This window comes from Myotis yumanensis, unplaced genomic scaffold (genome assembly GCF_028538775.1).
Source record: "Myotis yumanensis isolate MYYU_CA2020_CCGP unplaced genomic scaffold, mMyoYum1.0.hap1 SCAF_10, whole genome shotgun sequence".
In the NCBI taxonomy this organism is placed as follows: Eukaryota; Metazoa; Chordata; class Mammalia; order Chiroptera; family Vespertilionidae; genus Myotis; species Myotis yumanensis.
Window position 1 is genome coordinate 33,343,502 of NW_027223761.1, and position 576,716 is coordinate 33,920,217.

The 576,716-nt window shown below is 42.4% G+C and overlaps 2 protein-coding genes, 1 non-coding gene and 5 pseudogenes across 7 annotated transcripts; 3 read left to right on the forward strand and 5 right to left on the reverse strand.

The window, feature by feature from the left end:
- Window positions 1-7,833: 7,833 nt before the first annotated feature.
- Window positions 7,834-255,642, reverse strand: SPON1 (spondin 1). Of its 3 annotated transcripts, XM_070428271.1 has the most exons (17): window positions 255,244-255,642; window positions 234,812-234,918; window positions 188,965-189,098; window positions 155,075-155,148; window positions 149,097-149,219; window positions 108,791-108,939; window positions 31,863-31,927; window positions 20,113-20,314; window positions 18,960-19,100; window positions 18,672-18,716; window positions 18,508-18,583; window positions 17,353-17,535; window positions 14,144-14,314; window positions 13,889-14,056; window positions 12,857-13,021; window positions 11,231-11,491; window positions 7,834-9,545 (listed from the first exon to the last, which is right to left on the reverse strand). In XM_070428271.1, exons 1-17 carry the CDS (start codon window positions 255,482-255,484, stop codon window positions 9,382-9,384), a joined length of 2,469 nt encoding a protein of 822 aa, XP_070284372.1. In that variant the 5' UTR covers window positions 255,485-255,642; the 3' UTR covers window positions 7,834-9,381. The 3 variants fall into 3 exon arrangements, with proteins under 3 accessions (XP_070284372.1, XP_070284371.1, XP_070284373.1); XM_070428270.1 differs by lacking the exon at window positions 18,672-18,716 and having other exon boundaries at window positions 255,244-255,556; XM_070428272.1 differs by lacking the exons at window positions 234,812-234,918; window positions 255,244-255,642 and adding an exon at window positions 195,191-196,100.
- Window positions 255,643-437,298: 181,656 nt separating this feature from the next.
- Window positions 437,299-503,878, reverse strand: FAR1 (fatty acyl-CoA reductase 1). 3 transcript variants are annotated; one of them, XM_070428273.1, is made up of 13 exons: window positions 503,625-503,877; window positions 503,156-503,257; window positions 479,236-479,431; window positions 473,750-473,925; window positions 465,946-466,125; window positions 461,915-462,092; window positions 460,359-460,403; window positions 460,119-460,237; window positions 458,842-458,909; window positions 457,200-457,371; window positions 449,546-449,675; window positions 445,843-445,970; window positions 437,299-440,977 (listed from the first exon to the last, which is right to left on the reverse strand). In XM_070428273.1, exons 2-13 carry the CDS (start codon window positions 503,227-503,229, stop codon window positions 440,815-440,817), a joined length of 1,629 nt encoding a protein of 542 aa, XP_070284374.1. In that variant the 5' UTR covers window positions 503,230-503,257; window positions 503,625-503,877; the 3' UTR covers window positions 437,299-440,814. The 3 variants fall into 3 exon arrangements, with proteins under 3 accessions (XP_070284374.1, XP_070284376.1, XP_070284375.1); XM_070428275.1 differs by having other exon boundaries at window positions 460,110-460,237; window positions 503,625-503,874; XM_070428274.1 differs by lacking the exon at window positions 503,156-503,257 and having other exon boundaries at window positions 460,110-460,237; window positions 503,625-503,878.
- LOC139019066 (small ribosomal subunit protein uS8-like) lies at window positions 453,283-456,718 on the reverse strand (annotated as a pseudogene).
- Window positions 503,879-512,369: 8,491 nt separating the features above from the next.
- On the forward strand, window positions 512,370-512,478 carry LOC139019169 (U2 spliceosomal RNA; annotated as a pseudogene).
- A 6,259-nt stretch (window positions 512,479-518,737) lies between these two features.
- On the reverse strand, window positions 518,738-519,234 carry LOC139018365 (ferritin light chain pseudogene; annotated as a pseudogene).
- Window positions 519,235-545,302: 26,068 nt separating this feature from the next.
- Window positions 545,303-546,824, reverse strand: LOC139018367 (cyclin-dependent kinase 1-like; annotated as a pseudogene).
- Window positions 546,825-548,023: 1,199 nt separating this feature from the next.
- LOC139019122 (U1 spliceosomal RNA) lies at window positions 548,024-548,188 on the forward strand. Its single transcript, XR_011473020.1, has one exon. It is a non-coding gene; the product is annotated as a U1 spliceosomal RNA (small nuclear RNA).
- A 20,683-nt stretch (window positions 548,189-568,871) lies between these two features.
- LOC139018029 (mediator of RNA polymerase II transcription subunit 17 pseudogene) lies at window positions 568,872-570,827 on the forward strand (annotated as a pseudogene).
- Window positions 570,828-576,716: the final 5,889 nt, after the last annotated feature.

A 576,716-nucleotide genomic window follows, 5' to 3' on the forward strand; every position in this document is an offset into this window, starting at 1 on the left:
TCTTCTGTTTCTCTCCTCATTATGTTTATGTATTTCTCTTACCCAGCCTCTCTCAATTTGGTTCCCAGAATTGTGTCTAATGCCTTAACTGTTGCATGTAATACATTCACTTCTGTGCATCTAGAATGGTACTAGCTGTGTATCCTTGAGAGATTTGAGAAAACAGTCACTAAAATAACTTTCTCTTGCTGCTTTGAATATTTGAACATAGTTATAAGTAGCTGATCCTATCTACCATCTCTACAGTTTTTGCATCTGTTCTATTGACTGATTTTTCTCTAGTTATGGGTCACATTTCCTTGCTTTTTTGCATGTCTACTAAATTTTGATTGAATGCTGGACATTGTACATTTTATGTTGTTGGATGCCTAGATTTTGTTGGGCCTTTGTTCTGGCAGTCGGTTGTTGACTTGTAGTTCTGTTTGATCCTTTTAAGGCTTGTTTTTAAGCTTCATGCCATCTCAAGTAGCTTTTTCCCAGGGTAGTTTAGTTCTACTAATAGGTATGGCCCATTTGGGGTCTCTACTGAATGCACTGAGTAATTAGTGTGGACTCTCCATAATAAGAGTTGAAGGCCAGTGGGAACTGAATTCCCAGCCCCATGTGAACTCTGGGGACCATTCTATTCACAGTTCCTGGGCCATTCTTTGTCCAGCTGACTGGAGTTTCACTCTATACATGTATATCTTAATATTTAGCAAAGACTCATTGACTCTATGCATTTCTGTGTAGCTCTCTCCCTTCCAGAACTTAGTCCTGCAACTTTCAGCTTCCTCAGACTCCCCCATCTCCAGTGCCCGTCCTTTCAGCTCAGGGACACATTTGTGCCCTGCTTAGAATTCCCATCCCTCCGTAGTCTGGAGTGTGCCTCTAGCAGAGTCAGGGCAATTATAAGGCTTATCTGTTTGTTGCTCTTCCATTAGGGATTGTAGTCCTATGCTCCTTGGTGTATAATGTCTGAAAACAATTGTTTCACATATTTTACACCAGCTTTCTGATTGTCTAAGGTAGGAGGGTAAATCCTGTTCCTGGTTATTCCGTGATTGGAAGCTGAAGTCTCTGCTATTTGATTTCCCTCATATAGTCAGAGGTGCCTTACAGCTCTCTTCCTCTGTGACTTGAAATCTTCTCTCTATAGCTGAGGGGTTGGTGAACTGTTTCTGTAAAGGGCCAGATAGTAAATATCATTTTGGTCATTGTGGGCCATATAGTTTCTACCATTGTATCCCTGAAGCAGCCATAAACAATAAATGAGTGAATGTGGCTATGTTCCAATAAAACTTTATTTGTGGACAGTGAAATTGGTATTTCATATCATTTCCATATGTCATGAAGTATTAATCTTTTGAATTTTTAAAGTTGATTTAAGCTTGTGAAAACCATCTGTACAAAAAGCAGATGGCAGACTGGATTTGGTCTAAGTGTGCCAAACCTGCTCCCTTGAGCACACTTAGCATTTGAGGTTACATTTCTAACTTTAGAATCTTTTATGTTTCTTTATATATTTAGAAATTCTTTCAAACAGGATTTTCTGAATTGATAATCATGAATTTCTGTCTTAGGAATTTGCTCCCTATATTGTTTAAGGATTTATAATATTTTAGAGGTGGACATTATACCTTATTGACATACACCTTCAATGGATGATTCTTTAAATTTGGGGCTTTCGAGTTTTATAATATAAATTGGTTCCTTTATCATTTGACTTTTAAGATTTGATGTGACAAGGTTGTGTATACTTAAGGTCTAGCTTGTTCCTCTTCTAACTTTGATTACCACATTACTTCTTTTTCCATTCCTATCCATGATGTTCCCATTGAACAGGTGACTGGCAGGTAAATAGGAGTTGAAGGTAAAGTAGTCGCTCTCAACATCACTTCACCACTTATGAATATTTAACCAGTGACTGTTTATAAAGTTTCAAAGTACTTTTTAGAAAAAGGGTATTTCAATGTAAACAGATTTCTTTATATAAGACTACTAGGTGTTTTTAGGGAAATGGATACGTTGGAGCTTTTTCTTCCTACAAATTATTCAATATCTAGTGGAGGAAGATTAAGAGGGACAAAAATAGAAAAGGAAAAAAAAGAAAAATATGTAGAAATAAGACAGATTATAAGAAGAATGCAGAAAGTTGTCAAGTTCAGAAGTGATGCTTCCTGGAAAATCTGGGGGAGCTTAATTAGAAGTGGTGTTTTAGCCGGAACTTTGTGGATTGGTAGGATTTGAGGTGGGGAGAGGAGGTGGAAAGACTGGGGGCAAGCCTGGGCCAAGGCACGGAGTTGGCCGGATAGCAAGGTGTATTCTGGGATTGGAACCTTAACCTAAAAGGATTTTAAGTGTAGTGAGAAAAACATACTGATAAGGAGACTCAGCATGGGTTGTGGAGGACTTCAAATAGGATGGTCCTTCTGTCTATAATGGAAAATTGCCAAGGGTTCTGAACAAGGGGTGCCTAGATCTCCTCTGGTGGAGGTATGAACAACAGAGAAGTGTGGACTGAAGGAAGGGTTGCCAGGTAAGGCTATTGGAATCATGGGATCTGTCCTCTTTCCATTTGTTCTGCCACTTTCGTCTAAGCCTCTTATCTTGCAGCCGGGTTACTACAGTGGACTCGGAAGTAATTTATTTCCATTTTGCCCCCACAAAGCTGTTATTTCAGTGTGGCCAAAGGGATATTTGTTAGACCATAAATTAAATGTCACACTGCTGCTTAAAGCCTGTCATCATCTCAGTGCTCTTGGCCTAATATCTAAATTTCTTACCATAGTCTACAAGGAACTGTCATCTTCCTGCTTCTCACTTATATTCAGGTTGATTTACTTTGTTGCCCTCTGGAACACTCCGTGTATTTTCCAAATCAGTTGCTTCACTCAGCCACTCCAGTGAGCTGTTTTTATCCTTTGCTCTTGGCTTAGATGCCACATCCTCAAAGAGCCCTCTTGACCACCTATTCTAGTATCATACTGCCTTGTGTTTGCTTAATGACACTTACCATCTGTGATTTTTTTATGTGTCTTGCCTGACCTGCACCATAGGGTCACAAGCTCTGTGAGGGCAGAACCATGTCTGCTGTGTTTACTGCTATGTTCAGGTTTCCTGGCATGTGCAGAAAACTACCTGATGAATGAATAAGGAGCACAGGCAACCCCTAGTGATAGAAATATGTGGTGATTGTGCCAGTACACACAAGGTTAGTCCAGGCGGCATTTGAGAATGGGGAGTGGAACTCGAAAGAAAAGGCTAGGACAGTGATGGCGAACCTTTTGAGCTCGGCATGTCAGCATTTTGAAAAACCCTAAATTAACTCTGGTGCCATGTCACATATAGAAATTTTTTGATATTTGCAACCATAGTAAAACAAAGATTTATATTTTTGATATTTATTTTATATAGTTAAATGCCATTTAACAAAGAAAAATCAACAAAAAAAAAATGAGTTCGAGTGTCACCTCTGACATGCGTGTCATAGGTTCGCCATCACTGGGCTAGGACTAGAAGTACAGATTTGGAATTTATCTAGTTTGAGCTAATGATTGAAGAGGTGGGAGTGGAAGTAGACAGTTTGTCTGAGGGAAGGTCCAAGGGTAGAAATTCTGTGGGGGAAAATGAACATTGGGGGTAGAAGATAAGAGGCAACCAAAAGCCATGAGAAACCATCAGACCTGGAGAAATAGTCAAGAGACATATTTTTGAGGACGATGACGGGGTGGTGAAAGGCATGCAAGAGGCAGCAGTGAGTGTCAGGGGTTGCTGATGACTTTGAGAGATTTGTTTCAGTTACTGGTTATGGGAACCAGGTTATAGGACAGGGGTGGGCAAACTTTTTGACTCGAGGGCCACAATGGGTTCTTAAACTGGACTGGAGGGCTGGAACAAAAGCATGGATGGAGTGTTTGTGTGAACTAATATAAATTCAAAGTAAACATCATTACATGAAAGGGTACGGACTTTTTTTTTTTTTTTAGTTTTATTCATTTCAAATGGGCTGGATCCGGCCCGTGGGCCGTAGTTTGCCCACGGCTGTTATAGGAGGATGAGGTGTGACTGGAGGACGAAGAAGTGGAGGAAGTAAGCGTGAGTTACTCCTCTCAGAAATTCTGTGGGCAGTGGGCAATTATCTTGCTCCATAGGGTAGGATGTTAGAGGATTAAGAAAAAGAGCCAGTGCAGGGTACTTAACTGTAGATTATGTAGGCATACAAGCCTGCAGGTAGATATCACTATGTAGATGCTTAAGCATTTGAAAGATTGAAAAGCCTAGCATTCGCATGCTTGTGTCCTCTTCTGACTGGCGAGTGAGGATGGCATTTTGCAGCCCTTCCCGGACTGTCTGCGGTGAAGAGCCAGTTTTTTAAATTTTTCATTTTTATTCCTGTGGACATACTTTTGCTAAATGTAATAAAAAATGAATTACTATAAAAACAATCATCTCTTGGAAATCGTGCAATGACAAATTGTTATAAAATGTTCCAAGTGCTTGCTTCCAGTTTCTGCATCTAATAGGATGGTAATGAACAGCTGAGGGAGTCCTCAGGCCACAGATCTTGCTGTGAGCAGCACTAATGTGGTAAGTAAGGGTGCTGGAGAGTCAGGTGTTTTTCACAAGTGGCCCTCTGATTCCCAGACAGGCCAGTAAATTCCAGGTTAGGATCGTGCAGTGGGCGTTGCATGCCAATACTAGAAAAAAATAAGACACTACTATTTTAATGGAGTCAGTAGTCTTGAATATGTTTGCCCTTTTTCCCCTCTGCTAATACTTAAAGTTATCTATACATATATATATAAAACCCTAATATGCAAATAGACCGAATGGCAGAACAACCGGTCACTATGACATGCGCTGACCACCAGGGGGCGTGCACGGAACATGGTGGGCATTGGCAGCAGGCAGCAGAGCGTGGAACATGGCGGGCATCAGCCATGGTGGGATGGTGGAGCAGATGAGCAAGGGTGCCAGACCAAGGTGGGGCGCTGGTTGCTGTCTGGTTGTTACTGAAAATTCTTTGCTCGGCACTGTCAGAGGGTGCGAGCGGGACTGGTTCTGGCAGCAGGTGTGAGCGGGTCCGTCGCCAGCAGCAGGTATGAGAGGCGGCTGCCAGCCCCAATTGCCCCTGAGGGCTTCTCCACCTCCCCCTGCTCCTGAGGGCTGATTGGGGCACCCGCTGACAGCGCCAGCCCCAATTGCTCCACACCATCAGCGAGTGCGAGTGGGGCCAGCGCCGTCAGCATGTGGGGGCGGTGGCGGGAGCGGGGCTGCCAGCAGAGGGGACCAGGGGCTGTGTGGGAGGGGCCGGTGAGGGGTGTGGAGGATGAGCCGAGACCTGTCCCTGTGCCCACCGCAGCCTCACAGCCCACAGTTCCTTTCAAGGTGCACGAATTCGTGCACTGGGCCCCTAGTTTGAAATAAAAGAGAACTCTTTAAACATACAACTGCTTAAAATATGAAAACTCTTACCAATCAATTCTAAAGCCAGGAAGCAGTTAAGAACATAATCTGAGTATTTAGAGCATGTTGAGTAAATGTTAATGAATGCTAGCTTACATTATGACATTATGCATGTTAAGTGGAAAGTCTGAAATTGCATTTCTCTCTGATGATAACCTGGGTCAAAGTATTGCATTTATAATTTATTTGTGAGGACATTTTCTGTTATAAGTGACAGGCATGGAACTCAAGCCAGCTTCAACACAAAATGGGCATTCACTGGTTTATGAAGAAGTGAGGACTGGTGGGTAAAACTGGCTTTCCATGGCTCCTATGTCAGGATACCATGAGGACTTGCTCTCAAGATGAGAATTGGCTACATCGTGGAGGTGGGATAGAATCCTTTAATGTAAGAAAGCTTGTATGAAAGCCTGAGACCAGAAAAGCTCAAATAACTGCCCTCACCTCTCGCGGCTTCTCAGGGGCACAGGGGTGTTTGAACCCAGGTTTCTCTTGCTCAGCCATCAGCGACATCTGCCTCTCTGCCCTGCAGAGTATATAAAACCTGAACCGACAGGGTGTCTGAAGCAGGATGTCATTATTTAAATCTGACATTTTAGTACAGATCTTGTGCTCATAGATTTCAAAAGATCTAAAATGAAGAATTAGCTTCATGCTCATTTGCATTCAGCTGCTATTTACAGTTTGTTAGAGCATCTCATTTTCCAAAGGACTATTTTATTTTCATTCATTCTCGACTTTGGGCAATGTAAAGGACAAAACGAATCATTCTGTTATTAAAGTGAGTGGTACCAAATAACTAATAGTGGAATGTCTGTGTCTTCCCTGATTCTGTGTTGTAATTAGGGATTAAATATGTATAGTTTGTCTTGTTGGGACAATGGTACCCATTCCTTTAAGATGTAACCATTTAACTCTGGGACAAAAGGAACTGACTGTATGTCCTAGTACACTTTATATTGAACTCCTTTAAACTTGCCCGAACAGTGTGGGCTGTTAGGTCACAGGAACACCTTGACATGGAGAATTTTTGTGTGTTGACATTTTGGCCAAGGACTTGACCTGAAATAAGTTTCCCGTGAGAATGTGTAATGTGCCCTTCCTGGAAGAAGTACACAGACTTGAATATGCCTGAAACATGTTTAATACACAAAGTTCACATTAAAAACAGCACAAAGTCTTTAATTTTTTTCAATGTTGGGTCCGGAGAAGCTCAGGCTTTTCTCTCATTTGCTACAATAGTTTTCCTTCAAATAATGCATTGGCAAGGTAACAGGTGGGTGACCCAGTGTCTGACTAGGGACTATCTCTCTGAATGTATTGTAATCTGAAAATGTGGATGTAAGTTCAATTACAGCTGGTTTGGCATTGATAAAACTATGTATACAACAATTACAGCTTCTCTTTATATGGCAAGGTTTGCTGGGTGTCTTATGACCTGTTTACTATCTCAAGTGCAAGTTCAAACAAATTTCATTTTTGTAGTAAAAAGTCTTTATTTCCAAAATGACTGGTTAGCCAGAAAAACTATAAATCACCTAACACAAGACTTTGGTAAAAAAAAAAGAGGTTTGGCGCTTCTTATAAATTTCCCCTTGTAAGCAAAAGAAGTAACACTTATGTAACAAGGAAGATGTTACCCATTCTCAGCCATTAACCAGTTACCTGGTTTTAATGCTCCAAAATTAGGATTAAAAATGTACCCGATAGGGACCAAATAACATGAGACACTGGGGTGGCTTGTCCTTTGAGTTACTTAGGAATCACCACCTTAAGGAACTTTGACTTTCATGGGTTGAGAGGAAGCATGCCTCTAGATAGTGAAGAGTAATAGTGCCAAAGTGAGCAGATGCTGTATCTACTTTTTTTTTTTGTCCAAATGAAAATTAAACCTCATTTCTTTCTTCTTTCTTTTTTTGTTTGTTTGTTAATCCTGAGGATATTTTTTCATTTTTAGAGTGGAAGGGAGGGGGTGAGACGACAGAGAAACATCGATGTGAGAGAGACGCATCGATTGATTGCCTCCCGCAGGTGCCCCGACCAGGGCCAGGGATCAAGCCTGCAACTGAGGTATATGTCCTTGGGTAGAATTAAACCCAGACCCTTCAGTCCGTGGGCTGATGCTCTATCTACTGAGCCAAACCAGCTAGGGCTAAGCCTCTTATTTATATTACCTTCCTTTGTAGAGAGAGAAAACGGTTTATTAAAGGGCTACAACAATAATGTTGGAAACAAAGCTCCAGGAACTCAAAGATGTGACAATAATGGCGCCTTCAGAATGAGGAAGCAAAATCCACATCCTTAGCTGAATAGGATTGAGGTGGATAACAACTGTAAACAGACCCAACCTTTTGACACTTCGTTCGTGTAAAAACACAAAAGACAGACCCAAATGAGTTTTTTATTGAACAGTCCCTCTTGGGTTAAAGAAAATAATACAGACTCAGGGCTATAGCATATACTACATGTTGTGTTTGAAAATATCCTGATGTGTTTAATGTAAATTCTTAAAATAGTGTATTCAAAGCATTGTATGCATCTCATCCATGATACATATTTGGATAAAGCATAATGAAAAAGACCTGCAACGGAAACAAAATGAATTTTAATAATAAATGAATAAGAACTGCCAATGGGTTCAACAAAATGTCCTTTTACACTAATCCTTGGTAGTCAGGTCTCCCTGTTTGGTGCTGATGAGTGCTGGGGAGGGGATGGAGACCCACGGCCTTCCCTATGGGTGTGCCTAGGACCAGAACCCCAGGGTGGAGTGCTGTCCTAGGCTTAACTTCCCAGCAGATTTTCTTGCCCAGCTTGATTCTGTCATATTCTCTTCTCCCTAGATTCCTATCTTCTAAATGTCTTAGCCACACCTTTTCTGTCTACAGAAGAAAGAAAAAACTTTACATATAATATTTTATGATTTAAAAAAAACTCTTTAAAATACAGAGATACATTTTTATTGAAGAATGGCGTGGTGGGTTGTGGGGAGACTCAGCAAAAGGTTTGTTTTGCATAAGTAAAATATGTTAGAATTGGTTTGAAAACGTAAAGGTCTAGATGCATGTTGGGAGATTTTTAAAAACTCAGGTTTGGGATTGCTAGTGTGGCCCCTTTTGCTGCCTGGGCCTTGGTTCTGGTGAGGACCTACTACTGGAAACATCATAAGACTGGCTTCCTAGGAGAATCATGGCAAAAAACAACTCAAAACAAGGCAAAAATCCTTTCTAGACTTAGTGTCCCTGTGCATCAGGTATAAGAACTGGCACCCTTATATTCAGATAAATCAGCCATCATTTCCTTTGGGCTATCAGGAACCGGTATCAGGAAAGAGAAATGTATTCAGAGTTTCTCAGTGAAAGAAGAAAGCCATCCAACTTCAATGCTCCTCTTCCTGTCTACCGTCTCCGTCTTCCCCAAGAACTATTGATAACCGAGGAGACTCAACAAGGGACCTCACGCTCCACTAAGGGAAAAGAGATGAGCAAACCATAGCTTCTTGCAAGAGAGGGCGGGCCAGAGAGAATGAGGGGATCTGCTCTCTTTATCTGAGGGGTGTGTTTCCTGCTGCACCCCGGGACTGAGGCACAGAGTCATTTCCAGACACAGTTGCCTCTTCCTGGAGGCCAGGTCTCTGCCCTGCGCCCGGGTGGATGCTCTCGGGGGACACATTTCCTTGTGGTACAGGGTGGCTGACACGTTCGTGCTGGAGAAGGACCGGCTGAGGGTGAGGGAGCCCTGCTCAGCCTGTGCCCACCAAGAAGTATACAGAAAGGATGTCCCTGGCACCCACAAGACCACTGGGCGAATGACACGGCGGAAATGACAACTAGCGTACACGATTTAAATTGCCTTAAACAAACAAGCAAACAAACGATCCAGCCACCGGTGACTCTGGCATCTCGAGCGGGGCCCTGGATACTTGGACCCTTGTTAACAAGGGTGAACGTTGCAGGCTCTGATCTCCTTCTTGTCTTTGCAGCTGGTAAACTGGGAGCTCTTGAACCTCTTCTTGACAGTCATGTAGCGTTCCTGGATCCCCCCTCCGCACAGTTTGGTGCATTCCGACCAGGCTGTCCAGGGGCGCATCCTGCAGCCTGAAAGCACGAGAAGCCGGGTTAGGCCAGCAGACATTGGGGCAGCACAGGGGTGCTGAATTCTAGCAAACAGCTGTCACATCTGGTTGTCTGGGCTTCTCCTCTGCTCTTGTACGACATGAGTTGTTGAGTTAAATAATGGCTAGAGTCCCTGTTAGGAACGGATAGTTCCTAGGTGGTAGACTGCAAATACTTTGCAGCTCCTCCCATCACCGGGCTGTCTGCTTCTCCACCTCTTGAATCGGGGCTTGATTATATGACTTGCCAATGGCTGGAAAAATAGCTGCTGGGGACCTTCCACATAAGAAAGCCTGGTGAGACTGATGCAGCAGGCCTGTGGAGGGGCCCCAGCCACCCTCTCTGAGGCCCCAGAAATGCAGGCGAGGCCTGTGTAGACCTTCCAGCCCCAGGTGAGCCAGCTGCTGACAGTAACCACACGAAGGACTGAAGCTGGACCACAGAAGGTGCATCCAGCCGAGCCAGCCCAAGTCACTGAGCACAGAATCATGTTAATACATGACTTCTAAGTAGCTACTGTTTGGGGTGGCTTCTGAAGGCAGCAACGATGCAAGTTGCAATTAATCACGTCTTTCTCTTATGCTTTGCTCCCCGAGTATTTAGCCTCCTTCCCAAATACTAAATAAACGCAAGTGTAATTTATTATTCTTCCTACATAAATGTGCCCTTCCCAAAGAAAATTTCCCTGAACCCCGGATATAAGGTTAGATCTTTTTTTTTTTTTTTTAAAAAAATTTCCTTGGCTTTCTTCATATGACTGCCTTGTAGAACCAGTCACGTTTATGATCCTTCAATACTATGCCGAGTTTCATGGAGGAGAAGAACCTGGCATAGCGTCTGCCTGGCACCTGGTGGGGCTCAAATGAGTGTTGCCTAGCCGACCGACTACCATGTGCAACAGACAGCATTTTCGTGTGCAAGCAGCTTGCTATCAGAAAGTTCATGAACTGTCAGATAGCTCCTTGTATGTGCGTTTCTCATCGCCCTAGATGGAATGCCTTAAGGAAGAGAGAAGAAAAGGGTAATGTGAGCTGTGCTTTTACAAACAGTGTAGGGACATATCCTTAACCTTCACGTTTATGCAGGCACCTTCCTCACCCACTCTAGGGAATCCAAAGACCATCCATGGGCCTGCACCCAAGACTGAACCGTGGATCTTCCCATCTCATTGTTTCATGGATTCACTGATGGTTTTGCAGTCTTGGCCGGGATCAGCTTACTCAGCAGTGTCGCCTCAGGTGGGGAGATTCAAGTCCTAAAACCCCCTCAAGTTATGCTGGAGGAGGGGGCACATAATCTCTCTCCCAGGCTACAAACAAAACTTAATAAGTGGCTTTGTGCCTCCTTCAAACCACTCAACGTGTCTGTGAAAGTCGCTCTAGCTTAAAACCTTCACCTACAGAACCAAGTCTCCAATCCTCAGCAGGCCACTAGACCTTCCTGGCCTGGTCCCCACCGCTCCAGCGGGGTTTCCTGCCGCTCCCCTTGTACTCTGCTCCATCTGCGTCCCATCTTTTGCTTGAACATATCACACTCTTTGGTATCTCTGTGCCTTTGCAATTACTATTCCTGCTCTAACTGGCAAACTCCTACAAGCTCTTTAAGACCCCCTTGCATTTCCCCTGCTTCATCTCCCTGAACTCCAGCCTCACATGTGGGAGCAGTACCTGGGAACTGCTCCCCATCTGACTCTTCCCTCATCTGCTCACTCCTCCGGCTCTCTCGGGCCTCTCTCCAGCGCAGCTTCTGGATGGATGGATTTCGGCATTTCCGGAGGCGGCACTTTTTTCGCTGCACAGTCTCTGGGCAGGGTGCACCTCCAAACTGAGGCTCCATTTGGATCATCCGGGTTCGAATCATGTGGCCTTTCCCACATGACTTGTTACATTCCGACCACTGGGACCACTCGGTGAGCTCACAGTCAGTGGCTGGCAAGACACAGAAGGGCATGAGTGCATCTCATGTCTGAAACAAGATACCGCCACTTACAGTCTCCTTTGAACATCTCAAACCAAGCCTGTGAGAGCAGGTGCTCTTATCCCATTCCACAGAAGAAGAAACTGAGGCTCCAAGAGGCAGACTAACTTCATCCAGCCCACACGGTTGGTAAGCAGGAGGGGCAGGATTGGTGCCCAGGTCATAACCTACATTTTATGGCCTCTCTGTGACTCAGGAAGGCTTGCGGGGGGAGGGTGGGGAGAGGGGAGAGGACTTTGTGCATGTGTACAGAGCCTCTTGCCTTGCTCTGTGAGCTTCTGGCATAGATCTGAATCTGGGCAAGCAGCCTGAGTCATAAGGGAGAGGGAGCATGAAAGACGACTGCAAGTGCATTTCAGAGGAAGCCAAAAAGCAGATCACAGCCAAGTGTGTCTGACTTTCCAACACCTAAAAGAGAAGCTCTCCTGGAAAAGTAGCCAGAAAAGCAGGCTCTCTCCCCTCAGGATTAGTCCCCGTGTAATGCATACAGCTGATCGCAGATTTGGGAGGAGATGGGGTGGGCACTGAGCTTTTGAGAGCTTGGCTTGTTTTTCTTAACAAGGCTGCAAGGGTACAGGAGTCACTGACTCAGTGTCCACCCTTTGGTCATGGACAAATAAAATGGTCAGAGGGAAGAGGAATAAAGTAAAAAAGCTTGGAATATCCATTGGTTAGACAGCTGCTAATTGGGGATGAAGGTGAGGAGGGAAAGAACTAAGAAGTAAGGCTTACCGAGCCTTGTGCAAAGCGTTTTTCATCTAAATCTCCTGTTTAGACTGCACAACAACTTGTGGTTTGTGTGCTTTGTAGATGGATGTGGGATCCTCATTACTAATGAGGAGACTGACTGAGAGTTTACCCAGTTAACTGCCACGTGTCCAAAACGGAAACCATCCTTGAGTCTATAGACGCTTATTTAAATTACTTTGCTAACACAGAGCCCTGTCTGGTTCGGCTCAGTGGATAGAGTGTCGGCCCGCGAACTGAAGGGCCCAGGGTTCAATTCCGGTCAAGGGCACATACTTGGGCTGCAGGCTCGATCCCCGGCCTAGTTGGGGCATGTGCAGGAGGCAACTAATTGATGTGTTTCTCTCACATCAATATTTCTCTCTTTCTCCCTCTCCTTTCCCCTCTCTAAAAATCAATGGAAAAATATACTCAGGTTTAGGATTAACAACAAAAACCACTTTGCTCACACAGAGATGGAAATCCAAGCTCTTTCTCCCTCCCCAGCAAACAGTTGGACATTTCGACCCAGCAGTATGATCCGGCACAGGGCTGGTTAACGGCGGGCGTGCGGGAGTGCCAGGACTTACGGCATTCGGGCAGCATGCACTTCTCCACCTGCTCCAGCTCCTCATTACAGTCCCCGAGCTCAGCCAGAGACTTGAGCATCCGCTGGCGGGTCCGCATGCCCTTCCCACAGGTCACGCTGCAGTCGCTCCACTCGGACCATGGGGACAGCAAGCATGGGATGGTGTCTAGGCGGAGAGCCAGGTTTGCCACTGAGAAGAAGCCCCGTCTGCTTTCTTTGATCCCTGTGCCCCCCACTCCCTGTCCCCACTCTTGTCCATGGAATAAGGTGAAACTGACTGATAGATTCAGACACTCAAGTGAACCCCAGGGGCAAGAAGTGGCTCAGCAGATTCCTGCTGTTCTTGTCACTCTCCTGCAACTCCTCTGGCCCTGCTGGAGACTGATGTGACATCACATGATACTGAACACACAAGTAACATGAATATACAAGTCCCCACTTGAAACACCACTGAGGGTCTGAGTAGGGTCTTATTAGAGACAGAAACCTCCCACACACCCCAGGAACCATACACTAAAAGTTAGGCGCAATGTTGCATCTTTGGACATGTGCTGGAACTCCTAGAATGTGTATGTACTCTGTGCATGTGTACATATGTGTACTGATGTGTAAGCCTATGTGCATCTGTGCACAGAGCAGGGGTGTAGTGTTTTATGGGGCCAGGCAAAGCCAATGTACAGGCGTGGGGAGGCCTCGGATGACCTGGGGAATGCACATGCCACCTGAATGTATCGTTACCCTCACAAAGATACTCCGGGCCCCTATAAACATGCTGCAGGTGAATTCTAACCAAAAGTCACCAATTTGCCACCCAGCATTGCTCAGAGTGTCCCTTAAAGGAGGCTACTCTCTCTGGGTCTGGTTGATGTCCACACAGCTATGGCCTTCATCTTGATCCTAGCAGTGCCCTGCAAGGACGGTGGAACGGAACCTACCCCACCTCCGACCTTGATAGAGGTGGTAGTAGGGGGTGCTGTGGTCCCCCATCCTGTCCCTGTCTCCCTCCCCTACCCCACCTCCCATGCCCACTCACGGCACTCCGGCATCATGCACTTCTCTGTCTGAGAGATCTCGGCCTTGCACATGGAACCGTCCGCTGGGCTCATCTTGACCATGCGGTGCCGCTTCTTCATGCCCATCCCGCAGGTGGCACTGCACTCGTCCCACTCGCCCCACTCGGTCATCAGGCAGCTGCTGGAAGCTGGGGTGTCCAGTGGCCTCGGAGTCATTGGTTGCCTCAGAGCCGGGCCCCGGCCCCGCCCCGCCCACCCAGGGTCCCCACACTCACAGCACTCCTCGTTGACCATGCACTTCTCGGTCTCCTCCGTGGGCAGCGTGCACACAGAACCATCCTCCGGGAACTGCTTCACGTACCTCTCCCGGGACCGCATGCCCATGCCGCAGGAGATGCTGCAGGGCGACCAGGTGATCCACTCGGACATGGTGCAGGTGGACCCATCTGCAACACACGGAGCAGACGCTGCAGCCCCAGCGCCGGGCGCCAGGGGGCACGCCAGACACGACCCGTGGGACCCAACTCCATAAGGGCAGGAGTCAAAAGGAACCAGCTGGCTTTCAAAGGGGAGTTAGCCAGTTGAGGATGTTGTAAGGGAACATAAAAAGTCTACATTTTAAAACCAGAAATGTCTCTAAGAGTAAATGAAATACTCTTTTCCAGGTACATGGGGCACTCAGTGAGGATTACTCCTTACTCCACGATAATGCATATGAAAGACACTTGGATGATAGAAGGATGACTATATTAATAAAAGGGTAATATGCTAATTAGACCAGACATCTTCCGGATGGCCTTCTGGACAAAGCCACAGTGGCAGGGGCGAAGCAGAGGTGGTTAGGGGCGATCAGGCTGGCAGGGGAGGGCAGTTAGGGGGCATCAGGATGGCAGGCAGAGGTGGTTAGGAGCCAGCGGTCCCAGGTTGTGAGAGGGATGTCTGACTGCTGATTTTGGCCCGATCCCATATCGGGCCTAAACTGGCAGTCGGACATCCCCCGAGGGGTCCCAGATTGGAGAGGGTGCAGGCCGGGCTGAGGGACAACCCCCCTCCCCCTCGGGCACGAATTTCATGCACTGGGCCTCTAGTATATACATATTCTGAGGTACTGTGTAAGCTGTCAGTTCCCAGTCTAGAAATACAGATGAGAGAATTTTGTTCCCAAAGGAGAGAGCATGACTGGCCTTGAGACATAGGACCTGAGGACTGATTTGTACCCAAAGAGCAGATTATATTAAGTGGCTGCAGGCACCTCAATGCCTCAGTTGAGGTTGATGACAAAGACGAGAAGACCTCAGCTACTAATAGGGAGCAAATGGTTGGGTGGGGAATTGAGAGGGAATGTCTGTGTGTGTCAGGAGAGGGGGGCCTAGAGGAAGAATGAGGAAGGCAATGTTGATATCCTGGACTACCTATGGCTTTGCTCCCAAGAGTGGGTGTTAGCAAAGACCATGATCCTGTAGGAAACACTCAGGATGTTGGTGAAGAAGATAGCCAACCTCCCAGCTTGGCTTGTGGTCCTGTTTCCAAGGTGGTGGTGGTGGCGTGCTGCTCCAGTTGGAAACACAGGTGTGTGTGTGTGTGCGCGCGTGCTTGTTTAAAAAAAGAGGAAAATGAAGTCATCCTTCTACCATCTATCCATTTATTCATGTCACTGAAGACACTGAATGCTTAGGCGAATACTCTGAGGTTAAAAAGAGGTGTAAGATATGGATCTTGTTCTACTCCAGGGACAAAGCTAACTAAAAGTGCATGTACATCCAAATAAGATAACGATGTTCTGGTGTGATATGGGTGGAGGTTCAGGGTTTGGCAAGCCCCAATTCAGGCTGCCCATAACCTGGCAAGATGTTACCCTGAGCAGGAAGAATACCCTCACCACCAACCCCAGTGTCTTGTGAGAGGAAGAGGTTGGAGTCGAGAGGCATCCTCCAGACATCCTCAGGTGTTTTCAGTACAATGTTCACCGCGTGGGGTGAGTGTCCGAGTGCTCATTTGCACCAGGCCTCCACCTTGGTTCTCCGCAGAACTATTTTGCCAGTAAATTAAGTGGAGGAGTTTGCACATTGGGCAGCGAGGAGCCACAGAGTTTTCAGCGAAGGAGTGACACGACCAGATCTTCATTGGCAAAGGACCCTTCTAGTGGTGCCTGGATGTGGGCAGAGACGATAAGGCCTTGGATAAAGAGCTGGCTCAGATAATCAGGAAGAAACCCTAACCACGGCTATTTTATTGTGGTTGCACAATACAACGTACACTCGTGAGGTCATATAATGACTTCCAAATGTCCAAAGGGGTCCTTGCTTCTTTCCTATTCTAAATGCTCCCCAAATAACCAGAGCAGAGGGGAGCCTGCTGTGGGCACAAGAGAACCTTATTTGACTTTGGGTCGAGTAGCCTCTGGGGAACATGGACCCCAGGTACAAAGAGCAGGCTTATTTGCAGAAATAGAAAAGCTTATCCTAAAATTCTCTCCCCTCTGAGGAGTCTTATCATGGGCACAGTTAACAAGAAACCACCGTGGAAGTGCAGCCAGGAGAGGTGCTTAGGCTGTTCCCCAGGAAGAGCCAGCTAGTGGATGACGTGCCGTGGGGGAAGCTCTCTTCAACCATCCTCAGCTTGGAAGCAGTTTTCTTCCGGCCATAAACCAGCTCAGTCTTATCCCTTCCCATTGCCTCACTGCCTCTCTGAGATGGTTAAGATCACAGAGCACCGAGTAGAGAGCTGCCCAGACAGAGAGAGGAATCGTTTTCTGGAAAGGAGGCAGCTGACCTTTGCACAGCAATCAGCTTAGCGCCATCTGGAAGCCTGAGCCATCCTGACATAGGGGCGCAAGCTCGTAGTTCTAGCCTGACCTTTGAGCAGTTGCAGACACACACACACACACACACACACACACACACACACACACAGAGAGAGAGAGAGAGAGAGAGGTTGAGAGAGAGAGAGAGAGAGAGAGAGAGAGACTGAGGATTCCTGCAATCATCCCCCAGGCCCTGACACAAAGAAGCCAGTGTTCTGCCTCAGGCTCAGGCAGGACAGAGAGCCAGAGGGTCCTGACCCAGAATCAGGGCCAGGGACCTAGGTGCAATCTTGCCCAACCTGTTCATCTGCTTCTTTAAAATAGGCTGGAGTTAAGGCCCAGAGCAGGCTGTTTGTTATCTGTAATTTGTCATGAGATGTTTGCTAGCTCTTCAGTAACGTGTGTATATTTTCTTCTGGTGGCTGGGGAAGGAGGCAGGTGGTCAGTCAATCTCAATAATCCATTTGATGTCATAAAATGTGTTCTGTGTTCAGAGGCCTGGAGACACCGTTAGAGATGGGGCACTGACCTAGGTGGACCCCACTGACAACTGCAGCCAGGGTCCTGGTGCCCCACTATGGACCCAGCCTGAGTAGGTACGAGGGGCCGGCATCACCAGCCAGAACCCTTCCCTCCTGAGCTTCTCTGCCCGCCACCTGCTGGCCTGGGTTGCCTCCTCACCTTCGTCACTGCAGCCCGGGCCCATGCAGGGCTGGAAGTCCTGGGTGTCGGGGCAGGGGACACTGAGGTCCAGCTGTGCCTTCAGCATGCGCTGCCGCATCCTCTTGCCTTTGTCGCAGGTGGAGGAGCTGCAGGCGGACCATGGGGACCAGTTGGAGTAGATGCAGGTTTCTGGGGTGTCATCTGGGAAGAGTAGGTGACAGGTTTTCCCTGGGAGCCTGTGGCTGCTGAGACTGGCCCTCTCCCCAGACAAGCTCATTGGGAGACAAGAAAATCCCTGCTGCCTGGCCGGCCTCCGTGAACCTGGTACTCCTGGGATGGGAGCAAGCCGGTCCCTTCCCTTTAAAACCTTTATTTTAGCATTCCGCGGGTAGCTACATAACCTAATAACAAGTAAAGATTCTCCTGCTATCCCTTGCCCTCAACAAATGAACGTCTTTTCATTTCCCTCACCATGGCAGACATTGTGGGCATATCACAGGCAATGTGGGCAAGCACAGGTTTTTTGTGTGTTGCTGCTTCATCTTCCCATGATCACAGTACACACATGGGTGTCATGATAAGAATAAGAGCAGCCGATGTTCACTGAGCACTTATTATGAGCCAACGTCATTCTAAGAACCAAACATGTTTGATCCCATTGGAGACATAACAACTCTCTCTGAGGCAGGTTCTCTTATGATCCCCATTTTCCAGGTGAGGAAACCGTGGCAGAAAGGTGAGGGAGGTCCCATGAGAAAACCTGAGCCGCCGCCACGACCCTGCCACTCCCTCCTGACTGTGGGATCTGGGCCTCACTCTTCTTGCTGGGGGAGGGGACTCACCCACGTCTGCCTCACAGGCCAGTACGAGAACCAAAGCAGGGAGCGACCTGAGTACTGTGAGGCCTGTGCAAATGCCATTGACACGATCATTTTAAAGGCCCGATGCTGGTGAGTCCATATTCCAGGATCACACCTGCACCGGTTCCCTGAATCTTTGTGCCTAGCCTTGGCCTGGCTTTGGCTCATAGCTCTCAAGCAGAAATTCTCAAAGATGAGATGATCAAGTCAAAGGACACAAGTATTTGTGGCTTTTAAAACATGTTAGCAAATTGCTTTCCCAGAAGATGGGGCCAATTTAGGTTGCCACTGGCAACAAAGGGAAACAACGTACCTTCATCTTTCTCTTCCGGAGCCAGGTCTGCTACTATATCATCCACGTTGTCCGGTACGATGTTGCATTGTTCCCCCTGCAAGAGAGCTTTACTCAGAGGGCTCACATTGAAGAATGGAACGGGTAGGGGGAAGATGAGGGAGGATGTAAAATATAATGCCCACCCTGTGTATACAAGGCGGAGTTCTGGGTCGACATTTACAGCCTGACTGAAAAAAAAAATGGCAATAAAGTCACAGCTTCCAATTCCTGACCCGGGGCAGATATTAGTAATTGATTGTGGGACTCATCGTGAAACCTGAATAATTTGCATACTAGATACTCTGGGAGGGCCAGGAATCCTACATCCTGGAATATGCCAGGGACCCCATGATTCTAAAGCAGAAAGGGGGACTGTCTCCTCGAACCCTTGGTGGGAAAGGTCTATGCCAGGGTGAGCTCTAACCCAGTACCTTCCGGGCGATTCTCTCGATGACAACTCTGGCTACTTGAGTGATGGACCCGCCCTCTGGATCGTAAAAAGGACTCTGAGGATGGTCCAGACTGGTCAGGGGCCGGATTTTCTCCTGGGGAATTGTGGGCCTGTTGGGTGACTGCAATGGGGAAAACAACAACAACAAGAAAAAAACCAGATACAGAGAGAGGGAAATAGAATTGGTTAAGAACCACGAAAGCAATTTTGTGTGCGTGTTTGCTCGCAAAGCAATTTGACTGTAATATGATCAGAACAAAAACCTTGATAGGAATTTAACAAGTTTAACTACTATTTATGTTATGGAATTCTATTCACGCCATGTGTCGTGCGGGGAAATTTGTAGGTCTGTACTTTCAGATTCTCCCACGTACACGGTGGGATTAGGCACAGATGAAGAGGTCCCCACAGCTCGGAAATGGCTGAGCCGGGCTGGCCTGAATCCAGAGCTCTTCCTACCAGCCCAGGCGTTGGCAAACCTTTGTCTGCAGAGGGTCAGATGGTAGATATTTTAGGCTTTCTGGGCCAAACCGTGTCTGTCGCAAGGACTGAACTCAGCTGTTACAGTGAGAAAACCGCCCCAGACAACATGTAACCGAATATGTGAGGCCGGGTTCAAAAATTTTATTTCCAAATGAGGTGGTAGGCCGGATTTATCCCGTAAACCATAGTCACCATCACCTGTTCTCGATTGTTCTACCACTGGTTTTCTGATGGCTCCATTTTGATGTTGGTGTATTGACCATATCTGAGAAATATTGGCATTCAGGAGAGATTCCAAACTCCTTAGCCTGGCTGTCCAGAAACCTTCGGCATATGGTCCAGTCCCCCCTTTCTTCCCTCTCTCTCGCCTCCCTGCTTCCTCCATGCAGTGCCCTTCGCCTGGTGTTCCCTTGCTCACCCATGAGCGGCTCTTTAGCAGATGCCCTCTCTGTGCCCTCCTGACTGGCTGCACAGACACTGTCCAGAGCCCAAATCAGACTGTGTGTGAGGACGTGGTGATGAGACCACGCTGGCCTTCCCGGCCACACTGTGAGTTCGTCTAGGACACGGGCCAGATTCACGTCTGGGTCCAGGACGCCGGGACGGAGGCGGGCAAGGTTTGTCACTCACCACCCCAGGCACACGCCTACCTCGTAGGTCACCCCGCTGTCAGTGCCCGCGTCCCAAGGAATCAGGTCCTGCACCAGCTTCTGCACCCAGCCGCACTCCTTGGTGCACAGGTCCTCGGCAGACAGGCCCACGTTCCAGTCGGGGCTGGGGCCCATCATGGTCAGGAAGGACATTAAGTGGCGAGTCCTGTCCACGGAAAATTCAGCCGAGGGTGCTGCTCTCCTGGAAACCAAACACAGAGACCATTATACGAGGGGGTCCAGGGGTGCACACTCTGAGGGACATCTGGCCAGACCATGTAAAGCAAGCATGTCAAACTCGCAGCCCACAACGAATAATTTTGCGGCCCAGCCAGTATAACGGTATGTAAGAAATGTTTTAATAAAAATTTCGTAACTTGCTGTAACTGGTTTTGCTCAGTGGGTAGAGCGTCGGCCTGCGGACTGAAAGGTCCCAGGTTCGATTCCGGTCAAGGGCATGTACCTTGGTTGCAGGCACATCCCCAGTAGGGGGTGTGCAGGAGGCAGTTGATCGATGTTTCTCTCTCATCGATGTTTCTAACTCTCTATCTCTCTCCCTTCCTCTCTGTAAAAAATCAATAAAAAATATAAATAAATATATATATATAAAATTTCGTAACTTAATTTTTACAATATCCTGTTATGCATAATTATTAATAATGAACCTCAATGTTCGCTAATGACTGATTACTATAATCATGTTGCATTCATTTCCCTTACACACCTTATGCACAGGTGCACCATTTCTCTCCACTAATACTAGCAGCGAATATTTTAGCAGCCGATTGCCACATCATTAGTCTTGGACTGACTTGTTTGGTGTGCGCAACAGGAAATATTTTGCTCTTGGAGAACAAGAAAAATAGGTTTATTTGCGTTAAGCTTATTAATTTGTGCAGTTATTCAGTGTCTGGTAAGTTAATGTTCAAGAGAAAATATTAATTTTTATTAAAATGTTTTATTATTTTATGTTAATGATGACTCATTTATTTTAGCCCTTTGTATTCAGCATGTCTCTATCGAAATAAAACTACATTTATTTCTATGAAAATGGAAGCTTTTGTTTTTTTGCGGCCCACATAAACTTAAACCTTGTTTATCTGGCCCGTGTTAGCCTTTGATTTTGACATACCTGGTGTAAAGGATGAAGGCATGGGAAGGCAGATTCTCGGTCTCCCCGTGCCTTTGGCCATGAGTGGTTTACACCATTCTCTCTCCTGAGTTTATCCTTTGGCCACACGTAGAGAGAACCAAATGCTTCCATTTTATCTACTATTTTTTTTTTTTAATCCTCATTCAAGGATATTTTTCCATTGATTTTTAGAGAGAGGGAAAGACAGAGAGAAATATCAATGTGAGAGAAACACATCGATTGGTTGCTTCCTGCATGAGCCCTGGCCAGGGCCCCTGCCCTTGACCAGAATCGAGCCTGGGACCCTTCAGTCCGAAGGCCGATGCTCTATCCACTGAGCCAAACTGGCTAGGTCTCATCCACTTTTAATGTGTACACAGCACTTACTATTCCTTTATTTATTTGTTTAGCTGTTTATTGACTAGGAAAGGAGGGCTTTTGTCTGCCTTCTTCATGGCTTTAATTCCAGTTCCTGTAACAGTGCCTCGCACGAAGTAGATGCTCTGTAAATGTTTCTGAATAAATGAATGAATAAATACTTTGTGCTACATGTGAGCCCAGCTATGTTGGATGTGAGATGAACTTTACAAATAAAAACTGGCTAACAATGCCCTAAGCCCTTTCTATACATTCTCATCGGATCCTCAGAACGGGAAACCCGACTCCAATTTATGGATGTGGAAACCTAGGCTCAGATGGGTTATGGAATTTGTCCAAAGTCACCAAGTGAAGTGGTAGAATGGAGACCGCAACCCAAGTCCATGCAAGGTCGGTATCTTTTCATCATCCATTTCTGAATCCTCCACCCTGCCCCTTCCTCACTGTACTGAGATCTACACCAGATCCTGCTGCCTCCATGGCCCCGCCCCGGCCCGACTCACAGCCGTGTTCTCCAGTCGGCCAGCCGGACCGGCTGCAGAGCCAGGAACCTCCGGCTGACAACCCCTGACTACAGGAGGCAGCTCTTCAGCCTGTCCCCGTGCTGCTAAGGAGTCTTTGGAGTGGCCAGGTGTGGGGCACGGCTACAGTGTTTTGGCCAGGTTCAAGCCTCGGACTAATGAAAGGACAGGGTCCTCTCATTGCCATGTGCAAGTCCCAGCTGGAGGGCAGGGTCCTCCCAGCACAATCATAGCCAACGGCTGTGGTAGTAAGCTTGAAACTATGGTCCAAACACGTAGCCCCACGTGCCTTGTGATAGAGTTCGGGTGCATGTAGTTGAGTAGGGTTGAAACTCACGAGAATGCTGTAAACAACGTGATCACGCCCCTACTTTGCCTTGTGGCATCTGCTATAAAATAAAGACACGGCTTGTGGGCGCTGTCGTTGTCTCCTCATCAGGGAGGCAGCGTCCCACCGAGACCCAGCTATTATTCTCTTGTCTGTCTTTCCTTAATCCTTTCACCCCCCCACTCGGGATCACCCTTGGTCATGCTGGCGTGGCACAGCCAGGGCTGTAGAGATCAGGCAGGCGGCCCACCGAGGGACCTGGCGGAGGGTTAGAGTCAGTCGGCACACCCTGCGTGGCAGACCTGCGGTATTTTATTTCCCCACCCCCAGGACAATCCTGCGGGGTTAGAATGATTACATCGCTTTGTAGAGAAGAAAGCAAAGCGTCTATAGAGGTTCATGAACTTAGCGACAACAACGGGCCGAGGTTGGAAGGCAGCTCTGCCTGACGCCACCCCCCCAGGCTGCTAACCGCGGGGAATCCTCGGCTGGGGACCAGCTCGCCTGCTCAGTCCAGCTGGCAGCTGGGCCACCTCAGCTGTTTGGGAGTCCCTGTGTCCCTCTGTTGGGACCAGCTGCTTCTGGCTGCCCTCACCTGTCCCCGGGAAGCATGGACTCCAGCCTGGTTAGGAGCCATGGAACTGGACCCCTTGGGCCCTGGCAGGCCAGATGGGATCAAACAGTGGGCATCGAAGAGAGGGAAGCCCGGGTGCATCCTGGCACTGCCTCTCATAGCTGCGCAGCCTTGGACAAATTTCCAAACCTCTCTGTGCCTCAGTGTCCAAACCTATAACATGGGGATCCCCACGTGGGTTACTGTGAGTGTTCAGGGAGATCACGCGCTCACAGCACTCAGCCCGGGGCCTGGCACCGGAGCTGTTATCACCATGCCCGTTTCCTTCCCCATGCCCGCGTGTTCTGGCAGGCAGGTCAGTGGTTTTAGCAGCTTCCTTAAAGACCTGGTTCCTGGAAGACCTGTGTCCGGGGAGCTGCAGCCTTGCTCACCTAGGGACTAAGAGGACACAGTCTGGGGCCTGCCTTCCATGAGTGCCCGACAGAGAACACTGGCATCTGGGTAGGGCTGCTGTACGTCCCAGCCCTCCTTGGCCCTTGGCCTCTGGAGCCCAGCAGTGCCTCGGAGAGCAACCTTCCTCTTCCATTGCCATCGAGACCATCCTCTCCACCTATTACCTTTCCAGCTCCCTGGGCATGTGGCTTTGGGTCAGGTTAGTGGTTCATGTCCCGTACCCCACTGGTCACACTATTCGCCATGATAACCCAAGGGGACAAAAGCAGCTCTACTGAGGAATCCAGAGCTGGAGAAACCAAACCAACCTCCACCCAACCCCCGCTGGCTACACTGCCCAGTGATGGATGCTACCAGCTGAGAACCTTGGGTTTTATAAGGACTTATGCAAACTGTTCTCTGCAAATGCGTTTTGGCCAAATCTGCAACCTGAGTGAGGGATCCTATAATCCTTGGTATGTATTTCAGGAGGCAGGAAACGGGCAGCAACCAATCCCTGTGCACACACCTGACCTAAGGCTGGGTAATATGGTACATGTGAATCTATAAGGGCCTAGGAGCGGTTTTCTAATCTTCGGCTAGGCCAGGGGTGGGCAAACTTTTTGACTCAAGGGACACAATGGGTTCTTAAACTGGACCGGAGGGCCGGAACAAAAGCATGGATGGAGTGTTTGTGTGAACTAATATAAATTCAAAGTAAACATCATTACATAAAAGGGTACAGTCTTTTTTTTTTTTAGTTTTATTCATTTCAAATGGGCTGGATCCGGCCCGCGGGCCGTAGTTTGCCCACGGCTGGGCTAGGCCCTGCTCTTTTCTTGCCCCCTTGACTGGAAAATTCACCCCCTGACCGACCGACTGCTAGCTTACATAATGTGTCCTGCGGGAAGTGCTTCCTGACTTCACCGCAATTGTTGAGGACCCCGGCGCACCTTTTCAGAGCATGTTTCCATGGAGTGTCATGTTTGATTTCCACCTTCCCTACTGGGCTCCTAGAGAGTGGGGGCCATTTTTGTCTTGGGCACAGCTAGATCCCAGTGCCTGGCTTAGGACTCGGCGTGCAGTGGATTCTCCTCAAAGAGTTGTTGAAATAAATGAATTAATCTAAGAAATGAATGTGAAGCTCTTGTACTTGCTTTGACCTTCAAATTTAATTTAAAAATCACCTCAACGTATTTATTACTTCGATAATAAAAATGCTATTCAAAATAATGAAATGGATAAGAATATACGTAAATTTTCCTTAGGAAATGCTAGATATGATCGGAGTTCTTTAATTTGTCCAAACCATAATTAAAATTCTTACTCCATGCTTTCTTATATGCCACATTTCCCCATATTGGTTTCAGTTTTCTATGTGGGATTTAAATTTTAATCAGCTTTCTAGCAAAGATGTGGTCATATCATATACTGAATATGTTCTAAAGCATGATAATTAAAATGATGCAATATTCAGGATAAGAAATAAATATAAATTAGTGGCACAGACTGGAGTTCCCACGAACTTTAGAGAAGATTTATTCCAAATTAGGGGGAAAGAAAAGATTGTGCAACAAGTGGGGTTCGGCTAACTTAATTGCAATTTAAAAATATCATATTCACATTTAATATCACACACACACACACACACACACACACACATCCAGTGTTAAATAGAAAACAACCAGAACAAAGAAAAAAATGTCAAGTTTTCTGATCTGTTAGAGAAAGTTAGTTTTTCAGCTTTGCAATAGTAAAAGCAATCACAGAGGTAACATTGAATTAGACACCAACTAAAAACATCTGTGTCATGAAAACAGCAGTATTGAGTTAGAGATAAATAATAACATGTTGGCCAAAAGGTCTCCCTCTAGTCACACTAAGTTAGTGTGACTGACAAATGTTAATATCTATTGCATCTCCAGAGCTAATCCAAATCCATAAGAAAATAGCACAATCTCAAAAGATAAGAGGAAACATTTCTAAACAGAACTCCCAAAAACACCAAAAAAGAGGCAATAAAGGGTTTTATGAGACTCAGGTCACTGGTGACTCAGGTCACTCGTATGATGAGTTCTGTCTCCTCATCATGTATTTCAAATAATCCCCAATAAAGAGCTTTTGGTGTTGCAGAAACTCAATTATACCACTAGAGGGCGCTCTATCCATGCACTAGGCTGAAATCCTGGGTGCGTGGAGGAAGGGTTCCTGGCTTGGAAAACTGTATATAACCTGGAGGCATCTAGGGTTCCCGGTCCATCTGGCTGATTAGATCCTCTGGTCCAGTCTTCCTTTACAATCCTGAGGACATCAGTGGGTCTGAGCAAGTGCTACAGGGAGCAGAGAGGGTGCTGTGCCTTCAGCCGTGGAGAGAGATGCCTCTGACCTTATGGCTTGGGTGATTATGGGGCACAGACCTCCAGAGGCGGGATTTCTGGTGAGGGTGGCCGTGTCTCCAATACACTCGCCTCACCATCTGTCTCTAAAACAGGGACCGTTGTCTAATCAAATGTTAATTAAAACAGAGTGGCCGGAATAATTAAGGGAACTCATTATGTGAAAAGGAATGTAAATTCTTTAAAATACAATCTCTACTATTTTATTTTTTAAAGAACTAGAATTTCTTTTTAAGAGTTTCAGTAATTCCTCGCATCCAGACTAGACCAGAGGACCTGGGTGGTGGACACTCTGAATTGATTTGCAGGAACCCTGGGCATTTTCTATTCCGGTGCCAGAGGAACTAGTGACGGACGCGGGTTTCGTTGAGAATTTGTCTTTCCTGTCTCTACCTGCGCTCTGGGCTGTGGGAGCCACAGCTTGATTTATTGAGCTAAACAAGTCAGCAGCTAATTTGTTCATTGGTGGCTGTCCTTGGAGAAGTGGTCCTGTGGATAAAGATGAAGATCATTGAAAAACAAGTCAGCTTCCACGGGCAGGACCTGGCAAAGTAGGTCACCCTGGCTTTCCGCTGGCCCGAGGGAGGCTGGAATCCCATTAACCTCAATGGAGAGCGGGCTCAGTGAGGGGGGGCAGGGCTGCGTCTGCAAAACAAAACTTGGCTGCGTGGAGGCTTCTAATTTGACTTCCTAATGAGATTTGGAAGGGGGAAGGGGAACATGGGGTATGTGCTGGGGAATATCAAAGGAAAACAGCTTTCCCTTCACCAGCTGATAGCCCTGAATGGAGAGGGTTTGAGTGTTTGGGAGGTCTGAGTGTTTGCCATCAATTAATTCTGTTTCGCTGGGGGTCTTATCTTAGGACGTCTGAGGGATGGGTGAAGGGTGCCCAAACATTTTTTTCCCAATTTTTCAGAAAGTCTCTCCAATCTTAAAAAAAGAAAGAAAGGAAGAAAGAAAAGCAAAGAGGAAAAAAGGTCCATTGATTCTTTCAACCCCTTGGAGCTCCTGCCCAGTCTTCTTTCACAGCAAACGTCACTGGCTGTCTGTACTCACTGACTCCATAACCTCGTTTCCTGTGCACATTTCACCCTGTTCCAGGCTGTTTACTTCCCCCCATTCACTCTACAGAAAGGCGTCCCAGTGAGGTCACCACTGGATCTTCATGTTGATAAATCCAACGGGCATTTTGCAGCTCTAATCTCACTTGATTTCTCAACTACACTGGACACAGGCTGACCACTCTCTCCTCAGGTGCTTTCTTCACGTGGCTTCCCTGACACCAAGCCTCCTTCCCCAGTTTCTTGCCTATTCCTTTCCTGTTTCCTTTGCAGGCGAGTCCTCCTCAGCATTAAATGTTGGAGCTCCTTGGGTCTCACTCTGAAGTCCTTGACTTAGTCTCAAGCTCTCTCTCATCCAAACCATGTTGCCGTCTCCCATTCCTTATTGACTCTGTATAATTCCCCCCAGGACCTTCAGAGCTTCACAGTTAACTGTGTACGGATTGCCTCCAACTGGATATCTTGAAGCCATTTCTGACACATCCCATCCAGAACCGAATTCACGATCTTCCCATTGAACGTCATCTGATGTTCCATATCTTATGAGAGGCCCCACCAACTCATTAATTATGCATCTTGCCCTGTCTGCCTCTCTAATCCTCCTTACCTAACCGATCACCACAGCCTGTCGATGATCTCTCAGGTCTCTGCGCCTCCCCATCTCCACCACCACCACCCTAGTCAAAGTCACTTAATTCTCCCTGAACCTCTGCAACCGCCTCCTCACTGGGCTCACCTCATTTCTTACCCTTTTCATATTGGAGCCAGAGTGCTGTTATTTTCACCTAAATCTGATCATGTTGTCATTCCGCTCAAAACCCTTCAATGATTTCCCATTACTCATAATGTAAAAATCAAAATCCCTGATGTTGCATGGGTTGGCCCCACACCAAGCTCAGCTTTGATTTCTGGATATAGTTACACCATATACCCTGTTAGTACTTTATGCTCTGCTCCCTCCTCAGGGCTTTTACACATAATGGTTTCTCTAGACTTTGTAGAATGTTCTCCCCTTGCGTTGCTTCTTTACCTAGTTAACTCCTATTGATTCCTTAACTCTTAGCTCAATTCTCATTTCCTCAAGGAAGATTCCTCTGATCGCTCCCCCCCCCCCCCCCCAAAGCTGGGTTGAGGTTCCAATCACACACTCTGATGGCAGCTTATGTCTTTATTTCACAGACATGTCACATCTGTCATCATTGGTGAATGTCTCTGCCCCATTAAACTGTAAAATCCATGAGAAGCTCTGCTTTGCTCACCACTGGATCCCTAAGAACCTTTCACAGTACTTTCCTTTGGAGACCGCCCAATAAAATGTTTGTTGAAGCAACTAAATGTTTCAGTCATCCTTTTCTTTTTAAGTTTAAAAAAATTGATTTCAAACGGAGGGAGAGAGAGAGAGAAAGAGAGGGAGGGAGGGAGAGAGGGAGAGAGAGAGAGAGAGAGAGAGAGAGAGACACACACACATTGATGAGAGAGAAACATGGATCGGCTGCCTCCTGCATGCTTCCTACTGGGGATGGAGCCTGCAACCCGGCATGTGCCCTGACCGGGAATGGAACTGAGACCTCCTGGCGCATGGGATGATGCTCAACTAACTGAGCTACACCTGCCGGGCTCAGGCATCCCTGATAGGACACAGGGTAAGTGAAAGTTAAGACTCTGTTTTTTGTTTGTTTGTTTGTTTGTTTTTGGTGGGAGTAAGACAATTTGGTGGTCACACTGCTATTTCATGCTGCTCAAAAGTCCAATTGACCGATATGTTTTGATTGATTAAGAAATGGCTAATGAATGGTTACTTAATTGTAGTGAGAGCGTAGGCACTGGAGTCAGCTGGATACTGTTTGAATTCCAGCTCCTCCACTGATGGAGCTGGATGCTGAGGGCGGACCTGTCATACCACCTCCGAGCCTCAGTCCCATCATCAGTAAAGTGAGGGTCATAATCCTTGCGGGGCTTATTATGGGGTTAGTGCAAGGATTACGTGGGATAAGGAAGGTAAGTGCCTCGTAGGGTATCTGGCAAATAGTAGGTGCTCAGGGTAAAGGATTTCTCTCCGCTTCCTTTCTTCTCTCCCTTCCTCCCTCTTTCCTTCCTGAACCATCTTGCTTTACAGTTTACATCTTTCTAAACCCAGGCTCCTTAAGGGAAAATGGTGTAAGGTTTCTAACTGGTGTAATTTGTTATCCACAAACTCTGTGGCCCAGATGCCCCCAACCCCTTCCTGGCTTTGAGCCCCTGCCTGTTCAGAGAACCAGAGGTGAGGAACTCTTCGCATCTAGGTCTGGGAGCCTGGGAGCTGGGGGAAGCTGAGGAGAGAGCCTGAGCAAACAGGATTCAGAGTGGCCATGTTTTCTGATTGATGTGAATTATGCAAAGAGGGCTGAGGGTTTTGTGAATGCACATCAGTGTTGTTTGGTGGGATAGCGTGAGACAGGCAAATGCCCGCCCACTAGTTGAGAGCACAGGGCAGCAGGCACTGCCGCTATTGCTTCTTGACGGAAAGGCACTTCCAAGCCTGGGCAGGTTTTCAACTATAGTCAACCCTTGAACAACAAGTGCCCGGGTCCACTTAACAGGGTGGGGCAAAGTAGGCTTACCGTTGTTTCTATGGGAAATAACACAAAAGTCAATAATAATACAGGAATAAACTTAGTTTTTCACGTACTCATAACCGTAAGCCTACTTTTACCCTATATATGGGGAATTTTTTTCAATAAATACACACAGTCCTGTAGGACATGTATTTTCTCTTCCTGATGATTTTCTTAATAACAGTTTTCTTTTTTCTAGCTTACTTTATTGTAAGAATACGGTGTACAATAAATAAAGCATGTAACTATGTGGCAATCGACTGTTATGTTAATGGTAAGGCTTCTGGTCAACAGAAGGCTATTAGTAGGTAAGTTTTGGGGGAGTCTAAAGTTATATGTGGACTATCAGCTGTGCGAGGGTTGGCGCTCCTAACCCCTGTTGTAAGGGCTAGCTTACTCTGGTCTCAACTTCCTCGGAGGTGATCCAGAGCAAGGCTTGGAGGTCACAGCAAGCTAGAAGAAGCCTCCATGCAGCCAGCTGGGCTGCCTGTGGTCAGCTGTCTTCAGGCTTCCACTCAGGGCCTCAGTCCCACCAGACCAGGGCCACTCCAGGGCAAGGAGCAGCCTTCCAGACTCAGCCCCTTGGCGCCTCCGGCACAAAGACTTCATGACCTCTCTCTGACCTGGGCTGGTGTGGGCTCCTTCTCTGAGTTCCCACCATGACACTTATCCCCTGGAGCGCACAAGGCTACCACAGTGCCATTATAGTATTCATATTCTGTGCATATGGTGCCACTTCGACTTGCGCAGAGCAGACCTGGAGTGGCAGAACTCTGTGTATTGTCTGTCTCCCTCTTGGCTGGCCATTCCAAAGGGCGGGGACTGTGTATGGGGCTGGCGCATAGTAGGGGATGAGCCATTAGTTTCCTGAATGGTTAAACAGGTGGGCACCAGGCGCCTGGCAACAGTTTCCCTGCCACCAGCTGGTCATGTGTGAGTGCTCCTCCTCCCTCCGCTCCTGCTGGAGTCTTCCTTGTACTTCCTTTCCTACCATTTTGTGTTTGCCTTTTCTCCCACTGAGTATCTCACACATCCCCCATGTTGTTGCCATCTTCATCAATGTCATCGTTAGTGGAAGCAGACTGCTCCACAGAGGGGCTAGCCAAGCCACTCTCATAAACCATTTTCTGGTGCTAAACTGGGAACTTTTTCTGCTCCAGACCTTGTACCCATAAAGGATGAGTGATACCAAGCCTTGTTCGAAGAATTTCATGGGATTCGGGGTGGCCGCAGTGAGGTGCAGAGTAGGGAGCAGTAAGACATGAGCCTCCCCCAAAAGGAGGCAGGGGCTGAAGCGTGTGATGCTCCCTGTGTCCTCTCAGGTGAACTGAGGAGTGCAGACTTGATCCTGGAGGCCACAGAGGGATTCTGAGTCAGGAAATCAGACTTGAATTCTTAAAGATCACTCTGGTAACGGTGTGGATGAGGGATCAGATGGGGGAGCCGTAGAAGAGGGGAGAATTGGAGTAGACCAGGTGAGAAACTAATGGTGGGAGAATGGCCAGGTGAGGACTGATTTGTGAGATACTCAGAAGGAAGCACCAATAGGAATCAGTGATGGGTTCTATTTTGTTTTTTGTAAAAAATATTTTTATTGATTTCAGAGAGGAAGGGAGAGGGAGAGAGAGATAGAAACATCACTGATGAGAGAGAATCCTTGATCAGCTGCCTCCTGCATGCCCCCAACTAGGGATTGAGCCCGCAATGCAGGCATGTGCCCTGACCAGGAATCAAACCATGACCTCTTGATTCATAGGTCAATGCTCGACCACTGAGCCACACCAGCCAGGCTCAATTTTGGATATGATGAATTCAAGGTCCATGTGGGCCATCCACAGAGAGGTGTCCAAGAAATTGATGGATGGATTTAGCTTCCTACCTACGTACCTACCTGGGGGAGTGGTAGTTTGGGGAGCCATCAGCATACCGGTAGTCACCAAATGCATGGGAGAATGAAATCTCCAAGAGATAGAATAGACAGAAAAAATGGAGACTGAGAGTGGAACCTGGGGTAAACCTGGCTTCCCATGAGGCAGATTTGCTTAGAGTGAGGACACGTATTTGTGGCTGAGAACATAAGTGAATACATACTGGTTAACCTTTATTCTGAGTTGATTCTTCTGCAGTGTTAGAGCCATTGGAGGAAACAGAGACCAAGCCTGCATCCCTGAGAAGATAGGGGCACCTGTGATACTGCACCTCACCTGTTTGTTCATCTAAGAGGTATTGCTGACTTTAATGGCCCAATTGGCATGGGGTGGTCATTAGGTGGGTGGCTCTGAGGACAAGGCCAGGACAGGGGCAGGGCAGAGCCAGGGTCTGTCTGTTACTTACACGTTGAGAGGCTGCCAGGCTGGCCACTGAGCTTTGGCTTTGATGACGGTGAGGACCTCATCGCTCTGCAAAAAACAAACCACAGACACTTAGTGAGGAGAGCTGGGCTCATGGGAACAAAAGGGCTTTGACATGGTCACACTGTCTACCGCCCCTCACTTACCTGCTATTGAGGCTCTACCTGCCCAGGTGTGGGAGCCATCCAGCCCCAGGGTGGGCAAGCCCTGGAGCCCCGGTAATCCCAGGAGGTGGGGCTGAGTGTCCAGTGTGCCTAGTGCGTCGTGGGCACCAATGGGTCCACTGAGCCACACCTTTGGTTTGCAGCTCAGCCCATCTCTCCCTGCTGGAGCCAGGCTCTGACCTGGACTCCTCCTTGGATGGCCAGACTCCCATATTGTGTCTAGCCTGGAGGGAAGACTGTGTGCTCTGCCCAGATACTGACTGGGGCCTGGACTGTAGCAGGAGCTGCAATGCAGCCAACAACTGGCCCCAACAATTGCCACACTCAAGGCCTTTCCTGCTGTTGAGACTCAGGCACCGGATTAAACTCCTTGGGTTGAGGAGGCCAGAATAAAGCTGGGGGCCCACACCCCTGTGTCACTCATGTTATTATGCTCCATTTTGCTTTGGACAGTGTGTAGAGCATCCTTCAAGTCTAAGGACCTAAAATATTCTTTGAGGAAGAACCTAACGGTTAACATTTTGAAGGCAAGCATTAAGTCATCATGGGGTGGGGGGGGTGGGGGGAAGGATCAGAACTTTGCTGATCTTGCTAAACTCTGAGATTTGTTTGGGTTTTTATTTTCAATTACACACTGGGAGTGAGGGGGTATCACACTCTTTTCAAGGCTTAATACTGCCATAGTCCAAATTTGGCTCTGGCTGGGGATGTTCCCCAGAGCGGATTCAGCTGGTTCTGGATCTACCACCCCTTCCTCTGGCCTGGTCTTAGCAGTGTTCAGACACCACTGCCCATTGCACACCGAAAAGCCCAGGATGTCACCAGCTGGGGAAGCAAGAGTTTTGTTGTTGACTGAACAGGTCCCTGAGCTCCAGGAGGGCAGACACTTGCTTGGTTGGCTCACAGCTCTGCCCCAGTTGTTGTTTTTTTAAAAATATATTTTTATTGATTTCAGAGAGGAAAGAAGAGGGAGAAATAGCAATGATGAGAGGGAATCATTGATTGGCTGCCTCCTGCACACCCTGTACTGGGGATTGAGCCTACAACCTGGGCATGTGCCCTGACTGGGAGTCGAACCATGACCTCCTGGTTAATAGGTTGGCACTCAACTGCTCAGCCACACCAGCTGGGCTGCCCCAGTTCTTAAAGCCATGCCTGGCTGTGGGTGCCTAGAACACATTTGGAATGAGTTGGTGGATTTCTTCTTAGTTCGGTACCTTGCCCAGAAAATCCCACTGCCCTGAGAAAACTGGGAGGAAGTCAGAGGTGTCTCCAGGATCAGGCCCAAAGATTAGAAAAAGCCTTTGATCTGGACGCCTTGCCTGCAGCCCAGGAAGGAGTGGGTGGGTGGTGGGTTCTTGAGAAGAAGGAGATCAGCCAGATCCAGGTTGGCCTGGGCGCTACAGGGACAAGCCACAGAGGCACCCCATCCACTGCCACCCCGGGGAACCTTGCAGCCTTCTCCTGAGCCCAGGCCTCCCTGGGGTTCCCTCTCTTAATCAGAGGAAAGATTCACTGGGTGCACAAACACCCCACATTCACACATCTTCAGGGAGAGCATGTCTAAGTCCTGAGAGGTTTACACTTCTCATGAGAGACATTCTTATTTGTTGAGAATGTCTCCCTGATTCATTCCTAATAAATATCTGTTGAATAACTGAAAGAAGCTGCTTATCATGAAGTCACTTGTGAGACCTAACCTATCTCCCGAATGCCAGCGCTGGGTCTCCCATGACCTGGTTTTCCTATGGTCATCTCATATATTCCACGTCCCACACTGAACTCTTCATCTGACCCCGGAGCCCTGCTCCTCCTCCAGCCAGTGCCATCTGGGCTAAAGGCACATCCACCCGCTGCCTGAACCAGACACCAGGCGTCGCCATCATTCCTCCGTCTCCCACCCCTTCACAGCGGTCAGGCCCCAAGACCCACTGTGTTCACCGCCTGTGAACCCCTCCACAGTCTCCTCACTGGTTACTTAGTCTCCTGTACCTTCTTGCTTTCCCCCAACCCACCCTCCCCCAACCTACCCATTTCTTGCCTAAACCCTTCAGCAGCTCCCCACAACGTCCATGATAATTTTTAAATACCTGGTATACTTTTTTGATTTTTTTTTTCAAATATATATTTTTTGAGTTCAGAGAGGAAGGGAGAGGGAGAGAGAGATAGAAACATCAATGATGAGAGAGAATCATTGATTGGTTGCCTCCTGCATGTCCCCTACTGGGGATCAAGCCCGCAAACCAGGCATGTGCCCCTGGCCGGAATCGAACCCGGGACCTTTCAGTTTGCAGGCCAATGCTCTATCCACGGAGCCAAACCGGCTAGGGCCTTTTTAGATTTTTAATTCCAGAGTAATCCATGCTTATTGTAGACAAAATTAGCACCACAGAAGCACACAATGTAAATGTTGAGCTCTTTCCACTTTAGCATCTACCCTGCCTTCTGCCTCCTTCTCCAGAATGTTACAGTTTGGGGTGTATCATTCCAGGCCTTCTACTATGCAGATGCCACTGTGTGTGTGTGTGTGTGTGTGTGTGTGTGCGTGTATATATTAGATACAGCTTTCATACTGAATATCTTATTCTGCGCCATGATTTTTATATTTTCCCTTAATATTACATCATGGGAATCTTTCCATGTCAGTAGCTACAGATTCATAGCTCTCCTTTTGTTGATTTTTAAGACATTGAAGATCTTCAAATTATGGTAAGCTTGGTCAAGACTAATAAAAAAGAAATCCAGGAGACGAGATACTGTCTGATGATGATCATTTTGCCCTTGAAAAAAAATGCTTTACTAAAAAGAAAAAAATAAATCAGTGTGCGTGGAGTTACGGTGGCTTCGCATTGCAATTCAATCTTGGTTTTCGAGTCCTAACTAATGACATATTGATTTTGTTTTTTGCAGAATAACTCAACAAAAATTGTTTGGACCCATCATTAGTGTTTATTTATGGTGATGAAATTCTGTCTAGTTTTCAGAGCTATGGAGGCCCGGAGGATGGTGGGTCCGCGCGTGTGGGCATTAGAACAGCTTGCTGCTGGAATTTGTTTCATCTGGAGGTTCCACACCATCTGCAGGATCAACTGCTATTGTTCCTTGTTTGCGATCATTCGTGTCATCCAATGAAACAGGAACGCACGAGCCTTCTGCAATATTCATTTTAAAAGTGAAATATTTTTGTTGCTGCATCAAAATTCTCCGGCAGAACCGAAGTCCTACGGGATTGGAGAGTGCCTGGCGTGTTCATGGCCATATCTAAATGCGATGGATGGGTAATGAGTAAATTTCTGAAGAAGCAAAGCCATATCATTTACTCTATAGACGTGTAGAATTCCATAGCATGGATGTTCTTGCATGTTTTTTAACCGACACTATTGACAGATATTTAATTGTTGCCATAAATGATACTATGATGAACATTTGGGCATGTATTTCTGTCTTTGCAAACCCGAGGGTTCCTATGTCATAGATTCCCAGGAATGATTAAAAGATGAAGCACGTTGAAAATTTTGGCAGAGTCTACCAATTTGTCCTCAAATGCCTGTACTATTTTATACTCCAGCAAGAATGTGTATGTGCCCATGTCATCACACCCTTGGACATACCGGATACTATCATTCTCATTAGTATTTACTCATCCAGAAGGCAGGCATGTAGTATGGCTGGGAGCCCAAGCTCAGGAGTCGTACCTGAGTTCAAATCCTGGTTTCACCATTTACTAGTTCCATGTCCTTTGGCAAGTCTCTTGACCTCTCAGTTTTCTCACCTGTGAAATGGGGTTAACAAGAGTATCTACGGCACTGGATTGTTAGGGGGGATTAAATAACACCATTCAGAAAGTGTGCTAATACAGTGCCTCTATCAGCACAAATATTAGCTGCTGTTCTCATTCTTACTTACATTCTGGCCAAGCTGGTATTAGAATCGATTTGCACTGCCTGAGTACAGAAAGTGGGGTGCGCAGTCGCATCTACAAACCGACAGAGCCCCAGGAGAACCCAGAAACTCAGGGAGCAAATGACGGGACGTTTCCATGACTCGGTGCGCCCTGGATGGGGCCACGGGGGCACGAGGCGTTTTACATTTTAAAGAATGGAGGATTTAACATTCAGAGCAAGCCATCCAAACTTCAGATGTAAATGAAAAGCCATTTTCACAAGTCTCTAAGGCACAGAAAGGATCTTTCAGCCATCCTAAGAGCCCTCACACATGTCTCCTAGGACCCCTTTCAAACAAAGTGTTTCAAGGCATTCACAGTTCATGCCTCATTTGCATGACGTTAGCAGTTTTCCAGAGATACGCCCATTAAAATTAAAAACCCCCCCAAAACTACAGGTCACTCGTGTCCATCTTCACAGGGCCGAGTGCTTTCATTTTGCTTTTGATAAACATATTGGGAAGATGTGACAGCCGTACTCAGACTGCTTAGTTACTGGGACCACGTGGGAATTGCACGGCCCCCACAAAGGCCAGGGGCTGAGGTCAGATCCAGAGGAGGGAGGGTTCATGTGGAATGAAGGCAGGCTTGGGCCTGGTTGGAGGCAGAAATCACACTGGTATCAGGACATGCCAAAACTGAGCAGAGCAGATAGCAAGAACGTGAATCTGAGGGGGTCAGGGCTGGGGCTGGTGTTTGAAACAACCTTACCCTACACGGACCCTCCCATGCCCTCCCTGCCTTGCTCCTCACCTCCTCTTCTGCAGGCATTTTCCTGGGTCCTGCCCTTCTGCCTTCATCTTCTAGTCCTGAACCACACCTGTTCCTCACCTAAGGCCCTGAGGGCGAGCTCTCCCACCATCGCAGGTCCTGCCCCACACCTGCAGTCTGAGCCACCCACCCACCCCGCCTCCTCCCCCGCAGGAAGAGAAATGGATACAATCCATAATGAGACAGAGAAAGCAACTGAAACAGGGAGAAACAACAATAACAGTGATCTATTGTTTTTCTGTGCTAGGCCCCTTGCTAATTACCTTCACATAGTATCTTATTTAATCTTTACTATACATTTCAAGGTAGGCATAGACTTTTTAATGTTCAGAAACGCATTTATTTGGCCAAATTAGTTACACAGTCAATGGCAGAGTTTAAACCTCAGCTTGGGTTCCCAACACCCATGGCCCTGGGAACCCCAGCAGAGGGCAGCTAGGAGTGGGGAAGCTGCGGTGCAGGGGTCCAGGTGAAAGGTCAGGCCCAGCGCTGGCCCCTGCCTCTGCGCCTGTGGGAGCATATCTGAGAGCTGAACATTGCAGCCACACTCGGAGGATTGTCAGTGTTCACAAGACCGTCAACGTTAGTGCTTCCCTGGTTTTGAAGAAGTTGGCAGGGGGGTGGGGGTGGGGGGCACAGGGGCCTTGAGTTGGGGGAAACTGTTGGCTACCAAATACCAAAGACGGGGAAACCCAATGACACTAAATGCACAGTGATACCCGTGCATGCGCACAGACAGCCCTGCCCCATCCTGCGTCTTTGTGCAGTCATCAGCTTGTTTCGTATGAAAACCTTTGGGGAATAGCTATGATCCCATTTTGCAGATGAGGAAACTGAGATTCAGAGAAGTCACATGACTTGTTCAAAATCACCAGGAATCATGATTCCAATACAGAAGTGTCTGACTCCAAAACTCATGCTCTTCCCGCCTCTCCTGACTATTCTTCCTCTCTATCTCCCCCATTCCTCCCCCATTTTGCTTGTTTTGTGTGTGTGTGTGTGTGTGTGTTTGGTTTTTTTTTTTCCCCCAGCAAGAGTGTGGCTGCCCCTGGCTGACAGTTTTTCTCCCAGGAGGCGCAGGGTCACCAGGTAGGGCAGCGTTCATCATTCTGTGTTAAGACCCGAATGAGCAGTGCTTGGCCCCATTTATTTATTTTTTTTGCTTCTACCCTTTCCCAGAATCCCCACTTACCACCCATAACATTTATTCTGATGGCTTCCACCTCTGAAGGGAAGTGGAAAGTCATCCCTCTGTGAGTGTCCTGGGGATGAGCAGCAGGAAATGAGCCATTTTATGAGGTGATAATGGAGCTATAAGCATCTTTAAGTCAATTGTGCCCAACGGTCCCTCCCATCATTTCAACAGCCTCTGGGTTTATGGGGTCATAAATAAAAACAGACACCTCATATTTCTTGGTGCTTTATATTTTGCCCCTGGTCTCATTGGTTTCCACTGTCACCCTCTGAGGTAAGCAGGCGAATGGTCCCATTTCTCAGGTGAAGTAACTGAGACTCACCTCCTCTGAAACTGCTCTGGTCAAGGGCACCCATGAGCTCTCCATGGCCAATGGGCAACGCCCAGCTCTTAGCTTCTATGACGCCTCCTGCACTTGACCCAGCTGGCCACTCCCTCTGCCTGAAGCTCGGTCTGCCTGGCTCTGGCACTTCCTGCCTCCTCATTCGCCTCACTGGCCTCCCCTTCCCAGCCTCCTTTGCTGGCCCTTCTTCGCCTTCCTCCAAACACTGAAGCGCCCCGGGTTCAAGCCTTCGGTCCTCTTCTCTTTTCTGCCCACACTGCCTTGGTGATGTCATCTTGTCCCACGCCCTGAAATTCTAGCTAAATGTGCACTGCTGCCCACTGAAGTAAGTCTTCTACCTCAGCCTGGCTCTGAACTCCGGGCTTGCTATCAACGGTCAAACGTTTTCATCTGCTGTCCAATTGGCATCTCAAACTCAACGTGTCTGAAATCCTACTCCTGATCGTCCCCTCCCCAAACCTGGCCTCCCCGCTTCCCCTCCATGAAACAGCAAAGCCATCCTTCCAGTTTCTCATCCTGGATGCTTCTTTCTCTCCTATTATACATCTGATCCGTCAGCACATCCTGTCAACTCCACTTCTAAAACGTCTTTATGAGCCAATGACTTTTCGGCACCTGCTCTGCCACCATCCTGGTCCAACCCACCATCATCACTCATTGCAGTTGCTGCCGGGCTGATCCCTCTGACTTTTTCCTCACCTTCCTCCACGCTCTACAGTGGCCATGTCATTCCTCTGGTCAGAGTCTCCCAGTGGCTTCACATCTCACAGCAAGTGGGGACCGTGCCATGGCCCCCAGGGCCCTTCATGATCTCCTCGTCCCTGTCCCCTCACTAACCCCATCTCTTATGACTCTTCCCTTTTACTCACCCTGTTTCCGGCCGCCCTGGACATGTTGCTTTTCCTCAACGTGCCAGGCAGCTCCCCATGTCAGGAATGTGTCCTCCAGCTGCCAAAACACTCATTCCTCTGCCTCCTCCAGTTTGCTCACATGTCACTTCTCAGTGAAGCCTCTGCTGACCACACTATTCACAATAGCAATTCCCAGTCCCTCCCGCCCCCCAGCACACCCCCATCACCTTCCATGACTACCTTCTCTCTAGAACACTTGTCACTGTTTTAGGTACTATGTATTTTGCTTATTTACTTTTTAAAAATATATATTCTTATTGATTTCAGAGAGGAAAGGAGAGGGAGAGATAGAAACATCAGTGATGAGAGAGAATCATTGATCTGCTGCCTCCTGCACACCCCACACTGGAGATCAAGCCCACTACCCGGGCATGTGCTCTGACCAGGAATGGAACCGTGACCTCCTGGTTTATAGGTTGATGCTCAACCGCTGAGCCATGCTGGATGGGCCACTTACTAGTATTTACTTTTTGTCATCTGTCTCCCCATGAAGATAGCGTCTGTTTTACTCACTGCTGTACTATCAGCGTTCAGAACCATGCTCCGAGCATGCTCAATGAATGCGTGCTGAATGGACGAGAGGCTCTGAGTCCCAATCCACCAACACCCCCTCAGTCTAGGGTGGAGCCGGAGCTGTGTGAGGTGACACAGGAAACCTGGGTGTGGAGGTGGTGGGCACTGGATGAGCAGGAGGAGAGCGCCAGCCAGAACACTGTGCTGGGACTGCAGGTGGGAGAGGGAAGGATGAGGGACAGGACCCAGAGGTCACTTTAGGAACCATGGTCAGAGCTCCCAGGTTCTGAATCGGCCCCCAGAAACGCCCGGAAACCGGGGTTGGCTGTTTGGAAGTGCCCATAGCTCGCCTGGTCCCCTGGGAAGTGGCTGTCTCATCAGCTATTTGGAAGCCAGAGAAGGTATCTGAAGCCCATTCACAGATCCACAAGAAGGTGATGTGGTTGCACAGGAGCATTTCAAATCCAATTTCTTTCCAAACACAGCCTGTAATTCCGACGGGAAATTGCATAATGCTTGTAGATAACAATCTTCCCGAGAGGCAGTTTTGTGAAAGCAGCTTGGCATTTCCGAAGCGCGAGGGACAGGGCCCATCAGAGCGCCCACTGCCCTCCGCCCGGCTGCCGGTCTGTGGCAGGCGGAGAGCTCTGAGCTCGGGCATCACTCCCTGACCTGAGCGAGAGGCCGTCCTTCCGTGCCCCTCTATTAGCCACAGGCATCGATTTAGCTCAGCCTTCGGTGACCAAACTGCCAATCCCGGGCTTAACCTCATTTTCTGGGTTTTCAATGTGTCCTTCCTAATGCTTGCGAAAGCCCACCTCTCATCTGAGTTACGCAGGGAGCTGAACAGGTCAGTGGGGCATGTCCATCTCTCCTGTCCCGCCAGCTCTCATGACTGATTTCCCAGGCCCTTCTCCCCACCTCCTCCTCTGTGTCCAGCAATTAGGAAAACATTAGTGCCAGGGCCAGGCAGGGAAGTAGGAAAGGGGCCAGGGCAGGCGAGACTCTGCCATCACCCAGGAGAGAGGGGGCAAAGCAGGGGCTGCTTTCAAACAGGCCTGGCTGCTAGGAACCCTGGGAGCCTGGAAAGGCTCTGGCTGAAGGTGCCTGAGGCAACCTGTAAGGGCAGCGTCCCAACCCTGCCCAGTCTCCGGTGGTCTTAAAGGCACAGCCTTCCACACCCCTCGCTCCTCTTCCCTGTCTCCCATCCCCACCTTCCTCTGAGGACAGCTCCTGTCCAGTCTGGAAGCCTGTGTTAGAGCGGGGCTTGGGCTGTGTCCTCCCTGTGTCCCCAGCGCCCGGCCTGGCTTGGGGGAGGTATGCAGGGAATGATTAAGGGATGAATAATGGATTAGTTAATTAAACAATTAATTAATGACAAGCTAGAGGAAGCCTCCGGCCTTGGCTGCCCTCCCAGGGGGCCTTAGGGGCACTTTTTGCAAGTTCTCTGGGATGGGGATGCTGCGGGAAGGTTGGTGAGCAGGAGTGCTGTGGCCTGACTCATGCGTTCAGCGATTCGGCTAACTGTGGGGGAGGGGAGGAGGACACTGTCACAGGGCCAGGGGCGGAGGCAGGGGCTGCACCTGGAGAGAGCAACAGAGAGGGTGAGGTGATGTCGATACAAGACATTATTATTATTTGTTATCCTCACCTGAAGATATGTTTATTAATTTCAGAGAGAGGGAGGGAGGGGAGGAGGAGGGAGGGAGATGAGAGAGAGAGAGAGAGAGAGAGAGAGAGATCAGTTGGCTGCCTCCTTCATGCGCCCCAACTGGGGTTTGAACCCACAACCTGGGCATGTGCCCTGACTGGGAATGGAACCTGAGATCTTTCAATATATTACCGGACGCCACTCTGACCGACTGAGCCACACCGGCCAGGGTCAAGACATTATTTTAAAGGGAGAAGCAACAAGATCTGTTGATGGATTGGATGTGGGGTGTCAAACAAAAAAGGGTCCAGGCTGACTCCAAGGGGAGGTATCATGTAGGCAGTTGGAGATCTGAGGCTGGAGTTTGAGAGCAAGTCAGGCTAGAGGTGTGCATTTGAAAGTCATCAGCATATACAGTAGGTGGTAGTTAAAGCCACAGGACATAGTACCTAGGAGTGAGGGGAGACAGAGAAGAGAGTAGGGAAGGCTTTATTATCTTTAAAATAAAAGCAATTTCAAAAGGAAATGAGAACTCATTTGTACACTAAGATCTCCCTCTCCTCTCTTAAGAAGCTTCTGGCCCAGGTATCATACTGTCAGCCTGTTTTGCTGGGTCCTTAAATATAATATTTCACTTCATCATCTCCCTTCATCCACTGATTTTCAGAAAAAGCTTACAAATTATTAAGTAATGAAGCTCTAAATGACCTGGATGGGGGAGAAATAAGCAGACCCTACGGTGTGCTGCACAGCAGCTTCAAATAAGGCTGCTTTCTTAAATGGTGCTATTTAAATGCAAAGGAACAACTTGATAAGCTTTAAAAGCTTAACCCTTCTCATTCCTGAGACCCCATATACTCAGATTATCATCGAGGTAATGGGAGAAACTGTGTTGCTGGCTGTCACTAAAGAAATGTCCCTACCAGGGATTTAAGATCACACATACATGGCCAGCCTCTGCTGGGCTTCCCCTGGTAACAGTAGGTTCCTCGACGTGAAAGCCCCCTTCTAGTTATTATTGTGGCACCACGGAGCAGGAGTTAAAGAGCAGCGTGGTGGAGTAAGGCAGACTGAAGTTCAAATCTCGGCTCAGCCACTGATGTGCTATGTAAATTTGGGGAAGTCACTCATCCTCGCTGAAAGGATTCCTCATGTGTAAAACATACTTATTGAGCTTCGTTTTTGGAGGGGTACAGTCAGAGGCTGTACTGGGCACGGGGCATAGGGCAGTGGACAAGGTGACAGTCCCTGCTCTTGTGGGGTATGTCCTCTAGTGCAGTGGTTCTCAACCTTCCTAATGCCGGGACCCTTTAATACAGTTCCTCATGTTGTGGTGACCCCCAACCATAAAATTATTTTTGTTGCTACTTCATAACTATAACTTTGCTACTGTTATGAATCATAATGTAAATATCTGATATGCAGGATGTATTTTCATTGTTACAAATTGAACATAGTTAAAGCATAGTGATTAATCACAAAAACAATATGTAATTATATATGTGTTTTCCGATGGTCTTAGGCGACCCCTGTGAAAGGGTCGTTCGACCCCCAAAGGGGTCGTGACCCACAGGTTGAGTACCACTGCTCTAGTAGGTTAATAATAACATGTGAAGATTGAAGGAGATACTGTAATGTAAGGTGAATGGTAATGAAAAGGTAACTCTGATCACTTGGATGTATTTATATCACTCCACACTGCCTTCTCTCACTGTGATCTCCCACTTCTGCCGACCTACCTTTCAGCGTAAATCTCCTACATTACCTGTCATGTGCAGGTTGGCTCAAGGCTGTGAGTTCCTTTGCCTGGAATGTCCTTATCTCTTTCTTCTTAAGCAACTCCTCCTCTAAATGCTAGCTTCTTCTTTTTAAATAAAAATTTACATACAGTTGTCCATTATCCTCTGGGGATATGTTCCAAGACCCCCAGCGGATGCCTGAAACCATGGATACTTTTGAACCCTATGTACACTATGTTTTTTTCTATACATATATACCTATGATAATGCTTAATTTATAAACGAGGCACAGTAAGAGGTTAGCCAATAACTAACAGTAAAAAGAACAATTATAATAATATACTATAATAAAAGTTATGTGAATGTGCTCTGTCTCAAAATATCTTATTGTATGTACTCAACTTTTCACTTAAAGGAAGCACTTGACAGCTTCTCTTTGGCATATCAGAACTGCCAGCATCACTACTCTAGTAGTTTGGGGGCCATTATTAGGTAAAATAAGGGTTATTTGAACACAGTACTGAGATACCATGACAGTAGATCTGATAATCTATATGATTACTAAGCGACTAGCTGGTGGGGAGTGTATAGAGTGGATATACTTGGCAATGGGATAATTCACGTCTCAGGTGGGATGGAGTGGATGGCACTAGATTTCATCACATTACTCAGAACTGCATGCAATAGAAAACATGAATTATTTATTTCTGGAATTTTCTATTTAACATTTTTGGACCATGGTTGACCATGGGTAATTGAAACTGTGGAAAGTGAAACAAAGATAAGGGGGGGGGGGGGGGACTACTATATTTAAGATGTACAACATGGTTTTTTTAAATATATATATAGTTCTTTATTGATTTCAGAGAGGAAGAGAAGAGAGAGATAGAAACATCAATGATGAGAGAGAATCATTGATCGTCTGCCTCCTGCAGGCCTCCTATTGGGGATCGAGCCTGCAACCCAGGCATGTGCCCTTGGCCAGGATCAAACCTGGGACCCTTCAGTCCACAGGCTGAAGCTCTATTCACTGAGCCAAGCCGGCTAGGGCACAACATGGTTTTTTGATATACATATACATAGTAAAATGATATCATAGCCAAGCTAATTAACATATTGAGATCCCCACATAGTTGACTTTTTTTATGTGTGTGGTGAAATCTACTCTCTTAGCAAATTTCCCATACACAATCAATATTATTAACTATACTCACCATGCTGTACATCAGATCTCCAGACTTACTCATCCTGCATAACTGAAACTTTGTACCCTCTGTCCAATATCTTCCCATTTTCCCCACCGCCTGCATCTGGTAACACCTTCTTGATGCCCCCCTACTCTCAAACCATCCTTTCCTATGACCTCAATCATGTTGCATTATTATTTGTTCACTTAACATTTCTTTCCTACCAGACCATTTCATAGTAGGTGCTTGACCAAATATATTGAATGAATGTTCAATAAATGGAAGTTCCTATCCCCAAATGTTACATGTGAATTAAGAGAGGATTTGGAAATTATTATTCCTGTCACCCAAAAAAGCATTTGTAAAACTTTGTGATTTTCACACCAGGGAGACATCACAGGATTTTATAGTAATCCACAGCAGAGCTAACCAGATGCCTCCTAATGTTCTTCTTTCTCAGAGTAAGGTCTGAGGAACTCCAGGGTCCTGTGAATTCATGGTTAGTGTCTCTTAGTTCTTTATGGAATTTAAACATTTTATACTTTACTAGTGTCCTGGTGCATGGATTCGTGCACATTGAAAGGAAATTACTAGTAATTAGAAGGTGGTGGGTAGGGCAGGACTGGGTGAGATGGGCCGGACACACCCTGGAGCCAATCTTCCACGGTCCCTCCCCATCTGGCAGCACCTGGAGCAGTGCTGTGGCTCGAAGGGCATCTGTGGAGTTAGTGGGGTCCCCTTGGCAGGTGGGGTCCCTCGGCCTGGCCTACAGAGATCAGGCTGAAACTGGCTCTCCGACATCCCCCGAGGGGTCCTGGATTGTGAGAGGGCAGTTCTCGGGTGATGTACCCTGGAATCAGGCTCCCTCCGCTCTGGTTCTGGGGTGCATCACCCAAGACCACCGCTGCCAAGTCACCGCAGCTCGGCAGGTCCTGCATTGAGCATTTGCCCCCTGGTGGTCAGTGTGTGTCATACCTACCAGCCGGTTGGACAGTTGCTTAGCCTTTTATATATAAACTAGAGGCCTGATGCACAAACATTCGTGCAAGAGTAGGCCTTCCTTCCCCCAGCTGCTGCACTGGCTTCCCTCCGGCACCCAGGACCCAGGCTGCTTCCCTCCTCTGGCTGCCCGCAGGCACCCGGGACCCGGGCTGGCTTTCTTCTGCCCTGGCTTTGTCAGGAAGGACATCCGGAATGACGTCTAGAAGATGTCCAGTCTAATTAGCATATTACCCTTTTGTTATTATAGATGATAATTTAAAAAATCAATTAAAAGTATAATATGGATGATCTCAAAGATCATATAAGCAAGCATGCCAGGCAGTCTCAGCGGCCAGGATACATTTGTGTTTACATCCTGTTGCGGCTCTGCACAGCTTTATTGTGGGCGAGTCGGGTGGGCCCATTGGATAGGCAGAGACTTTCTTTGGGCCTTCAACCCCGCTCAACTTCTCCCCCGTCTGTTTCTGCTTCCACCTCTGCCTTTTCACAGGTGTGGTTCCCAAGAGCATTCACTCCCTGATAGCTTCCTGCAGTTAATATTGACTCAATCTGCTGCCCAGAGAATCCAGCTGCTACAGTGAGTGGAAAAAAAGAGAGGCAGCATTAACAAATCAATGGCATTCTTACCAGGTAAAGCCTGAATGACATGTGTGGTGTCCACGGCTGGGAGAGGAGTGGGAGAAGTGACTTGGGGACCCTGGCATACAGGTTTGCCAAGCTCCGAAGGATCTGGGTCCGGGCAGTCAGTGTTGCATGTAGGTTGTGAGCAGTCACTTATTTCAGTGACCTGGCATCACCCACCACATTAAAACAATGCTACTAATGAGCATTTTAAAGGCTTTTAGTTTTGTTTGTGTTGTTATTGTTGCTATTTTGCTTTTATAGTCATACTAGAGGCCCAGTGCACAAAATTTGTGCACTTGCAGGGCAGGGGGAGGAGGGTGGAGAGGTCCCTCAGCCCAGCCTGCGCCCTCTCGCAGTCCGGGAGCCCTCAGGGGATGTCCGATTGCCAGCTTAGGTCTGCTCCCCGCATTAGTGCTGCTGTGGAGGCAGGAGAGGCTCCCACCACCGCCACTGCACTTGCCAGCCATGAGCCCGGCTTCTGGCTGAGCAGTGCTCCCCCTGTGGGAGCGCACAGACCACCAGGGGGCAGCTCCTGTGTTGGGCGTCTGACCCCTGATGGTCAGTGCGCGTCATAGCGACCTGTCGTTCTGCTGTTTGGTTGATTTGCATATTAGCCTTTTATTAGATAGGATGAGAGCTATAAGCATAAAGAGTTAACATCTAGTTATCTTTGCACATATTTAAACAATAATATGGTAAAAATACAACTCAACCCTGGGGGTTTGTGAGCTTATACATGCCCTTGAAAAGAAGTTCATACCTAACTCAGGTTGGGGAATTATCCAGGGCAACGGCATAGTATTAAGAGCTTGGGTTTGAGAGGCTCTGTGGCTTAATTGTGTAACCTTGGACATGTTACTTAACTCTGAGCCTTGATGTTCTCATCAGTGAAATGGGGATAATGATATCTACAGTACAGGCTTATGGCAAAATGTAAATGAGCAATGAATGAATGTAGAATGCTTGAACAGTTGCTGACACATAGTAAGTGATCAATAAATCGCCACAGGCAGGAGAGGCCTAACAGTAAAACATGCACTTCTCTGCATGCTCTTTCCCAACCTGGAAAAAGTCTGCGGTCTGCCTCCATCTCTGAAGATAGTAGAAGGATCAAGTTTTAGGTAAGTTACTTCCAAGAGGAGTTGTGAGTCAAATTTGCTTAAAAGCTAGCAGCAAGCAAGCACTAAAGCCTCAAGGCCCTCAAAAGTGAAAGGTTAAAAATAGAAAACTCAGAAGATCTGTGGCCTAAATTTAAATTCAGAGAATTTTACATTTAAGGACTACTCAATACATGAAATAAATATTCCTGTGGCAGGCTGAATAGTAGCCCACAAGTTATCCATATTCTAATTCCTGGAACCTGTGAATGGAACCTTTTAGGTCCAAAAGGACTTTGCAGATGTGATAAATTAAGGATCTTGAGATGGGAGATTATCCCGGATTATCTGAGTGGGCCATAAATGTAGGTGTCTTTATTATAGGGACGCACAGGGAGGATTGACTACAGAAGATGAGAAGGCAACTGAGGATGGAAGCAGAGGTTGGAGTGATGTGGGCACAAGCCAAAGAATGCCAGCAGCCGAGTTCCGGAAGAGGCAGAAAGCATCCTGGAACTTCCTGAGGGAATCAGCCTGGCCAACATTGTGATTTTACCCTGCAAAACTCCTTTGGAAACTGTGATCTCCAGAACTGTAAGAAAATTAATTTGTGTTTCCTTAAGCCACTCACTTGGTGATAACAGTAATAGGAACTAATACAATTCCTATGGGCCCTATTCGCCCTTTCAATTAGTGAGTTTAATGAACAAACGGAGTGGGGCAAAGTAGGGTTTCAGTTGTGAGTACGCAAAATGCAGTTTGTTCTTGTATTATAATTTATTAATTATTGTATTATTTCCAATACGAACAACTGTAAACCTACTTTCGCCCCATCCTGTAAAATAACAGAGAACAACTGTGAGAAGGGAGAGTGAAAGGTCTTGGTTGTTAGAGTCTGAAGAGCTGGTCTGAATCCTGGTCTCTCCACTCTCCAGCTCTGTGACCTCAGGCCTGTCAGTCAGCTTTTCTGAGTCTCACTTTCTTCCTCTCTAAAAGGGAACCCAGTGATCCCACTCCTAGGACTATATCCCAAGAAACCAGAAACACCAGTCAGAAAGGATATATGCACTCCCATGTTCATAGAGGCACAATTGACCATAGCTAAGATTTGGAAACAGCCTAAGTGCCCATCAGCAGATGAGTGGATTAAAAACTGGTGGTACATCTACACAATGGAATACTATGCTGCGGTAAAAAAGAAGGAATTCTTACCATTTGCAACAGCATGGATGGAACTGGAGAGCATTATGCTAAGTGAAATAAGCCAGTCAGAGAAAGATAAATATCACATGATCTCACTCATTTATGGAATATAATGAACAACATAAACTGATGAACAAAAACAGAGGCAGAGACAGAGAAGCATCGATCAGACTGTCAAACCTCAGAGGGAAGGTAGGGGAGAGTGGGGGTAAGGGGAGAGATCAACCAAAGGACTTGTATGCATGCATATAAGCCTAACCAATGGACACAGACAATAGGGGGGTGAGGGCATGATTGCAGGTTGGGGGGGCCAATAGGGGAGTGATAAAGACACATATGTAATACCTTAATAAAATAAAAATAAAATGGGACTAAAGTTAACTCATGGGGTTGTTGTGAGGATTAAATGTTGGAACATCTTAAGAACCATAAAATTATCTGAACTATTCTCATTATTATTATTATTACTGTTTTTTTAAAAAATTAAAAATTTTAATCAAGATCCCATCTCATAGGAAGATGGCCTAATGAAGCATAAATGTGTATGTAATGAGAATTCAGAACGCTGGATTTGGGCATGCTGACTCAATGTTTTGGGGCATGGTGCCAAAAAATCTCGGTTCTTAGACTCCTGTCTAGTTCTTGTTGAACTTCACTAAACTGACCCCAGGGCTCTCCTGCAATTTCTTACTTTTACAACCCAGGCCGAGTGTGAAGATGTTGTTGTCACTTGGGCTTCTCTCTGATGAGATATTTTATTTTCCTTATGAAGAGAATATCAGCAATCCAATCATCTCTAACTATTGGGCAATTTTCCTGCACTTGAAGATTCCTGAAGTATAAATCATGGAAACAATCCATGCTTGAAGCTATAACAATAAAGACGACTATGATTTTTCAAACGCAAGGCAGTTCACATGTCTCCAGTCTGTCTTCGTTGGCACAGAACCATCTCCCAAAGCAAAAGGGAGAAATAAATAGCTTAGAAATTTGAAGCTGGGGCCTATCGACAATTTTTTTTTTCCAATTTTGTAATTCAATTGAGCATTTCCTTACTCTGGTAGTAAGAAAAGAATTGCTGTTTTGATTCAAACTATGTGTAGTTTTGTTTTTTTTACAAAACTTTTTTTGCAGTAGATTTTTCCTTATTACAAAAATGTGTGCACTGTAGAGCATTCAGATAATAGAGATAGGCCAAAAAGAATAATATATCAACAACCTGTATACCACCCGCAGATAATCACTGTAGCTTTTTACATTTTAAGCTGAAAAACAGACACTTCAGTGTGCCCGAGTGTGACATTTATGGAGTCACCAATGCAGCTTAATTCCAATGTTACAAGAGCCCGGATTCTCTCCATTCCTTTGTGTAGTTGGGCCCGGCTGTGAGTGAGTGGCCTGGCCTAAAGAAAGTCATGACTGAAGTTGGAGAAATCCTAGGAACGGCTTCCGGCTTCCGACTTCCATCAGCTACACTCTGGAGAGGCCGCCCCACCTGCCTTATATTAGTGCAAGAGCCCACCTAACTCTGTTCCTGCCTCCAATATTACCTTCCCACTCCCCAATCCAACCCTTCACCGGGATCTTTCTACAGCATACATTTGTCAAGTCCACTCCACTTCTTAAAATTCTTCCTTTGGCTTTAGGGATAAACTCCAAAGTTTTTAGCATGGAACATGAAGGAATCACCCTTTGGCCTCCATATCTGCCTCCACGTAGATGTACTCTTTATCCTAGTCACCAGCATCCTGAACTTCCTCCTCTTCACCAAACCAGCTACCAAGTGCCTGGTATGGTCTATGTGCCAGGTACCTACAGTCCTATATGGAGGAATTTGTAGATGAGGAAACGGAAGCTCAGAGAAACCCAACTGTCCATTCCCCTCTCTCGGCTAAAAGCACAGGTGTCAGAATCTGAGCCCAGGGTCCTTGGTGTCCAAGCACAACCATTAGGGCGCCTGCCTTCCTGCTGCACTGCTTGCAGTGCTTGAGCCAGATATGCTTTCTTTAAGCTTCTGTACCTTTGCATAAACCACCATCTCCCCGAGGTGCCTTTTAACAGTTTCTCACCCAGATAATGCCTCCTGGCCCTTCAGAATGCAGCTCGAGCCTTCAGTTTAGTGCATCCCCTCCCCTGGGCCTCCAAGGTCCCCTATGTTGACCTGAGTCATGAACAGCGGTTACCCTTTCACATATCAAGTATTCCCTCCCTCCCCTTCCCCACTGTGCGTGCCTCAAGGTGGGCAACTATGTCATATTCATCTCTATATCCCTCCTCCCCACTGTTCAGCACAGGATTTGGCACAAGAAAGATAATGAATAAATGTTTGCTTAATAAATGAATGAATGAGCAGCATTTCCTAGAGCCCTCAAATAGGCTTCAACTAATCAAAACTTGATTTGCTTATAATGTTCTTGCCAGAAGTGGCTCAGAGGAATAAGGAAAATGAAACTCAGAATTCTTTTCCACCAGATTCTTTTCCTTGCCAGGCTGGACCCAGATGAAAGAGCCCATCATTTGTAACTAACTGTTGAGCCTCAGTGGTGGACTCTCTGATTTTTTAAAATTCATCTGAGGATATGCTTTTATTGATTTCTAGAGAGAGGAAAGGAGAGAAAGAGAGAGAGAGAGAGAGAGAGAGAAGCAATGATTGGTTGCCTCCTGTATGTGCCCCGACCGGGGGTTGAACCCACAACCTAGGCATGTGCCCTGACTGGGAATCAAACCCAAAATCTTTCGGTGGATGGATGATGCTCCAACCAACTGAGCCACCCAGCCAGGGACCTGATCTTTTTTTTTTTTTTTTAACTTTAACTCTTGTTATTGGCTATTTTGTGATTCATAAAAGGTCCAGTGCAGGTGAAGGGTAACAGAGATGCCACCCCAAAATATGCAAGAGAAGACTGGGAGTAACCAGAAGGTTGGTAGGTGGCAGAGACCAGGACAGAGACTGGTTTGGCTGGTGTGAGGAATCTCAAAGGAGCATGGTTCTTTCCATAAGAAGACGTGTGAGGATGTAATGGAAATAAAGGGGAGCCTCATCCCATCTCTTGCATTGACTTATGTGGAATGCGGGGGGGGGGGGGGGGAATGCCCTTCACTTGAGAGATTGGGGGCATACAGACCAGGTTTTTGATAAGGAGGAGCTGAAGACAACCGTGTGATGGGGTTCGGTGTGTAGAGAAGATTTGGAGGATGGTTGAGGACCACTCAAACATTTCCAAATGCCCATGAGTCCACCCAGAGTGGGGATGTAGCTTCCCCAGTGTGGTTGTCCTGCTCCATATTACTGTATATCCTTTATCACACTGCATTATACTTTTAAAAATGTGTTTATGTCCTGAGTCCAAATTCTAGATGTAGTGCAAAAGCTTAGACCTTGAAATGACCTAAATTTCAATTCTTATTCTTCTTATTTTTTTAAACTAGCTAAGAGGCTGGAGGCAAGTCATTTTACCTGTCTGACCTTTAGTTTCTTCATGTTTCAAATGGGTATAGTAACTCTACCTACCATATGGGTTGCAGTAAAGAATAAACCAGATATTGACTGGAAGCTCCCACAATATTGTCTCAGATATAGTAGGTTCTCAATAAGCCTTGCCTTTCCCTCCTTGACTAAATTACCTCTGCTTCTCCATGGTCTGACACCATTTATGGTTTCACGAGGTGTACAAAATATATTGGTTGAATGAATGAATGAGTTGATGAAGGAATGAATGGGTAAGTGAATGAATGAATGAATGAATGAAAGGATGCATGCTAATTTTCAGAAGGATATGTTGTTGGGAAACTCAAGGCACTCTGCCATGACTGAAAGCACTTCCTTTGAAATTCTTTTAAGCATTTAGCCCAGGCCAGGTCCTCTGTCCTATTCAAGGTCGGGGCCATTCTTCTGTCCTGACCTTGGCATAATGAGCCATGAAAAGCTTCCATCTTTTTTATGTTTTAATCCTTCCATCCATTTAATGGGCTATATTTTCTCTGGAAACAGGGGGTGAAATCACCAAGATAATAGGTAATAACATTAACTACTGGCATTATCCAGATATTATTCAATTAAGATAATAACTCCTAATGCAGGATGAATTGCTTTTATCTTAGAACCCAATTCAGCCATCAGCTCACCATCATATTCAAATGACAGAAATTACCTTTAAGTCATAGATCTTTAATGTGATGTTGGAATGGATTTCTAATTATATTTTATGATGCTATGTTATAGACATTTTTAAGGTTGGCGTGGATAGCTTGTATGTTTTCATTTTCTATCACAAGGCAATTTGAAATCCCTTTCAAATATATAATGAACAAAAATTAGAAAAACTTAGAATAAAATCACTTCAAAGGAATGCTTCAAAAACCCTAACAATTTACCTTAGGTAAGAATTAAAAAGAAAAAGACACTAAGATTGTAATGTAACACTGGCCCTCTGAAGAGGGAGATAGGGAAGATAAATCATCCTCCTGAAGTTGAATTCAAAAGCTTTGTCATCTAGGATGTTGGCTGGACCAGTACAGTCCTCTCCTTTCCTGACCCAGCACCTGGTGGTGTGTACAGAGGGCGTCAATCAGAGGAACTGAGATGTGCTCACCAGTGAGAAAGAGGAAAGTCAAGTGGATTTTACATAAACCCAGGAGTGCTGGGCAGCACAGCCTACACGTGTAGGAACGTCTTTTTTACTTTTATTTATTTTATTATTATTTTTAATTTTATATATTTTATGGAATGTCTTTTCTAAAAAAATATTTTTATTTATTTCAGAGAGGAAGGGAAAGGGAGAGAGAGATAGAACCATCAATGATGAGAGAGAATCATTGATCAGCTGCCTCCTGCACGCCCCACACTGGCGATTGAGCCCACAACCTGGGCATGTGCCCTGACTGGGAATTGAACCGTGACCTCCTGGTTCATAGGTCGACGCTCAACCACTGAGCCATGCTGGCCGGGCAAGAAAATCTTTTTGAGAAGTCATAATATTGCATGGGAAGCACAGAGTTGAAGCAAAGGGGTATAGCTGAATAGTTTAAATGAACATATTCTTGGAGCTATCTTAGTCAAATGAATTTGCCTCTATTATGGGGTAAATTAAAACATCATGTCTGCTGGCCATGGTATCCTCTCTCTGGGACTGCACAGAAAACCTTCACAAACTCTTTCTCCCTGACCAGCCTCCCTCTTTCTAGAGGCCATGCTGACCACTCCATTCCATCTGCATGTCCTTCCTTCATCTGAAACAAATAGGTGGCAGTTTTACAACAAATAGACTTCAGAGGGGACACCCTAGTTGGGCGATTGGAACTTAGCTATCATCACTTGTAACTAGAACTTGGGGTCACTTCTGTGCAGTTTAACTCAGACCTGCACTGATTCTCCCTCCTTCGCCGTCTAGGGGGTGCCTTCCTCTCCTCACTATGGGGGCCCCTCACCATCTCCCACTATATACTGACGACATTTGCATTTAGAGAGAGAGGCTAGTAGAACTAGAATAGATGTTCCCTCAGAGTCTAAATTTAACTGACAAAGTTTTCTAGCGAAGGATGATTTCCCTGCTGCTTTTCAATGAAGTTGAATGTGACCGCAGCAGGTAGGAGCATTGCAATGAGAAAGGTTTAGGAAGGTTCCATAAACTAATGTGTGGAAGAAGAAATCTATATTTATTCTGGTTCTTTTAAGTGAGCTAGACGAATGGCTTCCAGCATCGGTGGCAGTGGGTGGGGGCCAGGTTGGGGAGCAGGATGGCCTTCAGCTCCCATCCAGCATGAACAGAGCTGACAGGCAGAAACCATTCAGGGGAAGCCCAAAGTAAGGCCAAATTCTTCCTCCGCTAAGACAGCGCCCAGTTCCCACCTGTCCCACCGAGCGCTTTGCTCATTATCCATGGCCCAGAGCAAAATTCACTCCTCCACTGCTCAGAATTCATGAAACAGAAAAGTTATTCTACCCAAATTGTCAACAGGCAAAGCTCATTTCAACTTCACCTGTGACTGGGAAAACAATTTATGACAGAGAGAAGAAATGGATATTTTCAGTTTGCTTTTCTAGGCTGTTCCTAATGTGGTTCTGATCTGCCCTGAGACCCTCATAGAGCTTTGCTTGTGGTACCGAACCCTTCGAAGGATGGAGGAGGTGTGGCTCAGGTAACATTTCACAGGTCCCTAGGCAATCCTGTTGCCTGCTTGTCACCAGGGCCAGATATATTGGCTGTGAGGGCACGCCTACCACCTGAATGTTCCTGGCACAAATGCTCCTCTGATTTGGGGTTGACACTTCATTCATTCACCACCCATTTATTAGGTGTCTACTACGGGGACCAGGCGCTGGGAACACAGAGATGATTAAGACATGGTTCCTGCCCTCGAGGAGCTCGTATTTTATCTGGGGGGACAGATGGAACACGTAATGACAAGTTGGGGAGATAGTGGCGCCAGGTGCTGAGGCTGCACTAAGGAGGAACTATTCTCACTTTTTGGCTGAGTTCTCAGCAGGCATTTCACAAAGTGTTTGACATAGACAGAGTGCAGACCCTGTGCAGGGGGGAGGAGAGGACCTGGGAGGGCGGAGGAGGTGAGATATTTGGTTTTCCCAGGTCTCCTACCTTCCATCTGCTTGTAAGAAACAGTTCTGGGAACCACAAATATCACAGGTGTGACTAAGTCAGTAAGACTCTGCGGTTATCATCAAAGAAGACAGAAGAGGGCCTGTCTGCATTTTTTTCCAGCACAGATTATTAGCTGTAGTGTAATGTGCATGTGAAAATCATATTTTCTATTTCTTAAACACCTAGGCTGATGGGTTTGCAAACTTTAGTGTGTATCGGAGTCACCAGGAGGGCTTGTTAAAACTGATTGCTTCACCCCCCACCCCCAGAGTTTCTGATTCAGTGAGTCTGGGATGGGGCCTGAGGAGATTTTTTATTTTTAATAAGTTCCCAAGGGACAACCACTGGCCTAGACCGAATCTGTCACATAGTAAGGGATCAATAAATGATAGTTATTAATAGTATTAGGCACTAAGCTTAGTGCTTTACATAAACTAGCTAACTTAACCCTCACCATAGCACTATATTGTAGGAATTATCACTGTCATCCTTATTTTATACACGAGAAAGTGGAGACTCGAAGATCTCAATATTTTCCCCAGGGTTGCAGAGCTAATAACTAGCAGAGATAGGATATTGAAACCTAAGTCTTTTGAGTAGAAAAATCCATGTTTTTTTTTCCCTGTCATCCTTTTCAGTAAAAAAGTGTATTTTCTTTCCTCTTCTTTTTAAACACAGAAGCTAAAGAGATTTAACTATAAATAAATGAAGTCTAGAGTCACAATACCCTTATTCCATTTCAAATATGTCTCCGAATATATTACTAAAGTTATCCCCCAAGAGCCAGTGAAAGACCATTTACTTCTTGAAAATAGTTGTGAAAATATATGAGAGCAAGAGTTGGCTGTGCCCTGAGCCCAAGGAGCCTCCTAAGCCAATAGACATCAATCCTTTTTTGTTTTTTTAGTAATGAAGCATATTTTGTTAAGCAAAAGTATAGCCAGACCCCGATATATAAAGCAGACACGACTAGGGTGACTTCTAGAGGTGAGAAACAAGTGTTGGTGCCTTTACCGGACTGAACTGGGAGGGCTCGTGGGCAGAAACTGGGAGCTCTCCCCATGGGAACATTAGCTCTGCTACAAGCAAGAGAACCTTCTGCTCTGCTTTGGAGACGGATGCAAAAGTGGACCAGTGAGTTCCTCAGAACCAGGAAGAAGGCAGAAGAAATCCCAGCGAGCACCCATGACACATGCTACCTTCTCCCAGGAAGGGCTTCACCAACACCCTCGTGAAGTGGGATTGGTTGGTTAGCTCAGGCTAATGCTGTTGTTAGGCCTTCCTCATATGAATGGTTTTTAACACAAATTAGATCTGCGTTACACTTACAGTGGATAAACCATTTAGTAAACTGTTTAGCGTATTTTTTATCAGCTAATTCATAGTGGTCTTTGTGAAGGTCAGAGTAAGGTACCACATCAGATGCTTCTAAGGAGAAGGACTGCCCCAAGTGAACCCAACTGCTAATTATCATTCCTATTGAATGAGAGATTCAAGAACACAACCACTCCTAATAAGGGGTAACTGCACACTCTTTGCTTCTGTTTGGGTGAGTAGATCAATTCTTACAAGTGTGTTCAGAATGCCAGTGACTCACTACCCAGCCCTAGGTGTGAAGACCCTATCTCTGTACTTACAGGCTGATTCAGTTGAAGCTCACCCACCACCACCTATTTCTTTCTGGGCTGTCAAGAGAGACCAAGAAGTGGTTATCTCCCAATACCCATTCTCCCTGTCTTCCACTGGTAATAGCCTGCAGACGGGTGATCAATATTTAGCCAATGTGATGCAAACAGAAAGGATGTGTATAACTTTTTGATCACTTTGTATCAGGAAGCTATTTGCCCTCCATTTCCAATTCCCCCTCCCCACTGTTTGGGAAGGAGTAACAGCTAGAACACCTGTCTTGGACGCAAATATGGAAGCCATGTGCGGAGTCTGGCAGAAACAGACCACCAGCCTTGTGATGCTCCCCTTTGCAGTGTTATACACAAGGGAAATAAATTCTGTCTGATTTAAATCACCATATTTTTGGTTTCTTGATTGCATCACCTTTGTTAATAACTTAGGTGCGGGCCAAAGATGACCATACATTCTGATATTCCTCCCATTAAGAGGTGGGGGTCTACGGCCCTTTCTCTTGAATGTGAGAAGGTTTGTGACTGCTCTAGCCAATTTCTGAGCCCAGGCCTTAGGAAAATGGCAGCTTATACTCTCTGTCTTTGGGAATACTGCATTTGAGACCTCAGCTATCATGGAAGAAGTCTGACTCCCTGAGACCGCCATGCTGAGAGGCTGTGTGTGGACACTCTATTGATAGTCCCAGCTTTCCAGATACCCCTTCAAGGTTCCAGATGTATGAATAATGCCATCTCAGACCCATTAGACCATCCCATTTGTCAGCTGGATATCACGAGTAACCTAGTCAACAGTACTCTGAGCAGAAAAAAAATCAACCAGGTTGTTATATGGGGAGGCAAAGTATGGAATTGCTGTACTGATCTTGTGTCTGTAAAGGGAGCCATTGATGACACATTGAAAATGGTACAGTGGGAATGCAGACTGGTGCAGTCATTGTGGAAGACAGTATGGAGTTTCCTAAAAAAAAATTAAAAATGGAACTTCCTTTTGACCCAGCAGTCCCACTTCTAGGAATATATCCTAAGAATCCTGAAACACCAAACAGAAAGACTATATGCACTATATGCACCCTTATGTTCATAGCAGCATTATTTTCAATAGCCAAGATCTGAAAACAGCCCAAGTGCTCATTAGTAGATGAATGTATAAAAAATCTGTGGTACATTTATACAATGTAATACTATGGGGCTGCAAAAAAGAAGGACCTCTTACCCTTTGCAATAGCATGGATAGGCCTGGAGATTATTATGCTAAGCAAAATAAGCCAGTCAGAGAAAGACAAATACCATATGATCTCACTAATATGTGGAATCTAATGAACAAAATAAACTGATGAACAAAATAGAACCAAAAGCATGGGTACATGGAACAAATGTCAGAGGCATGGGAAACTGGATAAAAGAAGGTGAAGAGATTAGCCAACTAATATATACTAGTATACACAGCCCATGGACACAGACAATAGTGTGGTGAAGGCCAGAGGAGGTGGGGGTGAGGGCTGGGTAGAGTTGGGCAAAGGAGGGGAATTGGAGGCCATCTGTAATAGTGTCAACAATAAAAAATAATAAATAACAAACAAAAAATATGGCGGAGTGGAAAGATGGAAGTGTCTTAGCCCCTGATTGCATCAATGAGCCATAGTCCTAACCTTGGAATCAGCTATCTCCAGACTTCTCATTTAGTGAGATAGAAAAGTCCATATTACTAGTATTTAAGCCACTCTTTTTTTTCCTTTATTGATTAAGGTATTACATATGTGTCCTCATCCCCCCATGGCCACCCCCCTGCCCCCACCTTAAGGCACTCTTGATTAACTTTTCTGTTACTTGTGGCTGACTGTTACGGGGACCAGAGGATTTGGCTGGGCTTAAAATCAGACTCTGACTTCTTTAATAAGTTTACCAGTTGGGAAAGGCTGATTTATCCTGAGGCAGCCCTCTGAGGTTCTCCTGGAAGTTGATGCATAACCTCCAGTTATTCTGCCTGGTGGTGGACAACACAGGTGGAATTCCATTGCACATCTTCTCATCTGCCTTCCCTTCACCTTACCTAGGGCCAGGGGCTAGAGGAGAGAGAACCTGATTACCTCCATGTCTCCTGGGTGGATAATGAAGGGAACTCTTCCAGCAGCTTCCTCAATACAGCCTTTCTGGCTGGGGTTGAGGGCTCTATGGGCAGAGGAATGGATTTGAGAGTTTCTTCCCCAAGACAACATGGGGAAAGGCTTATAGTTAAGGAAGGTAGAAGAACCAAAAACCATGCAGAAAAGACTAGATCTAAGAAGCCAAACTTTGGAGGTCACCAAACTGAGGAGGGCCAAGGTCATCTGGGAGTGAGGATTTGGGGCTGGACAAGTGTGGTGAAGGATAGGACAACAAACACATGTGATTTGGGAATGTCTTTGTGTGCTTGTGTGCACACATGGGGCTGGTGGAATAGCTCAAAATAGCTGCTGGTGTTTGTGGACATCTGGGGCATAGTGCACAGATGCTTTGGCTGGCTTGCCTAAAAGAATCTGAGAGAACACACGCTCAGGAGGCCTATTTATGTTCCAAGATGCAACCTAAATGCAAGTTGCTCATGAAGTCCTTACTGATCTATTCAATTGATCTGTGGATCAATCAATTGACTTGTAGATCCAAGTGGTCTATAGAGCGTGGCCTATGACCTAATTGCAGCATTTAATTCAATTTCTCCTGTGTTACAGCCAGCAATTGTTTAGCCATTTTTTTCCAACTGGATTAAATGACTTTTGAGGGTAGGAACTATTTAACTCTTCCCTTATAGCATATACCCCAGAGTTTTGTAGATAGAAAGTGCTCAATAAATACCTTTTGATTAATTACTATTGTTAACCTTTTGGCTTATTTTTCTGTTGACATTTAGAAACAGATTAGGAATGTTTTTAATAGTGCATTTTTTCCTTAAATGACAGAATAAACACAGAAATCCATCATCAAGTAGGCAAAATAAGTCTTACGCAGAATAGTTAAACATATTTAAGAAAAAAAAGCGGAATAGGGACACAAGAGAAGGATTTGAAGGCTGAAAATTTCTCTGTCTTAGACCTGCCCCAGGCAAATGAATGCTCTCTGAAAACTTCATCAGCTCTTTTCTACACAAAGTGCTTTCTGACCATTGCTCTACAGTGTCTCCCCTATTTGGACACAGAGTTTCATTTATTAATCAAACATAATTGGGCCCCATTTTAAAAGGATGAACAAAGCCCATTTTGTTGTCCCATTCAAAAGCTGGGCTTAGTCTGGGTCATGCTGTTTGTCAGCATCTGTTTCCAGGCTCTGAAAGGTTGGATATTAGAAAAGGACAATTGGGGGCCAGTTGGGCAATTTCCCACTCCTGGGGTCCTTGAAAGGGCCTCTCCCAAGGCCATGAGGCTGTGTTCTTTGACTATGAATGTGGAGCCTACTCCTCCACATCTTACTCAGCAAGAACAGTCTAGCTGGCCCCTTGTCAACTGGGTCATTTCTCAGAGCATAAACCCATCTTCTGATGATCTGTCCACAAAGCCAGCTCACACTTGATTCCCAGAGCTGCTGTTCTTTCTTTAAAAAACTTTCAGTGGCTCCTCATTCTTATAGGTTGCTTCTGAAAAGACTGAAAAGACTATGAAATATCTACAGCCCACACAAATACTGTACAATTAAGAACCAATGAGGAGGAGACAAACAGTATTAGAAAAAGGGAATGCTGTAATATCTTCTATTTATTGAGGATAGGCACTGTGCTAAGAACTTCACATACATTCTCTATGATCCTCACAGTAACCCTGGGATGTAAGTAACATGACCTCTATTTACAGAGAAAGTAGTGTCAGAAGTCAAGTTACTTGGTCCATGTCACACAAATAATTAGTGGTGGAAGCTGGATGAGAATTCAGGACTAATTCCTTATGTTATATATATATAAAGGGAACCAACTACTTATGTAGGAGAACTATACCTAATTACATGCTACTTGACTAACAGCCTCAATGAATATTTTTAAATAAAAATATAAAACATCCCAAAATGAAACAATGAAACCCTATTAAACTAGTAATGGAGAAAGAAATTTAACAATTTTTTCAGAATACACCAAAAAACAAGGCTCACAGACTTAATGAATTCCTCCAGACGCCCAAGCAATAGCTAATTTCCAAGCTGTGCTAACTGTATCAACACACAGACAAGGCAGGACTTCATCTAATTTATTTTATGTGACAAATTTGATCTTAATGAAGGCTACTCCAGGAATGCAGAAAAGAAATCAATACAGGAAAATATGTGAACCTTGAATGATGCAATGCATTTCAATATATATCAAAAGAGGAACTTTTTTGAGCAAAAGTATTACCTTAACTTGATAAACATACCTATTTTAAATCATAAACCAATAATGGAACAACACTAAAAGCTTTTCTTTAAAAAATTAGGCCCCAAACAAGAATGTCACTACCATTATAACTTAATATTGCTTTAGGCAAATCACAAAAGGTATAAAGAACAATAACTGTTGGAGAGAGGAAAATATTTACAAAGACTTTACACTTGAAACTAAATCAACAAGTTTAGAAAGAAGGCAAATTTGCTATTCAAATTCAAAGACCTATAGCATGCCTGTACACAATATATTGCTATGTATTATATACACCGTATTAGAAGCAGTAAACAGCTAGAACTCATATATGTACAATAATATAAAAACATGAGATGCATGCAATGAGTTGAGAAATTCAGTATAAAGACTTGATTAATTTTAAATCAAAATCATTTTTCTTAGAATTTGACAAAATGATTCTAACATTTATTAGACAAACAACATATTAACAGCATATAAGGATATTTTGAAAAAGAAGATCTCTAGTTGAATAAGACTAGAATTGTAAATTCTATACATATTAAAAAGCAAGATAATTAAAGCAGTATAGTACTGGGTGCAAAACCAGACATATTGAACAGTAGAAGAGAATTAGAAGCACTGAGACAAACCTATTTATATATGATAATCTGATATATGATGAAGTGTGATAAATAATGGGCAAAGGAGAAGTTATTAAACAAACAATGTTATCAATTTAAATATCATTTATATCTAAACATGTGCCAAATATATTCAAATGAATTAAACAGTTAAATATAGTTTTTTAAATCAAAGAATAACCAAAAGAATAGAGAACCCAGATTGCATCAGATCTTGGGGCCTATAAACAATGAATTTGAAGAACTTGTAAAGGCTTGGAGTGATAGAAAAAATTAATAATAGCAGACATAAAATGATTCAACTAGTTAATACTTAACATAGTTTAATCATCTATATATATAAAAGCCTAAGCGACCGTTAGACTGTTCGGTAGCTATGATGTGCACTGACCACAAGGGGGAAGACGCTCAATGCACAGGCATGGAAACATGGAACAGACTGATGAATCTCAGAGGGAAGAGGGAGGGAGGAGAGAGGGAAGAGATTAACCAAAGATCTTATATGCATACTAGAGGCCCAGTGCGCAGATCTGTGCACCAGTGGGGTCCCTCGGCTTGGCCTGCAGGGATTGGGCTGAAACGGGGTCTCTGACATCCCTAGAGGGGTCTCAAATTGTGAGAGGGTGCAGGCCAGGCTGAGGGACCCCATTGGTGCATGAATCCGTAGTAAAAATATAAAAATGAAAAAAGAAAGTATTGAGAAATATTTTCTTCAAAATAGTACAATCCATTACTTCTACAGAACTTGTTTTTTTTTTATCCTCACCAAAAGATATGTTTATTGATTTTTTTTAGAGAAGAAGGGGTGGAGGGGGGAAAGAGAGAGAGAGAGAGAGAGAGAGAGAGAGAGAGAGAGAGAGAGAGAACATTGATGTGAGAAACATCAATCAGTTGCCTCCTGTACACACTCCGCCAGGGATTGAGCCACAACTTAGGCATGTGCCATGACTGGGAATCAAACCCACAACCTTTTGATGCTCAGGACAACACTCTAACCAATTGAGCCACCTGGCCAGGGCTATAGAAAGTGTGAAAATCAATAAGAACATTTTTGCTTCTAGAAATTCACCTGTATGAGGGTATTCACCATAGCATTATTTCTAAGAGCATAAAATAAAAATATTCTTCCTCTCTTTAGTTGAGTTTATTGGGGTGACATTGGTTAATAAAATTATATAGGTTTCAGGTGTACAATTTTTATACACCTGGATAAGGGGGCATAAATGGTGATGGAAGGAGACTTGACTTGGGGTGGTGAGCACACAATACAATATACAGACGACTCATTAGATTCCACATATAACTGAAATTATATGGTACTTGTCTTTCTCTGACTGGCTTATTTTACTAAGCATTAAGAGGAACAAAGTTGGAGGAATCATGCTACTTGTTATGAAACTGTATCACAAAGGTACAGTAATCAAAACAGCATGGTCCTGGCATAAAAACAGACACATAGATCAGTGGAACAGAATAGAAAGCCCAGAAATAAACCCATGCATTTATGGTCAATTGCTGGGGTCCAGCCCCAGCAGGCCAAGGGTTCCCAAAGGTGTGAACGGAGTCAGCGAAGAATGATTTACAGGGAGACAGATTCTCCGTGGATCTTCCCTGTGCTTGGCTGAGGCCACAAAGAGAGATGCAGAGGCAAGCTGAGCCTTTATTTTATAGTCAGAGGTAAACAAGGTAGTGGTTACCATAATTACACTGTTCTTGTGAGTTTCACTTGTTTTTGTTCTTGTTCTTGCTGCACTTCCCTCAGCCCATTAGCTTCCCAGATAAGATCTAGGGAGGTGTTATAAGGTCAAGCCTAATTATGCTAAGAGGACTGTGCCCTCTAAGCTGGGACTTGTTTGTGACTTTGCCAACAGGTCAGTCCGAGGCTTAACCTATAGCGGCTCCCCACAGTTAATTAATATTTGACAAAGGAGGCATGAACATACAATGGGGTAAAGATAGTCTATTCAATAAATGGTTTTGGGGAAACTGGATAGATATGTGCAAAAAACCAAAACTATACCACCTTCTTACACCATAAGAACAAACTCAAAACGGATTAAAGACTTAAATGTTAGACTCAAAACCATAAAAATCCTAGAAGGAAATATAGGCCGTAAAATCTCAGACATTTCTCCTAACAATATTTTTTCTGATATATCTCCTTGGGCAAGGGAAACAAAAGAAAAAATAAACAAATGGGACTACATCAAACTAAAAAGTTGTGCACAGCAAAGAAAACCATCAAAAAAATGAGAAGACAACTCATTGAGTGGGAGAACATATTCATCAATGATATATCTGATAAGGTGTTAATACTCAAACTTGATAAAGAACTTAATAAAACTGAACACCAAAATAACAAACAATCCAATTAAAAAATGGGCAGAGGGTTCTGGCTGGGTAGCTCAGTTGGTTAGAGCGTCATCCCAATATGCCAAGTTTGAGGTTCGATCTCTGGTCAGGGCACATATAAGAATCAACCAATGAATGCATAAATCAATGTCTCTCTCTCTCTCACTCACTCATCAATTAAAAAAAAAGGTGGGCAAAGGACCTGAATAGACACTTCTCCAAAGAACATACAGATGGTCAATAGACAAATGAAAAGATGCTCAATGCCACTATTCATCAGAGAAATGCAGATTAAAACCACAACAAGATATCACCTCACATCTGTCAGAATAGCTATCATCAATAAATCAACAAACAACAAGTGTTGGTAAGAATGTGGAGAAAAGGGAACCCTTGTGCATTGTTGGTGGAAATACAGATTAGTGCAGCCATGTGGAATGTAGTATGGAGTTACCTCAAATAATTTAAAATGAAACTGCCTTATGACCCAACGATTCCACTTCTGGGAATATATCTGAAGAAACCCGAAACACTAATCCAGAAGAATATATGCACCCCTATGTTCACTGCAGCATTATTTACAATAGCCAAGATTTGGAAGCAGCCCAAGTGACCTGGTAAGTAAAAAGCTGTTTTAACGGTAATGGAAGACCTAATAAATTAGAGCCAACCAACGTAAAAATTCATCATTTAAAAAGTAACCATGAAAGATGTGCCTCACGTAATGGAAAGATGTTTATGATACAGTGTTAAGTGAAGAAAGAAAACATAAAATGGTACGTGCAACATGACTACAACTTTATAAAAACCAGAATGTGTGTGCTCTGGACCTGGACGGCAGTTCATAAAAATGAAAACAGCTGTTAGAGAGCTGGGTTTGGAGTGAGTTTTGAGCTGTAAACTCATATGAAATCAGGGATCAGGCAGGTGAGGATGGATAGAAAAAGAAGTGGTGAGGCCTAAGGTGAACTGGAGAGTCAGGCTCAGACAAAGTCATTCAAGTAAAAAGTAATAATAAAATTAAATGCAAAACACTTAGATTTTGTGGAACTCTCTTTGGTTGGAGCAAAGGGCATGAGGCCAGAGCCATGTCCCATGGAGACCTGACTCTGAGGGGTGTCCGCGGAGCACCTGAAGTTCCTAGAAGAGTTGGAAAGCCGTGGGCCACAGGGAGCTGCACATGGATTCTCAATGGAGAAGCGATTCAATGAGATCAGCAGGGCCAAACTATGCCAGTTCAAGAGACTATGATTGTCCATGGCTTTCAGAGTGTGACCTCTGTACAATATTTCTTTTACTGCTGTTGTAATCATTATTTTTATAAAAATAAAATTCAGATCCAAACAGAACTAGTTAAAAGAATTTGTGCTCTTTGCTAACCCAGAACTGCTTGAGTTGATTATGGGACTGTGGCCCTGTGCCTTTGAATTCCTTCTAAATCAGGCTGTTTGGGAAAATGCCAACTTGCTATCTGATGGTAAGTTAAGTAGCCAAACACATCCATCCATCAAATATTTATTGAGTGCCCACCGCATGCCAGGCCTGGAGGACGATGGCAGAGAAAAGGAAAAAGACAGGGACTCTGTCTTCTATGTGTGTGCCGACTGGTCCAAGATTCAGACACAACTAACAATTCCATGTGTGTGAACACAGGCACAGACGCTATGGGAATATGGCTAATCACTGCTAGGACAGGGACAGTAGCCCTCAAAAGGTAAACTTTGAGCCACATCTCAAAAAAAGGGTACAGATCTACCTGATCGAGAAGAAGGGAGAACATTCCAGGCCAAGGGAACAGTAGGAAGATTGGACCCATAAGAGAAACGAAAGCCACTACGCGGTATGCTGGGGGCTGTCTGAGAGGCAGAGAGGATAAGGAACAGGCAGGACTTGTCTAGATTTCATCCTTGTAAGCAGGTCGTTTTCAAACTTTGTTTCTAAGTCACAAAACTCTTTGTTGGTAATCCCACTTGGAAGCCCAACTTTTAGAATAGACGAAAGGAGGCCGTCTCTGAATGGAGCAGGGGTTTGGGGCTGAGAGCCACACCCCTTCCCTTCAGATCCCACAGAAGTCTTACCCTGAGGCCCACAGAACACATTTTTTTGGTATTCGTTGTTATTATAGACTTTATTCAAACCAAAATATGGTAATACAAAGCAAAGACAGAGGTGGCAGCTGCCCAGAGTCTTAGTGGGTTACAGATGCAAACTGGCTGGAGACCAGTCCTTGGACCCACACTTCAGTAAAAGACAAGTCCATTACATACATACAGAGGACATCAGACACAAGACATTTCACATCTTTTGCACTGCATTTCCATTTTAATTTTTTTTATTGGTTTCAGAGAGGAAGGGAGAGGGAGAGAGAGAGATAGAAATATCAATGATGAGAGAAAATCATTGATCAACTGCCTTCTGCATGCTCCACGCTGGCAACCCGGGCATGTACCCTGACTGGGAATCGAACCCTGACCTCTAGGTTCATAGGTCGATGCTCAATCACTGAGCCACACTGGCTGGGCTGCATTTCCTATTTTAAACATACATATGCTACAACTTCACATTTTAAATTACTACTCCACCTATTTTGTGAGACCTCAAGATACTATACATTTAAAGAAACCTCAATGTCTCATTTTTCTACTTCCCCTTTCTTCTTGCTCATATCACATAAAGAGCTTTGCATTAATCTGATTTTTTTTAGGATCTTTTGGATGTTATGTGTTAAGGGTTTGTTTGGTATCTCACTGAAATGTTCCATGTTGCAGACCAAAGTCTGCTTATGTCAGGAAGATGGGATCATTGCATCCTTAGCCCTTGTCACAAAATATGTGGAGTAATAATTTAAAGTGTAAAGTTGTAACTACCCCCAGAACAATTTGAAAGCTACAGTTGAGGGCAGTGGGAGACACACAAGGATTTTCGACAGAGAATGACTCAATCAGATTTGCAGGAGTCAAACCATGCGAAATATAGAAGATTGCTGTTATACGGAAGATAGGCCCTTGGCAGTAACAGCAAAACACCCTGGATTTCTGATTTTATTTTCTTTGTACCTGAGCTGCTAAGCATTATGGATTTACTCCCTGCTCCCACTGCTGGAATGATTGTTTCAATTTTTGAAACGTGGAGAGGAAAAGTTTTCCACATTAATGTCTCCCCAATGCCAGGGAACCAACACTAATGTGTCGATCAACAGTGCTCACTCAATCCTTTATTTTAACTCAAGTGCAGAAAACTCACTGGCCCGAGGTCGTGTGCTCTGCGAATATCTATTCATCGCCCTCTGGCCAAGAAGGGACCTGAACGTTATCTTCTTCCCCAGCCATCTCTGAGGTGTGAAACTCTTCCTCGAGCCAGTGGGCGCTACTCAAAGTACCTGGGTATGTGTTGGCCAGAAGCAGGCAGGCACTTTAGAGCTTACAAATTTGTTTTCTCTAAAAGCTCCAATTCTCCATCTGCCACCTCCATTCTGGGTGACTCCGTGATTGGGCATCTGGTACAATGCTTGTTGGAAGGGACATCTTGATGTATGATAATCATCTCTTAAGGACATTTACATGGCACGTTTCTCTTGCAGAGGATAAAGTGGGAAGCTGTCTTTCAATAAAGCAGGTGCTGCTTCCTCTTGCCAAGTCCTGCCTTGGGTATTTAAGGCAGCCCACCTAATGACGAGACCAGTCAGTGGCAGCCGCAAGGTCTGCATGTGGGGCTGATGGAGCCAAAGCAAATAACATGTTGGGGAGGTGATTAGGTGATATTAAATGTCAAGATCTCAATGAATTACTCTCAGAGGTTTCATAAAAGAGAAACATGGTCTTGTTTCTGTTGCTGCTGCGTCAAACAAAAACATTTTTTGTCTGCTCCTTTGCCGAGGAGTGTAACTATTGGCTTTTGAATTTGCAATACATTCTAAGGATGAATTAGTGAAGAGACCAACCTCCTAAATCAGGAGTTCTTGGGCCCTGGCAGGGTGGATGAGATTTTCTGGGCCTCGAGGGCGGCCTTTAGTTTGTTTCTTGTCGTCTGGCATTTATCTTTTTGGCGTGGTGAAGGGTAGATGGAGGTTGCTTATAGACAGGCACTATTAGCACAGACAGCGTGGAGAGGGACGGCACCAGCATTTCCAGAGGAATCTGTAAAGAGCAGTGCCAACACCTCTGCTGGACTCTGCCCGGTGTAATCAGCGCTATACAGGAGCCCACAGTGAGACGGCCTTAAAACTTGGATTAAAGAAAAGATTACCCTCTGAGAGTTGAATGAGCCAAATAATCGATGACATTAGCCACCTGCAGAAATCGTGGGAAGGGATAGGATGTTTCCCTAAGTGTTGAGCAGGAAGAACGGGATCTGGCATGATCGAAAGTGAAAGAAACGGAAAGCTAAGCTGTGAGTTTGGCTCAAAGGAAGTGTAGGTTAACTGAGGGCATGGGGCAGGGGGGCTGAGTACGCGTGGGAAACAGTCTGGGAGAGAGACTTTGGTCCAGTGTGACCCGGTCTGGGCAAGCAAGCACAGGCCTTGGGGATGTGAGGATCCTTACCATTGGAGGGTGTCCCCCTCCCCCTGCCCACCTTCCTTTCTTATGTGCATTCAACACATATTCATTGAGCATCAGTCTAGGCCAGTGGTCGGCAAACTCTTAGTCAACAGAGCCAAATATCAACAGTACAACGATTGAAATTTCTTTTGAGAGCCAAATTCTTTAGATTTAAACTATATAGGTAGGTACATTGTTATTAACTTAATTAGGGTACTCCTAAGGCTTAGGAAGAGCCACACTCAAGGGGCCAAAGAGCCGCATGTGGCTTGCAAGCCGAGTTTGCCGACCACGGGTAGGCCATATACTGTCCTAGGCATGGGGGTGGGATGCAGTGGATAAGACAGAAATGAAGGGTTCTTGTGTTCATGGAAACTTCAGGATGCTAAAAAATAGAGGTCCAAGATCACTTCAGAAAGCAATAAGCACTGTGAAGAAAATATTAGAGGATGGCTGGGAAGGGAGGGAAGGGCTTTCTGCAAAAGGGATGTGAAGCACATACCTTTCCGAGTCTCCCTGTAGTCTGGATGACAGAGCCTTGGGGAGTTCCTCCTTCCCTGTGCTGGGATCCATGCTGATCACAGGCTGCTGGGCAGGTCCCTAGATCCGGAGTAAGGATGCTCCCGAGAGCAAAGTGCTCTGCTCACTAGCCAGAGGTTTCCCTCACTGTAAATGGATATTCAGCACCTGGTGTAGGCACCAGCCTTTGCTCAGGTTGGGTAGCCTGACTTCGGCTGCCTGATGCGCTGCAAGCATCCGTCAGTATCACTTCTTGTTGTTGATGTGAGATCCCTCCAACACACGGATGAATGTTTCCTCAGTGACTGACATTTGTAAAAGGGATGATGTCTTGGCTACATGCTTGTTCCCTGCAGTGTTCATTTAGAACTTTCAATTTAGGATATTCATCCATATTGGAATGTAATCTTGCTAGAAAATCATATTAAAGGGAAATTCATTCTATTTAAACTAGAATATCTTTTCAAACAAGTCAATGTAATGAGGAATTTATTTGTAGGTGAAGGAAGAATCTTGTAGCTTAATTATAAGAAAATGAGCTAGCCATATTAGAAAAAGATGGTTTCTCCATCATCTCATTATCTAAGTTCTAAGTGAATTTTTTGTTTCTCCTTTATTAGAATCCACTAGTTAATAGTTACCTGCTAATGAAGCCATGACTTAGGAGTGGATATATTAGATTTTGTCCTTATAATAATAACTGTTTATTGGCAGATGTATATCTACTCAATTGTATGTATTTTCCTATTTAAATTTCAAATTAATGCTATGGAGTTGGTCGTTTTATTATCCCCATTTTATAGCTAAGGAAATTGAGGCTCAGAGACTGGAGGTAACTTGCCAAAGCCACACAGATGGTAAGTGGCCACGCTTACCATCTTCAAACACGGGTCTGTTTCACTTCAGAGCCCAAGGTCTCAGCCATCATCCTGTAGAGACCCTCTTGGAATCTGGGAGCATTGCAGGTTCCTATGAATCCTTCATATAACTTTGAAACAATTACCAAAAGTGGGAATAAGGAAATCATGGGGGGAGGGGGTAAGAGATCAACCGAAGGACTTGTATGCATGCATACGAGCATAACCAATGGACAATGGACACAAGACACTGGGGGGCATGGGAGGCTAGGGGAGGGTCAAGGGGAGAAAAAAAAAAGGAGACATATGTAATACTCTTTGTAATACTTTAAGCAGTAAAACAATTAAAAAAAAGAAAAAAGTATTCTTTTACAGTGAAATAAATAGGATTGAATTAAAAAAATCATAAAGATCTTTTACATAAAGACTGAAAATGCATGAAGTCAGCAATAAAACTTTATAGAAGCTAATTAAATGGATGTTTAAAATGTTTTCTTTTCCATGGCTTTGATGGAAAAAGAATGATTATAGCTCCACTTTCCGACCTTTTCTTTTTCTTCCCTTCCTTCTACAAATATCAAATATTCTCAGATTCCTAGGATGCGAAGTACTATGCAGGGCATTGAAGTCTTACAAATTAATAACTCAACGTCCCTGGTCTCAAGGAGCTTATACTCCAGTGCACAAGACAAGCCACAAACTTGAGTGCTCTCTTAATTAGAGATTCCCAAGGAGCCGTGCATGAGCTTGGGGGAGGAACATGTAATGAAGAAACCAGGGGTGTGGAAGGAACACGGAAGGCTTCCCCAGCCAGGGAAGAAGCAGAGGAGAAAGAAGAAGTCATGGATTCAAGGAATATTTTACGATTTAGAGCTACTGTCCCTTGGTGGTCAGCTGTTGTGGGGGTGAAGGACAGGAGTGATTTGGGGGACTACCTTGTATCTGGATTGAACAACTGGGTGGAAGGATATTTCTGTTTAGAGCAGTGTAACTATGAAGACACTGGAGGAATGGACTTATTCTTTGCTCCTGGAAGGTATATTGAAAGCTAGCACTTGAATATCTCCTTGAAGTATCTAGGGGACCAAATATTTCCAGACAATTGTGACCTTCAGGTCAAGGGTGTGCACTGTTCATTTCTGGACCCCGCATGCCCAGCACTGGACTGCTACTTAGGTTCTCAGTAAATTCGTACCAAAGGGATTCTCTGTTTTTTCCCCCAAAGTAGATAGTGATATGAGATTGCATACTGGGCAAGTTATTACTGATATCAATGAGATATTGCATTACATATGAAGGCAGGAACAAGGTTCACTCAAGTCTTGAGACCAATTTTAGCTAGGTTCCTGGTTGCCTTTTGGAAACCTCTTCATTGCCTCACTTGAGTCAGTTTTAAAAATACAAACAAAACAGAAGCCCCTTTTCTCCTCTAAGTTCCAGCTTTTGAAATAAAAATGCAAATGTAGTAAAAAAAATGGCTAAATAAATAATTTCATTCCCAAACAGCTGTTGTATATACAAAGTTAGACAAAGCAGCTGTAATGAAGAAATGTTTTTAAATGGAGACTTGGGACCACTCCATGGGGTCCAAGAAATGCCACACCCAGCCCGAGATGCTGGGCCTGGGGCCCAGGGGCCTGAGAGTGACGTCTTAGAGTGGGAGCCACAGCAGAAACACCAGCTCAGAAGACCCAATCAAATGAGAGTGAGATTTAAATCCAGCAGACATTTATGGAGCACCGGTTATGCCAGGTCCTGGTTCATTAGCTTTCATATGTCTCACTTTTTAAAATTCCATAACAACAAACAAATCTGTTAACATGTATTCAGCTTATAAAGGCTTGGCATTAAAATAGGAGGGAGTAAACACCCCAGGGGAGCACCCACTTCCTGTTCTAGCTAGAGAACAGGATGTGGTCATAAGGAAAAGAGGTCTGTTAAGTCTTGCCACCGCCAGTTGCACTTCCCTACCTTCGACCTGGCTTAGTGGTTTTCAGACTTGAGTGCGCACAAGAACTCAAGGTCGTGCACATAAGAACCCTATGTTCTATTGAACAGGCAACTTCAGGGACTTTAAGGACAATGATACGTAATTTTCACATTATGGACGGATTTTAGAGACCCACCCTCACCCAAGATGGGAAGCTCCTGTCACCATTCTAGTTACCTGCACATTGGCGCTGGGAGTTAATTCAATAATTGCTTGAACCCTATGCTTAAGAAGAATTAGAAGGCTAGGAGGCTCATAATGCTCAACTGCTTGTAACAATGGACATTTAAACACCAAAAGAAAATAAAATGCCCCTAGAACAGTGGTTCTCAACCTTCCTCATGTTGTGGTGACCCCCAACTATAAAATTATTTTCCTTGCTACTTCATAACTGTAATTTTGCTACTGTTATGAATCATAATGTAAATATCTGATATGCAGTGGATGGAACTGGAGAGCATTATGCTAAGTGAAATAAGCCAGTCAATGAAGGAAAAATACCACATGATCTCACTCATTTATGGATAATAGAGACCATTATAAACTTTTGAACAATAATAGATACAGAGGCAGAGCTGCCTCAAACAGATTGTCAAACTGTAGCGGGAAGGCCGGGGAGGGTTGTGGGGGCAGGAGGGAGGGGGGTAAGAGATCAACCGAAGGACTTGTATGCATGCATATAAGCATAACCAATGGACATAAGACACTGGGGGGTAGGGGAGGCCAGGGGATTGTCAAGGGCGGGGGAAAAAAAAAGGACACATATGTAATACCCTTTGTAATACTTTAAGCAATAAAAAAATTTAAAAAAATAAAAATAAAATAAATATCTGATATGCAGGATGTATTTTCATTGTTACAAATTGAACATAATTAAAGCATAGTGATTAATCACAAAAACAATATGTAATTATATATGTATTTTCCGATGGTCTTAGGCGACCCCTGTGAAAGGGTCGTTCGACCCCCAAAGGGGTCACGACCCACAGGTTGAGAACCGCTGCCCTAGAAGGACAAGAAAAATGAATATGGCCAGAGGCTAAGGAAGCTCTACCCTCAAAGCCCGCCGGGCACAAGTTTCCCCGGTCCTATACTTAATTTGCATCCACAACTTTGTAGTCTTTTTTTTCTTAAAAAACAACCTTCTCCCAAAGAGAGTAAGCTTTAAGCCCATGGATTCTGGCTTCGTCCCTAAATGCAGCAGTCACTACTCTTGAGTCTAAATTGAGTCCTGTGCTGTCCAGCACTGAGGGCAAAATGGGACCCATGGCTACTCAGTATGTGCAGCAAGGCATCAGGAGGGAAATCAGAATGTCCAAAATACCGAACTGAATAGCTGTCAACCCAATTTATAGAGCCTGAGCTGACAGCTGCAGAAAACGAGGCACCAATGTTAGAAAATAGTACTATGTCACTGCCGTGTTAGTTAATATTTAATTTACTCACAGTTCACCAGTAATTCAGTAAACAGACATTTATCAAGTTCCTATTTTGTAACCAGCCCTGAGCTAGAGTCTCAGGGGAATATGAGAGGATGAAGACCGGGTTCTTTTTTATTTTTTACTCATACGTCCTGAGAAGAGGCAGATGGGTGTGTACTGAAAACAGGGAAACGCCTACCCAGAGGAAACCCTGAACCCTGGGGTGAATTACAGACCTGCTCCACTTCTGTGAATGGAGAAAGGGGACCGAACACTGGTTGGAAATCAAGGAACAGGGATGTTTGATTTCCTTTCCTCCCTTTCTTCTTCTTTCCACAGATGTTTACTAAGCACCTGTTCTTATTTTATTTTTAAAAATATATATTTTATTGATTTTTTTACAGAGAGGAAGGGAGAGAGATAGAGAGTTAGAAACATTGATGAGAGAGAGAGAGACATCAATCAGCTGCCTCCTGCACACTCCCTCCTGGGGATGTGCCCGCAACCAAGGTACATGCCCTTGACTGGAATCAAACCTGGGACCCTTGAGTCCGAAGGCTGAAGCTCTATCCACTGAGCCAAACCGGTTAGGGCACCTGTTCTTATTTTAAATAGCAGCTTTATGGAGATATATTTCATACACTACAGAACCCACCTACTCAAAGTACGCGATTCAATGGTTTTCAGGGTATTACAGTGTTGGGCAACCATGACTACATCAATTTAGAATATTTTCATTGCCCCCTCATGCAACCCCCATACCCATGAGCAGTCACTCTCCCTAGGCAACCACTAATCTACTTTCTGTTCCTATAGATTTGTCTGTGTTGGACATTTTTAAGGACTTGTTATAGATCTGGTCTCAGGCTGGGAAGGGGGGCTATAGACACCAGTGTCTCCCCGACCCCACCAGCTCTGCTATTAGCTTGGAGGACCCTTCACCTAACCGCTCCCAGAGTTTAGTTTTTTTCCTCCTACAAGTGAAAAGGATGTATTTCAGGTTCCCTTCTACTTTAAAACGTGTTCCTGGTGAAAAGCATGGATCCAACGTGATTGGGTGGGAAATGGGAACTTTCAGGTGCTCCTGTTAGGAGCAGAGACTGCATAACCTTCCTAGAGACCCATTTGATAAGATGCATTAGGATGACTAGAAAGGTCTACACCCCTAAACCCAGAAATCCCACTCTTAGGGTGATCCTTAGGCATTCATTAGGACAGTTGCAAAGATACATGGTCAAAGGTGATCATGACAGTGTTGGACTTTACTAGCCATGAAAACCTGCAAGACATATTTATGCCCAAGACAGTTCTCTGCTCTTGTAATTGTGCTGTTGTCCTGGGCCCACATGTGGGGCCTGACATTCACCCTCCCCCATAAAGCATTATGAGCATAGGCCCTGATTTGACCTGCACTATAAAGACATCCATGATATCACAAGGGTTTTGATTGTGGGATTTTGCTTTTTATTATCTTTAATGATTCCAGCTTTTGTCCTTTGACTCCACTCGTTTTTGTCTTCACCATTAATATCCCACACTCATTCAACTCATAAATAACTTTCATCTTGTTAGAGAGCTTGGAAGCCTGACACTTTCATCACACGGTATCTTCAGACTTATTTGTGATCAAATAGAAATGACTTCATGAAGGACTCCGCAAAATCAATTGATCAGAGACAGCCATATTTTTGAACTTTGGCATCTAGTAGAAGTGTAATTTAGAACTTGGAAATAACTTTCCATATTTTCACAATTTTAAGAGGGCAGAGTACTCACTTTTGAAAACGGCATTATTTCTAGCTACTTAGTAATGACATGTGGTGAGGCAGCTACCAGGTAAATCAGGTGATAATACGTTCAGCGAGTACCATTAATTTCCACACCACTTACTCACCACTGAAGACATTTCAATATCGTCGCGATCTCGGCTGACAAGGACCATCGTTTAAATATTTCACATAGGCTGTCCCCTCTCTTGTTTGCAAGAATTCAAACATGCTGTCTTGTATTTGTCATTCACTAAAGGTAGAATAAGTATTTAGGTGTGCCTTTAAATGTAGGAGTTCCTTTTAAAATAATAAATACATTAGTAAAAGAAACTATTTCTCCATCTGGAATTATCATTCAAGCCAGCGTTTTACTCTAAATAATTTTTAGAAGAACGCCTTTGCTTTTAGTTTAATAACAACTAATTTATTCTTAGCTAATTTAATTACTTTGTAATTAGTTTACGAGAGCAGGAAAGAAGACAAATATCTTTGTGATTGGTGCTTTGTAATGAACTAGATGAGTGAGTAAACACACACATTTACTGTGTCAGCCAGGGCAGACCCTACTTTTGGGGGAGAGGGTCTGGATTCTCAGTTCTTTCCTATTGCTCTCTAGCATTCTTTCACTTGAGGTTTTGCTGTGGGTATTTCACTGCTAAAATCTACCCGTAAGCATTAAACTGACCCAGTGGCTGACATCTGTCATTCTAGTCAGAGTCACTAATGAAGTTTCTTTTGCATTTATTGCTTAAGAAGCTGAAGGCTACTTGGGACGGTCATTACTCAATTACATGCCCAGAGGCATATAAGTCACTAGAGCTTTTGCCAGATACCCTGGAGATTAAATCTCAGCCACCCATGGGAAGGTTTCATAGGAATATTCTGCCTCACCAGTGAGAAGTGGGTAAAAAGGGAGGTGAAGTTCATCTTTAACCAAAAGGGCTGGAACCACTGAGCTATGCTGGGCACTGGAAGAAGGGCCTCTGGGGTAGCTCCCAGTTCAAGTTTGTTTTCTAGAAGCAATCTCAACGGGCCTGAGGAAGTTTCTAAAGAAAGATGTTCCTTGGGCAAGCTGTGCAGCAACTCCGCTTCAATAAAGGCTCAACAGGGCCCTGTTCTAAACTGCTGCCTTTAGCAGCACTGCTGAGTCTTACAGCCACCGAAGAGCTACACTGGTGAGCAGGAAACCCTAAAAGCTGCTAATGGCCATTGCTGTCAAAAGACTTTGTGGCAATTCTCTTCAAGGGCCCCCTGGGGGCCTCCCTGGTTAGCAGAGGGGAGAGTACCAACTGATGGCATATTTTAGTATCTCCTCACCAGGAAGAGAGAATAACAATTTTCCACCAGGACACGACTGTGGTTGGAAGCCCAGGTGGGGCTCAAGTTCAAGACAGAATTATAACTCAGCTTGTCGATTTCCACTTGAGGGCATTGCCTGAGAAGCAATGGTGAGATTCTGGACATGCGTTCCCTCCTATTTACCTCCTTCCCATAGAGACACTGATGAATATTCTGCCTCTAGTACTTAACCTTTTCTAGGATTTGAAATAACACATGACTTATTCTTAGGGGAAAAAAATTTGTACACTGTGACCTGATTAATGGTCTTAGCTGATCGGATCCCCTAGCCACCATTCCCTTGGGACTCCCAGGCAATACCTGTGCTGTGGGGACAGTATCCCGGCTTTGTTTGTCTGAGGAAGACCAACTGGGGGAATGCAGAGCTAAGGCAGGCTTAGCAATGAAAAACCCTCCTCTCCAAGCAACACTATAGCAACTTTTTTAAGATAAGACACATTGAATGTGAATTCACTTAAAGTAAACCTTAAGGTCATATCAAGTGAAATGAATAACCACCCTGTTTATCTTTGGGATAAGCAGGGTTAGCATCCTCAAAAACCCTTCAACAAAATGGTAAATGTGTAGTATGTATATAAGTATGTCTGCATACTTGTATGTATTTTTACCACAATGCGTCCTGGGCCTTCAACATCTTCACAAGCCATCACAGATGAAGTTCAGAGTGCGCTGTCTTTAAGATTGGGGTGGTGTGGCAATGGGGGTGAGGTTAGGGGCTAGGGCCTTAGAAGGAGGCTTCATCTTTGCAGAACCATCTGACCATCTCCTAGGTCTTCCTGCCAAGCCTTCTGTTTCCCATCTTGGAATCTCAGGCTCACCCTGCTCTTACCTGGCTCTCGACCTCACCTATTGCTGATACTGTTTTTCTTCTATGCTTGTGGCATTGGCACTGCTGAAATACTTCTCCAGTGTCTGACCTCAGCTGTGTCCAATTTTGGGCTTCACTATTTTATTCCTTGGTTTGGATTATTGGCTTTGATCTTGATTTGGGGTCTCCTTCTGGGCACAGCTTCCAGCCCTACATGCCCTTCAAACACCGCATCCTCTAATGAGAGACACCTCACTCCAAAGCTCTGTCTGTCCTTGAGGCACATGAACTGGCAGGGTCTGTATTTTGCCTGCCTTCGGTCAGGTGTGTGTGTGTGAATTGGAAGAAGGGGTGCAGTGCTATAGAAGAGCATTTAGACAACAGTCTTACAAAAAGTCCTTCATTGTCACTCTTTCTACTCATATTTGCTCCCTGCCCCTGTGAGACACTGATCCATCCTAAGGCACAGTAACAGACCGGCCGTAGGAATCCTTTCTTCCCTGCTTTTCCTATATTTAAGGGCAGGAAAACATACCTTAACTTTTGTGCACAATGAAGTCCTTAACAATGTTGCAACTGACCTATTTATGGACTCTCTATTATGTGCCAGGAAGATACTGGGACATAATAGTGAATAAGAGAGACCCTGCCCTAGGGTAAGAGAAGGTTCTATTTTCAGTAAATTTAAAAAAAAAAAAATTTTTTTTTTTTTTTTACTCCCTTATGACACTTTGTCTTTTACCCACAATTTGCTACCAACATTTTCCACACATGTTCTTTAATTTCGTTGTTTTCCTTCGGAACTGAACACATGGCTGACTGGCGTAAGTCCAATGACTCTCTGAGGCTAATGCTATCCTGTTTGCAGCGCGCCTCACAATTTCTTCTATTTTCCTCAGATACGTTGTGAGCTTGCTTACAAGACCTACGCTTCTTATCACTTTTATTCTTTTGGTTTACCACCCTTTTTACTAAGCCAATGAGGGCAGAACACAGTAAAATCCTCAAGCAGTTATACAAACACTGCTGGCATTTGGTGCTCACAGCAGCTGAGAGAGGTAGGTTCTTAATGTATGAAAGTGAAGGTTATTCAGAAGTTGAATATATGAAAAAAAAATACAGGACTGCTTGGATCTCGAACGCCTCTTCTCTTACGGCTTTCGTAATCGGCACAATTTTGGCAAAAAGTAGATTTCCAGCTGTTTCAAGTCACAGATGTATTCTTTTCTGAGTTGTTCTAAAAATATGTACAGGCTGTTTTCTTAGGTTTTAAATCAGAATTCTCTTGATAGATTTTTGCTTTGATTTGGAATCTTTTGGCTCAGGGCTGTTTGCTAGAGTGAACTGGATGCTAACTTGCCCTGGAAGAAAATTGCTGGAGCCAGAAAGTCACGCAGCCCTGGCTGTTTCTTCCCTTCCCTTTATTATTTCACAATGTGTGCCCAGTCCTGCAAGATCACGGAGAACAAAATGTGCCCTACTTGTTTTAAGTGTGTGGGGAGGGAAGAAAGAAGTGACTCAACATTAAAGGAGTTCTCCATCGGGGGAGGTTGGAGTGGGAAAGTCTGTGGGAGAATCAGAAAGCTCAGGCACAACGTTATAAATTAAGGAGGAAATTTAAATCGTCAATGCACAGTTTATAACCTTAATCTACGCGCTCTTCCCAGACAGAGACTGTCCTTATTCGCCTAAGTTCTGTTGAGTCAGGGACCAGTTGGTGCAGGGTTTGGGTTCCCATCCCAAGGCTACTATGGGCCATCAAGGCAGATGAGAGATGAACAAAATAATCTATAGAAGAGAGCGAAGACTCAGAAGTCTGGGAGAGCGTGCAGGAGGACAGATTTGTAAGAGGTGGAACGAACAAAAGCTTTGGAGCCAGCGGACCTTCGTTCAAATGCCAGCTATGCCTTTTGGACAAATAAGTTGCTTATCTGCCCTGAGCCTCAGGTGTCTCTCACTTGTGAAATGGAGATGATAATAGCATCTGTTTCATTCCGGGGTTATAGAGTTAAACACAACAATGCACATCAAGTGTCTAGTGAAGTTGGCTTCCTAGCTGGCTTTCAATACATCAGAGTTCATAGTGACAACAGTATTAAAGCACATGAAGTTGTGATTAAAAATTAAATGTTAATGGCCAATAAACATACAAAATTGGGAGATATACAACCTTTTGACAAGTCAGGGGAATATGAATTGAAACAGTAATAGCTTTGCCTACAAGATTTGCAAAAACTAGAATAGGGGCCTCTCCAGTGCTTGTGAGTGGCAGGAAAATGGGCACTGTCACACGTGGCTGGTTGGAGTGTGAATGGGTGGAAAGTATTTGGAAAACAAGTTGGTAATAACTATTTTAATTGAAAAAGACAAAGTTGTTTGCGTCACTAATACCACTTCTGGGAATCTATTGTAAATAAATAACCCAAATTTGTATACATGATGTTCACTACACAATTGTTCATAATAGCAATAGCACAAAAATTAAAAACAACCTAAATATCCACCAATAAGGGAATGCTTAAATAAATTATAGACCTTCCATATAATGAGATACTAATTCACCATTAAAATAATTAGGTAAAATCCATACTGTGTTGAGTACAGTAACCAAGTTGTGGGGACTACTAAGGATAATGTCATCCTGTTTCTCCAAGAATGTCTGGGTAAGCAGATACCTACGTAGATAGAGCTTCATTTATATAAATTTAAGAAGTTGGGAAGGACATACACCAATCTGTTTAGGATAGTTACCGCCTCTGGGGTCTAGAAGGTGGGATGGGAAAGGAGAGACATTCTTTTCCCCCCCACTTTATGTTCAAATAATGGGACTGTAAGTAATTTTTTTCCTTTTTGCTTTTAAGTATTATTTAAACAACTAGGAGCCCAGTGCGCGATTTGAAATCGTGTGGCACTGCCCACCCTCGAGTCGCTGGTCTGGCCCTACCTCGCTCCCCAGGCCCCGCAGCAGCTGCGGCCACTGCTGGTCCGGCCCTGCCTCCCTCTCCAGCCCTTGAAACTGATCAGGTCCTCCCCCAGCACAGGCGCAGAGGCCCCAACCCCCCCCCCCCCCCCCCCCCACGCATGCGCAACCTCCTCCTGTCTGGTCGACCTGTTACAGTGTCCTGGTTAATTAGCACATTTCTCTATTATATATATGTAGATACCTACGAAAAGAAAAAAGGAAGGAAAGAAGGAAGAAAGAAAGGAAGGAAGAAGGGAAGGAAGAAAGGAGAAGTAGAGGGAAGGAAGGGCCACAGTGGACCAGCATGAGCTATCTTCACATCTCTATGCTCAGCACAGGACTCCTGAAATGCAGTAGGTGCTGAGTGAATATGAAATTGAAATACTGGCTATTGTTCAACCAGCAAGCAACATTAAAAAAAGATTATTTACTTTTAAAAAATGCCCATAACTTACACAGCAATTGTGGGCAGCCTGCACTGAGGGTCCTGGGAGTGAGGGAAGGACAGGGCCCTGTACAGCTTGTTCTGCTGAGGAGGATCACAGAGGTTTCACCACAAGGTGAGCCTGGGTCACTCAGGGTCCAGATGTTCGAATTCTCCAGAAAAGCCCAGTTGTGAAATTGTCCTTAAAGCTGAAAGCACTGAGGCCAAATGCTACCCAGTGTCTGCCAAAGCTGCGAAATTACAAAATGCACATAATTATACAAACTCAAGAGGAAGCAAATGCTCTTCCTCCTGGGTGTTATCAATAGAAATTCCAATAGGTCCAAGCTGTGCGGCTTGGATTTTTTTTTTAAGCCGAAATGTCTGTGGTTTTAAGTTCATGGATTCCAGCTTTGAAGTGAGGTGGCTGAATAAGATTTCAGTCTTCTCCTGGAGGATTTTGCACAGCATTCAAGGTTCCAAGACTCGGAGTCTAAGTCTAAGTGTAAAAGTGTAAATAACACTTAATGCTCAAGTCAATCCTTTTTCTCCTTTACATTTAATTGGACGAACACATTTTGGGCACTTGAGAAAATACTTTCTATTGCTTAGAAGGACCCAACAAACAGTGTTGAAATCAATGGAAAAGAAGTTGGAAGTGGGAAGACTGCAGGGGTGTGAGGTGGGGGCAGGCTGAGGAAGATGCACTGGCAAGGCAGCCTTGGAGACGTAAAGAGAGCTGAGCCCAAGGGCACCCGCCTTGGAGAGAATTTTTTTCTCAGTGTCTGCAGAAGGGGGTTGGGGGTGGGTGGGGGAGGGGAGAGATGATGTTTGCTGTGGAGGGATGAGAAGCCTAAGGCTGTGCAGTGGGCTCTGGCATGAACCCAACATCTGTGCCCAGATGGCAGACAATGGGGAAGAGGGGACTGAATTGCTGGTCTGTGGGTCCTTCAGGGAATCCCTTCGGAGGACAGGGGTTGGTTAATGAATTGAAGAAAAGAATATGCTTGGTCCAGGATTGACTTTACCCATTTTAAAACATTGTTCTGAACTCTGTATTTAACACTGACTTAAGGCACTTTTAGGGCACCAACAGACTACACAAGGACTCCTCAATCTTCTGCTCCTGGACGTTCAGTTTGCTTCTAATTTTTCACTCTTAGCCATCTGTGCGGTGAACCTCCTTGTACATTATGCTCTTCCTGCATCGAGGACAATTTCCTAAGAATAGATTCCGAGAAGTGGAACAACTGGGTCAAAGGATATGAAACGAACATTTTTATGTGTCTTAATACACAGTAGAAAGCATTTTGAAAGCCAAATTGCTTCCCAAAGGGTTGGTTGAACCCAATCACTTTTATTTCAAACAAGATTTTATGGGTGATTATGCAGGGATTTTAATGAGATGTTTGGCTAAGAAATGATAGTACAAAATGTGACATTCATATTGTGCTAATCATAGCCTTTCCATCCACTGTCTTATTTCATCCTCACAACAACCATGTTAGACAGACATTTTATCCCCATTTGACAGATTAAATACTTTCCCATGGTCACATGGTTAGTTGAGTGGGCAAACCACTGCTTGAACCACACCTGTCAGACTTCTGCATATGAATCCCTTGTACACCCCTTCCCCACAAATCATGTTGCCTCCAGCATTTTCAAGAACACAATCCAAGGGACGATACACCTGAGATGCAGCTGAACCCCAGGAGCTATGAAGCTAGAAGCTGATTCTTTACAGATAACACTGTGATGTTGGTGAGAAAGTTGATTTCATAAAAAATACATTTTATTTCACAGTGAAATGAGTGATTCTTTATTAGCATATTCTGTCTATTTCCACCACCAGTACCTTAATTCAGATACTACTAACTTGCCTCGAACCACAAAATAGGCTAGACATTGTTGCCTCTTTCTGCAACCTCTCCACAATCCAGGGTGGAGCAGTGCCAAACTGGGTCCTCTGGTTCATTTTCTGAAAACATGGGTTTTGAGAATATTATTCTTCATGATTATAATCATCATGAAACCTTAATATAAATGTGGGTGTTGAAAGTTTTCTAAGACCCTAGACTAACTGCCCCACCAACGATTCCTATCTGTATCATGTCCTGGGTACCCAGGAGTTCGCAATAGGATGGCAGCATGGGACAGCGTCTAAGTTTCCAAGGGTTGACTGGAGTAAGCCATCCTATCAAAGGGTGACCAGAGAGGAAAGGACCAATAGGGTGGGTTTAGGCAATTAGAGGCTGTATTGTCTGTCTAGTGGTTGGGAATCATTCCATGGGGTCAGACAGCTATGGTTCAAATCCTGACTCTAACATTTGTGGGTGATGTGACCTTGGTCCTTAACATCTCAAGCATCAGCAAAAGAGGGTGGGGGGTAAAAACAGTACCATCTCAGGATTATTTTGAGAATTAAAGAAGCTAGGTAAGTGTTAGCTTCAATTCTATAGGTTTGAGCCAGAATTGAGCAGTAAATGTCTGAGGTTAAACATTAAAATCAAATTCTCAGGGCCTGAGCAGGGGTATAAATAGAAACGTAGGCAAGTTATGAGTTTAGCTGAGCTGGATTGGCAAAGGATGGGCAGGGAGCAAGAAGGAGGGTGTGCTCGGCAAAAGACATGGCCAGGCTTGGAGCTTATTTTTCATTTGGTTAGAGCATATGGCATAGGTGTGTTTAAGTTGTTGAAAGGTATAGAGTCAGAGCAAACATCATTCACAATTTATCACTACATCCATGCCCTACTCTGTACACTGTCCCCCACCCCTAACTTTCCCCTGCACACCCCATTGCCTATCTGTCCACCCATCTCTATATAACTTACCTTCCTGGAATGCCTTCCCCTCACCAACCAAAATTCCCATCGGTTCTACAAGACCCAGGACAAATCTATTAGTCTATATAGCCTCTCTGGAGCCTCATTCTATCCCTCCCCCACCAGCTCCAGTGAGCCCTCCCTTATTCATATTCCTCTGGCAATTATTCTTTTCACAATTCACTTGGCAATTAATCACATACTGTCTTATGATGCATTTACTGTTGTTGGCTTAAACAGATAAAAATACCTTCTATGCCTGTTTAACTTGTCACATGTGTCTGGCTTGCCTTTCTGAAGGCGAGTTCAACAGGGCAAGCCAGGAATCATTAATAGGGAATAGCTCCTTTCAAAAAGAGATAATAACAACCAGGCCTGTGTGCTCTTCAGACTCATTTTGCATGTCTTATTTCATTTGTTCCTCATACAACCCAGGGAGGTGCCTATTATTAGGATTTACTCCTTAGCTTAACACTCTTTATTGACTATAAGCGCTAATGCAAAATCTGGCATTGAAAGGCCCCCTAGTCATATCAGATCAGTTGGACCGACATAAAAAAAATAAGAAGTCTTCGCAGTGTGAGCATCAGCTCTGATGCGTGGACGTGGCCGGTTTGATGAGAAAGTGTGCCGATCAGCCTGAATAGAGATGCAGGTCAGCAGAACCACCACGAGACAGAGGTGGATTGGGGCGGTGCAGGGCAGATCTACTCAGCGGGCCTCGGCCCAGGGCTTGCCCAATGCCATTTTGGAGAAACTGGTATTTAATCCAACTTCGCTGTGTAGTGATGTTTATATGCTACTTATGGGGGTTCTGTATATATTTTAATCTCTTTATTAAACTGTGTAGAATTCATTCTGCCATGTAGGTTCAGGTTTCACTGACAGTCTTGCTGGTGTTACCCTCTCTATTGTGAAGAGTCTCTCCAGTGGTCGATAAAGAGTTTCAGCTCCCTCACTGATGTCTGTGATGCGCAGGCCACAAAATACATCTCCTAACAGATGCATCTGTGCAGAGCATGACTCCTATTGATAGGGCCCACCAGTGAGCATACACAGACTTCACAGACAGTGTCCTAGGAAGGCAGCTCCCACTAGCCTGACACCATCTCAGTGAGACTTCCACTCAAGGAAGAATAAATGGAATTCATGAAAACCAAAGTCTAAGTGCTATGGAGAGCTAAATTAAAAGCAGTGAAATGCTAGATTCAAACCCAGAGCTGAATTCGGGAACAAAGCCCCTGGCCTGTTCCCATCATTTTTTTTTTTTTAGGAAACATAAGATTCCATGGATGAGTTATGAGATCAACCAAGTCTGACTGAGAAAGGCTCTTCAGGAGAAAAGGGTGGGAGGCACAGGATTTGGACAACAGTCAGGGCTCATAGTAAAGGAAGAGAAAACAGTTCACACAGGTCCTGGATGGTAAAGGGCGGGGTATATGCCATGGGCAAAACTGCCAACCTAACTGCAGCCAAAAGCCAGGGCCAATGACTATAATACTGAAGAGAAAATAATTGGCTTTGCAGATGGTAGACCCTGTGATAAGGAGAATGTGTGATACTATATTTGCTTGATCAGAATAACTCAGGAAAAGCCACCTGCTTTGCATTGGCATTCCTCTGGTGTCTAAGCAGAAACGCCTCAGGGCTAAGAGAATTGCAGGAGAGATTTGTGTGACTCCAAGGATTACTTCCCCACATAGGAGAGCTGGGTGTGAATGGGGGTAGAGTGGAGTGGGCTCGCTCTGGTGTCCTGCTGACTTGAGTATCTGGAGTTTTTGTCTTCCAGGGATTCTGGGTGCTGGAGGATGACTCTCTCTCAAAGATGGGGTAACGAGATTGCAGCAACATGCTGCATTGACCAGAGCTTGTAGGGACCCTGGAGGCTGGTAGGACCAACACTCCATTGTTATTTTATCTTGCCAGACTGACTCTCAGGAATTCCTGAGTGGAGAATGGTCTTGGGGTGAGGAACATACCAGCAGCCCAGGGCTGGGTGTGTAATGTTGAGAGAATCATGGTAGTTTTGGGAAAGCCAGGGGACACAAAGGACTGGGTTGGTGCAGCTGTGGTTTGTGCCATGACAGCCTTCACACACTTGGACTCTCAAGGTGACGTTCACATTCTCTTCCTTGCTGGTGACATCTCTCTTCTTTTCCATGAGAAGAAGAAGCATTCTTTTAGCCCAGCTCTCAACCTCCTCAACCATTTGATGCTTCAAAGGTAACAACAATTAATGATGATTGTAACAGTTATGAGTCATTAATCCATCAATTAATAAATTAATCTCTTTCCTCATTCCACAAAGAATCTGAGGCAGGAGTTTATTAGTAACATTTATCATGAGAGAAAACGATGATGGCATTGCAAGAAGTATGGAGAAATGGTAATTGCGATCATGATTGTAATAGCTGTAAGTTAGTAGATCGATGCCAAGTACAATGACTCTTTGGAGAAAGCATTTATGTTAATTGATCAACGAGGAAAGAGCCAATCTGTAAGTGAGCAGGGATGACAAGGTGGAAGTTTGCCAGGGACAAAGACTGGCTGAAATGATTGTGAAATGAGATTATTATTTTGTTGAGTGCTTCAGTTCTGGGCAATGTGCTGTTTGCTATATTTAACACCAGCTCATCTAATCCACAGCTCAACCCCTGTTTACAGGTGGGGAAACAGAGGCACCCCAAGAGTTGCAAATCCATCAAATCACCTTTGGGACTGTGAGCAAATCCTTCTCATGGTGCTATCTTCTTTTTCCTTTGGATCTGATTTACCAAAGTCCCAACTATGTGGTTGACTGGTTCTCTCTCCAACTTTCTTGTGGCATTAAATGTGGGGTTTCAACCCCACAGAAAGAAGGCAGACTCCACCCAAGACCTCATGTGGCAACATCAAGGGATATACTTATCATATCTATATCTGTATGACACTTCATCTTCTGCAAGAACCATTTACATTTATGACTGTATTTGATCCACACAATGAACTGTGAAGGGGTGAGTACTATTATCATCCCCGTTTTATAGATCATAAATGGACATTTATTAGGCACCTACCACCTCCTAAGTCCCAGATAAGAGGCTTATTGTCTATGACAGCCCTGTGAACTATGGCTTATCTCCATTTACAGACGGAGAAACTTTGGCTCAGAGAGGGTAAGTAAAGTACCAAAGTCACCCCGCTGGCAAGTTGTGGTATTGGGATTTAAACTGTTAGCCTTTTTTTTAATTTAGAATTTAGGAGATGGTAAGTGCCCAATAAATGTTCATTCCTTTCTCCTGCTTTCTTTCCACTCTAATGCTAGAGGGCTGAGCCGGAACAAACACTAACTATGATACTAAGACTAACAGGAGAGAAAACTTACCGGTTCTAATTAGATCTTAAAAACATTTTAACAGTGGTGTCATATTAACTAGACGCTGTGTCTGCTAGCAATACTTACCGGGTTCAAGTGAGATTTTGTGTAGCAAAGGGTCTATACCTCTAATTGCTCAGAAAATTGTGTTCTACCAACATTACTAAGCAGAAGAGGGGGAAAAAGAGCTCTTCTTTGTCTTTTTCTTCAAGGAACACTGAGATGGTCTAATTAGCATGCCTGGTGTCTCCAAAATTGAATTCAACCTAAGAGTATGCTATTAAAGGCTCCCACATTAGACAGGAAAGTAATTTGCAATGACTTAGCTATCTGCACAAACACCTTAATGTTACTCTAATGGGCTCAGAGAAAGGATGACATCAAATACAGTTAAAAGGAATTTAAGTTTAATTGCTGCCTAATAAAATTATTAGTACATTTTCCTAACCATAAAGACATTTCACAGTCACGGATAAGATTTGACAATTTTGATAAATGATCAAGCAGAGCTCGCTGCCACAGGTCCTTGTTTATGTTGTTACAGTCTTTCCTTGAGAAAACGTTCACTGGGATGCCCACTAATTGCTGGTCTTTCCACATCTGGACTTATCTGAGGACTTGGTCTTTACCAAGAGAAGCCAAAGGATGAAGCTTTGCCGCTTACTTGGTAGGTGAAATGACACCTTCGTGATGGAGATGGAAGTCACTTCCACTTTTCGGGAAGCAGAATCTCTCCTAAGAGCCCTGGAGTGAGCTGACCTGATAAGGTCACTGCTAGTCCATATGATGTCTTTGGGAAAACTAGAAAAAATAGCCCTTGTGGATGGTCAAATTAGAAAAAGGCATCCCTTTAGGGCAGCGGTTCTCAACCTGTGGGCCGCGACCCCTTTGGGGGTCGAATGACCCTTTCACAGGGGTCGCCTAAGACCATCGAAAAACACATATATAATTACATATTGTTTTTGTGATTAATCACTATGATTTAATTACGTTCAATTTGTAACAATGAAATTGGGGGTCACCACAACATGAGGAACTGGATTAAAGGGTCGCGGCATTAGGAAGGTTGAGAAGCACTCACTGCTTTAGGGACACGCAGCTTGACAGTTGGAAAGGAAACTGGGTTTCAGCTTCCATTTGCCTCCTCAGCTGAGTGCTTTCGTGCACGACCGTGTATGGCCGTTGAGAGAAATGAGGACCCTGTCACTGAAGGCACTCAAGCAGAGGCAGGGTGACTGCTGGGAATGTGATGGAGTGGTTTCTAGCTCTGGGTGAGAACTTGGACTAAGTGACATGTGTCTGGAGATTTTACCTAATGGCTGATAGACAGAAGATTGGTCTTGTGCAAAGATGAAGTAGCCAGAATTAGAATTTAGCGTCGGACTCTAAAATCCTTGCTCATTGAGCCTTGGTGGGCTGTCTTCTACAGATCCCTATGAGATGATCTTAGCTTGAAAGTGAGTAAGTTCCCTTCATACATGCCTATTGAAATGTAATTAGAAAAGATTAGAGAACTTGGAAGGTGAGTGAATAACTGTCAGAAACAATCTTGTATGAAAATAAGGACAGACACCAAGGGTATATAAGAGAGTTTAAGGCTGTGAGAGATGTAGGAGCAGAAGTATGAGAGTTAAAGAAGAGCATAGGTGTTTCTAGACCTTTCCAGAGACTCACAGTAACTTACAACCACCATTTTTTAGCTTTCGTGGTTGGCACATTGTTGTGGAGCACACGAGACTTGGTTGGAAAGGTTGTAAGGAGGACATTCTGAGAAAAGGGAAGTGTGTGGAAGGCCACCTGCCCTGTTTATGGAATTCAGACTTAGGGGAGTGCCGAAGGCGGTGCCCCTAATTCTTCCTTGACCTTTCCAAACAAGTCTGTGCATGAGCAGACCCCTGGGTGTTTACTGGAATCCTTATGCTTAATCTTTTGGGTGTCCTTGCTTAAAAGACACTACAAACGCATGTGTCCTCTCAATATTACTTACCTTGCTGATTGTATCTAAAAGATAAACTTTATCTCAAACAGCTGTTACAATAAAAGGCTAATGAGGCAGGCAATCGAGGCTGTCCGGTTCCTTTAGCCAGGCAGCCCCTTAGCACTCTCTTTCACAACAAACAGTTGTGTCTGAGTAATCCATTCATCCATCACTCAGGGGCTGCTTGTCAGCCCCAATAGCACATGGCTAGAACTATTGCATTTCCCAGACCCGCCCCCACATCCCTTGACTGTTCTATTTTTTTTCAGTCCGACATATTATTGTCCTTGTATTCAAAAGTAAGTGATTTAAAAAACAACAACCCATACATCTAAATTTGATTTTATTGAAAACAATCTCTATGAGAATTATCATTATAAAGAAACTTATAAATGAGGGGGGAAATATCCTTTGTCAGACCAAAAGTATAATTTTAGCAAATACAATAAGAGTCAAGAGTAGGGAGAGAGCTAACATGTACTGAACATGCCCTGTGCTGAGTGGGTTTTGTTATTCTTCTCATTGTAGAAATTAGAAAACAGAGGTCACCCAGCATGTGCACAGAAGGGCGAGGTCTTGATCCCAGGTTCATGTGACCTCAAGGCCCTTGGTCCTCTCTGCTCTTCGCATTTACTTCCAAGAACAATCACTCATGTTCCAATCTGCTCTCATTTTCTTCAGGCTGCCAAACCCCTTGAGGTCTTATTCCCTGCTAAGCTCTCTACTCAACTTGCCATTAAACTTTCAGAGAGGAAAACATTATCACTTACTGTCTGGGAAGGTGGTTGGAGGAAATGGATGGGACCTGACTACTGCCTGATTCCTGCCATCAGCAGTGGAATCTGCATTGTCAAAAGAGGCTCCCAGCTGTTTAATGCTGAGCTCCAAAAAGACTAAACCACTACAGAGATGGGAATGACACATATTTCATCTCTTTGTAGTGGGAAATCCATCTGGTGTAGCTTTCTTCCCCATGTGCTCGTGGCCTTTATACTCAATTGTGTAGGGAGTCGAGTTGAGAATTTTCTCAGATATGAAATCAGCCTTTGAACAGAAACCCCTTTTCTTCTGGAGTTGGTGTCTATAGAAGAGGTCATGACCCCAGTGATTTACTGCTGAGATCTACCGTGGGGCCAGCATGGGGCCAGCATGGGTACCATGTCTGACAACTGATACCTTGCCCAGGGCATATGGCTAGGGGGAGGGGACAGACTGAAGGGAAGTTTATTTCACTATGAAAGCTCATCGTCTGGCTCAGAACTAAAGAAATATTTTATTCATTCATTCATTCATTCATTCATAGATTGAGTCTACATATTATTTGAACCCTGTTGGGTACCAGGTGCTGGGGGAGACAAAAAAAATCAAATAATATCAAGACTGGTCCTTTCTGCCTTTGCAAAGTTCACACAGTCTGGGTGGGGAGGCAAATGTGAACAGCTCATTTGTGCGTTCAGCAGTGAGCACTTACAATGTGACAGTGCCTGGAGTTACAAAGAGAGGACACCGTCCCTATGCTCGGGACCTCTCAGTCTGTCAGGGCACACAGACCATAGATGTCAGGTCCAGGCAAAACCAGGGCACTATGGGAACACAGTGGAGGAGCATTTGTATAAGGCAGCTGCAATGGGGAGACCTCTTAGTCCAGATAATGTGTTAGGATCTGAAGGAGTTACCAGATGAAATGAGTAGGGGAATGGACAGTACAAGGAAGAAGAACTGCTGGGGCAAAGACAGAAAAGGGTTGGGAAAGAGTGTGAAACATCTGTGGAAGATGTTTCAGTATTGCTGAAGCAAAGGCTGTGTGTGTTTGTGTGTTGAAGGAGGGTGTGGTGAAGATGAAGGTAGAAGGGAAAGTGGGACCGAATTACACTGATTAATGTGATAAGTTATCTTGGAATCTTTGTGAAGGCACTGACAGATTTTAAGCAGGAGATTTTAAACAACTCATCCTGGTTTGCCTAGGACAGTCCTGATTTTAAAACTCAAAGTCCCACATCCAGGGAACCTCTTCAGTCCTGGGCAAACTGGGATGGTTAATTACCTTACAGGGGAGAGATAGAAAAGCTCACTGTGGAAGCCTCATGGAGATGCAATGGAGGGGGTCAGATGGAAGACAGGCAGATCTGTAAAGAGACTCTGGCATTAATTGAGGCGAGGGATGAAAAAACCATGTATTAATCAAGGCAGTAGTGAGGACCAAGAGGAGTGAATAGATCTAAAATAGGAGATAGCCCAACTGATATGGCTCGACCTATGAACCAGGGGATCACAGTTTGATTCCTGGTCAGGGCACATGCCCAGGTTTTGTGCTCGATCCCCAATAGGGGGTATGCAGGAGGCAGCCGATGGATGATTCTCTCTCATCATTGATGTTTCTATCTCTTATTCCCTCTTCCTCCATCTCTGAAATCAATAAAATCTATTTAAAAAATAAAACAGGAGGTAGAGACAACTAAACTTGATCATGCTTTTTACTTGGGTAGAGGGAGGAGAAAAGAAAAAAGAATAATTTGAATCCTTGTTTTCTGACTTGTTTATCAATTAGCATCATAAAGAAGATTTTAAAAATGCTACTGTTGGAAGTGCCAAAAGAGAAAGTAAATTATACCCACAATGGCCCTTCTATGAGCAGGCATCATCCTGAGTGCTTTATATAAAGTATCTCATTTACTATGCATAACAACTATGACCTAGGAGACCGCTAATTCTCCTCCCATGTACACATGAGGACACTGGGCCTCAGAGACCAAAGTAACTTGCCTAAGGCCAACACAGCACTGGCATCCCCAGATATGTCTCATCTAAGGTCTTCTGGTCTTTCAACCCCCACCCCCTACACCACCCCGGCTGCAGGGCAGGGCAGAGGAAGCAGCAATTGAGCTGGGCTTTGCAGAAAGATGCCATTTATCCAAAAGGAAAAGGAGAGGGAAGGGAACAGCGTGTGCCAGCATCCACGGGCACGAATGGATATGGAGTGTTCTGGAAAACCCCAAAAATGTCTTTGGCTCTGTCTCCGTGGGACAATAAATAAGTACATCTGCATGTCAGAATTAATTATTCTTGACCTTTTTATGCAAAACATCTGCAAATCTCATCTTAACCACTCAATGCATTTTAATTGCCCAAGTAAAATAAACAAAAATAAGCTGAATAATGCTTTCTTCATGGGTTCCAATCTGCTTGCAAATCCCAGTGGCTTTCCAGTATTTCCCAATATGGAGCTGACAGTTGTGGTGCAATAAACTGTGGAAAGGAGATCTGCACAAGTAGAGACCACCACACCCTGGATTCCATTTTCCTTTCAGGAGGTCTTTTCTTTCAGGACAATGAGCTGGAGTCAAAGCGTGGCCCTCTTGCAGATGTAATTAAAATGGAAGTGGCTCTCCTCTTCCGCAGTGAATCAAATCATTGAAATGAATCATCATTGGGCCAGACTAGCAGGCTGCCATGGTCTCTATAGGAAATGCACCTCAAGGTGTCTGCTGCAGCAGCTACAATTAAAATCTATTGAGTGGTGGGATAAGATGAACCAGACACTTGCCACAATAGTAGAGGCGCTGGATAAAAGAGGGCTGTGCAATTACTAGTAACTTAACTTAAAATGGGACTGGGGCACGTGGATCCATGTGGATCCATGTGGATTGACACGTTAGTGCTTTTTTTTTTTTACAGGAATTATATGAATGGTTACCAACTCTAGCCGTGATTTATTTAGGCATTTATTGTATTTGTTACTGAGTTCTTGTGTATGATGGAACAGTCTTGGAAATGTCTATTTTCATTTCCTTGAAGGGTATGTAACCATTGAATCCAAGGAATAATAAAAATAAAGCAGGCTGATTTCATTTCTTTTCCCACCACTGGGGTGGAGGTAGGGATTGGTTGTAAGAGGAGAGCGAGTTTGTGTAGGATTCTGTGTTGTTTCTGACTTCTAAAACCTCATTTAATTGAAGAAGTGTGTGTAGAAAGTAACCTGTGAGAATAAATGACTCTTCCGCAGTCACTTGAGACCAAAATATGTGTGTTTTAAGACAGTGTAGTAAAGAAAAAGTCCGAGAATCCTTGAGGTAAATATACTTCACATAACAATGACCTTGAAAGGGAACAAGAAACACGTCTTTCAGTTCCTGAAATACGGTTGAAATTCTTACCTATGTCAATTAGGAATAGGTATGTAACTTAGGATGTATGTTTCACTGCATGTAACTTAGGATGTTGGAACCCTGCACTTTGCCAGGTTTGGGTGGTCAGGGAAATTTGGAGGATGAGAGAGAGGAAAGGCATCAATTCCCAAAGAAAAGGAAAGTGGGCAGAGTTGATAGATGCTGACCATAGCCGGGGGGGGGGGGGGGGGGGGGGGGGAGGGGGGGAGGAAAAATGGCTATGTGGGGAGTTGACCCTAGTCTGAGAAACAGGAAGGACTCATCACCAACTTCCAAGTTCCACTGCAGAATTTAGCCAAGGCACTCACACTGAAGAAAGTCACACCTGGTGTAATGCTGTATTTTCCAATATAAATTAGAAAAGGAAACAAACAGCAAATATAAACACAACAAATATAACGTAAGGGGGGGCGGGGCTTTGAACAATTGCAGATAGAAAGACAGAATTCTCCACATGATTAGTATTGATTCCAGAAAATGGAGTTGGGTTTCAAGACAAAGGATCAGAATGATGTCGGAGACACAGCTGTGTGTCGGGAGACAGAACCCAAACGCTTCAAGAAGAGATCATAGTTTCACCTCCAACAATGATGACCTAGCTTGTGTCAGACCAACAACCTACCAGGAACTGCTGGAAAAGATGAACAAAACAAAACAACTTGGTTCAAAGCATTGGAGAGCTCTCAATGCAGCCAGAACTTGAAGGCCAAGATCCTAGAGACATGGAAATGCATAGAAGTGAGTCAGATACTCTGAGCTGCATTCCCCTTTAGGCACTGGATTTTTCATCAGCCATACATAAGAAACTAGAAGCTGAGCATAGCTTTTGGCAGTCTCACAGGACTCAGGCTAATATCCTGAAGAGAAAGGAAGGACAGAGAAGTGAGTCTGACACTCGGCATTGCTTTTCCTCCTGAGGCAATTGCTGATTTGTAAGAGTCACAGGATAGAGAGTTCGCAAATTTGAGTAGAAATTAGTAACTAAGAGGCCAAACAGAGCTTTCAGCAGCCTCAAAGTTTGAGAAGATTAATTGGAAGTCAGAAACCATGAGGATGGAGACACTGGTAAGCTCCGCGGGCTTTCAGTTGGGACCCAGAATAGCTGCACCTTTGGTGTAAGGGTGAACCATCAATAAAATAGCTCTCACAAAGCCTGACTGACATTCAGCTTCAAAACAGCGCAACCCAACATTTAATTAAAGTGATCTGCCCACCTCTAACTGCCTGAAAGAAGTAGCTGCTCTGTGAACGAAGATAGGGTCACCCAGAGCTTTCACCATTTTTCATATACAACGTCTGGCACTCAATACAAAATTATCAGACATACCAGGAAACTGGATCAAGGGAAAAATATACTAGAAACACATCCACAGATGGTCCAGATATAGGTCTCAAACCTGGACTTAAACAAAAACTGTGATTAATATGTTCAAAGAAATGGAATCAAAATGGAGAATTTTAGCAATAAACTAGAATTTGTGGAAAAAAATCAAATGGAAATTCTAGAACTGATAAATATAATAACTGGAATTAAGAACTAAGACCAGCAGAAGAGAGAATTAGGGAATATCCAGACTAAAGCCTGGAGGGAAGAATGATGGAGAATATAGAAAAGAAAGCATGACAAACATAAGAAATGATGGTAAAATTTAAAATATGTGCAATTGGAGTCCTGGAAGGAGAGAGAAAACCGAGGCAGAACCAATCTTTGAAGAAATAATGGCCCAAATTGTCCAAAATTGACAAAGGTATCAGGCTGTGGATTCAAGAAGTGCTATAAGCCCTACACTGAATAAAGAAATAAACACAAAACCACAGCTAAGCATGTAATGAAACTGCTGAAAACCAAGGACAAAGACTGAATCTTAAAAGCAGCTCTGGAAAAAGACATGTTATCTTCAAAAGAGCAAGTCAGGTTGACATGTGACTTCTCAAGGAAATGATGAAAGCCAGAGACAGAAGCACGATGAGGTCTGTAAAATACTGAGAGAAAATAATTGCCTGCTTATTTTTTAAAAATTCTTCAAGAGTGAAGACAAAAAAAGACATTTTCAGACAAATAAAGACTAAGCGAATTTTTGCCTGAAAATTCTCAACAGGAGCAATGCTAAAGGAGTTCTTCAGGTAGAAGGAAAGGTCCCTGAAGGAAAATAGAAATGCATAAGGAAGGAAGAGCAACAGAAAGGCTAAGTACGTATATGGGTAATGCTAAAGGAATATTGACTGCACAAAACGATACTAATAATGTCTTGTAGGCTAACATTTGTAAAAGTTAATGATTTGGCAACAATAAGACTTAAGGTGTTAGTGAGGTGAGGAGAATTAAAGTGTTCTAAGGTCCTTGCATTGTCCTGGATGTAGTAAAAGTACCTTAGATGTTAGTATATTAGACTCTAGTAAGTCAGGATGCATGTTGGAAAAGAATGCATGTAGTGGAGACTGTAAAACTAATAAGCCAATGGAGATTGGAATCCTCCTTCCTATATAATAAAAGCCTAATATGCAAATCGACCAAACAGCGGAATGACTGGTGGCTATGACATGCATTGACCACCAGGGGGTAGATGCTCAACACAGACACTGCCCCCAGCCTGCAGGCCCCAGGCCAGCCAAGGCAGGTGCCAGCGCCCCCCGCTACCCTCCCCCATTGCCCCACTCATTGCCCACAGAAGGAGGTGACCAGCAGCGGCGGCAGCGGAGCTGGTGAGTGGGCGGCACCAGGCTGGCCAAGGTGGTTGACAGCAGGAGCCCCACAGATGGGCCCTGATCACCGGCCAGGCCTAGGGACCTTACCTGTGCATGAATTTCATGCACCGGGCCTCTAGTAATAAAATAAAGCCCTACCCTAGGCCAGACACCTCCCCTGCAACAAACACTGCTGTTGTCTTATGCCCTGACCTGGAGGGCTTTGAAGTAACCTTTGACACCCTTCTTTGTGGTAGGTTTGGATAATATATATATATATATTTTTTTTCTCACATTTGGGGTCACTAATCTCAATGTAGATAATTCGGAAGAATGACTTTTAAATGATCACCAAATCCATTTCAGAAAGAAAACATTTTGGGCATCAGTGTAGAGCAAAACCTCATATTAAAAGACCCAACCAAGTTTGCAGTCATGATCCCAGATCAGCAGCTAGATGAGTACACCTTCTATATTTGCACTGATTCTTGAATACATTCTGCAAGGAGTTCATTAAATTTTAAAGAATAAATTAATTTTGCTCCAGATAACACATACATACCTGTCAGTGCTTCTTGGCTAAATGCATGCATAAATCCTAGGAAATACTTAATACTGACAAGCAAATAGTCTCCCCGCCAAAAAATTCCCAATAAGGATCTGACATGCTTCTATGCACTTGAAGGCTACTTTGAAAAAGATTCCAGTTCCCCCACTGATACCCTAGAGAACTGCTCTCAGGAACTGCAGCTATCAATGAACATGCTGCCCATAACACAGATGGATCAATGCCCTGGGAATACCATTGGCTTGCCAGTTAATAGGCTTTTGATTTTCTTTACCCATTGATTAATGAAGCAGTCATTTTGCTTTTGAATGGGAAGATAAATTAAGAAATACTGTAACTGGAGCCCACTGGGAAACAGACTGTAGTTTGGACAAACGATGGCAGGTATGGGCACAAAGGAGGTGGAACGGCTGACTTGGCTAAAGCAGTCCTCTGTCACGGAACCGAGGGCTAAAGTGTTCAACTGAACTCAGCAGACACTTATCCTTGTATGATAAGTCATAGGCAAAGCTCCACTGGGGCGTGGAGGGGGTGGGTTCCGGGCACAGCCGGCTCAGACTGACACGTTGTGTGCTTTATTCCAGAGGCAGATGCAGACACTCATCATACAGGGCAGGAAATGAGCCAATAGGGATACAAGATGCTCTGGAAGATCCAAGAAGGCAGAAACAGTATGCATTTGGAGGACCAGGAAAGGCATCATGACAGGGTGGGCTATGGGAGGCTGGGTAGAATTTGGATGGATATAGATGGGGGAAGGAAAGCTCTTCTAGGGACGGAGAGCCAGGGCGGAGGAAAAGTAAAGAGGCAACGAAAAGAACTCAAATTCCAGGGCCACTGAAATTATTAGCTGTGCGACTTGGGCTAGTTACCTAACTTTTCTGGACTTTGGTTTTCTTGCCGGGTAAATTAAATCAATAATAACCACCTTTCCAAGGTTGTTGTTAAGATTCTTTGAAATCTGTAAGTCTGCAAGGAATCTATCATAGTGCCTGGAACAGGGCAGGCAATAGTGGAAGCTATGAAAAGGATAGCAAGAACTATTGGCCTTCCTTTCCTGAAGCAAAGGCATTTTACTGCTTTTTGGTTTTTCTGCCTACCTGAACTCTGAGTAATTGAGCTCTTTCAAGGTAAGATCTGTCTTAATGCACCTTTATAGGCCTTCTGTCTTATCTCAGGGCAAGGCCCATAATAGGAAAGAATGAGGGAATGAGTATGCCCGCCCTACTCCATCTCCTAGCGCTCTCCCATCCCTTACAGTTTCATGAAGGTATTTCCCACCTCCATGCCCCCTGGAGTGCCTTTCCCTTTTGTCTACCTACAAACTCTCTTCATCCTTTAAAATTCAGCTCATGACTTGGTGAGGTCCTTCATTCAAGACAGAGTTATGGCGCTGATACTTTTTCGTTAGTACTCCTGTGTAACCTTATACAAAACTCTATCATGATGCACAGCTCAGCAGCTTGAAATTTCTTGCTGTTCCATTTTCCTTAGTCCTCAAAGCCAGGCCTTAGAAGCTTTATTGCCCACATGGTATCAAGGGGAGATGTTATAACGTGGGGGCAGAACTTGAAAAGGCAGCAGAATCTCTCTCCATGAGACGGGGTTCTTATTTCTGCGGTTTGTTTCTATATTTCTATCCTAAAGAAAAATTGCTATGTTTACACAGTTATAGAACCATTGGAAGTGTGACTTATGGCTTTATAATTTCTGTAGCTAATTTCATATACGATGAAGTTTCAGAGACAATTTAATTTCTTTCCTCCTCTGAGACAAGAATTTTAAGTTGTTGCAGGGGAGTAAAGAGTGCATTATAACTTGGGGGATGGTGTATTGTGTCTCCCACACTGGATCTTATTCAATACGTGTCAATTAATTATCTGCTGACTGAACCAATGCCCTGGTCTCTGGTCACTGCCCTGCTCAGGGCTGCCCTGTTCCTACTGGTCTACCTGTAATCTTTGCAGCCTGGTATTCAAGGTCATTGATGAGATGACCCAACCTCCCTTTACAGGTCCATCCCCTACCCCTTTATGCCGTGCATCTCTCACTGATGGCAAGCTGGACCACTGGGAGGGTGGTTCCTGGCTCCATGGGCTGGAAGAACTTGTTTGCATGGGGAATGTCAGGGTTACCTTTAGGAGAGTTTCAGGATGAGGCACCTAAGGAACTGCATAGATAGGAGGGACATTCCAGAGACACTCTGACACGAGGTACGAAATGAACAACCCATCCTCAAAACAGACCTGAAGACCAAATGAAATGGTGCCGAGGGATACAGCTCTTGAGACAGCTACCCCATGCAGCCAAAGCGCATGTACTGGCTGCCATCCTAACATGCTCAGTTTGGGGGTCCCCATCCTCACATGAGGAAGGTGACAAGAAAAACGGCTACCCTGGTCCTGATGGTCCAGCAAGAGCAAGACAAGAAAGGAGCTAATATTTTTTGAGCATCAAAATATTGAGTTTAATATGCAGCTCATGAAACCTCACTTCCCGAGGCAGGGGAAAGTTCAGTCTGTGCTCAGTCAGCCCTGTTGCACTTGACTCCCCTAGTCCAGGTTGCTCTGTGTTGTACTCACCTATTTCTATGACAAATTTCCCCAAGAAATCAACAGCCCCTTAAGGATAAGTGATTTCCCAAATATGGTGTTTGACACAGGAATGAATGAATGAATGAATGAATGAAATCTATACTAGGTGCATACACCTTTTTACCACTAGATGGCAAATATTCATTGGAAAGTCTGGCACTAACGGGTCTCAGAAACAGCCCTGTGAAAATGACATAAGTTTTTCAGTAAACGGGGTAGTCCATACAGGGTGAGATGTTTCAGGGCTGCCTATCCCTCTTCTCTTTCAGCAGAGAGGAAACCAAGCACTGGAAGTCAGGAGTTCAGGCTGCAGATCTGTGCTGCCACTAGCATCTGGGCAAGTCACATATATTTCCTGAGCCCTGTTTTCTCGTCTAAAACAAACAAACAAGCAAACAAACAGCATACTGTGGTGACTTTAGATAAACACGTATTAACATCTATGATACCTCAGACCCTGAGTCAGGTGCTGGGGATAAAGACATGACTCAGAAATGGTGCTTGCCTCCAAAACAGTGCTTCTCAACTCTGAGGTGAAAGACCAGTGTATGCTGTCATTTAAAAAATATCCAATCTTGCCGAAACCGGTTTGGCTCAGTGGATGGAGCGTCGCCTGCGGACTGAAGGGTCCCGAGTTCGATTCCGGTCAAGGGCATGTACCTGGGTTGCGGGCACATCCCCAGTAGGGGGTGTGCAGGAGGCAGCTGATCGATGTTTCTCTCTCATTGATGTTTCTAACTCTCTATCTCTCTCCCTTCCTCTCTATAAAAAATCAATAAAATATATTTAAAAAAAATATCCAATCTATTGCAGACTGTATTTTGGTAAAATATAATTAAAGTGTAATAGTAAAAACAATAAAAGAAAAAGTAAAATTCAAATCCTGAAATTTCTATTATTATTAGATCTGGGGACATTGTTAAGTTGCCATTTCTAAGTGCCTATTCTTAACTTCTGGACTTAGCGCTTCATGGACTAGTTGCAAATGGCCTGTGGGCAGGCACCAGCCCACAGACCACACTCTGTGTAACACTCATGAGGGCGGCTTGCACCAGAGTCCCGTGAATATGGGACAATCCACAGACAAGCTTCTCTCTCTGCGGGTATTAAACACTGAAAGCCTGTAGACACACTGCCTGGTCATTTAGAAGGTGGAGAGGGGGTGGTTGTGATCTCTCCTGGGGCCTTTCTGGAGAACGTTCTGGCCAGTCCTTTCTGATCCTTTAAGACATCAGACCTTCCAAGGCCAAGTGGCTGCCAACTACCAGAAGGGCCTTTGGGCACCTTTCAGCCATTCCCATGCTGTCTGGACTTCCAGGCTCTTCCTGTTTGTGGCCTCACCCCTCAGACCTAAGCCAGGTACCAACGTTGCCTTTGCTTTCTTCCTTGGCCATAATTCATACTCCTTCCCTGAGCAAACTGCTTTGGTCCACCTGAATTATAAATCCCCGCTTCTGACCAGCCTGGCCCCTGGGACCAGGTCCTAACTGGGGGTTTTCAGGGCACACTGGCACCATGTTGGCCTGACTCTGTGAGCAGAGTCTAGACAGCTCTGTTGGTCACTGGGATGAGAACATTCCACCAGGAACACATAACACGTTTCCTCATGTGGTGTCTTTTAAAGATTCCCAAGCTTGGGTGTTTGGCTTACTTCAACTCTGAAATAATCAGTTTTTGAATAGATAACTGCAAAAACATGGCACAACATTTGAAGGGCACCAGAGGCAATATAATGGAAACCTCTCCCCTCCCCCGACCCAATTCCTATCGCACAGTCTCTCAGTCCCCTTCCCAGAGGCAACCCCCATTCGTATTCTTATGCACCCTTCAAGAGATATATGCATACGTCTTCAAAAGATAACACAAATGGAACACACTATAAATACTCTGCTCACTTTCTCATTTTTAAAAATATGTTCTTATTGATTTCAGAGAGGAAGGGAGAAGAAGAGATAGAAATATCAAAGATGAGAGAATCATTGATTGGCTGCCCCCTGCACGCCCTCTACTCAGGATCTTTAGACGGAAACCTGGGCATGTGGCCTGAGCAGGAATCAACCATGATTCATGGGTCAATACTCAACCACTGAGTCAGAGAAATGTACCCTCCACAGAGTTGTATCCATCTGTGCTGCCACAATTGGCATATTGAAGTTTCTGTTTTCCTACATCTGTCAACTGTAGCTCTGTGAATGAATTTGCATTTCTGTAATTGTAAATAAAGTTGAGCATCTTTTAAACTATCTAAAAGCCACCTAATTTCTTTTTCTGAGAACTTTCTATGTATTTTGATGATTTTTTTCTTTTGGTTTATTGGTCTTTTAAAATTGACACATAAGTGCTCTTTATATACTAAAGAACTTAGCCCTTTGGTGACTGTAAGAGCTACAAATATTTTTCTCCCACTTTGTCCTTCATCTTTAAAAACTTTAAAGAATCTTTCCCACAATTAAAAACTGTTTTTAGCTTACTTTTATCAGTCTTTTCTTTTAGGGCCTCTGGATTGTGTAACATGCTTAGAAGGGACTTTGTTCTAGATTATAAAAATGATTCTCTCATGTTTTCTTCTAATGCTTTTACATCTTCATTTTCAAATATTTAAATCTTTTATATACTTGGAGTTTATTTTGGTTTAAGAATTGAGGTATGAAGCAAACTGGTTTTCTTGTGGCTTCCAGTTGTGTCATTATCATTTATTAAAGAATCAATTTTCCCCCAACCGATTGAAATTATACTTTTTTCATATACTTAATTTAAGATGAATTTGAGGCTATTACTCTGTCTATTCATGCTCTAGTTTCACACAGTTTTATTTAATGAAGTTTTAATATCTGGTTTAGCTAGTCTCTTCCCTACACCCCCCAAATCATTATTCTCTTTAAGCCATTTTCTAACTATTCTTGACTATGTAGCTCTTCCATAGAATTAGTCTGTATAATTAAAAACTTATTTGGCATTTTTGGGGGTAGCACTTGAAGTTTAAAAATTAAGTTTGGGGTATTGGTCTTTTTGTAGTATTCCATTTCTTATCAAAGTTTTCTTTGTTTATTTAAATAACATTCTTGTACATGTACAAATAGTACAAAAAGGCAGATGGTGAAATGTGGACACACATTTCAGTTCTAACCCCTGGTCTAGAGACAATTTCATAGAAACACTCTATGCATATAAAATTTTATATGTGCACATAATCATTTGATTCTCACCCACCTACCTTTTTTTCCCTACATGGCAGAAAGCTAGAGGCACTGTTTCGCTTTCCAGTATATACAGATCTGCCTTATCCCTTTTAATAGTTGCATGGCATTTAACTATATAACAGCAGCCAGTCCCCTATTGATAAAATTTCTTCTTTCCATCTCTTATTTGTATAAGCAATGTTATAATAAATCTCCTCCCTCATACACCTTTGTGTGAGAATATTTCCAGAAGACAAATTCCTAAATAGAGAATTATTATGTTGAGGTATAAATAAAATGTACAAACGGTAATGTAAATCTACTCAACACTGCATAAATGTACACTTACAAACAATTAAGATGATAAATATTGCATTACGTGTTTTGCTACAATAAAACAAGAAAATGTACCATTTTGATAGCTATTGCCAAACTGCCCTCTACATCTTAAGGCAATTTGTTAATTATTCCCCATTTACATTTGCCTTCGGTCTGCAATATTTTGGCTCAGTTGCTGTAAAAATAGATTCTTGTGTGAGTTAAGCAATCTATAAGTTTTGAATAAAATGGTCCCCCATTTCCCTGAGACAGAGATTCTCAGAAAAATTCCCCGGATTTGGTGATGCTCCGGTGCAGATCGAGGGAGGCCAGAAACGGCTGGGAAGAGGCAGACCAGGTTTATGAAAGAACAGGTGTCACTGAATCGCTTTGGCTGCTTGTCCTACTGTGATTTTGATTTGTTTGAAGACTCAACTGAAAGCAAACAAGAGGTTTCATGGGACTCAAATCACACCTTTCAAATGATGTTCTAATTTCTGTCTCATGTCTGTGACTGAGAATCTTTAACTCCTTTCCTACCCCATTCCTAGTATCATGTTGTTTCTATCAAACACAAGTGCCCACTTATACACACTCCATGGAGTTAAACTTTGAATGAGATGGGGAAGGACAAAGAAGGATGGACAATGACGTTAATGTAACACAGCTAAAACTAGGCACTCCTGGGGGCTGTATGCAGCAGGGTGACAAATCTAAAAAAATTGTATCCAATCTGACTCCAAGAAGCCTTGGAAAGTACTGTAGGTCTTTTTTATTATTAATTTTAAAAAAATTGATTCTAGAGAGGGAGGAAGGGGAGTGGGAAAAGATGGAGAGAGAGAGAGAGAGAGAGAGAGAGAGAGAGAGAGAGAGAGAGAGATCGTTGCCTCCGCATGTGCCCTGACCGGGGATTGAACCCACAACACAGGTATGTGCCCCAACTGGGAATCTAACCCACAACCGTCAGGTGCACAGGTGATGCTCAACTACTGAGCCACACTGGCCAGGCTGGAAATTTATTTTAACAAGAGCTGGTGTGTGTGTGTGTGTGTGTGTGTGTGTGTGTGACTTTCTCAACCAGACAGGGCAGCATGTTATAGTCCGTGGAAAACATCAGAAATAAGGCAGTGGTTTTCATTAGAGAAAAGTGATCAAAAGTTTAGGAACTCAATCAGGAAAAGTAAGTTTAGTAGACATATATATCTTCTCTAACTGTGTAAAGATGAGAAAAAAATCTCAAAGCCTTTCTACCAGTTCCCAAAGTCTTATAAACTGTTTCAACTTTAAAGAAAAAGAACACTTGCTTATTTATTGATTATTGGACCATAGGTGGTACAATCATCCTACTGGCTGGCTTAGGTGATCTGCCAAAGGCTTTCTGAAGATGAAACAAGCAATGCCTATATTAGGTTGCACCGTTATCTGACCTCTCACTGGCAGGGAAGCCTTGAATCCGAGAAACCTAAAAGCCGGTGTGTTTTATTCTCGTGCATTTTTTTTTCATGAGTGAGTGGCCATTCACAGTTAATGGTTTTATGCAAGAGACATTCATGGCTTGCTTGTGAATTAACCAATTCGGATGTTTGTTGAGCAACTACTAGGTATGAGAATGAATTAGGTGCTGGAGATATTTGGTGAGCATCTGGAAACATGAAAGACTGAGCTGATGCAGAAGGTTCTTCCTTTTGCTACAAACATAGAAATGCCAGACAGAATACAACAAGACAGATTTTAACAATACCTAACTGTGTTTAGAAAATGTCTAGATGCCAGGAATGGGGAGGAAAATCTACCCCAGGCCCATGAGCAGGAGCTGGTACATGGTGGCCTGTCTGGGCTGTGGACCAGGACATGGGCCCTGGGGCTAGAGGTGAAGGGAATAAAGCCATGCGAGGAGAGAGGGAAAGATCTTGATGGGAGATGAGTTGCAGGAAGACATTCCTGCATCAAGTTGGACATTGGAGAGCTACCCTGTTTATGAACAGGATACAAGAAAGCTCTCCATCAGTCACCGGGGAAGGTGGCAAGGAAGCTTGGCCTCTGTCCAGACCCCTGAGTAAAATTCACTTTCAAAAAACGGAAGTCCTAGTCTCTCCCATGTATGAGTGCAGAATCCATATTTATACTGGCCATGCAGTAGGGCCTTCCCCACTGATAAATGACATAAAAACTCAGGTGGACAAGACCAAGATACAATGTCACCCTAAGGAGACACAGAGGACTCCCACTGGAAAAAAAAGAAAAACACCACTAGAGATGATCAAACAACCCAAAACCAAATGAGGAAACTAGTGATGGGCAGAGAGAGAGCAAGTTCCATTCAAAGGAACATTAGTCCTGAAGACCCCGAGATATTAGAATAATCCAAAGGAGGCAATTTGACATGTTTAAAATTGAAGAGGTACAAGGAACCGTAATGAAACAGTAGGATGAGTATGAATAGAGGCAGTGAGGAAGGCCAACGGGTGCCTGCTTTCAGGGGACACCTAGCCTGCTTGGGAGAGGGAGCAAACAGCAGTGAAGCCTGGGGGATTCAGAAAATGGCACGTTCAAGAGCGGTCAGTCCAGTGTCTGCAGTTCCCCATCCGATGCGCAGATGCCCCTAAAGAAAGTATAATTTTTAAAAATATATTTTATTGATTTTTTACAGAGAGGAAAGGAGAGGGATAGAGAGTTAGAAACATTGATGAGAGAGAAACATTGATCAGCTGCCTCCTGCACACTCCCTACTGTGTATGTGCCTACAACCAAGGTACATGCCCTTGAACAGAATAAAACCTGGGACCCTTGAGTCCGCAGGCCGACGCTCTATCTACTGAGCCAAACTGGTTAGGGAAAAACTATAATTTTTAATAGTTACTTATGTATCTGCCGCTCCACCCATTCTGTGAATATTTCATGCTGCACCACACTCCCCGTCATTCCTCTTGCCACACCAGCCTTCTCTTAGTTCTTCAGGTACAATAAGCCCAGTCCTGCTGCAGGGCTTTGCACATGCTGTTGTCACCATCTAGAAGAATCTCTCCCTTCTGCTTTTCTTTGGGGTCTCAGCTTCATGGCTACTACTCAGGAAGACCTCCTCTGACCACCTATCTAAAATGGTCCCTCTCTACCACTGTCCTCTATGTCACCCCTGTTCTTTTGCACTTATAATTTACAATTACTTATTTTCCTTGGTATCCCCTGTTAGAATGTAGACGCTATGAAGGCAGGAAATGAACTGTCACATCATCTCTAAAGACTGGCATTTAGCAGATGTTCAATACATTTATTGAATAAGTAAATTAATACACTTAATTGGGGGTGTGGTAGGACCTGATTCATGTTTTATAAAGTGGCCTGGGGCCTGGAGATTTACCTACAACAATATCTACTGTGACTAATATCTACGATTACAATTTTCTACTACTAATAAGATTATTAGTTTGTTCATTTGTTTGAAAGCAATCAGCATAAGATTTACTTCCAACTATATCTACTATGAATAATAGGAAGAGGATTGGAGGCAGGGAGATCGGGAGGCTAGTGCAAGAATTTAGGCAAGAGATGAGGATGGCTTAGACGGGGCAGTGCTGATGAGGGAGTTGACTGAATGAATTTAAGAGAGAAGGCAGAAGTTGGGGTAGGGGGAGAATCTGATGCCTAGGTTCCTAGTAAGGATAACATGGTGAGTAGGGCACCAGATTTGGGCCAGCAGCCAGCAGAAAACCAAACAGTCAGTCAGTACACATGCCATAAATGTGCACTAGATAAAGTAGAAACGGTCTTAGTGTAACATCTTCGTTACCATGAGTACACATCAGCTCACTTTCTGTTCCCGGGTCTACCTACAGGTGTGATCTACCATTTTCTACTGCTACCACCTGCCTTGCGTTGCCCATTTGTGACCTGCCAGGCTAATGCACAGTGCCCACCAGAGCACATTTGCCTCCGTCTCCCTCTAAGAAGTGTGCCCTGCGCCCTTCCCCCACTCTCTCCAGCCACCAGTGTCATTATTGCCAATAATGCTGCTGTAATTTTTTATAATTTTCTTGGTGTTTTGTAGTTATATTAACATTAAAAATTATACTCAATGATATTATCACAATTTCCCACTACTAATGGGATTATTAGTTTGTTCATTTGTTTGAAAGCCATTAGCATCAGATTTACTTCCAACAATATCTGCTGTGATTTTTAATGCCCTTGAAACTTGTAGCGAGTCTATAATACGAGAAGGCTGGTAAGCATATAAATGTCTTCCTTGGGAAGAAAGGGCTTTTTATTTTCATCCTGGTTGGACTCGGGTTCTTTGATAGAGTGATTGGTAGGATATAAAGTATTAAAGGCTCAGAACACTGTGTTAGTTTGTAGATGTGTTCAAACAAGTTCCCGGTTATTCAGGGGACATGTTTATATTCTAGGAGGATTCCCACCTCTGCTCCTTTTTATGTTGCTTCTTACCTGACTTACATAAAAATATAATAAATTGGGTGTTTGCAGGAACGATAGAACCATGATGTGTTTGGAAGTGAAGGGGCCCCGAAATCACTCTATCCAACTGATTTTCTAAGGAGCTGGGAGTTCGATGCATTGTTAGTGTAGCTCTGGAAACAGGCTTATGTCAGAGGCTGGTGAGAGGAGTTTCTCTGTCGGGCAGTTGTGTGGGGCAGGGAAGGTGGATAGGCGGGGCCAGTGTCAGGTGTGAGACCCACAGATTCTCAGGCCCCGAACTGTGAAATTCACAGCATTGTCATCGTGAAAATCTTAACAAGTTTTGAACAAGGCAACTGACATTTTCACAAGGCCCTGCAGATTTAATATCTGGTACTATGTACAGGGTTTGGAGGCAGACAGACTTGAGTTCAGGTTCTGGTATTCTCTAGCTATTGCCTACCTCAGTTTCTTTATCTGTAAAACTGACAATATGTTGTCTTCTCAAACCAGAAGTGAGAGCTAAAGGTACATGTCCAGTACGCAGGGGACCTGAAAGGCAGTGATAGACCTTGAGACGTGCTCAGTGGGATTTTTATCAACATGTGCAGTATCGATAATTAAACTTCTGACTATGACTTAATGTCAGAAACACTAGCCAGCTGGGACAAGCAGACATCGCCTGTGTGGTACAGAAGCCAACCCCAGGTGTGCTGGCTAGTGTTTCTGAACACACTAAGCAAGGAATGTTTTCCTAAGGGGAGCATTCTAGGGCTGAAGGCCCTGTCCATCACTTATCAATCTTTTTGCTGCTATGACACATGACAGATATGTTCACCAGCACAACACGGTCTCAGTGTCTCACATTCATACATGCTTCCTTTTTTTCCAGAAAACTCTCAAGATAGCGAACAAGTGAGACTGGCATTATTATGAAGATGCCCTTGCCTTGGATATAAATTATTTGCAAACTTCAGTATTTCAACCATTATTTGTAACACATGGTTTTCCCCATACCACACGACAGAACTTGACAAGCCAGCGTATCAAAATTCCAATCCTGAGAACTAGAAATATGGATGGATCCTCAGGATCCCAAACAGGGAACTTCCCTCCCACCCCCATGACAAGTGGAACCAACTGGGACCAATAGGAGCCCGCCGTGACTTTGCCGATGTGTGTGGCTGTGCTACGGCCTGAATAAGTGATGCCAGTGACCAGGCAGGACAGCCAGAGTCAGAGGAACACTGAGCAGTTGGTCAGATAGACTTGTGATGAATACATGACAAGCAATCTTAAAACATCTGGTTAAACATTATTTTTTCCAAGAATGGAGAAAGGACTTTAAATTGAATTCATAAGAAACATAAGCTGATTTCCTGGGCATTTTGGGACTTTGGTCCAAAAGGATTTCTCAGGGGATTAAAGTAGGAGTCAGGGTGACCTTTGTTGCATTCAATTAGGGTGTGTGGGGGCCGGGAGTCCAGGTGTGTGACTTCCAGGGGAAGCACCTCAGCTGCACTCAGCTTCCTTCGCTGCTCAGGTCTGTGGGCACATGCACATCGGGAGACATGGGCCCAGTGTCTCTATGGCCTCCTGCATTGTCTCTCTCTGGCCCAGAGGGGTTTTGGGGGTAGTGATGGCCAAAGCTGGACCATCTCCTCTCCACAGGGCAGCCTATGAATGGCCAGAGGAAAACGCAGCTCCTCTTCCAAGATCCCTCATAACAAGTTATTTCTCCTTTGTCTCTCAGTGGTAGGAGTGGGTACCTAGATAATAGTACAGCTCTTGGACCCACAGAACATGGCACATGGTACCTGAAAGATGCTTCAGTTTCTAATGATTAGAACAAACACCTGCCTACTTTACCAAACACCTCAAATGTTTATCTTTGGAAATGGCAGTTCTGGCTTGGACAACCTGGATGTCGCTCCTTGACGCTCTCAAGGATCATGGTAAGCAAATCGTAAACCGCCACGTGGACTCTCAGGAAACCAGAGACGGTGCCCCAACAGTGTGGCCACAACAGCAGCTTTTAGCACAAACGGAAGAAACCACAAACACAGTCAGAGAAGGACAACATGATGGGCATTGGTGCCTCTGTCCTCAGCCTAACCCAGACCTTCCAGACTCAGCAAATAGATTCTGCTTCCTGGGTACCGGTTTTCCAGCACATTGTACTATCAATTTCGAGATCCTGGGAAAGAAATCTAAAGAATGTTTTGACTGCATTTCTGGTTTTGGGTTATTCAGTGATTGTTTTTCTTACCTGTTGCCGAATTTCTTCCTCCATTTTTACTGGCGAGCCCAATTCTGCAACTTGTTTGACGCCTTCGCTGGCATATCCTCCATACTCCCACAGCACGTAATTCTTGGAGTGGGATCCACCAATGATTGCAGACCAGTGATTGGCCCGACCTAGGAAAGCCAATCAGGATGCAGGTATCAGTGTGGCTGTGGCTCAAACTCAAGGCCCTTAAATGATGGGGAGGAAGTATAATTCGACAATAACTAAACCAGAGCTGGCTACCCACCTGCTCGGTGCTAGGCCCTGGGCTATTCAGGGATGAGCAAGACAGTCCCTGTGAACAAGTAAGTCTTGGGAATATGCAGACAGGGCAACGGTAGATGACTGAATAAGACACAGAGGCAGCCCAGAATGATGACTTCCATTTGGAAGGGTTTCAGAGAAGGGGACAGCTGAGAGAATTTTAAAGGCTGATCAAATTTGTAAGATAGAATAGAGAGGCGATACTATTTCTGGCAGGCTAAGAAACATTAAATAACACTGTGTGTTTGGGAAACCATAAGTAATTTAGCATTGCTGTGTCACAAACTGTCAAGGGAAGAGGTAAGAAATAATGCCAGGGAGGTAGGGAGAAGCCTACTCATGGATGGCTTTGTTCTAAATACTTCAGGAGGCTGGATGTCATTTGAAAGGGTTTGAAACCACAGAAGGGTTCTGAGTAGGGGAATGATGCGATCACATTTGAATTTCAGATAAATCATCCAGGCAGCAGTGTAGAGAATGCATTAGAGGGAGCAAAATTGGAGTGCAGAGCTGGGGTGGTCAGCACTGAGCAAAAGGTAAAGGGATCGAGTGTGAAATAGGCTTACAATTCTGGGGAATAAGCATTGTTGCCTTTAGCTGGCTTTTCTGTACCTCCCAGGATGGGGGTGGGGAAGGCAGGCTAGCCATGCTGAAGGATGCGAAGGCAGTTGGCATATGAGGACGTGACCAGTCCACTGTGTTTTGGTGGGGATCAAGCAGGAGGGTGACTATTGTGGGATGTAGGCGGGAATTCATGATTGACATAAGAGGAGAGCAGAATAAGGTCTGGGGGGAGGGGGGGGGGCCAAGACAGATCTTAACCTGGAGATTTTTTAAAGTCCCAGAGAGAGGAGGGAGAGGAGCAGAGTCAATACCAGTGTGACACTGGGTTTGCTTTGCACGTGATGAATGTAGACACATATATATGTCTTACTAAGTTCCATACAATTCATCATAGGGTTGGCTTAGTTCTCTGCCATTCTTTGGTTGGGTTTAAAAAGTCTCCAGTTTAAGAACATTTTCAGACATAGGGAAGAGGAAAACTTGCACTGGGCGGCCTCAACTGACATTTGCAGTTCACCACCCTGTGGCCCAGAGTGGGCAGAACTCTCCACTGCAACCCACCACTTAGGAAATGATTCCCAACACGGCCTGATCCTGTTTACGTTTGCCACCTGCTATCCCATGGTCCCTGCTCCCAAGGGCACATTAAGAGCATGGGCACAAAGCCAGCCTTCTGGCCTGCTGAGGGCAGCCTTGTCCCACCCCAGGCAGATGACAACGCCGCGTGGGTCTGCCCAACTGCTTGTTCATTATTTCCCACACATCAGGGAGATGCAAACTTGCGTTTATCTGTTGTGTCCCTAGAGAAGACAGATGGAGACGCTGCCCGCTATTTCTCTCACTCACTTCCTGAGTGGGGAGAATGTCCTAGCTGTCATCTCAGCCAAGAGCACTGCTTGTGTCAGAGCAAGAGCAGGAACTAGTGCTGGCCTTTGGTTCATGATATGAGCTCAGGGAAACCAGTCAAAGCACCTCTTGGTCCCCCTGTTCTGTGCCATCAAAATGCCCTCTTGTTCCAGACCCATCCTACCTGCAACTTAAAAAATATATATATTTTTATTGATTTCAGAGAGGAAGGGAGAGGAAGAGAGAGATAGAAACATCAATGATGAGAAAGAATCATTGATCTGCTGCCTCCTGCACAGCCCACACTGGGGATTGAGCCTGCAACCCAGGCATGTGCCCTGACTGGGAATCGAACCGTGACCTCCGGGTTCATAGTTTCATGGTCAACCACTGAGCCATGCTGGCCTGGTGTCCTACCTACAATTTTCGTACCTCAGTGGCTTAGCCCATGCTGGTCCCTCTGTGCTTCTTTACTCTTGACTTGGCCAACTCATCCTTCCTTCGTGATATCCAGAAGCCTCCCAAGACTGATTGAAACCCTTGTCTTAGGCCTCCTCACAGCACAGATAACGTTTAAAATCACTTGTTACTTGTCTGCTTTCCACTAGACTTAAGCTCCCTGATAGAACTTGTCTTCAGCACTGTATCCCCAGTACCTAGCACTGTGCCTGATGCAGTGTGAGTGCTCAGTACACATTTCCTAAAGCATTTCATCCAAATGATCCAATGGGAAGGTGGCAGTGTCTGTGCTCGGAGCATTTGGGAGCAGGCTTGAACAGATTGGATTCAATGTGATTACATTCAAATCTCAGTTCAGCATAGTTCCTGACACCTACTGGGCTAAAGCACTTAGCTATCCTGCATGCTATTAAGAAACAAACACCAACCAACAACAGAAAAGAAACCATTGGTCTTAAAGCCAACAGAGAAGGATCCAAATCCTGGCATTGTTACTTCCTAGCTGTGTAAACTTGGTCAAATTCCAATTACTGTATCTCCCTGAGTTTCGGCTCCCTTTTTTATAATTCAAGAATGATAATGCCTACCTTATCAACCTATTATATGAATTAAATTCAATTTTTGAAAAAGTGAGATAATATATATGCAATTACTACTGGCAACACAATAGACACTCAATAATTATAACTTCCTCCTTTCCTGGTTGTTAGGGAGACTGTAAAAATGAGTAAAACATGAAACCTGCCTCAATTCAGTATAGGAGATAAGAAATAGAAAATATGGAACAGGATAAGAGGATGGGAACAAGCACAATCATAGGGGGATTAGGAGATGGGCCCAGATGGGTCTTTCTGGTTTATTCACTCAACTTCCATTAAATCTGTGCCAAGTGCAGTGGCTGGCCATGGACACTGACAGGAATTAGATATGGTGCTTGCTCTGGAGGGACTCACAGTCTAGGGGCGGAGAAACAGATGGATAAGCAGATTACTTACAATTAAGCATGGTCAGGGTTATTACAGAAACAAGAACACAGAGCACAGGGGATGGAGCAGCTAACTCCAAATTCCCCTAACATCCAACGATTCAGTCTGAAGGCACATGTGCAGAGAAGCGAGTGCCTCAAGAGTGGGATGCCTTTGTGGTTTCTTACCCTTCAATAAATGTCATTATATCAGTTCCGACCCTCTAGTCAATACATTTGCAAGTTTTCTACTATGATCTTACAACATACCACATTAATTCACATTTCAACACATGAATAACATCAACCACATGACAGATACATTCAGGGCACTAAGCTAGGGTGAGGGACCAGACTATACCCTCCCTGGTGGAACAAGCCAGGCATCCATTGAAAAACAATTGGAAAGGGCATGATTTCAGTTGAGGGGCAGTCATTCAGGTGCAGAATGATACAGGGGAGAAATGCATGATGACCACGAGCCAGCCATTCAATCTCTCAGAGCCTCAGCTTGCCTTTAAAAAAATTTATTTTCAACTACAGTTTACACTCAATACAATTTCATACCAGTTTCAGGTGTACAACAGCAAAGTGGTCAGAAAACCATGCACTCTACAGAGCGGTCCCCCTGCTGCCCCAAGCACTCACCTGGCCCCATATCCAGCTATCTCAACATTACCAACTACACCCCCCATCTGGCAATCTGCATCTCTGTGGCTATTCTGCAACTATCAATTTGCACTGGGGAAAAAAAAGAGAGTAATTACTGGGCTTGACTTCTCTCTCAGAGTTGTGCAAAGTAATTGGGCTGGTTTCTGAAAGGACTATGAAAACTTTAAAGAACTGTACAAAACAAAGGTTTCTGAACAATTATAGACAGAAAGCACTATGGGTATCCACAAGAGGAATTCAGAAAAAAGTGGAGGGAGCTAGGAAACTTTCTCATTGAAAGGAGGCTCCCATGGGAAGATTGGGCAGTAGGAAAGGATTCTATTAAAAAATAGGTAAGAGGATTAAACATTTATTGAAGGGTATTAGGTGTTAGGTATAATGCTTTCCTAGATATAACCCTTGCTACAACCTCATTCTCATTGTCTAGATGAGGACATTGAGTCCCAGAGATGGTAAGAAACCTACCCAGTCTCACAGAGCTAGTGATGAGCAAAGCTTGGGTTTAAACCCAGGTCTGCCTGATCCCAGAAGACACACTCTTTTCTCTACACCCCACTGAGAGGCCAGGAACCAGAGAAGACCATTTGGTGGGCTGAAGAGTTAGAAGACAAAGAAATAGAATGAAAAAGAAAGTCAGGGCCAGGTTGTGGGAGGGTGCTGAGTGCCGGTCATGGTAAATGGCATTGATAAAAGGGGAAAACATGATGGGAGTTTCCTTCTGGAAAGAATGACAATAGCTACATATTGAGCTGATACTATGTGCCAGGCACTGTGCCAATGACTTGACCAACATTATCACATTAAACACTCAAAACAGAAAACCATTTTGATACAGACACAATTATAATTTTCATTTTCCACATGAGGAAACTTAGACTCAGAGATGTGGAGTTAATCCATGATCATAGAAACAGATGACTGAAGATGCTGGGACTGAGTTAGGTCTGTCTGGTGCCAGGGCCCAGCTCTTCTCCACCACACCACACCGCATCTCCAGCAGGATACACTCCAGAGGGCCCAAGGGTGAAGAGACCAACTAGGAGACCCACTGGCATTTCCTGCATGAGTTGTATAGGGTCTGATTTAGGGCATTGGAGAGAAAATGGAGACTCAGGGTCAGAGGTATGAGCAATAAGAGGAAAGATGGGACAATCTTTGGGAGGCAGTTTGGTGAAATAGTTAAAATTCTGATTTTTGGACTAGACTAACATGTACTCTAGTCTCAGTTCTGAAATTTCCTAGCTTGAATAAGTAAATTAATCACTTTCAAGCTCAGTTTCTTTTTCTGTAAAGTAGGAATATTGACTTGACCAACCTCCTAGTGTTTTGAGGCTGAAATAATGACTAGTGGCTGGCACATAAAATAGGCTCGATGCTAATAAATGTTAATCAGTAAAATTAAATTGGAACAAGGCAGGGCAAATCCAGTCAAGTTTCTGGAAGGCATGGGAACCAAAGAGACTCTGATTGGATGATTGGGCAGCAGTTTGACTTAGGACTGGTAGGTAGAGATAGAAAGGTCAGCTGCAAGAACCTAGATATGAAAAAATGGTAGAGAGTTGTCTAAATGTGACACAGTGGTCTGGGGCCTGCAGAGTAAGGTGGTTAAGCAGAATCCAGTAGACTGAGACACAGAGAAGTTTAGACTTGGGCCCCACCATCCTCCAGGAAATAAGAGAGGAGAGAGAGAAGCCCCATTATCAGAAGGTCTGGGACTAGGGGGCTAGGTAAATGCTTGTGGCCTTCTTAAAGAAATACTCCCACTGGGGTCCTTGGTGAAACACTGAGCTTCAGTCTTGGGTGCAGGGGCAGAGACACCAAGACCATCACCAACCCCTTTTGCTCCCAGGTATGGCCACAGCCATTTGGTTTAGCATGCCTCATTCTGGTTCTGGCAGTGTCCAATTGGCCTATACACATCTGGGTCTAGACATTTACTCCCAATAGCTTAGATGAAGGCATAGATGGAACACAGGCAGGTGGGAAGCGGCAGGAAGAAGTGATTATACATGTGAGTTTGAGATACCGATAGCCAACCAGGTACATTTGTCTAAAATGCCACTCCAGGGACATATATCCTGAATATATGTGCAGTAGCCTTATTTCTGACACCTTTTCTGTTGTCATTGCTGGTGCTAAATTACCATTGTTCATAACGATGCCTAAAAGGCCATCACTGATAAAAGAAGAGTATTTTCTGGCTTTTTGTCTGGTGTGGGAGACAGCACACTGCAGGGTAAATGGATTCCCTGAGATGTTCTGCATACGGCAGGTGTTCAGTGACAGCCCAGATTTCCTGGCCTGCTTTGACAGTGGCTGTATTCCCCTGCCAATCCCAAGCCTGAACAAAGCCGCCCATTCATTTCCTTGACATCCATTTATAACACTTCACTGGAGAATGTTCTACAACTTGGTGACTGGTTTACTACAGCATCCTGTTATCCAACCTCAGCCTCAGCAAATCTTTTTTTTTTGGGGGGGGGGGGGGGGGGAGGACCCTGTAATTTGCTAGAGTAGCAACACCAGAACTCCTCTGATCTCTAAGTCTTAGCCTTCTCCCACCTTTTATCTTTTAGTAAACGACCTTGTCATTTAACTCTTCTGAGAAGACCAAGGTCAACCCGCCCACAGACTCATCCATGCACCATGTGGCCAATAGAAAAATGCGGTGGACTTGCCAGCTCTATTCATAAAAGTCATCTTGGATCTCACTTTCCTCTTGCCCTTGTTATTCTCATCCTAGGCTCAGTTCCAGAATCTGCATGGTTTCTGATACCTTGGAATTGGCTACAGAACTTGGCTCCTCTGGGTTTGCCCCTGGGTGCTGACCAAGACACAGCGTGTACTAGGACTTGTTCTGTGGCTCTTCCTGCTCTTGGCTGCTTCAGAAACTCACTCTAACCAAGCCATTCTAGTTTTCAGGATCACATCCCAGTCTGGCCTCCTGGAAAAAGCTCTGCATGGGGAAATATGTCAATTAGGCCAGAAATTCCTCACCTTTCTGTTGCTCAGCTAGAACTTATTGCCATCAACTTTTTTCCTTTCTTAAGGTCTCAAGAAAAGTGTCACTTTTTCATTCTAGAACCAACTCTTGCACTTTTGAAATTGGTTATATTCTTTTATATTTCCTTGAGGCCTCCAATAATAATATCCTATTCTATTAAGTTAGTTTATTGAATGAACATTTATTGGACATATAGGATGTCCCCCAAAAATGTATATACACTTTTTTATGATAGCTCAATAGATGTTCATTTCTTTTTAGATTTAACCCATTGGAATTAGTAATTATTCAAACTGTGTGTACATTTTTGGGACACCCTCTATACTATGTGCTAATCCAGGGATCAGCAAGCTACAGCTCACTGCCTGTTCTTATTCCAATAAAGTGTTTTATTTTACATACTATTTTTTAGTGTTTATGGCTGCTTTCATGCTGCAATGGCAGAGTCAAATAGTTACAACAGACAGAGTATCTGGCTGCAAACCCCCTAAAATATTGACTATCTGGCCCCGTGTAGAAAAGTTTGCTAAAACCTGTGCCACTCCATGGAGACTGAGAAGAATCAGACTTGGCCTCTTTCCTTGAGATGTTCAATCTGCAGGGTAGGGTGGAGGGCATAGAGGACAGGTCATGATAGGCAATTGCCATCAACTATGTGCAATACAGCTTTGAAAAAGGCAAAAACAGAGTGATATAAGAGCACAAATACGGGAACATTAAATGCTAACTGAACCAGAAAGGGCATCCTGAAAGTCATGATAGTTGAGCTACATTCTGAAGGATAAGTAGGAGTTAGCAAGGCAATTAGGGGTAGGAGAAGAATATTTTTGCAGAAGGACCAGTATGTACAAAAGCAGAGCATAATAAAATGTACATGGAAAACCACAAGTAGGTCAAGCTGTGTGTGTGTGTATTTATGTGTGTGTATGTGTGTGTGTGTGTGTGTGTGTGTGTGTGTGTATTTGTAAGAAAGGGATGATCAGTGATGAAGCCAGTCAGCCAGGCATATCATGAAGGGATATGAATGTCTTAACAGTAAGTTTTTATTTTATCTTGAAGGTAAGGTAGAGCAGAGAAGAGAATGTGATAGTCCTGTCTGTAGACAACTCCCAAATCTACATATGCTCACACAACTTCTGCTTCTCATTCTTATGTAGTAAATGGCACTAGACTAGCCCTCTGCACATAATTGTAAAACTGGACAACATCTATGAAACACCAGTTTTCAGATGTTGGAAAACAGACAGCAAGGGACTAGGATCTTTGAAAGAAGGGAAACGTAAGAGGGGAGCTCTAGATTTGTCCTGGGCATTTTCTGGTTTACTAGCAGTGTGACCTTGAAAAAAGTACCTACGTTTTCTAAGACTTTGTTTTCTTATCTGTGAAAAAGAAATAACAATGGTGCCTACCTTTTAGGATTGTTATGGCTATTACAGAAGGAAATCCATATGAAAACAGTACAGTTTCTGTTATATAGCAAATGTTTAATAAACGTTACTCTTCATATTAATATTCCATTTCTCCAAGGAAGATAAGGATTGGGAACAAACTGGAGCATGCACAGGACCTATCCATTAGGATAAAGCAAAATCTTGGAAGACAGCTGAATTTTCCAGGTGGTGTGGTCAGCTTGATTGTGGTTCAGGTGACAGTCAGCTCTGGGGAGGGGGATAGTAGAAGCCCATCAGGTGGTGGAGCAAGGGGTGAGGAAATGGCAGCAGAATGAGTCATGTGTACGGACAGAAGCAGCCATTAGAGCCCCTGTCACCAGCTTGCAATGAGGGTTCAAGTTCTCCCTTCTGGAGTCAGGGTGGGAGACTGAAAAGAGGCTTAGAGGGAAGCAGGGGCCAAAGCAGCACCTCTATTCTTGAGTCTGGAGATAGTTTAGGAGCCCAGAGAGGAACCCCACAGGACTCAGGACTGGGGTCGGGGCTGCAGTGTCTTCAACAACTGTCTGTCTCACATAAGAATTGCCCTACAAACGGGGAAATAATAATAATTAAAACAGCTAGTGAGACTTTACTACGTGCTTTTCATATTGTTATTTATTTAATCCTTGGAACAAGGCCATTTGACAGATTAGGAAGTTAAAGCACAGAAAGTTTAAGTGACTTGCCTAGTTATCCAGCTAGCAAGTGGCAGAGCCAGGATTTGGACCCACGCAGGCTCACGCTAGAGAAGTTCTGTCTAAATGAGCTTTTCTGTGAAGGTGGAAGTGTTCTATATCCCGCTGTCCAATATGGTTGCCAGTTGCCATATGTGGCTATTGAGCACTTACAGTGACAAAAGGCCAGTGTGACTGAGAATCTTTTTTTTTTTTTTTTTATTGCTTAAAGCATTACAAAGGGTATTACATATGTGTCCTTTTTTTCCCCCCCGCCCTTGACAATACCCCGGCTTCCCCTACCCCCCCAGTGTCTTATGTCCATTGGTTATGCTCATATGCATGCATACAAGCCCTTCAGTTGATCTCTTAACCCACTCCCTCCTGCCCCCCAACCCTCCCCGGCCTTCCCGCTGCAGTTTGACAATCTGTGTGAGGCAGCTCTGCCTCTGTATCTATTATTGTTCAAAAGTTTATAATGGTCTCTATTATCCATGAATGAGTGAGATCATGTGGTATTTTTCCTTCATTGACTGGCTTATTTCACTTAGCATAATGCTCTCCAGCTCCATCCATGCCGTTGCAAATGGTAAGAGTACCTTCTTTCTTACAGCAGCATAGTATTCCATCGTGTAGATGTACCACAGTTTTCTAATCCATTCATCTACTGATGGGCATTTAGGCTGTTTCCAGATCTTAGCTATGGTGAATTGTGCTGCTATGAACATATAGGTGCATATATCCTTTCTGATTGGTGTTTCTGGTTTCTTGGGATAAATTCCTAGAAGTGGGATCATAGGGTCAAATCTTAATTTTATTTAATTTTAACCAGTTTCAATTTAAATAGCCATGTGTGTCTAGCAGCACGGTTCTGGAATCTAGCATAGGTCTGAGGACTGTTGCTAAGTTCAAGGACCAAGTGTGCAGGTAACCCCTCCTGGGAAGTAGAAATACAAGAGGATAAACCCCACCAGGCACTGGGGTCTCTCACAGTGTGAATCACAGGTGGCAGGTGGATGGCCTGCAGGAAGAGCCAATGCACTTGGACTAAGATTTGGCCTACAGTAGCCGCATGTGGTGCTTGTATTACTCACCTCCATCGGCCTCTCACTGAAGCCACAACAATGGTGGCAGGTGTGGGCCACACTGGCACTGCCAGTGTGCATTTCAGATGCACTGTGCTTCCTTTCATTTACTGCCTCGTGGCTGTTTTGGAAGCTCTGAGGCCTGGTTGGCCTACAAGCAAGTGCTAGGATGTTAGTGCTCCTGGAGACCATCCTCAACCCATAGAGGGGCGGGTTCTAGCTGACAAATCCAGGAGGTGGATAATTCTTGGAGGCGTCTGTACACTTTTCAGAGATACAATGATGCCAATGACTTCAAAATGCACTCTTAGGTGGGTTCCTCCACCTCTCCTTCCCTTCTCCCCCAATTCCTTCTCTCCTGCTTCCTGGATCATCTTCTACATAAAATGTCTGCACCAAAGTCCTTGCCTCGGGCTCTGCTTTGGGGGAAATGGAGACATGGCTCAACTCAAGTAAGATCATGTGTCTGGGCCCAGAGGCCCATAAAGTGACAGTCTGGAGATTAAACAAGAGGCAGCTGGGGCTGCTCCTCCTCAGAGTCGTCTTACATAATACAGATGACCCTTCAGCACCCCTCTACCCAAAGCTATGGACGTTGTCTTCATCATTGTTGTCATTGTTACTGTTATCATCACAAACACTACCATTCATTGAACGCATTCTCTGCATCATGCATGTCACAGGTATTAGCTAGCATCCTGCTGTTCTCACAATGGTCATACTAGGTAGGTGAGTTACCATCCCGTGTTATGGATGAGAGAACTGAGCTGCTAGTAAGGGGCAAAGCTGAGATTATAATCAGATCTGCCAAGGCCACAGCATTTCTACTCCCCTAGGGAGCCAGAGCTTGAACTAAGTCTAGATATAGTTAGAAGGCCATTCTGATGTCACCAGAATCAGCTCTTGGGGTGGGTATACCAGAAGGTTAAATAGAACTGTGCCTGTCCATCCCCTGACAACATTGTAGGGATTGGCTCTTGACATCATCAGTTTCAGCCTTCTTCAAATTCAGCCTTTCCAAGCCAATTTTTCTGAACTTCTGACTGTGATTTATTTAGACATCTCTTAAAGCCTAGTCAACCACGTGATTCTCGTCTTAGAGACAAAGAACATAATCTTAGGGCACCTCTAGACTCTCCATTGCTACTGTGGAGGCTGGTTAAAAGTTTATTGTGCACTGACAAATAGCATAGGGGTTATATTTCTAGAAAAAGGATCTTTATTTAAAAGTGTCCTTCCAAGCTGACTTTTCCACATAAACATTATTATAAATGGGAGAGAGGCTGTATTCCTGGACATCTTCCAATTGTTTAATACACCATTAACATCTGAGTTTGAAACCCCAGGGAAGAAACTGTAGCACTTTGGATGATAAATTCTAGCAATGTTTATCTATTTTTAAAAATCTAAGAGCTTGTATTTAAAAAACTTAGCAGGAACAATAAATAACTTTATTTTTGAGAGAGAGAGAGAGAGAGAGAGAGAGAGAGAGAGAGAGAGAGAATGTCTCCCACCCCATTAGTTCATTTTTCAGGTTTGTATCTTAACTGTCAGCTATACTCTGTAAGTAGTTAGCCATTGCTCTTCTGTGTTTAAAAAGTATTTGGGCAGCAGAGCGAAGAAATAGTAATTACTGAGTACATGCTTGTTCCGGCTGCTTCATATGTATCCTCTAATTTACTTTCAATTCCATTTCATTGGTGAGAAAACAGAGGCTTGACGGGAATGTCAATGGGCACATTGCTTGTGAGTGATTGGACCAGGATTTAAATCATGATTACCTTGTCTTTGGGAAGACTTTTTGTTCTGTCAGTGAGAGAGAAGCTAGAGGCTCTAGGGAAAGTTTGTTAAGCTAATAATAGAAGCAAAGTCTATTGAACCAAGTCTATATATAGGATGAAAGAGAAGTCAAGCTGAGGTAAAAAAAATCCACCTCAAAATTGAAGGTAAAAGTGAAGATAGGAGCTCAATTTCTTTCTTGACCATAGATGCAGAAACCTCAAACAAAATATTGGCCTTATATCCAGTTATTTAGAAAAAGTATACCATATTACAATCATATAGTGCTTATTCCAAAGATGTAATGGTGGTTTAACATTCAACATTCAATCAATATAATTCATCACATCAACAGAAAAATTACATAAATATTTTCACAGATACAGAAAAAACATTTTATTATATTCAATATCTATTCATGATAAAAAAAAATCTCAGCAAACTAGAACAGAAGGAAACTTTCTTTACCTGATAAATAGCTACCAAAAAAGCTATAGCAAAAATCATACTTAATAATATATTAAAAGCTTTCCCTACAATTACTGCTAAAATAAAATGCATTTCCCACAAGATTGGAACAAGGCAAGAATGCCCACTATCACCACTTCTAATCATCATTGTACTGGAAGTGATAGCCAGTGCAACAAGGCAAAAAAGAGAAATAGAAGGCATAAGGATTGGAAAGTAATTGTGGTAAGATATAATTGTGTGTAAGAAATTACAAAATAATCTATGTATCAGCAAATAGAATTAATAAGTATATATATCAAGGTCTCTGGATACTATGTCAATATGTAAGAATTAACTTAATCCCTAAATACCATGACAAACAAATCAAATTAATATTTTTTAAAAAGCTATTATTTAGAATAGCATAAAGTATATATTTTAAAGGATAACTATAGTGAACAAGACTTCTCCATAAAAATCTATAAAACATTACTGAGTTTACTCAGAGTCAATCTAAATAAATGGGGCAATATAGCATATATGTTGATTAGAAGAGTCAATAATCCAAAATTGCCAAATATCCCCTAATTTTCCCTCAAATTCAACATAAACCCAATAAAAATACTAGCAGGTCTTTAAAAAATAAAGATTGAGATCATGATTCTAGAAATTAGAAGAACCAAGAACAGCCAAAATAATCTTGAAGAAGAAAAAAGCTGGAGAACTAACATTCCCAGGTATGAAGGACAGACAAATTGAACCAATGAAACAGAATGACAGAACATAAAATCCAGAAATAGACCCACAGATAAAATCAGTCACTAGATATATGACAAAGGTGATTCTAATGTAGAAAGGAAAGAATGGGCATTCCAATAAATAATTCTGGGGGGATAAAGAATTTTGACCCCTATCTCAAACCATGCAAAATTAAATTACAGATCAACTCAACATCTAGATATAAAAGGTAAAGACAATGAAGCTTTTAGAAGAGAATATAGAGCAAAGTCTCCATGACTTGGAGGTAGGCAAAGATTTTCTTAAGTGAGATACAAAAAGTGCCAACTTCAAAGAGAAAAGATCATATGGGTTACATTAAAATTAAAACCTTTTGTTCATCAAAGTTTAGGAGAATAAAAAGACAAGCCACAGAATGGGAGAAGATATTAGGAATATATACATTTGACAAAGGACTCATATCTAGAATATATAAAGAACCCCTAAGAAGCAATAAGAAAAAGGCAGACAACTCAATAGAAAAAATGGTCAAAAGACAAAAACAGTCACTTTAGCCAAATGGCCAATATCAACATAGTAATCAAAATAAAAGAAATTAAAATCATAATGCTACATCACCACATGTAAATAATTTTGTTGTGCAAAATTATTTAACAGCATCTACTAAAACTAGGTTACATATGTTATGACCCAGCAATTCCACTCCTAGTATATACCCAGCAGAAATGCGTGCATATATTTACCAGAAGGCATGCACATAAATGCTTGCTTACACAGCACTATTCATACTAGCGCTAAAATGGAAACTGCCCAAATGTTCATCCATATTAGAATGGATAAATGAAATGTGGTACATTCACACAGTGGAGTATTATACAGCTATGAAAAGGAACAAACCAAAATTATATGCAACCATGTGGATGAATCTTACAAACTATAAATTTAACAAAAGAAGCCAGACACTAAAGAGTATATGCTATAAAATTTCATCTACAAAATTTTTAAAAACAAGTAAAATTACTCAATAATAGAATTCAAGAATACGACTGCCCTTTGCAAAACTGAAAGGGGAAAAAAGGAGGCTTCTGGAGTCCTGGTAATTTTCTGATTTTTGTGCTGGTAACATGAATGTGTTCAAATGAATGGCAAATGGTGAGCTGTACACTTAAAATTTACCAACTTCTCTATATGTATGTCATGTTTCAATTAAAAGTTCACTTTAAATAAAATGTGAAAATGAATACAGTGTTACCTCTCTTTCCTTGTCTCTCAAGGCTCACTCTGGACTACCCCAGGCTTGAGATGCATTTATGGGAACCCGAAGTTTAATTCTCATGTAATGGGGATGTGACAGGGAAAATGACTGTGATAAGCTGTGAGCTTGTAAGAGGCAAAGGTTACCTTAGCACATTTTAAAGATCAGAGGTCAGGTGCTCTGGGCCAGGAGCTCAGCCTGCATGGAGCCATAAGCTGGGAATTGCAAAGCTGGGATCTCTATTCTGAGATTTAACCTCTCAGGGAGGCAACTTGGTAGAGCAAGAGCTTGGTTTATCTTAATGCAACTCACTGGTCACATGTTATATTTTACGTCTTATGCAAGGTCCTGGGGATTCTGAGCCAAACTAGACAAGGGCCCATCACCATAAGAGGGAGGCTCAGACATGAATGGGCAGTTACAATGCAGCGTGGACACAGTTGTGATAAGAAAACCACAAAGCTCGAGCAGGAAAGAGGAGGGCTGCTAACCTAGATTGGGGAACGGGACTAGGCTTTCCGAGGCAGTGGGGTTTATGCTATGAATGAACGGGTGGCATGCAATCAGCCAGGTGAAGGGGGTGTGGCTGGGCAGGTGCTGCCAGCACATGACAGGACATGTGTAAAGGCCCAGAGATCACAGCGAGCAGGGTGCTCTCAGGGAACATAAGATGGCTATGCAGCCAAGAGTACAAATTGCAGAGGGGGCTCGAGATTAGACTGGTACTTGTCAGGTCCTGGTGGATTTAGCCCAGTTGAAGAATTTGTATTTTGGCCCAGGGTGATGCAATTAAATCTTGAATTTACCCCTTCTGGAGTCTGTGACCTTGACCAAGTTCCTTCTGCTTTGGTAGTATCCGAACTATATGAGTTTTGCCTAGAATATTCAATTTACGTTGGCTTTCCCACCAATAGTTTTAAAAATACATGAAGAGGTGACTTGTTTTCTGAAGGCCCGCACATAGTAGGTACATGCAAGAAAGTGGTTGATTGGTGAATGCCCCAAGTTCTATAGCAAAGGAGAACAGCGTCTCAGCGTATTATTTAGAAACACAAAAGTTGGCTCAGACCCACGCCCACCACCATATGCTGGCAGCTGAGAACACTGCAAAGGCAGTAATCAGGATGGAAAATTCCTTTCAAGTTCCCAAACCTGCAGCCCAAGGTGGCAGCTGGTGGCCTATTATTCCCTGGAGCTCTGGTGAAATGGAGGAGTTCTGTTTGTGCAATTCTAGGCAGAAGTCTGTTTTCTCTTGATGAGGAGGGATAGTTTATGGTTAGAGGGATATTTCCTTCTTCTTTTAAAAAACCTTCTTAGAGATTAAATGATCGTAGTAAGGACAGCACAAATTCCTGCCATAAGGTTTGTCTTCCTAGTTCTTCCTCAGAGGGAAATAAAGGGTTGAATAATTTATTCATTGCTTGAACAAACTTCAAGGGTGCTGTCAGAATCAAGACCAGACCAGGCTTAGAGATAAGACAGAGAAACTGGTAGTGGAGGTGACTGGGGGGGTTAGGGACGTCCCAGAATTAGGGGGCACCAGGAACTCCAGCATCAGGCCGGTCTGACAGCTCTAAGAGGCAGAATTCCAGGGCTTGAAACAATTGGTAGGAGCAAGGGAGAGACCTCATCCTTGGAGGGGCAAAGACAGGCTCCTACATGGGTCTCGCTAACATTTCCATGCATCTGGTACTGAGCTAAAAGGCAATAGTAAGGGCAAGGCCAGCCAAAGCGTAGGCAGTCCCTAGATACCTATAGAATCAATAAGTGCTTGAAGATTGAGACCTAATTATGAAAATTTGGGTCTAAAGCAATAACTGGATCACACAAAAAAATGAGGTATAATAATAGCTAATCATTCTATAACACTATATGCCAGGCACTCTTCTAAACTCTTTACATACATTAAATCATTTCATCCTCACAATAGTCCTGTGAAGCCACTGTTGTTTTTATTCCCTCTTTATAGAGGAGAAAACTGAGGCACAGAGAAGGTAATTAAGTGATTTGCCTATCATCTCAAAGATAGTGTTAGAGGCGGGATTCAGTCTGGCTCCAGAGTCCACACACTTAACCATTGGAAGTGATGGCCTTGTTAGAATGGGGACAATGATGGGTTACCCAGCTCTTGCAAAAATTCTTCCAAACAAAGAAAATCACTGGTTCCACAACCCCAGGGGCTGGACTGAGTCTGAAGAAGGGGCGCAAGGCCCTCATCCCATTCACTTTTCAGGAGCACTTTTGCCTGGAAGCGCCGTTTGTTGTTATACTTCAAGCGTATCATCCCAGTAGCTGTGAGTAGCAGATCTAAGCCACCTCGGTCTGCCAGCTTTCCCCTTTTTCCTTTAATCTGCAAGTTTTGGCCCAGTAGCCACCAGGATGGGGAGCTGATGTTTCTCTTTGGCTGATAGAAATATCTGACTGACAACCTCTCAGTGGCTGCCTCTCGCAATGGTTGTGAACCATTTTCCAAGTGTTGTGTGTTCAGAACCCCAACTGGCATCACAAGTCTATTAACTTGTTTCCATGCTCTTTGGTAGAAATCCATGCCACTTTGTCAACCAAAATAAGACTTTCAAAACAGAGTTAGGATGTTGCTGTAATCAGTGTAGCCTAAGTAAGTGCTAATGAAGAATTAGATGCATATAAATTGGGTTGAAGAGGCATTTTCCTGCTGTATTTCCAAAGCGAAACCCAAGAATCCTTGCAAATTGGGAGGACGTTTGGCAGGAATGCACCGGCTGGCACAAAACAGGCAGCAATTCTAGTCATGACCATGAATAGTCAGCCTTATTTGGCATAAGCAATTCTTCAGGGTATATTTTCAATTCATTGTTTGGAAAACATAAGCACATACATGCTGTTAGCTTCAGCAGAGTTGTGTGTGTACAATTCTGAGTAACCTGATTAAGATTTTTAGATCACACCCATTCTCCCTTCCTATAATTCTTTTAAGTAGATAGAATATTTTCTTAAAAATAGAGAAGAATTTTTTTCAGCGAACACATTGAATAACACGTACTGAGCACGAACTCTATATCGGATCCTGTGCTGGATGGAGCTGGGGATACAGTGATAGTCCTAACCAGCTCCGATGCCTTCCTCCGGGGTCTGCCATAAACATATTATAGAAGGCGGGGAAATAGCAAAGAGGACACGGGGAATAAAGAGTGACAAAAAGGATCGTAAGGAATGTTGTCCAATATTATTTTTAATATGCATAGTACCTTCAAGATGCTAATTATAGTTGCACGCCCCAAGGTTGAAGATAACCTGAGAGATTTTTTCTAGATCATATAGATTAAAGAAAGCAGAATGTATTTAAGGTAGATTTTAGAGCTGATTTAGATTCTATCCTATATGACATTTCCGTGATATCATTACAAGGGATGGAGTGGACCCAGGAGCCCGGTTTATTCATCTGTCCTTTCATCCATCTCATACTCATAGTGTCTACTCTGCTTTGCATCGGTGGTGAGAGTGTGATACAGCCATGAAGAAGACACGGCCCCTGCCCTCAGGGAACTTGTAGCCTAGCGCAGGGGATAGATTGATGAACACTTTTTGCCCATTAGGATTTGTGCCATGATGTCGTGTGGATAAAATGCTGATGGGGTCCAGAGGAATAGATAACTCTCTTCTCTGTCTTTGAGATGAAAGACATGACTGCCCTTCCTGACCACAGAGAAAAGAACACTTCCTTTTTTTAGATTCTCAGAAGATGTTAGTTTCTGCCTTCCTCAGCCCCTCAGGTTTCTTGAGAGTCTACCGTGTGCCAGGCATCTTGCTGCACACTCTTGTACTGCAATGAACAACGGTTAGCGTGACAGTTCCTGGAAGTCACCCTTTAGGGAAGACAACTAATTGTGTGTGTGTGTGTGTGTGTGTGTGTGTATGGTGGGGGGCGGGGGGGGGGGTGGCTTAAACAAAGAAATTTATTCTCTCTCAGTTCTGGGCCAGATGTCTGAGATCAAGGTGTGGGCAGGGCTGCGCTCCCTCTGAAGGCTCCAGGCTCCTCCCAGCTCTGGTGGCCTCAGGAGTCTCTTGGCTGGTAGACGGCTTCCTCCTCCCTGTCCTCACATGGTTGTCCCTCTGTCCTAATCTCCTCTTCCATAAGGTTGTCAGTTGTATGGATAAGGACCATCCCTAACAACCTCATCTTAACTTGATCATCTGCAAAGACCCTATTTCCTAATAAGATCACATGCAGGTCCTGGGGGTTAGGACTGCAGCAAAGCCCCTAACTGGGGGCTTTGCCCATGTGCTGGATTAACTCTTTATCTTCATTCTCTTTTGACCCATAACTCAGCCCTGTTTTGACTCCTTGTTCTTTGTCCAGTGGTTACGCTGAGCTCATATCTACTGTATGGTGCAGCAAGGAGTTCGGGCCCACCTGCCCTCCCTGCCCACACCTGCCCTGGCCTCTGCCACCCCCGGGGAGCTCAGGTCTACGTTGCCCCTCCCACTTGTCCTAAGTGGTGGATTCTGGATGGCTTCCCTGGCTGCCCACGGCTCAGGCTGCCTTTGGGACACATTTGCCAGTCCAGTGTCCCACAACTAGGGACCCCCTGCCCTCACCAGTGACATCCTGGAGGGGAGACAGGAGGTGACTGTGGCAGTGGTAACGCTGTTGGGGGTGGGCCCTGCTCTCGGCTACAATTCATTTTTAAAAAATGTATTTTTATTGATTTCAGAGAGGAAGGGAGAGGGAGAGAGAGATAGAAACATCAATGATGAGAGAGAATCATTGTTTGGCCGCCTCCTGGACGCCCCCTACTGGGGATCGAGCCTGCAACCCGCACATGTACCCTTGACTAGAATCGAACCTGGGACCTTTCAGTCCGCAGGCCAACACTCTATCCACCGAGCCAAACCAGCTAGGGCTCAATTCATTTTTTTTATATGTATATTTTTATTGATTCCAGAGAGGAAGGGAGAGGGAGAGAAAGATAGAAACATCAATGATGAGAGAGAATCATTGATCAGCTGACTCCTGCACACCCCTACTGGGGATCAAGCCAGCAACTGTGCCCTGACCAGGAATCACCTCCTGGTACATAGGTGGACACTCAACCACTGAGCCACACTGGCTGGGCCAGAGTAGCTTCATTTTATGTGGAGGTGAATCATAGGATATAGGAATATACAAGGATATTGATACAGACGTGTGAAAAGAGATAGTAAAATATTAAAATCCCTGTATGCACAAAATGTCAAGCAATACAAATGACCCCTCCATCAAATTAAAAAGGATTGTCAAGAATCACAATTTCAAAGCTGGCAACTGAGTGAATTTTAAGCCAAGTTTATGTTATTGGTGTACAGATGTACCACTTCATAGCTGGTTTGAAAAAGCAGTCCTAATCCTCTTTCAGGATTAATCTTGAATTCTGTGAGTTTTATATTATACTAGAGGCCCGATGCACGAAATTCGTGCAAGGGGCTCGGCCCTCGCAGCCGCAGCGGCTTGCCTCAGCCCTCACAGCTCTGGCTTCGTCCGGAAGGTCTTTTGGTGGTCTGGTTTAATTAGCATCTCACACTTTTATTATTATAGATAGATATCTTGAGGAGCATAACCTAGGGAAACCTGTAGCAGTCATAGTAAATAATAAATGGTTTAGAAGGGGACAAGAGGTTATTGAACTGAACCCAGTCCAGGATGGGGTATCAGGGAAGAGAACTGGACCCAGTCCAGGGTGGGGTGTCAGGGAAGACCTCCTTGAAGAATTGATAGTTTAGGCTGCGTTAGGAAGGCTGAGCAAGGCCTGGCTTGGTGAAGAGGGGAAGGGGCTGTACACAGGACTAAGCTCAATATTTTAGGTCAGTTTCATTTTCTCACCCTAACTTTGTATCTTCTCCAGTTGGTTGTTGCTCGGGCCCTGGTGTACTTTGAGGCAAATCCCACCTAAGAATTGCTTTTGTGTGTGTTTTGGGGGAAAGGGAAAAAGAGGAGGAAAACCAAGTAAAACTGACCTTGGGCAACAGACATTGCAGAGCACATAAATCCCAAACTCTGTTTATTTCCCTTAGCTTATTTACAACAATACAAGTCAGTAAGTACTAACTTGTAATTAACATTAGCTGACTAGCTCCATGTGTTAGGCTGGCTGATTGTGAAACGTATGCTGTATTTGTTATTAAATTCCTTTCCGACAGTGGGGGGAAGTCACAAATGCAAGCTCTAACTATTTCCTCATTGCTGGTGAGGCTTTCTGCAGTATGAGACCTTTTGTAAAGTTTATTTTCATTTTAAATCTGGGGCCATTCAATCTCAGTGGTGCTTGTGGAGTTAAGGATGATAAAATAACCTGGCACGCGGCCTCTCTCCATTTGGGAATCGGAGAAAATTCAGGAGCTAGGTTGGAACATCAGCAAATTCTCACCAGATGACAGAAGCCAATCAGATGAGAGCGTTTGTCCATGACATCAATGTGAGACCAGAGCTAAAACCTTATTTAAAGACTGAGAAATTGGAGGGACATACTGATAAGGCTAGAAATCAGTGCATTGTCGCCACAGCTGACACAGCACTTTCTGTGGATCTGGTACTGAGCTCAAAAACCATTTATGCATTATTTCATTTTAAAATAACAATGACTAATGCTGTGAGCTCTCACTATATGCCAAATCTGTTTTAAGGACTGTAAGAATATTAACTCATCTAACCCTGCAATAACCCAATAATGTAGATTTGTGGGGGTTTTTTGTGTAAAATCTGAGCTCAAAGAGGTCAGTTGGTATTTTTTCCCCCTAAGGTCCTACAGGCTAGTAAATGGAGGAGCTAGACTTTGAACCCAGACCGTCTTCAAAACAGCCTTAGGAGGTAGGTGCTTTGATGATCCCTGCTTTACAAATGAGTAACCTGAGGCCATAGAGCAGAGCAGCAATTGTCCTAAAGCCCTATAAATCTCAGATAGAAGACTCCAAGTTGGAACAGATTTCCTAGTCCATGATGGTTCAGGCTGTCTGGAGCATATATTGCCTTTCAGCAGAGTGCAGACCACTGGCTACTCTTTCTTGGGGCAAGAGAAACCTGGATTACAGCACCTCTCATCTCAGAAATGCTCTTGCAGCTCCCACATTGCTCTGATAGTTGGTGTTGAGATTCATCACTGGGCAGAGAACCTGCTCTCTCCCACCTTCCTGCTTTAGTTTATTTTTCTGCTTTAAGCCTCCTCACTGAGAGCTAGACCGCTTTTGTTTTTCTCCTTTTTCTGATGGCCTTGCCTTCAGAATACAGATCAAAGTTTAAGAGGGCGGCAGAATTAGCCCAGGTCTGCAGGCAAGAAATGTTTACCTAAAAATTTAATCAATGGCCCAAAGATGGAACCAGAAAGTTGAAAAGCAAAGCCAATGGATCCATGTCTGCCACAGGAGGAACAGCAGACAGATGTACAGCTCTCTTCAAAGGTTGCTTAGGGACCCAATAAACCTGAAAAGGCTGTGTCCTGAATCTCAATGTGGGTGGGCGGATAAAGGAACATTATTCCTCTTCTTCCTCTTGGTTTTCCCAGAGTGTGTGCAACAAAGCCAATGAATATTTGCATTCAATGACTGAAAGCCACTCACATCTGTAAACACTAACTGTCCCAGCCACCAAACCCTCCAGAAAGCCTCTTAGGCCATTTCGAGGAGCCAGATGTAAAGAGAAAGCCTTTTGCTTTCTATTGTTCTTTCCACTTGAGCTGCAAGACCCTGTGAAGCTCCATATGTGGGGGAAACAGGGCACATTTTCCTCTTAAATTGAACCAGCCTTATTATGTCAGAGAGAGTTTAATTAAACTCTCGCTGGCAGTTGTGGAAAAGTTCGTTTCTGCCCAAGCCTCACGTCCTGGGGTCCCTGCAGGTAGTGCACACTTTCCCTTCCAACGGAAGGGCATGAGGATCATAGGAATATGCACAGACTCTGAAAGGTTCCAAGAAGTTCTGGGGCATTTGATTTGTAACTTTCAATTTAATCAATCAACTCGGTGGTAGAGTAAAGGGATTACAACTAACCTACTCCCTCATCACAGGCAATTTACTGCAGGGTCGCCCGTACTAATCCTTTTTACTAGAAACTAGGCAGGGCTGCCTGGGCTGTGATTGCTATACCCTTTGTCCTTTTATATATGTTTGTTCTCTCACTCTGAATTTAAGCGAGGCTAGGAAAAAGCTCCAAGTATTTCTTTGTACTCATGCTTCTCTTCCAGCCCAAAACAGTAGAGTTCTTGCAAATTGGGAGGGATGTTTGCCAGGGCTGTAGTGCCTGGCACAGACCTTTGCAGAAACTCCACTTGTGATTATAAATACTTGGCCTCTCTTGGCAGAAACAATTCTTGAGGGTATATTTTTCAACTTGTTGTTTGGAAAACTTAAGGACATAACTGCCATTAGCTCCAGCGGAGTTTTGTGTGCAAATTCCTGGGTAACCACACATAATGCTGTTGTGTAATGGACTTTTGTGTATATTCCCTCCCCTATGATTTCGTAAAGCTTTTTGGAGTTTAGAATATTTTCATGCAAAGGGAAAATTAAGTCTTTGTTATTAAAGCATGCATTTCTTGGAATCACAGCCTAAGAAGTGGCAAACAGGTTTGATGGAAATATTTAATGAAAAATGCATGGGTTGGTTTCATACTTAAATGTTAACCACATCCATTTTGCCAGGAAAACTGGTAGCATTAGAACTTACATAATAACTGATCCATGATGTGCCAATGAGTCCAATCTTTTCTCCTTCACAAATCAGTTCAAAACAGGTGATTATTTGAGCTGCGTGAATGAAGTGCAGAAACCATGTCCTATTTAAACTGCCAACTAGCAAGAGTAAATGGCAAGTTATCAATGAAGTAACTTGTGCCAATCAGTGGTAATGGGACTTTGCCTTGAAAGATATAAAGAAAGTATTGCTTTATATAATTCTAAGTGGTCACTCTAATAGAGGCATGTCTTATTTAAGAAAGGATATTCTCAAGAAATACAGTTTGGAGACTTCCAGGAGGAAGGCAGAGTGAGAGGCTGTGAACCTTCCAATTTCAAGTCCCATTTAAATGCCAGTCAAATAGTCTGAAGCAAAGGTTTCCAAGTACCATCATAATCATTCCAAGAAACTCCAGGAAAAATGAGTGTGGACGAAAAAAGGGGTTCTACGGAAAGTAACCTCACGGGATGATCTGATCATAAATTCCTAGCTGGGCAGGTCATAGTGGGTAGTTACTTTGTTAGTAAAAGGTTTATCTTTAAGTAAGCCCTGTCCATTGTTTCAGGGCATTTAGGTTAACACACCTTTGACATAAGCCCTAAGGACCTTTAAGACAGCACTGTAATCTTGTCCTGTAATCCAGTACTTGCCTTGCTTTCTCCCACCTCCATGTAATCTTCCTTACCTTCCCCTGCTTAATTTCAAATGCTTAAAGGAAGCCACAAAACTGTTATTCTATGGAAGTATTTGATATCTTGCTCCCTGGCATATGTTATCAGTTTGACTCAAATAAACTGTTATAAAAATTCTCTACAGGTTTGCATGTTATGTCAACATGAGTAAAATAGAAAAAAAGTGATTTTGAATTATTAAAAATGCTGGGCTGTATGAAAGAAGAAATATGAATTAAAAACCTGGGTGCAGGGTGAGGTGGGAGTGGCAGTGGTGTGTGTGGAATGAGTAAACCATGAAATGAAATGAGAATAAAAACAGAATTTAGAGAATAGTTGCAATCTATTTTTAAATGTGGGAGAAAGACATTATACTTATTTCAGAAGAGCTCGTTATGGGAGGGAGGAGTGAGAAGGAGTAAACAATGATAATATAGGTAAAATGTACAATTGGATACTATAGAAAATAAAAAGAGAAAAAGAAAATGAATTAGGGAAAATATGCAGAGCATGGAAAGAGATATGAAAAGATGCAAAAGAAGATGGGTCTGGATAATGGAGTACTCTGGGAAAGATAGGAGTTCCTAAAGAAAGAGAAGGAATAAACAGGAATTAACTGAGCACATTGCACACAATCAATGCTCTGAATAGATTTGTGGCATGATAGAGCAAACAACAAAACAACAACAAAAACAAAGATTTTTTAAAAAGATGTACTAGAAGAGCCCTAACTGGTTTGGCTCAGTGGATAGAGCGTCAGCCTGCGGACTCAAGGGTCCCAGGTTTGATTCCGGTCAAGAGCATGTACCTTGGTTGCGGGCATATCCCCAGTGGGGAGTGTGCAGGAGGCAGCTGATCGATGTTTCTTTCTCACCGATGTTTCTAACTCTCTATCCCTCTCCCTTCCTCTCTGTAAAAAATCAATAAAATATATTTTAAAAAAAAGATGTACTAGAAGAAAAATGTCACCACTAATGAAATAGCTGAAAGTATAAATAAAGTCCTATTTAAGATTCCATTTAAAATAACTGAGATCAACATGCATCATAAAATATTTAATTTTAACTACAAAAGAGAAAGCATTCTCTAAGAGCTTGGTTACAGATGTCATGTAAAGGAATATGTTCATAAGTGAATTAGGACTATGTTTTCTTTCATTGCAATAGAAAACCACGTATGAAGCCTAGTCAGAGTAGAAAGCTGTATAATTTAGGTTTTTATAAAAATAAAAAGACTTTCACAGATTTTCAGTCTTAAGAAACTTAATCACTTACTAATAAACAAGCATTGACTTCAAAAGTACTAATACTTTAAAAATAAATCTGGTCTTTAAAGACAGATCTGAAACAAAATGATGCTATTAAAAATAGTAAGAAATCATGAATTTGTAAGTATCCACTGAAGAGATGTAAATAAGAATAATAACAGGGAAAATTGTTTGTGATAGGCGTTTGGAATTAGGAGAACTATTAAAATAAAAGTAGATTAAAATAAATAAATTTAGTAGCAAGTTAAATCAATTGATAATGGAAATGAGCAAAGATTTGAGAAAAACAAAAAACAGCAAAGGTTTCCATAAAAGTGAGTTAAAAGATACTATTCAAATAAGGTATGAATGTATTGATAAAATAGAAGTAATGGCTCTGCTGTTTATTCTAAATTGATAGTTAAATTGAACTAAAAAGATTGTTGTCAAAGGGAATAAAATTAAGCAAAACAATAAAACAAAAATTGCATTGTTTATATAATACCAAAGAAAATCTAGAGAGAAGAAAACTAACTATAAAAAAATAAATAAATTGAGAGATAAATAATTGAGAATGGCAGAACATAAAACAGATAGGATTAAGGTTAAAATACACATAAGTTTAAACAATCATGTGGGAAGCAAAACAAAAGAAGGAAAAAGAAAACAAGAAAAATTTCCAATTGGATTAATGCAATAATTTATTGGGAAATCTTTACAAAGGCTTAGAAAGTGTAAAGGAAACATTAAAATGATATATTAATTAAAGTGAAAGAAAAGCAAGTGCAATGTCAGACGTGGTTGAATTTAAGGTAAATGTTATTAAAGGAATTTAATTATGTTAATTATGTGATGATAAAAGTCAGAATTAATAATGAGAGCATAACAATATTGTGTCTCTAGGGCTCAAAGAACATCGTGATAAATAGAAAGCAATTATTGTTAAAAAATCAATGATAAGTAAGTATACCATTTTAGATCATGTGTTAATACCCCGTTATAAAATATGAAAAACCAAACAGAAAAGAGTAAAGTAATAAAGAGTCTGAAAAACATAATTAAACTTACCATAATATAGCAGTAAGGATGGATATTGCCAAGAATTAAATGGATTGAACAGAAATAACATAAAAAACCCCTACAAATTTATTGTTGGTACCTGATGACATGTTGAATTAGCGCATCCTCCTCACTCTAAATTTAATGTTGGGAAACTTCAGAAACAGAGGGAAACACAAACCCATGGAGCTAACAGAGACATGAAAATAAAAGGGAGATCAAAGGTTGTCTTGAGTGTGGGGAAGGCACCTGACCCTGGAATAAGAGGATGGATGGAGGAGGACTGATGTAGGAGGATGGGTTTGGAAGTTCTCTTATTTCCCATCTCTGACATTGCCAAGGGAGAGACAGTGCCTGTCGTGCAACCAAGATGTCTGCAGCAGCAGGCCAGCCCTATTCCTGTCTCTATCCAGAGTAATCTCAGGACAGCAAAAAGCTCTCCTCAAGGGACGAGGAGATAAAGGGAGCCCAGGCACCTTTGGGTGCACCCTTCTCCATCCCTTCCCCCTCCAACCTCACAGGGTTGGGAATTGGAACCTAAGGAGATCACCTCTTCCTACTCCTGCTTTGTTCTAAGAGTGTCCGGATGAATCCCTGACAGGAGAAGGTACCCAGTAGAATGGAAGCAAATGAGGGAGTGGATAGAGTAGCAGCTGTCTTTCAACAGATGGTCCGAAGATTTAACATAAGCACATACATATCTTCAAGACATAGGAAAGATATTAGTATTATGAAGGAAGAATAGGAAGTAAAGAAAAAGAACCAAGTGTAAATTGGGTGTTAAACAAATGTTTATAATGGCTGTAGTATCCCTGCCAAAGATGCACAACCTGAATCTACTCCCGAGGAAACATCTGATAACTCCAAACTGAGACAACCTACAAAATAACCGCTGCTTTTCAAAACTGTCACTGTCATGGAGGTCAAGAAAGGCGAAGGAACTGTTCCAGATTAAAGGAGGATAAACAAGCCAAGTAAATGCAGAGTGTGATCCTAGGTTGAATCTTGGGCTGAGATTTTTATTTTAAACTTGCTACAGAGCTGTGCTGTGCAATATAGTGGCCACTAGATGATGGGGCTATTGAGTAAATGACATGTGGGTAGTCTGAATTGAGATGTGCTTTAATTATAAAATCTAACCAGAGTTTTAGCATAAAATCAATGTAAAATATATCAATAATAAATTTTCATATTAATTACACATGGAAATGATATTATTTTGGATACATTGGCTTAAATAAAATAAATTATTAAAAGTGATTTCCCTTGCTTCTTTTTACTTTTTAAAAATGTGGCTACTAGAACATTTAAAATGACATATGTGGCTCATTTTTATGTCTTACATTATACTGATATCATGTAGTATTGCTATAGGGGTACAATTAATGTCATTTGAACAAGGTATGTATATTAGATAGTAGTATTTTGTCAGTGTTAATGATGTGTACTGTGATTTGTAAGAGAATGTCCTTGTTCTTAGAAAATACGTGACGGAAGTACTGAAGGGCAAAAGACCAGGGATGAAGTTTGCTACTTATTCTCTAAAGTTCAGAGAAGTTGGGTTGTGTAGAATAGCAAAGACTGAAGAAGAGAAAAAGAAAATATCCATAACAATCCAGAAATGAAATTCTAGGAAATAACCAATATCAAGTATGTATTTGGGTAGAGCGATGGTAGAGACCAAAGGAATCTGAGGGCATGCTAATATTCATGTTTTGTTAGAAGAAAACACAAATCTTATAATGTTTATGAAATCAATAGAGATAAATAAACATAAGCACATGTCTTAAATTAAAGGCAACCAAAAAAAAAAAAAACAACCATTAAAAATATCAAAGAGAGAGAGAGAAGAAAGAAACCTAATAACAACAACAACAACAAATAAATAAAGTCAACCATCCTAAGAACAACAACAAAATGAACCAAGTAACTTCTAAATGAGTAGAAAAAACTTTAATTTAGGCATGGAAAGAAAAGAAATGGTATTTTAAAAAAAGTTGTAATCAGAAAATATAAGATGGCAGAAAAATTGTAATATATAGTAATCACAATGTATGTGGGGTAATGAAATGAAAGAAACAAATAAAGTCATAGGGGCCTTGCATGGACCAATAATTCTCATGTTGTATGAAATAAGTAACATACTCCTCAGCATCTGAAGTAGAATAAGAAAAAAGGGCTTTCTAAAGTAAACATATACAAGGTTATAAAAAAAAAAACACTGTTAAAATAAAAAAAAATCAAGAGTTATTTACTACTCTATTACCAAAACAAAATTTGAAACACAAATAGAAACCCAAATCCTTGATTAGTTGGAAATTTAAATATACTCAGCTAATTAACAAGTATGTCAAGTAGAACGAGTACAAAAGTACTCTCTTAAAAAAAACAACAACTATGAAAATGAGAACTACATATTAAAATCTCTAGGAGGTGCTCAGAACTCTCTACTAGGAAGATAAGTCACAGCTATAATTGCATTTATTATTAATATTTTAAAAAATAAAAAAGGGAAAATCAGCATATTAAGTAAGCAATATTAATTAAATAATATAAAAATTTAGCACAGGAACAAAAGGGCAATCTAAAAGAAATGAGAGAATAGTATATGTAAACCAAATATATGTAAATTAGAAAAGGGATAAAGATAGCATTATTTACTAAGTTAACAAAACTTATTTGATAAGGCCAACAGAGGTAGATTTAGTCATGAAATGAAGAAGAATTATCCTTTTTGTACTCTATAGTGGTTTGCTATGAACTATGAAAATCTGAGTAAAGTAGATAATTTTTTAAGGAAAGAAATAAAATTCTAAAACTAACACAAAATAAAGAGCCTGAGTACAGCAATAACTGATGAAGAAATTGGAAGAGAAAGTGGAGGTGAGGATGGAGGAAAAATTATGTTTGTGGTTACCTCTTTCAAAGTATCAATGACTGATAGATATGGGTAGGTAGTAACTAACTAATTTCCTTCTGAAAGTTAATATGATCTTGAGACTAAAGTCACATAAAGATCAGATTTAAAAATAAGAAACTGTAGACCTATTTCGCTCTTGCATATACTTGTGAAAAATTTAAAAACAATACTGATCATTAGTATTTTAAAGGAGAATCATGGCCAAAGGCCTTAGGGTCAGATGGACCTCATTCAAAGCCTGACTCTACCAGCATTGACTCTGTGAACTGCACCTAATTGCTAACCTTCCTGGGACTCAAATTCTTCTTCTTTAAATAGGAAACCATATTCATCCTATGGGGCTAAGGCAAATGTTATTGAGAAAATGTGTGGAAAAATAAATATGACATCTTGCAAACAGTATATAGTAGTGGGAGAATAATAATTATGCACGTGCACTGAAGGAAAAAACACACCATCAAGTTAGGTTCACCACAGAACGGAAGAGTAGTCTAGCAAGTGAAAAACTGTCTATACTAATAAAAGGGTAATATGCTAATTAGACCGGATAGACCGGACGTCTTCTGGACGTCCTTCCGGACAAAAGCCGCAGATGCTGAGAGGGCCGGCAGCATCGGAGAGGCGGCAGCGGGGGAGAGGCCGCAGTGCTGGCCGGTCCAGTGCTGAGGCCCCTTCTACAGAGGCAGCAGCAGTGGGGACTGCATGGTCCCAGTCCTGGTGCTGCCTCTTCCACAGAGGCAGCCACAGAGGCAGCAGCATGGGCCCAGTCCCGGCACCGCACCTCCACAGAGGCTGGACAGGGTGTGACCTGCTGTGCCTTAACCTCCCACAGCCACCCCCCAAGCTGGCCTGGCCCCAGATTGCCCACCAGTGGGTGTGGGGCAGGACCAGCGCTAAGAAGCGAGGTCTGAGGGCCAGCAGCTGCTGCGGCTGGCAGTGGCAGCAGCAGTGGGGTGATGCAGGCGGCACCTTCCCCTGATTGGCCTGGTCACCTCCCGCAGAGGGAGGCCAGACTGCGGCTTAGGTCCAGTCTCTGCCTAAGCCATCAGTAGGACATCTCCTGAGGGCTCCCGGACTGTGAGAGGGAGCAGGCTGGGCTGAGGGCCCTCACCACCCCTCATCCCAGTGCATGAATTTTTGCGCACCAGGCTTCTAGTTAATTATAATATTCTACAAAAAGAGATTAAATAATAACAATTATATGTCCATAGGGGCTACAAATAGCATTTGAAAAGTCCAATAACCATTTAAAAATTAAAAGTAGACATTTATATAAATATCTATTTAAGGTCAAAAGTCAACATTGTGCTTAATAGATATTAAAGAAATAAAAAAGAAGGATCTCTTACTCTTTGAGACAGCATAGAAGATCCTGGAGAGTATTATGCTAAGCGAAATAAGCCAGTCAGAGAAAGATAAGTATCACATGATCTCACTCATATATAGAATCTAATGAACAAAATAAACTGATGAACAAAATAGATCCAGAGACATAGAAGCATGGAACAGACTGTCCAATCTCAGAGGGAAGGTAGGGGTGGATGGGTGGATGGGAAGAGATAAACCAAAGAACTGGTATGTATATATGCAGAGCCCATAGACACAGACAATAGGGTGATGAAGGGCAAGGGCAAGGGCAAGGGCAGGGGCACGAGCATGGGTGGGGTTGGGCTAGAAGGTGTCAATGGGGGAAAAAGGGGACATATGCAATACTTTCAACAATAAAGATTTTAAAAAAGAGAAATATTAAATGCATTTTAAGTGCAAATAGAAGTCAAACAAAATTATCCACTTTTACCATTATTATTTGATTGTAATGGTGATTCTTGTTAGTGAACAAGAGCACCATAGAAATCATAGGATAGTAATCAGAAGGGAAAAAAAAAGACAAAAAAACATGTTTCTCTTTGCAGGCAAATGATGAATGATTACTTATGTAATCCAAGGAATTGTGGATAAAACTATTAGTAATAAAAGCATATAGTTGCAATAAAAGTGAATAAAAGATCAATAGCATTCTAGAATACTAAGTATAACCTGGCAGAAAATATGACGAAAATTGGAAATCAGGTTCCTAATAAAAAAAAAGTAAAATAATCCTAGAAAATTATTAAGGATATACAAGAAAGAAACTTCAAAGCTTTCATGAGGGAAAGGAAATCGTTTAGGAAAAATTAAAATTTGTTCAAGTCTCAGTGTTTAGAGAAATTGCATATATGTTTATACCAGGAAACATGAGCTTTGAAAACGTACTCCCCATTATTAAAGGGTGTTCTCCTAGCCCTGGCCGGTTTGGCTCGGTGGATGGAGCGTCGGCCTGTGGACTGGGGGGTCCCAGGTTCGATTCTGGTCGGGGGAATGTGCCTTGGTTGTGGGCGCGTCCCCAGTGGGGGATGTGCAGGGGGCAGCTGTTTGGTGTTTCTCTCTCATCGATGTTTCTGGCTCTCTGTCTTTCTCCCTTCCTCTCTGTGGAAAATCAATAAAAAATATATATGTATATATATTTTTTTTAAAAAGGGTGTTCTCCTAGCTAAAATTTCAGAAACCACCTAACATGTAAGCACTGAAGTGTCTACTTATAACTTTGCTACTTTGAATATGCTTTGGGTGGAATGAGAGCCTAGTGCCTAGGAAGGGAGAAGGGAATTAGAGGACTAAGGAATGGGAATTGAATTGGCATCCAAGTATACTCACAGGCCCAGAGGGAAGACAGTCCCATTTAGATGTCCTATGAGCAATGGGAGGGAAGCAGCATTTGAGAGGTGGGGGATTCTAACTCAAAGGTGGGGGGATGTAGTCAAAATCCTATCGTGATGACTGACTTTACTGTATTTGTTAATTTTGCTTGTTATTGTACCAAGGTGATACATGTACAGAGTCAAGAATCAATTTCTGAAAGTGTGGCCACATCAGTCAGGTCCCAGAGATTGATGACATAAGCAATGAGGCAAGAGAGGAGAGTTTGATGAAGGAATAATTTATAAGGACATGTCAAGGTTAAACGGAAGCAGGAAGATCAGGGCCCTTGGATGAAAAACTTTCCATGAAAAAGTGATCCAGAAAGAAAGGACTCTGGGCAGAACAGAAATGGTTTCCCTTGAGAATTTATAACCATGGGTTTGGAGTTTGACATTGCTCCATTGTCTTGCAGCTTTGTGTTGTTTGAAAGAGGTCTGATGCCACTTGGTTCCTGATCTTTTGTTTGTGACTAGTTTTTCTGTATGCTTGTTGGGTTGTCCCTATGCTCATTATTCTAAAATGTCAAGATAATATGCCTTTTTCATTCATTGTGCTGAGCCCTTGACCTTCTTTCAGTTCCTGAGGCTATTCCCGCATTTGTACAAAGAACTGGCTTGGTTCCTAGGCACTGCCCTCTGTGCAGGTTTTAGGATGCATCTTTCCATGCTCTGCTAAGACAGTTACCCTTTCTCTATATCTTTCATCCTCCAGATTTTGGTGTTATTGTAGCCTTCTTTCCTCTTTTCTTGTCTTTGTGGGTTTATATCCTTTTTATTCATCTAATGTTATCTTTATAGGAATTGAGGAAAGATCAGAGATTAATCTGTATGTTTGACCTGTTATGTTTAGCTGGAAAACTGATTACTGACTTTCCTTTTCTATTCCATAAATAGTGAGTTGTTGCTATAAGACTTCCCAGAAAGGTGGAGGGAAGGGAGGGAAAAAAGGGGGAAGAAGCTATTTAATGCTTTCTCTTTTGCCCCTTCTTTCACTGAACCGGTGTATCATACAGGTGCTTGGTATCAAATTCTATTTCCTGGGGATGTGCTCTATTGTGACTCAGACTGGTGGCGGCACAGCTGGGAGGTCTGATGGGCACAGTTACTCAGCCTGAGGAAGAATTTCCCAGTGATGGCAGAAAGCAGTGGGATTATTGTTTGTTGAATGTTTAATTTTGTTTTTGAAATTAGATCAAGAGAAGAGTCCTATGGTCCATATATGAAGAAAATCACTGCCCTAGGCAACCCACTGTCCTAATGAAACCCACAAATAATAGTCTTACCCATGAATGGGAAGGAACTGAGCAAGCTAAATATTATAAAGCTAATAATTCTTCCCAAAATAATTTGGGGATTTAGTGCAATCCCACTTGAAATTCTGATAGGATCCTTTATAGAACTTGATAAAATTATTCCACAATCATTTATAAACGTAGAAAGACGATAATATTGAGGAATATTTTAAGAAGGAAGCATACTACCTTCCCTTCCAAGCCAGAAACCTGGCTTGTCAGCTTTAATGTTTCTCTCTCACTCCTCCACATCCAATCCATGAAGAATCTACCTCTAAAAGATCTCAAATCCATCCCTCTCTCCATCACCATGTTCACTGCCTTAGTCTGAGGTATCACCCTCACTGTGACATCTCCCTAACCCATCTTCCCATATACCACTAGCTCCATCCAATGTGTTCTGCATTCAGCAGCCATGTAAGGTCCTATCTCTCTCCTGCCTTCACCTCTTCATGGCTTTTCACTGCTCATCTCCTTCCATTCCCCACCTTGCTCATTTTGTAATTGCTATTCATCTATCCATTCCTTCGTTCATACAACACTACCTATTGAGAAGCATTCAATATGCCAGACAGTAAGCTAGGCCTCGAGGAGATAATGAGCAAAGTCAGATCCAATTCCTGCCAACACCCTAGTGGTTTTAAAGGCCAAGGACAATAAACAAAATAAAAAAAGATTCAAGTGTGTTAGTAATTGAACCAATCTCAATTTAAAATCATAAGATTCGCTTATTATTACCATTACCTGGCAAAAGTCAAACACTGAACACTGAAGAGGCTGGGAGACACAGATGTATTTATTCATTCTTGGTCGCATGGTGAATTAGTAGAAATGTTTTGGAGAAAAATGTGGCAAAAAAATCTCAAGAGCCACAAAAGTCCATCTCCTTTGGTCCAGCAGTCTTACTATTGGAAAATTATCTCAAAGAAATAATTCAAAGGAAGTAGAAAGGGAAGAGGGAGGTTTTATGTACAGAGTTTTGGTATTGCAGTGCTTTTTATGTTTGCAAAGGCCCTGGCATCACCTAAATGTTCAATAAAAGAACAGTTAGGTGAGCGGTAAGAGCAAGCTGATGTAATAAATTGTGGCCATAGAATCACAATCCAATGCAAAAATGTGTTCACATGTGATATAGAAACTCTATATACAGATGAATATACAAAGAAATGAAAGTCGTTGCCAAGTGTTAGCATGGCGGTCTTTCATGTGATTGGATTTAATAATGAATGATTTTTCAAATTAAGTGACCCAGTGGAAAAAGTGGCTGAATTTCACTGTAAAATTAACTTCGATTCTGTAGAGTATATTTCCCAGTGGCCATGTTTATATTTGAGGTAGTGTTCCCAAATGCAAAAAATAATTGGCTCCTGGAAAAGGTTTTCTTTTTGTCAATATTTATTTGTTAAACGGTGTTAAACCTATATCCAAGAATGGGGGGAGTCATGCATTTTACATTATCAAGGGAGATTACAGAGTCTCTCCCGAGTGGAAGCATTTGTCAAAAACCCAGGAACTGTGTTCAGAACAAGAGAGTAAAGAGACTCAGCATGTGTTAGGCAACTCCCAATCCCCTGGCAAAGACTGGGCATGTCTCCAACTCCTGGGACACCCCTATGCAGTAACACTGCCCAGTCACCGTGTTTCTGTAAAGAACACTCGCTCCTGGACCCCAGCTGGGCACTACACTCATCACACTGCTAAGGACAGACACTGGGGTGGGGTGGGAAGTGCGGGGGGGCAGGAGGGGGGTTGGGGCGGGGCCACACTAGCACTGTTAATACCCCAGGGTTCTAGAACTCTGTTCAGGCTCAGAGAATGCAAACTTTCACTTCTAAGGATCTCCGCAGAGTAGATCTTTGCACAGTGGGGAAAAGCTGTTCAGAGTTTGGTATCTGTTGAGGCTATGGTGGTACAGCAGGGCCTTATTAAAAGGTGCTTTGTGTATAAGACATTCGATTTCACTGCAGAGGAGAGCAGCCTGCCTCACGACATCCCTCAGAGGAAGGCGGAAACGAATCAGGAGTGCTGAGCTTTGATTTTGGTTCTGACACTCTGGCTATGAGATCTGAGCCCTGAACTTCTTTGTGCTTTAGGTTTTTTCCACCTATGAAGTAAAACTTGCATGAACAGGCCTTAAAACAGATTTCTAAAAAAGTACTCAATTGGGAGTGTTTTAACAGGATTTCACTATTTCCAGATGGCCAGCAGGGATTTATGGCATTACAATAGAGAGGAGATGTCAGAAGTCATTTAGGTCATCTTCCCTAGCTCCCCACACCTGCCCCCTCCAAGAGGAAGGGGTGCACTGGATGCAGAAAGTGCTCTGGTCTCCAAGAGACGGAGCTCCAAAACCATCAGTGTTTGGAGCAAACCATTTTTCTTAATGGGCGAGAAGAGCCAGGGCAGATGTGGCCCACACAGCAGATGGCTGAAGGCATAAAGGTGTTGCCCAATCCCCCATCTGAATGCTCAAGGGCAAGTTATCCACAGAGAACAGAAGGACAGGCACCCTAAGTTGCTATCTTATATTATTGCAGAGGTTCTCAAAGTCATGGTTTACTTTGAGAGAGTGCCACAGCGACCTCGGGGCTCTCTGAGGCCTTTCCAGGGAGACTGAGGTGAAACTATTCTCATAACAGTACTAAGATATGATTTGCCTTTTCCAATGTGTTGACATTAACATTGCTGATGGGGAAATAAAACCAACCCCAAATCCGTTGATGGTGCAAACACAAGGTGAGTAAAACTATTGGAAGTTAGTGCGGATCAAGGCAGTGGCCTTGAGCTGTATCAGCAGAGTGTATTCTTCACCGCCAGAAACGTGCAGCGCACAACAACCACGAAAGTCAGTTTCCCCTGAGAATGTCCTTGATGAAGCCATATAAATTATTAATTTTATCAAATCTCTGTACCTTTGAGTACACATCTTCCTATTGTACTGTGTGACTAATTGGGGAAATATGCGTAAAGCACTTCAACTGCAAACTGAAGTGCCATGATTGTTTTGCATAAAAGCACTTGTGCGATTGTTTGAGTTGCAAGCTGGACTGACAAGTGATGGTTATTCAGACTTGAGAATCTGGCAGACATTTTCTCAACAATGAAGTGAGCCTGTCACTTCAAGGAACACACCTGACAGCATTTGCGGCCAATGATAAAATTCAAGCTTTCAAGCAAAACTTAGAATTTTAGAAAACTTGTATCTGTCACTATGAATTTTATAGCTTTCTAATATTTAAACCCTTTTCTGATGAGACTGGAAGTGGTACAATGAATGGGATTTTTGATTCTGTATAATGAAACGTCTCCACTTTTGGATCATCTGCATAACTCAGAACACCAATATTTTCCAAATGACCAATGTGTAATGTTACAAAATCATTCATTTGTATCAGATGTACTCACAGTGCCAAGGAAAGCAATGCATTTTAATGCAATAGAGTATGAGTTTATTAATATGGTTTTAATATGCTACATTGTAATTACCCTTTAAGAAAGTAGAGTAGTCCCCTCTCCCCCCAGTCTGAGGTTTTGCTTTCCATGGTTTCAGTTTCCTGAGCTCAATCATGGCCTAAAAATATTGAATAAAAAATTCCAGAAATAAGCAATTCATAAATTTTAAATTGCACACCAGTATGAGCAGTGTGATGAAATCTCCTGCTGTCTTGCCCTGGAAGTGAATTATCCCTTTGTCCAGTGTATCCACACGGTGTACATTACCTGCCCTTAGTCACTTAGTAGCTGTCTTAGTTATCAGATGGACTGTCACAGTATCACAGTGCTTCTGCTCAGGTAACCCTTATTTTACTTAATAATGCTAAGAATTATTAAGAATAGTAATGCTGGCAATTCAGATATGTCAAAGAGAAGGTGTAAAGTGCTTCCTTCATGTGAAAAGTTGAGCATTTCAACTTAATAAGGGGGAAAAAATCACAACCGTATGCTGAGGTTGCTAAGATCTACTCTAAGAACTAATCTTCTACCAATGAAATTGTGCAGAAGGAAAAATAAATTCATGCTAGTTTGGCTGTCCCACCTCACATTACAAAAACAATGTCCACAGAGCATGATGAGTGCTTAGTTAAGATGGGAAAGGCATTAAACTTTACCATAGGTATGCATGTAGAGGAAGAAACATCCTATATAATAAAAGCCTAATATGCTAAGTGTCCAGTTGTCCGTTCAACCAATCAAAGCGTAATATGCTAATGATATGCTAAGGCCACTCAACTGCTCATTATGATGTGCACTGACCACCGGGGGCAGACAGTCAACCAGTTGACCAGTTGCTATAAGTGCACTGACCACCAGGGGGCAGACGCTCCCACCGGTAGGTTAGCTTGCTGCTGGGGTCCAGCTGATCAGGACTGAGAGAGCTGGGTCAGACAAGCCTTAGAGCCCTCTGGCGGTCTCTCCCTGGCTGGCCAACTTCCCGCATTCCTCCTCGGCCCCTATTGTGCACTGGTGGGGCCCCTCAGCCTGGCCTGTGCCCTCCCACAATCTGGGACCCCTCGGGGGATGTCAGAAAGCTGGTTTTGGCCCGATCCCGCAGGCCAGGCCGAGGGACCCTACTGGTGCATGAATTTGTGCACCAGGCCTCTAGTAGTACATATAAGGCTCAGTACAATTTACAGTTTCAGGCATCCACTGGGGGTCCTGGAACATATCCCCTGAGGATAAGGGGAACAACTGTACCATTTGCAGAGTTTTGGTATAGTATCAAAGAAGATTATCTGTAATGATCTGAAAAGGTTATTAAAATATTCTTCCCTTTTCCAATTACTTGGGCGAGATAGAATTTTCTTCATATATAACAATCCCAAATATAAACCATGACAGGTCGAATGCAGAGGCAAATATGAGAATCCAGGGGTCTTCTATTAAATCAGAGGTTAAAGAGATGTGCAAAAATGTAGAACAATGATACTCTTTTCACTACATTTCTTTTGTTTTGGACAATACAGTTATTTCCATAAAATATGGTAACATGTAATAAGTTTATTATTGCTAATTCATTGCATGTTCCTTTTCAAAAAGTAAGTAATATTTTTAAATTTCTGTTTTAATTTTCCCCATGGTGACTATTGAGAGACACAACCCACATAAACAAAAGACTGCGGGAGTTCCCAATAGCTTTTAAGTGTGTAAAAGGGACCTTGCCGTTAAAAAGCTTGAGGACGGCGGCTCCAAGATCCTTCCAGAAAAAGCAGCATTTTTGATGAGTAATTAATAAGGAGAGAGGGACTCCGAATTTATCAGTTTGTACTATTGTCGGGAAGCAGCATCATGGCTTAATGGCAAGCATTGGTTATCAAGACAAAATCATCCCTGGAGATGCCAAAGGATAGTCATCTATGGTTGAAGATTGGTAGAAGTCACTTTTGGTAATAGCACATTTTTAAAGCCCTGATTGGACCTCTGTGCCCTTTCAATTAGCTCCAGTCTCCTGAGCATTCAAGTCCTTTTCCTCCAAGGAGGGCCCGGCCCACACTTCCAGCCCACACCCCCTGCTCAGTATTGGCTACGGCGACTAGATGCGAGCGAGAAATCCGCCTCCCAGGTCATAGTGAATGCCACTCTGAGTTCAGCAATCAGCACACGGTACTTGGGGAGGCACCAGGCACTTCCAGGCACTGAGAATAACAAATGAGCCTGTCGTGGCTTTTGTCCTGGAGAACTTTGTCTGATGGGAATAAAGACTCCTGAAGAATAATTACAGTATGATGTGATAAATGCTCTTCTGTACATAGTGACCAAATTTTTCCCGACCAAAAATTAAGACACACTCTGACATCTGTCAATGGAAGCATCCTGAGGGATCGGGAATACATATATTTATTAAGAAACTCTCAACAACTCCACAGACATTCTGTACAGATTTGTCCTTGATTTGTCCCAAAGATCCAGAAACAATGGTCTGTACCTTTTAAATTTGTTTTTTTTTAATTCTGAGAAATAACTGTCAGAATAGAAAAGAGCAAGATGCTCATTAGGATTACAAAAGATGAGTAATGGACCCCTAACATTTTGCCTCTGGGTTGGTGGATGGGAGGCACTGGGGGAAATCTTTTTCCTTCATACTCGTTCCAAGTGGTTTCCACCCCCAGGCAAAGAGCCCAAGTTTGTTCTCGAAGGTCTCCCACACCAGCTGAAGCAGATCAAGCTGAATCCCAGAGTCAAGAAAATGAACTAGTAAGAGGCTCCTAAGATGCAAGCCTTAATTACATGTGGGTAAAAATTAAACAATTGGGCTCTTGATCTGCCAAGAAATGTTGGAGTGCCGTCTGGGTGGGCTGTTTGGGGACCACGGAGGTTCTAGTCTGAACTGGGTCTTCTTAAGTTCTAACCATGTACCCTTTGCTCCCCCTTCCTTTGGGGGCTGACTCAAATCCCTCCCTTTAATCTCTTTCTCTCAGTCCCACTGTTCTTTCCCAGCTGTGGCAACTCCAAAGCGAAATGAACAAGAATCAAACAATAAACAGAAAAAGCGTGCTGGATGCCACACAGGGACATCCTGCCACCCACTGTTAGAGAGAATGGGCAACACTGGCTCTTAAAGGCAACCCAAATGAAAGGCAGGGCAAGAGGCCTGAAAACCCCTTTTGGAATCTTGGCTCCACTACTTACATTTGACTGTGGGCAAATCATGACATTTCTCTGATCTCCAGTGAGTTCATCCACAAAAACTGGTTATTTTTGAGACTTAAATGACACAATGTGTAAATGGCACACAGTAAGTCCACTCTTCATCGTCATAATTGTCACATCTTTTTGTGTGCTTATTTGGTTAGTGTCTGCCTCCCCACTAATCTCTGAGTTTTATGAGAACATCAGCTGTGTCTTTATTTTGTGTACATTCCATCTCTAGAGTTTTGCACAGTGGCTGGCACTTGCGAGGCATTTGTTGAGATAATTGTGTGAGAAAAGTGAGTTGGCAGAGTCCCACTTAAGGGTCTACTTCAAAATAGCAAGTTTGGGGTCTCCCGAGAAGTCTCATGGATTGGCATTGGCTACCTGGAGCACGGTGTCACAAAGGATTCTAAGGTGGTATCTGGAGTCAGTAAGGAAGGGGTGTGCTGGAAGACTACCAATGCCAGCTGTGGTTAAGGATGCTGCATACCTGTTGACCTTGGTCTGAGTGAAGAGCAGGTCCCCTTTGCCAGCCATTTCAAGCACAAAGGTGTCTATTGTATCGTTCGTGGATAGAGCCATTTGAGGAGGACTGAGTGTTACCGCATGTCTGAGCTGAAGATGAGCTGCCTGACCTCAGGAATATTTTTTTAAATCACAAATAAGAATACACTTAGAACAATGCTATGCAAAGAAGCTAGAAGCAGACCTCTGTCTTGAGGAATTCACTTGCGGGGAATGTGCATTTCATGAATCATTTGGCAGGAACGAGCAGACCTAACATACTTCAGCTAGTGTATCCCACCACCAGACAGAACTCTGTAATGCACTTTTCCCAAACCCATAAAGTAGCTGCTCTACTCACGAGGATAATCCTTTGGGTGCGTCTTCTCAGACCAATTCCCATAAAAGGTGAGTCTGTACTTGGCAGTCCCGCAGGCACAGCAGTCTAGGATTGGTTTGTCCGTCACCCCGTCAAACATGGAATCTGAAACAGGAAGGAAAGGAACCAAGTTAGGAAGCAAATGTGGGTCTTGATCTCATCCTTAATGCTTGGGGAAAAACATATGAGGTGCAGTTTTCATTGATTAATAACACAGAGAACCAGGTCAGGACTTGGGCTATAAAGGATTCTGTATACCTCTCAGTATGGCAACCACATTCTGCAATCAATCAATCAATAAATAATAAATAGATAAATAAATAAATAAATAAATAAATAAATAACTTTTGCTCTTATCAAGTGAGGAGACCTGTGGGATCAAGAAGGCAGAATATTTGGGACGGAGGTTGTATTGAGAAACCAGAGATAAAACTGACTAAGTTATCCATTCTGGGCCCCGGTCTCTTCCCCCACCCCTCCCACAACATGATTTTCCCACCAAATTTTAAGAATATACATGTGTGTGTTTTCTCTAAGAAATATCTCCTGGGGCCAGATTGGCAGGACCAGAAGGAGTTGCTTTGAAGGAGCAGTGAGAACAGAAAGACAGAGACAGAAAGATAAAGGACTGCTAGAAATTATTATTTTTAAAAAGATACGCATATATAATCACATCACTTCTTATCAAGCTTTCAGAGGCTTTACTGGGAGGGGTGGTGGGTGGGGAATATGTTCCAAAGTTCGGGTTTACTTCTGAGCACAGTGGCAGCCAGGAAAAACTGAAGATTCCCTCTCTGGCCCTACTTTTAGCTGTGAATAGCTGATAAGTGGGGAAAGAGAGATTACATGAATAAATTCAGAATTTCCGATTGTCAAGCCCACATCCCTAACTGCGCATTGTTGCCTGTCGTCTCTTCTGCTTCCTGCAAGATGAAAACAATGACTACAGCTGCAACTTGCTTCAAGTGCTTCAGTTTCTCTAGCGCTATTATCATAAATGTTCTTTTTTTTTCCAAGTTGGACATTTATTCTTAAATATTATATAAAGAGCAAGCGACAAAGAGTACAAAAATCTTTTGAGTGTAAGAAAGAGCATTTTACAAGTGTTCCATATGGAATTCACTGGGTTCGTTTGGTTTGAATATGCAAAATCAGTGATGGGTGGAAGAAGTGCATTCTGGGCTCCAGGATGGAGAAGAAAGGACGAGTTATTGTAATAATAACTGCACTGTATAGAGTCCTTGTATGTGCTGATTCTTTTCCACATATAGCTGGGATTGTCTTAGCAATCCTAGGAGGTAAGTACTTTAGTTAACCTCATTTTACAGATCAGAAAACTGTGGCATATTAGGTAACCAGCCCAAGGTCACAGGGTTAGTGAGTGGTGCAGGCAAAACTGGAGCTCAGGTCTTTTTGAGTCTGGAGCCCATGCTCTTTATTTTATTTTATTTTATTTTATTTTATTTTATTTTATTTTATTTAACTTTTATTGATTTCAGAGAGGAAGGGAGAGGCAGAGAAAGACAGAAACATCAATGATGAGGAAGAATCATTGATTGGCTGCCTCCTGCATGTGCCCAGACCAGGAATTGAACCATGACCTCCTGGTTCATAGGTCAAACTCAACCTCTGAGCCACGTCAGCCAGGCTGGAGCCCATGCCCTTAATCTCTGCACACTATCTGTCTAGCAAAGACCTTTGGCTGGATAGATCCACAGAAATACCAATGAGTGAAAAAAAAATTTTTTTTTAAAGAATAGTTTACTGATTTTCTTTTTTGAGAGAAACATTGATGTGAGAGGGAAACATCAATCAGCTGCCTCCAACACACCCCCTACCAGTGATCTAGCCTGCAACCTGGGCATGTGCCCTTGACTAGAATCGAACCAGAACCTCCTGGTACACCGGATGACGCCCAACCAACTGGGCCACACCAGCCAGGGAGAGTGAAAATTCTTCCATGTGTTTCTCTTTTTGCTTTTTCAAATGGGGAATGGTACATTAAAAAATTACTTCCCTACAAAGCTCCAGGATTTCTAAACAGTCCTAAAGAAGAGTTCTGAAACCACGCAAAACAGAAATCCCTGTGTGGCTACTCTTCGTACACTTGGAAGAGACCAGAGCATTGTCTGTGCTGAGGAACAGGCTCCCACTGCCTCATGCACAGGTAACCCACGTCTGATTCCTGCATGAGCCACTTTGACAGTGGAGGGACAAGCTCTGTTGAATATATTTCAGGAAAGGTAGGATAAATCATAATTCCTAAATTTTTTTTTGCTTTTTACATTTCCATTATGACCAACTATGTTGTGAAAAACTAAATTCGTTTTGAAAAAGGGATTCAGAGCTAAGAGGTACATGCTGGGGTTTCGATGGTGACTACCAGGCACTGTCAAAGGAAGCAGCAATAACCTCTCAAGAAACCAAAATAAGGCAAAATTGGAGCTTTACCTTATCCAAAGGGCTCTCAGGTCTACAGGTGGTAAACTTAACATGTATCCAGGAGTTCAAGGGAATACATTTTACAATAAATCTTTTGAACTTCCAACAGAAAATAAGCTTCCACTTAAAAAGAAAATTTCTAAGTTTGAAACTAGAAACAGACATATGGTTCCTACTGAGGACAAGCCTATTGAAAATGAGCCAGGCTTTCAAAGGGTAGTGATAACAAGTGTTAACTTCTCTCTCCGCCTTCTAACCACAGCAGGGCCTGCAAAATACAGGTAACTTCAGGCCCTGCAGCGTCTCCTGAGCTGCCCTCTCTCCCCATTTCTACTCTCAGTCCACCAGTTTCCTTGTCAGTGTTCATCCTTTACTCTCCATTCCTCTAGCCCTTTTCTTCCTTTTCTCATTATCCCTTTTCTCCCGCAGTCTCCTCTCTTCCCTGCTTTCCCCTTGATCTTCCCCTCGCCTTATTGCTCTCCCTTAATTGTTAGTGACATAGATTTAAAGTGAGCCTGTGGATGCATATGTTTATTATGGGTCACCTTTTTGAATATTTTATGTGTCTCACTTAATTGTAACTAACTTAATGTTTTCTGTTTCTTTCGTAAAATAACGATTGCCATTGCTTTTTAGCTGTGCAGGTCTTAATTTTTCCCCTATGCATTAACAGCTTCTACTGGGGAAAAAAATAATAGATACTTGCATCTCTCTCCCCTTCCCTGATTGATTTGATTGGACTCACTAAAGGATATAAAGGCCTTAATGAAAGAGCTAGAGATAATTAAGTAGGCATACACATTTAAGAGAAATCCCTTTTGCTCGATGCTGTTGAATTAAAGACTTTCTTAACGTGATCTGCCTGCTAACTGATGAATTTCCTCATGGGTCTGTTGTCTCTGGGGATCATCTACAACTGTATCTAAAGTTCCTACAGCCCATTCATGTAATACTTTAAACAATAAAGAACTTTTTAAAAGAAGATCCTACAGCCCAGGTCCTGCTGGGCTCCCTGCCTCCCTCAGCACCCCCCACAAAGTTGTCATTAGAAAGTGGTGTTTTAACCCTAACTGGTTTGGCTCAGTGGCTAGAGCATTGGCCTGCAGACTGAAGGGTCCCAGGTTCAATTCTGGTCAAGGGCATGGACCTTGGTTGCGGGCACATCCCCAGTAGGAGGTGTGTAGGAGGCGGAGATGTTTCCTTCTCATCGATGTTTCTAACTCTCTTTCCCTTCCTCTTTGTAAAAAATCAATAAAAAATATTTTTTAAAAAAGGAAAGTGGTGTTTTAAACAGGTGCGTGTTTAGTCATTATTTTTTTCATTCAATATTAATATTTAAAAATGTATTGTCGACACTATTACAGATGTCTACCATTTCACCCCCACCTTTACCCACCTCCACCCAGCCCCCACCCCCTCCCTCTGGCCATCACCACGCTGTTGTTTGTGCCTGTGGGCTATGCATATATGTTCTTTGATTAATCCCTTCACCTTCTTTCATCCGGTCCCCATGCTCCCCCCCGCCCAGTCTTCTCCCCTCTGACCTCTATCAGCCTGTACCATGTATCCATGCCTAGAGGATCTCTGTTTCAGAAGCAATAACCAATAGAGATTTGCAATGCCACTTTATTGACACTATATCTGCAGAATTTTAGCATAGTCATAGCTTAGACAAGGATTGAGTTTTGGGGACATGCACTTAGTTAAGGATTGCTATCAGTATGTGAAGTGTCAGCCAAGGGCCTCCTTAGAACCCTCAAATCTGGGAGATAAGGTTGCCTTGATAGTAAAACTAACGAAGCCATCCCCCATCTGTGAGTGTAACCCAAAACATGGCCTGTAAATGTGTGATCCCGAAAACCCACAACTCTGACCCACGGGACTTCAATGGCATCTCATGGAGCCAGGGTAGGAATGGGATTGCCCTTTAGAAATCAAGAGCCTCAATAGTTGAAATGTTCCCTTGTTTGGAGAAAAGCTGAATGGGCATGTGAACAATAAAATACAGGAAAGGAAAGTCCCAAAAGCCACATATGGTGATGCCCACCTGGAAACTGACCAGGGTCCTGACCCAAAGGTTCCATTCTCTGGCCCCTATCCTACGGCAGGTATGGCCCTAATGCAGGTATCTAACTTCTCCCCTTTTGCTCTTTCCATGCTTAGCGTGCAACACCACTCCCCCCATATAGGGTCTAATTTCTGTTCTAGCTCATCTACAGGGAAACATATGCTTCAGGATGCTTTGATCTACCAAAGGCAACAGTTCACGCTACTGAATTGGGAGGTAGTCCCTTTAACAAAGGAAATGGTTAAGGGCATTGGCTCTTAGATTCAAACCCTGCCCTCTACTGCAAGCTGTATGATGCTGAGCAAGACATTAAATTTTTCCCAGCTCAGGCTTCTCATCTATAAAATGGGGATGATGTAATGGTTTTTACCATATAGGGTTGTGCAGATTACTTGCTTTAGGTCTGTGAAGTGCTTAGAATAGTGCCTGACATGTAGCAAGCACTCAAAAAAACAAAAACAAAAAACAAAACAAAAACCTATTCTTATAATTTTCCCAGAAGACCTTTATCAACCTTTCTTTTTCTTAGTAGCTTATGATTTGCTAGAATTGGAGAGGATTATTTCTTCTCAAAATGCTAATGGCTTGAAATGCAAATAAACTTCTGCAAAAATGAATAGAAATGAGATAAAGATGTATAATTATAGAACATTTTCTATTTTTATTTAGTTCTTTAATGACTTCTAAACACATTCAGATGTTTAAGATCTTCATTTTTTACAGTAGATTAATAAACAAGCTTTCAGATACAGATAATAATAACTAATACTTACAGGTAGCATTTACTATGTGGCAAGGAGGCATGGTACAGTTTTACATGTATTAAGTCAGATGACTAGAAAGGGCAGAGACAGGCTTTAAACCCAGGTCAGATCTGAATCCAGGCCTCTGCCCTGAACTCCCCGGTCTACTTGATCTGGGTGGGCTTTGTTAGAATGCCTTCAACCCAGGGAGAGGGCAATGATGAGCTTGCACATCTAAGGACCAGATCCTTGAATGTGGTGAAATCACAAGACCAGTGCCCCCATGGCAACCCCATCTCTCTCTGTGCTTTCCTGGAGAAGGTTCCTCCATATTGTCTGGGTACTACCCAAGTTTCTGTTGGTGATTATTCTGGAAAACCATTAAAACTTCTTGTGCATTCCTTAATTAAGTCCTGTGAATTATTCCAGGGAACCTCTTCAGAATAATCACTGTTTCACAAAAATAAAAAAGACAACACCAATATAAGGTACATTATCTCCTACCCAGGGAACCAAGCTGGGTAATTAGAGCTTAAGGCAGATCCAATTATCCGCAGCACACAGCCAGATTAAAAATTGGAGCTACGTGAGGAAGCAGGACCCGGAGGAACTCAGAAAGCACAATCATCTTAATTCCCGAAGCCAGGTGTTTGGACTGAATAAGCCACCTTTCATTTATTTGGCTCTCTCCCATTGCATGTTCTTACCTTGCTCACAAAGTTTCTTGGTCAGAGAGCCCTCATCTTGAAAATAAATGATGCGTTTCTGTACGATGCTGGCCCTGTAGGGAGAGAAGACACAGTGTAGTGATGAGGATGTCAGTTCCTTGCCTGGTCACTGACAGCTGTGAGGCTTTGGGTGAATCACCTCAACTCTCTGTACCTCAGTATCGTCATTGGAAAATTGACAGTAATAATACCTATATCATGGGATTGCTATGAGAACTAAATATGAAACTATATGGTAAGAGCTTAGCACATAACCTAGAAACCACTCAATAAATATTAGTAATTGTATTGGTGGTGGTGGTGCTAATATTAAGGGAAGAAAGTGAACTAACAGCATTTTCAATAACTTTTCTCAATGGTTCATTTTACTCTATATCAAACTATTGAGGCCATTGTAGATCAACCAAATTCAAATAAGATAAGCATGTCAAATCCTCTTCCTGAAGGGGAAAAAAGGAATTTAAAAATATTTTTTGATTTGTTCTGAAAATGTCATCCTATATCTTTCCTGAAAGTCTAGACAAAACCGTCTCCTACATTCTGAACAAAGACAACTTCAGCTGTTATATCTCTCTCTTAAACATGTCAAACACAGACTCTTAGAATCTGGAAAGAATATTTTGAGGTTGAAAAATGACTTACTTTTGGCCAGCACATATTTTCTCTTTAATTAGACACGCTACTTCTCCTTTAACCCACCCGGCTACTTATTTTGAGCTGGCTTCACAGAAGTTGAATCTCCAAACCCAGTTCCAGTAATTTGAAAGTCTACTATGCTTAACGCTGAGACAGAGCCAGTGGAACTCCAGCCATTGCTATTGATTCTCTTTAGCAGTGCTACTCAATCAAAAGGTAATTTTTACTTTGATTTACCCTATTAAACAGGTAAAGGGAGCCCTTGACTCCATCCCAGCTGACCACACTGAACGAGTGATACAGTCAGCCAATTTGCCCTGTGTCACATGATCTCACACCGAGGAATGGGACCAAGTGTGCACAGATCTGCTGAGTACAGAGGCAGTTTTCTTGCTGGTCTGGGCCTGGGCCAAGATGATTTTCCAAAGAAACGTCTACTCTACACCCTGTCTTGCATAAAAGGCTAAAATTCAGACTAGTCTACATATGTCTTTTATAGTCTTTCCTCACCCAGGGGAGACAAGATGTTGAAATAAATGAATGAAATATGCTTCCTGTCTACACAAAGCTACTTTGATCATTTATCCATTCTGTTGATCATCAAGCAGAAAGTTTCCTCGGGCCAAGAGAACACTCTTGAGAACACTTACTCTCACCCCAAAGCCAGATAACAAAGCCTTTTATTAGTCAGAATATTCCAGAATGCTTCTCAAAGTGTTTCCCACAGAGAAGGGCTTTAGGGACCCATGTGGAAGGCAATGAGAAGGCCTAGTGGGAAGTATTCCAGGCCCCACATTCTTGCTTCAACCAAAGGCTCTAACCTCATTTCAACCAAAGCAGCATCCTCCCCCATCTGCCTTCTTGTTGAATTTACTGGTATATCGTCAACAAATAGATATTGGAGGCCCACTTAGTGGCCAGACACTGGCCAGGAACACTGTCATGAACAAGACAGATGGGGTCACTTTTCATTCTGAAAGTTTACAGTACAGTGGGGGGAAAGCATCAAACAACGAAATCCTTACCTAATCATTTAACACAACTGTGATTAAGTGCTGAATGGAGAAGTCTACAGGCATGGGAGAATATAACACAGGGGATCTAGCCAAGCTGGGAAAGGCTCTCCCCAGAAAAGATGGCCAAGCACAGATTTGAAAGAGAAGGAAGCTAACTAGGCAGTGGGGAGGAAGAAGATAGGGAGAAGGCCTCCTTTGTAAAATCCTTGACGTGGGAGGGTCAGGACTCATTGGAGAATCTACAAATGACAAACCAGAGAGGTAGTGTGAAAAGAGATGGAGAGTGGGCAGAACCATATCATCCAGAGCCTGCAAGGAGATGGCGTTTTACTCCAAGCTTGAAGAGATATTTGAAGAGTGTGTCCTATGGAGTAAGATGATCAAATTTGCTCTTTTGAAAAGACTGTTGGGTCAGAGAGTAAAAATGGGTTGGTGTGTGGTGGCAGTATACAAAGCTCTCATGACAATCAAATTTTGTCTCAATAAAATTCTCTTGTCAAAATAGTTTGAAAACCCTGATGCACAGGATAAATACAAACTTACTATGGTATTTAAGGCTTTTCATAAGTTTCTCCCAAACATCCCTCTGGCTTCATTTATTGCCATTTGATGCCATGCTCCCTGGGTTCCAGACATTGAGAAGTTTATGCCACTTATCTGAACACTTTGTTCACTCTACCAGGTGCTGTCTGTGCTGATTTCTCTCCCAGAATCTCCCCAAACCCACCTTTGCTAGTGTCTATAACAAATAGTTTTCATTTCCTTCCTCCTGCTGTAAATATGAGAACAATGGCAAAGCCAATGACTTAAAAGCATTACCTCACTTTGAAAAATTAAATCATCCCCAAATTTCCCAAAAATGTGATTGCAAAAATTTGGGAGGCCAGAGATAGAAAATATGTATTTCCTCTAAGAGGTTTCAATTTCCCTCATCCTCTGTTTTCTAAAGTCTAAGGCGGCTCACTCTCTCCTTTTGACAATAGTTGTAATTTCCGAGCCCCTTGTACTGTGCCTGCTTGTTCCCGGGCCATGGAGGCCCTTTATGTACTTATCTCATATATCTTATGCTTTACACATATTACAGGTCCTCAAATTCCTCACCCCAAACCCTTGGGCTAGATGTGTTTTTAATTCAATTTTTCAGCTATTAGAAAGTTAAGATGGCAATATGCCATTAACATCCCCATAAGCAAACACATTAATATGCTGCTGCAAAATGTAAGAATATTTATATTAAGAGGGCAAATAAAACTATAAGGAGCTTCATGTCACTTTAGGTCAAGTTTGGCAAACTTATAAATATGCTCATTTTCAGAGGGATTATGATGAGGGCTTGTGGCCATTTTCACCCTTATCTTACAGGTGGGAATGGCTGAGGTTACAGTAACACGCCTAAGGTTTTGAAGTTCTTTCTGTCTGCCTCCAAAGTCCATGGTTTGTCTCATGCTCAGAGTGGTTGTAAGGATTAAAGATTAGGTAGAAAAAGTATAATTGCCCTGCGAGGTATCATGAAATGCAACCCCCAATTAATTTTCCTTGGGTCAGTTTTCCTTGGATCATCTCATGGAACGCACTATGGAGAACTGAGGTTTTGGTGGGCCTGCCTGGAGCCTGGGCTGTGATCACCATGAAAAGCCTGAGCATACATCCCCATGCCTGTGCTTGGTCAGCGCCCTGTATCATGCCCTTTGGATTTCAAACCCAGTGTGGATCAAATGTGGTATACATCAACTGTGGTTCTGATCTGGCCCTGGTGATTTGGCCTCATCCCGATCCAAACCTATCCAAGCCATGTTTTATATGTGTCTTCATAGTCTTATACCTCTGGGCCTCTGTCCATGGGATTTCTTCTGTCCTTCTTCATTACTCTTCAACATAACATACATAACATAACATAACATAACATAACATAACATAACATAACATAACATAACATAACACACACACACACACACACACACACACACACACTCATACTTTAGTTACCTACCTCATACTGAACTATATTACTTCCCAGGTTGATTCCTTGACCGGTGGTCTTCCTATGAGAACCACAGCCACAGCCTCTTGGGTTTTTCCCACCACAGCACTGATTAACCTATATTATAATTGTCTGTTTACTTTTCTATCTCCTGTGCTAGATTATTATATTTTTGAGAGCAGGAACTATATCTTACTAATTTCTATAGACATCAGTAGCACTGCAGTATTGGGAGAAGAAACGGGATCAAGGAAAAGGAGAGAATTTGAGATTGAGCTGTCTGTAGATATGACGGTGGTCTGTCTAGGGGGGAGTTTGACATAGGGACCTGTAACTCAGGGGAGATATGAAGGGGTGGGAAGTGTGGATATAGAGGTTACTGAGGCAAAAGTAAAAGTTGAAGCTTTCAGAGTGGCTGATGTCACCCAGGGAATGTGTACAGAGGAAGAAGCCAAGCTATACCCAGGACTTTGAAGAAGACCAACGCTCACTTAGCGATATGCCAGCAGAGACCAAGGATACGCTTGGTTGCAGAAGATGCGTCTTTTATATTCCCAGAAAATGCATTTCACATTAAGTCTGTTCGCATCGAAAGTATAAAACTCAGCTGAGATTTATAAATCATATTATCGTTCAGGAAAATAATAGCTTTACAAGATGAGAAAGCTGTTAGTAAGAATTCCCTTAGCATTTCAAAATGACAAATTTCTCCCATTCTGTGTTGCAATTTGGCCGTCCTATTACATAGCATTTCTATACTGATCTACTGAATGCTCTCTTATCACGAGAGAGTGTGTTAAGGAAATCTAAATTAAATTTCTCAGTGTGTTAGCTTCTCAAACTTTGGAAGATTGAGATTCTAAATAACTTAATCATTTTAAAAGTTTTCTTTTAAACCTTAAGTGGAACATTTCCAGAAATGCCATTGGGAATCTTTTGGATGCTTGGCCCTTTTCTGTCTGAAGGGTTTGTTTATTGGCTGTTCTTTTTCCTCAGGGAATTTGCCTGTTGGAGTGAAGTTAGAGTTTGCTAAGTTGTGGATTTGTCTAGTGTTGAAAGGGCCTGAGATCCCTGCTCTCACTGATAAGGGATAGGGAGACCATAGAAACTAAAAGACTTGGCCATGAAATGGCTTAAAAGTACACATGGGTCATCAGTGGCTGGGTCATTGCCATGTACAGATCATTCATGCAAGGTCCTACATGCATGTTGTGAATAGTCACTGTGTGGTAGCCATTATTGTTGCAATGGTAAAATTGCCAGCCCTTAACGAAGCACCTGGCACACTAACATCCTATCTAATAAAGAAGAAATAAGCTAATTGACTGCCATGCCCTCACAAGATGACGGCACCCACAGCCAATAAAGAGGGATATGCTAATTGACCATCACACCCTCAAATATGGCAGGGTCCACAGCCACAAGATGGCAGCGCCCAGTCCCCTCAGCCCCGCTGGGGTGGCAGGCATGCGGCATGGCTGGGCCCACCCCCAGTTGGGTCCAGCCACCCGTGTGCCTGCCTCCGGAGTCCCCCAGTCCCCTCAGCCCCCCAGCTGCCCAAGGCCGGCCTGAGGCGCAGGCAAGCCTTGGATGGTGACCGCCCAGCCGCCCAGGGCTGCTCGAGACTCAGGTAACCAGGTCTGGCCGAGCTTGCACTGCCGGCAGTGGCAGCAGTAGAGGTGTGATGGGGGCATTGCCTTTCCCTGATTGCCAGGTTGCCTCCCGCCCCTGAGGGCTCCCGGACTGTGAGAGGGGGCAGGCTGGGCTGAGGGACCCCTCCCTTCCAGTGCATGAATTTTCATGCACCAGTCCTCTAATATTTAATAAGTAGTAGCTATTGTTATAATTGATGTCAGGTCTGTCACCTTCCCTGTGGAGAGAGGAGTGAGGGGCTACCCTGGTTATCTGCTTTAGGCGGAGATAATGAATGGCCAAAATGAAGCTCGGCTTTGTGGTTTCCAGGTTATTCTTGTCAATCCTCTTCCCAATTCCAGTAAAATCCCTATTACTGAACATTTCTTGGAGTACATTACAAAATTTGTCTATAATCTCAGGGATGTTTTCCATAGAAGTGATCCAGTTTGTAATCAGTATCATCTACTTCCTTCTAACATGAAAGAACAACTCTGTGGGAAGACCCAGGAATGAAATATTAAAGTCATAGTGATGGTAATTTCATCAGGAACTGAGGCTATCTGCCTTATTTTATGTCACAAGGATGCCAACTGCTAACCTGACCATGGTCTTGTGTTAATTAACAAATATTTATAGACCCTTACACCAACCTTTTATATGGCTTTAGGTGGATCTCAGGGCAGGGAGCTCTGTCCAAGAGTTAACAGACATTCTGGCAGCCCATGATGATGCACCCATGGGAGAAAAAAAGTGAAAGCTTATCTGCAGGGTTCTGTCTAACACACACACACACACACACACACACACACACACGAAGTCCATGTCTGCCCAATAGCAAGGCCACCACAGTCCTTGCTTGAGGTCATAAAACTATTGATTCAAAGACTGGTATAGCCATCTATCATTACTGCAAAGAAGCAATTTTAGTAGCTGCCTTGATATTATTCCTGCTTAATTATCACTCATTCATAAACCATTTACTAAGCACTTCTTTTGTGCTGGACATTTTGTTAGGAGCTGGAAATGTAAAGATAAGTAGGAGATGTTGCCTTCTAGTAAGGAGCAGCTAGCCCAGTGAGGAAAAGAAAGAAACAGAAAAATGAAACAGGACCTCAATGTTGAGCACAACAATGGAGGAGCCAAGGGAGGGAGAGGAGCAGAGATTAGCTTTGTCTTGGCAAAGCTCCAGAAGGAAGCACTATGGTGGCCCTGAAGGTCTGAACTGGGAGAGGGGCAGTGGAAATAGAGAATCCAAAAGGCATGTTGTAGGGAAGTTTATAAGGACTTAGGAACTTACTGGATCTGGGGCAGAAGGAGGAGATTGAGTAAAAGATATTTTACTCTTTTTTGTTTATTTAACAATTAAGCATCCATTTAGCCATTAAAGATAGTGGTCAACTGTTAAAAACAAAACACAATTAAGCACCCTTCTAAGTCCTTCATGGATACTAACTCATTTCATCCTCCCAACAACGCCATGGAGTGGGCCCTGTTTTACAGATGAGAAAAGTGAGATAGTGGAAGATAAGTAAACTGACTTCCCATATACAAACCCAATGACTAGAGAGAGAAATGGTGATGCCAGTAAATGAAACAAAAGACAGAAGGGACAAGGAAGAATTTTCTTTTGTGGGGTGGGGGGGAGGGGAGATTTTTATTGAGATACTTGTAGATTCACATATAGCTATAAGAAATACTTTGGAGAGATTGTACATTTTCCCCAATGGTAACATTTTGCAAAATCCAGTATAATACAGGGTAGGGCAAAAGTAGGTTTTCAATTGTGAGTATAGGAAACAGCATTTATTCTTGGATTATTATTTATCAATTGCTGTATTATTTATGTATTTGTATTATAACTGTAAACCTACTTTGCCACACCCTGTATTACAACCAGGATATTGACAATGGTATAATCCCCCAGGCTTGAGTCTGGTTATAAATAGGCTAGACGAGGGCCAGATCATGCCATGCAACTTGCCCGTGAGCTGCCACACTCTATGACAGAGCACTCCCAAATGACTCTCAGAGCACACAGTGTATGTTTGAGCCCCAATGGAGACTCATCCATAAGTGCTATGATGACTCAGAGGTAGAAGGCCATCCCTGACGGGGATGAGATAGAGGAAGAGGTGAAGTGGGGGAATTACTGGTAGGAAGGAGGTCAATCAGGATAATACGGCACTGGGGGACCTGGAGTCCCAGATACTGAGTCTGTAACCAGGGACGGGCTCTTTGAAGCCATTAGAGCTGCACAACAAAGAGTCTCTTGGCGGGCCACACCGTCCTTGGGCCTTGGCAGCAACAGCCTCTGCTCTGAGCAGACATCTCAGCCTGAATCCGGAGCATCAGCTCCATGTACACATGCAGCTTAGGTTGTGAGCGAACCTGGCAAAGAGGTCACGCAGGTTGTTAAGACTATAGCCCATTCCCAACCGTGTATGGTGATTGGATTTCTGGAGCTCCTGATTCACGTCACCGAACAAAGTTACATCTACAAAGCCCCAGTTCTAATTTTAACAAAAAATGAGAAGGAAATTAGTTTTAGCACTCAGTGTATTTCTTTTTAGAACCACCCCGAGGATGACAAGTTTACTGTGGTTCCATTTTCTCTTAGTATTGTCCAATTTCAGACCTCATCATTATCATATATCTTGCCAATGCTATTATGCTAGAATTTAAAAATTTACCCCCTTCCCTGCAAAATCCAATGGAAAATTAACAGCGAGAAATTGATTTTCATATTACAAGAGAGACATAAAAACAAAAGGGTAAAACTGGATTATGGGCTTAAAAGAACTAATTTAGATGTGAGAGGCATTAAAACCAAGAAGACATTCATTTACTCATGTTTTTGTTTAACAGAGTAGGTGCCACAAAGCTGTGTGAGGAACCAGAAGTACAAAATGAATAAGAGTGGGTGTGACACCAAATAGTTGACAGCCTGGTGTGAGAGAGAGAGATGTAATCTGATGAATCAATATGTAATCTAGTGCAGATCAAGCACTAGAGTCTACCCAATATCCATTTCCTCCCTCTGCCATGCCTACAGAACCCTCAGTTTGGGAGGCATGGTACAAGGTAAAGCCAATCACAACATCCTGCTCTCACTTTCCCAGCCTTCCTTGAAGCTGGGGAACGGGAGTGTATGACCCACATGTAGCCTCAGTAACATAGGACAGGTTTGCAGGATATAGGGGAGGCCTTCTGAGGAAGTCTTGCTTTCCAGATAAAAGAAATTGATGAGTCACCCTGGCCCGTCCTTTTTCCAGTCTTGATTACAGACACAATGTGTGAAACATGACAGCTATTTTGTGACCATGAGGAAATGGCAAAAAATAAAAATAAAAAAAATAAAAATAAAAATAAAAAATCACAGAGACACTGGCCCTAACATCTTTTAGGTGCTGAAACAATACCAGGAGTCACCTAGCCCTGGCCTTCTTGCTATATAAGAAAAAGAAGCCTTTACCTGTTGAAGCTATTACTATTAGTCAAGTTTTTAAATGAACACTGCTCTCAAAAGCATGCCAACGGATAGGAAGAAATATGAGCCAAGCATGTGGGAGTACAGAAGAGGGCAGCTCAAATAGACTGCAGGAAGTACTCCCAGTTGCGGAGCACGTGTTGTTGGCCTTATATACCAGGCCAACAGGTTGCACTGGGGAGCCACTATAGCACTTAGGAGTGGGGGCAGGGACAGTTTGGTCAGAAGAATCTTGGAGTGGGACACTATGAATGAGGCCTTAACAAAGGGCTTGGATGTGGTGGGGAGGAGGTCATGCTGCCCCTTGCTGGGACTTTCCCTCAGGTGCGGAGGACAGGTACCTGTTTGCAGGGACGAGAAAGAGAGCCGGCATGCCTGTAAGCACACTCCACTGTGAAGAGAGACGTGGCTGTAAGAGGAAGGGGAGCGGGTGGGAGTTTGATAGGAAAACACAGGCGAGGGAAATCTTTTTTCTCTGGAGGAGGATTTCATATGCCCGTGTACCGTGGCCAAGGAAACAGTGGAGACCCTTAGGGGCACCTGCTAGTTCACGGGCTGGAAATTTGTCATCCGTTGGAAAAAAATCTTAAGTAAACTCACATGGACAAAATAAATAGACTGCAGGAAGTAGTCCCAGTTGTGGGAGCTCTGACAGGTAGGCAATTCTGGGCAGTAAACAGGGCCATTTCTCATGTCCTGTAATTGTTTTAAACCACTTGAGCTTTCCCCCGGCATCTTTGGACCCTTACCGGGTTCTTCTCTCTGGCTTACCTTATCCATGGCATTTCTTAACCTTGCAAAGAGATATGAACCTAGAGGGAAGGCAGTATCTTACAAAACATCTCTAGGCCAAAATACCTTTCTCCCTTAAGAATACAAAAACATAAGGTTTTATGTCCCTGAAAAATTACTTTAAAAAGAAAACAACAGCCTTAGCATGTTATTCAGCATATAGCAACATGATTAATGGTACCTGGGGAATGACTGATCAAAGGATGGCTGACGGCTAGGTTCACTGTTTCTGTGATATTGTTGAACCCATGATTCTTCTGTCTAATGTCTCATACAGTTAAGCTGCTGGTCAGCCCCTGCCTCGCTTTCTCCTCCAACTTCTTCACACCTATAAACCCTCCAGGCCCAGGACTGCGTCTTATTCCTCATCGGGCACCTGGAAGCTAGCAGAGGATCTGGCCAAGGCTTATTGAACCTGGGGTTCATACTCTGGGGTCTGCAGCCCGATTTCAGGATGAAGGGATTTCGTGTGATGTGCACAAGTGCATATTTCTGGGTAAGAGTTCAGAGCTTTTGTCTGCTTCTCCAAGGGGTTCCTGACCTTAAGAACCACTATTGGGTCTGGAATGAATGACAGGAAGTAGGTGAAATGGTATGACTGTCATTCCATTTAATACAATCTTCAACTACGGTCTATGCTTTACTAAAGATGAAGGTTAAATTTTTATTCCGAGCACCCAGGGCTTCAATTGCATTCTCTCCAGACTGTGCTCTGATCAGAAATAGAACCTGTCTGGGCTGGAAAACAAGAAATAGAAAGCAGAGCATTGCTCCTGGGTTTCTCGGGTGTTCCTTGCTGAGAGCTTGCTGCTCCGCGCAGGGCGTGGGTGTAATCAGTCTCCCCACCCCCTCCTTAGAGAGGAAATGCTGCCTTTCCCGCTGCTTTCCAGTCATTGCTCTCTGCAGTTGGTCCCGCTCCACCGTGCCCTCAGCTGATCCCCTGTCAGTGGCTTCCTTTAAGCCAGGGCTGGCAACATTGTCCCCTCAGGTGTCAGGAAACAGCCCAGGCGACAGAGCAATGTCCTTAAGCACAGGCCACCTGCTGTTCTTTCCATTCCTCAGAAAGCTTCCTTGACTGTCACCTGGGATTCTGCAGTGGAAATGCAGACCTGTGTGTGGGGAGAGGCGGTTAGGGTTAGGGACTGGGGGGTGGGGGAGAGGGTGGTTATGGTTCTTAGCTAGGGATTCATGCTCCTTGAATGGGTTTCTGAGGATTCTTGAACTCCTGAAGAAAACGTACTCAAAATGGGAAGCATGCACATTGCTTTGAGGAGAGATTCTACAAGAACCAGTGCCCTCCACTGGGAGTCATGATTTTCATGCCTCTTAGTATCTGCCCCAGTCCTATCCACCCCACCCTCAGGAAGGACCTGCATAGAAGATTACGTGAAGGACTCCCTGTACAATTATTGCAGTAACCTCCCAACGAGTATCCTCTCTTTGCCAACCCATCTAATTTACCTACACTCCGCTGGGGATTGTTACCTTGAGCACATTATCACTTCATTTCACAGATTATTAGGCAGCAATGGCACCCTAGTCCTAATTATCCCATCTCCCACCTCTGCCCCATCCCAGCCCACTCCAGCACAGAGTCTTGCACATAGTAGGTCCTTTCTCAATTTTCCATTGCAGTCCAAACTCTTGGTTAAATATCCACAATTCTGAACACCCAGATACAAGCTGCCTTCAAGATCTGTCACCCCACTGGCACCCCCTGACTCTTCCCAAATACCTGAACGCAGTCCTGCCTTATCACTGTGTGCAGAGCATGTGTCCCATGGCTCCTCCTGGCTTCTGCTGATGCTACTCAATAAACTAGGAGTGTACTTCCGCCTCCTCTGTGCCTAATCACACCCCACTCATCCGTCACCACCTCATTGTCTCCTCATTCTCGTTGGGTTTCTAGAGCACTGCTGGTCTTCACTTTCCATTTGGCATTTGGGCATTGGTTATTTGTGATGTTTGCTTGAACTTGAATAGCTTGTATTACCACTTGCTGTGTTTACATTGTGTACTTCTGTCTGAGTTCTGAGCTCTTTCAGGGAAGTGGCCTTGTTTACATGCCTGTGGCCCCTCTAACACTCAGCAGTGTTCATCATGCAGGGGGTATTGAAGGTGTGTTGATATATTTTCATACACTGACTTTACTCATCATTCCATTCTTTTATATCCAACCCACAGTGCTAAGTGTCTACCACAGGTCCTCGCTCTGGCAAGAAGCACAAGCTCTTCGGCATTAGCAGTGGCACCTGGAGAGCTGGTGAACAGCAGTGACTGGTCTGAGTCACGCAACATTTCCCACTGCACAAAGGCCAGTTAAGTCTGCTTTGCCTTGTTCAAGCGAGGCTGCGTGGCTGATGGCAACCATCCTTCTCCAAAGGAACCATTCAGGCTGAATTCAAAATCCCTTCACAATGTTGGGAATGAGCAGACTGTTCATATGTCTGCCAGGAAGAGGTTAAACCAAGGAAGGAACTTTATGGAAAAGAGAGTTGCTGGTTTCACAATGTATTCCACTTTGCTTATCTCTTGAGTTGACACACAAAGAAACAAACAAAACAAAAACCCAACAACACAAAAAAAGGCCTACATTTTTTTACTCCAGATTTGCCCCACTTTCCTTCTTTACAACATCCTCTTACAGCATCTGACCTCATCCTAATGTCACATAAACTTATCAGAGGTAAGCCATGATCATATGTGACTCCCAAGAGTTCTGGAGCAACAACATGAGCCACATGTAAGCCACAAGGTCTGGGCATGATTTGCCCTGTTTTCTAGCCTTTCTCATCGAAAATACGTTCACAGATTAGAAAAAGAAGAAATCAAAAGATGGGAGGGAGAGAGGGAAGCAGGGAGGAAAAGAAAGAAAGAAGGTCAAGAGGTCTAGTTTTCTGAGTAAAATATGTGGGCAAGAAATTAAAGGAACCTCATTATGATGCAGAGTAGAGTACAAGTGACTAATTCTTCTTTAAAATCTCTAAATTTAAAAAATCGCACTAATGCTTGAGATGGGGGACTTGGGAATGAATCTGGAGCCCCTTATCCATATTAAACAAGGTACTGCAAATCTTTTTTTTTCCTTCCAAGGAATAAATTAAAATCCAACAAATCAATGAAGATGTCTATCCTAAAGGTGACAGAGTCACCACATTAACATGTCGCATATCTCTGAAAGATGAAGCAGTGCGTGTGTCCCCACGGAAATGCTTAGAACTGTCGCAGAGTAGGGATGGAAGTTGAGGTGGAGAGGGAAGAGAGGGAAGGAGGGGGAGGCTTCAATTGCCTCACCTCTGTGAGGAAACAAGCGCAAAAGCAGATGGTAACCACCTCCAGAGGGCAGCACAACAGACGTCCTCAAAGCTGGACCCTCACAGTGTGGGGGACTCAAAGACCAAACATTTTCCAGTGTCTGTGCCCTGGTAGTGTTTTGTTTCGTGTTTGCAAATGGATGAGTTTGTGTCATCAGATTGGGGGGGTGTTTCCCTAGTTTTGGGGTGGCTCCATGGCAAGGATGTTTTGATACAAAGTAAACAAACTAGCAGAATCCTTATACTAGCAGGATATTCGGTAATGATCTTTTGGTAATGACACTTTGCTTAGTGTTTCTTTGGGTTGACATGGCTGGTCTTGGAAATCTATAATTCAACTTCCTGTCAACTTGGATTCTTCTCTGTTCAAGATGCTCTAGAGATGACCAGGAGACTCTCAAGGCCAGGGGTCTAATGTCACTGACTGGCCCAGTTTGCGATGCTGGTATACTGCACTGTTGGAAGAAAAGGCTAATAAATTCTAGCCTCACATGTGCTGGTACCTTCCTTAGGAAAATCAAACCAGTTCTTTGACCTATACATTGTTATGCTTTGTGCAACATATTTTGGTGAAACCAATTAGCTGCAACTGATTGACTGGGGATCAATACATGAGCCAAAGGCAACCACAAGATGGGTTAGATAGGAGAGACACTGGCTACTTCTGGATTCCTTTCCTGAAAACTCTTCCCTGTAGGGTTATGCATATTAAATGATGCAAACTGGCTTCTTGAAGTCTGTCTTTTGGGGGGAAGTTAGACAAATTAAGGGAAGGTGGGCCGCTTGCACATGCCTAGGTCCAGAGCAATGGACAATTGTCCAGAGTACATTTCTGCTCCTCTCTGGAGCCTGTGGCATAATCCCATCATGACTCAGTAGGACTGTGGCTGATGTAATGATGTCACCTGCCATACTCTCCCATATACCCCTGGTGTTTGTACGATAAACTTCTGGCACTGAAGGTCAGCGGTGCGTGAGAAACACCACATGCAAGCCTGCAGCTGGCAACATTTCCATTTGGATCTTATTGGGTTCTTCTGGTTGTTTGTTGTCAGGGCTCACAAGTATTGAAATGAAGTTGTTTTGATTTGCTACTGTCTCTCTGCTATCAGACAACTGTTATTAGGAAAATCACATTAATTAGCAACAGCTGAGGGAGGACCAGCTCTTTCAGAGCTGCAGCTGCAAGTCTCTTTGCAATCTGACTGCTGCCTGAATTTTAACAATTAACAGAATTAACAGTCTCTGAGCGTATTTAATCACGTTAATTTTGTTTTCCTCTCTTTCTATTACTGTTTAGGACTGGTAGTTAATCTGCATTAAGAACTCCGATACTATTAGCATACCTTAAAGCATAACCTCAGCATTCCTATTCCTCTGTGATTTATTGGAAGTGATATATTGTTTAGCTATATTTTTTTTTTTAGTTCATGCAGGGAAATGAAGAACTAATTAAAATTTACCCAACAGATTGGCCTATTAACCAAAATATTTGATTAAACGGAAAATCTTATTTTAGAGCCATCTTGGGTAACATAATTAAATGGATGGATGAACAGAAGGAAGGAAAGAAGAATAAATGAATAGAATGATAGACACACAGAATAACAGATACATACATATACATATGTAAATAAGGACTGAGATTGAAACCTCCTAATTTCTAAGGCCAACTAGTTCATTACTTTTGTTTATGATCACCAGGAAACCAGCATGTAAAGGCAGGGTGTAATAGAAAGACCTCCAGGCAGGCAGATCTTGAGCTGCCTCTTCAGTGTGGAGTAGGTGAATTACAGTTTTCTTCCCTACAAATTGGGGTTAATACCAACTTTATGAGACTCTTGTGAGCATTAATGAGCTAAGCTGATCTGCAAAGAGCCTAGCACAAAGGAGGTGCCTGAAAATATGTTATCATCCTTTCCTCCTTCTACTTTAAACCTTGTGTTGCTATTTAACTTCTCATTTATGCCTTTTTCTACCCAACTAGGGAGTTAATTAAAGTCTTATGAAGTAGGGACTCTCTCTTGCTCATCTCTGTACCTACCCACAGTGCACTGCACAGCAGCTGAAGCCCATTGGATGTTCGTACCAATTCACCAGTATTAGCCCACATGCCTTACTTTCTCCGCGGGTACAATATAGTTAACATCTATTGGGTGCTTACTGTATTCCAGGCACTCTGTAGTGAGTGTTTTGCATACTTTGAGGGTTCTCAGCCCTGGCTGCTCATTAGAATTACTTGGGGGAGCTTTTAGAAAGCATTGGCACCCCGATTCCATCCCAGACCAAGGAGATCAGAATTTCCAGAGGTGGAGCCACACATTGGTAATTTTTAAAACCTGCTCAGGTGATTCTAATGTGCGGCCAAGAACCACTGACTTAAATTACAGTGGGGCTTGACTTATAAGTGTCCCGACTAACGAGTTTTTTGAGATACCAGTTATCTCTCAGCTGATTTTTTGCATTGAGTTGATAGAGTAATTTGAGTTAACGAGCTCCTTAACGAGCTCAGTCTCAGTCTCGGAACGAATTAAACTCGTAAGTCAAGGCCCCACTGTACTTTGTTTAGTTCTCCCACCTATGAGGTAGGTACTATTATTATCTCCGTTTGCAGATGACAAAAGCTGAGGCACAGAGGGACCAAGCCTCTTGCCCAAGTTTATATAACCCTTAGGAGGCAGAGCCAGCATTAGGAATCCAATGGCTTTGACTCCACAACCCATCACTGTCTCCCCTGTGCTCTCCCAGCTCTCAGGTGACAAGGAAATCCCAAGCTAAAACTACTGGGCAAAAGTAGAATATACAGCTGTCCCCAGTGTTATCCAGTGACTCTGATCATCATAAAAAAAAAAGTGCCAAAGCACAGCGAATCCTTCCTATTTCAAAAGTGGAGACAAGGTTTCTATCTTGACTTTTACACTCATGGTCTCTGTGACGCAGTTCAAATCACATTATCTTTCTGAGCCTCAATTTCACCTGAATACTATGATGTCAACCTTACAAGAGAATTGGGAAGGCACTTCTGTAAACCCTAAGTGACTTAAAAAATGTAAAGGGGACACTTCCCACGCCTTAGCGCCTCACCCCCATTTTATAGGGGGACAATCTGGCTCAGCATGGGTAAAGCCAGGACTCCACCCTTGGCTTGTCTGACACAGAGCTTGTCTGCAAGGGGCAAACTGTCTAATGTAGTGTTTGCAATTAGTCAAGAACCATCTCGAAAAATGTGAGTAGCCATGTAATCTATTGTGATGGCCAGAGAGGTGTAGAAGGGAGACTTTTCCTGTTGTGAGGAATAATGAAATAATTAGGCTCCTCTGTAAAGAGCTGTTTTACGGATGGTCCTCATGCTGGGGGGAACGTGCTCTCCTTCCCTCCCACATTCCCGCTCCCACCCCCTTCTGTCACTTCCTGGCTTTGTTCCAGGGGCTAAAGTGAAAATGGAAACGCGCCCTTGTTCCAAAGAGAGCTGGCATTTCCGGGTTCTCAGATGAATATTCATGTGCTAGTCCCTCAGCCTTGTTCTCTCATCTTCTCCCCAGACCTAGCACAAGCCTGGCACACAACAGGTGCTCACTAAATGTTTGTCAAATAAACAGTAGAGTCCTGTGGGGCAGTGGGGTGTGGAGGGTGCTGAAAGATACATTGATGTTCCCTCTGATTGAGGCCAAGTGCCACCTGTAGCACCACATACAAATATGCTTTCGCCTTAGTCACTGTTTCCATCCTAATCTGCTCAGCTTAACCCAACTTTGTGCCCCATTTCTTTGTGATGGCCTCCCCCACTGAGGCCCCTTTGGACCTGATTCTTAGCCTTTCTTCTTCAACTTGACCCTTTGTTACCCTCCTCCACTATGAGCTGCTCTGATTCTGCAGCCACCCAGGGCATAACCATCACCGGGTCCAGCTCTGGCTCCAAGTTTACCTGGCCCCATGGCAGGGCACACACGACTGCTGACAGTGCAGGCACGGAAGGCAGTAGTGGCATGAGAGGAGAGGTGACTTGAGTGGATAAGCATCTCCCCCATTCACCCCTAGAGAACTACTGAGGCTCACAAAAGACAACCCTCTCAAGAATTCAGCCTCATTAAAGATCTGCATTGTGGCAGATCAAAAGCTTGTGCTGTGGAGTTGGTCTGTCTGGGGTTTAAATCCCAGCTCTATTACTTATGCTGTTGGGCAGGCTGTGCCTCAATTTCCTCTCTGTAAAATGGGAGAATAGTATCTTCATTATAGGGCTTTTGGAACATTGTTTTAGCTATTATTTTACTGTTATTAAAATTTTAGAGCAATACTCAGCTGAATGTTCAAGGAAGGAATGTTTTGGCAAAGGAAAGGATAAAGAATAGAAGGGAAGAAAAAAAAAGTGACTTTATTGAGAGTCACCTCTGCCCCAAACACACTCCTTCTTGGTCCACCATTAGGATCCAAATGCAGGTCCTCAAAAGTTCCTTTTCTCTGGGCTAGGGACACTCCTGCACACCGATTCCTCTGCTTTCTCTAATTGCTTTTTATCTGCTTACAAGTTGTGTTCTGTGGCCCTTCTGCACCACCCTAGACTAGGTTGGGTGCCTGCCCACCCCAGCCCTGTGCTCTTCCCAGGGTGGCCTCTTTCACACCACCTATTTGCTGCCCATTGTCTGTATCCCACCATTCTGTGCGTTCCTGGGAGGCTGTGCCCTGCTCAGCTCTGCATCCTCGACCTCCAGCATGGTGCCGGGTATGGAACAGTGATTCGAGGTGAAAGAATCAAAGAACAAATGAACTCTGCCCAGCCTCTCGGGCCTGGTGAGTCTTTGCCTGTCTTCTCCATTGAGCCCAATGTCTTCTCATCCACAGCTCAGCCCAAGCAGATGAGAGGAAGAAGCCAGGAAGACATGAGAAAAATAAGAAAAGAGAGAAAGATGCAAATGCAACTTTTTGAGCTGAATCTTTTACATTTGAAACCATTTCCACCTTAAAGAAAATTCAGAACAGTGCAAAGCTTTCCCCTGTGAAGCATTTGGGAACAACTGGTTGACATGATATCCAATCACCTTGAGTACTTTATTGTGCATTTCCTACAAATAAGGACATTGTCCTATGGAACCACGATATGACCGTCAGATTTAGGAAGTGAACATTAATGCATCCAATCCTCAAGCCCTATTGAAATGTTGCCCATTGTTCCTTTCTAGCCAAAATGTGTAGGTTGGAATTGCAGCGTTGCACTTAGATTTTATGCCTCTTTGGTCTCCTTCCGTCTAAAACAGCTTCTCAGTCTTTCCTTGACTTTTATGACTTTGACGTTTCGGAAGATTACATGTCAGCAACTCTGTAAAATATTTTAGCTTATCTGATGGTTCCTCAGGATTAGATTTAGGTTATGTGTGTTTAGTAGGAATATCATAGAAGGGATGCTGTGTTTTTCTCATTGCATCTTATCAGGTGGCACATGATGTAAATTTAGATTTGTCCCATTACTGGTGTCTGCAAGACTTTTCCATTCTAAACTTCCTGATTTTTTTTTCTTTGTGGTTATTAAATATTTTGAGTGCAGGTATTTGGAGATTACACATTCTGTTCTTTATCAAACTTTCTCACATGTATTCACTCATTCACTCCTTTAATTGGCATATGTAATTATTTATATCAGATGATCTCTAGCTTTCCATCTTATTTAATGGGTCATAATCTGTTACTCTTACAACTCTGTGGAAAGTTACAGCCCATGTACATTTGTGCTTGGTCTCCCTCTTGTCTTGATTTATATTTTAATTTTTATTTTCCCTAGTTTTGATTTTTTTAAAGTTTAACATGACTATTTTATTTTATGTTTTTCTTATGTGAATTGGCAAGGAGCAAGCAAGCAAAAGGAAATGAGACCCGTGAGACTGAAATTTAATAGTTTCTTTTTAAAAAATATATTTTTATTGATTTTAGAGAGAGAGAAAGGGAGAGGAAGAGAGAAACATTGATGTGTGAGAAAAACATGGATTGGTTGCCTCCCTTGAGTACCCTGACCAGGGATTGAACCCGCAACCTGGGTGCGTGCCCTGACCAGAACCAAATTGGTGACTTTTTAGTTCACAGGGCAATGCTCAACCAACTGAGCCACACTGGCCAGGGCTGAAATTTAATAGTTTCTGAAGCTCAAAAAACCACATTTAAAATGTACAGCCTGGCCCAAGCCGGTTTGGCTCAGTGGATAGAGTGTTGGCCTGCAGACTGAAGGGTCCTGGGTTCGATTTCAATCAAGGGCACATGCTGGGGGTTCAGGCTCAATCCCCAGTAGGGAGCATGCAGGAGGTAGCCAATCAATGACTCTCTCTCATCATTGAAGTTTCTATCTCTCTCCCTTTCCTTTCTTCTCTAAAATCAATAAAAGAAAATATTTTTATAAAGTACAGTTTTTGTCCTAAGTGCCAGAAACTGGACTTCGCTTCTTTTGTCTTAGGAAACATCTACATGAAGATCTTCATTTTATTTTTTAAAAAACATTTTTTATTGATTTCAGAGAGGAAGGGAGAGGGAGAGAGATAGAAACATCAGTGATGAGAGAGAATCATTGATCGGCTGCCTCCTGCATGCCCCCTACTGGGGATCGAGCCCACAACCCAGGCATGTGCCCTTGACTGGAATCGAACCCAGGACCCTTCAGTCTGCAGGCCGATGCTCTACTCACTGAGCCAAACCGGCCAGGGCAGGATCTTCATTTTATTGCAAATGTAAAGCAACAACAATAACAAAACAATAATAATAAGTAGCCTGTATAGAGCTTATTCTGTGTCAGACACTGTTCTAAGCACATTGTATACATATATTAACTCATTTAATCCTCGCAGCAATCCCATGCGGTGGGAACTATTATGATCCCACTTTACAGGGAAGCACCTGAGGGTTCCCTGAATCTACGTTCATAACTATAATGCTAAACAAGCCAGTCTAGCGGGGAGGTAGGTCTCAAATTTGGGGCAACTGAGACTTGTACAGGGGCATTCTGTTTGGGGGAAGTAAACTGGCTCCTGGGGTTAGGTGGGGAGCCTGATGCTCACCAAGTGTGAGAGGAGGGAGCCCCCAAGGATGAGCTTAGGATTCTGGGCCCCGAGAACAGTCAAACCTATAAGCCAGTTATGTACGTTCCCTGTGCTGAAGTTCCCATCTAATTAGCCATTGTCGCTTGACCCTAGCCGGGATGTGGGGCAGTAAAGGATGAGCTCCCAGCATGGAGCAGAGGTAGGGGAGCAACTTCCTGAGGGACAGACACATTGTCTAGATCCAGGTAGATGGCCGGGGTGGCAAGCGACAACCAGGAGTTCTTGATATGTGCAATGATTCCCTAAAGATTCCCCCAAATTCGTGGGTGGTCGATCTGGCAGAAGCCTGGTCTTTCTGTCATTAAAGAAGGATTAGTTTCTGGTTAATAATCTGAAAATAATACTTTCTATTTTAAAAGATTGGGGCTACCCTTTGAGGATTCAGACTTGGTCCTTGGAGTGCACATCTCTGATTCCTTTTAGAGCCCTGTTATTTCTAGCACTAGTTGGATTGGGCTGTGGATTATTCCTCTGTCAAATCATGACTTAACACTGGAATCAACGCTCTCTGCCCAATTTTTTATGGGGGTGGATTCTTCTTTAGAACAGCGTGTATCACAGTTGTTGACTGAGGGAAAAGGCAAGGTGAGTCTTTCATCTCAATGTACAAAGAAACAAGTACAAAGATACACACTAGTGTGTTACTGCATCTAGTGTTCCCCCTACAAAGGCATCATTAGAGAGGTACTGAGGCCACCGTCACACACGTGATAGATGGTAAAAAGTAAAAGCCAAGGGCGACCACTGAAAGCCAAACACAAAAAGGCGAAGGTAGAGAACCCAGATCCGGGAAGTGGGTTTACCTAGCAACACAGCTGGTGTGAAGGAAGATTCCCTCCAAGCAACGTGGACTGGAACAGCAAGGCCTGTTCAAGTACATTCTGACTCATCAGATTTCTACGAGGAGCCACAGATGTGTTTAATTTTATACACGGAGACCAATTCACACACTGTGAGCATGCACGAACCCAGCTGCCTAAGCCACATAAGCATAGCGGATGCGTAAGAGGGAGCGGTGACCCTGGCTGCCAGTCTGGGCGCTGATTCCTCAGCCACAAGACAAGACTCGGTCCTGGGACTTTCATCTGGGGTTGGGGCCCAGCCACCCATCATTCACCACCCCCGGATTTTTCCTGTACTCTGGAAGGCTTTTCTGGTTAGCTGGGACTGTTGTTCAAGGTCTGGGTGTAATTATCACAAAACAGCCTCTGACTCTAGGAAAAAAAAGAAAAAGGAGTTTGGACCAAGTAAGGAGATGATAGCTAACCAGTCCTGCACCCAAAATTGCAATTAGAGCAATTCTGATGTCATCGTTAATCATGCCGATTTATGTTTTGAAAGGAAATCAAATGATGAATATAATGATTATTTCTGTTTCTGCTTCCCCCTCTCGTTCGCCTCAAAAATTGGCAACAGCACTAAAGTCAAATTAAACATCTGTTTGAAAAATAAGCTGGAGTGCTGATGACAGCTGCCCTAAACTTACAAATGCGCCACAGCTGTCAAACTCTAAATTAACAATGATTTTCATTTATGAACAGCGTAGAGCTAAGATATAAAGGAGCTTTTTCTCCTCTGTTTTCCCAGCGTCCAGGGGCTATTTTTATGTGAAATCTTAGGGAAATGCCCAAGGAAAAATGTAGCTGAAATCAACCTGCAATAATGAATCATGAAATGCGGGGGGGGGGGGGGGGGGCCATTCTTCTTAAGAAATCTCACTTATTCATTGGCTTCAGGCTGAGTGTTCTCTGTGCTGCAGGGAGTTGTGTACTTCAGGGACAAGTCTTTGATTGCTGGTTGAGAGTGAATGGTGATGGAGCCGTGAGCATCTGCGGGGGGAACCCCTTCTACAGCACTGAGGACCCTCTGCTCATCTCTCCAGCATGGTTTGCATCTTCAATGGGCTTCATGCAGCCCATGCTTCTTCCAGAGCAGTGGCTCTCAACCTTGGCTGCACATTAGAATCACCTGGGAATCTTTTTAAAATCCTGATTTCTGGGCCTCATCCTCCGGAAATTCTGTTTCTTTGGTATGGGGTGGGGCCACAACATTAGTAACAAAGAAACAGAATTCCCAGAAACAGAATTTCCGGAGGATGAGGCCCAGAAATCAGGATTTTAAAAAGATTCCCAGGTGAGTCTAATGTGCAGCCAAGGTTGAGAACCACTGTTCCAGATGAAAGTATATGCTTTTGTGACCCTGTGGACACATGCTGGGTGAAAACAATTTAATCAAGCCATTTGGGTGACAGGATAAAATAGGCTAACTTGCTTTACACTTACTTCGTGACCCTGAAAGACAGAGTAGGTGTGAAACCATTTCTTTGTCCTTTTCTACCCTTGTCCCAGGGTCATCACTATCCTTTTTGGGGCTGGGAGAAGGCTTGGGAGAGGAACAACATGCCTATTGTATGATCTATTCCCTGGTTTAAAAAAAATACATGGACTGAAAGGTTAATGAAGGTATGATACCACCTGGTACTTTTTCTCTGATGCCTAAATGTTTCCATTTTTATCCTTTGACCATTTCATGTAAAAGATGCTCGCAGGAATAAATAAATGGTGGTACATACATGTAATGGAGTATTACTCAGATACATAAAGGAATGAAGTACCATACGTGCTACAACATGGATGAACCTCTCAAACATTACTCAAGTGAAAAAAGCCAGATGCAAGAGATCACATCTTATATGATTCTATTTATATGAAATATCAAGAATAGATAAATCCATCGAGACAGAATGAGGACTGGTGGTTGCCAAGGGCTGGGGGGAGAGGAGGATGGGGAGAAACTGCTTAATGAGGAGTTTTACGTTGAAGCAATGGAAGTGTTTTGGAACTAGACAGAGGTGGTGGTGGCACAACATTGTGAATGAGCAAAATGCTACTGAATTTATGACTTTAAATGGTGAATTTTATGTCATGTGAATTTTATCTCAATTTTTAAAAAAATGTCCACAGGGCCAACACATTGTGTTTTGATCCCACTGAGACGAGGAAAGGGACTATATGAGCAACTGCTGTTCCATCAGTGGGAGAGGACTGGGACTGGTCTCGCTGCCAGGGCCCTGGGCTCGGGTGCACAACTGGGGCTGGCTTCAGCCAATGGGCTTGCATGCATGGGCTTACAGCCAATAGGCTTACTCATGCATGCCCACCAAGTTATAGGCAGCATCTGACTCCTTGCAGTGTTGGCACTGTCCATGGAGCAGGGCTTCAGCGATCCCACCTGAGCTTCAGTTTACTGCTGTGGCTGGGGCGGCTCTGCAGTCTGTACTTCCTGTTTACGTCTTGATGGCTTCCTCCCCTGGGGGCTGCACCCTGCACCCTGCACCCTGCACCCTGCACCTGGGACTCTAGCTGCTGAGAGAAACTCCGCTGCAATTGGACAGCTCCCAGGACCGGTGCCCCCGCCAGCCTTTCAGGAACCCCTGGCATCTGGATTCCACCTGTTGGATCGTCGGTCTTAGGGTATCGAAGTCTTCCTGAACCAAACACGTGTTGCCCCTTTAGCCATGGTTTCCAATGCTCTCCCAAGAACCAGCTTCTTTAGCTGGTTGGGGATTTTTACCCCTTTTCTGCAGGCTCCTTCGCCTCCCCCGCCCCCCATTCCCTGTTAGCATTGCTGAGGTTCTAGACAACCTCAAGGGAAAGTGGCCCTGACTTACGACAGAGGAGCCTGTGGTTCTTTTCAATACCTAACGCCAGGAAAATTGTGGGGCAAGCTGCACCCCAGCCACGTCAGATCCTGCTCACCCTGCCAGCTTGCTCTAAGTCACACACAGTCATCCCGTGTGGGTTGTCTGTGTTATTTCCTTCCAAGGTAAAAAGAGATGGTGAGCTCCATGAAGCTACAAAGTATTGTGAGTGCTAGCTAATTCCTCAGGACTCATCCTCGCTTCCCACTAAGAAGCCTTTCCCTGGCCAGATCCCCGGATTTGTTTTCCATTTTTAAAAAGACATTTAGTTTCCTCACTTGGGGAACAACATCTCCTCCCACAAGGCAGTCTTCTACCCCTTGGTTTATAGGAGGGGGCTGTTCCCGCACAGGCCAATTGAGGCAGAATGTGAGGGTGGGGGTTGGTCAAGCTCAGCCATTGTAGTTCAGTGGTGACTAGGTAACAACAAGAATTTTGAAGTCAGACAGAAGTGGGTGTAAGACTCACTTCTCCCACTTAACTGCTTTATTACCCTGAATATAAACTCTGTAAACCTCAATGTTACCATCAACAAAATGGGAATGACATAGAGAAGACCTATAAGTAAGCTTTAATGAGGATCAAGTGGGATAAAGCATGCAATACACCTAGAGCAGTGCTTAGCAATACATTTAAGTTACCTACACTGCTATTCACACTAACCGATGCATTGGGCACCTCTCTATGCCTGTTCACATCCTCTTATTCAATTCTGACTCCAAACACTGTTGTGCTGTGTCCAGCTCTGCCCCACTGTAACTGGGTGATGCACACCTTGCCTGCATGGTGTATCTCTTGTTTCCTATACCAGAGCTTCTCCGATACTGTAGTAGGAGTTCAGAATCTGAGGAGTGTTCACATCTGTGCAATCCATAAGCACAGGGCGCCACCACCCCTTGATTAATGGAGGATGGAAGCTAATGGATAATAGGTCTCTCCTGTATCTCTGAACATAGTATTCTGAGACACATGTCATAAGCCTTTTCAAAAGGTCCCAGCAGGATCAAGCACCACTTGCCCATAGTGACAACCAAGTCAATAGCACTAGACTGAATCACATTCACACACCCCTCCCACCTCCCCTTCCCCGCCCCTCATTTCCTGCTCTCTGCGATCACTTCCCAAATAAACTACCTGCATATAAACCTTTGTCTCAACTGGACTCTTGGGAGAACCTGGGCCAGAAATCAGCAGTTACTGAGTTCCTAGCACTGGGGGATTCATAAGAGCAGGGGTCACTATGCTTTTTCTATGAAGTGCTAGAGAAGGAATATTTTATGCTTTGCAGGCCATACAGTGTCTGTTGCAATTTCTCAATTGTGCTGCTTTAGGGTGAAAGCGGCCCTAAACAATACATGGAACATGGCTGGGTTCCAATAAAACTTTACTTACAAAAACAACTGGTGGGCCGGATTTGGCCTATAGGGTGTGGTTTGCCAGTCCCTGCATTAGGGCCACAAAGAAGAGCGAAATTGATCCCTTTCTCTGTGAAGCTCATAGTCTCCTGTTGGGTGGAGAAGTGCCTGGAAATGAGGCTCTAAGGCAGCTCAAACCAGTCATAAACGACCTTGAACACCATGCTAAGATATCTGACATTATTCTTTGGCAATGGGGAACATTAATAAATTCTCAGATCTCGTAGCTACTGCAGCTGGGAATAGGTTATTTCACTGGCAAGAAGTGAATTGCTTCTTTTTAACATTGTGTGAAACCCAGGCCTGCCTGAGGGCTGCCTCCTCTGCACTCCTCCAGCAGCACTCTGAGTGACACCCAACTCCCCTCACCCACCCCACTGTATCAACAGGGCAGAGGTCCCTAATCTGATAAGCCTTGAGACCAAATGTGTTTCAGAATTCAGAATATTTTTGGATTTCAGAAAGATAATAATGTGAAAATTCCATATATTTTGTATTATCCCCATTAGGACCTGGGGCAGCATCTAACACATTAATACTTACACTAAAAAAACTACAAATACTTTTTTAAGTGCTCACCCAAAAATATGTTTATTGATTTTGAGAGAGAGAGGAAGGGAGGGAGGGAGAGAGAGACACAGAGAGAGAGAGAGAGAGAGAGAGAGAGAGAGAGAGAGAGAGAAGCATCAATTGGTTGCCTCCTGTATGTGCCCTGACCCTGACTAGGAATCAAACCTGCAACCTAGGTATATGCCCTGACTGGGAATCGAACCCACAACCTTTTGGTGTATGGGATGATGCTCCAACCAACTGAGCCACCAGGCCAGAGCAAGACTATAAATAATTTCAAGTCAGTTCAGGGCAGGTTTGAGTCCTAAGTGAGTTAAGAAAAATATTTTGTATTTTAGAGATTTTTGAATTGCAGAATTGCAGACTGTGGACCTGATTTGTTTTGTTGTGTTTCACCCCTAGGCTGTGATGTCCCCAAAGACAGTCTCTGAGTCCTCAGTACCCACACACAGGAGGTGCTCAACCAACGTTCCCAAGAGAATGAGCAAACAAGAACGGCGGAGAACAGTGTTCAAGGAGGGCTTCGGGGGAAGAAGAGGCTGGTCAGGGGCTCTGGTAAAGGCCCTGGGGATGCTTTAATGCTCTGATTAGGATTCTGAACTTAATCTTGAAGGTGATGGAAGCTCGGCTCTAGTTATTAGGTAAGTGGAGTGACTCAGCTGCATATGAGGGCGGCAAGTCTTGTGCCAGCGGAGGAAGGTGCTCGGGTAAGCAATTAGGAGGTTCTTGCAATAGTGAGGCAAGAGGTGTCTGCGACTAAGATGGTGAATGCAAAGCAAGTGACAGAAATGACAGCTCTGGCAACTAATGATGTTGGGGGAGAGGGAGAAGTCGGCGTTGAACCTGACCTAGTGGCACCAGTCGGAGATGGCAGAGTGCAGTATTAAGATTACAGACTCCGGAGCCCAGATGTTTCTGTTTAAATCCCAGCTCTGTCACTTACCCTGTGACCTTGGGCAAGTTCCTTAACCCCTCTGTGCCTCTGCTTCCTCTTTTTCCCCCTAAATATATTTTAATTGATTTCAGAGAGGAAGGGAGAGGGAAAGATAGAAACATCAACGATGAGAGAGTCATCAATCAGCTGCCTCCTGTGCAGCCCGAAACCTGGGCATGTGCCCTGACCAGGAATCGAACCTGGAATCAAACCGTGACCACTTGATTCATAGATTGATGATCAACCACTGAGTAACCCTGGCCAGGCCTCTGTTTCCTCTTTAGTATTCACTTCCTAGGGTCGCTGTGAAAATTAAATACGTATTTGTAATGCATCTAGAAGAGGACTTGGCTCTTGGCTATTACTATTACCTGTAATCAACCATTGTTTCATAAGGTTGAATTTCCCAAATGATTCACCAAGTGACTGTCTCCTCAGGACTAGGATGGCACCTCAGACCCTCCCGGGAAGTGACAAATGAGTGTCAGAAATCTAGTAATAAGCGTGTGCAATAAAGGCAATAAGTGTACGGAAAGAGAGGATCACTTCAGGGGACAGGATCTGTCCCATTCACGAGGGCTTTTTCTTTCAATGAGTTGCGCCTTCGCTGTAGTGCTTTTCAGCATCAGCATTGCAGCATGCCAGGAAAACTTGAAGTGCTGGATCATTCATTTGGAGGGAGAAGGCTATAAGGAGGGCTGCCTGGAAAGCTTGTAATTTAGAAATGTTCAAATCTTTGCATCCAAATGGAAATGGTGTCAGGTTTGTGCCAAAAGGAAAGTCGTAATTGCTCTGTGCTTCCCTTCGCAGCCCTCCTGGGCAAAGCAACACAACCAAGCAGGCTTCAGAGCTGTCGTCTGCAGACACTGAGCAGACTCTGCAGCTCATTCTACCAGGCTGTCATCTCCCAGGAACATTACCCAAACACTGCAACACAAATGCTCCTTTTTTGCAAGCGAGGGCTCTGCAGCAAACCTGGCATCTCCCTTTTCACCTGCCCCGAACCTTGCTGCCAGATTTCAGTGTCCTTACTAACTTTTTAATGAGCCTTCCTTCCAGCATGTCAGGTCACTGTTTAATAACCACCGATGGCTCCCTTGGTCCTCTTGAGTCCAGTTCCATCTCTTTATCTTGACATTGGAGGACCTCCATGATTGAGCAATGGATTTTGGCCCCCAAAGACCTTCTAATCTTGCTAACTCTGCCTAGTGTCTCCCAAGGCTGCCATTTTTCCTCTGACATCTAAGCTCTCACTTCAATTTTCACTCTGTCCACCCCCTTCACCTGGCATAACCTCTTCCCTTCTATCCATTCATCCAAATTCTACTTCAGCCTTTAAGATATAAACTAACCTTTCCAAGAAGCTCTGGTGCTCCCATGGGTCCAACCCCCACTCATCTCCTTTCTGACTAACCATGCTTAATTTCTCCCCTGTTCTGTCTTGGGCTTGCTGACTTTTGCACACGTATTTTTATTTATCACAGCTAGACTCCAAGTGTCTTGGAAGTCAGGATCAGTGCCCTGGGCACATGGTAGGTGCAGCTGGAATACTGATTGCTTGGTTGGTTTCCCAAACACCTTCCCCATGAAAAATATCGAGACTCTCTCAACTAGATAAAGGGTCTTTCTCATCTTGATTGCAGACACAATTTGAAACGTGTACTCCATGTTATAGTTAAAAGTGAAATATAATGGCATTCTTGTTAAAATCAGGAATAAGTATGACTACCACTGTTTAATATTCTAGTAGAGGTGATAGGTAAGAAACTAATGCATGAAAAGGAAATAAAAGGTATACTTATTCATTATCTCCCCCAAAGAATGAAAGAACAAGTCACCAGAACTATCAAGAGAGTTTGGCAATGTGCAGATTCAAAGTCAAGGTACAAGAATCAATAGGTTTCCTGAACACAAGCAATCATAGATTAGAAAGTATAACAGAAAAAAACACCCATTCTAAAAAGCAATAAAACCATAAAACACCTATGAGGGGAAAAGCCTCATAAAAATGCACAATCTAAATGAAGAAAAATTACATTACTTTGCCAAAGGACATAAAACACCTGAATAAATAGGGGATATTCATGTTTCTGACTTGGAAAACATATTGTAGGGCTGCTGACTTTTCTCACATTAGACTATTAATTCAGTGAAACACCATTAAAAAATCATACTGTAAGTTTTGTTGAACACAACAAGCTTATTCTATGATTTACCTGCAATTATGAATCTGCTTGAATGGCCACGAACATTTTGAACCATAAGATTAATGAGCGATAACTTGCTATCAAAACATAAAATAAAATTATGCTACTAAATGGTGTGGGTTTCATGCAGGGATACAAAGATCAGCAGAACAGAACAGACTTGTATAAAAATTTATATTAGATAAAGTAGCATGTCACATAATCAGGGAAAGAACAAACTTTTTGATAAATGGATGTGGGATAACTAACTAGCCATTTTGAGAAAAACAGGTCGATTTTGATTTCCCATCTGTGCTGATGTCTTGGGTTTGCTTCTCCAGATGCCATCCCCATCCTTTGGCACCCTGATCTCTGCCCGAGAGGGGAATCAATATAAACTATATTAATATCAGTGGACTCCATCGTACTGAGAATAGGAGCCAGGCCAAAGGGGAGGACTGGCAGGAAATCAGAGGAAGGAAGTTGGGATCCCTATAACCTCAGGCCAGCTGCTTCCCTTCACCAGAAGTCTCAGCTCCTGAAGGTAATGGTCTCCTGGGCTCTGGGCTCTGTCCTCTCTTTCCCCACCTCGTGCTTCTTCTGTTCTGGGCGGTGAGAGCTCCTCCCACTGTTTTTGTGGTCACACCATTGTAAATAGACCCTTTATTAAACTGACCCTATGGCACCTCAATTTGAGCTTGCCCTCTGTTTTCTACTGAGACTTATTTGTAGCATATCATTCACAAAATTAAATTTCAGGAAGATTAAAGACCTAAATTTATTATAAAATTTACAAAAATATTAAAATGATGGGAATATATGTATAATCTTGGATGTAGGAAGGTTCTTTTTAAAATAGACACAAATCAAAATTCATAAGGGAAAGGATGGATAGATGAGATTAAAATCAAGATTTTAATTTTCTGGATGACTAGATACCCATAAGCAATGTTTTTTAAAAAGGTAGAAAAAATATTTGAAATTTATAACAAAGCATTATTATCTGGAATATATAAAGATCAATTTTACATATAAGTACATTTAAGTATATAAAATTATATATGTAAATATTTTTACATAAAATATTTCATATAATTATATAAAAATACTTTAAAATCAATTTTTAAAAGCTACATCATTAGAAAAATAGGCAAGAATATGAACAGGCCCTTCACAGAAGAGGAAACAGAAATGGAATATATATGAAAAGATTCTTAATATTACTAGTAAGCAGGAAAATGCAAATTAATGTAATATACCATTTTTAAAAACTATTAGATGGGTAGATCTTTACAGATTGATAATACCAAGAGTTATTGAGTCAATATGGAAGCAGGCTCTCTTGTTCATAGTCAGAGAAGATGTTTAAGTTGTCAAACTTTATAGAGGAAAATCTGGCAATGTCTATTAAAATTATAAATGTGTATCCCTTATGATCCCATATCTTGGCATCTACCAGGGATAAAAACTTGCATATTTGCTCCAAGGCGCATGTACAAAGGATGCTCATCATAATATTATTTGCAATAACAAAAAACTGGGAACAATCTAAATGTCCATCAACTATGGAATAACTAACACATTCCCACTATACATGGTTTGCAACAGTTTTTAAAAAGAGGTAGAGCTATATTTTCTGACCTGGATATCTCTCCAACACATCTTATTTAGTGAAAAGCCATCCAAATTCAGTACATCACGTAGACCATGAAACCATTTGTGTAAATTTAAATTTCCACAAAAATGAAACTATGTTCTTTTATCCTTATCTGCATATAAGCATAAGATAAATCTAAACAATAAATACCAAATTGATATATTTGCTACCATTGGGTAGGAAATGCTGAGATTCATTAGGGGCAATGTCAGGGTTGGTTGTTCTTTTTTTTTCACTTCTTCTGTATTCTGTATTTCACTATTTTCTGTATTATTTGAAATGTTACAATGTAAATGTATGTACATCTTATCTTGAAAACTATTAATTCTTTTTTTTTAAATATATTTTATTGATTTTTTACAAAGAAGAAGGGAGAGATATAGAGAGTTAGAAACATCGATGAGAGAGAAACATCGATCAGCTGCCTCCTGCACACTCCCCACTGGGGATGTGCCCGCAACCCAGGTACATGCCCCTGACCGGAATCGAACCTGGGACCCTTCAGTCCGCAGGCTGACGCTCTATCCACTGAGCCAAACCGGTTTCGGCAAAACTATTAGTTCTTCAGTGAATAGTTTTAGCTTGTATTAGTTCCTTTAGAAGAAACAAAGAAAAGGAAGAACATGGGGTTTTAGAGTTATATGGATGTGTGACTTCAAGAAACTTGTCTAGCTCTGGCCAGCTAACTCAGTTGGTTAGAGTGTCGGCCTGATAAGCCAAGATTGTGGGTTTGATCCCTGGTCAGGGCACATAACAAGAATCAACCAGTGAATGCATAAAGAAGTGGAACAACGAATCAATGTTTCCTCTCTCTCTCTCTCTTTTTCTCTCTCCCTCCCTCCCTTCATCTCTCTAAAATCAATGAATAAAAGTTAAAAAAAGAAATTTGTCTAATTCCCTGAAACTTGAATCTTCATTTGTAAAATGGAGGAGTTGTTGTGAAGATTAACTTAGATAAAACCTGTGAGCTGTGCAGCTGTGTTCCTGGTACAGAGAAAGTATTGGCTGACCTTTGCTCTCTCCTGCATTTGGCCCATGAGAACCTCAAGGGCCAAAAACATACGTCAGTTGCCTATACATATCATGCATATGCAGATAGAGCTCAGTTACATTTGCTGAAAGAATGAGTGAATGCACAAGCCACATTGCTTAACTGGTAATAAATAAATGCATGTCCGCATATGTTCATTATTAATGGGTAAACGAGAGATGCCTTTCTGGCTTCCACCAGGGAGAGCAAACGCTCTGGTGTGTGAGAACAAGAAATCATAGAAAACCAGAGATCTAGGTGAGAGTAAGGTTTTTAGAGTGGGAAGACTCATCACGTAGATCTGATGTTTTCCAACTTTCCTCTCCAGAGCCCCAGGCCCTGCAGAGGGATAGGGCCACCATGGGCAGGGGTGTGGGTGCTAGAAAGCCAAACTGAGACCCGTGTTCAGGCTGAGAGATTGGACATACTAATGGACAATGGGCAGACAATATATGACAATGACAATAGAAATCTGACCCCAACCTTTGCAGCAACTGGCCTGGGAAGCCAAACCACAACCTCTGAAGCTATCAGCCCAGAACGTTTAGGACTTGGTCAATGACTGCCGACTTCTCTAACCTCCCCGCCCCACCCCCCTCCCTACTGCCTCCTCTATTTTTAGGTCATGACCAACCAAAGAAAGCTAAATGCACTCTCCAAACCAATTGCATAACAGGCCTCACTTCTAGCTATCCCCCTTCCTGCTCCCCCATGCCAACAGCCTCCGACCAGAACATACCTGCAGTCTTCCCTCTTTTTACTCTAAAGCTTTTCCACTCCTCTGCTGCCTTTGAGTCTCTCCCAAATGCTAGTGATGATGGTCGCTGACTCCCTTGATATACAGCAAGCTCTGAATAAACAGATTCTGCGTGTTTTCGTTTCAGTGGTCTCTTGATTTCCACAAGGTCTTCTCCCACATTTCTACTAGATACTAGATATATGTTATATATTAAGTTTATATGTAAAATTTCATTTTAAAACTTCTAGTTGCTATTTTTAAAACAAATCTCCAACATAAAGTAACACCAAGAGCTAAAGTTCTACTGCTAATTTTTTTTTTTCAAATCACCAGTGTAATTAATGCCAAGAGCCAAACTTCTCAAGGAATCTGAGGAAGGATGCTCAGCTTGCATTAAACTAAAAAAAGAAACAGATGATGCCCAGAAAGAGCAGCAAAAGAGAGGGCTGGGTCTGGACAGGGGACAGAGGTTCCTAGAGATCTCTGCCGGGGTTTTTTCCATAAGTCAGGCTCAGCTGAGTCCGGAAACTACAGGGATTGGAGTGGGGAGGTGAAAGCCTTCTTTAGCAGCCTCTCCTGGGGGCTGGCCTGTAGTTAACCACATTTGTAATTCTGTTGAAATGTCCACATGCCAGAGATGCAAACAAATAAACCAAACACATGAATAAGGCCTTGGGTGGTTTAAAGAAGAGGAAGACGGTTGGGAAGGTCCCAGCCCCTACCTCCATGGGGAAGACTTCTCAGATATTGGAATTGGAGCCTTGGTCATCTAACCATGACTATTGTATATCTGAATTCCTAAAATTCTCACCGTCACTCTATACATTCTGTGAATCTATTTAAAATAAGTCATTCCTAGTTTCCAAAGCTGGTGAATGTCAGTGGATGTCTCAGTAGAAAAGGAGCTTTGCATCAAGTAAGTCTGGGGAATGCTGGATGAAACCAAGTTAAACAGATTTCGTTGTAGCAGGATTTTCTAAAACCTTCAATATGATAACATATGCTGTGAATGTGCAAGAAGAAGATACAATATACAACATATTTCAAACTTGTTTAACCACAGAAGTTGATTTCTTGCCCGCCTATTTACATCTCCCTGAACACCACTCTATGGCATACAGTTTTGGAGACACTGTTTTGAGATAACGCTACCTCTCAGAGGAAAACTATTAGCTGGTTAACACTTCTGATCATTTATTGTAACTTACCAAAAGGAAAACCAGGAGGTCCCCTAGGAAGTGGCACAAGAGGGCAATTTTGATGGGAGAAGGTAAAAACATAGGATCATAAAGCAGAGCTGGCGGCTAATGGAGGTTACAGTTGGGTCTCAGGTCAGCCTGGCACAGATTAAGGTTACTAGGTATTAGATTCCAGATGGAGAAAGTCAAAGATTATCCTCACCTGGTTCGTGATTTTTCTTGACCAGCCATAGTAGCATTATCTCTAGCAAGATAGAAAGTGGCCAGGAGAATCACTGTATTAGGTGAAAATCAAGATTTCGGCAAATGATTCTTTGATAGCACTTTACCAATGATGGCCTCCAGTCCCATTTTGGAGTGGAGATAACTGAGGGCAGAGAAATGATGCAACCTGCCCGATGGCCCAGCAAAGCCACTTTTCTTTCTGCAACCACACCATGAAGCCTTTGGTGGACCGCAGGGGAGGGGAGTGAAGGGTGACGAGAATCCCATGCTCACTTACTTTAGAATGACACAGCCCGTTCCTGCCGGCGGTGCTATCCAGAACACCTGGATCCGTGTCCTCCTCCGTGGGGTGCTTTCCGTGACCGCGACAGGGCAGTTACTCATAAACTGTGTTTCTTCTTCATCTATGATCTATGGAAAACCAGCGGAAAATAAACACATTAAAATGTGCTTCGTTTTGGGAAGGCTCTTATGTTTCTGAGTTGACACTTCATTTTATTTTTAAAGCTGTCATTTTGTGTTAGCAGCTCTCGATCCCCAGACACCAGAGTAGTGCCTGGCGTAGAGTCCCAGTCACTGCTTGTGGAATTAACAAGAGGGCAAGGACTGGGCATATGTCCTATGCCCTCCAGGACCGGGATCTTGGGTCAGCACTTTGAGGATCAGGAAACTAGGGGATGATCTTGCTCATTTCACTAAGATAAGCCGTGTCCACTTCAGGGAAGGGAGAGGAGGATGAGAAAGAGAAAATTCAAAGCAAACACTCTATATAGGGCTAGTTGTAACGCAGCAACAATTTTATAACTTGAAATTAAAGTGTTATAAGAAAACACCCCTTTGGAGAAGTATCACAAATTACATGAAGTTCCCCAGCTTCGCAGCACTGTTTTCCTGTGGTCTCTACTTTGTTTCTTTAAAAAAAATGATTTTAGAGGGAAAGGTAGGGGGAAGGGAGAGAAAGAGAAACTGGTGTGAGAGAGAAACATCGATCAGCTGCCTCCTGTAAGAGCCCTGACCAAGGATCAAACCTGCAAATTTTTGGTGTACGGGAGGACACTCCAACCGAGCCACCAAGCCAGGGCTCTCTACTTTCTTAACTTGTACATGAGATTAGTATTGTCCCAAGTTAGCCATCAAGGTTTCCAATGGCACTGCAAAAAAAGCTGGTAGCCATTCCCATTCCCCAAGGCTGCTTTCAGCATTTCTCCTGCTTGCTTCTGGGTCTGCTGCCAGTACTTGCCTATTCATTTTAGTAGAGCCATAGACTATGGATCTTTTGGGGAATCATCTAAATCCAATTGGTCTTAAGTGCCAACTCCAGTTGACTGGTATGTCATGAGGAGTGTTAATAACATTAATGGATGACATTTATTGAGTGTTGAGTACGCGCCAGGCACTAAACTAAGTGCTTATCTGAATTACTCATTTAATCTTTAAATATAATCTAATAAAACTATTAAACCCATATTGTACTTGTTTCACATTTTCTTAAAAAATCCTCTTCCTTTTAGCACAACAGGTAAAAAAAAAAAAAAAAAGGCACTCAAACTCCTTAATTCATCATATATTTTCTTCACTGGACAAAGCCAAGGCAGTTGTCTATTACATTTGTTTATCTCTGTATTCTTTACCCTGTTCCCATTTCCCTCCTCTATTTAACACTTACTCCTAAATATTTAATATATGTCCTTCTCTAACTCTCTCTCTCTCTCTCTCTCTCTCTCTCTCTCTCTGTGTGTGTGTGTGTGTGTGTGTGTGTGTTACTTACTTGAAGTTACATAGAATTGTTTTGTATTTTAAGGGTGTTTTTTTTTCTCACTTAACCTTATGCTTTTGGGGCATGTCTGTGTTACTATATTTGAATGTAATTTATTGATTCTGTTGCCTAGTATGCCGTCACTGCATAGACCACATTTTACTTATCCACTCTCCCAGGGAGGACCACTTAGCTGACTTCCAGCTCTTTGCCTCCAGAAACATTGCTGCAATGGATCCTCATGCTGCTCTGCTTGTGAACGCACATGGGAGTGTCTCAGCAACATAAACCATGTAGTGGGATTGCTGGGCTGTTGGGTTGTGGGTATAATAGTAATTTCACTAAGTACTGCCAGATTGTTCTGCAGAATGACTATGCCTACTTTTCTTCTATTAGCTATGCATTAGTGTTCCCATTTCCCCACATCCTTACCAGTATTGTGATTGTTGGACTTTCTAATAATTTCCAATTTAATAGATGTAAATTAGTATCTTGTTTTGATTTAAAATTAGCACATTTGAGCATCTCTTCACAAATTTATCGGGTTTCTTCTGTGAACTGTCTACTTAAAATCGCTGTCAGTGGATTTTCCTATCTTTTTTTTTTTTTTCTGATTTGTAGGGCTTTCTAGATACGAATCCTTCATCATTTACAAATATCTTTCTGTCACTCAGAGGTTCATCTTATCTTTAAATTCTTCATTTAACAGAACTCAATTAATTTTAATCTAGCCAAATTCATCAATTTCTCTTCCAGGGCTTGTACCTTTTTGGTTTTGTCTAAAAATTGAGATCACAAAGATATTGTCCAATATTTTCTTACATTAAGTTTATAATTTTACCTTTCACATTTAAGTCTTCAATCTATTTGGAATTTATATTTTTAATATGATGGAGTAGGGATCCAACTCCATTTCTCCATACTGTGAGCTACTTTAAAAAAATTTAATAAACTTTTTGAAGGGCAGTTTTTTAAAAATATATTTTACTGATTTTTTACAGAGAGGGATAGAGAGTTAGAAACACCGGTGAGAGAGAAACATCGATCAGCTGCCTCCTGCACACTCCCCACTGGGTATGCGCCCGCAACCAAGGTACATGCCCCTGACCAGAATCGAACCCAGGGCCCTTGAGTCCGCAGACCAATGCTTTATGCACTGAGCCAAACTGGTTAGGGCTGAAGAGCAGTTTTAAATTTACTGCAAATTTGAGCAGAAATTACAAGAATTTCTCGATACTTCCTGTGCCCACACACACATAACTTCCTCCATTTTCAACATGTAGCAGCAGAGTGGTACATTTGTTACATTAGATGAACCTACATTGACACATCATTACCATTCAAAGTCCACAGTTTATATTAGGGTTCACTCTTGGTGTTGTACATTCTAGTGGTTTTGAGAAAAGTATAATGATATGTATCTACTAAAGGCATTGTACACTGTAGTATTGTACTGAATAGTTTCATTTCCTCTGTGCTCTACCTATTCATCCCCCAACCCTCCAAAAAAACTTGGCAACCATCAATCTTTTAATATAATCACTTATTAATTCCAGGAGTTTTTGTCTTTTTTTTTCAGATTTCTCTACATATTATCATGTCACTTATGAACAAAGACTTTTATTTCTTCCTTCTCAATCTATATACCTTTTATTTCCTTCTCTTGTTTTAGTGGATTATCTAGGACTTCCAGTAACATGTTGAAAAGTAGTGGTGAGAGGGGATCTTAACAGGAAAGTTTCAAGTTTCTTACCAGTAAATATGAGATTAGCTATAGGTTATTTTTTGTAGATGTTCTTTATCAACATCTTTATTGAGGACATTCCTCTCTATTCCTAGTTTGCTGAGTTTTTAATATGAATGTATATTGGGTTCTGTCAAATGCTTTTTCTTTATCTATTAATATGATTATGTGATTTTTCCTCTTTATCCTGATCATGTGATAGATTACATTTATTGTTTTTAAAAGTTGAAACAACTCTGCATACTGGGATAAATCCCACTTGGTTGGGTGTACAATTCTTCTTATATACTGTTGGATTCAATTAGCTAATATTTTCTTGAGAATTTTTGCATCTATGTTCATGAGAGATACGGATCTTAGTTTTATTGCTGTGTCTTTTAGTTTTACTATTAGTGTGATGCTGGCTTCATAAAACGAGTTGGGAAGTAGAGAATAGGTATAATTTCTTCCTTAAATGTTTGATGGAATTCACTAGTGAACCCATCTGGGCCTGGTGCTGTATTGTAAGGTTATTAATTATTGATTCAATTTCTTTATTATAAATAGGCCTATTCAGATTGTTTATTTCTTCTTGAGTGAGTTTTGGCAGATTGTGCCTTTCTAGACAATTTCATCTAGGTTATCAAATGTGTGGGCATAGAGTTATTCAGAATATTCCTTTGTTATTTTTTTAATGGACATAAAATTTGTAGTAATGTCCTTCCTTTCATTTTTGATATTAGTAATATGTGTTCTCTCTCTTTTTTTCTTAGTTAGCCTGACAAGAGGCTTATGGGTTTTATTTATCTTTTCAAAGAGCCAGCTTTTGGTCTTGTTGATTTTCTCTATTAATATCCTAGTTTTAATTTCATTGGCTTCCACTCTAATTTTTATTATTTATTTCCTTCTGCTTACAATGAATGTAATTTGATTTTCTTTTTCTTATTTCCTAAGGTGGAACCTTAAATTATAAATGCCAGATCTTTATTCTATCCTGATATGTACATTCAATGGTATAAATTTTCCTCTAAGAATTGCTTTTGCTGCATCCCATAAATTTTGATAAGCTGTATTTTCATTTTCATTTAGTTCAATAGATTTTAAAATTTAGCTTGAAGTTTCTTCATTCACCTGTGTGTTAGTTAGAAGTATGTTGTTTAATTTCCAAGTATTTGAAGATTTCTGTTATTGATTTCTAGTTTAATATCATGGTGGTCTGAGAGCAGTCATTGTATGCTTCCCATTCTTTTAAACTTAAGGTGTGTTTTATGGACCAGATTGTGGTCTATGTTGGTGAATGTTCCATATAAGCAGTGGTTCTCAACCTGTGGGTCGCAATCATCGGAAAACACATATAGCATATCAGATATTTACATTATGATTCATAACAGTAGCAAAATTACAGTTATGAAGTAGCAACGAAAATAATTTTATGGTTGGGGGTCACCACAACATGAGGAACTGTATTAAAGGGTCGCGGCATTAGGAAGGTTGAGAACCACTGCTGTAGAAGAATGTGTAATCTACTATTGTTGGATGAAGTAGTCTATATACGTCAATCATATCCAGTTGATTGATGGTATGGTTGAGTTCAAGTATATCCTTATGGATATTCTGCCAGCTGGATCTGTCCATTTCTGATAGGGGTGTTGACGTCTCCAACTATAATAGTGGATTCATTTATTTCTCCTTGCATTTCTACCAGTTTGCACTTCACGTTTTTTGATACTGGTTGTTAGGCACATACATATTAAGGATTGCTATGTCTTCTTCAAGTATTGACCCTCCTTATCATTTTGTAATTCTCTTTTTATCCCTAGTAAATGTCCTTGCTCTGAAGTGTGCTGTCTGAAATTAATATAGCTATTCCTGTTTTCTTTTGATTAGTGTTAGCATAGTATATCTTTCTTCATCATTCTACTTTTAATCTATACGTCTTTTTATTTATTTACTAGAGGCCCAGTGCACAAAATTCGTGCACAGGTAGGATCCCTAGGCCTGGCTGGCGATTAGGGCCAATCTGTGTGGTGACTGGTGGGCGATCTGGGTGGCTCCCTGACTGGCACCGCCTTGGCTGGCCTGGGTCCTGTGGGCAGCTCCCATGTTAAGCGTCTGCCCTCTGGTGGTCAGTGTGCATCATAGCGACCAGTCATTCCACCAGTTGGGTGATTTGCATATTAGGCTTTTATTATATAGGATTTCCTCATCCAAGGATATTTTTCCCATTGATTTCTAGAGAGAGTGGGAGGGTGGAGGGGGAGAAAGAGAGAAACATTGATGTGAACGAGACATATAGATTGGTTGCCTCCCGCATGAGCCCCTGCTGGGGCTGGGGAACCTGCAACTGAGGTACATGTCTTTGACTGGGAATCAAACCAGTGACCTTTCAGTCCTCAAACTGACACTTTAATCACCGATCCAAAATGGCCAGGGCACATGTCTTTATATTTAAAGTGAGTTTCTTGTAAACAACACGCAGTTGGGTTTTGTTTTTTTATTCACTCTGAAAAATCTGTCTTTTAATTGGTGTATTTAGACCATTGACATTTGAGGTAATTATTGATAATAGCTGGATTAACATTTGCCATATTTGTTATTATTTTCTACTTGTTGCCCTGGTTCTCTGTTCCTATTTTTGTCTCCCATACATTATCTGCCTTCTGTGGTTTTAACTGAGCATTTTATATGACCTTTTTCTCTCTTTCCTAACCATATTGGTCATACTTTTTCTTTTGCTTTTTTTAGTTGTTGTCCTAGAATTTTCTGTATAGCATAAATTTTCAACCAACCCAAGTTACTTTCAAATGATACTATATTGCTTCACAGAGAGTGCAAACCCCTTATAATATATTCTTAATTTCTCTATCATGTCCATTGCATTATCATTTATTTCACTTATACATAAGCATACATAGCATATTTATAGCTATAAGTATATGAAACTGAATTCATTGTTGTTGTTTTGAAAAAACTGTTATCTGTTTGATCAATTAAGAATAAGAAAAAAATAAAACTTCATTTTACCTTCATTTTTTCCTTCTTTGATAATCTTCCTTTCTTTGTGAGGATCCGAGTTTCTGACCTATATTATTTTCCTTCTCACTAAAGAACTTTTTAAACATTTCTTGCAAGGCAGGTCTACTGGTGGCAGATTCCCTCAATTTTTCTTTGGCTGAAAAAGCCTTTATTTCTTCTTCACTTTTGAAGAATAATTTTGTAGGATCCAGAATTCTAAGTTAGTGGTTCTTTTTTTCTCAACACTTTAAATGTTCCACTCAACTCTTTTTTGTGTGCATAGTTTCTGAAGAAAAGTTTGATATAATTCTTATCTTTGTTCCTTTACAGGTAAGGTGTTTTATTCCCCCTCTGGCTTCTTTCAGGATTTTTTCTTGTCTCTGATTTTCTGTAGAATAAAAATGATATACCTAGATGTAATGTTTGTGACATTTCTCTTTCTTGATGTTCTCTGAGCTTCCTGGATCTGTGGTTTGTTGTCTGATATTAAGTTGAGGAAATTCTCAGTTGTTACTGTTTCAAATATTTCTTCCGTTCTATTCTCTCTTTCTTCTCCTGGTATTCATATTACGTGTATGTTATACCTTTTGTAGCTGTCCCACAATCCTTGGATATTCTGTTCTGTGTGTTTGTTTTTCAGTCTTTGTTCTCTTTGCTTTACAGTTTTCAAGGTATCTGTTGATATATCCTCAAGCCCAGAGATTCCTCAGCTGTGTCCAGTCTGCTAATAAGCCCATCAAAGGCATTCTTCATTTCTGTTCCAAGGTCTTTTATCTCTAGCATTTCTTTTTGTTGTTGTTTTTCCCCGCTTAGGGTTTCCATCTCTGTGCTTACATCACCCATCTGTTCTTGCATGCTGTCTACTTTATCCACCAGTGCCCTTGGCCTATGAATCATGGCTGTTTTAAATTCCTAGTCAGATAACTCCAACACCCCTGCTATGTCTGGTGCTGATACTTTCTCTGTCTCTTCAAACTGTGTTTTTTGCCTTGGGGTAGACCTTCTAGTTGTTTGTTGAAAGCTGGACATGATGTCCTGGGTAAAGGAACTGAGATAAATAGACCTTTAGTATTGTGGTGGTGAGGTGTGGGTGAGGGGTGAGGGAAGCCTTCTATGGTCCTATTTTTAGGTCTCAGTCTTTTGGTGACTTGAGGTCCTGCACTGTGGAACGTCACAGGTGCTTCTCAGTTTCCCCCTACTCCTTAGATGAGACAGGGTGGCTGGAGGGCTGGGGTTGTGTGTTCCCTCTCCCGCCCTTCCCAAAGGTTAGGCCCTGATAAAACAGTTAGTCCTTATACATAAGCATGCATAAGCATATTTATAGCTATAAGTATATGAAACAATACATTGTTGTTGTTTTTAACAAACTGCTATCTGATCGACCAATTAAGGGCAGGCCTATTGAGAACAGAATGCTCTGGCATATTAAAAATTATTCAGTTTCTCTTCCCCCTGCCAGAAGTGCAAGGAAATTTTTCTCTGATATTCACCGTGAGGACAGATGTGATGGAGCTCCTGGAGGTAAAACTCACAAAAGTTTTGTTCCCCTCCCCGAATTCACCAGCTGGGTGCCCCTGGAGATTTTAGCTCTCAGAATTGTCCACGCTGAGGAGCCTTTAGCAAACTACCAATTACAGTTTAGGTTTCCTGCCCTGGTCTGTGGAGGTTTCTGGTCTGATAAGTTGTGATTCGCTGTACCTTCCTATCTGTCTCTCTCTCTGATAGATGTTAAAAGAGTTGATTTTTCCATTCTGATTGGCTTTATACTTGTTAAGATGGAGGGACAACTTCCAAGCTCCTTTCACTTGGGATGGGGCCCCAGGAGAGCCCATACTGTGAGCTGCTTTTAATACTAGTTTCAACCCATCTTTCCCCCACTTTTTTGTGATGCCACCTCTCTTTTATATAGACTGATGATGCGATTTATGGTCAAACAAGGTTGGAAAGGGCTGTTATTAATAATTGTTCTGGGACAACAGGCAAAACTGAGACTTTCCCAGGCAAATGGGACATATGTTCAATGTAATTGTGTACCAGGTTCCTAAACACTCATGTTGTTTCTGACAGTGTAATATATTTAAATATCTGGAAGGACAAGTCCCTCTTCCTTGTTCTTCTTTATCAACATTGTGTTATCTGTTTGTGGCTCTTTATTTTTAGGAGCTCCCTTACCTCTCTGTCATTTTATCTTCCGGATGTGACAAAATCCCAATCCTAGATGACCTTCTCACACTTGTGCAGCACAGGGCTGCTGGACAAAGCCCGTGATAAGGTCAATTATCTCCTATATTAATTGACTCCTAGCCTCAAGTCTGCCCTGTCACTTTCCCACTCTTGACAATAATGATTTCAAATCTCCCCAAACCTCTTATTGTATTGCTTTGCCTCTTACTTTACAGGAAACAAACAAACAAACAAAACCAAAGGTTATCAGACATAAAGTTCCTCATTTTCCCATCTGTAGCCACCATGACCTTCTTCATTCCTGTTATAACAGAGGAGCCATACTTTTTTACATCTCTGCTTTGGTCCCATCCCTTCTTCCTGACTCTAGCAATTACTCCCTTTCTCCCCTCCAGATTCAACTTTTGCCCCAACTAAATCATTCCCATTAGTCTTTTAAGCACCTTTGAGCCTCTCCACTTAAAAATTAAGAGACACTCAGTTAACTGTAGGCAGCGCCTGGGAAAGCACATGAGCTGATTGGCGGCTGAGTCCAGTGGCATCGGCAGAGCCACATCCTGGAAACATATTGTGCCAGAGGCAGGTATGTTGTCAGCCTGACCCTTAGCTCAGGTGCCAGGGAGTGGGTTTCATTATCTAAGTTCAGCCAGGCGCAAGGAACAGACGCAATTATCCGGGCTCAGCCAGGAGTGACAATTACAAAGAAGCCACAAGAATGAAGAATTACAGCTTGATCTTTAACCATGATTTCACATAATTTCCTTTGTCTTACACTTTAGTAAAACTTCCTGGAATTATGCTGTATATAATAAACGCACTGCACCAGCTCTGGGTCACTGTCTCTCCATCAGAGGGCAGCGTCCCACCTGGCCCCAGCTTTCCCTACTGTTTCTGTGTCTGTCTCTTTTTTTCCCTTTTCTCAATCCCCAGCTGCCCCTACTTAGGACTCATCCACTCTCTAGCAGTGATGGTTGAGGTAAAGAGAGAAAACTTATAGTTAACCCTCATCCCCTTCTGATTATGGTGTTATCTCTCTTCTCTCCATCATAATGAAATTACTTGAAAGAGTTGGCTATATTTACTGTCTTCACGTCACCTCCCTCTCATTTTCAATCCAATCCCAAGGTTTGCAGATACATCACACTATCCAAACAGCTCTAGCTAAGGTGATCCCTGGCTCTTTAAAAAAAATTTTTTTTATTATTGATTTCTGAGAGAGGAAGTCAGAGGGAGAGAGAGATAGAAACATCAATGATGAGAATCATTAATAATCATTGATTGGCCACCTCCTGCATGCCCCCTACTGGGGAACAAGCCCAGGCAAGTGCCCCAACCGGGAATTGAACCACAACCTCCCGGCCCATACATAGATTGACACTCAACCACTGAGCCATACTGGCCGGGAACTGACCCCTGGCTTTTGCAATGCTTAACCCAGTAGGTACTATGTAATCCTTGTTCTTGAAACATTCTTCTCCCTTGGTTTCTGTGCCATGGCTCCTTGCTGCTCTTCTCCCCACTTCAACTTTCTTGTCCACTCTTTCTTCACTTTCTTTGGCTGCTCATCCTACTCTACTGGCTTCTAAATTGAAAATTTCTCAAGTCTCAGTCCTGAACCCTCTCTTGTTCTGACTTTATTCTTTCTCTGTAGGTGATCTCATTCAGCTCATGCTTTAATTACTACTTCTGTGTAGATAATTCACAAACTTATATTTCTAGTCTTGGCTGCTTCTCTGAGCTCCAGGCATGTATCTCCAACTCTCTATATTCTACTTGCATTTCCTCATGGATCAAAACACCTCAAATCCACCTTGTCAACAACTAACTTAACAATCTTCCCTCTAACCTGGTCCTATTCCCATTGTACAAGTCAGAAATGTTGGACATCATCCTTGGCTCATCCTTCTACATCCAAATGCTTCCATTTTACCTTCCAAATAGCTCTTGAATTTCTACTACTATCCCTACTACAACCCTAGATGAAGCTACATCATTTAAAATCTCAAACAATATAAAATTATCCTAACTGGTGTCTGCACATCCTCTCTTGCCTTTCTTCAGTTTGTTCTCTACATTGCAAGCCAGAGTAATTTTTAAAAACACAGATATAACTAGAATATTTCCCTTTTTAGAACTATTCCACAGCTTTTTATTGTTTCCAGAATCAAGACTGAATCCTTACCAGAGCTGAGTCCCTGCCTTCCTGCCTCTGTAGTCTCTTTGTGCCATCTCCCTCCTTGTTTTCTGCTCTTGGCCACGCTGGTCTTGCTTTCTTCTGAAGCTTAGTCAGTTCCATTTCCTTCCTCCCCTCATTCCATCTCCCTCCCTCCTTTCCTTGTTCCCTTCATTCCTTTCCTCCACCTCACTTTTCATTGAAAAGCCTTCCCTGTCTCCTTCACTGTGGCAATTCCCCTTCCTTATATATGTTCTCATACACCCATTCCTCTCCATTTAGACTTTATATCACACTTCTCATTTTACATGTATTTGTTTGATTCCTTGATTAACATCTACTTCTCTGATCATCTGTAAGCTACAGGAGGATAGGTATTGTCTCTTGGTGTGTTTTTTCCCCCATTGTGTCTTCAGCGCTAACATAGTGCTGGTACATAATAGGTGTGCACTGAATAAATAGGTGTACTGCCTCCTCCCTTTGGTTGCAAGATTTCTGGCTCTGTGTCTTGGTTGCACTATCTGCCCAGTTCCCTTCATTAGACAACTCCCTGGACTTCCTTCTGACTTTAGACTTTGTTTTCCTAAATGATTATTAATAAATGGCTAGCATTTTTGAGCAGTATCTATTAGCTAAAGACTTTACATATATTATTTTCATTCCCCTCAAACTTTATTAAGTCTATCCTTGAAGAAACTACTGTGATGCAGATGGGTTCAATAACCTGTCCAAGTCCCGTAGTGGTAGAGCTAGAAGTTAACGTCGGCCCTATGTGGCTCTAATGCCTGTGCTCTTTTCCCTATACCACAGACCCTCCTAATAGTGTCATCTCCCTTATGTTAGGTAAGAATTTTCTCTCTAGCCAGGATTAGTCCCATAGAACCACACACACTGGTCCAGCCCACAACAACAAAACACCCCGCTCCAACACACACATAGATAGTTGGTAAATGTAAATAGTAGTACTTTTGCTTCATACTTTCTTGAAGAGTTCTTAGATTCCCTTCTGCAGCTTTGTTGGGGTGAGGGTGGATTTCCAAACAATGTGATTTTCTTGGACTTGTACAGTGGCCTCCAGTGAGGACTCCCTTTAAGTAAAGGTTGTCATAGAGAACTCTCTCAGGGACCACTCTCTCAGAGCTCTTAAATCTTTTATTATTATTATCTTTATTGTTGTAAGTATTACATAGGTCCTCCTTCCCACCCCTGCCCCCCACACCCGCCCATTAACCTATTCCAGCCCACAATCTTTAAAATCTTTGGGAGGGTTCTGGGTGACTACATTGGGAAAACTAAAGGGAATTAATATTTAATCGACACCTACTATGTGCCAGGTACTTAACAAGGTCACATCATTGAGTTCCTGATGGGAATAATTATTACAATTTTACAGGTAAGAGAATGAAGCTGAAGTGATCTGCCCTGAATTCTGACCCCAGGCTATCTGAAGCCAAAGCCTGTGCTCTTTCCAGCTGCCTCTGGCAAAAATTCCAGTGGGTGATAAGACTAAAGGCCCTTGGCCCAGAACTGAAACCAAGACGAATGTTTTCCAAACCATTAAAGCCTAGTCAGGTAAATACTGGTTCAGTTGTTTATCCACAACCTCAGTTGCCAGATGGTGATTAAGTATTGAACAGAAGGGGTTGTTTCCTCCAATTCAGAGAATGCTTCCAAAGTTGTTTGCTTTTCAGAAAATATCAGCTTCTTTCCATAAACTCTGGTTCTGTCAGAACCTGCTCTTGTGCCTGTCCCCAACCCCCAAACGTCTCCACATGTTAGCCACCAACTAAATGTAGTTCCCTTAAAAAGCCTTCACCAATCATTTTATGTATTTTTTAAAAATCAGCTTCAGAGAGAGGAAGGGAGAGGGAGAGAGAGATAGAAACATCAATGATGAGAATCATTAATTGGCTGCCTCCTGCTCACACCCTACTGATATTGAGTCCACAACAGGGGCATGTGCCCTGATGGATAATGGAACTGTGACCTCCAGGTTCATGGGTCAACACACAACCACCGAGCAACACCAGCCGGGCCCTTCACCAATCATTTCAATCTGTGGTTTATTTTCTGAGGACTTGAGACCAGAAAGTTAAAACATAGTACAATAGGGGGTTTGTGTCTGGTAGTAGCATTATGGGTGATTTTTATTTCTTTTCTATGCTTAATGTCTTTTCTAAATTTTTTACAATAATGATAAATTACTTTAAATGGAAAAGTTTCTAATTTTTTTAAAGGACTTCATCACAGCAGTCCATGGGTAACATTTCCATGTTTTTACTGAAGGCTAAAATAGACCTTCTTAGGATAAGTTTAAGTTTAAAGTCACTTGGGAGAGATTTGCTGGTCAAGCCAGCTGCTTGACTCCCTGCAAGCAAGAGAGTTTAAGAACCTGTTACTAACTGGTCCCCATCCAACCAGATGAGATAGCCAGGTATGCCAGGTAAGACCCAGGTTTAGACAGGTGGACAAGGTTTTATTTCCAGAATTCTTGGCAACCTACAGTTAAAGCAACTAGTGTGGCATCTGGTCATGAATAACCTTTTCAAATATTAGAGATGTTCTAAGCTACCTACCTCATCAGCATGACTTTAAAGACTTCCAAAACTTTTCATTGATCACAATCTTAGTCATGAATCACACACCAAACCTATTTGAAAGCTGCATCATGACCTACCTTTACCCTGGTATTTTACTCTTCCCTCATCCTATTTATGGCCTCACATTCTTGAGACTTGAATACACAATACTTCTTTCCTAATCTAATCTTGGCTCCCCTTCTCAACTCTGATCTGGATTCTCTCTCCTGATAAGTTGTCTCACCCTTTCTGGTCCAACAGACGTAAGCCTCAGGAGATGAGGCTACACAGCATTAAAGTACCAGATGAAGTTCCAAGCATTCCAAAAAATGTGTGGACTGTGAGAGTCAGACATCAAAGAGAACACTATCCACAAATCCATGTAGGTGGCCTCTTGGACATATGTCTTCAGGAAAGACAGCCTGACATAGACATCAGGGCTAGTGGTCAGGGTCAGGGCTCCCGTTCCCACGTGAGAAGTGAGGATAAGTCATATAATTGTAACAGGAACTTGAAACAGCAGCCACAACAGAAAACAAACTGGCCCCATGAGCTTGGGCTTGCAGCAGAGTTGGCAGGAGAGGGTAGGTTTGGAAGCTGTGCCTTGGGATAGGAAGGGATGTCAGCTAAGGGGATGTGCGGCATGAATAAGAGAACAACTCAGGAGCCCAGGGGGTCAGTGCAGGGCACCACAACCAAGGATGCCTAGGAGGGGGTCCAAAGTTTTGCCATGTAAAATATGCCTTATGGGATATTGATTTTAAGATGGTTTTTTTAAGTAACAAAAGAATCAAGAAAAACCTTTGACCTTCCTCCTGACTGCCTAAAAGGAATTTAGATGGAGAACCTGCTCTAGGAAAGGAGGTATCACCGTAGATAGCTATAGTTCATTTTAAACTAGTGTGTGAATGACAGAGAGGAACCTAGCAAGGTTCATTTGTTCAAAGTCCTCTCTGTGGCCCATTGCTAAGGATGGCCCAGCAAACATTCATTTACCAAACATTTGCTTTTCCATCTCCATGTGAATTGCCTTCTTGACTCTTGAAGTTCCAAACCACCCTCCCCCCTTTCTCCTTAGCTCCAGAATGGCATCTAAACCTCAACTGCCCAATGCCTCTTTGGGTCTCATTTTCGTTTGGCACCCCCAAATGTACATCTGTAGTGACTTTGGATATTGTCTGCTGTTAATCTATCTCATGTTAATTTAATTATTAGCCCACCCAGAAAATTATTTTTCATGTCCCCACACCTATCAGGAATAGTGACGTGATAACTTTCAACTGGGGCCAGTGTCCGCTTAAGTCCTTATTGATCTCAATAGCAGGTGGGCTGAGTGTGAAGGAGAGGGCATCAGTGCATCTAAATACAGATTGTTGAGTCAGAGAGCGTACGGGACGTTGATAGGGACCGGATATTTCTTCTCTAAGGTTTGTGAGTCGTGGTAGAGTAGAAAGTGCATGAATGTTTGAGTCAGGTAGGTTTGGATTAAATCTTGGCTGACATTTTCCAGTTTTATGACTTTGGCCAAGTTACCTGACCTGTCTGAGTTTGTTTTCCCATCAGCAAAATGAAGATAATAATACCCTTATTGTTTTGTCAACAAAAGAAGTATATGAGATTGTATTTACAAAGCATATAATGGGTCATCAGTATATTATAGTTAGAGGAAAATGGTCCCCTAACACCTTAGTCTAATTGTATTAACAGAGGAGAAAGACACCCTAAAGAGAAGAAGCAGGAATACTGTTTCATTGGAGGAAAATTAGAAAACAGTGAAGCAAAAATTATGAAACAAACATTGCTCATAATTATACTACCCCCAAGTTAGTTATTAACATTTTGATGTATATCTTTTCAGATTATGCATATACATACACATTAACTGCAATTCTAAAATATACGATTGTACTAGACTGTCTTGGAATCTGCTTTGCACTCAATAACACATCATGAACATTTTTTTTTTCTACTCAATATCTCAATAAAATATTTTATGGCTGTATAATAGCCACAGTATGGGTTACCCACATTTCACCTAACAAACCCTCAGTACGTTGGACATTTTGTTGTTTATAATTTAGAGCTATTATGATCATCCCTTATGGCTAAATTTCATATCTTTAATTTTTATGGGAGTAAAGTTAATTCAGGTTATTATTGCTGGATTTGTCCAGGAAGGGATTTTGAACAACTTCAATAAAATCTGAGAGAGAACCCAAATAAAAACAATCCCAGCTATTAAACTACCTCTTTCTAGTTTCCCATGTGTATTTTCTCAGTCTGAAAATCACGGGAGGAAAGACAGCTGCTTTGTCTTTTATGAAAGAGCTTTCAGTATCGATTTTTAAAAATTAAATAAAGATTTTCTTCTTTATTGCTCTAAAGAGTAAGTGCGTTATAGAAAACTTTACAAAGACAGAAAGGTAAAGGGGAAGAAATCTTCCACTGTTTCAATCATTTTGGTTTGTGTGTTTCCTTCTAGCCTTTTCTCTATTTATACTTTGAAATTTGTGAACAGTTGTGTTCATATTGTGTGCATAACTTCATGTCTTGTTTTTCATACTTGGAGCCTCCCGGTTTTTCCAGGTTTTTCTAATCGTGTCAGAAACATCCTTTGAATGTCTGCATTGGCTGCATTTTCCAGTTTAGCTTTTGACAGTGGTCCCTTTTGTAGGCTGTGAAGATTTAGGCCCAAAACTTGTCCTCTTTCCCACAAAGTCCTACAAAGACTCTCACCTCTCAACCTCATATCCCTTCACCAAAGTTACTAGCATCCCTTTCTGCACTGGCATCTCTCCCAACAGAATATTATTTTCACCTTTGTTACCCCTTCTGCTTTATATTCTCTCTCCTAGGTGTGTGCCCCCCACCTCCCTGAGAGCCTGCAGAGGTGGCCATGAGTGTCGTAGGCGGCCCCCCTGACACCTCGCCCTGGGCACGTGGCCTCCAATCCACAGAGGTTGAGTCCCAAGAGCTAATGGATTGTGTCCTCCCTCAACAGCAGAGGAATTCTCCAAGTTAAATGGGTTGCTTCCCATAGTGAGAGCAAACACAGCAGGCCAGCCTCGGGAACAGGGCTGGAGCGGGACTCGTGCGTGCTCTGAGAGGCTAATAATGGTCCCCTTTCAAAATGATATTCTCTAAATATATGCCCAACATGCATTTGGAGGGAGACTGAGTGCTGTGTGTGGGGAGGAGGCAGGGAAGACTGCTGGCTCAGCGCTCACTCACTCTTTATTGCCCTGAGCAGGTCAACTCTCAGCCATGAACTTGCACACCTCACCTAGCAACTCAGGGGCTGGGAAGGCAAGCTAGACACCATCTCTTGACTCTTAAGTGCTTCCAGAGATCCCCCCGCCCCCCGCCCGCCCCCCCCCCCCTCCCCCAACAAGAGGCAGGTGAACATCTTGGGAGAGCCTACCAGCTTACTTACTAATGGAATGACTAGCAAATTCCTTAACCTTTCTGGAAGGATTCTTCTTCCCTGTAAAATAGGGGATAATAATAGTATCTACACCTCCATGGGCTGGAAGGCTTGAATGAGTTAATATATGGAAAGGAGTTAGAGAAGTTTCTGGCACAAAGCTACCACTGTGTGTATTATACTCACGGTGGGTCCCTTATAATAATAAATATTAGCATCATTCTCATGTCATGTTTGCTCGCAGTAATTCTGGTAAAGATGGTTTTCCCCAACTCATTACATTTTCAGCGATGTTTTAATGCTCCTTACAAATTGGGGTCCTGGCACCAGCCCAGCTGGCCTGCGCCTAAATCCAGCTTGGCTTGGGAGCCTCAAGTACAATGGACAGGTTCCAGTGTGTGTGTGCGGGGGGGAAGGGTCATTGCCCAATCACTCTATCCACAGTGTAGCCCTTATTTAAAAAGAGAGCCTCATCTTCCAGGTGATGATTGGGGGATTCTAAAAGGTAGAGACGGACTTTGGGGGAACTGGTCATTTACCAGGGGTAGGTAATCCTCAGTAAGAAAAGAGATATCTCACCCTGGCTGGTTTGGCTCAGTGGATAGAGCGTCGGCCTGCAGACTGAAGGGTTCTTTTCTAGTCAAGGGCATATGCCTGAGTTGCGGGCTCAATCCCCACTAGGGAGCGTGCAGGAGGCAGCCAACCAATGATTCTCATCATTGATGTTTCTATCTCTCTCTCCCTGTCCCTTCCTCTCTGAAATAAATAAATAAAAAAAATATATATATATATATATTTTTTTTTTAAAAGAAAGAGATATCTCCTTTAAAGGAATCAAGAAGAAAAGGAAGAATTTTCCTTCAAACCAGATGAAATATGCCTCCTGAGGTAGTGAAGGGAGTGGGATGTATGGGCTTAGAGGCCTAGCACACCTGGGTCCGATTACTATCTTATTCACTGAATGAGCTTGAATGAAGTAACTAACCTCTCTGTGCGTCAGTGTTCTTATCTGTAAAATGGATATGTCATGCTGACAAAAGAAGATGCTCTGTGTACAGTGTCTAGCAGAGTGGCTGGAATAGTTGGGTGACTTCCTTTGAGTTCTTAAAGTGACAACCAGGAAATGGACAATGCACAATCGTAGCAATGACACTACCATTTACAATTCCATACTCTACATTCTTGCTAGCACTTCATCTACATTATTTCACATAATCATCTTAACAATCCTGTGAAGTAGGAATTATGCACATTTTACAGATTCATAAACTAAAACCAGGAAGCAGGGAACCTGGGCTCATGTCCCCGATGAGTAATCACTGGTCCTAACCCATTGTCCCCTTGTCTTCCACTTGGGGAGAGGATGTCTATTCTGACTCAATGCTAGAAAATCACTCTGATAAACAGGTTTTTTGTTTTTTTTTAAATAAACCATATAACTGGGGAATGCTATACTAGGTAGCCTAATACCTAGGAAATAAATCAGCCTTTTAAGTTTTATATTGCAATACAGTTGAAGTGTTTAATAATTATTGCCAGGGAATGGTATAATGCAGTACTAAAAATGAGTAATTGAAGAGCCCATCATGGCAGATGAGGCATCTTCTCACTGAATTGCTTTTGAATACTTTACATAATTATTTCATTCAGATTTATGATTAGCTCAGCAAAATGTAGGCCTGAAGTTGTTATTTTGTGCTAATAATACGTTTTCGGATGGACAGATGAATGTCTCGTGTACATGAATGGGGCTTTCAAGAGTTTGCTTTCATTTAGCAAAGGACAAAATTAGGAGAGAAAACTCAGTTGGCTGAGACCCCCTCCATGTCCTAGACACTGTACTGCACTGTATGTATTAACTATGTCGGTGCATTTTAAGTCCATTGCAGTCCAAGAGGGAGGACTGTTTTCCATCTGACCGAAGAAAGCAAGGCTCCAAGAGATGGTGTCGCTTAACCAGACTCGCCAGGCTCATAGTGAACTCATACCCGGCAGCCTGACTCCAAACCAGGGGCCTTCCCACCATATCGCCAGCCTCCGGACAGACCCTGTGGGCCCAGAGAAGGCTTAGGTTTTTGGAAAGAGGATTCCAGTAAGGTCAGGTGCAGAAGAAAACTGAGCCAAGCCAGGTTTTCTTTGCAGCCCTGGCTCCTCTAACATCTGAGATGATCCTTCACCCCACCCCTCCTTCCTCATTCCTTCATTCTTATAATGTCAGCACCTCCAGGCGGAGAGGGATCCAGACCATCTCCAGGAGAGACGCAGTTTCCCAGGGATTCAGCCTCCCCACCCTGCTCAGACCATCTGAGGCTGTGAGCTTTATCAAAGGCACAAGCTTATCAGCTCGCCTCTCCAGAGAGCCCTCAGAGTGGGAGTTCTTGGCACATGGAGTTCACCGGCAAGTGTGGACAGATGGCTGCTTGGATGAAGCTGCAACCTTTGTTTCTGGTCGGGCCCATATGTCAAAGTGGCCCAAAATGAGGAAAGTGGGGAGAGAGAAGGAAAGAGTGGGGCCATCGAACAGGCAGGGAAAATAATATTCTCCTTTTACATTTAGGAGATTGTAGATAGAAGAAGTGCACTCTCCAGATCTCTCCACCCTGGCATCCTAGGACAATGACATTTCCAGCAGAAGATGGATTTTTCTCCTCAAATCCCAGTCTCCTCCTGACCCTGATGCCTGGCTGTACTCTAAGTCAGCAGACATCAGCACAGGTCAGAACAGGGCCCCCTTCCCCCGGGCACCCCTGGCCTTGAGAACGAGCGAAGATTCTGTGAGGGTTAAGCAGGTCCTTGAATGTCTTCATTCTCCAGGATATAAAAGCATGTCCGAGTTCTCTCTCGTTTTAGCATGAAAGTGGCAGACTTAAATCTTACTGAATATGGTACATATCTGTGAATTTCTCCACCCCACCCCACCCCACTCCTGAAAAGCCAAACTTCAATTATATTTTAACAGTAAGAATCTCTCTTAAGAAATGGATTGATGGGAACTCTCAGTGGCTATTTGTCAAACACATCCAAAGTAGTTACCAGCCCGTGAGGCCGGGGAGGGGGTGGGGGTGGGGGGGTGGCAGGGGTAGCGGGGGGAGGGGGAGAGGGGCACTGAGTGTAAAGGAAATCAAATACCTGAGAAGAATGCCTTTTGTCCTTGTGAGCCTGAAGGTGGAGGGTTGGGGGAAACACTGATGGAGTCATGCAGAAAGGGATGTGGGGGTTCCCCTCTCCCTTAGCTGGCATGTGAGCTGGGTGCTGCGAGAGGGAGCCCGGGCCTGGCTCATGCCTGGCTGAGGAGCAGGAGATGTGAGTGGTCCACCCGCTGATGGATAACAGGAGGACGCGCTTCTGGATAATTACTAGGAGCTGGAGAATCAGCTGTTGTCCTGTCGACACAGTGCATTGTAGGAGGAAGAACAGTAATGGGAAGGGAGTGGGGCTGGCAAGAACAAAGGGAGAGAGAGAAACTGGAAAGGAACTCTGACTGAGCGCTCATCACTGGCCTTGGACTGTGGTAAATGTGTCTATGTGTTACTCACCGATGCTCTGAGGTCCTCGCACCTTCCCAGACACTGTTCCCACTTCTTGTTGCAGGATGAGCCTCTGCTAGTGGTCTCACTTTACATGTCACTTCCTCTGGGGAACCTTCCAAAAGCCCAGGGCCTGAGCCATATGTGCTGTCACCTCCCTCAGCAGCCAGTATCCTTTATCCTTGCCTCTCCGAGCGCTTTCTCATATCTCCCCGCCTCCACTCCCCGACCAGAACATTAGAACCACCTGGGAACTCTGTGAGAACAGTGAAGCCTGGGCTGCACCCAGACCAGCTGAATTAGAAGCTCTGGGAGTGGGGCCTGGGTAGCACTGGAAGGAGTTTTTAGGGGTAAAATAGGCAGGTTTAGGGAGTTTTAGGAATTAGGGGCTTCATGGGGAGGAAGGCATAGTTGGTTGGGGGCTTGGAGCTGCCAAAAGGCATACATTCACAGAGAACAAAAGTTGCCACAGGATAAGGGGAGAGGAAGCCATCCATTCACAGGCGACAAGGACAAGCCACAGGGTATGGGGAGGAAGAGGAAACAAACTTTCACAGAGGATTTCACAGAGAAATGCTGACAAATGGGAGCAAGAGGAAAACAGATTTTCACAGGAGACAGAGAATTCTACCACTGATGTGGGACAGAATGGGGGCACCACATGGGGTTTGAGCTTTGAAGCTGCTATAGTGACAATCAGAAGGGAATACCAAAAAACAAAGAACTGCAGCCTTTAGAAACCTCAGAAAAAAGGGGCTTAATGGGCTACCCCTTTGGGACCCCCCCCCCCCCCCCACCATGGGATTCTGTACTTGTTTCCAATGAATTTCCACCTTTTCAATTACCACCTTTTGTCTGTGGCTTCATTCTTTGAATCCACCTGGACAAGAACCTGGGAATGAAATCACCCTTGCATCCTGCTCAGAAAAAAAATCCACTCGACTCAGTACTGAATTTTTAAAAGGCCCTGGGGATTTAGATGGACACTTAGGATGACATCACCTTGAATCATATCTGACAGCAGGGGCTTACTTTGGTGTCCCGAGCACCTAGCACTGTGCCTGGCACACTATATACACTTAATTAATCTTTGCAGAATGAGTCAATTAATTAATTAAAATTAAAGAGGTATTACTACTCCCCTTTTAGAGAACAGGAAATTGGATTCATGGAGGCAAAATAGCTGGCCCGTGGTGGCACCGTTGCTGTAAGAGGAGGAACTAGAGTGCCAGCCCCCTGGGACAGGGACCTTGTCTGCTGTATTTCCAGTGCCTAGAGTTGGGTCTCAGACAGAACAGGAGCTCAGCACATGTTCATTGACTAAAGACTGCACCTTGTTTCTCTAACTTTGAAAATCAATCTCTTTCCACTCCATCTCGCTACCAGCTCTGCCTCTGCCATTACCTATGTGGCTTTACACAAGTCACTTCTCTGGATCTCAGTTTCCTAAAATCAGAACATTGGATAAAATGGCCTCTAGAAGATTCCTTCCAGTTCTAATCACAGCAGACCGCCCTGTCACCTCTGCATTGTCACTTTAAGGATGCATATGCAGCTATTATGCCAGCACCTTCTGCCCACAGCAGCATCTTCTTATTTGTTAGGAGGCCCCTCAATAGCACCTTCCAGTCATCTTTCCACACTTTTCTTACCTTCTTCCCTGCTTCCTGCCCCTCTTCCCTTTCTCCCTCCTTTGGCAACTATTCCTGGTAGGCAGGTGGTGGTCAGCACGAGCTGGCCTTCATCTCCTGGTCAGCCCTCGCTCCAAAGAGCAAATCCATAGCTGAGAAAATGTGGTTATTAATTTCTCATCCCTCTAAATCCAATTCCAGAGAAAAGCAACACTTTGTTGATGTAGTTGGAGCCCAAAGGAGGAAGGGAGCTTGCATTTGTTAAGTGTCTGCTGTTACACACTTGGATCTTCGTCCTGTTGTCTTACTGGAGCCTCACCTCTGACTCCTGTCAGCTGTCCCCCTACAATATTTCTCTCCAGTGCCCCAGAGCACCTGAACTCCATAGAACACGGCAGCAACGTCCCAACTTATCTCTCTGCTTCCACACTGATTCCTACAACCCAATCGTCCCGCAACAGCCAGAGTGCATCAAATCATGCCACTTCCTGTTCAAAGGCTTCCAATGGCTTCCCACTGCTCTTAAAATTGCAACTTCATTCAATAGTGACCCCTTACATGTGGTTTCTCTTTTTGCAGTTCTAGTTACCTGTAGTCACCTGCAGTCCAAACATATTAAATGAAAAATTCCAGAAATAAACAATTCGTAAGTTTTAAATCGCCTACTGTTCTAAGTAGCATAATTAAATCTTGTGCCATCCCAATCCATCCCACCTGGAATGTGAGTGATCCCTTTGCCCAGCATATCAACACTGTGTACACTACCCACCCATAGTCACTCAGCAGCCATCTCAGTTATATCAGTTGTCCTGGTATTGTTGAGTTGTGTGTATCCTTATTTTATTTAATAATTGCCCCAAAGCCATTCACATAACTTTTTTTACATAACTTTATTACAGAACATTGTTACATTGTTCTATGTTACTGCTAGTTATTGTTAACCTCTTACTGTGCCTAGTTTATAAATTAAACTTTATAATAGGTATATGTATAATAGGTATATGTACACACACACACTAGAGGCCTGGTGCACGGATTCGTGCACAGGTGGGGTCCCTCAGCCTGGCCTGTGGGGATTGGGCCGAAACTGGATCTCCGATATCCCCCGAGGGGTACTGGATTGCAAGAGGGTGGTTCTCCGGTTACGCACCCCAGAAACAGGCTCCCTCCTCTCTGGTTCTCCGTACCTGAGAACTGTGGCTGCCAAGTCACCGCAGCTCGGTAGCTCCTGCATTGAGTGTCTGCCCCCTGGTGGTCAGTGCACATCATAGCTACGGGTAGGACGTCCAAATGGTGGACCGGTCACTTAGGCTTTTATATATATAGATATATATTCAGTACTATCCTTGGTTTCAGGCATCCACTGGGGGTCTTGGGGACAGATCCCTGGGGGTAAGTTCCCCACGGGATCTAGTCCCTGCCAACTCCTTGGACAGAATCTCCTGCTACTCTTAGGCTCACCCACCACACTCCAGTCTCTTAAACATAGCTCTGCTCCAGAGCCTCTGACGGTTGCTTTTGGTTGTCTCCATTCTACATGATCCCACCCATAGATCTTAAAGAGTCAGGAAGGAAAAGAGTGGGAACAAATTTAGATATGCATGAGACTTCGTGGTAGCTGGTTTTCAGGTGAACCAACATGAACCTGCTTTTAGCTTTGCTCCTCAGTGTGCTGCTGCAGGAAAGGTAAAGGAAACAACTCGATAAATTCTATAGATAAAGTCAAAGGCATATGCAAAATGTGGTAAAGAACCACTCACTACACTGCCTTCTCTTCATCTTTTGTGAGATTTCAGTAACTCATACCTTGATTTTTTTTAGATGGTCAGAAACGGAAGTTTAGCTTTGGGAAAGGGAAGCTAGAATTTATTGAATCATGTTCCAGGACTTTTAAACATGGTTTTATTGAATCAGCAGAAATCGGTATTATGATTCTATGTGACAGAGGAGGAAACTGAGGTTCAGCGGAGTTAAAGGATTTCCTGAGGAACACACAGCTTTCTTAATGGGCAGAGCCAATATCCTACCCAGCTATATCAGACCCAAATCTCAGCCTCTCTCTCTGCCACCCCATCTTCCTTCCCTAAGTACATCCTTTCTTCCCAGCAAAATCAGCCTCAGAGTAAACAGCAATATATGAGTAAGCAATGATTAAGATATAAAAGTGAGAAAAGGCTATTTTCCAAGAGCACATTTGAAGCCTCCATTTACCTCTGTTAATTGCAATATCTTAACAACAAGCTGTTCTTAAATATTCATTAATTAAATTGGATCCCCTAAGGGCCTGTACTTGAGAGCTCAGTTGGCCAGTATTCGGAATTCCTAAATGTACTTGAAAATAACCAAGTGTCTTTTCTCCCAAAGCATTCTCTAGTTTAGATTGCTAACCAGTTCAATTAGTGCTTTTTCCCGTTATTCTTCTGACCCATAAAGTCAAACTTCAACAGTGTCACAGGCTGAGCCTCCCACTGGGCCCTCTTTCAGGTTGTGTTGCCAAAAGAACAATCCTGCTTTCAGTAATAGAAACAACAATCAATGCTTGCACAAAAGACTTAAGGTTTCCATCAAGATGGCAGTGTAGGCAAATGTGGTACTCACATCCTCCCACATCAAAAATACAACTAAACTGCAGACCAACCCTCATTCAAAACTGCCTGAAATCCAGTTGAGCAAAAGTCCTTCAGCTGAGGATATAAAGAAGAAACCGCATTGCAACTGGTAGGACAGGCAGAGATGCAGATGGGCTGGCCCCACACTCACATGTGGCAGGTAAAAATCAGGACGGGTATATCGGCTGTGGGGGTTCCCCGCTAAGGATCAAGGGATCCCAGCCCCACCACACCAGCCCTCCCAGCCTAGAGTTCCAGTGCTTGGAAGAGAAGTCCCCATAACTACTAGTTGTAAAAACCAGTGGGGATTGTGGCTGAGGGAGATGGAGGGCTGCTGGAGTCCCAAAAGTTCCTCTTAAAGGGCCCATGCATGGATTTACTCAGACTCACTCCCTCTGGGTTCCAGCACTGGGGCACCAGCTCAAAAGGCACCAGGAACATATAGAGAGGAACTGAAGTGTCTGGCATCTGGGTATGAGATTTATCAGCAGGATCACTTAGTAAGTTATATAATGTTTAATTACTGGGGTATGTACCCGAAACTAAAATAATATTGTATGTCAACTATAATTAAAAAATAAAATGATCTCAAAAAAGACTTAGGACAATGGGAGATGTGGATGAGTTAACTATACCCCTAGTCCCTTTGTTCTTTATAAATCAAGGGCATACTGATCAGTGAACTGTAGAAAAGCAAGTCATGCTACACAAGAGAACTCATTTAGAGATCTAAATGAGTGTCCTCTCACAACACTTTCATTTACATCAGAAATATCCACATTGTTCTATTACTGGAGGAAGGAACCAACACCAGCACAAGAATTGGGAAGCACAGGTCCTAAGGAAACATGGGAACCTCCACCTTTCTGGGCATTCATTTGTTCACGTAAATGATTCAATGTCACCCAAATCCCCTGCAATTCTAAAATGTATGGTTGTGCTCTCAGATCCAGCCAGTTTGGGAAGGGCTGAACAGAAGCAGGGATTGGATTCTAGTGCTTCTGGGCCTGCTTTCCTCGCATGCCGTTTCCATCCTGGAAAACTGCAACACCCATGCTGACGACTGACAGATAGCCCCCAGCTCAAGTTCCTCCTCCCTGGGGTCACCCGGGGCCTGGTGGGTACAGCACTGTTAGATCTTTGAAACCTTGTTCTATGTAACTTCCTCCTAAACATGACTTCCTATTTTTCATTCATTCATTGAACAAATATTCATCACCTGTCTGCAATGTGCCAGATACTGTGACATACCGTCGTGAACAAAACAAAATTGGTACTTGCTCTTATGTGGCTTATCATCAGCCAGGTGAATCAGACATTAGAATGCCTTTGTTTGAAAGGTAAGAAATACATAAATGTATAAAGTAGAAAGTGTATTGTTTCCATGATTCCACCTCCCAGAAAATAAAGTACTGTTTAACTGTTGGGTCATATTATCTTGCTATTTTGTAACTTTACTTTTTTTTCTCTTAGCATCTCATAAACATCTCTCTATTTCCATATCCATAGATCTACCATATATTTTTAATGTTGCATAATAATGTGTACCAATCATATTCTAGGTATTTCATTTGTATTGATGTCCTTAATTCTCACCATAGCTTTATGAGTTGGTCCTAGAATTTTCCATTTTATGGCTAAGGAAACTGAGCCCCAGAAAGTGGAAGTCAAGCAGCTGGTAAATGGCAGTCGGAACTCAAGTCCTGACCGTCGGATTCCAGAACTTCAGCTCTTAGCCACTGTGTCCAGTATTCCACTGCCAAGATGTACCCTCATTTGTTTTCATTAATCCTGCACGATGAACATTTAGATCCATTACCCCTGCTCTTTTGCTATCATAAACAAGGCTGCAAGCAACACCCTTGTACCTACTACATCAGCCTACATTTGTCTAATTCTTCCTATTGGATGAATTCCTAGAAGTGAAATTTCAAAGTGAAGGGGTATGAGCATTTTACATTTTGATACACATTGCCAAATTGATAGAAATGTGGAATTAATTTGCATCCCCACCAACTGAATTTGGTAGAGCTGCCATTCTATTCTCAACCCTCGGCACCACTGAATTTGCTCTGGCAGTAGCCACTGTCACCTCCTCGCTTCCAAATCTGACAGCTCTTTACCACCTCATCTTGCTCAAAGCTCTACCACAGGAACCGCTGTAGACATGCTCTCCTGGAAAGGCTTCCTGGGCTTTTCCTGGCGCTCTCCTCTGGCTCTCCCCTTCTATTTCTTTGGGACGTAAAAACTCTTCATCGCCCCTCTTCCCTATAGGAATGCCATGTGTCCATGGAGTCCTGGGTTCTCCCCTTTTTTCTTGCTCTAAAAGCCTCCACTCCCTAGTGTGGCAGGCAGGCCCCATAGCCATTCCCTCCTACTTCCTTGTTAAAAGGACCCCAATTTTGTTTAAGGCTTAAAGTGTTCAGCCCCACAGGATGAATCATTAAAGCCAATCATGGCTGTCCTGTTCCCCTTCCGTGAGCTACTGGTGTCCACGTGACCCGGTTCTGGCCAATGAGACACAAGGGGAACTTTGCCCATGAGCTTCTGATATTTTCTTGTACAATAAAAACATAAGAGATCTGTGAAGGGAGCATTTTTTTTCCCCATAAGCCTCATTCTCTCCTTTTGGAACACTGTTATTGAGCATAAGATGATTTGAGTTTGAGCAACTGTTTTATGGTCCAGGAGAGAAAGGCCAAGTGAATCACTGGGCCACCTGTCCAGGGGCCTGACATCAGTGAGCTGCGGAAAGAATGCTGAACCCACTCGTTTCCAAACTCTTTGCTAAACAATAAAATAACCTATGAGAAGAGCCTCAAATGGGTTTTCTGTTTCTTACAGACAAATACTTCCTAACAGATAGATACATGGTGCTCAACTTAGCCTAATACTCTACCTTATGGTGCCAACCCACTCAGAACTATGTACAATGCTAATAATAACAACAACAACAAATATTCATTAAGTACCTGTTATGAGCTAAGACCTGTTCTAATCTATAATAATAAAAGCATTATGCGAATTAGACTGGACGACCTTCCGAACAAAGCCAGGGCTGCGAGGGAAGCCTGGATCCTGGGTGCCAGAGGGAAGCCGGTGCCAGCAGCTGGGGGAAGGAAGGCCTACTCTTGCACGAATTTCCTGCATCGGGCCTCTAGTATATAAATAAAATTTAAACATCACTGTAACTCTCTACGGTTAATGTTCAAGAGCTATTAGTATCCTCATTTTATTAATAAGGAAACCTTATTAACTTGCCTAAGGTCATAAATCTCCTAAGTGGCCAAGCTAGGATTCAAGCTAGGACAGTATGGTTTCAGGGATCCTATGCCCAAATATGATGTCAGCCTGCTTCTCAGCTGCCTGGATGACTAAAGAGACCTTGAATTTAACAGGTCCCAAATGGGGCCCATCCTCTTCTTCCCTAATAAACGGACTCCTCCTTCATACTCCCCCCTCTTGATCATAGCTCCTTGGACCTGTGCTTCTCTCTTCTCCCCCACATCCAATCAGTTCCCACATGCTGACAGTCCTGCCTTCTGAACACATCCCAAACGATTCCGCTGTCCCAGCTCCCAGCGAATGCTTAATGAATGCTGGCTGCTGTTACCAGGCTCCTTGTGATTGAGCTGTTCCTGCTGTCTTGGCTTTCACCATCCCAAACCTTCCAGCACATGGACTCGCCTGACCTACTGCAAGCAGAGTTTTGGTGAAGTCTAAAGCGAAGAAGAGTTTGACACCCCAAAGTATGCCTTTTGAGATATTGATTTTAAGATGGTTATTTTTAAGTAACAAAAGACGCAGGAAAAACCTTTGAGCTTCCGCCTTAACTGCCTAAAAGGAATTTGGATAGAGCATCTGTTCCAGGAAGGGAGATATCATCATAGATAACTATAGATTATTATAAACTAGTGTGTGAGAGGGAGGAACCTAGCAAGGTTCATTTGTCCCAAATCCTCTCTATGCCCCATTGTTAAAGATGGCCCAGCAAACATTTATTTACCAAACATTTGCTTTGCCATCTCCATGTAAATTGCCTTCCTGCCCTTTGAAGTCCAAAACTACACCCCTCACCCACTTTCTTCTTTCTCTAGGATGGTATCTAAACCTCATCTGCCCAATGCCTCCTGGGTCTCATGCTGTTATGGAACCCCTGAATGTACATCTGTAATAAATTGTGGACATTTTCTCCTGTTCATCTGTCTCATATTAATTTGATTATTAGCCCAGCCAGAAAAACTTAGAAAGGTGGGAGGAAAAGTATTTCTTGTGCCCCCACATTTCCATTCGAGTGTCTAATTTTGTAAATATGTGAAAAGCAGCATGGCCCCACGAGATACGCTTGGCTCTGCCACTTCTTGGCTTGGTATCTTAGGAAAGTTGCTCAACCTCAGATTCTTTATCTGTAAAATCTGGATAAGAACCCAGTTCGGTCTCCCTCACAGGGCTATCATGGAATTAAAATGAGAGTGAATATGAACAGGGGTTAAACATGCTAAGTTCTCTAGAAATGTAGACGCGTTTTGCAAAAGGATCAGTCCATATTCAATCCAGGGGGAAAAGGAGAGAGGTTTTATTCACAGGTCACTAAACAAAATTAGTGCAAATTAAGCAAAATTTAAAGTCCCTCAGTTAATGTTTAATCTAGAAACAATGATATTATTTAAGAGAACACATTGACACTGATTTTTAAAATCATTTTATTTGTCTCTCCCTATTTACTGAATAAGTGAGATTTGTTGTTGTTGTCGTTGAGTTTTACTATTTTTATTTGTGACCTCATTGGTGTTCAACTCACTGAAAATGTTTTAAAGAAACAATGTCATTATTTCGGGGCTTTGGATCCAGTTATACTTGGCTTGTCAGTCTCAACTTGAAAAGTGGTTTGTAATATTTTCATTAATAATGAATACTTCTGAAGAGTAAAATTGAATTTCTCATCTGAACATAGGAAAATGCAACATGTTCCAGGAGGGCCACTGCCAATGAAAATGGGCCTGACACCAGCACCGAAACTTACAAAAATCTCCCTCAACACCAGCAATCCCCGGGCACCTGTGAAGGAGGTCTGAAGGTTTGAAGGTTGCTTTGCAAAGTTGCAATGCCCTGTGTCCATTTTGGAAGCAAAAGTCTGCTGATCTGCTGTCAGCTGCTGCTGCACAATGCACACAGGTCTCACTGGCTAAAGGCAGCACCTGGCATTTAGCGAGTGATCATTCTTCATCACACAAGTGTCGCTTGAATTTAAGTAAAAAAACAACACACAAACATGGCACATCACCTTCTGTGGAGATTAAAGCAAATGTTTGAGTCAACACCAAGCTTCCTTTCTTTCCCATAGTAAGTCCCCAAAGCACTACTAAAATGATAATTTTAAAATTCTGTTTAAAAAAGATTAATTTTTTATTAAACCAGAAATAAGCTATCTTAAATTCTTTTTGAACAAGATTAGGTATATATTTCTCTTTTAATGTGAATATAAAAACATAAAAGGAAAAAAAATGTTACTCTGAGAACTTACTTTAAAGCACCCATTAGCAATCAATATGTGAACAGTGTATTCGTTTGACTACTAATCAAATTTAGAGAAAATATGACCAATGTCATAATTACATGGGCCCCTTTCCAAATAAATGAGTGAATAACTTGACTTATTCTTACATAAGGCAACAGACAGGAAGAATAGTGCCTGAACTGCTATCAGAGCCTCTCCCCTTCGTTTCTTTCCCCTTCCTTGCCAACAAATGTAAAAAGAATCAGTCCCAAGATTTTATGACTCCAGGGGCTAACTCACCAACTGCCCAGCCCTCTGTGACCATCTGTACTTGACCCTCGAGAAGAGAGACAGTGGCCTGACACTTGAGATCCCTCCTGGAGACCTGGCAGTGTGGAGACTTCCCCAGCCTGCTATGGACAATTCCCTTAAGGCAATGAAGTGAATGGTGACCCAGGGCCTGCATATTTCCCGAGAGGTGTCCCTCCGACCCTCCACCCCTGACTCACTGCACCTGGGCAGCATGACCTGCTCCACTCCTAGCAAGAGCTGTTGCTAAGCCAACATGGCTGCACAGCGGGATAGTTCCAATATTCTTTAGTTCATTGGCTGTTGAGACACAAAGGCTTTATTACTGAACTTAAATGTATCCATAGTTATGTGTCCATCAACCAAGTCTAAGAAACATCAATTCACAAATTATCAAAAACTTTAAGCATATTCACACCCCTTACTCTAAAAATTCCATTTCTGGGAAACCATTTTAATGAATTAATCTAAAATGTAAGAAAAGCTTTGCTGGTCAAAAAATTTTCCCCTAGTAATTATAATAGTGAAGTAATCTTTAAGCTACACCTCAATAGGGAAAGGTTAAGTGGACTTTTTTTTTGGCCTATTAAATATGATGTACAAGAGAATTCTGCTTCTTTTTAAAATTTACTCTCTGGGTGGATATACTAGCAGAAGTGAATGGGTGTGTACACACATATGCATGTAAACATGTATTTTGATTTGTAATAAAAAAGAGATAAAAACAATGTATATGGGCAATTCATAGTAACATTCATAAAATGAAAAAATATAAATTTCAAGTACTTATATATCATTGCTTTACAACAAGCATGTGCTATTTTTATAATTAAATTAATACTTTTAAAAGCCTTTTAAAAAGCCCAAAGTCACAAATCTATGTGAGTGGAGGAAGGGCTCTAACCCAGTCCCTAGGAAATGTTCCCTAGGTTTTGTGTCCCTCGATTTAAAATTAAAGACATGGCAGCTGTTCCTTCTTTTACTCCCAAAGACAAGGCATGGACTTGCAAATGTCTGGCGCCGGGGATTCCCGCCATCTCCCCATGTACCTTGTCACCCAGCTGATCCTTCTTCCTCACTGCGACAGGACACAGCATCCGACCCCTCTCCTCCCAAACTCCAGATGGTCTCCACCAATGGGTCAGAACCAACATACAAGGCAAAACCTGCCATAGTTTCTTGAATCTTAGATGCCATAGTGTGTGAGAGGCAGCGATGATATAGTAACAGTTTCTCTGGGGAGAAGGAATCTTACATTTCACGTGTATAGCAGTTGGAAGGGGCATTCTGACTACAGTGTTCAACATGGGCATTTTAGAATCTGTGGCAGCCTGTGTTGTTTTTTTTTTCCCACTCGTGGCATTCTGTGCTGGCTGACATCTCACTTACTATTAAGAAGTCATAGCACAGACATAAGTCACCGGGCTGGGCCCACTCAGTCCACTGAGCAAGAGCCTTCTGGGACTGCCTGGATCTGCTCCCCAGCCTGCAAGTTATTCTGCAGAAGAAGCAAGAACCTAGGTTCAGGCTGGAGCAAACTGATTTAGTAACATGTGTGAAATTCCATTTGGAGGATGGGGTTGCTGTTAGAAACAGACTCAGAGGGAGAAGATGTAAGAAATACCAGACTAACAGTCATTGGGGACCATTCTGTGCAGGGACAAGCCTCACCGCTCCAAAAAGGCAGAATGTGTAACTAGACATATTGAATATTTAATAACTAAGGAAGGGGACATCAAACATAGCCATTCTTTTGTTCAACAAACACGTATTAATTAACTACTAAGAGCTAAAATTTGTGCCGGGCCCTGGAGATTCCAAGATGATTAAAACATTGCCCAGCTGGTGTGGCTCAGGGGTTGAGCATTGACGAATGAACCAGAAGAGCACGGTTCCATTCCGGGTCAGGGCACATCCCTGGTTAGCTGGCTTGATCTCCAGTAGAGGGCATGCAGGAGGCAGCCAGTCAATGATTCTCTCATTATCGATGTTTCTATCTCTCTCCCCTTCCTCTCTGAAATATATATGTGTGTGTGTGTGTGTATATATATATATATATATATATATATATATATATATATATGACATGCTTTGTCTTCAAGGGGACTGTGGTCTAGAAGACTGAGGTAAAGAGGTGCCGATAAAAGGGAAATTCACCTGAATCAAGGACACTGGAAGCCTAAGGAGGGTGTGGCTTCTGCTGGGGGCTGGAGTGGTGGAGGGGGAATGGGAGAGGCTTCACGGAGGAAGTGACCTTGAGTTGAGTCTCAAAGAGGAGTGAGCCTTTGCCAGGCCAACCAAAGAATGGTTCCCTGTACCTGCTTAGAAGACTGCAGCACGTGGAGGAGGCTCTTATGGAAAAAGCCTCTTTCCCTTGCACACAGGATAAATGTGGCCTGCACGTCTCCACAGTGAGACAATGCTTGGCACTGCTAAGGTGCTCTATGAGGGAGCAGATGTCAGCCTGGTTCCCAGATGTATCTCACCAGGGCCCAGAGCTGACCCACATGTGAGGTGGCAGGAAACATCACTGTGGCATGGCCTCAATCTCTTCACCTGGGTCTGGTGGCTCAGGGTGAAATGCCAGGGTGGGTGTTGGAACTGAAGGTGCCTGTCAGCAGGCTGGGTCTTCTTGGACTGCAATCATGGTTGGCATGAGGAGGCTTTGCAGCAACGTGTGGTCAGGTACAGGAATTGGGAGCACTGAGTGTTGAGCCTCTGGACGACTGTCTAGCAAGTCCTGAGCATGATTCAGTAAGTTGAGAATTTGACTCAAGGTCAACTCTGGCTCAAGGTAAAGAAGGGAAGGAGCTCCCACCTGTGGCCTATTAGGCCTCCATGACCTGACCCTCAACCACTAAGGCAGTTGGAGGTACCACATCATCCTACATTCATCTCCTGTTTACTGGCCAGACTCTGCCGAGCACTTTCCAGGCATTATATTGCTGCCTCATACCCCACACCCTCAGTAGAGTTAAGGGCTCTTTCTTTGGAGCGTCTTTATTTTTTGATATTTCAATGAAACTTTATTTATGGGCATTTAAATTAGAATTTTATGTAATGTTCATGTCCTGAAAACTCTTTTTTTAAGACATTAAAAAATGTAAAAATCATTTTTAGCTCTAAGTCCTACCAAAACAGGTGATGGGCCAGATTTGGCTCGGCACTAATTTGCCAACTCCTGACCTAGAGGATGGGCTTTAAGAAAGATAGTTGAATTCAAACCCTTACAAAGGAGCCGAGAGGACTGAGATCTGCCCCTGGGACTGCAGGTGCTCCTCACATTCAGCTGCCCCGAATTTGAGTCACATTCTATGCATAATATTGGTCCTGGTATGTCCTAATTAGAGAATGTAATTCATTCTTAAGGGCTCCCAATTAAAGAAAGAAAAATGGTTTGTTACAAGGAACATCAGGATTTCTTAAGGTTGAGATCCTATTAGAATGCCATTTATAAAGGATGTTCTTTTCTCTGGCTGGAGGTCAGTTGCATTTGCAATAGACTGAAATTCTGAAAGATGACAGTAACAAGTTCTCAAACCCAGACAGGTAGGCTAGAGCAGGGTGAGACAGTGTGGTTTAGGGGAAAGAGCATAGGCAAAGTACATGAATCCAACTGAATACTGCTTCTAAGAGAAAGATCTTCACACCTGACTTGCCTGCCTCAGGGAGTTTGGGTAGCTGTGAACAGATGCACAGTAATCTATTGAGAAACAGGTTCACGTTGAGAACAGTGTGATCATGTTTCCCCACACACATGTTCATGTACACGCGCGCGCACACACACACACACACACATTTTGCTCACATAGGTTACCTGCTTGGCCTATGTAAACAGGAACCTTGTTCCCCCTCATAAGTCTAAACCTTCCCTCTTCTTTCCAGCCCCTCCTTCCTCTTCATCTGGTCTTATCTTTTGCTTCAGGTGCCTCTCAAACTCTTTCTTCTCGTTCATCTCCACACTTACTTCTATCCACAGCCATCTTTCACATATGTGTCCCTTCCTTTTAAAATGAGCTCCCAGTCTGCTCTTAATCCATCCCCCTCTCATCTCCAGGTGTTAATCCTCTTGTATCTCCAGTCTTTCCTGTCCACCATGGTCTCACCAACCATCAAAGTCTAAATAACCAGCCTGAACTCTGTCTTGAGTGCCCAACCTAAATTTCCAACTAGATAATCTGCTGGGCTTTCTAACATTTCAAAAATGAGTTTTGCACCAAACTCTCTCCTCTTCCTGTCTCTGATCTAAGCCCCAGTGTTATTCCATTATCCATTTACTCTTGCAATACTTATTTATTAAGCATCTCTGTCAGACAACATGCTAGCACTAGGAATATAATGGCTCCCATTTCCATCTGGTGGAAAAGACGGCCTTTATCAAACAGTCATCAAATGAGAACACAATTATAGCTGGGGAATTTTCTACAGAGGAAATATATGTGTGCAATGAGGGCATATAAGAGCAAATAAGGAAAGCTTTTCCAAGGAAGCAACTTTGCAACAAAGAGGCTAAGATCTGAAGACTGAGTTAGCATTGGGTAGGAAAAGATGGGCTGAATGTTCCAAATAATGAAAAACCATTGATTTACAAAGGCCCTGGGGCAGGAGGGAACTTGGAATATTCACAGAAGACCAGTGTGTATAGAGCCCAGGAAGCAAGGGGGTGATGATATGAGAAGAGGTGTAAGTGGGGACCAGACCTTTAAGCTTCTTAAGAAATTTTGTCTTCTTCAAAATTAATAATAAATTGATTACCTTCAACAAACATTTCATGAGCACCAGACACTTATCCAGATGCTAGGGACACAGGGAATACAGCAGAGAATGAAACGAAATCCTGATCCCATGGAGCTGATGTACTGGTCATACAGGCCACTGAAGGGTGCTCAGCAGAACCACTGTGACGTGGCAAAAGTGGGTGCAGGCAGGTGACTGTGATGGTCCAGGGGTACATGACAATAGACTGGTCTAAAACTAGGCTGAGAAGGAAAAAAGCTGATGAATAAGAAAGATCCTTAGGGACCACAATCAATAGGACTTGGTGATGGATTTGTTGGGAGATGGAGTTTCTGTTTATTGTGGGATTTTATTGTTGTCATTTTAAGACAGATTCATGAAGGAAGAGTTATAAAACTTGAACTGAAGGGAAGGATCTAATGGAGAGGAAAAGACTGACTCTATGAAAAGGAGAAGGGGTTAGTGGCCATTGAACTTACAGAGAAGGTAGGATAGGGCAGTATCCAGAGCCTAAGTGGAGGATTTGGCCTTAGGAGGAGAGATTACTCATATTCTATTATTTTCGTAGCAGGGATGGTGAGAAAAGATGCAGGTAGTTTATTAACTTGATACCAACACATTTGGTTAGATCTGGTCCAGGAATTTCCTTTTTTTAATTTTCCCATAGAGAAAGAGACATGGTCATTTGATGAGAGAGATGTGGAAAGAAGTAGAGAAAGGTGAGAAATTAGAGAAAATCAGGGTTAAGGAAGAGGGATGGAGAACCTTCCATAGTAATTTAGTCAGATTGCCAGGCAGGTTGTGGGCCCTCCAAGATCAGGGATCCTAAATGGACGTGTGTGGTAGGCAGAAAATGTCCCCCAAAATATATTCACTTCATAATCCTCAGAACCTGTGAATATAACTTTATATAGCAAAGTATATGTCTAATTTAAGGATCTTGAGAAGACACATTTATCCTGGGTTATTTAGAGGGGAGAGATTAAATGCAATCACATGTATCCGTAAAAGAGAGATTCAGAAGTAGTTTTGAGAGAGAGAGAGACAGGAGAAGGCAATGTGAAGATGGAGAGACTGGAATTATGTGGCGACAAGCCTAAGACATATGGCAGCCACCAAACTGGAAGAGGCGAGGAATAAATTCTCCCTTAGAGCCCCTGGAGGGAGTGTGGTCTTGGTGACAGCTTGATTTTGGCTCAGTGAAACCAATTTTAGACTTCTGGACTTCAGAACTGTGAGAAAATAAGTTTCCGTTGTTTTAAGCCACCAAGTTTGTGGTAATTTGTTACAGCAGCTCTAGGGAACTAAGAGAATGTCTGTCTACCAATCTGCACTGCTGTATGACTTTCTCCAAGTATAGAGCTCAGGTACAAGCACAAAATGGTTATGTTGCCACTAAAATGAAAACATGAAATTGATATTTGGACAAAATCCTATACGAGGATCCAGAAAGACATCTGTACAAGTACTGATTGCTCTGGAAAGAGGCCAAGAGGTGTGTGTGAGCATGTGTGTGTCCTCATACGGGTACATGCGAAGAAGCCCTGGATGTCCCCTGACTTTGGGAAGGCAAGGGACTGAGAGTGGGGCCTTGTCTATATCAGAGAGTCATTGTCATTTGACTCTCAAAAAGAACAACTTTGGTCCTAGCCAGTTTGGCTCAGTGGATAGAGTGTCGGCCTGCAGACTGAAGGGTCCCAGGTTTGATTCTGGTCAAGGGTACATATCTCAGTTTTAGGCTCCTCCCTGGCCCAGGCCCTGGTGGGGGCTCGTGCAGGAGGCAACCAATCAATGTGTTTCTCTCTGTCTTTCTCTCTCTCTTTCACTCTTTCTAAAAATCAATGGAAAAATATCCTCGGGTGAGGATTAAAAATTTTTTAAAAAGAACAACTTGTTTTAGGGCTGAATTAAAAAAGGCACACCTAAGAAACTGACAGCTACTTATTAAATGCCTACTATGTGCAGGCACTGTGAGAGTGCTGAACAAAGCAATGTTCCTACTCTCGTGGAGTTGACATGGCAGTGAGGGGAAATGATTTACAGGCCAGCAAGCATAGACCAGGTGAGGTGATGATAAGTCAAATGAAGAAAACTAAAGCAAGATAAATGGGATTAAGAGTGATGGGGATATTGTTTTCTAAAACATGGTCAGAAATGGACTATTTGACAAAAGTTATGTTTGAGCAGAACCTGAAAGAAGTGAGGGAGTGAGACTTATGGATGCCTGGAGGAAAAGCATCTGGGTAAAGGGAAGGTAAACACAAAGTCCTTGATGCAAGCATCAGTGGCTCAGCTGAGGATACAGGCTCCTTTGATCTGCAGATGACATCAGGCTGTGAGGACAGTGATTAACTATGTTGGATAAAAGATGCCAAATCTAGAAGAATTTTGAAATACTAGAGAGATGGGCCTGGTTTAATAATCAATTGATCAGGGCAACAATCTAAGGTCTTGAACTTTATTCCAAGAAGGTAATTGCACAAGAATGAAATATACAAAGCTGTGGTTTAGTAACCACATGGTAGATGGATGAGAATTTCTTCCTACCAACATTCTGGCCTCCCCCGAAACAAAGGACTACAGGACATCAAGTATCAGCTAGGGGTCAACTGGAGGGACAGTTCTGTGGGCAGGGGAGAAAACAAGACAAAGTAACATGGCAAAGGTTTTACATTCTCTCTAAAAGTAAGCTCTGAGTCAGGCTCCTACTCAAACTCCTACTTGCTCAAGTGCAATGGAATATGATATAATAATATACATCAAGGACCTAAAAACTATTTGATCTAGAAATTTAAGTCTCTATATCATAAAAATGATCCAAAATATAAAAACACAATGTCCATAAGGGCAGAGATTTTTGTCTTGTCACAGCTATATTCTCACAGTCTAGAACATGTCTTGCACATAGTAGGCTTAATAAATATTTGTTGACTCAATACATAAGTGGATAAAAAGTTCTCTTTATAAAAATGTACTTTGCTAAATTATTTATAATATTTAAAAATTTACCTAAATATCCTACAATAATTTTGTATAAGTAAACTATGATCCACTCACTCTTTCTGTATTTAACTCCATTTTCAAAAAGCAAGCATGGTGGCTTCAGTGTAAAAGCAGAATTAAGATCTATTTCATAAAATAGTTAGATATGGAATGGAGGCTCACTGTGTTCATTTTAAAGATGAGGGATTACAAGGCCACACACTGACTTATTGGCATTTTTAAGCTACTTAATACATAGGTGGTAGTTCTTTTGGGCAGTAAAAAATATAGATTGTCTGCTAAGCAATTCTATCATGTATTTGAAAATGATTCCCAGACCTTTAGAAAAGTAGATGTGGAAACAATGCTAGTTCCCATGCAAGAAAGCATGAGGTCAAATAATGCCAGCGAACAAGTGGGTAGGGCCAGAAATTCCAGCAACAGTCATCCATCAATTTGGAAAATATTTATCAACTGGCCAGTGTGCCAAGCCCTGGTGAGACTGTGGGAATACAGAGATGTCTGCGGCCCAGATTTCTGCCTCTTTGCAGAATCTTGTAGGGTGAGAGGGATTTAACACATCAGGGTCACACAGTAAGTGAAAAACTATGGCAAAGTTTGAGAGCTCAGAGATGGGGCAGGGGGCTCTGATTCTGAATTGAATGAAAGTAAGATTCTGAACTGAATGTCAGGAAGCCCAGAGGAGATGACATTTAAGGGGCTGAGACCTGGAGGATGAAGGATCTGTGAGAAGACAAATCTGGTGTGATCCTGGGAATGACTCAGAAAGGATTTCAGGGCATCATGAAGTCGACCTGTCTGTCTCTCCCACTGCAGCTACAAAAGATGCTCAATAGAGAAAATGATGTAGGTTTTTTATTGATTTTTAGATAGAGAAGAAGGGTGCGGGGAAGAAAGAGAGAAATATGGATGTGAGAGTGAAACATTGATCGGCTGCCTCCTGCATGCCCCCTATGGCGGATGGAGCCCGCAAAATTAAAAATAATTTTATGGTTGGGGGTCACCACAACATGAGGAACTGCATTAAAGGGTCGCGGCATTAGGAAGGTTGAGAACCACTCTAATTAGAAAAGAGGATCAGAGTGATTATTTCTGTCCAATATGACTAGAACCATGACAGAGATAAGCACAGGGTAGCACTGGGCCCCAGGGGAGGGCACCTCGCACAGACAGGAAAAGGGAATTAGAAAGACTCTCCTAGAGTACATGCCCTTGACCAGAATTGAATCTGGGACCCTTCAGTCCGTAGGCCAACACTCTATCCACTGAGCCAAACCAGTCAGGGCTTTTCTCCTCTCTTCTTTTTCTCTAGAAGAAGGAAAGGAGAAAGGCAGAGGGTTTTGAATCCGTACCAAAAGGAGGGAAAAAGAACTTCATGGACACAGAGCAGTCCAAGTAAGACCCCAGAGGCTTGAAATAGTGTACAAGTTGGGGAATTATGATGTGTTCCAACCATAAAGTGAAAGAAAGGATGGAAGGAGATGAGGTTGGAGAAAGGGGTCCCAGGCTGTCCTCACATGGAAGTCATTACAAAGCCTCTCTTTCCCACACTCCCTCCTCACTCTCTTTCTCCCTTTCACCAGGTTCATCTATTTGCTTTAAAATAATCCCTCAGTTGAAAATTGAAAACAATTCAGGAAGGAAGACTTGCAACATAAATGGCATCTGTGAATGCTCTGGAAATGAATCCTGTTATATACATAATTCTTTTTGAGGTTGTTTTATCTTCCTTCTAAAGAGCCCTGACTGGTTTGGCTCAGTGGATAGAGCGTTGGCCTGCGGACTGAAGGGTCCCAGGTTTGAATCCAGTCAGATTCCGGTCAGATTCCGGTCAGATTCTGGTATAGGGAAGATGTGGGGAGAGGGGTCCTGTCTCATAGATGATGCATTCTAAACTTACTTACAGGCAACTTAAAATCCTGGAATTGTTAGTTTAATATTTGGCCACAAATTCTAATCTCTCTTCATGCACCATTTATCACCTCCCAGAGAGGCCATCCTGATCACCCGATCTGAAATTTGGATCTAGGTAGGTGACTTTCTTGGCTCCCCCATTGGCTTTCATCTTGCTAGATTTGGTCCATCAAGTTCACCTGTCCAAATCCTGTGGTGCCCAGTCCTGATATGAAAATATATGTTCCCCTTCACATCAGTGGGAGTGGCTACCATAATGGAAGGCTCCTATTCAAGTTGTTGAAAAGAGTGCTGAGTAAAAATTTTTTTGGAGGGGTAGGGTGTAGAAATCACCTTTACAATACACATCAACAACATAAAAATGTCCAGATCCTTTTCATTTTTAATTACACTTCTGGGAATGTATTCTAGCAAATGATACCAACAAAAGAAAAAAGGTTTTATATAAGAACTGTTTTTACTCCACTATCTACAATAGTGAAAGACAGATAAAAAAAATACTAATATCTTATAAGGTGCATGATTAAGCTTAGGTGACTGTAACAAGAACAGTTTTCTTATAAACTAAGAATTCTTAAGAATAGGCTTGCAATAATAGCATTTTAGTTTTTGAAAAGTGTGTCAAAAACTCTTTTAGCTTATCACATGGCTCAGAATCCATTAAATGCTAATAACTACTTATTGTTAATGAAGAGATAATGAAAATAGTTCAGAAACAGGTGATTAAAAATGTGAAATAATTAGCTATTAAAAATACTTGTTTGTATGTATTGATAAGGGATCTTCTCAGGCTAACAGCCCTTTATAATGAGTCTTTCTTCCTTTGATTGGCAGACTGCAACCTAAACTAGCTGATGCATATAGGCCTTCAATTAAAACTAAATAAAGCAATAGTACTACATAATAGCAGCTTAAAATTCTGTCCATAAATATTTGAGTGTCTGTTCTGTGCAAGGCACAGTTCCAGCAGCAAACAGGACAGATAAAAATCCCTGCTTCATGGAGCTTATAGTGTAGGGGAAGGGGGCAGGAAATACTCAAGTCAACCCATAGAATAGATAGCATGTCAGGTGACAATAAAGGCAATGGAAAAAAATTAAGTGGGGAAGAAACATAGGGAATATAGCTCAGGGGTGGAATGGAGGAGGGATGATGTTTCAAATTGGGTGTGCAGGATGGCCTCCCTGGGAAAGGGACATCTGAGCAGAGACCTGAAGGACACAGGACAGTGAGCCAGGCAGTCGGCTGGGCTGTGAGCACTCCAGGGAGCAGATCCCTTTCAGCAATAGAATACTAAAGGATGGGTGGGTTACTTTTGTACAGGCAGCCCAGCCCTGCATTCCTTGTCACTTTCAATTAACCATGAGTATACCCAACCAGCTCATCAAAGAGAGATTCCTATGTCTCTCCCGTCTGGCAGCCAGAGACAGATCTCCCAGCCGGTGCCAACACTGGCACGCTGTACCCTGTGCTCTAAGCAGAGAAGGCAGCCCCACCTCTTCTCGTGGGCCCTCTGCCCAGTGGTGAGAGTTGTAACCCTTGCCTTTTTGTGCCCAGCAGCTCCAGTCCCCCACTGAGTGTAAAGGGGCATTATCGTTCACTTGTGTTGTCTCTGTACTGGGTGAGTCTGGATTCTCTGTGTAAGGGCTTACTCCTTTAGAAGCAAAATCACCCATTCTCAGAGTCACTTTTAGAATTAAGAATGTAAACTTTAACTAAATTTAAAGAGTATTAGAATTTTGTTGTTGATGTTAAGTCTTCAAAGCTGTCAGATTTAGAGTGAGGATGTTAACAAAGAAGGGTATCTAAATATTTTTTAATGTATGTATTTTTAAAACTACAATGGCATTTGTCATGTCTGATTATCTACTCATGTCCCAGCTGATGAGTTGCTGTCTTTCTACCATACCTGTTGGTCACAGTGGTCATTTCAGGTCCAGTGACGAGGACACTGTATGCTCCATGAGGGCAACTACACCTGTTTTTCTCAGCTTCATATCCCCAGTGCCAACCTCAGTGCCTGGGATGTAGGAGACAATCAATGCTGATGAATAAATGAGTGACTTCAGATGACAGCTCTGGCATAGAGAGAAAATACTTCTATGCTAGAGTGGGAGGGCCAACCACAGAGACCAGCATGTCTGAAGCAGGGGTGGTAGGACGGAGGCATGAGCTGTGATGCCTCACCCTCTAACGTCTGAGATGATGGGAACCCAAGTGGAGTGTGCGTTTAATACACAAGGTAGGGCAGGAGTGGGGTGGTGACGTGAGAGACAATCACTGGCACAGTATTTGCTCCCTTCTCCCCTTAGAAACTCAGTTTCATCATCTGGAAAATGGGCATAACAATGCTACCTCACATTGCTGCAAGAATTAAGTAGGAAAATGTATATAAAGCCCTTGGCACAGAAACTACCTCCATAAAAGTCATAGCATACCCTTGTGTTTTCACCCAACAAGTGCACATTGAGAGGCTGTGTACCCTGTGGTTGGAAACAGGGACCTGGAATGAGTAGGTTTGAATCCCAGCCTTGTCACTTTGAGCTGAATTGGTCTTAATTCCTCTGGGCCCCAGTTCCCGCATTTGTGAAAAGCAGGACAATGATGCTTATCTCACAGTGTGGCTCTGAGAATGAAATCAATTAATAAATGTAAAACACTTAGACCCACATCTGGCACACGAGCATTATTATTGTACGCTGGACATTTTTCATAGTTGTTCCCCACTTTGATCTCTTTAGGGCTGGTGGAAGCAGTGAGAGGATGGATAGGAGCAGACAGATGTGTTGATGTGACGATAGAGGAGTTCATGTTGGATGGGCTGGATTCGCGTCTCTTTTCAACACTGGTTCTCAAATTCTAGTGCATTGGTTTCCCCCTGAGGGCTGGTTAAAACACAGCCTGAGGGGGCCCTACCCTCAGAGCTCCTGATTCAGTAGGTCTGGTTGGGGTTTGAGATTCTGTATTTCTAACAAGTTCTCAGATGCTGCTGCTGTTGCTGGCCCAGAGACCACACTCTGAGAACCATTGAAATGTAATAAGAAAGGATGTTAAAAGTTCCAAGAGAAGGAAAAAGGAGGTAATGCACAAAGAGATATGAGTTCTGAAAAAATTCCAAGTAGGACTGAATTACGGACACCGATTGGAAAAATAATCTGTTCATTTAGTCACCAAACATCTACTCACTGCCCGCTGTGAGCAGGGTCCTGTATTCACCAGTCAGTTTCAAGGACCAAGATTTAACTGAGCAGAAACAACAGTGAAATTGGAGAGAAATATCAATCTATTGAATTAAAACAGAACAGCCTTAAAGAAAGAGAAGCCATGTCCCCACAGGCCTAACTCTACATCATGTATCCATCTGGCCTAACTCAGGGATCATTTTTAAAAAAATATGTTTTTATTAACTTTAGAGAGAGGGGTAGGAAGTGGGAAAGAGAGACAGAAACATCGATGAGAGAGACACATTGATCGGTTGCCTCCTGCATGTTCCCTACTGGGAATTGAGCCCACAACCAGGCATGTGCCCCCATCTGGAATCACACTGGGAACCTCGTGGTTCATGGATTGACACTCAACCACTGAGCAATGCCAGCCAGGCTCAGGCATCATTTTTTAAATTATGGTAGAATACACATAACATTAAACTTACCATTTTAAGTGTACAGTTCAGTGGCATTAAGTACAGTCATATTGTTGTGAACCATACCACCATTTATCTCCAGAACTTTTTTTTATCTTCTCAAACTGAAAATCCATACCTGTTCATCAATAAATCCCTGATTCCCCCTCTTCCACATATCCTGGCAACTACCATTCTACTTTCTTGTCTCTATGAATTTGACTATTCTAGGTACCTTATATAAGTGAAATCATACATTTTTTGTCTTTTTGTGGCTTACCAAATGTCTTCAGGGTTCATCCATGTTAAAGCATATGTCAGGTTTTTTCTTTCTTTTTTAGGAATGAATGATATATATATACGAATGAATGTATATACCACATTTTGTTTATCCATTCATCCATCAATAGACATTTGGCTATTGTGAATAATGCTGCAATGAACATGGGTGTACAAATACCTGTTTGAGTCCTGCTTCCAACCCTTTTGGGTATATAACTCTAAGCACTATTTTAAAGCAGATACAATTTGTTTGCATGAAGATTAAGATCACATGCCTCCATCCCACCCCCCACCTTTTCTTTTCTTAGAACTTTACCACTCCCAACACTCAGGCACCCAGATCTCTCAGCTGCCTGAATCTGATAAACCATCCACCTCCAGGTAAATTAGCACAACAAGAACAAGGGAATATATTTGAATGCATTATGGGCTGAATGCATGCCCAAACCTTCCTTTTCTTGTAATGGAAAACTTAACTGACACTGTCCCAGCACACCTGTGCCAGGAATTTATGCAATATTCTATGCCTGGCCAGCATGGTTGAGCATCAACCTATGAACCAGGAGGTCACAGTTCAATTCCAGTCAGGGCACATGCCCAGGTTGCAGGCTTCATCCCCAGTGTGGGGCGTGCAGGAGGCAGCTGATCAATGATTCTCTCTCATCATTGGTATTTCTATCTCTCTCTCCCTTTCCCTTCCTCTCTGAAATCAATAAAAAAATATTTTAAAAATAATCTAAGGAAATTATTTAGTTTCTGGAATCAGACACCTAATAGAGGAATCTGGTCTTACTATTTACTAGCCGTTGAGGCTAATGATTTAATCTCTCTAGTTTCAATTTCCTGATCTATAAAATAGGAATAAAACTAAGATAAGGCAAGCTAATTAAATTAAGATAAACCAAGATAAAATAAAGCACTTAACCTAGTGCCTGGCTTATGGTAAGTACCCAAATACATATATACCTTATATACATTTGTTAATACTGTTGTTAGTATTATTGTGGAGTAACTCCTTCAGATACATGCCAAGAAAGTTCCTGCCATCTAGTTATACAGAAGGACATTATAATGAACATGGACTTAACAGATCTACTAGGTCAGAAACCCCAAATCCTAGAAAATGGAAATTTTTTTTGAATCACAGGATTCAAAATTACAACCTGGCCACAAGGGATTGACACATATCTCTGAATGGGGAAAATATTTTGGGGCAGGGTCTTCTGTGAAGCCCACATATTGTACCAGCATCCCCAGCGGCCAGCTATGGGTCTAAGGAATCTTCTGAGTTTGCAAATGCCAGTTAGAAATGGATTCCAGAACAATGGAAACTTGAGAGGTGTAATGGTTACCACAAATTTGGCCAGGCCCCCTCCTAGGATCGCCCAGTCCTTCTGGGACATGTTCTGACAACTTGCCGGCCTTTTATGAAGCCTCTGAAAAGGAATGATGTTCCTGCCACTTCCGTTAGCAGAATATTCCGCGGTGAAATATGACTCACTGTCAGGGCCCGCGCCTTTGCGATCCCCTTTCTTCTCCTGACCCACTTTCATCGCGCTGTGCCCTTTTGTACAAAGTCAGATGAAGCCTCTCCGGGAGGAGCTTGCTCTGTGAGGACTGACATTTAAAGACCATTTCCACCTCTTAAACTCACTCCTGTTCATTTAGCCAAGCAAAGCATGTTTAATTCTTTTAATCTTCCCCCATAAATCAATCCCGTCATTCCCTTAATAGTCCTTCTCCTGTGCTTTGAACTCCGTCCAGTCTGGCCATCCTAAGCTCTTGTTCCGTTTACACTTGAGAATTGCCAGTCACTCATGAAACCGCTGTGCAGGAAAAACAGCCGGGCCTGCCCGGGTTCCAAGCGCTCTCACCGGGCTGACTGTCTGTTGCCCAGAGGTACTGCGAGCCCAGAGAAAAGCCCTGCCTAGTGGCCAACCCCTTAAGGTAGATTTGAGGCATTTGCTGCCTACTCCATGATGGGTCTTTCAAGGAGACCTGGCCCACCTAGCCAATGGTTAAGGGAATTGCACGAGAGCCACACCTACACCCCTCATTTTACTCAGGCCTCTCAGTTTGTCCACCTATCACTTGGCTTCTACCTACCAAGACTATGGATAAGCCCAGAAAGGATCTTACCTGGAAGGTGCCAGCATGGTCTTCTTCCTTATCACCCTCTCTGTGTTCTTTGAGGGCAATTAGTGTAAACCCTCTGAAGTAGGAGGGAGTAGCAGCTGAAAGTGTCACTGTGGAGAGAGAAGAAAGCAGATTATAAGCACAGGAATCCACTGCCTTCTATTTGTGAAATGGATAGATGTGAGTTCTCCATCAGCATTCCAGACCTGTGAATTAGAGGGGCAGTGGACAGTGGGAAAGGCTTGTCCAGTTAAGTAGTGAACTCTCATTCTCTCCACCCAGTTCCCTCTTACATTTCAAAACTTGCTAAATGCCTGAATTGCTCTCTCACTTAGGAATTATTGAACCAACCAAGACTGTGGTGAGCTCTCTCCCAGTAACCATGATTTGATAAAGATAGTCCCTGGTGAGCAACTCTAATCTTGACAGTTATCTAATGGTACACTTCCATTATACTGATCCAAGGGAAATCTAGCTGCTCACAGCACATATTGACAAAGACTGTCTTGTGTTCTCCAAAACACATTTCCTTTCTCTTGTGGGCACTCGGCTAGACCACATAGTCAGCCTCCCTTGCAATTAGGTGGAAATCATGGACAGGCATGATGCATGCTACCTCCAACCTGACCCATATACATTTTCCATTTGATCCTCCACTCTTCTCTCCTGCCTCTGCCTGCCAAATGCAAGGGATATGGCAGAGGACTGGTGTCCCTGGAGAAGGAGCCACAACATAGAAAGAACCTGGGATTCTGAATAACCACAAAGAATCACTCACTGACCAGAGACAACCATATTGTATTTTGCATAAACTGGAAATAAACTTATATTATGGAGTTTTGTGATAGCAACTGGGGTTATGAATTTACATTATACTCTTGCTCTTCACATTTACCTAGAGAACTATGTTTTCATAAAAATCCTGTTCAAGTGTCTTCTCAGCAATGATAGTCAACCCTCCCTTTGTATACCCAATCTCCAGAGATGAAAATCTTTTACTATAATTTTTGTACTGAATTGAAATTCCCTTTTTACCTGCCTTCTCCACTGTACTGTTCGTTAATGCTGGAGAGGGACTGGATTTTAATTATCTTTGTATCCCCAGCATTTAGCACAGAGCCTGGCATCTAATAGACACTCAATTCAAGTTTCTTGAAATTTATATAAATCAAGGCTTAAATTACTTTACTGCCTGATCAAAGTGCTAAAATTCTGGTCTTTAAACATGGAATTATAGACTATTAGAGCCTTAAGCTACCCCAAGAATCATCCATTCCAGTCTTCCAACTTTACAACTAGGAACCAAAGACACAGAGAGGTCAACAACAGCCCCAAGGTAGTAAGACTACCTAGAGTTGCACACAATGAGTATATTCATAGTATGGGTATCCCACAAGTGTTGATGACATAAAAAAATGTATGATCAATTCATTTAAAATATAATATTTGTGCAATTCTGATAAGCAACCTCCTGTTGGGGAGGGGCATCTAGTATTCCTCAAACTAGTTTCAGTCCTGAAAATGAAGCACCCTAAAACTCCCAAAACTAAAACGACCATCTTGGATAATGTTCAGTGATCCATGAGCAACCAACACAGTGACTCTCGGAGAACTTTGAGACACAAAGATTGCAAATCTCATGCTGTGATTGGTCAGTTCATCCTGCAAAAAGTAAAAGGGCATTCTTATTGGCTACTGATGTCTATAAAAGGTCAGGTAGAAAGTAAGAAAGAAAGCAAGGCGGGGGAGGGGGGAGAAGCACTATAAAGTACAGTAAGAACATTGTGGTGCTCAGCAGTGGCAAGCAGCCACTGGATGATGGTTATGATGTCAGGAGAAAGAGCTGAGATCTCTGAGGAACAGATGGAATCCCCCAAAGCAGTCTGAGGCTATCTGAAGTGGAGTGGGGTGGTCTTTAAGGTCACAATTCTGGAGGAAGGGGAGCAGACAATGAAGGTGCACTGCCTAGATCCCCTCAAATTCCTTTTTACCATTTTAAAGTGCCCTTGACACTGATGTGTCTTTGCTTCTAGTGGCCAACACCTGTGACCCTCAGGTCACTGGAGCCTGCTCTGCCTAATATGAAAGTCCCGCGTCCTGCATCAGAAGAGACAACTCTGAGGGGCACCTGCCACTTCAAAATGGCCCTCCAGGATCAGACTGAAACTCTCCTTAAGGACCTCCCCTGGGGTCACAGCCCAACAGGGACTCTTCCCGCCTCCATCTTGCTTCCCCACTCCCTTATTAGTTTTTCCCTGGGAGCACTTCCTTAATAAGTCGCCTACACCCAAATCCTCACCTGAGGGTTTGTGTTATGGATTAAATTGTATTCTCTAAAAATATATGTTGCCATTCCCCGCCCCTGACCTTCCCCCACCCCCATGCCTGGAAATGTGACCTTATTTGGAAATAGCAACTTTGCAGGTGTAATTAGTTTAGAGATCATACTGGATTAGCTCTAAATCCAATATGCCTGGTGTCCTTAGAAGAGACCTAGAGACACACGGAAGAATGCCAGGTGACGACAGAAGCAGAGACTGGAGTGATGCATCTACAAGCCAAGGAACAGCAAGGATTGTCTCCAGAAGCCAGGAGAACCAAGGAAGAAATGCTCCCTCTGAGCCTCAAGAAGGGACCAACTCTGCTGACACCTTGGTTTCAGCGCTTTAGCCTCCGGAAATGTGAGGGAACACATTTCTGTTATTTTAAGCCTCTGGTTTGTGGTATCATGTGTGGCATCCCTAGGAAATGAATACAGTACGCTTCTGGGGAAGCCAACCTGAGACAGATAGTCAACCCTTGCTTCACAGCCACTGGCTTCTGCATGAAGTTCACACTCCATAGACTAGCAGCCCTTGGCCTCTATCACTCCAGCTTCACCAACCACATTCCCATCCCTCCTCCTCCCAACACTGCATTCCAGTCATGGGACTCACTCACTGGCAGGTTCCTGGAAAGTCTTATCACTTCACCCTGCAGTATTTTTTCTCCATAAGCTCCTCATATGCCTGGAATGTTCCACTTCCTCCATTCCTAACAAACTTCTTCAAAAATCAGCTAAATTTTCACCTTTTGTGTGATGTATCCTCTGATTTCCTCATCACAACCTGGGTGCTCTTTTTTCCTGGACCCTGGTAAGATTAAAAATACCTATACAATGGGAATAATAACGGAACTTACTTCAAAGTATCAGTGTGAAGCATAAATGAATTAATATCATGTTTGGCATGGTTCCTAAAATTCCTTAAAATCATGCTTGGCAAATAATAGGCACTTAATAAATATTAGCTCTTATTATTATCATCAATGGCGAGATTATCCCATTAATCATATTTTGTGTGTGTGTGTTTTTAACCTATTTTGTAAATCCTTCAAAGATGAGAACCACATCTGAACTCAGCACCGTAATTGACACAGAGCTGATGTGTAATTAAACCTACTGAATTGCATTCATGGATTGGTAGAGTCAGTGTTATGAAGATGTCAGATCTCCTCAAATTGATTTATAGACTTAGTACAATCTAATTAAAATCCCAGCATGTTTTTATGATATTGAGAAGCCAATTCTAAAACTTATATGCAAGTGCAAAGATCCAAGAATATCTAAGGAGATTGAGAAAGAAGTAAAAAGTTGGAGGGTTTATACTGCCAGATATCGATATACATTTATAGAGATTAAGCCAGTGTACTAAAGCAAGGGAAACAATAGGCCAGATGAATAGTTTGGAGTCCAGAAAAGGTTTCACAAATAAACTTGATTTATGATAAAGGATGTACCTCAGAGCAGTGGGAGAAAGAAAATATGTTCAATACATGGTATAGGACAACTGAATAACCATTACTGAATGCCTTATAGTAATGAAAATGAACAAATTGTTGTACATACAGCATGGATAAATCTCACAAACATAATCTTAAGTGAAAGAAGACAAACACAAAAGAATATAAAAAATATGATTACACTTACATATCCTATATAATAAAAGCCTAATATGCTAAGTGTCTGGTCGTCTGGTCATCCATTCAACCAATCAAAGCATAATATGCTAATGATATGCTAAGGCCACTCAACTGCTCTCTATGACGTGCACTGACCACCAGAGGGCAGACGCTCTGATCCATAGGTTAGCTTGATGCTGGGGTCTGGCCATTCAGGACTGAGTGAGATGGGCCGGACATATCCTGGACATGTGCAGTTTCTCCCTGGCTGGTCAACCTCCTGCATCCCTCTCTGGCCCCGATTGTGCACCAGTGGGGTCCCTCAGCCTGGCCTGCATCCTCTCACAATCCGGGACCCCTCGGAGGATGTCGGAGAGCCGGTTTTGGCCCAATCCCACAGGCCAGGCCGAGGGACCCCACTGGTGCATGAATTTGTGCACCAGGCCTCTAGTATTTATATACAGTTCAAAAACAGGCAAAGTAATCTATGATGTAGAGGTCTGCACAGCAGTTACACATGTGGGAAAGGAGAGTGAGTACTGATTTGAAGGGGGCATAGGGATGCTTCTGGAGTGCTAGGCTTGTTCTATTTTCTTGATCTGGGTGTATTCAATGTCATAATTCATTAAGTGGCATGATTAGTGAACTTTTCTGTATGTAAATTACATTTTTATTAAATGTTTCTGAATGATAAATGTTTATCTTACTGTATATCTGTGCAGCACCCTTAAATGGCTAATCATAAACTCAGCTTCCCAGAATGCTGCATTCCTGTAGGTGCTAGAAAACTAAGGTTTGACTCTACCTTATAGAATACAACCCACAAGAGGCTGAGCTCAGTGTGGTGTTTCAATCCATAATTATCACAGGTGATGATGGTATTACACAGTATATAATTTGAAGGAAAACAGGAGACCCCTATCTCTCAGAGGACCCCATTATATGACTCTCCTGAAAGGAACAAATATGCAGTGTATTCTGAGTTCCAGTAATGATTAAATATGGCAATAAATAATAGAATTTTCTCTCTAATGACTTCTTCCAAGTGCCTCCCAAGAGAGGCCATTAAGAGACCCAAGAAATTCAGGAAAAATGCTTACAAAGGATTTAAAAAAGAAAAGAAAAAAAAAGTCCATAAAAAAAGAGCCATCCTGTGATCACATACAGGAAACTGGTTAAGAACAAAGATTTTGGATTAGAATCTTAGAGCTACCACTTATTAATTACGTGACCCCTGGCAAGTTACTTAACCTCCACATTTCCTCATTTTTAAAAAGAGTTAATAATATTGCCTTTCTCATAGGAATGTGGAAAGGATTAAATAAACATTTATCACAGTGCCTGGAACATATAAAGCATTTAAGAATTGTAAAGGATGATGATGGTGTAGGCGGTGGTGATGGTGATGTTGGGGATGAAGAAGATGATGAACATGATGATTATGATGATGAAGATCATGATGGCCAGTAGGCTGATTAACTAACAATAATTTTTAAAAAGTTGGTTCTCAGGGACAATGATTGAATCTTCAAAGAAAAACTCTAGTGGGTGCTAATGAAAGACCACTGAGAGGATTGCAATGGAGATAACTGTGCTGGGGATGACTTTTGCAGGGCCAGGTTATGGGGGAATTTGAGTAAGTCATAATAAACTGAGTCTTCTTGCAGCTCACCACACCCAAGACAGAGCGCTATCTGAGATCCTCTCAGCCTTTCACATCCAAACAATATACCTAGTCAATACCCCTTCCCTTTTCTTGAATACCTCTCACCCAATTTTAATTATTTGTGAATTGTTAAATGATAGCCTCCCTTAAAAATTTGTAAACCCCACGAGAACAGAAACCAAGCCTGTCTTGAACTGCACTGTATCTTTAGCATTTAGCACACCTCTTAACATAAAGAAAATCCTCAATAAATACTTGTTGAATGGATGAATGACAGAGTTCATTTGTCTTTAGTGTATAGTTTGCTACTCCTACTCTGGTTCCTCCTCCAAAGTTCTCATGGATTTTATGGGTTACCATATGTAATATGTTATCTTCCTTTATCTTTTTGTGTACTGAGCATTTGTCTGTGCCAGCCCAATGCTGTGTCCCTAGAGGCAAAGAGGGAAAAGGCATTGCCTCTGCCCTCTAGATGCACACAGTCTAATAGATGGCAGAAAAAGACACATCAGCAGATGTTTTTAATAACATATGATAGGTACTATGGAGGTATGAACAAAGTGGTCTGGGATCCTAGAGGAAAGAATAGGTGAGTCTACTGGGGGAGTTAGAGGAGTCTTCAAGGAAGAGCTGGCATTTGAGCTACAAGGTGAAGGAGAAAGAAGAGTCTGTCCAGTGGACAAGATGAGCAACAGCATCACAGGTAGAGAGAAAGGCATGGTAGGCCAGTCTTGGCCTTGAAAATGACAACTAATTCTGTATTTCGTAAGTTGCCAGCTGGGATGGAGGGTGTGCTATGAGGCTAGGGGAGGAAGGAACCCAGGGGGTAGATAGTTAAAGCCTTCAGAGCCTTGCTAAGAAGTGTGGATACCACCCTGGAGGCAATGAGGAGGCCCTGATGGGTTTGAGTTTGGGGAATGTCATATTCAGATTTATGTTTTAAGAATATCAGACTGAAAGTTACATGATTATTGAATTACAGCCCTACGCTTAAAACCAGCTCAGTGGCAAAGGCCTTTCTGGCTTGTTTATATGAGAACTGATAATTTACACTAGAGGCTAGCCCCAAATCTCCAACCAAAGTTATTTTCCCCACCTTTGGGTACACTTGCCATGTGAATACTTCAGTTCCACCTAAGTCCCAAAGAGCTTTCTGGGTCCTTCAAATGTTGCTGTGTCAACCATCCAATATAAACTCTGACCGACTGTTACCCAATTCATTGTCTATGCCCATTACCCTTATTGGACCTTGTCCAGTGTTATCACCCTGACCACTCTGCCTCTGGGTTTCAGACCCCCAGCCCCAATTTCAACCAGGAGGTCCTGAAGCACATCCCAGCTCCATCACACAGCCAGTCCCTGCCATCCACCTGCTATGTGTGACTGAGATGTACCAGCCTTTATGCCCACACATCACCTACAAGGAACTCAGCTTCTGCCTTAAATTGTAACATGATGCTGTGGTCCACTGCCTATTCTGCACAACTTGCAAGGCTCTGGGGAGCTGCAACTCACGTGCTTCACTTAGAAATTGGCACAACAATTTGGCCCACTCCTCCAGGGTTGGGCAGAAAAAGATGCTGGTGATGCACTGGCAGGTAGGAAGACAGAGCTAAAAGTCCAAGGGTGAGCAAGTGTGTATAGTGGGGTTGGATTATACTGTTCCCCTGGATAATCTTCGACAGTGGATGCTCCCAGAATTCCCTGACAGAGATGAAACATCTCACATTCCCAATTAAAGATCATGCATATTTAAAATTGCAAGGGCTGTCTTTTTATAATGGATGTAGCTAACAGACCTGCCTTCAAACTCCCCTCTGTTCACTTTGTGTAACCTTGGGCAAGTTATGTGACCTCTCAATGTCTCAGCTTCCAATCACCTATAAAATGGCAGTAATAGACTTATGTCATGTTGTTATTATGATCATTAATCTATAATAATAAAAGGGCAATATGCCAATTAGACTGAACGTCCTTCTGGGCATCATTCCAGAGGTCCATCTGGACCAGTGGTTCTCAACCTTCTGGCCCTTTAAATACAGTTCCTCATGTTGTGGTGACCCCCAACCATAAAATTATTTTCGTTGCTACTTCATAACTGTAATTTTGCTACTGTTATGAATTGTAATGTAAATATCTGATATACAGGATGTATTTTCATTGTTTGTGATCCACAGGTTGAGAACCGCTGACAAAGCCAGGGTCGGAGCGAAGCCGAGTCTCAGGTGCCAGAGGGAAGCTGGTGCTGGCAGCCAGGGGAAGGAAGGCCTACTCTTGCATGAAATTTGTGCATTGGTCCTCTAGTAAATTAATATTTTTAATAGTTAGTATATATAAATGTTTGCTAAATTAATAAAATATATTAAGCCCTGGCTTAATATTAAACTCAGTTGGTTGAAGTGTAGTCCCATATGCCAAAATGTTGTGGGTTCGATTCCCAGTCAGGGCACATACCTAGGTTGCAGGTTTGATGCCTGGTTGGAGCATATACTGGAGGCAACCGATCAATGTCTCTCTCTCACACTAATGTCTCTCTCTCTCTCTCTCTCTCTCTCTCTCTCTCCCTCTTTATCTCTAAGATCAGTGAAAATATATCCCCAGGTGAGGGTTAAAAATAAATAAATATATAAAATAAGTCAATCTCCTGTATAAAATAGGGATCATCATTATCATCTTATATCATAAGGATTAAAGAAGATAATGAATATGAAATACATTACAACAGCACAATAGAAGTTCATTCTTTCTCCCATGTGCTACCTCATCATGGGAGCCAGATGAATGGGTCCTGAGCTGAACAACATGTGGATCGGAAGAGGAAGGAAAGGGAAGGATGCTCCTGGGGAACTGGGGATGAGTCAGCGAAGAAAATGTAGCTGAGGACAGGAAGCTCTACAGGATATATGCTATTTAGAACCACACTTCTTCCTCTACTGTGACCATGTGACCTTCAGGGATAGTAATCACAGTCCCTCTCTCCTTCTTAAAATATAAAGTCACAAAAATGACTGTGATCCAGAGTCAGCCTATGTCTATACTCCATTCCCCTGGGTATGTGACCCAAACTGGACCAATCAGAATCCTTCCCTGGGATTTTTCATTTTGGAGTTAAAGCGAAAGGGATTTTCTTTTAGTTACCAAACTAACTGAAAGGTTTTTCACTGAAGGTCATTGGCAGCTATCTTTCCTGTCATTTGGAGAAAGTTTATCTCTAGTAAGTAAAATGAGGGTAACACACAGAAATCTAGAGATGAAGGTTGGAAGGAGCAAGACAGAGGAGGTGGAAGGGACGGTAGAAATGGAGAGAGAGAGAGAGAGAGAGAGAGAGAGAGAGAGAGAACCCATTTGAGGCCCTAGATCCATTTATACGTGAAGGCAGAACCACCCCTGGACTGTCTAAATATGGGACTCAATAAATTCTCTTTTTTGCTTTAGTTTAACTTTATTCCTGTCACTTGCAGTGGAAAGAGTTCTGACTAATCTTGAAGCAAAGAAAGAAAATAACTCTGCGTAGATTATAGAAACAGTATTCATGACTAAACTGGGGTGGCTGACCAGGAGGGTGGCAGTTGGTATTTAAATATCATTGAGATGATAGCAGATCAGTTGACTTCAAAACTATTTAACTAGATACCATCTTTAGGAAAGGATTCTAAGGGATGTCAGAAGACTCTGTCCAGAGACCCAATCTGCTCCACATTCTTATCAACTTCTTTGATAAAGGCTTCTAAGGCAGGCTTATTAAAATTGTGAATAATCCAAAATTAGATCATGTGGATTAGTGACTCAATGACAGAATCCAGATTCATGAATGGTTGACAGCTACAGGGGTGGACCCAAACATGCTGGATTGGAGGAATGGGGAATCATGTCAAATGTGACGTTCAAGGACCAGTTACGCCAGTGTAGTGTGAGGAGGGCAGCAGGCCTCCCAGAAAATCACCGGAATTTTGGCTGGCTATAAGCTTGGTGCGATCCCAGAGTACAGCTGTCAAAATTGCAAACACCAGACCTGGCAAGCTTCACATAAGCTCAGTGTCCAGGACAAGGGAGATAATCATTTGGCTTTGTTCCCTCCTGATCAGACCACATCTGGAGTACAAGGTGCAAGGAAACAAGAAGCAGCATCCTGTAAAGAATGGCTTCAAGAAAGGGTCAGAAGTCATAGTAGCTATTTCTCCACAAACACCTCAAGGGCTGATATATGGCCAAGGGGGGGACCTTATATGCTTGACTCCCAAGGACAGAACCTGACGATGAGGGAAAGCTACATGGAAGGCAGATGTTGGCAGCAGAGAAGTAAAACCAAGTCAGCCCTAGCTCAGACTCCACCAGTCTGTAAGTGTGGTCACCTAAATAAAGGAAGCTCAGGTTCTTCTCTCTTCGCCACTCCACTGCCAAGCAGGGGGCGCTGCTATTGTGCTGCTTTGAGGACATTCCACTGGACACTGTACTGTGTCCCATTGCTACTGGGAGTCCAAGGGAAAGGCTGGGAGAGATGGTAATGGGGGAAAATGCTCATAGAAAATTGACCAACTTTTGGCCATCTTCTCTTTGTGCCTCACCATCTCATTTCAAAAGAAAAAGAAATAAACTACCTAGAATATAGTCCTGGAATCCAGCCCTTTGTTGGGGTGGGGCCAGTAAAACTATATATTTTTTTAATCTTTCCAAGGGATTCAGATGCATAGCTAGGTTTGGGAACAGCACAAATGACCCTACAAAGTGCTGATTCCAGGGAAGGTCACTTTAATAGCTGGTTTCTAGATTTGATGGATCAACAGTCCCCTCAGCTTTATTCTTCATATAATCAGAGTCAGTGTCTGAAGCTGGCAGCCCCTTTCCTTTGCTCTTTTGCCTTCTGTCCTCTGCTTTTCACCTCTGAACCATCAATGATCCAGCTTTCACCATGTATGTGACTGCTGGCCTCTTCCCTCCCTGGACCCAGGCCCTCTGCCTGCCCTCAGCCTCCTGGAGCTCCTTGCCGTTTGTCCCCATCCCTTGGTCTCACCTCTCTCTCTCTCTCTCTCTCTCTCTCTCTCTCTGGCAGAGAGAAAAACATTTTTCTTTCCTTCCATCCAGCTCTCTTAGAGGGAGATCTCACACCTGGGTTCTTGGGGTTTAAATGATACATTATTTTTTTTCAACAAATAAGGATCTAGTGCCTGGTATAGCCACACGCTGTTCAGAGTGCTAGAAATAGAATGGCAATAAGACACAGTCCTTGAATCTCATAAAGCTTGAATGCCAGCTCGAGGAAGCAGATGATAAGATCATTTCAGAGAGTTGTTAAGGTATATGAAGAAATAAAATCAGGCAAAAGTAATGGGAAACAGAAATTGATGGTCAGAGGGGCCTCTTTAAAGAGATAATATCTGAGCCAAAACTTAAACAACAAGGAGTGAGTCATACAAAGAACAATCCAGACACGGAAGACAGCACATACAAAGGCCCTGGGGTGGGGATGAACCTGTTGTGTTTAGAGAATTCAAAGGGCAGTATTGCTGTTTTGAGGAGAAAGAGAAGAAAGAAGTAAAAAAATGAAGAAGGATGAGGAGAAAAGGAAGAGGGAAGAAAGAGGAAGGGCATCAGAATAGTTTCCTGTAGCACTTAGAATCAACATTTAGTGTTTATGGTCTGCTTCTGAGTCTGCCCACCTGCCTATACCCCTATCCCCACACACAGCGGTTTGTGCTTGGAACCCTTCCTCTCTCTCATATTTGAGATATTTGCAAATCTCTGAACCACAACTGTAAACTGGATTCGAGTTATTTCCCTCGGATCTCCAGTGCTTCTGCAAATCAGCAGAAGTGAGTGGCCCCTGTTTAAGTTTATGCACTTTTCATAGCAGTTATTATTCTGTGAAAGTTAGAAGCTTTGTCTATGCAGAGCTTGCAAAGGACTTCTGGTGATATCATCTAACCCCAGACCCTTCCTATCTTAGCCTCAATTCCAGCCTAGCCAAGACACCTAGTAATAACGTCATACTAGCAAGAGCTGGCCAGACACATAAAAAGCTATATGTGATGTAGTGAGTTCCCTGATATATATTCAAACACACTATACACTGTCAGGGGGAAAAAAAGAGAGGAAATAACACCTTAGGTAATTTGGGCCACTTGCTACTCCATTATGTGCTTGAATGAGCATGGTTCCCTCACTCCTGCATACAGTGAGGATTTCAGATTTGTCATGTCAGTGTTTAAAGACAAATGAAACACACACACACACACACACACACACACACACACCCCAGTACTCAACTTAAGAAACATTGATCTCTTCCAGTGCTGAGGGAACAAGGAGTGCTGGCCTTACTGAGAAATGTCCATTTGTTTCTATTCCCCACTAACAAATCATCTGGAGGGGAACATAAATAAGGCCAGATTGAATCTAGTATCCATGCTATATTTAATGTACAAATTCAAAGGATTTTTAAGGAATAATTTTGATTTATGAGATTTTGGCTTTCCATAGTGCCTCTTGAATCTAAGATTCAACTCCACTGTACTCAAATTATTTATTTTGTCTCAATTCTGAATGTATATCCCAGTGTTGTTTCTTCTTCTTCTTCTATTTCTTCTTTTTCCTCCTCTTCTTCTCCTTCTCCTTCTTCTTCTTCTTCTTCTTCTTCTTCTTCTTCTTCTTCTTCTTCTTCTTCTTCTTCTTCTTCTTCTTTTTCTTCTTTTCTCTCTCTCTCTCTCTCTCACACAAAACACATGTGTGCATTTTTAAAAATATATTTTTATTGATTTCAGAGAGGAGGGGAGAGGGAGAGATAAACATCAATGATGACAGAGAATCATCAATCAGCTGACTCCTGCATGGCCCCTACTGGGGACTGATCCTGCAACCCGGGCACATGCCCTGACCGGGAATCAAACCTGTAACCTCTTGGTTCCTGGGTCAGTGCTCAACCAGTAAGCCACACCCAGTTGGGCCATTTTCTTGCTTTACCCAATTGTATCTTCACTTCTTTCTTTCCTTGCAGCTTCCTCCTTTATTGAGGGAGAGGGTGGGACAGAACAGGCAACTCCAACATATTGGCCCCTTTCTGTCTTTTCAGTATGAAACCTATCAACACACACACACACACACACACACACACACACACACACGCACTTCTTCACCTACTGGTTTAGTCAGCAGTTATATCAACTTCACATGCTGTTGAGGAGCTCCATCTAGATGACCTGTCAGTGCAAGAACATGAAATATTGTTTCTACATGACTGTGCATTAAAACATGTGGCAAAGACCTCCAGTTGTCTTCCTAATTCCATTTTCATCTTCATCCTTATGAAAAAATAAATTCCTCCTCCAAGTTTTAGCTGGGCATGTGCCTGTCCAGCTAAATGCTAGATTTTCCAGACTCCCTTGCAGCTAGATGTAACCACATGACTAAATTCTTACCAATGGAGTGTGTTTCAAAGTTCTGGGTGCAATTTCTTGGTCACATCATTAAAAGAAAGCTCTACTTTCTTTCCCTGCCTATATGCTGAGTGGAGCTCAGAAAGGTGGTAAATGAGCTGGCTATATCTATGCTGATAGGAGAACATTCTAAAACAGTACTGTCCAATAGAAATAAGCCTAAGCCAGGTGAAATTAATTTTTTTTGTTAACAGATATCCAGTAGGAATAAACAAATAACTTTGATTTTAACAACATATTTTATTTAACCTAATACATCTAATTTTCACTTCAATATGTAATCAATATAAAATTATTAATGAGAAGTTTATTCTTTATTCATACTAATTATTCAACAAATGTGCATTTTACACTTACAGCATATCTCAATTCGGATTAGCCACATTTCAGTGCTGTGACTCATGGCTACATATTGGACAAAGAGTGCTAGATGATGGAGAAGCAACAAGACAGAAGGAATAACAATATAACTATGTATACAGAAGTACTCAAGTTGTAAACCTTGAAAAATTACAATTTGATATACTTTCATTTTTTGCATGTTTTTCTTTTTTGCATTTCATGAAACTAAAAGTAATAAACAGTCTCCACAACCATTAAGCACTTAAATATGTACTATGCATCTTTTAATTTTTATTATCAATTTGAATTAAATACTTATTAAAGGGGGACAAAGGTTAAAAATAAATTTGAATAATAAAAAAGAGGAAAATGGAAGATGAAAACACTAATTTGAAAAGATATTTGAACATCCATGTTCATTGCAACATTATTTACAACAGCCAAGCCATGGAAACAACCTCATTTAAGTGTCCATTGATGGCCCTAGCTGGTTTGGCTCAGTGGATAGAGCATCAGCCTATATCACCAAAGGATTCTGGGTTCAATTCCGGTCAAGGGCACATACCTCGGTTGCAGGCTCCTCTCTGGCCCGGGCCCTAGTCGGAGCTCGTGTGGGAAGCAACCAGTCGATGTATTTCTCTCACATCAGTGTTTCTCTCTGTCTTCCCCTCTCTCTTCCACTCTCCCTAAAAATCAATGGAAAAATATCCTCAGGGTGAGGATTAATAACAAAAAAATTAAGGAAGTATCAACTGATGGATAATGGATAAAGAAAATGTGGTACATACAGAGTGGGACAAAAGTAGGTTTACAGTTGTGAGTATGCAAAACAGAGTTTGTTCTTGTATTATTATTTAATAAGTATTACATTTTTTCCATACAAACAAACTTTTGCTAACCTACTTTTGCTAACCCCTGTATGTATAATGGAATACTACTCAACCATAAAAAAGAATGGAATCTTGCTATTTATGACAACATGAATGGACCTTGAGCACATTATGCTAAGTGAAATAAGTCAGACAGAAAAAGAAAAATATTCTATGATCTCACATATGTAGACTCTTTTAAAAAAAATCAACAACAACAAAACCAAGTTCATAGGTACAGACAACAAATTGGTGGATACCAGGGTGGGTAGGAGGGTGGAAGAGGGCGTTGATGAAATGTGTCAAGTGGTCAAAAGGTACAAACTTCTGGTTATAAAATAAATAAATCCTGACATTGTAATGTACAGCATGGTGGCTATAGTTAATCATACTGTATTGTATATTTAAAACTTGCAAAGAGAGTAACTCTTTTTTTAAAAAAAATATATTTTTATTGAAGTCAAAGAGGAAGGGAGAGGGAGAGAGATAGAAACATCAATGATGAGAATCATTGATCTGCTGCCTCCCACACACCCCCTACTGGGGCTCGAGCCCGCAACCTGGGCATGTGCCCTTGACCAGAATCGAACCTGGGACCCTTTGGTCCACAGGCTGATGCTCTATCCACTGAGTCAAACCAGCGATGGTAAAAATAACTCTTAAAAGATCTCATCAAGAGAAAATAATTTGTAATTATGTATGGTAACAAATAGTAACTATTGACTTACTGGGGTAATCATTTTGTAGTGTATACAAATATTAAATCATTTATACCTCAAAATTTTTCTTTAAAAAGAAAGACAGTAATGTACAAGAAAAGAGGAGAGGTGGGAGGAGTGTCTTACAATTAATTACAATATCATCAGCAGTACCTAACTAGAAACACCAATCAGAAAGGATATATGCACCCCTATGTTCATAGCAGCACAGTTCACCATAGCTAAGATTCGGAAACAGCCTAAGTGCCCATCAGCAGATGAGTGGATTAAAAAACTGTGGTACATCTACACAATGGAATACTACCCTGCGGTAAAAAAGAAGGAATTCTTACCATTTGCAGCAGCATGGATGGAACTGGAGACCATTATGCTAAGTGAAATAAGCCAGGCAGTAAAAGAAAAATACCACATGATCTCACTCATTTATGGATAATAAAGAACATTATAACCTGATGAACAAAAAGATAGATACAAAGGCAGAGATTCATCAAACAGACTGTCAAATTACAGGGGGGAGGCTGGGAAGTGTTGGGGTGGGGAGTAAGAGATCAATCGAAGGACTTGTATGCATGCATATAAGCATAACCAATGGACACAAGACACTGGGGGATGTAGGGTGAGGGCATGTGCCTGGGGGTAGGGGAGGCCGGGGGGAAGGTCAATGGGGAAAAAAAGGAGACATATGTACTACTATTTGTAATACTTTAAACAATAAAATGAAATTTAAAAAAAAGAATAAAGAATCCAAGAAAATAAAAAATAAAATAAAAATAAAGTAAAACTAGATAAGAGTTCATTTAAAAGACCCCATCCTGCTTAAATTTCTCGGATTATACCTACATACTTTTCAAACATATAATTTTACAGGCATGATCATATAGCATTTTCATGTGAAAATAAAACGATAGTCAAATTAGTTTCTTTTTTCCTATCCAATTTGTTTCTGTTTCCCCACAAACAAAAGGAATTGGCTAAAGATTGACAAGGTTCTTCATGTTTCTAAATTAATCCTCTGGTTTATGGGAAAATGCAAAACTGAAGTCTACAACAAGAAAAAAAGCAAATGTAAATAAGGACCTATTACTTCATACTTTGTGTCCCAAGATATGTCAGTTATTATCTTGGTTTGCTGCTGCTGTTTTCCTTCAATGAAGACAGATCCAGAAGGCTGAGGGTAGCCGAGAGAATTCATTCTACTCTCAATTCATTTCATTGAATCTGTATAGAAGACTGGTTCAGAGCACAGATTTAAGAGCCAGACATCCCTGAATATTTTTTAAAGAATAGTTTATTGGTTTTTAGAGAGAGAGGAAGGGAGAGGGAGAGAGGGGGTGGGGAGGAGAGGGAGGAGGGAGGAGAGAGAGAGAGAAAGAGAAAGAGAGAGAGAGAGAGAGAGAGAGAGAGAGAGATCAGCTGCCTCCTGTACTCCCCCTACCAGAGACGGAGCTGCAACCTGGACATGTGCCCTTGATGGGGAATCCACCAGCAACCTCCTGGTGTACCCGACAATGCCCAACCGACTGAGCCACACGAGCCAGGGCAGTCATCCCTGAATTTTTACCTTGACTCTGCTGATTATTAGCTGTGTGACTATGGCAACTTACTAAACTCTTTAAGACTTAGTGTTCTCATATGCAAAAATAAGAAGAATAAACCACCTCAAAGTACTCCAAGAACTAAGACGTGAGATGAGTAGGAAGCACTTAACACAATGCCTGATGCGATACTCACTGCCAAGTATTTTTCTATTTCTAAAATAATCATCTCATAACATATATTTATTTTAGCACCTACTGTGTGACAATTTTCTTTTGACAAGGATGATTTCTAATTCTCACAGCAACACTGGGGATGGGGTGCGGGAACTCAATTTCATTTTACAGTTGGAGAAATTGTGGGTCAGAGAGGTGGAGCGGCCTGCCTGAGGTCACCAAGTACTTATGTGACTGAGCAGGAGTTGAAACAGACTCAGCCAATATCAAAGCCTGTGCTCTTTCTCCCAGGCTGAGGTGGTGTGTGCCCCAGAGCAGGACAGAGAAAGACAAGGCAAAGCAGCTCTGGAGGTCTCCAAACCTCCCAGTTTGGCATAAATCCCCCAATTATGTTTGAAGTTGGAGAAGCTTTTCAAATTTCAACTCGACATTCTTTTCCCATCAAGTTCCTTGAAATTTCCCTTTAAAGAGCATCTAGGAAAAGCCACTCTCATTAGCCAGGGTCTGGCTTTATTTTCCTAATAAACAGACCTAATAAATCAGACAACGGAGGCTCTTTTATTTTCAATCAATTCTTGAACATTGCAGCTGATTTTCCTCTCCTTGGCTTGAAATTGTGATCTGGGAATGGCTGGTCCTGCAAATTGTCCTCCCAGAAGCAATGCCCCCTTGAGGATCCTCCACTTGTTATTTTTAATCACTGTAATCTCCTTTTCAAAGAGGGCCCTGGTCAGAAACAGAGCAGGCCTTTCAGGGTTTTCTAAAGCACAATTATTGCAGAGGGACCCAGATGGGGAGGAGGGAGGGAGAGAAGTGGTGGGAGAGAGAGGGAAGTCAATATAGTACTAACAACTTGGAAAAGCTGAATAATAATCTCAATTGGATCCTGACAATTGAGAAGAAACCCCATGTTTCAATACATTTGCAATAAACAGTGGCCATTTCATTCCAGTCCAGAAAGCCTGAAGGCTATGCTGGGGTAGGGAGCATGGAGAGCAGAAGCTATTTGGGGGTGGACTGGAATACTGGGGACAAAGATTTGTGGCAGGAAAACAAGCCAAGGATTGATTCCAAGGATTGTGAGGGGCCCTAATTCAGGAAAAAGTTTTTTAAAAAAGCAAATAGAACACCAGGGGAATGTTAATTTCCACAGCCCTAAGTCAATACTCCAGGAAGAATGCATTAGACTTACTTTTCACACAATTATTCTAAGAAGGTAAAAGCCAACATTAAAATGTCAAACTAGGTCAGCACCCCTTTCTTCCTAATGTTGAGTGGCGGAATCGGGTTTGCTAATCACAGAAGGCCTCAGTGTGGTTTCTGCAAGATCTTTCTTTCAAGATTTCTTAGCCACCAGCAAGGAGAAGGATGACTGCCCGTCTCATAGCCTGAGTGGGGGCCTCACAGTCCAAAAGGCTAACTAACATTTGAGGCTGGAATAACCGTAGGGTGAAAGTCTAGAGCTCCCCTCGCCCCCAGCCCCAGTTCCCACCTCCTGGCCATGGACACCTAGGCAATCAGGGAACCCCGTGGCCCAGGTGAATACCTGAGGCACCTCCTTCCCAGTTCTGCGGCCCTGGCCAGTGCTCAGCCAAACTGGGAGGATTGGGAAGAGATGCCACATAGGGCACTTGGCCTAGGCCCCATACTGGTCTAAACCACACACACACACACACACACACACACACGCACGCACACACACACACACATCCTCCTGGGCTTAAATTAGGAATAATTTTAGGCAAGGCTTCTACCATGGAGAAATCAATCATTCATTTATTCAATTAATTCTTGAAGACCAGAAAACTGTTATTCACGGTAGATTGGACAGGTGGAGTACTGAGAAAACCTACGTTTACACACACACACACACACACACACACACCAAAAACAAAACCAATCTGAATTATTAAACTAATAAAGGCTGTCTAACTCAAACTAACATGTATTGAAGTCCTCAGGCACACTCATCTTTGTAAACTCATTCCGGACAAGCACACAGAGAGGTTGGATAAACAGCTATATTCACAGCTGGAGAATGGACCCAGAGAAATTAAGGACTTGCACAAGGTCGTACAGCTTGGATTGGTCGTACTCAATCCAAGTCCCTCTGACTCCAGAGCCACATCCTTCCCTGCCACGTGGATCTGGGGCCATTTCCCAAGAGAACACAGATTCTCCGTTTGGGGGAGGGCTAAAGAGACGAATTCCCGCTCCCCTCTGGTCCACTGAGGGCATTGGCTATTTCCCAGCTGTAGGCCTAGCTCCTTCAGCCGCGCGCCAGCCCAGCCCGGTCCCTCCAGCGCTGGGTCGCTGGGTCGCACGTCCTCCACCCAACCTCCTTCTCCCCTCGGTGAAGTCCCGACGATCCCGCCAACCCGCGCGCCCCGGGTCTTGGCGGCTGCTTGTCACGCGCTGAGCGCCCCCACTTGCCATGGGCGCACGGCAGCCGGCTCTGGGTAGTTCCCGGTGGAGAAAGTCGGGATCCCCGGAGAAACGGGAAAAGCGTTCGGAAAAGGGTGGCCCCTGGTTCCGCGTCGCCGGTGTGGCCCGGGCGCCCGCTGACACTGCCCCAAACTTTCTCCCGTGTTACTCCCACCGCCTCCTCCCTCGAAGCTCTAGGAACCCGGGAGGCGGGTGTGGAAGGGCGGGCGGTGGCTGTGAACCCATTCGCCCCACTAGATGCCCCCAACAACCCACTTTCCCCTGCTCGGTGCCAGAGTTGACTTAGGACAGGGTGGGAGTGGAGAGACATGCTCCCGGTCGCTCCGCGCCTGCCGGGGGAGTGGGGCGGTTTGTGTGTGTGTGTGTGTGGGGGGCGGGGGGGGACAGGTGAAACCAGGTAGACTTCCCTCCCTGCCCCTGGTCAGGTCTGTGCCATGGAGCTGCCCGTCATGACTGGAAGGCGTTCAGCTGCTTGAACATCCCTCCCTGCGCTCCCGAACGCCTGCTCTCTGATGAGGCGCTTGGGCACCGTCCCTGGGGCACGGGTCCTCCAGAGCCATGCTCCCCCGCCCTCCAGGGAGCAGACCTCGGGAATTTGGGCGTCCCTTTCCACCTTCACCGGGTTCCCCTTTCCTTTTCGAGGCTACACTGAAGGCCCGGCCCACTGGGGGGTCTGTCCTAGAATTCCAGGGCCATCTCCCTTGCCTGGAAAATAATTGGGAGTTCTGTCCAGAGACCCTTCCGAAAAGCTTCAGGCTCTTCCCTCCTTCCCATGCCCAGTTCAAGGGGAAGCTTAAAGTCCCTTTTCCTGAAGGGATCTGTCGGGGGAAGATGGAGTGAGGGTTCCGCTGGGGTGTCAGTCAGAGAGAAGCTGATGTCTTCTCCTCCAGGAATGGAAGCGGGCAAAGCCGGACTTCACCACCTTGCTTGGCACCCAACTGGGAGAAACCAGGTCCCCTCCACTCCAGAGACGGATCTGGAGAGAGGCGGGTCTCCACTGTTCTCCCGGACCCAGCCGGTTCCCTCCAGCCAGGCCGGTGTGGACGCGTTGCTTTGCTATAGCCCACACCCTGGAACCGCGCATCGGAAATGGGGGTTGCCTCCCCTGGCAGAGGGCCCCGCGACGGCCAGGAACTGGCTTGGGAATTGGCTCACAGCTCCAAAGGGCTGAGGATAGCCAGGACAGAAGGGTCCTTGCCGGGCTGCGCAGACACCGTGCGCCCGGGGACTGTGCGCCCTCCTCCGGTACCGCGCGGTCGGCGCCCTCCGGGGGCCGGGTCCCGCGCCCCCAAACGCCACACCGGGCCACTTACCGCGGTAGCTGGTTCCCGGCTTATAGAAGTCGGGGTCGCCCTCCACTCGGAGGCTGAACTCGGTGTAGCCCTCGCGGCGCGTGCCTTGAGCGCGCAGGATGCGGCTGCAGTAGCCCTCCGACTTGGGCACTTTGTCCAGGGTCTCGTCGGAGAAGGCCAGCGCTACTACGGCCAGGGGCAGCGCCAGGGCCAGCAGCGCTGGACTCCGGCTCAGCCTCAGGGGCGCCGGGGAGAGCCTCATCCTCGCGGGCCCCCAACTTTGTGCTCCTGCCGCAGGCCCTCGCCGCGCAACTCCTGCCCGAAGGGGTCCCCGCGGAGACCTGGCAGAGCCTGGGCGGGAACGGGAGCTCGGAGCCCGGAGACCGTGCCTGCTTTGGCTTGGCAGCTGCGCTGCGCGGAACTGAGCTGAGCCGAGCTGAGCTGAGCGAGCGGAGCAGCGCGAGGAAGGAGGGCGGCGGCAAAGGAGGAGGGAGGGCTGATTTTGCCCAGATCCCCGAGTGCAGCGCTGTTTTGTTTCGGAGCTGGCGATTAGCGGCGCTTGTGTGTTTATTTTGAGATGCTGATTCCCAGGGTCTGGCGAGGAAATCATAGGATACTGGGACACTGCGGGCTCTGTCCCACCACCAGGGAGGCTGCTGTCCCCACCCCCGCTACACTTTGTGGAGGAGGGTATTTGAAGGAGGGAAAGACGCTAACTTTTGTTGTACACCTACTCTGTGCCTAGCTGTATGCTGGGAGGTTTACTTATGCTATCTGCTCACCTTCTCCACCCTGACTGCACACAATAATGGCATTACTTTCACTCACTGTATAGATGAGAAAACTGAGGCCTCAGCCAAACAGTTAAGGCAGGATCAGATGCCATGACTGTCTGACTATTGTTCTTCTCACAGCGGCTGTTGGAACAAGTCGGACTGGAGGATAAGAAATGGACAAAATAACTCATCCATTGGGCCCAGTAGGCGCAGTGCCTTGGAAAGGAGTTTTGAAAGGCTCAAAGGAAAGCTGTGTTTCCTTGGCTTAGATTTTAGTTCAGGTTCTCAGACTCCAGTGAGATGTTTGGAGAGGAGCTGAGCCCCAGGGCTCACTGGGCAGAGCCTCGGGCATCAACCCCAAGGCCAGGCAGCAGAAGGCCCAGGTGCAGAAATTTCTCCCAGGGTTTGCCTAGGGACAGGCCTGAATCAAATCTTAGTCCTGCCACTCACCTACTGTGAGACTTGGGAGAATAATTTAACCTCTCCAAGCTTCCTTTCAATGTTCTGGGGAAGGTATTTGTGAGTACCTGTGGGCCAATACACTCTTCCTCTAGAGGGTGCTAGGATCAAATGAATTGAGCCATATAAAACTTGGGCTGGTCTTTTGGTTCCCTGGGTTTGGGCTGACCCAGGGAACCACAGCAATGAAGACCAAGCCTACCGTGGAGATGCCTCAGGCCTCTGCCTCCCCTCTGTGTGCACACTCCTAACTAGGTGCTCTCAGAAACTTCAATTACCCAGCTCCCGCTTTCCCTGGGCAGTCAAGACACCTCAAGAGTCTCCATTTAAAAAGCAATCTCACCCTAGCTGGTTTGGCTCAGTGGATAGAGCGTTGGACTTCTGGGTTCAATTCTGGTCAAGGGTACATAACTCAAAACTCGGTTGCAGGCTCCTCCCTGGCTTGGGCCCTGGTCTGGGTGGGTGCAGGAGGCAACCAACCAATGTGTTTCTCTGTCTTTCCCTTTCTCTTCCATTCTCTCTAAAAATCAATGGAAAAATATCCTCTGGTGAGGATTAAAAATACATAAGTAAGCAAGTAAATAGCAATCACCTTTGCTTTCCAGGTCAGGTTTCTCTCTTTGACATCACTAACAAACAGCCCGGATGAGCCATCTGCATTGGAGGTCCTCATTGCTCTTCATCTGCCCACGTACTCCTCAGTTCTTTTGCTGAGACTCCTGCTGCCACTATTAACTGGACACCTTTTTTCAGAGGTCACCCGAGAGTGCCCGCTTGCTGAAGCCAATTACTGGAAGCTCTTTTCTCAGCCCTGATCCTCCTTGACCCTCAACAGCACCTGAGCCAGCTGACCAGCCTTCCTTCGTAAAAGTGACACTCAGATTCACATCTGCGTCCTGAGTGACTTATCTCCAGCGTTGCTATATTGGCTTGGAGCTCATGCTAGACTCCATGGTGCATAATTCTAGTCATACAGTAAGTTTGCATTGAATGTAGATGTAGGGGTCAACTCTGGGCTAAGCAGTGGGCACCAGAGTGAACAAAAAATTCATTCATTTATTCATTCATGTTGAAGACTCTCCATGTGCTCAGCTCTGGGACACAAGACCTATATTGCCCCTGTGGATCTTACAATCCTGTGGGAAAGGCAAATATTAAAAACAGTTTCACGAATCTTTTCAAATTATAAGTGTGATATATGCTACAAACTAAGTGGTTCATGAGAGTACACCCAATTTTTATCTCAGAGGACTGGAAACTGCAGAGATGCATATTATGTGGCTCCTGTTTCACAAAGCTCATGATAAGCAAAGAAGCCCAAATATATGCTCTTGAATGTCTTTTCATCTAAATCAGCACATTCAAATCTAACATGGAGGTGGGTGGTATGGAGCAGGCTGGGATGTAATAGTTAATTTTTTATGGATCATTGACAGGAAAACCATGCGAGATAGGAGCACCCCCCCACACACACACTTCTATTTTCTAGATTAGGAACCTATAAAATCACCTGTCTAGGTGCCACAGCTAATACGGGGAAAGAGCAAGCATTCAAAGCAGGCCTCACCAACATTAGAATAGGGTTCTTTCCACTATACAGGGGTGACCTCATCATCTGGGCAACAACAGAGGCTCTAAGCAGCCCATCATACTTCAATGCCACTACCCAAGCTAGATTTTCCCTAGCCAGCTCGGCTGTCACAGCAGACCTCTGCTCCCCTCACACATCTAATCCATCACCAAGTCATTAGCTTCACCTTCCAACTACCTCTTGAATCTGTCCACTTCTCTCCATCTCCTCTGCCACCACACCAGTCTGAGCTGTCATCATCTCTCAGCCTCCTAATTGGACTTTCCGCATCCACTCTTGCTCCCCTCCAATCTGTCTTCTGCACTGAAGCCCAAATGTTCCTTTTTACAATGAAGAGTTGGATGTCAATCCCAAGGTTTAAATCCTTTTTCAGTGGCTTTTTAGGGCTCTCAGAACAAAGACGGAATCTTTAATGTGGCCTCCAAGGCTCTGCTGGATAGCAGCTCAGGCCACGCACCCTTTCTCTCATGGGCTCCAGCCACCATGGTCTTTCTGCTTTGTGAACTTCTGCCTGTGTGGTTCTCTCTGCCTGGAATCCAACACTCTTTAGTCTCTCCCACCATCATCCTCTCCCAGCCAGCTCCTATGCATCCTTTAGATCTCAGTGCAAAATTACTTCCAAAGAGAAGTCCTTCCTGATTTCCTAGGACAGATCCTGCCCCTCTTTATATGCACTCCTGGAACCTGATGCCTTTCCTTTTAATGTTCTCAAGATTTATAATTACTTATTCATTTGTATGTTTGATTTGTTTTTGTATCTGTTCGGTGCCGGTCTCCCATCACTAGATTCTGAGCTTTAAAGGGGCAGGGGCTGTCCCTGGAGCTCACCACTGTATCCTCCATGCACATCACAGAGCCTGTTTCCATAAATATTTGTTCTATGAATAAAAAGTCCTTGTCTCCCTAGGACTCAACTCAGTTTCTTCAAGTGACCTCAAGACCCTCCACAATGTGGTCATAGATTGCAGACAGCTCCCAGCGCCACCCAGCTGGGTTCCCTTGTCCCCCACTTTCAGACTTGACTTGGCGCATTTGCTTATACCTTTCCCACCACCTAGGATGCCCTTCCTTCTCCTCCCCATTTAAATTCTCCTCTTCTCCATGGAATGAGAGCCCTCATTCTCTCCCCCAGACTTCAGCAGAACCTATGAGGAGAAAGTTTCTTATTTTGACTATTGCATTCTGATGGATTGTCATGAACTATTGTGTCTGTGTCTCATCTCCTAGCAATGAATCCAGTTTACTTTCTGTTTAATTTCCTGTTCAGCTGTTTTGTTCTGTGTGTAAAATACACTGGACTTCAAGAAATCTCTTTCCAGTTTCATAGCCTAAGGCAGAGCTGACGCTAGTTGCTAGGATGTTGCTAGGGAAAGTCATTTAGCCAGGGTAGATAATTAACTTTATCAGTGTGTGTGGGTAAGTCATAGAAGACAAGAGCTGGGGGCTTCACTTCTCCAAGAAAAAAAGTACACCTTTGGTTGAAAAAGGTGAGATCGGCCTCCCCTCAATCCCTCTCTTTAAGGGAGAAGGAAAGAAAACTTGGCATATCTAGATTTGTGTCTTTCTGCATATGGTCATTGAAACACAAGCATCAGATGTTTGCCTCAAATGCTGATTCCAAAACCCCATCCCAGACCTATTGAATTTGAACTTTGAACAAATTCAAACTGAAGTTCAGGGAACCACTCTCCCAGAGCTTTTAACTCATACTTGCGGTGTAGCCATCCCTCTAACTTCCACTGCTCCAATGAGCTTAGCTCCCTCCACAACAAATGCCTCCCCATACAGAAACACCCTGGGTTTGGAAATCTTGACTCTCAACAGCCCTCTCTCATTCCACCTCCAACTTTCCCATTTCCTTACCCACTTTCAGTGACTCTGGGTCAATGAGACCTATGACTGCATAATCACTTCTGCTCTTCCCACCTGTCTTGTCAGTTCCTTCCTCACTCAGTCTGGACACCATGCTTAACCATTTTAACCACATCTTCGCCAACACTCTTCCTTAGGTCACCTCTTCTATTTCTCTAACTAACCCCCTTCCCTAGATCAGCTAAGCAGAACAACGGAACTATTCCAGACTTCTGAGTTCTGCTGTATAAGACCTGGCAGCCCCACCAGCAGCCTTACTACAAACTGGTGAATTCTATCCTTAACCATACATCTTAAATTTATTCCTAATCAATTTCCTTTCCCATTCTTCATAGCGTCTTCTCTCTTGCTTCTAGTCCTTATCATTTTTATCAAGGTTGCTATATCCCTCTTGTTATTCTCACTCTTTGTTCTCTAATTTCACCTTAAAATAAAGTACATTAGACATGAACTTCCTCAGATCTCTGTCTCCTCTAACCTCATAGCAAACTCTAGCAAATCCCAACTTCATTTCTTGCCTCAAAGGAAGACGAGTTCTGATTCTTCAGTTCTTCCCAAGGCTAATCCCCTCCTGTGTCCTTGTTCTCATCCCCTCCTGCTGAACACTGAGCAGGCTGTGATCCTCTCTCCTTCCTGTGTTTGCTTCTGTTTCATCCCTGTCCATGTCCTCAGCCTGTAGACTCAGGTATGTCTCCCCCATCCTGGGAGGGTAGCAGCCGTGGGGGGTGGGGAGGATGAGGCATGACACTGGACCTTTCACCAATTTTCTCTCCCTCTCCAGCTGTTCTCTTACTGTGTTTCAAATCAAACTTGCTGAAAGTGTTGCCCTGCCTTGCAATCTCCACTCCCCGCCACACCCCATTTCCATTCATTTTTCCACGCAGTGCAATTTGGGATCAGCTCATATCTCTTTAATTGAAACTGCTCCGAGAGAGGTCACCCAAGATCCCCTAATTGCCATAGTTATGGTCTGAATTAAAATAGGCAAAAGCTGTCAGCAAGGGCCCTGTCATTACACAGCTGAATGGGAGCTCACCATTGGAATAAGTTAACAGGATGTGCACAGCAGGAGGTCTGCTAAGGGGTAGACCTGGTCCCAACCTGGAGACCTCTCCATCTCTCTGCTTTGGGTTTATGGCTTAGAGAGAACATTGTGTCTAAATGCAAAACAGCATGTCAAGTGCAGCTGTGGCAGCTCCCAAGAGCAAGCCCCTTGCAAGGCCAGCCATGTACAGAACCTAATGACAGCCCACATTCCCCCTGTGGTTCTCTTGCTATTAATCTAGCAACCCCCAACCAGCTTTTGAAGTTCTGGAACTTCATGGCTTGGACCACATGACCATGGCACGCTCCTGCCACCTGGTGACAGCAAACTGAATGTGCAGCAATGCTAAGGAAGGAACTCTGAAGGCACTCCTAAGGTCACCTCCTTGGGCCAATTTTAGACTGGATTGTTTGCTCTGTGAGTATAATAGGGTCATTGAGTTTTCCACTGCGTTTAGAATATTGTGTCTGCATGAACGAACTATTCAATGAATTTTTGTAAAATTTAAATCTTTCATTCAACAAACATTTATTGATAAAGTAGGAGAAGGGTGATACAAAGGGAAGACGTTATTCCTGCCTACAAGAAGTTGCAGAAGCAGATAAAACAGGTATTTGTAAAATGAAGACTCATGTTCTAAGTATCAATGAGAGGACAGAGAAAGGAGTGACTCATTCTGTCTGGGGTGAGGGCGTAGGAAAAGGTAACATTTAAAAAGGCACTCCAACACCTTCTTGCAAGATAGGTAAGAACTTGCTAATTAGAAAAGGGAACAGGTACTCTAGGCAGAGGATACACAGTACAAAGACAGAGAGTTATGAAAAGGCAGGCTGTGTCCTTGGGATGATCGAATAACCTTTGCAGTGGCACTGTATAAAGATGGATTGCTAGGGAGAGTCTGGGGCAGGGACATATGCTAAAAGGCTTTCATAGTAACCTGGAGAAGGGTCATGGGCTAAGGATGGGGGGGGGGATGACATCAAGGGTTGTTTGGAAAGTGGGTTGAAGAGGATGCTGTGCATAGTGATGTGTAGGAGGGGAGAAGGGAGTCAGGAATGGCTCTGAGGGTTTTCACATGAACCACGGGGCAGGGAGGGCAGTGTCAGTGGTAATATAATTACCTGAGATAATGAATTTATGAAGAGAAGCTATGGTATGTGTGTGGGAATGGGGGGATAGGGTGAGATTATATACATTCAATTGTGGATGTGTCCCATCTAAGGGTCTTTCAAAGGGGGATGTACCATGGACTGCATCAAAGACAATAGGTCTCCAGCTCAGAAGATAGGTGGGTGCTGGGGACAGACCTGGAGTTGGTAAGATATTGGGCCCCAGCACCACTGTTTAAGGGGCTCTCAAAATCCTATGTTGCTTCCTCTCAGTCCTGTGCTCTGATTTTCAAACCAAGAGACCAATCTGATAAATATACTCTTGCTTAGCAGGCTAGTGGAAAAAAGAATAATCTTTGTTCCTGGCTCACCAGGTGACATGTAGCTGTTCACGGTGTATCCTAAGGTGAATCAGAGAAGTAGGGCCTTTCAGGGTTTGTTAGCTGATAGCTCCTCTGCTTATGCATGAGACTAGAACCGGAGGGAGGCACTGAGAGAGGAAAATAGAGGAGAAAATGGACCCACATCCTCTCAGCCTGATGACACGAGGAAGAAACAGAAGAGAAGCAAGGAGACCCAGCAACTGGAGACGAGGGAAGAAGACAGAAATGGTCAGCAAAGAGTAACAAAGAAAGGGCAGAGGAAAAGATGCTCCCCTCCTCCTCCTCCCACGATTAAGTGTCCATGTGCTGAAAATAAGAAAGGTCTTCTTTGCTTTCCAATTATCTGTGCCTCAAGTTTTGCACCTCTTCCAACCTGAAAAATATAATTGCTGAAGTGTCAAGTTTACCGATCGCATTGTGGCTTTAAATAAGCTGCACCCAACTGTTATTTCAAATACACAGCCCAGAGAGCTAGGACCTGGTGGGGGGGAAAGTCACCAGAACATAATCAGCCCTCGACTCGCTTTTCTTAGAAAATTGGAACCAAGTGTGTCGGTCTGGGCATTAAGAGGAAGTAACAATAAGACACATTTTATTCATTCATTAGATAGTGGTCACATTGACACTGCTGAGCTTTTTATTGAGTCGCTGAAGGACAGAAGGGCATGTCTCCTGTCTGCAAAGGGCTTGCAATAATTAAGGCTGCCAGTTACATCATGCCTACTAGAGCCAGGCGGAGGTAGTCTAAACACTTCATGTTTATAAGCTCATCTAATCCTCACAATAACCAAACTAAAGACACTTTTATTACTTCCCTTTTGCAAATGAGTAAACTGAGGCATGGAGAGGTTAGATGACTTGCTTGCCCAAAGTCACAGTTTATTTCAGAGCCCATGCAGATCTACAAGAGACATTTCCGTGTCAAGGAAGAACCAAGACAAATGGTCTCAGTGTCTTTGAAGAATCCCCAGAGGGAGAAATCTCTATAGGCTGGAGGGGTCCGAAGGTTTCAGGGAAGCAGTAAGACTTGATGTGCTGGAGGCTAATTCCAGCAGGGTCATAATAAATGCCAGGAGAAGTCCTCAAAAGGTTGAATGGACTCTTTCAGCAGGGCTGAAAATCTGCATGTTATTACCTGCTGCTGGAACAATGGAAGGCAGTTCCCCCAACCTGATTGTCCTTTACTGTTTACCAAACCTTACCTTTGATATGTATATCTGCTTTGCTATAGGGCAAAATGTGGGAATAAAAAGTCCTGGGCCTGGAGATTTGGGGAGTTTAGTTACTAAAGCTAAGCCTCCCCTGGCTTCCCCCAAATGCCTCCCAAATTTATACTTCATGTCTAATCTGTTTATTAATTTACATTGCAGTCCCTTCTCTAGATTCCTGAACCCTAGTAGATGCGGTAAGACCCCGGAGTTGATGGAAGGGTAGAATTTTGGGGAAAGACACCTTGAGCAGCACAGACTATAGGGGCACAAAACAGTGGCAGATTAGTGAGGGGGCCGCCGGTCTGCAGCAGGAAGCTTCTGGCAGGGAATCACAGGGAAAGCTGCTGTGACAGAAGCGAAGTTGTGATGAGACTGTGGTACTGGAATTTCTTTTGAGAAGTTTTAAATGTGAAATGAGCTCTTCGTTCCCGGCTCAGTGCACCTTAATGTAGTGCACAGGAGCCAGTATTCTGAGTGCATTCCCTCATCAGGCTCCATTAACTCATTAAACTTAACATTTCACTTTTGTCTCTGTTCCTTCGTTCTTCTTAACAAGTCCTGGCACCTCAGATGCTGACCTTTTAAAAACATTTTCTTATGTTGATTGTCAGTGCCCTTGAAGATACAGCTCAAAGCACCTCCAGGAAGCTTTCACTAATGCCCAGGCAGGGCTGTCTCTCCTCTGTGCATCAGGCTCCATGCACATAACCCCTGCATCACACGGAATCATCATCTATGCACACATCTGGTTCACTTTCACAAGACCCCAGGTTCTTTAAAAGGTGAAACTGTTTACTTTGCACAGTGCCTGGCACATAGTAGACCTAGTAAGTGTCTGCTGAATGGATGGATGAAGGAATGGATGAGTGACCACTATGATATTGAAGAGTCTAAAGGATTCTCTTGTCCAAACCTTTATTTCTTTTATGAACTCTCTGTATACAACCAAAGCAGCTCCTTAGCCCTTAGTTGCCATTACACTGGCCTCTTTATTTATTGCCTTCACAACACTCATCACAACCTATAATTATTTGATGTGCCTGTTCACTCTCTTAGGATAATCAGCTCCATGAGTGCTGATGGAGATTCGGGGAGTTTAGTTACTAAAGCTAAGCCTCCCAAAATGCCTCCCAAATTTATATTTCATGTCTAATCTCTTTATTAATTTACATCGCAGCCCCTTCTCTAGATTTCTGAACCCTAGTAGATGAGGTAAGAACCCAGCATGGATGAAAGGGTAGAATTTTGGGGAAAGACACTTTGAGTAGTACAGACTTGCTCACCGTTGCATCTACAGCTCCTTACACAGTGCATGGTTAGTAGTGAACGCTCTGCACACATTAGTTGAATAAAAGAATGAATATCACATCTCCAGTCAACTGTTCAGATTCTTTTTGGATCCCTCAAGTGAAGGGCAACTCGTTCTTTTAGACAACTCTAATTTTCAGGAAAATTTTATGTCTATTAAAATGAAAACTACTTCCTTAAGATCCCTACAGAACAATCCTAACTCTCTTACTAAGAAGCAGACTTCGGTGGTTTTTAAATATCTACAGATTCTTTGAGACTCCTCTCTTCAAAAGATAGAGCTTACTAGTAATACCCGCCACCCCCCCCCCCCCCCCCCCTTAAGGGTGAGCAGGACTCGGTGGCGAGCTTCTAATGACTAGAAAAATAGAGAAGTTATGGTGTGGCTTCATGGATGGGGTCATGAAAGGCACTGTGGCTCCTTCCTTTCTTAGATAGCTCGCTCTGGGGGATGTTAGCTGCCATGGCATGAGGACATTCATGCCACCCAAAGGAGAGAACTTTGTAAAAGGACTGCAGACCTACTGACATTCTGCTGTAACCTTATGAGAGACCCCAAGATAGAATCACCCAGCTCAGTTACTTCTGAATTTCTGTCCTACAGAAGCTTTATATAAATAATCAGTGATGTTTTGAGCCAATAAGTTTTTATTTAATTTGTTACACAGCAATAAATAACTAATGCATAGCCCTTTAAGTACTGGCTGAGAATGACCATGTTGCTCTATTTTCTTCTCTTTTCCAACTTAGACATGGTCTCTGGGTCCCTCATCTTTCTGTTCTCTCTCCCAATGGCATGTTGCACCTTGTCATCAACCCTGAAAAAAGATGGCACCCAGAACTCCAAACAGAATTTAAGGTATGGCTGTGTTATCCCAGAAGAGAGAAGCCCTATCTGAACATGGCCACACCATGCTGTCAATTGACATTGACTTCTTTCCTAATTTTATTATGAACATTTTCAAACACAGAAAAGTTGAAAGAATTTTACAATTAGCACCCAAATATCCCCTACCCTGATTTCACAAAGAACATTTTACTAGCCTTTCTTTATCACAAATCTACCTACCACTCTACCATTCCATTAGTCCTTCTTTTTTGTTTAGTGCATTTCAAAATAAGTTGGAATCATCCCCATTGACCTTTCTGCCAAAATCATCAAGTCCTTTCCTTACTTGCTCCCTCCCCCAACCTTATTTTTTCCACATCTTATGCTTGGTCCTGAAATACAGGGTTTATTTACCTTTACTAGCATGGAAAATCAGAATGGCATGAGGGGGATAGAAAAGATTTTGAAGATAAAGAGAACTGGGTATGATCTAGTTCTTTCACTTCCAGCTATGTGACATTAGGCAAGTGACTCAACCTCTTGGAATCTTGGTTGTTGTTTGTTTTTATCTGTAAAATGAGGATGATAAGAAGACCTACAATGCAGAGCTATTTAGAGGGCAAGGAATTATGCATGGGAAGCATTGAGCATACCATCTGGCATGTAGTGGATGTTCAATAGACGATAGTTAATATTATTTGCTTCACTGTTCCAGCCCATCTAGATAATTTTGGATTTTGAATCTGTCATTCCAGATTTACATCATCTTCAAGGTCTGCTAGATACTCATCCCAGAAACTGAAGTGGAGCTTGACTGGGACAAGGACTGAATTTCCTGTCAGTTATAAATATTGTTATTGTTCATGTCTGACATTAATTAAAATAATACAATGTAATGCTAATACTTTTTGCTTATAGAGCTGACATGAACTATTCATCAACAGTCTTTTGAATCCTTTAACCATTGATAAATCTACCTTACTCTGCTGTCATGCTGTCTACATTTCTCCATCTTATCTATAAGGACATTACAAGTGGCTTTGTTAAGTGCCTTGCTGATGATAAATGCGTTTACTACATCTTCCATATTTTCTTTTTCTGACAGCCTAATAACATTTTCATTAAAGAAAAGTAGGTTTATCTGCTGGAAAGTTTCTTTGAAAATTCGTAGACATTCCTAGTGAGCAACTCTCTTTAAAAAAAAAATTACACATGCTTATAAGCTGTTTCTTGGAAAATCTGTTGTTAGGGAAACTGCTAGGTGTGTAGTCAGTACCCATGCTCTCCTTCTTTACTAATAAATCTCTGGTCTTCTTGAGGGAGGAGAGCAATGAGCCCAGCTAAAAAACTATATTCCCCGTTATATTTCAGACACTAGTGGACCATCTGACACATTCTGACCAATGAGATATATAAAGAAGTTGTTCAGGGAATCAAATAATTTCTTTAAAGTCTTTACCTTCCTCTCCTCAGCACATACTCAGCTTTTATATGACTCTGCTTTCTGAGGAGGATGGGGTAAAAAATCAGGAGTGATAGCAAATAGAACCACAAATTTTCTGTATTCCGGGAAGACAACATCGGGTCATTAGAAAGTGTTCACCTCTTTATGGCTGAAAATCTTCCCTGAGAAGCCCTCTGTTACTGTCTGGAATTAGGATTCAGCCTGGGTCTCCTGGCATGCATGCCGGAGAGAGAAGGGGCCAGTCTCAGCTGTCCAAACAGAGGGGAATTGAATGCTTTTGTCCATATGAGATCACTGAGCTCCATGGTGATTTTCAACTCTCACCCAGGGGTGGCACAAAGGCTCTCTCCCTTCCTTTTTCTTCCCTTCAACTCTTCTGTTTGTTCTGGGAGAAGAAGGGGTCTGTGGTAGGTAGGCTACAGGTTTGGGACTGGATCTTAAAGAAAGGAAGGGGACTTTACTATTATGCATGCTGGGTCCCACCCTCATAGCAAGTGCTACAGTGTACTATCAGAGTTTGGGCACATTACTAAAACACCAGTTGGACTCGGTGAAAAATCAGGAGTTTTAACACAATTTTTTGGCCTGAGTTACCTCTAATAAATCTCACTTCACAGGGTCAAACAAATAGAGGTTCCTGGATCAAAATGCATAGTTCTGTCAGGTCATTGGCTAATTCATTTGTATTGAGCTCTCCTGATGGGAGCTCCGTTTCCCATGCCTCAGAGATATTTTCCCCCATGTCACTGATCTTTTGCTGTGTGTATAACAAACCACTGCATAATATGGCCGTCTGCAACAACAACCATTTCAATTACTCATGCTCCTATGGAAAAGCAAATTAGTAAAGATGACTCGTGCAGCTCAAGTCATCTGGCGGCAACATTCTGTGACCGATGGTCTGAAATGGCTTCACTCACGTGGTGCTGGCTGTGGGCTGGGCCACGTGTCTCCAGAAGGCCCTCCTGGGCCTCTTCACTTGGTTCCAAACGCAGCAAGAGAGAGGACAAGTGCCAACGTGCAAGCTCACGCCTCCACTGGCCTCATGTTTGTTAAGGCCTCTTGGTGTAAGCAAGTCCTGCAGAGGCAGTGGGGAGGGTGTAAAACGAGAGGGGAGGCAGGGAAGCGATTCCCTGGGGCCGCTCCTGTCATGATCTACCTGTCCCTTCCTCCTGGACACCTATCTTTCACTTCTCACTGAGTCTCCCAGAAGGAGACTATGGTTCAATGGATACAAACCTCAGTTACAAAGCTCAGTTTGGCTGAAGCCAGTGCAATTTCTATTGTGAGCCCCTCACCCCATTCCTTGCTGGATGGTAGCAATTCAAATTTAAATTTTAGTTGCCCCCCCTTCTCCACTTCCTGGAAGTTCTATCCAAGTTCCCAGGTCAGCAAGTGCTATCTGCTCTGGGTTATCTTCCATGAAAGTCTTTGTGGGATGTGCTGGCTCTCCAAGGCGTGCGGGGAGGGGTGTGGCGCTTCCATGCTCCCCAGACAGGCCACTCCCAGCACCTTCCCATGTTCAGCAACCCAGAAGCTCTCTGAATCCAGTCCTCTTGGGGTGTTATGAAGGCTTCATTACATAAGCATAACTGATTAAATTATTGACCATTGGCGGCTCAACTCAATCTCCAGCCCCTCTCTCCTTCCTGGAGGTCAGTGGTGAAAGTTCAAAGCCTCTAATCACAGGGTTGGTTCCACTGACAACCAGTCCCCATCTTTAGGTGCTTTCCAAAGTCGCTCCCTTAACATAACAATACACCTTTATCACTCCCAATACTTGGGGAATTCCAAGGGTTTGGGGAGCTGTGAGCCAGGACATGTGGCCAAAGACCCAAATATGCATATGCAGTGTGGGGCAAAAGTAGGTTTACAGTTGTGAGTATGCGAAACGTAGAGTTTATTCTTGTATTATTATTTACTTAATTATTGTATTATTTTCCATACAAACAACTGTAAACCTACCTTTGCCCCACCCTGTATATAAGAAGTGTATTTTTGTCATCTGAGTGACCAGTTATATATTTATTGTAAGTCACAATATTGCAGGATGCAATCCAGGAGGGACAGAAACTGTGAGTTACGTTGATTTGTGGGACGCCCTGCCCAGTAAGTGCTCAGCCTCGCCTTGGGACATGGAAGCAGCACAGCAGCTCCAATGGGAGCTGTGCTCTTGCTGTGGAGAAGACTTAGCCCACGGTGCTCCTCTCATCTCTGGGAACATCAGCAGCCACACCCGTGATGGTGTGGATCTCACTCTGAACCCATCCTCCACTCAGAACCCACACCAGCGCCCACGGCTCCCACAGAGCCACCCCTCCCCTCTTTGTTAAGAAGCACTAACAGCATTTCCATTCCGCACATCTTTCTTTTCCAAAGTGTCCTGACAGCTTTACTACTGTGGCTGCTTTATGGGGCAGTGGAAGAGTGAGGGCAGGGAAAAATCAATAGCAGGCAATGGAGGGTGCGGGAGAATACTTAGTGCCCATGCTCCCTGACCCCCTACGTGCTCCCTGCCCTGGCACCACTCAGAGCTAACAGTCCTCAGTTTTAAAACTGTGCTGCCCAGGACCCGGAAGACACCAAGAGTGGAGGTGACCAGACCCAGGGAGGCTATTGGAAAAGGTCATGACCACAGATTCATTTGCTCAGGACCTCCAGCTGCTGGGAAGGAGGTGGGATCCAGCTGGGGTGATGAAGAGTCTTTGGAATTAAATGGTTGACAGAGTGCTGTGGCCCCTCCTTTCAGATCAACCCTGAGAATGGAGAAGGACATTAAGGAGAAACCTGGAGGCAGGAGCGATGGGGCAACAGGTCGGCAAGAAGAGATGAAGAGATATGAATTGTTGACTTAAAAAAAAGTCTAAATCTGTAAGAATTTTTATGAGTTTATTTGAGCCACACGGATGGCAATTACCGGGAAGCAAAATCTCAGCAGAGTGAGGAAAGCACCCGAGAATGGCAGTTTTGCTTCTTATTTTATACATTTGAATCAAAAGAGGTTACATGAAATTTATTGGTAGGTTACGGAGGCAGGAGAAAGCAAAGTGGAGAAATCTCAGAGATTGGATTGTGGACAAAATATTGCATCCACCTAAGTAAAAGAAGTACTAGTATGTGTCTATCGTTTTACTTTTTATCCAGTTCTAGAGGTTTCCCTGTTTTATTTTTTCCCACCTCCCTAACCTATCAACAATGGATTTCATATAACCCACTTATGTCTCCTTTTTCTTTATTGTAATGTATAAAACAAGGTGCAAAACTGCCGTTCTCCAGAGCATTATTTCCATCTGTTGAGATTCTGCTTCCTGGCAATTGTTGACAGTTTGGCCCAAATGAACTCATAAAAATTCTTCATGGGTTTGAATGTTTCCTACGTTGACATTACAAAAAGTAAAATGAAGAGAAATCCATCTTTTACAGAGGTGAGTAAAAATAGTTAACAATTATTTACAGCATATAAAGGTGGTCTGGGGGAGAACACCTGCTTTGGTGGGAGATTGTGCCCTGAGGTGTCTGGAAAGGGGGGATTACTCTGACATTCTCAATGGATGTTATCTGTTATCTTAGATTCAAAAAGACAACAGATAGGCTCAGTTAAGGCAAAGATTGGCCTTTGTCAAGGAAGATACAGGCCTAGGACGTGACTACTGGCCATGACTCAATTCTAAATAGGACGTTTCCTTTCAGGCCATCTTGTGCAGTTACTTCAGGTCTCTGAGTTTGTAAGGCCCACCATGCAGGCCTCCCCTGGGCTTGTCAGGTTTAGTATGTGGCCCCTTTTCATCCACAGAATCATTATGACAAAATCAAGATGTTCAGCCGAAACCGGTTTGGCTCAGTGGATAGAACGTCGGCCTACGGTCTGAAAGGTCCCAGGTTCGATTCCGGTCAAGGGCATGTACCTGGGTTGCGGGCACATCCCCAGTGGGAGATGTGCAGGAGGCAGCTGGTCGATGTCTCTCTCTCATCGATGTTTATAACTCTCTATCTCTCTCCCTTCCTCTCTGTAAAAAATCAATAAAATATATTTTTAAAAAAAATCAAGATGTTCAACCACAGAGAGCTACGAGGTCCATTAATAAGGAAGCCGGTGGTCATCACTTTGCAATATATAAGTATATCAAGTCGACACGTTGAACACCTCAAATGTACACAATGTTATGTCGATTACACCTCAGTAACGTTGAAAAATATAATCTTCAAAAAATATAGCTCAATTTTTTCTTTTTTAAAGGAACACTTTATAGAAAGAATGATACTTTCCTGGTTGGGGTTTTAATCCCATGTGTGATTACTACTGGGACATTACATTCTAAATGTTGGAGGAAAATAATATCAGGAAAAAAATATGTATCCACTTACTGAGATGTTTTACAGGACTGAGTGGTGTGCTTACAGTTGTCATGTCTAGATTTACAACTTCAAGTCTGAGGTTTTAAATATTCTAGAGCTTAGAAAACCTAATTGGATCCAAACTGGTCACTGATACCATGACATCTTGCTTATAGATATCGCTTATTGATATCCCATTGCTCTTAGTACAAATCTGTCACCTTTTGTGAAAATTCATCACTGTGATGTCAATATTCTTTTTTTCCCTTTTTACTCTACCTAACTGTATATAAGCCGGCTGTTATGGGCTCATCAGTTCCTCACTAAATAAACAAATTCTTTAGTTTTCCCAATATATATATATTTTAAATGAGAAAACTGGAGTTTCTTCATGCTGTCTGCTCACATCAGGAAGGGACTATACTTTTCACCTAAGTAGCATCCTTGTGGACAAACAAGCCTGTGGCTCCTCCTGAGCCCCCAGACACAGTGTCCTGGGGGCTGGGGGGATGCTGTGAGCCTGAAGCAGAGCTGCTCTCTCCCAGCTAGCCCCAGGGGGATCAGAGCCAACTGACAGCTGGTCGGGGAAGAATAAATAGCAACATGCAATCCCTTCTTAAGTAGAATTCCCATGGGAAGAAAGCAATTTCCATCATGGCACTATGATAAATTCCCAAGTGCCCTACATGTCACTGTGTGTTAAATGACTAAATGACTGTTAATAGAACTGCCCCTTTGGGCTATTACCACCTAGAGCAAACTCCTGCCAAAAGGGTGGTGCCAACTGACACTGTCACTGTAAATGACAACCTGCTTCCCTGGGGACTTGAGTTTTCTCATTTAAAAATGTTTGCCTAATTTAACGGCATTTGCATTTCTTTAATTACTAGAGGAGTTAAATGCTCTTTTTCCAGATTTGTGCTCTCTTTTGTGTGACTATAACCTGATTATGAAAATGGGGGAGACACCAATTAGAAGAATGGAGAGAAAGAAGGGTGAGAAAGAGACAAAAATGAGAGAAAAAGATGGAAAAACTCCTCCCTTAACTTTAAGTAAGCTGGAGTAGTACAAAATGCATGGGACTGAAATGAGCCCCACCACCTCACCCTTCTCTCTGGTTTGAAACATAACACTACCCTTAATAGTTATGTAACTCTGGGCAGTCACTGAATTTCATCTATAAAATGGAGATGTTAGTAGTTCCTGATTCATAGGACTATTATACAGATTAAATGAACGAATGTATGAAAAGTACCTATTTTAGTGCTTGATATGTAATTATTATAATAAAAATAATAATTATTATAAATACACAATATTGCTACCAGTATGATGTATAATCCTATCTAATAAAGAAGGAATATGCTAACTCCCCCTCATGCCATTGCAAAGGTGGTGGCGCCCACAGCCAATAAGGAGGGAATATGCTAATTGATTGCCCCACCCTCAAAGATGGTGGCGCCCACAGCCAATAAGGAGGGAATATGCTAATTGATTGCCACACCCTCAAAGATGGTGGAGCCCACAGCCATAAGATGGCAGAGCCTAGTCACCTCAGCCCCGCTGGGGCAGCAGGGCCCAGCTGCTCCATGTGCCTGCCTCCAGAGACCCCCAGTCCCCTAAGCCCCCCAGCTGCCCAGGCTAGCCCAGGGTGCAGGCAAGCCTCAGATGGCAGCTGCCCAGCCAACGCCCGAAGCACAGGCAAGCCTTGGATGTTGGCTGCCCAGCTGCTGCTCAGGGCCACCCAAGGCTAAGGTAACCAGGGCCGGCCAAGGCTTGAGCTGCCAGCAGTGGCAGTAGCAGAGGTATGATGGGGCATCACCTTAACCCTCCAGCCCCTGAGGGCTCCCAGACTGTGAAAGGGGGCAGACTGGGCTGAGGGACCCCCCTCCAGTGCATGAATTTTTATGCACTGGGCCTCTAGTTATATAATAATGTATTTATTTTATTTTATTTATTTTATTTTTTTTAAATATATTTTATTGAATTTTTACAGAGAGGAAGGGAGAGAGATAGAGAGTCAGAAACATCGATGAGAAAGAAACATCGATCAGCTGTCCCCCGCACATCTCCTACTGGGGATGTGCGCGAAACCCAGGTACATGCCCTTGACCGGAATTGAACCTGGGACCCTTCAGTCCGCAGGCCGACGCTCTATCCACTGAGCCAAACGGGTTTCGGCTATAATAATGTATTTAGAATTGCTCTTGTTATAATTACTATTACTTTTATTTGTTTGTTTCTTTGTTAATCCTCACCTGAGAATATTTTTCTATTAATTTTTAGGGAGAGTGGAAGAGAGGGGGAAAGACAGAAAGAAACATCGATGTCAGAGAAACACATCCATTGATTGCCTCCTGCATGCCCTGACCAGGGCCCAGGCCAGGGAGGAGCCCGCAACCAAGGTACGTGCCCTTGACTGGAATCAAACCTGGGATCTTTTGGTCTGTAGGCCGATGCTCTATCCACTGAGCCAAACCTACTAGGGCTATAATTATTATTACCCAAGCACTAACCTAGGTAGTTCCCAAAGGTACCTATTATATATGTTTAGAATAATAAAGAAGCAGGATAGTGAGCAGAGTGTCTAAAACTAGACGTGCCTGGAGATGAGTCCTAGATCTGCTGTATACTACCCATGTTATTTAAACATTCAGAGATTCAGTGTTCTCATTTATTTAAAAGTCAGAATTAAAAATAGCTGGCTAGCAGAATGTATGTAAAATTCAATAGTAAAGACAAAAGCCCTTAGCACAGTGCCTGGCAAGTAGGAGCTGAAATAGTAGCAGCTCTAATAGCAACTAATATTCAGTGAGTGTTCTTGTGTCAGGCTGTGTGCTAAACACTGAGTATGACTCATTTTCCTCAGTACAAAATCTTGTGAAGTAGGTGTTATACTCATTTTATAGATGAGGCAACTGAAGCTTAGATAGGACTACATGACTTACACTAGGTCACATCCCTTGCAAATGACCATTAGTATTTGAACCCCAAACTCTTCAACTGTTGGCACATACTAACTTTCAGTAAACTTCTTTTTCATCTTCCCTTTTAAAAATCACTGCAATGTTTTATTCCATTTTTACTTTTCCCACTTGTTACATAGAATGACTGTTGGCTATGTCTGTCTGTCTTCTTCTCTAGACTGAGATCCTGAAGCTTACTCTTGTCTCTCTTCCCATAGTCCTCTCCCGCATTCCCTGCCACACTGCCCCCAGTGCTCACCTGCAAGCCATGGTACAACTTGTTGACTGCACATGCCTTTCCCAGCCCACCGCGTATCCACAACCAATCCCATCTGCAGTAGCACTTAGTCAGGTTGCAGCCCCAGATTCTGAGTCTCAGCATCCACCTCCCATGGCTGCTCCTTGGACTCTGAGGTGTCCCCTGCTAACAGTGTCTGCCTCCTTCCCTATCTTCTGCTTGCCTTTCTGGTGCTTTCTCTGCACACCCCCTCCTGCTTCCAGGATAGAGGGGAAGAGATGGCTCAATGCTCTAATACATTACTTTCACCCCTCTTGCTCTTGATGCCCCTTCCTGTGCCTGTAGCCAGAGCTGCAATCCTAACCCCAATAATATGCTAGTTAAGATGAATTATCCAAGACTAGCATCTCAAGCTCATGAAGTGAATACCCTACAAGTCCTTCAGAGGTAGCCTGACACAGAAGTGGGAAGCAAGCTAGGAAGATGGCATTCACTTTGACTCTAATTCTATTGATTGACATTTTGTATTTCAGACTCAATGGTTACATAGCCTTTGTACTTTAAATGGAATTCATCTCAGCAGCACTTGTTGGGTACCAGCTTTGTGCCCAGTCTGTGCAGGGCACTAGGACAACAGTGATTAAAAAGAGCCAGTCCCTGATCTTAGGGAGCTCTCATCCATCTGGTCCATATTCAGATTGATTGAAGTTCACTGTGGTGTTAATCTTCTTCTTATACATAATTATATTTTGCATGTAGGTTTTTATTTTTTAAAATACACCTGAGAGCCATGCCATCTGTGTGGATTACCTTTCACAGCACTAAGCTCAGTGCTATGGGCCCAAAGGCAATTAATATAAGCTCTTTGATGATATTGAACTTCCTGGAAGCTTCAGAAATTTTCTTTCAATCATCGTAGTTAGTGTCTTAATGTGATAATAGGGTGATTGATTTTTATGTAAGTCCTAATCACCCATCAGATGTTCAACCTGAATTTCAATTCCAGCTCCAACCACCATATGACCTTAGGCAGGTTGCTTAAACTTCCTGAACTCAGTTTCCTCATCTGTTAAAGTAGGAATAATAAAACCTACCACACAGGTTTTGAGGTGATAATTAAATTAAGTAGAATTCCAAACAAAAGGTTATATACACCCTTAACATTCTATTCAGTTAGAATTTTTCCCATTTTTTTCAGCATGTACCATGGTCCGATTCTGTGCTATGTCACCTTGGGGATACTAAGAGAATGACACCTGGTCCCTGTTATCCTGCAAATCAACAAGCTGGTGGGGAGAGACAGATGTAAGCAAGTAGTTATGATACATACAGAACTCTAAGAGAAGCTCTTTAGGGACAGTAGGGAGAGAGGCGATAAATATTTATTAAGTGTCAACTGTGAGGGACCCACAGGAGAGTCACTAGGCTGTGTATTTGTATGTGTGCATCCATAAACTCATCCTCATTTTGGACTTTGCCTTCTCCATGGTTGGGCTCCCTGGATGTCTGATTTTCCTGTAACAAGTAAGTACAAGGAAGCTAATCTTGATTCTCCTTCACTCCGGAGCAACCACATCTCCAAGAACAGCCAGGAATGCTGATGACCACTTAAGACATTCTGAAACCATCAGTCAAATCTGGGCTGGATAAATATGCAAAGAAGTGCTCCCTGTTTGACCATTCCCCTGAATGCCTTCCCAGCTCTGCTGTCTCCTGCTGCCCAGTAACCCGTTGCCGTGGGAGACAAGTGTACTTAGTGTGACAAGTCACACTGCACCCTCAGCCTCCCCAACCCCATGTCAGGCTGACCCAAAGGCAATGGCAACCTCCCCCCGCCCGCCCCGAATTATCAAGAACAGAATACATCTATGTTTAAATGCATCACACATTTCTATGGGATCTTCCCTTGCATAACCATGTTGCCTTCTCCCCTCCCTGCAGGAGGCTGCAGAGGAATGGATAGATCTTGCCTGGCTGACACCTCTGTGAATGCCTGGATTGAATCCTTTGCTGCTCCCCCCACCTCTTGGGTGTCAGGTTCTAAACCCACCTCAAGTCTTGGACGGGCCCCTTTCTTGTTGAGACAAGAGACACTTATAGAATACAATCGCCATCCTGCATTAGGCTCCCCAGCAGTGCTGAAGATGGAAGGAGGAGAGATCAGCGGAAGCCAGCTTTTAAGACGTCCGTTGTTAATATCAATGAATTAGAATTCAGGTAAAAGGAGAAACCGGGGCATAGATTCTCTGCAGTTCAGCCCGACGTTTTCCCTTTTCCAGCAGAGACAAATTGCAGCACTTGACAGCCTTTATATATCACATGCCCTCGTAATGTTTTGCCTGTAGAGTTTATAATAGATAATAATAACAGCGAATATTTACTGAGCACTAACTACACGTCTAGCACCTGATATATGTTTACTTCATTTAATGCTTCTAGCAACGCTATGATGTAGGTACTTGGACCAATCCCTCTTTACCCATTAGGCATCGGAGGCATAGAAAGGGTGGTTCTTTGGCCCAACGTCATGTAGTGAGCGCAGGAGACAGCACCCAAACCCAGGATGTCTAACTTTGGGTGACACACTCTTAACTCTTGTGCTCTTCTGTTGCTAGAGAAGCAGCCTGGGAGAGTGATAAAGCGAGAACATCATCCAGCTTTGCCACTGAGCAGCTCCATGACTTTGGGCAGGTCACTTAGGTTCTCTAAAATGAGGACAAAAATAGTACCTACCTCATAGGGTGACAGTAGTAGACAAGGATTTAGCCTACATAGACATTTAGTACCATCCTTGGCGCAGAATAAGGATTCAATACACGTTACTTATATTGATAAACAGTAAGTCCCTCTAAGTTAGGGGACTTATCTTTGTTCTCTTTGAATTTTCACCCCCAACACATAACACAGTGTAAAGCACATAATAGAAATGGATTCATTATTACCGGAACAAATTAGGAGATTAAGTATCCTAGAAGATAGTTATAATTAAGCCTTATTTTTATAAGTGCTTTCTTATTTACTAAGTGCTGTCATTTAATTTAATTTGGTATAAGGTTTATATTTGAGTTGACCCAGCAACTCAACTCCTAGGTATGTGCTCAAGAGAAGTGAAAACACACACAAACTTACATGTGATCGTTCCTAGCAGCATTATTCATAATAGCCAAAAAGGAGAAACAACCCAACTCTCCACCAATGGGTAAATGAATTAGCAAAATGTGGTATACCCATACAATGGAATATCATTCAGGCATAAAAAGGAATGAAGTACTGATACATGCTACAGCATGGATGAACCCTGAAAACATTATGCTCAGTGAAAGAAGCCAGACACAAAGACCACATATTATATGATTCCATTTATATGAAATGGCTAGACTAGGCAAATTTAAAGACAGAAAGTAGATTCATCGTTGCCTAGGGCTAGGAGGATAAGGGTGTTAGAGTGGTGGTGATAACTGAAAGGTACAGGGTTTCTTTAGGGGATAATAGAAATGTTCTAAAATTGATTATGATGATGGTTGCACAACTCTAAATATACTAAAAATCATTGAATTGTATGGGTGAATTGTATAGTATGTGAATTCTATGTCAATAAACAAAGCTGTTACCCTTTTCCCCGCCCTAAAGTCAATAAATTAATAAATCTCCAAGTCAGAAACTCAGCGCCAGTGAATTTGGTGATTTTGCCAGATTCCCCATTCTGCCCCCGTCACCGATTCAGGCATCCTCAGCCACCTGCACCACACACATCCTCACCAGGGCTGACCCAGGGGAGTGAGTAGCCTGTCACTGCTGGAGGTGAGATGGGAAAAACTTAATTAATGATTACTCTCATATTCCAGTCAGGCTGCCCCTCAAATGTTTCTCTGTAACCTTGCCTCCTGTCTAAATCTGCCCGGTGAGATGAAAGCTGGCGGGCTGGTCAATCCTGTGCAGAAATGTGAGCTGGAAAAGGAAACTTGCACCAACAGCCTAATCTCTCTCAGAATTAAAAGCAAGTTCCAAAGCTGGAAATCAAAGCTAGGAAAGTCTAAATATCAAGTCTATTAATCATTTGCAAGTCACTTCTCTCTTCATGCTCTTGTCTGAGAAACAAATAAAAGCCCGATGTTCTGGCAGTCTCGCTGCATCCTTTGTTTTAATGATGTCTTTCGAAACCTAAGCAAATTGCTGATGGAAAGGGGAGAAGTCAGATTCTAATTAAGCTGCCCCAGTTTGAAAAGGTGGAGAAGATTGCCAAAAGGATTCCAAAATCAATAGGTATTTAAAAGCAAAAACAGGGGAGCAATGATGCTTGGAATGCATGAGAGTGGCTATGAAGGTATGTAATTATGACAGGCACGAAAATGATTGTATCACTTGGAAATCTTTGTTGCTCTACTTTTCACCAACGATGCTATATATAGACACACTCACGAGGAAAATTCCTTAGGCAGAAGGCAAAGAAGAAAAATTATACGTTTCCTGTCCCTGATTAACTGTTGGTACTGTTCATTCGAGCTCAAATATTTATTCAGGTAGTGACAGTGAGAAGATTCACAGGTGACTTGTTGGTTTCACTAAATGATGAGTGCTGACCTCTACGGAGTGCTCTCGGCTCCTCCCATGTTTTATTCCATTTAATCCTGCAGTTACCCTATGAGGTGGGTACTACTACTACTTGTTGTTGTTGTTGTTGTTATATTTTGCAGATGAAAGTAAAGGACAGTGAAGTTAAGTAGTTTGCCTAGTATAAATGATAAAGCTGAGATTTAAACCCTGTCTGATTCATGTTGTCAATCACTATCATATTCTGCCTCTCTAGCAAACTGGCAGTTCTTAATTTTACTCTTGATGCTTCTACCATTAAGAGTTGAACATGTTAGAATATTGGAAAGAAATATTATTATACACAATAATACAGTTTTTATTTAATACATAGTATAGTTTTCTTTACTTATTGCGTGTATGTTGGGTACCGTCTGTATCTGAGGTGATGTCCTTAGCCAGCCCTCTCTGTGGTGATATGCCTCAGGGACTTTGCACATGCTGTTCCTTTGCCTGGCATGCCCTGCCCTCCTCCTCCTCCACACTATCTAGCTAACACCTCATCAACCTCCAGATAGCAACTTAAAATGTCCTTTTTCCAGACAAGCTTGACTTGACCCCCCCCCTTGCTTCACCCTGCTGTTATATATTCTCTTATCCTCCTACACTTTTCCTTTGTAGCACTTTCCAAAATAGTAATCGAATGTATAATTAGTTGTTAAATGTCTGTCTTGGCAAAATGCAAGTTCTAAGAGGGCAGAATTGGTGCCTCTCATGTTCATTATTGTTTCTCCTGCACTTAGCAGAGAATCTGCTGTGCTTAATGTCTGAGTAGCAAATGAATAAGTGAACAAGTGGGACATTAATGGCGCCCTGTGTTGCTTACATTTTAGTAGTGTCATATGCACTTACCTACAAGGGGGGAAGACTGGGGTTAGTAGGAAAAGACACTTGTCACAAAAGAGACTTATCAAGGCCATAACATTGGAGGATGAGCCGACATTTCAGATGGGAAAAAACAAAAGCAAAACACCGAGCCAGGCAAGCACAGCCCACGGAGTGAATTGCTGTGGGGTAGTATACTTATTTAGAAAATAAAGTAAGAGAAGAGTACAACAAATGTTGTTTTCCTTCCGTTTGAAAGCATTTTGGTGTAGACTGTCTTTGGGGGCTGAAAGACAAATGGAATTGCTTAGCTTAAAGACAGCTGTCTTCACGTATTGATAGAAATTACAAAAACCAAGATACAAAATATAACTTGTACCTTTGACCCACGTGCCATTCCTCAAGGAAAAGGAAAGGAAAAGAGCCACACATTTCTGAGAATAGATGGGGAAAATGTCTCCTTTGTTTCTCTGCCTCACTCTATTTTTCTATTCCCAGTGAGGAGAATGAGTTTGCGGAATTTCTCAGCCAAGTCCTGAAGAGTCTCTTAAAAACCAGTCAGTCACTTTTTAAGTTCAAAATCAATAAAAGAAACCACACAAAGATCAATAAACTTGACTCCATAAAAATTAACGCCTTCTCAATGTCAAAAACGCCCACACAACCTAAATCAAAGGCAAACAATACACCGAGAAAAACATTCACCACCACTGTGATGGCAAAATCCAGTTCAGTTCAGTTCAACACACACACCAGCTGTAGATTCTTGTGTAACTAGAACTGTCGGGTACAGGTGTTCCAGAGCTCTGCTGAGAGGGCAGGACATACAGTATAAACTGGCTGACCCCATGTAGTAAGAGCACAAGCAGCTCTGAGAAAAGAGGAAGGGAGGGCGCCTAGCATAACCTGAGCTTCAGAGAGGCCTTGGACGAATAACAATTGAGGAGAACTTATCCGAGGTACCAAGTGGGAGAGGAGGGGGGTATTTAAAACATGAGACAAATGAATGAAGGCAAGGAGATGTGAATGTGCTTGCACATTCTTCAGGGTTCTGGAATAAAGCTCAATGTTGAGAGTGACGGAGATGAGGCTGGACAGATAAAACAGGATTACTTTATCAAAGCTTTTACTGACAGAGCCACTGAAGCGTGTAACAAGGTCCTGGAGAGGGTGACTTTGCAAGGCAGGGAAGGAGTGAGGACTGGGCAGGGTTTATGGCACAATAGCTTTAGACTGGTGAGTACTGTGAGGTTAGGATTTTCAAGTGAGTTTTGATGAGCAAACTCTTAGTGTTGATCATTTAACTGTTTAGCTGATTCACAGCCTCACCTTGCAGGAATTGTTATTTCCTGAAGTGAGCAACTAAATTATGTTTGCTTGACCCCAGTATGGATTCTCATGGACACAAGAATGTGTGCCTGGTCCCAGAATTTCCTGGGGCAGGAAATTATGTTGGTTTCAGTACCCAAGAAACATACCCAAGACTGTGTTGCTTCAGCGCCCTACTCTCAAACAACCCTGCCTTCTTTATGATGATTCTGGCTTGAATAAATCAGATTTTTTAAAATGCATTTGGGAAATGATCCTGAGCTGCCTCACTGGTGGAATAAATGGATTCTAGAGTTAGGTCAACAGCTATGGACCTGGTAGGGGAGGGGTACAGTTTTACACGCAGGGAGTTGAAGAAGAGGAGTAACTACAGGTTCAGGAGGAGTGCTGACCTCAAGATGAAGGGAGTCACCTGGAACCTTAGGGAGGCAGAGTGGGATCCTCTGGGAATGGATTCACCACTATCAAACATTTTCTTCTCCTTTACTGAGATAACTTTTGTACATCCCAGCATGGAGCTCTGAGAGCAAGGTACTGGGAATTAGACTGCTTGAATAGTAAAGGGAAACACCAGTCTTTGCAACACGATCTATCCACTGAGGCCAGTGTGGGTAGTGGCATCACAGAGAGGAAGGAAGGGCCCTGAAGCAGCAGTAGAGATGGGAGAGGCAGGAGGGCTGCACCTGGTGCAAAGAGCTGACACATGGAGGCCAAGAACAAGCTCCCCCACCCCTCAATTATGTTAGAGGAAGGCTGCCCTGGAAGAAGGCAAGCTGACACTTGGGTTGCCTTTGTATCACTGGAAAAATCACCAACTTGAAAACCAAAGAGAGACCTTAAAAAAAGAGTTATTCTAATGCATATATTTTATGCAGGGAGGCAGAAAGAACTAGATTAAAATGAGCAAGAATAGCCTACAAGATTCTTAATTGATAAGGGAAGAAGAATTCATTTAATTGGTGGCTGTCTTGAATAATATGCTTTGGAAACTGTATAATCGAAAGTAACACACAGAGTAAGAAAAATAACCAATAAGTAGTCAAGAAAAGTTCCATAAATTAAATGATAGTTGGAAAGGATAGAGTCATGTTAACTCATTACCATATTTTAATTTCATAGTAATTAAAATTATAATGTAGCATGTATTACCACTTAATTGATCTGCCAACATCAAGTATTTGCAAGTTTCCTTTTGTTCTCCGAAGTCATAAACTATTCTTCACTGCATAATTTCGGAGGTAATTTTAAACCATAAATATTTCACTTTATTAAAATTCTCAGGAAATTAGAGCCTCAATAGCTACTTATTTATATCTGCTTTGGCAAGCAGCCAGAAAATTCCTTTTCTTATATTTTGAATTCTGCAAAAATTAAAGGGCTAAAGGATATTATCTGTTCATCTTCACACTTCCTTTTATGACAGTTTTACAGTTTAATCGAGATATCCGAGGGTGACTAGCTAAGTCATATCTCTTCAAAACTGGGTACTTTTTTTTTTATAGGAAGCCTCCCCTTGTTGAGAATGAACACCCATCCCACTGTCAACCTTGTACCTTTACAGCACCTGGCCGGCCAGCCCGGGACAGAGTTGTCCCCTGTTGATGACAATCTCCAGAGACCTGGCAATATTCTGGGACTTCACTCCATTTAGATACCCCTACCTCCTCTGCACCGGTTGGATGAGATGGCGTCCTTGTGCTGACCCTTTGCTGTAGCTGTCCTGACCCCTCAGAGTTCAGTCACCTCCAGCCTGATTTAGCTCATCCCTCATCGGTGCATCTGTGCCAAGCCACCCTGGTTCTGATGGAGTAAATAGGACACATATGTCACTGTGGAGCCTCATTAGTCTCTGTAGATAAAAATAAATTTGGAAAATTGCAAAACCTCCCAGAGATCATACCTTCCTAATGACTCCTGCCTCCTTTGACACCCCATTGAACTGATTAATGGTCATTCAAATTGACCACCTGGCATAGATCACTGTCAAAATCAAAGAGGACACACTTTCAAGTTAAGTGTTATCTTTTGTGTTGTGGATTCCTGATGTGTGTGCATGTGTGTGTGCATGCAGACTTATGACAATTACAAACAGATGCACTATCTGAATTCTAAAATTTATTGGTGGCTCCTATTCGACATTTATGTTCTCCAGCACATTATCCTCAGGATAATGTAACATTAGTCATGATCATTAGTTATTATAGTCAGCAAAATGGTTAGACTAAAGTTGGCCAAATAGTTAAGCCAACTGGAAATGGAGACATACCTAGTAGAGAACTCTGACATGAACTACAGGGAGGATTAAAAATAAAAATAGGAGGCAACAGAAGCAGCTTGTTTCACAACCTCGTTATAAGCTATAAACAAACAAATCTACTTCCAATGCTGTCTCAGTAGGGGTTTGATCACTCCCTAACATTTTAAAAATCTGGCTCTGATAGGGTTTATAAGTGAGCACACATAAAACTCAGACATGAGAACGCCATCCATGGTCATATAGCACAGTCATCAAATATTCGATCACAAGAAACTGATATCTATTGAAAATGACACAGATCCAAAAGGAGAGCTTATTGGAAGCAGACAGGGGCTAGCGCCCAGGTCCCGAGGGCAGAAAATGTAGCCAGAGGGTCAATATAAAGAAAAGTCAGGACCTGAGTTTAAGGGCTGCACAATCCCTCAACTCTTCCCTGTGTACTCCAGTTCTGATGGGCCCATGAGCAGAGCCCAAGCTCCTGCTCCACCTGACTTCCAAGTTCCAGCATCTCAGAGAGACTAACTCATTCTCCAGGAGTCTCTGAGTTTAAGTTCGAGTTAGTAAGCAAAGGAGAATTGAATTGGTCTCTGGCCAGCCAACGGACTGAAAGGCCAAATGTCTCAGAACTTTGGATGGGACAATTTATGTAGAGTAACATCTCAGCAACATTGATCAATGCCTCTGTAACACGCAAGACCTCTGGTCAAAAGGCTCTAGGTGACATCCCACTTTTGGCACTTAATGGGGAAAGAGTACTGGGGGCTGTATGAAGAGGTTCAGCTATTTCACAGAGGGCCACCAGGAGGCATATTTCATGAGAAGACATGGGAGAGTATGTGGTGGGCCTGGGATTAGAAAATCTGAAAACTGTAGGGAGCAATTTTAGCTTTGGGATGAGGGTACATTTTGAAGTGCAAGGACTGATGTGGGACTCTGAAAAATGGCAAGTGACCAGGGTAAGTTCAAAGGTAGGAGGACAGACATTGGGAGAGGAATAGGGAATCATTTAAAGGGTTGATTACATCATCATCTCAGCAAGAGACACACATCTTCTCATTTAATCTTTACAACAAAACTCCCATGCAGTTGGAGGTGGCACAGTGTGATGATTGGACACCAGCCTCCAGAGTTCAAATGCCTGGGATTAAATTCCAGCCCTGTCACTGGAGTCTTGGACTAGTTATTTTTGTTATCACGTTTAAATTCCTCATCTGCAAAATCCCAGCAAAAGTGATCTCCAGTTCAACTGCCTACTCTGTGGTTAAACAGGATTGGGAAGGGACGAGGAGGTGAAAGAAAACCAGCTAACTTTTGCTGAGTAGTCTAGTAGAAGCCAAAGCTATACATGTTTTCATATGTTGGTAAATTCTAAGACCTTCAGATAAACTATGAGAGATTAGCTGGGCCTCTCTACCTCCACTCCCCGCCCAATTCTTCCACTTATTTCTATTGTTTACTCTGTAGCTCATGTGAATATTCTAGTAACATAGATCTGATCATGCCTCTGCTTGGTAGGTTTGATGGATCCTCATCATCTACAAGATCAAATCCCCACATTTTGGTTAGGCACACGTGGTCCTTCCCAGCAGCCCAAGCCTGCACTTCTAGCCCTATATTATGCTCCTTCCCCCTCCACCCTATATCTCTACCAGCCATCCCAATGTGTTTTTCTCAATGACATTGCTTTCATATCTCTATTTTTACACATACAATTTTCTTTGCCTTAATTGTCTCCTGTCTTTCTGTTTCCTTCTGCTTTTCTCTCTTTTGTCAAAAGATTACCAGTTATGCAAAATTTATGTCATATATCCATGAATTCTTCAGGCTGTTAATTGCTCCCTCCTAAAACATCAAATATACCTCTATTGTAACACATATAATAGTATTATAATTCATTATATTCATTCTTTAGCTTGGCTATCTCTGATGAGTATATGATGATCAGAGGGTAGGCCTTGAGTCTTCTTCATCCCTATTTCTTCAGGGCTTAGCACAGTGCCTGGTCTAGGGAAGACTTCTAATAAACACTTGTTGAATATGACAATGGAGTTTTCACACTCCATTGGTCTTCACTGGCATTTTGCAAGGATTTTATTCCACCCCCTCTAGTAGATTCTTGTTAATGTTTAAACACAGAAAAAGAAAATATGGAATATTGTCGCCGTGGAAACAAACTTGGAAAAATGACTTTCTTTTCTCCTTTATATGAATGTGGGAGTCATATCTCATGGCTAAGCTGAATAGGAATGCTTGCACAATGGCATTGAAAGTGTCGAGCTTGTTCCCGAAGGCACTCTGTGGCAGTCAGCTATGCGGATCGTGCAAGGCGCTCCATGTGCCACTCTAGCATATAATCTTTCTCACTCTGATGCACAGTCACTGGGTTAAATATTATATTCAGTGCATCCTACAATGAAATTATTGCATTTCAGTTTGGGGATTTAAAATGCTTTAAAATCACACAGTATAACAATTTTTCAAGAGGAAAAATAAACACCCATTATTTTAAAAAGTTCCTTTCAAAACCTTCTATTCTTTTATGTATTTGGGATCAGCCCACATGGAAAGGCTCTCTTAAGACTCTATAGAAATATTTTTCCTTCCCTCTCATGAACTCCTACAAAAAGGTACTAAAAAGTAATAACAAAATACTTTGTATTTGGTGATATTTCTCTTTGTGGAATGATTGTCTAACCATCGTCTAATACACACCATCTCACCTTTTCTCCTGACTTTACTGGAAGGAACATGTGGAAATTGTATTACTTTTTTCGCCTTAAAGAACCCAAAGACCATTTTTTGTGTATTAAAACCTCCATGCTCCATTCACTGAGCCAAACCAACTAGGGCGCTTTTCTCCATCTTTTGTCATTGCTTGGCTAAGGCCACCGAACTCACTTGGGCTCCTGCAGCAGATTCTGGGTGGATGAAGACGTCCTACCTTCACAGCAGAATTCTGTCTCTAAAATGCACACCACCTCACCTTTAAACCCTTTCCTGGGCCTCCTATTCCCCTCTGAATAAAGTCTAAGCTCCTTATGATCCTTTAATCCTGTCTCTGGTTGTGCTCCAGTCTCTTCTTTTTCTATTCCCCCCTCACATCCCACACTCCAGCTATACCGGGCATCTTTAATTCCTCAAACAACACACTGTTCCTCTTGCCTTCAGGTCTTCGCACTTGCTCAGATGTTGTTGACAGGGTCAGGCTTGGAGGCTATTGAAATACAAATAGAGAAAGTCCTAGAATTTCTCCTCTGAATTCCTTTTTTATAATGAAGTACTTTTATTCACCTCTCCCTTGAATTCCAGAACCTTATTTCCAACTATCCTCCAGTTCATCCTTCGTTGGGTTGTTTAAAAGACATTTCAGAATTATGCCCCAAACCAATCTCTTCTGTCAATGTATCCAATGTATCCTACTAATCTTCTTAACATGTATGGCCACTTCCACATTAGATATTTTACTTATTTATTTTGTGTATTATCTGTCTCCCCCACTGGAAGGTAAGCTCCAACAGATAGAATAACTTTTTCTTTTTCACTCAATGATAAATTCCCAGAATCTAGTATGGTTCCTGACTGTTATGGACTGAATGTCTGTGTCCATCCCCCAGTGTTGAAACCCTACCCCCACAATGTGATGTTATTAGGAGGCAGGGACTTTGGGATGTAATTAGGATTAGATGAGGTCACAAGGGTGGGGTTCTCATGAATGGGATCAGTGCCTTTGTAAGAGTCACAGGAGAGCTTTCTTCCTCTGCTCTGTTTTCTGCCATGTGAGGACGCAGAGATACTGTTCTGCCACCCTGATCTCACTGTTAGCCTCCAGAATGGTGATAAATAAATTTCTGTTGTGTATCAGCCACAAAGTTTATAGCAGTATCTTGTTATAGCAACTGGAACAGACTAAGACACTGACACATAAAGGACCGTTGAGAAGTGTTTGTTGAATGAATAAATAACCCTAGAGCCACAAAATGAAGATAGACTGAAACTTACCCAGTATTTCCCAGACCTGGTCAGCCATGGTGCAGTAGAAAGACCATAGGTTTTGTCAGGCAGAACTGTATAGTTGTGTGACCTAGGGTAACTCATTTAATCTCTTTGAGACACTTTTCTCATTTGGTATAATGAAGATGAGATAGCTTATAAGATTGTTGTGGGCTATTTGCTATAATTGGCTGTAACTACACCATGGTTGTTCCTCAATAAATATTATTCTTTTTTCCCAACTCCTGGCTTGACAAAGACTACTGGAAGCCCTAAAGACTGGGTAAGGTTAGCAAGCCTTATCCAAAGCAGATCTCAGATGAAGCAATTCAGGAATTAATCAGACTGTGTTCTATGGGGAGCTTATTTTATTAAAAGTGCTATAGCTCTTACTGGGAGGAACAGAGTTTAATGTGAAGGTCAATTGAAAAGCATATTCTTGTAAATAGTTGCTCAAGGCATGGTCTCCTTGAGGGGAATTGGGGGCTTGCCACCTTATTTCTCCCAACTCACTGTGAAGTGTTTATTTGAGGCCCTGTTTATTGCGCTTGCCCTCTTGCATAATGCCTAATAGCTGTGCATTTATTTATAAAATTATTTTTGCTGCAGTGTGGCCAACAGTCTGTCAAGGAGGTTGGGAAGGGAGTTGACACCAAAGAACTGGGCCATGTTAGGGAGAGGTTTAAAGTTTCTGGAGAAATGAAATGAAAGTGCCCAGTGCTGATTATGATTTTCAGGGCAAAATAACACACAGTCCTGTTCTGATGTGAACCTGCTAAGGTGCATTTGTGGGATGATGTTTGCAGACACACTGCAGGGCACTGATGTTTGTTGACATCACAGCAACTCTCAGGAACCGAGCATATTGAACATGGAAGGAACTGACACATCACATCAGAATCACAGACTAAGACAGCTAAATGAAACCTTAGGAATCCTTTGTTTATTTTTAAAATATATTTTTATTGATTTCAGAGAAGAAGGGAGAGAGAGATAGAAACATCAATGATGAGAGAGAATCATTGATCGGCGGTCTCCTGCATGCCTCACTCTGGGGATGGAGCCCACAACACAGACATGTGCCCTGACCAGAATCAAACTGTGACCTCTTGGTTCATAGGTCAACGCTCAACCACTGAGCCATGCCGGCTGGGCAGGAATCCTTTATGTTGAAGACCAGGAAAATGAAGCACAGAGAGATCAAGTGATTGGATGAGGGTCACACTGATGATAAGGAGCAGAAAGACAACTGAAACCCTGGCCTTGGGAGTCTGGGGCCTTGGCCTTTCTACCTCGGTGTGCTTAGAGCTAGGAAAGAGAGGTCTAAGGAGGCAAAGTGATGTTAGTTTCCAATGAAATTTTTAATGTTTTCTTCATGGTGAGACTAAAATGACCTAAAACAGGTCATCATTTAATAAATGAGAGAATGCATTAAAAAGGGCATTGTAAATTATAAAGTGCTGCCTAACTATTAGGTGAATTGCTGATCAAATCTGTGAGGTTAATAAATGACATGGTCTGACCGGATGGATATATCGTATAGTATTATTACACGTCACGTTTTAACGGCCACCGAACACATCAAAGTGATTTCAACTGCTTTGTCAGCCATTCCATTGGCTCTGTTGCTGACTCCAGAGAAGGTAACACATCAATAACAAATTTGTACAAGGAAAATGTGCAGGACAATTAATTTGTACATGATTTCTTTATTAAGATATTTTCCAGAAGAATGCATAAATGTGTTATTGTAGGAGACTGAGAAAATACAGCAAAATGTAAAAGAAACAATGCAAATCTACCCCTAGAGACATAATAAAATATGTATTTTTCTAAAAGACTAATATCCTATAAGTACATACTGTATATGCAGTCTAAAATTCATTATCTTCAAACAACATTATTATTTAAAAGTATTTGTTAAGAATAGTATAGTATTCCTGCCGAAGCCGGTTTGGCTCAGTGGATAGAGCATCGGCCTGCGGACTGAAAGGTCCCGGGTTCGATTCCGGTCAAGGGCATGTACCTGGGTTGCGGGCACATCCCCAGTAGGAGATGTGCAAGAAGCAGCTGATCGATGTTTCTCTCTCATCGATGTTTCTAACTCTCTATCTCTCTCCCTTCCTCTCTGTAAAAAATCAATAAAAATATATTTAAAAAAAAAAAAAAGAATAGTATAGTATTCTTTAAGAATACTGTAAAAAGCCTGGCCGGTGTGGCTCAGTGGTTGAGCATCAACTCAGGAACCAGGAGGTCACTGGTTCGATTCCTGGTCAGGACATGCCTAGGGTTGCAGGCTCAATCCCCAGTAGGGGGTGTGCAGGAGGAAGCCAAATGATGATGTTTCACTCTCATCAATGTTTCTCCCTCTCTATCCCTCTCTCTTCCTCTCTCTCTAAAAATCAACAAAGGGGAAAAAAGATTACTGTAATGAATTGTAGATTATTTTTTCATCTAGAACTATCATAACTTATCTACCTGTCTATTGTTGAACTTTCACCTTGTTACCAAATTGGTACTATTACAAATATTTCTAAAATGAAAACAATACTCTTTGGCCACACTTCTAGTCTTCCTAGAATAGATTCCTGGAAGGCGGATTAGTAGATCAAAGACTATGACAATTTTTAGTGTTACTCACCAGGGCCCCTTCAGTTGCTTTTCAGAGAGTGTGACCTAGCACTTTGAGTGAATATACTTCTCACCACATCCTTGTCAGCATTGTCATATAAAATAGTTGACAATGGGTGAATGTTTGATGAGAAACAGGATGGTTACATGGTCTCAAAATAAATTCCCACAAGGTGCTTAATAACTGCAAAGAGAAAAATAATCACTTTACAGAAGAGATAGTGCAGACACCATGTTAACAGAGATCAAAGTCAGAATCATCAACAGTAGGACAAAGTGACATCATGTTCCTCACAATAGGATGCATCCAGAAGGATCCAATATCACTTCTGAGATATTCCTGCGAAAAATGAATAACTTGAATCTAATCATGGGGAAACTTCAGACAAATGCAAATTGAGAGACATTTAATGAAGTAAATAATCTGTGTGCTTTAAAAAAAATGTTAATGTCATGGAGCTCTCAATGTTCCCTGGTTTCTGTCATGATTGGGTTCCATCACCATGACACCATTACACAATTACTAGAGGCCTGATGCACGAGTTTGTGCACGGGTGGGGTCCTGCCAGCCCACCCAGATTGGGGGGTGGGGGTGCTGATTAGAGGCAGGGTTGGCTGGGGAGAGGGGCTATGGGTGGTTGGCCGGCCGGCTCTGCCCCCTGATCAAACTCCTGGTCGAACTCTCAGTCGAGGGGGCAATTTGCCTTTTATTATATAGGATCTGTGTGGCGCTGGTGGCTTAGGGGAAAGCTGCTGGATTTTGTACATTTTTCTTGTATGCCACCATTTTACTTACTATGAATTAATGTTAAGAGCTTTCAGCTGATTCTCTTGCAGTTTTTAAATATATCTAATCATATTGTCTGCAAATAATAGAAATTTTTACTCTTCCTTTTCAATAATTTGACCTTTTATTTCTGCCTGATGTCTTACTGCCTCAGATATAATTTACAGGTGAGTGCTACATAACAATGGAGACATCCAACATCTCTGCCTTTTCCTACTTTAATGGGAATATTTCTGATATTTCAATAATAAGGATGATACAGGCTGTCAACATAAGATGTTATATGTTAAAGGGAGTATCTTCCTATTCCTATATTTCTACGAAAAATTACTTTTCTTTTTATCCTCACCCAAGGATATGTTTATTAATTTTAGATAGAGGAAGGGAGAGAGAGATAGAGAGATAGAGAATCATCAATGTGAGAGAGAAACATTGTTTGGTTGCCTCCCATATGTGCCCTGTCTGGGAATCTAACCCATAACCTTCAGTGTACGTGACCATGCCCCATGCAACTGAGCCACCTGGCCAGGATGAAAAATCCTTTTTAATCAGGCAAAAATGTTGAATTTTATCTGAATATTTTTTGTCATCTATTGAGATTTTCATAGTTTTTCTTGTTGAGCTTGTTGAGTTTATGTCATTACATTAATAGATTTTTCTAACATGATGCTATCTTTGCTTCCCTGGAGTAAACCTGATTTAGCTGTATAGATAATTCTCTTAGTACTTCATTTGGCTCTTGTTATATTTTGTCCTTTTGCAACCCTGTGGTGAATGTGCATTGCATCAACTCAGCTTAGCTGGGACTGCTTCCAGAATGCCCTTCCCTGCATAGTGCTGGGTTAGCCAGGTCACGGGAGACAACAGTGTGAGATTGGGAAGGTGGAGGTGAAACAGAGCCAGGTTCTTGTTGCACTCACAGGTCGGTACAGGGCACAAGGAGCTGATGTCATTGCTCTGCTGGCAAGCCTGGCTGTGGGGTGACAGCAGCTGGGCTCATACCTCCAGCTTCACTGACTCCAGGACTGGATATATTTCAGCGCCATGAGAAGACTACCAATTTCTCCTGCAGATCCTACCCCATCATCAAAATCGGAGACTTGGGGTCAGAGCGAGACTGATGTAGAGTCTAGTCCGGGGTGGACAACCCTTGGCACGTGTGCCAAACATGGCACGCCAGTAACTTTTGCTGGCACGCCAAACCCTCTCTTATAATCTTCCATTTACAATTTTTTTCTTAATATTGACTTTTTTATTTTTCAGATAAATTCAGTGTAGGTGCATCTTAGATAAATAAATAATTTTACATAACAAGTTATCTTAAAGACCATAGACATGGATTGACGAGAGAGGGGCAGAGCAATTTCTATGCCTCTGCCTTAACTCTCCCTGCCTTCCTAGATCCGACCAGTGTTTTGGTTTCATCCACATACGCTTGTGAATCTTTGTTCTCAGTGATGAATTTTGTTAAGTCTCCTAATAGGAGTAGCCTGACTGATGAAAGTAGTAGCTCGTGCATATCTCTGAAGGTCACGAAATATAAACCTGATGTAAAATCTCTGTCATCAGTGATGCAGCAGCAAAAGTCCCACTGATAATATCAAACGGAGTCATAAAGTTTTCTGTCGAACTATCGGTGTACATTAAAAAATAAATGTATTTTTCATCATCATATACTGTGTTTTTGTCGCTCAAATGAATTTTATTATTTCTTAAAGGTTCTTCACATACATACACCTTAAGAGATATCAAGTAGGCGTAACATGTTCTCAAAAAATTAGGGTTGGCACGCAGAAGAATTTTGAGTCAGAGATTTTGCTGGTTTGGGCACACACTCACAAAAAGATTTCCCACCCCTGTTCTAGTCTGTCTTTGCAGGCTCCAGGTCTTGCTGCCCCTACTTCCCGTTTATCTCTGTCCTCACTGCCTGCTTTGCTGACTTCAGGCTCCAGCCCCAGATGCAGAAGCAGCAACCATATAAAAACTTTAAGTAGCTCCCACAATTGCATGAGGCCCAATCCATATGATACATCCCTTGATCTATATCTCGATGGTTCTTCTCCAACCAAATCCTGATCAAGACACTGCTCGTAGGAGAGATTGATGGAAATGTGTTCTGATTATTCTTTGTTGATTTCTCTGACCCGCTCAGCTCTGCTCTGTGCCCCAGGTCTCATCTTTGCAGACTGAGGCTCACTTGCCCTCTGGTTTCAGTTGGGCTTGGTCAGTGTATGCACTGGCAGAAGGTTGAAGTCTGGGGGAGGGATTGGGGGGGAGCGAGGGATGAAGAGAGTAGAGGGCTTCTACCTGCCACCTGAGCCCAGTGGTTCTAGCAAAGGCCATATCCACTGTGTCTATAGTTCATGACCAGAAACCCCTCCTCCATAATTCAAATTTTCACCATCTCTAGGGACATTATTTTCTCCATGTATTAGTTCTCTATTGCAATTCAATTAATTATCCCCAAATTTAACAACAAACATTTATTGTCTCGCACAGTTCCTGAGGGTGGGGAATCTAGGAGTGGCTTAACTGGGTGGCTCTGGCTCAGGGTCTCTCATGAGGTTGTAGCCAAGATGTTAGCAGGGGCTTCGGTCATCTGAAGGCTCCCCTGGGACTGGAGGAACTGATTCCAAGCTCTTGCTCATGGCAGAGGGCCTCAGGCTCTTACCCTGCGGGCCTCTCCGAAGGGTTTCTTGAGTGTCCTACAGCTGTCCTGGAAGCTGGCTTCCCCCAAAACAATTCCAAAACAGAAAACAAGGAGGATCCTGAGAAGTTTATTATTTCACTTTTCTCCATCCATAGAAGCAGATGTTTATATTAGCCATATCACACACCATCACTTCCACCACATTCTGTTCGTTTGAAGGGAGTCACTAAGTCCAGCCCACACTCAAATGGAGGGGAATTAAGCTCCACCTATTCAAGGGAGGAATACCAAAAAAACTAAGGACATATGTTGAAACTCCCACACCACCTTTGCCCCTTTCAAGGCTAGTATGATAATGGCTTCCCATTGTTGCTAGTCTTGAATACCTCAATATACAATTTCTTAGACCCTCACCCACACCTCTATAAATAATCTCTCCATTAAATTATTTGTAGTTAAACCCATTGGAATGTAATTCTCCTTCCAGGATTTAAATACCATATATTTGGGGGGAAGGGTATATACACTGTTATATAGCATGAGGTTTTCATGGGATATATATTAATGTAATTATTTATGTACTAGAGACCCAGTGCACGAAATTCATGCATGGTGAGGGGGGAATCCCTCAGCCTGGCCTGCACCCTCCTGCAATCTGAGACCTCTCAGGGGATGTCCGATGGGGCCTAAACCAGCAGTCGGACATCCCTCTTGCAACCGGGGCCACAGGCTCCTAACCACTTGCCTGCCTGATTGCCCCTCACCACACTGCATAACTACCTGATCACCCCTAACTGCCTCTGCCTGCCTGCCTGATCACCCCTAACTACTTGCCTGCCTGCCTGATTGTCCCTAACTGCCTCTGCTTTGGCCCCTGCCACAGCAGCTTCATCCAGAAGGACTTCTGGAATGATGTCCAGAAGGTCGTTTGGCTGTCTGGTCTAATTAGCATATTATGCTTTTATTATTATAAGTATTATATATTATATAATTATTATATAAATATGTATAACACCATTGTTACATATAATTATATAATTTATATATTATATATTATTATATATGTTAAAGGGACACAGAGACAGAGAATATGGTTTTTTCATTCTTCCCTAAATATAAAATATTCAAAAATAAAATAAATAAATGTGCCAGGATGGCTGCTGGTATTTAGTACCATTTGTCTCTTGCCACCCCTTCTACCTTGTTTCTGCATTATGGGGGCTGGAAGCCTAAGAACTACATTTCCCCAAATCCTTTGTGGGCAGGTTTCTGACTGCAGTTCATTATGAGAAGCACTCACTCACTGTGAGTTTAAAAGGCAGAGGACACATAACAATTATTCTCCTTTGCAGTGCAGTAGCCTCAGGGCCTTTCTTCCCATACACCCACCTTAGTCCTGCAAGCAAATGTGACCATTAGCAGTGGCTGGTTGCTTTTAGTTGCAGACTGGGGAGCCAGTAGTAACTTCCAATTTTTGAGAACTAGCAGGAAGCAGAGCGCTGTCAGCCATCTTCCCTGACCTTTGCTTCTCTGCCTCTTTCAATGTTTTTGTGTGTGTCTGTTTTTTCCCAATGGTTTTTTAAGCATATGATTCCCTTTCCTACAGCATGTTCTTTCTAAACTACCCAGAGTACTTTATTTTCCTGATCAACTCCATCTAATACAATCATTAGAAGGAAATAAAAAGCCTAAATATTCAAGGATTATTTTAATTTTAATTTTTTTCAATAGCAAAAGATCCATTTGAGACTACCAATTTTATTATTGTAACATTCTTTAAAAATTTAAAAATGCTCTCTGTATTTATGACATACTGGCATAAATCTTAATTTCGTATACTTGCTTTTTCACTCTTTTTAAAAATTAGTTTTGCCAGGGGTTTTGTTTTTATTTTCAGGATCAGTTCTTTGGTTTGTATACCATGTACGTTAGAAGCAATTACATGCATCAGAAAATGAAACTGACAGTGGCTTCAACAAATAGGCATTGATTTTTCTAACATAACACAGCTCCTCAAGAGTGCCTTCAGATCCAGAGTCACTCTGTCCTTCAGATTCCCTAACCCAGCCCACTGGCTTCCCTCCTCATGTTTGTGGCTTATTGGTCATTGTGACATCAGATGTCAGAGGCACATTCAAGGCAGAAAATGTGGCTGGGGAAGGGGAAGAGGGAAAGCATGACCCATCTCTGTACTCTGTGATGTCATTAAAGCAAGAGTGGTCCAAGAAACCCCCTCAATCATCTTCCATTGATATCTTAGAGATAAGATTTATTTCACATGGCCACTTCTAATTCCAAAGGGTCCTGAGAAGTTTATTATTTCACTTTTCTCCATCCATAGAAGCATATAAGAGAAAATGAAGTTTGTCTTGGAAACATTAAGAAAATCACCATACAGTCTTCACTACATCTATCAGTTCCAATGTGTTTGTTTCTGCCTCTTTCTTATTTACCTTGCTACTCAGTTTCTAAGCTACTAAGTCAAATAAACTTTATTTTGTTGTTGTTAAATAACAAGATCACTTTATGCCATAAATTTGCCTTTGGGTAGCTTTGACAACATTCCATGAATTTTGATGTAATGTATTCTCATTGCAATGTCCTAAATATTCTACACTTGCAGCATTGATTTCCTCTCTTAATGACAGTTTTTCATTGAATTTATTGGGGTGACATTGGTTAATAAAATTATATAGGCTTCAAGTGTATACAATTCTATAATAGATCATCTGTATATTGTATTATGTGTTCACCGCCCCAAGTCAGCTCTCCTTCCATAAACATTTATGCTCCCTTTACCCTCTTCTACCACTTCCCACCCCCCTTTCCCTCTGGTGATCACTATGCTGTGTGGTTTTTTAAAATATATTTGTATTGATATCAAGAGGAAGGGAGAAGGAGAGAGAGATAGAAACATCAATGATGAGAGAGAATCATTGATCAGCTGCCTCCTGCACGTCCCAGACCAGGGATCGAGCCCACAACTTGGGCATGTGCCCTGACCAGGAATCGAACTGTGATGTCCTGGTTCATAGATCGATGCTCAACCACTGAGCCATGCCAGCTGGGCTCACCATGCTGTTTTAATGACAGCTTTTAGGAGAGAGTTCTTCATTTCCATGAGGTTGAGGGCTTTATCCTTCCTTTAAAAAAAAAAAAACCTTTATTCTTGACTTCTAGATTTACTGCATTTTAGGCAGAGAATGTAGTCAGTGCAGCCATTATCAAAAGGAACTTAGGTTCTTTTTTTGAGATTTATTGAAGTTTTCATGTGGTCTAGTATATGATTTATTTTTATAAATGTTTCTTAAACCCTTTAATACAAGGTATATTTTGTTTATAATGTTATTTATTATAATATTTGTGTATTGCTCAAATTCTCTATAATATCAGTTTGGGGGGGGGTCCTAATTTTTCTGCAGAAGTCACCCAAATAATTGTATAAGTATCAGTTTCTCCTTATGTTTGTAATCGTTTTTCTTCTTTATCTGGTTTGATGCATTGTAATTTAGCACTTACATTTTAGGACAATAAACTCTGTTATCGCTGGACATTGTAGAGTTATGGCTGCATGGATTTCTGATAGGAAGACCTTGTATTTTTGAACAGGGCACACGATGAAAGAAGGACTAAAGTATGTAAATTTTAATCTTGGCTTTATTACTAATTACCTTTGTAGTCCAGAATGAGAAACTATCTCTGTGCCTCAGTTTCTTCATCTGTGTAATAGGAGAAATAATGGTACCTACTTCATAGAGTTGTTGGGAGGGTTAAATGATTTATTTCATGCCCTAGCTGGTTTGGCTCAGCGGATAGAGCATCGGCCTGCGGACTCAAGGGTCCCAGGTTCGATTCCGGTCAAGGGCATGTACCTGGGTTGCGGGCACATCCCCAGTAGGGAGCATGCAGGAGGCAGCTGATCGATGTTTCTCTCTCATCGATGTTTCTAACTTGCTATCCCTCTCCCTTCCTCTCTGTAAAAAAATCAATAAAATATATTTTAAAAAAAAATGATTTATTTCACGCAAAATGCCTCATACATAGTCAGCACTCAGTAAGTGTTGTTAAAATAATCAAAGAAAAAGGCTATTAGACTGAGGTGATCCTAATGCCTTAGTGGAAGCCAAGGTAAGAAAACTGAAACTTAAGCCAGAGTCAATTCCTGTAAATGCCTCAAGGGTAAGAACAATCAGTCACAAACAACTGAGTCTTTCCCAAATAATGATACTGCTTGAGCTCTAGTCAATCAAATGATTTCCTTGTTTTGCTTCTGCATCTTCTCAAATAAAACCCTCGCCACTATCTTCCATTGGTGGATCACTCCTAGCCACTATTGGTTTGACACTGCTCAATTCCAATCAAGTTTTACCCAAATAAGTTTGTAAGATCTAATCTAATAAAAGACAAACATGCAAATTGACTGTACCTTCGCTATGCCTTAACCCACGCCCACCAGCCAATCAAAGTGACTATATGCAAATTAACCCAACCAAGATGGCGGCCGGCAGCCACGGAGCTGAGTGAGCAGGAGGCTTGGTTGCCCCAGTGATGGAGGAAGCCAAGCTTCCCAGTTGGCTCTGAGCTCCACTGAAGGCAGCAAAGTTTCAATTATAGAAGTTAAATAAATCCAGGATAAAAAAAAGAAAAAAAGAGAAAAAGGAGAGGCTGGGAGCTTCTGTCGCCCGGGGGGCTTGGCCAGCCTGAAAACGGCCCTCAGCCCCTCACCCAGGCTGGCCAGGCACCCCAGTGGGGACTCTCCACCCTAAAGGGGGTGTGGCCAGCCTGAAAACAGCAATCAGTCCCTCACCCAGGCTGGCCAAACCTCCATGGGGTGAGGGTCCCCACTGGGGGGGGAGGGGGCTTGACCAGCCTGCAAAGAGCCATTATCCCCTCACCCAGGCTGGCCAGGCACTCCAGCGGGACCCCTACCCTGATTTGGGACACCCTTCAGGGCAAACCAGCTGGCCCCCACCCGTGCACCAGGCCTCTATCCTATATAATAAAAGGGTAATATGCAAACTGACCCTAACAGCAGAACGACTGGGAATGACTGGTCACTATGACACACACTGACCACCAGGGGGCAGATGCTCAATGCAGAAGCTGCCTCCTGGTGGTCAGTACACTCCCACAGGGGGAGCTCTGCTCAGCCAGAAGCCAGGCTGCCAGCTGCCAGTACAGCGGTGGTGGTGGGAGCCTCTCAGCAGCACTAAGGATGTCAGACTGCAGCTTAGGCCTGCTCCCCGCTGGCAAGTGGACATCCCCCGAGGGCTCCCGGGCTGCCAGAGGGATGTCTGATTGCCAGCTTAGGCCCAATCCTCCGGGGAGCGAGCCTAAGCCAGCAGGTGGTCATCCCCCGAGGGGTCCCAGACTGCAAGAGGGCACAGGCCGGGCTGAGGGACCCCCCCGCCCCAGTGCACAAATTTTTGTGCACCGGGCCTTTAGTGTTTAATATGCTTCAGTTTATCTTGCAACAGTGTTAACTATTTTTATTACTATTATTGTCTTCAATCTGGTAGACTTACTCTGTTTTAATGTCAGAGCAAGGGTGGAAAAGAATCTGCATTCGAAGGCCAATTCTATTGGCATTAAAATTGGTGTTAATTAGTCCCAGATTCTAGCAGCCTTAGTCTGCAGTTTTTTAAATGCATTTTTGACATCTCCTCTGTCTTTATAGACTTTTACTGGGAGGTTGGAAGAGGTTGTGTCAAGGGGTTACTTGCCAGCCACCTTTTAAGCCAGAACACTTGTATCTAATTTTTAAAATAACCTGCTTCAATGTGATTCAAGTTAGGTAGAGATTGATGCTATAATTCATCTGCCATAAAGAAATAACCGTTAATGCACTTTTCAGTCCTGGCTGGGCACATTTTTAATGGCCTCAAAAGATTTTGTTGAAATATTTCAGAGAATTTTTGTGTTCTTACCAAGAGTTCATTTGAGAATGTAGGTTCCTTTTTTTCACACGTCATGAATTTCAACACTATCTTTCTGAATCATATCTGATCTACTCTGTAAAATCAATCACAGAATTGTCTCTGAAATCGCATCCCTGCTCCAGTGAGAGTTCCCTTTTAAAAACAATAAGCCTGACGGGCATCCTGCGTTTAAATTGGATATAGACTGCAGAGGAGTCCTCATCCATTAGCCCAGATGACCTTTGAATAACCCATACCTGAAAAGAATGGGCCATAAATCGAAGAAGACTCAGATCCTGGCTGGCATTTGGTGATCCTGTCAGCCCAGGAGTGAAGACAGCAATCATGCATGATGTGGGAATTGTTCTCACATAAAAGTCAACTTCCAATAATGGAAAGAGCACTTGAGTGGGAGTCAGAAGACAGAAGTGCACTCCCGACTTCAAAATGCATAGATTATGTCATTTAACTTTCCAGAGTCTCAATCCCCTTTTTTTATAAAATGAGGATAATACCCCAGAAGCTAGTAGAGGGACAGTAGGGCACAGGGGTAGAGTGGGGGGAACTTTAGAAGTTTGGGATTTGAACGCCAGCTCCACCCACTCATTAACTGTGTAACTTTGAGCAAATGATTTGTGTTCTTGGTGCCTCATTTTCCTATCTGTAAAATGGGAGGTGATAATAGCACCTATGTGATAGGGTATTTTGAGGATTAAATGAAATAATATACATCAAGCTCTTAGCTCCGTTCCTAAGCACTCAATAAAATGTCTACACCTCAAATGCGACTGGTTCTCTTTGAGCAGCCTTAGTAGTTTGCCCTATCCTCCTGTTATCCTCCATCCTTCCCCCAAAAGTCCAGCTCCAAATGATAGACAAGTAATGTTGATGTTAATGAAGACTTCATGGCAATTCAGAAGAAGGGGTAAAATAATAATCTACACTAATAAAAGAGAAACATGGTAATTAGCATACGACCACTACCCTTCCCATTGGCTAATCAGCATATCCTTATGCAAATTAACTGTCAGCCAAGATGGCGGCCGGCAGCCATGCACTGAAGCGAACAGGGAGGCTTGCTTGCTCCAGTGACTGGCGAACTCCAACGTTCCCCGCCTAACTTGGCGGCCTCTCAGCTATAACTCTAAGCAACTATGTTGCAAATATAGAAGCTAAACAAAACCCCAGAAACCTGCGTTAGTCAGCCAGGCTTCAGCCAGCCGGACCGCAACATTGTATCAAATACAGAAAGTAAAGGCCAGAAACCGGCTTTCAGCAGCGAGGCCTCAGAGCTAAAGCTGGCCCAGAATAGAAAAAAGAAAAAGAAAAAAAGGAGCGGTTGGGAGCTTTAGTCACCCGCCAGCTAGAAACGTCCCTCAGCCCCTCAGCCAGACTGGCCAGGAACCCCAGTGGGGACCCCCACCCTGATCCAGGACACCCTCCAGGGCAAATCAGCCGGCCCCCACCCATGCACCAGGCCTCTATCCTATATAGTAAAAGGGTAATATGCCTCCCGGCACCGGGATCACCGGAGCCGCGGGACTCCCAGCACTGGGATCAGCGTGACAGGGGGCAGCACCCAAACCCCCGATCGCCCTGCGGCTCTGTGAGTGACAGGGGGCGGGGCCACTACCTCCCTATCTGCCCTGCTCTGTTCGTGACAGGGGAAGGCGCCCCAACCCCCTGATCAGCCCTGCTCTGTGCCTGATGTGGGGAGCTCCCCAACCCCCTGATCACCCTGCGGCTCTGTGTTTGACAGGGTGCAGCGCCCCAACCCCCTGATTGGCCCTGCTCTGTGAGTGACAGGGGGCAGCGCCCCAACCCTCTGATCGGCCCTGCTCTGTGCGTGACGGGGTGGCGCCACAACCTCCCGATCCACCCTGCTCTGTGCATGACAGGGGGCAGCGCCCCAACTCCCCAATCGGCCCTGCTCTGAGCCTGACCAGGGGCTGCACCTAGGGATTGGGCCTGCCCTCTTCCACCCAGGAGCAGGCCTAAGCCAGCAGGTCGTTATCTCCCGAGGGGTCCCAGACTGCGAGAGGGCACAGGCCGGGCTGGTGGACCCCGTCCCCGTCCCCTCCCCCCCCCCCCCCCCAGTGCACAAATTTTTGTGCACTGGGCCTCTAGTAATAATAATAATAATAATAACAACAACAACAACAACTCAATTGTTTGATTCCTAATATATTTTAGATATGGTGCAGAATATTTCCAATGGATGATCTAATTTCATTCCATACAATACAGCAATTTTTAAGCCAACTTTCTCTTGGGTATTTTGATTTTTTTTCTGTAGAGCCTCTTCCCTTTAGAGAAAGAACTACCTTCTGAGGAGTCCCTTTCTTCTGTCCTCTTTTGGCCAAGGCCCCAGCAGTTCCTTCTATTGTCCCAAGCAATTCAGTTTACCATCAAGCTGCATATTCCATTTAGTAAAACCAAGGAGAGACAGCCAGACTGACGGCTATTCTCCCTTAACTTATGCTGTCCAGGAACCTCTGGTCCATCCACCTGGCCTGCTAGGAGGGGTCAAGGAGCAGTGGGTCCTCATCACCCATCTGCTCAGAAAGAATGTCTAGATGTCAGTCTTGCTCCCCATTTTCTCTCCTGTGCTTGATGTAGTGCCTGGCACATAGAAGGTTATTTGTAAATATTTATGGAATGAACAAATGTCTGATTAAATTAACATAACAGGTCAGAATGAACCAGTGTTTAACAAAGGCAGTGGCACTGTGCTGTGGGGTATTGGCTGAAAGGGAAATTTTCACGGGGAAGACAGGATTTTTTAAAAATAAGTTTTTATTGATTTCAGAGAGGAAGGGAGAGGGAGAGAGATAGAAACATCAGTGATGAGAAAGAATTATTGATTGGCTGCCTCCTGCATGCCCCGCTGGGGGTCGAGCAGCAACCTGGACATGTGCCCTGACTGGGAATCGAACTGTGACCTCCTGGTTCATAGGTCGATGTTCAACTACTGAGCCATGCCAGGCAGGCGAGAAGACAGGATTTGACCTTGAAGGCTGAGTAGGATTTTAATAAGGCAGGAACTAGGAATAAGAACATTTCAAGTCAAGGGAGTTGTGTAATAAGCACAGAAACAAAGGAGTATATGGTTTGCTTGGTGGAGAGAAGTCGTTTGAACAGTCAGCATCATGGAGGCTCGGTGCCTAAACCTCAGAGGTGGCTGAACCTTCAGGGAGGCCAGAGAGGAGATAGTCAGAAATTGGGCTGAGAAGCTTGTAGATGCCAGATCAAAGAAAGAGCTTAAACACCTTGTTCAGGATTTGACTTTATCTGTAGGTTGCAGGGGAAATCTACCACTGAGAGTTTCTGAGGAGGAAACTGGCTTGTTCAGATGTGTCCTTTAAAAAGATGACTGATGATCATGGATTAGGGAGGTGGGCAGAGACCACAGAGACGGATAGCGGGCAGGAGACCAGGATGACAGAGCACACAGGTGAGCACCCCCTTCCACAAGTCTTGGAGGCCACCCTTCAAGGAAAGGTCTCAAGTGGCACTTCTGCTCCCAGCAGATCTGGGAATATTTGTCATATAAAATAGGGTTGTGTCTTTCCTGTTCTTATAGGTATTTTTCATACAGGTCATAGAGAGGACAGTAATAAACACAGAAAATACAGCATAGATATTAAGTCTTCTAATCAAGGCTTATAAGTCTCTCCTTATTAGGGTGAGTGGGGTGAGCATATTCATAAGTCCAGAGTCTGAGAAAACAAAAGGGAAGAGAAGAGTACTTTTCAGATCCTGGGAGCCTCTCCATTGCTATTGTTAATTCTATGACCGTCTCTAATACGTTCCCAGAATACGCAGAATTCCAGACAATAAACCATCTCCGTGACTCTGTGGTGCCAACCTCTCCTTCTGAAGCACTTGGCCACCAGCCTGTTGTCTGCTCACTGCTGCCATCTTGTTTTCCTCCGTAATGACTTCCTATTTACCATTACTCTGCACAAATTTAAATCTCTGGTTAGTTTTGGTATCATGTCAATACCAGGCAATTTCTTTCTCCCACTCCCACTGCAATTTTAAAAATTATTTCCTGCTCATTTGAATGTATGTTACAAAAGCATCAAGAGTGGAGGATAGGAGGGGATCGACATTAAGACACAAAATAGCAATGGTGCCTAGAGCAATTAGGGAGATAACAGATCAGGAAGCAGTCAAAAATGATTTATATTTCCTGGCTCGGGTCCTGGAAGGATGGTGATATTATTGGTTAGAAAGTGCAGAGGCATACCTTGTTTTATTGTGTTTTGCTACATTGAGCTTTGCAGATACTGCGTTTTCATCAACATCAAAGCAAGACCCTCCAACAGCAAAAAGATGAGGACTCACTGAAGAGTCAGATGATGCTTAGCACTTTTTAAGCAATAAAGTATTTTTAACTAAGGTATGTACAATGTTTTTTTAGACAGAATGCTATTGCACACTTAATAGACTACAGTATAGTGTAAACATAACTTTTATATGCACTGGGAAACCAAAAAAAAAAAAAAATGCATCATTCACTTTATTGAATATTCACTTTATTGCAGTGATCTGGGACTGAACCTGCAATATCTCTGAGGTTGTTCTGGGATTTGAGGTGCTGTTATTTAGTATTTAGCCAGAAAACCAGAGTCTACCACATCCCTTCCCAAAGCATAGCCACCCACCATGAAGTTACCAAGAAAGAAGACACGTACATGCATGGCAAATAAAAGAACAGGCTGAAGCAGGTAAACAAGTCTGTCCAATTTTGCTGCTCCTCTTCCCTCAAAGGCCAAACTCAAATTTCAATTCTTACCACGCCGATCAAATAGATGGAAAAAGCTTAAAGGAGATAGAATACAAGATAGCCAAGCTGATCACTGGTCCTGATTTAGCCATGTAGAAAAAGAGACAGATGGTCGGACCTACCTAATTAGAGAAGGTCCTGGGTTAGCAAATTACTCTTGTCACATGGAGGAAGAAAAATAGAGAAAGTCCCTTTAAAGTAAAGGTTGACAAAATACAGCTGCATGGGCCAAATCTGGTGCATTGCTTATTTTCTTCATATGACCCACAAGCTCGGAATGACTTTTAAATAATTGGAAAAAATTTGAAAGAACTCTATTTCATGGCAAATGAGAATTATAAAAAAATTGAATTTCAATGTCCATACTTAAAATTTTATTGGAACACAGCTGGGCCCATCATTTACCACTTGTTGATGCCTGCTTTAAGTTTCAACAAAGAAAGTATAGCCCACCAAACCTAAAATAGTTACTATCTGGCCTTTTACAGAAAACGTTTTCCAGCCCTAATTCTAAAGCATAACGATGTCACCCAAATAAATAGGAAGTAAGTAGGACCTGATTCAGTTTTTCAAATATGACCCATTCATATCAATTTTTTTCTCTCCGGGAGAAGCAAAGACAAGCTTGGAAAGAGGAGCAATGGGCTTGGTACTCCTGCCTCTTGGTACTCTTGCAACTGTGTATTGGGACAGCAGGTTTTGAGGAGATGGCACATTTAATTTGAGGTGTTTGGGGGATATCAAAGAGGTGACTGGACTTCTTAGCATGAGTCTCAGGAAACAGAGCTGGAGATATAGATTTTGAGACATGTCCACTGAGGTGAAGCCATGGGTAAGCTTTCCAAGGGAGAATATAGATGGATAAGAAAAGAGTTGGCTGGGATTGTGAGAAAATATATTTATTTGCTAAATCTGGCAACTCAGTTGGGGACAGAACTTTGCAACTTGAAGTTGAATAAAAAAAAAAAAAAAAGCCAACAAAGGACACACAAAAGGGAAAGTCAGCGAGTAGGAGAAGAATCCTAAAAGTAGGAGCCATTTGTGACCTTGGGGAGGGCAGTTTGATTGGGAAGATGGGAGCGGGAGCCAGTAGATTAAAAAGAAAGAGAAATGATGAATGTAAGTTTTCCTTCCAGAGATATACTTGTGCTGCAAAGGATCCTATGATGATGGCAGGTTGAGGGGGAAATACTGGGTTTAAAGCTGAGTTTGGGGTAATGGAGGCCACATGAGCCTGTCTGTTGGTGAAGGTGGAAAAGACAGTGGGAAGTGGTTGAAGATGTGATGAATTAATATTTTTGCTGTTGTTACATTAGGCTAGAATAGATTACTACTACACAAGTGTGTTTTCTCTTCCTTAATGATCCCTACCATGACCACTACCAGAGTGGACAACAGTAGTTAAATTGCTGGCAAAAAAGAAAGCTCTGAAGCTGAACTGTCTTAGAAATCATATATCATCAGAGCTTATAATGTCCTGTGAAATGATTTTGTTAATGTTTTTAATTCCTCATAATTAGACCTAACTGGCTCATTGGGCATATGTCACTCTGGTAGTCACCTTAGGCAACCCTTGGTAGAAATTTTACCCAGGGGGATAATAATAATAATAACGATGACAATAATAATAATGAGGAGGAGGAGGAGGAGGAGGAGGAGGAGGAGGAGGAGGAGGAGGAGAAGGAGGATAATAAAAGCAAACATAATAGCACTTAGTGGCCACACTGTTCTAAGGAGTGGAACCCATATGTGAAAATAGCTTACTGGCATCTTCTTGGTGATAACAATAATAATAGTAGTGGTAGCCAACATGAGTTGAATTCTTATGTCACACTCTATGCACAACTGTATATTTGCATGATGATTGAATGCTAATTGATGAAGCAAAAGTGCTAGAGATAGGAGGGAATTAAAAACACAGGTGGGGGGAAACAGGTGAAGAGAATGAGTTCTGCTTTGGAATCGAGACACCTGTTCTTCCGTGAGAAGGAAGAAGGGGCAGACCCACCATGGTGTGTCCATAGAGAAGAGAGGCACAGACAGTGTCAAGCTTGGTGGCTTCATTTCTCAGGGAATAAAGGTTTTCTCGCCTACTGTGCATGAAGGAGCATTAGATAAACAACATGGTGATCGGTGCAGATATTCACATTAGATAAAGCTCTGGAACACTAATATATTCTAAGGCAGAAGTGCTGGATAACGCGGATGTGTTTTGCTCCTATAGACGTTAGCCCTGAATATCACATAGACTGAAGGCAGGAATCTCTGGTTTTCAGTAATGTATTACAAAGCCAGGCGGCCACCATCCCTGCACTCAGAGTCCGCACCCAGCTCCTCACTGCTGCATTCAGAGTCCTCTCCATGGACGATGCCTATACCCTCAGGTCAGCCCTGGCCTCTTCTCCCTTTGACCCAGTCCAATCTCCTGAAAGTTGGGGCCTGAAGGTGGGACCCACCGAGCCTTGGAGTGGAGCGACACGAGAATGTGACCACAGACCCATGCTGGGTACCTGAAAGCTCTGAACTCTCTGTCATGTGCATCATGAAGTCGTCTAGTCTGAGACATCAGTATTTAGTGGCAAAACAGCCCAGGGAGCAGCAGGCCCGGCCTCCCCTTAGGAACCAACAGATGCCGCTGAAACCCATCTTTACATCATGCTGTTTTGTAGGGAGCCATGCTAGTGAGAGACAGCATGATGAATAACTGTTTATTTACCACGGAGGCATATTTCATGCACTGGCAACATAATGGGGTCAGGAACACAGCAAGCTGTCACCGTGTTTTCTATATCATTTAACCTCCTGGCAGGGTTCTACAGGGGAAACAGAAATCTCCTTATGATAGATAACATCACATCCTTGGTCTTGCTCGGAAGCCATATTTTGGAAGAAAGGTTTGTAAGTGTCTTAATATCATCTGTCAAAGAGTACCTGTCAGCCTTGTCTTGTTTCTGCCCCACCTTCAGATTCTGCCTTGACCCAGGTCCCAGCCCAGCCCAGTTGGGAAGCAAGTGGTCAGTAATCAACCTTAGCCCTCTGCCTGATGGATCTCCAAGGAGGCAGGCAGTAGGGTTATAACTGTTGAGTACGCACGCTGTTCACTGCAGAACACATCCAGAACCTGGGACCAATCCCTTCCATGCTCAGAGGTTTTGAAAAAAACTGAGACCATCATATACAACAAAGGCATATAAATAATGAATTTAAAGTTTGGACCAGAAAATATAGAAACTACCGTAAGGTTAATAGCTAACATTTACGGATTGCTTACTATGTGCCTGCTATTGATCTAAACACTTTCCATAGATTACTCAATGGATCCTTGCAAAAGCTTATGAGGTAGATGTTATCATTATCTGTTTTATAGATGAGGAAGTTATGGAACTTGCCCCAAAGTCATTCAACCAGAATTCATACTCAGGGAGTGTGAGCCCAGGATGTAAGCTTTATCAGGAGGCGTGTTCCTCCTTGTAGTGATGCTGTGGTGCTGCTGGAACCTGCATGTCCAGGACTGAAACGCTCACTTCCCCAGCGGAGAGGGTGTCATCATACCCAGCAGAGGTATATCACCACCCAGTGCCCGGTCCACGTGGGAGTATAAGGGAGTATAAAGGCCCAGCCACTCGCCCCAATTCAAGACAAATTTGAAGGGCCATCCAAGCTTCAGAGCTCTCCAAGCATCGGCGGAGACCTCTTCCTGTGACTACATTGTGGTTCACCCAGTCTCACTTCTTTCCCTCCCCCAGGTCTCACTCCCAAGGGTACACCCCAATTCATTTCCTGCCTCAGAGTTTGCTTTCTCAGAGAACCTGGTCTGCAACAGTCTCTTAGACATGATTCAGCAGAAAAATTAAAACACAGATGTCCAAGCCGCAGGATGGTTACATGATTATTAAGGGCAACTGCCAATTTAACTCTGAGCTCTCAACAGCCAAAGGAAAGATGAACATATGATGGGAATTGGACCAAAGATGCTGGGATGATCTTATGTGCACACAGGCTACCTGGGAAATGAGGAGGATGGGAAGACGAAGAGGCTGACCACTTGTCTCCCTGGTGGGCCCAGGGGAGGCTGCTGCCTGCAGATCTCTTGCACTTGCAGAGATTGTCTGGACAAGGAACCCATGTGGGCTTCACTCAAGAAGAGCAGTCTGAGGTCCTAATATCTGACTGGGAGGTAGAGAGTTTACCACCCCTAAAAAAGATGCAGGTGCTTGGATGAAGAGAAGTTCAGGCTAGAGGGGCCTAATCGGAAACTCTGGAGAGTCTGAGAGAGCAGCCCAGGGGAGAGAGTCAACTCAAGTATCTACCAGAGAGCATGGTGTCCGCTAAACTCATACCTTTCCGTAAGGCCTTTTTTACCCGCACCAACTCCACCTGTCCGCCCTCCCCCATCTCCCATCCCCCCTCCCCAGGGCGGGGGGAACTGGATAGTGGGGGAACCCGAGAGGGAGAAATGGGGACAACAGCCACACCACCACTCTGTGTCCCATTGCAGTCTCCCATCCTAGAGTCGGCCCCAAGCTCGGGGAGGGAGGAGAAGACTGGCAAGCTAAATCATGTTTAGAGTTTGGGACTGAGCATTCTAATTACTAAATTAGAATGTGTTTGCAATTTAAAGTGACCTGGGAATGTCTATTACCTGAGAGTGAGCAGAATAATTGTGAGCCTGCGGGAGGTTTCATGCAGTGCGGAGGGAGATTTATCCCTACTGAATGAATTGCAGAAGGGTTGTGGGAGACAAAAATAAAATTGTATTTTGATTATAATGCACGTGGAGCTTGTTCAACATCCAGTTACAATGTACACATGACCTCACCTGAGCTGGCTTCTCACAGAAGCATGGAGGGACACTTGCATAATTCCTGGGGAACTGGGTAAGTGCAGTGAGGGAGGCCAAGTGAGCAAAAGTGAGGAATAGTGTCCCTGAGGAGAGGGGCCAGAGGGGCCAGGAATCCAGCTTTTCTGCAGGGAAGGGCCAGTTGAGGGATGGTGCTGCCTTCTCCCTGCTCTGATCACGAGAGCCAGCCTGGGTCATGGAAGCATCTGAAGACACCAAGGGTTAGATCACACCAGCCAGCCCTGCATAGAGCGCTTGGGTCTACTCACTTTTGGTAGGAGATGGGAGGAAAAGCACAGTGGGAACTGAGATACCACACCCCTCCCATCTACTCTCTCTCTCTCTCTCTCTCTCTCTCTCAACAGCCATATAACCCTTAGCCCTCCTGCCTCTTTTAACATCTGCCTCCACCTTGCCTTCTATAACTAATGGCTTGCAGAAGAACTGAAATGTATAAATAAAAAAGTGTGTGTGTGTGTGTGTGTGTGTGTGTGTGTGTGTGTTTCATGTGCTATGCCCATACAGCTCCCTTTGCCTGAGACACCTGCTAAACCAGTCAGGGTCCTGACAGGAAACAGATGGCCACTCCCAGTAGCGTATTTCAGGGGGAGTCTATGGACAGAGGCCTTTGCACAGGTGTGGATATGGGGGAAGCACAGGAGATTTTGTGGTAGCCTGGGGCACCCCTCCCCTACACCCAGAGGGACAGGAACGAGAATGGGTAGTTACTGGAAGGCAGGCTCAACTCCCACATTTGTCTGCCCAGGACAAGGGAACAATAGGAGAACTCCCAAACCACCTGACTAAATACTTGAAAGTTGTAACTCAAACTAACAAACTGCTCAGTGAACTATATTTTATCTGTTGACCTTGGCCCATATACCTTTATAACAATCTGGAAGACAAAGTTTGAATATAGAAGTTTCCAAATGCTCAGAGTTCTGTGCAGAAACATGGCAGAAACACCTGGGCTCTGGTCCTGGTCACAGCCTACCCCTTCTCTTCCCACCCCTACCTTTCTTGCCATTGCAAGTGACCTCACTCATACAGGTAGACACCCCAGCCCCCATGCCTGTGCTATGCCCAGAACCCACCACACATATACTGTATACCCTCTGGCCAACTCTCAGACCTGGGCTAAGAACTTCGCTGGTATAGTCCTCACTCTGAAAGAGAGATGGGGTGCAGGCACACAATGGAGGGGCAGGCACAGGTATAAGGGCAGAGCCTCTTACACATGGGCAGTGATGTGGTTGGAGGAGGACCAGAGTTCCAAAACATGGTGTCCATGCAGTGGCCCTCTCTCATGGGTCAAAGGGCAGCGCTAAGAGAGAGAGGGTGCAGGATGTTAAAGGACCCAGCTATCCAAAGGCCACTCCACAAAGAAGACATGCCTTGACCTCATACTCTTCCTTCTTTTTGATTCCCTAATCAGCTAGGGCTCCCCAACAGGAAGCCAGAGAGGGTAGGGAAGCTGTTGATGTACTGCCAGGTGGCTGGCCTCCAGGGGCAGAGAACCGGATGGAAGACAGAGAGTGGGCCTGGAAGATGCCCAGCTCTCTGTCCTGCCCATTTTCTCTAGTTAATTTTCATTGAAGCTTTCAATACCACCTCAAGTGTAACTCTCTGAAGAAAACCCTACCCGACCTCCAGATCTAGAGCAGGTGGTGTTCATTAGGTGGTCCTTGGCAACCCGTCCTGCCCTTCACAGCATTCCTGAAATCTCTAACTGTGATCTGTGCGCTTATTTTATTAATGGCAGTATCCCAACCAGATCACAAGCTCCACAAGGGCAGGGACTGGGCTTGTTTGGGTCACTGCTGTGTGTACTGCTTGCCACAGGCCTGGCATGTAGGGGGTCCTTGCTGTTCTGTTTGAGGTCCTCCCCACTTTACTGGGGGTCAAGGAGAGCTACATTCAAGATATACATAGCAGTAACACACACACACACACATACACACACACACACACACACACACACACGACTTGGAAGTAAGTGACAAAATCTGGTATAACTGATCAAAACCCCCAGCTTAAAGAAGTCAAAATGATTCCCAAACCTGGATAAGGATCTGAGAAAGTGTGACCACATGTAAAGAATGTGTGCATGCGCCAAAGGACTGGTCAACTCTGGAAGCCAGAGAAAAGCAGTACTGTCCAAATAGTGCCCAGAGGAGAGAGTGCCCAGCCAGGCCAGGTAAGTGTCCAAGCCCTGGACAGGCCCATCCTTATGGGAAACATCAGTTTTTCAGGGCCCAATGGCATTACATTTTTAAATTCTCTAACTCCCTTATTCTGCTTCCATAGCCACCAAGCACCGGCCTGAAAACTTGGCTCTGTGGAGCTGGCTGATCAGGTTCAACAGTGACAGATTTGCCTGTCAAGTGTACTGCTCATTATAAATGAATGAGATGATGTTCTGATTTCATTCCCACTTATTAGAGATTTTGTTAGCATGGGTGGGCAGTCCCGCATGTGATCTTCCGGAAAGCTGATGAGTGTAGGTTCCTAAGTCTGCAAGGTTGAGGGACTGATGGAGGCGGCAGTGAACTCACAGGATAATACCCAACAGAGAACCCCACCCCCTCTCCCCAAGCCTAGCCATGAAAGTTTTTTCTTTTGTGAAACTGAAATAATGGCATTCTCAAAAGGTCTCACATTTATCAAGGGAAAGAGAGAGGCATCCTGAGTTGTGTACAAATAGAAATGGCTTTGATTTCTCATTTTTCCTTTGACTTCTCTCAACCTAAATTGTCTTTTCAGCCAGAATACATATTAGCAGAGAAATGCATGATAATTGGGTTCAGATCACATATCGGGGCGCTGGGATGATGGTGCCCCAAGGAAGCAGCACAGGATGAGGGGGTGCTAGGAATAGAGCGGGAGAACAGAAAGGGTCATTACCCAAGGCCCCCGAGGCAGTACAGTGCATGTGGAGAATAAAGTCATTACTAATAGAAGTTCTAGGGTCATAGTGTGCACAGTCTGAGGGGCAAGGAGAGAACTCAGAAGGAATTGAAAATACGAGGGAAGTTGGGAGTGAGGCAGAGTGAGGTGTAAGGCATGACTTCTGAGCAGCTCCAGTGGCTCAGTGTTATGATCTCCCACTGCAATTCCATTTTTGTAAAACATGTGAAGGCTAAATGCAAAGTGACATCCTGGATTGGATACTGAGACATTAGCAGAACATTAGTGGAAAAACCTAGTGATTTTTTTTTTAGTTAATTATCATGTACAAATGCTAATTTTTTAGTTTTGACAAATTTTATGGAAGATGTTAACATTAGGGGACACTGTGTAAAGGGCATACAGCAACTCTGTGCTTGCAACTTTTCTATAAATACAAAATCATTCAAGGTAAAAACTTTATTTAAAAACTATAAAGGCCTGTTTGTTTTTGTTTTTGTTTGTTTTTTAATCCTCACCCAAGTATATACTCTCCTTGGCTTTAGAGAAAGAGAGGAAGGGAGAAAGAGAGAGAGAGAGAAACATTGATGTGAGAGAAAAACATCCACCGGTTGTCTCCCATATGTGCCCTGACTGCAATCTTTTCAGTACATGGAGTGACACTCCAGACAACTGAGTTACTGGGCCTGGGCAGGGTCTGTTTGTTTTTAAGCCCAGGAAAGTTTTTTCTTCAATGTGTCTTTAATTATTGTTTCTGTTCTAATTGTTTTTTAATAAAAAAAAATCTATAGTTCTTATATTGGATCTCTGTTCCCTACTTTTCATGGCTATCATATTTTCTCTTTGTTTCTTTTTCTCTGAATTCTGGGAGACCTTCTGCAATTCATTCTCCACATCACTAAACTGATTTTCAGCAATGCTACTTCTGCTTGTAAGTCCTTCAGTGTAAATATTACTTCTGCTACTGCATTTTTGGTTTCTTTGTAATTTATTCTTATCTCAGTCATCGTTGTTTACCTCTGCTCCAGCTGTATTTTAATCACAGACGATCTTCTACTGTCACTTTATACTGTTGTTTCACAGAAGCCATGGCTACTTATGTTCTGGCAGACATCCCGTGGGACTTTGTGAGGCAGAGTGGGTACTGTGTCTCATTACCCTTCAAGACCAGTCCTTTGCTATCTGGGCTTATGGAGCACATGAAAACACACTCACAGTCTGAACACATACAGACCTCATCATGTCTCCAGAGCTGCCTGGGATTTTTGCTGTGGAAACTGCATTACTGAGAGTTTGAAATTCCTGATCAAATTCCCTGAAAACTTGTATCTTCTAATTAAAGCATAAATCACAAAGAAAGGATCCACCACCACCTAACTAAAGGATGACACTATGATGTTGTAACAAGGCCTATCGGTGATGGGATTTTATTACTTAAAGGTGCTTTCTAGGAAATGAGAGTGTGATTATACATCACCAAGAGTAGAATCAGGAAAAAAAAGTTGTAGCAGAGCCACAAACAAGTCCCAGCTTAGAGGGCAGTCTTCTTAGCATAATAATTAAGCTTGACCTATGGCCGCCCCTTAGATCCTTCCTAGGTAGCTTATGGGCAAGTGCTGCCAAAACAAGTGCTGCCAAAACAAGTGAAACTCACAAGAGCGCTGTAACTATGTTGACCACTACCTTGTTTTTTTCTGACTATAAAATAAAGCCTCAGCTTGCTGGCTGGATCCTTCTCTGTGGCCTCACCCAGGCACAGGAGATCCACCGAGCCCCAGCTATATTCTCTTTGTCTGTCTTTTCTTTAATCCTTCGCTGCCCCCCCTACCCCCCCCACCCCCCTCCACCCCCCAAGCTCACCAAACCCTTGGCTGTGCTGGTACGGCACAAAGAGTCTTTGCTATGCTCATGATACCACTATTTAAAAAATAATATTTCTGTTGCTCTGTGTCTAATAGAGGGAGAATTGTTTAGCATTCCAGATATTATTCCATTGGAATCTGCAGGGACAAAGCCTACCTTTGTGAGAGGATACAGGATTCTCATCTGAGGAGTATGTTTCTTTTGTTCCCTCACAGGCTTGAAGAGAGCAAGCCCACCCCTCAGACCACATATGAAACTAAAGGGAATGGTGGAGAGGAAGCAGGCCACATTCCCTTAAGGGTCAAGAATGCCTTGGAGACAAGTTGGGGGTGGGGGAGGGAGACAGCCTGGCTCATGCAAAGGGGGGAAGACATACAGGGCATGTGACATAAAACTACCTTTTGGAGCCAGAAGCCACTTGGGATAAATAAAAGAAACGAACCATCATTTTCAAAGTTTGTTTTTATGCTGCTTATACTTTCCATCATTTTCCCCTTTTTGTTCTCATTACTTAGGCAAGTTTCTTTGGGAAGTCAGACTGTCTTAAAAGATATTCCATTTCTGCAAGGCCAGTCTCCAAAGGTGGTGAGTGGCATCCCCAGGAGATTAGAGAGTGGGAGCCCCTGGAAAAGGAAACCAGATTTGGGAATGATGGGAGAGGCCCTTCCTGGGAGGAGCTGTGCTTTGACAAGGGGCCAGTCCTGAGGTGATTGCCATGTAGACGTGTCGTTCCCTGCCATACTTTATACGTGCTCTCACCTGCTGTTTCTGCCCTTTCCAGAACTTCAGAGGAACCCACATGCCTGCCAAGAAATCGTCCTTTAGCTTCCTGAGCCATCCAGAGCGGAAATCACTGAGGATACCGGAAACTTATGAACCTTACTGCCTTTTGCTGGTTAAAATATTTGCTTAATTAAGAAAAGAGTTCAATACATTCTAGAACAGCATTTCTCAACTTGTGGGTTGCGACCCCTTTGGGAGTTGAACAGCCCTTTCACAGGGGTCACCTAAGACCATCGGAAAACACATATATAATTACATATTGTTTTTGTGATTAATCACTATGCTTTAATTATGTTCAATTTGTAACAATGAAATTGGGGGTCACCACAACATGAGGAACTGTATTAAAGGATCATGGCATTAGGAAGGTTGAGAACCTCTGTTCTAGAACCTGCTTTGAATTTTTAAAGCACTTAACCTACCACAAATTCTGTTTTAGCAAAGTTGAACCTTAGTCTTTTATTTTGTTTAAGTAGATTGACAGGACACTACACCCTCAGAATAAGAAGTTCAGCCACAGGCTGGGAAATTTTCTTCACCCAGTCACAGTTCCTAGGCTTCGGCATTTTTCTTCAACATAGTTGACTTTCTACACCTCAGATTTAGGATTCGGTGCCCACCCCCATCCTCAGAGTAAAATTCCAGGAGGTACCAGTAGTATTTATAGAGCAGTTGCTATTTGCCAGGCATTATTTTCAGTACTTTATGTGCAACAATGAGCAAGGAAGAGCGGGTGCTAAAATGAAGAGGAAGACAAGAGATAAAACTTTGGAGTTCAGTACTCCTTGTTCAAATCCCCACTCTGCCTATTTCTTAACTATTTTATGTCTCAGTTTCCTTCTCTCTATATAGGAACTAATAGTAATACCTACCTTCCAGGATGCTTTGTGAAGATGAAGAGAAATAACACGTGGGAAGATGGCTTGGCATGTAACCAGGGTCCTTCCCTTTACTCCTTCTGATGGAAGCGTAAGTGTAGCACAATGTACGCAATTTGACCCACCAACACTACAAATGTAGTGTACAGTTTACACTACATTTTTTTATACCTTCCAATAAGTGGTCTCATTAATTTTCTGGCAAAGAGGGAAGAGGAAGCCTGGAAGCTTGCCAGGGCTAATGGAGTCGTTTTGTAGGACCCTGTCTCTTGTTGTGGATGAATGAAACTATTACCCACCATTACTCGTCAGGGCAGCACAATCCAAATTAGGTGCAATAACGAGAGTCCAGCACCCAAGGGTGTGGGAAGTGCTGTCCTAGAGCAGTGGTCCTCAAGCCCGACTGTGCATTAGAAACCCCCGGGGAGCTTTGAAATGAACAGATGCCCGGGCTGCACCCCTGGACCTTCTGATTGAACTGGTTTGGAGTGAGGCCTGGGTGACAGTATTTTTTATAATGGTGCTGGCAATCAGACATGAACCTTCTGAGGTCACAGGTCTGGTTCTGTAAACATTGCCTCCAGATGTGGCTATCAGCTGCTGTAGGAGTCGCCTTTCTGTCCTGTTGCTGCCACTGCCACTGCCACTGCCACTGCCACTAATGATATCATGTTGTTGCTAGATCCCACATGCCTCCTCATGGCCAGAGATGGGTCATGTCCACCAGCAAACTTCCCTTAGACCTCCCTCAGTGTCTGGGCTCAGCTGCTCCTGGCTGGTACCATTGTGGGAGGAAAGAGAGATGCTCCTCTCCCCACTAGTCCAAATACCCAGCTGATGGACATTTCCCAAGGTGATGATTGTCTACTGGGATATTTATCTCTTCAGAGAAAAATCCCACCCGCCCACCAGATTGTCCCTTCAAGATACTCACAGGAAAGCCACATGGAATGCATTTTCCAGAGTCACATTCAGTCTCTCCCAAGATCACCTTGAGCCCACACTCTGCAAAGACAACCACATGGAGTTGACTATGATTGTATCGACCAGTCTCTAAGGACCCACAGTCTCCAGGTCATGTTCACTGAGGAGCTGGTAATTAGGGTATCCAATGTGACTGAGGAAATAATTCTGGTCTGACTGGGGTCTTCCTCTTGTGCTATATTCATCTGCCAAGCTGGGGTGTTTCAGACTTCCCTTTAAATCTCAGGCTCTGATTATGCACTTGCTTAAAACTAAGTCTTTAGTATTGCTTTTTATAAAAAGCTTATCTTTTCCTTAGGGCATTGCCATTTTATTATTTCATGCATCATGCAAGCTATTTCAAAAATGATTTGCAAATATCATTACTGCAACATAAGTTCTATAAAATATTCAAGCAAGACAAAAGTGAATACAGTACTTTCTCTTGCCCTACCCTCACAAGTGCCACTCTCTGGTATTAACTAACTTCAATTTGGTATACCTCGGAAATATTGCAGATTTGGTTCCAGACCACAGCAATAAAATTAGTATCACAATTAAGTGAGTCATAATTATTTTGCTAGTGGAGGGTCTTGCTTTCACTCTGTAAAGAATAAAATATCTGTGAAGCACAGTAAAGGGAAGCACAATAAAATGAGAGATATCCCTGTATATCCCTCCAGACCTTTTTCTAAGGGCTAGACTTTAATACTCATAATTAAAGAGTACACATGCTTTAGTACATAAAATATCTATACTAATAATAGCCTAGGTGGTCGTCATTCCCTCATGCATCACGCCCTAATGCTGTCACAAGATGGCCATCACAAGATGGCTGCATGCATAGTGGAGGCAGGACCCAGTGGAGGAGGTGGGTCGTGGCAGGGGAGGGCAGTTGTGGGCAATCAGGCCAGCAAGGGAGCAGTTAGGCATCAATCAGACTGGCAGGGGAGTGGTTAGGGGGCGATCAGGCTGGCAGGTAGGCAAGCAGTTAGGAGCCAGTGGTCCTGGATTGTGAGAGGGATGTCTGAGGGGTCCCAGATTGGAGAGGGTGCAGGCCGGGCTGAGGAACCCCCCCCCCCCATGCATGAATTTGGTGCACCGGGCCTCTAGTTTCATTATAATTTTCCAGTCTCCTTGAACACTGTTTTAAACATTTGCATAATATTTTAATAAGTGGAAGTACCATAATTAGCCACTTACCAAGTATTAATGAACTGTCATTTTCAATGTTTCATATTTATAAATAATGCTGTGATAAACATCTTCAATGCATTTTTTTCATTGACAATAACTTATTTTGATTCAATTCCCATAAATGAAATTACTTAGTGAAAGAGTATAACAAGCTAAAGAAGCACTTAATAATTTAATGATAGGTAAATAAGACATATGGCCAAGAAATATATTTGTTTAAATAAATGATAGTTTATCTGTGTAATTGAATGCTTAGAAGTCATTAAATATAATGTTGCTGAAGAACATTTAATATCATGGAAAGAGTTCCACTAGATATTAAGTCATTTATAAGACAAGTTATAAAACTGTCTATGTAATTTGTATAAAAACATTTCTATAATCAAAATATATCTGAACAGAATTTATATGAGAATACCAAAGCCCAGGAATAGCCAAGATAATCTTGAATAACAAAATCGGATGGCTTACTCTACAAAAATCAAGATTGATTGTAAAGATCCCAAGACAGTATAGTATTAGTGAAAGAATTTTTTTTTAAAGGGGGAGAGTGTGGCTAAGTGGTTGAGCATCAACCTATGGACCAGGAGGTCACAGTTCAATTCTTGGTCAGGGTACATGCCCGAGTTGTGGGCTACATACCCAGTAGGGAGTGTGCAGGAGTAGCCAATCAATGATTAATGTCTCTCATCATTGATGTTTCTCTCCCTCCCTCTCTCTTCCTCTCTGAAATAAAACATATATACAGTTTTTAAAAAAGAGGGGGACAGAACACAGGAGTCAGACAAGATCCAGATGGTAAAAACTATTTAGGCTTTGCATGGTCTGTCACAACTCAACCCTGCTGTTGTAACATGAAAGCAACCAAGACAATGAACAAACAAATGGGCATGGTTGTGTTTCAGTATAACTTCATTTGCAAAAACAGGCAGCTGGTTTATTTTCCTATCTCTGGACAGATAATTCAGATTCTTGTGTGTGTGTGTGTGTGTGTGACTTGTGATAAAGCTGGTATTGAAACGTAATGGGAAAAGATGGTTTTTTAAATCAATGATACAGATCCAATTGGCTCCCATATTGAAAAAGTGAGATTTGATTCCTACCTCACGTCATTATAAAAACAAATTTCATTTCAATTATAAATATAAATGAGAAAAATCAAATGATAAAGCTTCTAGAAAATATGATAGGAGAATATATTCATGACCTTATGGTAGAGGAAGATTCCTTAGAGAAGACACAAGAGCACTAGCCATAAAGGAAAGGACTAGCATAGGGACTGTGTTAAAATTATGAACTTTTTCTTCATCAAAAGTGTTGGAAAGGTACAGTCTGAGAGAAGAGATTTGCAACACATATAAATAAAAGGGTACTTACATCCATAAAATATTAAAAATAACTACAAATCAGTGTTTTCAAAAAGAGGACATCCAGTAATAAAATAGGCAAGACATTTAATGAAAAGAGCATATCCAAATAATCAATAGCTATCTGAAAAGATGTTAGACTTCATAAGTTACCAGGGAAATATTAATTTGAAACATAATGATTTAATTGTTAGAGTATCAACACTTAGTGAAGATATGGGGCACTGATTGCTGTAAACTGATATAATCCCTTTAGGACAATCTACTAAGGCTGAGGGTATTCAGACCCATGACCAGAAATTCCTCTACGAGGAATGTATATGCCTGCACACCAAAAGATAGGTGCGAGAATGTTCACAGTTACATTATTCGTAATAGCTTCAAACTGCAAACAACTCAAATGTCTCTAAATAGTATGATGGATAAATAAATGGTAATATGGTCATACAATGCAAACTATGCAGCAATACTACTCCAACGAGTGAATTCTCCTTCACAGAATAGAGATGAATCCCGTATTCATAATTTGTATTCGAAAGAAGCCAGATACTAAAGACTGGCAAAAACAACTCATGGTGATAGAAGAGGGGATATTGAGAGAGTAGTTAGTAATTGGGGGTGAGCATGAGAGGCAATTTGCATTCCTTGTAATATTCTCTTTATTGCTCTGGGGGGCAGTAAGATGGATTATTTACTTTGTGATAAGTCACTAAGATTTATGTTTATGACAGATATGCTTTTCTGTATGTATGCTCTATTTTAATTTTTCTAAAAGTCTATATCTTAATAAAAGGTAATTGATTAAGGTAATTGATGCTGCCTAAAATTGATTAATCAAGAAATAAAGGTAAAAACATAATTTTTATCTTGATTAGCACAGTCCAATAAAGGCTTCTGTGATGATGGAAATGTCTTCCATCTGCTCTTTCCAATATGGTAGCTTCTAGCCACATGTGGCTATTGAGCATATAAATATAGCTGGGGAGACTGAGAAACTGAATTTTTATTGAATTTTATTTCATTTTCATTAGAAGAGCTACATGTGGCTAGTGGCCAGCATATTAGATAGCACAGACACGAGCTCTGGAGGCAACCACCATGGGAAGCAGAATCCACTAAAATACGTTCTCTCTGGGAAGTGGGACACTGCGAGGAGGTTGAGATGGAGCCAACTTACTTTTTATCATAAATTTTCTGTACCAATTAATGTTTAACTTTCTGTGTGTGTTTCTTGGATAGAAATTAAAATTTAATTTTAAGAAAAAAAGAAAGCTTGAAGCAGATGCTTAGCATTGGTGTGATCTATGGTGTCTTTTCTTCCTTTGAAAAAATATTCATTTTCTAAAATGTTTACATAAGCACATGTGAAAAAAGAACAAATTAATAAATCAAGAACTAAAACTAGGTACTGATGACAAATCAGAAAATTCTCTAGGGGCCTATCTGTACTTGTACTATTAAAGCAATAATGTGTGTAATGAGAATTTATGGCAGGTCATATTTTTCTTTTCAACATTTAATATCTAAAGGTGCTGGCTCAGCAGAGATTTCACATAAAGTATGCCAGATTGCTGCTGCTCTTTGTTTCCTCATAGGTTACATGGGTGGTTGAATTTGGGTTGCATGAACAATGTGGACTTTGGTGTGGCGCACCTTCAGGAGGGTTTGTCTTTGGGGAAATGGTTTCACGTTCCCGCTGCACTGTCTTACAGCTCAGCATCAAGGTCTTCTAAGAGCTACACTTTTGGTGAATTTCATTAAAAGTTTGTCATGAAGATTAGTATCAGTTCCAAATTGTGTATCTTACTACTTCCGGGACCTTCCACATCTAGGCCCCTCAAGCTCAGCATGCCCAAACCAGCACATCTGTCTTTCCTCCTAAAGTTATTCCTCTTGTAGAGGCACAATCTCATTGTATTTCCAATGAGCGTCTACCCAAATAGCCAACTAGAAACCTGGAAGTCTACTTTCACCTATACCGTCCTGCCTTCCCATCTAGGACCCTGTGCTCCAGGCTCTCCAAACCGCACACTGTTCTCTGCTCATTCCTGCTTTGTGCACTTTTGCATTGGCACTTGATGTTCCTTGGCTGGACTGTCTGTCTTCCCTTTTGTTCTGCCTGGTGAATACTAAGATGTCCTTCGTGACCCATATCAAATATCATCTCCTCTTAGAACCTTTCTGTACTAGACATGTCAATCACAGTGCTGAAGGTCCACAATCCTAAGTAAAACTGCTCCACCTTCAGCACCTGCTCAATGGACAACCATATGACCTGTCCTCTGGTCATAGTTATTGGACCCGAGGTGGGTACGTGATGTAGGGATGAGCGCCGACCCAGGGCAACTCATTCATAAACTAGCTCATACTCGGTTGCAAAATTTAAATTAGGAAATGGATGAATTTTGTGGCATGTAAATTATACCTAAATAAAAATATTTTTTAAAATTAAAGGAGGAATTTTGAATTACTGAGGCATCTGCTGGTGAGCATTGAAGCTAAAAGCCTGGCGGTAGCTTGGGGCCCTGAGAAATCATGTTGACCGTGCACAGGTCTAAGTTCTAATGAAGTAGAATCTGTGACTAGGCAGAGGGAAGCAGCCAGTAGTGAGAAGAGAATGAATCAGACAAGGAGAGAGGAGGGGAGATGCTAAGAGACCACAAGACTCTAGGAGAGATGGAGAGAGCAGCAGAGAGGGGCCTCAGTTCCCAAGTCTTCCAACCACAAATCTCAGTCCATGGGTTTTCCTTACAGTAGGCCCCCTCCTTATATAATGAAGTAATTTGACTTGAAACTTAAAGAAGGTGATGATAACAATTTTGCTGATCACCCAAAGCAGAGTCGATCTCTGTCTCCGTTGTGCTCTCACAGCCTATTGCTATTGCAATTTGTTTAAGTGTTTATGGAAAATGTGTTTTCATTGGAAAGAGCCTAGCTCTGGAGACAGACATGGGTTTTAACCTGTACCTATGAACTCTGAAACCTTAGACACATGATTCTCTTTGGGCCTTAATTCTCTCACCTGTAAAATGGGAATGACCCCGATTGTGAAGATTTACTAAGATAGTATATGTAACATTGATGACTGGGCCCAGATCCTAGCAGGTGCTCAGTAAATGTCAACTTAATTCCTTTCCCCTTCCTCCTTCGCTGGCTTATGAACTGGTGGCAGAAATGGTATCTTATTCTCTTGGGATCTAGCACTTTGCCTGGAAAACAGAAAGTATACACTGAGGCCCAGCAAGGTAGTTCAATGGTTGAGTGTTGACCTATGAACCAGTAGGTCACGGTTCGATTCCCGGTCAGGGCACACGCTCAGGTTGCAGGCTCAATCCCCAGTATGGGGCATGCAGGAGGCAGCTGATCAATGATTTTCTCTCATCATTGATGTTTCTATCTCTCTCTCCCTCTCCTTTCCTCTCTGAAATCAATAAAAAGATACATATTTTTTAAAAAGAAAGTATACACTGAATAATTTTAATTTAATAATTAAATCCATAGAATCGTGTGTTCCATACAGAATGTCCAGTTATGTTTGAATTCCAACAAATAACTGCATACTTATACTGAAAATTATTTGTTGCTTATCTGAAATTTGCACTTAGCTAAACTTCCTGTATTTTCTCTGGCAGTACTACATCCTGCCCACTACCTTCTAATCTATTGACACATTCTATTTACGGGTATCAGGCATTTGTTTCTCCAGAACCCACCTTTTCTCAGAAGAAAACGGCATTAGGTGAGTGCCTTTTCTAACTATGTGATTCCCATGAATGAATCCTAAGGAAAGCCAATGTTTATTTGAGAAATGACTATGTGTGGACTTGGAGAGTTCCGATCTGCCCTGCTGTGCTGGTGCAAGTATATAATATGTAATATTTCTTCCCTTCACTCTCAGAAGTGACCCAGTTGGGCGATAAGTGATATGGCCTCCTGTGTGCCAGGCACAGCACCTGAACATCAACCCATGTTGTCTGAAACCCGGCAGTAGATGCTGCAACTTCATAAGGCATTGACCACACCAAGGCCTCTCCCTGCCACCCTTCCCCACATTTTACCCCTAAGGAAACTGAGGCACAGGGAGCTGACACACCTCACTCTCAGTGATTGTCTTTGTCCAGTTTTCCAGTGTGACCACCCATGTGGTATAGGGCTGCCACCCTTTAATGCCTGTTTGCCTTTCTCTTCCTTCACTCTCTCTTATCTGTCATTTTCTCTGCACTTCTATTCTATGTGTGTTTCTCATTTTTGCTTTCTGGCTCCCCTGACATTCTCCCTGTGCTTTTGTCTTCAATTTTCTCTTAAGTCCAACCCTTCCGAGTCTTTGTTAGCCCCCATTCCTGACACCACTGTGCTCCCCTCTCAAACACCCTTACACCAGGACCTGCCACTTATTGGGTGTTCACTATATTAAGATCCAAGAATAACACTTCTTATGCATCACTTCTTTTAATCTCCATAAGAGCCTGCTCCCCACTGCCCAGGGTCAGGTTCAGACCCAAACCTGAGCTCTTACCCTCAGTGGGCAGCATGGTCCTACATTTCTAATGAGGTGTGTGCCCCTGGGCCTGTGCTGTTGTTTTGTGCAAATAGAAATTCTTTGGTGACCTGTGAGTGCCCTTGGAAAGTGTGGAAGTTGCAGGACAGAGGGATTGGAGTGAATAACAGTAATTGTCCGCACTGTGCTGGGACTCCAGCTCTCAATGGGGACCTCACTTAATTCGCTCAGCCACCCCATGAGATAAGTAGCATCTGGATGCCCCTTTGATGAATGAGGAGACAAGAACTCAGAGTGGGGACCATCCCAGGTCTTTTGTCACTAAAGCCTATGTACTTCCTAATGCACTGCATGTGACTCTCCAAATTACATGGTTTTTGGAGCATGCTCCCTGGGCAAGGAGGAAAGATCCCCGCCAGGTGAAAATGAAAAGGTCTTGATAAGGACACTTAAAAGTTCCTTCAAGACCCCTCTACACCTAGAAAGACCTCAGGGAGGGGTGTATATGTAGACACGTGCTTACATTTACCTGGAGGATTGCTCCCCAACCTGAGACTATCACAGATTGTCCACTTGCTCACTTAGCTTATTTTCCAGCTTTGTAAATATTCAGAACAGGTGGACCCAAATAAGGACAAATGCCATTTAATTTGAACCTGAACTCCTGCCTCACAGCCCACTGCTTCAGTCAGTCCATGAGGAAAAACAATATTACACTCCAACTAGCACAGGCACTGGCGTATGAAACAGCATCGGTGGCACAATAGTTTATTGGCAAAGAGATGGGAGGCTTGAAAAAAAATCAATTTTGTTAAAAATAAACAAACTATAATTCTACCTTCTTGACGAGAGAACATTTCCAAGGCAAATGAAAATGGCATGTCATTTTACTTTCTAGAAATGATTGCAGAATCTTCTTCACAACACGTTGCCTAATACCAACTGTCTTGGCGTGGCACTCAAGGCCCCCTGCAATCTGCCCCTGCCTATCCTTCCTCCCTCACTACCTGCCCCTTCCCTGCACAAACCTTGGCTCCAGCAGTGATGAGCCACTTCCTGTGGTACACTTTCCTGATCATTCTTCCAAGAGTTGGGGCAGCCACCACCATCCCCATGAGCTCTTCCAGATATTCCTACTCCAAGGCCCTCATAGGACCTGGTACACCAGTCCATCAATACTGTGTGCGCCACATTAAGCGAATGGTTTTGCTTCTCTAGACTGTCTTAGTCTGTTCAAGCTACTATAACAAAAAATAGCATAAACTGGGTGGCTTATAACAGCAAACATTTAGTTCTCACATTTCTGGAGGCTGGGAAGCCCAAGATTGTGGCCCCAGCAAACTGGGTGTCTTCCTCGTAGATGGCTATCTTTTTGTTACAGTTGTACCTGGCAGAAGGACCAGGGGAGCCTCCTGGGTCTCTTCTATAAGGGCACTAATTCTACTCATGATGGCTCTGCCCTCATGACCTAATCTCTCTCTCTCTCTCTCTCTCACACACACACACACACACATAGGTCCCACCTCCTAATACCATCAGGTTGGGCATTGAGTTTGCAACGGACTAAATTGGAGGGACCCACACATTCAGACCATAGCACAACAAGCATTTATGCAGCATTGGCAGTGTGCCAGGGATGTTCCTAAGCGCATTTGCATGTATCATAACGGGCTTTATAATACTCTCATGAAGTAGACATAATTTTTATATTCCCATTTTACAAATAAGGAAATCAAGGCACAAAGGAGAAAGGCGAGTCTTTCAAGGTTAACAGCTTGTAAGGAGCGGGGCCAAGACCTAAATCCAAGCAATCTGGCTCTACACAGCTACCACCACCCCATATTTCCCCGTCTCTTTGACGAAGCAATGGGACCCAGAGCCTGATGCATGGAACGTGCTTAATAAATGCACACTGAGTGGCCTGGGGCTGCTGATGTGTAACATCTGCTTTTCTAACGCGGCCACCACCATCGCAAGCCCTCGGGCTGGCGGCGGAGAGTCAGCCGGCTCCCCAGCTCCATCCGCGGATGCGCCTGGACACCCGGCAGCTCCGGGGTTGGCACAGATGACCGGATCTTTAAAAGACCGCCCGCTTCCTCAGAAACAGGTAAATCGCTTCAGGGAATGACAGGTCACCCCTCTCTCTCTGAAGATGGAAACTGTTCCTTCAGCCCAGAGTGATTTAGTTGGAAAAAACTGATTTCACGCTTTGCTGAGTGTGATTGTCCTTGAACACCAGTGCGCATTATCTGCCGCCTGCGCCTCCGGTTCAGGGGCGCAGCAGGGCCCTCCATGGGGAAGATCTTAGATCTCCAGCCTTCGCTGGTCCCCCGGGAGCTTGGGGAGGGCAAAGCCATCAGGTAATCAGCTTTTCTGTCTAAAACACAATTTTCTTGCCCTGTAGTCCCCCCTTACCCCTCCCCCCAACCTCCCACCCCGCCCCCATTCTTCCTGTTTTCCAGCAGGGGCGGCAAACCCACTGCTTACCTTAAGGCCCCTCACCCTTGGTTGTTCCACAGGCTCCTCAGCATTCACATGCCTGAAGGGGAATTTCCAGCCCCAAGTCGGTTTCCCTGTGCTCCCATTCATGTCACCTTCAGCAAGCCAGGCCCTCAGCCAAGTATCCCCTAGATTCTGCCTTCCTGTTCAGGAGGTCCAGGTCCTCCCTGGTCCCCTCTCATGCTGACATGCTAATCTTAGACAGTGGCCCAGGCTCCCTGCCTCCAGCCCCGCTGCGCAGGAGGCCTAGGACTCCTCATGAACACATGGCTCGCGGCCTGGCACCTTCCAAAGAACTGTCAGGAGTCTCCTCCAGACGAGTGTGTGACACAGGGCCCAGGGGCACTGCGGTGCTGGCCGGGGCTGTGGCCTGTGTGGTCGAGGGCAGAGAGGCACGGAAATGAAATCAGATCTAGGCAGCCTAATGGTCAAGACGGGGTCAAGTGGAGTAGAGAAATCCAGCTAAGGTCCAGAGAAGGAAGCCAGGGACACAGATGGAGCTGGAAAAACAAACAAGTGCGATAGCCATGGAGGGGGCGGGGGATGGTGGTACTCCTGACAAAGGAGAAGGTCTTTCTAATGAATTTGGCATGTTAAAGGGAAAACTGCTATGTCAGTGCTTCTTGGGGTGCCTTTGGCTGAAGTTCATGAAAAGGTGGCAAAGTTCAGCAGGGCCCCCGAGTGGCTTTTGGAAGTACAAAGGGGGTGCAAGGTTTGGGGGCTGAGGGTGGAGAGCTGCAGACCTCTGGGAATGAAATAAATAGGAATCTGGTAGCTCAGGCAGGGAGCTGGCAGGAGAGGGGAGGAGGAGGTTTCCAAGGCTGAGCACAGAGAAGCTGACAGCAAGGCCTTAATGAGAAAGCGGCCAGCGAGAGAGTTTCCAGCGCAGGAAGCCATCATTAGTCATCTAGACACCAACGAGGAAGGTATGATCTCCAGGGTGATGTGCTCAAATCTATCTGTTACCCCAAATCTACTCAGGAAAGTCTACTCTGTAAGGGACCTCATGTTAGAAGTAACCTAGGGAGAAATGAAGAAAATTGGGGAGATGCATAAAATGGAGCAAGGAAGTAAGTTACAGAGGGGGGATCGAGGATCCAGGAAAGGTGAGATAATAGTGGGGTGCTACGCTCCCTCGTATATGAAATGGGGTGGGAGTCATTTGTCCATATCCATTAGAGGATGGAAATGGCCCAGCAGATTGGAGGACAGGAGGCAACCAGGTGGCTGACATCTGCTTTAGGTTACGGACCAGAATACGAAGGTTTGAAGCAGAGTGCACCAGAGAGAGGTGAAGCCTGGAGGAGAATTTTTAAAATTAGGCATCAGTGGCTGCAGGAGGGACTGGGGCTGGAGCTGTTACCGGCATTAACTTGAACAGCCTTAGGCAAAAAAGAGAAGAAAGGAGGTTCCCAGAGAACCCAGCCAACGCCGAGGTTATGGACATGCACCAGAGACAAGTGAAGGAAGACAGCTCCGGGTCTGGCTTGAGAAAGTGGGATAAAGAGGTTCATCTGGGACGAGTGTGCCAGAGGTGCCGAAGGTGGGCAGGTGGACAGAGACATGGTGGGAATGTACATCCAGCTTCTCTGCATCTGTCCTGGGAGTGGAAGCAGCCTGCGTCTCACTTGTCCCATCCAGCCGATGGAACACATAGCCAGTGAACCCTACCCTGCTGTGTTCCGTGTCGCTGGGACCCCCAGGTTCTGGCAGAGTCCAGTTCCCGGCAAGACTGCTGCTGGTGGAAGCACAGGTAACGATGCCCCTCACCCCCTGCCCTCAGTAGCTGCTGAGCTCTGCAAATTCTACTTCCCAAGCTCATTTCCTCCTTTTCCTTTAATGCTCCTTTCTCTGCTTGTTCCTCGTGGGCCTGTTGTCATGGGGCCTCGTCTGCTGTCCTTTCATTAGGTTAGTTCTCAGACTTCCCTTCAAGGGTTGGGTACATACCAACAGGTGCTCTATGGATGCTTATTAAGTGAATGATTTCCTGTCAAAAGCCAACCCGTTGTACTCACACCCCCCACTACACACTCGCACATGCACACATACATGCACATGCACGCACACACACTCTTTGATTACTAGGGCCATTCCTTTCCTTTAAAAAAAACCATGTCCCAGGCAGTTCCATATCCATTAAGTGTACAAGTACAAATTTGCCAACATGGGATAACTGTGGGATCTTGCAGTGTGTTGTGGAAATCTGACATGTGCTATTTGCTTACTCTCTAGCTTTGCATGGATCGGGAGCAAGAAAGCCATCCTGCTCCACCACAGTGCTTGATATAGCTGTCTTTAAAGTTATAAGCTGTACCTTCCAGGGCTGCTTAGAAGCAGTCCTCCCTTTTGCTTTCTCTTCCCACCATCTTCCTCTCTTCCTGCCCCCGTCCCCAATCAATTCACCATTTATTTATATTTGCTACAATGTCAGGCACTGTAGTAGGCTCTGTAAATAATTAATCCTCACCACCACCCTCTGAGATGAGTACCAGTATTCCCATCTATATATATAAAAGGCTAACATGCAAAGTGTCCCCTCAGGAGTTCGACCGGGAGACCAGGAGTTTGATCGCTCGCTAATATGTGAGCTGACCACCAGGGGAAGCATGGAACAAAGGAAGGCCCCAGCCAGCAGCCCCAATCAGCCCTGATCACCAGCCAGGCCAAGGGCCCCTACCCATGCACAAATTTCTGCAACAAGCCTCTAGTTTTATATAAGTTAAGTTCAAAGCCCCAGGAGTAGGGAGCAGTGGTTGTCTTTGTTTCCAAAGCCCCTGCTTTTTCTGCTCTCCTGGGCTGCCTCTCACTTGGGTCAAGTTCATCTGGCCTGTGTCCTATCTTTATTCCCTTTAGCATCTCCATAAAGCCCTGCTCACTGGCTGCATGTGTTGTCCTCTCTCTTAATTCAGAATATGTTAGACCAAGTTCTTTTCATATTTTTGGTGTTGCTTATGGAAAACCCTGATTGCTTTCTTCTATAAGAAGATGTAGTGTGGTCCTTAATAAATATGTTACTTAGATTTGAAATCATTTCAATGTCTTACGCCATTTAACAAATTTCACGTTGATTCTATGGTTGCCTCCACTGCTGCACTGTTTGTTAGCTAGGAGAACAGGGACCAAATCCAGTTTGACTGTGTAACCTTCAGAAGGCTTTATCCAATGGAAGGAAACTTGGCTTGGGGTGGTGAATACACAATACAATCTACAGATGACATATTATACAATTGTAGCCCTAAAACAGCGGTTCTCAACCTGTGGGTCGCAACCATTGGAAAACACATATAGTATATCAGATATTTACATTACGATTCATAACAGTAGCAAAATTACAGTTATGAAGTAGCAACGAAAATAATTTTATGGTTGGGGTCACCACAACATGAGGAACTGTATTAAAGGGTTGAGGCATTAGGAAGGTTGAGAACCACTGCCCTAAAACATATATAGAGAAAAGGCTTTATCCAGACACTGGGGCACTAGGGATAGTCAGCTGACATTTTTGAGTAAAGGGCAATAGCAGAGTATAGAGTATGGGTTCCACAGTCAAATAGTCCCAGATCTGATACTACTCCATCATGTCCAACCCGTGACCTTGAGCAAGAAGCTCAATTTTATGAACCTTAGCTTTCAAAATGGAGAGAATAATAGCATCCACTCAATATTATAATGAAAATGCACACAAAAGAATTAGCATATTGCTTTAACAGGATGTGCTAAATAGATGATAGCCATTATAATAATAATGGTGATGAGTTACTGTACCCTTCCTGTCTCTGACCCTTCGGGACCAGCCAACATATCTACCCAACCTCCCAGGCCTGTTCGTGGCAATTCTTTTGGACCTTTCTGATGGTTACCACCCTGCTCTCACCCTGACCCCACTTCCCAACTGTAATCTCTGGTTGCTGCATCCAGCCTTCTGATTCCAGTCCTGTCCCATCCTTGGCACATGATTTTTGCATTTGGCTTCCACTGTTTGACCATGCTCCCTCATGGTCTTGGGCTTGGATGGGTTCTTGGTTCTTCCCAGAGCCAGGGGTCTGACCCTGCCCTGGCTCCAACCAAAGGCCACCCAATCTGCCTTAACTCTTTCCATTTCCTATTCACACTCCTCTAGCAAAAAAGAGAAAGAAGGAAGGAGTAAGAGCAGGTGGGAGGGAGTCAAGAAGAAAGGGCTTCCGTTAGGCTCTCCCGACTCTTCTCTGGGCTTTTTCTCTAATGCCTGAACTGGTATTGCTGTTTCTAACCTTATTTCCATTCAGTTCACCATCCATGTAATCACTGGAATAACAACTGCAAGCATGTATTAATCATGCATTACGCATGTGACAGGTACAATTCAAAGCACTTCACGAACATTAATTCATTTCTCCCTCACTACCGACATATTAAGTAAGCAATAATAGTGGCTTCATTTTAAAGATTGAGAAGCTGCCATGCCCTTGCTCACTCCCTTGAGCACCTTGCCCAGAGCTGCACAGCCAGTGAAGCAGCAGAGCTGAGATTCCCGTCAGCCAGGATGAACGTGATTGCTGTCTTTGCATTAGACTCTGAGCACATTCTTCAAGCGACGGGGAGGTAGCTTTTGAGTCAACCTATTCAGGTTTGGCTACTACTTGGGACTAAACTTTGGAGAGAATTAATATTTGTGCAAAGATTTTCCCTACTCCGCTGCACAAAATTTCCCCTAAAGGACAGCCAAAATTTGGGAATCCTTTGAGACTGGAGACAGAGTCAAATACCCTAGTATCTTCCCCATCCTGATACACATATGTAACAGTAGGTTCCCACAGGTCAAGGACTGTCATCCATCTTTCTACTTCCCTTACACTCTTCCCCAGCACAGTGCTCTGCCCAACACATGCTTTGAACACTTTCATATGCATTTCTCCAGGTTATACTGAGCATTTCATGAAATCCTATATAATAAAAGCCTAATATGCAAATCAGCTGAATGGGGGAACAACCAGTGGAACAACTGGTTGCTATGACATGCACTGACCAGGGGGCAGATGCTTAATGCAGGAGCTGCCCGCAGCCTGCAGGCCCCAGGCCAGCAAGGTGGGTGCCAGCAGGGGCCCCCCCTGATCGCCCTGCTGGTCACCCCACAGATCGGCCCTGATCACTGGCCTGGCCTAGGGACCCCACCTGTGCACAAATTTGGTGCACCAGGCCTCTAGTAATGTTTATAAAAGTGTCTAGGTGTTTTTAAAATAAAGTTCGTCATTATTGTTACTGTTATTGCTATCTCAAAATTGTTTCTACTATTTGAGGGGCTGTTAAAGAATTCTCATGCCATTGGAAAAGCTAAAGGGGAGCAAAGCTGTCTGCATCCTCTATCTTGCTAGATAGAGGTACAGCCATACAGAGTTGCTCTTGAAGGAGTGGGATTGTGGCTTGAAGACATCTCTATAGTCTAAATTCTGCCTTTCTTGCTCAGACTCTATGGAGAAAGAGCAGCCTGCGGGTCGCACCTTTGCCCTCCCCACCTGTGTGTGGCAGAGCCATCTGGAGCCCACCACCCTGTGGAACGGGCACTCATTCCTTGACTTTGGTTGATAAACAAACCCAGAGACTGAGTAGCCAGTCCGGGTGTTTGCATAGAGCAGTAGAGGGAACATTCCCAGCACAGAGGACACAGCTGGGGAGGCTGTCAGAATAATCCGGGCCTCTGGGAAAAGGCAAGGCTCAGTCCCGCAAACATGGCCCCGGCCCGGGCTCGACCTCTGGATGCCACGTGTCACCTCCGGTGGGAAAATCAATAGACCCCTTGTCTGGAATGTGCACCCCTTCTCTTGTGAAACATGGGAAACAGCCAGCAATTGTGTGAAAGGAAAAGCCTGTCTGTGAGCTGTCCTCACAGCATGTGGACAAGGCCTGCCTCCTGCCAGCAGGTCAATACTGCTATTGTCTCCCTTCCCAGGCGGTGGGTGATCGTCACTCAGCCTCCCAACATTCAGGCTCTAGGTTTCTGGATGAGCCAGGGCTGCTGTCCACACAGCTCTTTAAAGGAAGAAGGACAAAGGGGCACTTCAGTTTAGTTAGGGGAAGCTTGGTGCTGCTTGGCTTGCATGAAGACCGGACAGAGAGAGAGCCCAGGTCAGGGTGATGCAATGCCCCCCTTTAGATCTTGGCTGCTCAGACCTGTTGCCCGGAGCCCTCAGAGATGCAGAGACAAGGCAGAGTCTCAAGGTGGGAGTGAGGAAGCTGGCCTCGGTGGCAGTGAGTTTGCTAAGCAGGCACTAAGCCAGGGCCACCGTGTTCTTACCCAGAAGCTGTGCTCCTAAACCTCTGGGATTATAAGAGGAAGCAAACAGCTTTAATCGTCAGAACTAAATTCAATTAACTGATAATGACTTCCAGGAACCATTATGTCGAAAATGTTCTGATGCTGGGTTCCAGCTCAGTGGGAAAGAGTGGCGCAATGGATCAGGTCCAATTGTGACGAGTTGGGACTGTCAGAACATATGCCCCTCTCTGCCCCCCCTGCCCTGGCCTCCCTTCTACATACATTCTAATGGCTGTCAGAGTTACTCCCTCCCATGGACCCCTCCCAGGGCTGATTACTGTCCACCCTCATCCTCCTCTATCCCCACCAGTGAACGTACACCATAGCTCAAGCCAGAAACCTAGATCTTATCACGAAAGACTCCTTTTCCTTTCCCTTCGTATATTGGTAATCTACAAATCCTGCCAGTTCTACTTTCTCAAGATCTTTTTTAAAAAAACAAACATGAAACCTTTTTAATCCATTCTCCTCCCTTTCCCATCCACAAAGCCTTTGTCTTAGCTCATCTCTCACCTCCATGAGCTCGCCCTTCCAACAGGTGTATCTGACTTCGACGTCTGCCCATCTGGGTCAGCATCTGCCCATCACACCCATCACAAAAATGAGCCTAGGAAAGTTTATGTCAAGAATTAAAGGCGACAAGACTTCAACACAGAAAGAAGGAAGTCTTCCAAAGGTGAAAGACCCATCTGAGTAAGTCGTAACTCCCTGTACTCCCAGTGGCTAAAGTTCAGCATAGCTTTGTTTCCTTGCTCCTTGCACTGTTCCGTCCTCCTCCCCCTCTCTCTCCCCCTCCCTCACCCTCTCCCCCTCCTCCTCCTTCTCCCTCTTCCCTCCCCCTCCCTCTCCCTCTTCCTCTCTTTTTCATTTGCCTTATTATTGATCTCCTAAATGCCTTCAAAAGCATCCTTATTCGAGTATGTGAATAACCAACTCAAAAATATTTATTCTTTGAGCTTCCAAGTCTAAAAGAGCTAATAATTTTACCTTGTTCTTCCAGTAGCCTCATTATCTGTTTGCTACTGTCTCCAGAGGAGCCAGGCGTCCAGAGGAAAGCTTGAGGCAAAGTATGGGTGACTGCTGCCCAATGAGTGGGAAGCAAGACATGGCAGCTCCTGGGAATTCCTTTCTTGGAGAGGCAGCCCTCGGCAGAGGGTCTGCCTGGCTAGCAGAGAGCAGTTGTAATTTGTTTCCACAGCTATCAGGAGATGACTTATTCCCTGAAGCAGTAGAATGGGCTTTATAGGCTTGTAAGAGAAAGACAGCATTTTGTAATAACACCAGCAGATGCCCGTGCCAGGGAGGAAGGAAAGTTCGTGACTCGGACATTAAGCTGTCAGATTCTGGCTGGACAGGTCAAATGCAGATAACCCTTGCACAGAGGCGGATCCAGATTCTGGGGAAGGCTTGAGCCACCTACTGGTGACGGATAAATAAGACAGTTTCCAGAGAACCTGGTGGGAGAGAGCAAAGGAGCCAATAAATCGCTTTTAATTACAAAATCTAAGGTGTTTATTTTTATTTTTATTGGAAATTATGAGACAGTGTGCCTGTGCATTGCACATGGAAGGAAAGGTAACACTTATTTTCAGGATTTCCAAGGGACTTATTACCTGTTTTGATCCTTTTGATGGTATCTCCAGCAGCATCCTAAGGCATGGGGAAGAGGGAGACAGAAAACATAGACAACACCAGATATCTAAGAAGGGTAATATGCCCAGGAGGGTGTTGAGACCAGAAGTATTGAGATCCATTAGAAGGCAATGTTCAGTGCTTCTTCTAGGTTAAAGTAGAGTGGATTTTTAAGATAATTAAAAATTAACATTTGAACTGCAGAAATACTTCACATACACACACCCCTTAAAAAAAAAAAAAAAGGAAGTTCTAGATGGACCTGAAGAACATTATGCTGAGTGAAATAAGCCAGTCAGAGAAAAACAAGTACCATATGATTTACTCATATGTGGAATCTAGTGAACAAACTGAACTAACAAGGAAAATAGAGACAGACTCATAGATAAAGAGAAGGTTGAAGCTGTCAGGGGTGGGGGGAGCTGAGTGCAGGTGGAGGGATTGAGCAAGAAAGAAAAAAAAAAAGGGAGAAAAAATTCATGGACATAGACAACAGTGTGGGGACTGCCAGGGCATGAGGGGGGCGGAGAGGTGGAGGAGGCTATAAGGGGGATAAATGGTGACAGAAGACTTGGGGTGGGGAACACACAATGCAGATAAGATGAGATGTTGTGGAATTGTACACCTGAAACCTGTATAATTTTGTTAACCAGTGTCACCCCAATAAATTTAATACAAAGGAATAAATTTAAAGGAAACTCTTAATATTCTTCAGGGAAGTCTTCCCTTTCCCCAGAGACTAGATTCAATCGTCTTATTATGCAAACTCCTTGCCTCCTGTACTTGCCCTTGCAAGTACTTCTCATAATTTTTAACCATACAGCTGTATGTTCCCCCATGTCGTTAATATCTATCCTCCCACTAGACTATAAATTCTGGGCATCCAGAGCCAGGTTGTCTCTTCTTCCCTGCTCTATCCCCTAACACTTGCCTGGGACATAATCTAGACTCAAAGGGACTGATGATAATGATGGATTGTAAGACAGACAGGGAGGAAGATGTGGACATGAGGGAGTAATAAAGAGTAAAAAATGGTGGAGTGTATAGATTGAAGGGTCAAATGAGGATGAAGAATTATTACAGTGTAGGATCTAGGTTGTTGGCAGGAGAGTATGAGAGGCATGGAATTGCAATTTTCAAGAGGAGATATAGCTATTAGTGATGACAAGACCTGGACTAGGGTATCACATAGGAGTTGGTAGCTGAAGTGGGGTGAGGAAATTCATCATGAGAGGTGAGGAGCTGAATGTCTGAGACCAGTAATTGGCTGTGTCTTCTCCACAGATGTGGGCATTAGCAAAATGATGGCTAATGTCAGGAGTGGTATAAAGAACTGAAGCCTTCAGTGAGTGATGGGAGACAGGGAAATCAGCGGCTGACAGTAACAAGAAGAGGTGCCAGGTGGCATAGTCTGATGGCATATGTTTCCTCCAACCATTTTTAAACAAATATTTACAAAGTGTATACTATATATGAAGCCAAATTCATGCCATGAGTGATACAAATAAGAGTAAAATATTGTCCTTTCTTTAAGGAACTTACAATTTACTGCCTATAAATAGAAATAATATTGAATTATTTAATTTATTGAATTCAAACATTATTGATGGTCTTAGTCTGTGCCACGCATAATGATAAGCCTTTAAGAATAAAAAGATTCAGCCTGCCAGCATGGCTCAGTGGTTGAGCGTCAGCCTATGAACCAGGAGGTCACAGTTCAGTTTCTGTCAGGGCACATGCTAGGGTTGTGGGCTTGATCCCCAGTGTCAGGTGTGCATGTGGCAGCCGATCAATGATTCTCTCTTATCATAGATGTTTCTATCTCTCGCTCCCTCTCCCCTCCTCTCTAAAGTCAATAAAAATATTTTTTAGAAAAATAATAGAAAGACTTAGAGATCTTGCCTTCGAGGTGTTTTTCATATAGGAGGAGAGATGAACAACAACATAGAAAATTATAATGCGACTGAATAAATGCTAATAGTGAGGATTACATATGCTGTCCAAGGGGCATAAGGAGGTTTCCTCATCTAAACTAAGAAAAGGAAATCAATGAAGTTTCCTGGAAGAGAATACAGCCGATTTCAATTCTGAAGGAAAAATAAGAGGAAATAGTGAGAAGAATAGAGATCATTCTACAGGGAGTCAATTGTTAGTGCAATGCATGATGGTGAATGGAAGGGTGACAAATTACTAGATCTGGAAGCTCTGAGTGATGGGGGCCAAAAGGAGATATGGGGGGGGGGGCAGAAAGGTAAGCAGGTCCTAAATCATAGAGATTTTTATGACAGGTTAGGGACTTTGAATTTCATCCTGAAGAATACTGGGAAACTGTGAAGTAGAAGAATGGTATGAGTCTAGATAATTAGTAACAAACGCTGAATATAAAAAACTCAAACAAGCTACGCAAAAACATGGATTTATTGATCACATTACTAAAAAGTGCAAGGGTTAAAGGAGGAGGCTTCAATCAAATCTTGATATCGAGCTTAAATGATGTTATCAGGTCCTTTTTCATCTTTGGGCTCTGCTCTCTTAAATGTTGGTTTCATTCTCCAGCTCTTTGAGGTGACGGTTTTGGGTCTATGAATACCCAGAGGTAACATCAGTAGAAAGACAAATTTTCTTCCTGGTACTTCTCACTTAAGTCCCAGTACTCTTTTTGATGAGAACAGTTTGGTCACATGCCCTCTCTGAACCAATCACTGTGGCAGGGGCTGTATGCTGATTGGCTAGGCTGCTCTTATGCTCCACCCCTAGATGCAGGGTCAGTGTCCTATTCAAACTCCCTAAGGCAGCAGTTCTCAACCTGTGGGTCGTGACCCCTTTGGGGGTCAAACAACCCTTTCACAGGGGTCGCCTAAGACCATCGGAAAACACATATATAATTACATATTGTTTTTGTGATTAATCACTATGCTTTAATTATGTTCAATTTCTAACAATGAAATTGGGGGTCACCACAACATGAGGAACTGTATTAAAGGGTCGCGGCATTAAGAAGGTTGAGAACCACTGCCTTAGGGAGAAAGGGGAAGGTGGTTCCTCCTCCGAAGTCTGCTATCAGCAGAATCAGGGTACATGGATACTGAGCAGGTAAGAACAACAAATGTGTGCTGCAGTTTTGATAAAGGTCACTTTGGGTAACTATACGGAAAATGGATTTGACAGGGAAGCTTGGAAGTAAGGATATGTGCTAGTCAGTTAGTACCAATCAGATAAGAGGTGATGAAGGCCTGAACTAAAACAATAGAATATGAGAAATTTTTAGTTAAAAGCAATAGAATTTGTTGAATAGCTGAGAGACAGGGGGAAGTAAGGAGTCTGGTGACTTTCAGGTTTCTAGCGTAGACAATAGAGCCATTCAACACAGAGAGAAGCTATTGGAAGAGGAGCGATTTGGGTGGTGGTTGAGATCGATAAATGTAAAGTTTAACATGGTTTTGACATGTTAAGTTTAAAGTGCCTGTGGTATACTCAAGTGGAGGTTTCCAGGGAGGCAGTCAGATTTAAGAGTCTGGAACTCAAGAAAGAAGTCTGAACTGGAAACATGGATTTGAGAGTCTTCAGGTTATAGATGAAGACTGAGTCTATCAGGGGAAATTAGATCACCCAGAAGAAGTGTGTAAAGTAGGATAGAGTCTCAAGCACCTCTCAAAACTTAAAGGGGCAGGCAGAGGAAAGGGAACTAATGAAAATGACTTGGAAGAAACTATCAGAAAGATACTTGTAAACCAGAAGAGAGCATCCTCCAGCAGTGAGAGCAAGCAGCTGTGTGCAGAAAAGAGGATGCCCACCTTCCACCTCGTGCCCTTAGCGGGACACACTGGTGATGCTCAGAAGAAATGCAGCTGAGCAGCACCTTCAAGGTCTGTCTTGTCTTTCACTTAAGACAAGAAGGTGAAGGATATAAATATGAGGATGTTGAGAAGAAAGCGGGGCGGGGGGGGGGGGCGGTGTTTACTCTGGAGTGGGCGTTCTTAGAGACAGAGTAGAACTATTTTGAGGGGAAGGAGTGGTGAATGGGGAGATAAAGCCCCAGAGGAGGAATAATGACTGTAGGAGTTTGAACCTGGGGGCTCAACCAAGGTTGACAGGGATGTGGTGTGGTGGAGATCAGTGATCTCAAGGTTCTAAATAAAAAGCTGCCTAAGGTTGTTTCTGTCCTGGTATAGACTGGATCCTATCACACCCCTGACACAACATTTGATGACCTCCCTTTGTCCCTGGAATCAATTGCAGCTCTTTACCCCACCTGGCCTGGCCCCTGACTGCCTTCAAGATCCCACCTGGCCTGGCCCCTGACTACTTCTCTAGTTTCATACCTTCCCTTGCTCCCCATACAAGCATACAAACATCCTTTCTGTGCCTGGGAAATCCCAAGCTTGCTCCCATCTCAGGGCCTTTGCACCTGCTGTTCCTTCTTTCTACAATCTTCTTCCCTTACTCAAGGCTGACTCCTTGAGTGTATTTGGATTTCAGTCCAAGCATTACCTCCTCAGAGAGGCTTCTATTCTCCTACCCCACAAGTCACCTTCTTTCTCTTTCATGCTTTATTTCCCTGGGAGCATGTCTTATTCTCTGAGATGCTCTCATTTATTTCTTTCCTATTCCTTTCCACCAGCATGTAAGATCCAAGAGATCTTGGGCCTCTTCTGTCTTTGGTCACCCATTATCTCCAAGCATCAGGAACAGAGTCTGACACAAAGTAGGTGCTCCATAAGTATTTACTGCCCGGATAAATGCTTACTGCCTGAATAAATGAATATTTAAAGTTGCAGCCTCCTCTGTAGGCTCTGGTTAAAGCCTTGGCCATATTCCTTTGGGTGTTTAGGAATAGACAGGCTGACATATTTCAAAGGGAGAAGTCACTCAAGGTTCTCCTAACAAGACATTCTTCTCTAATGTAAATCATTCTGAATATCATATAACACCCTCACAACACCAAAGTTGGCTGATGAAAGATAGCATATTGAAAGGCAGCTCCCCAAACAAAACTCTATTTAAATAAAATGTGGCAAACAATGGTCCACCTACAAATACGTTTCCATAAGGAACTATTGCACAAAACAGAAAGCCACCTACTCTTACCTAAAATACATTGGGAGTTTTCATTCTAAATGGAAATTATACAGCGCCACATTCTCAGACACTAATAAGGCTTAATGAGATTACTGAACTTGGCAGAGACTGTCAAAGTGCGTATCCTGACTCTATTTTTGTTATAAACCAGTATTGCCTAAAATAGAATTTCTTAGAGTAGAATAGTTGGGTGAAATCTGAGTAAGTCTTCCCAGAAAATTGAGACTGTGAGAAGGGCTAGAGCCATAAGGGTGGTATTCTGCCAAAGTAAATCTGCTCAAAATAATGCTGTCAAAATAAATATGTAAGTATTAAAACAATCCAAACAGGCTGCTTTACTGCAGGACTTTCATACATTTGGAGGTGTTCCTAAACTTCGAGGTGATACATCATATTCATTTCTTTGGCCTCAACACTTCCTAAGTAACAACCACTAACATGGGTCATAATATCAATGGTGGTTGTATAATGATTTTATGATAAACTTGGCTTTGACATATTGGAGCATCAGGACTGAGTGGTGAGTTGAGAAAGTGATAAAAGATGGATCAATATAACATAGAAGAGGGAAGGTGAACAGCAAAGACACGGCTTTGATGATCTGCTACCTTGAAGGGCACAGGCAGCAATAGTTGAGGTGGCAATGGGGGAAGTGCTGGGATTCTAAGCAGATTTCATGCTAACTGAGCCTTCCTCTCCACCCTTACACTCACTTAGCTAAAAGCCAGCTCTGAGACAGCATTTCCTTATCTAAGGTCTGGAGTCATCCTTTGCATTCTATTTTGGTTTGAAGCTTATTACTGCTTCTCTTTCAATTAGTATAAATTTAGGTAGAAAAGATCCTTTCCCTTTCTTTCTATGTAATTCTAAAACAAACATGTTCAGAGAGGCAGGGTTAAGCACCAGTTTGGTGTTAGAAAATATAAGTTACAGCCAGTCTGGTGTGGCTCAGTGGTTGAGGATCAATCTATGAAACAGGAGGTCATGGTTCAATTTCCAGTTAGGGGACATACCTCAGTTGTGGTTACAGGCTCAACCCCCAGTGTGTGTGTGTGGGCGGGGGGGTGTAGGAGGCAGCTGATCAATGATTCTCTCTCATCATTGATGTTTTTATCTCTCTCTCACCCTCCCTTCCTCTCTGAAATCAATAAATATATATTAAAAATAAAATATAAGTTACAAATATAGATAGATAGATAATATACACATCTTGTTTTGTAATTGTCACACTGAAACATATCCTAAAATTGTTTTGAAAGACCCATAGTTCTGGGTGTTGACTGGAGTAGCACTGGGCTGGAAGTATACTGATTAATAAGCCACAGCAGCTCTGGAAGAATGTGTGGATGGACTTGGCAGCCAGTGGCTCATGTGACTTAAATGTTGCTGTGTCTGGGAAGAAAGACCTGTCATGTTGTTGATACTTCTGACAAGTGCTCTTTAAAGGTTCTATAAAACCATGGACACTGATGTCATGGAATGCTGCTCTTATGGCCCCCTACAAACTATGGGGGCAAATAAGACAATTGGGTAATGTAAGAAAGAATATAAAAGAGGACCAAAATGTATGTGGTTATAAAGAAGAAAGAAATAACAAATAATTGGGCAAATCGTGCAATCAGGAAAGGCTGACTTTAAGGGCCCTAAGGATGGAAAATTCACTCCTGAGGTCAAAGAGAGGTGTAGAAAGAGGCACTGGGTCCGAGGGTTCCTGTGTCAGGACACTGGGTGGGGCAAACTGATCAAGACAGATTAGGATAAAGGGGCAGCAAAGTATAGAATGGTTGTCAATGATGGGATTCTAATTTGGAGGGCTCCAAGGACCCATTCATTCTTCACTTAATCCAGAGATAGACAACCACAACTGAAGAGTTCCTCTTTGACCTCATGGATTTCTGAAGCAGTCAAGTCTGTGTTTGAACTCTTGCTGTCTATGCGACTTCAAACAAATTATATAACTTCTTTTTTGTTTGTCTGTTAATCCTTACCTGGAGGTATTTTTTCCATTGATTTTCAGAGAGAGTGGAAGGTTGCGGGAGAGACAGAGAGAGAGAAACATCAATGTGAGAAAGACACATTGATTAGTTGCCTCCCACCCACACCCTGACCAGGGCTGGGGATCCAGCCTGCAACCAGTTACATGCCCTTGATGGGAATTAAACTCAAGACCTTTCTGTCCGAGGGCTGATACTCTAACCACTTAGCTAAACTGGTGAGGACAAGTTACATAACTTCTTGACCTTCCATGTCCTCAGCTATAGAAAGAGTATAATAATACCTTTCAGGGTCATTGTGAAAAATAAATGAAATGGTGGTTAGAAGGTATCAGCCCAATGCCTGGCACACAGTAGGTGCACAGTGGTTCCCTTCTACTCTGGAAGGAAGGGCACAGTAAAGTGGTTCATAGAAATCAGATGTCAAGATCCTGTTTGTCATCCTGGATGGTGACACACACACACACCAGAAGGGGTTTTTCAGCTACTGCTCAGCCGTGAGGGCGCTTATTTAAGCTATACATCTTGGATACAGGAAAGAGCTTTTTGATGCACCTCGTTCAACTCTCTTTACTTAATAAAACCAATTTAATTTCTAGTCATTCTGTGGGGGAAAAGTCTACAGTAGCCAAATAAGAAATGCATGCAAGGGTTTTATATGACTCAAATTATATCGCCAGTCTTAAAAGAAATAAAGAGGTCAAAGAAGTCAAAAGCATGATTTGTGAAAAATCAATTTATCATGTGATGACAGGCATAGCTGCAATCGACCAACAATAATTCAGAAAAGAATTTGAAATCAACATTCTAAAAAAACTTAGACTCAAGACTAGATGGTGTTACTAAAAAAAGAAAAGAAAAGAAAGTAATCTATGGTTATACAATGATGAGTAAGAAATTAAAAATGTGTCGTGTGTGTAGAAATTTTAAAATGTAGTGTTTGTTTTCCCTGAACTGTGTCTTAATTAATGGCATTTTATAATTCAAGGTGTCTTAGAATCTGGGAAATCTGATCTTTTCTGGGGTATGTCCAGATCCCTTTGCCATTCCTGCCTCTGTCATGTTCCCTGACCCCATGCTGACCACACTGTTTACATGACTGCAGTCACACCCAGTATGAGTCAATTCTCTCTCTCTCTCTCTCTCTCTCTCTCTCTCTCTCTCTCTCTCTCTTCCCTCAAAATTTAGTTTTCAGTCCAGCCAGTGTGACTTGGTGCCTGAGCATGGACCCATGAACCAGGAGGTCATGGTTCGCTTTCCAGTCAGGGCACATGCCCAGGTTGCAGGCTCAATCCCCAGTAAGGGGTGTGCAGGGGGGAGCTGATCAATCATTCTCTCTCATCATTGATGTTTCTATCTCTCTCTCCCTCTCCCTTCTTATCTCTGGAATCAATAAAAATATATATTTTTAAAAAGTTTAGTTGTCAAAGAATAAAGTTGCCACTGACTGCAGTTGAATTCTAGCTTTTGAGGTAGCTCTTGGCTATTTTACTCATATGTGTATACTATGTGACTAGACTATATAAAAACATTTACTATAAAATGCCTTTTCTTCCCTTAGTACTGTCACTATTGGCTTCAGTGTTGATTGAATTATGGAGGAAAAAACAATCATTTTTGTGTTAATTATAGCTAGGATGGGATTTTCCCCAGTGCTTAGGAGTCCTTTTTTTGTTTATATTTACCTTCTATGCCCTGCTTTCAAATATCTCTTAATGGAACATGGGGTTAAAAAATCCTTTATATTTACCCCACAAAGGAACAAAAGTATGGTTCGCTCAGATGTTTTCTCAGAAGTTTCTGTATATAAAATGAATTTCCTGTTTTAATGAGAAGGGAAAAAAAAGAGTTTGTTTATAAGTCTTGTCTATTCATCTATGCCCATGTGGTTTTCTTTATATTTACAATGAAACTGTTATATATGTGAATCTGTAGCTACCTGACTTATGAACTGAACACCCTTCATAAAAAGGCCCATATCTTCTTCATTCTGTACCTCCAGCACCTAGTAGAATGTTCTTATAATGAGGCGCTTAGTAAATATTTGCTTATTAGGGCTGAAAAAGAAACAAATTTATTTCCAATTCTGTATGTAAGGTGTGTGTGTGTTTTTTTTTTGTTAAAAGGCTATACTCAGCATAAGTCTGAGTTCCTACAGGAGGCTTTTTAGAAGATGCCAATTTAGGAACCCAAGTTGTTCCGAGGCGTACTGTTCTTACACCAGTTAGAGTCACATTTAGGACATTTTAAATGCCTCTTGTGAGCATGCTTCACTCTGCTTCACTGTGTCAGGGACCATGGGGATCATTGATACGCTTATCACGGGCATCATCAAGCCGAGGAGCCCAGGGGATAATCACTCCCTTTTAGACTGGGGAGTTTGAGCGATTGGAAAGTCACAGGGTTCCTCCTACTTCCAGAACCATCCCAATTCGACACAGTTTAATTTTTCATCCCTGCCATGTAGGAAAAACAACCCAGGAAACCATAGAGAGGCAAACCCACGCATTGCTGTGTACAGGTCTAAGCACACCTGGTGAATAGTTACACCCAGTTCAGAAAAAGGAAAGACCTTCAGGGTTTAGATGCAGTGAAGTTAGAATGCCAGATAAGTGTGGCAAAAGGAGAAGTACTTGGAGTATAAGAGGCGATTTTGTTTTTAAAAAGCTGACCCAAGTACTAACCCATAGAGACGCGTCTTGTTCACATCACTTGTTTCAATAAAACTTCTGTTGCTATAGAATAAGTGGAAAATTGCACTGCCAATCAAAATATGAGGTAAAGCACATGCCTTGCAGTTTAAGTCCTAGAAACCTTTTACCAGCCAGGAGTCAGAGGTCTAAATTGTGGGAAAAGTTTTCTAGGCAGAAGATAAGGAGGAAGAACAGAGAACAGCCTTTGAAATATTTCATTAGCAAACTAATTACAGCGTCATGGAAAGCATCAAAATATCAATGGACATATTTCCACAGGCGCATAAGCCAATGTGCTATAAGTAACTTCATTTAAATACGCCACAAAATTAAGTTCATAGCATCATTCTGTTGACTTACTTCTACCCCCTTCCTCACCACCCTCTGCTGTCCACGATGTCCTTTTCTTCTGGTGAACTCTGCACATCTTCGAAGCCCTAGCACAAATGGCCCCTCTGTTTTCTTCATCCCCCTGAAATACCACGTCTCATGCGCGTCATGGTTATGAATGTATGTGTGTTCATCGCCTCTTAGATTAGAGCAGTGGTTCCCAAACTTATTTGGCCTACCGCCCCCTTTCCAGAAAAAATGTTACTCAGCGCCCCCTGGAAATTAATTTTTTTAAAATTTTAATAGCAGTTAAACAGAAAGATATATGTATTAATGTTTCCACCTTTTTCGTAAAATATAGTAAAGAAAGGTGTAAATTAGAAACATTGAAGTTTGAAATTATGAAACTATTTATTGAACTCAGAATAGAAAGGTAATACAAAAAAAGTTAAAACAAATGCACCTGTGGCCATCACCGTCCCCCTGGATCGCTGCAGCGCCCACCAGGGGGCGGTAGCGCCCACTTTGGGAATCACTGAATTAGAGGCTCCTTGAGGGAAGTCAAGGCTTCTCTTTTGCCCCTGAGCTCTCACAACTCAGGCTGAGGCTCGGTACAGCATGGCTGCTCAATAAGTATTTGCCGACTTGGACTGAATTCTGGGAAAGACAGAGGAGAAAGGAATTATTAAAATCAAGTCTCTAGAGCTCCATGATAGTAAGAAGACATATGAATTCATGCTTTCTTCCAATAAGCATTTATTGAGTACCTTTTATGTGAAAAACTCTTCCAGCCGTAAGTCAACGAACAAAATGGGAATCTTCACCTCGGCGGAGCGTACATTCTAGTTACATGAGACAGACGATAAACAAAAGTAAATAAATTGCGTAGTATTTTGAAGGTGATACATGATTTGGAAAAAGAAAACAGGGTGCCAGGGAGCTCCTCTGCCCCTCAGAAGCACAGACGGCCCCCGGCAATGCAGACCACATGGCAGTCCAGAAAGGTTGTGTGGGGAGACTTGGTGTGGCCGTGCTCTGTCTGCACCCTATAAAGCTGGCCCTTTCCCCTCCAACCTCACCTCTCCTTGGAGCCCTGCCTACTCCCATCTTTCCGCTTTGCGCCTGCTTCTCTCATTTCTTCATTTAAATGTTGAACAGGTCATAGACTTGTGTCATGTGACCAAACCCACCTATATTCCATTGACTTGCCCAGTGTTTTAAAACTTGGATGTTTCAAATAAAATGATTTCATGCTTTTCTTTAAAAATAGGGAGATTTGACAGTACTCAACCCGCATTCTTTCGTGGCCACAACCCACTGGATCTGAGGAGGGTCAGCATCCAGCAGACAGAGGCACTTGGCTTTCAGTTTGACACAGTCCCCACCACTCCCTATTGACTCACACACCACCTTCTGCCCTCATTTAAGATACCAGTTGGACGTTTACAGGCATTGAACTGTATGGCCTTACTCTATTGGCCTAACAATGCCAACCCTACCCCATCCCCGTTCTGACAGCTCCTTGACTTCCATTTTCTCCCTGGATAGTTGATTTCTGCCATTGACCCTGGCATGCCTTAGCCCTACCTGCCTCAACCTGAGCTAACTCCTGGCTTCCAGCCATCCTAAGCTTTGCCATCAGATTCATTCTTGTTGGTTGCGTCCTGTTGAGACTCTCTGTATCCAAGTACAATCATGTGCCACTTAATGATAGAGATGCATTCTAAGAAATGCATCATTAGAGATTTTCTCATTTTTCAAATAGTATAGGCTAGTATATATAGTAGTATATACACACCTAGATGGTATAGCCTACTACACATCCAGGCTGCAGTGTACAGTCTATTGCCCCTAGGTGACAAATCTGTAGAGCATGTTACTATACAAAGTCACACAATATTAAATCAAACACAAGAGGAAATGATGCAATCAAGAGACATGGTAGCCGTAACTGGTTTGGCTCAGTGGATAGAGAGTCGGCCTTTGGACTGAAAGGTCCCAAGTTTCGATTCCGGTCAAAGGTCATGTACCTTGGTTGCGGGCACATCCCCAGTGGGAGGTGTGCAGGAGGCAGCTGATTGATGTTTCTCTCTCATCAATGTTCCTAACTCTCTATCCCTCTCCCTTCCTCTCTGTAACAAATCAATAAAATATATATTTAAAAAAAGAGAGAGAGATGGTAAATATGAGATGTACTGGAGGCACGGTGCACAAAATTTGTGCATGGGTGGGATCCCTAGGCCTGGCCGGTGATCAGGTTCTCCCCATGCCCACCTCCCCCCCTCATCCTTCCCTTGCCCTCATCTGCTGCCACCCACCCCCGGTTCCCCATCCCAGCCCAAGGCCCAGCCCCGATTGGGTGATCAGGACCTGCTGGCTGAGGGAAGGGACCGGGAGTTTGGCCATCAAGCCCTGATCCGGTGATCGGGGCCTGCAGGCTAGGGGCAGCTCCTGCATTGAGCATCTGCCCCCTGGTGGTAAGTGTGTGTCATAGCGACCAGTTGTTCTGGTTGTTCTGTCCTAAAGGTCGCTTAGGCTTTTATATATATAGATGAGGCTGCTGCCAGTGTACCACTGCATACTGTTTTACAGCAAACATTTTTATAAGTAGAAAAAGTGCGCTCTAAAGTAATGATAATAAGTATAGTATAGTAAATGCATTAGCCTGAAGTAGACATGTATTATCCTCATCAAGTAGTATGTCCTGTACATCATTGTATGTGCTCTGCTTTCATACAACGGGCAGCACAGTAGGTTTGTTCACACCAGCATCACCACAAACCTGTGAGCAATGCATGTGCTACATTGTCACTGGGCGATAGGGCTTTTTCAGCTCCATTATGATCTTATGGGTTGACGCCGTATATGTGGTCAGGTGTGATGCGGGACCTGGCTGTCCCTGGGCTGGAAGGCCTCTGGGAAGTCTGCCAGCTGAGAGCACCCAGATCTCCTGTTTGAGCACAAAAACAACAGTGGAGAGATGGGCGTTCAGCCTTCCTCTAACAGAAGCACTTTTCATTCCCCTGTCTTCTAAGTCATCACGGGATGAAAGGCTGCTATGCTCTGCTCCCATTTAACACTCCCGGGGTTCTACATGGGGCTTCTTCATTGTTCCAAAAGGAAACATTGCAGAAGAGCCAGGTTTTCTATTTCTTTCTTTAGAGTTCAAGTGTCCTTTTGCCAATTGTAAATCTATGGGAACAAAAAGATTAATCAAAGCAAGGCTGTTTCTGAGATGGTGTGGAAGCCCTCAGCTCTTTCATTTCTTTTACTCGTAGCTACTTAGACTCTATAAAGGAAATGGAAGGAAGAAAGGAAGGAAGGAAGGAAGGAAGGAAGGAGAGAGGAAGTGAGGGAAGGAGGGAGGGAGGGAGGGGAGGAGGGAGGGAGGGAGGGAGCAGTTGGCCAATCTCCCTCTGCCTCTGCCCCCACGCATGTGCTGTACTCATCCTCAGTGACCCTCCCAGGTGCGTCATAAACAAACCTCAGGTGCAGGGGTGAGGGCATGGTAATGGCCTCCCCACCCCCTTTCCACGCCCCTTCCTCGCCCTCTATGGCGCTTCTGTCGGACGGGAGTCTGGGGATGCCTCCTGCATCAGAGGGCTCTAGAGCTGACAGACGTCCTGCAAGGCCCGAGGAGGAGCAGGTGCTGGCTGCGTGAATCTGAAGCTGCTCTAGGCTCCACGGGTGTGAAGGGAGACTTACAGCACAGGGAAAGGGCGGGAAAGCAGGGGTGGCAGTGAGGGGGCATTTGAGGCTGACTCCAAGTCAGGACTAAAGAGGGAGAATTTGGTTCTGTGCCAGCTAGACTGGACTTCCCGATACCTAAGAGGGTAGAAAGGGGAGGGGAGGAGAGGACATCCTAACACCAGGATATCCTAATGATTTCCAGTTCCTGGATGGGTGGTGAGTGAGTAACAGACTAATCCTCTAGTGGCCCATTCAGTAGCTAAAAGACAATCCAGGAGGCTTTATCTGCGATGCTCTTTTTAAAATTGCTTTAATTAACGAGCCATTATAAAGCCCATAATGCTGACTGAGTCTCCCTGACTGGAGAGAACTGGCCTTCTTCAAAGAAGCAAAGACAAGGGGAAAAAACCTTTTCTCTTTTGATTTGTGAGCCCCAGGTTGCTCCAAAGCTTCTCTTCAAAGATTGTTTTTCCCATTTCAGGCCCGTCGTTTTTATTTTCTGATACCCGCTTAGAAATAACCTTGTCTTTCAGGTACTTAGTTATAGCACATAAATCCTTTTGCCATCGCTGAGAAACCCCAGAACTGCTCTGACAGCCCTCCCGGGAGCCTGGGTCGCACCATGCGGCACAGCACTGCCACCTAGCCTGGCTTCCTGGGAAAAAATTTAATGAGCTTTCTCCTGTTGAGGATTCAGGTGGCATTTGTAAAACGGGATTTAATTGGGGCTGAATAAACTTCACTTTAAAATTCCTCACACAGCGGCCTCTGCTCATGGGTGACAACGGTCTGCATTTGCTCTGATTTGTCACAGAATCCAGGCCCCGCAGCACCGTGCCCAAAAATAGAAAGCAGCAGTGGGAACCCCGCAAGCCTTCTGGAGCTGTCAGTCACCCGCCGCTCAGCTCCACGCCCCTGGGAGAAGCTCCAAGCAGCGAGCTCTCTCCCCCAACAATGGAAGCTGGAAACTACCTAGAAAGCCCAGACGGAACTTCTGGGCAGAATCATAAGCTTTCGTTTGATGAAAAGCTGTCCTCGTTCATGGCTGCACAAAGCCCATTGACCTCATGCTGCCTTTATGCAATCTTAGAGAATGGCGCTACTACCTTATATAGACGGAGGAAGCAAAATGAGACCCTGATTGGTGAGAGTCTGAGAGAGTTCAGAGGGAAAGCCTGCCTTCTTCTACGGGGTACCCAGAGGTTTACCATTGCCTAGGGCTTCTGAGAAAGCCACAGATATTTGCAGTTTTTAGAGTGGATGAGGGTTCATCCTTTAGGGCAAGACTGGGGGATGGGAAGGGGTGGAACACGTGACTAACCCAGAGGGTTATTTGCATATTTAATATTTGGGACCATGGTTCACTGAGGGTAACGGCCATGGAAAGCAAACCTGTGGCTAAGGGGGGGGCTACTCTGTTCTCTAAGTAGATTCCTCCTAGGGGTAGGCTCAGGTGTGAGGGCTCTGACGCTGAGCCGAACCTACAAAGGGTAAATCCCTCTTCCAATCACTGCTCGGCTGCTGTTGTTATTAACCCAAGACCCAAAATAACCCAATGACATGGAAGTACAAGGGAACGTGTTCAAATTAACCCCCCAGACAGGAATGATAATTTAATTTTTTTCACCAGCAGAAGGAACAATACTCAGCGTCTCTAACGCCTACTACATGTTCATGAAACCATGTTGCCAATAGGTGGATAATCAAATTGTTCTGCATAATCGAATCTAGTGTTTTCCTGCTTCTTCTTCATGCTAATTTATTCTGGCATGGCTTTTCAATAATGAAAATCTGTTCTTACAGAATCCATTTCATCAAGATTTTCCATATTAAAATAGAGATGGAAGTGTCGTGGAGAATTAGATTACTTGCCCTCATTCCCATGCCTGGCGCTGCTTGGGAGGGGCCTTTGTCTCACAGTGGATAAGCAGATGGCATTAATTGAAGAGAAGAGTAAGTGTACCTTTCATAGCAGGCTGGGTGATTGTTTTTAAAGTGTGGTTTCCATCTAATCAAAGCCTCTTGCCTGCACAGACTTAATTTGTTCCTTTCCTCGTGAAATTTGTTCATTTTCAAAGCATTTTCAGCCCTAATCATTACCACCAGGGTGAAACACTAGTTTAAATAAACGCCCCAGTGACTAGAACATGTGTTGGTGTCTCATACCCAAGAAATAATTTCCGGGCAAACCAAATCCTTAGCATCAGAAACGAAAGGACAGATTGATAAATAAACACTCCTTTGGGGAGCACCTCCTGAGCACAGGTCCTGTGCTGGGGCTGGGGCTGGGGTTGGGGTACAGCAGGGAACAAGGTGCAATCCCCACCCGCCAGGAGCCAGGTCTCATGTGGGGCTCTCCGACTTCAGTGTGTGGAGAATCACCCAGGGGACGTGTTAAAAGTGTAGGTTTCTGAGACCTGTTCACAGGGATTCTGAATCCGCTGGTGCTCAACAGATGTGAGTTGCGAAAGACAGCACATATGTATCACATTCTTCATAAATGTCCTCAGGTAGTTTCCTTCATTCATTAAATATTGCGGGGGGCTGGGGTCTCTTCTCTGCGTCCCGCATGGAGAGAGAGAGAGAGACGTGAACCGGTTCGTTTAAGTTAGGAAGCGCTTTTGGGATTAAAGAAAAATTGAATTGGACAGACACAAAATTAGATTAAAAGCTTGGGCTGGGTGTGGCGTCTGCCCTCTGGTGGAGGGACAGAGAGAGAGCCAGCACCGGGAAGCAGTTTATTATATACTCGAATTACAGGAAGTTACATCACATCTGGGTGGGCCTTGAATTCCTGGTGACATCATGAGATCCATCCCCTTAACACTGGGCGGGGAAAGTCAGACTGAGTGACGTCCAATCTCTTGACTGGGTCCGCCCTCGGGGCGTGGCTTTGCCTTCGCTCTGAGTTTCAGCCGACAAAATATAATGGAGTGTTTACTAACGGCCCTCAGCAATGAAATAGTGTCCCCTTGGCACAGCCCCCTTTCTTAAGCACTCCTGGGAAGATCTTAGATACAGTCCAGGCACTCTTTCCAGCAGTTGTGTGAACAATGCATAATTCACATAAAATACTATTTGTTTGGTTATTGCTGTAGACAGTGGGCATCTCCATGGCCCTAAAGTTCTGATCTTATTCATCTCATGTAATATTAGTTCTCATTGATTCCTCAGCACCATTTCCTAAACTCTCCTATAGGGTTATACTAATTTAGCTCTTCTAGAATAAGTTTCTAAATAATAATATTAATAAGAATAATACATAGTTACTGGCAACTTACTGCATGGCAGTAAGCACCTTGCATGCTCTTTCTCATCGAATTCTCACAGCCACCCTCGGTGACATATGCTATGGTTATTCCTCATCTTGTACATGAGATGCCTCATTGTTGTGGGTTTCTCCATATGCGTGTGCGGGTGGGGGAGTTAGCCAGTCCATTTGGGATTTCTGGGGATCTCCTGCCATCCCAGTTTGTCCAGGAATGAGGAGACTTTCCATTTTTAAATTAGGCAAATCGAGATGAGTTGGTCACCTTCCTCCTATATGGAGTTTGGAGGGGGGACACCAAAACCCAAAGAAAGATGGGTTGAAATTCTAAGCAGAAAGCTGAGTCCTGCGAGCTAAGGAATCTAAATGGTTCATCTTGACCTAAGAGAGAAGGAGCAGCCGAAAGCCTTGGCACGGAGGTCAGGAAACCGAACGCGAACACTGTGCTGGAATACTTGGCTGGGGTCTGGGACGGTTACTTAAAACAAGTGGACTTGACTTGCCAGCTACAGGGTGAAGCATGGTGAGCCAGCCGGTTTAAAGGGACATCTCTGCTCACCTGTCCTCTCCACTTAAGTGGGTGGCCCCGAGGCGTCTCCAGAAATGCCTGTGGTACATTGTGTTCCAGGGCATCCCCAGCCCCACCTCTTCATCTCAACACTTGGAATCTCTTAGGAAAAGCAGTGGCAGGAGTGGCAGCTTAATTCCTGTTGCTTGGGAGCATGTGGAAAACAGCTTCATCCTCATCTTCCCAATGGAATGACTAGCGTTGTCTGATAGCCCCCTGGTTTGTTCTTCTGCAATGCACACACTAAGTGTCAGGCGTACAGAGAAACACACAGCCCAGCCCCAGGTGACAGGAGGCCTCAGGAATCATGGGCTCCCCTCCAAAATGTCTGAATTCTTTACTCCTGGCTAGAGAATTTCCCCAAGAAGCAGCCCAAAGCTGCTGGGAATGCAGATACCAAGGAGCAAACAGCTTAGAATAGATTGTTGAGTCCGAAAATTTAAGGAACAGACTTTTATAAGTTTCCAGAACCGAATGAATCAGAAGTGGCCAAGAACAAAGAGTAACTATGAAATCTGAAGGCCAAGGAATCAAAAACTGGAATTTGAGGTCCAAAGCAGCCAGGAGTAGTCAAGACAATTGTCTGGGTCAGGTATCATTGTCTGCAGCTGGCTTTCGTGGCCAAGGACTGCCTGGTGTGTATGTGTGGGCAGCTGTGGTTAAAGAGTCAAAAAAATATTGTAGAAGACACATGATTTCACAAGAGGGAAGAGATGAGTTTTCTTTCATTGGTGGTTGGCACTGTGTCTCTCCTACGTCTTCCGGCATCCATGTTTCCATCAGCCAGACTCATTCCTTACTTCTGGCCTCCAGTGCGGGTTTTTCTCCTCAGCCAATGTGCAGACACCTTTGCCTACCTTCATTCTATATTTATTATCTGCATACTATTTCAGTTATTTATTGCTAGTAGCAAACCATCCCCAAAATTAACAGTTTAAGACAACAACCATTTCATTTGCTCATAATTCAGTGGGTCCACTGGGCAATTCTTCTGGTCTGCTTCTTTGTGGGGGAGGGGGTCTCTGCAGACAGCTGGTGGCACAGCTGGGACTGGACAATCTAGCGTGGCCTCATCCACATTCTAGCAGTGGGCAGGCTGGTTGAGGTCTAGAGGATCTTTGCTGGGACAGTCCATCTGTGCTCCCTTGGGTCTGTCAGCCTCCAGGAAACTAGCCTGGGATTTTCACATGATAATGGATGTATTTTCAGCACAGGCGAAGTTCAGTCTCAGTGCTCCCATTTTAAAGCCTTATGTGCTAATGAGGGCAAATCAAGTCATGCAGTCAAGCTCAGTCAGGGGAGAAGAAATAGACGAGAGGAGCTACAAAGAACTTGTGCCTATTTTTGCAATTTATCACACCTTCCCTATGCCAGGCACTGCCCATGGTGACATGATATCACCATCTAAACGACTGACACAAGGTCCCTGAGGGATGTGAATGTGATCAGGAATCACTTGGAGCTGACTGTGGATTAGCTGTGTTGAGAGCCCTGCTAAAGCTTGAAGTGTGGCGGGTTTTTTTTGTTTTTTTTTTAAATATATTTTATTGATTTCCCACAGAGAGGAAGGGAGAGAGATAGAGAGTTAGAAACATCGATGAGAGAGAAACATCGATCAGCTGCCTCCTGCACATCCCCTACTGGGGACGTGCCTGCAACCCAGGTACATGCCCCTGACCGGAATCGAACCTGGGACCTTTCAGTCCGCAGGCCGACGCTCTATCCACTGAGCCAAACCGGTTTCGGCAAGTGTGGCGGTTTGAAAAGTGGTGCCATTGGCCTGGTGGTGTGACTTTCCTCCAGTAAGACCTAGGGGCTGATGGGCAAAAGGGAAACTGATGGGCAAGGTGGGTGCAATCAACACACAACAGGCTGAGGACCTAGGACAGTGGTTCTCAACCTTGGCTGCACATTAGAATCACCTGGGAATCTTTTTAAAATCCTGATTTCTGGGCCTCATCCTCCAGAAATTCTGTTTCTTTGTTACTAATGTTGTGACCCCATAAACAAAGAAACAGAATTTCCGGAGGATGAGGCCCAGAAATCAGGATTTAAAAAAGATTCCCAGGTGATTCTAATGTGCAGCCAAGGTTGAGAACCACTGTAGGACCTAGGACAGTGATTGCGAACCTTTTGAGCTCGGTGTGTCAGCATTTTGAAAAACCCTAACTTAACTCTGGTGCCATGTCACATATAGAAATTTTTTGATATTTGCAACCAGAGTAAAACAAAGATTTATATTTTTGATATTTATTTTATATATTGAAATGCCATTTAACAAAGAAAAATCAACCAAAAAAATGAGCTCGCGTGTCATAGGTTCGCCATCACTGACCTAGGAGATGTTCGGGAGGCCATACAGTAGGCATTGTGAGTCCAAAAGTGGGCAGTCGATGGAGATAAGAATGTCATTCATAATATTACACTTTCTACAGAAGCTGTCATAGGGTATAATGTGACAGGGACCTGCTGTTCTATGGGGGTAGCACCCTAGCCTCTCTGTAATGAGCCAGGAAATCAGTTATAATGTGGGTTGTTTATGAAGACAGTATCTTTTTTTAAATATATTTTATTGATTTTTTTACAGAGAGGAAGGGAGAGAGATAGAGAGTTAGAAACATCGATGAGAGAGAAACATCAATCAGCTGCCTCCTGCACATCTCCCACTGGGGATGTGCCCGCAACCCAGGTACATGCCCTTGACCGGAATCGAACCTGGGACCTTTCAGTCCGCAGGTCGACGCTCTATCCACTGAGCCAAACCGGTTTCGGCAAGACAGCATCTTAATACTGTAAAAGGTTTGCAATTTTTCTTTTTTTGTTACCCGAGGATATTTTTCCACTGATTTTTAGGGAGGGTGGGAGAGGGAAAGAGAGAAACATCGATGTGAGAGACACATATCCATTTGTTGCCTCCTGCATGAGCCCCGACCAGGGCCCAGGTAGGGGAGAAGCTTGAAACCAAGGTACCTGCCCTTGACTGGAATTGAACCCGGGACCTTTGGGTCCAAAGGCTGACACTCTATCCACTGAGCCAAACTGGCTAAGGCAAGCTTGCAATTTGTCTCTGCCATGAAACTCAGATATAACTCAGGCTGCTGCTTAAACAGCCTTGGACTTGGGACACCTGCAGGGAGGAATTGCTCCCTGGTTTCTCCCCATGCGCAGTAACGAGTGGCGACGGTCTGAGCAGGGAGCCAGAAAGAGCCAGCAAGACCGCAGTGCCCTGTGATCAGATGCCAACCAAGGAGACCGCAACTTGACTTTCTGCAAAGGGTAGAGAGAGGGAGTTTCCGCTTGAAAGGCAATGACTCTGACTTTGATAGCTATTAACCATTTGGAGGTGAGGGAGGGGGGACCGACTGCCAGAGGCCTAGGGAACAAGGATGTCATCCAGGCAGGAATGAATTACTTCAGAAGGTGCCCAGGTGGAGCCTCCCTTACCTTCCTGAGGGCTGTGTGGGGGGACCCGGCATGACTCACTTTGTGGCACCTTCCCACCCGCAGCTGAGACGATCACAGAGAACGAACGGCTGCTGAGACTTCTGGGCAAACTGTGAGCAGCGTGAAGGCGCTGTCTCTAGGAACTGGTGACGGGCAGAACTCTTCATCCTCCACGCTGCACACACTTGAAAGGCTCTGGTTGCTTGGGGCGTCCTTTCCTCGCTTCCTTTGACGGCTTGGAGGAATCTGAGACGTGTTTGGAGTAAGACAGCTGCACGCAGACCTGGCTCATACTTGTAGCAAGGCCAGCTTGCCAGAGTTTCCTGGGCTCTCTGAGCTTTCTATTCCTCCACTGGCAAGTGGAGATAACCAAAACCTCTCGGAATGTCTGAGGGTGTTGAGTGCCCACAGGAGGCTCACAGTAAGTGCTGAGTCCCTCCCTCTTTGGGGGGGGGTTTCCAGAGCGCCTACCTCTTTAAGGAAGAAGCAGCACGATTTCCCATACCCCAGGCACAGAGAAGAACAGTGTTAATCAACAAGGCAAACAGAAGGAGGGGATTGATTTGTTCCCCTTCTCACACAAAGCTGAGCGCACGGCAGATTATGGGTTTGCATATTAATGCGTTTGAAGTGAGAAGAACCACTTATAACAGAAACTGTCTTGCTTGCGAAGATTTATTCCCCATGTAGTTTTTCATGGCTCATAAAAGGTGATGGATGAACGTAATTTTTAGTTTAATTTCTTGCCGTGCAGTTCAGTAATTTTTGAGATAAACTCAAATTACTAAGGACCCGGAACTCTTCAGAGCAATGAGGAGCCATGCACATCAGGTCGTACAGGGAAGAAGGGGCTATTCGGAATCCCAGCACACAGGTAAACCATGTTACCTTTAAAGTTCACTTTTGGCCCAACCAGCGTGGCTCAGTGGTTGAGCGATGACCTATGAACCAGGAGGTCATGTTTCCATTCCCTGTCAGGGCACATGCCCGGGTTGTGGGCTCGATCCCCAGTGGAGGGTGTGCAGGAGACAGCCAATCAATGATTCTCTCTCATCATTGATGTTTCTCTCTCTCTCTCTCTCCCTCTCCTTTCCTCTCTGAAATAATTTTTAAAACATTTTAAAAAATGTATAAAGTTCACTTCTGCTGTCTCCAAATTCAGACCAAACCTCTGTTTAAGAAAAATTTTGTTGGCTCTTTGTGGGGAGAGGGCAGAGGCATGGGTAGACAGGAGAGGCACGCAACATTTTTCCCCTTAGATATTTTGTAACTTCTTATCAAATGATACAACCCACAAGGGATTAATTTCCAAACTATATAAAGAATTTATACAACTCAACACCAGGAAGACAGACAATCCAATTTAAAAAATGGGTGAAGGACCTGAATAGACACTTCTCCAAAGAGGCCAATAGACATGAAAAAAAATGCTCAAGGTCACAAATTATCTGAGAGATGCAAATAAAAACTACGATGAGGTATCACCTCACACCTGCCAGAATGGTTACTAAATCAACAAACAGCAAGTGCTGGTGAGGATGTGGAGCAAAGCGAACCCTCGTTTACTGCTGGTGGGAATGCAGACTGGTGCAGCCACTGTAGAAAACAGTATAGAGTTTCCTCAGAAAGTTAAAAATGGAACTGCCTTTTGACCCAGTGATCTTAGCAGCACAATTTACAAGAGCCAAGATCTGGAAACAGCTCAAGGGCCCATCAGCAGATGAGTGGATAAAGAAACTAGAACATTTACACCATGGAATACGATGCAACTTTAAAAAAGAAGAAAATCTTACCATTTGTGACATCATGGATAGGCCTGGAGAGTATTACGCTAAGTGAAATACGACAGTCAGAGAAAGACGAACACCATATGATCTCACTAATATGTGGAACAACATAAACTGGCGAACAAAATGGAACCAGAAGCATGGATACATGGACGGTACCCAAGGGGAGGGGGGTCACTTGATAAAGAAGGTGAAGAAAATAGCTGAAGAATATATATGCATAACCCATGGACACGGACAATAATTTGGTAAAGGTCAAGGAAGCGGGGAGGGGAACAGGGGAGGGTGGAGGTAGGCAAAGGAAGGGGAGGGGATTCCTGCAATAATGTCAACATTAAAAAAATTTTTTTAATGGGGAAGTAGTACTTAAGATTATGAGAAAATCTGTTTGGGTTTTAAGTTTTATTTTGTTTTGATTTTTCCCACAGATTTTAAATGGTCATAAAGCAGTTGAAAGCATGGGTCCTCTGAGAAATTAGCAGTGTGGTATAGTGGGGGAAATCTGAGTTTTAGGATTAATCAGAGCTAAGAACACACAAGGCCAGGTGATCGATGGATGCAAACTGGCGCCTGAAGTGAAAAGCTGATTGCTAGAGGCTTTAATGGGCCAAAGGCAAATCTTTACAGACCAGATTTATCTGCAAGGAGTAAATAAATAGATAAAAATTTAAATAAGACTGTGGTTAAGTAATAACCGAAGGCAATTAACATTGTGACAGAAGTTAAATTTTTAGTAAAGATTTATGTTTATTTCTTTAAAAACAAATCTTGTTCTATGTCATATCTTGCCTTAAATGTGTTCTTATTTAATAACCCGTGTTGGGTTAAATAAAATAGGGTACTATCCTCATGAAGATCTTTTCATTCTTATAATCTTCCTGAAAACAAAGAGAAAAAGATAGATGTTCCAACAAGCACATGTTTCACCCTCTGCCACTGACAATAACCTACACAGAATTCTTCTGTATCAGCAATTTAACTGTGGTGACACCGTACACACCCAGAATTACAATTTCTTTCTGGATGAGAGAAAGAAAAAGAAATCTCAGTACTGTGATCATTCTGGTTCTGTGGCTAGAACAGCCTTCAGAGGTCAGAAAGTGATGCCTACAAGTTAAATGAAAGAGACAGAAGGTAACAATTTAGTAGAGACGATTGAGACTGTTTAAAGTGTCTGTGGATCCCAAGAATAACCATCATTTCGGGCTATGGTGGATGCTCTCTAAAACTCCTATTGATAGGGGAAAAGCTTCAGACTGCCAACTTGCCAAAGGCTGGGATAAACAAGAGGATAAGACAAAATAAAATGAGCTGGTTTACCAATTTTTTATTTACTTATTTATCACTCACATATTATACTACTGGCTTAGGAAAAGAATTAACAGTAGCTTTTAAGGAACGATTCAAAGGCATTTTCATCCTAAAATCAAATAGCAAAGCCAAAAGGCCAGGTAACACAGGGGAAGATATTTGGTCCTTCGTGGGTACTTGAATCTCTCAGGCTTGCCCTTACCCTGCGCAGCAGAACCACCTAAAAACACGCCTTCAACACGGTCAAGGTCTTTGCCGGAAGCCCCAGCCCTGATCTGCTTCTGATTCTCCAGGCTTCCGACCTCCCTGTCCTTCTCGTTCACTTGGCACTCCCCTCACCTCAGCCCCTTCTGTTCGGCACCACTTCTTGGGTTTGACCTTCAGTTTCCCTCTCAGATTAACCAGGAGAAGGCTTATTATGCAGGAGGAGATTGATCCAAGATCAAGGGGAGATTTAATATAAACTGCTACTGACATGATTACCAATTGAAACATTTATTGACTCTAACAAACCATGTGCAGCCGCACAGGCATCTACTAGTAAACCGCCCCCTCTTGTCTGCATGCCCGTCTCCTGGGAAGTCAGTGGGACTACCCCTGCCTTCGCTCTCTAAGGCATCCTTTCCTCAGAATGTCTAGTTTTCGCCCGTCTTTCACTATCACCCACTTTGGGTCTGTCCATGGTGCTGGTCTGTCCAATCCGCAGAATCAATTCCTGCTCCCATAGGCTCTGGACCAGTGGTTTTCAAATTGTTTTGACCCAGAACCTTCAGTAAGAAATACGTTATTGATAACAGTCCAGGATACACACACACACCAGAAACAAAAGTCTCATTTTAAAAAACCCACAACCGTACCTTTACTACATGGGATGCATGCTGATGTTTTCTATCCTATTTTCAATAGAAACTCAGTTTCACAATCCACTAAAAGCATGTGACCCGCACTTCCAAAGCCTCTGATCTTACGTGATGGTAAACAGGTCTGGCCTTCCCTGCTGGGAACAAGGCCCTTACGGACATTGTTTTCCCTCTCTAGACTGTCCAACCGAAACTGAATGATTCTCAGGATATTGCTGCATTTTGCTAGTTATGTGATTGCTGCTGTAGGGCCATCTTTTTTCAAATAGACAAACACACATATACAAACACCCTTTCTCTATGCTCCTCTATGCTCCCATAGCATTTCTGATGGGTCTTTTCCAGTTATAAAATATCCCAATTGTCTTAGACATAATCAGGAGCAGAGCCTTTGCTGCCTCGGCCACCCTGGGTTGTCTGAGTCCTGTAGATCCGCCAACATGACCCCATGCCTGACCCGCTGCTGCATGAGCTAGAGCCTAAGAGGAGAAAGCTGTACCGAACCCTCTAGTGAAGGAAAAATCCCTACGCCACTGGCAATCAAGACAAGAAGAGAACAGGAAATGGGGGGGGGTTGTAGGAATGTAGACATAATTCTCATTAACTAATAAAAGGAAAGGTATTTCACCAGCAGAAACATTTTTTTTCCTAGAAGTAAACACAGAGGAATTTATTGTGTGATATTCTTGGATATTCAGTACACACTGAGATACATAAAAGCTGCTGGAATCTTTATCTATAAAGAATTCTACAGTATGTGTCTTGGTTTTGTCATTATTTATGCAGTTAATGTTTCTAGGGTTATTTTTAAAGTGTTCTAGAATTATTCCTAGATTTTCCCAAGGAGTATTTATTTAACTAATTGGCAGAACTGGGTTCTGAAAGCCCCTAAGCAAACTTGAAGAAATGCAACACTTGCTACTTACACTTCCGCACTGCACACACCCTCTGTCACCCCCTGAGCTGTAATCTGATTCCTCTTTTTATGCTCTTGAAGTCAGACTTCACTATCTCTCAACTGAACCTCTTTTCTAGGTGACTGTATCAGTCAGGATGGGCTAAATGGTGCTACAGTAACAAATAACCATAACACCTCAGTGGCTTAAAACAAGGTTTATAGCTCCCTTGTGCTACATGCGTCCATCCCCCATTGGCTGGGAGGTAAGGGGACCCTGCTATGTGTCACCCTCACTCAGGAAGTCTGGCTTACAGAGTCTTCATACCTGGAATGTTACTTGTCACTATGATAGGGAGAAAGAGACATGGCAAATGAGGACCAGCTCTTACAAGCTTTCTACCTCATGGTGACACATGTCACTTCTGCACTCGTTTCACTCCCTAGAACAGACACACGACACACGACCGGCCGAGTATCAAAAGAGTGGAAAAGCACCGTCTTACCTTGTGCCCAGCAGAGACATAAGAAATTCGTGAACAGCCGTCCTCCCCATCAACCAAAGGATCTCCTCGGACTCTCTGCAGCATGAACGCTGCCAACCACCCCTTTTTCTTTAAGATCTCTTCGCCTTTGGCACTGATCATCTTTTCTCTGACTCCCTCTATTACCGTCTTTTCTTCCTCAAAATATATGTGTCCCTCATCTTCTGACCTAAAATTTCCTCCAGAATGGAACAAGATGTGGCCTAAAAGAAGTCAACTTCCAACTTTTATCTTTGGTTCTACAAAGAACGATCATCTCAGAAAACTAGGGCAAAAGTAAATATGCATGAATTTGCAAGAAAAAAAAAAAGACCTTTTTTTATCCAAGTTCTTTCTTTCTTAATAAACAATTCAACCAACTGTCTAGAAATCCCACTTTGAAAAGTCTATCTAACAGAAATAAAAGTCCACTTTATAAGGATGTATATACTAGAATGTTTATCATATTATTGTTTATAGAAGCAAAAATCTGGAAAGGACCTAAATGTCCCAGAATAAGCGATGTTCTTGACACAATTATGATATGCCCATGCCATGAACTACTATGCAACTGTTAAAAAGATTGAAATAGATCTATGTACTATTGTCTGTGGTGTGTTGTTAAACAGAAAAAGCAATTTACAGTTACATTTATACTATGATTCTATTTCTATGAAAACAAACACCAATAACAACTCCAAAAGTCCTAAATATATGTGTTTATGTTTGAGCATAAAGGAAATTATGGAAAGATATACATCAGGTTGTTAATATTGTTAATCTCGGAAGGATTAGAATAGGGGAAAGTGGGAAGAGATTTTTAACCTAAGAGATTTTTAGGATGGTTTCATAGATTATAAACCTTAATACTACAGTTTAATAAAGGAAAAGCTAATACAAAAACAAAACTAAAAGAAATTTTAATTAATAAAAACAAGAACAAAAATGAATCCTGTCATTTCCACACTTCCACCCTACCACATGGCTCTCCACCTGCCAGATTTATTTCATAACGGCAGTCCCAATACACACAGCTTTTCACTTCACATCTTAAACGCTTTTCATTCTCTCTCATTCCTTGCAAAGATTTTTCCTTCATCCTCACCACCCTCCAAAGGGCCAATAAACTACAATTTATCAAACCACTGTTTCAAAGTGAATAGCATTATGATTGTTGCAATAGTAGGTCTGTCATCCTAGTTTGTTTTAAACATTACTTTCCCTTGAGGTCCCTTTTTAATATGGATTTTTGATGTGAGAGCAACGTTATTTTCTTTTTTATTCTGGTACTAGAGGCCCAGCACATGAAATTTGTGCACTGGAGGGGGGGGCCTTCAGCCTGCTCTGTGCCCTCTTGCAGTCCTGGAGCCCCAGGATCAATTCCCACCGCAGAGGGAGGCCCTGCCCACTTGCCACAGCACCACCACCAGGTAGCATGGGCCTCCCTCATTGGTGCGATCGATCATGGGGCTCCGCGATCGATCGCCCCAAAGAGGTAGACCCTGCCCACCTGCCATAGCACTGCTGCCAGGTAGCCTGGGCCTCCCTCTTTGGGGTGATCACAGAGCCCCCCAATTGATCGCTCTCCTGGCCAGTGTCCTGGGCCTCCCTCTGTGGGGTGATCATGGGGTGATGGCAGGGCCCCCAACCAATTGCTTCGCACCCACCTTGATTGGCCTGGTGCCAGTGAGTGTCATAGCATGGTCATCTGGACGGTCGTTCCACTGTTCGGCTGTTCAGTCGATTTGCATATTATGCTTTTATTTTTATAGATGACTTAGAAGGTAAATACTCTTAACTTTACTCATCAACTTCAGACCTTCCATAAATATCTGTGTATTATAACCAGCAATTTATATCTTTTTATTCCAGCATAAGTTTAGACCTTTTTTTATGGCAGATAAGGAGTTATGTCCTGTTTGGATACTCTGACTTCCTTCATGCTCTCTCGCTAATCATTAGCTTACTCTGAGAGCTAATATACCTCTTTTTGTGTCTTCTGTACCCTGCTTTTATTCCAACCAAATTAAAATCATTATCTTCATTCTTTCCTCTCTTACTTGTTTTGTAAAGAGAGAAAATAGGGTATATTTATGTTTCCTTGTTGGTGCATAAAAAACATTCTCCTGTGGTAATATCTATTAGCTAGATGTAGGAACGGTCATTTCCTGTGGTGAGGTGGTGGTGGAAACCAGTGGATGGGGGAAAGAATTGGTTTTGTTAGAAACCACCCTTTCCACCTATGAGGATAATTTCACATTTCGCTGCTGCAACTTACAGCGCCAGAAGACAATGTATTCTATTTTCAGAATTTTTCAAGAAAAGGAGAGGGATACAAGATAGCAATGGCCATTCATCCTATTATTTTTTCATGAAAGAAATTCTAAGACCTGACATTTTTCAGAGGCCTGAACATGGACAGAAGGGATGGCCATAGGCATGTCTGTGTCCGTGGGATGACAGCCTGCTAGGCCCGCAGCAGGCGGCAGCAGGAAGCCAAGGAGAGGTCGGCCTCTGCAGAAGAGCCATGTTTTCTGGTGGTTGGGGGTTAAATGCCTGTGATCCCGTCTAAGATTTATTTTCCATATGTTGAAGCTGTCACCACTAAACCTTTAATTAAGTCTTGTTGAAATTTATGACTTGAGTGTTTCCTAGACAAAGAGGAGAGGACCTGTGCAGAGGCAGCAGAACAAGAATCTGAAAAACCTGTAGAAAGGTTACAAAGTGGCAAAGGGTGACCCAGAGGCCAGGGGTAGCCTTCTGGAGCAAGATGGCTGGCTGAGGTGACAAGCAATAGTCACACACATTTCTGACTCACACAAACATTCCTGGGGAGACTCAAAAATGCTTCTTGAGAAAACCCCACGGAAAACACGAATTCTGTAACCACCAAGGAAGGAATCTTGAACCATTCTGGCTCAACTTTTTTTAAAAAAGGAGACTGTAGGGTAGAGAGTTTAGGGAAACCTGGGAGACACACACAGAGCTGTGTGTGTGTGTGTGTGTGTGTGTGTGTGTGTGTTATTTAAAAGCTTAATGTATATTACTTAAATATAAAGGGTGGAGAAAAAGTAGACTTACAGTTATGAGTACGCAAAACATAGAGTTTATTCTTGTATTATTATTCTTGTCTGTATTATTTTCCCATACAGACAACTTTTTTAAAGTCTTGTTTTAAAAAAGAAGCATGAGTGAAAAGAATTTTCACGTGGATAACTTGGTATCTCGGTTAAATTGTACTAGAAGAGCTCCTAGGTCAGACACACATGTATTTATTTATTCATTCAGAACATTTATTTAATATTATAAAGAATTAAAACAGCCCTAGTTGGTTTACTCAATGGATAGAGCGTGGGCCTATGGACTGAAGAGGTCCGGGTTCAATTCTGGTCAAGGGCACATGTCCAGATTGTGGGTTCAATCCCTAGTAGGGGGCGTGCAGGAGGCAGCCAATCAATGATTCTCTCTCATCATTGATGTTTCTATCTCTCCCTCCCTCTCTCTTCCTCTCTGAAATCAATAAAATAAATAAATAAATAAATAAAAAGTATTGAAACAGACATGATGAAGCCCCCAAGTTTCCTTACTTCAACCATTGTTCCCTTTCTCTTTTCCCCCTTTTTCCTTCTTTCCTCTTCCCCCCCACACCCCCATCAGTTACCTCCTCCGCCCTGAACCTAGCACACAAGCTGCAAAGTTAAAAAACAAACAAACAAAAAACAGCTCTTGAAAGAACTGTTCCAGGGTTGCACCAGTGGCCCTGTACAAGAGGCACAGTTCCAAGCCCAAGTTTCATGGCAATTAGTGATGATCATAACTACCTAAGCCAAACACAAGGACACATACTCCTTTCTTCTCTGCACCCATAAAACTACAACCCTGCCTTGACTCAGAGTCCCCTGGCCTTCAGGTGCTCCCTGATGCGCGTCAGCTGAATAAAGCCTTTAACCTCTATTGAGTCACTTAAACTATTTTGTCCTTGCCCATATCTGGTGTGAGTTAGGTGCTTCATTAGGTGCTTTATATATACTATTTTGTTTAACCTTTGCAAAAAAGACCCTTAAGTAGAAATAGTATTCCTGGCTTAGAGATGTCAAGACCGAGGCTTGGGTAGATTAGATAACCTGCCTAAAGTCAGTACATGGAATAGCCATGGTTTAAATTCTGACCCCAGTCACAGGAGCAGATGGAGACGTGGAACCCAGCAGACAGTGGATGGTGATGTCAGGAAGCTGAGAGAGAAGGAGGGAAGGAAGGAGTACTGCCCTCTACGTACCAGGCCTGTCTCATTTAACCCTTACAAGCCAGTGGAGTGGGCACTGTGATATCCAGTTTATAAATAAAGACAGGGAGGTTCAAAAGGGTGAGTAACTTGTCTGAGTTCATACAACCAGGCCATGCTCTTGACTCCTTCCCCATCCACTCCCTGGGGACCATGTCCTACCACCTGCTCTTCCCACACACACTTTCAGTCACTCCTTCTCAACTTGTGGGAAGCTTCCACCCTGCCCTGGAACTCATAATTTCTTAAAGGAAGTGCTCTCTAAAACGTATGCCCCTCAAAGAGGGAAGGGTAGAGTGACTGCTCCTATGTACCAGGCCCAATGCTATCAAAATATCCATTCTAGACAGAATACCACCTTCACTTCCTCCCCTCTCATCAACTCATTTCAGCCTGGCTTCTATCCCCACCACACCCCTGAAACTAACTGAAGGTCATGTATCAGTCAAGGTTCTCCAAGGCAATAGAATTAATAGGACTGAGGGCCCAGCTTAGCATTCAGGCAGAAACCAAACTCTCCTTTCCTCTCCCCTTTGTTCTATTCGGGCCCTCCACAGATGGGTGATGTTCACGCGCACTGGGAAGGTCAATGTGCTTCACTCAGTCTACAAATCCAAGTGCTCATCTCTCATCTCATCCAAAAACCCTCTCACGGACATACATCCAGAATAACATCTAATCGAATATTTGGGCACTCGATGGCCTGGTCAAGTTGGGCTCTGGCTAGAAAGGAAGGTGGGTAGGTCAAGGGAGACCGATGGACAAAGGAAAAAGAGACTTTGGGGGCTGATACCACCACACACTTGGTACCAGAAACCAAGTTAAAAACACCTTTAGGCAGAATGAACAAAAAGCATTCGGATTTGTCCTCCACCCCAAACCACTTCAAGAAAGAAAACATACCAGAGTAACTTGCAGTGCTCTGGGCTGTGAGCTCTTCAAGGGCAAGGACCAGGTCATAGACTTCTCTGTGTCCCCACCAAACCCAGCCCTGAAGTGTGAATCATTGGGGAATCTCCCTAAACACTTGATGGGTGGCATAAAATTAAAATCCACCCACATGTCACTCGAATTTTCCTTCCTCTATGAAAGCATACTTAGCTTTGAGCCCACAGTTCCCCATGGGTCCAAGGAGTAGCTAGTGGTGGTACTTATATATTTATATTAGCCATTCCCAGCCAGTTGCCATGGATATCTAGAAGGTAAGCAAGGTACCAGCATGGAGTGATAGGCGAGGGAGGGAGGCACTTGCTCTCCATTTGACAAAATTTTTGACAATGCTGTCAATTTCCGGTCATATTAGCACAATACCCTTTTTTTCACTAGCCTTTTGTTATGTATATCCATAGGAGATTTTAATTCTATTGTCCTTGTCTTTATTAAACCCATACCCTCTACTGGATTAAATTGGGTCATAAAAATCGTATCAAGTTATTTTATGTAGCATAAATATAACGTCGAGTGCTCAGTGTACTGTCAAGTCTTGGTGGTAATGAATAACCGGCTTTCATTGCCCGCTGAGAATGCTGACTTTCCCTCCCACTTCACAGCTGTGACTGACACTAGACTATTTTCAAGCTACACCATCTCTGCTATCCCCTAAAAATCACCTGGTGAGACAATCACCTATTCTATGCCAACCTCATTGTATCATCTCTCCACTGAAATAAAAAAGAAAGGAAAAAGGAAATAAATCCACAGCAGTCCCCCCTCTTCGAGCATGACTCAGATTCCTGTAGGAAATTGTTCTTAGGCTATAAGAAATTGAAAGCTTTGAATTTTGAGAAAATATGTGATCTCCTGGTGAGTGACATGGCTGATGGGACTTCTCTAATCTTCGGTGTCCTGTGAGGCCTTCTGAGACCGTGTCCTAATAATCAGCCAGGGTCTCTCTGGCCCCAAGGGATCCGGGCCAAGTCATCATGAGACAGCGCCCCCAGAGGACACATTGGGAATGGCAGAAGTCAGGAAATGAAGTGATTCAGTCTGGAAGGCTCCAGAGAGGCAAAATGCCCAGGTGAGACAAGAAATCTCCAGTGCCCAGCTAGGCTAGAGTCTTTTCGCTGGAGAGAAACATGCCCATTTTCATCCTTAAGCTGGGGGACAGTGGGAAGATAAGGTGAGTTCCACTTTCTGAAATAAAAATGAACGTTTGATACTCACCAAGGTTTTCCTTATCCATCTCATCAGAGGTCAAACACCATAGACCGGAGATGACTCTGCAGAGGTCTTATTTCTGTCACACCCTCTCTGCATCCCTGTAGAAACCTTGCAGTGAAATCCTTAAAACACAAAGGTTTATATGCTGGTCTTGAGCAAGGAGGAAGCAGGGAACTGGATAATGTGCAGCCCATTGTGCATCCACGAATGTGGGCAAAAGATTGGGGGAGGGAGTGATGGAAGCTCCAGAGGTTAAAAACTGTGGCTGCCGGTCCAGAGTATGCTGGATGTTCAAGGCCACTCTGAGCATGAGAATCCTAATCAGGCTGTTCAAGGCTAAGTTGCTATAGGCAGGTGCAAGAAGCAAGGACACAGCTATCTTACTGTATGTACACTGCTCAAGCATGCCCTTTTATAACCCAAAATAGTGATGTTGCTATTTGGCAAGAAGCCTCTTTTGTTTAAGTTAGTATTAGAGTATGTTACTGACCAGCAGACAGCTTGCTGGGAGGTGGCTGCTTAGTGAGGCTGTAGCTCTAAGGATGGCTTCTGTATAGCTCCTATGTTGGAGGCTATTGCTACTTCATAGGAAAGATGTTACCTAGCCAGTGTACGGCCACTATATGGGACTTTACTTTGAAGAACTGCTTTGTCTAATAGCTCCTGTTGTAGCAATGGATACTTAGATTACAATAAAGACTCTCATATACCTTCAACCTGTCATGGCTTCTCTGTCGAATACCTGGCATCCAAGGGGGTCCAGTCCCTGGCAGAGGGGCTCAGACCCAACAAAAATAAATAAAAAGAAGTAAGCCAAGTCACTGGGTTTGCATCAGGAGAGAGTGGGGAGCTGACCAGACCTGAGAAAGCACCCTGGGCCGAGCAGCTGAAATGCCAGCCTAGACTCCTGATAGCTCTTTCATGGCTGGCAGACTCCTCATCAGAGAGGGAGGCCGTCTAGGGGCAAAGAGTCCTGCAAACACGGACCAGTGCCTGCATCTCCCCTTACCTTTGTAAAATAGGCATGATGGTCATTTCAACCCCTTAAAGCAGCAGTTCTCAACCTGTGGGTCGCGACCATCAGAAAACACATATAGCATATCAGATATTTACATTACGATTCATAACACTAGCAAAATTACAGTTATGAAGTTGCAACGAAAATAATTTTATGGTTGGGGGTCACCACAACATGAGGAACTGTATTAAAGGGTCGCAGCATTAGGAAGGTTGAGAACCACCGCAAGTATGGTGAATCTTTATCTCCATTTCCCCCCTAGCTTTTCTCAGAAATTTCTCAGAAATGTTTAGTTCTCAAAACACATTGGGGGAAATATAAACACACACACACACACACACACACACACACACACACACACAAACACAAAACCATTTGGAGCTCCTAGATATGAGGAGTCAGCTTGGTCCTGCCTCCTCTCTGAACAGACTATTCCAAAAGCAACAGTGACATCCTGCCAAGCTTGGACACCTGACAGGGAGGAGTCTTTGGGGGCTCATAGTTCATGCTGTCAACTTCCAAATTAACCTCTGTTTCATTAAAGGCCACAGCAATATATCGTTTGTCCTTAGACTGGATGCGGCGGCATCTGGATTCTGAAGCTGCCATGTGTTCCCAGGCACGCCCCCATCTGACTTAGGAGGGACTGTTTTCGATGGTGATAATGAGAGAAGGCAGCTCCCAGGCGGAGGTGTCAGTGCCCTGAAAAAGTGCAGGGATCCGGCAGGAGGGGAAAATAAGCTTCTGTGCAAACAAAGCAGAAACTGAGCCACCTTGGCCCAGGCAGGGTGTGCGTGTGTGTGTGTGTGTGTGTGTGTGTGTGAGGTGGAGGGTGGGCATGCACAGAGATGCCTGGCCATTCCTTTCCAATGCACTAGCTTAGTTCAGGACCTCCGTCTCCCCGCCCCCCACCCCCCCACCCCTTCACCCCCCCCCCCCCGCCCCCCCGGACTTTGGCAACAGGCTCCCGTAATGAAATGAAAGTAAAATGCAGAGCCTCCCAAATGTGAGAAGAAGCCGGGGAGACTCTGCCAAGTGAAGGTGACTGGCCAAGGAGCCCCCACCAAAGTCTCCTCTTTCCCATTTGGAACACTCCCCCTGCTCTTCTTGCTACTGCCTCCATATAGACCCCGAAAACCGGGTGGAGGAGAGGAGCATCGCTACCACTTGATGGTTCTGACCCAAGTATGGGCTTAAATCTCTACCCTTAGCTACGCTTAGCACAGCTGAGAAAGAAGGGAATTCCAAGGAAAGATCACTAAATACAGAAAGAGAACAGTAAAGAAATAATTCCCCCAAATGCAAATAACATAGAAATAGCACGATTTCTGAGGCTACTGGAATGAGCTGCTAGTCCCATAGGAAGAGAGATAGACAGGTTTCTGGAGTCCATGTTCCCATAAAAGCAGCAGGAAGCCCCTGGCCCCAGAGAACTGGCAGGCCTCACCAGCCACGTCACATCCCTTCCTGCCCCACCCCCAGCCTGGCTCCTTCAACAAGTACCATTTTGTTTTCTCTCATATAAATTGGGTTCTTGATATATCTTGTATTCTCTCCAGTTCCTCTCCAGTTGAGATCAAAATAGGCCAAGTGTTCATCATTCTTTGTGAGCCCATAGGAACCCTTCCTTCGGTGTGTTCCTGAGGGACATACCTCTTTCCCAGGTATTGACAAGTTTGGTATTGACTGGGATATATCACAATGGGGTGGGGGCGGGGGCGGGGGCGGGGAAGGAAATGCCAGATACATGGAGAGGCAAATTGTGGGTCAGGCTAATCAAAAGAATAGTATTGGCAATAGACTATTACATCTCAAATAGCTACTCTGCATGTCTTACCCACATGCCGGAAGTGAACCATGCTTGGTTCTCTGGGCGATGCGGTGGGAAATGGTGAGAATTGGTGGGGATGGGAAGTCTTCATTCCTAGAGGCCAGAAGAATAAGTGATTTATGCTTGAGCCATTTTTTCTTGGCCAATTCTTTACAATGCTTTACCTGACCTTTGCTCCATTGTCATCTCCAAAACTGGCTACCATAAATGCTTTCCATCCATGCCCCTTCGTGGCACTCCATTTATCAAGAAGTGAGTTCTTTGTCTCTTCCCTAAGAGTTGATTCTGGTCTTGTGACCTATTTTGACAACAGAATGATCATGACATTGTAGGATTTTAAAGCCCGACCTGAAGACAACTAGCAGCTTCTGTGTCTTCCCTCTTGGAAACTACCTGCCCAAAGAAGGCCAACGACCCCGAGGCAGCCATGTTATGAGGACGTCCAAGCAAGCCAGGCAGAAATGACAGAGGGTGAGAGCTGCCTCTTTCACCACTTCCTGTTAACCCTGAGTCATCATCATAGGCCGCCTCTATTACTGCCTCCAACCCAGTTTCCCTTCCTTCCAAAAAGCCAATTTTTAACACAGTAGACAGAAAATCCTCCTATGCTCATGAGGATTTTCTGTCTACTGTGTTGTTCCCCAAGTAAAAACCTAAATCCTTACAGCAACCTACGAGGCCCTACACAACCTTCTGACACCCATATCCCCACCCCATCCCCAGATCTTCTTTCTCACTCTGTGCTGGGTACACTGGCCTCCTTTACCCTCTAACATGCCAGGAAACGTTCCACGTTGGGGCCTTCACACTGTGCTCCTTCTGCCAGCCAACGTCTCCTAGTCGCCCACTTGGGTAATTCCTTTAAGTCAAGGGTGGGGAACCTTTTTTCTGCCAGGGCCATTTGGATGTTTTGTAGCATCATTCGTGGGCCGTGCAAAATTATCAACTTAAAAATGAGCCTGCTATATTTGGTCAAACATTTAATTAACTCACCCCTAATGCCTTTACAGGGCCAGACCAAATGATTTCAAGGGCCTTCTGTGGCCTTTGGGCTGGACGTTTCCCACCCTTGCTTTAAGTCTTGGGTTCAATTTCACCTTCTCAATAAGGCCTACTTGCACAGCCCTATTTAATAGTGAGAACTGTAGAGCCCCATCCTGCCCCCCAAGTCCCTCTTGCCCTTTCATATTTTCATTCTTTTCTAGCACTTCTCATCTTCTATGTAATTTACTCAATTATGCTTATTGTTTACCATCATCCCCAGTGCCATGTACGTCCCACAAAAGCAGGGATCTTTGTATGTCTTTTTCACTGCTGTCTCCCAAGCACTGAGAACAGTCCTAAAGATGTGGAACACAGAGTAGGTGCTCAAGTAAGTACTTGCTGAGTAAATGAATGGCTGGCTGATAGGCATACCAGGGCCCTGACATGAAGCCTCCTTTGCCCCTGTTTGTGGAATAAGTAGTTCAAGAACTTGCTGTGGCTCACAGGACTAGAGGGTTAGGAGCTGGGGTTAAGCCTGGCCCACATTTTCCCCCACAGGAAAAGTCTATAATTAGGCCCCTCTTTCCTTAGCCATAACTTGGAGCTTAATTATGAAGATCTTGTTTTTTTTTAATCAGGGCATATTTCATTAAGTTAAAGAAAATGTAAAAATGATGAAGATAGCCTGAGGCTAGGGATGCTATCACTGAAATGAGGCTCTTATGTGATTAGACATTTGGGAAATACTGTATACTTAGTAATCACTTTGTCTTGAAATATGTAACAGTGTCCTAAGAAAACGTCTTCCTCCTGATTGCTTTCATCTTCACACGGGTGCGTGAGGGTGTGCAGAGAGAGAGAGAGAGGGAGAGAGAGAGAGAGAGAAGAAACTGATGAATATATATATATATATATATATATATATATATATATGTGCTTAATGTTTCTGATCTTGCTCCTCAATGAATAATCAATGACAATAAGTGTTTCTCTTTTATCAGCAGAGGCCCAGGAACTTATGTCACTCTGAGAAGGAACCTTACCCACTAGAGAAAGACCAATGAGTCTGAAATTTGACAGCAATGAAATGTACCCAGGGTCAATCGAGGCCCACCTTCCTACCCTACTAGCCACTTATTCCCTCCAGATTGCACAAGACTGGGTTTGGCCCAGTCGGTGTGGCTCAGTGGTTGGGTGTCGACCTATAAACCAGGAAGTCTTGGTTCAATTTCCGGTAGGGGCACATGCTCAGGTTGTGGGCTCGATCCCCAGTGTGGGCCATGCAGGAGGCAGCCAATCGATGATTCTCTCTCATCATTGATGTTTCTATCTCTCTCTCTCCCTCTCCCTTCCTGTCTGAAACCAATAAAAACATTTTTTTTTTTAAAAAAAAAAAGACTGGTTTGTCCCATCCATATGATTCACCACTGGGGATAATCTGTAAGTGAATGACTGGTAAAATCATAGAACCTATTCAAGTTTATCCAGAGTGAGTGGAGTTTAGATTTAGGTCTAGCATGTAACTGGAAGTAAAAAAAAAAAACAACTCAGCTACTTGATTTCTGGTATTATAATTCAAATGATATTAGGTGGCCCAGCTATGAACTGTAATGAACTCTAATAACTCCCATAGTGCAGCATTTGACTCACTTTGGATGTATAGCTTGTTTCCTTGGCTCTATCTTCCACTGCAATAAAGTCTTGGAGACTGGGACTTTATCTGACTCACCAATTTGACTATACCCCTGTGCCCAACACATAGTAGGCATTCTGTAGTTAATTTAGTGCTTGCTGGATTGAATAAAAGAGTTAATTCACTAATTATTTAATAAAGGAACATTGATAAATAATGCATATTAAAAAAGAAATTGATTAGTAACACAGCACCAGGGTTGAATCAGCTGTTTCTATAAGAGAAACTCTGAATTCTGGTCACCAAAGAGACGTCCGGTGGCATATAACTGGTAGCCACTGATCTTATTAAACTGATTACAAAGTCTCAGCAGGAATGCTGCTAAAGAAGCTATGGGGATTTCAGTTCAATGAACCTTAACATTCTATTCATTGAAAAAGACCAAAATGGAATGTCCTGGCTCTGGGCTGGTAAATGCTGTGTCACTTTGAAGTAGAATGCCATTTTCTGAAGGGCCTCTGCGTCGGGTAGGGAATTAGACTAAAAGTGCTGTAAGGTCCCTTTAATCTGTCACTCTATCAGTATGACCTTGAGAGGACTACGCTTTAACTGGGAAGCATAGCGCAGGGCTGCCGCAGGGCTGTGCACCTGGAGCAAGCCTACACGCAGAAGCCAAGAGCTACTCAGTGGCTTTCCCCGGGCAGTCACCATATCCCGGGGAGTTGCTCCTGCTGCCATTGCCAGGAGAGACCTAGGCAACATTGGGTGATTCCTCAGCGTGGCTGGTGAAGAAAAATGCAATAACTCATTTTCTTTTATTTTTAGTATTTTAGTGCCAGTACCCCAACTTTGCCCAGGCTGGTATGACTAAGAGAAAATACCTGTTACGCTTGCTCTCCTCCCCCAGTGCTGGCTCTTACTTCAAATTAATGCTGAAAACTCATCATATCCTTTCTTCACCCTCCCGCACCACCAATAAAGCTTCTTTACCTCCTTCCTTCCTTCCCTTCCCCTTTCTGTAATTGCTTATCCTGTGTCCTATGAAGTCTGGATCTTTAAATTATTACACCTAGAAAACTGTAATTTTTAGGATCTGTAAGACTTTTCCTCATTCTGGAATTTGCTCTTAGGGCAGACTTTTCCTCTTTAAAAAAAAATATTTTTTTATTTATTTCAGAGAGGAAGGGAGAGGAAGAGAGACATAGAGACATCAATGATGAGAGAGAATCATTGATTGGCCGCTTCCTGCACACACACTGCCCCTTCTCCTCCCCACCCCCAACCCCACTCCCATGGGGACTGAGCCCACAATCCCTGCATGTGCCCTGACCAGGAATTGAATTGTGACCTCCTGATTCATAGGTTGATGCTCAACCACTGAGCCACACTGTTTGGGCTTGTTATATTTTAATTGTGTAGAAGTCTGGCTAGTATCTACCCAAAAAGTCATACTAATGCAGATGACTTAGACTTTGAAAGTTAAGTGTTCAGTTTAGTAAGGGAAATTCATTCATTAATTTAAATTCATTCATTCAACAAATATTTAAGTGCCTATATATCGGGCTCATGTTGAGGGTTTGTTAGGACTTTTGAGGCAGCTAAGGCAGCCTTCACAGGGCTGTGTTTATGCCAATGCTGAAAACCTTCACATTTGCAAGACTGCCCTCTGGCTCCCTCTCCACCTCCATCTTTGGAGTCAAAACAGAGCCCACAGGATCAGTGGACAACTGACGCTCCGAGGCCTCCACGCCTCCAAGGGGAGTTTCTGGGAAAAGCACCAGAGCTCAGAATCCTCCTTAACAAGACCCCCACCTCTCTTCCCCCTCAACATCTACAACTTCACCACAACCACCCATCATATGTCCTTTGTCTTCATTTTTATCAGTCATTGCAAGAGGCCCAGGGCCCCCAGTTCAACCCTCATCCCCAAGAACTAAAACCCCAAGTGTACTATATGTTCTAAACCTACCTCATAACCCTCTCCAACTTCTAAAACCATTGGCTCTCTGGAATTCTTGGCCATAATAAGCAATGTCCCCTAAATCCTCAGGCCGGTCTCTATAGGCTGCCTTCACCTCTGGCTCTTCAGGACCCTGCTCCCCCTGCAGTGGCTATTAAATCTCCAGCGTCCCTCCTGTCACTAGAACTGGTGGAGAAGCAGTCCTTCCTGGTCCTTATTGTTGCTTCTCAGACATTTTCCTCCCACCTCCCCCAAAGCCATAGCTCTGACTCTCAGGCCATCAGACTTTATTACCCACTAGCCCTCATTGTTGCCACCATCCATGATCCCTTGGTAATTCTTTTTTTTTTTTTTTTTTAATATATTTGTATTGATTTCAGAGATGAAAGGAGAGGGAAAGAGAGATAGAAACATCAATGATGAGAGAGAATCATTGATCAGCTGCCTCCTGCATGCCCCCTATGGGGGACCAAGCTCACAACTTGGGCATCTGCTCTGACTGGGAATCAAACTGTGACCTCCTGGTTTATGGATCAACCCTCAACCACTGAGCCACGCCTGCCAGGCAACCCTTGGTAATTCTTACTTGTTTCTTCAACATTTGGAATCCTCTCTCAAATGACCAATGTCCGTCAATGTCCATTTCTCCAACTCTCCTCCTGAGGCAGGAAAGTTAGCATAAGGAACAGAGGCCCCAGGCTCTACCCCAGGGGTGGGCAAACTTTTTGACTTGAGGGCCACAATGGGTTCTTAAACTGGACCGGAGGGCCGGAACAAAAGCATGGATGGAGTGTTTGTGTGAACTAATATAAATTCAAAGTAAACATCATTACATAAAAGGGTATGGTCTTTTTTTTTTTTAGTTTTATTCATTTCAAACGGGCCAGATCCGGCTCTCGGGCCGTAGTTTGCCCACGGCTGCTCTACCCTGTATTTCCCTTTTTTAGTTGTAATACTATGGATGGTACTTGTGGCTAGACACTTGTCCCGTTACCCTCCTCCCAATTTCCTAGGATAAGAAAAAGTGAAGACAAACAAAACCAGTCTGAGCCAGAATTGGCAGCCATGTTGACCTACATCACAGTTTTGAAGCCTCTCTGCCCTCCAGGTCACCATGAGAGTTCTGAGAAAACCAAAAAGCGGGCCGCCATCTGGAGAGGAGGACTGAGATGAGCAATGCAAACAACCACCTCACCCCAGCATCACAGACAACGAACCACCCCCATTCCCTCCCTTGCCCATAGCCAATAAAAAACCTCCACCCAGCCAGGCTGGTGTGGTTCAGTGGTTGAGTGTCAACCTATGAACCAGGAGGTCAAGGTTCAATTCCTGGTCAGGACACATGCCTGGGTTGTGGGTTCAATCCCCAATGTGGGGTGTGCAGGAGGCAGCCAATCAATGATTCTCTCTCATCATTAATGTTTCTATCTCTCTCTGCCCCTCCCTTCCTCTCTGAAATCAATAAAATAAAACCTTGGAATTTCCTAATTAGAGTGATTTAAAAAAATGTCTCTTGCTATGTTAATGAGGTGAATTTGGAAAACCCCTAAGGAGGAGGACTGGTTGTCAGGAGAATCAACCAAATGATTAGAGGGTTAGGACTTTTCAGTCCCCTGACCTTGAATTGACCACCAATGGTCAAAGATTTAATCAAACATGTCTTTGCAATTAAGCTTCCACTAAAACCCCCAGGATTTAAAAACCTTCCAGCTTGGAGAACTAGAATGCATCTATGTGCCAGCCCCAAATTCCTTGGGGACAGAAGCTTTGCAATAGGGACCAAGCTCTGTGTATTTTTTCATTTGGCTATTCATTTATATCCTTTAATATCTTTTATAACTAACATGTTCTGTGAGCCACTCTAGCTTGTGAGAATTGCCCATTTATACATAGTTGATCAGGTAGGAAGTGTCAGAACGGAGTTAAATTTGTAGGACACCTGGTCAGTGTCATTGGAGAATGGAATTAATTGCTTGGTGGTATGGAAAAAACACACATATTGGAGCATACCACTCATAAATTTATTTCTCCAATTTGAACCTCTACTGTGAACTCCAAATTTGTACATCTAACTTTCTCTCCTTCACTTTATGGACACCAGTCGGTTTCTCAATCTCAAAATGTGCAAATTTGAAGGATCAGAGTGAATCTGTAACTGGACAACCAAGGGGTCTGGGCTGCCTGTCACTGCTTGAGCCAATTAAGCAGAGACAGAGCTGAATCATACATGAATATTTATTCTATTGATGTCGACAGCATGGGAGAGCAGGACATCATCTACAAAAATCTGCTCTACCTCTCCCCATAAGCCAGCTGCTTATATTGGGTAGAAGGGCAAAGATTACCCTTTGGGAAAGTAAGAATTACAGGCATGGGAAAGTAGGCACGGTATAATGGTTATAGGCAATGAGGGTTGCAAAGGATGGGCACCTCCGGGACTAGATTGTTTCAACCACGAAGCTGTAAATCTTTCCATAATGATAGGCAGTTCTCGGGAAAGGGGGATGGACTGCATTTCGATGTTAGATCCCATGTCCCAGGGCATACAACTCTCAGCCAGGTTAGAATCTGCTTTCTCTAATCAGAACATAACCATCATGGTTAACAGAGCATGATTCATATTTCTTATAGTTGTAGCTAGTCCCCAGTATTCTAGTTCTGCCCCTAACAAATTCAAGTTTGGGGGGCCTGAAATTTATACAACTTGAGGGTCTCTCTTTTTCAAAAAACACATTAACATTAGGCATAAAGTAAATGTCTATTTAGAATGTTAATAAACTGAGGCAAGTAAAAAACTTTAAGAGTTTATTTGAGCAAAAAAAAATTGATTGGAATTGGTCAGTGCCAAACTGAAGTGGTTAGAAGCCCTCCACTGACAGGAGCTAGGGGAAAATCTTATATAGAGAAGAGGTTCTAGCAAAGAAAGAAAAATATTTGATTAACTATAGCTTAAAGCCTAGTTGACTGTGATTAGTTGTTCTTAAGTTTCAACCTTGAGGCATTTACAGGTTTAGATTTTGGTTTGCTTACTTAGGATACCAAGGCATTAGAACCACCTTAGTCTAATGGCCTTCTTGTTTAACTAATTTAACAAGAATGAGAAAAAATTGTAACTAGATCCAAATTTTTTAAAGCCCTCCCCCCAAAAAATCAACATAAACATTACGAAATCCAGTAATATAATATTTTAATTAATTAACTACCTGACACACCCCTTTTCTACTGTTTTTGGGGTATATATTCTTTGAGCAACTCTTTGCTTTCTCATCAAGAATAAAAGCAGAGAATTGGGTCTTTCCTCTAGCATGGTTAGTGAAAAGTAGATTTTTAGTAGTGACATTTTAGAAACTTTTTTTCAGCTTGACAACCTGTTATTGGTAATGTCATGGAAGTTTTTAGGATTGTTTTCAAAGTTGGGAGACTGTCTTTGTTTCATATGTAAGTTGTAAAATTTCAGAATATTCTAAGCTTTTCTATTCAGTGATTAAACATAAATTCTTTTGGAACTGACAATACTCTTTAACCAGTTTTGTTGATATCTTGTTGTGTTGGCATATTTTGAATTTCATATTATTTTCATTAATATCAATTTTTCAAATTAGCAATGTGTTTATTAAATCACTTCTGTTCATTAATTGGATTATCAAGTTTATAGCTTCTATTTTAAATTTATCTGTTTCTCTTAATGAATTACTGCTTTCAGTATAATCTGAAAAATGTGTTACAGTTAATTTCTCAGCATCATAATAATTTCTATTGATTTCCTTGTTCATATTTATTGTTTTTGGTTCATATTCCATTGATTTTTATCTAAATCTTCTCTCAGTTCTTTAAAAATTACATTTAAAGATGATAAATGGGGCACTTCAAAAATATTTGAAACTGTCATCTGTAATTTCTCACCCATTTTATTTAAACTCCAATATATATCATTCAGAATTGCAGTTACAGTACATATTCATGTATTACCAAATATATTTTTTCATCAAAAAAGAAGAAAATATCTATTGTGTAATTATAGTTCTATCTTGATAGGCATCAGTGAACACTGAATCCTCTGCTTACAATTGTGTGTCTGATGACTACAATTTTTCATAGACTAGCTCTCACTCCATATCTTTCTGCTCTTGATCTTTATGTCTATTTCCAACAAAGTGATCCTGTTAAAAAGTAAGTCAGATGATATCAGTCCTTTATTCAAAATTATCCAATAGATTCTTACCTCTCTATTAATAAAAACCAATGACTTACAAGGCCCTACGCAGACCAGTTACCTCTCTGACCTCATCTCTCTTGTTCTCCCCTTTTCACCTTGCTATAGCTATGGGGGCTCTTTGCTTTTCCTTGAATTCTCCCAGGATTCTCTGACTCAGGGCCGTTGCACATGTTATTTTCTTTGCCTAAAATACTATTCTGTCAGATATACCCATGGCTCATTTCCTCATCCCCTTTAGCTCTTTACTCCAACATCACCTCAGTGAGACCTTCCTTGATCACTCTATTTATAATTTTCCCCCAATACTTCCTACCGCTTGTCTTTATTTTCCCCTAGCTCTTCTCATCAAAGGTAGATGCTCCTTGACTTACAGTGGGGTTGCATCTGGAAAAATTCATCGTAAGTTGAAAATATCATAAGTTGAAACTGCATCGTAGCTTAGCCTGGCCTACCTTAAATGTGCTCGGAACACTTACATTAGACTACAGTTGGGCAAAATCATCTAACACAATGAATACACCCAGTTGTTTACCCAAGAAAGTATCCTACCGCATATCACTAGCCTGGGAAAAGATTAAAAATCAAAGTATGGTTTCCACCATCATAAAGTCTAAGAATCATAAATTAGGGACCATCTGCCTATTCCTAAGGTCTACATAGGAGTTTAATAAAAATTAGTTGAATGAAAGTCCTAAAGTCAGGGGCTTTTTTTTTTTTTTTAATTTTTGGGTTAAGTACAACTTTAGATGGAACCATTCCAGAATAGCATTGCTCATTCTAGGGAAATGTGTGCTTTGCCAAGTATTTGCTCATTCCTTTTTTTGAACTGCAAATCAACTGTATTTGGTTCTTATTGTATGCCTAACACTGTGCTAGGTACTGAAAACCATTGGTAAGGGAACAAAATGGTCCTGAAATGCAGTTTCTCAAAAGAAAGAAAGACTACAAAGACAAGTTGATTGGTATCTTAGCACAAGAGTGCCTGAATGTGGGTTTACTTATATCTGGCCAAGCCAGACTCCTAGAAATTTACTTCTGACATATTTGACAGATGCATTAGTCCCAGACACACAGTTTGAAACAGCAACATCTTAGAACAACATAGACTGACGAACAGGGTCAGATCCAAAGACAGAGAAACAGCAATCAGACTATCAATCCCCAGAGGGAAAGTAGGGGAGGGTGGGGGTAAGGGGAAGAGATCAACCAAAGGACTTGTATGCATGCATATAAGCCAAACCAATGGACACGGACAACAGGGGGATGAGGGCATGAGTGGCAGGGGCGAGGGTTAATGGGGGGATGAGGACACATTTGTAATACCTTAACCAATAAAGAAATTAAAAACAAAACAAACAAACAAACAAAAAACAGCAACATCTTATGCAATGACTTTCAAGCCAGGAAGCTAATAAAAGAAAAACTTAAGAAATAATAAATGTCTTCGTAAGTTTCTTTTTAGTGTCACATGCTATGTTTATAACTGTCACTATTGAAATTTGTTGACATCTGTATTCCTAAAGAAAGAAGGGCACAGTGGAACTGGCATGTTGGGTTTTTGGATAGCTTTCAATATTCTAAGATGTAGAATCTATCAAGACTTAAATATTCAGAGAACATGTACAGCAACTCCCCAACTCAAGCTGCCACAGATTTTCAACAGCCTTTCTCACCCTGCTCTCAGATGGCCGTGGTACTTTTTTTTAATATGTGCATCCTGTCTGCTTTAATACAGAGTATTTTGCAAGTTTTAATCATTCAAAGGTGGGGGTGGTGTGAGGAAAATTCACCACGCAGAAATTTTTTAAATATGTATATATTTTTTAAAGTATGTTTTTATTAATTTTAGAGAGGAAGCGGGACGGAGAGAGAAATAGAAACATCGACGAGCAACATAGTTCATCTGCCTCCTACACACTCCCCACTGGGGATGGAGCCCAAAACCCAGACCAGGAATCAAATGGGTGACCTCTTGGTGCATCAGTCAATGCTCAACCCTTGGGTTACACCGGGCAGGGCCAGAAATTTAGCATTAGTCGCTATTCAAACCAAAATTGTCTATATTTCCTCAGAACTCCATAAAAAGACAACTCAGAGGAAAAGCACATCACAGTGTCCGACATATTGTGGTTCTCCAAACCATACTATCGAATAGATTAACATTTTCAAACTGTTTTAGGAGATTTGCAGGCAGGGCCACAACCTTTCAGGTTAGTAAACACCATTGAGAAGAGTATGTTATTCCTAATCAACTTAATTATAGTTGCTTTGCTTTGGCTCATTTGCTTGTAAATGTAACCCAGATGGCCTCAAATCCACTAACCTTCTGGATTTGCTCTTTTCTTTTTCTTAAAAAAAAAAAAAAGTGTGTGTACACACACAAGACATAAACACACATTTAGAAAAGTAAGCAAAATAGGGTATATTACTGAATAATTTATCACAAACACTTTGTAACCAGCATCCAGGTCAAGAAATAGAATCTTGCCAATGCCCAGTAGCCCCCTCATGAAAAATATAATTAAAGCACACATGAGTAAAGGGCTCCTAATAGGAATATCCATCAGCTTTCTTTTGGTAAGTATTTGCATGACATACCTTTTTTCAATCCTTTCGTTTTTCCTGTATCCTTATATTTTATGTACATCTCATCTAAAGCATGGGTTATGTTTTTAATCAAGTCTAGTAATCTTTGATTTTTAATCAGCGTGTTTAGTCTATTGGTTTTTATTACAATTACCTGTATTGGGGGGGGGGGGGGTTCAATTTACCATTTTAGTATTTGTTTTCTCTTTGCCCTACATATTCCACTTCTTTTTTCCTCTTTGCCTACTTTCTTTTGAAATTTTTATAATTGCTCTATTTTTCTTTTCTATTATCTGGGAAGCCAAATGTTGCTTTATAATTCTTTTAGTGGTTACCCTGGAGATTACAGCACGGTTTATCAATTTATGAAATCCAATATTAATGGTATTTTTGCCTTGTTCTTAGACAATGTAAAGATCTTACAACATTTCGACTCTATTTACCTCCTTCTGATTTATGTGTGCTTTGTCATATAATTTATTTATAAATGTAGTTTAAACAGTGCTATACAATAAATATTTTAAATGGTTTTATAGAGTAAATATTTTAAACAGTTGTATAGAGTAAATATTATTTATATTTACTGATCTTTATTGCTCTTTATTCCTTCCCACATTACCAACTGTACTGTATAATTTAGCATTTCCTCCAGTTCAGGTTTATTATGAATGTCCTCCATTTAGATTAATCTGTAAATGCCTCTATTTCATATCTTCTCTTGAAGGATGTTTTTAATAGGTATAGAATTCTAAGGTTGCATTATTTTCTTTCAGCACTTTGAAGTTCTTATCCTACTGTCTAATTGTTGTGCCTTTGAAGCTTTGTTCTGTTGCTGATTTTAAGATTATTTCCTTGTCTTTAGTTTTTAGCATCTTTATTATGGTGTGCTTAGATGTGGAATGTTTCTCCTGATCCTGCAAGATGTTTGTAAGGAATCTTAAAAAAACACTGATTCATATTTCTCATCAGTTTTGAAAATTCTCAGCCACTATCTCTTCAAATATTGCTTCTTCCCCCATCTCCCTGTGTCTGTCCCTGTTTTTCTTTCTCTCCCTCCCTTCCTACCACCCTCCTCTTACTACTGAAATGTCAATAAAATGAGGATTAGAACTCCATGGAATATCCATACCCTTTTGTCTCTTATCCTCTAGTCTGTGTTTTTCCTACTTCTGCCTGTGTTTCAGCCTAGGTGCTTTCTTTCCACCTATCTTCTAATGTATCAATTCTCTCATTATTCACTGATTCTTTAATTTGGTTTTGATACCTAGGTATTCATTTTTTTTTATAACTTTCAGCTCTCTGCTAAAATTCTAGACACTGTATTTTATCTCCTTGAATACTGTAATGACTATTATTTTGAAGTCTATATCTAATCATTCTAATAATGAAATACTATTGGTTCTGCCTTTGATGGTTTTCACTGTTATTGTTTAGTCTGCTTGTGTTCCTGGGTAGTTTTTATCCAGTCCAGGATGCTGTCTTCACTAAATTGCATGTGGAAATAATTTATGACATACATGATCGTATCTTATTCCTGAGAGGATTGACATTTGTTACTGACAGGTGCTTGGCACTGTGGCTTCACCTTAATTTTGAAGTCTTGAAATAAAGCAAAGCTGAGTTATGATAGTTTTTCAAATGCTTATTCCTAAAGTACAAAGTTTGGAAACCTAAACCTAAAGCAAGTAGAGTTCATGCCCAGCAAGTGAGCTGGTTATTAAGCTACTAGAGACCCTGTGCACAAAATTCGTGCACAGGTAGGGTCCCTAGGCCTCGCTGGTGATCAGGGCCAATCAGGCCCCCCTCTCCCCCCACTTCTCCGCCTCCTCCTTCCCTCGCTCCCTCAGTGCCACATTGTCGCTGCTGCTGGTCGCTCACCTGGTGGTCAGTACACGTTATAGCGAGTGAGTGAACTCCCATTCTCCTGGTTGAACTCCCAAGGGAACACTTTGCATATTAGCCTTTTATATACATAGATTGTTACGCAGCTTCGAACCCTCCCTTTTGTACCCTGCTTCATGGTGCTAGAACTCGAGTTCTGCAAACCACATTGCAAACTGAATAAAACTATTATTCTGTTGTTATCATTTTTGTCTGTTAACATAGCCTAAATCTGGTGTAATCTCTGTGCTAATAAAGTGTGTGTGTATATTTAATATTTTTACTTGACAAAATAAAAATTGGCAACCCTATGTTTCTCCCTATTGATTTTTTTTTATTTTACTGGATCAAAAAAGTAGTAGACATTGTGAGTCTGGATTTCTGTTGGGGGTTGGCAAGCTTTTCATGATACGCTCATGGCCAAATGGATCCAGGAATTGGACGCAGAGCCTGCAGAGGCAGGGTGTCCTGATGGCAGTGTTTTATAACATGTCACCCTGACAACGAAGCCCACACAGTCTGTGCTCCTTGTGATAACACTCCAAGTCCCTCCGCATGTGGTTCCCAATCTCCCAAACCCCAGCTTCCATCCCACCCTCCTCTGACCTATGGCTTCATTTCCCATTTACAATCTTGCATCTGCTTTTCTCCTTCTTTTTTCAGTGTTTGCATTTGAAAACATGAATGAGCTATGTATTCAATTTAAAAGATTAGAACAAAACAAAGTACACTGAAAGAAATATGAGAAAATTAATAAAGATAAAATGCTGAAAAATAATGAATCCCAAAACAAAATGCCAACAAAAATGATAGAAAATCCCAGTACTCTATCATGTTTGATTATGAGAAAATGCAGGGCAGATATATATTAGGAACGAGAAAAAAAGATAAAACCATTGTTCTGAAAAATAGTCAAAATAATTATAAAATATCATGTAAAATGTTGTCAATAAATTTTCAAAACTAGATGAAATAGATGATTTTTCTAGCACAACGTAAGTTACCAAAATTGATTTAAGAAAAAGTAGACTATCTGAACACATTATCCACCACACAATATATAGGCAAGTGTTTTATAGATCCACTGCTTTAAAAAGTAAAAATGAAAAACAGCATTAGACCCTGGTTGTTTTTTGTTTTGTTTTGCTTTAATACTCACCTAAGGAGTGAGGATAATTTTTCCATTGATTTTTAGAAGGGAGGACTCCCGGACTGTGAGAGGATGCCAGCCAGGCTGAAGGACCCCATGAGTGCAGGAATTTCATGCACCAGGCCTCTAGTGAAAATATAATCATCAAGCTAAGAGGATAGGACGTAGTTTTTTTTTTTAACAGATTATTAGCTTGACTTATAGCCTTTAAATATTTAATCATATGGTAAGTAAGCCTTTGTTTTTACTCTTGCCTCAGGCCCCACAAAGCTTAGAGTGAGCCAGCCTACCTCTTCCATATTTGGCACAGGTTAAAAAAAAAACAATATTAGACTAATAAATTCAGCATGAATAAATATTAGTGGGTTGTAGTATTATGTGTACATATAACTGTGTGCATATAATGTATATGTATGTATACATGTACTAGTATGCATATATATCTATCTATTGAGTGACAGAGAGAATATGCATGTCTACTTATGTGAGCATATAAACACAAATATTTACACATTACATACATACATACATCAGCATAAACACAGGAAAAGTGGAAACATTCAGTCCCAGGCAAAATGGAAAACTGAAAAGTGCTGCTGTGCCCCTTCCTCCCACCAAACTGGAAATGCCAGAAAATACATAAAGAGACTGACCAAATGCAGAACCAGTCCCAGAAGTCTCATTCTTGGCAGATTGGAGGTACTCAAGTTTAACATAGGAAGGGAATGACATCTTGAAGTTAGTGGAGTCCAAAAGCCTGGGTGAATGGGGCCAATGTAAAGGTGCTGCACACTGGTAGAGGTCTCTAAATTGCTCACTCTACTCCACATTGCCTTGGGCAACCCTCACAGAAAACTGAGACTGGTCAGGTTCTGCCCCACCAGCCCTGTTTTGCTGCCTCTCCTCCAACATATATGCACTCTCTGGCCAGATGCAGTACCAGATGCCTAAACTTTTGTATAGGGATTGTGTCAGGACAACTCCATGAGCTCACTTATCTGATGCCCTAATTGATGTCCACTGTCATTGTGCCAAGGGAAGAAAAGTAACGGTAGCAGCTGGAGGTGAGGGGACATAGGCCGGGTAGCACTTCAGCCCAAAAGATCAGGGAAGCCTATTGGAATGAATACAGACCAGCTAACTAGGCCTTGGGCATGCATTCAATCACCTTTCGCAGAGAGTAGCTGTGTCTCTTAGTTTGTGTGGTATAACAAATTAGTCAAGACTCTCAGAGGCTTAAAACAATAATGACTTTTTTTTTTCATAGATCTGGAGGTTGACTAGACTTTAGCTGATTAAGACTACGCTCCACTTGTGTTTCTCATCTGCCCTCTACTCCTTGGGTTTCTCATCAGCCCCCTGAGCCAGCAGTCTCTGAAATCTTACAGAGTATGGTCTCTGGCCGCAACAGACAACAAAACTGAACAGAAATCAGTAACAATAAAATATCCCCCCAAATATTTGGAAATTAAATAACACACTTCTAAACAATCCATGGATCATAGAAGAAATCACAAGAGAAATTGAAAAATGTTTCAAATGAATGATAATAATAATACAGCACATTAAAATATGTGGAATACAGCAAAAATGGTGCTTAGAGTGAACTTTATAGCTTTAATAATTGAAGTAGAAAAGAAAAAAAGGCTTAAAATCAAATATCAGAATTTTCACCTAAGAAACTAGGGGAGGGGAGAGAACAAATCCAAAGAAAGAAGAAGGAAAGAAATAATAAAGATAAAAGCAGAAATAAATTAAATAGAAAACTGACAAACATTAGAAAAAAAGTTTAAAACTAAAAGTTGATTCTTTGAAATATTAAATCTCTGATAAGAGTAAAATGAAAAGAGAAAGAGAAAGAATTCAAATTGCCAATATGAAAAATGAAATTGGGATATCAGTAGAGATCCTACAAACATTTAAAATATAATAAGGAAATATTATGATCACATTTATGACAATAAATTTAGTAGTTTAGATGAGATGGACAAATTACTTACAAAACACAACATACTAAAAATGATTCCAGAAGAAATAAAAAATTTGGATGGCCATATATCTTTTAAGGAAATAGAATTTATAATTTAAAATCTTCTAACAAAGAAAATTCTAATCCCAGAGGTTTCGCTGGGGAATTCCATCAAAAATTTAAGGAAGATGTAATATCAATCTTACACAAATTCTTCCAGAAAATACTTCTGAACTCACTTTTTGAGGACAGTATTGTTCTGATAACAAAACCAAAAAAGATATTGTAAGAAAAGAAAGATAACAATATAACCCATAAACATAGATACAAACTCTTCAACTAAATACAGTGGGGCCTTGACTTACGAGTGTCCCGACTAACGAGTTTTTTGGGTATCAAACTGGTATCAGCTGTCTCTCAGCCGATTTTTTGCATTGAGTTGATAGAGTAATTTGAGTTAACGAGCTCCTTAATGAGCTCGGTCTCGGAACGAATTAAACTCGTAATTCAAGGCCCCACTGTATTGGTAAATTTCATTCAGGAATGTATAAAAGGATAATACTGTATGACTAAGTGGAGTTTATTCCAGGAATTCAAGGTTGATTCAACATTTGAAAATAAATTAATGTAACCCACCACATTAACCAAGTATATGGGAGAAATTATGATGACCTCAGAAGGTGCAGACAATTATTGAAAAGCTCCCACACTTTGGTAGAATGAACATTTGATATGATGTGATCAGTATAGCATTTTACCTGTATGATCTTCCTCTCCCAAACCCATAAGCCTAGTATAATCATGAGAAAAACATCAGTCACATCCAATAGAGGTACGTTCCACCGAATATCTGACCACTTCTCAAAACTGTCAACATCATAAAAAACAGGGTTAAGTCTCAGAAATTGTCATAGCCAAGAGGAGTCTAAGGAGACATGATGACTTAATGTATATAGTATCCTGGATGGCATCCTGGAACAGTAAAAGTGCACCAGGCACAAATGAAGGAAATCTGAATGGAGTAGGGACTTTAGTTGATAATAATGTGTCAATATTGGTTCCTTAATTGGGACAAATGCATGATACTAATATGAGATGTTAATAATAGAGGAAACTGAATGTGTGATATATAGGAGCTCTCTGTATTATCTGTGCAATTTTTCTGCATATCTAAAACTCTTGTCAAATAAAAAGTGTATTTTAAAAAGAGCTGACCTGGCTAATGTGGCTCAGTGGTTAACTGTTGACCCATAAACCAAGATTCCAGGTCAGGACACATGCCCGGGTTGCGGGTTCAATCCCCAGTGGGGGCATGCAGGAGGCAGTTGATCAATGATTCTCTCTCATCTTTGATGCCTCTGTCTCTCTCTCTTCCTCTCTCTCTCTCTCTCTCCTTTCCTCTCAGAAATCAATAAAAATATATTTAATAATTTAAAAAGGAAGTCTCCAGAACCTTCTCACAGGAGAGAACACACTGAATGTCAGGAAGGACCATTCTCTCAGTTTGTTTTCCTCTACAATCCTCTGCTGTCAATCCATGGACAGGAGTACAAAATAAGGTCCCTTCTCAGACCGCCCCACCACCACCAGCAACAACGAACCTGTTTCCTTCCTGAGTCACTTCCTCAATGCTCTAGCCGACACTTCTAGCTCCCCTGTGTGGAACAGAAGCAAATTTACTCTATAAGTATTTTTCCAAACTTATTATTGAAGTGCAAACTCAGCTTTAAAGCTCTAATGCCAAAAACAAAACAGATTTATTTTTATTCTTTTTGCATTTCTGCTGCAACAACCCAACAGCGAGAATTGGGAATGTGGAGGTCTAATTTGAGATAAGTTAGGAAATAAAAGGGGATGAGACTGCAGGAGGGAAAACATGTCAGTTATTATTTTAAAATATTAACCCACCCCATTTACTTCTCGGGATGAAATGCTTCTTTTAACAAGAGTTTACAAAACAAATGCTCTATGTTAGAAAGGAAATGAATCTTCCTTAATGCTTTCCATTTTATGGCCAGCCGTCAGTGGCAGATCCCTGGTTAGCACTGTTTGGGTCCCTTTACGATGTTGTCAGCACTTTCCATTAGCTGCATTTGCTTCTCTTCTCCCCAAGAAATGCTATGGCTCTGGAAACATTCTCATTGGGCAGCCTCATGGTAATAGAAAGAGACAACAATGAGGGGTTGTTAATTGCTTCCTGGAAACACCCCGCTGACCCCCAATATGTCAGACTTCTTAGGCATCTGAGCTGTAAGCCCCTGATGGGAAAGAAAGGTGATGATATTTCAAATAGTTCTCATTAAAAATATGGAAATTATTCTAGAACCCAAACAATCCAACACCTGAAACTAATTTTCTTGACATTCATGGACTTTAATGACAGCTTCATTAATTGAATGGAGTCACATGGGGGCAAAATCATGTTTTCCTTAATGACCTGCCAGATGATGGATCTTTGGGGGGTTACTTACTTTTACTCTGAAAAATTTCAGAGGGGAAAAAAAAGGACTAGTTCTGAGTGTCATTTCACAACTGAGTTTGACCAAGAGGCCTCCTGGGGTCTTGATGGTGAGCCGGTGTGAAAAGGATGGGGTGGGCCTGGCAGGATAGGGAAGCAGTATGACATCGCCATTAAAAGCCTTGCTACTCAAAGTGAGGTTCACCGACCAGTAGCATCAGCATCACCAAAGCTTATTAGAAATGCAGCATCTCAGGCCCCGCCCCAGTTCTCCTGAATAGGAATCAGCATTGAACAGGATCCCTGGGTAATTCTCAGGCACATTAGAGTTTCAGAAGCACTTGCTGGGAGCATAAGATTCGGAGCCCAATGGACTTAGGTGGGGATTCTAACTCCACTTACTGCTGGCTGTGAATAGGGCATAATAGCCTGTCTCGCCTCAACTTTTCATCTGTAAAATGGATGCAATGGTATCAACCTCATAAAATTGTGAGGATTAAAGAAAATAAGCAATTAGCATATTTCCAGGTATATAATATATGTTGAATAAATGATAGGCAATAGCATTATTGTGGCTGTTTCTGTTCATTCCATTTTGGAGAGGAAGTGTGTTTGGGATCACAACTGAGTTGGAGTCCAAGTTTTACAACTTAATAGCTATGGGATTTTGGTCATGTTACCTAATTTTCTCAGCCTCAAATTCTCTGTCTATAAAATGGGTGTAATTTAAATGGAGCCTCCCAAGTCTTAAGATATGGATCAATTACACAGCATAGAGAAGTCATAAAACTTCCCGAGATTTCTGCTACCAAAGGGCTCCCCTTCTCTGATGCTTGTGCTGCATCTACAGATGCTGTCCTTGTTCCTCTTCAAGCATCTCCTGGAGCAAAGTTCAGACCCTTTCATTGGCTCTACAAGAAATCCACTTACTCCATATGTTTCATGAGTTGGGTGGAATTTTCTGAAGGTTGGAGTGTGGCTCACAATGAAGAATCATATTATATATAGCTTAGCCTTATGCCACCTCCTGGCTCTTGCCTTTCTTCCCTCTTCTGTCCCCTCACTACTGCCTCCCTCTGGAATAAGAAAAGGCCTCCCCCATCACCCAGAAGAAAGCTTAGCTTCAGCGGCCGTAGGGGAACAGCAGTGAGCATGAAGTGAGGGGATGTCTTCTCATTCCAGCGCCTCGGTTACTTTTTACTCTCTCAGAGCCTCCATTTCCTCATCCATAAAACAGGTCAAGCATTCCTCAGGCACAGGAGTGGCATGAGAACTAAAGGAGATCTCATATTTGAAAATGCTTACAAAGCGTTGGTTATTTGGCCATTGTTCCTCAGCCCCAATGTTTCTCTCCTCCCCACTCTACTTTCTGATGCTGGGGCTGAGCCTCTGCAAATGGCAATTTTCTTTTGCCAGCTGGTTCCTTGTCAGGCTCTGTCATCAGGGATGCCACAGGGAGCTTGAAAGTTGGAAGGGGGGAGAGAGATGTTCTCTTTTGTTTGCTTCCTGTTCCTATCAGCGTTGCCCCAGCAACATTCTTCACCTTGGCAGCTGCTGCTGGTTCCAGCAGTGCAGGTGGTTCTAGTTTGCTCTTTCCAACTCGTAGAACCAACCGCATTGAGCCCTCCAGACACACAGCACCGGCCACTGGCACCCACTCCCCAGAGCTCAGAGTCTCAGCCCCCAGGAGCCTCGCCTCCAGGCTCCAGGCTCCAAGATCCGAGCACGGGTTCCATTTGAGCAGTTCCTCCTCCTTAGAGCGCCAAGTCCCAGCTCTGCAGGACTTTCTCCAAGCTTCTAAATGTCAGTAATCCTGACATCTTCCCTCTGTTCCCCGTCCCTAGGGGAGGCAGCCGCTTCCTGCAGCTACTGCCTTTGTGATGTCTCGGCATTCCTTTTTTTGCCTGTTCAGTCCTACTTGGGAAATGGTTCTCTTTCCATTAAATTCTCTCTGCTGAAGTCATGGCATGGTTTCTGGCTCCTGTCAGGATCCTGTCTGATACGAAAAGTATGTAAGAGATCATAGTTTCCTTCCAAAACAATAAAATAACATCTACCTTCTCAATAACAAGTTTTGCCACCAATAAGGAGATTCAAAAGAACATGCCAATGGCTTTAAAAACAATTCCCAAGGAAACATTTCCAAACTATTTTGGGCTCTGACAGCCTTGTTGGAATAGCACAATAACCCTGAGCTTTTGGAACAAAGAATCAAAACATGTTTCTAGGGAAAGATGTGTAGTTACACATAACTCGTGGTAGAGCCGATGCACAATGTATAGATGCCACCTCTGTAGACACCTTTGTAGGCAAAGAAAGGGGGGAGGAGGCGGGAGACAGGGAAGCACCCCCGTGAACCAGGTGCAGGATGTCACCTTTCCAGAGGTCAAAGAGGTCTCGAACCTAAGTTGAAATGAATGGGATTTTAAAGAACTTGGAAAGAGCAATTTAGTTAATGGTGCTCAAAAGATCTGAGTTTAGTTAGTGGTGCTTTAAAATATCTGAGTTGACCATGCTTTAATAAGAAGTTATACTTTGAAGGTGCTGGCTATTACTTAAATAAAAATTCAAATGGAACTGAAAGTAGTATTTTATGTAATTAGTAAAGATAAATTGAAAGTCATAGCCCTCAGTGTGGGGTGATCTTGCTCCCAAATAGGCACTACAGACAATGTATAGAAAGTACGACAATAATAGTTTAAGAGTCATGGTGATATTTCTCTCCTTTGACCCAGTCATCCGATTACTGAGAGTTAATCGTAAGGAAGTAAAAAAAAAAGACTTTTAAAAAATATATCTTTGTGAAGATATTCATTGAAGTGTTATATACAAAAGTGAAAAAATAACACCATATATTAGTAAATAAGAGAATAATTAAAATGTATTTATATTCTCTTGTCAAGATATTGTTATAGCAATTATGAAGATCATGTTAAAAAACATGAAAGATTTTTGTGGTGTGTTAGTAACTTGAACAAAATCAGAATATATTATGTAGAGGAGACTCTAGAAAAGCATACAAGCAAGAAGGCTCAGTAATGCTACTTTTGTTAGCACATGATGAGCGTATGGAGCACTCTGAGAGTCTTACACCAAGACACTACATCACTGAAAGGTGGTTAGGGCAAGTTAGACAGGATGGAGAAGTCCCCCATGAGCCTTCATACCCTGTGGATTCTGGACTGGAATAGACAGCTTGATCCTAAAATAATCAACCATGTAATAATCTTCAGGATTTTATGTGTTTGACTAAAGATTAGACAATTTTGTCACCCACTGGAATCCCTCCCTTCTATAATGAAACAACAGAGTTTTAAGATCAATACTGAAGGTGGTTTTGCTCCAGAAGAAGGAGGAAGGAGAGAATGAAGGGTAGAATCTGAGCCAGGCAGAGAAGGCACCTGTGGAAGAGTCAGGAGATCTCCAGTAGGGAAGGAAGAGGTAGACCATTGAGTTAAACAAACAGCTGGCCAGTGAGGAAAAGCGGTAATAGTGGCCAACCAATTAGTTCAAGAGACAATGGACTGCAGGTGGTATGTTAAGAACCAAATCTAGCCTCTAACCAAAAGGATTTTGCCAGGACTTGGCATTTGACCTTCCAGGGGCCTTGGCTTGCTGTAGGGAAGCTTGGAGGACTGACATTCTGTGAGCCTTAGAGGCCCCCGGAGTTGCGAAAGCCATGTGGACCTGGGCTGCCATGTAAAACATAGGAGTTATTGCAGATAGAGGAAGGGATAAAGTGATGGTTTCCAAGTATAGAGAGAAGTGCGGTTTTCCTGGTGATATTTGCTATTACTACAGAAAATCTGTGAGAGTCCATTTGTTCATTGAGATTATCCATAAGCCTTTATAGATGAAGAATAGCCAGGGTTGGAGGTCCCCATAGGAATAGGCTGGCTTTCTTGGTTGCTGAGGGATGAAGAAGAGGAAGGGGCCCAACTGAGTGAGAGTTCTGCCACAAAAAAACACTCCTTTGTTCAAGAAGTATTTGCTAAGCCCCTGTTCTACCTGAGGCCCACATTCCATTAGGGAAGACAATTCCAATAGAGAATAACTGATTTCTATAATCAAATTATCATGGCTTCAGAAAAAAAAGAAAAGCTCATTTTTTTAGCAAGGCTTTCTGAGGAAGAGTCCTAGAAGAGGTATCATCTGAGCTGAATTTTGAAATAAGAATAGAAATTTTCTCAATCGGTCTATTGACAAAGCAGAAGATGATGTCAGAGATGTGGTCCTGACCAAGCTCATAAAGGCTCTTAAATACAGAGTTAAGGATTTAGAGTTTATCTAGATGTTGAGAAATACTGAATAGTTTTAAGACCAGTAAAGAGGTGATTAGACTTGCATTTAAAAAAAGGACTCTGTTGCCAAAACTGGTTTGGCTCAGTGGATAGAGCGTCGGCCTGTGGACTCAAAGGTCCCAGGTTCGATTCCGGTCAAGGGCATGTACCTGGGTTGCGGGCACATCCCCAGTAGGAGATGTGCAGGAGGCGGCTCATCTATGTTTCTCTCTCATCGATGTTTCTGACTCTCTATCTCTCTCCCTTCCTCTCTGTAAAAAATCAATAATTTTTTTTAAAAAAAAAAAAAAAAAAAAGGACTCTGTTGTCTATTTGGAAGATGAAATAGAGTGGGACAAAGCTAGAGGCAGAAAAAGTAACTAAGGGACCCTTCCAATAGTCAAGACAAGAAATAATGATCATCTGAATTAGGCAATGGCTATGGCAAGGGAAAACTTGCCTTTCCCCCTGAACTTCCTCCCCTGATGCCGAGATGATGCATACCTTCCTCCCAACTCTAGCAGTCACCCCAGGAGCAGACACCTGCCTGCCTGCTCTAGGCTTGCTGCCAGTGGTCTGGGCCTGGCTCAGGAGACGAATGCAGGCACGTGGAGGGGTCATGTGATGAGACCAAGAGAAACAGGCTTAGGAATCAAGAGGAGAGGAATTCAAATCCCAATGCCACCACATTATAGACTGAATTGTCTCCCCCTCAAGTTACATGTTGAAACCCTAATCCCTACTATGACTCTATTTGAAGATAGAACCTTTAGGGAAGTAATTAAAGTTAAATGAAGTCTTTTAAAAAGGAAGAGAACATTGGAGGAACAATTGTGTTTATTCAATAAAGAAATTGCATAGAAAGAAAAAGTCAAATAAGGTCCTAAGGATGGGGCCCTAATCTGATAGGATTAGTGAATTTATAAGAAGAGGAAGAATCACCAGAGATCTTTTTCTTTCCCCATGACTACATAAAAGAAAGGCCATTAAGGACACCGTGAGAAGGTGGTCATCTGCAAGTCAGGAAGAGAGGCCTCACCAACTTGATGGCACCTCGTTCTTGGACTTCTAGCTTTCAGAACTGTGAGAAGATAATTTCCGTTGTTTAAGCCACTGTCAGATGACTTCAACACTTTGGCATAAGGATAATTTTGAGCTGAATACAATTGAGAAGAAGAAGATACAAGAAAAGATCTATATGCTACCCCTATTTGCCTAAAAATAGGATGTAAATGTTCTCCCCTTTCTACCAGGAAGAGCAAAAGTTAACCACTGGAGACAACGTTAGACCCTTATCAGCCTGGAGAAGGCACCAGAAGAATCTATATAACAATAAACTTTGCTAACTAGCCTTCATCTACAATTAGTTCCCCAAATACTTGCCTTCCTGAAATTTGCTGCCCCTAGAGACTCACATTTCTTTTCCTTTGTCTTGCTGTTTCTCTAAAAATGTATTGTTCCTTTGCTAAAATGCCGTGTAAGCCCAAGTTCTAACCAACACACTGAGTTGCTCATTTCTGAGTGCTTCCATGTGTACATGCACTTCACATATTAACACACTTCTGTTTTTTTCTTGTTAGTCTGTGTTTTTTCCACCTAATTTATAGTCAGTCGGCAGGTAGAGAACCAAGGAAAGTAATAAGAAAAAATTTTTCCTTCCCTACACCACCCAGTCCATAATAATTTGTTCTGGCAGCCTGAGTTAATATACACCATTTGCAGCCAAGTGTCTTGAACAAATCATTTAAGCTGACTGAGCCTCAGTTTCCTTATCTCGGAAATAAAAACAGTGAAATAATAATAATTCCTACTTCACAGGGCTCTTGTGAAGGTTAAATAAGCTACAAAATAGAGCTTATTTAAATGCTCTTTTTAAATTGTGCATATAAAATAAAATAATAAATATTATTTCCATGAGTGCCCTGGACTGATAAAAGATAAAATATTTTCAATCATAATATTAGTTTAATGATTATACTTAACGATAATATCTGTTCCTTGGATATATTTTGAATGCATACAATTAAGCAATAATCAAAAGCTAATTGATCACAGATGTCTAAAAGTCTTGCAGTTCAAATTCAATGTTGGTAACCAGTGCCAATAAAACCATTTGGGGAATTTCTATGTTTTCATTAAAAAACAAATAAACACAGAGTTCCAAACATATGAACTACCCCAAATATAGCCTCTGTAAGAGACTTCCTTGAAATCTTTAACATCTGTGGACATATTCAGAAAGAAGAGTCTTTAACACTCAGTTTTACTAATATTTTTGTTACATGGAAACCTATTAATAAGCATGGACAAAAAGATAATCACATAGAAAGTATATTTGTAATTGATATAAATATTCTTTTATCTTAGGGGCTTAGGAGTATTTTTCAACCTTGTTCCATTATTGAAAAAAGTAACCTAATATTGTAGCTTTTCAGTCATATTTTTCTGAATAGCCCCATTTTTTTCTGAACTTTAATACTATAGATATACTGCTACATGTCTGTTTATATGTGTGTCTGTGCTTTATAAAGCACATAACCAAGAACTAATTTTCGTCCCCTTGGGGTGACATTGGCCCTGTTGAGAATGCATGGTGCTAAGGTGATTCATCTAATAAACCATCTAATTGGTCTTCACAATAAAGCTGGTGGAAAATGCATTCAATGTGAGAAATGAATCTATTTCTCCAAGGCATACCTAGACATAAAGAAAAACATGGCCGCAGGCATCCAACGTGAAGCCCCGCTGTGTTTACATCAGGACATGGCTGGACTTAGAAGGGACTGTCTACTGAGAGCCTGTCAGCATAAGGACCCCAGGAGTCTTCTGGGAAGGAATCCACCTTCAACTGAAAGAGTACATGTTTGCTTCAGAGCCAGTGAGCCAGTGGGAGAGGTGAGCAGGGTCCTGCCCTTGGCAGGGACTCTGTTGTGTAAATTATTCCTCTTCTCAATGGACTCATGCTGAATTTTAAGGTAAGGTGCTGCAATACACGAGAAATAAAAGCTGAACTATCCTCCATGCTGCCCGCCTGTGGTTCCCACAGCATATTCGAGGGCTGAGAAGCAAGGCACCAGTAGCACCGGGGCAAGGACCACGCATGTGCCACTGGTGGGAGGGCTCTAGTGGCTCCATCAGGTAGGCAAGTGTGACGTGTAACTGTTGTCCTCACGCCAATCTCAAGCCCCTCAGCTGCGTGGCCTGGGAGCCTTGGCTCATACCCATATTACAATGGATGTGGTTATACCTGTCCAACAGCATCCAAACATCTTAGCACATCATTCAAGGCTCTTCGTGAAAGAGGCTGAGCCTATCTCTTGAGCTCTGGTGTTGGAGTCTATTAGACCCAGATGTGACTGCCGTTTCTTCCCTCACTTAGCCGGATGATTGCAAGCACATGGCTTAGCCTGTCTAAGTCCAGTTTTCACCTCTGTAAAATGGGCATGATAATGGTACAGAGGGGACTGAGTGAGATCGTGCCTGCGATGAGCCCTTTGCACCGTGCTGAGCGCACGGTAAGTGCTCAACAGACATGAGCTGTTTTCAGTCTTTGACCATGATCATCATTCCACTCACTGTTTCAGCTGCATGAAAATGATGAAAAATTCTCAACTATGCCTCTGTGCCTTTATACATGTTTCTTCTGCCTGGAATGGTTTTTAATGACATTTATCTGCCTGGAGAGTGCCTACCCTTCCCTTTAAGCCCCAACTCAAATGTCATCTCCTCTGAGAAGGAGATTTCAGAAAAATCAATGAAGCTCTCTGCAACTCTTTACTAATCCCCTCTTAGAGCCCTAATCACACTGTGGGTTAATTCTCTTCCTCCCCTTTGCTCCCCTCCCCTCTCCTGAACTGTGAGACCCTTGGGGAAGCGAGTCTGCCTTGTTCACTTCCACGTCTCCAGGGGCCCAGCACAAAGTCTGGACCAAGAAATGATGCACAGAATGCGTGACATCAATTCTATTTCTAGAGCAATCGCTGACTCTGCTGTCCTCTCTTTGCATAGCCCACTTTTGGCTTCTCTCTGAAGCCTCATCAAGCTGAAGTCACAGGATTTTCTACTGACTTGAAGTCTTCCAGCCTATCCAAAAGCCCTTCTTTCAGACCAGGATGATATGCAGCTGAATACTGCACAGACATGTCCTCAAAAGTTAGATAGACTGCCCTAGCCGGTTTGGCTCACTGGATAGAGCGTCGGCCTGCAGACTCAAGGGTCCCAGGTTCGATTCCAGTCAAGGGCATGTACCTTGGTTGCGGGCACATCCCCAGTAGGGAGTGTGCAGGAGGCAGCTGATTGATGTTTCTCTCTCAATGATGTTTCTAACTCTCTATTCCTCTCCCTTCCTCTCTGTAAAAAAATCAATAAAATATATATTTTTTAAAAAGTTAGATAGACTGTGCCTTAGACACAGGCTATGCCCTAGCCAGTTTGGCTCAGTGGATAGAGCATTGGCCTGCAGACTGATGGGTCCTGGGTTCCATTCTGGTCAAGGCACGTACCTCAGTTGCAGTCTCCATCCCCAGCCCTAGTCTGGGTGCATGTGGGAGGCAACCAATTGATGTCCCTCTCTCACATCGATATTTCTCTGTCTCTGTCTCCCTCCCCTTTACTCTCTCTAAAAGTCAATGGGAAAAATATCCCTCAGTGAGGATTAACAACAACAACAAAAGACAAACAGGCTGTGAGTGCTGTATTTGATTTCTCAAACACTTATTAACTCCCTACTGTAGGCCAGACACTGCCCTTTCAGAGTCCAGTTCAGAGCACTGAGGCTCAAAGAGATTCAGCAACTTCCCCAAGATCACTCAGCCCAGAGTGGGGATTCAAATCCTAGCTCCTTGCTCTTCTATTATATCACGTTGTCTGGCTTTGATGCCCAAGCAGATGTGAGGGCTGTGGAAGGTTGTGTCTAACTGGTTTATGAAGGCCTTTGACGGGAGAGTGGAGATGTCATCTGCTCACAGGATTGGCGTTGAGAGTGAAGAGGTTGGGGGGTGGGGGGAGTTCCCTTCCACACACCTGGAGGGCTGCCATCCTTTCCATAGCAAGGGGCCTGCGGCCTCCTCCCATCTCTATTCCCCTGTATTCTCATCCTTCCCAGTCCCAGCGCAACACACACACACACACACACACACACACGCAGTTCAGATAAAATTAAAGAAAGAATATACCTTTGAGCAAACATCAGCCATCAACTAGACTAAGGCTGACCCAATTTCCTAGCACAGGCCTTAAGGGTCCTGCTTCAATGAAAAGACCAGGTTTGTGATGAACAAGAAACTCGCATGTGCCTGGGTGTCCTGAGAGTGAGAGAAGCTGCTTGGAAATCGGGGATCTCTGGGTAGATCAGAGATCTTCCCACTTACCTCTCTTAACGTGTTTCATCTCCTAGCAGTGTCTTTATTTAGAAGACAATCCAGTGGGAAGCCGGCTCAGTGCCACTCTTCCCTGGCAGTGGAGACCCGCAGTGAGGCCTCAGCACAGGGTGCAAAGGTGCCTCTCACAGTGGTTCTGAAAGGGCCACTGCGCGTGTGAAAAAGGAACCGGAGAGGACTTCTCACAGAGCAGGCGGAGGGAGCCAGCTGTCCCCACCCGGGCCCTTTCAGGCAGCTTAGCTCAGCCATATGCCCTGGGAACTTCAACTTTCTCTGTGGGCCTCACATGGGCTGCTGGTAAGACAGAATGGAGAACAGGCAGGCCTAGGCCCAAATCCTGACAATGCTACTTACTAGCTGTGTGACCTGGGGCCAGTTACCTTACCCCTCTGAGTCAGTTTTCTCATCTCTAAAATAGGGATAGTAATAGTATCAACTACTTGTAGTTGCTATGAGACGGCATGCTATTTTATATGTGAAATTGCATAACCCCTAGCGTGGCACATGGCACCTGAGATTCAATAACATTGAAACCAGTACACACACTGCCAACACCTCCCGGCCTTGCGTGACTCACCACTCACCTCGGTCCCCAGCTAGAGACGGCCCCAGCCTCCTCTGCCCGTGCATGACTTCCCCACGCTAACGCTGGGTGTCGTCACTCCACAGAATCTGGATAGTTACACGAGCAGCCGACTTGGCCTGTGCTGCAGTTCAGGAGGGCTTGGCCGAGTCCTCCACTCCATCTCTGAGGACTCCACCGCAGCAGAGAAAACTGAAGAGGAAGGAAGTGTGGCTGAGCCACCACCAGGGCTTCGGGGAAGCCAGCATCCCCTAGAGCAGCGGTTCTCAACCTGTGGGTCGAGACCCCTTTGGCAGTCGAACGACCCTTTCACAGGAGTCGCCTAAGACCATCCTGCATATCAGATATTTACATTACGATTGATAACAGTAGCAACATTACAGTTATGAAGTAGCAACGAAAATAATTTTATGGTTGGGTCACAACATGAGGAACTGTATTTAAAGGGCCAGAAGGTTGAGATAGAGGCGGGAGCAGCATCACTCACCACCCAGCATCCCATCCTCAGAGCTCTTCCCTGCTGGCCACCAACTTCCAAGAAGAGCTGACTCTCAGACCACCCTGTTGTTGGTAGGAAACCTGTGAGGCGTCTCTGAATAGGCTTCCCAGTTTATGAGGCACGCACGTCTTTAGCAAGACATCCACCCTGAGATGGGTGGGTGCTCCTTTTTGTGGTAAAATATACATAACATAAAACTCACTGTGTTGGCCGTGTCTCAGTGTGCCATGCCCTGGCATTAAGCACATTCACACTGTTGTGCCACCATCCCCACCATCCATCTCCAGAACTTTTCCATCTTCCCGTCATGGAGCTCTGTAGCCAGTAAACAGCGGTTCCCCATTCCCTGCTGCTCCCAGAACCCTGGCAACCAGCTTCCAGCTTCTGTCTCTAGGGACCTCAGGTGAGTGGAAGCATGTGTGGCATTTGTCCTTTGGTGACTGTCTCATTTCACTCGGCATAGTGTTCTCAAGGTTTATCCTTGTGTAGCTTCTATCAGAACTTCCTTCCTTTTTAAGGCCGAAGTGTGTTCTATTGTGTGCATTTGCCACCTGTATTGATCCAGTCGCCCATCAATGCGCCCCTGGGTTGCTTCCCCCTTTTGGCCGTTGTGAATAAGGCTGCTGTGAGCGTTGGTGGACAAATATCTGTTCAGATTCTGCCTTTCATTTCTTCGCAGTATAGACCCAGAGATAGAATTGCTGGGTCAAATGGTCATTCTATGTTTAATTTTTTGAGGAAGCACCACACTGTTTTCTGATGTTACTTCTTTTCTTGATTTAGAAATTGTACCCTTTTATGCCTTTATCCCCCGTGCTGCCTCCCAACCCCGACGGGGCGCCTACGCAGTACTTGTCAGTAGTACAGGCTCATGCTCGCTGCTTTGAACAGCCCCTTGCATTTCAAGGATCCTGATCTCTAAGCCTCTGTTTCTCCTCTACTCTGGGGCCACCCCACCTACTTCCTGCAGGTGAGCCCCAGAACCCCAACCCTAGGCTTCCTGTGGAAGCTAACGCCCCAGCACCTTCAGGTTGGTGAGGGCACAGGTTGGGGAGGTATTGCTCAAATCCATGGTACAAAACAAGGGCCCAATAAGTGCGACTCCAAAAAAGCCACCATCCCATTTTTCTCATTTGGGGAATGACAGGCAATAACTTTTGAACTTCCCAAAGAATTAGAAAAACTGAATATAATATTAATCTATATGTTTTGTAAAATAACTACATTCATTCATATTTATGTTTTATTGTGGCGACCCTTAAACTTGTCTTAGATTCTCAAGCGCCTTGCCCTTTTCACGCTGGTAGCCTCCCCACAAACACAATCTGCCTCCCCTGCTCCACCCGGGAGCAGCGATTCATTCAGAATTGACTTGAACTCCGTGTCCAGTGATCTCAGCCTCAATCCCACGAAGTCAGACCAAAGCAAACCAGGGAGAGAAACACACTCGGAGGAAGAAGCTTCTGACTGTGACAAAGAAAGCGTATTTCTTAACAAATATCACAAAATAATGAGCCCGGGCATGGAGCGCTGCGCAAAGTGTCTGGAGACTTTGTAGGAAATGCTGACACCGCTTCAGTGCCAGCTGTCGGAATCAGAGCCCAGCAGTCTTCCCTCCTGGAACAGTTATCCACTTTCTCTGGATTTTTGTTGGAGACAATGAAGTAAGAGCAGCAGAAGATGCTGTCCCCTGGGCCCTCAAGATGGGAGAAACGGGGTCCAGGAAAGTCCCCTGCACAGTTTATGTCAAAGGAGGCCCCACCCCCAGGTGGCCCAGATGGGTGTAGAACCCCCCCTCCCCACCCCCCCCCCCCCCCCCCCCCCCCGCCTCTAGGAGAGCAGATGTTTCTGTTTGCCCCTCCTGGGCACCAGGGTTGTGATGCAACAGAGAGATTGGGTTGCTCTTCTTTTTTTTTTTTTTTTTTTTTTTTTTTTTTTTTTTTTTTTTTTTTGTTTGTAATGGTCTTTATTATCCATGAATGAGTGAGATCATGTGGTATTTTTCCTTCATTGACTGGCTTGTTTCACTTAGCATAATGCTCTCCAGTTCCATCCATGATGTTGCAAATGGTAGGAGTTCCTTCTTTTTAACAGCAGCATAGTATTCCATCGTGTAGATGTACCACAGTTTTCTAATCCATTCATCTACTGATGGGCACTTAGGCTGTTTCCAGATCTTAGCTATGGTGAATTGTGCTGCTATGAACATCTGGGTGCATATATCCTTTCTGATTGGTGTTTCTGGTTTCTTGGGATATATTCCTAGTAGTGGGATCACAGGGTCAAATGGGAGTTCCATTTCCAATTTTTTGAGGAACCTCCATACTGCCTTCCATAGTGGCTGCACCAGTCTGCATTCCCACCAGCAGTGCACAAGTGTTCCTTTTTCTCCACATCCTCTCCAGCACTTGTCGTTTGTTGATTTGTTGATGATGGCCATTCTGACAGGTGTGAGATGGTACCTCATTGTTGTTTTGATTTGCATCTCTCGGATGATTAGTGACTTTGAGCATGTTTTCATATGTCTCTTGGCTTTCTGAATGTCCTCTTTTGAAAGGTGTCTATTTAGATCCTTTGCCCATTTTTTGATTGGATTGTTTATCTTCTTTTTGTTAAGTTGTATGAGTTCCCTATAAATTTTGGAGATTAAGCCCTTATCAGATATGACGTTGGCAAATATGTTTTCCCACGAGGTGGGTTTTCTTGTTGTTTTGTTGATGGTTTCTTTTGCTGTGCAGAAGCTTTTTATTTTGATGTAGTCCCATTTGTTCAGTTTCTCTTTAGTTTCAACTGCCCTAGGAGCTGTATCAGTGAAGAAATTGTTTTGGCATATGTCTGAGATTTTGTTGCCTTTGTATTCTTCTAGAATTTTTATGGTTTCCTGTCGTACATTTAAGTCCTTTATCCATTTTGAGTTTATTCTTGTGTATGGTGTAAGTTGGTGGTCTAGTTTCATTTTCTTGCATATGTCTGTCCAATTTTCCCAACACCATTTATTGAAGAGACTATCTTGGCTCCATTGTATGTTCATGCCTCCTTTGTCAAAAATTAATTGAGCATATTGGTTCGGGCTAATTTCTGGACTCTCTATTCTATTCCACTGATCTATATGTCTGTTCTTGTGCCAGTACCAGGCAGTTTTGAGAACAGTGGCTTTGTAATACAGCTTGATATCTGGCATTGAGATCCCACCTACTTTGTTCTTTCTCAGGATCGTTGCAGCTATTCGGGGTCTTTTTTTATTCCAGATGAATTTTTGGAGAGTTCGTTCTAGATCTTTGAAGAAGGCCATTGGTATTTTAATGGGAAGTGCGTTGAATGTATAGATTGCTTTGGGTAGTATGGACATTTTAATGATGTTGATTCTACCAATCCAAGAACATGGTATGTTCTTCCATCTGTTTATGTCTTCCTCTATCTCTTTTTTCAACGTCCTGTAGTTTTCTGAGTAGAGGTCTTTAACCTCTTTAGTTAAGTTTATTCCTAGGTATCTTAATTTTTTTGGTGCGATGGTAAATGGGATTGTTTTTCTGATCTCCCTTTCTGAAAGTTCACTGTTGGTGTATAGAAATGCCTCAGATTTCTTGGGGTTAATTTTGTATCCTGCTACATTGCCAAATTCATGTATTAAGTCTAGTAGCTTTTTGATGGAGTCTCTAGGGTTTTGTATGTATAATATCATGTCATCTGCAAATAAGGACAGTTTTACTTCCTCTTTTCCAATTTGGATGCCTTTTATTCCTTCTTCTTGCCTAATTGCAATGGCTAATACTTCCAGTACTATGTTGAACAGGAGTGGTGAGAGTGGGCATCCCTGTCTTGTTCCTGTTCTTAGGGGAAATGGTGTTAGTTTTTGTCCATTGAGTATGATGTTGGCTGTGGGCCTGTCATATATGGCTTTTATTATGTTGAGGTATGATCCTTCTATTCCCACCTTTCTGAGAGTTTTTATCAAAAATGGGTGTTGGATTTTGTCGAATGCTTTTTCTGCATCAATTGATATGACCATGTGGTTTTTTTCTTTCAATTTGTTTATGTGATGTATCACATTTATTGATTTACGGATGTTGTACCATCCTTGCATCTCTGGGATGAATCCTACTTGGTCATGGTGTATGATCCTTCTGATGTACTGCTGGATCCGATTTGCTAAGATTTTGTTGAGGATTTTGGCATCTATGTTCATGAGGGATATTGGCCTGTAATTCTCTTTCATTGTGATGTCTTTACCTGGTTTTGGTATTAGGGTGATGCTGGCTTCATAGAATGAGCTTGGAAGCGTTCCTTCCTCTTGAATTTTTTGTAGTAGTCTGAGGAGGGTAGGTTTTAGTTCTTCCTTGAATGTTTGGTAGAACTCCCCTGTGAAGCCGTCTGGCCCTGGGCTTTTGTTTGCTGGAAGCTTTCTGATGACTGCTTCAATTTCTTCCATAGTTATTGGCCTATTGAGGTTTTTAGATTCTTCCTGATTGAGTTTTGGAATGTTGTATTTTTCTAGGAATTTGTCCATTTCCTCCAGGTTGTCCAGTTTGTTGGAGTAGAGTTGCTCGTAGTATTGTTTAACAATCATTTGTATTTCTGTGGGGTCTGTTGTTATTTCGCCTCTATCATTTCTGATTTGGTTTATTTGGGACCTCTCTCTTTGCTTCTTGGTGAGCCTGGCTAGGGGTTTGTCAATCTTGTTTATCCTTTCAAAGAACCAGCTCTTGGTTTCATTGATTTTCTGTATTGTTTTTTTGGTCTCTATTTCATTGATTTCTGCTCTAATCTTTATTATCTCCTTCCTTCTGCTCACTCTGGGGTTTTCTTGTTGCTCTCTTTCTAATTCTTTGAGTTGTAGAGTTAGATGATTGACTACCATTTTTTCTTGTTTTTTGAGATAGGCCTGTAGAGCTATAAACTTCCCTCTCAGGACTGCTTTCATTGTGTCCCAGAGGGGTTGCTCTTCTTAATGGTACTTCTGTCAGTCATTGATTCAGCACGTGCTTACTGAACACCTACTGTGTGCCAGGTGCTGAGATCATCATGGCCCTGCTAACATGCTCATTAAGTGCAAGGCCCTGTGCCCACACCTTACATTATCCAGTGAATCCTCAGGACAACGCTGATTGGTGACCATTGTCCCCATTTTACAGATGAGGTCCCTGAAGCCTGGCGAGTCTATGTAATTTGCTCCAGGTCACAGTGACAGTGGCAGAGAGAGAATTTAACCCAGATACCCGCCCGGAGAGCGCATGTTTTTAACCACTTTGCTAGAATGAGGACCACCACTAGGGACTACCAAGGATACAATGAATAAGGCATGACCGTTCACTATTTCCCCAGCCCCGGCCAGGGAGCTCAGAGTCCCACAGGAAGAGTCAAGGTAATAATAGTTCGACTCTGTCTGGTTGTTCAAGATGCATGGGTGACACCAAAACACAACAAAAAGCAATCAATTGGACTTCATCAAAATTTAAGACTTTTGTGCTTCAAACAACACCGTCAGGAAAGTAAAAAGACACAATCCATAGAATGGGAGGGGGGATGTCTGCAAATTGTATATCTGGAACTCACATCTAGAATAAATGAAGAACTCTTTATGCATAAAGTCCATCAGCCCAATGATTAAAAGTATGTCCCAGATGATAAAAAGACAACCCAAGCAAAGTAGCTGATTTGGCATTTCTCCAAAGAAGACACACAAATGGCAAAATAAACACATGAAACAATGCTCACCATCATTAGCCATCGAGGAAGTATAAACAAAAGCACACTGAGCTACCACTTCACCCACAAGAATGGCTCTAATAAAAAAGACAAGCCCTGGCCCAGTAGCTCCCTTGGTTGGAGCATCGCCCTGTGCATGGAAAGGTTGCTGGTTTGATTCCTGGTCAGGGCACATACCTGGGTGTGGGGTTCAATCCCCGGTCAGAGCACATGAGGAAGGCAATCGATCAATGTCTCTCTCTCTCTCTCTCTCTCTCTCTCATGAGGAAGGCAATCTCTCTCTCTCTCTCTCTCTCTCTCTCTCTCTCTCTCTCTCTCCCCCCCCCCCCCCTTCCTCTCTCTAAGTATGTCCTCAGGTGAGGATTAAAAACAAAAGACAAGTGGTGGTGAAAGTGTCGGGAAATTGGGACCCTCATACGCTGCTAACGGGCATGTAAAATGGTGCAGCTATTTTGGAAAACAGTTTGGCAGTTTCTCAGAAGATTTAACACTGAGTTGCCATATGACCCAGTTTTCGGGCGCAGAAAAACTTAAACACAAATGTTTGTAGCATATGAACATTCATATTTATGTTAATCTTCATATAGCCAAGAAAATGGGACCAACCTAAATGTCCATCAACTATTGGATAAATAAAATGTGTTGCATCCATAAAATGGAATATTATTTGGCAATAAAAAGAAATGAAGTACTGCTACATGCTACAGTGTGAATAAAATTCAAAAACATTATGCTAAGTAAAAGAAACTAGTCATGCATGTTGTATAATTCCATTTATTGGGATGAACAAAAGAGGTAAATCCAGAGGACAGAATGCAGATTGGTGGCTAGAACTGGAGACTTTGGGAGGATTGTAGAGACTAAGTATAAGCACAGTGTCTCTTTCTGGGGTGATGAAAATATTCTAAAATTAATTGGAGTGATGGTTGCACAACTCTGAATATACTAAAAACCATCGAATTATACACTTTCAATAGGTGCGTGGCATGGTTTGTGCATTATTTCTCAATCAAGCTGTCATTTACAAAAAGATACGCTGGTGACAAGTTGAAAAGAGAGCAATTGGGAGAAGACTGACATCCACTGGGGACGCCTTCATTCAGCAGAATGTACTAAGGGGTGCCAGGTACCATGCTGGGCGACACAGAAATGAATCGGGTGCCAGCTGTGCCCTCTGGTTGGCCGCAGTCCTGCCAGAGTACACGGGGAGTGCAGGGAACTGTGAGAATGTCCATATTGGGGTGCACAAAGCCATAGGAGCTCCTGGAAGGGGCCTACCTCACCCTGTTTGGAGTGAGGAGTGTAAGGTCTCCTACTGGGAGTGGAACTGGACATAGACATACCACGTGGGAGATGCAAGCCACCAGGAGCAGAATGAGCCCACGACCCCACACCTTGCGGGGAGCTCATTGCAGTGCGTTGCCATACCCCCAGAAGCAGTTCACTAGGGGGGTGGATTTGCTCCCTGGTGACACTTGGCACTGTCTGAAGACATTGTTGATTGTCACAACCGGGAGGGGGTGGGGCCGAGAGCTACTGCCAGGTAGTGGCAAGTCACAGGACAGCCTCCCAGCAGGAAGGAATGATCTGGTCCAAAATGTCAGTAGTGCCAAGAGCCTCAGAAGCGCTGATCTAAAGCAAGTAAGCATTGATCAGCAGGGAATGGTCGGCCATGGAAAAGCTTAGAAAAGGGAGAGTCACAGAAGCCAACTTCAGAGAGACCATCCATGATGGTTTGAAGGGTGTCTCTCCGCCCCCCCCCCCCCCACCACACACACACACACACACACACACACACACGAAAAAAGATATAGTGAAATCCTAATCCCCAACACCTCAGAATATAATCTAGTTTAGGAAGAGTCTCTGCAGATGTATCTAGTTGCGATGAGGTCCCACTGAAGTAGGCTGGGCCCCTGATCCAACATGACCTGCATCCTCATAAAAAGAACGTCACGTGAAGAGGCATGAAGGAGAGCATCGTATAAAGATGCCGGTAGATAGCGGGGCAAAGCACTGAGCATGGAGTAGGATTCTTTCTCAGATGCTCAGAAGGAGCCAGTCCGACTGACACCTCGATCTCAGACTTCTGGCCTCTAGAACTGCGAGATGACAAATTTCTGTTGTCTAAGCTACCAAGTATGTGGGACTCTGAGCACTGTGTGCGGGACTTTGCACAATCCAGGCCTCCATGAGCATCCTTCAATCACTAACATTCCCTAGTTCAGTTTCCAGACTTGCTCAGTTGGGAGTATGATAGTCACTCCCTCCCCGTCGCAGGAAAAGGATGAGCTGAGTGTGCAGCACAACTATGCCAGCCCCGGTGTCTTTCAGGGCCTGAGGTATCCTGAACACTGACAGACAAAAGGGAAGCTCTGCCTCAGGACTGAGCCAGCCTCAGCTGGCACAGCAAGGGATGAAAGAGACCTTCCATTGGAATGAAGGGAGGAAATACAGTGGGGCCTTGACTTACGAGTTTAATTCATTCTGAGACCAAGCTCGTTAAGGAGCTCGTTAACTCAAATTACTCTATCAACTCAATGCAAAAAATCAGCTGAGAGACAGCTGGTATCTCAAAAAACTCGTTAGTCGGGACACTCGTAAGTCAAGGCCCCACTGTATGAGACAGTATTTAGAGTTTTTAAAAATTACAAACAAGTCACGGTTTCATAATATTTCATGAGTGACTTGACAAGACAACCTATAAATAATTTATGAATACACATGCATGCATCGTGGGTTCGTGTTTTAAAACAGTTTCAGTGATGGCGGTGGGTGGTCCCTGCCTCAGTCATGGCCTTAGATGACCACTGCCATTTCTGCAACCTTCTCTTGCTTGAAACTGATTCCTGAAAGACTTTGGGAGTCGGGCTAAGGAATTTGGCTTCTCTCCTGTGGGCTGTGAAGGCTCTCAGAAGGTTTTGAGTAGAAAAGAGATTGTAGCACTTCTGTGGGAAGATTAACAGCACAGTAATGAGTGTGGATTCTGGAACCAGCTGGCTAATTTACTAGCTGTAATATTTGCTACGTGTTTAACCTTGGGCAACTTATTTTGTCTCTTTAAGCCTCTGTTTCCTCATCTGTGGAACAAGGCTAACAAGAGTAACCACCTCTTTTTTTTCTTACTGATTTGAGAAAGAGAGAATCGTCAGTTTGTTGTTTCACTTTTATGCATTCATTGGTTGATTCTTGTACGTGCTCTGACTGGGGATCGAACCCACAACCTTGGTGCATTGGGACGACACTCTAACCAACTGAGCTACCTGCCCAGGGCCAAGAGCAACCACCTCTTGATGTTGTAGTCAGGATTAAAAGAGATGCCGCATTCAGAGCACCGCACACAGGGCCCCGGTGCATGGCAAGCCATCAATAAGTGTTGTTTTTGCTCTGTTTTAGAGTATCACTCTCTTGGACCCACATCTCAATGTAAGATTCAGACCTCAAGCCGCCACCTTCTAGAACCAGCTCTTCAAATATAGGCGGAAGCTGCCTAAAAAGCAGTATTTGAAGATACAGAAATTCTTTGGCTCCAAAACCTCCTGGTTTACTCAGTCCTGGGCACAATGGCTCTGAAGGCCTCTGATGACCTACAAGGGCATGTCTGGAAGGTATAAGCCATTCTATGTGGCCTCTGCGTAGGAGATTTAAGTCCACGTCTGCCACACTCCAGGGCTCCACGCTGTCTTTTTCTAATATGGTAAGCTCTAAAACTAGTTCCTACTTAAATGCCTTACGTGGTGTTTTTTTTTAATTCAAAATATTATTCCTTCTTGGTTTAACATCACAGCCTTGGAGCTGTATCTGCCCCCCACTGCTAATCAGCATTAATTGGATTTTGAAATCCAAGTGAAAAAAAAATGACAGGTGGTGTTATGTTCTTAACCACACTCGGCTTCTAGCTGGTTTTAAAATTGCATTCCTCTCCCCCTCGGAAAATCCAAGTCCCTTTCCTAGTTTAAGAAGGAAGTATTTGCAGGTGCTAAATTTGTTCTTGTAGCTCCGCCAAATTACGTTCAAGAGCGCCACCTCCTGGCCAAAGTTGAAAATAAAAAGAAAAGGAAAGAATCAGCAAGCAGGTGCCTAAATGGTCTTGTGCCTTTAATCAGGGGCTTAACTACTTAACCATGAAAAGGAGCTTCCCAAGGATAATGAGAGTTGCCCAATTTGCAGAAACCGGGTGTTTATTTTTGTAGCACAATTTTCCAGATGCCTGCATCCTGCGTCCTTTACAGTGTGTAGCATCTGCTTATGCTGTGTCGTTGGTGTTATGGTTTTGCTTAAAGATCCCTCCTGAATGCTGAGGGGCATGGCATGAGCTAGGTCTCCCAGGTTTAAAAATTGGACTCATCGGCCAGCTGGTGTGACTCAGTGGTTGAGCGTCGACCCATGAACCAGAAGGTCACGGTTCAATTCCTGGTCAGGGCACATGCCCTGGTGACAGGCTCAATCCCCAGTGGGAAGCATGCAGGAGGCAACCAATCAATGATTCTCTCTCATCCTTGATGTTTCTATATCTCTCTCTCTCTCCCTCTCCCTTCCTCTCTGAAATCAATAAAAACATATTTTTTAAAAAATTGGATTCGTGGATCCAGGAAAGCTTCTGAGTACTGTTCGGACCCAGGAATCAGGTACAAGTCTCTCTATATTTAAATGCTAGACCCTCCACACACAAAAAAAAAATCTTAAGAAGACAGGTTGAATTTTGATGATACTGTATAAAGCAAGAGAATTAATGAGAACTGAAGCAATGTGGTCTATAGCTATCTATCACTCTGCTCTTTCTTTTTTTTTAACACCAGTGTTTCTGCAGTAATGAGATATATGTGTTCCTGGGGAATTGGGGAAAAACACACTTCTGCAAAATGGCAAACTAAAAATAATAAGTCTTATGGGGGATATAAGGTTTAGATAGACAATTCAAACCATTGCAACTTTGTAACCAGAGCAGTAACAAAAGGATTAACAATCTTAATTTTTTTCTTTTTTAAATATATTTTTACTAGAGGCCTGGTGCATGAAAATTCGTGCACTGGGGCAGGTGATCCCTCAGCCTGGCCTGCACCCTCTCACAGTCTGGGAGTCCTCAGGGGATGTCCTGCTGACGGCTCCGGAGTGGGCCTAAGCTGCAGTCTGGCCTTCCTCTGCGGGAGGCGACTGGGCCAGCTGATCAGGGGATGGTGCCGCACCCATCACCCTGCTATTGCCACCTGGCCTCCCTCTATGGAAGGCTGATCAGGGGATGGTGCCAACCCTCCCCCCCATTGCCCTTCCGCCACCGTTGGTCACCACCCCCACCCCCCATCACCATTCCCTCCCTCTGCTACTGGCATGTACCTTGGTTGGCCTGGCGCCACCTGCTCGCCAGCCCTGCCCCCTGCCGACTGGTTGTCCACCATTCAGTTGATTTGCATATTACGCTTTTATTATATAAGATTGATTTCAGAGAGGAAGGGGGAAAGAGAGAGAGAGAGAGAGATAGAAACATCAATGATGAGAGATAATCATTGATCAGCCGCCTCCCGCACACCCCACACTGGGGATCGAGCCCACAACCCAAGCATGTGCCCTGACTGGGATTTGAATCGTGACCTCCTGGTTCATAGGTCGACGCTCAACCACTGAGCCACGCTGGTCAGGCAACAATCTTAATTTTTTTAAATGCCAGCAGAGCTTCAAAAGACTGCTCAGCTCCTAATAAATAAAAATTCTGCAGAAAACAAATGTTTTACATTAACAAGAAAAAAAGGAAGAAAAGGTAATTTGATGGAAGGCATCATAAGAGAAGTTGTAGTCTTTTTTTAATATATTTTTATTGTTGATAAAATCTTCCATTTTCCTCCCCTTCACCCCCTCCTTCCAGTCCCTACCCACCCTTCTAGGTTTTCACTACCCTATAGCCTATATCCATGGGCTATGCATATCTATATATATAAAAGGCTGTGTCCGTCCAGGCGACCGATAACTATGACACACACTGACCACCAGGGGGCAGACGCTCAACGCAGGAGCTGCCATGATGTGCACTGGCCATTTAAAAATAAACGGCACCACAGACCTGGCACCAACAAACCAACACTCAGCTTCCCCCACATGGGACACAGGCCTCGCCACCACCCTGGAGCGACACCCCACCAAATCTCTTGGCCAACGCTGCCAAGATCCCATGGCACAAAATGCGGCCCACAGCCCAGCCCAGCCCGGAGACAGTCACTGTGGGTGCCAGGTAATGACGTCATGTGGCAACACCCTGCTTCCTCTCCCTAGCGACTAGCATCCTTGGAGTTCCTTCAGCCCAGGAACCTGACTTGCTTTATAGCCACGTGCAAACTTTTTACAGTTTAACCAAATGTTTGTGAAGCATTTTCTTGTGCCTCATCTCATTTGATCCTCACAGAGTCCTGGAGTAGGTAGATAGGAGAATCATAGAATCCTATTTTCTTTTCATTAGCAAGACGTGAATAACAATATTAAAATATTTCTTCTAATTAATTTCCTTTCAATGTGCACAAATCCGTGCACCAGGACACTAATAAGTATATAAGTTCTTTGGTTTAGCTCTTCTCATCCCTCCTCCCCCACATCGAGGTATTTCAGTCTGTTCCATGCCTCCATGCTTCGGGTCTTATTTTGTTGATCAATTCATTTTGCTCATTAGATTTCACAAATAAGTAAGATCATGCGATATTTGTCTTATTTCACTTAGCATAATATTTTCCCAGGTCCATCCATGCTGTCCCAAAGGGTAAGAGATCCCTCTTTTTATGGCTGCATAGTATTCCATGGTGTAAATGTCCCACAGCTTTTTTATCCATTCATCTACTGATGGGCACTTGGGCTGTTTCCAATCTTAGCTATTGTAAATTGTGCTGCTATGAACAGAGGGGTGCATGCATACTTTCTGATTGGTGAGAAGCTGCAATCTTAACTTGTGGAGATAAGGAAATGATGCACAGATCCGGACCTCTGAGCAGGAAACTCCTAAGGCTCAGCTAAGCGACAGGAAGACGGTTGGCAAGTGAGCGCTGTGACCACTCTGGCTTCCTCCTCAGCGTGCTGCAGTCAGCTGTGTTCCCGCACTTTGCCTTCACATGCTGACAGGCCAGGAGTATGAACCAATGCAACTTCCACATCTCACTGACATCGTTCCACCACTTATCAACCACATTTGAGCGAATTTATGTCAAAATCACTCACAAAGTGTTAGAGCAAAACAGACTGCACGTGGGATGCTTCCCTGGCACACGTTCAACACTCACACTGCTGAAAGGATGGATCTGCCAGCCCTGCTTCTCCCTCCGGCCGCCTCCCTGCAGCCCAATGCTGGATTCACAGAGGTCCCCACCTCCAGCCACAGGGCTCATCAGACTCCGGATCCCGGGCTGCAATTCTGTCCAAGTTGCCATCAGGTTGTCAGCAGGACAGTAGATCAGGGGTCCTCAAACCTTTTAAGCAGGGGGCCAGTTCACTGTCCCTCAAACCGTTGGAGGGCCAGACTATAGTTTTTAAAAAAAACTATGAACAAATTCCTATGCGCACTGCACATATCTTATTTTGAAGTAAAAAAAACAAAACGGGAACAAATACAATATTTGTATTTGCATGTGGCCCGCGGGCCGTAGTTTGAGGACCCCTGCAGTAGATATTTGACAAGCTTATTTTGGTTACTAGTGAGAGAATCCAAAATAAAACCACTCAAGGCCCTAACCGGTTTGGCTCAGTGGATAGAGTGTCGACCTGCGGACTGAGGGGTCCCGGGTTCGATTCCGGTCAAGGGCATGTACCTTGGTTGTGGGCACATCCCCAGTAGGGGGTGTGCAGGAGACAGCTGGTCGATGTTTCTCTCTCATTGATGTTTCTAATGCTCTATCCCTCTCCCTTCCTCTCTGCAAAAAATCAATAAAAATATATTAAAAAAACAAAAAGAAAGAAAAAAAAAGTTTTTGCTAACCTAATACAAAGTCCAGATGTGGCTGTGGCTTCAGGCTTCGCTGGAGTCAGGGGCTCAAATTTGGTCCTTGTCTATCTGTCTTTCCCGCCTTCACTCTCCCCATTTCCTGCTCCCATCGGTGGTGGTGTAGTTCTTTCCCCTCTCCCATGAATGGCACCTGAATGCCTCTTGCTTCACAATTCTTGTAGCTATCTAGCAATCCCAGAGGAAAGTGAGATTCTCTTTCCCAATAATTTTTGGGGAAAAACAAAACAGGAATGGCCCCATTGGCACGGTTTGATGCACGTGCTCCCCAAGTGAACCTTCTCTTGTCCACTCTGGTTGAGAATGAGGCCTCCGACTTGCCCGGCCAGGGTCGTGGGCTGACCTTTGGATTCAGGGGCTGACTGCGCCTCAGCCAAACACATGGACATGAAGAGAGAGAAGTCCCTAAAGGAGAGACCAGTTCAGTATCTGGAAAGGGGGAGTGGAGCACCCCAGACACCCATCCCCATGGAGGTCCAAGCCAGGTACCCATCAAGTGGCCGGTGAGTTTAGGGAATCTGGCTTCTGGTATTTGAGCAGCACTGTTTATCTTGGACTTGAACAAAGGAACAGAAGAAGATGGGTCTGGCCTGCTTGTATATTCTGCTTGGCTCAACGGGGCTGTTTTTTGTTTTTTGTTTTTGTTTTTTTAATTGACCGTCAACGTTTAGAACTTGCAAACTTTAGGGCCTCTCTTAAAATGGAACCACACCATGTCCATTTTTCCCACCCGGCGACAGCAGGCTGAGCTGAGCAGGGGCCGTCCCTTTACTGAACCGTCCTCTCCTGTTCACAGTCATCCCCACTATTCCCTGTGCTCTTCCATCCTCCTCCCCCAGTTCACTCCTTTGCCACCCCCCGGCCCCTGGAGCCACCTGAATTTGCAATCTGCCATGGCCAAGTTTAGCTCTGGCCACCCAGCCTCTCCAGTGGCACTTGGCAAGTGTTCCCTGGTCAGGACGGGCTGGGTCAGGTGCCTCTGTCTGGCTGTGCTGTCCTGTCCTTAGGGTGCTTCACACATGCTAGGAAGTGAGTCGATGGCCACTGCTCTATTGCAGGGATTTGCCACCTTTGCATTCCTTTTAAGCTAACCAGCAGGTAATTTATTGAGATATTTATTCTAGCTTACTCCCCCAGCTGTAGGCAAATAAAAAAGTAAATTTTCTCTCCCTCACTCCAATAGCCAAGCATTGTGTCCAAGAGATCGAAGTGACCGTTGCTTGTGGGAGAATTAACAGGCTTTTGTTTTCAAGGGCCTGGTCACATAGAACCCGGAGCTGGATTGTTACAGAGAGAAAAGTGTTCCAAGGGCTGCAAAGAGGGAGAGTACCCAAGCCAGAAAATAATCACACTCTGTGAGACTCGAGTAGAGAGGAGAGAAGCTGGATTCATAAATGACTTTGACCTTTGCCTCCCTTAAAATGACCCAAGAGGAGCAGGATCCGGTCTATGTTAGGATTCCTTCTACTGCAAAGGACAGAAGATACAACCGAACAGGCGTAAGGTGGTGATAAAAAGATGAAGGAAGTTGGGTAATTTATTGGTTAATTACTAAAAAGTACATTGATAACTAACTTGGGTATGGTATGATCCAGAGAATCTAAAATACATCATGAGGACTACTTCTACCCATTTCTCAACATTGCCTTTTCCTCTCTGTTGATTTCCTTGCCAGGATCCACGTAATGTTCCCTCAGCAGCTGACTCAGACAACAATAAAAAACCTCACTGGCTTCTCAATAGAATATACAGGGCGGCTCAGAAGTATGTTTACTAGTACAAGTTGTTCATATGGAAAACAATACAATAATTAATAAAAAATAATACAAGAATAAACTCTGTATTTCACGTACTCACAACTATAAACCTGCTTTTGCCCCACCCTTATGTCAATTACTGAGCTAATCCCTAAAGCCATGAGACACAGTAATTAGCCAGTCACATGCTTTTCCTCTGAAACTGGGAGAACCAGGTACTATAAATGGAAGAAGGGGGCAGGGAGGAGGGAGAGATGCTGAGTAGCAAAAAACTATTAGTTTTTTATAGAGACTCCAAGGCCACTGGGCACCAGGAGCCAGAGCTTAGGAATCTTGGCAAAGGTCTCTGTGCTGAGTTTGTTTTAACATGCATGGGGTCCACTGCTTCTGAATGGGTCCAACAGAACATGGGCAAGAGGTACCAAGAGCTGCACCCACTTGCAGAGAGCCTTCTTGGGGGCGGGGGGGGGGGGAGGCGGGGGCGGGGGGAATAAGCCCCTATGTCTCTTGCATAATCACTAGGCAGGAAAGGGGTCCATGTAGGCATCTACACGTGCACACACAAAGATAGCTTTTGCTTTTCTTTTTAATTTTGGCAGATAAAGGACTAAGCCAAATCTGTTAGTTTGGGAAGGTGATGTTTGTAACACCCAAATAACCACACACAGTCGACTCATTTTCGTTATACAAACTTTTTGTCTCAGATCATCTGTTTCCTGTGGTTTCTTAACATCTGCAACTGTATTCCATACAGTCTCCTCGGGCTGCTTCCATCTGCACTGAGGCAGCTCTCTCCAGGGCTCCTTCATCACTCCATGCATTTCACTGGCCACACCTGTGCTGCCGGCATTGAAGCGGGTACCCCATGCAGTCCCGGCTGATGTATAATCTAATCCTAATCTATACAGTCGAAGCTTCAAAAAGCTTCTTCATTTAGGTTAGAAAGAATGATGTTCATATTATGTTCATTTATGCTGGCCCCCTAACCAACACTATCTCCAATCAGAGATTTTTAATATAATAATAAAAATATATGACAGGCTCTGTATGTGGTACTTGTTGGTTTCCTCACTGGAGAACAGTATTTTTCTAACCATTTGTAAGAGCTGTCCTTTTTTCTTTCTTTTTTTTTTTTGGCTAAACTGCAAAATCCCATGCCCTCTTATCCTAAGTTAGTTTGAACTTTTAAACCAAATATTTTGTCCACAATTAAATAAAAGCCAAGATACTTTTAGATCACACTCTCCCCTCAAAGATTTGAGCCAGTGGGCTGGGGGGCACATGGAGGGAAAAGCAGAGAGTTCATATCAGTGCACCCCGAGGTTCCATGGGTTTAACACCTTTTAAGTCCTTTCTGTACTTCAGTAAAATGCTACTGACCAATGTTATACTAGAAAAACAAATACTACTGGCCAACTAAAGCCTCAACCTTGTGTGTATAAATATATGCGCACATACATATATGTTGCATGCTTGTCTGTAAATACACACCCACTTGCATATACATATATATGTATGTAATTTGTTCATTCATTCAATAGATGTTTCAACATCTATCATGTGTCTAGCACTGCTGAGTCAAACAGCAAAAAACTCTTAATCTCTCAGAAAAGAAGAAAGAAAAACACCCAGTCTGCAAGTTCGCACTGGAATATTCAGTCTTGTGCTTAGACCAGCAACATTTTCCTCTTTGCTTACAGCTGAATAGCTGCAGGCTTTGTCCCCAGGGCCACAGTGGGGCTCTTCTATGTGGCTGTTCAGACCCGGCAGGGAAGAGGCCCGCAGTGAGCGCAGAGTGAGTGGGGAGACACACGCTCAGGAGCCTTCTGAAATGTGATCAACACACACAAAGGAGGCCAGGGTGGTGCAGGAGACCCAGGAATGGGAGGTTTGTTTATGAAGAAGTAGGTGGATTTAGTGGGCTGAGCGTGGAAGAGAGAGACCAGTTGGATCAGGGTGAGGGCAGTGGCAATGTGGTAGCTCAGGGGTCCTCAAACTTTTTAAACAGGGGGCCAGTTCACTGTCCCTCAGACCGTTGGAGGGCCGGACTATAGTTTTAAAAAAAACAAACTATGAACAAATTCCTATGCACACTGCACATATCTTATTTTGAAGTAAAAAAACAAAACGGGAACAAATACAATATTTGTATTTGCATGTGGCCCGCGGGCCGTAGTTTGAGGACCCCTGTGGCTAGCTGAATGGATCTGAGCTACATTTTGCCAGTAGCACTGCTGAGATGTGCCAAGTGGGATGGAGATTGATCCCCTGATTTCCAGTGTGAACACGCTTAGTGGGGAGTGGCGCCACTTACTGAGATAAGGGATGCACAGACAAAAACAAATTCGGGGTGAGAAGGGGAACTAGAAAGTGTTGACTTGAAACATCTGATTGTATTTGATTTTTATCCACTCAGGGTCACCACGTGTGCCGTTAGGGGACCGTGCAAAGGCAGGCAAGAATTTAAATCTTGGCTCTAGCACCTGCTACTTGTTGACCTCGGGCAAAGTTAGTGACCACTTAGTACAATGGTTGGTTAAATGTCAGGGTTAAATGAAATAATGAAAGTGAATGGGATTGCTAGGCTGGGTTCACAGCCAGTACTTAGTGAAATTAGCTAACACTCTTTCTCTGTATCTGTCTGCTAGAGTCAATTATCCTGAGGGGATGAGAGAGTGTGGGTGGGGTACAGAGGCCCCTGGGGGGAAGGGGAAGATGAGGACCAAGGTGGGAGAAGACAATACCGACAGGTCCCTGGTCAGTTTGAGGGACCAGTTTTGAGTCATCCCCAACCCAGGGTGGGGGTGGAGGGTAGGATGTGGTGGGGTGGGAAAGGGGCAATAGAGTCACCTTGGGTGGGAAGTGGGGTGAGAGTGGGGAGAGGGAGAGGATAAATAAGAAGCTGAGGACACTCTGTCCTTAAAGACCTGTGAGCTGCTTCAGGAGCCAGGTGACTCAACATGATTCAAAATTGGGGAGGAGGACATTCATACCACACCTGAGGGCTTAGGGCACCACCAACAGAGGACAGACAGCTGCACCTGACACAGCTGTGATTTAAACCAAGGGCACCATTAGCAGGGACAGGATGGACCACAGGCACCAAGCTGCACCAGGGGTTAGGAAATCATGAATGGACTCATCCTGAGCACAGGTAAGCAGAGATACCTGGGTGACTTTGAGACCATCTGGAACGCCATTGTGAGCAGATGGGACTCCCAGCAATCAAGATGTGAGCTTCAATGTTAATGCAATCATTTTTTTACACTCTCAGGCTGGTGCAGCCAGAAGATTGGAGTGGCCAGCAAATGCTAGATAAGGCCTATGTGGTTCCCTCACCCTTCCTTTGCCTTTTTTTTTTTTTTTTACAATAAAAGCCTCTCCAGCCCAGATTCTACCGTTTTAGTGCTTCGGTAAGAACTCTCGTTATATTACCTATTGTCATTATCTTGCCTACAGCTGCACATATGTGCACATATGTTCTCTGTTGCCTGGCAACATGAGAAAAAGCTGATATATGAGGCTAAGTAAGCAGAGTTGATGATGAGCATTCATTCATTCAGCAAATATTTGTTGAATATGTGCCAGGCATTGTGCTGGGTTCCAAATCAAATGGTATATTTATTTCAAAATAAACCTAAGAATAGAACTGGCACACCTAGAATACATCTTTCCTTCTGTATTATGTTTTTTACCTTTCATATGAGATTTAACTATTGGAATAACATTTACCACTGACATCAAAGCGTGCACACACACACACACACACACACACACACGAAAACCTTAGCCACTGCTGGCTAAACATTATAATAGCACGCCTTCCTGCTTTCAAATGTCAGTCACTCTTAAAATCGTGGTTGGCCAGGCTATCCCTCCAGTGGGTAATTGAGGAACATGATCTGGGTTCAGACATAAGCTAGAAAGAAGTGGTGCAAAAATAACTCTGTCCCAAGAGAGCTTTACCCCAGTTGGAAAGATAAGAGACACCTGAAATAACTACATTTCCCCAAGAGACAGGCCCCCAGGCACTCAGTTGGGCTACTCTCCTGGCCCCTTCTGGAGGGATGGGGCCTCGTGACAAGTTCGGTGTCACCTTCAGGCCAATCATTTAACTGTCCATGCAAGACCTTCCAGAGCTCTCTTTCTCTTTGAGTTGTGGTAGCTCCATCACTTTGGGTGCCTGAGTGTTCACCGTGAGCAGAGCCCTCTGCCAACCCATCATGGACACGTAGCATTAATGAGAAATGAACCTGTTTTTCTTTTAAGCCATTGGAGGTTGTTTCTTAAAACAGCAGAACCGGGTTTGTTCTAACGGAAACACTGAAAGGATGAAATGGCCTACCTTCTAGAGCACTTTAGAGCATGGGGGGGAGGATATTAAAGAACTGAGGCTAACGAATACAGTAGTGTGTGTGTGTGTGTGTTTTTTTTTAATGATATTCTAAAAACTATAAGCTGCCAAGCTTGACATTGACTCTCTACAAGAGTCTAGAAGGAATAGGTAGAGAATGATCTGTGAAAACTTAAAAAAGAAAGCAGAGACCATAAGGAGTCAATGTGGTTCAATGACCATTGCAACCAACTAATTTTCGTTTGCTCTGCAGGCAGGTTTTATATCAGTCGGAGTGTTGGCAGCTAACAGTGTATTCAAATTAGAATGTCTTTCAAAGAGAGATTTATAAAGGGACTATGCACAGAGGCTTCGCACAGGACATAGGGCAACCATAAGGAATTGTACAGTACCCTGGGCTAGAAGAGTGGGAATGTTACCACCCTGAGCTAGAAGGAGAGAGAGTGACTGTATGCCAGCCACACCATCTTTGCTGGAGGGACTTGGCCAGTCTGAAGTAATCCTGTACTAAGGGATCTTGGAAAACAAATATCCCAACTCATCCTTCTCTTTTCCTCCAATTCCTTGTCTCCATTGGCCAACCCCAACTAGAAATCCAACTAAAGGGCAAAGGGGCTCTTGATGTAGTTCAGATTAGTCAGCCTCCTTGGGCACAGAACAGGGGGAGAAGGGTGGAGGTCACATCTGGGGGGCGGGTGGCAAATAGAAAATATCCAGCTGAGGATTATTAGAGAAATTAAATATACCTGATGTGCCTGGGCTTGAGTGAGGTATTTGACAAAAATTGTTAGGAATTTCTTAAGGAAGCAATATAGGTCACACTCTCTTCTGTGCTCCCATAGGACTTTGTACTGATGCCCTGGAGTGGACGGTGGCCAATGCACTTTTATCAGCATGCTTCTCCATCTCGCTTCTGGCAATAGCACCCTCATATTCTACAAGAAAACTTGCCCCCATCTTTGTTTGGGATGTGGTCAAGTGCCATACTTGGTCTTCCACTAACTCCAAAGAGTAAACACCTTAGTTAGTCCAATCAGAGTCCTAGGAACATTCCTGCTGAAACTAGTGAAAAGATGCTATTTTGCCTGTGGTTTACAGTGCTGGGAAGATGCAAGTTTGGAGCGATGGACAGCCACCGTCCCTAGCTCAGCAAAAGAAGCTGCTTACATTAAGAGAGTTTGTGCTCCTCATGCAAAGAGAAGCAGAAACAAGGGAAATCTAAAAGAAGACCAAATAATATTGCTGAGTTTCTGGATTAAACTGTTCCTGAGGTCAATCACCTCTAAATTTCTCACTTGTGTGATCCACTCCATTACTTTTTCGATTTTGCTAGTTAGAACTGGATTTCTTTTGCTTACAACAGAGATCTCTGATGAACTTACCTGTATTATAGAGTTTCCAACATTAACCTCATAGTGTTATCAAGAGTTATTTATAGTTTTCAATCCAATTAATAAAGGCTAGTATAGTAATAAAATCAACTACTATTGTTGAGTGCTCAGTAAATGTTCATGAGATGAATGATTGTCACCAAAGTAAATGAAAGCCTGTCAAAGGCAGGGCAGGGCCCAGCTGAGCCCACATAATCCTGTGACCTTCTCTAGGAACTTCAGTTCTGCCTGCCCCCGCCCCCCGTATAACATCTGCCACTAAGGGAGAAACCAAAGTAGCAACAAAAAGGTCAGGTCACTTTCTTCCCTTTCCTGGCTCCATTGCCTTCTGCTCATTCAAGCTGCAATGTTGGGCTTACTCCCAGGTCACATGCAGGGAGGAGCTACAGATTTGAGGAAAAGGACCAGGCCTTCCCTAGATAATATTTTAATATTGCCTTAGGGCCCTCTGGGAAGCAGGTACCAAAGTACTGGCTCTCTCTCTCATGGAGTACTTTGTAGGTTTCTCACAAACACCCTTCAGTGGGCTCTCCCACTGCACCTCCTCTGCTGCGAGTGATGCAAACTCGGGCTGACTGCTCACAGCTGGTCCCTCCTTGGGTACATTTCATGCAACCTCTCTGTACTGGCACAAGGTCCTCTGGGCTGGCTCCTTCAAGGTGACTAATGTGCCATGGTGAACATGCCCCTTGCCCTGCCATCAGCACACCCCACCCAATTCACTCCGCAGCCCTCTCCTTGCTCGGGCATCAGGCTCACTCCGTGTATGTACAGAAGCTTCCCTCGCCTTGGCTCAAATTGGAGGAAGGAGACTACCTTCCTCTCCCCCACAGGTAGGGAAAGAATCACATGGCACTCCAGTAACTCTTTTCCAAGAAATTCCCACCCCCAATTCTCTTCCTGCAAACCCTACCTCCTCTTAAAAATGGTCTTGACATTGATGGTAGGCCAAGACTCATGAACTGGTTGGAGATTTCCAGTTAGCAAGACCTACCAACATGGCTAAATTCCTTTCTTTAGAACCTCCCCATGCCATAAGGCAGCCACTAGCCACATGTGGCTATTGAGCACAGGAAGTATGGCTGGCCTAACCTGAGATGCGCTGTAAGTGTAACGAATACACCAGCTTTCAATGTCTTAGTGTGAATAAAAGAATGTAAAAATATCTCAATGATATGAGATACACATTTTTTTATATATTGGGTGAATTAAATTTCTCACTAAAATTGATTTTACCTTTTTTTCCTTGTTTTAAAATGTGACTACTAGAAAATTTAAATTAGATATGTGGCCCACATTACACTTCTATTGGATGGTGCTGCTATAAAATGTATGGGCACAGGATTTAGGGCCTGGCCCAAGCACGGAGACAGGAAAGGTCCCATTTCAGAGTGTTAGGTGACATTTGTAAATCCCTTGGGCATCTGCCTGGCACGTGTTAGGCACTCAATAATTAGCGTAGGGAGAGACTTGAGACAGAAGAAGAAATGTTCTTTTGGTGGCAGTAGCTGATGTTAGTGATCTGATTCATCTCCCTTTACCCACCTGTAAAATAAAAATAATCGCTGCTCTGCTGACTTCACAAGGTTGCAAGGCAGTTTGAGTGAAATAGTGTGTGATTTAAACGCTCTTTAAACTGCAGAAAGCTGCATAAACAGAGGTTGTCTTGGTGGCAATAACCATAATGGCTGCAGTAATATGCCTGACTCGTGCCAGGAGGTCAGCCAAAACCTGCCTCGGGAGCCCAGGGCTCCGGTGGGCTGGCCGCGGGCCCAGCCGCTCTTTCCACCTCATCAAAGTCGAGCGCTGGGTCACCGCCAGGTGGCAGTGGAAGCCAAGCTGCTGTCCCCGCCAGGTCCCCTGAAGCGCAGCCCCACTAGGCCAAGCAAGAAGCATAGCTTCCCAGAGGATCCCTGGGCGAAGCTCCTTTTGCATCTCCAGCTTGATGTTCGGCACTGTGGCACATACAGAAAAGCTTCTTAGACATGGTCCAGCCCTTCAGGAGCTGCAGCATAAGGAAGGAAATTGGCCCCAAACAACCCATCTAATGGTGGGGATCCTGCTTGTCAGAGGGGCGGCTGCCTGGCTGGCCCTGGGGGGAGTTAGGCGGAGCTTTCAGAGAAGCGACATTGAGCTGGGTTTTCTTGCTGGAGGACTCCACTTTGGGCACAGGGTGTGCCGAGGGGCATTCCAGGCAGAGGACCCAGCAAGTGCAAAGAGCACCTGGTGCGTTTGGAGGTGAATGGTAACAGGGTGAGGGGTTTAGTGAGTGCAGGCCGGTGAAGTCGAATGCCCAGCAATGTGTGTGGGGGACAGTCGTGTATAATGAAGCGTCCTGCCCTGAAATGGCAGTAGCAGCCGGGCTGAAAACTGAGAGTCTGGGAGGGGAAGGGGAAGCTTGGATGTGAGATGTAAAGGGAGAGACAGAGTAGGGCAAGTTGAGAAGGGCCTTGTGGCTAGACCGTGGGCCTTGGGCCCTCCTGCAGTGGCTCAGAGCCGCTGAATTTCTTCCCAGCTGCAGGGAAACAGCTCCTGCTGTTTCTGAAACACCGCAGGCATCCTGGCAGGGCTCTGGGGGAGAAGCTCTGGTGGATGTGCTCGCACGGTGCCCCGGTGTGCTCCTGAGCCTCACCCTCCCCAAGAGCTGGTGTCCTGTGCCTGGCCCCAGCGTGATGCCATCCTCCTACAGCAGTGGTCGGCACACTCACTAGTCAACAGAGCCAAATGTCAACAGTACAACGATTGAAATTTCTTTTGAGAGCCAAATTTTTTAAACTTAAACTATATCGGTAGGTACATTGTTATTAACTTAATTAGGGTACTCCTAAGGCTTAGGAAGAGCCACACTCAAGGGGCCAAAGAGCCGCATGTGGCTCGCGAGCCACAGTTTGCCGACCACTCTCCTAGAGAAACTCCAGACTGAGAGTGGACACATGCAGGCACTTATAAAACATTTGCCAATTTGCATTCACAAGACCTGGTGCGCTGGCTGCATGAAGGCAAACCTTGTATGTTAAGTGAAGGCGGCCCCACTGGATTGTCAGAATCTTTGCTCTGAGCCTGTCTGAGGCCTTCATCCCAGGAGGGGACCAAACACTTGCCTCTTAATGATTCTGAGAGCCAGCATTTAGTAAGCAGGCTACTTTGAGTCAGGCATTGTCCTGGGTACTGGACATACTAGTACTTTACATTTCATCTTCACAGCGAATCATTTAACAGGTGAGAAAACTGAGGCTCAGGCAGGATAAATGAGTTGCTTAAGGTGTCCAAGTGGCAGAACCAGACTTTCAACTTAAATGTGTCTGACTCTAAAGGCCTTTGCTCTTTCCCCTACACCAGCCTGTTTCTCTCAATCACAAGAAGACGGTGTTTCTGGAAAGGGACCGGAGGCCACGTAACCCCCAGGCAATGAAGACAGGCATCTTCCTTCAGCAGCCTTGGCAGGATGTGGTCTGTGGAGGCTGCCGTGGGCTCCCTGCAAGATGGTGTGGGCTCCAGCTCACTCCTCTCCCGGCCCTTGGTTCAGAATAGGGCCCGGGAACGCAGTGGAGCAGAAGCAGGAAGCAGAAAAGAGCTCGGGCAAGGTGTGGTCTCCCGGGGCCCAAAGCTGCCGCTGACAATTCCTAGCTTTGGGCTGGCACCCTGGCTGCACAGGAATGTATGGACTTAGTGACCTTTTCCTGGGGAAGAGGAGCTGGCACCTGTGGAGGCAGCACCGCATAGAGAGACTCCTCTTTCCGCAGGGCACCAAAAGGACCCCTTGCTCACAGCCATCAGAGCCACTGCACAAAACCCACCACTGGTTGGGTTCTTTCTCATCTTCCTGGGCGTGAGTCACGTCTCTCAACTGTCAGAGAGCTATTACCCTGCATGAAGAAACAAGAGAGATTAATTGTGGTTGGACTGGCCTGTGCAGGTCCGCTGTGGACTCAGGCCAGGGAATTCTCCGAGCAGTCTTTTCATTCACCCTTCCATCTATCCACCCATCCATCCATTTATCTATCATCTGCTATGTCCAGGCACTGTGCTTAACCCCAGGGAGAAAAAAAAAGGAATAACAATAGCCCCAATCCTGAGATTTGGGGGTTCCGTTACAGAAGACTAGACCAGTGTCCCCAGTCCTCTGCAGCTGGTGAATATAAATGGGGACCTGTTAATTAAAATAACTCAGAACACTAATTCCTTGCAGTGTCCCTCAAATATTTCTTGGAAGTTCCCAAGGAGTGTTTGACATTTAATCATGAACCAACCCATCAGTTTAACCAACCTTGACCCCTACCCTACAGCTTGCCCTGGTTGCCCCTTGTCGTGAGTTCTGTAGAAATATCCAGAAATGACAGTGCCCTTTCTGAAAAAGTCATGGCTACTTAAGTAGGGCTGCCCCAAGATCACAAGCCTTCTGTGCAAAGTAGAGAAAGCTCTCCCTTGCTCTGCATGGACTTGAGCCCCACTCCCAGTCCTTTGTCCTGCTTCCCATGTGCAGAGTGATACTGAGTCCCATGCCCGGGAGGACAGAATGGCCTCTCACATTTGCATTGTGAAAAAGTGCTGCTTCTGCCCAGAGTCTACAATGCCTGTGACTCACAAGCATTTCAAGGAGCTTGGCAGAGAATGAATAAATGCCTCCCATGAACAGCCACAATATTCTCCCATCGCCCACTTTTCTGTCTTCTAATCCCACAACTCTCCCAAAGTTTTGCCTCTCCTCAAACTTCCAATTGTGCGAGTAGAATCCAAGAGGGTGCCCAGTCCACTGATTCTGACTCCCATTCTAAGCTCAGCTAAAACACTCTTGCATAAGTAACTACCGTGCAGTGGTTAAAATCAAAACAAAAAACAACAACAACAAAAACCAACTATCATAGTTGCAAGTATAGAGGAGGGACATGGAAGCCAGACAAGTGTATCTTGGAGAAGGAACGACTGCATTAAGCCTTAAGCAGTGAGCAGAGGACTTTATGTATAAGGATGCCATTCTAGACAGAAGAAAACACGAGCAAAGTTTCAGAAGTGTCAGCTTGGTGTTGCTGGAGTAGAAGATGCAAGGCAGGGGGGAGAAAGGGGCAACCAGAGAAGTCGGCAGGAACCAGATCAAGGATGGCTTTATAGGCCACACTGAGGAGATTGTACTTTATTGTAAGGCAACGGGGAGCCACTGAAGGTGTCTGTCTAGCTGAGGAGTGAGATGATCAGCTGTGTGCTTTGGAAAGATTGTTCTGGTTACATAGAATAAATGAGAGGAGAGTGTTATCTCCTCAAGCAAATGTTGGGGTAAGAGGTGATGAGGACCAGAATTGAGCAGTGGAAAAGGAGGGGGAGGAGAAGGCAGAAGTGAGAGGGAACAGCTGCGGAGGAGGACTGAGGCAATTTCACGAGGAGAGGAGCAAGGATGACTCCCAGTTTCTGACTTGTGACTTCATGCATTGAGGCCATTAACTAAGACAGAAAGTTCTTTCGAGGAGAAGAAAGATTGGAAGTTGGGAAGATGACCAGTTCCTTTTTGAAAATTGTCCATGTACATCTTTGAGGGTTGACAGGCAGATTCTGGAAATTGGGATTTGGAGCTCAGGAGCTGAGCTGAGGACATCGATTTGGAATGATCACAGGGGAGCCATGCTGTGGCTGGGTTGCTGCCAGAGAGCATCTGAAGGAGAGAAGAGTGCTGAAGCAGAGCTTATGTAAAGAGAAGACAAAAAAGCAACGCCAGTGAAGAGATTAGGAAAACCCAGGGTATGACTGTGTTAGGGAGAGCCAAGGGAGGGAAAGAGAGTCAAGGAGAATGGAGGAGTCAACATTGCCAGCTGGTGCAGAGAGGTTAAATGAGATAAGGACTTGCTGAAAGAATCCACTGGCTGTGACTAGCTGGGGTACACCATGCTGAAGTGTGGGTGACAAGGGCGGTCACTGAGAGTGATGAGACCACTCTTTCAAGACTGGAGGTTGCCTGTGCTGGTTTGGCTCAGTGGATAGAGCGTCGGTCTGTGGACGGAAGGGTCCCGGGTTCGATTCCAGTCAAGGGCACATGCCGGGGTTGCGGGCTCGATCCCCACTGTGGGGCGTGCAGGAGGCAGCCGGTCCACGATTCTCTCTCATCATCACTGAGGTTTCTATCTCTCTCTCCCTTCCTCTCTAAAATCAATAAAAAAATATTTAAAAAAAAAAAAAGAATGGAGGTGACAGAAAAGAAACAAGAAGGCATTAGTGTGAGGAGCCGGTAAAGGAGTGCGCATCTCTGGATGGGGTACATTTGAGCAGGTGGCTAGGGAAAAGGGAAGGAAGTACACAGAACAAGGGGTTAGAGAGAATTATTGATAGATAAGTAATTCAGACCAGTCAAGGGGAGAAGGGTACCTGAGGCGGGTGGAGAGGAGCTGTCTGGCCTTGGACAGGTGGGGAGATGTAGCTCCTGGGACTCAGAGAAGGGACAGCCCTGAGGGAGCCTCTGGCTCTGGGCCCAGAAGCAGCGGGAATGGCTGGGCTAGCTGAGGCCCTCTTGCGGTGGGTCTAGTCATCTGCTTGAGTCACACTGAGGGCTGCTGTGCTCCCTGCAATGTCACTCCCGCTGACTCTGGGTTCCTTGAAGACAAAAGTTATTGGAGCCATTTTCCAGCACCTGACCAAGAGCCTGACACAGGGAACATTGTTGTAGACGCATGGAGAGAGGGTCAGATGGTTGGATATATGGAGTCTTCCAGGTGACTTCGGCCCAACTATTCCAGTCTGGTCCTCACTACTTCTGGGTATTTAAAAAGATTAAATCCAATTGGCTCCAGAATTTCTTACTAGAAGGAGCTTAGTAGGAAAGTGTTTGTGCAAATCTTTGAGGGGTAGCAGGTATACTCTTAAAATATGGACCTGAAGCTCAGGAGAGGTGTCTGAATTGAGGACATAAATTTGGGATCATCACAGGTGAAATTATGCTTGTGGATGGGTCACTGCCAGCAAGTGTCTCCAGAATTCTTACGTAAGAAAATTAGCTGCAACCTGGGTTTGGGGATATTTTCAGTTGAAAGCATTCCTGATACAAGCTTGATGCCTAAACTGAAATGCATAAGATGGGCGAGAGAAGACAGAATTTTGCAGGCAGAGGGCCATCATGATAAAGACAAGAGAGATGATAGAACCAAGATGACGGCATAGGTAAACACCGGAGATTGCTGCCTCGCACAACCACTTCAAAAATACAACTAAAAGACATAACGGACATCATCCAGAACCACAGGAAGGCTGGCTGAGTGGAATTTCTACAACTAGAAGGAAAGAGAAAAGCATACCGAGACTCAGAGGAGGTTCGGTGCTGAAGTAAATACAATGGTGTGGAGGTGCATGCGGAGGGGGCTGGCGGCTGAGGACACGATTGTCTTTTTCAATTGGGAGGGAGTCTCGGGCTCTGAGCTCCAGTTCCGGGCAAGTCTCTGGGGACCCAGACTCATACGGGAGAGACGGGACTGTCTGGCATCGGTTGGAACTCGAGAGCAGCTTTCTCTCGGAGGCACTCGCGGTGACTGCCAGGACCCCTGAAGGCAGGACTGAGAGCAGCCATAGTGCTCGCTTGCTCGCTCCTCCCGCCCTGTTGATCCCCTGGAACCCTGCCCCGCCCAAGCCGTGCATGGAGGCTTTTGCATATGAAAGGCCCAGCCCTCTGTAATCTGAAAATAACAAACTGCAGCTGCCCCAAGGCCCCATGGCAACTTGCATCGCTTTACAGCTGGCTTCTGCTGGGTAGCCTCAGGCAAAGGCTAGATTAGCACCTCCTTAGATCCAAGAGCCAGTGTACCCAGTGGTCAGAGTGGGACCACCCAGATTATAACTCCTCAGATTCATAAGGAACACACTCAGGGGCAGACTCAGTGAGCACCAAAGCCCCACTGAAGCAAGTCTTGCCCCAGAAGGGTGTCTTCAGCACAGAAGTTCTCCCACCGTAGACACAGCTGATTCTCACAGCCAATTGGCCTGGAGGTCAAATCCTCCCAGTTTTACCTACAACAATCAAGGCTTAACTACAACAAGACTGTGCACAAAGCCCACAAGGGGGTGCACCAAGAGTGTCTACCTCAGGTAATTGGGACACTTAGCACAGAAAGCCACTCTATCGACACAGTGAAGCATAAAAAATGCTGAGACAAAGAAACAGGACACAAATGACAGAAATGGAGGAAAGCAAACTACTGGATATAGAGTTCAAAACCACACTTTTTAGGTTTTTCAAGAATTTTCTAGAAACCGCCGATAAATGTAGTGAGATCCTCAAGAAATCTAGTGAGACCCTCGATGTTGTGATAAAGGACCAACTAGAAATTAAGCATACACTGAATGAAATAAAGAATATTATACAGACTCCCAACAGGAATCAAGTCAAAGATTTGAAATACGAAGAAGCAAAAAACACCCAACCGGAAAAGCAAAATGAAAAAAGAATCCAAAAATATGAAGATAGTGTAAGGAGCCTCTGGGACAGCTTCAAGCATACCAACATCCGAATTATAGGGGTGCCAGAAGAAAAGAGAGAGCAAGATATTGAAAACCTATTTGAAGAAATAATGACAGAAAACTTCCCCTACCTGGTGAAAGAAATAGACTTACAAGTCCAGGAAGCACAGAGAACCCCAAACAAAAGGAATCCAAAGAGGACCACACCAAGACACATCATCATTAAAATGCCAAGAGCAAAAGACAAAGAGAGTATCCTAAAAGCAGCAAAAGAAAAAAAGTCAGTTACCTACAAGGGAGTACCCACACGACTGTCAGCTGATTTCTCAACAGAAACTTTGCAGGCCAGAAGGGAGTGGCAAGAAATATTCAAAGTGATGAATACCAAGAACCTACAACCAAGATTACTTTATCCAGCAAAGCTATCATTCAGAATTGAAGGTCAGATAAAGAGCTTCACAGATAAGGAAAAGCTAAAGGAGTTCATCACCACCAAACCAGTATTATATGAAATGCTGAAAGGTATCCTTTAAGAAGAGGAAGAAGAAGAAAAAGGTAAAGATACAAATTATGAACAACAAATACACATCTATCAACAAGTGAATCTAAAAATCAAGTGAATAAATAATCTGATGAACAGTATGAACTGGTGACTATAATAGAATCAGGGACATAGAAAGGGAATGGACTATTCTTGGGGGGGAAAGGGGTGTGGGGGGTGCGGGAAGAGATTGGGCAATAATCGTGCACCTATGGATGAGGACAGTGGGTGGGGAGTGAGGGCGGAGCGTGGGGTGGGAACTGGGGGGAGGGGAGTTATGGTGGGGAAAAAGAGGAACCAATGTAATAATCTGAACAATAAAAATTTAATTAAAAAAAATAAAATTGGAAAACTTAAAAAAAAAGAAAAGACAAGAGAGATTAGAACTTTGGTAGAATAGCAAGGGGCTGGGGCATGAGGAGTAAGAAAAATGTGATGGATGAGAAGCTATTGTCCAGATCACAATGAGCCTTAGAAATTGTGTTACCAAGTATGGACTTGACCCTGGAGGCGGTGTACAAGTGGGAGGTCACTGAAGGGTTGAAGTATGGGGGCCAGCACAATCAGACTTGTGATTTAGAAAGATCGCTCTGGCTGCTGAAAAGAGCATGCTTTGGAGATTAACCAAAGAAGCATGGGAATGAATTAGAAAGACATCGTCATAATCCAGGTAAGAGAAGTGTTGGTCTCTGGACCATAGTGAAGAGAGCAATCAGCATAACCCCAATGTTAAGGAAATAGAATGAAATAGTCACTTGATGACTAATGAAATCTTTAGTATAGGGAAATATATTAATATAGGGTGTCCCAAACACACTTTGAATAATCATAAAAGCAGTGTTTATTAAAATATATTTCATTTTCAAAATTGAGCCATCAGCTGTTAAAGTGTATATACATATTTTGGGACACCCTGTATTTAGTGTAAGGGAAGTGTCAGGGTGATTTCTGCTTCTAGTTTATCTGGTGGACGATGGGTTTTTACTAATGGGACACAGGAAGAGAATTGGAGGGGAGGTGGGAGAAAAAGGGGTGCAAGTATGAGAAATGATTTTAATTTTGGACAGTTTTGAACATTCTTTTCCAGTTGGTCTTAGGGAATGGATGCATGATATTAAAGTACTACAACTGTATCCCATTATCTGACATACAATAAAATCGTGTGTGTGTGTGTGTGTGTGTGTGCGTGCGCATGCATGTATGTATTGGGGTGGGATGTACAAACGAGGGAAGACAGACTGGGTAGAAATGAGTAGAGTTTATTGGGGCAAAGAATTTGCCTTCTGGATGTTGGTGGACTGACCACATCTGTGAATTTAGCCATTTGCTCACAGTGATACATGCAAAAAGGCAGGATGATTCCTATGTAATAACGGTGTGCCCTCATCAGGTATCGATGGAAATACCAGCCAACTTGAAACAAGAGAAAAAGGCAGTGCACATTTTCTTCAGAACAGTCACTAGGCTTTATTCCACCACATCTGGGGTCCTGAACTCTACCTGTGGAAGGTACCAGCACTGCCACACTGAAGACAAGGAGCTCTATCAAGCCCAGGCAGGAAGCATGGCACACTAAGAAAAGTGTGAGTTTCAGGAAGGGACTACAAAAGCATGGGCAGGGAGGGCTAAGGCAGCCCAGAAGGGAAGCCCAGGCATAAGCAACAGTGGAGAGCTGTAGGCAAGGGGAGGGGGCGATTACAGGAACTCTGAGAAACATGGAGCTGTCAGGGAGGCCACCCACAGCAGCAGTGGCATGTGGTAGAGGGACACAACCACCGCCAAAACAGAGCCCAAGAGCGACTGAGAAATCAATGCTCCGGCCCTAACCCTCTCCTCTTGTCCTAGACTCCTACCACTGACTCTCATTGGGTGAACCCACCTGGAAGCCAGAGAGCAATGGAACCAAATGTGCCACCTGCAAAGGTAGGCTTGCTATGGCAGAGAGCAGAGTGAAGAGAAGGGAGTGGGGCGGCAAGGGCAAAAACAGAATATTTAGCATGGGAACCTTCCTCTTAGGGCAGCGGTTCTCAACCTGTGGGTCACCCTTTCACAAAGGGGTTGCCTAAGACCATCGGAAAACACATATATAATTACATATTGTTTTTGTGATTAATCACTATGCTTTAATTATGTTCAATTTGTAACAATGAAATTGGGGGTCACCACAACATGAGGAACTGTATTAAAGGGCCGTGGCATTAGGAAGGTTGAGAACCACTGGCTTAGGGGGAATGGGGCACTTCCAAAGTGAGGACTAAGAGAATTAGAAACTCAGCTCAAATGAAACTACAAAGTTCTAGCCAAGGGAAAAGGTAAAAAAAAAGATCTATTTTGTGAATGCACTTGCTTAAACTGCAATGGGAAAAATAATTTAGGCCTAGGAAAAAACAACTGGCAAGTGAATGTGGAAAAACTCTACATTCTCCTTTAAAAACAAGGGTGAGGAAGCTGTATGGAATGCCTGGAGCAGAAAGACCCAAATCCGGAGCTGAGAACCTGTGATTTAACGATTTCCCAACACATGCAGTACTACTCTGCAGTTTCTAGTTGTAGGTGAAACTCTTGGGAAGATTTTTTGATTGAAGGAGCCTCATTCGTTAGGAAAATTTTAAATGTATTATGTGTGAGAGTGGAATGGTTTCCCTTCCATTTCAGTTAAGTGGGAGTTTGTTTCTGGAGAGTTTAACGCTCTTTCTAATTACTGACCAGAGTGTACTTGTGTCTTCAATTCATCAGGGTTGAGAAGTACTGGGCTAATATTAGGAATGTGAAATGCTCTAGGAGCCAAGTTACATAAGTAATTAGAAAAACCTACAGTTTTGTTTTATGCTTATTTAAATACACGAAAGAGGAAGAGAACTCACAAAATATTCTTGGAACACAAATGAGGCTATAAATCTCTCAACCCTAGAAAGACAAACGTGTGTTGGCTTAACAAATGACTGCATACAGATCACTGGAGTAAAGAAAGAGATGGCGAGTTGCCTAAAGGTGTGGCTAACCAAAAAATCTGTGGAGATGGGTGATCTGAGAACTGACCATCTTTAAAGAATTCTTTGCCCAGGGGTGAAACGAGAAGTGGGAATTTTGTTCTTGGGTGGGGAAGTTGGAAGACTCCTCCTTCTATTCCAGTAAGCAGGAGCTGTTAGATGCAGAAGAGCCACAGTGGAGATGGGTGCTCAATTAAAGTGATAAATATTAGCACTGCAAGAGGAAAATAGAACTGATTTTTAATATTTATTCAAAATGTTCAGAATTTGTATTTCTTAATAAAATGTGATAGAAATATTAGAAATGGAAAAATCATAGTGTAACGTCAGAAAACATAAACTGGGTCACATTAATATAATTCCAACATAACTCAGTTCATAGCTTGGGACTTTTTGGTGATTTTGAGGTAATACTGCAGTTTCTACTATGTGCCACACACTTTGTATTCATTGTACCATTTTTTAAAAATACATTTTTATTGATTTCAGAGAGGAAAGGAGAGGGAAAAATAGAAACATCAGTGATGAGAGAGAATCATTGACTGGCTGCCTCCTGCACGTCCCCTACTGGGGATGGAGCCTGCAACCCAGGCATGTGCCCTTGACCGGAATCAAACCTGGGACTCTTCAGTCCGCAGGCCAACGCTCTACCCACTGAACCAAACCAGGTAGGGCTTCATTGTATCATTTAATCCTTACAACCACCCTCCCAGGTAGGCCTTTTACAGATGTGGCATCTGAGGCTGAGAGGTTAACTGACTCATTCAGTCACACAGCTGGTGAAGTGGCAGTCGACTCATACTTAGTCTCTTAGCAAAACTAAAGTTCTTTCCACTATGCAATTCTGCTCCTCTGTCCTGTGGAAGAGTTTTGTTAAAATAGTCTATTGTTTCTGGGCGTCGAGATTAATACACTTTTGAAATGCCTTTTTTGGACCCTTCAAAAGGGAAACCACCCTGAAGAGAACAAGCACATAATCTTGTTAACTCTCCTGTAATTAAATCCCTTCCTGGCTGTCTCCCCCTTTCCCGTAACCTTCCTTATGCTCCCTCCCTAATTCCAAATGCATAAAAGAAGCCGCCAACTATCATTTTGGGAAGCATTTTTCCTCACTCATTTTTTCTTGTTTCCAGGCATATTCTCTATTTGACTCAAATAAATTTTTATACAACTTTTCTACAAAATAAATAGTATTTTTTAAATTTTAGAAATGCCAGGTACTTCTGCTCTATAGCTACCATGGAACAGTGTGCTAGAGATACAGATATGGGGTGCTCATTTACAAAAACAATCAGAATATGTTTGTGCTGAAATAGCAGTGAAAATTGCTAAAGAATTGAAATTTTGCATTTTTTTTGTGTCTTATTGGGTAAAAAAAAAAAAAAAAATCTGGAATGTTTTCTTCCAAGAGTGGCAAGAAACTTCTTGAAAAGGGTCAGGCAGTTCTTGAATTGCCCTGAATATGTCAAATCACCCACAGGCTTGTTATAAATACATGTGCCTGGTCCCCACCCCAAATCTCTATTAGAAGGTCACTGGGTGGGGCCCAGCCATTTATTTCTGTGTGTATGGAGCTGCTCAGATGATCCTGCTGCATACCACTGGCCTAGGGGAGGGAAGAGCAAACCTGGGTCATCATTAGAATCAGCTGGGAAAGTTTAAACTCTCACCCCTAGGCTTCTCCCTAAACCTAACTCATCAGAGACTCTTGGGATGGGTCCTGGGAACATCTACATTTGAAGTTACCCCAGGAATTTTGATCACAGGCCAAGCTGTGGGAGCCCCTGGTTTGGAGGTTGGCAGAAATAAACTCTGTGTTTGTAGGCCCCCATGGGATAGGCATCATCCAGGGAGAAATGGGATTTTCAGTTTGCACTTTGATTTATGACCTGATTCTTTCAAAATTCTAGCAAGACTACAAAGAACATGAGCTCATCAGAGAACTCATCCAATTTAAATATGAATTAAATAAGTATAATGCTTGACAAATCCTTCCTGACTACTTTTTTACTATTATTTATATTTAAGGGAAGGCTTTTATCCACCTCATATTCTTTCTCTAGATAGCAACTTTTATTTGCTGAATTACCTGTCATATAAAAGGGAAGCTGATGACATGTCATACAATTATTTCCTATACACATCACTGTTACCAGTGGACATTTTTCTCTTAAATTCATTTCATTTAGGAAAAAATGTAAAAGGTCAGTTCATTTAAAAATCTATTCATATCTAATAGGAACTGGGGGTGTTCTGAGTTTTTGACAGGTCACTGCACAGCCTAGAGTACATTCTGAGCATGCAAACACCCAACTGCCCTACACGCCTCATCTTTCCTTAGTCATTTTACTGTTTAACACTAAAAATATTTCCTTCCTCACTGCTCCCCACACTTCTCAGCCTTTACACAAGCTCTATGCCGGTGGAAAGGAATGCCTGTCTATCCCATCACTTCTCCCCATCAGACTTAAAACCACAGCTCAAACGTCATGTGCGCCTGAGCCCTTCCCTTAACACTAACCAGTAAATCATTCCTCTCTGCTTCCAGTATTTTGTTCTTCTCTTTATATATTTTATTGAAATGATGTTCCCTTGCCTATGTTAAGTCATAACATCCTGGTGGGTAGGCAGTGTTTCACATTCAGGTCTGGACCACTGAGAAGCTGCATGTGGTGAGTGACACAGACAAATAAACAGATCATTGCAATATAAAACATAGTGCCCAACTCACAGTAGGTACTCAGTATTTGTTGAATGGATGAATGCTGGGTTTTAGAAATGAAGGAGCCAAATAAAAACACTCAGCACAACAGCATTTCAGAGAACATCTCTGAATAGTCCAGAAACATTTGTGTTCCCAAGTGAAAAGTAGTAGTGTGGTGGACAAGTGTAGTAAGCTTTGGAGCTAGACTGAGTTCAAATCTTGACTCTGCCACTAGCAGTGTGACACAGGGTAAGTTATTTGTATCATTTGCCAATTACCAAACTATAAAACATGGGTAAGAGAAGGGCCCTCCTCGAAGGGATGCTGGTAAGGCATACTGAGTCAGTACATATAAAATACGTAGACAGGGACTGGCACAAAGTTAAGTGATAAACCAATGTTCACCAGGGTTATTTCTACAATGTACAGATACAAGGCTGGTTTTTCTCTCAAGAAACCAACAACTGCCCTAGCTGGTCTGGCTCAGTGAATAGAGCATCCGCCTGAGAATTGAAGGGTCCCGGGTTCGATTCCGGTCAAGGGCACAAACCTTGGTTGCAGGCTCCCAGCCCTGATCGGGGGCATGCAGGAGGCAACCAATTGATCTGTCTCTCTCACATCAGTGTTTCTCTCTGTCTCTCCATCTCCCTTCCATTCTCTCTAAAACTCAATTGAAAAAATATCCTCGGGTCGAGGATTAAGAAACAAACAAAAAAACAAAACAAACAAAAAAGAACAAAAAGAAACCAAAAATCAAATGGGGAGAAATGACAGGAACCTGTGAAAGATGTAACATAAAGCAGAAAATTAGGTATTAAATGTCAAACAATTAAGTACTGATGAAATAAATACACAATATCCTGGGACAAGTATCCTATATAATAAAAAAACCTAATATGCAAATTGTCCCCTCGGGTGGTCGTTTGACCGGGAGACCAGTTCGACCGATTGTTGTGACATGCGCTGACCACCAGGGGGCGGTGCAGAACATGGCAGGTGTCGGTGACGCACTGCAACCTCTCGCCGGCTACCAGGCCGGGGGGGGGGGGGGGGGGGGGAGGGAGGCAGGACAGGAATGGAGGTTCAGTGAGAATGTGGGGTGTCCGCCAAGCTCACTCTCACTCCTCCTGCTAAACCTCTCCCGGGACACCAGGGCTCACGCAACCACACTCAGGTGCACACCCGCGAAGCCTCTTCTGCGTGAGCCGGGCCACAGCCACTGGGACTACAGGGGCTGGTTGGGCTCCCTGTGGGTTCGTGCAGGAACTGGTCTGCAAGGCCAGAGAGCGCATTGCCTATCCAGCTTCCATGAAGCACTGCTGGGTGGCCCAGAGGCCCACGGTGCACCCTGGCCCACAGTGTCCGGCTGCACTCAACACATCTCCGTGTGGGGACCCAGGCGCCATGACTCAGGCGGAGGGGGCGCGCAGAGGCCCAGGGGCCCAGATGCTGCCCAGGGCCCAGAGGTCAGCTGGGACCTGCCCTTCCATACCAGACGCGCTTCTATCACCAGCCAGGCCTAGGGACCGCACCCATGCATGAATTTCATGCACCGGGCCTCTAGTTTTCATTCATCTATCTATTTAGGTTCAGGTGTTTGTTCAAAATTGAAACCAAAAAAGCAGGTGAGGGCAGGGAAGGGGGTAATCTCCACCCTTCTCTTCTCTTGTATAAGATTACAGGTATTGTCTGTGATCTGTGGCCAAAAAATAGGGAGACATTTATAGCCTTATCCATTTGAGTTCGAGCATATAGTAAACATACTAAACTCATACTTAACACTTTGTCTTTCCATATAAATGTATTTGAGAACCATCAATTTGCAAAGGAGCACATCAAACTTAATTAATGTTACTCAAATTTTTCTTTAATTAAGAAAAAACAAAGGAAGTATTTAACAATTTTGCACAACTATGCTCAATTGACAAAGGTGACTTGTTTAGGAATCTTAAGGGTAGCAGAGATGTATTTTAAAAAAAGACAAATTCATCCTAAAACTAGAAAATGCTTAGAGATAAAAATATTAATTCAGTAAGAAAATATTTCATATTTCTTTTACCAGAGACTAATTAATTAATTCATTTCTATATCAAGTTATGCAGCACACATTCCTTTCTCTAGTTTCTCATGCAAAAAGTTAGAGAGTTTTTCTCAAAAAAGAGCAAGTCAGTGCTAATGGTTTTAAGCCAGGGCTTGGAGTCAGCCTCAAAGAGCAAGCTTGGCCATCTGCACTCACCTGACCCCCAGCCTGATGCTTACTTTTACACAGTCTCTATTAAAATAATATTCAATGTGGAGGAGAGTAGCTGGAACCTAACAACACCCTGGTAATCTTCTCATACTGCTTTTAGAAAAGAAAAGGACCATTTCATCTCAGCAAATACATAAAAATAATACTTTAACAAAATGTATTCATCCCGACTATCTGCTTCCCTAAAATGCTAAGAAACGTGGGCATAAGTAAAATTAGGATATAGGAAGTGATGAGTACACCCGAAAAGAGATAAGAAAGAAGTATAAGTGAGGATGTTTCCTGTAAGCCTAACCACAGTATCTCACTGGTAATTTCCAAGATAATTATTGTAAAAATACAATAAATACTATAATGGAAATATAGGGATTCATTTATTACTTTCTGGTTTATAAACAAAGGCACCAATAATGCTTCTATTTACTTTGTATAGAAGAGTATCAATTTACATTTAAAACAAAAAGCAAAAAACCCTGAACCAGCTCCTACACACAAACACAAAAAAAGGGGAGAAATAAGATTTTTTCCTCCCTGCTTCCATGCTTTATTACAAAGATTCAAAGAATGTTTATTTTATACCATCCTTAAGTCAAAGAACATATTGCCATGCTTCTCTGTGTTGAGTTTTAGGACATATTAATGTTGCCAAGTCAAATCTAAATATAGTCACAAGTGACAAATGCATATGACACAATTATAGACTCAAGAATGAATAGGGAAAGAAAAATAAATGTTTTGCAATACAGCTTTACCAAGTTAAATGAAATATTAAATTTATTTAATTTATTAGGCTATCCTGTTAAAAACTAAGTTTGTATAGAAAATATAATCAAACAGAACTAAAAACCATTTCTAGCAAATGACAAATATAAATGATTCCCAAAATTTTTAAGTTCGAGTTAAGCTTGAAGTCTAGTTAGTGGGGATCAACAATCCATGTGCCCTTTATACTAATTTTAGAACTTTAAGTTCCAAAATGACATGTTAATTTATTCATTAGCTTTCTTTTGACAACAAATTCTGTTAAATGAACACACAAAATTAATGCAGTGGCCTCAGCACCCTCCCAGATAGCATTTCTTTAAGTTAGATTATTAAGAACAATGACATGTTCAAAAGGCATACAGCCCATATGTATTTCACATGCCTGCTGAAATTGTACCTGAATCTTTTTCAAGATACAAAGACAATTCATCTGATTCTCAGTATATTTGGCAAAAGTGTAAAAATCATACAAATGTGAGCATGTTCTCAACACACTAGGGAAACACATTTGAAGAGATGGAGCTCTCAATGTACAGAGCACCTATAGTTGATTATGGGGGCCACTTTAAATCAAAGGCATTGTCTTTTACTCCATCTTTAGACACTGTCATGGTCTCTCACACCTTATACAAGGTATGGTCCTAGACCAGAAACTTCAGTGTCATCCCAAAGAATATATATATACATATGCATATTTACATTCATATTTCTTTTAAAATAATGTTTTAAAGTTTTACTACAGAAAATGTGGCTTCAACATGGAAGCATTTTTCCTTTTCAAGATTACACACCTGCATGGAAGAAGGGGATTTCCTTTACATTTCATTTTTTCACAATAACAAAATAAACTTTTTATACATTGCATTTAAACTGACAAAGAAAATTAAGATGTAAAGTTCTATGTAAGTTTTTGTATTATGAACTGACCTCATTAAACATATTCAAGATATACTGTTGATGATTTAAATATAGTACAACTTGATCAGCTAAATTAAAACATGTTATGCTGGTCAATTTGCTCAACAAAATATAAAACAGTAAGGAGAGTTAACTACTATTAAGGTTTAAAGGGAATTATAATATATCATTAAAATATACATTAATTTTCTTGCTATTACTTGTTTCTATAGTGCATTTCTTTCTAAAGCTAAAACCACATGCAGAAAAAATAAATGGTATCTTCAAACTCATTCAACAGTTTGCTACTTTATGTGGTAAGTAAATAAAGTCCTTTATTTAATTTAATACACATTATTTTATGCATTATTTTATTTTTCTTGTGGGAATTCAGTTCTCAAGGTCAAAAGTTAGTATGTGTTTACACACATGTAAGAATATTTTTTTAATGTTATATCTACCTGCAAAAACATTTTTCCATAATAATGCACTTTCAGTTTTCATTGGAAAGACAGCATAAGCCTTTTTAAAGTCTCATTAAAAACATTTATAAAGGGAGGAGAGCACAAGTATGGTGAATCCTCCCCAACCCCGCCAGCCCTCATTTGCCAAAGTCTTAAGAAATCCTCCAGCTTCAAAACATGAACATCTCACAGGATTGATTTCTATTTGGTCATTATGTGGACAAGAAAAATGTATTCTTATTTTTTGATGCTAACAGTCTTATTTAATTCATTTTAATTTCCCTTCAAAAAAACACATAGCATATTGATATGGATTTTCAAACCCATTTAGATCCAGTGGGATCTTTAGAATATATAGCCTTCTGATTATGAAAGCAACTGATTGCTTATAGGAAAATGATATGCATCAGACCTCTAATCAGAGAAAGAAAAATGAGAACATGTCTTTCATGTCTGAGACCACTCAATAACTTACAAGATAATGTGAAAATAAGTTGGCTATAATTTTAACAAAATTTCAACTGATGAAAAAATCAAACACTGAAGAATCAAATATCTACCAACTTAGCTAATATTCCTTTCCAAATAAATGCTTTCCACTGCACTAAATATTAAAAATTAGAATTCACTGTATGTTAAGGCATATTTTAATTAATATGTTCCAGAATTGCACAGTTATACTGGTCAGTGTTCCCATATCCCCACTCCTACCCTCACCCCACCCCTTTTCCCAAGGGATCAAAATATTACGTCATGGTTTTGGTGGCTATTGCAGATTTGAGCTAGCATACCACAGTGTGTTCACTAGATTTTTATGAGCATAAACATTTAAAATGTTACATAAAATGTACCATAATTTACTCCACACTCCGATCTAAGATGATTTAATATCTTGACAAAAGGTGAGATGACTTAAGTACATTTTACATTTGTGCATTTAGACCACCACATATGCATAGATGTTCTAATGCTAAATTCTTGTCTTCAGTATCTCATAGTGCTGGATGCTCGGAAGTATGACAGAAACTTGTAACACAGACTAACCACAAAGTACCAGATGTTTCTTGCCATTTGTGATCTTGCAATAAAAATGCGCCAGATCAGGATCACAAGGATGGTATTGAAACCGTAACGTATGTTCCTCAACCTGAAAGCAAATCAAGAGACCTATTAGATCATATTTTCTAGAATAAAATATTGCTGGATGGCACATAGTTAATACTTAGTTTTTAACATAAAACTCAAATCCATATTAATTTGAAATTTATTTAAAAACTAATTAAAAGTCCTTAAGTTAGAAAGTTAGCAAAAGTCACCTGACCGTAGTCTATCAAACAATGTATTACCTCTATTAACAACGAATAACACAAAGCTTTTTTTTTATAACAGTATACTTGGGATGCAAAGTTATTCATTCAGCAGGTATTGAGCATCCTTTTGTGTGCCCAGTACTGTGCTAGGCAGCAAGTACACTGGAGGTAAAACAGACATGTCCCTTATGTGTTTGGCACTTTTTCCTTTAAACTAAAAAGGTTTGTACATTACATACATCACCCTACAAACAAAATAAACATTTTTGTGACATCTTTAGCTGCTTACAAGTTGTCAGGAAACTTTACCCCTTCCATTATAGCTGATAGTCACATGACCAAAGACCAAGAACTCATTCATGAATGAAACATGGTACTAGCTCTAGATAGGACTTGCCATTCTCAAAGTAACAGGTACATTATCTTACTCTTGTTTCAAAACACTTCAGATGCTTTTTAATGGTGTTAGAAAGGAATGCAAACCTTTAGGTATGCAGTAATGTTACATACAGTCCATTAACTTCAACAGGCAGGGTAAAATAGGACTACAACGTATGAACAATTGGTGTAGACAAGAGCTTTGAATTACATGTCAAAAGGTCATGGTTTGTTTTGCCACTTAATACAATATGACCTAGGCAAACTCAATTTCCCTAAACCTCAGTTCCTTATCTATGCAACTGCCCTACAAAGCCTCATAGAGTTGGAAGCACAAGAAGAATAATGTGAAAATCTTGAAAACTGTTATAAAAATTAAACTAATTCGGCCCTGGCCAGGTAGCTCAGTTGATAAGAGTGTCATCCTGTTTTAGCAAGGTTGCAGGTTCTATCCCCGGTCAGGGTACACACAAGAATCAATCAATGAATGCATAAGTAAGTGAAATAACAAACTAATGTTTCTCTCTCTCTCTCTCCTCTTCCATTCTCTCTCTAAAATCATTTTTTTTTTAAATGTTATTCACGGGAAGAGGAGGAACCAAGATGGCGGCATAGGTACACACCTGTACTTGCTGCCTTGCACAACCACATCAAAACTAAACTAAAAGACAAAACAGATATCATCCAGAACCCCGGGAAGGCTGGCTGAGTGGAAATTCTACAACTAGAAGGAAAGAGAAAAGCACACTGAAGCTGGTAGGGGGTGCAGAGGTATGGAGGCAGGTGAGGAAATGGGCTGGCAACTGGGTATGCTGTTGTCTTTTTCAATCGGGAGGGAGATACAAGCTCCCAATTGTTCTGAACTTCAGTTCCAGGCAAGACTCTGGGGACCCAGACTCATACGGGGAGAAACTGGACTGTCTGGCATCGGGCTGGAATGCGAGGGTGGCTTTCTCACAGAGGAGCTTGCAGTAATCATTGTTCCTGCACTGGGCCACAAGACACAGAGACCCCAGGACCTCTCCGAGGCACAGCAGACTGGCAGCCATTGCAGTTTGCTCCATCCTGATGATTCCCTGACACCCCACCCCACCCAATTTACAACCCCACCCAAGCTGTGAGCAGAGGCTTTTGCATATGAATGGCCTGTTCATTTGCAATCTAAAACTTAACAAACTGCAGCTATGTCAAAGAGCATCAAAGCTTCCAAAAGAAGGCTTAGACAGCAGCCTGCATTGCTTCACAGCTGGGCCTCATCTAGGCACTTCCAAACCCCAAACAAAGAGAAGGAATCTGCAGATCTCTCTGTAGCTCCTGCTGGGTGGCCTCAGGCAGTGGTTGACTTTGCACCTCCTTGGAGATCCAAGAGCCAGTGTACCCAGTGGTCAAAGTGAGACCATACCAGAGTACAACTTTTCACATCCATAAGAGACACACTCAAGGGGCAGATTCAGTGAGCACCAAAACCCCACGGAAGCAAGTCCTGCTCCATAAGGGTGTCTCCAGCACAGCAGTTCTCCCATTGTAGACACAGCTGGTCCTCAAAGCAAATTGGTCTGGTGGTCAATTCCTCCCAGTGATACCAACAGCAATCAAGACTTAACTACAACAAGACTGTGCACATAGCCCACAAAGGGGTGCACCAACAGTGTCAACTTCAGGTAATTAGGGAGGCTGAGCCACTGGGCCCTATAGGGCACCTAGCACACAAAGCCACTCTATCAACACAGGAAAGCAGCCAAAATGCGGAGACAAACATGTCACAAACAAAAGAAATGGAGGAAGGTAAAATACTGGATATAGAGTTCAAAACCACGGTTATAAGGTTACTCAAGAATCTTCTAGAAACCTCTGAGAAATTTAATGAGACCCTCAAGGATATGAAAAAGGACCAATCAGAAATTAAGCATACACTGACTGAAATAAAGAATAATATACAGAGGTCCAACAGCAGATGAGAGGATCCCAAAAATCAAGTCAAAGATTTGAAAAATGAAGAAGCAAAAAACACCCAACCGGAAAAACAAAAAGAAAAAAGAATCCAAAAATATGAAGATAGTATAAGGAGCCTCTGGGACTACTTCAAGCATACCAACATCCGAATTATGGGGGTGCCAGAAGAAGGGAGAGAGCAAGATATTGAAAACCTATTTGAAGAAATAATGACAGAAAATTTCCCCTACCTGGTGAAAGAAATAGACTTACAAGTCCAGGAAGCCCAGAGAACCTCAAACAAAAGGAATCCAAAGAGGACCACACCAAGACATATCATAATTAAAATGCCAAGGGCAAAAGACAAAGAGAGAATATTAAAAGCAGCAAGAGAAAAACAGTTAGTTACCTACAAGGGAGTACCCATACAACTGTCAGCTGATTTCTCAACAGAAACCATGCAGGCCAGAAGGGAGTTGCAAGAAATATTCAAAGTGATGAATAGCAAGAACCTACAACCAAGATTACTCTACCCAGCAAAGCTATCATTTAGAATTGAAGGTCAGATAAAGAGCTTCACAGATAAGCAAAAGCTAAAGGAGTTCATCACCACCAAACGAGTATTATATGAAATGCTAGAGGATATTCTTTAAGAAGGGGAAGAAGAAGAAAAAGGTAAAGATAAAAATTATGAACAACAAAGTGACAACAAATACATATCAACAAGTGAATCTAAAAATCAAGTGAATAAAAAATCTGATGAACAGAATAAACTGGTGAATGGAATAGAATCAGGGGCATAGAAAGGGAGTGGACTCACAATTCTCAGGGGGGAGGGGGTGTGGAAGGTGAGGGAAGAGACTGGACAAAAATCGTACACCTATGTACGAGGACAGTGGGGAGGTAAGGGCATGGGGTGGGGTGGGAAGCGGGTGGAAGGGAGCTATGGGAGGAAAGAAGAGGAACAACTGTAATAATCTGAACAATAAAGATTTATTTTTTAAAAAAATGGTATTCACTAAACTACTAATAAAATAGACCGCTATTAAACTTTTAACTGCATTTCTGAATGATGGATTAACAGTGATTTTTCCTCTTCTATTTTCTGTGTGTATGGTTTTATTTTTTTTTAAATATATTTTATTGATTTTTTACAGAGAGGAAGGGAGAGGGATAGAGAGTTAGAAACATCGATGAGAGAGAAACATCGATTCAGCTGCCTCCTACACACTCCCTACTGGGTATGTGCCCGCAACCAAGGTAAATGCCCTTGACCGGAATCGAACCTGGGACCCTTGAGTCCGCAGGCCGACGCTCTATCCACTGAGCCAAAACGGTTAGGGCAGTTTTTTAAACAATCTTATAATAAAAGGCTAATATGCAAATTGACTGAACAGCAGAATGACTGGTTGCTATGACATTCACTGACCACCAGGAGGCAGACGCTCAACGTAGGAGCTGCCCCCTGGTGGTCAGTGTGCTCCCACAGAGGGAGCGTCGCTCAGCCAGAAGCTGGGCTCACGGCAGGTGAGCGCAGCCCACCTCCGAGGCAGTCGGATATCCCCCAAGGGGTCCCAGACTGCAAGACGGTGCAGGCCGGACTGAGGGCTCCCCCCCCCCCCCTACTCAGTGCACGAAATGTCGTGCACTGGGCCTCAAGTTACTTTATAAAAGACTAAGGGGAATAATTATAGCTCTTTTATAAACAAACAAAAATTCCATGTTAAATGATGTATTAATATATCTATTTTCCTCTTCCAAAGATAGAGTAGGGTGAAAAAAAACATAAAATAAATAAATTACCTCCAGTTTAAAATATATTTTTATTTTCTCCTAATATATTTACTTCTTCAATAGCAATATAATGAATGATAATAGCGATTTTTAAAACTAAATTACACCAGCCTTAGGCGGTTTTGCTCAGTGGATAGAGTATCAGCCTGTGGACTCAAAGGTCCTGGGCTCGCTTCCAGCCAAGGGCACATGCCCAGGTTGCGGGTTTAATCCCCAGTGCGGGGCATGCAGGAGGCAGCCAATCAATGATTCTCTCTCATCTTTGATGTTTCTATCTCTCTCTCTACCTTTCTCTCTGAAATCAATAAAAATATATTAAACAACAACAACAAAAAACTAAATTACACCTACACATAGGAAGAGTAAATAGACGAAGATATCAAGTTTCAACAATATTAGGCTAAATCAATACTACCAAAGTTCCAGTCCAAAGGTAAGAACTTTTCCTAAATACGATAGATTATTAGCAATATCTTCCATTCAATATACCAGCTTATAAAAAAACAAAACAAATTAAAAAAAAAACCACCACTGTAAAAAAACAAAACACCACTGTAATAAAGAAGACAAAAGGAAATCAAACCCATGTAAAACTTACTTGTTCAGATGTTTTCTAGCTGCAGGGAGGCCAGACATTTCTTCATTCAAAACATATTTCTTAGTGCCCATGCAGTAATTCTCTATGTACTCTGCCCAATGTAACTGCCTTACATCAATATTAAAGGTCTACATAAACAAAAAAATTACTGGTTACTTTCTTAATTTTTTTCACAGCTAGTCAAAAATTCATAGTTTTTCTAAAGGCTAATTCCAAATGACATGATTACAAAATGCTTACAGTATTAACTTTTAAAATCTTACTGCTATTCACAAAAAGTTCTTATTCCTATTCCATACCTTTCCTTAAACACAGAAACATTTGAGACGATAATCTGAAAACTCAGGCTAGCATTTAAAGAGTGTATCAAGTGTGAAGAGATGCCTGCAACATCCCCCCGCCCCAAAAAAGACAAAATCCCATTATCCAAATAGATTTATGTATTCTTCACATATATTTATATGTGCATTTGTTTATTTCCAGTTTGTATCTATAGTGTCTCTCTTCTTGAATATCCTGCATACCATATAGATTAATTTTCTTAGAGAATATTACTGACATCAGGAAAAAGAATGTTATGAGAGCTGGTTTAGGAGTTTAAACAACAGTAATTTGGCCATCTTGATGAAAAGGGTAGGCAAATCTAGAATAAACAGCCTTATAAAAATGGTATTTCATAACAAAATGAGAGGGCCATGCACTACTCAGTGCTCCATACATTTGGATAAACAGACTATTCACTATATACCATCACTTACTTGAACACAGTAAGTTCTACCACCCACCCTCCGCCCCAAAAAGATACCATAAATAAATTGTTACAAAAGTGTAATTAGATTCCCACAGAAGAGTGAAAAGGGATGGAACCAAAGACTGGCTGGAAATTTTCAAAAAAATAATCAGACATCAAGGCACAGGTTCAAAACTCACAATATACTATATGCACACACAAACATCTAAGTATGTCAGAGTAAAACTGTTGAAAGTAAAAGAGAAAGACAGTTGATTTCTCAAAAGAAAATGGGAAGCCAACACTATGAGATGTTTTCCAAGTGCTCAAAGAAAACTGCTGACACAGAATTCTACACCAGCACAAATATCTTTGAAAAGTAAATATCTTCCCAGAAGAATAAAAACTGAGACAATCTGACATCCTTGGACAACCCACACTAGAAAAATTATACTGAAAGGCACTCTTTAGGCATAATGAAAATGATTCCAGATTGACATCTGAGATGGAAAAAGAAAGAAAAAAACAATTACGTTGATAAATCTATACATGAATAGTTATTGCATAGACTGCAATGAGAATAATGAATACTTATTGCATAGACTACAACAATAATAATGGTTATGAGGCATATAACACATACACAATTAATATATGTAAAAGCAATAGCAGAGAGGTGTTAGTCCTCGCATTTTCCAAGAAAAGCTGGAATTATCAATATTATATTAGACATTGACAAATTAGGGAAGGATGCTGTAATCTCTAGAGTAACCTACAAAAACAGCATAAAAATTAATATATTTGTATGTTACTAATACAAGTGGGAAAATACACAACTATAAAAATAACCTCAAAGAAAGCAAAAAAACTTAAAACAGGTGGGACAAATTGTAAGCACTGAGTCAGATTTAAATTAAAAATTACCAGAAATTACATTATGGATTAAATTTTCCAATTAAAGGTAAAAAATTGTCAGACTAAAAAAAATTCATCTGCTATTTATAAGAGAAATAACTGAGAGATAAGAATACAGAAAAGTTGAACATAAAAGGATGGAAAAAGATATACATTTCTAACAGCAATGTAGGAAAATGCCCATTTGCCCAAGGCTTCACCAGAGTATGTTGATAGTTTGCATTTTTTGCAAATCTGCTCAGGAGTAAATATCTCAGTCTAGTTTTAATTTGTATTTTCATTTTTATGAATGAGTTTATCTTTTCATATGGCTAAAAAAAATTTAAGAATTATTTTTTCTATAAACTGTTCATCTCTCTAGCCCATTTTTCAATAGGATTATTGACATTTTTGGCATGTCTATATAAGCTTTTTATGTAATATGAAATGCACTGAGATACCACTACACACCACCAAAGTGGCTAAAATTAAAATTTTAAATGCCAAATGTTGGAGAAGATGTGGATTAAAAGGAATTCTCATAACTGTCACTTGGGAGGTAAATTAATACAACCACTTTGGAAAACTGGCATTATCTACTAAATTGAACATATGAATACCCTTTGATTCAGCTAGATATATATCCTACACAATTGTGTGCATGTGGTTCATAGAAGCATTACTCCCAATAACCAAAAACTGAAAATAACTCAAATGTCTATCAACAAAAGAATGAAAAAATATATAATTTGTGTAAAGTTAAAAAATGTGTAACACTAACAGTGTAAAAATTCACAACAGATTAGGAGAGAGGAGGTAGTGATTGGGAGAGATTATAAGGGGAATCTTCTGGGGGTAATTTCTATTTCTTCACCTGAGTGCTCATTTTCTAATAATCCATTCAGCATTATATGTTGTGCATTGGAATGGATAGTGTAAGGTGGGAAGGCAAGGGGGGCGGGGAGTATGGAATCAGCAGAAGCCATAAATCTTTCAACTTGAGCCAATCTGCAGGACCCTAGTGACTTAGACCTTCTGCTTTGAAGAGAAGAAGACTGGCTCTAAAGCCTATGGCCCCATAAATTAAGGAGTCTTATAGAATATTCCTGCAAAAACGTAAGAATCCAAAAAGCTGTATCCTCAGAGCAAGGGTGAAAAAGAAGTAAACCTAGCACACACAGAAGTGGGCAGAGAGATAGCGCACGTGAGAACCTGTCATGCCGAACCAGCAGAATAGACTAAATCTGCACTATCCAATGTGGTAGCCACAAGAAGCCACATGCACCTCATGGACATGTGAAATATGGCTAGCCCGAATTGCTGTGAAGTGTAAAATGCACACTGGCTTTCGAAGGCTCAGTATGAAAAATACAAAGTAAACTATCCTTTATATAATTTAAAAATTTTAAGTAATCTTTAAATTTTTGTTCAAATTATATATTGTTTTGGATATACCGAGTTAAATAAGGCATTTAAAAAAAATGTTTAAAGAAGTGGAAGAGAAAGGAAGCTAGAAGAAAGATCTCAGATAAAACATTTTAGTAAGGTCCTGAATATACTCACTAAGGAAGAGGCTATAGAAGTTGCTTAATTTAGACTTTGTTAGGTATACACATTAAAATATCTAAGGTAACCTCAAAAAGAATACACATGAAGAGTTAAAGTTTCAAATTAACAGAGAGGGAGAAATGTGTTTGGAATGATAAAAAGTAAAAGAGTATGTGAAAAACAATTTCTGAGGGAAGGTTTTTCTTAAAATTCAAAGAAAACGAAGTGTTTTGGGGGGAAAATGCATAAAGAAGCTAAAGTTCTCTTTCAACCTGACATTAAAAGAAAAAAAAAATGAACATTGCAATCATACTGTAAATCCAAATCATACTGCCACATCTAAATACGTTATAAATTCTAAGGTAGAGCAATTTTATTTCATCACCAACAATTATGATTGAAGCTTTTAATGAGACTATAAATAAATCAATGACTTTCTTGTTGCATAATGATTGTGAAAAATATCCAATTATTTCTCAGGTTGCTCATGGCTGTCTAATTATTTTCTAATATAAAACTGAAAATACTTGCCTTTTTATCTTCAGGATTTAGTTGATTCATTAACATATTGACGTTGTCAGTATTCCAAACCCAAGAATTACTTGTGAAATACTCAAGAAACATCATAGCTTTGTGAAGACGAGTTATTGTTTTCATCATCCTGTATTATAAGAAAATGACAGATTCATATTCTGCATAGATTAGAAAAAAAAAATCTCATCACCACCCATGGCACCAGTTTGTAAATTGAGACATTAACAGTAAAATCATAATACGTAATTCAATAAGTGTACCAACCAGCAAGCAATAAGAATATTTCTGTATCTTGGAAAATTATTTCATAAATCCAAAGTGTAAAAAAACAAATTTTAAGCAGCAGCAAATGAATTTACTACTACCTAAAGTTCTGTTGATACATGAAATTAATTTTCAAAGGAAATTCAATGCTTTAAAAGGTCAAGTTTCTACATATAATAATAATGGATTCAATTAGAATTCCCTTGCTTTTTGTTCCTTAAACTACATTTTACTAAGATTTCCTATGAATTCATAACATTCTATATTACATTATACAGAAATATTCGTTTGCCATTTAGTCAACTTTCTATATATAGATCTTTAAATAACTTTCTCTTTAACACTGACAAATACCATTCTTGATCATCTTGCTGTGCTATGAAATCAATGACTCATGCTGAAAACTTTTTGAAATATTTACTCACCTTCCCAAATCCCCAAGATCCATCCTTATAGAAATAAGGAAGTGAGATACTGTTTTATTTGTTTCTTTTTAAAAGGGCAAAGGGCCCTAATCATTAAACCTATCATTTTAAATATCATGGCTTACTATAAGTCATTGATATCATAACATTAACCCGAGCAGTAACATCTATACAATAATTATCAATGATAAGTAGGGAAGAAAGAACTTTTCAAAACAAAACACACACCAAAAATTCCTAATCTCTGATAAATAGAAAAATAATTTGTGAAGAAATACCAAAAAAAAAAAAAAAAATCCCTCAATTTATAGTCCCACAATAAGGATTAGCATTATATGTAATTTAGAGTCCCAAAATCAGGAACTTTAGAAATGGGGGGAAATTAGAACATTAGAAATGAGGGGGTAAGGAGGAATTAAAACAGTAACATAATTAGCTAAGCAATTCTGATGACACATTTAATACATTTAGAAAGATATCCTGAATCGAGAATATTGAAAAAAATAAAATGAGGTAGCATGGACTATGTAAAGAAAAACTAGTTCATGCAAGAAAGCAATTACAAAACCTCCATTAAACATGAAAAGAATTAGTGAGCCTCAAAAGGCTGTATTTGGAAAAAAATAGTTCCTAAAGATAGACAGCACTTGCTGGAAAAAAAGAAGACATTCTGCTTTTAGATAAGAGATTATACAATTTTCTAAAAAACAACAAAAAGATACAAGAAATTTGTAATTAAATCAATATTGACTATCACAGCCAGTATAGTATATTTGAATCACATAAATAAACATATTTGGTTAATGTGGTTTTCCAACATACAGCTTATTAAAGTTTTTCTTCCTAACCTCTTTGCACTGACAATTCTCACCTAGTCTTCAATTCATTCAAGTGACAGAAATTACCCTAAAACCAATCACTGATTCAGCCGTTAAAAAATAATTACAATAAAAAATTGGGGTGGGAAAAGAAAATTTGAAAGGCCATAAATTTGTAAAGTTCATAGACTATTATTTATCAAACTTATGGCAGATTAAGAAAAATCACAACTTTGCACCATCACCCTTGGCGTAAGGGCAAATGCCTGGCACTATATTGTCCTATAGTCTAAGTATTTGTTTATTCCTTATTATGACAACCAGCAAAAATTAATCAATCACAATCCTTTAGAGTAGAACAAGATCTTAATGGTCATCTAGTCCAGGACTAGACACTTTGTGCCAGATAATTCTTGGTGGGGGCTGTCCTGTGCATTCTAAGACGCTTGGCAGCATCCCTGGTTTCTACTACCTCTCCCTGAGTTGTGATAACTGAAAATATCTCCACATATTGCCAAATGTCCCCTGAAGGGGGCAAAACTGTCCTCAGATTAAAAAATATTAAGCTCATTGAAGTTAAGCTAAAGAGTTAAGCTAAATAAACCAAAAAATAAGACTATGGAACCACTTTTTTAAAATGTCATTTTGAGCAGTGATGAAATAGCTACATTTCAAGAGCTAGAGTGAATAATCTATACAACTTCTACATGTAATATCATACCTCCTAGTCCCTACAGAGTATTAACCAGGATTCTTATGATGCATGTCTGAATTATACTTATCTGGCTGACATTCAGATTAATGTAAATGAGTAAAATGGACACCATTAATGATATGATTGACATTAATGTAGAAGTAGTAAGGCCCCAATATAAGATATAAAGCTCAGTGCCTTGCTCAGTATACATCTGAACAAGTTAAATAATATAAACTATAAGACTATATTTAACATTAATAAAATAGCCTAACTAAAAAGTCTTTATGTTTCTTTTTGCTCTTAGACTATAAGCTCCCAGAGGTCAAGGATGATTCCTGATTTGAAAGCCTCACACAGGGCAAACCTCAAGGTTCTTCCTTTGATGTTTCCTATTTGCAGATTTTAATTTCCAAAGGTAGCTGTAATATTATCTCCCATCCTACATGCTTACCTATAATATCACCTTGACTATCTTCCCATCAAGAGGTGACGGTACCTTATACCCAATAGAATGAAGTGGAAATGAAAGTGTGATTTCCAAGAGTAGTAAGAAAAGGTGAAGAAGCTTTCTAAGCCTTGCTTGCTGGAATACTCACCCTTGAAGCCTTCAGTTGCCATGTGCTGTCCAACTCCCCTAGAGGCTGCCATGATGTGAGGAAGCCCAAACTAGTCCAAGTGGAGAGACCACATGGAGAGGCTCTGAGACTACATGAAGAGAGAAAGATGCCGGGCCACCATAGTTTCTCTGTACCCTTTCTCTCCTTTACCACTCCCGCTCCAGTGTACCTGCTCATTCCTGTATGACTGCAAACACTGGAAATACTCTTGGACAGAAACACAAAGCCAAACCCTTCTAGAATTCCTGACCCAGAGAAATCATTGGAGACTAAGTTGGAGGTGCTTCGCAATGCAGCACAGATAACAGGAACAGATCTTAGTACTAGGATTGTGGGGCTGCTATAATAAAAATCTAAAATATGCATTGCCTTTAGGAGCAAGTGGTAGAATCTAAAAGGCTCTTGAAGAGACCATGGTGAAACCTGGAAGGACCAAGAAAAGGATTTTAGTGGAAGCCTTAAAGGGCTTAAATGAACCTGCTGTTTGAGGCCTTGAAGGAAAGGGACAAAAATATTGTTGGGAGATAGAAGAACAAAACTGTTGCCTATGATAACATGAAAAATAGAAACTACACCTAACTTGATTATCTAGCCAAGATTTCCTCAAAGAAGGCAAAGGTGATATTTAAAAACTGAACTATTTGTTTGAGTGGTATTTAGAGGAAATGAAAATACCAGCCAGCCTTGGCTGGGTAGCTCAGCTTGTTGGAGCGTCATCCCAATATGCCAAGTTTGCAGGTTCAATCTCCAGTCAGGGCACAGCAAGAAGCAACCAATGAATGCATAAATAAGTGGAACAACAAACTGAAGTTTCTCTCTCTCTCTCTCAAATCAATAAATAACATATTTTTAAAAATAAATAAAATGCCAGCCAGGAATCCCCCCCCCCCCCCCCCCCCACACTGAGGCATTTTACTTGCACATTTGCATTACACCACTAGAAAAAGAATCCCAGGCTTTTCCCTCCTGTGTGTTTTCATCTTGCTTCTTTATGGTCCATGATGCCTACTGAGGGTGTCAGTACAATGAAACCAATATGACGGGATGGAAGCAGATTGTTCTGCCCTTTTATAAATCTTAGAGTTGTACATCAAAACTGGGGCTGATTACGCCACACTAGTTTAACCTGCCTGTGAGGTTCACAACAACTTTCCCAGCTCTGTGGTTATCAGTAACTTCATATTCACCAACATAAACATGCTTCATCATCACAATTAGAAATCAGATGATGACTTTGGAGCACAGATTAATAAGAACCTGGTGTTTGCCTCTGTTTTTGGCATTGTTGATACTCTTGAGAGCATCAGCCAGAACATGCAAGTGCATTTATGACAGCATAGAAAGAGGGTGGAGCCCTAACCGGTTTGGCTCAGTGGATAGAGCATTGGCCTGCGGACTCAAGGGTCCCAGGTTCGATTCCGGTCAAGGGCATGTACCTTGGTTGCGGGCACAGCCCCAGTAGGGGGTGTGCAGGAGGCAGCTGATCGATGTTCTCTCTCATCCATGTTTCTAACTCTCTATCCCTTTCCCTTCCTCTCTGTAAGAAAAAAAGTCAATAAAATATATTTAAAAAAAAAAAAGAAGAAAGAAAGAAAGAAAGAGGGTGGAAAGAGCCCAGAATGGCTTCTGGGCATGGGTCAAATCCAGGATGCAAATGTAAGATTTTTGGTTAATACCTCAAAAAGATCTAAGGTAGTACCTGAGGAAAACAGAGTGAAGAAATAAAATGGATTGCCTGGCCAGTATACTCAGTGGTTGAGCATCAACCCATGAACCAGGAGGTTATGGTTCAATTCCCAGTCAGAACACATGCCCGCGTTGCAGGCTCAATCCCCAGTGGGGGGCTAGCAGGAGGCAGCCAATCAATGATTCTTGCTCATCAATGATGCTTCTATCTCTCTCTCCCTCTCCCTTCCTCTTTCTGAAATCAATAAAAACATATTTTAAAAAATAAATAAATAAAATGAAATTGCTATAGTCAAGCTTCAAAATTACTAAAACCAAGTAGGTTAAGGCATGAGAAAACAATTCTATTCTTGTTTTAAATAGTCTGGGAACTTAAAATTTGAACTTTTCAGTCCTGTGTCAATGCCTGTATATATATCAACTTTCTGTATGTCAATACCTGGACATAAATCAGACCTTCAGACAACTCTCTGATTAGCCCCTGAAAAAGTTACATATCCAGACCACCTGACATCCATTAGCCAGATCAACCAACATCTGACAAATAACTATCCTGGACCAAACCTAGGGCTAAGAATGCAGGACAGATTCTTCTCAAGAATGTACTTTTTACTATAAAATCTTTAAACTTTTCTTTCTTCTTCAAAATATTCTGGGTATTGCCTAGCTATGTGTTTCTGGTTTGTAAACCCTAAAACCCTTGAATAAGTCTTTACTGTTTATTTCTAGCCAAAGCCTCCAGACGCTTTTTGAGTTAATTCAACATACCTCATAGAAACTTTCTAACAAAAGGCTTATTCCAGATCTTAGAGAAATGTCTTATAGAAGCCCTACTGTTTAAAGAGGCAGGAACTAAGAGGCTAGTCTAAGGATCTAAGAGACAAGAATCTATGATGTAAGGGAGTTATCCCATCCATAGTAACCTCATACAAGACAGAGATGGACATGTCTCAAAGAGATCTGTGGGTATGGCTTTGGTCTAATGGAGATTGTTTTAAATAGATATATGGGAAACCCACAAGTTTAAAAGGAATCATATCAGTTTACACTGAAAGGGACATAGATAGTACAAAATGAAAAGAGGCCTCTGGATCAAAGATTAACAAACCACAGCCTTGGGGCCAAATCTACCTGTTCGTGTAAATAAAGTTGTATTGGAACACTCATGCTTATTCAATTGCATATTGTCTATGGATAGCTAGTTGAGTAATTGTAAATGTCTAATTGAGTAATTGCAAGGTGGAGGCTACAATTAACAGCAGAGTTGAGTAGTTTCAACAGGAACCATACAGCCCTTTACAGAAGCTGATCGTTGCCCTGGGGCTTCCAACCTTTTATGGGCAAGAAGTAGGTTAAGAAGGCAACTATTATAAACACAGGCTAAGAGAAATAATAAATTGAAAAAAATAATAAAATTATAGCTGCCGTTTTAAGCCACTATTAATGATATGACTTGCTATGTAGCAACATCTAGTGTAAATTATTTAATAAACTTTGGTAACTCACTCATTTTTAAGTTTACTAAGCCCCATTTTTCTCTAAGGCATTGTGATATATTTAACCTGTTTTACTTTTTTGACCTAGTTGTGACTTCTCTGTTCTAAATTGCAACAACTTTATTAATATCAAGAAAGTATGCACTGCCATCACTCATAAATTTACATCTACTTTTTAGCCACAAAGAATGCTGCCAATGACAAATACTGTACTTTTCAGATCATTCTAGAAAATTTGAAAATATCTTGGAAATATTGTGGGCCTTTTTTCCATTAAGTATTTCTTTACCTAAAGTTGTTCAACACCTCTCACATATTTCAATATTAACATTAAAAGTTAGAAACATAATGGACAACTGAATCTACAGAAAATCCCTACAAGTAACTCAGATCCTGATACACTATAACTGGCAGATACTTCACTTTTACTTTTTGAGCAACTGATGCAAGTTTTGGAATCAGAACCTTACCTTCTTTATACACAAATACTCAAATCCTGAACTCTACAATCAAAGACTCCACTGTAATGCCAATGTAGTTAAAACATATTTTATGGGACATTTAACTATAATTTTGGGAAAGACAGGAGGACTTTATGTAAGTTTGTGGAGCTTCAATAAAAAAAGAAAGGAAAGCAAAAAGAAAGGCTGTAACAACTAGCGGAAAACAGAAAGTTTTCCATTTGTTATTAACTTCTTAAAAAATATGATATTCTCAACCTGGAAATTAGTCAAAAACTGTAATTAACATATTATAAGCTGAATGGGCAGCTGAGACAATTCAAGCAATTTTCTAAAAGCATCCTACATTTTTCATATAAAACTGCACAATCTACTTAAAGCAAAACAATTTAACATTAAACCCCTATAAAACTACCCCTATGTTTTTTAAGGGGAAGAGAAGAGCTCAATTTCAGCTTATAATAGCAATGACAACCTTGATGTTGGACATTTCCTACATTATGGGATTTTGGAGGATCAATGGCCCAATAAGCTGAAACCACGGTTTTCCCAAATATCCCCAATTTCTAAGAAATGTCTTAGCATCCTGATTGTGATTGTGATTAATCAGGTTAGTAATTCTAGAGGTAAAGCTCATGCTAGCGACTTTTCGTCTCTCCAGCAAGCTTCCACCACCTTACCAATACATAGTGTATTTACTGCTATTCCTCTTACCACGGTTTCTGACCTGTCAACCTGAGTGCAAGATCGTGCAATAATGCAGGTACTGTATGTCTGACACCCTTCCAATAATGAAGCAATAAGTTGTTGGAATACAACTTAATATTGGGGCGCCTGAATACTTGGTTTAAAGGATTCATCTTGAAGAAATGATTTAGATAATATCCTGTAGGGAAAATAAGCATCAAAGCATTTTGAATGTTATTTGTTATTCAGAAAAAAATACCTAAAGTTAGACCTAGAATTTAGCACATGGTAACTTATCATTGAAACTTCAGAATAAACTACAGTGAATTACAACACTACCTTTGCTTTTCTGACAAAATCTTAAGTTCAAGTCTTCTCATTCATAAAAGGCCATTAAGCCTTATAAGCATAAACAAATACAGAGTTAATAGGCATTTTAGTGTAAGCAAGGGTTGTTTAACAGTCAGAGGAACAGATAAGACAGAGCTAGTCACCATTACCTTGGGCTTCTTCCAGTCATCCTGAGGTAGATATCATACAGGAATGCTGGGGCCTTATGGCTTACAGCAATCCAGTAATGATATAAAAGGTGATTGGAGGTTAGATTTACATTGGGCCGTCTGAAGGCCTGTTCGAGAGGATTCCTCTTGAAAGTGGAAATTACATGGTATTCTGAGGAAGAAAAGTTGTGTAACAGCTTTGATAATAACCATGTAATGAAGTTTTGAAAAAAAATCATGTATTTTACAAAGCAAAATATTTTACCAAAGATGTCAGAGTTCACTCATTTAAAAGACAAACTTTTCTACTCTCTAAAGTAGCTAAGAGAATATGAGTATTAGACTGCTGAACTCAATTGGTTTTAGAACTGCCACTGTTTATGAATTTTATTTAGATGAATTTTTGCTAAAATTTACTCTCAAAAATGCTTTTAATATTTTACGAATGTCAGTTTACAATGTCACTTTCTCTATTTCACCTCTCACAATAGCTTCTTTCTTTCTGTTCCTCTTTTCAGATTCTTATTATAGTACTTACTTAAAAAAGAAAAATCATCATCCTTTGCTTATGAATAATTAAGTTGCTCAAATTAACATACATCAACACCTTAAAACAACCCAAATTAACTTCTGCCATAATTTTAGTCTATGCAATGTCAACACAATCAAATCTATAATCATCTATGTTAATACTTCAATGAAAATGTATATTGAGATATTCACTAAAAAAATAGTGTTCAACAATTTTTAAGGAACTTTGGAACATAATGAGAGATTATAAAGCAACACCTCGTATTTAAAGTGTTTTAAAATTATTAAAAGAACTTTATTTAAATAATTATCATAACATTAAAATCTCCCTAGATTTTTTTTCCCCTTTGTGCTCTAATGGCCAATCTTTAAGTTGAAATAAAAATGCCCTAGAAAAACCTTAGGAGAAAGGACATAAAAGATTTGCTTTACAATCAAAACTGATTTACAAGGATAACAAAAATTTTTCAATTAAAGGTAAAATAAGACCTATTACTAAATCAATGCAATAAATATATTTTACTTTAAATTTTAAAACATAAACTAACAATTTAAAAATGATTCAATTTCAGTAGGCTTTAAAGTTATACTAGCATACACACTACCCGCTATAAATTTGTAAGTTTAAATAGATTAAGGAAATTATTTTGGCAAAATGTACCCATCCTACTTGCTAACTCTATTTATTACTCTTTGGGCCACTAGCTAGTTCCTGAGATATACCAACTCTTGTAGTTGGAAGTGCTATTTACTGCTATTTATTGCCTACGGACAGGCAACATCAGCACCGAGAGTGCCCACGACAGAAAAAAGCTGTTTCCATGCCACAGGTACCTACAAGGGTTGCTGCAAATAGCAACAGAAAAACAGTAAGGGTCTGATAAGGGTGGGGCAAGGTGGGATTATACAGCAGGATATTTTTAAATTTGGAAAACACTATTAAGAACAAGGTAGTATTGGTAGATATTCTTAAGATGGCAATTAAAATAAGACTAAATTTGGAACTCAATGGCCTTAATGTCTCATGGGTTATTCTGACATTAAAACTCAGAGAATATTTTAAGTTCTTTAAGATTTACTCTAACATTCAAAAACACAAGTAAAATCATACCAACTTCACCCCAGTGGAAAGGATTAGTGCTGCCTGTTGTGCAATTATACACCATGATGTTCCTTGGTCTGCAAAAACAAAGATCAAATCAATGAAAGATAAAAAGAGGCCAAACTTGTCCAATCTAAATCTTACACGATTTCAAGTAGGAAAAAATAAGGATGGTACCTTTGCTACATTGTTTAAATTATCCTTAAAAGATTTACGACTTTTCCCCCTCCCCTACCAATATTTTTACTTTAAAAATACTGACTTTTTTTCTTTTTATATTTTTATTCCTTGTATGAGTAGAAGTGTGTTTTTAAATGTAAGGAAAACGCTCTAGCCAGTTTGGCTCAGTGGATAAAGTGTTGGCCTGGGGACCAAAGGGTCCCGGGTTCGATTCTGGTCAAGAGCATGTACCTCAGTTGCAGGTTGGGCACTGATTGGGGCTTGTGCAGGAGGCAACCAATCGATGGATTGATGTTTCTCTCTCTTTTTCCCTCTCCCTAAAAATCAATGGAAAATCCGGTGAGGATTAACAAAATAAATGTAAGAAAAACAACAAATAATCTCAGATCTTCCTATCTCCTTCCCATTTTCAGAGGCTCTATTTGAAAATATCATGGACTGATTCCCTTTTACCAGAAACCATATATTCATATAATAATATCCCTTTTTTAAAACATAAAAAATACTGACTTCAAAAATAATGGCAGTTTATTCATTAGAAAACAAAAGTTAATGAATAGCTCAAAGTTTAGGTGTTACCTGAAATGCTACCACTTTTTAAAAGGAGGCTCCATGAGTTGATTAAAGCTGCTCTAGTGTGACATGTTTGATTTATATAAACCATTCTCTGTGAATTTTCAGCTCTTTATGCAAAGTTCATACCACACTTTAGTTTGGATTAAAAAAAATCATCAGTTGGAGGTGGGTTCATTGTTACTACCTAATTAACTTGCCTATCCTATAGTTAGTACATGAGAGTTCACGTTAACTCGTAATTACTGCTGACAGAACCACTTGCTATTATTGCCTGTAATAAGCTAATTGGAATTGATATGCAGGGTGTCCCAAAAAAATATATACACACTTTAACAGCAGATAGCTTAATTTTGAAAATGAAATGTATTTTAATGAAACTGCCTTCCTAATTATTCAATGTATACATTTTTGGGGACACCCTATATATCGATATGAGAATGTCAGGATTGAGGGATTAATATTAGTCAGTAGCTCTGTTTTCCCTTCTCAGTTACTATATATTTAACAAGCAACATTGTCACCTCATATACCTATTAACTCCGGAATACCAGGCTGCTGCAAGACTCGTGTTGACAACTACATCTACAGGAACAAGATCTGCAAGGGCATTGTTGGAGGCACGCATTGTTCGAAGAATTCCTTTCCCTGCCTTTGTTAAAATTAAAAACAACACCTTAAGATACATAAATCAGAGTGCATATATGTATATAAAGGTATACAGAAAACAAAAGAAAATATAGAATATTAAATAAATCAAAAGATGAACTTACCGCAATAAAGAGACCACTTGGTCCATTAAAGTTATCAATCCATCCCTAATACCAAAAAGAAAAAAAGTAGGAAGCTTATAAATATTATGAAGCTAGGGATTTATTACATGAAATCTGCAACTCCACACATGTATTTGGTAATTTTATTCTAAAAACCAAAAATTAGACTAGATTCAGGTCAGACTATTTCTCCTCATCTTAAATAGAAGCAATCTTTCTCTGGGATTGCAAATGGCTAAGTAAAATCATTTTCAAGGGGTTACCTACTCTTCTTTTAATTCTCTGTAAGGAGAATTTTACAAAAAGGAGTTTATACCTGTCAAATATTTTTGTTAAACAAAGCCTGTTCAAGTTTGGTAAATTATTCTCAAAATTACTGAATAAAACAGAGGAAAACAGAATTGTCAAAGCAACAAAAGGCATTCACTTACTATCATAGAAACCTAGGTTTTTCCTAAGTCAACTTGTCTGTTAATTTATATCTATGTTTGCTCTTACTCCAGAGATTCAGAAATACCATAATGCCTTCCTTTCCTATATATCATAGAACTCTCTCATATCTTTTTTAGCTTGTGATCTATACAGGGAAGCATCTACCTCTTAGAAGGCTTGCCTCCTTTTGGTACTAAGAAGCAAATGAAATAAAATAAGATCCTGAATATTTTCATCTCTATTCCGTTCACTTCTGCAAGGGAAGCTAATCTATATATATAAAAGTGTCCCTCTGCCTGTCCGACCGGTTGCTATGATGCACACTGACCACCAGAGGGCAGATGCTCAATGCAGGAACTGCTGAGCTGCAGTGACTTGGCAGCAAAGGTTCTCAGGTGATGCACCCCAAAACCAGAGAGGAGAGAGCCCAATTCCTCGCAGGGCCGCGCAAGTCTACCTCCAGCCATGGGTCATGCTGTTGCTGGGTCACTGCCAGCCCCGAATCTGGTTTACTGCACACTTGCATTTGCGTTCCACACACTGTATGACAGCAACTTTGCAGAGTGCCCTCTTGCACTCTGGAACCCCTCTGGGGATGTTCGAGAGCCAGTTTCGGCCTGATCCCCATAGGCCAGACCAACAGATCCCACCTGCTGGAGGGACCCCGCTTACTCCGCTGGGGAGGGACCATGGGAGGTTGGCTCCAGGGCGTGTCTGGCCCATCTTGCCCAGTTGCATCCCACTGGCCATCTTCTAATTAATTTCCTTTCAATGTGCACAAATCCGTGCACTGGGTCACTAGTCAGTAAATAATTTTTAAAGCCAACAAATGTTGATGTATCAAAAGTCCAAGCTCATCAATCACAAAGAAAAAGTATAGGGCAAGATTGCCTTTGATCGAGATAACATCATAGTCCCAATTAAGATTTTTAAAATGTTAATCAGCATTCCTAAACAAACATACTATAAATAAATATACCAATAGACATGACTCTTTCTATGAATGGAAACAGATCTGCCATATCAAGTCATATTTAGTGAATAACATCTGCTCTTAAATAAAAAACTGCCAACTCTTTTAAAATTTTTAATTACAATTATTTAAAAGATTTCTAACAACTTACTGGAAAAGGTTCTTTCCAACTGGCACCAACAATTGATGGTCTTACAATTGCCACATTTAGCTTTGCTCCTTCTTGTTGTACAACATATTCTGCCAATGCTTTTGTGTATATGTATGTATTAGGTCTGTCTCCTATTAATTTGGGCGTGATATCATTTACTAAGCCATCATCCATCCATCTGGTAAACAAAGAAAGCATGCAAAAATATTTTCAGATGTTTTACTATAAAATAAAATTTAAAAACCTTTCTTTGCATATCCAAACATATCTGTTGCTCTGACCCAAATTATTTGACAACTCTCACTAAAAATATGCAAGTTAGTCTTCCTTTCATTATACATCAAATACAAGTCCATATATCTTATACCCAATTTCTATATCCAAAAAGGTCCAAAAATCTAGAGTTCTTTCATAAATCATATTGGTAGATAGTAAAGCTGATCTGAACTTATTTATGATCTTTTGCTTTTTTTTTTTTTAGAGAACTCACTTAGTGTGACTATTCATTCCAAAATATATCTGGACCCATGGGTTTCAGATCAGGAATTATATTTCAGATTAGGAATTCCAAGCACCATAACATATTACTTATACACATCTGCAATGAACATACATTTATAATTAATAGAAAAGATCTAGTAATCTCAATATTACTGAAAACTGTATGCTCTCACTAATGAGACTAACAGAAATTAAGGTAAACAATAAAATAAAATGAATCATGCTGTAAAATTTAATTAGGGCATCATTTCCATCTGCAGCTATTATTTTTAGAAACTTCTTAGTGTTTTTCTGAGTTTTTTTGTGTTTGTTGTTTTTATTCTCACCAGAGGATATATTTTGTTTTGTTTTCATTTTTAGAGCGAAAAGGGGGAGAGAGAGAAACATTGATCAGTTGCCTCTTGAACACGTCCCAACTGGGGGTCGACCAGGGATTGAACATGCAACCCAGGTATGTACCCTGACCAAAAATCGAACCTAAGACCCTTCAGTGCATGGGACAAAGCTCCAACCAACTAGCCGACTGGCCAGGAAACCTCAGTGGTTTACATGCCTCTGGCATGAAGTACAATATTTTGGCTGACACTTGTATTCATCATCCAGAAATTAGTGCAGCTTGGAGATTTCCTACCATCTTCTACCCCAAACAAGCCTGTCAAGAAGTGGGGTCTTAGGAATTTGGCTGTTTTTATTTTGCTGCTCAGAAAACTTCCATTCCAGCTTCGTCCCTCTTTTGTGCTGGAATTACCCCTTCCCACTCACCCCTCCTTTTACACTTTATAGTTTTTCCGCTGCAGTCCAAAAGTACCCAAGCAAAGCCTAATATGAAGTAGAAAGTCTACCTGGGAGCTGATTCTGTTGGTAATGTGGAAATTACAAACTCCAAGGGAGCAAAGGGGCTTTTCAATGTCATTTGCTTTAAGAAACAGGGACATTCTACTCTCTCTAAGGCCTTGAATTGATTTCTTGCCCTTATAAAATAGTCTAATAAACTAATTTTTAAAAAGAAATGCCATTAAGTATGTTTCATTTTGGTTTAAAATTACTAATGAGTTCATGCCTTGGCCAGGTGGCTCAGTTAGTTGGAGGGTCGTCTTGTACACCAAAAGGCTGTGGGTTCAATTCCCAGTCAGGGATACCTAGGTTGTGGGTTCAATCGCTGGTAGGGGCACTTATGGGAGGCAACTGATCAATTACTAGATCATTTCTCTCTCACATCAATGTTTCTCTTTCTCTTTCTCTCCCTTCCTCTCTCTCAAATCAGTAAAAACATATCCTCAGGTAAGGATTAAAGGGAAATAAAAAATTACTAATGAGTTCTGGAAAAGAAAAATATTATTTGATTTTGAGTCTTACATATTTTTAAAAATTAGTTGTGAATGGGTATAAAGTACGAATATTTTGTTTCTTTAGGGAGGACATGTTAAAAGGGTCTGAGGGTTTGGGATGAGAGAAGTATTTTGCAGAGCTATCAATGTCCAAATAATTAAAAAATAAATAAAGGTATTTATTTATTTAAACAGTGGAAAAATTCAACTAGCAACCTACTGTGAAATTATAAAATTCCTTACAACTTTCTCAGTGTATCTGAAGAAAAAGTCTACTCTGATAATCTGTAAAAGGAAGGTTATATACTAGGTGGTATGTATGGTCTTTCCCAGTCTAAATATCTGATTCCAATGTTACATACTTATTTTCTGATACTTTTCCCTTACTGTCTATAACAGGGGTGCTCAAACTATGGCCCGCGGGCCACATGCAAATACAAATATTGTATTTGTTCCCGTTTTGTTTTTTTACTTCAAAATAAGATATGTGCAGTGTACATAGGAATTTGTTCATTGTTTTTTTTTAAACTATAGTCCGGGCCTCCAACGGTCTGAGGGACAGTGAACTGGCCCCCTGTTTAAAAAGTTTGAGGACCCCTGTTCTATAATGCTACATATGCATAACTGTATATTCAGTATACTGTCACACTCTAATGACAGCCATGCTAACTGATGAGGAAGCATAAATTAGAGATTATCAAGATAAATTTTCCTTTGTATATGGATGAAAGGAAAATACTAATAAAATTGAAGGGCAGTTGCTAATCAACTTAGAAAAACTCCAGAGTGGAGACAACTTTTGAAATATGGAAGAGATGTTGCTACATTAAAAGAAAAAACAACAAACTGGCTAAATTAGGCCAGTAAAGCCTAATCACTAATGTGAATTTACAGATGCAATCCATGAGTTATCCTAAAATTATCTGTTAGCCAGATTTCTTTGTAAGCAAGGAAAGAAGATATAAAATTAGAAGGTTACATGCTCTTTTTTTCAGCAACTTAAGTGTTTGGATATACTAAATACTAATAAGAGAAAAAGTAAAAAGCTTCATTAACTTCCACTCAACTTTTCCCAGAGATATTAACAACTTCTGCCTACTGGCCTAAGAAGAAAATGAGGTAGATACTTAGGACCGTCGAAGAAATGGAGTCATAAAACAAAACCAGGGAATTACCCTAAGAATGTCTTAGTAAACTCACATGTTTATTAATTTCATTATAACCTGTCTGCTTCCCCATAGTGATTAGCAGAAAAGCTTTAAAGAAAAGGACCTACATGGCTATTTTAGGAGAAAACTTGGAGAAAGAGCTAAGAACACTCTCTATAGCACTCTTGGGAAAAAAAGAATTGGACTGAGAAAGCAGGAAATAACTAAGGAGCTGAAAGTGATAGAATCTCTGGGAAGAAAGACCTGAAGAGAAACAGATAAGAAAAAAGAAGTAAAAAACTACAGTAATATTATATGAGGATTAACAAATATGTGATGATATGATGGCTACTGGAAGGTTTTTATAATTATAAAAGAAAAACTATTTTTGTTTTTGCTCTGATCCTGTGTTATTTGTTTCACCTGACGAGAAAGCACAGGCTGAACAAAGCAAATGAAACCTTGGCCATGGCATAAGCATACTTCACTTAAGCCATATCCAAATATTTATCATGTAATAGTTGTTGATAGGATCCTAGTCCTTAGAAAGATAACAGTGACACTCAGAGTATCAATTAAAGGACCATGACTCCTCTGATTTCCCTAATAACTAAAGGTACCTCTACAGACATACTCCATTGGTTCATAATAAAAAAGATAATCTTTTAATAAATTAGAAACTTGAATAGACAGTCATTAGTCCCTATGGTATCAGATACTTAATCACTAAGATTGATTCTTTGGGAAACAGAGGCCCTAATATCATTTGATGAGCCTGTTCAAAGGCCTACTTCCAACCAACACAGCTGATCAAAAGAGAAAGCTCCACACTCCAGCAGTCATTTAGATATAAATCTATACAATAAAAAAACATAGTAAATATGTAATAATTTGTTAAATAAAAAAGAGGTGTGTGTGTGTGTGTGTGTGTGTGTGTAAAGGGATGGGGAGAGAGAAACTGAAATTGACCAAGCAATACATATAAATAAACCTGGATCCAAAGTCCAAAGTTTTAGAATCAAAGTAAATGTATATAAATTTCAAACAAACATACTCTAAAGAATCAATCAGTTTCTTGGGATCCACAGGGGGTGGATAGACTACTTCTTCAATATGCTTTCGATTGCAGTAAGCATATGCTGTTGACACGTGCATGAACACTTCCAGATTCTTCATTTGTTGTGCAAGGAAAATAAGCTGTCGTGTAGCGATCACATTTAACTGAACAGCATCTCTGTAAAAGAAAAAGTGATAATAAAAATTAGAAAGCTATGTCATTTATTTATCTGCTAAAATAAATCTTATTTCCATTACAGAGAGATTGAAAGACAGAGATTGTTTCTTTACAACTGATCCCTTAGCTCTGATTTTGTGTATTTTATTTCAATATGAAGTACATCCATTCTATCAGTCATGTTTAAAAATAAATATTTTCTGATTATAAAATAAATCTCACTAGAATTTTTAAATAAAAGTACAAATTAAAAATTTTAAATTACCCAGAAATAAAAACATAGATCATTTCTGCATCTCTGGCTTTTCAGTACCCATTTGTAAGTCATGTTAGACTTCTTTTGCATCTTGACTTTTAAAAGTATACTATTTCACGATATAGATGTACCATAAGAAGAAATTAGAATTGTTAAGTAACTTTAAAATGCTAAAGTAGAGTAACCAATAAAACTCAGAAATGTTCAACTGCACTAACATATAACCAAATAAGAATATGTTTATTTCTGTCTTTGTAGCAATTAACCCAAACATCTTAAGACTAGTTACAAAAGGAGTATTATAATAAAACTAGAGGCCTGGTGCACAAATTCATGCACCAATGGGGTCCCTTGGCCTGACTGGGCAGAAACTGGCTCTCTGACATCCCTCGAGGGGTCCCAGATTGCGAGAGGGTGCAGGCCAGGACGAGGGACCCCACCAGTGCACGATCGGGGCCAGGGAGGTTGGCCATCCAAGGAGGGACCTCGGGAGGGCTCCAGGGTGTGTCTGGCCCATCTCACTCAGTCCCAATCAGCCAGACCCAGCAGCAAGCTAATCTACTGGTTGGAGTGTCTGCACCCTGGTGGTCAGTGCACATGATAGAGAGTGGTTGAGCAGCCTTAGCATATCATCAGCATATTACACTTTGATTGGTTGAACGGACGAACGGACGACCACTTAGCATATTAGGCTTTTATTATATAGGACTAGTACATATTTTACAAGACACATGCAAGACCCCAAAGTGATCTATATATTCCCTTCTTGAAATTTATTAGAAATAATTCCACAAATACAAAAGTAAATATGAAGAAAAAAAAAACAATTAAGCATCATCTAGTAATAGCAATAGCCTAGAGAGCCCAAATATTCACTAGGAATAAAACAATTTAATAAAGTAAGCATTTTATCACAATGAAAGAATATAGCCATTAAAATAATTATGAGAACTATAAAACATGGAAAAATCTAGATGAATATTGAAAAATACATACATTATAAAATGAAGCAAGATTAAGAATAAGACTCTGGAATAAGACCTGGGTTTAAATACTAGCTTAGCCTACTATCGACTAGGATTAGGTGACCTGGTAAAGTCATTCAACCATTCAGGCCTCAGTTTTCTCACCTGTAAATGGGAATAATAATGGAATCTATCTAATGGGATTTGTATAAAATTAAATTAAATAAATAGCTTATAAGTATTTAGCATTATTCCTAATACAGTCCCAAACAACCATTCAATAAATATTATTTAAGGTAATAAGATGTTGGGTAGTTTTTGCTTTCTGTTAAACTTATGTTTACAGCTTGATATTTGAGGGGAAAAATATTTGAAATACTCAATGGCATGGTAATATATTGTAGGTGACACTGTAAGTGATGTAACTGATCCAAAAGAGACTAGGACAAAGTACCAGAAATTATACAAATGTTACAGTTATTTATCTAGTTAACATACTAAAATTAACTTAGAGAAAAAAATTTGTTCTAACCCAAATTTTTCAAACAGAAAGAAATTAAAAATCCCTAAATTTGCTATACTAAGTAAACATCACATAAATTATGCTATATCAACATGATAGAATATCACCACATTATGCAAATTATAACTATTAAAAAATTAAAATAGGGAAGTTGTTTCTATAAGTAAAGTAGAAATTCTATGTTTACATTTTATGTAAAATATATGTTCAATGATAGACTGCAAGAAAATTTTTAAAAAATAAAAAGTTTTGAGTACTTTCTAAAATTTTTACATTTTCAGTATTTAAGAAAAAAAATCCAACCCTTTTAAGGGGCCAGGATTGTCACAGAATCTGGCCCACTGGACAGCAAAGCAGTGATCTGATGTCTATCGCATTTGCAAAAACAATGTTTTGGAAGAGGTATACAGAGAACTTTCTGTTAGAGGCTCCTAAAGACCGGACAACAAGTTCTGGGTCACCAGGAACAAGAAATAATTCATGAAAGGAAAAACTCCTGGGCCTCATTTTTTTTTTTCTCTTAATTTAATAGTATCCAAGAGCCTATGAAACATACTAAAAGTAAATTTTTTAAAAGTGAAGTAATTGGGTTGGGGTCTTACAATCATGAGTGTATCTTTTTCTTCCTTATTTGTACTGTACAGGGTTTCCATTTCTGTTCAAATGGAAATCCTGCAGAAAAGACCTTTCACAGAGAGGATACTATCCACTACTGTAGGGCAATGGGCTCTTTTCTTTTGCATTTGCAAAACAATAGGTGTAAGGGTAGTAATGTTTTGGGAGCAGAACACAAAGGATATTCTGTTACAGGTTCCTGAGGATGGTGACAGAGTTTCTGGGTCATTGAAAATAAGGAATATCTTGAGAGAGGAAACACTTCTGTGCCTTTCTACCCCTACCCCGCCCATCTGTACCTGAGAGTCCAAACCTGAAGGCATTTTGTGCCAACATAAGTAACTCTTAGTATCACTGCCAGGCTAGTAACCTCACTCTGTTACCACCACCCAATTTCTACTCCACTGAAATTCAGGCTAAGACCTGACATGTTTGATCAGAAAGAATTTAGTACTAAACAAAAATAATGTCATTATATTTTGGTTATCTGGAGTCATAAATGCATACTAAATAAGAGTGACTTTGAAGTAGGTGTGTGGGGGGTGAACAAATTTTTGTAATTATGGTCTATCATTAATATAGACACAGAAACCACTTTTTTAAAAAAAGAAAAAAAAATTGAGCTTCCAGTACATTTTTTTGTTCACCTGTCTTCTATAGACATGTTCGGTTGTTCAAAATCTCTGCTGATAATACTTCTAAGACTTTACACCAAAGATCTCACACTTGGCATGACGGACCCCTGAAAGCTTATTAAAAATGGAGACTGCACCCAGCCAGGTGTAGCTCAGCGGTTGAGCATTGAGCAACCAAGAGGTCACCAGTTTGATTCCCGATCAGGGCATATGCCTGGGCTGTGGGCTCCATCCCCTACTGGAGACGCACAGGAGGCAGCCATTTGATGATTCTCTCTCATCACTGATGTTTCTATCTCCCTTCCTCTCTAAACTCAATTTTTTTATAAAAATGCAGATTGCTGGACCTCATCCCCAAACACTTGTTAATATCTGAAGTGAAGCCTGTGCAACTACATTTTAAATAAGTTCCCCTCGCCCCTAGCCAGTTTGGCTCAGAATTGAACCCTGTGGACCGAAGGGTTCCAGGTTCAATTCTGCTCAAGGGCATGTACTTCGGTTGCAAGCTCTTCCCTGGCCTAGGTAGGCCCTGGTTGGGGTTCATGCAGGAGGCAACCAATCGATGTCTTTCCCTCTCTGTCTTTCCCTCTCTCTCCCACTCTCTCTGAAAATCAATGGAAAATATATCCTCGGGTGCGGATGAAAATAAATAAATAAATAAATAAATAAGTTCCCCTCATCCCCACCTCTGAGAAAATACTATCCAGATGAGATCTCAATATTGTTGTTTTTTAAAACTTAATGAAGCTATAAACACAGATGTCTAGGGACTAATGAATCAGTCTTAGGGTAGGGGACCCAGACACCTATAATTTATATGACAGCCAAGGCTCTTGCTAAAAATGAGGAGTCCTGGGTATTATCACAAAATTAGAGGATCTAAAGTTGGCATGTACAGCCAAAAACTGTGCCTTTTAACACATCTCCCAAAAGTTCTTAAGATTCGGAATACATTCTAACGTTTAAGGATCAATGCCCTTAGATGCAAGTTTCTTGATCTTTTCTAATAATCAATCTCTACTTCCACTTCTTTCTGAACACCTATCACAGCCCTTAATGTATACTTTTCAGTAACTCCTTATTTTCTATCTATATTATGGTTCTTTAAGCATATTCTTACTCCTATATTAGACTGTATGGACTTTGCAAATAGGATCTGTGGGCAATTTATCTTGGTCTCCCCGAAAATATCGAGTACAATATGCCATTTTTTATTTGTGGGTTAACTTAAAAAGTGGTTATAAAGAGTAACTATTTTGTTAGTAGTTATTATATACCAACCTACAGTGTTTTAGAATGTCTGGCTCAAATCTAATGTTGTAGTATCACCATTAAAATTGCTTCATAGAAAATAATATCAACGATGAGGCACTTTGGTCAGCAAACCTACATGCCTTGACAAGGAAGAAAAGAACAATAAATTTTCTTATTCACCTATACCCCTTCCTCTATGGTATCTCCAGTAAAAGAAGAAAGAATACTAATGAAAATATTTCCTTTCCATTAATGGTAGCCTTGCTTACCCCCAGGGAACAGAAAGAAAGAAAAAAGGTACCCTGAAAGTACTGTACTTTGATGAGTTTCACCCCAACTAAGGTTGCCTGTTCAATGAGGACTATACATACCATAATTACCTAGTATTTATGTACTTTTTCTTAAAAATATTTTCTTAAGGCTGTGTGAACTCTTTCTTGGTTATGAAAAATAATAAAAGCTAAAACTGTGTGTGTGTGGGGGGGAGAATATCTGTTAGATTAACTATTTCATACTAAAAACCTACCTGTAATTACACTATCCAAATATAACTGGCAAGTATCAAAAGGCATTATCTATAAATACACATATATATACACACATGCTTTTTGAAAATGTGATTATACCATCCTATTTAATAAAGAGGGAATATGCTAATTGACCCTCACACCTTTGCAAAGATGACAACGCCAACAGCCAATAAGGGAATATGCTAATTGATTGTCCCATCCTCAAATAGGGCAGCGCCCACAGCCAATAAGGAATATGCTAATTGACTGCCACACCCTCAAAGACGGCAGCGCCCACAGCAACAAGGAGGGAATATGCTAATTGACTGCCATGCCCTCAAAGATAGCAGCGCCCACAGCCACAAGATGGCGGCACCCAGTATCCTGAGCCCTGCCGCACGCCTGCCTCTGGAGTCCCCAGTCCCCTCCGCCCCTCTGCCACCTAGGGCCAGCCCGAGGCACAGGCAAGTCTCGGATGGCAGCTACCCAGCCGCCCAGGGCCGGCCGAGGCTTGCGCTGCCAGCAGTGGCAGCAGCAGAGGTGTGAAGGGGCATCACCTTCCCCTGATCACCAGGTCGCCTCCCGCCCCTGAAGGCTCCCGGACTGTGAGAGGTGGCAGGCCAGGCTGAGGGACTCCCTCCTCCAGTGCATGAATTTTCATGCACCAGGCCTCTAGTCTATATATATATATATATATATATATATATATATATATATATACATATATATATATATATATATATATATATATATATAAATAACCCTAATATGCAAATAAACTGAACCACCAGTCGCTATGATGTGTGCTGACCACCAGGGGGTATGGTGGAGCAGGTGTCCCAGACCAAGGCGCGGCACCAGTCACTGTCATTGGGGCGAGCCTCTGGTGGTTACTGAAAATTCTTTGCTCTTGCAAGCTCTGGTCCCACCAGGCGCTCGCACCTGCTGTTGGCACCAGCCCCATTTGCACCCGTTGCCAATGCCAAAGCTGCTGCTCACACCCACTGCCAGCGCCCAGCGACAGCCCCGATCACTTGACACTGTCAACAGGTGTGAGTGGCAGATGCCAGCCCCAATCACCCCCCAGGGCTACTCCACCTCCCCCTGCTCCTAAGAGGCAATCAGGGCCAGCAGCCACCTCTTGGACCCGCTGCCAGTGACAGAGCCAGCGCTTGCACCCACTGCCGGCGCCAGCCCCACTCGCATCTGCTATTGGCACCTGGCGCTGGTCCTGATGGCTCGGTGCTGCCAACAGGTGTGAGCAGTGGCTGCCGGCCCCAATCGCCCCTGAGGGCTTCCCCACCTCCCCCTGCTCCTGAGGGGCGATCGGTGCAGAAGCCACTGCTCGCACTCACTGACGGTGCTGGCCCTGCTCACACCCGCACCTGGCACCAGCCCCAATCACTTTGTGCCGTCAGTGGGTGCAAGAGGGGCCAGCGCCGTTAGCAAGTGGGTGCGGCGGTGGAGGCAGGAGTGGGGCTGCCAGCAGACAGAGGACCAGAGGCCATGGTGGAGGGGCCAGGCGGGGGCACGGAAGATGGGCCGAGACCCGCCCTTGAGCCCACCAGACTCGTGGCCCACAGATCCTTTCAAGGTGCATGAATTCATGTATTGGGCCCCTAGTAGTTCTAATAAGATTCTTTTGTCACTTTTCAATCATGAACACCTAACAGCTATAAAAAAAGAACTAAAAAGTAAATAACAAATTATAATCACTGGATAATAAATAAAGTCAAGATTAGAATTAAAGTAAGTAATTCCAAAGCTCATTAGCTTTCCATTATACAATGCTGCCTCAGCTTCCTCAACTATAAAGTAGATTTGCCCATACTACTACAGTGGGTAATGTTAGCATGGAGTAAAATAAAAGATGAGAAAATACCCTGAAAACTATAAAGCACTATTTCAGAAATATAAGGGACTATTTAAAGTGCCCTCACCTGTGATAGAGGCAAAACACATTGTAATGCTTTGGCACTGAACTGTCACGTTATATAATGTTAATTAAGGTTTATACTTCTATATTAAAGACAATATGGGGAATAATCTCAATTTAATTAATCATAATTTAATTAAAAACATTTTAAGAAAAAGGCCTTCAAGTAATTGTGAAACTTACAGAAGTCTGCACCAATTTAACTGGCATAAGACCATACAATTAGATTAATATTAACATTAAAACTGTATTTGTGAACATACCATCAAAAAGAATGCTTTGAATTAAACAGCACTGTTTGAAATTAACATGTTAATTTTTATAAAAATTAGTGAACATTTAGAATTTTTTAATTGAAATAGGCATCTAAGTAAGCCCAAGTTATTTTTTAAATTAAAATTATGTTCAATGTATCTTGTCCCCAACACTGCTAACAAGGTTTTAAAACTAAAAAAAAAGGCATGACTTAAATTTATAAGCTGATTTATCTTACTCTACAAACATGAGCCTAATTGCTTTAAATTTTCAGATGAATATATGTGTATAGAAAAATAAAGCTGCTGAGGTATAGGCTTCTGAAAGAATGGAGGTAAGGGAAACAAACACTATTAGTTGTTAAAACTAACACTCCTACCCAAGATGAACATTTTTTCTTCTGTAATTACACTATCCAATTATAACTCCTATGTCTTGCCTTTACGCTGTCCTATATTAAGATGCATGGCAACTTCTAATAAATATACACTAGCTATCCAATGTTTTTAAACTGATAACAAGAAAAAGGAAATTCTTTTCTCACTATGTAGGAAACTGAAAGCTATAAGCGACAGTTTCAAATCATTTTCAAAATAATTTGACTGAAAAGTAGAATTCAAATTAGATTTTTTCAACCATGCTTAAGTTCAAATATCAGAGAAATACCTTTACTTACCTTAAATTTTCATTAAACCTTACTGTAGCTGCACAGTGAAATATAATATTGGTAGAATCTATGATGATCTCTTTATCTTCTTCACTAAGAGCCAGTTTAGGTTGGGTAAGTTCACTGTTGATTGCTACAATTTTTTCCTTAAAATCTGGATTTTCATCTCTCAATCTGTCAAAGAGCTATCAAATGGGAAAAAAATTAGTTTAGGGCAGCACTTTTCAACTTTCTAAAACACATGATCATCTCCCTCTTTCCACTAATGATCACTATTTTTAAAGCTTCAACTATACAAATCCTAACACTGCTATTCTTAACTGTTATCATTCTGTATAGAAAACATCCTACAAGACGCAAATTATTATCCCCATTTCATAGATAAGAAATCTGAGGAATCAGGAGGTTAAGTAACTTGCCCAAGATACAGAGCTGGTAGTTTGCACAGTTAAATTTTAATTGTCCATGCCTCTGTTGATTAGGTTATATTATCACTCAGAATAGACTTAAGCAGTGCAAATATCAGGACAACGCTTGAAATGATTATTCAGATTTCTCAAATCCAGGCTTTAATTTACAAGTGAATGAACAATTAGAATATCTATAATAATAATAATAATAAACGGGTAATATGCTAATTAGACAAGGCATCATTCTGGATGTCCTTCCTGACGAAGCCAGGGCCGGAGGGAAGCCAGCTCAGGTCCCAGATGCCTGCAGGTAGCCAGAGGAGGGGAAGCAGCCCGGGTCCCAGGTGCCTGCCTGTGGCCAGAGGAGGGAAGCCGGTGCTGGCAGCCGGGGGACAGAAGGCTTACTCTTGCACGAATTTTCATGCATCGGGCCTCTAGTAGTATTATAAGTAATAAAATAGGGGTAATATTACAGTGCTATGACACTGCACAGGAGAACCAACTAACCCAACCTCTACACTCTCTTCCTTTCCTCTTCCCTCTAAAAAACTCTCAGGACTGTAGGCTCCATTAAGGCAGGGACTCTATCTTATTTATTCCTGGATACAAGCCCCTGCATCAAATCAAATATCTAGCACTAAGTAAACACAATAAATGTTTTCTGAAAAATAAAAAATGAATAAGAATAAATACTATAATCGAAATTCCTTTTGGGGATATGCCTACAGAGTCAGACTCCTTACGTGCACCAAATTTGAGCTCATACTATCCTAACCCCAACTTCATTCTCTGACTCTTTCCTCCAAGCTTAAATTCAAATTAATTTTAGATGTCTATAAAAGTCAACTCTTTCCTTAAAGTATGAACATTTGCCCCTATCAGGTATATTCGTAAGAAGATATCAGCCGAAACCGGTTTGGCTCAGTGGATAGAGTGTCGGCCTGCGGACTGAAAGGTCCCAGGTTCGATTCCGGTCAAGGGCATGTACCTGGGTTGCGGACACATCCCCAGTGGGAGATGTGCAGGAGGCAGCTGATCGATGTTTCTAACTCTCTATCCCTCTCCCTTCCTCTCTGTAAGAAATCAATAAAATATATTTTAAAAAAAAAAGAAGATATCAGCAGGCTGTTCTCAAGTGATCTAAGCGACACTGTACACTCTTATTCAGCAGCAGTTTTCAAATGTGGTCCAAGGATCCTAGGAGTGCCCGGGACTATTTTAGGTAGTGCACAAGGTCAAAATTATTTTCATACTATCACTAAGACATTATTTGCATTTTTCATTTTCATTCTCTCACAAGTGTAGAGGAATTTTCCAAAAGCTACATGTGTGATGACATCATCACTCTGGTGGCTAATGGAATGTGTACTTGTATATTCTTTAAAGTTTGTTTTAATTTCTACTATGATAAATATCAGTAAGATAATGAAGCAAAGCCTCACAAAATGAAACCTCTTCTAAGTACCCAATAATTTTTAAGAGGGTAAAGGGATCCAGAAACGTAAAGTTTGAGAGTCACACTGCTTTTAACCGTTTGAGTCCCAAGCAGCGCAATCGCGCTGCTGAGATTTTATGTCGAGAAAACATACGATTCCGTTTGAGTCCCAGGGGGTATTGAAAAAACACTGTCGAAGAATCCCAAACAGCACAACCGCGCTTTCCCTAAATGAGTACGAAAAGACCCAAACAGCGTGATAGCGCTTGTTTTATTTTATGTTGAGAAATACCAAGCAGCGCGATTGCGCTGCTTGGGACTCAAACGGTTAATAAACAGTCTTTCAACCTATTTGGCAGATATGGAAAAGTATAGCCACAAGGTAATGATATCAATCTGCATTACACTGCAGTCAATTTATCAATTCAAATAATTTTCTCAAGAGTTAGAACTCAGTCCATCTCACTTCTTGGGGGAAAAACTGAAATGAACTTTGTACCTCCCCTACTTTAAGATGGCAAATTCTTCAATCACAGTTATTTTGTTTATGTTGGTAAATATTGAAATATTAACTCCCATTTTACTTTTAAAAATAAGTTCCTAGAAACCTCATGTGGTAATTATTTGAGTTTATACCAGCTACACTTTTCTCATGTTTAAATATAAATATTTATTTGTCTGAAATCCTCTTCCTCAAGTCAAAGAAACAAAAATTTAAAATAATAATAAACTAACAATGTTATTATATTTTAGGAGGCAGAAAGCTCAACGGGAGAGAGGAATGTTGGTAGAGAATACCCTAGCACTTAATATTTACTTCACATGCTTTATATAGCTCCCAGTGTAATAGAAATCACAGCTTGTCCTGATGCTCTTTCCACCTATCCAGCAGTTCCCATCTCAGAACCTTTGTCCTTGCCATTTCCTCTGCCTGGAACACTCTTCCTCTACATTCCCACAGGGATTCTTCCTCACTTCATTCAAGTCTCTGCTCAGATATCACCTCAGAGAACTCTTCTGACCATTGGATCTAAAATAGCACCTCCATCACTTTCAATCTCCTTTATCTGCTTTACTTTTCTGCACAGCATGTATCACTATTCAACATGGTATGTATTTATTACCTTGTCTCCCTAACTAGAATGTAAATTCCCCAAATGCTGGGACTTTGCTGATATAACTCTGAAGAACCCCTACTGTACAGCAGGATTCCATGTATCCTTGTGGTAGGAGGGAAGAACACAAGTGCTTAAGAATTTGGGGCAATGGGAAGAACGTTACAAAAGTGTAACTAGCTATATGAGTTATACTATCACCGAGTAAACTCTCAAAAGAATAGATCTATTTTAAAAACAGTAATTCAGCCCTGACTGGTTTGGCTCAGTGGATAGAGCATCGGCCTGCGGACTCAAGGGTCCCAGGTTTGATTCCGGTCAAGGGCATGTACCTTGGTTGCGGGAACATCCCCAGTAGGGGGTGTGCAGGAGGCAGCTGATCAATGTTTCTCTCTCATCGATGTTTCTAACACTCTATCCCTCACCCTTCCTCTCTGTAAAAAATCAATAAAATATATTTTAAAAACAAACAGTAATTCAGAGAAAATTAGTTTTTCCAGTAGAAGTAGGAATTACTTAAAGTGTTCATGTGGGGGAAAACGGAATTAATAAAGTGAAAAGTGAAGACAAAAGTAAGTATTTTATTCTTTAACTCCCCATTAATAGTATCAAATAAATTATTTTAAAAGGAAAAACTATTAATTTATACCTCACTGGTAAAACTGTGTGGGTATAAGATCATCTCTTTATAAGGGGGAAAAATATAAACAAGGAAAACATGGATGTTCCACACATAAGTGAAGTTCATCTTTCTGAACCAAAATTATATTTGAATGGAAATCATTCCCAAACAATAAATATCTCAGTAAAGAAAACATTTTAAATATAATTCCGTCTTTTAATTCATCCTAAGTCACCATGTTAATATTGGTTACTGTATTTTATTATAATGCTGTGATGTTAAGACAATTAAGAAGTTATATTTTAGTACCTCTGAACTTCTATACAGGTCTCATTGAGTACTTTTTTCTCTTTTTTTCTCATAATTGTTCTTCTGTTATCATACTTTATCACTCCCAGGAGATATGCTTCCCATTACTGCCCTAACCCACAACCTGACTCTTCTTCCTGCTGTGTGTTACCTCTGTTATTCTCTGCCCTTCATGCTCTTCTTTTCTGCTCTTTGTCATCTTCTCTTCTAATTTTTGTCCACTTGGGCACGAATTGCCATTAGCTTCGGGAAATTAAGCTATTTTCACTCAGTGTACCAGCTACAACTCTTGCAACTAGTAAGCTATACAACTCTAAAGACTATTTCTCCCATTGTACCACAAAGCTCTCCCATTACCGTTCCCTTACTTTCTTATCTATTGGTGAAGTAATGTTATAAAATGGAAAAATAATAGGGACTTGTTATCAAGTCATCTGTGTTATCTCCACCATCAGCTCCATAACCTCAGATAAAATTATAACCTCTGAGACTCACTATCTATATTTGTAAAATGGGACCTAGCAACATCTGACCTGAACATAAGCTCTAGGTCGACTGCCAGAATTAGATATTGGCTCAAACACTCCCTAACTATATGACCTTATAAATAGGAATAACACTAGACTTACCTTAAAGAGTTATTGTGATAATTAAATACATATGATGTGCTTTGCACACAGTTCCTGGCATACAGTAAGTATTCAACAAACTATTAACTAACTACTTTATGGATTTCTAGTAAAAGATGAAAACACACTGGAAAATAAATCATGTCTAATAAATTATTTATTGATTAACCCTAGAGAGTGGTAAATTTATAATTAATCATTATATCTTTTGACACTTTTCAGCAATCTTTAACTCAGAGTGATTCAGAGGTTTCTGGTTTTGTTTTTGAACCATAAGTCACTAAGGTTAAAAGATATATACCTACCCAATAATTAAAAAATTACATATATCAGTGGTTCTCATTTTGATTTTTTCTTAGCAATACAAGGGTAGGCAAAAGTAGGGTTATAGTTATTTGCATAAAAAATACCATAATTAATAAATAATAATACAGGAATAAACTCACGTTTCGCATATTCACAACTGTAAACCTACCTTTGCCCATCCCTGTATTTTTCTAAAGTTTCAAAATGTGTGACATATTCTTGTATTCTATTTGACCCTTCTGTCATCATGTTCTTATTTGTCAAATAGAAGTATGTGACTTTGCTACCCTTTAATACTGTTGTAGGTAGCAATCAGTGCTTACAAATTTTTAAGTTATCAAAGCACAGTGTCTCACAGCATAGGAGATCATTAGAAATGACCTCTTAATTATGATTATATTCTGAAGTCTACTTAAAATAGCTAGTAATCACAAATAATCTGACTCAAATTTTCTAAAAACACATTAAATATCTACCATAACAGTAATTTAGAACTTATGTAATTTTGCCCATCACAGAGAAAAGTTTTTTCTTCTACTGATCACAAGTCATACCCAGTTTGCTGCCATTCTTAGGGTAATCTTTATTAATTTTTTTCAGGATACTGAAGAAACATACACACAAACACCATACTTTTTCCTCTCCTCCAAATGATTATTTTCCACTTACCTTGCCACTGAGGATTTCTTCTACTCGCTCTTGGGGTGTCTGTCCAGCTTTCTGCCTCACCAAAACATATACTAAATTCACCTTCGGACAAGACCTCAGCAACTTCTCCAGAAGTACCTTTCCTAGGAAACCGGTAGCTCCAGTGAGGAGAACATTCTTGCCTTCATAGTATTCTGGGATTGAAACCATTCTGATCCTAAGGAAAACACAAGTAAGCATCAATTCAAAGATTTATGTTCATTCTTATGTACTAAAATCTCTTGGTATTCAAATAAATATTTTGAAGGACAGGCAAAAAAAGTTGAGTGTTAACAAAAGGAGACTTTAACCTCTGGTTCATTGCAGTAAGGTGGAAAATAAGGAACCACAACTATGGCTTCTAATCCCTGTGTTTTCCCCCTGGATCACCTCAGACAAGTCACTCCTCTGGGCCTGGGTTTCTTTAGTACAATTTGTACTAGATGGCTTATAAAAAGTCCTTCCAGCAATAAGAACTCAAATCTTCATTTAAACCTCAGTTCAACCCAAACACGAATGAATGGTGTCTCTCTGTCTCCAAAAGGATTTATAACACCAAATAGAGGTCAGCAGCAAGACTCAATTGCCCAGCTTGTATAACATCGCCAGGTGTCATATTCACCTATCATCACCAGTTGAAACAAGAAGAGGTAACACCAAGTCTTTTTTCCTACATCTCTATAGTGACAATATATCCAAAAGGTGCTTCAATCTCGCTTTTAAAAAAGCCATACTAGAAACATATGAGCTGATTTATCATCTTTATCCAAATTCTACTGAAACAGCAGAAAAGATAGTATGCTAAGAGAATGAACAAAGAAAAGAACCATGAAAATGGGAAAGAAAAAAAAACACGAGATGCAGAAGGATTCATGCAGTATGTCACTATGCAAAGCACAAACACATTCAAAACAATGCTCTTTATTGTTTAGAAATACACACAATATTAATAGATGCATGAGAGGGAGTGTAATACAATCAGAAAAGAATATGGAGCTTCAATTGTACTTATTTTTTATTTAAGCTGTGGGGTAGATACATGTGTTTTATGTCCAAACTTTTCCTAACTGTAAGAAAATTCATGATAATCTGAAAATAAGAAATAGACCCATTAACAAGCAGGAAGGAAGGAAGGAAGGAAGGGAGGAAATGGAAAGGAAGGGGAAGGGCCAGGGAAAAGAATGGAATACAAGGGAAGGAAAGGGAGAAAAAATAGGGAAGAATTTCTAAAAGAAACATGAGACTAATTGGCTAAAGCTGGAGCAGAAGAAATAACAAACTGACCAAAACAAGCATACGCAAGGACTAGAAGGACGCAAGAGCTGTCCCAACCCCCTAAATGCAAAACACCAAACTAAGGAAAAGAAGTTGAATTAAAGGAAATCAATGTATTAAAAGTTGCTAACAAAACAGCAAAACCACTCATGACAGTCTTACTTCCTGTATAAACTTTGGTTCCTCAGGCTTAGTATCCAGATCTGCGGAGAAGAGGATCCAGCATGGGGGTGCTAAGGATAAAAGAGAAGTAGGGCTGAGCTTCAGGTTGTTTCAAACATCCACAAATGGAAGGTGGGGGATCAGAAAAGGAAACAAATACAACCAAAAGAAAAAGTCTTCATAGCACTGGAGCCCCAGAATAAGGTTTAGGTCCCCAGTCTAACTGGCTGCTACTAGCCCTTAAAACAAACTCATGCAGAGCTCTCAATCAGTAATTCCATTTGGAGGAAGGTTCTTTTGGAAAAACAGATCTCAAAACACTGAGAAGAAGCCAATGTCAGCTACCAAAACCAACCTTTGTAAATATGAGCAGATAACCAAATATCACCAGTTATCTATGAAGTACTTACAAAATAAGATGGACCAAAATGAAAAGCAATAGAATCAACCACAAAGGAAACTAAGGTAATGAAAATTTTAAAGAGAGTTTAAATTCTAATAAGTATCCTCTAAGCCACTCACAAGAACATTTGGATCCATAAAATAACAAACCACTATGAAAACGGAACAAGAAATAAGACAGCACTTGGAAGTCAGAAATTCAGTTGTATAAAGAAAATCCAATAAATATACACAAACTATTAGAATTATCAAGTGATTTAAGGTCACTAGATTCAAGGTTTACACAGAAAAAAAATGTATTTCTGTCTACCAGCAACACAGAGAAAACAAAGTAAAAAACATACAGACAACTATATTGCCAACAATACTATTCAAAACACCAAAAAAAAAAAAAAAATCATAGAAAATAGCAAGTATAGATGAGGATGTAGAAAAACTGGAACCCGTGAACATTGCTGGTAGGGATGTAAAATGGTTCAGCTGCTGTGGGAGTTCGGCGCTTTCTCAAAAAATTAAACACAATTATATTACCCTGCAATTTTACTCCTAGGTTTGCAAAAGAACTGCAAACAGATCCTCAAAAAAGGACACGTATGGGAATGTTTGTAACAGCACTGTTCACAACAGACATTTATCTTGTTTGGTTCTTTAGTTTCCTCCTCTCTAAAATATAGTCAGCACACCCACCTGCCCCCTTCACTTTAGAGCAGTTGCATGAGGACTAAATTTAACAACACATAAAAGACTGGGCACATAATTACATTTCCTTATTCCTCTTCCCTCAACACCTCTGACAGTGATTCTGTCTGATCCCTAGGTAGTCAGTCTAATCTCTAATATTTCAGTCTAAAATCTTTAATGGTCCTTTTCTTCTAGAATCATTTACTTATGAGTATAATTTTTAGACTAGGAAAAAAATAGACTAATAGCTATTTTATCTCTGGATACATATTGGTATATTCACATGCACATTTACCCATTTTTAATTGATTTTTATATTTTTAATATATTTTTATTGATTTCAGAGAGGAGGGGAAAGGGAGAGAGAGCTAGAAACATCAATGATGAGAGAGAATCATTGATTGGCTGCCTCCTGCACGCCCCCTACTGGGAAATCAAGCCCCCAACTTGGGCATATGCCCTTGACCGGAATCAAAACCTGGGACCCTTCAGTACACAGGCTGATGCTCTATCCACAGAGCCAAACCAGCTAGGGACACCCATTTATTAATTTTTGGAAAGAAATTAATGACTTCAGTAGAAGCAGGCTTAAACCAAACTTCTGAGGGTTGACACAACAATTGACAAGCGATACCTAATAACTAGCTAAAAGAAGGGTTAACAAGTCTTCTAATGCTTCCGAAGGTAGGCAGTCATGCTATACAGTCTCAGCATAGCTTTATTAAGAAAAATATACCCAGGTAATCCCTCTACCATAGGGGTCTCAAACTTGTAGATGGTGGTATAAAACTGGAGCTCTCCTAACATTATTAGTACAATGGAAATGGGTACAGTCACTTTGAAAAACTGGTAGGTGGTATTTACTAAGGAACACCAAAAGATGTGAAGAACAAGAAAATTCATAGAGGTATTATTTGTAACACCCTGAAAGTGTAAAAAAATCAAATATCCATCAAAGATAAAATGGATAAATAATGGCATATTTTACAGAAAAATTCTACACAGCAATGAAGAAATGAGTTCTCAAATTTTAGCCAAAAAACCCAGATGCAAAAAGATACATCTAGTGTGATTCCATTTACATAAACTTCAAAGAAAAGCAAATTAATCTAGGTGTCAGAAGTTACAATAGTGGTTACCTCTGGGGAGGAAGGTGGAACACTAGTGAGTTCTAATATTTTCTACTTCTTGACCTGTCTCTGACAACATGAGTGAGTTCACTTCATGATTATCCACTGGTTAAGCTGTACTTGCATTAGACTTCCCTGCATTAGACTTCAAAGAAAGTTTAAGATGCTCTTTCCTACACAAACACACAAAGCCTTGGGATTATCCAGTTGCTTCCTGTGATATTGTAATTTATAATAAAAAATATTTATTTGGTATTCACCCCACCCATTCTTGGCTCACAGCCCCTAAAATCTTTGGAATTTCCTAAGTCAAGAAAGCAAACAAAACAGGTATCTCCTGCATGTTAATGAGGTGACAATTGGACCCTACCCAAGGGTGGAGGCTAGTTGCAATAGGAACCAACCATGTGGTCAGAGGATTGGAATTTTTAGCCCCACCCCCTGAAATCCCAGGAGGGGAGAGAGGCTTGAGGTTAGCCAATGATTTAGCCAATCATGATTATGTAATAAAAACCCAAAAGGGCAACTCATCACCCCCTTTTGGAGAGCTTCTACACTGGGGAGCTAGAGCTATTCCATGGGCCACTGTACTGTGCCCCAAGCTATACAAAGTCAGAAACTCCTTTGTTCGGGGCCTCACCCTATGTATCTCTTCAACTGGCTATTGATTTATATCCTTGAATATCTTTTAGAATAAATCAGCAAACTACTGAGTAAATGGATTTTCTTGAGTTCTGTGAGCCTTCTAGCAAATTAATTGAACCCAAGGAGGGGGTTGTAGGAACCTCTGATTTACAGCCATTCAGTCACAAGAACAGGTAACAATCTAGACTTACAATTTGCATCTTAAGTTGAAAGGGTCATTGGAACATCAAATGTGTAGCCAGTAAATCAGAAGTAAGGTAACAACCTGAGCTTGTGATGGGCATCTGGGGAATTTGATGCTATTTCCAGATAAATAGTGGCAGAATTGAGTTGACTTCTTGGACACCCTGCTACTGTCTGAGTATTGCTTGTTGGAGCCTCCACATATACTCTGGAATTGGGTCTAGGAACCCTTTTCACTTTTATACCACAACAGCAGAGTTGAGTAGTCACAACAGAGACATTATAGCCCACAGAGTCTAAAGTATTTACTGTCTGGTCCTTTACAGAAAAAGTTTGTGGACCCCTGGCCTAGACCAAGATCCTGAGTTTCTGTCCCAGGTCCTGGGTTAATATTCTGTTTCCCCACTGAGCCTTAACCATGAATTTGAACGCTATTCCTCCTGGTTGAACTTCTCACAATCTGACTAGCTCTCATCAGTTTCCTCTCTCCAGAACCTGTCCCTAAACCTAAAGCCTCTACTTAGAAATTCTGTTTAAACTCTAATAAATTCTGGATCCTCGGGAACCCTATGGAAATGAAACATTCTAGTGACAAATAAAGCCATATCCATAAACACCCTGCCTCCAGTTCCTCCAGGCACAAAAAACCCACACTTCAAATATGTTTAACAGTCTAATTTAGAACCAAGTTCATGAGACCCTAATCCCTGCACAAATACCCTCTTTAGGAGGTTACAGCCTTTTAGGCCAGGTGAATCCCTCTACTAGCATTTCCCTAACTTTAATGTTCACACAAATTAAAAACACAGATGATATCTCTAACCGGTTTGGCTCAGTGGATAGAGTGTCAGCCTGCAGACTCAAGGGTCCCAGGTTTGATTCCGGTCAAGGGCATGTACCTTGGTTACAGGCACATCCCCAGTAGGGAGTGTGCAGGAGGCAGCTGATCGATGTTTCTAACTCTCTATCCTTTTCCTTCCTTTCTGTAAAAGAATCAATAAAATATATATTTTTTAAAAATTAAAAAGAAAACACAGATGATAATTCAATAGATCACACTCTAGTAAGATTCTACTAGACAGCTCGGCCAGAGTGGCTCACTTGGTTGAACATTGTCCTGTGCACCAAAAAGTTGCCACTTCGATCCCCGGTTGGGGAGCATGTGAAGGGCAACTGACAGGTGTGTGTGTGTGTGTGTGTGTGTGTGTGTGTGTGTGTGTGTATGTGTGTCTGTCTCTCTTCCCCTCTTCTTCTATCTAAGCACGTCTTTGGGTGAGGATTAAACCACTGTCAACTATTAGCTAGCTCACCACTGAGGCCCAGCTTCATGAGTGCCAAGACTATTTAATAATCTGCTTTACTTAACAAATGAAAAGGAACAAAAAAAAATACCAGGAATATTCCCCCACTTTTCATGTACACACACACACACACACCTTTACATTACATACCTATGGTCTCTAATATAAAATGCAAATATTCCAAAATGCTACAACTGGCCAGAAAAGGAAGTATATTATGTCAAAGAGAAAGGGCCAATTCTGTTAACATATAAAGAGCATTTGTAATCTAATAAAAAACGACCAACAATTAATCAGATTGGCAAAAGATAAATAGAAAGTAAACAGAAAAAAATATACAAATGGCTCTTAATCATTGGTAAAAAACTCAATCTAATTCAGAAAAATGCAAATTAAAAGGACAAGATTCATTTTTTCACTTAATGAGACTTACGAAGACCAAAAAATGATAAATGTACATAGGCAATAGAGACGTATATTGCTGGTAGGGCTACAAATTAGCACAACCTCTATGGAGATGGTGTAGGGCAGGTAAGATAGAGGTGTGTGGGGCAGGGGGGGGCGGGGGGATCTGATAACACCTACCAAATTTTAAATGCCCACTATCTTTGACCTTGCCATTCTTTGTTGTTGTTTTTGTTTTCACCCTGCAATTCTATTTCTAAAAATTCATCCTGAAGCTAATCTTTCATATGTGCAAAATAATGTGCTCATTACAACATTAATAGCAAAAGACTGAAAACCTAAATGTCCACAAATAGGAGATTGAGCAAACAAACTGGCATTATTCCTATAAAGGTATATATACTCTGCTTCTAAAATAAAGAATGAGGTGGTTTAACATATATTGTTATAGAATAATATTCATGATAAATTTTAAAGCCAAGATGTAATAATGTCTGATAATACCACCTTTTATGGAAAAGAAAAAGAAATAAATACATAGATTATTTTTGGCTAACAAAAAAAAATGGAGAGGGAAATGGATGACTAGGGTACAGAGATAAGAGGCAGTTACTCTTCATTAAATATCCTTTTGCACATTTTTAAATTATATACTATGTGCACGTAGTATACATTTTTAAAAACCACTATTTTTATTAAGTAGAAAAATCAGAGGCTACCAAAAAAAATATTTAAAAGAACAAATGTCCCCCTCAATGAACCAGTCTGCACTTATCTTTTGTCTTCTAATAATTTACAAACTCATTTTCATCTGTTATTAGAAAAAAAAAATGACAAATCATTTTTAAAGTGAAAATAAGTCCTGGCTGGTTTGGCTCAGAGGATAGAGCATCAACCTGCAGAGTGAAGGATTCCGGGTTCAATTCCAGTCAAGAGCACATTCCCGGGTTGCAGGCTCCATCCCCAGTACAGGGCATGTAAGAGGCAGACAATCAATGATTCTCATGATTGATGTTTCTCTCTCTCTCTTCCTCTCCCTTCCACTCTAAAATCAATAAAAATATATTTTAAAAATAAATAAATAAAAAGACATGGAAAAAATTGTTAAAAATAAAAGTGAAAATAAAATACTAGCATTGTGTTAAGAAAAAGGGTATATCTTCTGTAATCTTTATTACTTAAATTTTCATTCCATTTATTAAATGAAAAATCTACTAAATTAAAAACCAGATGATTACCTAACTATTAAACTGTTGATGAACAGAATTCTAACAGGCTGATTTTCTAAATGGAATATGAGAAATTCATCCCCCCTCAAGCTAACATTGATCTTGAGATCAGATGCCCCTCCTTAGAGAGCCCCTATGTTCAACATGTTCACTAAGCAGTCAAGTACATACAACTACCAAATACAATTTTGTCGTGAAATTTAGACTTGCTCTACCTGTATGTTTCTTTCTGTACCAATATACATTGAATACAAACAGTAAAACCTGACAAATGGCATTTGTAAGGACTCTTGGGCCCGTTTTAGCTGCTACAAAATTTCCACCACCTACAGCTATTGGTCCATTTTGTCGTCTCCCTATGAAAAACAGGTTCCTGCCCTGGCCAGTGTGGCTCAGTCGGTTGTGTGTGTACCAATTCCCAATCAGGGCCCAGGTTTCGGTCCAGTCCCCATTTGGAGTACATCGATGTTTTTCTCTCTCTCTCTCTTTTTCTCTCTCTCTCTCTCTCTCCCTTCATCTCTCCCTAAAATCAATAAAAACATATATATTTTTACAAAGACAGGTTCCTCTGTGTCTTCACCATGTACACAAAGTCAAAACCTACCAATGGAGAGAGTGGGAAGGGCAAATGGACAAGAATAAGATATTTCATCTAGTTTTTCATTGGGAGTCACTGATTGATTCCAAATCAGGAGCAATTCTTCCTCGTTTAACACAGCCACATCTAATGCTGTTTTGTCTCACTGTCCTACACCTCTAAGCTGGAGGACCACTTGGCAAATCTGAAGGAAATTCAAGCAGCAAATAGATAGTTGAGCTAAATGATCTTTTAATATTCCTTGGATTCCATTACTGAAAAGTTAAAGAGGAAAAAAAAAACACACTTCAAATATCCTTAAAAGAAAATAATTCCAAAATCTCCTAAACCAAAAGTTGGCAAAAAATTTTGTGAAGGGTCAAGGTAGTAAATATTCAGCTTTGTGGGCCATACAAACTTAGTAACAACTACTCAGTTCTGACATTTGAGGCACAAAATCAGCCATGGACAAAAAGTAATCAAATGGGTATGGCTGTATTTCAATAAAACTTTATTCAGAAGAACAGAAAGACAATTTGCAGGATATAATTTGCCAACACTTTTCTAAATAACGACTTGCAATATTCCATATTTGGAAAATGAACTACAAATGAGAAAGGCATCAATAGGAAACCAGTACAGTTTAAAAATTTATTGGCTATGATTTCAGTATTACTAGAGTTACTGTGTATATCATTGTAAAATGAACAGTAAATACTTGTTTGATATAATAGCTTCAAAAATGAACCAACATTTGTGAATGCCAGGATTCAGAAATATATGCCACAGACTAGACGCAAAATGGAGACATGACCTGTAGCCTTTTCAAGGTGTATAAAAAAAAATCTGTGTTTTCAAAGGAAAGCCCATTAAGATAAGATGTTCAGGGGTGAGGCTTGGACAATATTATTTTGGAGAAAAAGTTACAAATCAAGAAGAGCACAGAATATAATCCTGTCACAAACTCAGAAACCCTAGACCACTACCCTATTAAAAAAAATCTTGATACAGCAATTAGAAAAAAACAAACCACAGAATTTAAAGAGGTCAAAAGCTAACTCAACCCTCTGGAAAGATATAAAGGTCTGTTTATATACTGAATACAAGTCTAAAAGAACCTAGATTATTCTTCTCTACATACGTGTATGTTATTTACAATTTTATAAACTGTAAATTTATATTTACAAAGATTAGATATGAGGTATGGGTAGAAATATAGACACATGGTAAATAGCACATAAATATGAAAATTCCCAAAAAAACTGTGTTGACCATGAAGGAATTCTATATACATATACTTATGCCCCCTCCCTCTTCCACCTTCCCCCATATATTTTTCCACTAAAAGGGAAATGGGGATTAGGAATCTCTAATCAATGGAAATTAATAACCGTCTAATCCAGAAGTTCATGAACAAATAGGATGTGTGTCCAGGAACATGTTAAAGTTTCATCCAAAACATTATTGTGTTTGCATGTATTTATGGGTGTGTACAAGTGTGCACACCATGCATACCTCACTATCTTTTTCTAGGGGAAGAATCCAGTGCTTTTATCAGATCCTCAAAGGGGTCAATGAGCCTAAACAGTTTAAAATTACTATCAAATTTTATGTGTATGATTTATGCACACTGGAGCAAAGGAAGACTTAACATGAAGAGAACAGAGCCTCATGGTCACTAATTAAAAACCCCATTCACATCTACTATGGAGTAAAAATGTGTAAATGGTTAAAACATAATTATACCAATCTCCCCTGAGGCCTGTTTTGGATTGAACTGTGTTCCCCCTAAAAAGATATATTGAAATACTAAGCCCTAGTACCTCAGAATGGGACTTTATTTGGAAATAGGAGCTTTGAAGATGTAATTAGTTAAGGTAAATGATGTCACACTAGAGTAGGTGTCCTTATAAATGGGCCATGTGAAGACAAAGAAATGCACAAGGAGAATTCCATGTGACAACAAAAGCACATGCTGGAGGCAGAAATTGGAGTTATACAGCTACAGGCGAAGGAATGCCAAATTTACCAACAAAAAAAAGGTAGGAAAGGGCAAGGAATGATCCCCTTACAGGTTTCAAAGGGAGCATCGATTTTTTTACTTCTAGCCTCCAAAACTGTGAAACAATAAATTTGTTGTTTTTAGCTACCCACTTTGTTACAGCAACCCTAGGGAACTATCAGAAGGCCAAATATCCTAGTAACTAAAAGGAAGGCACAGAGCAAAAGGCCTTCTAAAGATGATGCATATGTTCTCATGACACAGTAAATACACATGACAGAGTTTCAATTACCAAAAAGCCCTCTTACTAAAGACGTAAGATGGAATGGCTTTTCCAAATGGGTATAGAAAAGAATGGTAGAGAAAAGTTTATATAAAAAGGTAGAAAATCAAAATAAGGTTATGTTCAGATTCCAGAACAAATCATTGGGGTGTATTCCTAACTGCACATCTGGATATTGTCAAATCTCAGTACATAGTAACAGATTCAGAAAACGAAGTGTTCTGATTATCTACTACTATATACCAAAATCACTCTAAAACTCAGTGTCTTAAAATAACAATCATTTTATTCTTCCTCACAATATCTGTGCATTAGAATTTGGGAAGGGCTTGACTAAGCAGTTCTAGCTGATCCTAGATCCTCTTTGGATGATCTCTCTACATGAGGTAGTTTTTGGGTTTCCCTATGAGGATCTCTGGCTAGACTGCTTACAAACCTGCTAAGTGTTTCAAGACCAATATTCTAGTAAGCTAGGTAGAAGCTATTCAAGTCTTTTACTTTCTGACCCTGCTTTGAAAGTCCCACAGTATAACTTCTGCCTTGTTCTATTGGTTACAAATGATTCAAAAGACCACCCAAACTCAAGAGGAGACATAAACCCCACCTCAGGGTAAGAGAAGAGTTAAAGTCACCCTGAGATGGGAGATACTGTTATAACCATCTTTAGAAAATATAATCTGCCACTAAGGGCATGGTGAAGTAACTGCTTGTTACTCAAGACTGTCCACCATTTAATCCATGTTACACCTACTTCATGGGGCTAGGGAATGAGTTGTTCCTGACTACATTTTTTAGTCACCCCAAGTGCCTTTAAGAAAAATATGGTCCCATGAGTCTCACAGTTGGAAATGTTTTGCTACCAAATAACCTCATTTACTTAATAAAAACTGTCATCATCCCATGTTCATGTAATTATGAGCTTGTAACCAGTAAGTTACTACTTGGAGTTAACACACTTCTAGACAAAAGAAAACCAACTAATTTTAGTTAGACTATGAAGAGGTCTCACCTTGTAAGTATATACTTTCTTTTAAGATCTGTGATAGACTCCCATCTGGAGGCATATTGGGAACTATTGGTTTATTGGTTCTAATAACTCCAGGATCTTTAGTGTTTTGATTAAGATGCAACATAAAAGAAAACATCCTCTGAAAGTAAAGTGTAAGCAGCAAATAAAGGGGCAAAATGCAAACTCAAAATGTACAAACTATTTACTGTAGTTTGCTAATAATAATAATGGGTTTCTTTTTTTAAATTAAGGCTTATAAGGCATTTTTTTTACAAACAAAAGAATAGCTGTAGCATCTTGGTTAACATTTCTTTTCAATAAAAGATGCTAGTGTCCAACCCTGTTGTTAGCCCTCATTGAAGTAGATATAATGGCCACTCTGTTTGCCTACACAGACCCTGATACCAGTACTTAACTCTCTGCATCCTATTTTCCTCAATGTCGAAGGTACTTCTTGATAATAAGTAATCTCAATAGGTTCATTAGTTCTTATGGCACTACACAAGTATTTTGTACACTGATGTTGGTCCCTAAGCATGGCACTTTTGCAAGAGTTAAAAATGCCTCTAAGGCCTCATTATTCTGAAAAATATTATATATACACTCAGAATTCCTGAGCGATGTAAAAATCAAACACAAAGACATCTTAAGAAGTTCTACTCCATTAGTGAGGAAATGTCAACTCTATAGCATTAAAATGATCTGCTAACAAGAAAACAAATTTTTCAGCAATATCCATTTTCCTTTGTGTATGTTTCTGTCCTCAAGGCCTGTACCAATAGGGTAACTTCTCTACTTTGAAGCCTACCGAAGAAAGGCTGTGCTCTTGCTAACACAGAGTTTTGTAATAAACTGTCCCTTTGCTGGCAAAAACACGGAATCGATGCCATGTTAGGGAACACTAATTTTTCAAAAGTAATTTCATAAATCACACGATTCCTTTTTAGACAAACTACTGTACTATAATCTCTCCTTACCGTAATAAAAATATTTTCATGCTAAGAAATAAAATTTTTATCCTAATACTTTCAGACTCAGAAAAGTGAAATGCATTTCAGAAATAGTATTCCAAAATACATTGGATTACCTTCTAAGGTAATGACCCAAAAATGGGCCAGACTACCCAGGGACTACACATTATTTAAAAAACATGACCTTCCTTTGATCCATAAGGCTCCTTATGAACAGACTTAAGTCAGATATTAAGAGTTACAAAAATGAACATGCTGATATACCAAAGATTTTAATTTGCATACAATTAATAACTGTTTGCTGCAACTATAATACTGCAAAGCTCCTACACCACATATGCACACTCAAAGCTTGAATTCTTTAACATTTTTTATTTTTTATTTATTGATTGATTTTAATCGTCACCCAAGGATATTTTTCCATTGATTTTTAGGGAGAGTGAAAGAGAGAGGGAAAGATAGAAAGAAACATCAACATGAGAGAAACATATCAATTGGTTGACTCCTGCAGGAGACCCGACCAGGACCCGGACCAGGGAAGAGCCTGCAATCAAGGTACATGCCCTTGACCAGAATGGAACCCAGGGCCCTTTGGTCCGCAGGCCAATACTTTATCCACTGAGCCAAAGTGGCTAGGGCTATTTATTGATTGATTTTAGAGAAGAAGGGAGAGAAAGAGAGAAGCATTGATTTGTTGTTCCATCTATATACGCATTCACTGGTTGTTTCTTGTATGTGCCTTGACCAGGGATTCAACACTCAACGTTCACATATTGAAAGGATGCTCTAACCAACTGAGCTACCTGGCCAGGGCCAAAAAATTGAATTATTTTTCTTTTTCCATTTTCTTTGATGCAAAAAGCTTTTTATTGTTTCCATTTGGTCCAATGCGTGGGAGAGGGCTTCAGGGTGGTTAAAAGAATGGCTAGTGGTTTCAGGGAGAGGCTCAGGTAAAAGCCAGACACCAGGGGAATGCAGAAGGGCCCCTCAAAGGCCTTTGGGCTCCAAAGACTTCGAGTGGTGCTTGAGGGTTAGCCTTTCAAAGAGATACTCGCCCAGCCCAGCATGGGAGCTGTCCAGCCCAGCCTGGGAGCTGGCCAGCCTCTGGAGGTTAGTCAGCTGGTCGCCCATCTTCTTCATGAGTTTCACCTCCTCATCCAGGAAGTATTTCTCCAGGAAGTTAGAGAGATGAGGGTCTTTATGGGCAGAACCCAGGGCATGCAGCTTCAAAAGGGCCTGGTTCAGGTTCTTCTCCAAGGCCAGGGCAGCTTCCATGGCATCCTGAGTTGTGTCCCACTCATGCTGGGAAGGCTTCTGCACATCATGGAGAACAATGCGGCCACCTCGCTGGTTTTGCATCTTAAAAAGAAGCTCAGCGCCCTTGAACTTCTTCTCCTCCAACACTCGGAAGAAGTGGCCCACACCCTGGGAAGCCACATCATCACGGTTGAAATAGAAGCCCAGAGAGAGGTAAGTATAGGAGGCCTGCAGATACAGGTTGGCCAGGCGGTTGACCTCAGCCTCCACCTCGGTGGAATAATTCTGACGAATCTGGGAGCTCATGGTTGTTCAGTAAAAGGAGCTAAGGTTAAAAACAAGAACAACAAAAAAACCGGTGTTGGCTGGTCTCAAAGGCTGAGGATGGCTGAGATGGTTCAGAAGGTGGTGACTGGAAAAGAGGTTGGAGGATGGTCAGAGGCCAGAAGAAGGGACATCCCTGGGTCTCTTCCACCCAAACATGGTTGAAGCGAGAAAGATCTGGGAGACCACCAAGGGCACTGCCTTGAATTCTTTAATTTTCTAAAGGGACACTCACTGCCAGTGAAGTTGTGTTGTCTTTAGCAGATCATGGTTTTCAATTATCATTATTCTTACTTTTCAATTAAAAATTACTATTAATTGAACTTCATTATTGTCATTTTGGCTTTAGTTGTTTGAGTCAAACTTCAGAATGTATTATATATTTGTATTACTAGGATTTTAGGCCTATATTTTTCTAACTAGTCTAGGCTTTAAGACAAGTAGTATATTTTTTTGTGATTCAATGAGCAACCATCCATATTCCTAACTGCTAAAGAAAATCCCACTTTCCCCAAAATGCTTGCACTTTGACAATTAGTTGTTATTACTCCACTAGAAAGTGGAAATTATTGAGCTAAAGAATGACCCAGATAAAGGGTCAGGATTAAAAAAGCTTGAGAGTCACTGTTCTAAGAGTCCTCACCCTGGCTATAGGGTCACTAATTGTAGGGACAGGTCTTCTCCCTGGCTACCAGGTTTATACCAACCAAATGTGACATTAGGACTTGGAATCAGAGCCTTTCATGGAAGTAATAACTTCCCTGAACTTGGATGTCAATAAGCCTCCAGTCTCTAGTTCTGAGTAAGAAGCTTCCAAGATAGATCGTCCGCCTGCGGACTGAAGGGTCCCGGGTTCGATTCCGGTCAAGGGCATGTACCTGGGTTGCGGGCACATCCCCGGTGGGAGATGTGCAGGAGGCAGCTGATCGATGTTTCTCTCTCATCGATGTTTCTGACTCTCTATCTCTCTCCCTTCCTCTCTGTAAAAAATCAATAAAATATATTAAAAAAAAAAAAAAAAAGAAGCTTCCAAGAAATGTCTTAAAATGACTAAATCTCTTAGCAAACCCTCTTTTCAAAAATCATTTTCTGGCTTACCGTTAAAATTTTGCAGGTTCACATAACAGCTTTCAACTAAATGCTGTCAGGCAGGGATCACCAGCCCAGAAAGGTATAGAAATCATGGGGAAACTGGTGACTTTTTGGATTCTTGATATATATATTGATTTCAGAGAGGGAGAGGGAGAAAGAGCTAGAAACATCAATGATGAGAATCACTGATGGGCTGCCTTCTGCACGCCCCCTACTGGGGGATCAAGCCCACAACCCTGGCATGTGCCCTTGACCAAAATCGAACCTGGGACCCTTCAGTCCTCAGGCTAAAGCTCTATCCACTAAGCCAAAGCAGCCAGGGCAACTTTTTAGATTCTTAGTATCTGTTTCCAGCTGTGAAAATGATTCAAGCTCCTAAGAAGCCTACCCCAATAAGCCTGGTGGGTTATTGTGCTAAAGATAAGAACATGCATAGCAAAGTAAAAGCATTACAGTATAAAACTTCAGGGAATTCATCAATTTATCAATTGAGAATCAAAGTCATAATGCTAAAAACCCTAATGTTAAGATACTTTTCTCCAGAAACTGAGATCCAAAAGGAAAAGACAGCCAAAATATATAAGCACAACAGACTTAAAAAAATCAGTAGGGTAATGAATAACTACACTAATGGGACTGCCACTAACCACCTGACCTTGGACATGTCAATTAACTGCTCTGATCATTGGTAAAATTCATTGAAGGGGAGGCCAAATCACTGATGGTTAAGCTCTCAAAGTATATATATCTATTACTATGTATTAAAATAAGTTGTTGCCTAATAGTACATTAGATACTCAGTGAATTATTAACTCTTATACATCACAAGGGTTATCACTTTAAAGCAATACACCTAATACTCACTAATCTTCAATGTACTGCTCTGCAGAGTCAAATGTCCCAATAGCAGCTAATTCACCTGTTCCTATTTCCTGAGGATTCTGCATATGGTAATAACCATTATTTTGACTTCATTTTATAGGTACAATCCACAAGTTTTTAAAACAACATATTTCTAAGAAACTTATTTAGGACCATCCTTGAAACTAGATGGATGTTAAGATCTCTGGACTCCACTGAGAATCAATCCTTCATCAGCCAAAATATGTCTCTAAACCCCTGTATCACATCAAGGAGGTACTTTAACACAAATGTAAACCTCAAAATACTTTAATAGATTCTTTCCTCCACAAATCTTAACTATGTAAGGGCAAGATAAGTCAAAGAAATGTGTTCGTCTCTGAAAAAAAATGGTATTTATACATTTATTCATTCTTATATCATATATTCTACTTCCTGTTAATTCAGAATAAATAGCAGCCACTATATAAAGTACCATACACTTATTCCAAAATCTTTGGTAAAACCATTCCTACATACTTATTAAACCAGCTATAGCTTGCTTTCACCCAAGAATCCAATTAAGAAGTGGTGTATTTTTTTAAATTAACATTTGCATAATGAGCTTTATAATTTTATCACTTAATAAAAAAAGACTGCTTGTAAAAGGTGAGCAGTACACAGAAATAAATTTGAGTTGAATTTTAACAGTAGGCTTTCTGCCTATACATTAAAGAATGGCTTATTAGCCCTGACCGGTTTGGCTAAGTGGATAGAGCGTCGGCCTGCGGACCAAAGGGTCCCGGGGGTTCGATTCCAGTCAAGGGCATGTGCCTTGGTTGCGGGCATATCCCCAGTGGGGGGTGTGCAGGAGGCAGCTGATTGATGTTCCTCTCTCATCAATGTTTCTAACTCTCTATCCCTCTCCCTTCCTCACTGTAAAAAATCAATAAAATATATATATAAAAAAAGAATGGCTTATTAAACCAGAATCCAAAGGCCCCCAAGGATATGAGTAGGTTCTGAGTCTTATTAACCCCCTGAAATTATATGAAAAACTAAATGTATATTTTCTGAGGAGATAGCACAAAGCTTTAAGGAGATACTCAAACAGGTTCATGACCTTTGACTACAAATCTCTGCATTATGAATATATTTTAAGATTTTATTTCCAGCCTTAGCCAATTTGGCTCAGTGGATAGAGCACCAGCCTGCAAATTGAAGGGTCCCAGGTTTGATTCTGGTCAAGGGCACATGCCCAAGTTGCGGGCTTGATACCCCATAGCGGGCATGCAGGAGACCGCCAATCAATGATTCTCTCTCATCATTGATGCTTCTATGTCTCTCTCTCCCTCTCCTTTCCTCTATGAAATCAATAAAAATATATTTTTAAAAAAGATTTTATTTCCAATTAATATTTCTAAATATTTAAGACAATACTCCAAAATAATAAGATAAAATGGTAAGATTCCTTAAATCCAAGAACGATTGCTCATGTGACTAGTAAGAATTCCATAAAATAGATAGGCTAGATATTTCAAAGTAATTCTAAAACTGTCAAATGGTTAACATTTAAATTAAACACACACACACACCTGCCACTATTTAAAACCTTAAAATGACATACTTCAAAGCTGATCACACACTCACACACACACACAAACATTCTAGACAAAATGGATCCATTAATACATGTGGTACTAAGATATTCAGAAGGCTTTTTAATGGAATGTGTCAAATAATTCACCATGGACATTCACAAAGTAGTGTGTCCTAGTTTGTAATAAAGCAATTGGCTTCTTTCAAGTATTGATGTAAGATCCACAGTATGTCAATAACATCTTACAGGGGTCTAAAAGATGGAGAGATACAGATTTATATAAAACTTATTCTTAAAAAAAATTACTTGTTTTCTCCATGTGATCACCTTCACCTCCTCCACTTAATGTTCTTTCTCCCTGTCTAAATCCTACTTTGATTCAGAAATAATGTCATTTCCCACTTAGAATCTCTATAACCAATTCTGACATATGATCTCACTACATTCTATTTTATATATGCACACTCAGTCTCCCCAATTACATTATTCCTGCTCTACAGATTATTATATCTAATTTCTTTTGCCCAGCACAATATAATCTATAGTCTCCATGTGATATATATAAAAAAATTCCAGCCCTAACTGGTTTGGCTCAGTGAATAGAGTGTTGACCTGCAGACTGAAGGGTCCCAGGTTCGATTCCGGTCAAGGGCATGTACCTTGGTTGCGGGCACATCCCCAGTAGGGGGTGTGCAGGAGGCAGCTGATCGATGTTTCTAACTCTCTATTCCTCTCCCTTCCTCTCTGTAGAAATCAATAAAATATATTTTAAAAAATAATAATAAAATAAAATATATTTTTTAAAAAATTCCACTTCACTTTATTAGCATATCTATTGTCACACTTATCATAGTATCTGGTAAACACTGGTAAAAATGTCTAGGGATTTGCTTCAAAAGTGGATGGAGGTACAAATAAAACAAGAATGACCACAAGTTGAAAATTGTTAAGGTTACTGATATGCCTATTATTGTATTTTCATGTTGGCAATTTCCCATAATAACAAAGTTTTTAAAAGTTTGCCTCTTCTACTAGAAGAGAAAGCTTCTTACAGACAGGCCCAGTAGTATTCTTCTGTGTGCACCTGACCAATAAAGAGCAGATAAATTTACTTTACAAAACACATTTCATTCACTTTATTTTAATCTTTATTGTTGAAAGTATTACTTATGTCTCCTTTTTCCCCCACTGACCCCTTCTAGCCAGCCCCTACCCCTGGCCTTCACCATCCTATTGTCTGTGTCCACGGAGTATGCATATATGCATACAAGTTCTTTGGTTGATCTCTTCCCACCACCCCTCCCCCCGACCTGCCTTCCCTCTGAGATTCCACAGTCTGTTCCATGGTTCTATGTCTCACATTTCATTCTTTAGGCAGAATTATCTTTCAATGAAAGTCCAAAAGTTTTCAGATGGTATTCTATTTAAATGATTCTCTTATTAATTCAGATAAAATACATTTATTCATTCATTAACTATTTAATAGGCACCTATTTTCTCAGATATCCTGTCCTGGTAAATGCAGGATATCAAAAATAACTCACCCTCTCTAATAAGTTAAAAATCTAACAGTACCCTCAAAGATCCATGGGGGAAAATGGGCAGGAGGGAAGACAGGGAGATGAAGAGAAAGAAGAAATAGTCAAAAGCAATAAGTACAGTTTTTAAGAAAGGGATTTATAGCATCAACATTTTTATTAGAAAGAGGGTAGCCCTAGCCAGTTTGGCTCAGTGGATAATAGAGCCTCGGCCTGCAGACTGAGGGTCCCACGTTCGATTCTGGTCAAGGGCACGAACCTCGGTTACAGGCTCCTCCCCAGCCTGGGCCCTGGTCAGGGCTTGTGCAGAAGGCAACCCATCGATGTGTTTCTCTCACATTGATATTTCTCTCAGTCTTTCCCTCTCTTATACACTCTCTCTAAAAATCATTGGAAAAATATCCTCAGGGTTAGGATTAAAAAAAAGTAAGAGGGCACACCGTTTGTTCAAGATAGACAGGTCTGAAAGTTCCCCACCCAACACCAATTTACAGAAGAGGAAACTGAAGTTCAGAGAGGGGAAGTGACTTGCCTCAAGTCATAAATCAAGTTACTAGCAAAACCAAAATTAAAACTCAGATCTGCCGATTCACAGTACAATGTAAATTTTCTACATCACAGGATTTTTCTATACTATAATATTCACTAGCTAAAGAGAATGTCTATTTTATTATTAATATATACTTCAGTTCTATATTGTGCCATACTGGAAAAAAAAAGTAATTGGTTAAGTAAAGAGAGGAGGTTGGGAAAAATTGCACACAACAAAATGCTAAGACAGTTATACATGAAGACTATATGCATATACCACACTACCTCAATTCTGAGACACATTAAATTTTAAAACATTGCCGAAACTGGTTTGGCTCAGTGGATAGAGCGTCGGCCTGAGGACTGAAAGGTCCCAGGTTCGATTCCGGTCAAGGGCATGTACCTGGGTTGCGGGCACATCCCCAGTGGGAGATGTGCAGGAGGCAGCTGATCGATGTTTCTCTCTCATCGATGTTTCTAACTCTCTATCTCTCTCCCTTCCTCTCTGTAAAAAATCAATAAAATATATTTAAAAAAAATTTTAAGACATAGTATCCATTTCATAAACATTTTAAAATAAATATAGCACTGTAAATACATCTTCATTTCAAAAAATACTAAAATGTGAGCACACCTCTAAATGTAATATAATACACTCTATAAGACACAAAAATTACTATCTTTTAAGAGCCACTGTCACAAAGCACAAACACACAGAGTAAGAATCCCTTCTAAGGGTAACAAATAGTTACTAAACACCTAAGGCTATGTGTCATTCCCTTCAATTGCAGGTATTCAAGTAAACAAGTTCTTCTTGCCACTATCTCATATGCATGAGTTCTGGAGTTTTTTGACAAAGCAAGGTTTGACTCTCAGCTCTGTCACTTATCTTTTCAACCTTTGGAAAATTACTACTCTGAGCCCCATTCTCTTCATCTGAAAAATGGGATAGCCACCTTAGAGAACTATATGAAAATTAAACGTGATAATTTAAGAAAAAGAACTATAGTACCTAGATGAAATACTGTTTTCTCCCACAATCCCTATGGGCTAAATGAAATTTAAAAACTAGAACTTAGTCCAGTCGGTGTGGCTCAGTGGTTGAGCATAGACCTATAAACCAGGAGGTCACGGCTGGATTCTGGGTCAGGGCATTCGAGTTGCAGGCTCAATCCCCGCGTAGGGGGTGTGCAGGAGGCAGCCAATCCATGATTCTCTCTCATCATTGATGTTTCTATCTCCCTCTCCCTTCCTCTCAGAAATCAATAAAAATATGTATTTTTTTAAAAAAACTACAACCTATTCTTGACTTAGAAAATTCCTCTCTTTCTCCTTTAGAGATTGAAATAAATTCGTACTGGATCCTAGAGCAAATCCTAGTTTCCTTTGGAGAAATTTGATGAGAAAAGCTTACTTTCTTGAAATGAGTCTCTTCTTCAAATTGGGAACAGAAAACAATGACAAATTTTAAGTGTTCCAGTTTTATGAAAATTCAGCACTTTCATATTGTTTTACTGAACTGGGACTCTAAGCCCATTACAAACCCACTGAAGAGAGGAACTACAGAACCAATGTGTGGGAAGAGGGAAGAATAAAAGACCAAAAGACAAAGCTGAAATAACTCAAATGTACTAGTGGTTTGTTTTCTTTTTAACCTTTAATTCATTTATTAAATGCAAAGAAAACAATGTTCAGGAGAGTCAAAACCCTATCTTCATGATTCAGGGTGCTTTAGTCACCTTGATCCCTCAGATTAAGCACATGCTATCTTTCAACATGTAGTTTCAGGATGTTCACACTAGTAACAACCCAGACATTCTAAGATGGGAATGTGCCTACCAAAGTGGCTCATATGCAGTAGGCCCTGAAGTAAAGGCCATCTTTTTCTCTGATCCCAAACACAATTCAGATTAGCATTAGCCCACCCACATAGTCCCTATTTCAGTTGAATAATTTGCCCCCACTAATTACAAAAATGCTCATTTTTTTATTTGAAAAAATACTAAAAGTACAAGCATTTTTAAACCACCCACAATCTTATCAGCCAAAGATTAAAATATTACAAAGAGACATGCCAACATCTTGTCTATGAATTTGACCATAACTGTGATCATATCAAATTTTACATTTGTATAGAGCATTTGCCATTAAACATGATTAACTATTGGCCTGTATTTTAATATCTTCATTCTGGCTTTCTTGAGACTAAATTCACAATACTTTTTCCCTTACCTAACTCAATAGTTTCTTTTCAATCTTTGTTCTTCTGAGTCTCTCAGCTATATAGTTTGCTGCTGACCACTTCCTCTTTCTTAAAATTCTAAGTTTCCCTAAACAGTATATTGCTCAGTGTCTATAAAAGTCCTTCCAACTAATCTTTTTCTCTTTCTTCCCTGGCTCTCTTCTGTTAACTCATGACAATCTCTAAAAAAAAATAGCTCAGACCTGACCTTTGGATTTGCTATCAACTTTGAATCTCCAGCACTTAATACAGTGCCTGACATGAAACAGATGCTCAATTAATGTTTATTGACTGGCTACACCAATCCTGACCTTATTAGCTGGGTGATCTTGGGCAAATTAAATCTTTCTGAATCTCAGTTCCCTCATCTATAAAATAGGGATAATCAAAGAAAGATGATGCTCAGAAAGCTCAAAACAGTGGCTGGCACAAAGTAGAATCTAATAAACTATACTACTATTATCAACATAATCTAGTACAGGACACAAAAATGTCTATTATACATAGTTGAACACCAAATCTACCTCTCAACAACCCAACTTACTTTCACCATATTTTCTTATAACTATCAAAAAATACTTTTATGTTCTTTCCTTTACTACCTATCTCCAATCATCAACTATTCTAATTCTTCTCTTACCATAATACAGAATCATCATTTATCAACTAAGCTACAACAAACTTAGTTGAAGTCCACACCCTTAAATCTTCATTCAAACCTTCAATCCTCCTTTAAAGCCATTTCATTTGTCATTCATTATAATCCTCATGTCTTCCAATAACCCAAATCCCAACTCCTAACTCAAAGGATGGTTCAAAACTCACCTCTTCCCAGAAACCTTCCCTGAGTAACTGTAACTTCACACCACTCAGATTCCTTCTCTGCTCTGAGTCGCCTCAGCACTATGAGCACTTGGGTATTGTTATACTTAGAGTAAAATGTGATCAATGAGTAGCATTACCAAGAAATTACTTCCACAAAATTATTTCTATATTCCAAAGAATGGCTCATTAGCTATAATGCTTTGTTGATCTAGTTAATAAGGAAGCACCCTACACATACAATGAATGCCCTCTTTGGTTTCTGTCCTTGACCCTATACTATTTTATGTTTGTCAAAAGTGCTGAACTCTTCACATTCTTTTTGTGGTATCCTCAAGCAGAAATTATACCTCAGTGCCTATCACCTCCTCCCATTTAATGCCACTGGAAATTGGGTAGCGGGCCACTCTTTCTTTTCTACTTACCTCTTCTCTGACCCTAACCTCTGCCCTCACCCCACAAATAAAAAATCAAAAAGCTTGAAACGGTGATACACACGTACCATGTCTGTCTTTTCCTCTTAAACGAAAGGAACTTTGAACCTATTTAGCTACAAATCTTCCCAAGGCTGAAAATTTTCCCAGCAAGCATGATACATAACCAAATTCTACTACATCAAAATAGTTGATGCTGTAGCATAGCAGGACTGTACTTACATGTTAACTCTCACTTGTGTTACCGTAAGAACTCCTGCATCATTTTTATGCTAATAGTACTCATGCCCAGCAAGATAGTTGAGTAACTCCCCTACAGGGCAGATTTCCTAAGAGTATCTTCTATCAATGCATTTAAACTACCGCATACTTTTTTTTTTTTCCATGTAAAGAATCAAGCGATTCTTCACTGCCATCCAAGCAAAAGCAAACACTTGTGCCATTAATTCTGAGAGTGCGCGCGCGCATGTGGGCTGCTGAAGCAAAGCAAGTCAGACGAACTGAGGGGAGGAGGATGGATCAGCCTCAGCAGCGAGAGTTGTCAAGTCTGGGCGTTTAGGCCTCGATGCAGCACAGCGAATGAACCTATGAACTTGGCGGACTGACTCCTTCCCGAGACATCTGGCTCTCCCGTCGCTGCCAAAACCGAGTTATTATTTATTACTCACCCAAAAGGTCCACACCCTTCAGCTACCACGCATAAACCTACCCTGTTTGTTTGCCCCTCGTATACTTTCCCCTAACTGGCCACCTAGCGCTCTCTAGTTAAGGAGCCTCTATCCACATCTCACCTAAAAAAATAAAAAATAAAACCTTCTCCTCTCAGTCACCTTCCGGTTTCAGTAGGTGCCTCTGACTCCAGATCCACGTGTCCCCAATTGTCCACATCGCTTAACCTTCAAAACCCAAGCCTGCCCTCCCTGCACTCCCAGCTGACTCCCCCCACCCTCTATCCATGCCTACTTACCAGAGGCCAACCACACCGCACCGCTCCGCGCCGTCTCCTCCGGCACCCTTTTCTGAGCACCAACCTTTTCTCATCACTTTCTTCCTCCCCAGACCTGGAATCCTTCAATCACGGGCTTCAGGTGCACACCAGCCCGCTCCTCCGTTAGCTACCCCGCCCCGCCTTCATCGCCTCTTCCCGGCCTCCCCACCCCGGGAGGCGCCCCCAGGCTCCGCAGCAGCAAACCAGGCTCCTCCCTACATCCCTGCAAGCGGTCCCCGCCCGCCGGAGGGCAGCGGCGCGCCCCAACCAGAGACCATCCGGTCCGAAGCCGGCACCCCCCCCAGCCAGGGGCGAGGACGTGGGCGGGGCGCCGGGTGTAACCCCCCGACTGGGCCCGGCCTGCCATCCCGGCGCCCGCAGCTGCGGCCCGAGCCAGGCGAGGAGGGGCCCGCACCCGGCTTCTCCCACCCGGCGTCCTGCCTCTCACCTCGATGCACAGGCTTGGGCCTCGTTTTTCCCCGGTTCGTCCACCGATGGCTCCGCCGCCGTCGCGCTCTCCTCACTGGCTCTTCCACCACCCCCGAGCGGCTGCTTGAAGAGCGGACGGGTAGCGGCACGCCCATTGGCTGCGACCCGCACTCGCGTCAGCCGGCCCCCCGACCCGGACCGCGGGATGTGACTGGCTGGCGCGGCGCCACTCTTCGACGTCTTGTCCTGATTGGCTGTCTCGCGCCCCCTTACCAGTAGGACCGCTCACCCGCCTCCCCGCTCTGGCCTCCCACCCCCAACCCTTTTTTTCATCCGGGAGGGAGAGGGGCGGAGCGGGCGCCGGTTAGAACGCAAACGACCAATGGAAGCGCCGAGAGAGGGCCGGGGAGGTGGGCTCTGCGGCCGGACGGGGGAAAGTTCAGCCAATGGGCGTGCGCCGCACATCCCGGGCACCGGAGCGCCTACCCTGGCCACTCACGTTCTCGCGGGTCGCGCCCAGGGCCACGCCCGGCTGGCTGCCCATCGCGCGGGAAGGGCGCCCGCTCGAATGGTGGGGAGGCTGCGGCGAGGCTGGCGTGGGACCTCGCGGGCGGGCGGCTATTGTGGCGTGCTCCGGCGCTGCCTACGTGAGGCCCGACCGCCTTCTGGCGGGGCGAGCTCGGGCGCGTGAGAGCGGAGCCGTCACTCCGCGGACACCCTGGAACCTCCGCGGGATGCCCTTTAAAAGGAGAGCGCCGAGGGTGCGCCTCGTCCAGGCCCTCGGGATTGTCAGCCAAATCATGCCATTTCTCCAGAATAATTTCCTACAGAACTTATCAGTGGTGTAAGAGTTTAGAATAATGGTTACCTCTGGAGGGATGGAAGGGGCACAAGGGAATCTAGTAAGAGTTTTAAAAAGCTCCGGTGTCTTGATTTGAGTGGTAGTTACAAAGATGTGTACTACATATGTAAAAATTCATCGAGCCTTAAACTTAAGATGAGTGCACTCAACGCACTTGATGTGTCGATTTTTGATAATAAAAGGATTTTGACAATAACTGTAGTAACATTACCATAACCTTAGGTCCCATGGGACTCCATGGTATAAACCAGAGGTCGGCAAACCGGGGCTCGCGAGCCACATGCGGCTCTTTGGCCCCTTGAGTGTGGCTCTTCCACAAAATACCACGTGTGGGCGCGCACATACAGTGCGATTGAAACTTCGTGGCCCATGCGCAGAAGTCGGTTTTCGGCCTGGGCGAGTCTCTTTTGAAGAAGTGGCTAGAAGAAGCGGGGGTACGGTGGCTGAGGTCGACCCCTCAGATTGAGGACGCTTTTAACAAAGGCCAGCTTAGGAGTACCCCAATTAAGTTAATAACAATGTACCTACCTATATAGTTTAAGTTTAAAAAATTTGGCTCTCAAAAGAAATTTCAATGGCTGTACTGTTGATATTTGGCTCTGTTGACTAATGAGTTTGCCGACCACTGGTATAAACAATCCCATTAGGAATTGCCTATCATTCCCAAATGACAAACTGTGGGAAGAAAAAGGGGGGAGGGGGGTTGTGAGAGTTTAAAATGAATGAAAGCTTCTGGCACAGAGAATAACACAGATCGATACTTTAAGGATGAGCCAAGATGATTGAAGGTGATTTTTTTCTTTGAGGATTCAGTGCCTGGCCCTGTTTGTAGCACAAAGGCACAAAGGGTGCTGCACTCAATGGAAACTACAAAAAGTTTACTGAGCTCCCTGCTTTGTGGCCACATCAGTCTGAACCCTAGAAACCTTCCTTCCGTGGCTTTTGCCCTAGGCCTAGAGGATCTCACAGTCCAGCACGAGTATAGTTATTTCTGGAAGAGGGCACAGAACGCAAAGCTAACACAGCTGCCTACCCTCAGGGATGAAACATTCCACTGGGTGAGGCAAGATGTGAGCACCTGGAACCCAGTCCCGTAGCAGAATTCTGAAATAGCCAGGTCAGGTGAAACACTCCTAGAAATAGGTCAAGAATATGCTGCCCAAACAAGACATAAGAACTCTGAACCGCCCTAACTGGTTTGGCTCAGTGGATAGAGCATCGGCCTGCGGACTGAAGGGTCCCAGGTTCGATTCCGGTCAAGGGCATGTACCTTGGTTGCGAGCACATCCCCAGTAGGGAGTGTGCAGGAGGCAGCTGATCGATGTTTCTCTCACATCGATGTTTCTAACTCTCTATCCCTCTCCTTTCCTCTCTGTAAAAAATCAATAAAATATTTAAAAAAAAAAAAAAAAAAGAACTCTGAACCAAATTCTAACCTGTTATAGGGCACCAGCAAAACAGTTAAAGATGATGGGATCCATACTTAGTAATTTCATCATTAAGTTGTTCAGTTCAGATAAATAGCTTTGTTTAAAGCCCTTGTTCCTGAACTAGGCACATAAAATTAGATAAGAGTATTTCCCATAGAGCAAAGGTTGTAATAGGGAGACAGACATAAACGGATAATTCCAAGACAATGCCGGATGGGGGAATACATATAAATAAAGTGGATATAACCCAGTCTAGGGAATGTTGGGGCATCTTTTTAGAGTACACTGTTAAGGTTTATCACCACACCATATGTAATTAGGTACTACTTTTGGAGAATACTTTCATTACAAATGTTTAAATTTTTGTGCAAATATCTTTTTTATTTATTATATTTTTATTGATTTCAGAGAGGGAGAGAGAGAAACATCAGTGATGAGAGAGAATCATTGATTGGCTGCCTTCTGCACACCCCCTACTGAGGATCCCACAACAACCCAGGCATGTGCCCTTGACTGGAATCAAACCCGGGACCCTTTACTCTGCAGGCCAGTGCTCTATCCACTGAGCCAAACCGGCTAGGATGCAAATATCTTCTTAAAATAGCTATAAATACAAAAACAAATTCATACTTAGTTCTGAGGAAACCACAGTAAGAAGTTAAGTAATTGCTTAATGAATACATTGTGATTTTCAAAAGTAACTTTAGCATTGAGAGCATGAAGTCATCTCAGTATGTAACATGTGCCTCCAGCAGAGACCCCCACGAACCGACAGCCTGCTATTTAGAGGAGGACTTAAAACAATGGTTCACTCTCCAAGACGGTACAATCTCATGGGGAGGGCAGGTTATATGGCCAGTGTCCCTTATCATGCACCATCATTCTTAAGTTAATTCAAAGAATTTATATATCTAAAATTAATAGTCTTCACAAAAGGCAATGAAGAATTTTGCTCAGAGTCTAACCTATAAAATGTAATAATACCAAAAAAGTAATTCATTCAAATGTGTTTCCCATTGTTCTTCAACAAGAGCCCTAAAAAGTGGACGGCCATATATTGGAGTCAACTTCATTGTAATTTTATTCAAATATAAAACACCTGTACTATTATAGTCTACAGTCTAAGGAGAGATATATAATAATGAAAAGATACATAGGAATAAGCACCAAAACAAATATGCTACACATAATGTAGTTATAGCTATTTATGAATACCTCAGAATTTTATAGCATCTTTAAAAACACAAATACTACCTCTTCCTGCTCTAAAGAAACACTTTTATTATATATATATATATATATATATATATATATATTATTGATTTCAGAGAGAAAGGGAGAGGGAGAGAGAGATACAAACATCAATGATGAGAGAGAATCATTGATTGACTGCCTCCTGCACGACCCCTACTGGGGATCAAACCTGCAACCCAACATGTGCCTTTGACAGGAATCAAACCGGGGACCCTTCAGTCCTCAGGCCGACGCTCTATTCCACTAAGCCAAACCAGCTAGGGCAACACTTTTCTTTTAGTATGTATCATTTTCTAACATATTTTTCCTCAATGTCTTATTAAACACAGATCTGCTGACGTTCTTCACTCTGTTAAAAAGAGACAACAGGCCCAAAATACAGTTACGAAACTGATATTTAATACCTAACCTAACTAATCTCATCCTTTTGAGGAAATGTAACTTTCAACCAGTTAATCTGTAATTTCCTGGTCAAGACTTTGAGGTAATCCGCTCAATAGACACCCCAAAGGAAAGGGCCTTCCCTGAAATGTTGCACTTTTTGCTAGGAACTTCGTTTCTCTGCCCCCTTCTCCCTATAAAGGGCTTTCGTTTTATATAGCTCCTGGGATCTCTTTCCTATTTGCTAGATGGCATGTTGCCTGAATCACTGAATAAAGCTAATTAGATCGTTAAATTTATTCAGTTGCATTTTTTAACAGCTGTATCTTCACAACAACCCTATGCAAGAATTTACCAGTATCTATGTATCTGAATTTCATAGAAGAAAAAATTGAGGCTCAATGAGACAAGTACCCTCCCCAAAGTCACACAGCTGTTAGCTGGCAGAAGTATGATTGAACTCTAGATCTATTTGATGGCAAACTCCTTAATCTTTCTACTATGCCACATTTGCCTCTTCTAAAACAAGATCAAGTCCTTTTGACTGCTCCTTATACTTCTTTGTAGCCCCCACAGTGAGTAGCACAGCATCGCACATATGTCTCAGGGAACTCACAGATTAATTATTTTCACCATGCTTCTGTACTGATTTCATGACAATATCGAGTGTGAACTATTTAAAAGAAACCATTTTTCATTAAAAATGTTTATTTTGACAAAACTAAAGGGGACACAACTTTGAGGTTGCAGTTGACAACCCATCACAGCTATCTAGAATGCATCAGAGATGCTAATTTTCATAGAGAGTTTCAGGCAACTAGCGAGAGCCAAATTTCTAGTAAGGGCAGTTATGCTCTGCAGTTAATTTGCTGATCTCTATCTTGCCCTGTACTCAATTATGACATCCAGAATTGATCCGCTTTAAACATATTTTTAAAGCTTGTTAAAAATGAAAGCAAAAAAAAAACTCTACCAAGTTTCTAGCATTTCTATTAATACCGTGTGCAGATGGAGCAAGTACACAGGTCCCTGTGGTTTCATTTCCTCATCTCTAAACAAAGGGTGAAACTTAATGCCCATATTCATCCTGAGGGCTTCAGAGATCTGTGAAATAAGAGATGAATAATCTGACCTTTGGTTATTCAACAGCCTAATCTAGGTGGAACAAAAATGGAGCTGCTATAGTCTTGGCTGTTCTAAATCATTCCTTGTGTCCTGGTCATTGACTTTCTGTTTCTTAAAAGTAAACACCACCTCAAAATATGCCACTTTGGCACAAGGATTATTTAGAGCTAAAGACACATAAAATACAACAGGTTCAAGAAGGGTATTCTAATCCCCCTTTTTCTTCCTGGAAAGAGGGTATAAAAATGCCCTCCTTACACCAGGAGAGAAGACACCATTGACAAGGAAAAAATTCTGAGATGTCCTAAATTAAACTACAAGCTGGCAGAAGATAGGAGGAAGACACAAGGAAGGTTAATCAGTTAAAAACCTTGAGGGGAAAGCAACAAAAGACGGCTTATTTTCCTGAATATATATTGAAATTTTGAATTAAATTCCAAGAGGCTGTTTCTGAGGTTATCTAGATAGAATAGCCGATGAATGAACTTTCCAAAGTATTGCCCACAACCAATCCAGAAAGAGCAAATACTTTCTTACAGACTATATACCTATCCCAAAACTAGTTCTGCTTCACCTTTTCCTGCCCCTTCTATCTATAACCAACCTAAATTCTTTCAAAACCACTTACTCATTCTATAAAAGCGCCAGGTCAATCCCAGGATGTCAGACATGTTTGCCTCTCCACCTAGCTCTACTGCTGGCAGTTTCCACTGCATACCTCAAAACCCGGTGCTTTTTCCAGCTGGCATATGGCTCAATATGCCCTTTCTTTCAGGAAAAACTTTCTACTTCAAAGGTTTTGTTCAACTCATCCTTTCGTGGGGAATCAAAGCCGGGAGAATCTTGTATTAAATAGACCTTTTAAAAGTAATTCTTATCTTTTTTTTTTTATGAAAGTAATTTTTTTTTATATATATTTTATTGATTTTTCACAGAGAGGAAGGGAGAGAGATAGAGAGAGTTAGAAACATCGATGAGAGAGAAACATCGATCAGCTGCCTCTTGCACATCCCCCACTGGGGATGTGCCTGCAACCCAGGCACATGCCCTTGACCGGAATCGAACCTGGGACCTCTCAGTCCTCAGGCTGACGCTCTATCCACTGAGCCAAACCGGTTTCGGCAAGTAATTCTTATCTTGATCGAGGAAAAAAAAGAAAGAAAACTCGAGGACATGGACAACAGTGTGGTGATTGCAGGGGGGAGACGGTGGGGAGAAGTGGAAGAGGGCAAATAAATGGTGATGGAAAAAATAAAATAAATAATTTTTAAAAAAAATTTAATACTCATCTGCCTTTAGCTTCCTCATATAATTTAGTGCAGAGGTTCTCAACCTGTGGGTCGCGACCCCTTTGGGCAGGGGTCCTCAAACTTTTTAAACAGGGGGCCAGTTCACTGTCCCTCAGACTGTTGGAGGGCCGGACTATAGTTTAAAAAAAAACTATGAACAAATTCTTATGCACACAGCGTCAGCAAAAACACCCAGCGGGCCAGATAAATATTTTCGGCGGGCCACATGTGGCCCGCGGGCCGTGGTTTGAGGACCCCTGCCTTTGGGAGTAGAACGACTCTTTCACAGGGGTCGCCTAATACCATCAGAAAACACATATATAATTACATATTGTTGTTGTGATTAATCACTATGCTTTAATCATGTTCAATTTGTAACAATGAAATTGGGGGTCACCACAACATGAGGAACTGTATCAAAGGGTCCCGGCATTAGGAAGGTTGAGAAGCACTGGTTTAGTGACTTTTCCACCATTGCCTCTCTTTGTGTAATCTAATGTAAAAGCCTATAGGTTTCGCCATATTTTTAGGTCTTTATTTTCTTTTTTTTTTTCTTTTTTTTTTTAATATATTTTATTGATTTTTTACAGAGAGGAAGGGAGAGAGATAGAGAGCCAGAAACATCGATGAGAGAGACACACCGATCAGCTGCCTCCTGCACATCTCCCACTGGGGATGTGCCCGCAACCCAGGCACATGCCCCCGACCGGAATCGAACCCGGGACCCTTCAGTCCACAGGCCGACGCTCCATCCACTGAGCCAAGCCGGCTCCGGCAGGTCTTTATTTTCTTGTGAGAGCTTTCATGTCTTATAAAACATATACATTTGTATACTTTTCTCCTGTTAATCTGTCTTATATCAGTTTAATTCTCAGGCCCAGCTGAAAAACCCTAAGAAGGTAGAGGTAAAATTTTGCCTCCCCTACATTCTCAACGGTCTCCTCTAGACCCTGTTTATGGTTATAAGTGTCCTGGTGTTACCTAGCTCACAGGTGTTGGGAGGAAGAAGAACAGTATTTGCAACATTTCTTTACATATCATCTGTTATCTATTTTCCAAACATCATTGTAAAAACAATCAATCATCTTGCTGGCCAATTTCTTCCCACATCTGGTTAGGTGATCATTTTGGCCTTTTGAGAGTGGCATTGTTTGACCTCATTGTTGGGCTATAGTAACTCAATAGAGCCCTGAGACCTGGAAGCTATTCTCTTCTTTTTCTTGTCTCCTTTCCTTTTTTTTTTTTTTTACATTTTTAGGAATTTATATCCTTTGTACATGAGTCAGAACAGAGCTGCTGCAAATGCCCAGAAATGGGAATTGCTAGTTCGTCATCTGTATTCAAATATCACAGCATGTCTAAGGTGTAAGCCACAGTCTCTGACTTGCCTATTTCCTGCTCTTTGGGTGGTGTTTTTTGAGAACTGTGCTTAAAGTCTCTAAGTTCAGTACCTCACACCTTTGAACTACTTAAGAAAGGCCTCCTCCCAGAAATATTTGCAAACAAAGGCCTGGAACTAGAAGAACTTCAGGCAGCAAACCACACCTATGTGTAACAAATTGTCAGTATATACAAAAGTATGACTCTTTTTTTTTTTAAGTATGACTCTTGAAGTAAGTAAAACTTATACTTGACTCAGTCCCTATTCTCTTATTTTCCAGAGCTCAGGAAGGGAAAAAATGAGCATTTCTCCATAAACAAAGTCATTTAATCGCTGTGATGATATTTATTAAAACAGCAAAATTGTAGTGTTGTGTGTGTTTTTTTAATGAATTAGGCAAAGTTTGGCTTGAGAAGAATAGAGCACAGTGATTAAAAGTCCTGATTCTAGAAATGAACTCCTGGGTGTAGAATCTGAGCACTACTATTTACTATCTTTGTGACCTTGGGCAAATTATTTATCCTCTGTGCCTCAGTTTCCCAAAGGTAAAATGGAAATGACAGTCATACCACCTACCTCATAAGGGTGCAATGAAGCTGAATGAGTTAATATTTTAAAGCACCTAGCATAGTTTCTGGCCCATGGTAAACCTTCTCTTAAAGGGTTACCTTTAAGGTTGTTAAATCTTAAGGAAAAATAATAATTAAAGTGAAAGATTTCCCAGAACGAATAATAATGTCTATCTTCTATTTTTGAAAATATACTAATATGCCAAACACTTTGCAGATATTATTTCCAAACCTCACAAAAAGATAGGTATTAATGTCTCCGTTTTACAGATGAGGAAATGGAAGATTGGGGAATTTAAATTGCCTGAGGTTACATAACTGAGTGATGGTTGTGGGAAGTCTAACTTAGTTTGTCTAATTCCAAAGCATATGCCCTTCCACTGTGCAACATTGTTTCCTAAATCTTCTAACCCGTTTTCTCCACTTATTTATAATCCACACTATTTTAGAACCGGGCTTAAGAATCACATTGCATTGCTTCTTGGCCCTTAGACAAAGATCAAGTGTAGTATCTATTCTTAATCAGCTTAATATCTGATATGTCAGCCATCCGAGGACAGTATATTAATGGATGGACCTAGAGGGTATTATGCTAAATGAAATGAGTAAGACAAATACCATATGATTTCATTTATATGAACAGAACAAACAGATACAGAGAACATAGTGATGGTTGGCAGAAGGGTAAGGGGTTGGGAGCTGGGTGGAAAAACTGAAGGGATCAAAAAGTACAAGTTGGCAGTTACAAAATAGTGACAGGGATGTAAAGGGCAGTATAGGGTATATAGTCAATAATATTATAATAACTATGGTGTCAGGAGGGTTCTAGACTTATGGGAGTGGAAATAACTTCATAAATTATATAAATGTCTAACCACTATGCTGTACACCTAAAACTAATGTAATATTCAATGTCAACTGTAATTGAAAAATTTTTTAAATTTAACAAAAACTGGCTCATGGAAACAGAGACCAAAGGAATGGTTACCAGAAGGGAGAGTTGGGGATATGGGTGAAAAGGAGACGGAGAATATAGTCAATAATATTGTGATAACTCTACACGGTGACAGGTGACTACTAGAATTAGTGGAGTGATCACCTTGTAAGTGTATAAAAATGTCTAATCACTATATTATACTCTTGAAAATAATATAACCAATATAAGAGTAAATTAAAATAAGTAAATAAATTAAAAATAAAATAAGAACAAAAGCTAGAAAAATAAATAAAGCTTCTGCCTGGGGAAAAAAAGTCATTTTGCCCAACCCCTCTGTCCTTTCACAAATAAGTAAATGGAGATGGTTAGACGTTAAGTTGCTTTCCAAAGGCTACCTAATTACTTAATGACCGTTCAGTAGCTATTGAATGCTAACCAGCCACTTGATGGTAAGGAAAGGAATAAACAGGTATGTATCTTGCTTATCACAGTGCCTTTCACATGGTAAGCCAATGCAAGCTATTTTTATCATCATTCATTTACTCATTCACTTATTAGGCATTTCTTACAAGTTTGGCACCTGAGAATACAAAAATGAACAAGATGTGATTCCTTTTGAAGCTTACACTAGCTGTCCAATCTGAAAGCCACTAACCACAGTAGTGAGTACATTCCAAATGTGGCAGATTGGAATGTACTATAAGTATACAAAACACACAGGATTTTTGAAAACTTACAAAAAATAAGGTAAAATACACAATTAACAAAGTTTATCTTATGTGTTGAAGTGACGATATTTGGGATATATTTGAGTTAAATAAAAATATTAAAATTCTTTTCATCTGTTTCATTTTACTTTTTTAGAATTTTTTATTATTTTGTTGTTGTTAATCCTCACCAAAGGATATTTTTTCCATTAATTTTTAGAAAGAGTGGAAGGGAGGGAGAGAGAAACATCCATGTGAGAGAGACACATCTATTGGTTGCCTCCTTCACATGCCTCAACCCAGCCCAGGGTTGGACCTGAAACTCAGATACATGCCCTTGAATGGGAATCGAACCCGAGACCCTTTGGTTGGAGGCCCAACACTATCCACTGAGCAACACTGGCCAGGGCCATTTTTTTTTAATGTGTCTACCAGAAAAGTTAAAAATCACATGCAGCTTGTATTTCTATTGGACAGCATTAGTCAAGATGGCAAAAAAGATGAATGCAATAAAATATAAGTGCTATGCCCCTAGCCAGTTTGGCTCAGTGGATAGAACATTGGCCTGTGGACTAAAGGGTCCCAGGTTCAATTCTGGTCAAGGCCAGGTACCTCAGTTGCAGGCTCTATCCCTGGCCCTGGTCAGGGCTCATGTGGGAGGCAACCAGTTAATGTGTCTCTCACATCAGTGTTTCTCTCTCTGTCTCTTCCCCTCCCTTTCTCTAAAAACCAATGGAAAAATAGCCTCTGGTGAGAGTTATGCTGCGAGAAAAGTCAATAGAATGTTGCATGGGAGCACAGGAGAAACTGAATGTGGGAGTCAAGAAAGGCTTACAGAAGAGAAAATATTTGAATCCCAAAAGACAAGTAAGAACATTGTTAGTTGAGTATTTTCCAGCCAGAAATGGGCATGCAGAATGCCACATAATCATGGAAGAGTAATCAACAAGTTGAAATATGATAATTTGACTTTTCCAAGTCAAAGAATAGAGGGCCAGAGTGTTTGATGAGAAGTAGTAAGAGATGAAGTTGGAAAAATACATCGAAAGATTATGAAAAGCCTTGCCTGCCATGTACTATTGAAATTTTTAATGAAGGCTGGCATTGTTTTATTTGAACTTTAGAAAGATAACTCTAGTGGCCTTATGGAGGTTGGACTAGAAGTAGGGAAAAGACTTGGGATGGGAAAATGGGAAACAAAGACAGGAGACCTAAATGGCCATAATTTGGGCAATGGGAATTCAGAGGAGGACAGGTCCACAAAAGCTATCTCAGTTCAGTAGAACTGATGAGACCCAGTAATCCATGTCAGGGAAACAAAGAAGAATTAAGAGAAACATCCAGCCCTGGTCTGGTTGCTCAGTTGATTTGAGCATCAGCCCATAGAACAAAAGGTTACAGGTTTGATTCCCTGTCAGAGCGCATACCTGGGTTTCAGGTTTGATCCCCAGTTGGAGGACCTGCAGGAGGCAGCCAATCAATGTTTCTCTCACATCAATGTTTCTCTCTCTCCCCTAATGTCATTAAAAAACAGATCCTCGGGTAAAGATTAAAAAAAAGAGAGAGAGAGACATCCAGTTGTATTTGTACATTGCTACATAGTGACATTTCTTTCTATTCAACAAATATTAAAGACCTACTTATGTGTCAGGTAGTAGGTAATAGTGCTTAATGGACTTCTGGTGACAATGTCTTACTATTGTGCGACTATGTTTAAAACATTTACTGAGAGTCAGAAAAAAAATAAGTGGTTAAATCCATATTTAATTATTGGCCCACTAATGAAAGTTTTTATTTTACTTCTGTGGAATTATATCTTATCAGGGAACTTAAGGGTCAAAAGTTTTGTGCTAAGGTAAGAGCGGAGGTTCCTCATCTAATGAGTTAGCCAGTTAGAGCAGGAATCTGCAGTTTGGCAGTTTGTAGTATAATTGAAAATGTGCATTTCATGGAGTTCAGGCATTAGATTTCTATGTCCCTGAACAGTGCTCTGTAAAGCAAGCACTAAGGCCAAGCTATCTGTAGCAATAAGACAAAAATTTTGTCAGTTCACAAATTACCCTACCCGTTTATTTAAAGTTAAGTATTTATTTACTGTAATAATCACCCAAAAATCATGTTAATAAAGTTTGAACAATGAAGAGGAAACCTTGGTTTTCATTCTGGTTTATAAGAAGATGCTGGCATGCGTTATACTGGACTCACTAATTCATTGTAGTTTTCAATGTAGGGTTTCAGGAACTTTGAGTTGTAAAGTAAGGCTCTCAGTCACAACAGTTACTAAAAATGATTGACAGCCAGGTTAGAATTATGTTGGCCAGAAAAACTTGAAATTCAAGGCAAAGTTTTAGAAACTATAAAAAGTGAGAAAGGGGAAGGACTTAATACTTAAAATACAATGACATGAGTTTTCCCCTCTTAACTCTGAAAAGAAAAGTGGCAATTCAGGTTATACAGGCCTTCAAACATAGAATGATAAGGAATGTACACAGAGATTACAGAAAAATTAATTGTCCAGGAGGGAGAGAATCAAGTTCTTTTGTTTCAACACAGTAAAAACCTGGGAGAGGCTGGATTCTAGAGTCATTGCTTATTGGTATTGTGCCTATTTTTTCCAGAATACAGCCACAACTCTTACTACATAACAATATCAAGGGGGCTGAAGGAATCTCACTTTTGAAACTGGTATTCATATTATTCAAGAAAGTAAAAGAGATGCCAAGATATCAGAAATTGGCTTTATTGTCTACAGCAAGTATGTCATTACTGCAGGCATTGCTAGGAGAGCTAGCTGCCAGGAGGCCTATTGAGCTGGACCAACAATGTGGATAAAGGGAGGTGGGGGTGGGGCTTGGTAAGATTTCAGAAGGGAAGCCACCTGATAGTAAGATCTGAATTTGAAGCTTGCTAGTCCAGAAAGCAGACTTTGGACCCTAGAATGAGCAGGTTCTGAGAGAGTTTCATAGCTAAATTTAATGAGGTTGGTGCAATTGGCCTGAAGGCCAGTTTGATTTATTTATAATTTATTTATTTATTTGATTTATTTATAATTTATTTATTTATAATTAGGAGCTATATCTTTCTAGTGACAGTATGTTCATGTGCCCTCTTCAATGCATCTCTTTTCCTAGGACCACAGACTTTTGTAGGCTGAATTGGTGATCCAAACATTGTTGGATAGGCAGGGAATTCCACCCAAAGGAGACAATTAGACCTGAGGCACATTTCAGCCAGTTCAGAACTGGGAAAATATTACTGACCCACAGAAATACATTTCTATTGTACTAGACACTCTGTTAGAATTTAGTTTTTTGAACTTGCTTTATACTTAGTGTTAACATCTTATTCAATCAGTTGTCAAAACTAAAAAAAATAACATTGATATAATACTGTTAATCATGGACTTTATTCAGATTTTACCAGTTTTTCTGCTAATGTTCTTTTTCTATTTGAGGATCCAAACCAGTATCCCACATTTCATTTAGTTATCACATTTCCTTAATCCTGTTCAGGCTATGACAGTTTCTTAGTCTCTCCTTTGACAGTTTTGAAGAGTACTGGTCAGATATTTTTTAGAATGTTCTTCAGTTCAGGTTTTTCTCAGGATTACACCAGTTTTGTGGGAAATTACCACAAAGGTGAATTGCTTTTTTTCTCATATATAATCAGGGGGTATAGCTATCAACATGATTTATCATTGATAATGTTAACTTTACCATTTGGCTAAGGTAGTGCCTGCCAGTTTTCTCCTATTTTTCTTTCCCATACTCTATTTTTAATTTTTTTAAAGTATGTTTTTACTGATTTCAGAATGTGGAAGGGAGAGGGAGAGGGAAAGGGAGATAGAAACATCAATGATAAGAGAGGATCATTGATCCACTGCCTCCTGCATGCCCCTCAATGGGGATTGAGCCCGCAACCAAAGCATGTGCCCTGATCGGTAATCAAACTGTGAGCTCCTGGTTCATAGGTTAATGCTCAACCACTGAGCCACACCAGCCAGGCCCCAGACTCTGTTCTTTGGAAGCAAGTCACTAAATACACCCCACACTCAAGGAGAGGGGAATTAAGCTCTACCTCTTGGAGTGGGGAGTATCTGTGAATATTGTTCTGAATTCTTCTATAAGGAAAATTTGTTCTTTCTCCAGCACTTACCTGTCTACTTATTTTTTCAATTGCTTATTTACATCAGTATGGGCTTGTGGATATTTATTTTATTCTTTGAGTTATAGTATTTGTTGTGCAAGCTGCTCCAGCTTTGGCCAAATTTTCCTAGCTTTCAGGCCTCTTACCTCCTATGTCCCTTTATTAGAGAACTAGAGGCCCGGTGCACAAAATTCATGCGGGGTGGGGGTGGGGGTGGGGGGGGGGAGTGGTGTCCCTCAGCCCAGCCTGCACCCTCTCCAATCTGGGACCCCTCGAGGGAAGTCCAACTGCCCGTTTAGGCCCAATCCAGTTGGACATACCTCTCACAATCCAGGACTGCTGGCTCCCAACCGCTCGCCTGCCTGCCTGATTGCCCCTAACTGTTTCTGCCTGCCAAGCCTGATTGATGCCTAACCACTCCCCTTCCAGCCTGATTGACGCCTAACTGCCCTCCCCTGCAGGCCCAATTACCCCCAACTGCCCTCCCCTGCTGGCCTGGTTACCCCTAACTGCCCTCCCCTGCAGGCCTGGTCACCCCTAATTGCCCTCCCTTGTTGGCCATCTTGTGGTGGCCCTCTTGTGTGTTGGAGTGATGGTCAATTTGCATATTATTCTTTTATTAGATAGGATTATACTTGGAAACCAAGATTTGGGTGTGGTATGTGCTCACTGCTACCAAAGTGCCACTACTTGTAGGCCCACTTAGTGAATGGAGCTAACGTGTGTGTGTGTGTGTGTGTGTGTGTGTGTGTAAATTCACATATCTATATTTGTTTCTGTGTTTTTCTACATACATATTAAAATAAACATGAGTTCATACAAACATCCCCAACTCCAATAGAGTATTACAGGACTCACTCTAGCCTTCTCTCCTTGATTTTTTTTCTTTTTTCTACAAAAAGCTGTATTGTTTCTATTTGGTCCAATGCATGGGAGAGGGCTCCAGGGTGGTTAAACAAATGGCTACAGTTTCTGGAAGAGGCTCAGGCAAAAGCCAGACACCAGGGGAATGCAGAGGGGCCTCTCAAAGGCCTCTGGGCTCCAAAGGTTCCTAGTATTGCTTGAGGGTGAGCCTTTCAAAGAGATACTCGCCAAGCCCAGCCTGGGAGCTGGCCAGCCTGCAGAGGTTAGTCAGCTGGTGGCCCATCTTCTTCATGAGTTTCACCTGCTCATCCAGGAAGTATTTCTCCAGGAAGTCACAGAGATGAGGGTCTGCATGGGCAGAACCCAGGGCATGCAGCTCCAAAAGGGCCTGGTTCAGGTTCCTCTCCAAGGCCAGGGCAGCTTCCATGGCATCCTGAGCTTTGCCCCACTCATCTTCCAGAATGTAAAGGCTTCAGCACATTCTGGAAAAGTATGGCTAGTGCCCTTGTGCTTCTTCTTTGCCAACTCTCAGAAGTGGCCCACGCCCTCCAGAGGCACATTATCACAGTGGAAATGGAAGCCCAGAGAGATGTAGGTGTTGGAGGTCCACAGATGCAGGTTGGCCAAGCGGTTGACAGCAGCCTCCACCTCAGGGGAATAATTCTGATGAATTTGGGAGCTCATGGTTGTCCGGCAATAAGGAGTTAAAGTAGAAAGAAAATAGTGTCTTGGCTGCTGGTCTCAGAGGTTGTTCTGAAGCTGGTGACTGGAAAAGATGGTGGATGGTGGTCAGAGGCTGGAAGAAGGGGTGTCCCTGGGTCTGTCCCATCCAAACACTATTGAAGCAAGAGAGAGATCTGGGACTGCTAAGGGTACTCTTGATTAAAATACAAGTTTCCCCTATTAATTGATTCATTCACTTTAACTATACAGCTGTTCTGAGGGTCTAGGAGACAATTTGCTGGCTTCTCAGATGTGCTGAGTGGATAGGTTTAGAGTTCAGAGGGCAGCATTCTTTCTCATTTCTAAGATGTTGGAAGGCTCCTCACTGCTGCTCACTCACTCCACTGCCATGTATTAACTAAGTAGCTTGCCCACAAAATCATAATGACCAAAAACTTGCATCTGAAAGACTCATTTTGGACTGCACTGTGAGACTGTTCCATCTCCCTTATAATATCATATCAGAGTAAGACATGTCTTTCCTGGAAAACAAAGATATATATATATATATTAATCTATTACTTAACAGTTACTGAGGACTTGGTATTTATGTAATGAGTAACACCCAGAGAAGTCTGTAAGAGCCTTGTTTGTTCAGACATCAGAATCTATCCTTCAAATGTCAAAAATGGTCCACTGTTGATATCTTTCTACAGTGGCTCCTTAACCTTTCTTGGTCAATTTCACATCCTTGTAGACTCTTCTGAGAATATGGTGAAAGCTATAGACCTTTCCCCCCGAAAAATGCATGAACCTACATCCACTCAAAATGCTACATATTTTGAAAAACTTCATGAACCTCTAGAGGTCAATGGATTTCACATTAAGAATCTTGATCTAAACACTAAGGAAAGTTGATGAAACACAACAAAGGATTTGCTGATAATTAATGAGTATTATTTACTATAGAGTTAAATATACATATGTTTATTGTGATGGTTAATTTTATGTCAAGTTGGTTAGGATACGTCCAGTTGTTCGGTCACAGCATTAGTCTAGATGTTCTGTAAGGGTATTTTGTTTTACATGTGGTTAACATTTAAGTCAGTAGACTTTGAGTGCAGCATATTACCCTCCACAATATGAGTGGGCCTCATTCAATCAGTTGAAGGCCTTACAAACAAAACCTGAGGTTTCCTGAAGAAAGACTTCTCAAGACTTCAACATAGAAACCCTACCAGTTTCTAGCCTGTTGCCCTGCAGAATTCTCAGGGCTGCAACATCAGCTCTTACCTGAATTTCCAGCCTGCCCTACAAATTTCAGACTTGCCAGCCCTGCCCCCCAATGCATGAGACAATTTCTTTTTTTTAAAGTCACACACACACACACACACACACACACACACAATCTCCTGTTTCTCTGGAGAACTCTGACTAATATATATATCAAACTATAACAAATGCACAGTAAATTTCTATAGACATGTTCAGTTCCCCCTTCTGACTATGAAAAATGATGAAAATTCTTACTGTTTAGCTAGGCATTGCCTCTGTTTGGTTCAGTTTTGATTCCTCTTGTCTTTACATGGTCCAAGTCCTGTAGATAGTCATTGCTATGTTTCATGCTGTTCTTATTCTATGTCAGTCTGCATTTGGATGTCCTATTTCTGCTGTAACAAATTACCACAAACTTAGAGGCATAACACAACACAACTTTGTTGCCTGACAGTTCTGGAGATCAAGTCTAAAATGAATGTCAGCAGGCTGCGTTTCTTCAGCAGGGTCCAGGGAAGACTGTTTCCTTGCTCTTTTTAGTTTCCAGAAGCTAGCTTCTTCCATCATTTCAACTTATGCTTTCATTGTCATATTCCTTTTTTTTAATGGAATATATTTTTTAATATACTTTTATTGATTTCAGAGAAGGGAGAGGGAGAGAGAGATAGAAGCATCAATGGATGAGAGAGAATCACTGATCGGCTGCCTCCTGCACACCCCACACTGGGGATCGAGCCTGCAACCCAAGCATTGTGCCTTGACTGGGAATTGAACCATGACCTCCTGGTTCATAGGTCAACACTCAATCACTGAGCTATGCCAGCTGGGCCATTGTCACATCACTGATTCTGATTCTGACCCTCCTACCTCCCTTTTATAAGAACTTTTGTGATTACAGGAAAATCCAAAAATTTCCCATCTCATGGCAACTTAACTTAATCATAACTAAAAAAACAAAAACAATGGTTGCATGTAAAGTAACATTCACAGTTTCCAGGGATTGGAACATAGATATCTTAGAGGACTCATTATTCTTTCTACCACTGATGTCCTTTATTTTCTAATTTATTCTGTTTTACTTAATTCTTATTTTTATTCATAAACTTATTAATAAATTTCATTTAAAGGACTATTCTGATTAGTTTCTTTTTCATAGGTTTATTCTTTGAATACTCTGCCAAAGTATTTTTTCACTCATTAAACAACAATCGCTTTTCTCTTTTCTGATTGGATAATTCAGAAGCGTTTCTCTCTACAGACAGTTCTCTGGGTAATGTTACAACGCCATCTCCCATTTATTTATATAAAAAAAAAAGTTCCGACATTTCCACGTACGTACATATGTGCTTTATGTTTTTTATTATTTACTTACCACAAGTAAAGGTCAGGAATTGTTATCTTTCTTTTAAATTTTTTTTACTGTTTCACTTCATTACTGCTGTGTATGTGCTCCATGTGAGTGACGTAGGTGCTTATGTAGGTGGGTTCCGACTTAACAGTGAAAATCGCGTTACGTCGCGCTGTAGGAAAGGATCTTCGACGTAACCTGAGGATCTACTGTATATATATGAGACCTCTACATTCTCTCTGTGTTCTATTTTGTTCTTTGTATGACAAAGGAGGGACAGTTTAATAATCCATTTGTTAAGGAAAATACATTATTGATTCATATTCCAGTTGAAATGGGTTTCCTCCCTTTATACAGTGATATCTAGATAGGTAGTGCATTTACTCAAATGCTATTTTCCCCTTCATTTCTGCTAATAGAACCCTGATTTGGATCTAAAGTTGTGACAACCAAAAAAATCTTTCTAAAAGTTCCTGGAGAGACTTTTATTTCCCTAAGTATTAGTAACAATTTTTCCTCCATGTTCCCCAGGACCTGAACCAGTGTGCTAATAGGTCACCTGGGGTTGAAATTGGATCACTTGGGCGTTTATTTGGGATTTCATATGTATTAACAAAGGAGAGATATTAACAGATTCATTTGATATAAAAAACATAACGTTCAGTTTGGGTAACTGCACAGGTGCCTGCCTCCCTGTAACTGGATTTCACATGAACAGTGGAAGTCTGAGGTCAGAAAGACAAATATTTATAGGGACTTAAATGGGAAAATCATAGCCTGATCTTTACATGTGAACGTAGCCGCAGCCTTGGGAATCTGGCCAGGCTGTGTAAACCATACCTGTTAGCCAGGAGAGGTAATGCTTTCTGTCGTGAGGAGGTAAGTAGGAGGGGTGATATGCCAGATCAGGTCCCCTACCTCCTCCATCTTTCAATTGTGCATGACCAGTCCACATATAATGTGTCTACATGGGTCCCTGCTGCATTAGGTGACAGGGTCCCATTAGGGACCAAGCAGTTCTTCCCCACCAGGGGTGTGAATTAATTGCCCCAACCAGCAGAATGTCCCATTGCAGATTCCAGTAAATCAGTGGTTCTCAACCTTCCTAATGCCGCGACCCTTTAATACAGTTCCTCATGTTGTGGTGACCCCCAACCATAAAATTATTTTCGTTGCTACTTCATAACTGTAATTTTGTTACTGTTATGAATCGTAATGTAAATATCTGATATGCAGGATGTATTTTCATTATTAAAAATTGAACATAATTAAAGCATAGTGATTAATCACAAAAACAATATGTAATTATATATGTGTTTTCCGATGGTCTTAGGCAACCCCTGTGAAAGGGTCATTCAACCCCCAAAGGGGTCGCGACCCACAGGTTGAGAACCGCTGCAGTAAATCGTCCCAGTTCTAGGGACACTAGGGCTTGCTGCCCTCAATTATCATGGCCAAGCCATGGAGTCAATCATTTCAGAATCACCCAAGTGTCACTACCCAGGGTCAGGCCAAGGTTCATGCGTGATTACCAACCAGACCCCTCATAACTCGGCCCTTTGGCTACTGTGATTTGTTTCTGTTTCCACGTAGAGAATATCAGCGGACGGTTGAATGCTGGCTGCCATCAGGTGGGCAGATTAGCACAGCTAGAGCCATCAGTGTACCAAGTTCCAGCCAAACTTCCATACAAGCCTGAGACATTTGGCAATGTGGGCACAAGCACGTTTCCCAAGCTTGAGCAATTAGGCAAGTCAATTGAGCTTGCAGCTGCTGCCCTTTGGGATCTTGGGCTCGATCTCCTTGGGTTTTCTAAGGGCCTTGATAGCCTCAGCACGTGTGCTCATCGCCTTGGTGTTGGCCTACATCTTCAGGCCCTTCCTGTTGTGCTTCTTGGCAGAGTGCATGTTTCTCAGGAACTACCCCTTAAGAGATTCATATCTTTGTGATTGAGGTTTCCTAATGCTGTTTCTGTGCCATTTTCGGGACTGGTTGCATGTGGTGTGGTTCTTCGACTTGGCCATATTTGCACCAAAGCCGGCAGCTCCAGAAGGGCTTGCAACTGGAAGAGGAAGAGAGAGGCTTCCCAGAGTGACTTCTGAGAATCACTGTTTTAGACCAATCATGGCCACCCAATTCTCTATCAGTGATATCTTTGGGGAAGGCATATGATCCAGTTCTGACAAAATGGATCTTATGGTTTGAGATTGAAAGGAAGAGAGATCCTGAGGAAGACTTTCCTTTCTGAAAAAAAGAGAGAACTAACAATAAGGCCCTTCTTGTCCCTTCACCTTCCTTGTTGCCTGGGATGCTGGTGTGCATGGACTTGAATTTGGACCCTTGGCAGTCATCTTGGGATTATGAGGTCGGCAGGGCAGGCAGATGAGAAGATCCTCGATGACATGAGGATCTTACCAAGCCCCACTCCCACCTCCCTGTGAAAAATGCACACGCCAGGGTTGGCCAGAACCAACTTTGGAACTGACTATCTTTAAATAGTAGTTAAGTGAGATAACAGAATATCTGTTATTTAAACATTGCAAAAGATTCTGTTATTTCCAGCCCAAAGCATCCTAACCAATAGGATTAAAACATGCCATATTAAACATTCTCCCTCTCCCTGCAAATACCCAAATGGTGAAAGTTTAGAGGAGTGTGAAATGTTTAAGAAGAATGAACTGTAACTATTTAAATACTATTCATATTCAGTACAAAAAAAACCAATAAAAATATTCATGAGTACTTTACATCTAACAAAAATTTAATAAAAATATAAATTTAATAAAGCAAGAGCTTAAACACCAGATAAAACAATAACAGGAGATGGAAAGGGAAATTTCAGAGTTAAAATAGCAATTCAAGGACCAAATTTGTTGGCTGTTACTAACAAATTAATATGAAATAGCAAGAAATAGAATAGACACCACTGACGTGAGATTTCACAAAAGCCTAGTTAAACACTGAAATGACAGAGGAGAAGAAAACAAAGGTTAAAGCAATTAGAAAGAAGTTAATCATTACAGAGGACAAACATTACCCAACATAAGATCAATTTTTTCTAAAAGAGTAATCCTAAAAAATGCAGCAGGAAAAAAAAAAAGGATTAAAAGAAAGTGAACTTGCAAATTAAAGGATCCATCCTGTTCTAGAAAAAAAGTGACATGAAATGATCAACCTGATGTCAGATGTGTACTAGACTTATCAGAATAATCACTTCATAAGGAATATAAATGTCTAATTGCCATATGGTACACCTAAAACTAATATAATATTATGTCAACTGTAACTGAAAAATACATTTTATTTTTAAATATATTTTTATTGATTTCAGACAGGAAGGGAGAGGGAGAGAAAGATAGAAATATCAATGATGAGAATCATTGATTGGCTGCCTCCTGTATGCCCCCAACTGGGGATCAAGCCCACAACCCAGGCATGTGCCCTTAACCAGAATCCAAACTGGGACCCTTCAGTCTGCAGGCCAATGCTCTATCTACTGAGCCAAACCAGTTAGGGCCTGAAAAATACATTTTAAAAGATTATTAACCTGGGATGAAAAATGCCAAATTCAGTTGAATTTCAAGTAAAGTCATCTATAATAGAGGAAAATAGAATCATCCTCTGACTTTTCCACAGTAATATTGAGTGCAAGGGGATAACAGAGCAATATCTAGAAAGTTAAAATGTGAGACAAGACTAGTACACAGCCAGGTTGTTCACATTTAAGGAAGTATATTTACATTCCTAAGTATAAAGGAACTCTGGAATCACATTACCCAGGAATCCTAGAGCAAAACTACTTTTTAATAAAGTCCATATATCCATGAGATTTCAGGATAGAGAAGGCAAAAAAAAAAAAATTATTGGTGGTAAACAATGAATACATTTAAATATAGAATTAAATAACTGTGATATAAAGCATGGTCTAAAGCATGATTCACTAAATGTGATGATTTCTAGGTGATAGAATTTAAAAAATATTTTTATTGATTTCAGAGAGGAAGGGAGAGGGAGAGAAACATAGAAACATCAATGATGAGAGAGAATCACTGATTGGCTGCCTCCTGCATGTCCCCTACCGGGAATCAAGCCCACAACCCAGGCATATGCCCTTGACCGGAATTGAACCTGGGAGCCTTCAGTCTGCAGGCCAACACTCTCTCCACTGAGCCAAACCGATTAGGGCTATTATATTTTACCTTTCTTATTAATCTCTCTGTGTTGTTTGAATGCTTTTCAAAGAATATGCTATATTACATATTCATAAACATAATCATTAGTGTAAATATAAATTTGTGATCTAGCTTAAATAACTTATCTCTAGAAATTTTAGGAGGGGATAAACTAACTGGGATAAAACTTGGCTTGATATTTATCCTTTAAATATTTAGTACCTTGTTCATAAGTCTACCTTTGTATGTAATATTTTGTATTCTTATAACCCAAAAATGTAGAATTATTCAGCACAAAGCAGGCTTTAATTTTCTTGGCTTTAGTGCATTACTAAGGCCTTTGCAAATTCTTTGAAAAAATAAGAGGGGAGGGAACACATCCCAACTAATGAAAGATTAAACTTTTCCCTAAGATCAGAAACAAGACAAGTATGTCTGGCCACTTTTATTCAACATTGTGCTGGAGACACTAGTTAGGGCAATTAAGCAAAAACAAATCATATTGGGAAAGAAGAAATTAAACTACTTCTACATGTCGATGACATAAACTTGTTTGTAGAAAATTCTAAAGACTCCATTAAAACTAAGAAATGCATTAATTCATCAAAGTTGAAGAATACTAAATCAATTATAAATATCGATTGCATTTTGTACACCAGCAAATAACAGAGAATAAAGTTAAGAAAACAATTTCATTTTTAGTAACATCATAGAAATAAAACACTTAGAAATATTTTTAATTATTAAAATTTTGAAAGAAATGAAAGACTAAACAAATGAAAAGACATGTTCACAGATTGGAAAACTTAATATTGCTAAGATGGTGATACTCCACAAATTGTTCTACAGATTCCATATAATCTCAATCAAAATCAGCTTTTCTTATATATAAATTGATAAGTTGATCCTAAAATTCACATGGAATAACAAGGGACCCAGAATAGCAAAGACAATCTTGAACCTGACTGGTGTAGCTCAGTGGTCAATCATCAACCCATCTCAGTTTGATTCCCAGTCAGGGCACATGCCTGGGTTTGGCAGGGGGGGAGATAAGGGGGTCAATCCCCACCCAGTATGGGGTATACAGGAGGCAGCCGATCAATGATTCTCTCTCATCATTGATGTTTCTATCTTTCTCTTCCTCTCCGTTTCTCTCTGAAATCAATAAAAAGTATTTATTTAAAGGAAATCAGGAAAGGACAAAAAGCCCTGTTACTGGGCTTTTTTCCCTTCTTAGCACCCCAATTTTCTTTTTTTGTCCATTGCCTCTTCTACTCTGGCTATTTGGTAGAGCTATTATTTGAGACTTGGCTTCTCAAGTTAGGGCATTGTATTTGCCTTTCCTGTAATTTGCATTTCTAGTGCAGGGATAAAGATTGAAGCTATCAGTGATCAAGTTTCTCTTCTGCTTGTATAACAGCATCCTGACCAGACCATTCCTGCCACAGAGACTACTATTGTCTTCAGGGCTGTCTTCATTCCACTCTTCACACTCCTGACTCTCTTACCTCTTGTCTATTTGATTATATCCCTAATGCCTTTTGAATAAATTCCTTCCTGCATAAGTTAGAGCCATTTTCTGAAGCATGCCACAGAAAGATTCACTCGTGAGTGGCAGGGACCATGGTAGGGCTGGGTCCCATAGGACTGGGTAGTCTTGCAGAATCCAAAACAGCTCTAGAGTCCTCAGCAATAGAAATTCAAGAACTCGCCCTAGCTAGTTTGGCTCAGTGGATAGTGTCAGCTTTCAGACTAAAGGGTTCCCAGTTTGATTCTGGTCAGGGCACATGCCTGGGTTGTGGGCTCAATCCCTAGCAGGGGGTGTGCAGGAAGCAGCCAATCAATGATTCTCTGTCATCATTATGTTTCTCTCTCTCTCCCTTTCCTTTCCTCTCTGAAAACAATAAATATATAGAAAAGAAAAGAAAATCCTATATAATAAAGAGGTAATATGCAAATTAACCCTCAGGCCCTCACAAGACCAGGCTGGCAGGGGGGTTAGTGAGGGACGACCAAATGACTGAACAGCAGGCTGGGTGGGGCAACCAGGCTTGTGGGGGGCCGTGAGGGGTGACCAGGCCAGCAGGGGGGCAGTTGGGGGCAACTGGGCTGGTGGGGTGGGGCAGTTAGGGGTGACCAGGCTGGCTGAGGGGGCAGTTTGGGGCAATGAGGCTGATAGGCACAGCAGTGAGGAGCGACTAGGCCGGTGGGGGGGGGGGGCGCAGTTGGGGGCGACCAAGTTGGCATGGGAGTGGCAGTTAGGGGCTGTCATGGGGGGCAGTAAGGGATGACCAGGCCGGTGGGGGGGGGGGCAGTTAGGAACAACCAGGCCGGCAGCGGAGGACAGTTAGGGGTGACCAGCCAGCGGGGGGGTGGGGGGGGCAGTTAGGGGCGATCAGGCTGGCATGCAGAGGCAGTGAGGGGTGATCAGGCAGGCAGGCAGGTGAGCAATTAGGAGCCAGCAGTCCAGGATTGTGAGAAGGATGCCCGGCTGCTGGTTTAGGCCCCTGAGGGGTCCCAGATTGGAGAGGGTGCAGTCTGGGCTGAGGTGACCCCCCCTCCACGAATTTCATGCACTGAGCCTCTAGTGCAGCAGTTCTCAACCTGTGGGTCACAACCCCTTTGGGGGTCGAATGACCCTTTCACAGGGGTTGCCTAAGACCATCGGAAAACACATATATAATTACATATTGTTTTTGTGATTAATCACTATGCTTTAATTATGTTCAATTTGTAACAATGAAAATACATCCTGCATATCAGATATTTACATTACGATTCATAACAGTAACAAAATTACAGTTATGAAGTAGCAACGAAAATAATTTTATGGTTGAGGGTCACCACAACATGAGGAACTGTATTAAAGGGTCGCAACATTAGAAAGATTGAGAACCACTGCTCTAGTGTATATATAAAAAAAGAAATTCAAAAACTCTCTCTCTAGTGCAGTGGTTCTCAACCTTCCTAATGCCACGACCCTTTAATACAGTTCCTCATGTTGTGGTGACCCCCAATTTCATTGTTACACATTAGGCGACCCCTGTGAAAGGGTCGTTCAACCCCCAAAGGGGTTGCGACCCACAGGTTGAGAACCGCTGCTCTAGTGTAACATGACTAACTACTCTCTGCCTATCTGCTACTACTCTGCATCTGTTCCTTTCCCTACCAACTGACTTCCTCACCTTTGTCTAATTTCCAGCTCACAGTGTCTGTATACTCAAAATTTCAGTTATTTTCTTCAACATTCTCATAGCCCCTGCAGGGGAGGTAAAACTCATTTTTTTTACCCTCTTAGGTTGTGGTATCAGGCTAAGAATGAAACTGACATGAGGCATATCAACAGGAGAAAAGCATATAAATTTCATTTAAAATTTTCATGAAAACTGCCAAAACCGGTTTGGCTCAGTGGATAGAGCGTCGGCCTGCGGATTGAAAGGTCCTGGGTTCGATTCCGGTCAAGGGCATGTAACTGGGTTGCGAGCACATCCCCAGTGGGAGATGTGCAGGAGGCAGCTGGTCGATGTTTCTCTCTCATTGATGTTTCTAACTCTCTATCTCTCTCCCTTCCACTCTGTAAAAAATCAATAAAATATATTTAAAATAAAATAAAATAAATAAAATAAAATAAAATTTTCATGAAAACTGAAGACTGGAAGAGGCAGTTAGGACAGAGAGCTTAGCTACTGTTTTTAACACAACGAATGTTCATTTTTGGAGAAGAGACAAGACACAGGAAAAGATTTTAAGCTTCTAGGAGTGGTAAATTGGGAGGAAGTGCCTAAAAAATATATGGGGGAACTAATGGAAAATAAGGGTTATCTTCATAGGTTTGTTTTACAGGTTTATTTTGGCATTCACTCCCTCTGTTGATAAGAAAGTTCTGGTACAGGTAGGGCTAGTTTCTCAAGGGAAATTTTATGATCTGCTTTTAGGCAGAAAGAGGGAGGTCAAAGAGCCCTTCCTGCATGTGCTATTCCTCAAGAGCCCTCGGCTCACAATAAATAGGCCACAGCTTTATATTTGGGGGTGGCATGTTTTGATCCCCTAGGGGATCACACTTCTGAAGCTCTGCTCTCATCTTTAATTTACTGAATCTATCAGAATTCTGCAGCTAAACTCCTGTGAGTGAGAATCTGTTTGACACCGCGCATTCTCCAACAATGGAGAGTGCCCCACCGGGCCAGGACGAGGATGAAGCAAGCCAGGTGCCCAGGGCATAACATTTCATAAGGTAGGTTTCTCACTTGTGATGACAACCAGGCACTTACACAACCCTGAAAGGGAGCACTTCTGGAAATGCTGCACCCAGGGTATCTTGCTTGCCTCAACCTAGTCCTGGCCTGAAAAGCTTCAGCACAGTGTTCTGAAACTATGCTTATCTTAACCCCAATTAGGGCCAGCCTAATTCCTGCTACAGTACCCTTCAGCAAATCTCTCCTCCCTAAAGTCCATTCTCAAATTCCCAAGGCTCAGTGAGGGGAAGTTGTTGTATGGTCCAGAATTTACCTTTTCTCAGGATAATTAAAGGGGGAAGCACACATTCTCTTTACACCCCACCCTTGGGGCTGTCCTTCCATACCATCAGAAGGTTCTTCTGAAAATAATGAGCAGTGTGTGTTCCAAAATATGAATCATTCAGTTTTTAATAATATCACATACTGGTATAGGCTTACAACCAAATAGTCAAGTTTGTTTTGAATAATTGGTTTGTCTCCAGTTCTAATTTTCTACTTTTACTTCCTTGAACAAGTCACATTTATTTCTCCAAAATAGTGATTTTTATATATAAGCTATTCTAATGCCAGATTAGAGTAAATGTCTTTAATATCATGTTCAGGAGTGTTGTTCTACAGAAAGATTTACTTTTTAAATAGGACACTCAATTTTCAACATAAATCTTCTATATTTGAGTATTATCATTGACTTTCCCAAGAAAAATTGATAGTTAACTATATCCACTTAACTAAAAAGTCGTGCAAAAATAATACTTCCCAGAACACAGGGAGGGTATGTTCCCCAAAACAAGCTGTTTTTCCATTCTGGGTGGCAGAAAGTGCTTCTAATATATAAATTCAAAATTTTCATACATCTATATTTTTTGTAAGGTTCATTCTTCAGTGAGCAAACCCATACCTCAGTTAAGGCACAGCACTTCATGTGATCCCACTGCACAGTATGCAGGCCAGCCTGTGTTTTGGTTGTTCTTCAGTCAGTTCACTCTGTTATCAGTGGCCCTGGGAATATGGGATGAGTTAGTAACACGATAGAAAACAGGATTACTAGTCAGCATGGGCCATGGGTAGGGTTGGGGACATGGCAAATATTTTGATAGCTCTCTCAGCATCATACTAAGTAAGTCACAACCACAACCAGGAGTTTGGTGGAGCGGACACAGAGAACAACACAGAGCTGACGTAGGGCCCCACCCTGACCCTCCACACACAGTGGTGCAAGAAGCAAGCAAGTTCCTCATTGGGGTTCCTGCTTCTACTAAGCTGCCCTATTTGTCACAGGCTGTCCTGGAGGAAGAGCAAGTATCCAAAGACCAGAACAGAGTAGGTGAGAGAAGTTCACCAAATAGTGAGCAGGCTTTGGAGGTGTTTGGTCTTTTGGTAGGAGTGAGGTGGCCACTGGAGTGGCTCAGTTGGCTGAGTGTTGTCCTGTGCACAAAAGGTTGCCAGTTAGATGCTATGTCAAGGGACATACCTGTGTTCAATCCCTGGTGGGGATGAATATAGAAGGCAACCAATCAACGGATCTCTCTCTCTCTCTCTCTCTCTCTCTCTCTCTCTCTCTCTCTCCTTGCAATTCCTTTCCTTTTACCTCTATCTTCAGGAAGATTTTCGGTTTTGCGGAGGTTTTGTTTATTTTGTATTGTTTAATTTTTCTCTAATTATTATTATAGATCTAAGGTACCTTTCTTGAAATAGTGTCTCACTTATATGACTCCACTTCTGCTTTTGAGAAAAATTCTCATTTTTTGAAATTTATCTTTATTGTTGAAAGCATTACAGATGTCCCTCTTTATCCCATTAACCCACTCCACCCTGCACCAGCCCCTCCCAAGCCTTCACCACACTATTGTCTGTGTCCATGGCCTATGCATATATGCATGTAAGTTTCCCAGTTATTAATCTCTTCCCAGCCCTTTAGAAATTTGTTAATTTTATGTCTGGGGTAGGGAGGAGGGGGCTTGTTCCTTATAGTGTCCTACACGAGGCTTATGAGGACTGTTGTTTTACTAAATCTGGAGGTGTGCCTTCCAAATCCCCAGATTGCTTCACTGCTTGGTATGGAACTTGGTAAGCTTGATACTTCTGCTCAAAACATAAGTTTAAAACCACGTCTCCCAAGTCACATTTTATCAAGTTGCCTATATTTAAGCCTTAGATTCCCATGGGAGCATGGAGTGAGAGAACCTGATGGTTATTGAACATATACCATGTTCTAGGCACTATAGTAATTCTTTATATTCAAGCCACACAACAGCTTTTGTAGGAAGTACCATTATCTCTACAGCTGAGATAAAAATAAAATTTAGAGTTGAGTAACCAGCTCCCTAAGGCCATCCAATGGCTAGGAGCCAGAGATAAAATTCCTTTGCATCACTTCAGATAATAAGAGTTACACATTGCTTACGAAAACAATTTTTGACCTTATGCTCATATACCCTTTTGTCAAATACTTGAAGAACTCCAGTGCTATATTAAAGTTTGTAATTCATCCATTTTACAAATATTCGTGTCTGTCTTTCCTTAAGAAATGACTGTCTTGGATGACACCACTATAACATCTCTTACATATCCAAAGTTTAAGTGGCAGATTTAACATAATTTCTCTAACACTATCACCCCTTTGTTCGAATATCCAACCACGAAGCTTTTTTGTCTGGCTACCTTCCAAGGGAACTCAAATAGATTTGGGGCTACTATTTGATTCCTTGAACAGTGAGTTTGTGAGGCTAAAGACTAAGTATCTTTTACTTCTTGTCAAAGATCTTAGGGCCAAATGGTGTATAATAGAATCACATCTGATGTTGAGATAGGGTATTATGTATAAAATGTGTCTTACATAGTCTGGAATGCCAGAGGCAGATATTAAGAGCCTAAGTAGAATTAAAAAAGTGAGAACAACCAGCAAAGAACACAGTAGGCAGTAGTAGTAGTTTTCAAACTTGTGTGCTTAAAAACATTCTGATCTGTAGGTCTGGAGTAGAAGCCAGGTATTTGTATCATTAACAAAGGTCAGAAGTGATCCAAATTTGAGAATTCCTGGGAAGGGCATCAGTAAAACCAGAAGATGTCTAGTAATGAATTCCCATTAAGGAGAAGGAGCAGGGAATATCTATGGTTGGAATTTGTTCTGCTCTACTCCCAGCCCAACTTGGTGTACATGACTCTGATCCATATAAATGGGTGAAGGTTCAGAGAACAGGTTGAGGGAGTAGGATATTTTGCTAAAGACCAAGATTTCCAAAGGGCAGAGTGGATTAGGGAGATTTCAGAGTGGATTAGGGATATGATATTGGGTGATATCACTAGAAGATGCTCAGAGCCATACAATTTAGTATGTCCCAACTTTCAAAAAAGTGCTTCCTCACCCCTCTTCCCTTTGTAAATGTGTCTTTATTTCTCAGTTCCACTTTATAGCGAGACTCTTCAAAAGGGTTGTCAATTTCCCCTGTTTTATTTCCTATTTTCCTATTCCCTCTTCAATCCACATCAATCAGGCTTTGTCCCAACAACTTTGGCAAAGTTTTCAAACTTCATGTTTCCAAATCTAATGGTTATTTCTCAGTTTCATCTTGTCAACCTCTTAGCAATGTTGACAGAGTTGACCACTTCCTTTTTCTTGAAATAGTTCTTCACTTGGCTTCCCGAACATCATATTCCTTTGATTTTCCTTCTACCTCATAGACCACTCCTTCTGAGGTTCCATTGTTGACTCCTTTTCCTCAACATTTATTGGAGTCCATCAAGGCTTAATGCCCAGCCCTCTTCTCCCTCTACCTCCCCTTCCCAGATTATCTCATCCAGTCTCATGGCATCCATGTGCTAATGGTTCCCCAAATTTTTATCTCTAGCCCTGACATCTAAACCCAGTCCAAAGTCATTAACTTTTCCAGACCCTTCTTGGTGACTCCGTTTGGTGAATATAGATGTTTAATACTGTCTTTCTTCCCCAAACCTATTCCTCCTATAGTTTATTATTATTATTATTATTATTATTATTATTTTAATAATTGACAACTCCATTCTTTCAGTTGCTCTGGCAAAAAAAAAAAAAAAATCATCCTGGATTCCTCTTTTTCTCATACTTCACATCTAGTCCCATCTTTATAATATAAATGAAGTCTGACTATTTCTTATCACCACAACTTCCACTACCCTGATTCAAGCCACCGTGGCTCTCAACTGGATTAGTTAATAGCTTTCTCCCTGATCTTTCTGTGTTTGTATCTCCACCTTCCCACATAGTCTATCGTTGAGACAGCAATCATAATGCTCTTTTAAAAACATGTTACTCTTACACAGCTCTCCCACCCACACAACCCCATCCCTGAATTTCCAATTAGGGAGGAAAGGATATATTTTCACTACGTGTCATTGGGTATATTTGGATATCCTTTTGGTAAAATTTTAAATAAAAAACATGTATTATTTTCTTATTGCTGCTTAACAAATTAGTTGCTTAAAACAACACAAACTTATTCTCTTACAATTCTGGAGGTCCGAAGTCTAAAAGCAAGGTATCAGAAGGGCTGCATTCCTCTGGAAGCTTCAGGGAAGAATAACAGTTGGGGCAAGCAATGGAAAAATAAAAATAAAAAAACCTTGGGAGGAAAGTCTGGGAAATGAGATGCTTTGGGGGGAATAAGGCCTTTGAAAAGCTCCCATAATTTCTAGAAAATATAGAAGGTCGGGTGCATGCCCAGGGCTGGGACATGCTTGAAAACATCCGAGAAAACATTGAGCTCTTACCTCTAGACTCTGCTCACATGGGAAGTGAAGACTAAGGCACAATTGTCACCTGTCTGGCTGAGTGTTGAAGGTGTGTCTCAACATGCCATGGAGACCCTTGGCAAATTGGGAGGTTTTTCTGTGATTGTTGTTCCAGGTATTTAAGGAAATCTCTGTCAAATTATTAGCTGATCACTCAGCTAATGGAAGAGAGACTTCAGTGGTCCCATACAATAACAACAACAAAAAGAGCTTACAAAATTTTTTCAGAAAATTCAATAAACAAACAAAAAAGCAACAAACAGCAACAACAGATCCTAGGGAGGGCACAACATAATTACTGGAATTGCTACATCCTATATAATAAAAGCCTAATATGCAAATTGTCCCCTCAACTAGGAGTTCCACCACTCGCTATGATGTGCGCTGACCCCAGGGGGCAGTGCAGATCATGGCAGGCGTCAGTGAGGAGGCACTAGCAGCGGTCGGCAGTGGAGGAACTGCCGGCCCCAATGGGTTTCCAGGTGATCAGGGCTGCAGCTGCAGGGACCTCAGGGGCCAGTTGGGCTTACTGTGGGTTCGTGCAGGAGTCGGTCTGCCAAGGCCTGTTTGGAGAGAGCACACTGCCTGCCCGGCTTCTGTGTGGCCCTGCTGGAAGGTCCAGAGGCCCACACTGCGCCCCTGCCCGCAGTGTCCGGCCGCGCTTACTGCATCTTCATTGGGGATTCGGGCACTGTGACTCAGGTGGAGGGGGGCACGTCTGGGCCCAGGGGCCCAGGTGCTGCCCAGGGCCCAGAGGTCAGCTGGGACCTGCCCTTCCATGCCAGACACTTGCGCTTCGATCGCCGGCCAGGCCTAGGGACCGCACTTGTGCACGAATTTGGTAATAATAATAATAATAATGTATTTTGTACAAAGAAGTAAAGAAAACCAGGAATACAAAGTCTCATCAAATAAAAAATATCAATAAAGAGATAGAAATTTATTTTTAAAGGAGGGACCAGTCCAGCTGGCGTGGCTCAGTGGTTGAGCGTCAACCTATGAACCAGGAGGTCACGGTTCGATTTCCAGTCAGGGCACACGCCAGGGTCGCAGACTCGATCCCCAGTGTGGGGCGTACAGGAGGCAGCCAATTGATGATTCTGTCTATCTCATCATTGATGTTTCTCTCTCTCTCTCCCTCACCTTCTCTGAAATCAATAATTTTTTTTTAAAGGAACCAAATAAAAATTCTGGAGTTGAAAAATGCAATAAATAAAATTTTTAAATCACGTGAGTGGTTCAACAGCAGATTTAAGCATACTGTGAAGTGAATTGGTTACTAACTTATGAATGTCTTTAAGTTGTTTAACAAACCCTCAACCATAATGCTAAAGGTCTCCTTTTAGCAAAGTTTGTTCATACATGCTTTCTTTCAGATACATAGGGAGGTAAGTGACTATTGCATAAAGAGAAAATTTATGTTTATCAAAAGGAGCAGATCTCAGGTTGAGGAGTACTATAGGGAGAGTTTTTGTCCAGAGAGATTAAAAGCTTCTGAAATTTTGGCTAGTTGGATTTTGATTAGATGATTGTATGTTCCACCAGTCCAGAAGATTGGGGGTGATAGGCACAATGGAAATGCTATAGGATAGACCAAATGTTACCAATGGATTTTATTATTTGCCCAGTGAAATAAGTCTCTTGGTCACTATGTAACTCAGAGGGAATTCCCAATTAGAAATTATTTTTTCTAATAACAATTTACCAACTGTTAAGGCTGTTGCTCTCCTGCAAGGGAATGCCTCAACCCAGGGAGAAAACATACAAGTCATAACTAATATATGTCTGTACCCCTGAAATAGTGACATTTGGATAAAATCCAATTGTCATACTTCAAGTGGACCTAAAGGGAGTGGGAAATGTCCTTGGGATCCATGGAGTGGTTTTCCTGGGTTATATTTGGACAGATGGGATATCTGCTGTACACTTTATAAGCTACTGTAAGAGAAAGTTTCCAGTAATATTGTTTAGTCCATGAAGTCATTTTTTTAGGACCCCAATGTGTTAGCTCATGTACATGTTGAAGTACATGGGTTGGGCCTCTATAGGTAAAATAGATTTCTGATTAGGTCCAAGCCATGTCTGTCTGGGTCAAAGGTTCCCACTGTTTGTTGCCATATTCTTTTTTCACCTTCCGTAGTTGTGTACTGAAACTGTAAAAGATAACCTTTTATTGATTTAGTAGAAAGCAAAGAACATTCTTGGGTCTGGATAACTTGAGTGTTCAATACTGGCTGCTTAGCTGCAGCATCAGCAAAATGATTTCCTTTTGCTTCCATGGTGGTAGCTTTAGAATGCCCTGGGATTTTGATAATTGCCAATTGTTTCAGTTGCTGTATGGCATCTAAAAATTCTGCAACCAGTTTTCCATTTTTTTATGGGCTTCCCAGAGGAAGTTAAGAAGCCTTGCTGCTTCCATAACATTCCAAAGTCAGAGCTACAGCAAATGCATAGCAACTATCAGTGTAAATATTGGCTACTTGGCCTTTGGCCAATTGACAAGCCCAAGTTAGAGCAAATAGTTCAGCTTGTTGGGCAGATCTTATTTCAGGTAGCTAAGAACTTTCAATTATGTCCACCATGGAAGTTATTGCATATCCAGTTCGGTAATGTCCCTGTTCATCTTTCAGATAAGATCCATCTGTGAACCAAATTAAGTCAGCATTATCAATAAGAGTTTCCTGTAAATCATTCCTAGGAGCAAGAAGGTGCTCAGTGAGCAAAACACAACTGTGGGTGTCTTCATCCTGTAAAGAGGGTAACAGAGTGGCAGGGCTAAGGCGATTACAGCAAGTTAAACTAATATTAGGTGCAGAGAGCAGGAGCGCTTCATAAGAAGCCAATCTACTGACAGAAAAGTGTTGAGTGTGATGAGAGTTCAGAAAAGATTCAACAGAACGAGGAACAGAAATAGTTAAAGGAGAGCCCATAACTATATCTTCTGTGTGTTTATATAACATGGCTGTAACAGAGATTGCCCTCATACAGGAAGGAGCTCTTTTGCTACTGTGTACTAGTTGCTGACTATACTATCCTATAAACCTATAGTGATCTCCATATTTCGGAGTTAGAACTGCTAAAGCATTTCCTTTACTTTCATATGTGAAAAGGAAGAAGAGAAGTTTATAGTGTGGATGCCCCAGCGCAGGAGTTTTAGACAGTACTTCTGATAGAGCCTCTATAGCTTGATTCCCTTCAGGAGTCCATTGAGTTTGGATCAGGTTTATCTGACTTTAATAGGGCAGAGAGAGGTTGGGCTATCAATGAAAAGTTTGAAACCCAATTTCTACAATATCCAGTCAAACCAGGAATCCTCTAAGTTGCTTTCTTGTTTTTGCAAGAGAGAAAGATAGGATTCCTCTAAGTCAGGGTTAATCAGTAGCCCATCTTTAGATATGAGATGGCCAAGGTATTTCACTTGAGGTAAGTAAAACTGAAGCTTATCCTTTGAGACTTTATGTCCTTTTATAGCTAGCTGCTACAGTAGGTAAATTGTGTCCTTTTGAGGGTCTAGTAATGTCCTAAAGCATAAAAATAAATCATCTACATACTGGATTAGAGTGGAATCTCTAGGAAATTTAATATCATTTAAATCAGCTTTTAATATCTGGGAGAAATAGGTGGGACTTTCTGTATATCCCTGGGGCATTATAACAGAAGTAAATTGTCCATCTTTCCAGGTGTAGGCAAAGAGATATTGACTGTCCTTTTCTACTGGAATACTGAAAAGGAACTACATAAATCTATTACTGAAAAATATTGGCAGTCCACAGGAATGGCTGACAATAATGTACGTGGATTTGAAACCACAGGATGTCTGGGTATAAATATTTTATTTATAGCTCTGAGTTCCTGTACAAATCTCCATCCTTTTTCTTTCTTTTTTAAAAAAATATATTTTATTGATTTTTTTACAGAGAGGAAGGGAGAGGGGTAGAGAGCTAGAAACATCAATGAGAGAGAAACATCGATCAGCTGCCTCCTGCACACTCCCTACTGGGGATGTGCCAGAAACCAAGGTACATGCCCCTGATCAGAACCGAACCTGGGACCCTTGAGTCCGCAGGCCGACGCTCTATCCACTGAGCCAAACCAGCCATCCTTTTTCATTTGGTTTCTTTACTGGAAGAATAGCAGAATTACAGGGGCTTGTACATGGAATTATAAGTCCCCTTTTTGACCAGTAAAAATATATGTTGCACCATAACATCTCCTACTTGAAAGGGGGCAAGTTTGGATTTAAAAACAGTCATTGGTTGGTTAGATATCCCTACCATTTATACAGAAGCTTTATTCCGAGTGAGAAGGAAACTTAGTTGGGTAGGGTAGAGAACAGATAAAAGTAGCCCCAGTGTCCACAAGGGCCTTAGTAACTTCCCCTTTTATGAAAATTTCAATTTCTCCTAAAGTATTAGTAAGGAGAAGGGGAAGTATCCTCTCAGTCCTCGGAGCAGCCCTATGCTTGCTTCTGTTTGTTTTCTCTTTGTAACTACCATTTCAGTTTTCTATAATCTTTCTTATGGTGGTCTGCCTTTTTACAGTAAAAATTTCTTTCCCTCCTTTTCTAAGAGATTTCCGAGTAGAATTGACTTGATTGATTAATTGTTGGAGCTGTAAGTTTATAATTTGGTCAGCTTTATCTCTTTTTCTTTTTTGGATAGTGTTAGATAGTCGATCAGCCAGAATAGCCAGTTCATCAGCATGGGTAGTCTGCCTGTTTAATTTATGTTGTTTTATCAAAGTTACAAGCTCTTCATCCAGTCCTTCCAAAAATGCTGAATTTAGTAAGGGATCATTTTGATGATCCTTAAAACTGTCTGGAGAGAGATCTGAGTATAGTTGGAAAGTTTTTTCAAAACGTTCAAAGAAATCAAGCACTGGTTCATCAGGCTTTCTTTTACATTGCTGGATTTTGGTCCAGTCCATTTTGCGAGGAAAAATCTCAGGTATGGCTTGACAAAGCCCGTGAGCTAATTCCCTGCATTTTTCCCTGTCTGTGTCTCTCTGCTTTAAAAAATTTTGTACCAGAGTATGCCGGTGAACCTTATTCAGCCATTCTGTTGCTTTGCTCTTAGAAACCAGTAGGTGTATTAATTGGAATAGGTCAGAATAGCCAGGATCATATATTCTAACAGTTAAATCAAATTCCTTTGTAAAGGAATGTGGGTTCTGGAGAGGGTCAGGGAAATCTTTAGTTAGATTTCTTAATTCTGTTCTAGTCCAGGAATATATCTCAAAAAAAATAAAAAATAAAAAAGATATATAAATGGCTAATAAGCATATAAAAAGATGTTCAATAACATTAATATTTAAAGAAACACAATTCAAATCCAAAATGAGGTACCACTTCACATCCACTAGGGTGGTTATAATTTAAAAATAAGAAAATAATAAGTGTTGACAAAGATATGGAGCAATTAGAACTCTTCTAAGTTGCTGGTAGGAGTGTAAAATGGGGCAAGTGTTTTGAAAAACAATTTAGCAGTTCTTCAAAATGTTAAAAAGGACTTACCACAAGACTCAGCAGTTCTACTCACACATGTATACATAAGAGATTAAAAACAGTTGATCAGACAAAAACATGGATGGGAATGTTCATAGAAGCTTTATTCATAATAGCCAAAAATTAAAAACAACTCAAAATGCCCATGACTAACGAATTAATAAATAAAATGTGGTATATCCACATAATGGAACATTGTTTGGTAATAAAAAGAAATGAAGTACTAATACATACTATAACATGAATGACCCTTGAAAACATTATGCTAAGTGAAAGAAACCAGACTCAAAAAGCCACAGATTATGATTCCATTTGTATGAAATGTCCAGCATAGACAAATCCATCTATATTATATAAAAGCCTAAGTGACCGCTGACCATCCAACTGTCCAACCGTCTGACTATCCAAACAGTAGCAATGACATGCACTGACCACCAAAGGGCAGACATTCAACGCTGGAGCGGAAACCACAGGCATGGAAACATGGAACAGACTGATGAATCTCAGAGGGAAGGAAGGAGGGGGAGGACAGGAAGAGATTAACTAAAGATCATATATGCATACTAGAGGCCCGGTGTACGGATCCATGCACCAGTGGGGTCCCTCGGCCTGGCCTGCACCATCTTGCAATCCGGGACCCCTCAGGATGTCGAAGAGCCAGTTTCTACCCGATCCCCACAGGCCAGGCTGAGGGACCCCATCGGTGCACGAATCCTTGCATCGGGCCTCTAGTAGAGACATAAAGCTGATTAGTGTTTGCCCAGGAGCTTGGTGGAAGAGAGGAATGTGGAGTGAATGCCTAAAGGGTATAGGGTTTCTCTCTCAGGGGATGATGTTGTGGGGCACAAAACATAATTTTCCTCCCACCTTTCTAAGTTCTGACTGGACTAATAATCAAATTAATGTGAGAAAGATTAATAGGATAAAATGTCCAAATTTATTGCATATGTACATTTGGGGGTTATTTAAGAATGTGAACCCCATGAATACACTCAGCTGTTGAGGCTTATATGCCATTCTGGAAAAAGAAGAGAGAGGCAGGAGTTTTGGATTTCAAAGGGAAAGAAAGCAATTCATAAGTAAATGACAAAAAGCAAACATGTAATAAAGAAATTCTTGCTGGGTCACCCTGAAACAATGGGGCACAAAAGGGGGGGCCTGTTTGTTGCTAGATTTCTTCCTGACTGCCACACTAAATTTATATTATGATTCTAAGGTGATGCTCTCTTCCTTTAAACAAGCTTTTCTAAATAAATAGGTTTTTCTATCTGAATCTCTTTAGGTAGGTAAGGTGGAGGGTCAAAGGTTCTTTCTGAGGCTTTTGTTTGTTAATAACCAGCTTAAATTCAATATCCCAAAGGCATATTTTGGTGTGGCAAACTCTGGTCCCCCTCTATGTTCTAGAATTAGATAGTGGTGAAGGTTGCACAACATTGTGAATGTATTAAGATCACTGAATTATATACATACTTTAAAATTATTTTAAAAAGTAATTTGTTTATTATGTGAATTTTACCTCAACTTAAAAATATCTGCCCTAACCAGTTTGGCTCAGCGGAGAGAGCGTCAGCCTGTGGACTGAAGGGTCCCAGATTTAATTCTGGTCAGGGGCACATGCCTGGGTTGTGGGCTTGATCCTCAGTGGGGGGGACGTGCAAAAGGCAGCCAATCAATGATTCTCTCTCATCATTGATGTTTCTATCTCTCTCTCCCTCTCCCCTCCTCTCTGAAATCAATAAAACAATATATATATATTTAAAAATCAAGTCATAAACGAACTTTATCAATATGTAAAACTCTTTTCACCAAAGACATTAGTGGTGAGCAAAAGACAACCTGTATATAAAAGGTGTAAAAAGTGTAAACAGACTCACAAAAGGAATATATATAGCCATAAAGATATGAGAAGACACTGAAGTTAACTAGAAAAAAGAAAAATGCACATTATAACAATGAGATAGCATATCTTTGTAGATTTGCAAAATTGAAAGAATTTGAAAATATCAAGGGTGTCTAAGAGTTGGAAAAAGATTATCTTATATACTGCTAATACAAGTTTAAAATGCAATCATTTTGGAGGGTAATTTGGTAGTAAAGTGTTAAAATTTTAAGATATACACCCTCTGCAAATTAGCAATTCTACTTCTCTGTATTTACTCCCCCAAAATATCAGTAGAGGTCCATATGAAAGCATGTACAAGTATATTTGTTGCAGCATTTATTTATTTTTTTGTAAATGCAAAAATAAGAAACAAACCAATGAGTGTGGAGAAATAAATTGTGGTAGAATTGCCCAGCTGGCATGGCTCAGTGGTTGAATGTTGACCTATGGACTAAGAGGTAGCGATTTGATTCCTGTTCAGGGCATGTGCCGGGTTGTGGGCTCGATCCCCAGCGTGAGGGAGGCAGCCTATCAGTGGTTCTCTCTCATCATGGATGTTTCTATCTCTCTCTCCCTCTGTCTTCCTCTCTGAAATCAATAAAAATATATTTTAAAAAAATAGTGTGCTAGACTCATACCACAAAATAATATATAACCACTAAAACAAATAATGTTAAAATGGAAAGATTCCTAAGACATACTGTTAAATTTAAAAAGCAAGTTTTAAAACATTCTTCATTTATGTAAAAATCTACAAAATCTTACAAAACCAAACTACCAAATACTTTGTTTCCTATGGGAATGTATATTGTGTATGTATGCATATGTTGGGGGAAAGCCCGAAAAGTCTAAATTCAGGATTGATTCTGAAGAACTGACACATAGCCTTATTCAAATTCATAGGAGCTTTAATAGGAGCAACTTACATAAACGGCAAGGCAGCTGCTTCCAGTGGTGGCCAGCCAGGGAGAATCCTCACCCCTCCCAGGACAGAGTTTCTTTTTAAAGGGGATTAATAGCAGGGGTTAATAGCAAAACCAGCTGGCAGGTAGACCTCCAGAGAGAACAATAAATCACTGAGTTAAAAGAAAAGTTAAAAGACAAACATCAGGCAGTTTCTACACTCTACATTCATTAACCTCCTTCCTGGGGGCACGGTGTTTGTCTTTGGGTAGCATGGTGGGGGGTCGGGGGTAGGATCGGGGGAGTGGTTCAGAGTAGTCAGCCGTGTCTGAGCTTACAGAGTTTGACAGTCACAGAGAGTTCAACATCTCCCAGGTGCCTTTGCTGCTGGAGCTATATTGCATCTCTAAAGTGAGTTCCCCTACATATATAAATGTAAGGGGGAAAAAGTTTGGGAAATCAAAAGTGAAAGTGATATCAGTGGAAGGGGACAGATCCATATTGTTGAAGGTAATAAAAGGTGATTTTAATCTTATTTTAAGCATTTTTTTTTTACATAGAGACATGCTATTATTCATAAAACAAGAAAAACGTAGATTCAAAGTCCAATATTTAAATAGTGAATATATTTGAACTCTGAACAAATATATTCTGAGCTAGTCAAAGTGACTTGGTTGAAAGAAAACTTTGATTTACATTTTTGTCTTCCTAAGGGTAGGAAGAATTGAAAGGGAACAAAAGAACTTAGAGTAATTTCTGATTTTACTCGGCCAAAATGAAAGCCAGGTAAATCTTACTAGTAGGTAATAGTTTAAACATGCCTTGAATCAATTATTTAGTCTTACAAAGAACTCATTATAAAAGCTTTTTGAAATATCTAAAACCTGAGAATTCATCAGTAAGGAACTCTATCTACAAAGAATTTTTCAAGCAACACTTGAATTGGGTTATCAAGATCTCTTGATAAGGTAGACATGGATACTAAGGAAATCCTGCTATTGCATGTTAATTATTCAGTACAACAGACTATGGGAGAAAAAGTAAAGACAACTTAAAAAGCAAGAAGAGTAGTGGCACAACAAAATGCTATTCTAGAATGCCAATGTGACAACATATAAACAGCATAGAATCTAGAGACAATACCCTTGGGTAATTTTGAGTCTGCCACTCTCTAATGTGACCTTCGGCAAACCACTTACCCCATTTGTAAAATGAGAATAAGAATACCGACCTTGCTTACCTGGCTGGGTTGCTGAGAAGGGCATTGTGAAAGGAAAAGTACTAACAAGATCAAAAGAGTTCAAAAGAGTTAGAGTGAAAGAGATCAACTCAATAATGTAAAATTCTCAAGGGACTGAAGAACTGTCAAAAGACTTGGGACAAGCTGTCCAGAGAGACTTGTTTTAGACCAAGTACAGTCTAATTCTTTATCCTCTGCGTAGTAATGCACACCTGCCTCGGATTATGCCCATGTTTCTCCATCTTAATTTCAGAAAATTGCTCTTGAACCATCAGCTATATTATTTTTATCATTTATATCTTTGTTTCATTGACATAATTAAACTATATATCAGTCTCTTCTACCCACTCAAGCGTCTTTGAGAATTATGTATTCAAGTGAAGCATTATCAGGGAGAAATTAAGATGAAGACTCTTGGGTCAGATTGCCTTGGTTTAAAGCCAAACTCCACACCTTAACAAATATGTAGGAGTAGAAAACTTACTTAACTTCTGCGTGCCTCCGTAAAATGGGTGAAGGTTCATAACTGAGGATTCTTCCTGTTGGGGTCTGTAATTGACACTTTCCTGTGGGGTCTGTAATTGACTAGAGTGGTAGGTGTGAGGGCTCCCCCTTCTGGCCTCCTGACTCCATTTTTTAAAGATTTATACTTTTATTATAGTAACAATAGTTGTTACAGTGAGATGTACACACATACACAGAATTATTATATTTAAATTCATATAGAACAATATTTACATTTTAAGTTACAGCTCTTGAAGTTAGAAGATGAAGTAGAGCTTAAGTTTTACAACAGAGGATACAAAAATACACAAGGCAAAAATAGAGTTGACAGTATAACTATCTGTTCTCGATGCCGGATTGTAGACGAACGTTTTAAAGAGCAGATCCAAGCCATTTTCATCCAAGTTTTTGACATGGGATGCTAGGCTTCCTGGTTTCCACTTGGGAAAGGTATTCTTTTTAAAATTATTATGATGACAAACATATACAATTTTCCATCTTTTTTTTTCAATCATAGTTCACATTCAATAGTATTCTGTATTAGTTTCAGGTGCACAACATAGTGGTTAGACAATCATATACTTTACAGAGTGTTCCCCCTAATATTTCAAGTACCCCCTCTGCCCCGGCCCATACATAGCTATTACAATATTATTTTGTTTCCTCCATTGACCTCTCCCCAGCCACTTCTACCCCCCCCCCCACTACCCCCCGCTAGTGACTGTGTCCATTGGTAATGCTTATATGCATGCATACAAGTCTTTTGGTTGATCTCTTACCTCCACCCCCACCCCTCCCCTGACTTCCCTCTGAGGTGTTTTTTTAAAAAATATATTTTTATTGATTTCAGAGAGGAAGGGAGAGGGGAGAGAGAGATAGACACATCAATGATGAGGATCGAGTTGGCAGCCCCAGGCATGTGCCCTTGACCAGAATCAAACCCGGGACCCCTCAGTCCACAGGCCAATGCTCTATCCACTGAGCCAAACCAGCTAGGGCCCCTCTGAGGTTTGACAGTTCAATACTTCTCTGTCTCTGGATCTAATTTTGTCCGTCGGTTTATGTTGTTCATTATATTCCACAAACGAGTGAGGTCATGTGGTGGGAATCGTATTCTTATAGTCCTGTAAAGATTCCACTTTTGGCCACACTTCATTGTTGGGGGTACCCAAAGCTCTGAAAATTTTGAAGAGTTTACCAATTTCTGAATCCCCATGGAAAAATGGTTTTCTTCATTGCTAATTCTGCAAATATAGTGCTTTTACTCCAAATGGCAACTGGAGTTGAATAGCAAGCTGATCCCAGCAGTACTTCTGGGGATCTATAGCAAAGTGTTTCTACCTCATGAGCATATACTGTAATGGGTATTCCAAAAGCTCTGGCAAGGACAAAAACCAGACAGTTTAATTGTTCCTTTGTCATTCGATCAACAGAGTTTGAGGTTTTACCTGGTAAGTCTCAATGTAGAACGATTCTAGAGTGACAAAACACAACCCCTTGTAGGTTTTGGTACAAATAACCCTTAACAAGGGAAAAATCCATGAACTGACTAGCAGGGATAGAATCCAAGCATTTCTTTAGATCCATGGAAGGTATTTAAAGATGAGATAACCCAGAATCCTGCATGAGCACATTTTGCAGGCTGACTATATTTGGATGACGAAATTCAATTAATAGAGAAATTTCCTGAATTTCAGTATAAAGAACCCCTTCTTCTTCACTTTCTAGTCTGATTTCTTTTATAGTTACCACATGACCTGCAGTTTTGTCTCTACCCATGGTACTTTCTACAATTTTCTCTATTTTGATAGTCTTCCATAGTCGGTCAATAGTTATGGTAGATGCCAACTAATGACCCCGTGACGGCTACCATGTCAACATCGCTCTTTCCCACTGGACTTTATTTTAAATGAGGTTCCCCTTTAACAATTTTCACAGAGGTTAGTAATCGAATCACTAAATTGCATCCTGCTTTCCTCACTGGACCTCGCCTGAAAGGAGCACTGATGCTTGTGCTCCTGGGCTGTCTCCTGCAGAGTCACCCCAGGCTGATGGATGTTTCCAAAGTGCAAGCAATAGCCAACACAATATTCATCATCTATGAAGGGAGAACACCAGGATAATCAAAGTTTGTGAATCACACTCTTTGGGGCTAAGAAATAGGTTGTTTATCTCGATTTCCTTCAAGCGATGGAAGGTGTGCATGTCTTTTGCTGTTTGCTCTGAGACCCATTCCTTGCTCTGCCTTGTATTATAGAGTGGAGATTCCCTTCCCAAGTGCTTTTAGGTCAATTCAAAAGGAGGCATCAGGAGAAAATTGGAATTTGGAAGGGGGGGGGGAGCTTGGGTATTTCTTCAAATATTTAAGGAAGAAATGATACCAATTCTACACAAATATTTACAGAGAATACAAAAGGGGGGAGAATATATCAATTTATTTTATAAATTGAGTATTGCTTTCAAATAAAAAATCCTGCGAAAACAACAAGAAAAAAATTGTGGGTAATTCTCATTCGAGAACATAGATGCAAAACTCTTATTATTTAAAAAAATATTTTAATTGATTTTTAGAGAGAGAGGACGGGAGAGGGAGAGAGAGAGAAATATTGATGTGAGATCAAAACATTGATTAATAAACATATGATAAAAGCCTCATACCCAGAATATATTTTAAAATGCCTATTAATAAGGAAAAAGAAATAAGCAAACAATAATAATAATAATAAACGGGCAAGAGACTTGATGAGGCACTTCTCAAAAGAGGTTATCCAATACACATTTGAAAAGGTGCTCACTTCAACAGTCATAAAAGATACAAAGTAAAATCAATGACTATACAGCTACCAGAATGACCAAAAATAAAAAACAGCGACAATGTCATGTCTAGGAAATTTTAAAGCTACTGGATCTCTCAAAACACTGATGATGGATATGTATTTTGGTACAACCAACTTTAGTCCTTGGTAGAGGAAATGAAATCACATGTATATCAAAAGACATGTAATGATCACGAATGTGGTTTTCCCAGGGCACGGCTTATCTATTGTACTCCAGATGTGCTGACCCCTGCAATTTCCCCAAGTGTGGGAAACTCGACTGCATAATTTGTGGTCACAGGGGGAATGCATTTGTGCAAAATTAAAAAAAAAGAGAGAGAGACATGTAACTGTTCATAGAAGCACAATTCATTATAGTCAATTGGCCATTACCCAAAAGTCTATCAATAGTAGAATGGATAAATAAATTGTGGTATAGCCAAGCACGGGAATACTAGACAGCAATAAAAATAAGAACTGCAGCTACTAATACACACAATGTGGACAAATTTCATTAATGTAATGTTAAATAAAAGGCACAGGCACAAAAGAATACATGTCACATTATTGGATTTATCTGAAGCTCAAAACAGACAAAAACTCATCTATGGCGCTAGAAGTCATTCTGTGGTTAAAATTGGGGAGGAGGTAGTGGCAGGAAGGGGTTAAGATAGAAGTTTCTGGGGTTCTGGAAGTATTCTATTTCTTGACTTGGATGTAATTACCAGAGCATGTTCATGTGTTAATTTATTGATCTTTACACTTACAGTTTTTATATATATCTGTATGTTATACTTTAATAAAAATTTTAAAAAGCCAAAACAGTGTTATATTTTTCAAGAATATATAAGTACTTGTAAAAATGAATATATGGAAGGTGAATTGAAAAGACATGTATTTGCCCTGTCAGAGTGGCTCAGTGGTTGAGCATCGACCTATGAACAGGAGGTCATGGATAGATTCCTGGTCAGAGCGCATGCCAGGTTGTGGGCTCAATCTCCAGTGGGGGGCATGCAGGAGGCAGCCGATCAATGATTCTCTTTCATCATTGATGTTTCTATCTCTTCCTCCCTCTCGATTCCTCTCTGAAATCAATAAAAATATTTTTTAAAAAAGAAAAGAAATGCATTTGATATACTAAAATGAATGCCCAAAGGAGAAGGGGAGTGTAAGTGGACAAGGGAAGAAGAGGGAGAAATGTACAATTTTTTAAAAAATTTCCTCTATCTGTAACCTGCTACCACCATTCCTCATTTATGTTTTTCTTTCTCTCTCTCTTCTGTATTAGACCAGCTAATCTTCTAAAACTTGCTATATTAGATTAGCTAGTTTATCCTCTAAATTTCATTCCTTTAATTTTTTCTCCAAATAGGCATATCATTAATTTACTTTTCCTCCTCATGTAATGATTTCCTCCAATCTATTTTTTACCTTGCCATAAGAATTACCTTTCTAAAATGGAAGTCGCCCTAACCGGTTTGGCTCAGTGGATAGAGCATCAGCCTGCGGACTGAAGGGTCCTGGGTTCGATTCTGGTCAAGGGCATGTACCTTGGTTGCGGGCACATCCCCAGTAGGGGGTGTGCAGGAGGCGACTCATTGATGTTTCTCTCTCATCCACGTTTCTCACTCTCTATGCCTCTCCCTTCCTCTCTGTAAAAAATAAAATGGAAGTCCATCAGGTACTTTCATGACTCGCACATCCTTCAGGAAAAAAATAGAGTTCTTCAAAACATGTGATAGAGCCTTCAAAAGCTGGCTTATACCTACATTTTTAACTATTTCCCTATTTGGCCTTTATATGTCAATTGCCTTGAATTCCTTGTCATTCCCACCCACAGGTCATCATGCTGTTGTATTCTTCCATGCATTTACACATGCAGTATCCTACTGAATGCCTGATGAAGTCAGGAACATACTGACACTGTTATGGCAAAATGTGACTGCTAGCTATGTGCTCATTCTTCTGGGAGAGCTACAGGGATTTGTTCAAGCAACAATTTTACAAATTGAAATAAAAGCTGGGGGTGGATTTAAAAAATGTGAATTTGTTAGGATATAGATTTAGCTGCTGTGATTCAAAATAATAACGGCTTAAACAAATTAGAAGATCCTTTTCAATCTCATGGATAAATCTCAATAGGCAATTTATGGTTGGTGTGATGGCATTATAGTTATAAAGGGCCAGGCTTTTTTTTTTTTTCATTATTGCTCTATCATTCTTACCTATGGCTTCTATCTTGTGAATAAAATGGCTGCTCCAACACACATAATCACATCCACTTTCCAGCCAGCAGGCAGGAAGAAATAGTCAAGGGGAGGCTGGCCAGTGTGACTCAGGGTTGAGCATCAACCTATGAACCAGGAGATCACGGTTCGATTCCCGGTCAGGGCACATGCCCAGCTTGTGAGCTTAATCCCCAGGAGGGGTCGTGCAAGAGGCAGCCGATCCATGATTTGCTCTCATCATTGATGTTTCTATCTCTCTCTCCCTCTCTGAAATTAATAAAAATATATTTTAAAAATAGGAGAAAAGATTCTCCTTTCTTTTAAAAGAGCGAAGCCTGGCGGTTGCACACCTCATTTTAAGAAATTCCCATTATTTAGATCAGTGGCCACTTTTGACCCCAGGAGAACTTTGACAATGTCTGGAGACATTTTTGGTGTCACAACATGGAGAAGTGTGCTACTGGCATCTCCTAGGTAGAGACCAGGAATGCCTCTCCTTGAAAGTAGTCTAGAGGTTAACAAGATAAGAAGTATGAGAACAACAATAATCTTCTTTGATTCAATTTTATTTCTGGAAATTGTCCCAAGGCAGTAATTGAAAAGAAAATAGTAATGTTTGTCAAATGTTGACTGTAAGTTTTATTAGTGTCATTAATAAAAGTTTTACTCTACATGTTACACAACCTAAATGATCATTTTTAAAATATATATATATATATATATATATATATATATATATATATATATATAAAGAGGTAATATAGTAATTAGCCCGGACACCATAACAGTCACGACCAGTCAGGAGGAAGCTACGCAAGCAGGTGAGGCCCAGAGCAGACACAGACAGGGGGGCCTGGGGTCGCTCCATCTGCAGCGCACCAGCAGTCCCACCTCTGCACATAAGCTGCAGAGGAAACACCTCTTCTGACTGCTCATTGGCTAAGCTCCCGGTACACCACTCGCAGCGTTCTTGGTAATTTGGGTAATAAGAATCCAAGAAGGTGATCTAGGGCAGGGGTGGGCAACCTTTTTGTGAGTGCGTGCCAAAACCAGCAAAATCTCTGACTCAAAATTCTTCTGCGCGCCAACCCTAATTTCTTGAGAACATGTTACACCTACTTGATATCTCTTAAGGTGTATGTATGTGAAGAACCTTGAAGAAATAAAATTCATTCGAGTAACAAAAACACAGTATATGATGATGAAAAATACATTTATTTTTTGATGTATACATGTACACTGATAGTCCGACAGAGAACTTTATGACTCCATCTGATATTATCATTGGGACTTTTGCTGCTGCATCAAAAGAGAGATTTTACATCAGGTTTATATTTCGTGACCTTCAGAGATATGCACGAGCTACTACTTTTATCCGTCAGGCTACTCCTATTACGAGACTTAACAAAATTCATCACTGAGAACAAAGATTCACAATTGTAAATGGAAGATTATAAGAGAGGGTTTCATGTGCCAGCAAAAGTTACTGGCATGCCATGTTTGGCACGTGTGCCAGGGGTTGCCCACCCCTGATCTAGGGTTTTTCCACCTCACTCCTGGAGGAAAAAATGAAGGTCTGCTGCTGGAGGGGTTAAGAAATGTCATATCCTGCCTTAGCCAGTTTGGCTCAGTGGATAGAGCCTTGGCCTGTGGACCGCAGGGTCCAGGTTCGATTCTGATCAAGGGCATGTACCTAGGTTGCAGACTCCCTCCCAGGTCAGGGCTCATGCAGGAGGCAACCTGCCAGAAGCTGGTCCATCCTTGCTGCTTGATACAGTCGCTGCAGGAAAGAAACATCTGCACAGCATATGTTTCAAGGGACCTGGCATATATAGCATATTGTTCTTAATATGTTTGCTCTCCTTAGTGCCTTGTGTTTTAACCAAGGTCACCTCTCTGAGAAAGGTTGTTTCCCCAGGTAGGGATTTTTCCCTGAGGTTAGGGAGGGGATAAAACCCCTTAACTAAGTGCCAGGCGGGTAGTTAATCACTTTAACTAAGAATAAGCTACATAATCTTTACTCCCTAGAATGGAGATAAGAAATGCCCTAACCTTTGGAATAGAAATTGATAGGATTAAAATCAACTGGTATAAATACAGATGTAACAAGACAACAGGAGACAGAACCTACAGACAGAACCTAGTGAGAGAACCTGGCTGAAGAACCTAGAGACAGGACTTGGCTGGAGATCCTACACAGAACCTAGACACAGAACCTAGAGACAGGACTTGGCTGAAGATCCTAAACAGAACCTAGAGAGAGAACCTAGCAAGAGAGCATGGCAGGGGATCCTGGACAGAACCTAGCTACAGAATTTCGCTGGAGAACCTAGACAGAACATGGCAAAAGAACCTGGATAGAACCTGGCTGGAGAACCTGGAGAACCTGGCTGGAGAACCTAGCAAGAGAACATGGACAAAGAACCTGGCTGGAGATCCTGACCAGAACTTGGCTAGAGATCCTGGCTAGGCTGCTGATCAACTGATTGCTGCCTCCATGTCATTCCTTCTTCGCCGACTCCGTCCACACCTTTGGGGACCCCTGGACCTGCTGGGGCTGGACCCCAACAGCAACCAATCGAAGTGTTCCTCTCACATTGATGCTTCTCTTTGTCTTTCCCTCTCTCTTCCACGCTCTCTAAAAATCAATGGAAAAATATTCTCAGGTGAGGATAAAAAAAAAAAAGAAAGAATGAAAGAGACATCTTGAAAATGCCTAAAGAAAGTTGTCATTTTTTAGTGGTGAAGGGACTGGAGCCTGTGTTGATGAAAACGCCTTGGTGGCTGCAGCGGCCGGCAGTGGGAGCAGCGGCAGGGTGATGGGGGTGGCGTCTTCCCCTGATCAGCCGGTCGCCTCCTGCAGAAGGAGGCCAGACTGCTACAGGGAGTGGGCCTAAGCCGTCAGTAGGATATCCCCTGAGGGCTCCCAGACTGTGAGAGGGGGCAGGCTGGGCTGAGGGACCCCCTCTCCAGTGCACAAATTTCGTGCACCAGGCTTCTCTCTCTCTCTCTCTCTCTCTCTCTCTCTTCCTCTCTCTCTCTCTCTCTCTCTCTCTATATATATATATATAGTTGATTTCAGAGAGGAAAAAAAGAGGGAGAGAGAGAGAGATAGAAACATCAATAATGAGAGAGAATCATAGATCAGCTGCTCCTACTGGGGATCAAGCCCACAACCCGGTCATGTGCCCTTGACTGGAATTGAACCTGGGATCCTTCAGTCCACAGGCCAATGCTCTAGACACTGAGCCAAACCAGCTAGGACCCTAAATGATCATTTATGTAGCCATCAATGGGAGATCAGTCCGAGGGTTCCATTGCTCAAGTATGAGGAAGGAACAGAAATTGGCTTCCTATGACCTACATACTTTTTTGCAAGTCAACTGGGCCATTCCTGGCCTGGCTCCTGTGGACCTCTCTGATTTCATCTCCTGGAGTCATTCTGTGCTCTGTGCCCTAGTTACACCGAATGGCTTATAGCTGGCTGCATACAAGGCATTTGGTTCATTCCTAGGATCACTCAAAGGACCGTGTTCTCCTGTGTTTGGTACTGGTACTATATTCTTTAAAGACAAATGCAAGAGACAGTGTATGGGTTCTCAATCTTGTAGCATCTGAGTACTATGCAATTTAAACTAAATATTCTTTTCTCTGTTCACCTGGGATCAGAAATAGTGATGCTTTTTAGGTCCCCAGATATACCATTCTGATAACTTATTTAAGGCAGGTTTTCAAACAAAAATGGCAACCCTTGCAGGAGGTCTGCAGTAATGAGAAGAATGCCACAGATTTGGGTCTTGAACACAAAGAACACTCCAACTTTCTCAAGAGACAATACAGTGCAGTTGTGAAATTACAGACTTTGCGCCAGTTCTGCCACCCACTCATAGAACTTTGAGCAAGTTACCTGTTCTCTCTGTACCTTATCTCCTTCTTGTTAGAATGGGAATAGAATAGTATATACCTAATAGACTAATGAAGATTAAATAAACACGTTTACCTATACAAAGTGCTTACAATGGCTGCTAGCTTTTTCAGTTGTACTCATGGTATTTTAATTTATGAAGATGTCTGAATGATGACATGGAGAATCTAATGCTGTTGAAAGAAAAATTTTCTTACTTACATTCTCCAAGAGGAGGGGGCTACATCACACCATGGGGGCCACATGGGGAAACACCAGTGTTCATCAGGAGGCAGAAAGAAATGAGAGGGGAAGTCTGGCCCAGAGCTTTTACTGTTTTTCATGGGAAAGGCAAGGCAGGGCAGGAGAAATTGTTCAGGACTGGTTAGTTTAAATAATTCTAGTGGGCTCTGAGCTACAGTCTCTAGTTTTCTGGTACCTGGCCCTTGGTGATTTAGGGCAGGAAAAATTTTGTCTTGGTGTGGAAGAGTAAGATAAAGAAGGTGGTTTGGGGTATGGACTTGGGATTGGTTGGTTTGTGAATGAAACACATGTTTTTAAACAAATTGTTAATTATCTTTGGGAATTAGCTAACCCTGGGAGGGGCAGTCTCTCCTCAGCCAGCTAGACCCCCCAGTACATCAAAACATCATAAAATATTAAAAATATAATTAATGCACTAGCCCGTGGAAAGTGTTGTATGAGTTAGCTATTCTTCTGCAGGAGATACTGAGCCTTGTTAGAAGTCAAAGACAAGGAGAATTCAAATAGGACTCAGTGTGAAGGTTTGAGTTGCATTTTTTTTTTTTTTTTTTTTTTTTTTTACAGATAGCAGAGAACTTCAAGGAGCTTAGAAAAAACTCCTGCCCAGAATTTTTCTGTCGGCTTGTGTCTCCCCTGGTTCTGGAAAATTGTACTTCAGTTCCAGTTCCTGACACTGCGATGTTGACTTAGCGATCAATGTCTTCCGTTAAGAATTATACATGTCAGCTCACATTTTGGTTTCCATGGAAACCACCTAGGGATGTGCTTAACCACATTTTTGCTTTGACCATGATACTAAAGGCTTTATGACATTACTTAGCAACCTTGAAATGAGACAATACTAAACTAGTACCACCAACCCAGAGTCGCCAAATAAAAGTATAGAGGTAGGTGTGAGCAAAACATGTTAGTAGCATATAGCATCTGGGAGACATGGTTAGGAATTGTAGTCATACAATCCTAAAGAACAGTATGGTGATTACCAGAGAAAAAGGAGGTTGTGGGGAGGTAGAAGAGGGCATAGGGAGGATAAATAATGATGGAAGGAGGCTTGACTCAGGGTGGGAACACATGCTGCAACCTTTTACAGCGAGGATTCAGGATCTAGAGGAGGGGCCGCGCACAAACGAATGCACTAGACAAGAAATATGAATTTAGAAGGCATGGGGCGGGGGGGGGGGGGGGGGGGGCAGGCGGAAACCTTTCTCTAGCGGAGAGGCTCTCTAACTTCTTGGTCCTGTTTGCTTTAATTCACTTGAATACACATTTGCCCTTTAGGAATGCATACAGGCATATCAAAGGTAAAGTTTGTAAACAGTAAAAGGATTATCAGGTTAGGGGATTGCCTTGAGCCATTTGGCCAACAGCAGGGCGATATTATGCTGATTTTTCAGCCCCGCTGAATATCGCATTAATATGTTAACTACTGTTGGTCTTAGCCTCCGGCAACACACAATACAATATACAGATGATGTATTACAGAATTGTACACCTGAAACCTATATAATTTTATTAACTAAGGTCAGTTCAATAAATTTAATAAGAAAGTAAAAAAATATCCTGAGATATTGGTTATATAGTTTATTCTTGATACCATCTGAAAATGGCCCTCAAACAAGATTAGAGCTCATTTTATCTTCCCCAGCTTTTAGGGCCTAACTTGCCTTCTAGATTGGTGCATGCCTGCAGATTAAATCTCTTACTAGGTTTCCCTTGACCTCGTTGATAAGTCATATAATAAGCAATTGAACAAGTAGCAGAAGTGGAATGGAGATGAATACATTTGTTTGAGAATTCTTTCAAAAAATACCTGCAGAACTTTCTGGCAATTGATTATAAATAGGGGATGACGGGGCAGGAGATTGAAATCTAATGATCTTAAAAAATGGTCATTGCCGTTAAGAAATAACTCATTGAGCAAGGCCTAGATTAGGTGGCCTAGCACATGTCCCTAGGATGTGGTAGGAAGGGAGATTACTGAGGAATATAGAAACCAGGTGGTTCTCTATATTCTTCAGTAATAGGATGTGGGTAGGAAGAATGAGATCCAGGGTGATATAATACCTGGACAGAGGTCACAGGAATAAGTTCACAAAGTAGAGCAAAGACGGTTGAATCTAATGTAGTACAGAGGCTACCTGAGACAAAGTAATACTAACAATTGGATGTGGCAACATGGCGTCCTTGGCAAGAACAGTATGAATGGTGAAGTAAGGAAGCCACATTTCAACAACTGAAGAAACACTTTATCTAGGTTACATAGAAGTGACTTTTAGATCACTTAAGAAGTTGCACAATGAAGAGAATGGACTGAATCCACAGAAGGTACCCAGTGTATCCTTTCTTCTTTAGAAGTGTTATATTTTCAGTATGGTGATTACAGAGGGAAAGGGGGTTGGGAGGGAGGGGGGAGAGGGTAAAGTGCGGTTAATGGTGATGGAAGGAGACTTGACTTGGGGTGGTGAAGACACAATACAATGTACAGATGATGTATTATAGAATTGTGCCCCTGAAACCTGTATAATTGATTAACCAGTGTCACCCCAGTAAATTCAAATAAATAAATAAATAAATAAATAAATAAATAAATAAAGTTCTATTTTATTTTGATTCAATTATGTACAGTATATAGGACCTGATAATGGTAATAGGCAACTATGTTACTCATGTTTACCATGTCTCTTGATTGCATCATTTTTCTCTTGTGCTTGATTCAATCTCATATTCTTTTGTTCACTATGGCCTTTAAGTGTACAAGATTCACTGCTAATATTTTCAGTAAGAGGCAATGACGAATGATTGACCTGGAAACAATAAATGACAATATGTTTAATGACAATGAAGGTGGAAAATCAGTGATGGTTATCACTTATCCGTCAGGCATGTTCCATTCCACCACAGCTATGATCTTAAAGAGAAAGAACAAAGTGATGGGAGCTGTTAAAGGATCTGTTTCATTGAAGGTAACAAGACTAACAAAAATTTGAGAAGGGTCTATATCAGACATGCAGAAACTTATTAATGACCTGGGTTGAAGACCAGACACAGAAGTGTACCCCTCTTAACACCAAGACGATTACAACCAAAGCAAACAATTCGTTTGCAATGTTGAAAAAAAGGGCTGAACCTGATTATGATATTGAATTTACTGGGTGGTTTAAGTGATTCAAAAACAATTATTCATTATATAGTATGAAAGTGAGTGATAAGCCTGCGAATGCTGATATAAGGCAGCTGAAGAATTTTTGGAAACTCTAGCTAAGCTGAATGTGGAGGGAAATTACTTGCCAGAGGAAATACTCAATGTAAATGAAATCTTCCTGTTCTGGAAACAGACGCCTGGAAGGAGGGCAAGTCAATGCAAGGTTTCAAGGCTTTTAAGGACAAGATAACAGTCTTGCTTTGGGGCAATGTTGCAGGATACAAATTGAAACCCTTTGTGATCTGGTGTAGTAACCCTAAGGACCTTCAAGCATATTGATAAGCATACACTGCCTTGTGCTATAGGAGCAATAAAGTCATGGATGACCCAGCTCCTCTTCCAAGATGTCCTCCTGAATTACAATGCCAGCAAAATGGACAAGTACTGTTTGGAGGGTAACATACCTTTTAAAACCTTGCTTCTTGTCAGTAATGCTCCCAGACATCCTTTTATTGGTGATCTTTATCCCAATATCAAAATCGTCCCTCCAAATACCACCTCTTTGATTGAACCAATGGATCAAGGAATTATAGCAACTTTTAAGCCTTACTACCGGAGATGAACTTTACATAGATAAGTATTGCAATTGAGGACACTGATGCAATTCTGAAAGGATTACATCTATGATGCATCAAGAATTATGCTTTGGTTTAGGGTGATGTCGCCAAGGAGTGTATGAGGGCATCTGGAAAAAGACACTCAAAGAGGTTTGTCCATGTCTAAAAGGATTGGTCTATGGCCGTGATGGGGAACCTTTTGAGCTCGGTGTGTCAGCATTTTGAAAAACCCTAACTTAACTCTGGTGCCATGTCACATATAGAAATTTTTTGATATTTGCAACCATAGTAAAACAAAGACTTATATTTTTGATATTTATGTTATATATTTAAATGCCATTTAATAAAGAAAAGTCAACCAAAAAAATGAGTTCGCATGTCACCTCTGACACGTGTGTCATAGGTTCGCCATCACTGGTCTAGGGTAAAGAGGTTGCAAAATCAAAAAGACTGTGGTTGAAATGTCCAGCAACTTTAAGTTGGGTGTAGTTGAGGATGACATTGAAGAGCTCCTAGAGGTGGTTCCAAGGAAGTGACTGATGGGTAGTTCTTGAAATTGGAACAGAAATGCATAACTGAAGAAGAGGCAAGAGGAAAAGAAACTGTAGGAGAAGAAAAAGAAGCAAGCCCCCCCCCCCCCACCCTACCAAAAAAATAAAAAAAAGAACCCCCAAGAAAATTCACAATGAAGAGGTTAACAGATGCTTTTGCAGACCTCAAAAACAAGCTCCTTAAAAAGTTTGAAGACATGTACTTTTAACACTGAAAGGTGTTCATTAACAGGAATGTTCATGGCACATTATCCAATCTAATAATAGAGAAACATGGTAATTAACCATAACTTCGCTACCCTTCCCATTGGCTAATCAGCAAAATATGCAAATTAACTGCCAACCAAGATGGCGGCCGGCAGCCACACAGCTGAAGCGAACAGGAGGTTTGCTTGCTCCAGTGAGGGAGGAAGCCAAGGTTCCCAGCCTGCCGCAGCCCAGCTCTGAGCTCCTGATGCACCAATGTTGTAATTATAGAAGCTAAACAAACCCAGAAACCTGCTTTCAGCCGCTAGCGGGCTCAGAGCTTAAAGCGCCAGTGATGGCAACAGAGTTTCAATTATAGAAGCTAAACAAACCCAGATACCTGCTTTCAGCCAGCCACAGCCTCAGAGCTGGAGCCGGCTCTCAGCTCCAGTGACAGCTATAGAAGGTAAATAAATCCCAGAATTAAAAAAAAAGAAAAAAAAGAGAGGCTGGGAGCTTCAGTCATTCGCCAGCCTGAAAACGGCCCTCAGCCCCTCATCCAGACTAGCCAGGCACCCCAGTGGGGACCCCCACCCTGAAGGGGGTGTGACCAGCTGCAAACAGCCATCATCCCATCATCCAGGCTGGCCAGGCATCCAAGCGGGACCCCCACCCTGATCCGGGACACCCTTCAGGGCAAACCAGCCGGCCCCCACCCATGCACCAGGCCTCTATCCTATATAATAAAAGGGTAATATGCAAACTGACTCTAACAGCAGAAAGACTGGGGATGACTGGTCACTATGACACACACTGACCACCAGGGGGCAGACACTCAATGCAGGAGCTGCCCTCTGGTGGTCAGTCGTCACAGCGGGGAGCTCTGCTCAGCCACAAGCCAGGCTGATGGCTGCCAGTACAGCAGTGGTGGTGGGAGCCTCTCCTGACTCCTCAGCAGTGCTAAGGATGTCCGATTGCAGCTTAGGTCTGCTCCCTGCTGGCAAGTGGTCACCCCCGAGGGGTCCCAGACTGTGAGAGAGCACAGGCCGGGCTGAGGGACCCCCTCCCTACCCCCGAGTGCACAAATTTTTGTGCACCGGGCCTCTAGTCTATATAATAAAAGCCTAAGTGACTGTTACGGCAAAATGACCAGAATGATCAGTTGCTATGATGTGCCCTGACCACCAGGGGGCAGACGCTCAATGCAGGAGCTGCCCCCTGGTGGTCAGTGCATTCCCACATAGGGAGTGTCACTCAGCCAGAAGCCAGGCTCATGGCTGGCGAGTGCAGCAGTGGTGGCATGATCCTCTCCCACCTCCGTGGCAGTGCTAAGGATCAGCAAGCTGAGTGGTAAGGAGCAGTGAGCAGATGGGCAGTAAGGAGCAAGAGGCCCAGACTGTGAGAGGGTGCAGGCTGGGCTGAGGGACCCCCCACCCCCAGTGCACGATTTTCATGCACTGGACCTCTAGTCTGTTTATAAGCAAATCTTTGATGGAAAAAAGAAGCAAACCAAGCAAACTACTATGGATATATTTCTGAAAAGAGTAACACCTTCTCAAAAAAGAGCCTCAGGCAGGTCCTTCAAAAGTTATTCTTTAAAAAAGCATTGTTATTATAGGGGAGGATAGCTCCATGCATATTATTACCCCTGAAGACCTTCCAGTGGAGGTGGAAAACAGTGATATTGATGATACTGACCTTGGTGTAGGCCTAGGCTAATGTGTGTGTATCTTAGTTTTTTACCAAAAAAAAAAAGCTTTAAAGGTAAAAAAAAATTTAACTAAAAATATTAAAAAGCTTAAAGATAAAAATATGTTTGTACAGCTATACAATATGTTTGTTTTAAGCTAGGTATTATTATAAAAGAGTTGAAACATTTAAAAAATTAAAACTTTTACAAAGTAAAAAAGTTAGTTACAGTAAGCTAAAGTAAATTTAGTTTAGAAAAAAATACTTTTTTATAAATTTAGTGTAGCCTAGTTGTACAGTGTTTATGTCTACAGTAATGTCCCAGGCCTTCACAATCATTTTCCACTCTCACCAACTCATCCAGAGCAGCACCTAGTCCTGTGAGCTCCATTCATAGTAAGTGCCCTTTACAGGTGTGCCATTTTTTTATCTTCTTCTACCATATTTTTACTATACCTTTTCTGTTTGATACACAAATACTTACCATTTTGTTACAATTGCCTAAGGTATTCAGTACCATAACATGCTGTAAACTTATAGACTAGGAGCAACAGACCATACTGTATAGCCTACATGTGTAGTAGGCTATATCATCTAGGTTTATGATGTGCAAGAATCTGCGCACCAGGCCACTAGTGATGATATAATAATTTAGCTATATTGTCGAAACTGTTTTTGTAAGAATTTTAGATTACTTTCATTAATATTTTTCTGCCATAAGTGGCATTGCTAGCCTATAAAACACAGTATGTTAGAGTGTAATAAGCAGAAGGTTTGAAGTCAGAAGGCTTGGGATTGAATCCTGGACCCGTCATTTACTGGCTGCCCCAAACCCTGTGGTCTGTATAGATAATCCACCCAGTAGTTCAAACTTCTCCTCCTCCTCTTTTTCCCTTAAATCTCCAACTCCAACGCATCACCCAATTCTGACAAGTCTGACTCCTGGAATTTCTCAGTGCTGCCCCTTTGTCTTCATCCTCATTGTACCTTAGTTGTCAGTGTCTGACTTCTACAACAGCCCCCAACGAACTCATCTCTTTTAGTGTAGCTTCCTCATTGGCTCCAGAGTTATCTTCTCCAAACATTACTCTGCTGACGGTGTAAGCAGTGGCAACCGACAGAGATTTTTAAAAATCCAAACCCTTTAGAGGCCTTTTACAATCTGGTTGCAGCTTTGTTTCCCAGGCTCAACCCCATGACTTCTCAGCATGTACCTGATGGTTTAGTCAATGAAATTTTCACCATTCTCTTATTGCAGGGGTCTTCTGTACTCCCATATCTTTGCATCTGATGCGTTTTATTTTTCTCCCTGCCTAGTAACCTCTTCCCTACATTGCATATTTATTTTCACTTTTAGGGCCAACCCATTGCTCTTAGGAAGTATTTCCCAATATTCTCTCTGTGTTATAATTATTTTACATACAATGAACAATAAGGTTCTTTGTATGTAAACTTATTTCTCCTTATATTCTTAGAACCTGGCCAAGAATATAGTCAATAATAGAAAGTACTCAATTTTAAAGTACTTTATAAAAGAAAAACTAAAAAAAAAAGAATAAAAATAAATAAATAAAGTACTTTCCAAAAAAGTAATGTCGGGCAGATCTCTGCTTTTCTTTCTTTCTTTTTAAAAAAATATATTTTATTGATTTTTTACAGAGAGGAAGGGAGAGCTAGAGAGTTAGAAACATCAATCAGTTGCCTCCTGCACACCCCCTGCTGGGGATGTGCCTGCAACCAAGGTACATGCCCTTGATTGGAATCAAACCTGGGACCCTTCAGTCCGCAGGCTGATGCTCTATCCACTGAGCCAAACCAGTCAGGGCTTATCTCTGCTTTTCTGACCCCCAGTTTTCTCAGCTATAAAGTTAGAATACCAATACCTACTTTGTAGAGCGGTTAGAAAATCAAACCCACTAAATTAATAAAAAAATATTTTTCAAATTTTTTTTTAATTTGCATAAAAGTGCCTTGTAAGGCATACATTTCTGTAACAGTTAACTTCTGATTCTAGGTCTGTCTCCAAGTATCCATTCTTATGAATCAGTTTAACTCCTGGAAAATAATAGACTTTTAATAACGCTTGTTGAATTACATCCAATTCTAACATAGTTTGTATTAGCCAGTCTGGCCACGGTGACAAACGTAAAGGGTCAGGAGCACCTGGATGTATAAGATGTTAAGTCAGCCTGTAATGGGGTGACCCACGGAGACGACCACCAGGGACTCAGATCAAAATTTAGGAGCCTTTATTAAGCTGGCCAGTGACTACAGTTACAGCACCCTGCCGAAGCAGAGGCTGAATTGCAGTGCCGACTACAGGAGTTACATTTTATTATTAAATTCTGTGGAGGCCCAGAGAAAAATGTGTCTTTCAAATTCTGGGCCCCCAATATGGAGGAAACTCTCTTTATTTATACTTTTTCCAGTCCTTTGTCTCCCAAATTTGGAATGAGACTTCCGGGCCTTCTGAGAAAGAAGGCCTGCGTGCTGGGGAGGGGCCATGAGACCATATCTCAAGGCCTGGCAACTGTCTGGGTGCTAGCACTGACAACTCTGTCTGGGGCATAGTTTACGGCCTCTCTGGAATGGGAGTAGTCTTATTTTCCTTATTATTTAAGACAGAAGCCATACTATCAGGGTTAAAATTTCAAACGGCAGTTTTTATGTAAGATGGATACTTCAAGCCCTTTTAAGCACGCTCTCCTTCCTGGAGCAGCCCTGCGCCTTCCGCTTACCCCTCTTCTTCTCCCACAGGTGTGCATCTCCCAAACTCAGGGGATCCCAGCAGACCTGCAATCACGGGAGCAATGGACAATGGCAGCTGCCAGGGGCTGACCCCCTGAACCTGTTCCCAGGGACCCCTTTTCTCTGACTTTCCAGAGAGCCAAAGCAGCCCTGCCTAGGCTCTCTCCTGTTGCTTCTTCTGTCCTCGGCCCTTCCTTGTTTCACTGTTCCCAGCTTAAATAAACCTACTGTCAAAAGAAATAAGTAATAGCCCTTTTATTTGGTTTCTCCACCCTCTACGACTCTCCTCTCCGCTTGATGGCAGTATCACGCAAGTGCAGTAACAAGAAGCTACACCAGGGGGCTCCCCTGCATTTTCCAAACGAAATCTGTAAAAAATGTTAACCTGAATGGATACTTGCGAGTTCTCAAGTAAAGAATTTGCTTTCTTTTGGAACAAGGCAATAGAGAACACACAAAACAAATCATAAGCCTGAAAACAACACTTTCATTTCCATCAAACCACTATCTGAGTTTTTCTTAGTCTGTTAAAAACCTCGCTGGGAATTATTAATCCCCTTTTAGTGAAGGGATTTATAATCTGAGGAGTCCAATATATTGTTTCTTATCAAGAGATTTGAGCCCAGGTTGAGCTAAATAGAAGATAAACCTGAGAATACCAACATTTACCATGATCGCAAGAAAATCCAGTGAGAGAGAAACATCAATTGGTTGCCTCCTGCGTGCCCCTACTGGGTATCGAGCCTGCAACCTGGGCAAGTGCCCTGACCGGGAATTGAACCAGCGACCTCCTGGTGCACCTGACGATGCTCAACCAACTAGGCCACACGGGCCGGGCATTTTCACCTTTTTAACCTATCTTTTATTGAGTTGTTTGTCTTCTTATTACTGAGTACTTTGTATATTCTGGATAAATGCCACCTTACAGCCTTCTCAATTAGGTGAAATATCATTCAATTATTTATTCATTTAAATAATATTTATTAAAGGCCTACTTTGTGCCAAGAATTAGTGATATAACCAAGGCTAGGCAATGTCTTTGCCTTTAAGAAGTTCACTTTCTTGTACAGAAAACATATAACAAGGAATCTCAGAAATAAAATAATTACAACAATTTCAGGTTACTGTGAAAAAAAAGAACAATTGCCACAATTGAGAATATTAAGACAACTACTGTAGACAGGGGGTTTTCAGAAAGCCTTTTTGAAGAAGTAAAATTTTATTAAGTCATGAAGAATGAGGAGAACTAGCCCTAATCAAGAGCATTCCAAGCAAAGATAGTCCAATAGAAAGTCCCTGAGGCAAGAAAAAACTAGATACACTCTAGGAAGTAACAGAAATCCAAAGTGGAATGTGCTGAGCAGAGAGGACAGTGATACTGGAAAGGTAACAAGGCAATACATGCAGGGTGCAAAATCAACTCAAGAAGAATCTGGAAACTTGATCCCCAGTAGGGGGCATGTAGGAGGCAGCTGATTGATGTTTTGCTCTCACATAGATGTTTCTCTCTCTCCCCCTCCCTTCTTCTCTCTCTAAAATTCAATTTAAAAATCTTAAAACAAACAAACAAAAAACGAGTTGGAGGCTTTGGCTAAAAATGAATGTCAAAGATTTATTAAAGGATCTTTGGGTTTGTAAACCAGAAACACAACTAGGCAAAAACCCAGAAGTGTTCCAATGAAGAAAGAAAAGTGAAGTTTTTATAGTAAAAAGTACATTCTTGAGAAGAATCAGTCCTGTATTCTTAGTACTAGAATTGGTCCAGGGCAGTTTTCAGACAGATGTCAGGCTAGCTGGATGATGGATACCAGGTAGTCTGAAGGATGGGCACCAGGGTGTCTGGTCACATCCAGTGTTCGGGATAATGTATGTCAGGTGGATGTCAAGTGTTCTGAATATGTAGTCCTTCAGGAGATAATTGGAGAATTATCTGGAGGCATTGGCACAGGACTGGGAAATTTAAAAGTGCAAGTTTCTAGGCTAGTTAAAACAAAAATAGAATTGTTTCCTCATGCCTCAACTTACTTGATTGTAATAACTTAACAGCTTGACTATAGTGACTCTATTTTATTCCTTCACTGTATACCTCAGGGGCACTGTAGGTTCTTTAAGAACCGATTTATCCAAAAAACAATTAGAGGCCATTAAAAGATTTTAAATCAAAGAACGTTGTGATCTGGTTTACACTTTTATTATTATTTTTTTTATTAAATCTTTATTGTTCAGATTATTACATTGGTTCCTCTTTTTTCCCCCCATAACTCCCCTCCTTCCAGCTCCCACCCCACCCTCCGCCCTCAGTCCCCACCCACTGTGTTCATCCATAGGTGCACGATTTTTGTCCAGTCTCTTCCCGCATCTCCCACACCCCTTTTCCCCCCAAGAATAGTTAGTCCATTCCCTTTCTATGTCCCTGATTCTATTATAATCACCAGTTCATTCTGTACATCAGGTTATTTATTCACTTGATTCTTAGATTCATTTGTTGATAGATGCATATTTGTTGTTCAGAATTTGTATCTTTACCTTTTTCTTCTTCTTCCTCTTCCTAAAGGATACCTTTCAGCATTTCATATAATACTGGTTTGGCGGTGATGAACTCCTTTAGCTTTTCCTTATCTATGAAGCTCTTTATCTGACCTTCAATTCTGAATGATAGCTTTGCTGGATAAAGTAATCTTGGTTGTAGGTTCTTGGTATTCAGCACTTTGAATATTTCTTGCCATTCCCTTCTGGCCTGCAAAGTTTCTGTTGAGAAATCAGCTGACAGTCGTATGGGTATTCCCTTGTAGGTAATCGAGCCTCTTTCTCTTGCTGCTTTTAAGATTTTCTCTTTGTCTTTTGCTCTTGGCATTTTAATGATGATGTGTCTTGGTGTGGTCCTCTTTGGATTCCTTTTGTTTGGGGTTCTCTGCGCTTCTTGGACCTGTAAGTCCATTTCTTTCTCCAGGTGGGGGAAGTTTTCTGCCATTATTTCTTGAAATAGGTTTTCAATATCTTGCTGTCTCTCATCTTCTGGCACTCCAATGACTCTGATATTAGTCCGCTTAAAGCTGTCCCAGAGGCTCCTTACACTATCTTCACACTTTCGGATTCTTTTTTCATTTTGCTTTTCCAATTGGGTGTTTTTTGTCGAATCTTTGTTTTGATTCTTGTGCTCCTCTGGTCTGCTATTGGGTATAATATTCTTTATTTCAGTCCGTGTATGCTTACTTTCTAATTTCTTTATCGTAGCATCGAGGGTCTCATTAGTTTTCGTGAGGCTCTGCACAAATTTATGGCAAGCCCTCAAAATTGCAATTCTTAGCTCCATATCCTCCATTTCTGTCATGTTTTTTTGTCTCCGCATCTTTTATGCTTTCTTGGTGCTCCCCCTTGTGGTCTCTGTGCGCAGTCTTGTTCTAGCCAAGCCTTAATTGTTGTAGTTAACACTAGAGGGATTTGACCACCAGGCCGACTGGCTGTGGAAATCAGCTGTGGGAAAACTTCAGTCCTCAGGGGAGGCGCTAGTCCAGCCCTTGCCTGAGGCGATCGGCAAATGGCTGTGCGCAGGGTTTGGGCGGGGCGGGCTCAACAGGGCGGGGGGAGGGAGCAGCTATGGCCGCTCTCAGTCCGTCCCCAGGGGCTCTGCCTCTCTGTCCCAGCAATCGCTGCAAACCTCGGAGGGGCCGTAGCCAGACAGTCCCGCTTCTCCCGTTTGAGTCTGGGTCCCTAGAGACTCGCCCGGATCTGTAGCCCAGAGTCTGAGACTCGCTCCTGATTGAAAACGACAATCGCGCCCTCAGCCGCCAGCCCGCTTTGCGCGCCCACCCTCACCACCGCACCGCCGTACCTTTAAATTTTCCACACTGCGCCTCCGCTGAGCGTCGGAATGCTGTTGTTTTTGCTTCTAGTTGAAGAGACTCTCCTCATCCAGCCTTCCCGTGGTTCTGGTTGATGTCCGCTCCGACTTTTAGTTGTATTTTTGAAGTGGTTGTCCACGGCGGCAGTCTCCGGTGTTTACCTATGCCGCCATCTTCGATTCGGATCCAAGCCTTGATTGTTATAGGTAATACTAGAGGGATTTGACCTCCAGGCTAACTGGGTGTGAGAATCAGCTGTGTCTGCAGTGGAAGAACTTGTGTCCTCTAGGGAGGTGCTAATCTAGCCTTTGCCTGAGGCTATCCGGCAAATGCCTCTGTGCAGGGCTTGGGTGGGGCGGGTCCCACGGGATCAACAGGGCGGAGGAGGGAGCAGTTATGGCTGTTCTCAGTCCGTCCCCAGGGGCTCTGCCTCTCAGTCCCAGCAACAGCTGCAAACCCCGGAGGGACCGGAGGGACTGTAGCCAGACAGTCCTGCTTCTCCCATTTGAGTCTGGGTCCCTAGAGACTCGCCTGGATCTGGAGCTCTGAGTCTGAGGCTCCTTCCAGATTGAAACAGACAACCACGCCCTCAGCCACCAGCTCTCGCCTCGAGCACTCCACACCTTAATATTTTACTTCAGCACTGCGCCTCCTCTGAGTCTCGGTATGCTTTTCTCTTTCCTTCTAGTTGTAGAACTTCCATTCAGCCAGCCTTCTTGTGGTTCTGGATGATGTCCGTTCCGTCTTTTAGTTGTATTTTTGAAGTGGTTGTTCGAGGCAGCAAACTCCGACGTTAACCTATGCCGCCATCTTGGTTTCCTCTGGTTTACACTTTTAAAGCTCACTCTGCTGATGTGTGTAGAATGGGCTAATTGTAAGGGCCAACAAGATTAGAATCAGGAAGTACAATTAGGAGGCTATTCCAGCTTTGAGAGAAGGGTGTCTTAGTCTAGGATGGTACTAGTAGAGATAATAGAGAGGATTGAATAGATTTTGGTCTAATTTGGAAGTGAAATTAACAGGTTGACACTCAAGTTTATGGCTTTAATAACTCACTGAATGGTTGCCGGAAGCCGGTCCATCCTTGCTGCTTGACACAGTCGCTGCAGGGAAGAAACATCTGCACAGCATATGTTTCAAGGGACCTGGCGTATATGGCATACTGTTCTTAATATGTTTGCTCCCCTTCTTGGGGCTATGTGTTTTAACCAAGGTCACCTCTCTGAGAAAGGTTGTTTTCTCAGGTAGGGATTTTTCCCAGAAGTTAGGGAGGGAATAAAACCCCTTAACTAAATGCCAGGCGGGTAGTTAATCACTTTAACTACGAACAATCACCCTTAAGCTACATAATCTTTACTCCCTGGAATGGAGGTAAGAAACGCCCTAACCTTTGGAATAAAAATTGACAGGATTAAAATCAACTGGTATAAATACAGATGTAACAAGACAATAAAAGACAGAACCTGGCTAGGCTGCTGATCAACTGAACACTACTTCTGTGTCATTACTTCTTCACCAACTCTGTCCACACCTTTGGGGACCCCTGGACCTGCTGGACCTGCAGTCAAACCTTCCCGCCACCTCTGGAGAACCAACCGGAAGTTCTTGCCCCGCACCGCACCTTGTTGATTTCATTCCCGGAGACTCCTAGCGAAAGGTCTTGCAGTGCATTCTGGGAAGGTGGCCGGCTCTCAGCTTTGTTTCCTGTGGAGGAGCAGCAGCCGGTTTCTGACAGCCCGCGGGGGGGTCGCGTTCCCCAGATGGGCGGAGGCGCTCCGGCTGCCTAGAACTGCCTCTGGCTCACGCAGGGGTCCTCCCGCTGTGTGCCCAGCCGCCAACATGTCTGGGGTGCACGCTATGCGGATCAGCATGGAGTCGGCCTGCGAGATGCGGGTCCGGGAGGTGGGCCTGGATGGCACGGAGACCTACCTGCAGCCGCTGTCCATGTCCCAGAACCTGGCGCGTCTGGCGCAGTGGATCGGCTTCAGCCAGGGCTTGGGCTCCGAGGAGGAGGAGGCAGGGGGCGCCGAGGGCGATGCGCAGGACTGGGCGGGCGCCGGGGCCAGCGCGGACCAGGACGACGAGGAAGGGTTGGTAAAATTTCAGCCTCCCCTTTGGCCTTGGGACTCAGTGAGGAACTGTTTGAGAAGTGCCCTGACAGAGATGTGCGTTCTCTATGATGTTCTCAGTATCGTTAGGGATAAAAAATTTATGACTCTTGATTCCGTTTCTCAGGATGGACTTCCTCCAAAACAGAATCCTCAGACGTTACAGTTGATAGCTAAAAAGAAGTCACTTGCTGGAGCAGCACAAATCCTATTGAAGGGCGCAGAAAGACTGACTAAATCAGTTACTGAAAATCAAGAAAATAAGCTACAAAGAGATTTCAACTCTGAGCTTCTGAGATTAAGACAACACTGGAAACTTAGAAAAGTTGGAGATAAAATTCTTGGAGATCTCAGCCACAGAAGTGCAGGATCTCTCTTTCCCCATCTTGGTACATTTGAGGTCATAAAGAATATAGATATTGATCTAGATAAGAAGATACCTGAAGATTACTGTCCCCTGGATGTTCAAATTCCTAGTGATTTAGAGGGATCTGCACATATCAAGGTTTCCATTCAAAAACAGGCTCCAGACATAGGTGATCTGGGCACGGTTAACCTCTTCAAACGGCCTTTGCCCAAATCCAAACCAGGTTCCCCACATTGGCAGACGAAATTAGAAGCAGCACAAAATGTTCTCTTGTGTAAAGAAATTTTTGCACAGCTCTCTCGGGAAGCTGTTCACATTAAATCACAGATCCCTCACATTGTGGTGAAAAACCAGATCATCTCTCGGCCCTTTCCAAACTTGCAGTTATCAATTTCTTTGTGCCATTTCTCAAATGACAAGAAATCCCAAAAATTTGCTGCAGAGAAGCAAAGTCCGGAGGACCACCTTTATGTCCTAGAGCATAATTTGCATCTACTGATTAGAGAGTTTCACAAACAGACCTTGTGTTCCATCATGATGCCTCATCCAGCGAGTGCACCTTTCGGCCACAAGAGAATGAGACTTTCTGGTCCTCAAGCTTTTGATAAAAATGAAATCAGTTCACTACAGTCCAGTGAAGGGCTTCTGGAAAAAATAATTAAACAAGCAAAGCATATTTTTCTGAGGAGTAGGACTGCTGCAACCATTGACAGCTTAGCAAGTCGCATTGAGGACCCTCAGATACAGGCTCACTGGTCAAATATTAATGATGTTTACGAATCTAGTGTGAAAGTCTTAATCACGTCACAAGGTTATGAACAAATATGCAAGTCCATTCAGCTGCAGTTGAACATTGGAATTGAGCAGATCCGCGTGGCACACAGAGATGGAAGAGTAATCACGCTATCTCACCAGGAGCAAGAGCTGCAGGACTTCCTTCTGTCTCAGATGTCGCAGCATCAGGTGCATGCAGTTCAGCAGCTAGCCAAGGTCATGGTCTGGCAAGTTCTGAGTTTCAGTAATTATGTGGGGCTCGGGGACATAGAGAGCATTGGCAATGCCTCCGCTATAACAGTGGCCTCCCCAAGTGTTGACTATGTTATTTCAATGCGTAACGGCCCTGAAAGTGGCAGCAAGATTATGGTTTAGTTTCCACGTAACCAGTGTAAAGACCTCCCAAAAAGTGATGTTCTACAAGATAGCAAATGGAATCATCTGCGTGGCCCATTCAAAGAAGTTCAATGGAATAAAATGGAAGGTCGAAACTTTGTGCATAAAATGGAGCTGCTTATGTCTGCTCTAAGCCCTTGTCTACTATGATTTTCTTCCAGAAGCTTCCAGAATTTTTTTCCAGGGAAGTCTCCAGAAACTTTGACATGAGGTGTTTGCAGATCAAATACAAGCAAAAGGAAGAGAAATCTTCCAAAGAAGTGTTGTTTTTTTGTATTTTGTTTTTTTAAAATATATTTTATTGATTTTTTACAGAGAGGAAGGAAGAGAGATAGAGAGCTAGAAACATCGATGAGAGAGAAACATCGATCAGCTGCTCGCCCAGTAGTTTGTACAGCTCTAGAAGAAGCCCAGCGGTCTCATGCCATTCACCATCAAAATGCTTCTGCTCTCCATCTATATTATCTCATATCTAGAGAAGCTGCTCGAAGTATTGTGCGTGACTGCGGCCATTGTCCTACTCATTTTCCTAGCCCTGCTACTGGAGTTAATTCAAGAGGACTTAGACCCTGTGACTTATGGCAGATGGATATTACTCATGTCCCATCTTTTGGCAAACTTTGCTATGTGCATGTTTGTATTGATACCTTTTCTCATGTTATCTTTGCTTCTGCATGTACAGGAGAAGCCTTTAAAGATGTAAGTCAACATTTATTCCAATGTGGACTCCGTCCACACCTTTGGGGACCCCTGGACCTGCTGGGGTTGGACCCCAACAAATGGTGGCATCATTTGCTGAAATGGGGAAGAGTGGGAGAGGACTAGAGAATATATGGATTTTAAAAATCATCAATAATTTCATTTTAGACATGTTAAGTCTGAAATGCCTATTAGATGTCCAAAAGGAATGTAGGATGAGGGTCAGGTTCTTCCAGCAAGAAAAACAGCCTACAAAGAAGGCTTACTCTCAAAGGAAGCCTGACACCCACTGTGCTGGGGTAAGGTCATTATCCTGAGAAGCACAGACAAATAAAAGTCAAGAATTAGTGGTATAGCCCTGGCCGGGTGGCTCAGTTGGTTAGAGCATCAGTCCAATATGACAAGGTTGCAGGTTCAATCCCTGACAGCCACATACAAAAATCAACCACTGAATGCAAGAATAAGTGGAACAACAAATCAATGTCTCTCTCTCTCTCTCTCTCTCTCTCTCTCTCTCTCAAATAAATAAATAAATAAATAAATGTATTAAAAAGAACTAGTGGTCCTATTTCAGCTCATCTTAGCAAATATTTATTGAGTGCCCATAGGGATCACCATGAGGCATGAACATGAAGAGAGAAAACATGGTTTAAAGTCTGGTGACTTTGGCAAAGTTTTCACTTCTTTGATCTTTGTTCAATGATTGTGAAGATTAAGTGTGATAATTCATAAGAAAGCCTCTGGATATATGTAGGTTCATATTTTACATTGTGGGAGCAGGTGTTATTATGAGCAATGAATATGAATAATACTGCATACCTATAATATTGCTTTCTGAAAATGACTAATGACTTGGATGATGACTTAAGATAATCAAAATAAGTGAATTTTACCTTGTACAGAATTTTACCTTGCCTGAGGTGAAAAGATCAGGACAAAATGACTCCAAGGACACTGATGTGTGTACATTGAGCTCCCATGTGGGTGAAGAACACACCTCAGAATCCATGGGTCTCAGCAGATCTTTACCCTGATTGCATGTGACCATGACTAACAGCCACAGCTCAATTATGCTGGCTGCCATCTCTTTGTCATTGCATCAGATTGTTGTTTGTACTTTTTGTACCTTCTTTTCCAGCCCACCTGTCAGCATTAGTCCACAATCTTGGTAATATATGCCCGTAATAGTCAGCCTTCCCTTCTCTACAATCTTATAAACTTGCTGCTTCAACAAAATTAGCATTTTTTTCACCCCTTTGAGTTGTAGGACAACTCATTTTTTTTTTCCTCTCAAAAAACAGGTACTTTCAGATTGCCAAACCTTAGCTTTTACAAAGGCTCCTTAGACCCAGTATGTCCCCACTACTCGCCTTATTGCTGATCTATTATTCATATTACAGGCTTAGATACATGTAAACTACCATTTCTTCTCAAAACACTCCTTGGCAGAATTCATTGCATCTTCATCTCTATTTCCATTTCACTCTATTTATAATTCAACAAATATTTCTAGAATGCCTGCTGAATGGCAGGACTCTTTCAGATGCAAATGACGGAAACCCAATCCAAGTAGCTTAAACAAACTAGCTCATGTTTTATCCTCACCTATATTTCCATTTCACTCTATTTATAATTCAATATACTTGGTCAACAAACATTTATAGAATGCTGGTAAATGTCAGGACTCTTAGATGCAAATGACAGAAACTCAAATCCAAATAGCTTAAGCAAACTGGCTCACCTAACTAAAAAGTATGAGAAAAAACTTGGTGAGATCCAGGCATTCAAAGGATGTCATTAGTATTCATCTTTTTTTTTTTTTTTGTACAGGCTGATTGGGTTGGGTTCCCTAGAAATAGAGCCCGAGATAGTATTCTCAAGAAATTGAATTATTGAGGGAATGCTTTTAGGAAAAGATGTGCAAGGGAAACAGGAGGAGAAACTTAAGTGAGAATGTGGTTTTCAACTGAGTTTATCCCACCTTGAGGCAACGGAGTCTGTCTTTTGCATCCCCTTGGCAGCCAGTCAAGGGCGGTGGGATGGGGCTGGGTTGTGCTGATCTCCCCAATCAAGCTGCCTTTTCATCAGTTTGAGCTATGCAAGAAAATTACATTAGAACTATTATTATATCTGACTCTTAATGATTTTTTGTTTATTCGAAAATTCTGAAACTGTTTTCAAAGGGCAGACCTGACAACTTTGAGGATTTTTAATTTCTCTGAGTTTAGTGTAACACATAATTCTGTTATAGAATTTACCAGGTGACTAAAAAATACACAGGAGTACCGGAGACACAGGAAAAAAAACATTTATTTTCAGATGTTTCGCATGTATTAGTACAGGACTCAGGGGAGACTTTTTCTCTCCAAATCCTGAGCAAACCAATATGGAGGAAGCTCTCCCTTTATACCCTTTGGTTTCTTTGTCCCCCAAATATGGGACTTCCAGACCTTCCCCATGTGCTGGGATGGGGGCCCTGAGACTACACCTAAAGGCCTGGCCTGGTGCCAGCACTGATAACCCCATCTGGGCATTGTTCATGGTTTCTGGTCTCTGTAAAATGAGAGCAGTACTTAGGTAAATCGGTCTTGCAAGACCAGATTGTGGAGAAAGGGGCAGTGACTTAATTATAGGCTATCAAGAATGTACATTAGGTTACTGGCTCAGATTCAGATTGCTAGCCCCCCAAAATGTTTCATTTTCCCAATCATTGATCCTCAAGCTTATTTTCAGCTGTGGGGATTCAATAGAAGACTCAAAGCTAGGGAATAGGATGGCCCCGGTGAGGTTGAAACGGCCCCGGTGAGGTAGGGACGGCCCTGGTGAGGTTGAGACAGCCCCGGTGAGGCCTAGACGGCCCTGGTGAGGTTGGGACGGCTCCAGTGAGGTTGGGACAGATAATGGGGACCAGTATAGACTGATGAACAGGGGTAGATGCAGAGGCAGAGCAGCATTGAACAGACTGTCAAACTACAGTGGGAAGCCTGGGGAGGGTTTGGGGCGGGGTTAAGAGATCAACCGAAGGACTTATATGCATGCATATAAGAATAACCAATAGACACAAGACACTAGGGGGTAGGGGCCAGGGGAATGTCAAGGGGGCGATAAAAGGAGACATATGTAATACTCTTTGTAATACTTCAAGAAATAAAAATTATTATTATTTTTTTTTTTAAAAAAAGCTAGGGAATAGGGTGTTCAGCAGCTCGAGTCTTTTTTTCATCTTTATCACCCAAGGGATTGTGATGAGAGACCTGGTGTGGAGTAACATCTGGGGCTTCAGGGATTACTGATTCTCTCTATTAGCTGTTCTAAACCTGTTGGCTTTCTTAGAGGAAGGGAGAGGGAATCTACACAGGTTTCTTCATTTCCAGCTTCAGAGCAGTTGAAATGTTGAGAAGCATGTCTCAGGGTCCCATCTATTTCTTCTCCAGCTAGCCCATCGTCCTTGCTCTGCTCATGTCTGTCTAACTGCCTAACACATCCCCTCAAGGATCCTGGCTCTGAATTCTTTCAGGGAAAATGGACGTCGGTGGGCTCCTCTGACTACTTCCATGCTGAGGAGGGATGGAGTTTTCTTTCAGAGCCAAGAGATCCCTGCTCTCTGTCAGAGGGACAATGAGGCCTGGTCACGAAAGGAGGTGGGCTTGTGACCCGGCGGAGACCAACTGTATTATAAAATTTAGTATTATTGAGCAATTAGAACAGCAAGAGTTACAACAAAAGGTCTGGTGGAAGGGAAAGAAAACATTTCAGTTTATTGAAATAGAATTTTTCTCCTTAAAATCACCCTTATGCTTATTAAAGAGCCAAATTAAGACCAATTTATCTATTGCATTCAATTTGGCCTGATTGTTTGCATAAACATAACAAGAATGGTAACTGATCACCTTTGCCGGAATTTCATGATTGAGTCTCAATGTGCCCCATAGGGCAGAGAAGCCAAGCCATCCAGCTGCCATCAGCCTGCCTACAGTATCTGCTGGGTTAGGTGAATTCCTCACCTGCGGCGACTCCACACAGCCTGTGCCCTAGGCTTCAAGGCCCATCTCATTAACCCTCCTACTCCTCACGACCTAGAGTGCATGGGGGTCCACAGGGACACAGGGGTGCCCTCATTTCTCCCCTTCCAGTCTGACCAACTGCCAGTGATGGCAGGGTATGGGCCTGACACTCCAGCACCATCCATTTTCAGAGCTACTAAGCAAGATACCAGGCTTTCTCCATGGCACTCTTATTGGCTTCAAGTCTTCAGAGTCCAGACAGGTCTCTTTAAAACATGACACTCCAGTTAAAATTTTCGGTCAATAAAACCACCATTAGAAACCGGTCTTATTGAATTTATGCAAAGAAATACATTGCCATGATTCATTCATTAAGTATTGCCAAATTTCGGAGGGATCATATAGGGAAAAAAATACACTGACCTGCTTTAAAATCTTCTGATTTTCCTTGCCAGTCCTTTCCATGGACTCTTCAGAGTAATATTTTTCCAAATGTATTATAACAAAGCAGTTACAGTCTCCAAATGACAAGAAGAAATTTAAAATGACACGGTTATGGATTTCATCATAATGCAGATAGCATGGAATCTTGTCCTTCCTGTAAAACTCAAGTTTCTATAATATTATAACTAATAACCATTAGTTATAACTGTATTTGACAAAGGTTCCTATGTACCTTCAGTATAAAACTTTCCTTCATGAGAGAGAATACAAACATTTGAGGCATTTCAGAGCCTATTGGGATGATCTAAAGCCAATTCTATATCAAGAGGAAGTTTTTTAAAAAGTCAAACCCTTGAAGGATTGTCAAACTTGATTTTACCAAAAGATTAAATATTAAAGTGTATTAGACAGGAACATAGGCCAGCAAACTTTAGTTCCTATGATTAAAAGATTTTTTTAAAATTAAAAACCTGATTAATATAACATAAATATTTTACTAGAAAAGAACTCACCAAAATAAGGCTTATTTTCTAACTTCATTTGTCCTTGGGTGTGGACAGCAAATGACACTAATTGGATTTCTCCCATCAGTCTTCCCTAGTACTTTGGCATAAGCTATTTACCCTCTATTTAGGGAGGAAAAATGCAAATCATTGACTTTTATTTATTTTTTTAAATATTTTATTGATTTTTTACAGAGAAGAAAGGAGAGGGATAGAGAGTTAGAAACATCAACGAGAGAGATTGATCAGCTGCCTCCTGCACGCCCCCCACTGGGGATGTGCCCGCAACCAGGGTACATGCCCTTGACCGGAATCGAACCCGGGACCCTTGAGTCCGCAGGCCTACGCTCTATCCACTGAGCCAAACCGGTTTGGCAACTTTTAAGTGT

Bases quoted from the DNA above. Each gene is read 5' to 3' on its own strand.
- SPON1 (XM_070428271.1), bottom strand. From the start codon at position 255,484: ATGAGGCTCTCCCCGGCGCCCCTGAGGCTGAGCCGGAGTCCAGCGCTG. The intron at 17,536-18,507 runs GTACGTTGTTTC...TACTCTTCCCAG, and splicing joins TCCGGAAGAGAAAGATGAAG to ATGACACCCCAGAAACCTGC. The intron at 13,022-13,888 runs GTGAGTGGGCAT...CTCTCCGCCTAG, and splicing joins GTGCATGATGCCGGAGTGCC to ACACCATCCCATGCTTGCTG.
- FAR1 (XM_070428275.1), bottom strand. From the start codon at position 503,229: ATGAGAAAAGGTTGGTGCTCAGAAAAGGGTGCCGGAGGAGACGGCGCG. The intron at 466,126-473,749 runs GTAAGTAAAGGT...TTTCTTTTACAG, and splicing joins AGGTTTAATGAAAATTTAAG to AGATGCTGTTCAGTTAAATG. The intron at 457,372-458,841 runs GTATGATTTTAC...TTTCTTCCTCAG, and splicing joins TTTCCACTGGGGTGAAGTTG to AATACCATGTAATTTCCACT.